Here is a 576716-nt window from a genome sequence, read left to right on the forward strand (position 1 = left end):
GATACCCCGATGTCTTCCACTCTTCACAGCTTTTCACATGCAAAATGACTTCCTTTATGGATCACCCTTGATGTAAAGTGGCTTTAATTATTCAAGAACTAAAATAAAGATGAAAAAGTAATTGCATTTTAATTGCTGTAATAATGTCAGGAAGCTGCACTGTGACTTAAATACTGAGAGATGAGGAGTAAGACTATGTTTGCTAAGATGCCGTTTCTTCAAGTACAACTTGTGTGCATTTTGTCCCAGTCTCGCCTCATTCCCCCACCCCATAACCAGTCCCACTAGTGAATGCCAGGTTTATCCTTAAACTCCCAAGACGGTTTGTTCTGTTAGACAGTTATACCTACAAATAGGAGCTTTTTACCATAAGCAATTTTAAGCCTGAAGGATTTTCTTGTTACTTACTGATACCAAAGTGCAGCTTATCACCACGAGATGCCTGCCTACCCCAAGCACCTGCAGACTGCGCACAGCAGCCCGCTGTCTCTTGGCATGGTGGGGCTGCAGTGAGGATGTTCCGTGGCAGAGGCTGGCACCCACTGCTGGGCAGACAGCAAGGCACTGGCCAGGGGGAAACATGCTTGGTTTTCCTTGGCATATGCAATCAGCAACAGAGAGCCCCCAGGATTTGGAAATGGGAGGGCAATAAAAAGGAACTGCTTTCTCTTTGCTGCACGTTCTGTATCCACGCCAGTGGGAACAAACTCTCCAGCTGCAGTGCGAAGCAGCATCACCCTGCAGCCCCAGGCTGGAAAGCATCAGGACCTGAACAAGGCTGACACTACCACCACTTTGAGAATTAGTGTGAAACCCACTGATCAATATCCATGCATCCCCTCCAAACATCTGTTATCACACAGACAACTTTTCCTTCTGCACGAGGAAGTTTTCTGCTTTTGTTACCGTCTCTGTCACAACAGGAGCTTTAATCCCTCACACCAGCTCCTGCCTCAAACCGGAGAGCTCGCTCTCTCGCACACGATCCCTCCTGTGACTGCACCATTCGGCAACACAAAGCCAGACAGAACAAGCTCAGAAAAGGAAAAGATGCAGCTGGAATATAGAGTGAGGCTATTGACTTGTTGTGCCAGACGCTGGCTGCAGTTAATTCCAGATGTGAGCTGAACAATAACTAAAATCTTATACTTTATCACCTTTTAACATATCTGGAGGGATGTCCAAACAATTGCTTTCAGTGAGTGATTTCAGGCAGTCATTAGCCTCACACAGGGAGAACACAGATAAATACACAGAAGAGTCTATTGTAAGCACATGAAATTCTTCAAAAGAATTTTTAAGAATCAATCTGTTACATAGTGGGGAAGCAAACTCCCTTTTGTCTCTCACCCTCCTCTGCCTCTCCCACTATTCCTTTTTCTCTTTCAACGCTTGTGGTGCTCAGTAGGAGCTCAGTGCTGACAGTGGCTATGCAGTATTTCTATCAGCAGCCCAAAGAGAAGCCTCAGGGTTATGAAGATGTTACTATTTGGGGGTAGCTTATTTTTGCTGGAAGAATCATTCATTCAAATTGCAAATCATAATAGAAGCAAATTCCCCTATTTATTAATTGCTCATTTAAATCAAAGTGAAAATACTCTGGGTATTGGCTGTGCCTCAATAGGCTCCTGCTGTGGGAGTACTGGACTGCTGGAGCTGCACTAAGCACTTCCCTCCAGGAAGAAGAGCACTGTAAGTCATATCGTGCCCCTCCAAAAGCCCCCATTTGTCCAGGAGACTTCCAGCCTGAGCAGGGCAGCCAACCCCTCTGTGCAACGCCAAAATGCAACACACTGCACAGGGGCTGCTGTGGGATGAGAGAGAGCTTATCGAAAAAAAATGTTGTTAAGCTAAAAGCAATAATGAAGTAAATCTTACAGACATTCTTCAGTCCCATGTAATGGGAATGCCACCATAGTAAAGTCTGAATTACAACTTGCATTCAAAAGTAGGAAGAAATTACTCTACTGCACATTTCAATGAATGAAATTCATTTCATGAATTAGCATATGTTGCTGTGAGACAGTTTCCAGTTTCCAGAGGAAGCTGAACCTTGTGTGCATGGGTTTAAAAGAATCTTTTTTTTTTTTTTTTTTTCCAAAGGAAATACTCTCAAGGGTTCCTCCCTTTTTCCTCCGGACGCCATCAGGGAGTGCTGCCCAGGGGCAGCCCAGATCTCAGCTGGAATACAGGAATGTGGGGCAACCTCGTAACACTTTCTTCTTGAGCAGTTCTCACAAGATCAGTGGGGTTTCAGCTTCACTGTTAATGAGACACATCCAAGTTCTGTCTCTTGAGCACCCTCACAAGAAACCCCTTCCACTGACTGAAAGATGCTTCAAGCACAGGCAAGGTCTTCTCCCTTTACTCACAGATGATTAGACCCTATCTGTGGATGCTCTGAAGGTAAATGTTCCTATGTGTTGCAAGAGCTCCCAGAGAATGTTTCATAACTCCTTTAAATGACAAATCACCTTTAGTTACCGTGACATTGTCAGAGTGACCTGAAAGAAAGGTACAGGCACGGCACAGCAAGGCACAGCAGGCTTTGGTCTCAAGCAAGCCAGCTCTCTCCCAAAGTATCTGCATTCTTTCTGTTCCTCTTTCAAATACAAATAAAATACTTGATTGTTACCATTAAAAATTCAGCACCTATGCTGTTTAAGCCATCAAACCTATTGCAAACAAAGTGCTAACATATTTTAAAGTAATGAACCAAGCACAATATCTAATAACAAGGCCATCTCATTGTTCTTGGCAAGTGCTATAAAGGGATGAAATTATATCTGTGACAAGGGACATCCCTTAATTTGAATATCAGCTCTACTAAACAGAAAACAGCAAATGCTCTACCTACCACCTGATAGCATGAAAAGGAAAATACTCAATACATTCAGTACATGAAAAGGGGGCAGAATAATTCCCTGTCTCTCCAGGAAGCTGCAGAAGTCACACACACTTATGAGGAAATTTAACTGAATCTATGGAGATTTATTCTGTGAGAATTTTCCTTTCTTCATGGTAGTTGTTTGGAGCTTCTTTCCAGTTTCTCATTATGAAAACAATTATTCAGAGGGGAAAACAGCATCATACAGATGCTGCTATGTAAACAGTAACTTTTGGAGGAGTAAGAGAATGTGGCAATTTGGTTTACTGGTGAACAGACAGGAGAATGAGAAGGAGTAGCTCTCGTGGAGAGATGCCACCTCAGGAGCTAACATGGCTCTCAACACCCAACTCCCAAGGTCAGGCTGGACAGGGCTCTGAGTAATGATGAAGCTGTAGGTTTATGTTCATTGCAGGGAAGTTGGACTACATCGTCTTTAAGGGTGCCTTCCAACTAACGATTCTATGATTCTAAAGTGAACACTCGCACAGAAAGCACCATCAAACAGTTAACAGCCTCATGATGCAGAAGGTCCCACAGTCCCTAGCCACCCTGGAGCAATGCGGGGACCAGCAAAGCCCTGTGAGTAGCAGCAGAGTGAGCATGCAAAGAGCTGGGAGGTTAATTAGCTTGTGATTTTAATTAATTTGCCGTTCCTAATAGATGCTACAGATGCAGTCCTGAAGTGTTGCCTATCAGCAGAGTAAATTTATTATGTATTGAATGGGCAGCATATGCATGTCCTGTGCACACACATGCACAAAGCTCCTGGGAACTGTCTCCCTGGTGGGAGGTATCTCAGCCTCCAGGTGTGCCCTATTTCCCCCTGTTCATACAAGTGGGCTCTTGCCCCTGCACTGAACAACTGTTCTCCCAAAGCACAGGCACTGCCCTGGTTTAAAACATGAGAATGTACACAGGTGCCCATACGGGTTTGAAATCAGCCTCTTGGGCAATGTCTGCAGCACTGGTTTGCAGTTGCCACAGGCAAGAAAGTGGGCACTGATATACCCTGCACCCTTGTGAGAGCTGTACCACAGACAGCAGAGTTTAGCCCCAGAAATTAGTGTCTTTCCACCCTGAAATGTCTGCCATGCTTACTAGAGGGTCAGGTACTGCATTGCTTACAGGCAAGCCGGTGATCTGTGGTTTAGCACAGGGCAGCTGCTTCCTTGACATCATTGAGAGAGGTCAGAAATCCAGCACCAGGCAAAGAACTATGTTTTAGTGTCCTCTTTGTGATCTGAGGAGGAGGAGAGGAGAAGGAACAGGTGAGATAATCAGTACTGAATGCTTCCAGCCATAATTAACAGCAAATCTCAGTGGCACACACAGAGAGCTCTGTGGCACCCACGTGGAAGAGCTCGTTTAGGATGGAATGCTGGCCTCGGGGTCTATTGTCAGCTGGGAATATTGATGTGATTAACAATGATTTGATTTGGATATCAATGCAAGGGAGATTGTTTGCTTGCTTTGTCCAATTTAGTTCATGAAATATTGGCTTCACTACAGGAGAAATTCAGCTGAAGCAGGAAGGGGATTTTGAGGAGGGGTGGAATGGGGAGTGTTTGTTATTTTGTCAGACATCCGTCTGGATTCTAGATGGTGAAAACTTGAGCATTCAATCAAACGTTTTATATGTGCCTATAATAATCCAAACAAAGGAACAGCTGACAGCTCATGATCATTTAAAGATAGAGCGATTTCTATTTAGCAATCTTGTGACTGCATTTTCTGTATCTACGTGCAAGGCTTCCTAATCATTATGTGGGTTTTGTTGCAATTTGGCTGCAAATGAAACACAGTAAATTTACAGGAAACCCAACAAAACCAGTCAGTATTTAAGAGGAATATTAAGAAGCCATTCTCCTGGGTCGCACAGCCAAGAGGCTGCAAATGCTATTGCTAGGTATAAATTGTTGAGCTTCTGTCTTAATCCGATCTATATTTGGAGAAATCTTGTGATAATTCATCACAGACAATGTGTATTAGAAAGAAGAGACTTTTTTTTAAACTTTATTCCCAGTACATTGTTTCTTTTGCATTAGCTCCAGGGAGCTTCCATCAGTGGCTTCTGGGAACAGTGCAAGGATCCCTGGGTGAAAGTTTTGTGGAGTGGGCTGGGAAGCAAAGTGGTAACTGATAAATGGTCTCTCCTGATATAAATACGATTTTTCAAATATATGAAAAGCTTGCTGATGAAATCCTGGATTCCATCTTAGGGTACAATTCTGACACACTAACATTGCTGAGTAACCACTTTTTCCAGACAAACCAATGTAAAAATCAACACAAGAAGAAACAGCAAACATCAGATCAGAGCTGAAAGCTCATTGTCTTAGCATTATCCTTGGGAAATTTATCCTCCTAAAAGCATCAGCTTTGTCACTTATGATGTAATTATGTCATCACTCACAGTGGGAAATGGATGATTTGCCCTCCCCTCTTCCATACTCATATTGCCACGTGCAGGGGAAATGCTGAGTCATGTCCTGAAGCAGTGATTGAGCACCTGGTGGGAAGGCAGGGCCAACCCAGAGGAGCTCAGGTGCATGCAATGTACCTGAGTGACCAGAAAGGGTGGAGCCAGGATACACCCTTTTCCAGACCTCGTTTAAGGGTTGGCAGTGGAGGTGAAGATATCCTGCTGGAGATCCTTGTGTATCTGAGGCCTTCTGAAGGTAAGCAGGTTTTTTCCTATCATTTCCCTTTCTACGTCTGCTGCATTTGGGCTTGTCCTCGTTTGCTGCACACAAAGATTTTGTTGCTCCACTATTATTGTTGTACTTTCCATCATATTATAGCATTACACCATAAAATGCTTCATCTCTCTGCTGCAAGAATCTCCATGGCTTGAATCAAAACTGGGTGTTCAACATTCAGTCAATTCTAAGCAAAGAAACCTTATGAAGCATGGCAGCAGACAGCTCTGTCTTTTATGTGGGTCATTTGCACAGCTGTGGGCTGTGAGAGGACCCCAGGAGATAGGTTGTAGCAGGCAGTGTTGCTTAGAAGAAGGCTGGCTAACAACTCCCATCTTCCATCACACCTCTCTTTTAAGCCCAAATGGTGGTGTTGGTGGCTGAGTCCCTATAACTCTGATCAGGCAGACTGCTGAGAATAGGCTTATTCAACAGCGCATAAGGGAGGAGCACTGCTCTTGTACATAAGCCTGTATGGCTTATCGGAGCTGCCTTATTTTGGATATCTGCTGTTTGCTTACACACGTCCCTGGGTAGAGCTCATCTCCTTGCCCATGCAATCCAAGGCCCAACTTCTCTGTAGCAGCTGTTCTTACAGACTCAAACTTCAGCCTTCTTGGAAAGCCCTCCCCTGCCTGACCCAGGCCTTGGTCTACCAAGACCCAAGTATTTCCTTTCAATACAGGCCTCATGCACAGCATCACTAGCACGGCTTTAGCATGCTTGCATCAGCTTGGTATCTTTCAGTGGATGCATCCTACTAGCAGAGGCCTCCCGGAACCACTGGGAGCTCTGCATGGCGCAGGCATCCCTTCAGACCGCTATCTGAAACTCAAAACAGCTCCAGAGTGAAGCAGGTGCCAGGACATCAGCTTACAGAAGATGTTCTGCTGCTTAGAACAGATTAACACATTTTACATACAAAAGCACTGAATGGAAACATTGTGTTAGTCTATATTTGGACACTGGGCAATACCAATATAATCCAAAGGGAAGTAGAACAATCACACAGTGGAAAATGACATCAGCAAAGCCTGAGCCCATACTGCAGCAGTTAGCAAGTTAAAGTGACTGCAGCAGTTTGGGCTGTGATCTCCTTGGACCTTACAGCTTTTCCACTAACCTTTTCTCTGCACTAAATTCTTCACACTAGTCAATTTGAGCAGTGATTCAATTCACTGTGGTCTCCTCCCTGATTCATTGCTGAAGCAATTCTTCAAGAAAGGTTTAGCATTTAAAACAAATGATTCTGCCTTTTGAGATGGGATGCAAACCCTAACTGGTCGCAGCTGCTCAGGCTTCTGTTATCACAGGTGAGATCCATCTGATGCATTTGTATTTGGGCAGTTTGATTCTATCCTTCAGTCTCTTTGTGCAGCTATTCAGCAAGGTTCTTTACCTCCCTGCTGTGTACCTGCGATATTTAGATGGTTTTGTTCACATAAAAAGACTGCTCTGAGCTGGACAGTGGCTACAGCTTTTCAGATCCCCCGAATAATCCCGCAGTTGCAATTATTAACTAAGTGGAGTAGTTCTGCAGTGTGGGCAGCAAAGGACACTGCTCTGGGCGCAGAGAATGAGTGTTTTTGAATGCTTCTATATGCTGAGAAGAGGCAGCTCTACCCACAGGAGGGCAGTGCTGGGAGAGTGGTTTCTATTTCAATAAATGCTCTCCCAGCAGAGCACATGGAGAGCTGCCTCCTTCCCTTGTATTTCACCAGGAAGGCTGGCCAGAGGCAGACGTGCAGTACAAGCTCCCACTGCACTTATCCCTCTGCAGTGCCAAAGCCCTTCAGCCCCTGTGTCACTCTAAGCCAGATAAAGACTTTCTTTTGCCAGAATCAATACAGGCCCCCTGGCCTTGCACCCATGAGGATGCTCTGCATGGGCCTAGTGCTGACCCAGCAACTACCCAGGCTTTAGGTAGGCCCAGCTGCAATTAATTTCAGCACTATTCAGAACTAATACCGTTGCTGCTGGTAGAGCAATAGCTGAGCCGTATCCAGCCTTGCCCACAACACAGGCTCTTGGCTCGACTATTAAGGTGTTTGCCCTGTTCTTACTGGCAATGCATTTCAATAAATCCAGAGAGCTGTGTTTGGCCTCCCAAGCAGCTCTGTGGTCAGCTTAGTGGAAGGGAGCTGCACGCTGCTGCAAAGCGGCTTCTTGGAGACAGGGGAAAGAGATGCACTGAATATTTAGGAGGTTCAGTTGAGCAGCCTCTGTGTAAACAGACAGTCCCTGAAGTAAAGGCAACTGCAGAGCTCTTTGGATTAAACAAGCCTGAGAGCACTAAATGTCTTCTGCAAAGCCCAGGGAAGGACTGGAACAATTCCCAGTGCCAGTCAGTGGAAGTAGCTGTTCTGAAATCACCCTTTGCTATCTCTGCCCCCTTCTTCCAATGCCACCTGTAAATTCTCTGTAAAAACAAAAATTCTTAGAATAAATGCCTTCCTCCTTTACAAATTCCATGTATAGAATTAACTGACAAGCATTCATTTCCCTGATTTTTATTTTTTTTCCCCTAAAAATGCTTAACGGGTACTTTGCATCGCATTTTCCGGAGGTCCACACCTCGCTTTCTCCCCTTCCCCTCTCCCTCCCCTAATGAAAGCAGCCCCTCACAGTCACCGGCCTCCCAGCCCGCTCGGCACAGCCTCGGTGTTGCGTTCCTGCCCTCTAGCGCACGGCCAGCTCAGCTCTTCTCCCTGTTCTGAGGGGAGAGAGGAAAAAGCTTCAATGTGAGCCCTGGGTTTAAGGCTTTTATGCTACCTGTTCCCAGTACACAGGATGGTTATCTCCATGTGTTTCCGAAGCAGCAGAGCCCCGTGGCAGGAGGCAGGTCATCAATAGCTCCTATAAATGATTGTGCTCAAATAAATACATGCATTTTCTGTTTCTTGTCCAGTTTTGAGGAATTCACATCAGAGAGCTGAGCTTTCTCACAGGTTTCCTCAGATCTCACAAGAGGCCTCTATGAAGCTGGGTTTGTTTGACGAGAAGTTTGGCTAAATTTTTTCACCCCTCCCTCCCCCCAAAGGATGTGAGCTGTAAGGGGAAAGAAACAAATCCTGAAGGAAAGCAAAAAGAAAAGTAAAAATAAGGAACCAGAGAACTCGCGTTAAGCCGGAAAGAAGCAATGCAAGTTTTCAGGCTAGCTAAGAAAATTAGAGAGGAATTTCCGAGTTACCCTACCAACATTTGATTTGTGCAAGGCACAGACCCTGTTGATGTGAATCTCCCAATATCAGTCCCTGTCATTGTGCTCCAGCTGTTAAAAGAAGTCTTTGGATTGGTTGGACTTTAAGGCCAACCAAGAAAACAAAGTTATGCCGTGGCTTCTGACTTATCTTCCTGGGTGCCTCTGTGTGAATCAAAATGTTCTCTCTTAAGCCAGAAATATTTGGCTCACGGTATGATTGCATTGCTACAGTGTTCTGAAGTAGAGGGTGTGTTCATGCTATTTTAATCCCAAAGTTGGCATTAATCCTGCAGTACCTCCAGCATATGAATGGAAGTGCAGTGACGCCCTGTATGTCTGTGTGCTGCACGTGGCAATATCCAGAAAAGGCAAAGGAGCTTTAATCCTCCAGGTTGACAGAGTTCCTCCCAGCACAGGACCCGTTAGAAGAGAGGACAGATGTGAGTGTATGACATCCTTGCAGCTCTGTGCTTTGTCCCCTTCCCTGCTGTGCTGGCCCGTAACAGACTGTGCTGGTGCTTTGCAAGGCTCTGCCCTTCCATGTGAGTTCACCTCTATGCCAAGGGCATGCAGAGCTCTGCACATCCTGTCAGCTGTAGCTGTACTGAGGGAGGGAAATGTTACAGCGTAGAGCTGCTAACAGCTGGATCCAGCCCTGAACCGAAGCCCTGTGTTTCCTTTTTGCCTATTAATGCCTCACAGTGCATTGCATGGCTTGGACTAGGTGATCCCTTTAGATCTCACCCAGCCTTATTTTCTTTGATTCTTCTTGTCTTATAGAACCACAGGGTTCTCCTCCCAGTACAGACATACTTTCAGCCCCTTTGGCAGCTTTTCTAGCCTCCGTTAGATCTTCACAACCCTGAGCAAAACATGGTTGCTTTACTACAGGCAGCGGTCTGCAAAGTTTCCTTATTTAAATTAATCTCTTTTGTAGTCATGCAATTCTAGAGCCATGCCTGTCTAATAGGCATAGATTCCTCTTTGTCTTGGTCCTATCTCATCTGATGACAGCAACAGAAGTGCCACGTGGATCACACGTGGGCTGCTCATTGTGTGGGGGGAAGTGAGGAGACTGCTTATCACCTGAAATGCAGAGTGGGAGGGCTGCAGGATGCTGAGCATTTCCCAACCCTTGCATGTTTTCTTTTAGATGTACTGTCAGATGTGATCAGTTCAACTTTTCCTCTATAGATTAGTATAAAGAAACACAAAAATCCTCTCTAGGTACCTTGATAACACCTCCTCAGCTGCTTCATCATTACCTATTGTGAGGCATTGCCAAAAAAAGAGCATTTCATTCTGTGAGTCAGGTGGTATGGACAAAAGGTGTTGATTCTCCATTACACAGACTTGTGCTAGCCCAGGAGCATGCCTGTCTGCACCTCAGGTGTCTTCCAGCAGCTCCGCAGCTGCCCAGGTGAAAAAGAGCAAGAGTGGCAGGGCAGGCAAGCTCCCACAGCCATCACTGGGAGCAAAGTTCCCTGCCACAGTGCTGAGAACTGCTGAGGGGGGAAAAAAAAAAAAAGCCCTCTCTGTTGAAGCTGTAATTACGCAAATCCCTTAGATGAGTTTGTGTCAAAACCATTGGTCAAGAAATAGTATTAATGAGACCTAATCCACACTTCGGAGGCACTAGAACATAACACCACGGCTCAGGGGGCTTAAGGCAGTGGAGTGCACGGCTCAGCAAGGCTTCCTTAATTTTATCCCTGTGATTTTGAAGGCTCGTGTCTGCAGAGAAAAAGAAGAGGGAAGAAAACAAAGAACAAAAAACTCAGCAGCTTTATGAATTTAACCCCATCAGGTGAAGCTGGCACACTAAGATGGCTGGGAGGTTACAAACTACTGTGGCTGAGCCCAGGCAAATGTAAGTGCCTCCTGGAAGTTGTGCCTTTGTGAAGAATTGTCGAACTATTACTGAGGTGCTAAATAGGCTAACTACGAGCACATCTATTTGCTTCTCCCAGAGTAGGCAGACACCTAAAAACTGCATTGACAAAGGGGTAAATAAATTATCTGGATTATTTACTGTGGAAAGGCAAAGACTGGCAATGCTCCAGCCCACTCAGCCCTATCCAAACATGGCTGTGCCCTTCCACCTGCCATTATAGACGGCCATCTGTTAGCAAGGGCAGGAGGCTGGGGAGGAGCAGGCAGTGGGAAAGTGCCCCAAGTTGTGGGCTCTCTAGAGTTAAAGCAACCAGAGGAATCTTAAACAAAAACAAAGAGAAGACCAATTAAAAAATAAAAAAAATAGAGCTAAGCAGCAGCTCTCGCAACAAAAAAAAAGCAGTTCCAAAATTAATGAGATTTTGATAACCTCCTTTAAAAATTGAATATTTCCATTTTAAAATGTACAAAACTAAAATCTTCATAAATATCCTATTAAGAAACTTCTGCCGCTGTTTTAGAGTTTCAATTGAAATACGGTGCATGGAGGTTGCCATAGCAACAAGCACATTTTTAAATAACTGTTTTTCATCAGAACAGCTGCAGCATCATGCAGAAAGGAGGGTGAAGTGGGGAATCTGGAAGGAGTCCGACCAACTTCAAGCTCCTAATCAAGCGGCTCCGAGATCTTCACAAATACAGACTGGGAACTGTTAATACGCTTTCTGCTTTTTTAAGAAAATACTGCCCTTCGTTACTTGGCAGCAGCCCAGCAAACACTGTCAGCGCTGCGTGAAATCTCAGTCAAGAAAAGAGCTTTGTTTTCATGTGAGAAAAGATAAAATTTTCCACTGCTGAAGCCCTGCCATGCTGAAGTCCAGAGCTGTGGCCTCGGGTCTGCTCTAGGGGCTCTCTGTGTGACCTGGCTGATTGGCAGCAATGTGCCCCAAAGTGCCTTGTGAGCCACAGATATCCATATCCACAGCCCTCCCACGCTGAAAGCACAGAAAGGTGGAGATGTGAAAAACAAGGGAAGCTATCAAATGTTAACAGCATGATTTGGAAGTGGGAGTGGTTTAGGTGGTCCTTACTGTGAGGTTTGTCATTTTGCTCTCTTGCCAAGGCTTTCGCTGGCAGGAAGAGGCAGAGCAACTTTCTGAGCAGCAATGAAACCAAAAAATGGACATCTCTGCACTGTGTGTATCTGTTCAGAGGCGGATGGGCTGTGAAGAGACTGATGGCCTCCTTTACACTAACGCTTTTCAACAAGTGATATTAACTATGGCAAAATTCCTAGAAAACTTCAGATAGATTCATTTTGTGTCCTCAGCCAAGTATGCCCCTGTGTCTTGGTCTATGAAATGAGAATAAATAAATAATAAAACTTCTCACAGGAGTACAAGGAGACTCAAGCCCAGTAATAATTGAATTGCTATCTATAGAAAGTAGAAATGCATGGCTGTTTGGTTTTTTTTCTAAACAACAGATTAACGGCCACTATTTGATACGTTCTTGTGAACCTGCATGGATCATCACAGTGGCAACTGTTGTTACACAGGCTGCTTCATTTGTCTGTGAACTGCTTCTAGGAGCTATGGGCTGTACTGCACAGTATGGGGCTGTGCCTGCATGTGTGGGGGGCAGAGCTGGAGGTTCACAGGTCAGAGCAGGTATTTACCTGTAGAGACAAATCTGAGCACAGCTTATGTTTATTACAAATCTGAGCACAGCTTATGTTTATTGCAAATCTGATTCAGAAGTTTCCTTCTTGTCTTGAAATGAAATAGCCGCCTTTCCCAATGATTACCTGTGCTTGTTCCAGTATGTGTAGGAGGCAGCTGACAACAAAATGTTGGGAATATAAAAGAAAGGGAAACAAAGGCGAGGAAAGTTAAAGAAAGCCTGAAAAAAAAAGGAAAAAAAAATTAAAAGAAATGAAAGTAAAAAAATTATCTCTCTTCAGGTTCTTTTAACAAATTACATTATTTGATCAATCCATATATTATCTTTAAATGCTGAGGTAGTGTGAATCCTATTTTTAGCAAAGAAAAGGAAGAAAAAGTGAAACAAATCTGTCCCTCTTACTCAACACCAGACGCTTAATGGCAGCCAGAGGCATCTCCGTGCCCCAGCAGCTTTCAGCTGCCTGTGCCCATTGCTCCTCCCCAGCTCAGCTGCAAGCATACAGAAAATGGAAAGCAAGGATGGCTACCAGAGAGACAGCCTAGCAAATATTTTTTATTGAAGAGTAACTTCAATCTAATGTAAACTGAAAGAGAATCTCCATATCAGTGCGAAAATAAGCTGGTAGAGATACCAGTGAGCAGAGCTTTTTGTACTCGAGAACATGCATGCTGTCAAAGGGAGAGGCCTTCCAGGACGTCTGGAGCTAGCAGCTTTTCTCATGTAGCCTTTCTTTTTTTAAAAAAAAAAAAAGAAAGAAACAGAAGATAAAAAAGGCACAACCTGCTGTATGGTGGGGCTGCCAGGAAAACAGATTGTGAGTCACTGAAAGCTGCTGACCTTAGCCAGCGCGACTCCGTGGCTTTCAAACCCTGCTGTTTCCTTCCCAAGGCAGACGAGAGGCTTGTCAAAGCTGTAGTTTCCATATATACACATGCACAGTCATGCACATATTAAAGCGCTATTTCTCTCAGCTGTGCAGACATCAGGATTACTGAACCTGACATAAACTCATCATTTTCCTGGAAGCAAAAAGGGCTGCTAGCCAAAAATGGATGAGCTGCGCTTGGCAGCAGCTAGCTTGTCTTGGGGTACCAAAGGGTAGCAAGCACAGAGCCTTCTGCAGAGCAGTGTGCAATGTGTAGTCACCCTTTTGAAAGGGCCTGAGATCATTTGTTGAGCAGAAAAAATGGTCTGCAGCCAGCACCCACCCCTCTCCCACCAGCATCCACCAGGCAAGGCACGCACAGTATCAAGAAGGAAGGCAGAGGCTTTCATGGGGTGGGAGGGAACAAAAGGGAGCAGTGGTTGATCAGCAAGTGGGGACAGAACCTCAGCCAAGGGAGAAGAGGCTCAGTGGGACACTGGAGCGCGCTCCTGCCAGCAGGTGAAGGTGCTTGTTGTCATTTATTTGTTGGAAATAAAAAGCAGGAAGCCAAAACTGAAATACAGCAAGCACACAATGGAATTCAGGGTTGTTGTCCCATTCTAAGAGTCAGAACCCAGTTTATTTGTCGTAAAATGTGGGTGGTCATGCTGCTCTGCCACACCTGTGCCGGGAGGACTCAGCCCACTGCTTTACCTGAACAGAATGTGCAGACTGAGATCTGTGAATAAGCACCAGAAAGTGGTGTAAATCAGCTAGAACAAGATAAAGAGAGGGATAATATTTTCTAGCAAATGCTTTACTTGGCCCAAAATTGAGTTTCAAGTCTACAGCAGGAATGAATACAGCTGAATTCACCTGAATGAGTCTGTAAAGAGAAACAAAAATTACAATGACAAATCAACATTTCCCTCTGAAATTAAACACGAGGAGGTCTAAATTAAAGCGATCAGTTTCATAAGCCTGGGTACAGAAGAAGCTAAAAGAATTTGAGTATTATATCAACCAGCGCATCGCATACCCAGGTGCACAATGGGAATCACATCAGAGGTCCTGGGCATTGCCCAGCTCAGACTGGAGAGGGGTCTGTGTGTGTACTGCAGCATGCAGAAGGCACGTTGGTTTGAAGCCACGTGTTTGTGGAATTGTAATTCTGCAGGAGCGCTCTTGAAAGCTTAACCACGTGATTTAAAGAAAATATCCCAGGAGTATCCAGAAAAAGAATGCTTTGTCATGTTGGGCAAGGAAGGATCAAAATAACTACAGGAGCTCACTGCAAAGGAAGAGCACACACAGTGGTCAGGACCGAGGGCTGGAGGGCAGGCTGGATTTAAGAGCTGACTAGAAATTCCATTACTTCCAGCCAGACACCAGCAGTACTATTGTTAGTTCACAACTTACGGTACATTTCTGAGCAAAACCAGCGTTACTAACACCGTGCTTTAAGGACCACCCTCGAAGTGATAGGACTGCAAAACTGCTGTAGCAAAGGCTATCTTGATTTCATCGGTGGCTTTGTGAGGCTGCCATCGCATACACATCCCCTGTGCTGCATCAGTGCCTGCAGGCTGGGCTTTGCCCCAGAGGTGGGGCTGCAGCCCTGCTAGCGGATGCCTGCCTCAGGCATTCTGTGCAGCTGCTGCCTCACTCTCTTCTTTTGCACATTTTGCTAACTCTGACTTCCAGTTTAATTCCCTCTCCTTGACAGGGAGTATAGCAGAAATGAAACTTCAGAATTTCCCTTTCATTTGTATGCGTTTCTCCTTCTTCTTGTTTAATGGATATCTCCCAGCAGGAGCTGGTGGGACTGGTGAGTCCTTCCAAGAACCATCATCTCACAACTGGGGAGCATGATATGCTTTAGACAGCCACAAAGAAAGCCTTCAAACCCTAGAATAAAATTTATATGAAAAGCACATCGGTACAAAGGTACATCTGTATCCACAGGCAACAGTGATTACATCTGATTATTTTTAGTGTAAATACATTTTCAGAATAAAAGGCACACGGCAGCTTTAAACTACTTAGCTGAACACGCTCCTCCTGCACCTGTGGGATTTTAATATTCCTGTGCTTTTAACAGCATTGCACCACAGGGATGAGATCAGTGACTGATCCATTTTACTGAATTTGAAAAATGTAATTTAGGAAGGATTATTATTGCAGGAATGAAGTAGAAATCTTGTTGGTAATTATACCTCTTTACATGTTTGAAGAGCATAAATTTTATTTTCCTGACGCCTGAAAGAAAATAAACTTTAACACAGATCTTCCAAGGAAGAAACACAAACTTTGTCAGCCCACAACTTGAATGAGTCCACCTCCAGGGGGCCAAAAAAGAGGAAACAGTAGCTGTGCAGCAGTGATCCTACAGGAGGCTGCAGCAGACCAACAGGGGGTAGACCTGGCAGGGCTGGGGTGCTGCTGGTCCCATCTGGGATCAGAGCCACATTCAGCGGCACCACACAATTTTTGGGAAGCATAAGTCAGTCAACATCATCTCAGCACTTCATATGTAACTTTGATAAAACTGAGAGTTGAACTAACCAGCAAGCAGCAATGCAGGGACAGACGATCAGCCACGGAGAGGTTTAATCACTGTGCAGCTACTCGACATGAGAGAGCTTGGTCTTTGCAGTGAAACCTGCCTGCCAGAGTCATTCACATCAGTTATTCTTTCTCTTTCCTATTTGCTGCTATCAGAATCCAGAAGAGTCAGCACATGATCAAGTGCTTCTTTGATCTCCCGTGTATGTGAAGACAGAAATATCCAAGCTGAAGAACTGAGCCCCATGGGTCTGACAAAGGATTCAATTACAACCCATGGAATTCAGTTCTCAAAGCTGAGGATACATGACATTCGTTTCAAGGCCGTTCTGATGTGCGGCTCTATCTCATCCTCTGCTCTCTCTCCCCGGTGCTTGGCTTTCCTCCAGGTGCTGTAAAACAGAAGAGGGAAATCTTCACTGCAGCCAAAGCAACTCTATCCAGACCATAGGTCAGATGCAAAATAATGGCTTGAGGACATATATATTGAGAAATAGGCTATTTTATGTTTTCTTTTGGCACAGAGGAGGCCACATTCGCAGACAGAAGGCCCTAACACATAGCAGAATCGCTGGTAATAAAAAATGAAATTTATAGCTAAGGAGCATAAACAGTACAACACTCAGCACTTTCCTGGAAGCCTTTGTTTGAGAATTTCACAGGGATAAGTTATACATTTCCTTCTTTTTCTTCTCTCTCTCTTTTTTTCTTTTTTTCTAATAAAGCAAGAAGGAACAGAGGTAAAATCTTCCAGAGTCATACAGCAATCTAATACTTCTAGATGCTCCAAAGAAGGAATTCCAGCACGGGTACAACCCGCCAGCCATCAGAGTCTGGGTGGCAGAAAGGCAAGCAGGAGCCATCCGTGCCATGGCTGCACTGCTGTTGTGGCACAGCACACAGAGCCTGCTCTGATGTGACAGTCTCATCCCAGGGTGACAGCCTTACCCCAGGACAGCAGCTACAGATAAAATGTTGCTCAAGTGCACTGATGATCAAAGCTGGCATCTCAGCTAGGAAACACTTCACCATCACTGTACAAATGTAAGAGAAGTCACTGGTGTCATCAAACTTCACACCCCAAACTTAGAATTTTTGAGGAGAAACAGATTGGATAAGATGTTGGATGATGCGCTCCTCCTTTCAAAGTCACTAAATGAGACATTGCATCTGCACAGCACTGCACACACACAAGCTGTGGTTTCCCCATTAGGAAAAAAAAAAAAAAAAAAAAAAAAAAAAAAGATTTATTTGGAACAGTTTAAGTATATTACTTTATATTCCAGATGAGAAGTCTCAAAAAGTCTCTTCGGGATCAGTGAAAAGAAATATTTGCTGTGAGATAAAATATTTGGAGGTTGAAGGGGTTCAGATTAAAACTTTCACTTTACCCTAACAAACAAAATTTAGGTAAATGTACTTAATGGCATGGCTGAAAGAGAATGAATTATTTTGTTCTAGTGCTGGTTTTCTTAAATTATAAATAAGCATGTATTTATGAAATGTTGAAACAAAATGTTGAAAGTTTAAGGAGTTTATAGGTTGTCCCCTGAGAGATTAATTTGATTCTGATCTGAAAAAGTATTTCCAAATTTCCAATTAAAATGTCCAATTTATTCTAATCACCCTCTAAAAGGTTGCCCAGTGGTGGCAGGAATCCGACCCTCCCAGCAGAGCCCACTGGCAGCACGTTGGTGACTGCCACACAATGGCCTGAGCTCTGCATGAATGTCAAATCTTGCTTTCCATACAGCCTGTCCTGCAGCAATCAGCATCAGCTTTTCTAAACCATTTCACTAGGAACAGCTCTCAGATTTGTTTCTAAAACCTTCACAACGAGTGAACAACCAACACCTGAGCAGAGTGAAATGAGTGATTTTGCAAACACCCTGTGCCACTTTTTCAGCTGACAGCGGCACCCACAGCCCAGTCGGCAGAGCCCCAGCGCAGTGCTTGGCACAGCACCCAGCAGCTTGGCTGCTGCAGCATCCCATAGCATGCCCCTGGCTCTACTGCTGTTAATTGTTTTCTTAGGCTATTAAGCCTAAGTCATCCAAACAACAGAATTTTAAAATATGCTTCTTGAACAATTTCTCTTGCAAAGCAAATGTCTTACGGTACCCTCAGACCAGTTCAGTCCCCCCAGTTAGGCTGCTGGCTTTGTGAGACATCTACTATAGAGAGAAAAAAACAAATTAGCACGAGTAGTCTCTTGTTAAGACCGTCAAATAATAGGCAAATTTTCCTTTGAAAGAAGATATCACAGCAGTCTTGTTTGAAAGGAGAAGAGGGAATGGTCTTAAGTTGCACCAGGGGAATTTCAGGTTGGATATTAGGAAAAACTTCTCTGAAAGAGTAGTCAGGCACTGGAACGGGCTGCCCAGAGAGGGTGTGTAGTCACCATCCCCGGAGGTGTTCAAGAACCATGGAGACGTGGCACTCAGGGACATGGTTTAGTGGGCAATGTTGGTGGTGGGTGGATGGCTGGACCTGATAATCTTAGAGTTTTTTTCCAACCTCAATGATTCTATGATTCTGTAATTCAATACATTCTGTTTTGGTTTTTCTAATTGGTCACAGGAGCACGGCTTACCAAGGAGATCTTTGCTAATGTAAAGCAAGATATGTCTGTAGCCCAGCCCTGCTATGATAGTGACTCTTCAAGTCTAAAATATGAAAAAAAATCAAACAGTGATCAATGAAAATACGATATGGTAAAATGAAGAAAGATCCAAGTAGAATAAAGCATGGAAGTGCCCCTGGAACAGACTCCTGGCCCCGCGTTCAGAGCACAGAGTCGATAGGTGTGCCCTGGAGCAGACGGCACTGCGCGGGCACCCAGAGCAGGGGGACACCTGATTTGGTTGCTCGTTTGTATTCTTCTGACCAGTCAGACACACTAAGGACAAGGGAAAACATCACAACCCCCTCCTCAATGGTCAGTAAATGGACCTGAAGTAGCTGCAAGCAAGCTAACCTGTCCCAGTGTTCCACCTGAAGGACATCCCAGCCAGATTCTCCACCAGCACAGCCACTATCTATCTTAAATTCCTAAACTGCTGGTATGGATGAGTGCATCTTCATAATCCCAGTCATTTTCAAGGTAAGTTGACTTCAGAGGTTTTTTTAACTATGTAGGAGAAAAGGTCAAGCTCTCTCTCTGTTTCCTGCTGCATTTAGTGTCGTCACAGCGCATTAGTTCTCTTTCACCTTAGAAACACACAATGCCAATGTCAGACACGTTCTGCTTTGACCCAGTATCAACTTCACGCGTGGCATCCTCTGTCCTGTCAGTGTCATTCCTAGAGTGTCCCCCAGCCTCTGAGAACTCATTAAATCCATGCACTTGCAAACAAGAAGAAAGCCCATAGAATTATACTGTTCCACCACTGCAAGAGCAGTAAGGAGGTGAGCCTCTCAGCAGACCATAAATCCACTTATTGAAGAAACATTATTTTTTCCCTATTTCATCAGGGTCACTTAGTACCTCACAGCTTGGAGGTCTTATTACATTAGAAATAACTATCCCTATAGGACAGGCACTTAATAGGCAATCATCGTATAAAGTTTTACTGCTGTACCAAAAGGCGAATCTTTTTAGAGTGATTAAGTAATGTTAAGTGCCTGAAGACTATTCTTCCGTAAGTTTCCTTTTGAATTAAATATGTTTTAACAGGAAATGAACATAATGATCCTAAAGCTATCAAGTTAATGGATTGTGTAAAACTTCGGCATTTTCCTTACCATCCCCTATTTTTATTCTCCACGTTGCCGTTAGTACCTTTGTTGCTAATACATCTACATTTGTCTGCATACACACCAAAGAGTGAGATTTTAATGCTTCTTAACCAGTCAATGATGTACTGCAGCTCCGTGTGAATCCAGATACGTTTTAAATGAGCTCATCGTGAGTGATAATTAATTAACACTGATGGGGAACTTGAAATAAGAATATGAATATGGTCACATTTCATTAGGAGCATCATGCATCTTTTTCACCCTTATTAGTTAAATACATTTTCCCCCCATATCTACTGGGAAAACAGATATATCCCACAGCTATGCTGCCATCTGGCTGGATGAAGCAAGAGGGCAGAGTGGAAGAAAGAGGCAGTGAGGCAGCAGGACAGGCAGCACAGCAGCTGGGCCTTTGCTATGCTGAGCAGCTCTGCTCCCATCACATGCACCAATACAGAGCTGCTCTGCGTTAAAATGTAAGGATCAGCAAGGAGGTCCTGACACAGTGCTTGGCCACAAGGCAAACACTGCCTGTATCTTAGCGCACTTTCAATTTTGTTAATCCATTTTGATAAAGCAAATATCCGTATTTGCAGGCAAATATCTCTGTGCTTACACGCAGAGAAGCTACAACTCTTCCCTAGTTTTGTGAAAACCGTATTCAGTACTGAAGAATACAAGAGCAAACCTCCAGTGCAATCACATAGAAAAAGCTTTGCACTTGAGCTGCACTCTGCTCTACCATTTCCATCAGACAGACACCTGGGTGCTAAGCACCCGCTGCTCCAGCATCGCTCCCTGTGCTCCCAATGTCAAACAAGGAACTGCCCGCAGGGATTCCTCCTCCTGAATCCTTCAAATGCATCAAGCCACCAATGCCTTCAGCCCAGGAAGAACACGTAGACTTTTGTAATCCCCTCCACCAAACAAAAAAAACTTTAAAAAAAATTCTATTTTTTATACTTGTATTTGAAACAAACGATCTCACATCTCGTGATGAATTGGTATTAGCCCCCTCCCCTTTCCCCCCCCCCCCACGTTTTGTTCTTGGCAGAAGCAGCTGCATTTGTTCCCAAACTGCTTTCTGAAACTCACAGTTACTTTCTGGATGCATTTTTAATTTCAGGCGGTAGCTGTGTTTCTGCTGCCAATACCCATGTCACGAATAACAAACATGCAATTTCCTCCCCTGTAGAATTATTCCACTCTGCTTATCTGGAGGTTCAGTTCTGTTGTCACCATTTTAATCACATTTTCCAACAACACATTACTTTGTGCAACAGACCGTTTTCCTTTGCAAAAGATAAAAATCACTGCATATTCCATTTCATTTCTTGACCTAAAACTGACAGTTTTTGCACTGCACCTAATTTAATTTAAAGAAAAAGCACAATTTAAAGAAAAATGCATCGATCGATATCCGAAACATATTACACCTCGACTGCCATGTATGTATGTAGGTGTTTAAAACAATTATATGGAAAATCATAGCATGAAAAACTTGTTTCAGAGCTTTAAAACTTTCTTGCCATCGGTAATAATTATAAAAGCCTCTCAAAGCAAGTACTTTTAGTAATCTCTATCGTGCATAGAGTATGGTTATACTACAGCACAGTTTCAGTGCTGCATCCATGCACTCCAAATTTCTCTCTATGCACTGTCAGATGACAGAAGGGAGCACTGCGCAGGGAATGTAAACAGTATAAAGCATGCACTTTGCACATGGACACAACTGCAGTAACAGCTGCATTGACACTGCCCAGATGTTGCAAGGAGCAGCGGGGACAGCCAGAAAACCCATTCTCAGCATGCTAATGAGGGTAAATGAGAGCCGAGAAGTTAAAAGCCCTTGCAAAGCTGTGAAACTCCAACGCTATTCCTTATCATTTCATTGATACATTTTTAATCCTAACGGCAAAACGTTTCGTGTCAGTGAGTGTCAGGAAAAGGCCTACCTTTTCATATATGGAGCTGGTCCCAAATCCAGCAGCGCTTCCTCCCTCAGCTCAGATATCCAACCAGGCATGTGCTGCAGATGCTGGGTGCAAGGCACTTGCTGCATCCCAACATGTGGCATTGTGAACTGCTCACCCGAACCAATTCCTAATGCACATAGTGGGACCAAGCACCAGAAAGGACCGGTCTGGCCATCTATGTCATGTCAGACACAGTCTAAACATCCAGTAACACAGGGAGAGGACAGTAAAGCAAACAGGAGAGACTAGTCGGCTATTCCTTGCTCCCTTCCAATTTCTACATTTTTAAGAATTCAAAAGAACTGGCACTGTTCTATCTGTGGCAATAACACAGATACTTACAAGTCTTTGTCCCTGTGCAACTGCTGTGCTCTATATCACTAACCCAAAGTGATTAGGCTCTGCGTAAGTAGTTGAAAAACAGGCAAATGTTAATTAATAGTTTTAATTAATTAAAATGTTTTTGTAATTATTTCATTATTTAAAAAAGGAATGCCGTGATCTCTCAGCAAGGATTTTATTCTTATTTATATTAGGCTATTATTATTCAATTATTTATTAGTTAGAAATCCATTAGAAGCCAGAGTTTTTTTTTCTTCAGTCAGGTTCAATATCTGGATACTTGAAATATAAAAGATGTAGTTGATATATAGAAAGGGTGCTGGGATTAAAAGCCTTTTAAACATCCCTTCAAACTCCAGTGATCCTACAATTCCGTAAGAGATGGCTGTGTTTATATTGTAACTATCCTGTATCTACTGAAAATAAGCTGTGAAGAGCAAGCACACTTTCAGTTCACATATAGCCCATTTCAACATTAATTCACTGAAATCGACTACTATTAAAATTAGAATAATGAAACAGCTCAAGTACTGTGCAAACTGGCCATAGCTATGCAGAGGCACGCAACAGTGAATGCAACAGCCCGAGAGCTCTGGCTCGTGACCAGGTGCAGGTGTGACACCGCTGGGAGCTGGATGGGTGTTACACAGCCCATGGGTTGCAGCCCACTGCTGGCTGTCGGACGCCAGAACCTGCTCAGTGCACGAGCCCATTTAGAAGATCCAAACCACACGTCTGCTCCGTTTGGCAGAGACGCGCCAGTGCTGGCAGACGGAGCCGGGAGCCGCTCTCTGGATGCTGCCAGTGAGCGCCTGCAGGTGCAGACGGCTCCTTGTTGTGCATGGGAAACGGTCCAGCCGTGGCTTTTCCAAAAAGGCCCCGTTAGAGAGGGCTGAGAAGCGCTGATGCAGACAGCCCGCGGGGAGCCAGCCTGCTCTCCACCGGGATAAGCTCATCACCGTGTTAAATCTGGCTTCCCTTGAGCTCACAAGGGCTGATTTTTAAAGAAAATAGTTCTAGGTGCCATTCAGATTCAACATGATCATCTCTCAAACATTTAATCAAGTGTGTTGACTGCTACAAATGATTACAATGAGAAGTAAAGATGTTCTTTGATTTCTACACAGACTTTTAACGTGGCATTGCTCGAGTCATTGCCAGTGAGGACTTGGCTATCCAGTATGCACTAAAGAATCCAAGCTTTGAAACAGTTTTCAGCAGCTCTGTGTTTTCCGGATTTCTCCTTACTGAATCCCCCCATAAAGGCCACAGGCAGTCACTGACACACTTGAAACCTCTGTCCTGCCAAACATCCCACGGCTCCAGGAGCTCCAGGCTCTGCTTCCCAAGGAAGGGAAGAACTCAGGAGTTATTATTGTTCTTTTCTGAACAATAAATAAATAAGCAAATAATTTGAGCTGCACTAGAGGGTACTTCTTGGCCTAAAACAGAATACTTTTTTTCTTCTTTGTTGTTACTATCGCTGCATAAAAATGACATATAAGAACAACATGAAAATGAAAGTAGCACTTTCAAAGAAAGAATTAGTATTTAATTCTAAAAATGTTAAAATATTTCTACTTTTTATGATGGTTTATCCAATACTACTTGCTCCACTTCGTTCAGCCCTGTCAACAATTTCGGCTCATTCAAAATGGTATTTTTTAGCAAACAAACTATTCTGAAATAAAAAAAGAGCATAAGAGTAACTGTCTAATCAGGTGAAGAAAGAGAAGGATGGCAGCTGCCTTATCCTGCAGGCTTCAGATGCCATCTCTGCATCTACAAAAGCCTGGAAATTTCACCAAGAAAACCTGTGGTGCTTCCTCTGTCCCTCTTGTTTCATACCATAAAACAAAGTTTTAGATGCCCAGCTAAGCTCAGAGCATGCAAAGGAAGAAATAAACCTGCAAAAGAGTAAAGGATTAACGTGAAAGAAAGCAAGGTGTAGCCGGCTAAACCCTCCAGCTGCAGCCAAACACTGAACTTTCAAGATCAGTGGCGTTTCATGGAGAAAAAAAAATACTTACATCAACTAGCTCATGCCATTTTCCCATTTAAACAGTTGTTAAAATACACATTTAAAATCAAAATGAACATACATAAATCATAATGCAAGGAAAATATGGATGCACATAACAATAACATCACCCCTTCTTTCTGTACTGCCATTGGATTCAGATTAAAGTCGAAACAGCACCTCAATGACCATAGCAAAATTCCTACCCAGTGAAGAGAAGCATTAGGAAATGTGCAGCTTCCCTGACAAAACGGTATTTAAAAGTCATTCTAAATTTCTCATAACTTCAGCATAAATATAACTCAAAATGACTTAAAGGACTTGATCTTGATTCCGCTGCTGTTTACAAAATGTAAATCCATCGGAGCTGTCAGAATTACACTCATTTAAAGCTGGAGGAATTGAGGAAGAATTTGGCATTTTGATTCAATCTTTAATGTGCAGTTCACCCCTCACATACACAAGGCGCACTGACTCTCAGGCAGAAGATAAATATGTAATAAATCAGCTTACTTTTTTTTCAGCTCTTACTCACAGTGGAATCCCCAAAATTCATTTTATTTTATCTTTTTCCCACTCTTCAGCTTTTTCTCTTTCATTTTCCTTCCTCCTCTTCAATCACCAAAGGTTTGCTTTTCTCATTTTCTATTTTACATCACTCCGCTTTGTTCTCTACAATGGAAAGACAGACAAGCAGAAAGAAAGGCGGACAGACAGACAGACAGCACAGAGAGATCCAGCCAGTCCGAGGCAATAACTCCGGACACCCACATTCTGGAGGAACCGTTGCTCTCTCAAAAACTTTTTATCTTTATAAAGGGAAGGGAATCAAGACTCATTTGCATAAGGGTTCATTCCATCTCTTCAGCTCACATGTTTATAGCTCTGGAAAGTCCCTTTCTGATTCCCTGCTTGATAAGAAGCCAGGAAGGTAAGCAGTAGCAGGGAGAGGTGAGAACTGTTTTGCTGACCTTGCAAGCAGGGCTTAAGTGCAGTATTCCATTCTCCATGCTCAGAGGACCCAGCTGAGAGATATGGGTGCTTTTTATCCTTTGGACTTCAAGACTCGGACTGTGCTTGTAAAGCTAAAGATTCAAGTTGGAGAAACCCCCACTCTTGCACAGGAGGAAGCTCTGGTCAGGCGCTCAATACTTCAGCTTCCTGTCTGTACACTCCGCGGTCTAATCTGGGGAAATCCTGAAAACATTATCAGATGCCTGATAAGCTCCTTAGCTTTCAAGTACATAGTGATTCAGTTTCGGTCAAAACCTCATTTGAATACAGTTTTAAAATCTAAATAAAAAGTGACTCCCTAACAGAGAAGAGATTAGACTTGTAGTCTAACATCACTGGTATCCAAAATAACGCGAGTGGTATTTAAAACTGGCATAAACAAACCTACTCTTCCATACCTGCATCAAGATGCTCAGTGTGTGTAATTCAAACTTATTAAAACGGGCTGGAATTACACGTCTGGTTAACTAAATGCCTTCATTTATCCACAAACAGCGCAGCAGAAGCAGCAGCACAGATTGCTTACCCCATCCCAATGCCGCTCACCATTGACTCGAGACAGATTGCTTCTGAGAGAGGGATTACTTGAAACTCCAGTGCCCACTCATCCTACAAGCTTCACTGGCAAAACTGGCAAGTGTGGCAGTGTTTGCTTTGTTCAATATAGACAATCATTTACCAAGCATTAGATGGATATTTCCAAACTCTTTCCCAGCTTCTCATCGCAGGATAGCAGTACAAATCCTGTAGAGACATGCTCTGCTCTCTGATCTGTGGATTTAGCCCTGGAAGATTAAACTTCCACCACCATAGTCTGAACACCCAACACTTTCCATTTCAGACTGACATTGAATCAGGGCTCACCAAAGGGAATCACTCATGCTCCGCTGCCACCTTCATCCCAGCCTGGCCAGGGAGCTTGGGAACTTCTTGAAGACATATTCTGGGAAGTAATCCTTCACAGACAATTTTTGAAGAGCTTGGAGAAACCCAGTCTGTCTACAGGTCTAGAGGGAACTGGGAACACTATCCCGGGTATTGTAGATCTGCAGGCAATCCAGGCTTACTTTTCTTCCCCCTCTCTGACCATAAAGTATATCAAATGCTTTTCATGAGAGCTCTGATGTTTGCACTCACCCTTAGGGTTACCACAAAAACTATGCTCATGTGTGGACCAGTTACTTTAGAGAAGAGAAAAATTGAGAGAGTATTTGTTGTTAATAACCACATTCCTCTGAGTCTGTACAAAGGCTCAGATCGTCCGTACTCAAAACAAAGGTTTGTATCATCTTTTGTTTCATCCCAAGGTCTAGTTTACAGATTCCTAACTTGGCAAATGCAGAAAATACAATTCACAGGAGCAGAGACTTCAGGCACCAAACTACTCACTATTTTAATAGCCCTATTGAAATAAGTAACAACAAGTAAGTAAGTATTACTGGAAGGCAGATCCATTGAATCCGAGTGCAGATCCAAATGTGAAATATCCTAAAGTTTCAAGAGCATCTGGAACTGAGATTTAATCTTTCAGCAGCAAGAAATACCCAGTGTAGTCAAAGAAAATACCGTGTCTGAGCTCTCAGGCACTGCCTTGAGCTTTCTGGTGTTGATGCTTGTCAAGTTTGGGTATGAGAAGCAAAGGCCCTGATAGGACTTTCCAATAGTGATGCTTGAATGAACTTGCACGAGTCTTTGCACAAAAGGGAACAGTTATATTTCAGGATGAAATTCAGCAGCATTTGCAGTGCTCACTGGTGCAACTTTCAACATATATCCCCACCTCAGTCCCATGTTTAAACACATTGTAAGCAGCACTGAACTAAATTCATCTGTTTCCTGCAAACCAATACACTCTCACTGGTTTGGGTAATTTCTGGTAGGGATTATCCCCATTTCTTGGGTGACAAGAGGTAAGTTTCACTATGCGCTCATCAGCTGAATAACCTAAAACAGAAAGTAGCTCAATAGCAGCAGAGAGACCCACAGGGAGATAATGGCACCTCCTCAGTCCATTTTCCAAGCAAGAAGGAAAACATGACCAGTAAAATCTAAACACTTACATAGGCTTTCAGAAAGGAAAGGTGGCAGGACAGGCTCTTCAGTTCGCTTTGAGGAGCTAAAGCAAGGCTAAAGGAAAAAAGCTATATGGTGACAGAAAAGATATATACACTGTGCATCATTCTCAACAGCTGATATCAGTTGGGATGGTTACTATCATCTTCACATCTCATCTGGAAAGTTTTGACTAGCAGAATTTGTTTTTTGACAGGAAGTCTAGACCTCACCCTAATTCAGTGGCTGGAATTTCTTGAGGCAACATTATGTTAAACCAAACAAGATAACAATACAGCCCTGAGTGCAATGTTCTCAGAAACACAATATGTAGACAAGCAGTACTTTGCAAAGGCACTAAATCACAGCCCAGGTTCTGCTGTCAGCACCACCTGGCAGTTTCATCTTTTTTGCTTTATTTATTGCTTTTCTCTGTATTCTTTATAAATACAAAGGGCTAATTTTCCTCTTTCACTGGGGAGGAATGTGTTCTCAGAAGGGAGGGTCTCTCATCAGTAAAGCTATTTAAACAAAAGCTTTACAGCAGTATGAAACATGGAGGCATGGGAGATAAATCAGATCCATAAGTAAGTATCTTTCACAAAAACTGTCTTCAGAAAGCACAGTAGACATACAGGCATTTCTTGCATAATTTTATAAATCTTCTATTCCTGTTTATAGCATTTCTCTGTAACAAATAGTGAGATGAAACCATAAATTATAAATTCCAAGAGAAGCTGAAGCTTGTTCCCACTCAAAACTATGTCAAAATCCACAGTACTTGCAAAGAAGTTGGAATTCCTCCCTCAGCGTGTTGAAAGCAAGCTTTTGCTTATTTTATCTTCAGAGATGAGTTCCATGGGTCTTTTTTTCTGTCGTGTAAAGCCTTAAACATACATGTAAATATATGTTCTTTTTTACTTTTTTATTTCTGGGTGTCAAATTTCTTCAAGTCAAATTCACATATAAGTCTTGTGCACTCTCCTACTGACTTCTGTCTCATGGCTTTAATATGCAGTGCAGCCATTTGATTCGAAAGAAGCTGATAAAGAAATCTGGGGAAATTATTCATAAAACGTGAAATTTTGCATGTTTAGAAAGACATATCACAAACCAGATAAGCTTTATTTTGCACTGTGATGGATATATAAGCTAAAAGATAGTGCTTCCAACTCTTGTGCGAGCAGCAAAGGGCCATGGCAACATACCTGGAAGCGCAGAGGGGAACAGTAGGAGCAGCCCTTCTGATGGCCTGTGCAGCCTGCAGAAGTTACAGGGCTCTGCTGGCAGACAGGGCTCACAAAGAAGGGGGAATGTGCCAAAACAGGAGAGCTGAAGCTGCCCTCCGTGACATTCTTTTCTATACTGGGAAGCGTTCCCAGTAGGAAATGCCTGCAGAGATTCACACAGAAACACCATTAACCTCCCCCACAGAGCCTGTCTGTGTACGTGAGTGCACATACATGCCCATATTTCTTGTCCTAAAGGAAAAGCTTTGCTCTGTAGCTGCACAGAAGGCTCCAGTATCACCAGAGCAGCCCTGCAGTTTTGTTCAGGGTCCTCCATGACAGCCAATGTATCCACCCTAGATTCTTGAACCCTGCCAGAGTAATCCCTCTCTGGTTTATTATTCTCTTAGCCATTTTGCTATGAATTGCTTTTCTATCTAAGAAGGCAAGGTCCTGAGTGGTTGATTACCACACAGTGAGAGCCCCATGATCTCAGTGAGGCCTTGGCCTGCTACCCTGCTGCAACGCCTGGTGAGCATAGGTCCTGCATACACCTCAGCTCCTGACAGGAGGCTCCCACTGATAGCAACACCGTGTTTCAGCGTGAAAAAAAAAAAAAAAAAAAAAAAAAAAAATGCTGTCCTACCAGCCAGCTGGGCCAAAAAGAAATGATGCAAAGCAGTATGGGGCAGCAAAATACAGTTTCTGTAACCAGCTTCATACATGACTTCACTAGATGTTTTGCAGTCAGGAGTCAAAAACAGGAAGGTTTCAAATGAGTTATGAAGGCAGGAAGTGAGTCAGCCCCGAGTGGGGGGACAACAAACAGCAACCCCTTCCACTGCTTCAGACACAGCCATCCCGAGCCAGGCGAACCAGCCTGGGAGCAGGGACCAGAGGGGTAGGAACCAACAGTTGTCCTTCTCCTTGCACAAGCAGGCTGACCACCAGCCACGCTCAGGCCCACCACCAGCAGGCCCACCCCCTTGCCAGGGGCACCATGCTCCTGTGTGCTCCACCGAGGAGAGGTGGCTCAGAAAACTGCTGTGTAGTTGCCCTGCTGGGACTATAGTTTGAGCAGTTCTCAAGCTATTTGAAATTTGAGCACAGGCTTCTCACACATTCAGATGAGTACTGTGCTCTTGGAAATAGAAACGTCGACACCTCCTCCTCGGCTGCCATCCCACACTGCCTGAATCTTAGAGAAACTGCTCTGAAAACATTGTCATATCAGCCTCCATAGAACAAGGAGGCCCAAGAACATCTCAGCAGGCTGAGGCATAAGCCAAAGTCTATCTGCTTGCCTAGAAACAAATGTTTATCATGGAACTCATCTGGAATAATCAGAAGAGCCGTAAGCTATTTGCATGACCACAGCTGAGCAGCGTTATGGCAGGAGATCTGAGGAACTGCATTTTGGGGATAGGTGCAGAAGAGGCCCAAGTCCTTTTGTAGGTGTACCTGCAGGCACACAAGCTGCATTTAAAAATAGAACCTGGATTCTGAAGTCACACACACATCTTTGAAAATTATGTTTGAGGTATTCGACAGTTTGCCTTTCACACAGAAGAGTTGCATTCCTGGTCACAGCATCGGGAAAGAACATCCAGCATGAAAGGCTGGGCAGTCACACAAGCACCCACAACTGAGGTTAGTAACAAATTCCCACCAGCTTTTGCAGACTCCCAAACAGGACAAAATAGGTGAAGTATTGGCTGTGAGTGCATGAGGTTCCTACTATGTTAGTCTGTGTTTCAAGGCACAGTGTTGAAGCTGTCAGGAGGACGTGTCATTTTTGTACTCTGTGTATCAATCAGAAAGATAGGATGCTAATTTCAGCTAAAAAATGAAAATAAAAAAGTAAGACTGTAGAAGAACTGACAGAACTGGCTCAGTTCCAGTGCTAGCAAAGGCCCTTGCCTCTCTGCTTCTTCCTCCCAAAAATAATCTACAAAGCAGCAAGCTGCTGTATCAAAAGGCTTAAAGTGACAGCATGTTCGTATACAGCAGAGTGAGGAGTCAGGAGACAGACAAGTAAAATATGACCATCCTCAAGGTGAGTAGACTTCAGTACCAAGCATTGCCAGATCCTTGCTAGTTTCAAAAGACACTTAGAGTAAGACTCTGGAGGGTGAGCATGGAAGAACACTTCCAAAGAAGGTTTACAAAACTGAAATTGCAGAGAACTCCTTATCTGGAAGGAGAAAAAAAGTAGTTGGGGTAAGACTGGGTAGAAGGTAAAAAAGTAAAGTCCAGCACCTGGTTGCAACTTGCAGGCTTTGAACATTTTCCAGTGGAATAATTATTCATAGAAAAGTGCTGTTCTCTTCAAATCAAATATTTCCCACAGGAATGTTTTCTTTTTCTTTTTCTTTTTTTTTTTCCTCATAAGGTCCAAATGCTTCTGGAACCAGGGAACATTGGATCAACAAAAAATGATGTTTCATTTCTAACTTTTTCAGGGTTAGATTTTGTATGTCAGGTTTGGAATTGGAATCTTTATTTCATAAAAAAGAAACACTTAATATGACAATTTAAAATACCTAAAAGGAACTTAAGTTCCTTCACAAAATCCAGGAGATGAAATAAATATAACAGGCACTTGCAAGCAAAGCATCACGCAGCTGCTGAAAGCAAAATATATGTGGCTGCCTACACACAGAACAGTTGTGCTGGCTGTTTTGTCAAGGCTTGTTTATTTTTAAAAAATAAGGGGATGGAAAGGAGCAGACAGTACCTTAACAGCTGTAGGAACAAAACTGTGTGAGCAAAGCTTTCAAGCAGGAAAGGTGTGAACAGCAAAGAAACCATCACTCACTGTTTGATGCTCAATATGTTTAGGCCAATAGAACTTCCTGAAAGTAAAAAGAAACCATCAGAAAGAATCACAATTTGTTTCTCCTGACGGAAGTTTCCAAGCAGCAGGCATAGAGAAGCTCACTTCTGGCTAGTCAAATGTTTACAAGGAGGTGCTATCATGTTGAATAAAATGGAAAACCCTTTGAACTAGTAAATACTGGCAGCACCTTCTATTTTATTATGTATTTGATTAAGGAAGAAGATGATAGCTTATCTTAACATTATATTAACTTAGTGATTCCTGAAGCTGAAATGTTTTTGCTCACCAGGCTTACAGAAAACAGAAGCCAAACAATAACTGATCAAGCTGTATCTTTTCTCTCCTTGTTGCAGCACTGAGTCATAGGGAGTTTGCAGAATCTGAACTAGAACAAAGCCAAGAAACATATTCCTGGTGAGAAAAAAGTTCAGCTGAAAGCCAACATCCCCTGATGGGGACATCCTGGCACAGAAGCTGTTTGTGCCTGCTGAGATTTGCCACAAGCTATAGTCCATCCCTCTGAAGACATCTGATTCACCAGCACGTGGAGCAGCAGCTTTTTTGCTATCCTGCAGAAATATTCGGTGCTGCTCTTGAGATCCATCAGGGACCTGGTCACCACACAGAATTCCTGCACCTGCCCAAGGTCCCTCAAAGGGGACGCTGGCCATGTTATTTACCCTGCAGTACTCAGGGGAGCAGCAAGGATCTGCGGGGCCCCATAGTTGGGATTCCCCTGCAACAACACCGGGGACATCCCTCACTGCAGGGGCAGGCACAAGGTAGTTTTGTTTCCCCGTGGACAGCTGGGAGTTTACCAGAGAAGGAAGAACAGGATGACTTTCAGTTCAGCTCCCTGGGAGCTCAGCAGCTTAGTCTCCCTGAGGCACAGCTCATCTCTCCATCCTCTGAGGTGCACACTCAGACCACAGAGCTGGAAAGAACCACTACAGGGAATGTGAACATTTCCAGGCGTTTTTACTTAAGCCCACCGACAGCCCTTATCCAGCTGGCTGTTTAAAGAAGGTTAATAGCAACATCATGCTTGGATATGAGAAAAAAAACTGAGCAGCAGCAACAGAGAGGAGTCACAGTGGTACACAGCGCTCAGTTGTTGCACAACAGCCATGCTGGTATTGTTCACAAGGAAAGATGGGAGGCTTTTTTTGAAGAAAGGGTCAACCTCTGCCCTCTGGGAAGACAAAGGTCTGTAATTTGGGATCAGAGGCTTCTCCTCATCAGGATCCATGTCACATGCACAGGCAGTTGCAATTACAGAAAGAAATCACAATGGAAGCATCGCTGAGATCTATCCCTGTGTAAAGCACGCTGAGCAGCAGAGAGTGCAGAAGCCAAAGGCTCTGCCCCCTCTGCCTTTCTCAGCACCGATCCCTGCTGTGCAGGAAGCCTGAGGGCTGGAGCCCATCTACACAGCTCCGTAGTAGCAGGAATTGATGAAAAATTTGCTCGAGTCCCTCGTCTTCTGACAGTTGGTAACAGGCGCTCCCTCTTGTGGCCCAGCTCGCCAAAGAAGGTAAAAGCCGCCTGCCAGAAGCGTTAGGAAGTTCTTGGCTGTGTCCCCATCCCCACCACCTGCCCCAAACATCGACTCAGTCCAAGGACGCTGCTTCTTGCTGCTGACTCCTTTAGCTCCCTTTACCACCCTCCTCCTACCAAGCTGTCAGCCACATTCCTACCCTCTTGTATTTTCACAGCACCAACTCTGATGCCCTCAGATGTTGTCATTGAGGTCTCTGGATCCTTCTGCAGCCATACTGTGTGCTCACTCATAACATATTCACAGTGATAACGTCCTCTGTCACTGGTAGAATGTGTTATCCTCAAATAAAATGTAACACATAATCAGCTCTTTGTCCTCATCCTTCAAAGCTTCCGCCCCAGAACATCCACTTCCCCAACAGGACATGGGGCTTCCTGCACCAGCCCCTGCACAGCCCCTGGCTGTCAACATGGCAATACCCAATTCTGCCTCCCACAGCATGAAGCTCAGATGTGCCTGATGGCTTTCCCACCATGCCTGCAGTACCAAAACGGAGAACTGACTGATTTTTAACATGCAGCAGTTAAAGGGGGAAGGCAGGAAGGCAGCAGGAAAATGGCATCTTCCATAGGTACTGTTTGGTTGCACCTCGATCAGAGACATGGCAGACACCAGCACTGCTCTCCTCTGGCACTCACAGCCACTCAGGGGTGAAAAGGCCAGACAGTACAGGCTCCAGAGTAAGAAAGAGGAGCCAAAGGAATGCTGCATATAACACGTGAGGCTCAACAGGTCTAAAGCCAGGCAGAAGGATTCTTGATGTGCCTGCACAAGCTGCAGTCAGCCCCTTCTGACAGCAGCACAGCTGTAGCCCCAGGCACTTTCGATACTCTTGACTGCTTTCAGCTCAGAGTTTTTTGCTCATGGAAATTTAATCTGAATTGGGAAAGAGCAGAAGACTTAGGATGCAGTCTCTAGAAAGCACCAGAGCAAATCCCAAGGGCTGTAGAGCGCCCACGTGAAGGCAGCACAGGCCTGAGGCTGCAGCGCTGAGTATGCACCACAAATGTCATTTTTAATCACGCTGGTAATTTACTTCTGGGTTACTGGGCAGAAAAAAAAAGAGGTCAAATCTTTCTTCAGAATCTGCCCCACCCATACTCTTACATCTTCTGCAGGACTTTGTCTCAAATCTCTCACCACACAGCTCAGAACGATCCTTTTATTAAGAGGACTCAGGGCTAACTGTGAAACTGAGACCGGGTGCATATCTCTGAAGTCAAACCAAATGCTCAAGTGGAACAGGTTCTTTCTTAAGTTACCAAATTGCTCAAAACCAGCTGTTTGTCTGGGATTTTCTACACAAACTGAGTTCCCGAAGAAAACATTCAACTCCTAAGTACCAAGGCTGTGAACTGAAGAAAGTGCTGTTTGAACTGGGCACTGCTGCCACGACATATCTCAACCTTATTAAGTAATAAAGCTTAATCTGCTCAGGTCAGAAATTGGTGCATTTGGAGACATTCTGCAGGCTGTTGTAAGATCTGCTGAAGCTTGTGGAAGTTGAGCTTGCAGTACTGTGAGGGAAGTGGCATCACCAAGCGCCTGTGTCTCTTGTCACACAGTGAGTACCACTTTGGGGGCATCAGAGAGACGTTATTGTACTTCTATACATCATTTTGCTAGCACTAATAAAACGACAGTGAAAATAAAAGTTACAAAATTCATGGCCTTACTAGCCCTAGAGAGACCAATTGCCTGCAGGCTTCTAATTTCTGTTCCTTTTAAACAACGGAAGATAAAAACGCCCTCAGCTGATATACTGTTCCCTGTAGCCACAGGGTAACGGCACACTGAATTCCTTACAGCTGACTCTTGCCCTCCATTTCACATTAATGGTGGAATGAAACCCATTACAGATGCCTGCACTGTGCACAATGCACCAAAGGCAAACATCATCGCAGCACAGCTGTCAGGCTGCAGGAGCTGTAATGCATGCTGTTACCACTGTGCCTCCTGCTGCCAGCACCTTACAAATAGGGTGAGTTATCTGATGTGCACTGCAGTAATTTTACTCAGCCTGCTAAGACATTATTTTTAAGTGAATCTCTGAGTTCTCTTTGCAGAAATTCAGGTAAAGATTTAAAGTGGTTGTTACTATCAGGTTGCTGAGAAAGACAGCATCTGACAGACTGATAGCAGCCAATAAGGGACCTGTTCTATATACCTCATTACAATCCAGATTTCCCAGTCACATCACGGTTACGTTGGCCTTTTAAGGATCACTCAGACTGAGAACAAGATACCAAACACTTGTATCATAGCCATGGATTTAAAATCCCTGGCAGGAAGTGTAAACCTGATTGAGTGCACTGAAAGAAGGCAAACAGTTTTAAGTAGGGCTTCTGTTAGTGCTATTCTGTTAGTAATGCTCTGACACCTCTTTGAACTCAAGTTGTATCTATTTCTGACACTGTCCCATCAGAGAAGCAACATTTTACAATATATGCAACTTTTTATATATATATTAACAGCAAAACTGCTCAGGAAATTGTTTTTTGGTTACCAAAGATAGTGTTTGCCCCTAATTGAAACAACAGGTAGCAGTGCAAAATTCCCAAAGGGCGGGCTGCCTGCATCTAAGAAGACAGCATTTTGTGGGCTTACATAGCCTCAGAGCCGCAAAAGGTGCCTAAAAGTTTATGTTTTCCTGATAGAAGAGACTGCGCCTTTGTGACTGTGATCTCACTGAGTCACTGCAAACAGGAAGCTCAATCCACAATGACTGAGCCTCGTCTCACCTTGGTTCTCATGCAAGTTGCAAGAATCACAAGAACATGCATTTCCCTTTAACCCCAAGCAACTGAGTTCAGAAGTACCTGAAAGGGGGAATTAAAAGCTAACTCAAACCAACTGATCTTTCTGACAAATGTTTACAGAGCAGAGCTTTGAGGCAGATTTGACCTGCATTCATCAGAGAATCCAATGAGAATAAAAAAAGCCCCAGGGGAGGCTCGAGGGCAAAGTTTACCAGCAGCAGGAAGACTGTCTCAATCATCTGATAATCATTTATGAACATGACATAAGTTATCCATACCGATATGAAATCTTACAGCTAGCAAGCATGCACTGAATGTTTTGACATCATGAGCACCCACACTGTGGGTGAGGCACAAAAATGTAATTACTGGAGGAGTGAAGAATAGATGTATGCACTTGATTACTGAATATTTCAGAAGAACCAATAATGAAGGATTGTTATAAAAACCTCCCTAGCACAAAATACTAATATCTCTCCAGATCAAACAGATGGACATGCAAATAGATGCAGCCTATATTTATGCATTTATCTTCATTTAGCGTCACAGCCTTGCATTATGTCATACTATGTTGCCCAGTGTTTTGTATTATATCAAATGACTTCTGTTTTGTTTTATGTTAACTTGCATGGCTGCACGGGAGGCCACATGGTGGCACTGTGCGATCAGTTTCAGTGCCTTACTTACAGGCATTTTCAGCTTCAATTGGGTTTGGAGTCTTGTTCCGGCTGAAGCGAACTGGTAGAGACAAAGTTAGAGAACTATGCATTTCTTACTTCCTTCTAGTTTTGCCTTAACTCCTGTGACTGTTAGATTATACCCAAACTTAAATTTCAGCTGAAAAGGCAATGCTAATTTTGATATTTCTTGAGTCTGAAGTAAGGGTCATCAAAAACCTGAGATATATGATTAAAGAAAATTCAGTTCAGAGTTTTTGTTGGTCTGATATTCTCCTGATTATTTTTTTTAAGTTTCAAGCCGAGGGCAAGAAGCTAGTCATAAAGACAAAGAGCAGCTACTGTATAATTCATTGGTATTTAACACTGCCTAAAACCCTGACAAGTTTGAGAGCAAAGCAGAATGAATGCCTGTTTTTATTTCAGGTGGCTGATAGTTCAGAAACAGCAAACTTGATTAAAGGCCAGGATTTGCAATAGGACAATTCCCAAAAGGCTTGTCTACCTTTGGGCTCATCTGCTTCTGATGAGTAAAAAGCATTACGGACTTGAAACATTCCGAGGCCTGTTATCCTTTCTGGTCTTGAAGAGGATTTTCTCTACCTTTGACAGCTGTGCGGGGCACAGCACGAAGAGAAAACAGTTTCACATTCATATCACACCTTCAAGCAGTCAGGCTGCAGCCATAGCACGCTTCCAAAACCGTCCCTGATCTGCACCAAATTAGCCTGATTTCTTTTAGTTAACATGCAGTTAACATATTTGTTACTTCAAGTACCAGTATAAGCATGAGCTGGAAAGCTGTTTTTGTGGCTGCTTAGTCGTGGCATTCTGGAGCACACAGACTACCACACTGCAAAACCCAGGCTGCTACACTCCACAAGACTGTAAGCTTTCTAACAGTTCTGAGAAAAGCTTCTACACGCTGCTTTTTCCCAAGTTCATTTTAAAGATTCGATAAAACCTAAGTCGTCTTAGGCCTGCTTTGAAAAGCACTGTGAAAGCTGCTCTCTAAACAGTCTTCAATTACGTTTATCCAGTAGTTTTGTTGGTTTTTTTTTAATAGGATCTATGGATCAAAACACTTCTTCCATCTTCATGGACTCAAAATCACACTCTACAAGTCTCCATAGACAGGAGATGGGAATAAGGGGTTAGGAGTTGAGATGTAGAAGTCTGGAAAACCACTAGTCTGGACTCATTAAACTGCTTCTGTAACACCTGCTTTCCTTCAGCCTTGAAATGTCATGTAGACTACACACCTACCAATTTGGAAAATAAAGCTGTTGACAAGCTCCGTCCCTCATCTGTCAGTCACAATGATGTTAAATTTGACACAGCAGTTCCTGTTCAGTGTACAAGAGCTCAGCTGCCTCAAAGAACAACAAAAAACTATCACAGTGTTGTAATTCCTGATCAGAATGAGCTTAAGGCAGCTCAGGCTACTGCAACCCAGGCAGATCAAAGTATTGCCCAGGAACTATAAAAGCAAGTTAACATCAATTGCTAATGTTGTGTACAAAACTAGAAGTATAGCAAACATTACTGGCTATGATTCCTGACTTTTGCTAGGACTTTCTGTAGCAGAAATGCTAAGTCATGGCCTGAAGCAGTGATTAACCACCTGGTGGGAATGCAGGGCCAAACCAGGGGGAGCTCAGGTGTATGCAATGCAACCGAATGACTGGAAGGGGTGGGACCAGGATCCCCCCACTCCCAGACCTCATTTAAGGGTTGGCAGTGGAGATAAGGGTGTCCTGTTGGAGATCTCTGCTTATCTAAGTTCTTCTGATGGTGAGTGCCTTTTTTTCCTTTGTTTCAGCATTCGTGGCTGCTGTACTTGGGCTTTTTCTCACTTCTTGCAGCTTGGGACTCTGCTACCTCACTATCATTGCTGTGTTTTCCATCATGTTATAGCATTATGCTTTTTGAACTGGTTTCTTACTGCTTGGAAAAATACTTAAGAATTAGAAATGTGGTGTGTATGTCAAGCAAGGACATGAATCTGCTATTAGTTCACTCTCTTTTTTTTCACAAGAGTGAATTCACACAGCCACTGCAAGTAAATATTTCTTTTTTTTTCTGTAAAAAAAAAAAAAAAAAACAGGTGTTTATAGTTGTAGATATGTAGGTAGTAGATACGTAACTACTACATGTGTACATGCATCATAAAACTTGGAGGAAGATGGAATAGTGTATTAGAATCGTAGAGTCACTATGAAAAAATCTTGATATCCAACCGTTCACCTATCACCAATAATTCCCACTAAACCACATCTCTCATTACAGTATCTATATCTTTCTTGTATGTGTTGTATCTAGGGACAGTGACTCCACCACCTCCTCAGGCAGACCCTTTCAGCACCTGACTACTCTCTTGGAGAAGTATTCATTAATTTTCCACCTGAACATCCCTTGAAGCAACCTGAGGCTGGTTCCTCTCATCCTATTGCTAGCTATGTGGGACCAGAGGTTGACCTCCATCTCACCACAGCCTCCTTTCAGGCAGCTGTAGAGTGGTTAGGTCATCCCTCTTTTCCAGACTGAACAATCCCAGCTCCCTCAGCTGCTCCTCTTACAACTTGTGCTCCAGACCCCTCGCAGCTTCGTTGCCCTTCTCTGAATGTGTTCCAGGGCATGTCTTTCTTGTAGTGAGGGGCCCCATATTCCAGCCTTCATTAAACACCCCAAAAAAAAGTTTTATCCACTGTAGTATAGCAGGCAACTATGAATCATGCCATCTCTAAACCTGACTTGTCTTACATGATTACAGAAAGGAACTGGAACAACGGTGGTGAGAAGAAGAAATTGGATCTGTACTTGTGACTTGAAGATTCATATACTAACATCTGGATATAGTATGGAACACTGAATTATAGATGAGCTTTTAAGCAAGACTAAGCTTAGTTTTAATAGCCTGTCAGATAGTAAAATGCCTACATCGTGGGCATGTAGCATATTAACTCTACTGAAAAAAAAAAAGTAAGTTAAGTTTTGTTTCACAAGTTAAACTAACCTTTATTATAAACAGAAAACTCAATAGAAACTTCAAAGTATACTTTTAAAAGTCATAGTTCATAGGTGGCATATCAATGATGTCATCCAGCGTAGAAATAAAGTCAGTAGGTGGTTGTAGCAAGTCTGAAAGTTAGAAATAGAGCAGATTAGTTACTCGTAAAATCCAGAAGTTTACACTCAAGCTAGCTGCTGGTGGATTAGCAAAAGCCTCTTCAATGACTACGTCAAGTACTGTTAGTTTGTATAAGCCAATTCCTCCTAATAAATGAGTTAACAATACATTATAGAAAGTTACATGGCAGAGCAGCTTTGAGACCACTACCTATGCCAGTAGAGCTGACCAGTTAAATTCAGCTCAGTCATATACCAAGAGCTCTGTGAGACAAGTGTCCTGCTCTTGTACTTACCAGGAGCAATAGCTCTTTGCTACTGTAGCCAACTTGCTTCCCTAACGAGCACTGTATGCACTGAAACTCAGGCTAGTTTTTCACTTACCAGACTCCCATGGCATCTTTTCAAGCTTTATAGGTGAAGAACTTATGTTCACAGATCTGTCACAAGTACTTGTGTGTATCATGAGAGGAACACCATACAGCTTGATATTGCTTAATCTGTGCTCTTCAGGAACTTCAAAACTCTCGAAGTCTGTTTAGGAAAGACATGCTGTAGTTCAGTAACAGCACACAATAGCACGAGAAGCTGCAAGTTGTCTTTGATTAAGTGAAATGGGAGTAGTTCCAGGACAATTCAGTACAATAGTTCCTTCTTATGGAGCACTTATTTACAGTTATGTAGTAGTGTCCATGAAGTTTTGTACGCTAATGCTTATCTGAAGTGTATGTAACAGTCACTATAAAGCAAGAGCTTTAAGAAATTTCTCTAATCCCTATGCTATGTCAACTATATCAAGCAGTATGTATGTTTAAAACATTCAAACAAGAACAAGGTGATGCTTCAAAAATATTGAATGCCCTTATCTTTAAGAAAGGACTCTGGAGAAATGTAATACCAGCTCATTCACCACAACAGCTCAGTGAAAGGCTTACAGCATCAACACTTAATCAAAATCTAATTAGGTTTTAGTAATTACCCCAAGAGGTCTTACCTAGAGGATCAAAAGGAAACATGTTTTCTATTTCTGGGTAAGCTTCATCACCCACTGCATCCCAGCTTTCTAATCCAACAGTCTTTTCAGCAACCTTAAAATAAAGAAGTCACGTTATTTGTGCTATCATGTTTTCTCAGTGTAGTACCCTTTCTGTGCCTGTAAATCTGTATAGCATAGAAAAGACATGAGCACTTGCCATATAGGCTCTCCAGCTATGTCTGAATTCTAATACCTTTGATACAAATGAGCTGCAAAAGGGAAAATGCTTCGGCTGAGCTTGTATGATGATATACAGTGGCAACAAATCTCTGCAGTATGATATTTAGGCTCAAAACAATAAACACCCACTAAATAGAATATGAACAAGACAATAACCCAGCCAATATTTTGTCTAGAGCCACTTCTTCGCCCTTGTGTGTTCCCTAAGCTGTTGTCGGTACGTCATGCATTCCTCTGATTCCCATCCTTTACAGAAGGGCTGTACTCACTTTCTTTGCACTGCAAGGCTGATTTTTATCTCTCATCTGTTCCTTCTTGCTTGTAACTCCTACAGTTCTGTTCACATTTCCAAGAGCTTTTCTGACAGAGTGAGATGTGGCTGGAGTTCTGTTTGTTTTCTTTGGAAGTGGAGTATTGACTTGCGTTCTTTCTGATAAGACTTTTGCTGCAGACAGGAAGGGAAGGCAAACTTTACACCGTGTTAACACTAAAGCTTGCTTCTAATGAAGTGCGTGTGCTAGATAGCTAATTCTTGTTCTCCACTTATAACTCAAAAGTATAAACCCTGTCTGTGACAAAAGACAGGTGATTTCCACACTTGTAATAGTTGATAAACTTAGTTTTATTATTTATCTACTTAACCTGTTCTGTTATTTCTGTTCAAAACAGCGATTAACAAAATCCAGGACATGCACTTTTTTACCCCATTCCACACTGCCTCCATAGAGCATATACCCACATGATACTGAAGGGCGCCTCAACTGGTTCTTAGTAGCACCGACTTCACCATTCTCCTTATCCACAAAGATCAGCGTTGACATCTCTGGGCTGATGAGACCACCCTGGAAAGGCACACAGAAAATCGAAGCAGTTCTTGCTAACAGAAACAGCAAGCGTTAGAAGTATGCTAGGAATGGTGCCAGTGTGGACGGGGCAGCCTGGTGCACTATTAGATCTGGAGCCTGGCAGCCCTGCGTGCAGCAGTGGGGGGGGTTGGAGCTTGATGATCCTTGAGGTCCATTCGAACCCAAGGCGTTCTGTGACTCTGATGACAGTTGCCGCGTGCTGCTCTTAGAAGAGAATGCAGCAAGCCGTATATCGTGCCACAGCAGTTTAGCTACAGACTATCGGCCCTGGATACATCGATGCACGGAGCTCACGTTTTGAGAAAGATTCAAGCTCTCACTGCAATCCTGCGCGGCAAGGCTTAACTAAGCTTTCGGTTTGCTGCTTCACTTCTCTCCAGCGCTCAGTGCTGCTCACCGCACGAAGCCTAGGCTGGCGATCCGACTCGTAAAGCGAGCAGCCAGCGGTCACAGCGAGCCTCTTCCCCCAGGGCAGGAGGATCGGTCGGCAGCCAAGAAAGAACTCCCTGCGGGAAGCCGCACACTTACCTGCGGTGAGAGCCGGACGGGAACAGGAGAGCGCGGAGCGGGCGGGAGCGGCTCAGAGCGCGGACGGAGAGAAGTGCAGACGGCGGCCTGCAGCCCCTCCGCTCCTCCCATTGGCTGTTTCGACTAACGCTCAGGTATCCGATTGGCTCAGCGGCGCCAGGGCAACGGCGGGACTACCGAGTTCCGGCGCCTCGTTGCCGTGGTGACTGCGTGACGGTTCCTCGGGGGACGCGGCGCCTTTAAGGGGCGGGGCTCCGGGCCGCGGTGCATTGTGGGGCGGTGGCGTGGCCTGGCTGGTAAACAGGCGGCGGAGGTGCGGGGTGGGTGCTGGGCCGGGGGCGGCTGGGCGGTTATGAGGGGTGCCTGAGGAGAGCCTCGCCGGATTTGAACGCGTGTGGTTCTCTAGTGTTACAGGGGGAAGTAAAATGGCGTCCGGGACAGCGGTAAACGCAGCTCCTTCGGGAGGGCCTGGAGACGTGAGCATGGAGGAGCCGAAAAAGATGACGAGGGAGGACTGGAGGAAAAAGAAGGAATTGGAGGAGCAGAGGAAACTGGGGAACGCGCCTGCGGAGGTGGATGAGGAAGGAAAGTGAGTTCCGTAAAGCAGATTCGTCCGAAGTTAACAGTTCTGTTGGTAAAATAGGTTCACCTGGTTACAGAGTTTAACGTAAGAGCTGTTTGTTAACTGAATTGTGTGGTGTTTTTTTCCTGTGCCGCGTGTTAATTTCATAATGCCTTTCGCAGAGATATCAATCCTCACATCCCTCAGTACATATCTTCAGTCCCGTGGTACATCGATCCTTCCAAAAGACCAACGCTGAAGCATCAGAGGCCTCAGCCGGAGAAGCAGAAGCAGTACAACTCCTCGGGAGACTGGTACAAACGGGGAGTGAAAGAGGTATGGGGCTGCCTTTGTCCTGAAACAGAGCTGTGGTTTATTCCTGTACAGTAAGAGGCATTGATACCCTGCAAGTTCTGGTTATGTGTTTTGGAGGGTGACAGGAACTGGAAATTTGTACTCAGCAAGTATTACCCAGTGTTTGGTGATCACCAAAATGGCCTTTTGAGTTTGGAGCATGCGTGCTTTGGTTGTGTTAGAAAATAAATAAATCCGTTGGTGGAAATATCCATATGAATCTTAGCACTGGTTTGTTTAATGCTGTCGTTTTTTGCTGTTTAGCACTCTATAGCTACCAGATACCGGAAAGGAGCTTGTGAGAACTGTGGTGCACTGACACACAAAAAGAAGGACTGCATGGAGGTAAGCTTGACGCTGCTGATCTTTTAATGGTTCAAAAGTGAATGTGACTGCAGTGCGAAATGTCTTGCTATAGGTGAAATAACAGTTACTTTGGAAAAGATTACAAGTGTTATAATGCTGTTTGAAATTATCCAAATCAGTCAGCTGTTTTGTAGGGAAAATAAAGAGCAAAACAAAGAAAAAAATAATCACCATTTAATTCTGCTTGTGAGAAACGCTGCAGTAAAAGTTGGAAGTGTTTGACATTTAGTTCCTTATGTTAGTGTACTTCAGTTGCAGTGTTGGTGTGGCCATCTTTCTGTTTCTTGTCAGCTAGAAGCAGTCCTCAGAAATTATTTTACTTGCATTGCTTACTGTCTAAAACTGAGTTAAAAAATGTGATTTTCTTTTTTGAGCCAATTGCAGTTATTTTGAAATACAAACTGAACTACTTGCATTTATTTACAAGTCAGAGGCTTATCATGCGAAGCTTAACTGGCTTTACAGGTGCTCTACTGATACTATTTTTAAAGAGTGGTGTCTCAGTGTATGTTTCAATTGGATCGATGGATCCAACTTTTTTGTATGTTTTTACTTACAGAGACCCAGGAAAGTGGGAGCAAAATACACAGGCATGAATATTGCACCAGATGAACACGTGCAGCCTCAGCTGATGTTTGATTACGATGGAAAGCGAGATCGCTGGAATGGTTATAACCCAGAAGAGCACATGAAGATTGTAGAGGAATATGCCAAGGTTGACTTGGTATGTAGGTGTTACAGTTCACTGGGGAAAGATGCAGTGTTTGGGTTCACTGAGAAGAGTGTGTGTTTTGCACACTGCTAATATCAGACCTTGTGCTGTATCAGTAATGGAAAAACTGGGTGCGTGCTGTGTTAGCAGACTTCACTAGAAATAGGGAAATACAGATCTGAGTGTGGGTCTGCCATACTGTGTCTCTCCTAATTGCTTGCATTTACTAGACAAACCCTCTAATGTACTGACCAAGGTGCAGATAAATATGTAGGCAAAAATGGAATTTCTAAGCAGTGCTTACTGTCTAGAGTCCTTGTTACTATTGTGGAACAGTGGCTGTTCATATGTGCCTCTGGTTCTGTGATGTCATGCACATAAAAACGTGTGCTGCTTTAAAATATCACTTTAGTTGCTAAAATGTCACGATTCTTGTATGAATTGTAAATGCATGCACTATCTCTTAATGAACTACCTTAACCACTGAAATTCCTGACTACATTATGAGGACACTATGGTAAAATACAAAACACATTTATTCTCAAACACTGTTGAACTAAAATAAGCTGTAGTTCTTAAATTAGTTTACACAAAGCAGTGGTACAGGTGCATGAGCTATAGTAAAACTGCTTATTTAACAGTATACCGTAAAACAGTGAAATGGTGAGTTAGGTGTAGTTTCCTTTCCTTGGGGCTCTGAAAACTGGTGAGTCTTCAGCAGCCTGAAGTTTATCTCATCTAAGCTTATATTTTTACAAGCACCCAGAGAACTGGAAGCCTATTTTCTTATAATAATAGCTTTAAATGGCAGTGATCACAATAAATGCTTATGACATCACTGCATGCTCACTATTAAAAGGAGATATTAAAACAAATGCATTTGCATGATACGCAGGCGAAGCGTACGCTGAAAGCCCAGAAGCTTCAGGAAGAGTTAGCATCAGGAAAGCTGGAACAAGTGGTAAGTGCATTAAACTTTTAATTTTTGTTTAGGCTGAGTTAAAAACCAAGCAGGTTATTTCTGCTCTCTGATGCGTCTGTTCTCTATACACTTTTCTGTTGCTTTTTATACTCTGCAAAATATTGAAGTTCTTTGTAGCACCAGGTTGTTGTGTGTCGTGTACAAGAATTCAGAGTACCTTCTTCCAAATATCTGACTTTGTATTTCACTTTTGGACAAAAGTTCCTTCTGATTATTAGCCCTGTAAAATTAATGATGTGATATTCTAGATCAGAAAGCTCAGCTGCCATATAGTAATTCTGCTCATACTCTGAGATGCATGTTGGGTTGTTTTTTTTTTTAATTTAAAGATTGTTTTGTCTAATACTGAAGTAGTGATTGTTATGTGGATTGTCGTCTTATGGTCGGTATAAATAGGAATAGGAAGATACCTTCTTTATCCTGGAGCCAGGCTTGTTTCTTCTTCAGTCATTGCTATGGCTGTTTGCAGTGTCTCTGATTATGTGAAGGCTGAGAATAGATATTTCCCTCTGGACTGTAACTCTGCAAAGTCTGCATCTTCCACTTCTGCAGGTTCCTCTTAGATTATAGGTAATGCTTTTGATAATATTTGATATAAAGTTCTGATTTTAATGGCATGTTTTTTTCCTAAGCTCAATTTCTGAGTTTTAACTCCAGGTTTCTAACATGGAGAAAACATAGGGATTGTTTCTCGTCAAAAGAGTTGTTGAATTGGTATTTTAAGACAGAAGGCAATAAGCAATAGATGATGTACAATCAGAATCTATTTTCCAGAGATTGTCACCCTGCACTTTGTCACCAGGTGGCAGAATGAACCAAATCTCTGACCCAGCACAAAATACAGAGTTCTGACCTTCCAGATAAAAGCTGCTATTGTATTTTTCTTTTTTTATATGCGCGTATTTACTGCAGAATAACATTTAAAGTGAAAGGCTAAGCAGGCGAATAAAAAAATTAGGTTCTGTTTCTCCAGATTGAATCAGAAGACGGAATTCAATCTCAGTGTTCTTGTCACTGCTATTAATGTGCATACCTAGCTTTTTAATATATATATATATATATATTTTTTTTTTTTTTTTAAAGCTTTCGGAATTTAATCTTGGATTTATCTGCATGATGTGAAATATTCCAATCTGTTCTACTCTAAAGGTGTAACAGACTTTAGGTATTAGTGACAGCACTGAACCTTTGTAAGAATGGCAAATCCTAGAAATTTGGCTGGTAATTCAGTGACAAGGTCTATAACTTGTGTTACGAGCTCTTCCCTAGGATACTCAACACGTAGTGATCTCTGCACATTTTGTGCCACAAGTACTTTGTATTTTTGTATCCAGCATCAAAGTCCTGCTTTGGTCTTGATCTGCCTGCTGCCTTTCCTCTCTGCACTATCTTATCTTCTCTGCTGATGTGCTCTTTGTTTGCTGCAGAACTCCCCAAGACACCAGTGGGGAGAAGAGGAACCAAATTCACAGACAGTAAGATGAATACCCACTGCATCACATCATGGGCAGAAAAAAGGACCTGTAGTTAGTGAAACAGCAAAACAAGGGTGGCATAAGGGTTTCAGAGTTGGGTTCAATCACTGGCTGCCTGTTTTTCTGTCATGAAGGGTTTTTTGTTATTAATTGTTGTTTTGTGTTGTGCTTTTTTTTTTTTTTTAATTCCTGTGTGTTGTCAAACCTTAAAGGTGTAAGTAACTGCTTCTTAAGGCATGGTATGATTTGCCCAAGCTTTTTTAATTTATCACAGTTATAGTTTTTAATTGGAGAAAGTGGAAATCCTTGATGAGTGTTTCTAGAATGATGAATGTAACTGCATGATCCATAAGCACACCTAAGCCCATTTGTAATGAAACCACTAAAATCAGATTCCTGTCTCTAGAGTGAATGACTGCTTCTAAATAAGTTATCCATCTCTGTTCTTAGGAGAGAGATCATAACAGTGAAGATGAAGATGAAGATAAATATGCAGATGACATTGATATGCCTGGGCAGAACTTTGACTCTAAAAGACGAATCACAGTTCGGAATTTACGTATTCGGGAAGATATTGCAAAAGTGAGTCAAGAATACTTCACTTTTTCTTTTTTCTTTTTTCTTCATATTGGTGAATTTTAAAAGTTGAACGCTCAGTTATCACTGGGTTGAATGTGAGTCCCTGTGTTTGGAAGTTGAGGTCAGTTCTCAGCTCACTTCCAGCTTATTCTGTGACTTTTTCAAGGGCTCTGTTCTTTTAAAATTTCTTAAGTTGAGGCATCAGCAGTAATTTCAGTTCTTTGAAAATGAAAAATGTTAACAAAGTAACTTATCTTCTTTTCTTCCCCTAGTACCTGAGGAATTTAGATCCAAACTCTGCTTATTATGATCCCAAAACGAGAGCAATGAGGGAGAATCCATATGCCAATACAGGCAAGAATCCAGATGAGTAAGTTGAAATGGTCATGCTGGTGCATCCAACAAACTCTGTTCAAAATGAGATGGCTTTAATAGTTTTGTATTTTATTTTGAATCTGTAGGTCATGTTATTAATTAATCCCTAGTCAGTTGCAGGAGGAGGAGTCTTTCAATAATGCTTTGTAGTAAACGTGCAGAAGTTATTCTATTTATTAGCTTCGTGGTTTAGTATATAAAAGTAGTATTTTATTGATACTGGTCTTTAATCCTCAGGAGTACATCAACTATCATTTATCTGACATAGAACAAGTGGTATTTATGAGCAGTGATGATGATGCTTATGCAAAGTATTTCAGTGACTGAATCTAAAACTTCCTCCCTTGTTTGCTGGGAGGCATTCAGCACTGGAGACCTCTAACATGGAGTGTCTGTGTTCCCGAAGTGCCAGAATCAGGAACGAGAGCTCCCCGTGTATTCATAGAGCCTGCACAGAAAAAGTCTGAATGTTTTATTGTTGGCTAGGTAGGTCACTTGATTGAATACTGTAGGAGGGCACGTAATGGTGTCTCACCTAAAACCTGAGTCAAGCACTTGAGCTGTGACCCTGCCTTGACCTGTGTGGTGTTGTGGGCATAGAAAGCAGACAGACTGCAAATAGAAACATTTATTCAGGGTACAGTAATTGAATTAGCTTGCTGCCTGAAACAGAATGGCAGTGGCTAAATGACAGCAAATAGTGCACTTTGCACCTCTCCTTGCCCCCAGATAGAGTGAAGCTAGTCAGTTTTATTTCAGATGCGGGTGCTTCCTCTTCTCCCTGGTCATAATTGGACCTTTATTGAATCTGTGTTCCTGCTACAGTACTGCAGACTAGAAACTTTTCAGGGTGCCTGTGGGGAGGTGAAAACTGAATTTGTTAACATAATTTGATTTCTCAAATTCCAGCTACAGTTTGTGAACCTCTACGAAGAGGTGAGCAAAAGGTAACCAAGGGCAGTAAAGCTCTTACCAGGTTTTAAATTGCTGAAATACACTGAAGCTGAGCAGGGAAGACTGATAAATCCAAAAGCTGAGGATCATTGCTTGAGTATCACCTGCCATTCGTGCAGGCAGATCCAAGCATGATGCACGGTGTCTTAGGTGAAGCTCCAAGGAAGTGTTGCAAGATGTACCCATATAAATGCAGGCAGTGAATATTCTGAAATGCTGCCCAGTGCTTCCATGACCACTGGGAGCCTAGGCTTCAATTTCATGTATTGAGCTGCGTGCTCCCTTCCCTCCCTCCGCTTGTAACTCATGGCACAGGGAAGTTTATTTTCCTGTTAGTGTTGCATGACTGCTTTTAGAAGACAATCACGTTAGTTGCATGCTAAAAATATATATTTTTATTTTATTTTTTTTTGCAGGGTTGGTTATGCAGGTGACAACTTTGTTCGTTACACTGGAGATACCATTTCAATGGCACAGACTCAGCGTGAGTGGTTTCTGTTTTTCTGTGACTTACTGGGCTTTGTGTTGGGTTTTATTTCTTGGTTGTTTGTTTTTAAGGATTTAAGTTAATGCTGCTCTTCTGCAGAAGAAGAGTCTTTTAGATTGAGAATTAAAGATGGAAATTGGAATGAGTACCTTAGTTTGGGAATAAACATTGAGTGATGCCTCTTGTGTATACAGTGTTTGCTTGGGAGGCTTATGACAAAGGCTCTGAAGTTCATCTTCAAGCAGACCCTACAAAACTAGAGCTGCTCTATAAATCCTTCAAAGTGAAAAAAGAAGACTTCAAGGCACAGCAGAAAGAAAGCATTCTAGAGAAGGTAATACACATTTGGTTTTATTTAGTTAGAATTCTGTCGAGTTTGAATTCTGATTCTTAGGAAACATTATGTGAAAACATAGCAGCTATTCTAATGACACTTATGATATGTAAATTAAAATATTTATATACACTAATCTATTGGAATCATTATTTAGTACAGGAACCTTTGAAGATCTATAAATATTTCTTTAGATTACTGTGAAAGCTTCCCTTACCTGTCAAAATTTCTCTAGTGAAAAATCTGACACCAGTGTGTACAATGAATTCTAGATATTTTGTTTTAAAAATAATACAAGTGGTTAAAAAAAAAAAAACATTCCATGTGCTTTAAAAATCTTTGTAAAAATAGCCCAGCGGCTGCGCCAGAAAGCTTCCTTTAATTTTTTTCTTCTCTTGAAAAACCGTTTTCAGAATCTAGTTTTAGGTGAAGTCTTCTTAATGACTATGTATCTTGCTATTGGTTTTCTTGCCGACTGACAAAGAACTCAATAATCCACGTAGGTTTCTGACCTTGCCAACATGAAAGTGTGAAGTGGAGGGGAAAATGTGCTCGGTTGTACTAAGGTGTACTTTCCAGCCTTTGATTTGATCTGGAAAGTTTTCCTGCTTTGAAACACCACTAACATAAGGATACCTGCTGGTCCTCCAGGAATAAAAGAAAAGTCGGCGGCCATAGGAGATGCATTTCTCATAGCCTTTAGTGTTGTGTTTCTGGATTTACATGCTATGGATAGAGAAGGCACCGAAGGTGGCATTCTTGAAATGTATGGTTAACTACATAGATAGGCTTTCTTAAACTCTCACACGTGATTTCTTCTTGCATTATAGTATGGAGGACAAGAACATCTAGATGCACCACCAGCTGAGCTGCTGTTAGCTCAAACAGAAGATTATGTAGAGTATTCTAGACATGGAACAGTGATCAAAGGACAAGAGAAAGCTATTGCTTGCTCTAAATATGAGGAAGATGTGAAGATCAACAACCATACAGTAAGTACCTACTTTAAGGAAAAAAAGTCTTCCCTTTGGAAGGGAATGACATGTGGTAGATGCAGCAGAATAAAATCAAAACAGCGTGTAAATTCATCCTTCTACAAAGAAGGAATTTCAACCTCACTATCACAGCATGAATTTAAGGAATTATGATGACCATCTTAAGCTGAAAAGGAAGTTCCTCTGTTTCCCTTTGATGTTGGCCACATCCTGTTTTGTTGTTTGTTTATTTTTAAAGAATTCCTCTAAGACTAATGTAAAATTCCTAATTTCTCTTAACTTCTCTCCTCTGGGCTGTTTGAAAAGGTTACTCATCAGGAAATAATGGCAGGAATAAATGGTATCCTGCCTCATAGGGAGTGTCGTTATGACTGCTCTGTCATCTTTTCCTGCAGTGCATTTGGGGTTCATACTGGAAAGAAGGCAAGTGGGGTTACAAATGCTGCCACTCATTTGTCAAGTTCTCATACTGTACAGGAGAAGCTGGGAAAGAAATTGCTGTAAGTATTTTTTTTTTCTATTTGAGAAGAGTTGGCAGGCATTCTTCTCTGTAAGGCCTTAGATGATTTTGCTTTTTAAGTTGTCCTTCTGCTTTCAAACATACTTTGTAAATGGATATCCTTTCTCTTGCCTGCTGTACAGAGTGCTGAAGCAAACTTACTAGAGGAGCAACCCAGAGAGGAGGAGCATGTGACAAAGCCCAAAACACTGATGGAGGTGGGTTGTTTCCCTTTTTAAGGGAGATATTTTTCTTTATCACTTGAAGCAACCCAAACGTATGCGTGACTACAAAATTATTTAAGTCGTTTTAGTAAGTCTGGAAGTTACCAAACATAATTATGTCATTGACATCCCTATTAAAAACTAAGCTCTCAGTAGCATTAATAGACAGTTTGGATTTAATGGTTTGAATATTACAACTGTTCACTGAATCTTAACTGCTGCTATTTTTCCACCTTGTAGATCCACCAAGAAAAACAGAAGGAGAAGAAAAAGAAGAAACACAAGAAGAGCTCAAATTCAGACAGTGAGGGTGAAGAGAAAAAGAAGCAAGAAAAACTTAAAAAGGTACATTCAAAAGCACTCCCAATTTTTTTTTGTGGCAAAAAGAGCTTCAAATGCATTTTACATCAGGTTTATGAATTCTGTAATAGGTCTGCGATAGAATTCTGTGGACAGTTCTTTTATGTTAATTTTGAGCTGAAGCAAATTTAAAATGCTGTTAGATGTTCTAAAGTACACTGCTGTTATTTCCTGTTTCTCTAGCTTTGGAAGATTCTGTTTAGAAGATACAGAATACTTCCTTCCTGGTCACCTATTACTATTGCAGATATCTAAAAGACGTCACAGAACACAGCAGTTTAAGTATTAAAGATGCAGAGATAAAAAGCATTGTCAAAGCTCAACGTAGCATTTTTTTTTAATCCCATAGTTAGGCACCAACTCACAGCTAATAAAATAAATCCATTCACAAGCTATCCTGTCCACTGCTGAATGGACCCTGTGCAAACACAGCACCATGTCCTTGGGTGTCTGAAGCATATGAACACTAAACCATAGTTAATTGAAAAAACTCTACTTTTTTTTTTGCTTTTCTAGTAGTATAGTAGTAATTTGAGGAACTGAAGAATTTGTATTTCCAAAGGTATATTTTCATATAAAAAATTACAGCCTAACAGAAAAATGACAAATCAACCCCCTAAGATGGCATGTTTTTGTCCTTCCAGGATAAGGATTACTTTTTAAGTAGAACCCAGGAGTTTCATATTTGATCTTGGCAATTGGAAAGGAGTATCTTGTTTGCAAAATCCCAACTTACCGTTGTCTTGTGGTTAAGACTAAAAAATGTGCATTAAACAGCACGCAAGGTATTCTGTAAGTGGCTAGGCATGTGTGCATTGCTTATCTCAGCATTCTGCCTGCTCTATCTTTGTTACGCTAGGATTTAATGTAAAATTTGGGGTTTTTTTTCTTTATTATTTTTCTTTTTAATTTCATTGCATTTTTCTTCCATTTCAGGCATTAAATGCAGAAGAGGCTCGTCTCCTGCAAGTTCAAGAAATTATGCAGTTAGATGAGAGGAAGAGACCATACAACAGTGTATATGAGACCAGGGAGCCAACAGAAGAGGAAATGGAAGCCTATAGAATGAAACGTCAGAGACCTGATGATCCCATGGCCTCTTTTCTTGGACAGTAGTTGTACTGAAGATCATTCCAATACCCAAGACTCTTTTCTTTTTTTCTATGCTTGTTTATGAGTCTGTAGACAGTTCCCTCCTATGCAGCTAAGAAATGGCAGAGATCTGTGTACCACAGAGGCTGGTGAGAAATTCTTTCAGTAGACTTGAGCAATCTAGTTCTTAAAACAATAATGTTATGTTTGTATGTATATATACAGTCATAAATATATATGTACATAAGTGTATAAATGCATTTTAAAAAAACATACACTCTAAATTCTTGATTGGAAGAGAAAAGATCAGATATTGGCTGTAATTCCAGAAGTTCCAGGCTCATTTGGCTATACATGAAGACTTAACTAATTCATTAAAATTAATTACAATGAAGAGATGATCAACAGGTGTCACTGTTAATGTATAGCGGTAATTGTTGCATATAAATTTGTACAGCTATTGAAGCCCAACTTTTACTTGTAAAAAGGCTTGTCTGTCAAAAGGGCTTGCCTGTTGCATGGCTTTAAAGAGAGAAATAGTTTTTGATCAGTTTTCACTGAGTATTTTGGAATGTGAAAATCATTTTGTACATTTTGATTAAATTAATGTAAAGGTCTTAAACTATCTAGGTGTTGTAATTAAAAGTTCAGGAGAAGCTGACCATAGAGCTGTAAAATTCTCATTGTTTCTGCAGGTGTTGGTGCACCTTTCAGCTGCAGAGCTCTAAGTTGTTTGGTTTTTGTTTCATAACAGTACACATCTTATCCTTATGACCTCCTGAGTCCAGTTACATTGGTTAAATATCAGTACCTTTTGCTGGCATGCAGCATCTGCATGTTGTTTGGAAATACTTGTCCTTAAGCTGTGAATTCTCCACTGTACTTTTAAAAGCTGAAGAAATGGGTGAAAAGCTTCACACCATAGCTTTGTACTTGGGAGGGTTGAGAATTAGTGCAGAGATTGTTTTTGTTTTCACAGAAAAAGTGGATATTTAGAAAGTCAGAGGGGAAGAGGGGTTGGGGTGTCATTTCCCTTCTGCTTTGCCAGTGACTCGCTCTCTACATTTTCACATCAGCTCATCCTCATCTTTCTAGTTTGTGAATAATTTCAAAGGGAAAACACTGCTTTTCTACAAGTAGTTATATACAGTAAGTGCAAATTTGAGTGTTTTGCATATGATTTCTCAGCCACCTTCTGAGGTCTGAGCATTTGAATTTAACTGTCCAGTAAAATGGAAATGGTGCATTAGGCAGTTAAGTAGTTCTGTTTTGCTTTTTTTTAAAAAAAAAAAAGCTTATCTATGCTGTTGTCATTGATCAGTGTTTCGGATCACTTTATTGTGGTCCAGAGATCTCCTGTTATGACCTGAATGCAAAGTGGCTTTGAATGATTTTTTTTTTTCTGATGTAGTTGTTTTGAACTGTAATACTTCTGTACTGGCCAGTACAACCTCCAGGTGCCAACTGCTGCTGTCATAGTGCTAAGCTCAGTGAGGGAGAAGGGGATGTTAAATCGGTCTGTGCAGTTGGTTCCTTGAGCTATTTGGATACTTCTTGAAGGTAGAGTTTTGATTCTTTATAAAGGAGGCAGTTCAGAAATAGCACTGAACAGAGCAATTAAAAATGATAAACATAATTCAGCAGCTGAGCACAGTAATGTGTATTTTTATGTGAGAAAAAGGCCGAGAGTTCAAGGCACCTGTATTTAAATCTCATGTAACATGCTCAGTGCTCTAGGAAGACAGGTTTCTTACAAAAACATACCAAATTCCACTGTAAGTACACTTATGTGATTGGATTTTCTGTCCAATGCCTGAAGCCATGAGTAGCTCCCTGGCAGGTCCTGTCTTGCTCTGCTTAGAGATGAGCCTGGGTGACTTGTGTTTCTCAAAGCAGCCTGCTGTAGAGTGAAAAAGCATTTAGACTTATGCAAAGTACACTTCTTTGGACTTGTGAATGACACAGAGGATCTCTCTTCTAGGTCAGCCTAGAAGTTAAAGGGAAAAAGTTGAAAAAGTATTGCTCTGTTTCTGTGACAGAGGTTAAATGTTACAGAACATCACTCATCTGATGGTGAGGATTAATTTTCCTCCATCTGTTTCCCCTTGCATTTGGCATGCAGTGTGACTGCATGTCCAAAGATCATCTCCCCTTGAACAAGCAGGGTTGGGTTTGTTGTTTTTCTTTCGTTGTTTCTAAAATGAGTTGGGAACAAGTTTATGGGCAGGTTTGGATGAAAACAATCATACAATGGAAAGCAGCAGGGATGGCTGCAAAATTGTCCCTTGTACACAAAGACAAGGGAGATGAGAATAAACGTAGTAGCCTGTTAACAGAACTTGTCACGTTCTGAAATCATAATACAAACCAGACCCACCCAGCACACTCAGAGCAGCTTTCTCTGCATCTCGCCCTTGGCAGAGCTCAGTGCTCATTTTCCCATCTCCCTTCCCAGCAATTGCTTCAATTACCTCTTTTTTTCCTCCCTGTTTGAATCCTGGTTCTCAAGGCACGCTCAATCTGCAAACTGTGAGCAAGATGTTGATTTGAAGGTGTTTACATTTAGAAGCATGCAGGTAAAACATTCTCCTTTAGTCTTTAGTGATAAGCTTATCATTCTGTGTTATGTTCCTTCGAGGCACATCAGAAGATGGTTCTTTTACTGTCTTCCACATTTCTTTGTAATTGGATCTTTATGGCTTTCCTGAGTGGATTAGTGAAAGAGAGGTGCTGTTCTACATATGTGCAATTGTTCAGGGATCAGAGCATAGCAGGAATCTTAGCAATAGTCAGGAATGAAATGAAATTGGTCCTTTAGGGGATTAAAAAAAAACAATAAAAACTGCAGAGACAGGATTTTCTCTGCCCGCTAACGCAGTGGCTATGCCCAGTGCAGCCCAATAGCTGTTTTCCATCCCATTTTTGGATATATTTAGGCCAAAATACTACGTGCAAGCAACTTCCTGTTGTTCTGCTAGTTCTCCTGGTGGCATTAGCTTTGCTGGATGCAACACAGAAAAAGGCAAAAATATTTTAAGTTTAGCCAGTTATCTTACATGGAACAAATTTGTTCACTTCTGGGATAACTCAGAGACCCACTCAGAGATAGCAGGCAGGGGTGGGCTTTGCTTCCACTAAATACTACCACATCTCAGACCTCAGTGGAACAAAAAGAAAATCCTTTGTCCAGGGAAACATTGTTCCACGGGCAGAAGGGCAAACCCAAAGCTTCCTAGCAGCAGCCTTAAAAAGATATTCTCATCATTCCATTGCGTTTTAGGAAAGCCCTCACCCTGCCTCCTGTTTGCACTGCGCTCGGGTCCAAGCACAGCCCACGGCCCTGCCCTGTTCGCTCCCACTACACCTCAGCTGTGGGACCTTCCGGCAGCACCTCCCCTCTCAGCTTTAACCCAGCGCCGCTGGATGCTGAAGCACCTGCTGCAATGCTCCTTCAGCACAGGGTGAGGAGACACTGCCTTCGTGTCCTGGTTCTGCACACTGTGCATGGGCAGCACCCTGAGAGCCACTCTGAGATTCACTGGGAGGAGAAAAGCTGCCTTCAGCCAGCTCCTGCTGTGGCGTGGCTGCTCCTTCTTGCTTTAAGAGGTCTCACACTGGGCACATATAGAAGGAAAAGCAGTGAGGGCAGCTCCTAGTAGCTGAGAGCCAGTGCAGCCCTACAGTGTGCTCTGTGTTTTAGGAGCAGCAGAAAGTCAATTTCTAGCAAATTAATTGTTGTCTGAGAACTGAAAGTCCGGCTCTAATGTTAAATTCTCCACTTGGAAAGCAACAGAGAGAGGTAGGGTTTGTTCTGTAGCTATTATTAGCTGTGCAGAATGTCACGGCTCACATGCAGTCTGTCTAGGGGATGCAGCTTTGCCTTGCAGGACAGAGGCACTGCGTTGAGGCACACTTTCCTGGCCTGGGCAGCGCTGCCCTCATCCCCAGGTGCTGCCATCGCTGTCAGTGATGCTCAGATCTCAGCTAAGAGATTTTGCTATCCCAAGGTCTGGCTCCCCTGGGCCTTCAGAATGTACACAATTACTCAGAGCTTGCAAGGTTTCTGGATCAACCCTTGTTTTTCTACTTTGTTTCTTGTCTATGTCTGTATCTGGCCTTCAGTTTGAGGAGATCATTTTGCATTTTTTCCCCACTCTCTACTAAATAACCAGTCTGCTCTCCCTCTTCTCTGTGCTACTTTCAGATGCTCAGCTCTGTGTAACCTGCTTATGCACAAATCAATGCCATTGCATTTCCATCGTTCAGTGCTCTGACTACAGGCTTGGGCTCCTACAGAACTCCATACTGATTTCCCATGCCTTTTTTCAAGCATTCCTGAGAAATACAAGGCATTTTCAGAAGAGTTCTTGTCTAAATGTGTTACTGGATAGCTCAGCAGAAGCCAGTTGTGGTAAGTCAAAGAGGCTGCTGCTTTTGAGTTAGAAGATGCGTAAAACAAAACAAAGTACAAAAAAAGAAGCCAAATAAACAAAACCACAGCACCACTTGTCTTCTGCACACACTGGCAGTGTTTCGCTGCTGTTTGGGCTGGTTCCCACTTCCCTCCTCCCAAAATAGATCTATTTATTTTTATCTTAATGGGTTAGGACAGCAGCTTCTAAGCAGAGCTGATGGTCTCAAGCGTATCCTTTAAGTTTAAAGAGCGATTTGTCTCATTTTATGGGGGCTTTTGGAGAGGGACAATCACTCTCTGAAGAGTGCTGAGGCTTCCAAGCTCCTTTCAGGCAGGGCAATAAAAGTGACTCGAATCACCACTCCACGCTAAGCCAGCAGACCTGCTGCAGAGAAAATGCTTTTTTCCTCCCATTAGTATCTTCCAAACATAAAAATGAAAAAAAAAAATCAAAGGCCCTGCACTCATCTTTGAAGAGAGACACACCTGCTCAGCCATCACCCCGCTTCGCCCTGAGGGCCGCCTGTTAGGCCACCTCCAACTGCAGCTGCTTCTGTCCTGTCTGACTCCTTGTGTCTGGTTATCAAGGCACTGCCACAAGGTCGGCATCTGTAACACTGCATTCAGTATCCAAGATCCAGCAAGGGAAAACCCTCTGTTGCTGAGATACACCTCTTGTAACAGTCTCCTGCAGTGCATTAAAAGAAAAAGAATGGAGAGCTGCACGCCAGGGCTGCTCTGCTTCACTGCAGAGGGGCGGCTCGTTGGTTTAACAGCACGTGCTGCCAGCACGCTCTCCAGCTCTCCAGCCCTGCTGTCGGAGGGCCACATCCTGCTCACACTTAGGTGGGAAAAGCCAATGCAGGGCGCAGGGGAGGGGAGCCCGTGGATAGCAAGATAAACACAGTATTTGAATGCTGTCACAGCTCTGCTGTATTGATTGGTGCCCAGGTAGCAGCAAGACATCCCCACCCCTCCAGGAGCGGCCTCACCGACTGCAGGTCACAAAACCAATTGCAGATGCGCTCCATTTATAGGTTGTGTCTCTAACGCAAATAAATGCAGCTGAATCTGCTCTCACCATGTTCTGAGAGCAAATGCTGCAGAAAACTCAAACAAACAAACAAACAAAAACTCTGAAAACAGAAACCAACCGCACCAGATCTCTGATGCAGACAAATTGTGGCATGAAGAGAAATGACACCTGCGGAGCACTCCTGCTCTACTGGCCATCGGCACTGAACAGAACACCAGGTGCCCACTGGCTGGCAGCAGCTGTGTTGGCCTCAGGGCTGGCTGCCAGCCCATGTGCTGAGCAGGGCAGGGCCGTGTGCCCATGGCCACCAGGGCACGGAGCAGCCCCAGGGCCAGCACTGCCATCCCACAACAGCTGACTGCATCCCACAGCAGCCTCATCACCTCCCATTGCTGGGGCTTTGCAATTACTTTGAAAGCTTAAAGCAAAACCTCAGCCTTTCCAAAGACAGAAACTTTCCCACTCCATCATCTCAGTGTCAATCTCCACGCCTTGTCTCGCACACTCTCCTGCAGCACCTCTGTGCGGTACCTGCTGTCTCCTTTCAACATACATTTTTGCAAAGCTGCTGCTTCACAGAGATGTCATTCACTCCAAGCCCCGAATGATCTATCCTTACTGCTTCGCCTAAATTATTCCATACACAAGAAGCTTGTTTCCACCCTCAGCATGAGATTTGCTTCCCTTGCTAGTGCTCTAAGATTGAGCATCAATCCCTGTTGCCCACGGCCCTACAAACCCTGCCCATAGGGGCAGTGGCTATGGCAGAGCAGAACCCACCCAGGCCCAGCTCCGCAGCAGCCTGCAGAGGAGAGGAAGGGGAAAGGCTCCTCAGGCACCGAGAGCTCTCCAGCCATGTGTGTGCAAAACTTCTGCCCATGCCACGTGACAGAGGAAGAGGCTCGGATCCATTACACAATAATAAAAATATGCCTTTGGCGAAGCTGAGCCAAAACCTAGAGCTGCAGCGGGAAGCCAGCAATACATGCAAAACGGGGAAAAACATTAATAGAAAAGAAAGACCCACCAAGTCAGCACACAGAGCACGCTTGGAAGGACGCAATCGCAGGAGGACGGGGTTTGTGCTCCATGATGTGACAGCAATCTGCAGCAAAACATCTGTGCAAGCTGAGCGGAATCCCGGCGCCTGTCAAGACCTCACTGAAGAGATTAAGCCTGGGTGAGTACATTCCTTTTCCCTGTTTTTTTGTTTTATTTTGTTTCGTTTTGTTTTTTGTCCCCCTCTTTTTCTTGACTTAGCAAATGTGAGCTAAATTATCAGGCACTCAGTTTTCCAACACCTGCACAGGAAACATAAAGACAACAGCCCAGGTTGGAAGAAACAGTCGGGGAAGGAAACAGCAAAAGAGGCGGTGTGGTCTTGGGTGCAGGAGATCCATCGTTCTCCCTCAACTCCTTTAACACTACTTTGTGCAGCAGACCAAGTTCATATCAGCTACAGCAACTGCACTGGCTTATATCAGAAGTTAAATGCATGCTTTTCAGCTTTCCCTCTCCATGCAGAGGCTCTCACTGTCACCGCATTGCATGAGGCCACTTCCCTGCCAAAAATCCCCATTTGACCACTATGCCTGGTGCCAAACCATCACCACATCCAGCAAGCCCAGGCGACTTTCCCCTCCGGTGTGGTCTCAGCTCAGCTGCCTCACAAGCACCAGGAGGTTCAAGCGCTCCTTTGCTCCTGGAGCTCACTCTCATAGGCAAAAGCTTTTCTTGCAGATGCTCCTTTTTAATGCTTATTCGTATACAGAACTAGAACCCATGGGGATCCGCAGCATCATTTTACACACTACACCAATCCCAGGGGATGCCCTGGACCCTACAGCAGCAGTTCTTACGGATTCAGCTGAAGGATGAAGGGCACATCATCCTCAAATCCCAGCTGATGGTAACTGTCACCACCTGCCTGTGGCTCATCCTGCTGCCTCAGTACCCAGACATTCTCTGCGCATTTTGGAGCCTCTCTCAGAGATCAGAGGCTGCCAATAGATGGCCCAGCAGTGATGAGCCTGCCAGCATCTAACGCTGACCTCAGAGCAGTTCAGCACTGCCTGCATCCGCAATCGCCTCATCTCCCCCCCCAGGCAGTGTTCAGCCATCAGCCCTCACAGCACTGGGCACAGGGTGCAGTCCCACACAGCAGGCATTTGTCAGGGCCAAAAGCCTCCAGAACCCTATTACAAAAAGCATTAATTAAAATGTTTCTGTAAAAGTGAGACCTCAGCTGAAAATGTGCTCCATGGCCTTTGGTGCCAAGTCTGCTGCTTGTACCGAGGAAAGATGCTGGTCTGTTTCCAATTTGCTTTTTGGAACTCGGTGTATGTTCTACACCAACATGCAATTTTCCTTTTAAGGTGGAACAGAAGGAGGGTTTGTTTGTTTTTTTTTTCAAAGGGATTCCTTTAAAATGTTACTTATAGATCTTCTTGTGAATGTGACACTGCTGTGATGTGGGATGCAGTGCTCTTGTGGAGCCCCAAACTAGCCATGCAGAGCACCCAGGTGGCCAAACGTTCCGCATGTGTGCATGTGTCGGTACCCGAACCTCCCAGCCTCAGGGTACTGTGTGTGTTACCCCACCGCGTTAACTAGGGGCATTGCTTGGAGGTAAATAGAAAGTTTCAGAGAAGTTGCTGCCCTCTGCGCCATGCTTTACTCCTGCTCATTCCTTCTCCACACAAAGCAGTCCCATCTATGTTTTTCCCCAGGTTATGCTCCACAACGGAATGCCTCCTTGCCACAGCCACTTAGAGCCAGCTATCTCCAAACACTTCTCCCTTCTCTTCTACCCCATCTGAGGTGGTTACTGGGAAGAGAGGATGGAGCTTTCCTTAGGATCTCCACACTCCAAAGGCATTTTAGCATTTTTTTCCATTTCTATAAAGCGAGAAGACTTTTTCAACTATCCACGTTAATACTGGTTGGTGGTTTCAGTTTCACAAGGCCATTAAACCAATACTTTTCACCAGCAAATAAATTTGGGTATAAGGAAGGCAAGAGAGCCCAGACGAAGGAAATGGCTTAGCAGGCACAACCAGCTCAGAAATCTGTTCTGCATTTCCTACTCCTCTGCATGTTCTTAATTATACAACTCTCAGAACCAGGGGGCTCCCACTCAGCATTTATATATGGCATATTGCTGGCTGGACCTGGAGCATGTAATGTGCATTCCCACCCCCTTCAGGAGCTGATACCAGGGCGGGAGCACTAAGGCAACATGAAATGTATGCAATCCTTCAAATATGTCATTTCCAGTGCAGGAATTGAATATTATGCTGCCAGAGAAATGCTAAAGACTCCCAATATTTGGCTTCACGCCACACAGGATCCTGCCTGACCAAAAGGCCAGTGAAAGACTGGGGATATCACAGCTCATCTGTCTATTGCAAATTTGCCTCAGCACGAAAGCATGAAGAAATATCTGAAAAGCAGTTTCATAATCCCTGCTTTTGTATTTAGCTAACAGGACTGGAGATGTGAAAAGAAAGCCCACGCAAGTGGATGAGCCTTTCAAAATATTTAACCTCCTCCAGTACAGGATAGCTGTAGTGAGGGAAAAGACTGCATTTCATAGAGACTTTGCCACCAAATAAAAGCGTGCACCTCCTAGCCTGGAGCTCAGGAATTGTACCGAAGTGATGCATGCTACTCCTTTGGCTTGATCTCTCTTAATCATGGAGCAACTGAGAAAACAGTGAACCAGACAGAGATGTTTTAGGTTTTGTCTCATTTCTCCAAGAGCTACTCCAGCTACAGAAGGTCAAAGAAAGAAACTGAGGCAGGGAATGACTCCCCACCAGTTTGTTTCCACACTGAGACCACTGGGAAACAGCCCAACACCAAAAGCATCTCCTTCGGTACACGGTCAGTGCCCACAGCTCATGGCTGTGATCTCCCTCACTGGCAGGAGAAGGAGAAAATCCTCAGCCTGGACACCACCACATGCATAGCATCCTTCAGAGTTGGGAGGGGATGGCAAGAGGACCTTCGTCGTCTGCCAGAAACTGATACCATAGGGGAAATCCTCCTTTTAAGTATATCTGTAATGAGATGCAGAACCAATGCAAAGTCTACTTTACTCTCTTCTGACATTCAGGGTCTCAGGCGGCTTGTGCATGAAGATGAGCTCCTGTCAATCAGATAGATTTTGAGCACCTTCCCTAAGCTGCCACCCCAAGCACCATTTTAAGATGCAGTGAGGTTACTCTGTGTGCAGCTCTTTGCAAACAGCTCACGTGCAGACATCCAGAGGGAGGTGTTACTGCATGATAACTGCTCTGCATCGCTAACAGTTTCACGGGAATAGTTTTATTCTAGAAATGATTTCCTATCAGAAATCTGTCCAGGAGGGGAATCAGACAAGCCCAGGACGACCAGCCTCCTCTGTCAGTGAAAGCAGAGGCAAGGCTGCTCCAAAAACAAGCATAACAAACCTTGCTGTATTCTACACCTAAAGCAATGGCTTATGGTCGAGCCAGGAGAAAAGCAGCAAACAGTGCTGTTAATGGCCATCCATCTTTCCAAGGTGAGCAAGAGCCAAGAGCCCCTGCAGCAAAGCAGGTCACAGCAGTGGTGGCTGCAACAGGGCTGATCCTGGCTGCAGGCAGTGCAGCTGAGCATGACGAAGAAGGGGAACCCCAAGCAGGTGTCCTTAGCTAGCAGAGGCTCAATGCATACTGTCAAGCAAACCCACATTAAGAATTTCCTTGACTGACTTGGCCCCAGGCTTCCACAACTCAGCTCAGCCCCACATCACTTGTGCTTGGACCCTGTAATAGACCCAGCAACACAGCAGCAGTGCATGTCTCAGGGCTTTGGTGTGAGCTTTCCCAGTTTTTCCTTCCTCTTTGTTAGTCCAGAGCACCTGCTTTCTGTACCTCTCTGCCATCGTTGCTCAGCTCCTAGGGGGAAAAGCAGGATCAGGAAAGGGCAAAGAGGAGCGAAGAGGTAAGAGAGAACATACATCAAAACAAAAAACTCCCCCATCCTGCCAAAAGAAAAAATCCCAGTTGTGCCCCATTTTCACACAGCCCTGGCAGAGGGCACCGTGCTGCACCCACACACAGGTTGCCGCACACATCAGCCGAGCCCCCATCTCGTTTCTCCAGGCTGTGCCATGATTTCTGCTGTCCTCCTCCTCTGGACTGTGCCCTGCGTGGCCAACCACATCCTCGGAGGCTTTGCCAAAGCAGCGCTGCAGGAGGGCCCCCAGCTGACGTGCAGCCTCCCGGGCCCCCCTGGGCCTCCCGGCCCTCCTGGTGCACCTGGGACTCCGGGAACAGTTGGCAGGATGGGCTTCCCAGGGAAAGATGGCAAGGACGGCAAGGATGGGGACAAAGGCGATCACGGTGATGAAGGTAAGAGGAAAGAGCTTCTTTGCAAAACAAGGGTAAAATGTAAAAGCATGAGTGCAACAGCCCAGTTAACATCAACTTGTCATCCCACATCCAAGCCTCAGAGCAGGCTACATCTCATGAGACACTTCCAGGAATTCAGCCTCCTCCTCTTAACATTCCCCTCTTCTCAGATCCTGCCAGTGAGTTTTGGATTCTCACACTGTGTCCAGGCGCTCCCACGTAGCACTGCCACAGCAGCAGGTAGAGACTTTTATTTTCACAATATCGAATCATTGAAGGTCTAATCAGCCTAAGCAGCAATAGATAGTATTTCAAACATCACCCCAAAGCCCCTGCCAGAACCTCCCAAAACATATTGTTTGCTGGTAGATTTGTAATGCCGCATGTAATTATTTTCATCTTCCCTTTCTTGTTGCACATATTTCCTCCGGATTTTCCGTTTTAATACACACAAGCTATGTGAGAGACAAAACACTGTGATTCCTGCTTTCAAGGGAAACAGAATCAAATGAAAAATTAAGCACTGATCCCTGGAGCACTCTCACTGAGTGTCAGGCACTGCTCTGACCGTGCTCCATCAAAATCAAAGCACACATCCACCCTCCTCTGGTCCTGCAAAGGGGCTCTTTTTTCTATCAGTCCTCACTGTGAGCATCAGAGCCAGCTGGAGGCAGAAGGCAGTGATTTCCCATCACCACACTAGAGTGCACTCCTGGTTCAGCATAATGCCAGTGTGCCAGTACTGCATCTTCTCTCACACTCAGAACAGGGAATCTAGAGAACATTTCCTCTCACAGCCATCTACCCTTGCTATGGCAGTTAACAAGACACAGCATAAATCCCAGTAGTTACATGATTTATGACCTGACGCGTGTCCAGCCCCAGGTGGTATTTCATTGGTTTCTTACCAGTACGATTTTCCCCCCAAATGAAAATATACTGCTGCAATGATACAACCCCTTTCCACTTGTTAAACCTTCACTAAAGAGTTTACAAGGTTATTTGTCTTTCAGGTCCACAGGGCAGAACAGGAAACCCAGGCAAGCCGGGACCGAAGGGGAAAGCAGGAGCCATTGGCAAGGCAGGCCCACGGGGACCAAAGGGCTTAAAGGGTAATCCTGGGAAAAATGGAGCACCAGGAAAGAAGGGACCCAAAGGGAACAAAGGTGAGACTGGGATGCCAGGACCCTGCACCTGCAATGCCAACAAAGCCAAATCTGCCTTCTCTGTAGCTGTCTCTAAGAGCTACCCAAGAGAAAGGCTCCCCATCAAATTTGACAGGATCCTGATGAACGAGGGAGGACATTACAATGCTTCCAGTGGGAAATTCATATGCAGCATCCCAGGTATTTACTACTTTACTTATGATATTACTTTGGCCAACAAACATCTGGCCATTGGCTTGGTCCACAACGGGCAGTACCGGATCAAGACTTTTGATGCCAACACTGGGAACCACGATGTTGCCTCTGGATCAACCATTCTCTCTCTGAAGCAAGAGGACGAGGTGTGGCTGCAGATCTTTTACTCTGAACAAAACGGGCTCTTTTATGATCCCTACTGGACAGACAGCTTATTTACTGGCTTCCTGATCTACCCTGACCAAGATTATCTCAATGAAATATAGAGTGAGAAACAGATAAGAAATGGATGCAGTCCAGCAAAGTGTAGCCTGCACATGGACATGTGTGATATTATCGCATAATTTCACTTTCTTGGCACTAAAAGCCCATATTGGCAATACAGATATTTACTTGATGCCACCAACTAGTCCATGAAGTATATCAGGATCTTTAGGACCTACCTTTAAGTGACCTCATGACTCTGTAAACCTGGAAGCCAGCCGCTATGTTTTCCTACTGTTCAAACATGCCACAGACATGTAACTCAAATACTGGTGCAGAATGTTTTGATTTTATATTATTGTAATGCATAGAGACCAAAAACCATTTCCTGAAAACTGAGCTTATGAGTTTCATAGATGTTGGAGATTGTATCAGTGCCCCTCCTTCTCAATAATAATAATAATAAAACTTACTACACTTTACCAACTGCTTACAAGTCAGGAAATTATCAGCTACCGTTACAAAAGTACCAGCAACCCTCAGCCTCATCAAAGCAGTACTAATAAGCAACGGCATCCGGTTTAAATAGGACACAAAGAAAAGAGCTCATTTAAGGCTAAAGGTAAAACTCCTGCTAAGACACACGCCGTCGAATCGAGCTCTGCTGGTGTTGCTCAGAGTTCAGCCACAACAAAGCAGTGCTGAGTCTTGCATCTGCTTTCAGACGAGAGTCAAAAAGCTGTGATCAGAACCTGACATTGGCAAGCCCAATACCTGCCAGCCTCCGGTCCGTGGTGGAGGGCAATGCTGCAGATAAAACTCAATTTTTAGAGAGACAGTGTGAACCTTCACTCCAGAAACAGGTGCATCAAATCCCACTCATCCATCCCTGCCAGCTTTTGCTGAAAGGAAATACTCATGGTGCTGCTGAGGTGCTCCTCACAGGCTTAATGCTGCAGATAGACTCTGTCTTAATGACGTGCTTTGCTTTTTTGATTTTGTATGTCAAATGTTACAGATGATCCGATCTTAACATAGTGGTTCTAAACTGTATAAAAAAGAAAAACAAGGCAGAAAAGCCCAGGGGTGAGCTTTTTGGTCTTGCTATGAATCATAGAATCATAGAATCATAGAATCACCAAGGTTGGAAAAGACCTAAAAGATCATCCAGTCCAAATGATGAGCTTTGCATTTTTCCCCATCCCAACCAGCAGCCGTACAGGGATATGCTCCCAAATCGAGCATTATTATCACAGCAAAGAGCTCTCCAGCTGTATGGCTGCTCAGCCAGTTGCATTGCACCAATGTGTGCAGCTGCTCACTACCAGAAGTCAGTATGCGGTCAGAGAGAAGGAGTTTTCCTCAATATCTGACACATCTTCTTGGTTCCCACAGTCATATTTCTTGTCTCCTCTATTGCAACACAAAAACTTGTATCAGTTTCCAGTTCTTCTCATTTGCACATTTAGACATTGAGGAGATAGCCCAGAAGAACAAATTAAGAAAGAACAAATTAAGATATATATATATATATATTAACCTTACTTCTACAAGTCATTGTATTTGCATGATTTTGTGAACAACTTTAAATGTGTTATATCTTATGAAAATCTTTTCAAATACCTTTTTTTTTTTTTAATAAAGCTGAACAAAGCTATCACTGCAACATCCTTGATGCTTATTAAGCAGTTTTCCTGAAATTATTTCAAAACTGTTACAGATTCCACAGACGCTGCCAGTTTCAGTGATGGATTTTGTGGGGCCAGATGCCACCAGTGTATTTCCTCCCTTCCAACCCTAAAAGCCAGGGAACACACACTTTTTTACTCTCTGTGCAAGGCCTTCTACTAGGTGGAACAGGATCTGTACATTCCTGAGCAGCTGCTCAGCCTGCTGGCAGAGGTCCTTTCCCAGCAGTTGCAGTGCAAATAATGTACTTTCCTTTGCAATGCCCTCATTTAGTATGTCCTGGCCTGCATTTTGCAGGCAGCAACAGTTCAAGCATTGCCTTTCTCTCTCAGTGCCCAGCCCTGCATTTCCACCAACAGCCCCAGGGGATGGCGGGACTGCTGCCAAAAGGGAGAGACCTTGTTGCCCTCAATTTCTCCCATCAACCATCCCCAGCATGATTTTCGTTTTGGTTTTCCAACAGGTTACTGCTGAACCCACTTGATACAAGGCAGGTGCCAGAGCTGGGAGGGGATGGCAGAGCACCACAGGGAATAAGACTGAGGTGGGGAAGCAGCGGTCAGCAATTAACGCAGCTGCACTGCCAACCAGCTTCTAGGGCTGGACTCCTCGTTGTACCGTTATCTCAGCAGCCCTAGCAGGGAGCATTTCCCCACCATCAGTCCTCTCAGGGGCCCACTAGCTGTTTTCCCCTGATGTGAAGCCATGGGAGTTATTAGCTCTCTGGCAAAGCATCGTTTTTGATCAAGTGAAAAGGAAAACATGCAAATGCATCCAAGTTCAGAAGATCAAAATGCAAGTTATAAAGAAACCCCCTGCTAATCAATCACTAGCACAGAGCTTGCTTTCTGTCCGGGGCTATGAGGTCCTCCCTGCTGACCTGGAGCTCTGGCTCCAACACACCCACATCCACCCCTGGGAGCTGCTCCAGGTCACAGTGCTGCTTCTGTGCAGCACAGCTCAGCCCCAGCTCGGTGGATCTGCTGCCATGAAGGACTCAGAAGAGAAAGCTCAAACCAATAAGACACAGCAGGCAGAAGGGAGAGGTCTGTTTCCTTCCAATTATTTAACCTCCGATTGGGCTGCAGTCATTCAAAAGATATCGTACATCAATTATGTCTGAAAGAGGCACAGTAGTTTGAAGTACACAGATTGCTCTGAAAAAGATTTATCTCTTCTTAGCGTTTTTTAAGATTAACCAAGGCAGCCTGCATGCTGACCAAGATGTCTCTGCTCAGCACAAACCTGCACAAGCATCTCTCCAGCAGCTGTGGGCTGCCCTCCTTCTGCCTCCCCCAGGAGAGGAGGGAGGGAAGGGCAGCAGTGCCGGGGTTATCTCAGGGCTGACCATGGGAATATTGAGTTTGGGGTGTTTTTTCCTCTCTTCAAGAAACTGGCTCAGGCTTCAGAGCATTTTAGAAGTTATACATTCTGGCTTGCTCTCGCATCTTCAGGCTGCAGTTCAGTTTGCAGTTCCATTTTTCTCCAGCCAAGCAACTATTCATTTGGTTTCCATGTGTACTTATTTTTGTTGTTGTTGTTTTTAATTAAAAATGAGATTTGCATAAGATTTTTTTCCAGGAATATGGAGTTTCTGGAATAACACCAAGTAAAGAATTCTGACTTTCACAGCCAAGCTGTCACAAGAGAGAACTGCTCCCACGCAGGCTGCTCGCCCCAGCCCAGGCAGCTCCCAGCACCTCCATTGCTGTGGGAGCAGAGCTGGGAATGTCTTGGCCAGGCAAACGTGTGGGCAGATGCTATCAGGAAGGAGGGAGGAATGTCCTGGCTGAGGCAGGATGCTACGTGAGGGCAGTGGATGCAAACAAGGCCTGTTACATTGCAGCAACCTTCTCCACTGTGAACACCAGAGCTGCCCGCAGCTGCTTTGCGCACCAAGTTTTGTCACAAGCAGGTCCCTCTAGGCACTCAGCATGCCAGGTGAAGACAGGCAGTGCAACACCTGCCCTCAGTGATCAGTTAGCAATGATAGCTCAGCTGTTTCATCTCGTGGTTCATTAGAAGCCAGCACAGACTCAGCTGTGAAAACACAGACACAGGTCCTCTCCATGGGGTCAAAGGGTTTCATTACCATGTGAACTACTCTCCACCACCACAGGGCTTTCTTCCTCCCACCTTCATCCCCAAACCATGCAGTTCACTCTAGCTGAGCAGAGCCTTCCAGTCTCCATCACATCTTCCCTTAGGGAGGCCAAGGAAGGCCCAGGAGAACCTGCCTCCTGTAGCTGCGTACCATTTACCTCGCTGTGCACTGCTGTGTTGCCAGGGGATGTTTCTGCCCCTGAAGCAACCCAGGCCCAGCAGCAGAAGCTGCAGCATGTCCTCTGGATGACACAGACCTGTGACTGCAGCCCCACAAATCCCCAGCCCCTCACCCCTCAGCTCCTGGTGCAGCACCCCTGCCCAGCACAGGGACACAGAAGCTGCCTTGCCCTCACATGTAGCACCAGGGATTTTACCACAGGGAAAATAATAACAGGGCTGTCACCCAAGAGCCACTCTAGTACTGCTACAACCCCATAATTACCTCAGCTTGAGGCATTTTCAGTGAGCATGTGCTGGAGAGGCCGTGTCTCCAGGTGCTTGACAGGCAGGTCAAGAAGAGGAAGGCTGCTACAAGGGAAGGGCACCTTTACAGGGTTTCTGATTTCCACATAAGCTAGTGGCTAGAAGAAGGAACAAGGAAGTTCCCATGCTTCAGCTATAGCATGTTCAAAGGGATATCTGGGGGGCCTGGCTGTGCATTAGTTCTTGGGCACAGAACTGAGGTACACCAGGCTGCTGGGAAGCAGAAAGCCCACAGACCTCCCAGCAGTCTTACCGCAGCCAGTGCTGTGCCCCCAGAGTCACAAATCTCTTTTTCTGAGTTTTTTGTGGTGAGGGGACAGGACAGCCTCTCTGCAAGTCCCACCACAGCAGTGAATGCTGCTGAAGGAAGAAGTCCTGCTTACATCTTGCTGCTCTTCTTGTTTGCTTTGTGCTTGCTTCAGATCCCTCTGTGAGCCTACAGAATGTACAACTTATAGAAAGTTAGCCTGACAGAAAGACTAGGTTTAATGAGATGGGTCACATAGTGAAAAATGCATGCTGAGCGACAGAGCTACAAAGGAGCAGCATGAAGAAGAGAGGTAGGAAAACACAGATAGATACAGAGAACCAGAAAGAGGGAAAATCAGTTCTTTCAGTAGAAGAAAATCACCACATTCATTTAAGTGAAAGCACTCAAACTGGCTGAAATTATTGCTCAAACTGTTGCTGATAAAATCTGGCTTTGGGATTTTGGTGGAATGTGGAGCACCTGAGTGGCATCAACCTGGGCTGCCCGCCTGGGGAAGGAGGAGCCCTGTAGGGGCTACCTGGGCAGGCACCAGTGATCCTTACTTGCACTCACCCCTTGCTGAGCACCAAAGCAGCTCCCCTCTGCCTCTAGCAGCAGGTGGGGGTGGGCGGCAGGAGTTGCAGAGCACAGCCACGGGCTCTGTGTTGTGCATGGGACTTGATTAAGAAGCCCGTTCTTTTCCACCAAGAGCACTCCAGCTCCTTGCTGACTGATGCAGGTGCAGCCTCTGCAATGCAGCATTTCCACTGTCTTCTTTTCCAGCTGAAGTCCGCTGTGCCAGCAGGTGAAATACAGGTTGCCTGAGCCCTGTCTGTTAGACTAAAGGCTTGTACCTTAGCTATTGTTGGGTAACCTTATTCATTCTGAATGCATTGTATTACTATAGCATCCAGAATGGTGGGGTAGTGGGAAAGCTGCTGATTTGCTCAATTTAAACTGATTCTTAAAGAAAACCCCCATAATGCTGATGACATCACTGACTTGAAACTAGGTTTACATCACTTAAGTCTCAGTGGCTGTACCTGTGCTTTACCCAGCCATGCCTTATTCACAATGATAGATTTGCATAAAGTTTCTCTAAATGAATGTAAACTCTCAGTAAGTCTATTTACTTTGGGAATTCTCCTGCGATTTTTTTTTTTTGTTGTTGTTGTTGTTCTTTTTCAGACTATTTGCTAAACTGCTCACAAGTTTAATACACACAGTTCTGATGTGGCTGTAGCCCATGTTTTAACCTCCGCTGTAGCCATTACACGAGAACGTGTTCCTGTCCTGAAAGGTCCCATTCAGATGGAAAAGTTATACTGTAACTGGGCTCAATTTTTTAGAACAATATTATTTAACAGTATTAAAGTTGATAATAGTGTTGAGATAGCATAGAGGTAAAAAAAAAAAACAAAAACCAAAAAGCTAATAGCAAATGAGTACAGCACTGTATGAATCACATGGGTTATTTGTAAGGAAACGCTCAGACTGCTGTTCAACACGTTTTTAAGTGGAATATATTCAGTTTTAAATGAAAAGAGGAAAAAAAAAAAGTGGTTTCGTTGTTTAAATTAGGGCACTCAAGTACTTTGTTTAAGGGATAGTGGTGTAATCAGATGTACTTGAAAGAAAATAGGGGAAAATTGTTTCTGACGGACACTTGGTGGCAGCTTTTATCTGCGGGTTTAATGGCCGCTGCTACTTAACTTCATTGCTTGGCTTTTACAGCAGGGCCAAGGCAGAAAGCTGACCATAAACAACTGGGGATGTTTTCACCGGAATAACCGCTCAGCAGCTTTTCTTTGCTGATCATGAAAGCATTTTCCCAAGAACGCTAAAATCAACAAAGACAGTAACTTTGATGGAAGCATGCAGGTTTTCTGTGTTTCTTTCTTTTCGGAAACCAAGGAAGAAAACATTTTATGAGCGTTGTTTTGTTTGTTTTGCCAGGTCCTGTGCAGGATGACTGACAGACAAAACCCCCAAAAACGAATGCTGAAACTGGGGTCTAATTCCCAAGAAGGGAAAGCTGCTGCTAGGCCTGGGGAGCTCATTTGTGGCAATTTCATCCTGAACAGACGAGGCGAGGTTTTGGTAGAGGACAGGCTGAATGGTGATCTTTTTGCTTGTTAGAATTGCTGAAACAGAGCTGGGAAACGCTTGGTGGGGGATTTCATCCTGAAAAGCCCATCGGACATAAATATCTCACTCAGAGGCCTGGGAACGAAGCTGTGCGGCGCCTGGCAGTTTCCTGGGCTCTTTGAGCGTCAAGCTGGGATGTGGAAATGGACCCCGCGGCAAAGCGGTGACATCTGGGCTGAAACTGTAGCCAGGTCACCGCCGCCTACACGTCCCCGTAACTGAAGGTGAAGCATCTCGCGTGAGGAAGCGCAGAACGAGGACAAAGCCCGCGCCTCCCGCTCACACTTGAGGACTCTCGCTGAGCGCCCGCCGCCGCCGGCACGAGGATCGGCTCTGCCCGCACGGAGCCGGGCAGCCACGTGCCGTCGGTGCCGCGCCTGCAGGGCGGGGGATCCGCTCCCCCCGCGGGGCCCCAGGAGCGCGCAGGTGCCGCCGCCGGCGGCGCGGAGGGGTCGGCGGCGTCCCGTCGGGGCGGGCAGCTGTTAATTACAGCCCATTAACCCCAGAGCCGCGTCCTCCCGCTGTCTTCTTTCCCCTCCTCTCCCCTCTCGGCCGCGGGGCTTCCGCCAGCCCGAGCCGTCCCTGCCGCCGGGCCGAACGCCGGCTGCGGAGGGGGGCGGCCGCAGCGGTCAGCCGGGGGGGGACTCGGTGCCAGCGGGAGGTGCGGGGGCCGGCGGAAGCGGCTTGTCCGCTGTTCTCCGTCCCGGTGGTGACCCGTCCGCCTCCCAGAGCTTTGTCTGGATGGGAAGAAAAAGGATGGAGGAGCAGTGGTGGAGAGGGGAGCTGGCGGCAGACATCCATCAGACCCTGAGGACGAAGGTTTGCTCCCGCTTTGTTCCTTTCCCTCAGTTTTGCTCTCCGTTGTGCCCCTCCCCAGGAGAAAGGCTGTGCTGCCGTGACCGCGCTGTGCCTTCAGCGGGGCTGCCGGGCGCTGCTCCGATCGAAACTTGGTCAAAGTCAGCCCCGAGCGAACGGCAGCCTGGAGAACCTGCGGCTCCTCGGTAGCTGTGACTCTGTAACTTAGCCGGGGTGGGGACTTGTTCTATTAGACGCTGGGAGGATGCGGGTGTTGTCCTGTGAAAGAAAAGTCGGCGTGTTGCAGGATTTGGAGAAACGACTTTGCTTCTCTGCGCACAGATAAGCGCTAAGATTTGGGACGTCGTGCTCGGGCGGGCTGTAGGGGAGCGGGCATGTGCACAAATGGGCATGCGGTGCTGTTTCTAGAAGTTCAGTGTCATTTACACGTTGATTGGAAAGCCAAATGTACGTCTTGCAATAAGCAAAGCAGTGAGGCACTGCTTTTAAGACTTAGTGTACTTTTACTGAAGGCAGGTAAAACTAAAGCTGCTGTTTCTTCAGGTAGATTTCCAGCTCGAAGTAAACCCTGAACACAGGTGGTTGGGCAGCACGAGAGCCAGTCCACAGCACGTAGTGACTGCCTGTATATAACACAGCTTGATGTTAGCAAAGGTACGGCTAATGAAGTTACCTTTGGACGTTCCTTACGGCCGTTGAGCAATAAATGGTGTCAGGTGATGCAGTGTTCCCAGGTCCAGGTTCTGAGTGGGCCAGCTCCCTTTTATGGGGCGGGAGGAATGGCTGGCATCCAGTGTTGGGGTGCGAAGGGGCCGGGGGTAACTTTCTGGTGTGTTTGTTTGTTAATTCAGTGTATCTGCTGCCTTTTAATCAACCATTTCATTCTTCAGACTTCTTTCCAGATGCATCTTACTACTCTAGGTTCCTAAAACCTCTCCTTTGTTTATGGATGTAGGCCGGCTGACATGATGTAAAGAACCCTCGAAGAGGGAGAAGGGTCTTTGGGCTGCACTTCCTCTGCTCTGAGGAAGGTTTAGGGCACTCTGTGTACTAATTCTGCCTACCTTACAAGGATGACTTCTTTCCTTCTCAAAGGAAGTACTAAGTGAGACTCCAAAGTGCCACTGTAGCGAGAAAAAATAATTGCAGGTGATAAGACTAATATTTGGTTCACTCTCTGTGTTCTTCTTCAAGTAATATCCTGCAAAAACTACTCTGAAGTGTATTGCTGAGTTGTTTTTTAGTGTTATTTTTCAATGTCAGAAGCACCAGGACTTCAAGGAGAATGTCACAAATCTCCTCAAAAGGACCACACAACAAAGTTTGGGAAGATGAGCATTGACAGCTTTGTGAGCATGGACTGAGGATGCCTGTGGCAAACGTGTAGAGAAAATAAGCTTCAGTAGCTGTGTCTCCACTTGAGCTGTTGTGTGTCAGTGCATTGTTAGTGCATTGCCTTATTCTTCGCATCCCAGTATCAATTAATGCAATAATAATAGCTTCAGCCTCAGTGACTTCCCTGCTTTAAGGTGCCTTCTGAAGAGTCTTAATGTGGACCATTCCGTGCCTTGGGTCAGAAGAAACAGGTCTTAGTTGGAGCATGCGAGTATGAGAGGAAAGTTACTTAATAATTGTCAAGGAGGTTGAAATATAGACTGCAGGCTGTCCTGCTTCTTTTAAGTACATATTTAAGTCTGTTTAAGGTGAGGAATGAAAGGTAATGCAGCTCTCCCTAGAACACTAGAAGCGATTGAGATGCAAATTGAAACAACCAAGTTTTTATGTTAACTGCAAGAAGTGTAATTCCCACCCCCTTGGATGGAAGTTGTTGTTAATCTCTTTGGAAGTTGGCTGCTTAGTGACAGATGTTGTGCACTGTTCTGATGGATGTGTTCTGCATGAGAGCAGATGCTGAATGTGTGGGCTGTACCTGGCTTCTCATTCTGACAGCTGAAAAATGCTGCTCCCTAAAGGCTCTGTCTCGATGTGGAAGAAATCAATAGCCCCTGAATTGTCCAACTAGTGAAATATCAGTGCTTTGATAACGTAGGGCCATTGCAGAAACAGATGATAATGGAAAGGTACCGATTGGTCCAGGCTGCTGCCCCACACTGAAAGTCTGAGCCTTCTGAATGGAAATGAAACTTCTGTAGCACCTTTACAAAGCTTTCTTCTTTAGTAGCTTGGAATACTCAGTAAGTGTGGAAAGCAGAGTAACAAGTCAGTGTGTAGTGGTTTGTTTTTGGTGTTTGAGAAAACCCTGTACTTCAGAAGGCAGTGTGAATGTCCCAGAAAATGGAGGGATGTCTGGCTGCTGTTCCTCTTCTGTTGCTGTACCATGTTGGGCTGTTTCCTCACAGGATATGTTCATTTCCTGCAATTAAGGAGAACAACTGGATCCGTCCACATTTCCCTTTTTATTCATCTCTTGCGTGGCTTCTCAGAGCAGGGCCAAATTTTGCAGGACCTTTTTTCTGTATTTAAAAGGTGAATATTGTAACTTGATCTCTTTAAAGGTGGTCAAAATGTCTGTAAGTAACTCCTGACTGACAGGTGAGGAGTGCTAATCTTCCTGCTGGAAGCAAACAGTCCTTTAAGTGGTAAATATGTCTGAGTGAGTTCCTCTAGGCGCATGACATCAGGTCGTGATGTAACAGGCACTGTTTTGTCTTCCAGCCTGTGAATCCTCTCATGTCCTTGTTATTAGAAAAACTTGTGATCCCTTCAACACTAAACGAGCATTGATGGAAGTGTGATATGCTCAGATCTGCCTGAAGGTGGGATTGGCACGGACCCGATGGGCTGTGCTGCAGAAGGGGGAAGGCAATAGGGCACTGTGCAAGTGCTGCTTCTGGTGTGGGGTTTGTTTTCTTTTTTTAATGAACGCTAGATAAGAACTTCAGAGAACCCAGATACCTGCATTTCAAAAAGGTTTGGACTCTCACTTCAATTAATCAAGAGGATAAAGCATTAACCTTTCATTCTGGTGAGCTTTTCCACTTTGAATCAGCTGTAAGAGAAGAAGGTGTTAGAAGGCATTGAGGTTTACTAATATCAGGCTTTTCCCAAAACTGGCAGTCCAGCAACAAAAGCATAATCTGTTCACTTCAAAAGCTAGATTATTTTTTTTAAACCAGTGACAATAGCATTACTGGCCTCTAGCTGTAACTTGCTTATGTTGTAGATGGCAGCATATGCGTGGAGCTGAAAGGAACAGGTGTTCTGGTAAAGTACATGGTTATTCATGACCTTTTTCTTTCTTTCCTTCCTTCCTTCAAGTTGGAATTTTGATTCTCACACTTCTTTCTCTGATCCTTCACAGATTAGTTGCTGAATTCTGAATGCTTTGAATTGTGTAAAAAGGACTTAATGAAATGTTTGATAATACATCACAGTGAAACACAGGAAGTGATAAATTTTTCAAGCACAACAGCAGTCTGGTTTCCCCTCAAATTTCAAAAATTTTAGACTACTGTAAGGATGCTGAAGGGCAGAATAAGATCAAAATGATTTTAAGCACAGTTGAAATATGGTTCTGCTCTGATGCTTTTTTTTTTTTTATGGCATCTTAGTAGTGTGACTGAATCTTAATTTAAGTGTCTACATACCACAGATCACATACAACTGAATCCTCTACTGACCTTAATCACTGTAAATTGGAACAGGTATAAAGGTTGGCCTGTGTTACAAGACAGCACGGCTCGTGCTTGCCCAGACAAAGTAAGTTTGGCTGTTTTGGAGGCATTTACCATGCATTTTTGCTGTGAGAGGAAATGCATCCTGCTGGCTATACCTGAAGAACACTGCACTGTCACTTATCTTTGCCTTTCTCTGAGCCTGCATGGCCGCAGGGCGTCAGGGGATGCTGCATGGTTCATCTATGGGAAAACAGAGCCAGGCTGACGACGTGGTATAAGAGCAGACTCAGTTAACATCCTTATGAATGTCAGAATCTGAGGAATGTTTGTCATAGAGGCTCATTTTTCCTTTGTCAAGGAGCCTGTGAGTTGATGAATTTCACTTTTGTTCTGAGAACTGATCATTATTAGTAGGAGTTATTACTGTAATGTCACATCACTTGCTAACTTATAAGTTCTCTGCCGTTTGTCAGTTTATTACTGGCTTTATATCTGGGGAGGTGGAGTTGTGCTGAAAGGAAATGGGATGCAACTTCTTGCTGTGTTGAACACCCAAGCAGTGTGGTGTAGTGCTGTGACCACACTGAGTGTGGCATGGAGCAACTGCTGTAGGGGAGCTGAAGGACATCATCGTGCTCCATTTCCTTCCTCTCCTCTTCAGTTGTGGTTGGCTGGTCCAGCTCAAGAAGCCTAAACTTCCTGAGGTTCACTTACTCTGCTTGTTGTTCAGCATCTCCTCTGGGGTGGCTCAGAAGGGTTTGCTCAGCCTGACTGTGAAGCCAGCTGACCCATGGGTGAAGTCTGGTTCTCTGAGTCAATGAGCAGTGCAGGAATCAGTCAGGTTACCTCCTGGGAACTGCCTGAGCCTGGCTGCGCTTCAGCTCTGACTGCTGAAGAATTGTCATCTTTAGCACCACTTGAACGTGTTTACACCGATTCCCTTCTTTTAGAAGGTCAGGTCTTGAAGCTGATGGGAGCCAGCTTATAATTGCCTTTGCCCTTAAAGCTGCTTCTCTTTCAGCCCATGCACAACCTCAATCTTGCAAGCCTTAGTTATCTAAAACGTGATAAGTGGCAATCATCCCAAATGCTGTGTTCTGCCTGCCTGGAGGCTTTTAGCTGAGAGAACTGACCAAAAACTCTGTTAAGGAGCTCAGTCGGCCAGCCCTGAGCTACATGAGAGCCCATGCTGCCATGTTCAGTGTTTCAGTGCATTGGCTGCCAGCAGCCACAGCCAGGTGGTGGAGGGAGATAGGAGCGAGCAGGTTAAGGTAAGCAGCAGCAGCAGCATCTGGAAGGACCAGCAGACAGCAGAGCTCCTAGCTGCTTCTCTATTGCTTTACTGGAGATGGAGGAAAATTTTAAGCATTGGAAATTATTCTATTCTTGCTTCCTGAAAGATTTTTTTTTTCTTTTGAGACTTTTAGCTGCTGATTGTGCACCAGTATCCCTAAAGTAACAAAGGCACTTTTAGTATTCAAAGAAGTAATTTTTTTCTTGGAGAACTGGTGCTAAATAACCCTTTGAGGGGAGGTTGATGGAAAGGAATGCATATCAATAGCCGTGTTTATAGGGCTTCGCATTTTGTGTAGGAATTACATACTTGCCAACTTCCATGCAGGAAGTTTCATATTAAATACGTATGCTGAGATTTGATATATCTAGAGAGCATAATTTTGCTGGGAGATCTAGCTGTTTCAACAGCCAGAGACATTTCAAAAGGTAAAACTTGATGTTCCTATTGGTCATCAGTAAGGAAAAAAAAAGAAAACGTTTCAGAGACTGAATTTCCACCTGATCTTATCATAGCTTGGACTTTGTATGGACATTTAACACAAATGCAGTTCTTTTAACTGTGAAATAATTTCTTCCAGAATGCTTAGGTTGTGAGTATACTATGAATTCTTGCTCTCAACCTGTGTCCTGTTGATGGATTGAATTCCTGGTATGTAAGGTGGTTGTGGGGTGGGCATTATGGGATGTTTTGGGGCATAAAACAACACGGGGGTTGTGTTCCATTGCCTCCCTTCTTTATAAGAAGGGGTATTTTTTATAATCCCCCGGTGAAGTCTGCCCCAGGTTTCAAAGGGCTTCTTGCTTGACTGCAGCATGTGTCTGTTCAGCTCAGGAAAAAAAAAAAAAAAAAGGCTGGTAAGCAATCATCTGTAACAGCGCCCAGCTTGCTGTCTTTGTGAGCTGCTTCTTGGTAATGAACCTCTCTGGTTTCCAGTCATGTGCACCCCTCTGAGCCTGACTGTGCAGCTATTTTCTCCTGACAAGTTGAACCTCCTGACAGAATGCTTCTTCCAGGGAGATGGGAGAGTGTGGGCAGGCACTGCTCCAGCTGTGCAGGGAGGTGCCCTCCTGCAAGCAGCACACCAGCGTGGATGCTTCCTCTGATCTCATCTGTTCAACTCTGTTTGTTTTGTAGAATTACTGCTCTATGCACTACTTTGTGTTCTGCTATAAGACACGTTTACCTTGCAGTGCTACGCAGTTTCTAATTCGTTTTCAAATGCATGCAATACAAAAATGATCTAAAAGTGGAATCTGAATTACTGATATGCACCATGTTGTGATATATATATTTAGTTATATAGTTATATATTTATATATATTTAGTTTGCTTGCTTCTATCTATGCTTACCCACGTGTATTCAGCCCATTTCAATTTAAGTCTGGCTGCTTAACACTGAGGTGGCATTAGCTTGTGGGTGCTCCCCAGGATCTTCACTCCCTCCCTCACAAATCTGTATGAAATGCTTTCGGGTAAAGGGATAGCATAGGTGGACCAAAAACTTCAATAATTCTGCCTTTAGAACTAAAATTTCTGTATCACATATGAAACACTTTGCAAGTTCAGTGGCTAGTTTTTATATTGCTGAAATGAAAAATGCTTAAATTTGCCGTAATTGCAAGTCTCTCATTGTTTTTCTTTTTAATGTCTACTTATTGCAGCTGTGCACAATGGCTTTTTTTTTTTTTTAATATTAGAAATTCTTCATGCTACAGACCTGTGGGGTCCTTGTTGGTTGGATGGTTTTTGGTATAGGATGTAGTAAGTTGGAAGAGGCACTATCAGAGAAATTTATCTTGCTGTTCTAGCTTATGAAACAGTACTTAATAGCCCAATTTAGGTGAAGAAAATAATCAAGTCCTTAAGGGACAGCTCTCATGGCCAAGAAGTTTGGTGTTCTGTAGAAAGTAATAACAAGCTGTTCCTGGGTGAAACTACGTGTTTAACCCTTGTAGGGAAAGTGCATTATGACAGAAGTGCTAGAAGTTAATTGACTGCCAAACATGCAGTAATTCAGCCCTGATTTCCCTCACAGCGCTGGTTTTGCTACATGCTTTCCATAGCAGGTGGGTGGCGTTAGGGATTCCTGATGGTTCAATGGGACGTTTCAGTGCTTCTTTCCTCCTTACCCCCCTCTCTCCCCTCCCTGTAGGAACGTAACCTGCCCCTGTACAAGGCCCATTCACCACAGATTGGGATGCGCCGTTACTTCATTGATCTCTTGACCGTCCTCAGCAACCGTTGCAATCTCTGCCCTACAGCCCGGCATCTCGCTATCTACTTACTGGACCTCTTCATGGATCGCTATGATATCACTGTCAAGCAACTGTATGTCACTTCATTTGCCTGTCTTCTCCTAGCAAGTAAGTTGGCTCCTATTTACTGTGGCTTTTCTTCCCTTCTCTGAGCAGATGGTTGTTCTCTTTGCGTATCGTAACACAGAAAACTGCACAGGATAACCACTCCCAATTGCTTTCTTTAAATGTTTAGAAGTAGTTTTGAGGGACATGGTTTAGTTGGAAATATTGGTGGTAGGTGGATGGTTAGCCTGGATGACCTTAGAGATCTTTTCCAGCTTCAGTGATTCTGTGATGTACTTAGGGTAAAGCCCAATGAAGCCCACAGAAGGAACTAAAGTAGTCTTAAATTCTGCTTGACTGTACAGCTTGTTCTGCACATTCATATGATGGTGTTAGTGTGCAGAGGAAGTTTAGGAATCTGAAGTTGGATTGGTGAAAAGGGACAATGAAGATAAGGGAGTAATGGAAAGGAGATGGTAAGACTGGAGGGGTTTACTTCTAAAGAAGAATTAGCAGTAGAGAGTAATACAGCCTCTCCTGGAGAGCTGTCCTTGGATCTGTGCCTCTGTTATGATCACTGGGCATAATCAGTTCCTTGCAAATCAGAGTTCTCTTGTACAAGGACCAAAGGAAAATTGTGTCTGGAGGCACTTAGTAGGTATGTTGGTGGTACTGGAGTGCATATTGCTTGTTCTGGGCTCCTAGTCATTAGTTTGTAACTGAAAATTTGGTGTTGGCATCCATTTGGCAAATGATCTTGAATGACTGTGGTTAGTACTTTCTTGAAATCTCGGCAGGCAGTGATGTGCAAGTGGAAGAAAGTGAGGCTGGTGCCTCAAGGAATTGCAGACTTGCAAACTGTTTCTAGGTTACTAGGAAATTATCCTGCCATATGGGAGCCAGGCAGAGCAGCGTGCTATTGTTGTAGGCAACAAAAGTTATGCAAACTGCAGCATCAGTGGCTGGAATCTTCTAGGCAGTCATACTGGTTAAGGTTTTAGAAAAAAAAAAAAAAAGAAAAGAAAAGAAAAAGAAAAAAGAAAAAGAGAGGGGAGAGAGCCAGAAAGGATTTGTTGAGGAAAGAATGTGATATTATGTGTTTGTTGCTCAGGATACAAGTTTGCTAACATTTTTCCTTATGGGGAATGCCCTGAAGAGCTTGATCTGCAGAGATAACTGTAACAACAAACTGTACTTTACCATAATATGCATATAGTGTATTTAAGCATTGGTGGTGTTGACTCTAGAAAAAGATAATGAATTATATGGATAGGTGCTTGCTTGTGTTGCAGAAAAGTCAGAGTTAAAATCAGAGGGAAGAAGAATTGAAATAGTTTCTGCAGTTTATTGCAGACTAAGTGATACTTAGTCTGGAAGAGCTGTTGAAGTTCTGCTTACTTGAACCTTTGATGAGCTCCTTCAGACTAGAAAATTGGCAGAAAACAATCCCAGCTGAGGTGTTTTCTTTCTGTTTCCTATACTTTTTTTTTTTTTAACACGCCATTTTTGTATGTGTAACCTTGTAACTGCAAGATACCTCACAGCAATGCTGATTTATTCTCCAGGTACATGGTTGAAAGTAGTCACAAAGAAAGGAGAACAGGATTTTGTTTAAACCTGATACTTTTGAGCATTCTCCTCTCCCATTAATCCCTGCCATAAAATTGGTGCTTCAGCAGTTCTTTTTAGTGACGTTTTTTGAATTTACAGGAAAAATTTATAGATATAACTTACATGTGCAGGTAGGATAGCAGTGGTACCCTCAAACTTCTTATGAGTTGTCAGATTTGGTATAATGGTAAGATCTTGGGTAGAGCCTTCCTGTATGAGACTGGGAGGGCTGCACAACCGGCTTATGTAGCGTCTAGGATTTAAAATGAAACACAGTTTAAGGCTGTCCTTAAGTAAGGGGCCAAAGTCAAATGCAACTTTAGATCATCTCTCAGAAACCGTGTAGAAAAATGAAGTTGACAAAACATCTTATGATGATATTGGAGGGAAAGAGGAAAATGTTTCATAATTATGATTTTTTTTTTAAGGGCAATTTGATTGAGGGATCAAGTCCAAGTCTAGTGAGCTAATGATTATGAGAATCTTTCTAAACCTGACGCTAGCTCAGTGCAGCATTCATATATCCTGCTATGGAGTCATCCTTTATAAGAAAGGAGAAGAGTCTATAATTGTAAAGCTAATTCTCCTACCAACGTGTAGAAACAAACGCTAAAAATTTAAGCAAAGCAGCTTTGCACAAAGTTAATACCTAAACACTTTGTGTAGATAAGGTTTTAAATCTGGAGACTCTCTAGAGTGTAGTAAGCTCTGTTGTTCATTGTTCAGGCCATACTAATGTTCAATAAGGACTTTCACCAGTTCAAGCTACGTGTACAAAGCAGAAAGTCAAATTGGGGAAAGCCATTTTATGCCAAATGGGAATTCCTGGATTTAGTTTATTTTCAAAATGATAAGAAGTAGAATAAATGATATACTATAGTCACCTGATATTTCTCATTATAGCAAAGAATATAACTAGTTGTTTTGTGGGTTTTTTTTTTTTTTGCCTTTCACTGCAAGTGCAATAATTAGGACTTCCTGCAAATAATTAGGAAGTTGCCCACTTGTTCAGCAAAGGATTGCAGCAGAAATACTCTTCAGTCTGTAGCAAGACACTTGTACTTATTAAAATATGTATTAATAACTTTTGAGAGCAAACAGTCATCTTCATAAAAGGAATGTTCAGTTCTTTGAAATACCGGTGTTTACCTCGCTCAAGATGAGTACTGAACGTTTATCAAATGATAATTCTGCATAATAAACACCGTTTGAGAAATTCTGCTTTTTTTTTCTGATTGTTTCCTTAGAGAAAAGCAGGAGGTTAATGGCAGTGTGCAGACCACAAACAAGATGAGGTGTAGTGAGAGGTGACATTTCCGATGTAAGTGTGGGGGTGGTGGGTTTTCTTTCTTTTGTTGGGGGACATTGAGGACAGTTGTGTAAGTTCAGAGAAATTGTTGTCAACTTTTATTTAGCTTTCAGGTTTGCTTCTCTGATCTGAAGAATCTCAAACTTAATTTTTTTTTCCCCCTACCAACTTTGTCATCCGTCTTCAAGCGTACAACAGCAGCGTTCTCATGTCACAGATTACAGCTGTCTTTTAGTTAGCTGATTTCTATTGCTGTGTTCTAGAAAAGCATTTTAACTGGCTCATCAGTTTCCCCATCTAGGAAACTGGATGGTGACAGTGCTTCCTACTACAGTAATAATTGCAAAAAGAGATGAGAGAGTGGGAAGATGATGCTCTTCCAAACAGATTGTGTTAGCAGCCAAATCATGTTCAGCCTGGACTTGCTGCAGTTGAGAGGAACGTGGCCGTGTGTCCCTGAAACCATCTAAGTGTTCTCTAGTTGGAATATGTATGTTTCTTCTGCAGGGTATGCACAGTGTGATAACTGCAGATGATCTCTGGAAATTCCTGCTGGGTATATTAGCCCCCCAGAACAGCTATGAAATCTTTGAACTTTACTGTCAAATCAACAGTTATTTCCTCTGTATCAATTCTGAAAATGAATGGTAATTGTTCACGGTAATCTAAAGGTGAACGGAAACCCATCTGGGGAGGAAAGGAAATGTTACTGGAAAAACTGATGTCACATTTTAATTAAAAACACACAAAAAAAGTTCTGTTACTTGTATACAGTAACTATATTGCATATTTCACATATGGCTCAGGTAAGCCCAAAGGTTGGACACTCATGATCTAATGAGCAGGAGCAAAGTAGATGAAGCCAGGCTGTTCTTGGTGGTGCCTAACAACAGAACAAGGGGCAATGAGCACAAACTGAAGCATGAGAAGTTCCATATGAGGAAAAATGTCTTTACTTTGAGGGTGACAGCAGTGGAACACGCTGCCCAAAGAGGCTGTGGAGTCTTCTCTGGAGGTATTCAAAACCCAGCTGGACACTTTCCTGTGTGACCACTGTGGAGAGCCTGCTTTAACAGGGTTTGGACCAGATGATCTGATCTCCAGAGATCCCTCCAAACTCTGTGATTCCGTGAAGTCAAAAAAAGCTTTGCCCTTTTTTGACACAGTACCTTTCTAACACTACCATGCTGATGATTTGCTCCCCAAACTATGGTCTGATTTTTTAAAATTTCCAAGGATGAGTGAGAAAGATGGAAGGAACTGCAACTTACAGAAGTCATAATGGCAGCTCCTTAGATTCCTAGCTGTGCAGGGCTTTTTCTCCTTCTGCTGGTATATTCCTTAAGCTTCTGTATCAGACTGACATCACCTTTTGGGGTGGAAAAAAAAAGAGGGGGTCATCTTCTCTTCTCGAATCCTGTTTTTTTTTTGTTTTTTTTTTTTAAAACAGTTCTAAATTCAAGTTTACTGAGGAGATTTATGAATATATGTAAACAGACTCCTGAATTTTTAGGGCTTTTTCACTGGTAGAACAGGAAATGTATGTCTACTTCTTATGGTGGATGTATTTTGTTTTTGATTTTTATTATGCTCTTTTATGGTGGAGTGGCTGCTCTATAATGCTTTTAGTACATTTCATATCCATGATATCTGAACTGGTTCAAAGATAACAAATCAAGATGGAAACGTTTTGTGGAATAGAATTGCTATCCTAAATGGATAGCAAGATATTTTAATGCAATTTTCAGGCACAGTACTTTTTTAAATTATTTTTAGATTGACAAGAATGTTCTGAATATTATGCTAACATCTCAGTTCATCTCTCTCTCAAAAAAAGAGGCAATGGGAGAGGCAAAAAAAAAAAAAAAAGAGGCTCCCTTGGAGACAATGGGAGGATCACTGAAGAAGAGTCTCTTGTGGGTTATGAGCATTCAAGAAGAAAAAGGAATAATAACTACAGTATACTTTAAAATAGCTGTACACCTAACCAAATGAGTTTGAATTTTTCAGCAAGGGTGTTATTTAAGCAGCACCGGGAAAAGTTGTTATTACTGGTGATTGATTCTTGCTGCTTTTTGAGCGAGGCATGTTAGGTAGCTATGTCATTTTGGTTTGGTAACTGCAAATTTAAAAAGATCTCCTTAAATTTGCTGCAAAGGAACGCTTTGTTACTAATAGGCAAAGTCCTGGGAGTATGAGATCTGCCTTTTGTTTTCTGTATTTTTTTTTTGTCTCTTTTGAGAACAATAAAAACTGAGATCACTTTTACTGTACAAAATGACAGTACTTTCTATCTACTTATGGAAAAACTGACTGCTTCTAGACACTACTGCTGTTTCAATAGCCTAGTAAATGCAGATTAGAAAAAGGTGTGGCTTTGCTCAGCTATTTGGTCTCTAAAAATGCATGCTCTCAGCTAATCCTATGGGAATTATTTATGTTAATCACTTGGCTATGGTGTACTACTAGCTTTTCAGTGACCCAAGCTAATGAGGCCTTCCAAGACAGGATGGAACAAAGAGAAATTATGAAGCAGCAAGGGCAAAGGTGGTGGTGCCTGAGGGTTTTTAACGTCTTCTTTTTTGTAGCATATGCATTTAGCTTCCATACCCAAAGGATAGTATTGATACCCAAAGGAGATTTTTTTCCCTCAATATTAGATCTTTGCTTTTTTTTTTTTTTTTTTCCCCTGTACTGCCTTTTTTCTTCATGCTTTACTGAATGCCTTTCACTAGTCTGCTTCCAGTTAGTTAGGAAAAACTGGTCTCTAAAATGACTAGAAGAGAGATGACATGACTGAATAGTGGTGGGTGGGTTGTTTTTTTTTTTGTTGTTGTTGTTGGTTTTTTTTTTTTTAATTTCAACTTCATTCAATGTGTAGCTTGAGAAGAAGAGTCACTTTTCTGTCCTCTGTTCTGCTAGTAACATGGATGTAAAACCCAAGTTACCTTGGTATGAAGGCTTCTTGAAATCTGTTGTGAAACACAAAAGCATAAACTAACATATTTCTGTAATCTAATACTGAAATTCACTCACTGCATACTTCAGGTTTTACTCATTTCTTGTAGCATTGCAGAGTCTGGATACTACCTCCAGTTCTATAGCAATCTCTTAAATTGATCATTAGTGTATTTATGAAAAGACAGAAATGGCTTCTCCTGCTGTGGATCAGGATTTATCTGGAGGTTGAGAGAAGACAAACTAATCCCATTAGCAGGAAAATGTTTGTAATATTCTTGTTTAACTCGCTGAGAATAAGCAGGAAAAGAGAGATAAGCCACCACTTAGTATATTTTCAAATACTATTAGTCCTGGCTTATTGTGAATCCTTAAATCCTTATCTCTGGCTAGCAAAGTATTGAGGTCATTAAGATTTTGTGAGAGAATGGTGAGAAATGTGGGTCCAGGTAGATACTGGGCCTTGTGAAGGGCATGGGTTTCATCCCTGGATGAAGCAGTAGCACACAGGATAGCTGCTCAGGCTGAAATGATAGTATCTCTACTTTGCTGGCAATGGCTGGCCTTGTTGACACATAAAATCACTAATTCTGCGGAATTTTGTAGTTTTGTGCCACTTTAGCTGAAGTGGCATTTAGCAGGAGGGTGTCAATTGTGTCATAAAGATAACGTAAAGGAAAGGCAGGGTCAATCTAATGTCTTGCTTCTGGCCGTCTCAGGATAAACCTGATGCCCATACTTTGAGCTTTGATTGTTTAAAGTATGCCAAGCATCCAGTTTGCAATTGGTAAACCAGTACCAGCAGTCTCACTCACTGCTTTACTAGCAACACCTGAAAGTCAACTGTGGTTAAGGTTCCTGCTGATCAAGAATGATGGTGTGAAGCATTCAGGAGCATCAATCAAGGTTAGACCACGTTTTAACCTCTAGCAATTGAAACATGCTGACTTCTGTCCTGGTATCCCAGTCATGTTTGTTAGTTTAATATGTTTGTTTTGTATTTAAATTTATGTTAACTTTTTTATTTCTTTAAAGGTATTTCTTCATTGTCTAACACATCTAGTGGAAAAACCTTTTAAGCAAAGATCTGTATCGTATTTAGTCTTGTTGACTCTCCAAGGGGATAATATACTCCAAAAAATTTGTGGTGGAATGCACAGTTCATATCATAACTTGGGAACTTCTATACCTGACCTGTCTGTGATTGCAAGTCACATATATAAGTCAGTAGTGGTCAACTTCAGCTATGAGTACAGTATATTTTCAGATCTCTACAGCTGTTTTTTTTATCATTTGCATTTAAAATTGAGGATTGTTCATTTATTTAAACTCAACTTTAATGAAAAGGCTTAACAGAGTATATTGTGATTAATGTTCATTCAAAAAAATTCAAAAAAATACAAGAAGGCTTGTAATCTAGTAGACAACTTCCTCTTTAAATACAGACTTGTTAGTTTTTATTATTTTACTTTTGAAACCTTGTGTATAAACCCTACATTCAGTACAAAACTGTCTTGAAAAGACATCAGTTTCTCCCTGTTCTACTTCCTTATAGAAATGCATAAGCCTCCTTGAGTGCAATGCCAGGCATTCTGCTATGAATAAAAATGCTAATGAATTGTAGCATCTGTTTCTGTTAAGTTCTTAGCAAACATTCAGTGACAATGTTAATGTAAAGTGGGTACAACAGACCTAATCTAAGATGAATGCGAAGAAGTGGTGCCTCTTTCTGGAGAACAACAAAAAAAAATGCTTAACGAGCAAAATATAGATGAACATTTAAACTTTCAGTAAATGATTTGGCTTTCCCAGTTTCAAAAATATACTTTTTTTCTGTGAATCAATGTTTTTAACACCAGAAGCATCACGAATATTAAACTTCTATTTGTTGTACTCTTCCAGCTCTCCAGTCCAGGTCTTCTAAAGAATTAATCTTTATTTTGGTTTTGGCATCAAAACTACGTTAGATATAATAATATATGATATGGGAATATGTTTACCAGTCTTTTTTTTTTTTTTTTTTTTTTTTTTTTCCCCCTACTTGTGTCCCTGTACTCTCTTATCCCTCTTTCATCCATTGTAGAAAGTGCCTGTAGACTTTCTGGTTCTTTGGCTTTTTGACATTCCATCATTATGATGTACCTTAGCTGAAAACCCATCTTTTTTGGCAGGTAAATTTGAAGAGAAAGAAGATAAAGTTCCGAAGTTGGAGCACTTAAATAACCTGGCATACATGTGCAATGTGAATGTGGTACTGAGCAAGAAAGACTTGCTTCAAATGGAAATGCTGCTTCTGGAAAACTTCAACTGGAACCTGTGTATACCAACAGCAGCACACTACATTGACTACTACCTCTATGCATCTCTTGGTGAGAATGACCTTCACAACGGCTGGCCAATCACTTCACTAACCAAAGTCAAAGCTTTTATGGAAAAATATGCATATTATTTCCTTGATTTTTCAGTGCAAGGTAAGAGACTTAGTTTATGCTAGAATGATCTTCCATTTGGCAAAGGGCAAAAATCTGAAAGAGAAAAGAGTTTTAAAAGTTGTCATTATATGGACTGCACAAAATTATCTATGTAGACCAGTGTGCCACTTGGCAGTTACTTCAGATGGCAATTGTCTGTTCTTTCCTTGCAGATTAGTCTCATCTCTTTTCAGAAATGGGAAATCCATTTTTTCATCTTAGAACTCTTAATTGGCAAGTCCATTGGAAATGGTTATCTCACACAGAGTATGAACTACTGTCAGTTGTAGAAATCACTGCATGCAGTTTAATGTATGACTTTTTTCAGTCATGTTTTTGAGGATTCTGTGCTGACGTGATGATGCGACACACTTAGACCGAGCTTATATTGATTTGGTTTGCAGCACCACTTCCAATTTTTTGGAAAGCACCATTTGCCTGTGAGGGAGGCAGTAATCCGCAACATCCTTAAAATTTCAACACTAATGTGAATGTATGTGACTTTCAGTAATAGACATCAGTTCACTCGACACAAGTCTAAAAACTTTGGCATAGTTAGTCTATTTCATATATTTCATAGCTTTTTTTGTTTTGATTTTTTTTTTTTTTTTTTTTTTAATCAAAAGCCTTCAGGCACCAAAGCACAAAGTTTTTCAGTAAAGCTTCATTCAGTTTTGACAGAATTCTCATTGGCATGAGTTGCTACTTTGAGATGTGTGGAATAAAGCTGAGTATTTAACTTGGTCTTATGTTGCCATGTACTACTTATTAGGCTCACTGCAGTGACTAGTAAGAGTATAACCCATGCTATTTTTATTCCTTCGTAGATCACTGTTTCCTTCATTTTCGTCCATCTCTGATTGCTGCAGCTTCTGTGTGTGCCTCACGCATCTGTATGCAGGTTTCTCCTGCCTGGACAACACAGCTTGAATTGCTCACTTGTTACTCCTGGGAGCACCTTGCCCAATGCATTGAAATGATGCTCATGTAAGATCAAAATGCAAGTAACCTCTTGGCATTCTTAGCAAGTTGTTAATGCTCATTTAAAACAAAACGAACAAAAAATATGCAGGAAAAAGGAACTGTTATAGCTTAATTATAGCTATTGCTTTTAGCTATTATTAAGATTACACTGGTAATCTCTATCTTTAGTATGGGGAGAGGAATAAAATGGAAAAATTGAATCATTTCACTAAATACTGTTTTTTAACAGTATGTGCATTGTAGGATGGCACACAATTTATTGTTCTTTTCATCTTGTATTGGTTGTCTGTGTCATTGGATGGAAGCTTTTATAGCTGGTTGCTGAAAGTTTTTTTCCTTTCTTTTTTATTCTCCTCGTACCCATAAAGATCTTGCTGCAGGGGGACACTGGTGTATCTCCAACGCTGGGAATACAGTAGGGAGATGTTTCAGGACTATTCTTTGCTTCTGCAGTAAAGGACATGACTGCTTGTGTCAGTACTGGTCTGATTCATGTGAGCGCATACAAGTCTCAACAGAAAACATGAGATTCATAGAATGATGGTGGACCATGGAGGCAACTTTTGAATTTTTCCTTGAAGCAGGACAAATTGAAATTAAATCCAGACTGCTTGGAGCACTGTCTAGTCAGTTATTGCTATCTAAGGACAGAGATTTCCCAGTTTCACTGAACAACTTCTTTCACTGGCTGATCACCCTAATGATTATCAAATGTGTGAATATGTTTCTTCTTGGTATCTTACAGGATTTTTCCTGGTTTCTCTTAGCTGTGCACTTAAATACTTTGCGAGTATCCACACAGACCATTTTAAGAAAATCATGCTGTGGACTATAAGGTCTCATAACTTTCCATAGCAAGTCCAATTGTAAATGGACTTGGGATGCAAAAGTTATTCATAAACCTTCTTAGGATATGAGGATCTCACCAGAATAATTAGAAATGAACTGTGAACGTGTGAACTATCATATATATCTATGGACAAAAATCCTGATGGGTGGTGCATATATTTTGGAATATATGCAAACTCTGCAAATTTTCCCTGTTGATAAATCTAACTTATTTGTTTCAGATATTATGAGAATGACATCAAAGAAGCCAGTAATATAAAAAAGGAAGTAACAATCCAACATCAGCAACAGGAAGTAATGGAAAACCTGAGACAGGAAGCCACTACTCAAGTTCTATTTCAGCAATCCAGTTATCATCCTTTAGCCCAACATTCAGCTAGTCTTTCCCAGTTCCAGTCACCAGTACAGGATTTGTGCTCTGCTTATCGTGACTCCTTACAGGCACACAGACCCAGCACTCTGCTTGCTGGGAGTGCTGACAGCTCGCTGCACTCCTATGCTGCTCTTCAGGCCAGCCTGCAGCCGTCTGCCCAGACTCTGCACGTCCAAATGCCTATTGCTGTGCAAGTGGCCTTAGGAACAGAGCCCAGTCACTGCATTTCCATGGCTTATGGTAGTAGTTACTTCAGCGGTTGCCATTCGTATCCAGCTGGGTGTTTTGATGGATAAATATCTGTGTGAGAATAAGGTGACATGAGTGAAAAACTGAAGCAAAGACCCTGTGAGTGATACAGAATGTGTATCTGAATGAGAACCATGAAGGAACAGAATCCTTACATCTTACTCATCCACAGGACATGGATCTGGATCCATTGATCACTGGAAGCTGGGTGCCTTTGGATTGTACCTTTCTGTCTTAATAAGAGAAATAGAAATGCAGTAACATACCTCACGTAAAGTAACTTTGAAAGACACGTGCATAGCAACCCTGTGGAGATGACTACTTTCTAGTCCTCAATTAGTGACTCACCGATCTGAGTTGGCTGAAAGCTTGTGTGTTATTTCAGGCTAGAGTGTTCCTTGAATTTCTGGTGAAGTAGCAATGTTCTTAGAGGATGTTATTGAAAATAGAGTGCTCTGTCTCTCCCAGGGACGTGTCTTTTGAACCGTGGTGGCTTATATTACTGGAATCTTCTACACAAAGTATCCTAAAATGGCGTTCGCTTAAATGTGGATGCTCTTTGTTTCTGCAGAAATAGATGCATAGAACACTTCAATTTTCTTTGACCTGGAGTGACAGTGCAGGAGTAAGACTGCATAATAAAAGGAACAAAGGCTGGAAGACTATCAAATAATCTTTGACTTAAAATTATCTTGGAAACAAGATGTGATGCTACTGAACTGAACACAGAACACCGCTCTGCCTTTGCTTATTTGAAAAAAAACAAAGAACAGAAACATTAAAAAGCAAAAATGATCTTAGAACTTAAACATGCTGCTTTTTGAGACTGGAGATTATACTTAGTAAAACTGTTTACAAGCTTTATCAGGGATTTAATGTTACTTGAAGAAATTTTCTTTGAAAAACTCTCAAAAACTTCAGTCCCTTCAGTTATTTCATAGTTTGGGCTCAAACGGTTTGTGGCAGTAGTTCAATTTTAGGACAGAGGAACTGCTGGTAATGTGGGCAGAGATAGGGAACTGGTTAACTTTATTGGGAAATTGGTTTAGTTGCAGCACTAGGCAATCCTGACTTAGTTTTCTTGAATATCACCTTGATTCTCTTGGAAAATATAGCTGGTGAATTGCAGATCATATTACTTTATAATGAGATGCACCTACTGTCAGATACCCAAATGTTTCCTTTTCGATTGAGATCAGAGAAGATTGTATAGGCTTCTCTTTGTTTGTTTAACTGCAACGTAGATATTCACAAGAAACAGACTTCTGAAATGTGAAACTTTTAGTTTTGATACGCAACCACAGTTGTGTGTTTGTTTGAAGGCAATACTGTTGGACCATCCTTTTTCCTTAAGGGTCTCAGGACTGCAGTACAGGTAATGTGCAATATGCTTTTTCTGACTTGGGCAGCTTTTCCAAGTCATGTGTCAATGTTGTTTTAAATTATATTTTCAGAGAATTGTTTTTAAGGGTGTTTTAAGGTGGAGGGGGAAAATTAGTCTGCATGCTGATGTGTGCTTGCATAACCATCTTCTGAGAATGCAATGGTTGATGTTAAGCTAATGATTTCCTGCATTCAGCAGGCTAGGGGCATTTTTTTTCATTTAAAAAAGGCAAACTGTAAATGAAGAGGCAGTACTCTTCAAAAATTGATCTAGAAGCGTAGAGAGCTTAGTTCATCTTTAATTCTGTTTGTTTTGTATTTATATTAAACTTTATTTTTAGAAGACTTTAGTGTATTTTATAATTAGTCATTCAACAGAACTACTGAACAACGCAATTGTGGCAGTACTGTTATATGGTTTTTCTTTGTTTTTATCACCTTTCTTGTTCAGGTCATGCACACTGTTACACTTTGGGCTGCCATTGTGCTTAATGTGAAAATACTTGCAATATTTCCAGTGAAAACTTCCAATAAATAAATGTACAGATGAAGTACTCTGTTAATTTTTTTACTGTTTTCTCCTAAGCTTTCAGGAGCTAGCAAGGAATATACGTCTGTACCTTAAAAAACACTTGATCTGAGTACTCATAACATCTTACAGAGCAGTGGTAGGACAAATGTGATGGAATGGCCTTGTCAAATAATAAGTTGTGAAGGATTAGGCAGGCAGATGAGGAAGTTGGTCCCTGTGCAGAAAGTGAGGCTTTACTCCAAGTTTCAAGTGTTGGCATATATAAGGGAACACAAAGCAGGCCATGGGGATTGCTGAAGAAACAGGAAAAAAATGTGCAGGGACATGAAGTAGGACATAAGAAGTGATTATTCCAGTTCTTATGGCCCAGTGCCATGAAACACTGAGTAGGAGAACGCAGATGTACGTTTGTCTTTTCTTCTGGTAACTGTATTTTAAACAAGAATTGTCCATTGGCTTCTCTAGCATTGTGCCTTTGTAGCATTGGTGAAGTTGAGGCAGATTTTGTTCAGCAGCAGTCTCAGAAAAATACAAAAAAGATATCTGAGAACTTAGAGTTGGCCTGATAGTGCTTTAGCTGTCTGACCTCTCCAGACTGCTTTATATGTAGGTGAGAGTTCCATTCACTCACGTTCTAGATACATAGATTTTTAAGTGACTCTTTTCCCAAGAGAAAACTTGGGAAGAGAGAACATAGAAGAGTTCAGACAACCAAAAAAATGCTTCTCTATTGAGGTTCTTGCCACAATTACTTTTGAAGGGAGCTGCAGAGATGCACACAAAGTTTCTTTTGAAAGGAATGAATACAAAACTTCTCACCCTGTGTCTGTGTTGTTAGATGCTGTCATTTCTTGCATAAACATAGATCAGAATTTTTGCAGTCTGATCAACATGCCATTGCCTGGAAAGCTTTGTGAATAAACTTCACTGCAAAAGCAAACAGAGAAACGTGGCTGTGAATAGAAAGCACTATGCTGCAATTGCCAAAACGAACACTAGCAGTCTGTGTCTGACTCTATGGCTTGTTCTATGGAGTAGCTATCATGGGCACATCTTTTAAGATCTGTAAGATGTCCCGTTGTTATTTGAAGAGAAATGAGGAATGAGCCTGAAGAAATATCTATCACTTCCTGAGATGATGTTCTGCAACTGGATCTGAATTATGCTTCAGCTTCCTCATGCAAGATAGTGACGCTGTTACTGTCCTAAAGGAACACAGAAGTTGCATCAAGCTAAACTTGCAACTACATAGTGGTAGTCTTGTGTTCTTAAACTTGAAGTTTTGCAAACACCCTTGGCTTGCTCTCCTGATTGCTGCATATGCCTGATTTCCTTGAGCACAGACATCCAGTTAACAAAAAAAAAAAAAAAAAAAAAAAAAAAAAACACTTCTCGTATTCAGAGAAAAATAGCACTGTGCCTCTTGTACTTCATTTCTTAGTAATAGTCTTCATATACTGCATATGCTTGGAACCATTAACTGCAGAAATATTTCTGATTTATGGTTCTCATTATATTATTCAAAATTTTTCATGACTGCCAATTCATTATTACTTATCAGCTAAAATGTAATGTTAATTTGGTATAGAGATGACATTTCATTTTTTTTTCTTATGATTGAAAATCCTTGGATTCATTAAGTTATCAAAATAACTGTTTTATCCCCTCCATCCTAACTCCAACCTTCATAGGAACCCATTTACTCTGATAAAAATGATGCTGATTTACTGGTGAATATAAGAATCTGGCATTGAACTCCAGCTTTCCATTATCTCTGTTGTAGGCAGTTCTGCTTAACAAAACTGTTTGTCCACTTGTTCAAGTCTGAAGTATTGCAATTTTAATGCTCATATTTCTATGAAAGTTTCTCATAATGATATTTCCAGTCATTTTGCATGACTGTGAGAGGGGTTGCTTGCCTTTCCTGCACAAATGTTACGAAGCTCAAAATGAGAGCTTTATTATCCAATTCCGATGGCTCTATTTCCCTTTAAAAGCAAAATTAGCATCAATGGAAGATAAGAGTTGAAATCACTTATTCACTGTCTATCAAGGGACTATCCAGCAGGGTCGACAGCACTCAGGGCAAGTGGCAAAATGCCTGTGTGCTCCAGAGGACCTGCCTTTATGGGCCAACTCCACAGCTCTGTTTTTTGCTTTTATTTGTTTGATTTATGCTTAGTATTGTTCTCTACCCCATCCATATTGCAGGGAGGTGGATGGGTGTGAAATCTAAATGGAGTGTTCATGTTGAGGGAAGAAGAAATGAGTGATACCTCTTCCATTTGACTGAAGAGGCTGAATTGGAAAGAAATGATTCGTTAATGTAGTAGATCTGTTTGCTGCATGTACCAAAAGACTCCTTTAAGATTGATAGGTTTTGGAGTTGACAGATGTTTTTCTAATTAGGGGTTCAGTATAATGTGTTGCCTTCAATGCAAAACAGGTAATTAATTGAGCAACACCTGGTCATAAGCTGTGTGTAGCCTATTTTGAGTAAACTAATGCAGATTGGAAACATTAGTAGTCTCAATTAAGATGAAAAATATAAAAGCAGTTCAGAACATTTTTTACTGCAAGATACCTGAAATGATTGGGATTTTCAGTCATGAACAAGAGAGAAATTAGAAAATGAACTTTTGTGTACACAAGCCACATGCCCTGTCTTGTTATTAATTAACAAAGGGTGAGAGCAAGCAGCTAGATGGATCCAGAAGGAATGTCAGCTGGAAAAAATGACTTTAGAGTGGAAGTCTGAAAAGAGAAATCTTCGTGGACCAGATGCTGGCCAGAAATTACTTGGAACAGTGCATTCAAAAGCTGTTTTATCAAATTCCTTCTGTGTTTAAGAGAACAGATTTTCATGTGTTCTTTGTAAGCTGGATTGTGGTGAAGAAGTAAGACTCCAAATTTTCCTGCAAGTATCCCTGAAGAATTTGGATCAACGAGAGATATTGATGAGAACAAAGTAACCATGAGAGCAGTGTGAAAGTGGATCTAATTTTTAAAGCTTCTCAATTTCTGCTTTCGAATCAGTGATAAAGCAATAGACGTTCCTCAGAGCTTACACTTTGATGTCTAGACAGAAGCTGGATGGAGCTTCCATTAAGTATGTGGTGGACAACATTTGAATGTGCCAAGTATTTATTATTGTATCCTGAAATAGTGATGTTGCTTCGGTATAAATAAATGCCAGATTGTGTTTCTTTAGGAAGTCAATAAGCATCAGTGGTGTGAGTAACCTTACACTGGAAAACAGTTCTTCACATTTGTAAAGCAAAGAGAAAGGGAAAGCAAACTAGATCAGAATTATTTTTATTTGTATTGCTGCTTATTTTTGAGTGTACCAGAAGACTTTTTTTTTTTTTTTAAGCAATCTTTTTGCTGGTTCTCTTGTAGACTACTCCAGAAGAAGTGGAGATCTGGAATAAAGAACAGACCAAAACTTGTGTGAACAGGGTTCTTAAAGCTTCAGTGTCACAAATGGAAATACCTATTAGCTTACACACAGAACCTGCCATTTACTGAAGCAGATTTACCCTTTAGTAACATACACAAACAATAAGCTAAATAGTTTAGTCTGCTCTGAATTGCTGCAATGGAAGACTGGGCTATCACCAACTCCAAGTTGGTGTCAGGTTTTTAGACAAATGATTGTTCTCTGAAAGCAATAAATAAGTGACAACATCACTTTCAGGGATGGTGAGTACCTTTTCCTGACTGACAGAGTAATTTACTTGTAAATTACTATTACTCAAAGTTAAAATATTCAGACATATGTAGCTGACATAAACACAAGCCACAAATCAGGAAGACTTTTGAGAATCAAATCAAGATCTACCACTGCCACGTGCCTTCACTGATAAAATAGGACACTATTCCTAATATAAGGTCTTCCAACATTTTCGTTCTAGGAGTAAGACTGAAAAATGGACTAGGGTCCTAAAGAAATGCTATGAGGAGTTATAACATATTGACATTTTAAAAAATAAAGTTAATGACATTTTGTACAAACAAACACAGTTCAAGTAGCAGGTGAAAAATTTTACATATTATTTCCTATTCTTTAAGCATATGCACTGTAAACATAGTCAATAAAAAACATAGCAGCTCAGGAATGCCTCAAGCTGAACACTCCAGTCTCTTACAGTTATGAAATTGTGTGTCTGTGTATATGATACAAGACACAAAATATATAACTAAAAGTTTATTCTGTGAATTTTGGATTAGAATTTTAAGAGATTATCTAGAAAGAAGGAGAAAGTTAATAAACAGCTTTGCTTTGCTTATTTGAATGTATTTTTCTGAACTCAAAACTTAATAATTATAAGACTTGCAGTCCTAAACAAAATAATCTGGATACTTGAGAACTCACCTCTACAAGCTTTCCTCCAGAAATCTCTGCAGTATGACGATAGTTGGGAAAATCAGCTACTATTTTCCCACCTTCCATTTTAACAGTTGCCTGTAATAGACAGAGATGTAAAGGTCTCCGAGCTTACTGGCATTTCTATTATCAGTTATACTATATACTTCATGTTTGAAGCTTTTCCTTTAAAAGAAGAAAAACTCGTCTGTTACATACACAGATTCATCAGTAAGACTAAAATCTTTGCGCTTTAGTTCCTAAACGTAAATATTCACAATTTAAATAGAAAAATGTTCAACTAACAATACCTCTAAGTTTCGTACTTACAAATAACTCACGGACACTATTCATCCATAGCTTTAAAAATGATCTTACTACAGACTGTATTCTCAGTCATCAACACTTTGTGTGGTTCTTTTGTTTTGACAGCTGTATGGTAACTATTAAGTCACAGACTGAACCACTGATTGAGTACCTGGGGAAAGAACCCGGTCAGCCCTGGGAGCACAGGTGAAAGCAATTCAACTGTGTGACCAGAAGGGCTGCAGCCTGGCTGCACCTCTCTTAGACCTCATTTAAGGGCTGACTGCCACTGGGGAAGGATGTTCGGTTGGAGATCCCTCCCCTGTGGAGTCTTTCCTGCAAGCTGAGATCTTCAGAGACAGGTGAGCACTTTTTCTTTGTAATGCCATTCCATTTGCTCTAGTCCCTTTGCTTCTAGACTCCTGTATCATCCTTCCACCGTGTTGACCTTTCTGATTGTAACAACAGCAAAATAAAAAGTATAATTGTAGGAGTTATTTTTAAAATACCATTGTCAGATAGTAAACAGCTGGCTGCAAACAGCAGAAGAGTGACCATGAGCTAGGGATATCAATCTTCACTCTAGATCCTAAGCTTCATAACTTCAACTGCACTAGAGTTCACCTAGATCATTAAGTATAGATGAACTGACTGTACAGTTTGCAGTCACACCTTTTTACTATGATCTGTGCTAGCTGCTTTGTGTTCTATGAATTCCTGAGAAGAGGAAATGGAGAGAGAGGTTCCAGTCTCTTCTCCCGGGTAACCAATTATAGAACAACAAGGAACAGTACGTGGCTGCATCAGCCAGAGGTTCAGACAAAATGTCAGGAAAAATTTCTTCAGTGTGAGCAGTCAAACACTGACACAGGTTTCCCAGAGAGGTGGTTGATGTCTCATGGCTCTCTATTCAGGAGGCATTTGGACAGTGCCCTCAACAACATGTGTTAACTTTTGGTTAGCTCTGGTCAGGCCATTGGAGTAGATAATCTTTGAAAGTCTCTTCTAAGTGGACTATCATTTTCACAGCTATTTCTGCATGGAAGAATTATGCCAGGACACTAATGTAAGATTGCAAGTTCCACAGCAGTTCAGCTGACTGCCAAAACCAGCTCTGTAAAACTAGCAAGTGCTCTGTACTTCCAGTATCAAGGATGATACACAGAGATTTATCTACTTTCACTTTACATCTTCCTTACATAGTTTAAGGCAGCTTCAAAAACTGAACACTACAGTCAGGCTAAGGACTACAGCACTGCTCTCAGGGTGTGCTCCTGTTGTATGGCGCTGGACAACAAGGACAGCTGGCAGCCAGCTCATTACAGTTCTAATGGACACTGAGATTGCTTGAGCCATGACAAGAGTAGGTGCTCTTCACTTTTTCATCATTCTTTACTAGTTAATATTTTTGAAGCTCTAGCCCTCATCAAAATGTCCTATATCTAGATATTTTGCTAGGACAACAAGAAACAGGGGAAAAATATATATGATGTCCAAGCTATGATAGATGAAATAACAGGTTAAGGGAGATGTACCCGAGACATATTTGATTTTCACTCTATATTAAACAACAACAACCAAGACTGCACAGAACTCAAGGGCTAAATTAATATACCTTGAACTTTCTACCACCCATTGTCTCCATGTCTGCTTCCTTGTCTATAGTGAACGAATTAGTTGTGGTGCGTCCTCCTGGGAAGTGCTGAGTCCAGGTGAAATCGTTTCCATTCTGCACCACCTCAGTGACTATTTTGCAATTCCTTCCCAGTTCGATCTTGTCAGCGGGGAGACCTTAATAAATAGAAAAGTACAGTTTATCAAATCAAATGTCTTATCGGCTGTGTTTGAAGTAAAGCATGCTACTGGGATGTTTGTTCTCAGACATTGATGTCTGAGTATCTGATTTGTGTTTTTGTTTCTTTATTTAAATTAGTGATATAAAGAAAAATACAAGGCAATCAATGCATTTGCTAAAATTATAGGTTTTGGTCTTGATTTCTTTTCCCTTAGGAATGATATATAATAAATGTGCAGATAGAAGGAATATATAAATGCATCTCTCTACTTAAGCTACACATTCAGATACATGGAATTTCATGCAAATGAATTTCTGCCTCTGCCATACAGCAGTGCATACCAACTTACTATTTGCATTTGCTTTTTAAACAAAGGAATACAAGCACTGAACTTATGCACACAGATCATAGTGTTCCTAAGAGATTTTCCAGGAGTGATCTCAAACACAGGCTTACACGATTTTTCTGAAATGCTTCACAGAAACCTGTTCCAGTATAAGACTGACAAGTGGTTTTCATACTTAAAATATACACTTCCACTAATGAATACCAAGGACAGAAAAAAAAAAAATTTAATTGTCATTACACTGCAAATATCTTTGCTCTTCATTCCACTGCCACTGAAAAGGAATAACTACTTCTGTACAACAGGACTATTTTCTGCAGATAACAGTGCTTCTTGTTCTTAATGAGAACTGATTCTCCTTGCTGAAGTGTGGAGCACTCCAACCAGTTCTATCTCCTGTTGATCTCAACACATTTCAGTAAATTGCTTTATTTAAACAAGTATTTCTAGCTAATTTAAAATCTTTAAGGCTCACCCCAAGACATACTTACCAATCTTCTTCACAAAGTCATCGTAGTTCTCATCACTTTCGAATTCATATTTGCCTGCGAATGCCATGTTGCCCTGGGGATGTGGCTGGTAGAGCAGAATAGCTGCTGGAACAAAGAAGAATGGGTAAGTGCAGATGGCCTGAGGACCTGTTTTTATAAGCCAGACCAAGCTGTTCAGCCCACCTGTAGTCACACCCCTTGGAAATGTACTTTTGTAAGTGAGTCATTAACATGGATGCCATTGACCTATATGAAAATGAAGGTCGTAATTCAATAAAAGATCTTCAACTAATCTGGAGATCAGCAGAAATCAAGGGCAAAAGATGGGTTTCAGGTTTTGTGCATATTTAAAGAAAGGGATGCATATTTACTTTAAATATCTGATTGATTTTGCAGAGACGGTGAAATAATGGTAAAATAAGTTATGATAAACAGAGAGAAAATGTCTTCAAAGCAGTGTTCTTAGCTCACAACCCTGCTGTATTTGGAAGCATATCTTGTATTAGTTAACACATGAACATAGGAAACAAGCTGCACAGATTCCTAAGTAATTCTGCTGAGACATGCACAATTCCTCCAAATTACTCCAGTTCCACATCCTTCCTTATCCCCTCATGGAGAGAAAAAAAAAAAAAAAAAAAAAAAAAGAATTGTGAAATATACTACATGACTTGGATATAAAGTACACTGGATGTGTTGATAGATGGCACCGTGTTCCTGTATCTTTTTTAACATCAGAAAATAAATAGTGCTTCATATTGCTTAGTGAATGTTTGCACGAAGCACAAATGTTTTAGAAACATATACTTACTTGGGAAATGCAGAATTAGAAATCTGATTTGTGTAAGATGTTCAAAGTCAGAGAGTTTATTGGGTAATTTAGAATGCATACAGGAGCAGGGTAGGAAATCCCAGCTGCTGTGCATTGGCATTGCTCCACAGGCCAATGACACAGACCAACAATTCAAACAAAAACCTTCCAAGGATTTATGTGCTAACAGTGTGATAGCTCTGGAATATGCAGGGTACCTGAGGTTTGAATAGAAAAACATCTCCTGTCTTTGGAAAATCTTTGCAGTTCTGAAACTTTTCCTTACAGAGGCAAAGTGAGAGGATACCAGAATGATACATTGGCCAGTGGGTTAAAAGGCTGAATCAGGTGTGAAGGGCACTTCTAATGGAAAAGAATCTTATGACTGCAAAAAGCTCCCAGGAATTGATTTGTAAGAGATTACACCTGTGGACTAGAAGAGATCTTGCCTTGTGTTTATTACTTGGAAATTTACGTTTCTGTTTTTCTCCCCACCTACTTCCTCTTCTGAGGTCTGAGAGAGTAACTTCAAAATCTTGCATCTTCTTAAAAAGAAGATATAAAACTTCAGTACAGAGGTGTGTGTTTTGAAGTTGACAACAATCCTTTCAAAACTATTTGTTTTGGCATGCGCTCTTGGTGGGAAAGCAGTTTTCTAGAACAGATGCAGAAAGTGAACAAAAGGGAAACGTAAAAAAAAAAATCATGGTCAATTTGTAAAATAAAAACGGAACAAATGTCCTCAGAATTATTGCCTTCCCACCCCTAACCCCTCACTCCCCCCATGTTCACTCAGCTTTAAATCGTACCACGCTGTGCAGCGGCTGACTGTATTGTGCTGGAGTTCGTGACACCACAAAAGCCATACCATCTGCTGTCTGCTTGCAATTAAAAGGATGTCTCCCCACTTGAAATAGAAGGGAGCCATATACCTTTCCTCGGTGAATGTTCTCCCTGTTCTGCGATCAGAATTCAAAACACAGGCGTGTGGGAGGGAAGTACTTAACTGTTTTGGGGTGTGTGTGTGTGTCAGTTACAGATTCTAAAGATTCAGGAAAGAAACAGAAACTTGCTTTGCAGTTAGTGTTACCTTCGTGTTGATTTTTCAAGTGTCTGCCAAAGGATTCTGTCTGTTCTGAAACTACATTTAACACGTTTTCTTTTAATTACAACTCCTTCATCTCAATCTCAAGCTTGTGCAGGAGCAGATAATTGAGAAAGAAATTTCCTTTAACAGCTAGGCCCAGATTCTTAGGCCTTGAGTAGATGAAGTAGCATAGCATCGGCACAGAAAACAATGAAATGGTAGCACACAAAATCCTCTGTTCTTACTGCCATGGTAAAGCTTAATAGGCACCAGTTAAGCTACAACAGTGTAAACTCTGTGCCATTAATAGAGGCGAAACAAATAAAAACAAACAAGTGAAATCACTATTCGCTCCAAAATATCATTTATGGGAAGGTATCATCAACTCCACTACATACTTGAGCAGGTTGAAACACAAAGAAAAAAGAAGTGACCTGTCAGAGCGTATAATGTATGCAATGGATGACACAGCAAGAAACTCTAAGTCTGTGCATAAACCCCATGTCTAAGAAATGGCATTTAAATTTAAACATTCTTATAATAAACAAGTCGCTAGAAGCAGACAAGGAGAGCTCTGAACAGCCAATTACTTTCACACAGTCACCCAGGGAGTTCTACAGTTGTTCCATTGATGGGCTGTGAACAAGTGTTTCTTGCTGCCTTGCACAGCTGGCTGTGTAAGTGTCTGCTTCATGATGCACTCTGCTCGTGGCTCTACATGCTCTGTATACTAAAAGGTGACCAGTGTCCAGCACCCACTGTGCTTTTTGGGACTGGGGACTACTGATAGACAATGCCCTCAGGTTAGCTCAGAAATGAAGGCCCCTGTCTTGCACCAGGCTCTCCATGTTTCGGAGAGACATGCATAACTCTATGAAGAAGGTAAATGAACCCAAGCCATAAACCCGTCTGTTTACATTAAACTTATTAGGGGCCAATGCCATTGGTGCTGTAATGCCACACGGACCTTGAAGGATAGATCAAACTGGATAAAGAAAATGGTACAGCTCTGTCAAACAGGAAAAAGATAACCAGATTATAGGAACAGTACTTGAGCTTTTACATTCTCCCTCTTTATAAAGATTAAATTACACTGATAACTATCTTGTGATGTGATATAAAAATGCTGACAGCTACACAACTCTGAAACAGTAGAGCTTGCCTGCATTAGGAATGGGGGAGGAACAGAGCCAGCATGTAGTACAGTGAATTACAGGTGAACAGCTGCTTGACTGGGTGGGTCACTCTAAGTTTATTCACCTCCAAACAGTTGTACACTACACCACACATGCAAGCTGTAGCATATGTTACAAATCTCCACATCTAAATAAAAATAAAACTATGTGGTGTTAGTAACTGTGCTTACTCTGTCCAGGTGTTTGGAATCAGAACAGCTTAGAACAAGTTTTGAGCAGATTTCTGTACCTGTCTCTGCAGAGGAACTTTTAATGTGCAGCGTAAATTTTCATCCATTTTCTGTTCACTCATTCTGAAATAAATTCTCTCTTTAATTGATGTCTTTTTGTTGTATAAACCAACAAAATTCAAGAGAGTATTGGAAAATTCAGAATATCACTACGTAGACTTTCAGATAGTGAATCTGGATAATATTTATTCCAAGAATAAAGGGATGGAGACCCTCTGACTTTAAAAAGGTTATGGTCACTTCCACAACTGCTAAGGTTAGTTAATCAAATTCCTCTCTCTTTGGTGTCAGTTAAAAACTGTATTCATTTAATGACCTTACATTATATTTACAATATTCATGGTTTTCTTTCCTCTTCAGAGCTGAACTTTTAGTGTTACTCCTGCATACCTCTACAGCAGTGCTTCATCCTTGGTGGGTTGGGCACTGAGCAAAATGGTGCAGAATGACCCAGTTAAAAAAAGAATAAATGAAAAGAAAATCATCTATGTCTTTTTCATAACACGTGAACACTTCATTATGCACTCAGTCCATTGCATCTACTTCTGTGTAGGTACCTGCACGCTGATGCAAACATCCTTGTGTATGTTATGCTTCTACTTAACAAAATTGATTTGAAATGCAACTGAATTAACAGCTGTATCTGAGATCGATGGAAAAAGAAAGGGCGTTTTCCTGTTCACATTCAAAGGTGAAAAGGGAAGGCACGATGCAGGAGTTATAATGGAGAAAGACAAAAGAATAAAAAGCTTCAGGTGTAAAAGCTGAAAACAGCTTTTAAAACCTTATTAACTTCATTCTACCTGGCACTACCATTTTCAATGGAGGGATAAAGAGCTGTTCTTTATGGAGGTCAAAAAAATTATTCTATAGAAGATCGTGCCATCTGGTGGCCAGCTCGCAAGGCCTATCTGCCATGGGAGGAGCGTGTCCTGCAGAGAGCCCTGCCCCATCCGTGTAAGGCCCTGACTTCAGTAACAGCACACCAGGGTTTGTAACCAGCCTGGTGCCACAGTTGAACATCCAAGATCAAACCCCAGTCTCCTCATTCTCTGACTGCTTAAAACAAACAAACAAAAAATTCTGCCTGAACCAGAAAATCACCTCAAAAAAGTTATATTAAATGTATCATTTTTATACAATCAATGATCTTCGTGTTTCATTTTCAGACATATTTCTACAATGATTTCCTAAACACTGGATTATGGCATCACTGGAATGCCATATGTTGCTAGCCTTTGCTTAAACACAAATACATTTCAAATACATTTTACTGCTATCTTGGCAACCAACAATATGCAGGACTGCCTCATATATATTTAATAGAACTGTTACAGGCCAGAGGATAAATGCTGTCTCCCCTGAATTCAGTCAGAATTGTCTAAAGTGAAGCTATAACTTCAGCAAGAACAATTTAATGAATCTAACTTTATGTGCAAATGTTATTTGTGACAGCTTGGCATCTATGAAATCTGAGTAGATAGAACTGTCACAGAAACATAAACAAGGGTGTGTGTGCTTAAACAGAGCAGACAGAAGGCAAGGAAGTGGTGTACACAGGCTTTTTACATTGAATTTGTCTGACAAAGTAAAAAACCAAACCAAAACAAAAAGCCACAAGACATGCATTCACAATCAAGCTCATCTATCTTAGAAACTTTTCTGAATCACTGATCTAACATCAGCACACAGCAAACCTCAGGTTTGAACGGCCAGGACTTTGGGAAAGAACCAAACTATTAATTACAGTGAGAAGTTACACAGAAAGGCAGTATGTTAGTTGAGTAGGATGTTAGTTTATTAGGATCATGCGAGTTGAAAATGTGGCTGCTGTAGATGTTTAGCATGAGTAAGTTTTCAAGAGAAGAAAAACTCTCATGAAAGCTGATGCCCAAAGGAAAAGCTCATCTAAAGCGAGCAGTTAATTCCCTCTGCCTCCCAAGTCAGTTACCTCTGATATGCAAAACAGCTGAGTTTTCAAATGTTAGTGGGAACAGGAGGGACAACTCAGGAACAAAATCAAAGGCCAAGGATATCTTTACTTTCAGAATTTACTTGCCACACAGTCATAAATATAACGCCTTTACATTCTTTTTGTCATGTTGGAGTTACTCTGCCCTTGAATGTTTCCCAACATGCTTTAAAGTTTATTAACCTTTCAGAAGTGTTGTATAAAGGCAACTGATGTACGCTCAAAGACAAAGCGGAGATAAGGAAAGTAATTCCATTAGTGAATGAACAAGGTTGAGTGACTGCCTTTGAAGTGCTTTTAAAACTGGAATGCAGTTGAACAAGGAGTACAGACTCAGAATAAAAGCAGGAGCTCTCCAATGAAAAGAAACTTACCCCTAATGATTCTTTCAGAATGAAACTTGATCAGGAAAACTTGTAAATTCTTAATACAGCTGTATTCAACAGCAATTCAACAACCCTCCACTGCAAATGGCTAATGATTATTATTAATTCCTTTGGTATTCAGAGTAATCATTCATAATGAACTCAGAATGAACACATTTGGTGTTAATGTGATGTGTAATTCCATGAGACTTGTATTATAATTTTGTCTTATTAAGTATCCATTCAGCTGGTACTGGGTGTAGAAAAGTAATTACCAACAAGATGTGGTTGAAGTATAGAAGAGCTTGTACAAAGTCCAACCATTTAACAGCAATTCCCTGGCCAGCTGTACAAGACTTCTACAGGTGACTTAGTGGAGACTCTGCCCTTGCTCTAGATGTGACATTCTAAAGGTCTGAATCTGCCTAAAGAGAACAAGAAAAGATCTTACCAAAAGCTGAAAGATAGGAATATTTGCAGGGGATGAAGGCTCAGACCCTTAAGAAATCAAGTACTTTGGGGAGTCCCTGAAAGGAAGCCTGCATTTTTTTTTTTCTTTCAGTCAAAGAAAGAAATATATGTATCAGGAAAACCTTTAGTCTGCTTTGATTTCCAGAAATGTCCCTTCCAGAGAGAAAATGATAGATTAACTGGCTCAAGCTGGCAGAACTTCCATAAAAAGTGATTGGTTCTGCTGACCCTGGCTGGCATTGCTGAGCATCTTCTCAATGGGACTGAGGTCTGGTTTGGGCAACTAGAAAGACAGAAAACTAAACCTATGGGAAAAAAAGGGGGAGAAAAAAAAAAAAAAAAAAAGAGTAGTTTTCAGGTGGTTTCACTAGTTTTCAGCTGATTTCATTCTCTGTCCCAATGTATGGTCATATCCTGCCAGTACAACAGGAGGTACAAGAGAGGAGAGAAAGCCTAATGACACTGTCATCACCAACATTTGGCCCTTTCAATGGCCCAGAGGTGACTGCAAACCACACAGTGACTGAGAGCATCCTGAGGACATGACAGCAGTGCTTAAATTGTGGCTGTTCTTGAGCTACCTCTTGCTTCGTGCTGACACAACATTTTATGCAGTAACATAGCAACCAGAGGAAGGGCTTAGTTTGAATTAAAAATACAAAGATAAATACGAAGGTTCGTTAGAGTTGGATCAGTGCTCTGATGGCCACACAGATAGCTGTATTGGCATAGTGGAAGTACTGGCATGGAGGAGGGCACATGCAGCTAAGGGAATATCTGCACAAGGTGATTTTGCCCCTGAGAAATGCTCACTGCAATCATGATCTGAGTTATGCTTTATCATCCATATTAAAAGAAAAAAAGAAGTCAAAACTGATGATTATAAGCAAGGCTCTACAGGACAAAATCTGAATTGTGTTCATGCTATTTGAGCAACTGAGATGTGCCCAGTTCAGCTCAATTGAACAATTTTTTTTCTGTGAGCTTAAGGCCCAGGTTCTCTGCACTTAGTATTTCACCCTGGCTGTTCAGAATCCAGCACCTAGCTAAATTCAATCAGAAGCATCTGAACAAAGAACTGGGAGGGATATCTGTAATTATGTCAGCCTCTTAGAATTTACAGCATTCTAAGAAGTGTTTGCCTTTGCTATTTAAGCAGGCAGTTTACTCTCTGGTATGTAACATTTTTCTTTTAATTTCTAGTTTAAATCAATTCATATTTGTTCTAAACATGTTTGTATTTGTGCCAGCATTACCCTTTCTCTTAAGTACCACTTCCTTTTCTAAGTTTACCTCCAAAGTGCTTTAGAGAGCCTTTTTCTGTTAAACTACAGCAATCAGGTTGAGCCACACCAAACCCTGTTTGACACTTCTGAAGGTACAGACTCCTTACTCTTATCATCTCAGTATTCCTCTCCACTTCCCCTGATTTCAGATAACCTTTTTGGAAGCGAGGTGATTAGGACCCAGAACATTTTCCAGCTCAACAAGTTTCACTAGCACCCTACCCACCCTATAATAAAAGGTCATTATGGTACATACTAAAATATTTTAGTTTTAGAGAATGACTGATACTGGCAACACCTTCTGAATTTAATTGTTCCTTCCTTTCTTCAGGACTCTTCCCTTTAATTAGTTCTCTTAGGCTGATTTTATCAATTGCCCCCAAAACAGTGGGTAATGGGAGCTGAGAGCAGAACTAGGAAACTATCTTGGACCACCGTGGAAGACGCAAAGGTCTTTGTTATGCCACTTCTGACACAGGCAATCTGAAAGCGCACAGTGAAAAAATAATTTTGGCTATCAGTTTGGCTCACACAAACCTGTTAGGATCCCTCCGAATTACCATCTTTGGACTAAAAGTCACTATGAAACATTTTGAATGCCAGGAATTTTAGCCCAATAAAAAGAATTTTTAATAAGTTGATACACAGAAGATGAAAATTGAGGTCAGGCTGGGAGGGTCTCTAAGCTACCTGATTGAGCTGTAGTGTCATTGCAGGAAAGGTGACTTTTAAGGATCCCTTCCAACTTAAAGGATTCTACAACTCTATGAATTCAGCCTTATCTACAGCTTTCTGGTGAAAGCCAACTGACTTAAAGATGCTACCTCTATATATTTGTTCCGCATATACATACAAACCAGAAGTCCCTAACAGAATGCAACTATGGTTTAAAAAATTCCTGTCTGACCTCTCTAAAGACAGGAATCATTACTATTACCCCTTCTGATTTTTCTGACCAAAAAATAATAGCCATGTCCCCTTTATTACATAGTTCACATGATGCATTATAAAGATTTTATTACTTGATAGTATCTATGTGATATTACTCAGTGACTCATCAGGACAATACAGCTTCAAGTGGGAGCTTATTTTCAAGGTCTCATTTGGAGACCTGTCGCATGACTGCGGTCTTCTAAGCAATCCTCATTCACCACCAAAAGGGGAAAAAGGGCTGAAACTCAATATGAAATGAATGTGCCCTGAGCTTGCAGTTAACGTTAGCAGTACCTGCTGGCAGGGAGGGCCAGGGCCACTGAATGCATGTTTCTGCAGTAGGCTGTCACTGACACATACCACCACCACATCTAAATTCTCCCTTAGCCACAATGTGTTCTGAAGGCAGCAATCACACCCTAGAATTCTTCTATTTTCATTCTTATCGTTTACCTACAAAACTCACGCAATCACATTAGAAATGTATACAAATGAGCCTCAGAAGGCAATGGGATAAACATGGGATGAAAGCAGGACTTGGATGTTTCACAGACATTCCCTGCTTCTGCAGTACAGACAAGTTCAGCAGAGACTGCTGGCAGCACACCTCTCATGAGAGCTGGGCAAATTTCTGATATCAGTCTTAGAACTCCTGCATATTCATATGCACTGAACAGATTTGCTTCTTTTCCTTCTGTTCTGTAGTTCTCTACAGCTGCACACCAGCAAGCAGCATGTGCCACCTCAGAGATACAGCAGCCAGTGACTTCTTCCACATAACGTTGGTTTGGGTTTTCTTGGAGAAATGCAGCTCGGAGCTTGGCTTCAGGTTTACTGAAGTCAGTAATAACCAATATATAAAATCACGATTTGACCTGTTATTTCTGTAGGAATTCTGCTAAAAGCTTCTCTGTTTCTTCACAAATGTTATAATAAATCAGTTTAAGTGCTACCTGCCGTACAGAGGATGGATTTTTTAAGCCTATAAATTAGTAAAATGAGCATAGAGAGCTCAGAGTTCTTAAAAAGTGAAAATAAAAATGTAATAAATAAATTATTTGGCCTTTCTCAATTTCACTCACATTATTGGCTTATTAACCATAGGCTAGTACTATGCAACCTATGGTTAATAAGAAAGGAAGTATTGCTTGTTGTTAGAAGACCATCATCTGATTAATACAAGAATACTACCAGTCAGTCTTGCAATATGAAATATTTCTTTGTGTTAAATAAGAATCTAACAGGAACTGGAGATACATTCAGCGTTTCACAGAACTCCATTAGCTCCACTTCATGTCACATTTACTTAATACAGAAGATTAATTTGCCTCAGTAAGGCAGTGTTTTAACAGAGACCACATTTTAAAGCACAAGCACATCTGACTTTTATATTTGTATCCGTTTCAGATTTCTATTGTTTAGAGAAAGAGGTATTAATTTTAAGTGGTGTTTCAAGGAAGAACAAAGACATTAGGAGCTTCTGCCTTTTCCTTCTCTTTCTCCTATTGTAAAGGATCACCATGTTGAAAGAGGACAGCAATCCGGAGAGACATGAAAGGGTCTGACAAACACAAGCACTCGACACAGTCTAAATTGCTCCCGTACCCACGGCCAATGTAGTGTTACAGAGCACTTAGCTAAAGCTGCACCCTTAGGAAATCCTTGTCACAAAGTGAAGATGCTCAGTTACATTACATGCAAGCTTGTACAAATCATACACAGAAAAACCTACATAAAACTGGATTTCTTTTTTTTTTTTTTTTTTAATTCCAAACAGCATTTATTTTGCTTTGCTTTAAAACAAAAGCATTTTTAAAATGGGTGAAATGTTTGATTTCAAATCCACCAATGATTTATATACAAGTGCCACTTTAATAATTGTAGCTACATAGCAGTCCTACTCCCTTCCCTTCATCTTTTCCTCATAGCTCAGGACACCCAGAGCTTTTTCTTTTATACATTGCAGAGTTTATTCTGTGATATCTGTCATGGAAAATGCAGGCTATCAATGGGGTGTTGAGCAAGAGGCTAAATTGAAGCTCCGGTGAGACAATGCCACATTTAAAAATGTGCATTCATTTTATAGATCTCAAAAGAAAAAATTCTAGGTATTCCAATAAAATGGAAAGAAGTATCTTTCTTCTTTGAAATGCACTGTTTCTTTGGAACATATCAACACATTTTTATATTTCTGCCATGGAAAATACACAAAAACAACAGCAACAAAAAAAACAAACCTCTTCACTCTCCCCCCCCCAATCTCCTTATGATACTTAGTTTCACATCTTCCTTATTTTCATGTGTCTTTACTTCTGTAACTTCAACATCTCTGTATCTGGATCATCAATAGTTACTGAAGCAAAGGCAAAGCAGCTGAGCTAAAGAAAGGCCAAATTCCCCACTCGGCCTGTCAGGGGAACTTCCATGCTGCAAGGGTTACCCAGAGTTCAGCATGCATGGAATAAACACAGCATACTTTATTATGCATCCTGCTTTCCAGCCTGCTGATCCCCAGCCCTTCATTTTTAAAGCAATAGTGTTGCATTTTAAATACAGATTATGTTGTTTGCCCCAGGTCATAAGAGATGGGATAAATAGGCAGAAATTCTGATCCTTGCTGTCTGTCACAACACTAGATATCCCTCCATCTTTTGGGTATAACCTTTTCTCCAGCACATTGCCCTTTATCTCCACTGATTTTTCTGGAATGTGTTAACCTCCACCTATTGCATTTGCACAGCCTGCTGCTTTCACTGTGCACATAAGCCCCAGGAGCAGCTCCATTCTGCTGCTCCAAAGGATTCTTTCAGCTGAAGTTTCTGAATCTCTGTTAAAGTCAACGTTAAAATTACATATAAAGGCAGATCTGCTTTGCAGTTGATATTCCTTGTATTTTAAAATCATGTTTACTTCATCCTTCCCATTTCCTTCACTTCTCAAGCTTCTCCTCAATTCCCAGCTCCTGCAGCTCACCTTAAGAGTTAGATGGAACAGACAATTATCTGGTGATGGCAATAAGTTATTTGCTGCCCCTAGAGACCTGGCAAAAAAAAGGGATTTTGGCCTAAAATAAAGAATCTCAAAGCCAGACAAGGGAAACCAATATTCAAGTGTATTTTTCTTACACTAGCACAGCATTTATGATGTGCTGCACTAAATGTATTTATGCAGGTTAATGGTGCAAGAACAGTATAGAGAAGGACACATTTCTTTTCTGGAAGTACAACAAAAGCCATCTTTGCCTATAAGTACTTTTTTGGGCTTCAGCTTTGCTTTGATCTGTCTGATACACTGTAATATCTTGCTGAATATTTTACCAAAAGTTTGAAATTATTTATATTTGTTTAGATACACATTTAGCACAAGAAATAAATGTGCTTTTGCAGCAGGGAAAACACATACATGGCATGCCATTACTTCACCTTCTCCAAAAATGCCACTCTTTGCATTTGCTTTTTCTATTAGCTGCTTATATTAGATCTAGGCTGCAGTGTCCCTCTTCCAGTGGGTTTATCTTGGCTCTATTTACTGTGGAATTGGGCAGCAATAGTATGCTGGAATTAGTTAAACAATGCTGATGTAAAACTAGGAAAATGAGACCATGTTGCTAACAACTGTGATTTTTATCTTAAATCCTGGAATAAGTACTATTTTTCTAATATTTCCTTTTGGGATCAAAAGGAAAATCTGGAATATACTTGAAAATCCAAACTTCATCTCATAATGCCATACAACAGTTTATATCCATTTTCCTCCATGAGAGATCAGTAGGGAATACAAAAAAAATTGCTTATTTTTTAAAACTTCATTTTTAACCTAAATCTGCATTTCTGAATGGCACAGTTTGGTACCGCATGCAGATCAGTTACTGTTCATAGGATGCTTAAAAATCTAGACACAGTGATTAGAGAAAGTCATCTCTGCAAACACCTTGGTTCCTCAGACAGAAACCGCATTGATAACACTTGCATTAAGCTTACAAACCAGTTGGATCCCCCAAGAATGCACAATTCTAGCCCCCAGGGTAATCCCTGGGACTCCTCAGTGAGCATGCTGAAGTGGCTCTAAAACTAACATTTCTGAACCTCTCCTTCACAGAAGGCATGGCCCTTCAGAGCAGCCTCCGGCGATCAGATAGAGAAGTCTGAATCACACTGCCATCTAGTGAGAAGCCCTAATTCTGCTTCTTAGCTGAATTCAAATAGGCTTCAGATGGACTTCTGTGCAAAAATAAATCTGTAGCTTACGAGGTTTGTTACAACTTGTGTCAGGCTACAGCATGGAAATCTTTGTTGACTTGGCTAATGCAGAGTGTGTTAAAGACATTCTGATACTTATTTGAGTTGCAAGGTCTGTCCTTGAGGAATTAAATATAAATCTCAAGCCTTTAAACATGAATTTAAATCCATCTGTGATTATTAATGAATAATTCTTTACAGTTTTAATACACTTTTTCTTCAAGCTGTCAGTTACCTTCACAAATAATCCCCAAGGTCATAGAGTAGGGCATGTGGATTCACTATTACTTAGCACACTGAGAATCAGCTCTCGCTATCTCCCACAATAGTTGAGTCTATCTTGTAAGCTGCTGTAACTAAGGAATAGTTTCCAAGGGTATGCTAGATGTAAGCCACTATCCTGTTGTATTCTGGAGCCGGTAAAACAGGCAGGCTGAAACAACTGTTTGAAGAGAGAATATAATTCATCCTGCTCTATTAATCTCCCTAGAGTTTACTGCGATGTTTTTACATACCAGCATGAAGTATTTCATGACTTTCATTTTGGCAGGTGGGTTAGAGGAAAAAAAAGTGAATTCCATAATAGATGAATTAGAGTTGCTCCAAGCAGAAGTGCAACAGGAATGGGGGAAAGAAGATGGGGAAAGAAGACTACCACATGGTAAATGTCAAAGCTAATCCAAAATGGGAGTCTATCTCCCTCTGAACAGTAGTGGAATCAGCAATGAAACACTTGTAAGTATAGCTTTAGTTCCTGTTATGCTGCACCAGCAAAGAGAAAAATTAAACTTTACTAATCAAACATAAATGGACCGTGATACAGAATCTAAGCACCTAAATGGATTTTAAAGCCAAGGGAAAATGATTGATTTCCACTGCTGATTTCGAAAACAAAAATCTATCTGTCTAATACAGCTTTTCTACAAGCAATTTGTACTCTCAGGCCCAGCTTGTACCTTTGTGTACTCTTCTCTCCCACACTGTTTGTGTTACTGTTTGTAACCCAAGTGTCAGTAAAAGCTCTCTGGCCCCTTCTGCACCTTAACTTCGCAGCTGCATCACTGCCTCCAGTTTCTCCTTCTAAAAGAAATGCTTATTTCATTATTGTTACATGCTGTTATTCTGTTGCTTGCACAGAGGTTGGCCGCAGGACTAGATGGCAGATCTGCTTTCCCTTCCGTCTTCAGGCTTCTCTAGGCTCAAAAGTAGATTGCTTAGAGAAAACACATTGACTATGTAGATCCCTGCATAAAGGAGTAATTCTTGCAGAGAAGCACAGAATCACCAGAGCCAGCTGTTGGTCACTGAGTGATATTCACAAACCAGGGAGCAGCAGGAGAGGTTTTTGTTCAGATCCTGTAATTAGGGACTGAGGAAAACCAGAAATGTAAGGCTGTCACGAGGAGCTGCCGTGCAAAGTAGGAGAAGCTGACTTGTATCTACCTCTTTATTCCTCAAGAAGGATGATCAAGCTAGATTTGATTTACATGGGGTCAACAAAGCACAGCAATTCAGGAAGAGAAATGGCTTGAATCAGCTTCACAGTGTCTTGCTGCAGTGAACTGGAAAAGCTCACAAGCAAGGGACAGGCTGAGAACACAACCAGTGCAGGTGGTCCTCTACTCAGCCTCTGGTGAGTGGAAACATGACTAACTGATAAAAGCATTGATTACCGAAATTCTTTCAATACTAATTTTCAGTCATCTGTTTGAGAAAGAGTCCTTCTCCTACAATAATGGGATTTTTTTTTTTTTTTGAAAGCTTTTTGTCTGCTCAGTGCTTTCTCTTAAGTTATTGTGACCTACATACAGATATGATCCAAATAAAGCCCTCTTTCTTTAATTTTTTATGTGACATTGCTTGGCTGAGCCAGCTCTGGAGTTGCTGTGACCTCTGTTTTATTTTCCTCACACTAAATCAGACACAATTCTATACATGTATATTTGTTTCCTCCACTATAAAATGAATGTTCAAATGTCTCTCAAAAAAGCCTGGAGAATTCACACGCAGGACGTGGCACTGCCAGACACATCCTTGCTGTATTGCTATCCTCAAGCATTAAAAGAGAAAACCCAGAGTTACACATCTGCCTGCAAGAACTGATGCACACAAGGAAGTTCCTGATACCTAATGCATTACCAGTGAGCAACAGTAATTGATCCACCATTCCCTTACTGCCTGCCAACACGCAGAACAGCGTGCTAGCTTAAATCATTTCCACCAAGATAGTTTGATGAGGTTTGAATGGCACAAAAAATTACTCTAGGGATAAGGAATTCAACCTTTGCTATTTAAATCAAGATTGGTAGGATCATTACTACCTGACGACTGTTCATTAAGCCTAGATGAGATAAATTTCATAGTCAGTTCAATTCCCAGTGCTTGGAGACTCACTGAAAGCCCATTTCATGGCACAAAGGTCTATTCCATCTGGAATAACTCAGGCTATGAACTGGTCTCTGGCTGGAAGTACAGACATGCTGCTTTTCCAGAACACGCAATTCACGCCACAGCTGGCATTCTGACAAACAAAATTCACCAAGAACTGAACTGTCCAGTAGGATCCCCTGTCTTGTGATTTGTCCCTGCAGGTCAGGGCTGAACCTCCCCCCTGCAGCAAGGGGCTCTGTCAGGGCTCAGACTATAGCTGCTGTCTGAACATGAAGCAGAGCAGATCCCACTGCTGTCTGGCACCTTTCACTAGCCCTACATTACTCAGCAGTTAGAGAGAAACAACAGGCATTTCAGCATAGTAGGGGAGCAGCAGCTGGCTAGAGGATGAAGGAATAGAAAGAAGCAATTATACCATTATGAGTATCAAACAAGCCCACATCACTCTTACTTGTGCTTGGGGGTGCAACACCAGCTCATATCCACCTTTGCTGCTGACTGTTTTTTTGACACAAATTGCTCCCTAAACAGTCATATTCAGTGATTATTTGTCTCCTTCCCTCTTTCTCTGATTACAGCCAGACTGGGATATCCCTGATCCGCATAGAAATGAATATTTTAAAAGTCAGCGCTGTCCTCAAAGGGGCTTGTGCACCATTAGGTCTCCAGATTTACTGCATTAGCAAAGAACACTGCAGCAATGAAGCAGCAGCAATAAGCTACAAACGAGGAGAAAAGTACTAGCAGAAAAGGGTTTTGTCTTCATACTGACCTAAATGAAAATTAAAACGATCACCAAGGTCCTGTTTTTATAAAAGGAATTTTCATCAAATTTTGTAACCGTGCTTACAGAGCCAACTCCAGTGTAGCAACACTTCTTAACTCAGCACTTGCACTGTATTTTGCCTGTGATCATGAACAGCAGCAAATTACTACTATCAAAAACAAAGCAAATTAAAAAATAACATGTGATGGGTTGCTATATAATATTAAGTCTCACGTTCTAAGTCTCTGCAAAAGTTGCTTTCCCACAGCCAACAGCAGCTTGTGCAAAATAGAAACTATTCTCTGTGGTATATGACAGTAGCACAGATTTTCCCAGAACTATTGAGAAAGCACAGTTATTAATTGCAATATGTGCACCCAGGCTGATACAGTTGGCAACAGTGTTAACGAACACACCACATGGGTTGCCACTATAAGATGTGCCAGGACATCATCATCTGACTTCAGAGCGTGGAGCCCTCTGCCTACTTCCACGGTGTTATTTACTTCTCCAGTTCCCTCCCTAAAAGAGTGTCCAAGTCACAGGCCAAACCTATTCCTTTCTAGGTGTTTTGCTTTATGTTAATCCAAAAGCAATCGTACAACATAAATATCTGTCAATTTCTCCTCCCCATTCGTGGCTCTCATACCTCTCTTGTGGATATTCCATCAGCTCTACTGATGAAAAAGATCTGAAATTCACTTTCTATTCAGTTTTGATTCACTGGGTGGACCTTCTCTCCCATTGAATCATAGACATTTTGATGGCTGTTTTATGCCTATGACTGGCTTTACTTGCTTAACTCTCTGAATTGACTCATATTTTCCATCAATTGAGATCAGTTTGAGAGCTTATTCTGGCTTGACCAGATCTGACTCACGTTGGGTGACTTCAAAAGTTAGAATCCAAGTAAGATTAATGTAGAAAAACTACAGTCAAATCATAACTGTGATCTCCCTACTGAAATGACAAAGAATTCCTGGCTTCCAATGCAAACAGAAAGCAGTATTTATTTGGTCTATCATTGGTCTAAGCCTGCATCAATCAGCCAGTTTGGTTTTATTCTGAGGGAAAAACATAAAGGCTATCATGATGCTCTTTTATACTCAACTTTTGCCATGGAGAAAAAAAACACCTTAAAATTGAAGAAAAAAAAAAAAATCACTTGTACCACAGAGATAAAAATTTCAGAAATTCATACATATTTACTTTCAAGTTTTAATCCATGATAGAAAGAAATAGAGAGAAAGAGCAGCAAATTTCCTTAATTACATGATATTAAGACAGCAATCACCAATTATCACGAATTATAAAATAGAATCACAGAATGGTATGGGTTGGAAGGGACCCTAAAGACCACCTGGTTCCAATCCCTCCTCCTGCCATGGGCTGGTTGCCACTCACCAGATGAGGTTACTCACAGCCCCATGCAGCCTGGCCTTAGGCATCTCCAAGGATGGGGTATCCACAGCTTCTCTAGGCATTCCGCCCTCGTCCAATCACTATGTCCTGTCACTTATAATAATAAAACCACAACACAGTATCAGACTGTGTAAAAAAGTCAGTCCCCTTCCTGTTCATAAGCTCCTTTTAAGGAGCTTTGTAGAAGGCACGATGAGGTCTCCCTGACTCTCTAAGCTAAACAAGCTCAGGTCCCTCAAACTTTCTCCATAGGAGAGGTGCTCCAGCCCTTCGAGCATTTCTGTGGCCCTCCTTTGGACCCACTCCAACAGCTCCACATCTTTCATGCTCTGGGGCCCTGAGGCCTGGATGCAATACCACAGATGCAGTGTAGCAAGGGCAGAGTAGAAGGGGACGATCCCTTCCCTCACCTTGCTGCCACCCCTCTGTTGATGCAGCCCAAGATACGGTTGGCCTTGGCTGCAAGTGCACACTGCTGGCTCACGTCAAGCTTTTAGTCCACCAGGAGCCCCAGGTCCTTCTGTGCAGGGCTGTTCTCAATGAATTCTTCTCTCAGTCTGTGTGCGTTTGTGACTGCCCTGACTCTAAAGCAACACCTTACACTTGGTCTTGTTGAACCTCATTAGGTTCTTGTTGGACTCACTTCTCAAGCTTGTCCAGGTCCTTCTGGATGGCATCCCTTCCTTTCCTCATATCAGCTGCACAACTCAGCTCACTGTCATCAGCAAACTTGCTGAGATTCCACTCTGTCACTGATATTATTTTAACAGAGTGGCCTACACAAGAACTTAAAACACTCGTATACAATAGTTGCAAAGCCTATTCTACACCTGTGAGTGTACTGCAGAGCAGGTGAAAAACACAGGGCAAAATTCCGAGGGCTTCTCTGGGTACTTGTTCAGTTCTTTGCCTGTCAAACTCCTCTTGAAATTACCACACATTTTACCTGAACAGAGATATCAAAGAGTGCGATACTCAAAAGCAGCCAAGCTGATAAATACCTGTTACCGGAAATAATCTTAGAAGTACAAAAATGCTACATTAAAATGTAGTGTAGTTTCACAGTTTCTAGACTAAGAGAGTGAAAATAAGTCCTTTTTTCCCTCTGATTAGTCCCGCTGTGTCTGACATTTTGTTCATTGTTCTAGGACACAGACATATACCTATATTGTGTTGTGTGATTCACCATACTCTTTCTGCTACAGAAATGTATCACTCGATGACGGTACACATTATGAAATGAAAGTTGCATTTCATAACATTTTTGTCATTCAGATGAATGCCAAAGTAGAACAAACAGCAGACATACGCCAGACTGAAGAACAAGGACAGTGATAGAACACTCAGTAAACATAACATCTAACTGACACAGTATTCAGCTGGGGGGGATGGGGAGAAGAAATACCAAAATTGCAGTGGTGCTCCAAGATTAATTATCTAAAGCATAGACCTCGGAAACACTAAGAATGAACCTTATATGAGATGCAGATTGCTACTGTTCTCTGTCTTTTCCCTAATAATCAATAGAATGGGTCAGTAGCATTTATCTGCTAACAATTTTTCTCTCTTCTTATTCTATTAGTTAGGCTGAATGTAAATAGAGAAATCCTATAATCTGGTAAAACAAACAAACAAACAAGAGCAACAAAAGAACCCATCAACAGTTATGATATGCTCTTCATTTTCAGAAGGAAGCATCTCTTCTGCTGTTTAATTTTTACATCTTTCGAAGTAGTATAAACCAACCTGGGGAAAAGGCATTTTTAAACCTATTACAAACAGGGAGGAAAAACAACCACACTTCTAACCAACCATCCCAGTGTAAAGAAAGAAGTTTAGGCCTGCAAAGATATCTTTTCCTTGTAGGCTATGTGTTATTGAGCATGGTGGTTTCAACTATAATAGGAAGGAACTCCGTCTGTAAAAATAAACTGTGCTACATAGCTACATCAGCATATCCTAGGTACAGCAGGTTTGGCTCCATTTTATGATAAGCTGCCACATGGGGAATTAGATTAGTGTAACTTGAGAGAAATGTAGCATCGTCACGTCAATACACTTCCTCACAAGGCTGGTGAAATAGTTGCTGAAGGCTTAAATTTTTCTGTATTATAAGCTGGAAGAGTATGAGGGGAGAGTTTCAGTAAGATAACTTTTATAATACAAATTTTCTTGTTTCCAGAGATGCTAATACTGCACAGCTAATTTGAAACCAGGCAATACTGCTATTGCCCCAGTGAAATAAGGTACTGTGTTTAAACAGTCTGCACTATTTTCATGCATCCTACTACCATTTAAGAATCTGTAGTACCTAATGAGCACCACTATTCAAGCTTCCTTCCTTAAGGCAGGTATATAACTTCACAACTTGTTTTTCACTATTTAAATTGGCCAGTGAAAGGAAAACGAAGGGGAAAAAGGAAAAAAAAAAAAAAAAAAAAAAAAAAAAAGCCACAATTGTGGTGAAATTGACCACTTGCCTAGAAAACAATGTTACAAGCTTCAATTACAACATGGCAACCCGTGGCCTACTGATATTTTGAAGAAAAGCAGTGCAATATATATTGTCCAAAGTGCTGCGCATAGACTCAGTAGGCTCTACTTTGCTGCTGACCCGGCAGAAAATGACAGGACATCGGTACATGATAAAAACACAAGTGTTCCCAATCTCCACAACAGAAAAAAAAAGGGGCTTAGCAAGAATTGCAGAAATCTGAACCATCTCATGGCAGCTTTCTGACACATGGCACATTCACACAGTCCCGAAGTCGGCCTGCCAGGCCCACAGCCCATGCACGGCTCTGGAGAACAGCACAACGGGGCAACAGCGCTTGTGAGGTAACACAGCCTGCCCACTTTGGTCCTTGAAATGACCACTTCTATAAAGCAACACTTCACACTTCACTGAAATGCTCTGAAATCCTGCTCGATGTCCCAGAATAGTCTGCCAAAACTCTTCACGATTCCTGCTGCCAAAACAGCCCTCTCTGAACATAAACAAAAAACCAGTTTTGCTCATTATACCTTGGCAAAAATTCCATTGATTTCAATTGTCACGCAGAGCACAGACAATAATCATGACAAACTACAGACACAAAAGCTGAAATGTAGGACCTAGCCACTCATATCTTATCAGCTTCAGTTAAAAGGAACAAACAACACATTTTGCAAATGACCAAGATCTGTTCTAGCTATATTATTTATGTACCTTTAGAGGTGCCAATGGACAGAGGTGTTGTTATGGAATACCAATAACCAAAAATCATAAAACCGTGACAGCCTTTTTTGTATTTGTGATTTCATAAACCAGTTTGTGACAAGACCAATCAAAAATGGAAATTAATTCTATATTCCCAAAACTTTGGGAAAGGCAACATTCATTATATTGCAGTTTTTTCCCGCTGACCACCACATGTCCTTATTAGCAAAAGGATAATTAAGTCTGTTCCATTAACAATCCCTGACACAGCTTTGTGGACTGGCTGCCAAGCACTTGTCCCAGCCTAACAAACCGCAGTGGTTTATTGATTACAGCATCACAATCACAACCTAGTTTATTTTTGGGATGATGGAATGTTTTTTCTATAGTTATAAGGCTTCAACTAAAAGAGTTTCTGAATAAAGGCAACACAACTTCCAAACCACTGACAACCAAGCATATCCTTAAGAGAAAACAGAGCACAATTTTAGCTTGGAAAATCTGCTCTTGATTAACAAACCACTTGCAAACACGTTTTCTCAAAGTTACATGTTATCATCAGATAACTTGGTAAAGGTAATTAAGGTGAACTGATGTTACCAAAGGAACTGGATTGCCATTGGCCATGCTGAGGACTGCTGATGAGCTCTGACAAGAAGACAAGCTGAGCCTGAACTATCTATAAACTGATCCCACCTGGAACTAGATGAGATATTAGACAAGAACAGAAGCAAATTAGATGTGCAATACCAGTGGTAGACATTTCTTTGTTCTTGAAGTACTCTCAGCACAGAAGGTTTTTTAAGTTAAGATTCACAAGAGAACACAAATTCACTTGCTGACAAGAATAAAAATATGTAAGAGAACACAATATAATACACTGAAAAGAGCAAAATTGTTTAAGATCTAGAAAGAAATAGCATGTCCAGTAGTACAGATATCTTAGGAATCAGGACATAAGTTTCACATTCCCATTTGACTGTGTTAATGACTGAACTCAGCAGTTTTTAGTCCAGACTGCATCTTTTTTACATGCTCTTATTTCAGGAGGCACTCAAAGTTACTGCATGCCAAGCATATTTTGCTAATTTACAGGGTAATATTTGTGATTTGAAAGCAGTACAGCATTTCCCTCCTTACAAACTTAATGTTCACAGAGCTTTAGCAAAGAAAAGTCTCTACAAATTTAGGGAAGGTCCCAAGCCTTGTTGTTGTCACAGACACAAAACTGCTGATGGAATTAAGGCATCTGACAACATAACACTTCAGCACAGCTATATTTTTATTAGGGGAAGGAAGGTATTTCCCACCTGAAAATCTAGGTACCACACAATTCTTGATTCGGATGAAAAGCTGTTCAGCACATGATTTTCCAGATTCAAGATTTCCGATTCTTTGAGATGAACTTCATAGTTAAAGATTAAGTGGGATGGAAGAACTCAGCTTCAGTGCTAAGCACTACGTGCATCCCCTTAGACAACTAACGAGATGGGGAGGGAGAGAAGGAACGCAACTTTAGAAGCTTAACATTTGTATGATCACTAAAATCATACATAAAGGTCAAACAAATTCAAAACATAAGGTCAACAAATTCTCCTCCCTTGGTACAACCCCACTCACTAAGAAGGTTGACCAGTAGCAATCTCTCTAGATTAGTTCCTCATATACTGCTCCTCAGTATCTGGTATTTTAAAATTAATAATAACCTTGACATTTCTATTAAACACTAGAAACAATTTAATATTTTTATTAAAAATAGTAGATTGAGATATGCTGTCTGAGGTAGATTTTCAGCATCAGAGAAGTAGAAAACATTTGCCTATGATGGCATTTCTTGGGAAACCACATATGTCAGATGAGGCCTGTGGCAGTACGAGGATGGATAAAAAAGTAAAAAAAAAAAAAAAAAAAAAAAAAAAAAAAAAAAAAAAGAAAAATAATCCTGTAGTAAAATGTCACCAAAAAATCTGGGGAAAAAAAATCTTCCATCCGAAACTGCTCTGATTTTAGTCAAAAAACAGAACTTCTGATAGAAGGATGAAATCTGAGCATCAGCCACAAACACCAGCACACACAAATGGGCCATGACCCCTCTAACTGTTGTCACTTGCATGTATGTGCGTGTGTGTGCACCTAAAGACACCAGGAGGGACAAATTCATCTCTGATGTAATCAAATTAAGAAGTCAGTGGAATTACATCAAAATGAATATTGCCCTGAATATTGCTGTATTGATGTGATTATATGGTTTGGGAAGACTCCAGCTCAGAGTGGCTTTTTCATCACATGGGAACCACAGACATCAATCTTAGTTGTTTTTTGTTGTTTTTTTTTCTCCTTCTTTCAAAAACAGTATTTAATTGAATGGCATTGCTAAGTAACATTTTACAGCTTTCATTGCTTCTTTGGCCTATTTAGGTGGAGAGGAAAGGCTTGAAAGACTTGGTTACAATGCCCTTTGCTCACATTTATTCTTGCCTTCTAAAACTACAAAATCTCTATCACATGAGGCAGTAAGAATGAAGGTAGTAGGGAATAATTTGTAATTTATGGATTAACTGGATTCATCTGAAAGACTAATCATCTTGTTACTGTGTCTTCATCAAGGATAATATTACAGCACATTTTATCCTCAAGTTGTTTTTAAATGTCCATTGCAATTAAACCCTCATGACACTTCTATGAATGAAAAGTTATTGTCCATATCTCACAGTCAGCAAAACTGAAGCTACAGTGAGTCATAAAAAGGACCATGTCAGAGATGTGCAGACAACTCATGTTCGCTTCACTAGGGAAGCAGAATGGTTCCAAATGATTGCTGAACAATTCTTCTTCCATTACTGTCCTGTCTTCTTAGACTATGCCAGCACAAAATCCTAACTAATAGACAAAGTAGGATTTTACCATTCTTGTTATTCCCATCCAACTCAAGGTTTATCTCCAAGGACTACAGCTAAGGACAAGCCACACCTCAATAGTAGTAGGTGCTATTGCACTTGAGGTCAGAGCTTGCCTACAGATGTAGGCCACAGCCTCAGAAATGTTACTGCATTTCCACAGCCAAAGAAAAAATAATCACTTTGACATATTGTTATTGAAGCGAAATAGACTTACAGAATTCAGGAAGTTAGGTAAGAAATTCAAAATGAACTGCCATGCTAGCTCACCCATACTTCAGTTTAAGCCTCCCCATTTATCACTGGAGCTAGGGTGACATGTCCAAACAATGGCAAGGAATGAAGACTGTGCATACCAGCCAGTAATGCATTACATGCCTGCATGTCAGCAGCATACATGTTTCAACTCATAAGCTATGTCAAATCAACTAATTCTTGAACAATATGGCCATTAATGTGAAACAGTATTTTCACACAGAGTCAGGGATCAGGAGAAGAACATCAAAGGTATAATCTGGGTTTACTATTCAAGGAAGATAAAATGCAATGCTTATATACAATACAAATGCTCTTTCTGGTACTGCAGGAAAAGCTGCAAAATCTGTCAGTTTGTGCAGTTATTTGTATTACGGTAGCAGGTAAAGGCTGCAACCAGGGTTTGGTGTCAAAAGTACTTGCACTTAGAGCAATCTAGTCCATTCCCATCAAAACAATTTCAAAATGGTTATGATTCAAGAGCAGCATCTTAACAGAATGCAATCAATCAGCTGAAACACTCTTGAAACTTGGTCTCAGTTCTGTTGTGAAGTGAGTAACATATGATTGGTTTACAGAGAAGCAAAAACTCTCCTTGTAAAGACTTGTAGAAGAGTTCTCCCTCATAGGAGAGAGGCAATATTTTGAAGTACTGGGATACACAGAGTAGTTGGAGTGGATTTATACCATCTGTTAGAGCAACTTGGGTTGCACCACGCTGCATGCCAAACCAGCCCTACTGAGTTACATGCCTGTATCATTTACGGGCTTGTTTCCAAATCCCAGTTGACTTAGGTAGCATATGGGCTTAGTAAAAGAAAGAAATGAACACCAAAATGGGCAAGTAAAACTCTCAATCTACGTTTTAAATGACTTCAAAGTTGTTTTAAACTTTGTCTAAAAGTTGTTTGTTTTTCCCCTCAGTACAGTCAGACAAAAGAAAACTTCAAAACTCACTGTTACATCTACTGGACAAAGAAACAGAGGGATAAGAATACCCTTGAAAACATTTTCTCCCTAGTTCCACAAGTAACCTGCCCCCCAACAAGTATGCAAATCTAGGTGACAGGTTGCCTAACTTCTCTCCCCCTACCCCTCCCCCAAGAAAAAGCCACAACATAAACAAAATCATAATCCAACTTGTATGTAATAGTTGTGGCTGTCCAATCCAAATGTAACAGCTTTTGTGTCCATCTTTGTCCCTTTACTATTTCGTTACACACAAATTTGAATATAGATGTACTCCAAGCCAGATTTCAAAAGAACAGTGAATCTCCTAGACCTTCCCCTGCAGCAGGAATTCTTCAGCAACAATGAAAATAATTATTTAACATCTAACCCACATTCTGTAAACAACTGATATTAAACCAAAACACTCAAAGGATCCCGAACAACAGATCTGATGCCAGATATCTTAAAATGAGTAACACAATGAAGTGCAGAATCCTCTCTTGGATAATAAGATTAAGTATTTGTAATTGAGAGAGTAATGCTTCAGCCAAATACCAACTGCTATTGGATTATTACTTTTTCAGTTACCCTGACCTTCAATAATTTTCTTCTGCCAAAGAGGTGACCAACAGTCAGTAGTAAATATGTTTTTTCCAGAGATGCTGAACAAATGCTTCCAGCTCCCATTTTCTGGTACGAAGAACCAAAGTTTGCTGTGCTCATCCCATAAGGAAATGAAGTTGTATGTGATTCTATTGACACAACAACGCCTACAAACTGCTGATGGGCTGAAAGGAACGTGAAAGATTTGGTCTACTTACAGATTTCCAGGAAATATTTGTACAATATATTTCCTTGCTGCAATCTTCACATAAGGCTGAAGATCTTTCTTAGTTGCAACATTCTTTAATTTTTATTAAACATTTTTCAGCCACATATTTGTCTAGTCCTTATTGCAGTGTTTATTTGCCACAAACATTCCAAGGGGCTTTCTCACAAATAGCATTCTTAAGTAATTAAAGGAGATTGAGGAAAAATGAAACAAAAATTAATGGAGCAAGACATTTTCATGGAAAAAATAATTGTACTTCTATCTTAACTAGAAAAAAGGAAAAAAGTGGGAACAAGTCAAGAAAAACAGAATTTGCATGAATGAGAACAGAAGAGTCTGGCAATGTCAGATGGAAGATTGCATCTTTAGTCCCTTAATATGCATTTGTTCAGATAGCCTTTAAATAACTAGTTGTATTTTTCTGTACTGTCATTCATTTTTTTGAATTTTTAGCCATACAGACTGTTCTATTTCTGAAGAAATATTCTGAAACTCACTTGCAAACATAATATTTACAAGATATACTGCATTACTTGAAATATAATTTGTGATCTTTTATTCACGCTGCAATTATATTTTGCCAGCTGGAGAGCAAAGAGCAGCAGAGTGCTTGGTTTGTGACAAATTAGCCACATATCTTTTGTTTCTATTTATTCACTTAACGCTTTTCGGACAGAAATCTAGAAACGTTCTCTTCCATAAGTGTCCAAAAGAGATGAGACAGAGTGCTAAGCTAGAGTTTAGAATGCAGATATTTACACTGCCTTTCTTACAAGTAGCCCCTTTCATAGTAAATATCTAAATGGCCGCACATAATACACAGAATTTATTAAATTAAGTGCTCTTAAATGGAACTCATAAGCTAAGGAAGAAGGAAACAGAATCATTAATTATTGTGCTTGAGGTATAAATCATTATCAAATTTGGCAGAACATTGCCATTTATATAAACGAATCTCTAGGTGATTCAGAAGTATCCTAGTGATTCCAAAAACATCACTCGCATGGCTTGATGCAGTACCCATCACATGATAAAAGAGGACACAAAGGCAGGTGGATGAAACCGAAAGGGACCTTCTAAAGCTTCCCCTCAGATGCAAAAGTGGCTAAGATCCAACCTTGCTGCAGTGCAGAATCCAACCACAGCTTCATACTTAAGGCTACTGCATTCAATTCAGCTGCAAAGAAAAAGTACACAGAAGAAAATACCAGTCACCAAGACTAATATCCTAGGAAAAGTACTGGGAGAGCTTGAGTTGTCTGCTTTACATCGCCTCTCAAACACAGTACCTCCAAGGGCTGATTTTGCCATGGAAACCATACAGGGAAAAAAAAAAAAAGGAAAGCTACTTACTGGTGCTGCAGCAACTTGAAGAGATTCTGCCCCAGCAGGAAGGGTACCTGCAAACAGCTGCTACAGTTCAAAACTGCACTATGAGAACTACAAGTTGCACGACAAGGCCTCGCTTTGGAAAGCCTCATTCCATCCGAATGCAGCATCCATAAAAAGAACCATTCACTAAAAGCTTCGATGAGCAAACTCTTGTGCTGCATGAGCCACTGCTCATGTAGGATGTTGATTTAGCACTGATTCAGGGGAAAACTGAGTCACTCAGTAGATCATTTGAGTGTTCTCTAGGGACCTCCACCAGAAATTCAGGTAAGGTCCAGATATGCTTACCACATCAGGACCATATTTAAACAAGTAACTGACACAAACAGTGCTAAAAAACCTCACAGAAAAGAAATGAAAAACTATAAGATAAGAAATTATATGTTTTCAAAGTTTTTTCTCCACTTAAACTTGAAGAGGTAAAGATTCAGAGAATCCAGGATAATTATCTGATTCCTGGTAGAAAGAAGCTAAAAATCTAAAAACAACCAGACGGAAGATCCTTAAAATGATCACAAATCATTAAATAAACACGAGAGCCAAACCTTAACAAGCTTTCTGCTATATTGAGCAACCCTTCAGACATGAAAGCTATGTCTGTGTTCAAGAGAAATAAGCCATACCCGCAGTTAAAGGACTCTGAAGAGTCACAGGAGAGTTTCACAACTAAATGTCAACACGGTGTTCTTAGCAAGGCACAGTTGCTCTTCCATTCCCAATAAAACCTAGGGAGCTTGATTGGAAATATTTCCGACACATTGAAAACACCTATGGCTTTCCTATAAATGCATCACCTTGGAACTGAAATCTTAGTTTTCACTTGCAAAAATCCATAAATGTGAAGAGACACATGATGATGGTGCAAAAGCAGAAGCTAGACTTGGTAAAAATTAGCATATCCCAGGATTCATAACACACACACACATACACAAAATTTTGCAATGTAACAGTTGAGTGTCAAAATTAGAACAGAATTCCAAATCCAACACAAAATATAAAGTGGTTTACATTCCCACAGGATAGACAGCTCAGACTACTTGAGCAAATGTTTTCTTTTATGTTAAGATTTTTTCAATACCACTTTGTATTTATGCTAAAACTCTGTGAGATCCTGGCTAAAATACCACTTAAAACATGAGTGAGAATATATTCCATTCTGTTTGCTAAACAAGAACTTTGAGCAGGAAGAGAGAAAGAATTTAATATCTAAAGGAAACAAGATCTCAGTTTACTTGGACCTTCAATTCAGGCAACAGTCCCCAAGCACACTGCTCTGGGCACTAATAGAATCAAGCAGAGTTTGCAAACCATGGAAAACACAATCAACATTGTTTTAAAATGGGAAAATGAATCTTTCACAAAAAATAATTAAGAAAAATGTGATAAGAATAGTTCTATAATACTTAAGCCTGTTTGAAAAACTTGTATGAAAATGTTAGTTTATGGACAAAGAGTTGGAAATTGCATTGTTGGAGGTGGGAGGCTCAGTAGTCCCTCCAGCAATAGGTACATGGCCTACTGATATTGTGGTCAACACTCCGATTTTCATTGCTAAAGGGACTCCCATCATGTCCCTGTGGCAGATCAGGACACCTCCTTTGGTGCCTGATATTATTATGCAGCCGCAAACATCCGGCCAGAAAGTGTGGTGCACGTGGCCAGGACGTGCCCCTGTACAAGTGGAAGTGCTGACCCAGGATAGAAATATGGCCTGTATCTTGCTCTGGAGGGCAGACCTTCCCCTCTTGGTACCTCTGAAACATCTGTATTTCTCCCCGTGAGTCTTCAAGCCTTCAGGATCACTGGAAGGAATGAAACGTCATCAAAAGCATTCCAGTGTTACTGTCAGATCATGTGTAACACCCGGTGATGGTCTACATGGGACTGATGGAACATAGGACGGACCTACACCTCACGACTGCATGCCTCCAGTAACATCATCGAGCACTGGCCCATAAAAGAATATCAACATTCACCGATCGTCACTCATCTTGAATTTTACCAACATGTGTCCCGGTGAAATTGTATAAGCGTCGTGGTATGTTGGATCTCTGTATTAGGAAAAGCTCACCCTTTTAGTCAACCTAATCATTGGTTCATGCCGTGAAGGGGTGGAGTGTACAGGGCTGCTGAATCACGGCTGAACCTCTGATTGATCACCTGAGGCGAGCAATGAGTCAGCCAGGGGAGCACAGGTGAAGGCAGATCACCTGTGCTGCAGGAAGGGGTGGAGCCTGGCTGCATCTCTCCTAGAGCCATTTAAGAGCTGACTGCCAGTGGGGAAGGATCTCTTCTGGAGATCTACTACACCAGAGTTTATTTTGTGAGCCCAGGATAGGGTGAGTGTCTTTCTTTTCCTACTCCGATATAATAATTACATCAGCCAAGCTCCTGGATATGCTATACCATCTGTCTATTCACTGATTGTATGCTATACCATCCGTATATTCATTGATTGTACGTGCATTAAGTACTGGTTTAGTCACAAAATTAATAGAAGAGTCTAAGGCTTTTAAGCTTTCAAAAATATTTGGCCTTAGAGCTCAAACTGAGAGAAAACATAGCTAAATGCTTCAGCAGATTAGTCACTAATTTCCCAAAAAAAGCCTAGTTAACACTTGTAGACTTCCTCAGGTTTTGAGAGAACACAATTTCCATGTTTAAATCGAGCAGTGAACATACCTGTAGAGTCAGAAGGGCAGATGTTCCACTGAGATCATTTCAAACCAGCTTAGTGTACCCTTCAGAATCACTCTCCTGAGAGTGCTTCATCTCCCCACTAACTACAGAGCTCATAAACCAGCCATTTAACTTAGGCACCTAAATTAGGTCATGTAAATTTGTCACCCTCTGACCGAAACACACTTGAAAAACAAACTTTCTTTATCAATTAGTCCATGTTAACCATTTAAGTGTATTCCAGATCAAATCTACCCCATGCAGCAGAAAAGATGCACTTCTCTGCCTGATGAAGAAGCAGTCAGATGGGCTTTCAGCCAACCGAAAGACTTGCAGCTCCAGCAAGAAAGAACTGGAGTTGTTTCACACCCAAGTCAGGCACGAGGCTGCTGGTGTGCTGACAAAAGGGTATCCCTGCCCAGCAGCTTCTTGTAGCTACACCGATACATCTCACGTCCAGAGCACTGCACAGGCTGACTAAGCCTGACAGTGCATTCCAAACCATTTGTCAATTCTGCTTTGATTTTTTTTTTTTTTTTTGGTTACATTTAAGACTAATCTTGCTTTACTGAGTCTCCAAGTCTCAGTAAAACCTATCACACTAACAGGGCACTAAAAACTGATTCATAAATGAATTGATTCATTCCCTACTACAGCTCTTAATACTGACAGGCATCTGTGGGAAAAGGGCTGGTACTTGATGTACTAAGAATAAACTATAATCAGTAAGTTAATCATTCAAATATAACAACCATGGTTTGTGAGACACTGTATACCAGCTTTTAGTTCATATAAATTTTTTTTTTAGTTTATACTAAAATAATGATTTTTTTTGTTAAAGACAGTTATAATGCATGCACCCTCGTAAGACAGGACATAAGGTATTTGATCCTAAAATATGATACATGAAATAAGAAAATGAAATGAGATTCAATTTTGCACCTTGAATTTGCTTTATTTTATTTCAGTGTGAGGAGATACTGTGTGGATATCTCAAGTACCTACAGAGGCACACGTTTCAGAAGATGCCTGACATCAGTGAGATTACACGACAGTGCAGGAAGTAGCTTCAGACCCACATTTCCTAAAAATTACAAAATAAGCATGAGGCACATCAGCAGTGAGCTAATGCCAATGCCTTGCCCCAAGGGCTCACTTATATTTGTAATTTTTTAAGCAACTCGATCTATGGTAATTGATTTAAATCAATTTTACACGACATTGGGCAGGGCCCCAGTCATTGACTTCTTCCTTTTTCCTGAAAAATTTAGCTGCTAGTTAACTTTTCATATTTTCATAGACTTTCAGGGCATACCTGCTTACAGTGAGACTTTATAAATCCTTTATGATCATTCACAAAACCAGCAATAGGAGCTCAGCACTCATATGGACATAAAACTCAGTTATCAGACAATCTTTAAAATGACTTTTTTTTTCTCCGCAATCAAAAATGGTATTCCAGAAAGTGACTGTTATAAGAGCACTACTTTCCTAACTCGCTATAGAAGCAGCAAGTCTGCAGCACACAGTCAAGACCCAACCCTTACTACATGCTTATCCTCTTCTGAATTACTTACGCACATCAGCTTTTGCTGGTCACACTTATTTTCTTTTTGAATACAAAAGCCTTGAAAATGTCACAATAGTGGAGCATGATTGGCAAACATTGTGTTACTAAATCCGTTTTAAAATCATTCAGTATAAAACCATGGTCCTTAAACCATGACCTACAGAGGGTTTTTATGAGACTCAGATTCTGCTCAGGGTCACAAGAAATTGTTGTCACTATGACAGCCACAGGAGTCTGTCGCCACTATGATCCCAATCAGCAAGTGGAAAAATGTTGCATTTTCCAAAATGTGTTATTTCTTAGTGTTGCTCTTGACAGCAAAGACAGGAGATGCTGGTTGATAATATACAATCCCTTTGATGTGTGGAGTCACAGAACCTGAGTAAGTTTGTTAGAGCTTCAAATTGTAAACTTCTAACCTAAAATTCTTACGTAATAGTCCAGAAAACAGGAAAAATACCTGATATTCTATCAAGACCTCTTATAGATCCACATAATCACTTAAGGCTTCCATATGTCTACATATGGATCAACTGCAGCATCAACAGCCACAGCGAACGCATGTGTATCTAGCCTGCTTGGATACCAGTAACAACAAATTCTGGCTGCTAGGCAATTACAGGGTGCAGCCCATTCTTGAGGCTGCTGTCACCGTTTCACCTGTAATGGTAGCTAAATGGTAGCTGAGTATTTCTGTCTGCTGCAAAAAAAAACAATTTTGGCTTCACTGGCACCCTGATGTGCCTGTGGTGTATAATGTTCCATTACAACCTTGTAGATGTGCCTGCATTGTCTGTTGGACCTTTCATGGCAGTGTACTTTTATTGAACCCAGTGCACACAGAAGAAGATCGTTACCACTGCACATCATCTTAAACTATACATAACACAACTGAAGCACATACACACTGTGACTATCCATACATCTTGAGATTTCCTATTAATATTTAGTTCAGAGCAATAAGACATTTTGGTCTGGACAGAAAAAAGTCAGCATCAATATCTGGCAGTAGATGCATTTCAATAGACAAGGCTGCCAGACCTGATCCTTATCGTGTCCTGGCTTAGAAACACAAGTCTTCCACCGGTGTATACGGATGCAGTCATAGAACCACATCTGCTTTTTACCACAACCTCATCACATCCATTTACTCACTCAATTCAAGCTTAGTGCAACTTCTGCCACTCAGTCTGCCTAAATGCTGTTAATATACCTTCATATAGCTTTGCATTTTTCCTGCCTTCACATTCATTTTATGCACTCCAATTTTATGAATTCCTTCCTCCTTTGAATTCATGGCTTTTCTACTTTTGTCCTTTCTGCCAGTCGCTGAACAGAGACTCATTTTAATCTAAAGAAATTGTGCAATTTGTTTCATTAACTTCATTCATTTTCATTTGGCAGTTTGTAAAGGTTCCGGGACAGAAACAAGGCCCCAGCTACGCTAATCTCTATGCAAACCAGCCACAGAAAGACAAACCCTATCCTCAGGAGACTACAGGCTACATTTAAAATAAACAGAAATTAAATGGTGATCAACAAAGATCGGGTTGGAGAAAAGTTATACTGCAAGCATTTTTCTGTTCAATGAACACGTTTCATCCTGCACTTACATGCCTACTGCTAACAGCATCCCCATTCAGGGGTTACTTGTGGTATCCTATTTCTGTTCACCATTAGACTAGAACAACATACAAATGTTCTATTTACTTGTTTTTACAAGCACATGCAGCTCCTTTGAACGTGTAAATAACATTGACAAAGAGCTGGTTATACATCATTTTTAAGACCCCTCTCCCCCCACGTTTGAAGTGGTTGGGTTGGACGGGTTAGAGGTTACCTCCTCAGTTTGTTATTACAACGAAACTTGGAGAGGTGTTAACAAATCACACACCGAGGTTCGTTTCCCCTGCTTCGCGTAAGGACTACAGCGGACTCCAACGGACTAAAAGACGACTTTTAGCATTTTAATGCTAATTGCCTGCCATAAGCAACACTTGATGAAAAGCAGGGTTGGTTTCAGTTAGCATTAATCTCCCCGAAGTTTTGGAAGCGGAAATCTTCCATTTTCTGCCCATCCTTTGCAGAAGTCTGAATTTAACATAACAAAAAGCCTGCCGGGCTAAGCTATTAGATCTCAATGTCCCATTAGCTCAAGGAGTAGTCCCTTTGTATAAATTGGTAATTTCTTGTAAGCTCCGAATTTAACGCCATTCTTCTATGCCAGGGCACAGCAGCACTAGGAAAATGAACTGCAGCTAACTGAACCATCCGTATAGCACAATTAAAATCACAACCGTATGAAGTAACTACACAAGCCGCGCTGTTTTATAGTAGGAACCGCGGCAGCTCTGTCTTCTCCTGCCTTTTGAAACACAGTAGCACTACCTCTCTTAAACACGGAAACTAAAATCAATAAAAAGAAGGTCTGAGAATATGTATCCCTTCATCCTGCCAACCCTGAGGGCTAACCTGATGCCTTTTCCTCGCAACAAGTGTACACTACAAGTGTGAGACATTACAAGGAAACCAGCTTTAGAACAGATGAGCGTGGCTCTAACAAGCAGAACAGCTCTGTGCAGGCAGAGTACGGTTTGGCCTACTGTTGAAATACAGCTGGAGTACCTCCAAGCACAGCCAAGTTCTTTGCGTAGGAGAGTAATGTGAAAACAGTTCTGGTGTTACATGTGAGCTATCTTCACTAATATGTTTTTTTAATCTGCACTAGGACTCAGCTGAATAAGGTAAAAAGTTTCTGATGTATCATACGCCGACACAATTGCAGAGGACAAAGGAAACGAGAGGAAAAAACAGCACAGCCCTTACACTTGTCTGAACATGTTTATTTTTATTTTTATTTTTGTCACACCAGGCTCTTTCAAGATAAGAATCCCTTCTGCATCATTTGCAACTTCTGCAAATCTTTCAGTGCCACTACTGCACTCTGCTAGGTGGAACATAAAGAAAAAACTGAAATCCTTGCTCAGGAATAGCTTTGAAATTAAGGTAATTCAGTAGTGACAAATCATCTTGTTGTTCTCCAGAATTCTGAGAAATAACACGTTCAGCCTTGAAGGCTCTTGGACAGTTACCATCTCTCAAAGTATTACAGCCTTAGGATACAGGTCAGATATCTTACAATGTTGGCCAAACAAAATTGTTTCAAAATGACCTAGGCAGTAATATCAATAGTAGGTAGTTTTGTGAAAGCTTACCACATCTGATTTCTTAAAAACCACAGATTGTATGTCAAATCCATCTGCTGTTTCTCTGTGATACTGACTGACAAAGCTGTGAGCAAGCCTGGGAAAAAAATAATTAAGAAAAAATTAAAATCAGTATCTACTCTTTGCTCCCCCAGTAAATACATTCTATCCTACAAAATCACACTACCAAACCAGCAATATAACAGATACGATGGGAAAACATAAAAAATTAAGTGATTTTGCCTATATTTTTATAGTATTTAACTATATTAAGTAATATTAACTATATTTGTAATGTACGCCTCAAGAAATACACCTAGCTTTTTTCCTGATGCTCCTATATGTTTTTTTATACACGTTACACCACTATGTGAAGCAAAGCACTACCAGATATAAACGGGGCAGAGTTCATGCATGTTTCATGTGTCAAACCACTGCGTTCAGGCCAGCAGAGTGCTTTAATACTTATTCTCTACTAAAATCCTACAGCCAGCAGATTGCAGGACCACATGTGAGTAGCAATGAACTAGCTGTCATACATCTCTGCTTTGCTGTTAAAGAATACACCCAGTCTATTACTTAAAAAAAAAAAAAAAAAAAAGGCTCGCATTGCTATAATCTGCATATAGCCCTATTTTCCACCAACAAAAAAAAGGTGAGCACACTACTGGGCCTTCCATTTGATTAATGATTTTTCCTCATACTTCTTACACAAGTTTCATTGGTTTTGCACCCACTATTTAAGCAAAAACAAGGGGCATAGCTCAATTCTTACCCCTTCAAAACCTGCCTGTAAGAAGTCACTAACTTGAACCAAAGGGGACGTTTTGCTTTTAAAGAAAACTTTAGGGTTTGGGCTTGTTATTTACAGCAATTTTTGTGTGTCACTGAGCAACGTATCCCTGACACGAGCATGTGGAAGGAGAAGCACCCACGCTCTGATGGCACCCCATCTCCTCAGTTGCTCCCACCTCCTCTTCCTCCTCCTAACGGCACTCTCCTTTCTGCTCCTCAAAGGGAAGCGGCTTCCAAAGACACGTGTAACAACATAAACCGTCTCTCTTTTATTTTTTTATGTTTTAATTTACTTTTTTTTTTTTTTTTTAATTTTAATTCTTTCTATTTCTTTGCTTAAGGAGTGCATGATTTCCTACCTGGGAGAAGCAAATTCCCGTACGACACCTAATACTGATCCCACGGGGAGAAAACCACTGACTCAGAATGTCCCAAGAAAACATTAACTCTTTCATTTTTTTCCTCTCTTTTCCACCTGCTCTTCACCTTTACCCAATACACCCAATTAACGCAAATTTCATCTTTGATCTACTTTACAGAACACAACGAGCTCACTATCACCCTCACGTTTTTCCCCATTACCGCCGGTTTCTCCCCTCAGTCCCTCCCCTGAGGACGGTCCCTCGTGCCCCGCCATCTTCCCCTGCGCCCCCTCCCGGCCGCCCGCAGCGCGCATGCCGACCGCCGCGCGCCCCGCTGACGGACGTCAGCTCCCACCAATGACCGCCCTCCTCTGGGAGCGGCTCCTCCCTCCGCCAATGAAACGGTGGAGCTGCCGCAGAGGCCCGGCCCCTCTCGTCCATAAGGACCTGTGAAGAGCTAAGCCACGCCCCTTCTTCCTCTTCCCGACTCTCCATTGAATGAAGTCCTCGCTGACCAACGGGAAGTTCCCACTGGGCTCGACTGACAGCTTCGCTCTCCATTAGAAGTAGAAAGCTCCGTCGCGCCCACCAATAGGCTGCCGGACGCGAGCCTAGGGGCGGGCTCTCCCTCCCAGGCGGGCGGGGAAGGCCGTGGTTATCGATCCCGCTGCTGGAGGGAGGCGGCGGAGAAGCAGCAGAGAAAATGGCGGCCATGGCTGCGGAGGCGGCAGCGACTGCAGCGGTGCCGGGCGATGGGGGGGCGGGCGAAGCCGAGCCCGAGATGGAGCCCATCCCAGGCAGCGAGGCCGGCGCGGACCCTCCTCCTGCAGTCACTGAGGCCGTGGAGTCGGCGGCGCCCGACGGGGAGGAGGCCGACGGGGGAAAGGGAGCTCCCGGCGAGGCCGAGGAGCCGCCGCCCGTGCAGCTCGCCCGGAGCCCGGCCGGGACGCGGGAGCCGGAAGGCGAAAGGACGGAGACGCCGCCGCCCTCCGGCCCGGAGGCGGGTTCGCCGCAGGCCGAGCTCCGGGGAGCGACCGGCCCGGAGCCCGAGGAGCGGCCGCAGCCCTGCCCGCCGCCCGCCGCGCGTCCCCAGCTTCCCGAGGAGCGGCCGCAGCCCTGCCCTACGGCTGCCGAGGGCTCCGCGAAGCGGGAGCCCGGGGAGGAGCCGTCCCGGCCGGAGGAGGAGGAGCCGGATGCTGCCGCCGCGGAGCCCGAGCGCCCGCCGCCCGCCGTCCCGAGCGGGGGGGAGGCGGAGGCGGCGCTGCTGCCCGGCTCCGAGGTGCGGGTCACCCTGGATCACATCATCGAGGACGCCCTGGTGGTCTCGTTCCGGCTGGGGGAGAAGCTGTTCTCCGGGGTCCTCATGGACCTCTCGAAAAGGTGAGCTCTCACGGGGGAGCCGTCCCGAGCCCCCGCCCGTCCTCGGAGCGGCTGAGGACGGCGGTCTCCGCTCCTTCCTTCCCATCCCGGGATCCGGGCCCGCCCGGGGGCGGTCGGCATCCCCGGGGGCGGAGGTGGCGCTGGCGGTGCCCGGCGCTGTGCCGCTGCGCCCGGCGGAAGCGCTCCCGAAGCGGGAGGGGAGGGCCGAGCACATGGGCGCTGCTTTCGGCTCGGGTGGGATTCCCGGCGCCCCCGGCAGCGCGGCGCATGGGATGGAGCTGCGAACCGCAGGTGTGGGCACGTGTGCCGGCTTGGTGTCTCGCATTGCCCGGGTAACCTCGCATTTCTATAGGTGCCGTAATGGTTTTCAGGCTACGCCGTTGCGGCCCTGAAGTACGACTGTTAGTGCTAATTGCTCCTTGCGTGCAGCGAATGAGGTGAAGTTTAATGGTTCTGAAGTACCGCAATAATTTTATTTTAGAGGCTGTTATCACACACCGACGTAAAGCCTTAATCACACTGGGTTTGGCTTTTTTCGTTGCCTTCCTTAGCAGTGTCCACTTGGGAGGCTCAAGTCATCACTGAGAGCATATAGGTATAAAGAGTTGAAGTGCCATTCACAGGTGAAAATATGCCGTTTCTTTACTAAACGCTATGCATTTATAGATATGTGGGAAATGAAATGTAGCCAGGGTTATTATTTAAAAGAATCACCATGTGTAAAATGTATCTTTTTTCAAGATGTAGACTACACGTGATTTTGTCTTTTATCACTGTGGTTTACATTGCTACCATCTGTTTAATAAATTCCTGTTATATCAAATTAGCCATGTCTTGTGAAAGAAGGTGGCCAGCACCTGCATCCTAGGCCCCGCAGCTTGGTTGGCTTGTGAAAAAGAACGTGTTTTCTGGAGCTTAACCCCTGGATAATGCAGACGGAGTAAGCTTTACGTTTTTAAATTGTTGAAATGCAGTTACCAATCTTTGAAAACCAGGTACTAAAATACGATCTGCAAAATTTGCAGAAAATCTTGAGTGTGATAGTGCCTTAAAGAATGTCAGGAGCTGTTAGCAGATATTACTTAGCACTAAAACTTCTTTTGTAGGTTTGACTTCTGTAGCAGCAAAATCCTGTTATTAATCTAATTAGGAAGGTGACAAAGCACATGCTTCTGTGCTTGTAGGGATCTGTGTTGAGAAGAAAAATGAAACGTCAACTTCTCCCTTTCTTGTAAAAGATATCTTTTTATGCACGTACTGCCTGCAAACATCCCCTTGTTTGCCTGAGGTTTTCTCGTGCCCTGTGGATCCTTCTGTCAAGCAGCAGAGCTGCTGCAGCCCCATGCAGCAATAGGCATCTCTGGCAGGCAAACCCTGGCTCTTCTTCCTTGTGGCTTCGGTGGAAGCGTGCATTTCAGTTTTCCCTGTTTTAAACACAGGACCTGGGGGAAACCTTCAACATAAGAACCAAAGACCTCTGGAAAAAGCACTGTGAAGGCCTGTGCCATTTCTCCCAGCTACTCTTGTGCAGTTCATTTATTCCTTCTTTTCCATCTGTATATTCTTGGGCTTCCTGCAGGGGAACTTGTTACACTGGGATCCAGAAGGTAAAATTAGACCTTTAAATCAAAACCACCTCAGATTCAGAGTAAGTTTACATGGAAGCAATGGGATTTCTGGTATAGAAGAGAGTGGGCATGGAAAACTGTCTTCTCTTGCTTATCCAAGTGAACCAGAATAATTTTATAAACCTTCCTGATGCGAATTTTGTTTGCTGTAGGTTGGTATCTTAAGGCCCCTCTAGAAGAGTTCTCTGTTTTTAAAAAACAAGTTTGAATTTTTTATTGAAATCACTTTTTGAAATTAAGGAATGAGTGGATGTGTTCTCTGCGTGTGCTGGTACTGTTTTTCTCATATAATCAGAAGAAAATAATTCCTGTTCCTTCTTGGATCTTAATTTCTGCTTTCCTCTGAAGGGCAATGAAGCTGATTCTTCTATGCAGTAATGAGAAGAGTGAGTTTTAATGAACACTTAAAAAGCAAACACAGAAACCTGTCTGCTGGACTCTTGTCTTGTCAAGGCATGCTCTAAATTAGTTTAACTTGAAGGTCAAAGAAAAGAAAAAATATCCCCATTAATTCTGTCTTCATTATTAAGATGTTTTGACTTTGCATTTATGTTTGTGGACTTCAGTATGAAGTTAATGATGTTAGAGATCTGATTTCCTTCTGTTCCTCCTGCCTACTGTCAGTAGGATGTCCGTTCAGGTATTCGTAAAACGAGAGTACAAGAGCCTCAGTGGTCAGTGGACATTATTCCCCCATTTCTTTGAGGTAAGGAAGTAAGTATTTCTGCCATTACTGATGGCAGTGGGGTACACTGCCTGTCAGCAGCTGCACTGGAGGTTCTGAAAATAGGGAGCCACATCTACTGAGTTCTGAATCAGCATCTTACGCAGTAAATCTTCTTTGAGTAGGACCTCTCACCCTTTTTTTACATTACAGGCTTATTGCACAAATTAAAAAATGTGATCCTTCTGTTAAAAGATAATGGCAGTAGTGGTAATAAAAATTAAGTGCCTTATTGTATTCCTGGACGAGGTTCTGATGTGGGCTCTGTGGTGTGACCCGACGGAGCTGATGGAAGAAGCAGGAAGTGCAGCCAACCATTGGGCAGGTGAAGGCAGTCATGTCCTTGTGCCCAAGTGGATGGGGGAAGGCTGTAGCCAATTTTCCATACCAACTACTCGTTAGGTATAGGGTTTTTGAGCTTGCCTGTATGCATGGTTTGGCTAACACTGTTTGCTTAGGGTATATGAGATGTTAATGCCACCTGCTGGCTTAGAATTACTGTAAGTCTTGCTCTGCACCTGGAGGAAATATACAGTAAAGAAATAACTACGGAAAGTAGCATTTGTAAAACTTTAAAATGCAGAGTTAAAAAGTCCTGGTTCTGGTTTGTTCCTCTGGAGAGACTTTCAATCCTGCACTGTTTTGTTCTTTTTTGTGCCTTCTTCAACTTTAAGTAGTGGAGAGGAGGTAGGGAGGAATTACCTTTGTATTCTTTTTTTTTGCCAACAGTCAGGACTTAAACTTCATATGGTGTTATCGTTTGACTAAAAATTTTGTTTCTAGTCCTATGGATGTGAGGAACAGTTGCCTTCCTTCTGCCTTTCTCTCTAAGCTATTTTGTGTGTGATTGTGGCAGCTCTTGGAGGAGGTGATGGGAGAAGAGCAGAGTTGTGTGTGATCTCAAAGCCTTGGGTAGCTGAAAGGTGATGCCTTTACTGCCAGTGGATAGCTGTTGAAACTGGCATCTTAGTTGGGGTTTGACTGTAGAAAATGAGGAAAGACTTCCTGCAGAAAGACATGAATGAACTATATGATAAAAACAAACTTCAGATAAGGTCAGATTGTGATAATCCTAACAATATTTTCACATATAGTGTTCTTTCCTGGAGTCTCTTGAATCCTATGCTTTTTCTAATATGGTAAGGTTAGCAAAATAGTGAGGTTAAATGAACTGTTGCATCCATTCCTGGATTTCTTTTAATCTGCAGAACATCCATTATATTTTTTAATTTAGCACTCCTTGAAACTTGTCTATGTATGCTGAGTTTTTGTTAAACTTTGCAGGGTGCACCTGGGGTATTGTGACTGTATGCACCAAGGCAAGGGGAGGGCAAAAAAGAAGTACTCTGAGTTGCAAAAGACTGAAGATCTGCTGGTGTGAGGAAGAAGCAGCAAGAATCTTGCATGAAAAATTGTGGCTCATTTCTCCTTGCTTTAGGTTCTCTTTTACTAACTGATAAATTCATTTAATAAATGGAGACATTTGATGTTCCTTGTCCAGGGGAAGTTTAAGTTCAGTGGAAGTGGTGGTGTTCTACAGTATGCGTTCTCAGCAGTGAAGAAATAACTGTTACTTGGGGTTGCATGGTTGTTGAGTTTTTCCTTTTTCCCAATTTGCGAAGTGTTCATAAATTCATTGCCTGTTCTCCTGTTGTTTCTCAGATGGGTGAAGTAGCTTGGTGGAATGCTAGCATTTAAGAAAAAGCCATAATGCTGCTTTGCTATCTGTTTTTTTTCCCCTAGAACACTGGAAACATAGGTCTGATGTGAGTGAGTGTGGTTAAGACAGTAAATCACACGCAGTTTGTGACTGACAAGTGACATGGAAAGGTATAGTGTCAAATTTAGTAAGCCTCACTTAGAGCACAAGGTTGGATCAGAGGATCTTGTGACACAGCTTCCAAGCTAAATTTTGCTGTGATTCTGATTAGTTTCAGCTTCTGTATGTGAAAATAGTTTCTCCTGTATTTCTGTTTACACCCAAAGCTTTTATTTGTTGTCACTTATCAAATGCCTTTTTGAAAGGCTTTCTTATTCCAAATTTCCACTTGTTAAAATGGCTGGCAAAATTGGAGCGGCTTTAAAGCTTTTCTAGTATAGGTATAAAACACGTTATAAGTACTGCTTACACTGAGCAGACATACTAGTCAAACTGCTGCTGGTTTTGAGCCAGTACAAGGAACGTGATTTCCATCCACCCCCTTCAGAAACCAGTAGTAATCCCTAATCTTGCTGCTGTATGGGGTATCTGTGTGGATTGTGCCTCAAACTTCCCTTTCCTAAAGTAGCTGTAGTCTGCTACTGTTCTTTGCTGGACTTTGAATGGATGATGGCTAAACTGTGCTTTCTTCTTATGGCATGCTTGTCTGTCTTCCAGCAGCATGGGTTACTGTTTTCTGAGGGTAGGTTAATTTGACTTAGCTTGAAGTGTTGGAAGACAAAGGACTGAAGTGAAGTTTTCAGTATACATGAAATGATTTTTTTCCTTTATGATTCTATGGGCTGATTAATCTTACACATCTTACCACTGAGTTGACTTAAAGCTCATCCATTAGTAAATGATGTCCTCTTCAAGTTTCTTGGGATTTGACTGTTATTTGGGTGATCTGGAATGTATATTCAAGACATCTTATATAAAGTTTTGTAGCTTTGTAGCACATCCAAATGTATCAGCTAAGTATCTGCTTTAAAATGTGATCCATGTGTTTAATAATGCCAACAGATGTACAATGAAAAGATGACTTTAAATGGATCTTCAGCCTTAAAAGCATGACAGTAAAATTGCAGTAGTTAGTAGGAAGCCTAAGCTTAAAATATTTGCATTTCATCTCTAAAATAAGTTTACTTTTGTATCCTTGTCAGAACTCTGGAAGTTACAGAAAAGCGAAGGAAACTTTGAGAATTCACATGTAAAGTCTTTCCAGTGAGAAGGTGAAGGATACATTCCCTCTCCTTTGGTGGGGAAAGGAATGATTAGGAACCATCTAAATTCCTTTCAGGCTTATCCACTTCAAATTGTTCTGTCTCTACAGTGGCTAATTCTTCCATGTCAGCATCCTGACTACATGGACTTCTCTGATGTAGTTTCATGGAAGTTGACTTTGAGGATGCAGCTTTTCTTGATGATGTGATTTCCTAAGAGTTGCTCACACTATGCTTCTTTGTCATATTTGTAGAGCTCTAATTGCAATAGGCATTTCTTGGTGTCTTTATTGTTACGTTGCTTGGGAGGTAAGTAAACTTCAGAATTGATAACTTGGCTTATGTGTATGCTTTTTCAGTTAGGTGCCTAGCACTAAAAGCAGTGTGTGCCACAACAAGCTTTATCGTGCCAACTAAATCCCTTATTAAAAATAGGTTACTGCATAATCTGTGTTTTGGATACAGACTGTTTTCCTGGGTTCTGAAATACTTTGTATTGAAATAGCTATGATCTAATTGTGTATTACATCAACTATTGTGATTTAAGCCCCCAGCTTGTATGTGCACGTGAAACAAATATACTTAGCCCTGTGTTACCTGAGCATGTTGTTACACTCAGTATTCAGAATCATTGAGCCTTTAACCATGAGATGAAAATTGCTTTGATTCTTTCTTCTCTTGGCTGCTACGAAATACCTACTGGTAATATAAGTTGAACGAGAGCAATTGAAAGGTAATTGATGATTGCTGTAGTCTGACTTAATGGTGAAGATGAGAATTTTGATCAGAATCATTTATGACAGAATTGATTTAACCCAACACTAGAAGCTACTGTGTTGTGTTGACATAAATCCAGTGTTTGTAGACAAACATGAAATACTTCTGAACCTTTTTTGCACATTCTTTCCTTTGGCTCTTCTTGGCAGAAAAAATATACTTTTACTATTTGTTTTTTTTAATTGAGAAAGATAAAATTTAAACATTGGAGACTAAAGATGAGAGCTTCATGAGACTTTACATAGTGATGCAGACACTTTGCCCCAGGATGCATGGTTTAGATGTTTATGTACTTGCAGTTGTGCATTTAGTTGGTATTTGTTCCTTATCTCCTGCTTTAAATCTCCTGATTTAAAAATACTTTTTAACTCTGCCCTGTTTTGCATACAAATTGAACAGTAATATGTCTTCATAATAATAATTCTGCTATAGGATTTAGATGTGAAAAGTGTCTTCTTAGTTTGCTTGAAGTACTTAGGTTTACATATCTGTAATGCAAATCTCTATAACTTTTAGGTTTGATGTAAAAAGTAGCTTCTGCAGGATCACAGAAGATGCCATAGCTTCCCATTCATTAAGTTCCAGTTGATAAGACGTGGAAATAAAACCATAAGTGTTCTTATCACATCTGTCTCTATATAACCTCCCAAGTTAATTGAAAGTTGTTTGTGTTGTAAAGATAACTGGACTGTCGGAAGGCATCTCATCTAGCCTGTTTCTCAATTACTGATGATTATTTGCTTTCGATATGGATGTATATAGGAATTATATCTGGCACGGGGTATGAGATGTATGAATGATTAGATCCTACTGATTGCTGTGCTTACTTGTAAACCTTCTTAAAAATATCGTTCTTACACTGAGTGTTATCCATCTTTGTTACAGAGAACTTTACAGAGTAAGAAAGGACCAGGGCAGTTTTTTGGAAGAGGAAACTTGGCAACATGGAAAACTGATTCTAATTCTGAATACGTGTGAAGCAGAGGTGCCTTAATTTCTGTTTAAATACCCATTTCTTACTCTTTTTCTCTTAACAATTCAATTTCAGATCCTCATCAAGGAATCCTTCTATTACATCATGTAATATTCTGAGGTAGAACTGTACAAATAGTGCAGCAGTGGGCTTTACCGGGCGCAGCTGGAACTTAGACACACATTGACTTTTATTCTCTTTATTTTTGATGAGGAAGACACTGTCCTCTGCCTTCCCGAGAATAGTATTTTATGGAATTTGGGAAGAAAGTATTGTAATAAGGACAGGTGCTACTTCAGGATCAGGATCAGGATCAATGCATTCAAAAAAAGATGTACTTGTCTAAAATAGAGACAGGGCAATCTCTTGCAGTATTTAAACACTGAATACTTTAGTTCATAACTATTAAACCATTTAGATGCTCAGCCATGTGTAGTTTTCAGTAGGTTTGTTCTGGTCACATTGATTCTGCTGCTTCTGTTAAGAAGATACGCCACTGTCAGCTTTCTCTTTGTGCTTCTTACCTTGTTCTTCTTTCCATCTTTGTACTCTGTTCTGTACCACTTACTGTTTGTTTCCTCACTCTTTCTGCTTGCTTTCTCTTTTAAATTTGCATATACTTCTTCCAAGTTGGACAGCTGGAGAACTTCACCAAGGAGGAGTTAACAATCATATAAAAACAGAATGTGGGCATAACCTGCTCTAGAATGGGGCAAAAAAAAAAAAAAAAAAGACATTCAGCTCTTGGAAGTAATAATCAATCTCTGGGCGTGCCCAATTTATTGGTACTTCATGTGAACTGCATCTTTGCTTCTCTTGTCTTTATGTATTGATGTGCAATTTACACAAATCACATTCCTATTTGCTCTTGCATAGCTGGCACCAGACACCAGTGAAAAGTCTGTAATCTTACGACTCATTAATTTTTAGGTAGATATGGTCAGCAAATTCCAGCTCATTCATTAAAACATTATCTTCTGTGAGACAGACTGTAGCCTCAGGAATTCAGTATGAATGGTTTTGTGCCTTAATGAAGTAGGTTTGCATCTTATATATTAAAATATCCACATGGGCGGTCCTATTTCTCAGCTTTTTGGACTAAATATTGTGGAGCTTCATGAAGAAGATGTTCTAAGATGCAGTCACGGTCTTAAATGGCTTTAATGGTGTCGGTGGTGTTCCTGGTGTTCATTGTGGATTGAAATCTGTATAGCAGAGTTCTTGTCCCATCTAGGGGTTCTTGTTCTCAACTCCTACACTACATTCACTGCTTTCTTTCCCAACTCTTGTAAATCTTCATCAAGTGGTGAGCAGTGGGATCCAGATCTTTTTGCTGTACGAGAAACCAAAGCTCTTAGTTCAAGTAGCACAGAAAATGTTGCTAGTTTGATTGCTGTCAGCTGACAGCTGGTGTTTGTTTTTTTTTTTTTTTGTAAGTCCTACTCAGATCTGAACAATTATTTGTCATCCTTAGTGAAAGGAACAGTGTTTGTGGAAAAATAATTTCTTGACTCTTGGAGGACTTCTGAGACTTTAGGGAACTTAAAACCTAGTAATGAGTATCTTCTGAATTAATGCTGGACTTCAGGCTAGAGAGATGCACAGATCCACAGTTCAATGCTTGTAATTCCGTGTAGCCCTCAGTAGTGCAGCAAGCTGCATTTAGTTTTGATTTTTATCTCAGGGAGGACATCTGGAGTCCAAATGGAGTGGGTCCAACCCTGAGAAATGAACTTTTGTGGGGTAGTGAGGTGTCCTGTGGCCTAGGATGCTTGTCATTCTGTGTGTAACCAGAATAGTTCTCCAGCAGCTAGTAGACCAGGCTTTGCCTGGGTTCCAGGTTTCAAAGGTAGGAATGTTACCTTCCCCTAGATACTGTAACAACAGCACTGGGTGCTTCCTAGCTGTAAGTTGTCAAGTGCACAACTTCCATCTATTTTTGATGATAAAATTGGTTGAGTTGTCACTTGACTGGGTATAATGAAGTGCAAATGGGATGGATAATTTAGTTTTGGATGGATTGCTTGCTTCAGTTACAACTTGAAAGTACGAAAAGAGGCTTAACAGGTAAGTAGGACAAATAAGTGAAGGCTTTTGCTTGTGACGATGTAAAGAATATTCTAACATGTTATGACATTTTTTTTAATACAAACTTTGAAAAAATAAGAAGTCAGCCTGTAAATATTTGTCTAAACTGCATGTTTATTGCAGGAAAGTGAATGGAAGATAGACCACCACTCTGCATTTACCTTCAGTTTAGCGGCAACCATAGATGACAAATTTCAGTTCCATCAGTTCAGATGTTGCAGTTTAACACCTGCACAGCAGAGTGAACTGGTGTTAACCTGAGGACAGGTCTTGGTTAATTACTTCATTCTCAGGTCATGTGAGATAAATACAAACGGTGTTTGGTGATTTGGAATGGGTGATTTAATGTTTGAATTGCAACTTTGTCTGCAGTGTTCTTACTGCAGTAAGCTATTCAAATATAGCCTAATGTAAGCCAAACACATCTGTGTGTGTTGGAGCTGGAGTTGGGCAGAGAGTTTGAATGCCTCATGAGGGCTTTGTAAGGTTGGTACTGCAGATTGTAGATTCTAACGTGGGACATGAGAATGGTTAAACAGGCTTTTATAATCCTTCCCTTTGTGTTCAGTAGATCGAAAGGTATATTGATGAAATATGAATGTATTTAACTTTTCTCCCAGGAGAAGATAAGCATTATGCCCTGTAAACTGATGACATTTCCCTTAGCATAACATATTGCGGAAGATATCGGTTACCTGTTGAGCGACATTCTACTTCTCTAAGTATAGGGAAGTTAAACTAACCTATAAGACTTCGTGGAGTTTCATGTGCGTCAAAGAGGGTGTTAGAGATCTTAGAACACCTAGAGCTGCCTGCAGAAAGGTAGACAATGTTTTAAAATAGTTTGTTAGAACAGAAGGGAACTATTTGTGCTGTACCGAAATTATAGGGATATTTTTGCCAGAAGGAACCCAAACTCCAAGTTCCAGGCTGTAATACATCAGATGGTTAAGCAGTAACCTTCTGTGGATGTCGATGTGAAGAATGACAGTGCTGTTAAATGCCAGTATTTACATGTTGTATATTTGGCTGAAATTAAACATAACTTCAGGCTTTTGTGCTATGCCACAAACTGAAGAATTCTGTAAAACTTAATCAAAATGCCTTCCTTGCTCATATAAATGGAATTGGTGTGGAAATCTATATTGAGCAGATTTGGAATTCATGGGGTAACTTGTTGACTATGAGCTTCGTGTTTGTGTTTTCTAAAAGTGTAAATGCTGTCCCTGGCAATATTTTTGGATATATTTTTGAGGGTTGTTGTTGACACAATAGAAACCCATGTAAGTGAAGTTATGTATTTTGTGTTGGATGCTGACTTGGTTTTGATGTTTTGCTATTTCAAAACTTAGCCTAAGACTTGGTATAATGTTTCAATTTTGTCCAGAAGTCATGTTCTTTGAATGGTAGTTACGTTGACGGCTTTTAAAATGCTTTTTAATAAATACAGCAAAAGATCCCTCAAACCTTTAATGTTTGTTTTTTTGTTCTCTTGAAGGTTTGGACCCCACGGAATCCCTGTGACCATATTTCCTAAAAGGGAATACAAGGATAAACCTGAAGCCATGCAGCTCCAAAGTAAACCATTCCAAGATGAGGCACAGGTGAAGTGTGAATCTAATGCTGCAGTCCCCGATGACTCTTCTCTCACGCAGCCATCAGAACCAAGCTTAGCTAAAAGCCTATGGACTTCTAAACCACCTCCTCTCTTCCATGAGGGAGCGCCATATCCTCCTCCTTTGTTTATCAGGGACACATATAACCAGTCAATACCTCAGCCTCCGCCCCGGAAAATTAAGCGGCCCAAGCGTAAAATGTACAGGGAGGAGCCCACTTCTATTATGAATGCTATCAAACTACGACCCCGACAGGTCTTGTGTGACAAGTGCAAAAACAGTGTTGTTGCAGAAAAAAAGGAAATAAAAAAAGGTGGCAATGCAAGTGACTCTTCAAAATATGAGGATAATAAAAAACGAAGAAACGAGAGTGTGACTACTGTGAATAAAAAACTTAAGACTGACCATAAGGTGGATGGAAAAAGCCAAAATGAAAGCCAGAAAAGGAATGCTGTGGTCAAGGTTTCAAATATTGCCCACAGCAGAAGCAGAGTAGTTAAAGTTACTGCACAAGCAAATACTTCAAAAGCGCAGTTAAATACAAAAAAAGTTCTCCAGAGCAAAAACATGGATCATGCAAAAGCTCGGGAAGTCTTGAAAATGGCCAAAGAAAAGGCACAAAAGAAGCAGAGTGCAACCTCCTCTTCCAAAAATGCACATTCAAAGGTCCACTTCACACGGCGTCTTCAGAACACCAGCTCAGGTTCCCTCCCACCCCGATTGCGTTTAAAGCCACAAAGATATCGGAATGAAGAAAATGACTCTTCTCTCAAGACAGGACTTGAGAAAATACGGAGTGGCAAGATGGCAACTAAGCCCCAGTCTCGCTGCTCCTCCACCCGCTCAGCAGGTGAGGCCCCTTCAGAAAATCAGAGCCCCTCAAAAGGCCCTGAAGAGGCCAGCAGTGAGGTTCAGGACACAAGTGAAGTGCATGTAACTGTTGATCAGGATGAACACCAGACATTGGGCAAGAGAGGCAGCAAAAGCAATATAACGGTTTACATGACCCTTAATCAAAAGAAATCTGACTCTTCCAGTGCATCAGTATGTAGTAGTGATAGCACAGATGATTTGAAATCTACCAACTCTGAGTGTAGCTCTACTGAAAGCTTTGATTTTCCTCCAGGCAGCATGCATGCACCTTCCTCCTCCTCCTCCTCTTCGAAGGAAGAGAAAAAGCTCAGTAATTCCTTGAAAATGAAAGTCTTTTCCAAAAAAGTCTCTAAATGTGTTACACCAGATGGCAGGACCATATGTGTAGGGGACATTGTTTGGGCCAAAATTTATGGCTTCCCTTGGTGGCCAGCCCGTATCCTGACCATAACTGTGAGCCGGAAAGATAACGGTCTTTTAGTTCGCCAGGAGGCTTGTATATCATGGTTTGGCTCCCCAACAACGTCTATTCTTGCTCTTTCACAACTATCCCCCTTTTTAGAGAACTTCCAGTCGCGCTTTAATAAGAAGAGAAAGGGTCTTTACCGCAAGGCCGTCACAGAGGCAGCCAAGGCTGCTAAGCAGCTGACTCCCGAAGTTCGGGCCCTGCTGACACAGTTTGAAACGTGAACATGGAGAGTAAGGTAGGCAAGAAATCTGGAGGCTCCACGAAATTCATAGCCTAGTTAGAGGACTACCATGAAGGACTTGCCGAGGCAGAAGTTGCAGTCGGTTGGATGCTCTTTTTATACTAAAGTTGTTCCATTTGTAGCGGTTTCATGGAAGTTAAACAAATTGAACATGCAATCAAAATTAGCCTAAAGTGAGAATTTCAGTATTTTTCAAGTGAGAATTTTTTTTAAAGAAAAAACTCCTCAAACACCCAATGCATAGGAGCCATAGCCTCAGCTGAAAGGCAGCTTATTTGCAGGGAATTTTTTAGTAGTTTCTACCCAGTATGTACCTAGTTGCTGTGTGGCAAAGGGTTGACACAAGGGGTGAAAGTAGTAGCTGTGATATTTTATTTTTCTTTTCTTAGGTGGCCCATCAGGGAAGTGTAGAAACGTAAGCCTTGTCTAAATGGTCTTTAAACATGATTTCAAATACTTTCTGATGTATTTAGTCTGGCCAGTGCAAATTGGTTCAATGCGCGCATGAACATCTTAGAGGCGTGCCCCGATCCACGAAGGCCAGTTTAAATGGCATTAGAAGATGTGCTGAAGTTTTTAAGGAAGAAAAATTCACAAAATTAAAGACCAGATTAAATGGGGTTTTATCTTAGTGACCACTTCTTAAACACTCAGCCTTTCTATGCACATGGGGGCACAAATATTAACACTTCAGGGTCTGAGAAGCTGAGAGTGATGCCTGTAGCTCTAAGACAAAGCTGAGAAATTGCTCAGTGTTTGGGATCAAGGGCTGTTAATGCTGCATAGGTGTGAATCATAACTTCTGGTCTTTCTTCCTGAAGAAGTCTTTCAGGCCATTTGCCTGGAGTTTTAGATTAAGAGAGGCTTTGTTTTGAATGTGTAAATAATTGATTGATGAAATTTGGTCAGATTTTCTCCTGACTGGTTGTTCCTAAATTCTTAGGATACGTCCTAGTTAATTACACTTTGTGAATTGTCAGATGTGTAATTGTTGCATTTTGGATGTATCTAACTTCATTTTTTTTTTTTAAATATTTCCGTTTAAGGTATCTGTTTGCAGGTCAGAAAATGAGAATTATGTAATTGTGTAATGCTCTGAAATGTAAAAACAAACTGTAAATAAAATTGACTAAATCTGAATTATTTGTGTGTGTTTCTCAAAAAGCTTTGAAAAAAAATCTAGGATGTTAGAGCACTTGATATCTATGTTGGATTTAGAGGACACCCTTTTAAAAAGTAAATTGTCCTTTTTTGCTCATTCTTAAAAATAAGTGCTGGTAAAGTACTGTTGGTACACTTCAGTCTTAATTTGGAGATGAAGCAATTATCGCTCCCCTTTGTTTCAAAACTAGCTCTGCAGAGGGCTGTTTGGGAAGTTTATCAGGTTTTTTTCCCCTTAATTAGATTTTGTTCCATATATTTGAATAACAACTGGATAATGTCACTTGTACAGTGGGGAAATGTTTTCGGTTTTCTCCATCTATCAGAAACTAAGCAGACCCGCTCCGCTGTTACTTCAGCTTTTCTTGCATGTCTGTTGCTCGATGCTGGGCACTTTCATGCAATTCACTGTACAGATTGTATATTTTTTCCTCTAGTTTTGGTCCTCAGCTGACTATTTGTATTGTCCTCTCTTTTCCAACCCACTGCTGTTTGAGCCTTGCAATGTGTTGTGAAGAATCTGTCAGCGTTCATCCCAGAGCAGTTTTCATCCTGTATTTTTTTTTCTTCCATAATTGCCCACGTAGGCAACCATGACAGATGTAAAGATCTCAGTTTAGGCTGCAATTAGATTTTGAGCAGACATGAAAATGGGGGTAAGGATTTAATCATCAAACCCTTAAAATCTTGTAAACTTAAGATGAAATTTTGTATATTCATGATACTGTCTGGTCTTTCCAAAGCATTCGGTTTCTTTAACCTTTTAAAATTATTCTGTTGTGCCCACAGAACTATTTGAAGTCCAAAGTGTTGAGTACACGGCTGTTAGCATTTCCTCCCAAGTATCTGCTGAGCTCAGTTAGATGCTAGTTAAGCTTCCAGTTGTGTCAGCTCTTCCTTGAGCTTCTAATAGCTACCAGAAAAACCCAAATCAAACCAAACAACTGGTCAATGCTTTTTGAATGTGATAAACACACAATAAATTTCATAGTATGGAAAAAAAAAAAAATAAATAAATCCTGTTTCACTTCTATGTATTCTTTCCTGCAAACAGAAACAGTTTCTCTATTGAAGTAAATAAGCCTTACTTTGTTACTAAAGCAGAATGCTTTTTGAAGCCTAGAACCCATCCAAGGTGGCTTAGATGTCTGCGTTGGTTTCTCGAGGTTTAGAATCTTGAGCAAACTGTGTAAGTTGTTCTGGATGGAGTAGCAGTAGCACTGATATGTACGTTGTTATTTTTTTATTTAAAGTGCTTGGAAGCTTTGTATTCTTTTAATTTCTATACAGATTTCTATAAAGGTAGCACAGTGCTAGAGTGTACGTAGCTGGAACTTACATGTTTGCTGCTAAGGTTGAAGAGCAACAGGGATGAGGGGTTTCTTTTGTTTGCTTTGTGTTCAAAAGAACGTTATGAAAGGCCTTTAATGACTCTGAGTTGTGGTTTGTAGCTGATTAGTCTTTTATGAAGTCTTTCCTAAGTTTCATAGTTTGTAATAAACATGAAGTTCATCATCACTGCTGACTTAACAGCAGTGTATTTCTTTCATCACAGCACCCTGTTACGTTCCATTGAAAATGTCCTATTCGTGGGCCTGTGATTCTTCTTTTTGCTCTGAAGTGGCTGTAATTCTAGTTTGAATCCCTAGTGGGGGAAAATGCTGGGCTTAATGTGCAGCCTGCTTGTGACATAAAGTAGCTGGATGGTCGCAGCGTGGGTGCTGTGTGTGGATTAGTTTGAAGACTTGCACAGCGCTGAGCTTCGCCTTAGCTGCAAAATACTGCCTTCTTATGTGCACACCTGAGCCCAGCAGTGCCCACAGTGTGAACGTGTGCAGTTCAGGACATGCCTCCCCTCTCTGAATTACCTGCACAGTGTAAATGATTTATCAGGCAACTCATCAGAGCGTGTTTGTGAAGTGCCAGGAAAGTGCATCTGTGTAACTCAGCTGCGCAGCTGTTGTAAGCAGTCTGTTGTGGAGAGGAGGAACAGCAGCGCAAAGACTGTTAGCTTTCTATCAGCTTGATACAATAAGCAGAGGATGCCTTTCTGAATTAAGGAAATTCCCCAGTGTGGTTGTGTGTGTATAATGCTTCCGTTTGGGAAAAAATAAGGCAGGTAGTGATGGGTCTGTAATACAGGAATGTTTTTCCTTTGAGCATCTTTAGCGTTAGTTACAGCTACTTCATCTTGAGCCATTTTATACCGAAACATATAAAGATTTTCTTTAAGTTTTGGAAAGCCTGAGTGTTTAATGAGTAAAGGTGGAACCAAATGTGAAATACTTGTGTTTCTCTGGAGTTCTACAGGAAATTGAACAAATATTTGGTATTTTTCTAATCAGAGTTGTAATTTTATGTCAACATTTAAATAAGGTAATCATCTCTTGTTGTACGTATTTTCTTTTAGACAGCGTTATCTTTGGTTATTTGAATATTTCATTATCTGAATCCTGCAGAACTGGCAGCTTCCACCCAATGGGGTGTTGGGGATGCATTGAATTTAGGTCAGCTGTGCAAGGCTGAGAAGGTTTTATTTCCTATCACTGTGTAGGAAAAGGGTTTTTTGGAAATGAGGGTGAAGCTTCTAAGCGTTACCAGGTTTAAGAAATATCACTAATGCAAATAGGGTTGGTTTTTTTTCACTGCTAGGTTTGTTTCACACCAGCTAACAAAGTTAACTGGTTAATGTTCCCAAGGCCTGCCACTGATCTCAGTTTGTCATCTGTGAGCCTTTGCTGCAGTTGTCAGGGTTCAGTGTGAGTGTGAATTATGAAAACAAGCAGTGGCTCATCCTCAGCACTGTTATCATCTGCCCTCGTGTCTGTTCTGTGGGGTATAATATAAAACAAGTAGAGCAGTCCTCTTGGCTGGAGTCTCAGAAGGAAAAAAGCAAAAAAGCTGCCTAAAAGGGGAATGAAGACGGCAGCATTTTGTGCCTTAAGCTGTTTGGTAAAAGTGTGGGTATATTATTTAAAAACAAACTTGAAAGTGATCTTACAGCGCAGAGTTTATAGTGGTTAAAGGCTGAGATGCTTTATTTTTCTGTTCTTATTTTCAGTTTACTTTTTAAGGGTATAAATAGAAAGGTCATAGGGAACCTGAAGGAGAAGAGAGGAACTTGGTGTGTGGACTTAGATATGATAACATAAGTAGAACTGGGAGAATAATACTGAGAATAATACAGTACTTTACAAGTGCAGTAGGGAGAATAGTTCTGTGGCTTGGTACTGGATTTTGTCAGTTTAGGCTATGTTTACATGAAGTCTGTTTTTTCTTTATTTTTTGAAATACAGGCTATGGTGAGGTACCTGATGGTGATGTAGTCAGGCTGTACTTGGCAGCAACACGGTGCAGTTATCCCTGCAGATAAAATAAGCTATCAATAACCAAAGAGGTCTCTTCATGTAAGTAACTTCCCTAAGGTTTCTGACGTGGCTGAGTTGCTCAGGGATCACCCACATTCATCAGTAGGCCAGGCAGAGGCCTGCATTCTTGGCTGCTTTGGAGCAGCTGTCAGGATGAGCTGGAAGATCCAAGCCTGTGAGATGTGGCTGCAGATGTACAGCTCAAATTCTTACTGATCTGTTGTGGGGAAAAAGCTCTGCTTGAATACGTGGCTGTGGTAATCATAATGACAAATTCTTACGTTTAAAATACCTCAATTTCTGTTCTTGGTAATGTTGTATTTCCTTAGTGTGGCCTTATGCTGTGTGTTTATAGAACGTGGCCATTTAACTGGATAAAAAAAGATCCCCGTGTAAGATGCTTTTTCTATTCCCTGCTCATCTTACTGGCATTTCTTTCACCATTTCCAGTTTGAGCTCATCTTTCTTCAAAGTCAATGGTAAGAACTGTTTCTGGTAATTTACATGGGGTCTTGCAAAACTCATGGAGCAGCAGTGCAATGGTTCTTCCCCAGATCAGATATTTCAGTTGTTAGAGCCTGGGAGTAGCCTGTGGTTATTCTATGAGTTACTCAAACACCTCAGTCTTTCTTCCGTAGTTTCCGAGATTTGCACTAATTCATATTGAACTTTAATTTATACGTGTATATTTTGAATTACTGTGACACAACTGCCCCTGTGTGAACACAAGGAAAGATAGCAGCTCCCTGGCGTGGCTGTGGAGACACTGGCTTGCTGACTGTGACCGTGCTTTTTCCTGCAGTTTTGTTCTCAGCATCAGATCCAGCAGTTGGGGCCAAAGTCTCTGGGTGGCCCTGCAGCACAGGCTGGCTCACTGCCAGATGCTGACTGCACTCAGATCCATGGCTAAGAAAGAAAAAGCATCCCTGTGCTCTTGGTATGGAGTAGGATAAGCAGCAGCATGGAAAGGGAGTGTGATTGATGAGATGTTCTACACATTAGAAGACCTGAGCCACCCTGCGCATCCAATAGGGAGACAAAAGGGAGTAAGGGATTGTCTAGCATGCCTGCATAACCCCCCTGCATGGTCTGCAAATGCACAGTGCTAAAAACTTATCTACCTGCTGTGGTCCAAAGGGATAATGATAACAACGTCAGCTGCAGGTGTAAGTTGGAGCAAGGAACAAATCAAGATCCCCTGTTTTTATATTCAGGCTTTGCTCTTCCGATGTATGAAGACAAATGGTTTTGTGGAATTAATTTGGGCTACAACTGAGAAGTTATTTTCAAAACCAGGACTGGGCACATTTTGAACAGCTGTAGTGCAGTTTCTATGTCAACGATTTTGGCAGAGGTAGAAGAACAGCCTGTTGGGACTGGAAGTCTGCAAATACCTGACAGGTGAACTGACAAAGGTGAAATATTCCTGTTAAAATGCAAGCAAGATAAGAAATTATAGTTAAAATTACCAGACAGAAAGTTAAGCTTAGGTTCTAGAATTTATTTAGAATACAGCAACCAAATCCTTGATGTTGTTTTGAGAGCTGCATAGCTTCTGTAATTGGAAGCTTTTGGGAACAAGTGAGGTTAACCTCTGTCAGGACTGGGTTAGTTAAATTCATCCTGCGTTTGGCTATGGGGCAGAATTGCTGAGCTATCCTGGCCCTGTCGCAGCTCCCATTTCTGTAATTCTGTAATTAACAGCTCTGATTTAGGAAAAAGAATCTTTGCAGAAATGTGCAGATAAGGAAGTGCTGTGCCTCGTGTGTCAGGCAGGAATCACTCTGTGCAAGGAAAGCACAGCGCCCAGACTGCTCTGCATCTCCTGCCAAGGGGCCTCTCCTATGCAAAATCATGCTTGGATGACATCATTTATATAATATGTCAACTTCAAACAAGTTTTTCTTTTAAAACACGTAGGTCAATTTTCATGTTTACTTACTAATGGTTTTGCTATCAGATCCGCAGTACGAACAAGAGCTATTCTTACATATGCTAGCCATGTGCTATGCAGTTGAGATTTGGAAGGCAAGCTGTGTTCCCACCAGCTTGTTCCCATCAGCAAGAGGCTGTAATGGGAATGTAGCAGAACTCTGCTGACAGACTCTGCCCAACTGTCATTGCCCATTTGTGTTTTAACAGGTGCACAAAGGGGAAGAAGGTGCTTGCTTTGTCAGTAAAGCAAGCAGGTTCAGTTCCAAGCAAATATTTACTTAAATGCCAGTTTTACATCCTTTTTTTTTTTTTTAATTTAGCAACACGTAGTATTTTTGTTTGGCTTTAGGATGTTTAATTGCACTGCTGCAGGGGTTCCAAATTGTAAAGCATATGGTTCAAGCGCAACGTAAAAATACCTCCCTCCTTTGTCTTTGCCCCCTGGAAAAAAAAAAAAAAAAAAAAAAGTCTAGCTAGATTTCTGCTATGAGAAAAAAGAAAGCTGTTTTCTTTCTGTATACGTTGCTGTTAAAACCATAGCTGAAGGTTTTGAGCATTGAATATTCTTGGATGCAATATTACGTTAGCAATATATGGTTATTTTAGGGGGGAAAATGTGAGTCTTTCCGAGCACTGAGGGCCCTAGGGAGTTATCTGTTGTGATAAGTTTATTTTAAAAAGCTGGCTCAGACAGGTTCTTAGAAATTCTTGATGCTGTGTTAAATATATTTCAGAGAATTAGGCACGTAAAGTGAAGAATGCATCTCTGCTTGGTAGTTAAGGGAGTGAAGGCCCCACTGCTGGGTACTGTCATACGCTGTAGAAGAATGTGACAGTTCTGCTTTCCTTTTGGCAATCCATGACATGGAAGAGAAACCTGTTGTAATAACTGCTCAAAGTCTAACGTTGCAGCAGTTAAGTCACTTCTCCTGTTAGCTGGTTTTATCTAGAGCCAAGGTGCTAGCAGGCAGATGAAGCTGGTTGTGTTACTGCAACCATCTTAAATGTTGGGCTCTGTGCTTTAAGCAGCAGCTATCTTTTCCTTTGGACTACTTGATGGGAGGTGCTGCTGGTTTTACTCCCCTCATCCCTCCTGGCTGCCCCCTCTCCTTGCCGCCAGCCTGTTGTCTTTGTGCTTTTCCTTTGAAGACAAGGACCTCAGCACCAGGGTTTTGCTGCTGCTGATCTGAAGGTCACAGTGATGGAGTGAAGGGACTGGCTGAGGAGCAGCTGATGAAGGCACTCCTTGGTGCACCCACAGGGCTGGCAGCAGTGCTGTGCTCTGAGCATCGCTGCCTTTTGGCCCCTGGGCTGCGTTGTGCTCAGCACTGAGGAGAATCCCGAGGGTTACACGTAGCTGAGCAGCCAACTCACTTTGTACAGTCCTGCCTTAAGCCTTGTCTGTACGAAACACTGCTCCTGATCCAGATACAGCAACGTAATTTTAACTGGGCTGCCCCTTTGATCAGCCGCCCCTCGATCAGGTTATGTACCTTACAGCAATCCGAGCCGTGGTTCTTCTTTGCTGGCCTTTGAGATGCACACACAGCTCTGACACCAGCGTAATGGCAACCAGGGAAGGGTTCCGTCACAAAATATTCTGTATTCGTGAATTTCCCCAGACATGCAGATAAGCGTATGCTTGGTATGCATGAGAATAGCAGGTTCTGCAGTACTACAGTTTATTGATTTCAAGAGAGTCTTTCATTCTTGTTTATCAGCTCTTTCCCTTGGATTTTTGCCCCTGAATCGTAACAGCCTCGAGAGCAACTGGTCCATCTGCACTTTCACCTTGGGTTGTCTCAGGTTTCTTCCATGCTATAATCACTTCAACAGTGATTATAATGCTACTGCCAAAAAGGCTTTGAATTTCAGTTTATAGGCTGTGAAGGGCCATATGGGGATAGCTGTTAGAACAAAAAATGTGAAGCAGCACACAAAGAAACTCCAATACGCTCTACAACTGAGAGTCATCTGCTTTTAAGTGACTTTAATTGCTACAGTGAAGACATTCTGGGTAGTCTGGCCATTACTAATGAGGTCTACACAACTGTGCACAGTTTCATATGAATACATAAAGCCAAAGGAAACGCAATGGTTTTTACCTGGGGAGGAAAAATGGTTCTTCATCTGCTTCACGTGCTAAACAAGAGAGGAGTAGCTGCTGTTTTCTACGTTTTAGGAAGTAAGGAATATCTAAGACACAGAAGCATATAGGCTTCTGTGAATTGGCTTTGGCCACTGGCTGTGATGGCACAGTGTCTGCCTATGTGAAAAAAAAAATCTATTTTCTTACAGACTTCATTACAAATCAGACGAAGAATGCTATCAATTCTGAATAGTCAGTGCCCCAACTTTGCTTTTTTTACTCTAAAATATAGAACATTTGTAATTTTTGTAACCATGACCAATCCATGTCTTCAGTTCTCACTTTAGACTGTGGCACAATTCATAGCAGAGCTCTGGCTTTGAGCACCAAGGTCTTCGGTGGGCAGTCGGGTCCTTACATAGATAAATACCTGTTGATGCTGTTTTGTTGTCTGCCAGTTCTTTTGCTAATTGATGTGTTACTTCCCTGGATAGCAGCTAAGTGCATCTTTGCCTGGATCTGCTAAATTTTGTAATTAGTCCTCATTTTATCTGCGTCAGCTTTCCCAAAATTTCATACCTATTTTAATTCTATTTCATTCATGAGCAACTGAACAGTTGAGAAACTGCATAGTTATCTCCTTTATCTTCCCTGCCTTCTCTGGAGTTAGGCCCAGTTTCATGAATTGCTCTCTTTTGCTCTCATTTTTTTTATTCTTTTCGATATTATTCAGGAGAGTTGTCAGTGCAGAAGGAGCCTTAGGAGTTTCCCACCTGCAGTATGAGTTATTCACCAAGCCACTGTCAGTACAGGAAAATGCGTACATGCATCTAAAGTAGCTGCAGCATTCTGAAGCTCAACAGAACAGTGATGGGAGCCAACAAGGCTGGCCAGGACCTGCTGGAGCCCTTCTGTGAGCAAAGGGGTTGGACCAGAAGACCTCTAAGAGGTTTCTTTCCACTCAAATATTATTATTTTGAAACCTGCTTTCTCTACGTTCCAGAAGCACCCAATCAGAGCAGATTGCTAATCTGTGCTGCCCTCGGTGGTTGGTCATTACATTGCATGCAGCAGTCATTACTTGGCCCGTTTCTGCCTTACCATCATTTCATTTGAGTTCTGAAGAGCAAATGGGAAAACATAAGCAATAGTGGGAAGAAACATGCTGAGCAGCTTTAGCCTTCAGTGCTCCCATGCATTCTTTAGGTCTCACCTTCAGCACGCTGCTATAGCATCAGCTTCAGTTCAGCTGTAAATGACACATCACTGTACAGACGTTGTCTTTTAATCTCATTCCGTCATGAACGACCCCTAAACGTATTTAAAAATGGAAGTTCTCTCTTGATGCTGAAATGGGGTGAGATGGAACAGGTTGGTACGGAGCTTCTCTTAGAGCTCCCATCAGTGGAGGAGTTTGTTCACTTGTGTTATGGTAATGTAAACACACACATACATATATTGGTCTTCTGCACACAACGCACCAAACTGAGCAGGTGAAGCGGGAACTTTTCTGGCCACCTCAGATGTTGTTTGCCTACTTTGCAATATATACTGGAAGGCATTTAACCACGTTTAACCGTTCTCCCTTTGTCTCCCCTTTCCAGCTCAGAGGCACTAGGCAGCTGCTGTTCTTATGGAACCTCACTACACTGCCACGAAGAGCACCAGCTCATCAGGACTGAAAGAAATCTGAGACTGAATGGTCCTATTTTTCCTCTGAAATCTTCACCAAGCAGTAAACATTTTTTGAATGGGAAAGGGGGTAAATATGTTGAAGCGACCCCTCGCACCCTGCTGGGGCACCTGTACCTAATGTACATTTTCTTTAAAGTTTAAAAAGATGTTAGGAAATATTTTATAAAACTTTTTTGCAATAAATGACGCATGAAATTATTACAGACTCTATGACACTTACATGCAAGGAACCACTTGAATTATTGGTATGAAGAATCACTGCAAATAACTGTTTTTTTTTGTAATGTGACAGTCAGTTTGTATGTTTCGATAGGTGCCAGTGATGGAGCCAATTGCCTGGGAAGTTGACTGTAACTTTTGAACTTTTATTTTAATTCTTAACTTTTAGCGTTGCAATTTTCCATTCTATGAGGCTTAGTTAGTATTTAGTGCAGGTGTTAGCAGAGCTGTGACCTGTGATCAAAAGCATGTCTGAAACCAGTTGTATTGTACAATATGAACAGTCCTGCTACGTGAGACCAACATTTCCCATAGAGGTGATGGAAGGGGCAGTGACCACAAATCCGTGTATCTCTGTATTATGGGAAAGCTCCTTCTGTGTGAATATGGTTGCATTTTATTTATGCTGTTGTAACACTTAGGGAACCGAGGATTGTGGAAGGGTTACGATACAGAGAGCAGCGTTTTGCTTATGATACTTTAACAAGATGGGAGTTGTGAATGTAGAGAGATTAAATGGAATGGCATTTCTATTTCAAATCATGGGTTAATTTTTCCTTTTAACGTCAATATTTTTCAGATACGTAAATAGTAGAGCAAAGGTTTTATTAGTGTTTCTGATGGTTGTTGACTTCTTTGAATAGCTGTAAATCAAAAAAAGAAACCCAGTGGGTTTGATCCATTTTATTCCCTTTCCCCAAAAGGTGTCTGGTGATTACGACTTACGACGGTGGAGCTTGTGAATGCTGGACATGCTGCTGAAATATCGAGTTATTAAATATTAATTTATTTGTCACTGATTATTTGATGTTGTGTGCACATTTTCTCAGCAGTATCATTTCTTACGTTCTTAGAAGGGGATCTATTATATAACCTGGGAAAAAATATTTGTGCTGAAGAAATGAAAATGTGCACATAATCTACTCAAAGTCAAATTTCTGTTTATATAGAAGTGAAAAGACTTGTATTAAACTCTTTTCCTCTTTACTAATATCCTGATTTGATTGGAGAGCACAGTGTCTTTGTCCAGATCATTTAAAAAGAAAGAAACCTTTCTGAGAGGCGTCTTGTCAGCACGAAGGCAGTTTCACAGCCTTCATGTATGGAGCCCGAATTAAGTAACATTGAATCTGAACTCACTCCACCTCCATTGTTTGGCTTTGGTGCTGGCAATGGGTTTCAGTTAGTTAAGCAGTCGGGGAGGAGGGCAGTGAGGGGCTGGAGCAGCTCCAGCAAAGGCAAATCAGCAATGCACACACTGAGGCTGGTCGTGCTGAGTGCTTGCTCAGTTCCTTTTATGAAGAGGTAATTTATTTATAAGGCCGGAAATGAAATACGTACTGCCTACTTCTTAACAAATAGCTGCATCATGCTATATAGTAGGTTCAAGTTGTACCATTTTTCATAATAGACTGCAATCCTTCTTTTTAAATTTCGGATTAATGTTTGGCTGCACTCTTCCTTTTCACCAGTCAGGTGCTGTTGGTGGCCGAAATGTGATTAGAATTTAGAAAAATTAAGGCATCTGATGCGATGAAAGGGAAAGTGATGTGCTTCGGTGTACGTGCTGGCCTTTCACCTCTGGACACCAAACCCCCATTGTATTGGTAATCAGTGACAGTCTTGGCCTAATAAATCACACTTTTATCCACACCCACCCACCCTCACCCAAAACCAAACAACCAAACGAAAAAGAAGCCACCAAACAACATGGCACAAAACAGTTTCTGCTCAGGAAAAAGGCCCAGGACTGTAATAGCAGGGTTATTGCACATTGGGTTGAAAACTGATTGATGTTGTAAGTAGAAGCCGGTAGTGCCTGCCTGTGTGACATCTGACTCTTAACCAGTGCTCTTATTTCCTCACCGTGAGCACTTGTGCACAGCAGCTGAAATATATATATATATATTTAAAAAAACACTTAAGAGTGATGCAGGTCTATGCATTGGATAATATGGGTATATAAGCAAACAGCATAAAAATAGACAAGGTAGCTAACTGTACTTGTGTTTGTTTTCACAGAAAGTATTGCAGCCATTTTGTTTGAAACCAGATTTTCATTTTGAAATGAAATTGTCAGGGATATTCTAATGATAGAGAATTACAGTAATGTATTGCTTTTCACTTTTTTTTGCTTTAGTTGCTTAATATTTAAGCTTTGCTCCGTGCTACCTTCTTGTCTGTATATTGAATGGTCACTATGCCTCTTTCATTTTGTAGACTTGAATGAGGAAAACGATTCATCCTTTAAGGTTTGCTGAGAAGTAAATGATAAAGAATGTTGTGTAACATTTATTCAAATAAAGCCTTGATTTTTTTCAGTGCTCTTTTAAAGGGAAATAACGTTGAATAACGTTTTCGTATTGTAGCTTCCTTGTTTTATTAGTCTTTGGTCCAAAAGACTCCTATTTATTTATTTATTTCCGAATTAAAGATTAAACTGAATTTATTTGTCCGCTGCTGGAAGTGAGTCATCAGGACAAGTCTCTCCCCAGGCTTATATTTCACAATGGTGAAAGATGTCAAGGTGTGCTCAGCCAGCTTTCCACAGGAGATGGGGAAAAGCTTTTCTTTTTCTTGCCGGTAATTAAGAGGATGAGATTAGCCGTGCTTTATAGAGCTAGATTCACAGTGAACCCCGATGGCCCCGTTTCATGGTTGCGATGGAGGCACCCAGCCCTGCTGAAGGAGGCCCCAGTGAGAGGCTGCAGCCCTCCAGCCGTGCTTCTAGGTGGGCGAGGATCACGGGGTGAGCCACAGAGCTCCCGGCAAGCACCGCCAGAGAGGCACAAAGCAGCAGCAGCACAGGATGCGCTGGGCACCCGCACCCCACCTGCTCACCTTTCTGTGGCACTACTGACGGCTTCAGACAAGTTGTCTGCAGCAGGTAAGTGCATCCTGTTTGGGTGCTGAGTGGCACCGTCCCACTGTGTGCCCTGAAGGAGGAGCAGGTCGTGTGGTGCCAGGTGTTCTGTTATTGACCCATCGCCAGTTGTTAAGGCTTTCTCCAAAACTGAGTAGTTAACTTCTGGAGTGAAGTGGCCGTGCACGTGAATGCCATCTGCAGTGCTACGCCCTGGTGTGGGGCCTCCGTGAGGCTTTGGGCTCAGCCTGTGCCTCCTGTAACCCCCAGTCTCCACCTCTGGCCGTCGCTCGGAGCACAGCTCCAGCATATGTTTTTCTTCGCTTTCACAGAGTTGTTTCTTATTCTGCCCAGATTATAAGGAACTCCCATCCCCTTTCTCTCATTATTCTTTCATTCTTGCAGCAGTTCCTCTTGAATTGGTTATCCTCATTAGGGGTTCGGTGGAGAGGGGAAATCCTGCTGAAATGTAATTGCTCACTGATGGCTTTTCCTTTGTGGCATTGTGCTGGGAGCTTTCCCTGTGGGAGTGCTGGATTTGCTGCGTGGCTGTGAAACCCACAGGAGAGGTTGGCCATTCAGGTTTCAGAGGTCTGCAATTACTCCACTGATTAATCTTCACTCCAGTTTAGTGATGAAAGTATAAAAGTAAGCCAACCTTCAGCAATGAAGCCAATCCTGCACAATGCCACTCTGTAATAATGTTTACTGCATCTCCAAAGCATCAAAAGGGGAATACTTAATGAGGGCAGAAGCGCTCGTGGTGCTGACGTGCCAGCTGACATGTGAGGGATTGGAATGGAGAGACGATTTCTTACAGGGTGAGACCAGCGGGCAGACTTCTGAAGGAAATCAGGGATATTGCTAACAGAGAGGTGCTGTGGTCAGTTCAGATGCTGTCACGTACTTGTTATTTTTGAAGGTGATGTGGTGAAGAGAAGATGGTTACCTGCCCACGGCCACCTTCGTAATTAAGGAAATGGCACGCATCTCACTTTACCTTTGTGCTCCCACTGATGAGCTGGGCTCATTTCCCTGTCAGACAGCATCCTCTGGGGATACTGAGAGCATAAGGGGCTGCTGAGATTTGCATGGCAATGTCCTTTTCCTGCTTTTGCGCTTTCAGGAAGGTTGGGAACACAAGAAGGTTGCATACGAGGCTGGTGTCATTGTGCCTCACGTGGAGATCCGACCCACCCTGTAAGGAAGCTCATCTCCTGCTCTCCCAGTGGCACAGCAGTACTTGCACTGCCAGGTGCTGTTTGTAAAAGCAGTGGAATGACACAGCAGCAGTGTGTGCAGCCCCCTGAGAGCCACGGGAATGGTGGCCTGCCCTTGGCATCAAGGGGCACCCGCTGTCCTCATTTCTGCTCTTGTTCACTTGCTCCCACTCAAGTCATTGGATGTGGATTTGTCATTCTTCCTCTTTGTTACAGGAAAGCTCTGGCAGGCTCAGTACATATGGATGGCCTTAGAAAAAGGGTTGGGTTATTTCCTGGTTGATACGGCAGGTTGTTGTTTGCATTCTGCAGCCTGGCTTTATGGTTCTGTTCGTGATTTTCCCTGGAGTGTTTCAGTAGTGTTTGTTTTTATTCACCTGCTGGGTTTGGAGCCCAAGCCATGTGTGCTCAGGGCCAGGCAGGCTGTGACCCATGTGTCAGCTTTGGGCTGTTTGGGACTTTGGGTAAATATTCAAAGCTAACGAGGAGCAGTTCTAACTCTGAAATCCAGATTTTCAGCTAGGAGCTCTGAATCTTCAGAGCTCAGAGGCACAGATTTCCAAATGTAGTCCTCTTGGCCATTAAATATTAAAGGCAGGCTGTGCCTGCTCCCGGGCTCATTCAAATATTAAAGTTCTCTGAGCCACTGGAGAAAGCGGCTGGGGCTGGGGCTCCAGAATGCAGAAGGAAAAGCATCAGCCTGTGCTTAAGATGAGGACTCTGAACTACTAATACAATACAGCTGGAGATGGTTAACCTTCTCCTGAGTCACTCTGTTGTCTGTTTGTCTTTTCAAAGAGAACACTGCAAATAAGCTGGGAGAACAAGGGCTGCTGTACGTGCATCACGTACGTTTTCCTTAATACGGTAAAATTACAGCAGAGCCATTGGTTGTGTCTTGGCTTAGTAAACTTGCTGCTGATTGCACAAGTGCCTCTGCTGTGTCTGAGCTCATGCAGGGCACACGCAGGTCCGTGGGGCCACAGAGAGCTGCCATGTAACAGGCAGGGGCAGCAGTACATTTGCTTGTAGCCTCCTCTTTCCAGAGCTACCAGATTCTGCGTTTCCTTTTTTCTCAGTGCCCCAAGATGGCAGGCTGGGGCAGACGAGCTAATGGAAACGTGTCAGTTCTCCCTGAGATAAAGACAGATGCAATTGCTGGATGCAATTATTCCAGCAGAGCCCAGCCGCCCTGCTGCCTCTCCAGGGGCCTGTTTTATGGCTGGCACATGCCAGCAATGCTCCGGGAATACATTTAGGCCATTCCAGCCACCTCCTGCAGCACAGGGCCCCTGGTCCCTGCAGCAGTGCTGGGGATATGGTCAGTGTGGGCAGCGATGCAGAGGACAGTGGGGTGAACAGGCTGGGCTAGGAAAGGAGAGCTGTTGGTGTTGTGTCTGTGCCAGGAGGCTGATCTGAGAATGGTTTTCTTGTGAGCCAGCTGCTGAGCAGCAGGCAGGTATGGGGAATCCTGGCTCCAGGCTGGAGACATAGCTGCAAACGGTGATGCCTCCAGCCGGGAGGATTGCCATTGAACATGCAGAATCAGAAAAATGTGGTTACTGTTTTTTGGCTGTTTTAGGACATTTCATCTATAAAGGACTTTGCTCTGTCAGGGTAGGCTGTGATGACTCTGGCTTAATGCCACAGCAGCCGAGAGCCTGGCAATTTACTGTGCCTCAGCAGACTGTTTCTTTGACAAGCGGCTAACCAGAGCCTCTGCTGATGAAAGATCCCCCCAGCAATTGCTTCCTTTCATGCAGGATGCAGGTTTAGAAAAAAAACTAAGCAGCCGAACAAGAAAATGCTGGGATTCTTCCAAACAGGGAAAGCTTGCGAATGAGCAATGTATTAATGCACATTAAATGTGCCTGTACACATCTGTACCTACAGTTAAAGAGGTGGTACTTGGATATAATTGGTTCTTGGCTGCAGCAGCCGGCAACAGCTCCTGGCTGCTGCAGTAATCCCTTAGGAACAGCACAGCTCATTAAAGCACAGGAGCTGGTGACCAGAGGCTTCTCCTTTTTGTACAGCTGTGTCTGCTCTCATCAGGGGTAGGTGGGTCTGAAAGAAAGTGATGAAATGCACTGATGAGGGAGGGAAGGGTTCAACTTCAAAGCTTGGTGCTTTACCAAATCCCAAATATTCCGGTGTGAGGAGCTGGGAGCGGTTTCATATTCCTGCTTACTGGCTGGGCAGGAGGGGATCAGCAGCGCTGCAGTTACAGTAAGTCATGGGCACGGATTATGTTAGTCCTAAGGTCTCTTTTCTGTGCTGGAGAGTGTTGTCTCCTGCTTAAGATTGGTGTTTTGAAAGGCAGATCTTATGATACAAATTGAGACAGCGCCGACTGTGAACTCTGTGCAGGTCTGACACAGGAGCTGGAGCTGATGTGAGTGCTGGCAGAAGAAGAGAGGATGAAGACAACTCTCCTGGGTATCCTACTCCCATCGCACATGAAGGCATAGAGGTAACAGATGTGATATAATCTGAAATTTACTCAAATGCAGATTATTTACAGGAGAACACTCCAACGTTCCTTGATCTTATTTCTAATCTTCCTGCACAATAAGAAAGTTGGCACATTCTCACAAATGATAAAGATAGAAGCTTTAGCACATGGTGATGTGCTGGAATGACTTAAATGATCAGACTGGCAATTATTTGCTATTACCTATTCAGGAAGATACAGCAGCAATTTTAGATACCATAGAGTGAAGAGGCTACTGAGCACAGTCACTGGCTGTGCTGGTAAAGCCCCAGGAATGCTACTTATGGCATCACCAGCAAATGAACGAGCTACTTGTGGCCTTGTAATGAAAAGCTAATGTGCTGAAGATGTGCTGAGCACTCTGAATTTTCTATATTTATTTCTAGAAGGGCTTTCTGGTACGAGGTCCTGGCTATGCTGCTTTGGATGGTTGTAGTATCTAGAGCAGTTTGTTCAACCTTATGGCTCGCCTGAGCCACACTGTTGTTCACAGGGCTGTGTTTAGCCGTTGTACCAAAATGCATGAAATTATTTGCCATAACTTCAGCTTGCCATAGTTAAGTTTCATTTTGAATGCTGTCATGGTTCGAAATATAGCACAGAAAAGTTAAATTTCACTCTGAGGACACACGTTTAACTCAATTAAATGAGTAGTGAAATCCACCACAAATGCTAAATCCATGAGTCATTTTTCATCTACAAGTTCTGGCACAAATTTTCCTTTTGATCCCATAAATGACTTGATTTCACTTCACAACTTGTAAAAAAAATGTTAGCATTTCACTCTTAGTCACCTTCCTTCAGAAAAGTAAACGATGTCCCCATAATCAGCATCCATTCACTTAAGGAACACCTGGAATTGGTGATGATTGAAACCCTCAGACTTGATGAAATTCACAGCTTTGATGAAGATTTGCACGACATTATCCATTTTTAAAGCTTTCATACATACATTTTCTTGATGTATGATGCTGTGAGATTTCATCAAACATGAGTTGCTGGCAGCAATTGCATCTTCTTCTATTAATTTTGTAAGTCCCTCTTTTTAACCAGCCATTGCTGGGGCCCCATCAATTGCTGTAACAGATCTGCTGACAAAGGCTAAAGAAAATTGCTTTAATGCAATTTTAACTGCTTCATAAAAATCAAGAGATTTAGTTGTGTTTTTTCAATGGCATCAAAGAAGCCATTTCTCCAGTGATACTTGCTGTCAATACCTCTAATAAAAATGGCCAGTTGAGCCACAGCTGTAGCATCAGTAATTTTGTCCAACACCAAAGCATGAACTTGAAATCAGCAGCTTTACCCTCTACATTTCTTTCATTACATTTCCCCATTTCTTCAGTTTGCCTGAAATTGTTTGGTGAGACAAACTGAAAACTCTGTTTTGTTTCTCTACAACAAATACTCATCCGTCCATTTTTCACTGAATGCTCTTCGACCCTCTTCCTTCATCCACAGTTTTTCTTTTTTTGGGGTTCTGTTTCTTTTGAGATGACATTGGGTTGAAATACTGTCTGCAATCACTACTCACACCAAGCAGCACAGGAACAGGCCATGTGTAAGCAGGGACTCAATAAAGAATTGATAGAAAAGAGGCAATTAAAATCCATCCAAAATAGATCTTGTCACTCAACAATTCTCAGCTAATCTAATCATGAAGATACATCACCTAGCACTGCGCTCTACAATATATGTAATATTTATAGGGAAATATCTACAATATAAAATAAACGTTGCACACGTGAATTAAGGTCTGTCTCTCTGGCAGACCTCAGTTTGCCACCGTCCTTGCAATGGGGATGTTTCCTGTGAGATCCTGCTCAAATCTCAGCTAGTTCTCATACTATTCAACACTTCCATCAGTCAGTGAAAAACAAACCTGAAGTCACTCCTGAAAACTCTGGTAAGCAGCAGCATGGTGGGAAATCATAGCAAACAATGCATTTTTTGTCAAGTTAGACCAAAGAAAACATGACTGAACTCTGCATTTAGCTGCAATAAAGCAGCAAGAACAACTCACCCACAGCTGCAGGAAAGTGGGGGTCTGAGGAACCCTGAGCTATTCCTTCCAGAAAAGGCTTAAGGGGTCTAAAACTTGGCACAGCTGTTGCCCAAAGGGCTAACAGTGTTTGAGCATATAAGCAAGAAAGAAGTAAGCAAGGATGTAATGCTTTCTATAGAGTAGAAAAGAGACAAAACTCAGCATCAGTTCTGATGTCCCTTCTTAAATGACAAGGATAAAGGAAAGAGACAAAAGATAAAGGAAAAACAAAGTCTGAGACACAAATATTACAGAAATCCTGGAGAAAATTATTTGTAGGGAAAGTCTTAAAGAAACCCTGTCTGTTCAGCTTACAGAGAAAACCAGCTGGCCCCTTCATTACTATGCAAACATGTTCAGGGAGAAAGTGCCAGGTACTAACAGCTTTTTATTTTTGCAGAGAAATGAGATGAAACAAAGGCTGGGAGCTGAGGAGAGACAACGCCAAGTGGAAAAGAGGCATGTCTGCTGAAAACACAAGGGTGAGTAACTATTGGAACAAATCTCTAAGAGATGTTGTTGGTTTAGAGCATTTATTTTTAAAAGATTGCTGCATTAAGCATTTTTTCCTATTAGAGGTTGTAAACCCAATGCATGTGACTCAAAACACCCTGGCAATAAGGGATTTGTGGCCATTTACAACAGGAGGAAGTACCAATTACCTTTCTCTTGGCAGCTGTGATGACTAATTTAGACATTTAAAAAAATTCCTTTTAAAATAAAAAGCCAAAAAAAAAAAAAAAAAAAAAAAAAAAGCAGCTGGTTCAGGATGTGGACAATGCAAAAGAGCTTTCATCAGGCAATTAATTGGTGTTTTACCTGGAAAAAACTTGCAGTAATGTCAAATTAACACAGTCCAGAGGTTTCTATTCTAGCCAGACAGCGGCACTTTGAGTAGGAATGACCTACAGATGAGTCTTCTCTAATGGTGTGCACAACTTGCAGTGACATTAAGCTGTCTCTTTCACACAATGCAATTAAATTACAAACAAGGATGAAAAGCAAATCAGCTGCAATTCTTCAGCTCCATTTATTCTACCCTTCATTTTAGAACTACAGGTACGCAGCAGGCATCCAGCAGGGAAGTTGCACAGCAGGTAGAAATATCACAAGTTTTGTTGTGCTTTTATTTTCCAGAACGAGCTACCCAGCCTCTGCCCAAGAAGGTCTTTAAAGATAAGAAGCAGGAACAGAATGGCAGAAAGAGCATTTGTCACCAAATTCATTTGTAAGACAAAACAGCAAATTGTTACATCACTGCCTGAAACTCCAGGCGACAGCCACAAACCAGTAAGCAATAAACACAGAAGGCTGAGTGAAGATAACAATTAATTGGCAATAATCAAGATACAAAGAAAAAAGTAAGTATGCACAGTAGCTTCAAAGTGGTTCAATTTATGCATGGTGTAGGGTGATGTACTGCAGTTGAGTGAAGGCTGGGATTCTGATCTAAGCTGCCTCACATTCAGTGATAAAGGGCTGTTGCTGAACAAGACAAACCCCTGGATGCACTCCTTTGCTCAGGCCAGGAGTTACCTGGTGCAGCTCAAGTCAGTGGACTGCCTTGCTCCAGCTGCAGCCGTACTGCTCTGCTTCCAGGGCCAGACACTTCTTCAGCGTCAGGCAGCACGGAGCCTGCAACAGCAACAGCGGACATCTCTGCTGTCGTGTGCTGACCTAGAAGCTTTAGCAAGGCACGATTCAGGCATTCCTGAGTGGCTTCTCAGTTTGGGCCCAAACCAAGCTTCTGAGTTCCAGCTCAACAGGGCCTCTGCCCAGGGCTGCTCCTTAGTAGTCCAGGCTTCAGGTAAAATTAGTGAGATTTATACCAGTCTCAGTACTCTGCTTCACCTAATAAGCCTTCTGTGAGTCTAAAGAGCTCTCTTCTGAAAGCAGAGTGCTGCACTTCTGAAAGCAGAGTTGCTAGCTCTGAGCCAGTTAATTAGCCTATGCAGCCTCTTGGGTGTGAGCAGAGTTCTCTCCCAGTACATTCCCTTTATCCTCATTGCACTGCACAGGTAAGTTCAGCCCTCTGCCACTGGGAATGGAGGGGGTGAGTGAATGACTGCATGGTGCTGAGCTCTCAGCTGGGTTAATCCACAATACCAGGAGCAGCATCTTTCTTTAAAACCTCCCATCCATACACCTACCAGTCTACCCAATTTTAGTACAGGAAATAAAATCTTGCACTTAGGAATTGTAGTCCAGCGAACAAGACATAGTTACTGTTTCAGCACATGGAAATCCTAAAGGCTGAGTGCTTTTGCTTAGTGAAGAGACATTTTAATTACACAGAAGATGTTAAAGGCAGCACAGTCCTTACTGTGAATTTGGTTTCTCTCTTGGCAATGACATTTTAATTCCCATAAATGTAACACGACCTCACTGCAGACATGAAATAATTTATAGACAGTTAACTACAAAGTCAAAACTAAAAATGGACCAGGACAGAGTTGAACAACAATCAAAAAACATATGAACAACAAACCCCAAACCATACACCTTTAAGTCTGCGCTGGTAAAATGGAAGAAAAAGGAAAGCACCAAGAAAGCTTAGCTAGAGAGTATTCCCTTCAGGCACATCACTGTAAAGACTGGAGCTCAAAACATGCAACAAGTACATTTTCAGTCTTTAAGTACACACAAAAAGATTTCTTGAAATAAATTTAAGATGACAACTAATAGCCAACAGAGAGCTACCAGTAATTATTTAATTAAATCATGTTTTGAAATCTGTGTGGAGACAACTGAAGAAGTCTGCCTCCAATGTAAACATTTCCACATTGATTAAAAAAAACCAACAGTATGCAGTAATTACAAAAGATATTCATTCTCCAAAATCCAAATGAGCTACTTGAAAAATACTTTTTTTTTTTTTAATAACTCTCTATGAATTAATGCTTCAGCATTCTCAAAGCCTGTTACATCACAAGGAACTTTTGCAATCAATTTCAATGTCAATTGTTGGCCATTATGAGGATCTGTAACATGAATAAGTCTCAGAGAAGCAGATTTCCCTAACTTTATATGACCTTTTCAAGGTGTATACGTAATATCACACAGCTTCTGTAGCATCTTCAAAAGAAAATAAATAAAAAATAAAAATAAATAAAAAGTAAACAAAGGGTAGCCTGAGGATAATGTACTGATGTTGCTATAAGCAAGAAGAAAAACCACCTCAAGTGCATCAAATTACTGTCTTGTAAGTATGTTATTTGTGGGTAGACGTAAGAATTTTAAACCACACTGCCACCATGGAAAGGATTCACACAAGGCAAGAACTTCACATTCAATCCAACAGAAATACTAAGCCTTTATTACCAAGAAAAAATATTCCACAGAGGAGGTCAATTTGCTTCCATGCATGCTGTCAGTCACACCCACCTCCTGAATGTGGAGAAGTGCTTCTGCTAGATTCATTAATTCCCCAAGACACCATTTGGCTTTGTTCTTGGCCACAGGTGCATGGGCATTTTGATTCAACTGAACTGCTCGCTAGAATTTTCTCACCAGCATTGAATGGGCCAAAATAATGTACCTGACTGGTGGACAAGCCAAATACTGCAAGTGAAGAATCACACACAGGACATAGTTACCACTAAAAGAAGTCAAATGACTTTCTTTACATTCACGTTGTAAATAATTTATAAGCAGGGAAATGAAGTTGCTTGAGTCTATCTTCACTTGGACAGAGTGAAGAATGTTTGCTGAATCCTTGTATTGGTACGTGCAAGCACATGGTCACGAAGCCTGAAAGCCAGCAGAACTAGGCTGAATTCATGTTATCTATTGTTGTTTGGATTTTGAACAAAATTGATGGAATATGAGCCAGTTGATGAATCCTGTTTTATCTGGAAATTTTCTGTTGACAGGCCAAAGGGGCGGAGAACCAAATTCCCAAGATCTTTCAGTTTGCCTACAATGAAAAAGAAATACGTGAGTAGTAAGCAGAGGGAAAACTCCCACTGAATGATGCCCAGCTACACACTCCAGCTCCACTAATTTATCTACTAATTCAAGGGAAAAGCTGCGGAAATCTCTCCAGTTAGTTGAATATTTAGGCTCCCGTATGAACTAAAAAAATTCCAGTTGTGATGTAGCCAGTGTCAGCTCTGGAGCTGAAAGTAGATCGGTTCAGATTCTGACAGGTCTATCAGGCAGAACTGATGCAGTGGCTGCAGACACCATCTGGTTCTGGCTAACTAGTAGTTCTTTACTTCCTCAGTCGCAAGTGCTCCTTACACAGGACTTCAGCAGCTCACACACAAGAATCAGTCTCTCCTTTACTTGGATGTAACTTTGATACCCTCCAACACTCTGTTTTTTAACATAATTTTTTCAGTTCCTGCCACTTTGGTGCAGTTACAGTTCCATAAACATCCAACGATATTAGAACTGCCCAGTTTCCTGGACTGCCAACAGAAACAGAGAAAGCTAAGGTTCCAACTCTGCTCGCTCATAATTATTACAGCTCTCTTTCTAGATTATGTATATTGATAGAATGAACATTGAAAGAAATCCATCCATGCAAGTGTCTGCACCTTCTAATAGAGCAGTTCCATTTGAAGCATACAACTTTGTAACCGTTCTTAGCATGACAGATGACATCCTGCCATCAGGAACTCATGTTCAAAACTACAGTTCTCTGTAGCTAACTCATCCCTGCTAGGAATTCTAAGCAACCGTTATTTAACGAGCATTATTAAAGATACATAAGGTACAACAGTTAAAATCCAAAGGCTGCTATTAATATACACAGCACACAAGCTTTCTGACTCTAATAAACAATAGTTCCTATCACCTATAAAAGGAGAAGGACAACAAAAGGACATTCTTCAAAGAAATCATATCTAAATAGAGTTTGTAGAAGAAGTAAAATGCATAAAATTAAACAAGAGGCAAAATTTACACCTTCAGTGCTGGCTAAACACAAGCTAGCTGATCTCTTGGCACCACAAGGCAGAAGAACAGTTGCTTTTCCAAGAAAAATATCACGTTCCTCCTGGCTGTTCCTAATTTGTGTGTGTGCTTTCTTAAAGCCATCTGAGACAGAAGACATGCACGTGTTATTCTAGATGTCGTCTTTACCTTTACTTCTACTTCTAAACTAAGTATTAGGATACAACTGCAAAGTCATAAGAGCAGTTACCATTTAGTTTCTATGCTTCTGCTAGGTTCTTTTGCTTAAGGTGGCACCCAGGACAAGTCGTCCCCAGAAGTGCTATCATTACTATTGCTATTAGCTAAGTTTCCTCACTGCAATGCAGCCAACAATCCGGACTGAGTTAGAGCTTTGCTGCTAAGCCATACTGAAGCAGTAACTTCACAGCAATGATGAAATACAGAAAAGTAAGGAGCGAAGTTCTATGCAAGCCCTTTGCAAAAAGACATGAACAGTATTTATGTTACACAGAGCACAAACAGATCAAGTCATTTGCTTTGCACCGTGCTGCAACCCTGTGACTCAAAACAGAAACTGTATCAACGTCTGAACTTATTCAACAGATATGAGAGACAAGGGGCAGACTATCTGGCAACTGTTCAAGCCAGGTTAAACACTGTCCCAGTAATCCAAAATAGACGACGTTTCCAATCACATTTACAAAACTGAATTAGGGCAGGGAAGCTTCTCAAAGACATTCATAGAGAATACAAGAAAAAAATGATAGTCAAAAAATGCAAATGTTTTAGTCTGAGGAGCAGCTCAATCCTGTATAAGGAAACTAACAGTTAATGTTACTACAGTACTTCTAAATATTAGCCAGTGTAATTAAAGATCTTGCATCAAAATGCATGTTCACAACTGAGTATCTTTCAGATATCTGTGCAATTATCTTAAAGCAAGATTGGTCTCTGAGAGGCAAAATAGAAATTCCGCACGAAAAAAAAGACAACCTTTGTCTCCAAAAGCAGCTAGTTAGTAGGATGGGTTTTTGCTTTTTGTTTTATTCATATTATTTTCCTGTTCGGATTAACAGATGAGGTGGCTGAGTGATCTGGCCAAGGTTAGTGGGCAGCTCACTTAGGGTTAGCTTCCTTCTGCAGATTTATTTTTTTAAGCTACACTATTTAGTGTAAATTAACTACTAAGTCAAGTTCATAATTCCACGCTTCATTCTAAAAGCACTCTGATATAAAACTACAAAGATGTTCACAGTGTCTCTACGATGGGGATGAATAGTTGCTATTGTGCTTTTAGACAAACAATCAGTCATTGCTTAGCTTCACTTTTTTGGGTGAGAAGTGTCTTTGTCTAGTGGTGGAAGAATCCTGGCATAGTCTGGCATTCCTACAGCCAGTTGTAAACAGTTTACAAGTTACTCGAGCACTGCAGCTGGCTCAGGAGCAGGAAGACAAGTTTGCCTGTTTCAAAAACACTGAAAGGCCTTTTCTAGTGGCAGTTAGTATGATGGCTCTCTTCCGGTCACAGTAGAGCATAAACACAGAATAACTGCCTTGGCATTCTTGCTTGTAGCTAGGCCAGTTCTCTGGGAGAAGCTAAAGGCTCTAAGATGTATTTAATACTTTATTCTTCATCTCACCCAAGCTGTGACCGTACATTAAACAATGCAGTTATAGGTCACCATTCTGTTCTGCCACAGAAATCCACGTACAGCACTGCTTCTTGGTGCAGCCACATTAATTAAAATGTTAATCATAGAATCACTCACGTTGGAAAAGACCTTAAAGATCATCGAGTCCAACCACGACCTAACCATACTAACCTACCAACTCTCTGCTAAATCACATCCCTGAGCACCACATCCAATAAATAATATTAATAAAGCAGAAGAAAGCCTTGCCTCTTCCAGGAACTCAAGCCCAAAGCACTGTTCCCACTGTTTGGAGTGCACTGTTTCTTCCTCCCCCGCTCTCCTTTCATCCCTAAATTAAGATCAGTAGTTAAGCCCAACCTTTCCCTTCCCCCAAAGAAAAACTCTTAAAAGAAAGACTGTGCTGGAAGGAGGCAAAAAGCATGTGGAGCTGTGACTCAGCTGCAAGGAGTTCTCGGCAGTCAAGCACTCGCCAGAGCAGGGTCACATTCTCCCGAAACAGCACGTGGGTACTTTCCACCTGGAACTCCATCATGCTGAAGTTATTGAGCAGAACGATATTGAGAGATTAACAGGAAAAATAAATGGGAAAAATCAATGTAAGTCTCAGAAATCTGTGATTCATTATTCACCTAAAAAAAAAGTAATGTTCTGTTACAAAAGACAGATGCACAAAGACTTCTCATGATTCATTTTTCATGTAACAATCACAACTGGCTGCTGTTGAGTATTTCTGGCAATTCTTCTAATATAGTTGCTAGAGATTGTGTGTTGCTTGGAAGTTGAAAAGCCAGATACTGTTTATGCTAAGAATTTTTTTGGATTAAAAAATTTCTAAAGAGGTCTTATCTTTGTGTAACTTTCTGTATATCAACAGCATTTCTGAAGCAATTAGAAGAGATAGGACAAACCATCTTCCTACCCCTAAATGGTAAGCAAAGACTGGACAAAAAGTAACTGTATATCAGTTCTGGTTCAAACTACTTCAAGTGACCTCAAGTTCTCTGTACTCGCAGTACTGAGCTTCAGCTGCTTAGTTTCAAATATCCTTCAGTGTCAAAGAAGAAAATCATTCTTTAGGCATTAAGCCTCATAAGTATTTTCACTGATCTTAGGTAGCTGGAAAAAGCTCTTATTGATGGAAAGGCCCAGGCGAGATGCTCTAATTGGTCTTTGTGTTAATCACATTAATAAGTAAGTACATTTTACTGTTTTCCAGAATACACTCATTTTATAACTTAAGCTGAAAATCCCAAGTGTTTTTGATCAGATTTGATGAATTGTTTGTATAAGATGAGTTACACAGATTGGCATATGTTCCACCCCAATGTTTATATCCGATACGCTTAGCTTTCCTATGGCTATGTAAAAAATTGTGTTGTGATCACAGTCAGCAAGCTGCTAAACCTCACTGAAACAATTCCAAACTCCCACTCACTTCACACCCTCTCCCCGAGGGCCATGGTCCTTCATCACAATAATGAGGATCTAAACAAGACTAGCTTGTTGCACAATAGCTAAAGAGCTTTTGTTTTAAAATCAGAAGAAAAATAATCCAAATGGCTAGACATAGGCATGAGGGAGGTAGAGGATGCCCATGTTATGAAACATAAAGGAAAAGAACAATAGGATCACAGAATGGGTTTGGGTTAGAATGGACCTTTAGAGACCATCTAGTCCAACCCTCGTGCCATGGGCATGGGCAACCTGATCTCGTGGAGGATGTCCAAAACCCTGCCCAAGCTGACTTGAACCCTTGAACACTTCAGTGCCACAAGCATTTAAAAGCTACTGTGAAAGTGTGCTATAAGTTAAGCTTTCATTTATATGAAACTCAAATGGAGGTTAGGTGGCACTGGGCCAATTTTAGCATTGTGTGACAACATTAACCTGCTAATACTGAATGGAAAATATGAACATAATTTAAAGGCAAATGCCAGCTTTAAACGCGTTAAAACCTTTCAGAATACATAGCAGAAATGGGGCTGGTTTGGCAATAAACCACCATTTTTCTAATGACATCAACTTTGCTAATCACATGCAACTAGCATTTGTATGTAAGAATTCATAGCAAGGTAGTCTGGAAAAGAAGATCCAGCCAAGAATGTGTACTCTGATTTATTCACATACCATCACTTAAGAAGTGGTTTCAGTTTCTGTCAAACTATGTGGTAATGAGCTGTGGCACTGGAAAACAGGAAACAACACACTGGGGGAAGGAGGAAGATGCATTCTTTGTAAAGTTTATTTGTACACAGTTCTGGTTTTCATGGCAGCATTACTCAGCTGTGCTGGGTACACCAGTGCTTAGTGTGTTTCAACTAAACCATAAAAGCCCAGAAAAAACACGTTTCTGGGCTGATATACTGACTAAAATAAGAATTCAAGGTAATATCCAAATTTCAAAAGGAACCAAGGCACAAGTGTGATGTTATTCTAAAAGACATTGTTAGTTATTACATAAATTCAGTGTAAGCGCACCTGCACCAGGCCTGACCTGGAACTATTTGGATGTGTCTGACTTGCTCTCCTGGGACCAAGAATTCTGGGGCACAACCCAGACAGCACAGCTGGCTCTCCTGTGGGAGAGATGGGGAACAAACCTTCCTATGCCTGGCACTGGTTGCAGATTACTGTTAAGCGACTGTTAATTCTGGCGCAGTACTCAGTGGGTAAATAGCACTAAAAAAGTTCTTGAAAAACATGAGTTGAAGCAGCTTAAAACAAACACTTTGTACAATAAAAAGAATCCAAATAAATGTTTTAAACACCACGCTTATTCAAGTTTGTCTTACATTCCTTCTGGAACTCCCAATTCTTCCCTGCTCCACCCTTCAGCTGGCAGGGTTTCTCTTCCCAGGCCTGCACCATTAGATGCATGACACTGCTGCTTCTGTTATGGACAAGATATTGGGCATAACACTTAAATAAAATGAGTAATTATTGCCCGTATTTGAAACTTAACTTCAAATTTCTATGAAGAGACTGTATGATAGAAAAATTCCTTACTTTCTGTTACACTGGTGGTAACAAGTAATGCTATGAATAAATGCCCAAATGACACCAGGCAATTTTAACAACATATAAGATAATTTACATGAATCCTGTCGCACTGAGGTTATGGATGAAAACAGGGTTACATGCTGACTCTTAGACTGGCTGTTTACAAAAGTAAATGTCAGTGCATCCCCTTGCACATATATAATATCACTGAGAAGGGATTCCCTTCTTTAGCATCCCAATATACATCACCTGATCTAGCTCTCAGAAGACTAGGCCGGTTCTTAAATCTTACTTGCCACTGGATTACATCTAGTCTGAAATCTAGACGAAAGTTAACAACATAGAATTAAGCTGCTAACGACAGTTTATAAAGCTGGATTTATTGTTTCGATACTTTTGTGATTAGTGAGGCTCTTTAGACATTGTTATCAATAGTAAAAAGGGAGAATTCAAAAGAGCTCAGGAACTGTTTTCATTTTAGTTTGTGTTGAAAACTATCACGTCCTACAAAGAGGCATGATCCTTCTGGAGATTTTCTGCATTTGTCAGTTATTTATAGCTTGTTCTAAGCACAATGCTGGAAACAATCTGATGATGTAGAGCAGCTCTAGAAAGCCTTACAGCAATTGTTTAAATTCAGTAGATCGAGACACATACAAAACAAGAGCACATCAGACTCCCTGCACAGTGAGAAGCAAAACTTGAAGAACAATGTCAACTACAGTAGAAGCTCTTCAAAGAGTCTCTTCTTCCCAAATATTTTAGGAATTAGTGTTATTGTATGCAAAATAGACTGAGTTTGTTTAACCTGATTCTCCACAGAATAACAAAACACCATCCTATACTCTCAAAACCTATCCATCTTAGAAAAACCATTTCATCTACTACTTGTCACACTCAGAATGAGTAAATAGCTAACTGCTGACAGCTAGTCACGTACAGTCAACTTTCTCTTTTTATCTTATACTGACATTTCTCCTTGCTCTTTTGTGTGCAATTTCTAGACAACACAGATGAAAAGATTATGTGAAAACAAATAAAAACCCACCAACACCTCGTTTTAAAACCAGAATATCAGGATATCTGTTATCTGAACCTGTAAGAACTACAAAATCCTTCTGATTAGGAGGCAGCAAACAACATTGGTAATAGCCTTTGTGGGTCACCCCACAACTATTAGTTTATCCATAACACTGTGAGTTGTGCAAGGAAGTGTTTTACACAAATTATTATTACACAGGAAAACCTAACTTCCTTGGGCAGTCTTATTTAAGTAATTATCCTTTTGAAAGATGTCAATCCTGTTAAGTTATTATCCAAACAAAGCCATACAATACAATCATGGGGGCGCATACATTCAAACAGTTATACCAATTACATTCTCTTTAAAAAATAATAATGGTCAACAGTATCTTTTGGTATATACTGACATTTATAAATTACAAGAAAAGTTAAGAAATCAAATTTCTTTCCTAGCAAGGCCAGAGGCCTGCTTGTAACACTAGGTAGGCTTTAATCCAGCCTCACACACACAGCAATGAAATACCATATAAACCAGGATAAACATGAAGACTTGGAGGTCTATAGGTAAATACTACAAAAGGAACCAAATTTATTTCTTCAGTCGCAAGATCAAACATGCTCAGTTATAACAGCTGGTTGAATTCTTTTATGTATGGTTTAGTGAAAACTGTTTTAACCCATTCATGGGAACGTCTCCCTTGAAAGTTTGCTTGCACAGAGTATGGACAGAGCCCATTTCAAACCATTTCCCTCTGCTTTTATATGTATTGTTATAAAATATCTTGAGTATTACAGCCTATAAATTTAACTAATAACTTTTTCTGTAGGGGAAAATTATTTGGCTAAAACTTTTCATAGGCAAAACTAAGCAATGGAGAACTAGGAAGAAATCATGAGCTTTGTTTAACACGATTATATCCTTTATTTTTCTAGCAGACCACAATGATTATTAAGCAAGTTATATAAGCATACTACTTACCTAACATTTCTTTCTTTAATTTTTCATTCCGCTCTTCAATTTGTCTAGGTAATCGCTGCAGAAAAGAAGACAGAATTGGAATCAGATCCATGCTTTCAGTAATACTGTAGGTTAAGCATATCTAACTTTCATATACATACCCAAGATACATGGTTTATGGCTTTAAAAAAATGCTCATGTCAAACCAACTCTTTTATCCTACTATGGAAACCTGTAATTCATTCTATGACATCAATTCATAGAAATACAGCAAGTTGTAACTTGTAAGTGCAGGTTTCACACAGGCACACATTTTTACATCTGAACAAGGAATCTGATCTGCTTGTCTAGTATTTTAACTGAAGAGTTCAGGGAATTTAAGAGACCTAGAATTAAAGTACATTTTTGCCCTATCTCCTCTACCACAGACATTAAATATGGTTAAGAGAGACTAGAGAAATTAAGGAAGCACTGCATTTGACTTCTGAACATGAGTACAGTGGGGAAAAACATCTGTAAAGTCAGTTTGAATTGGCAGACAGCTTCAGGGAAATGCATGCTGAAAACATGAAGACCTTTTAGACAAAAATATTTTATCAGAAGATCACTGAATTAGCTGTATATGAACTTCAGGATATAGTTTAATGAGCAACACCTCATTATGCACTGTTGTCATATCTCTAATGAGGACCCCAATCCGACGATTCATCATGGAGAGAACTTCCAACAAGAACTTCATCCTGAGCAAGGTGTCAGTCCAAGGAACAGTCTGTTCGTGTTTTTCTCCTCCTCAGAAATGGCACTAGTGTTAAATCTGTGCACCATCACAGGTAAAAACCTTATCACATCTCTAACAAGCATTACATAACTGCATAGTCTACGTATTCCTAGTGATCCGAGATTCCCATTTACACTTAAAACAGCTGTGGCTCATCTTCCATCTCAAACAGCAGTGCTGTTTTGCTAACTGACTGTAATGACCATTTTAAACTACAGTTTCCTATTCACTACATTTACTATTGCATCAGTCAAAAACAGCTTAGATCACTTTGAAAGTAATGCCTCCTATTTATTTCCATGGAAACCACAACAGATCCAATCCAGCACAATAACACTATTTGAGAGAGCAAATTCTCAGCTACAAAACATTATTTTTCAACACAGTCACCACCAGTAATGAACAAGAACCTGCATGCTATGCTCATAAAAAGTCTGTGCCAGAAGAGGTGACCCACTGTTGAAATGCACCACCCGTCACCTCACTGTGCTTACATTCACTGTTTGGTCTCTATCAGCATTCACCAAGTGTCAGTGAATGTCACTCAGTTTAGCATTTTCTCCGCATGGAGAAATCCATTTCACCTTCATACACACTTCCATGTCAGATGCCATTGTGTCAGAATGCCCCTCTGCTGCCACCTGTCACATGGCAACAAAATGGAATGGAATATTGGTGACAAGGTTCAACCTTTGCTTCTATACCACCAACATCCACCTCTGACATCACAGGGCAACTAATAAAATAGGAAACATCACTTTTGAGCAGCCTTTGTATATTAAAAAAATATATATAAAGCAACTGTCATTCACACTATATCTTTTTCATATTTTCAGAAGTTACTATTTCAAACTTATTTACTACACTTATTACTATACAACTCTGGCAGCTCAGGATCCAATTATATAGTCATGGCAAATAAGACAGATCTGCTGAAATGGAGCTATCAGTAAGTTAATTACAGTTGTAAACTATGGTAACAGGTGTGGAATTCACTCCTTATGTACTTCCCTTGTGATAATTGGCTTTGAACATAGTTAAGGAATTCAATTTCCTAATTTGGTTCCTTCCTGCATTTTATAGCTCCAGTCATCATGGATGGGTTTGTCACTCCGATAACACTGTTACAGTGAAATAAGATATTCAAAAAAAAATCTGCCTGACTATTCCTCCTGTTCAAAACAGTATTGACTGGTGAACACAGGCACTTTCAACACTGATGGGGAAGAGAGGTGTTATACCCCATAAAAACTGAAAAATCAATATGAAAGAGTACAATGCATGTACACAGAGGTGGCTAAGCCTGAAATGAGCTTAGGCCCAATATCACCACCAGTGAATCAGACCCAATTAGTGCAGTCAGACACCATCCGACTCCTGCTGACCCAGAGGGGCTTATTAACTTGGGTCTGGACCCAAGCTGCCTACATGAAAATGTGTGGATATCCCCAGGCTGTAAATTCAGTTTGCACTGTGGCTGTGACATTCTCTCTTTCTTTTTTCTATCTTAATAAATAGTTTTATTTCAACCCACGAGTTCTACTTTGTTGGTTTTTTTTTTCTGTTCTCTCCCCCATCCCACTGGGAATTTTGGGAGTGGGTGAATGACTTTGTGGCGTTCAACTACCTGCCAGGTTAAACCACAGCACATCTGCTGTATCTTGGATGAGTTTGGCTTATGCAGAATCTGTCTCTCATGTGGACATTAGCCTTTAGCATGAAATGAAGACCTAAATACTTGATCAGAAATACATGTTCTGTGCTTTGTCTACCTGAATAGTACTATTCCAAAGACTCAGCATTTCTCACTCTAGAAAAGTACATCTAAGGTTACTTATCTATAGAATAGTATCCATAAGCATGGCTATTCATCTTGTTCTGTGATACTTATCTCAAAGTACAGCTTCTTTTGGTAAATAAGTTCATCTGGTCTGCCACTCCCTCAGAAACTGCGCTGAAGCTAAAATTCACTCAACGTTGCTATACACCTTCTAAAAACAAAACCTAATGATTGATACCACATAATTAAACACTCTGCGAAAGCATCAATAGGGATTATTTGACCACAAAACACTGTAATTTCAAACTGTTTCATTTGGCATAAATGATGCCAAAGGCAACCAAAGTCTGCAACAGTGGGCTTTAAACCATGAGTATTTCTAACATATAAGCTGTACTGAAATTTTAAAGCAGCTAACAAATCAGGAACCTAAGCAAAGAATTACTGTGCATTTAACTTCTTTTAAACCACCATTTAACAAGATTATTATATTCCCTAAAGCAGTATGTGAAATATTTCTTATACGTAGGAAGGAGAAAGATTGGCTCTAACAGTGAATAAAGCTAATTTGCAGATTCTCTTGATGCATCATTTTCACTACCAGCGGAGGCACAGAAGTGCTGAACTGGTTCTGCAAAGAGCAGGGCACTTTACATCACAATAAAGCAGAACCTCTTAGTCCCTACATATTACAAATCTGCTAATTACATACAGCATTATATCTGGAATTACATTTTTTATTACAAAATTTAGTGATCTATTGCAATTATTTTAAAAAGCATAAAATTAGCCATGTCAGTATTTCATTAACAAATTTCCAAGGGGGGGGGGCGGGCTTTAAAGTCTCAATTTCAAAATACTGCTTTTATCTGTAACTTGACCAAGAACAGGACCAACTGGAAAGCAAAATGCTGTAAATCCCACCGCAGTACAAACGGAGGGCATTTCATACAAAGTATCCTGCACCATATTTGACCTAAGTCTGCCTGCTACAATGAGGTCAAGGAGCAGAATGTACACCTAACAGTCAAACTGTGCTTTCCAGGTACAAAAATTATGAGTAAATGACCAATCATTCTAAAACACTCCTGAAAGATGACCAGGAAGAACAGCAGCACTGTTCCTGATTCTCTCCTGGAACAAATCTCCACCAGATACGGAAAGAAAATTGTGGTTTTGAAAGAGGCAGAAAGGACAGCATCTAAACTTTTAGGGGGTTCAGATCAGCTAAAACGTACGTTTCAAGCTCCTTGTATTTTGTACCAACGACTGACAGTGTTCTCACATCTTCATCTATGGAGTCCTTACTGGTGCTTCGTAACAATCTGTCAGATCTGCACAGTTGTTCTTTGTGCTAAAACACGCTAGCACTGTTTTACCAAGTAACCAACTAGATTACATTAGGCCTCTTTCTTGGATCGAGGCTAATGCTAAAAGACTACAAGCTAGAGAAACTAAATCCCATCGTTTCCTTTAGAAACGTCAGCAGATTCCTTGGCTGAATTCCTGGATCAAATAAGCCATAGTCTCAGCTAGGAGACTATAAACACGGCCAACACAAATACTCTTTTCTCGACTATGATGGATGCATCACGTTCACTGCCCCTGCAGTAACGATGTTTGACAAGCCTGCCATTTATTAAGCCATTGCCAAGAGCTAGGTGATAAAACGCTCTCCTGCTCTCAGATGCACGCAACAAGCATCAGGGGGTTGTTTCACACTACAGTCAACTGACCTTGTCACTGGGTGCTGCCAGAAGTGACCGGCCCAGTTCCTGAACCACATCTTTCCTTCTCACCAGTAACTGCAGTAGGACTCCTCTGAGTGCAAAAAGCAAGACAGTATAAAACTACTCCTTCAGGGCTTTTTGGTTGCTGGCTTTTTTTTTTTTTTGCTCACTTATAGATGTTTTTCCTTCTGGCCAAGTTAGTTGTCTGCCAGAGTCACATGTATATATACATATATATATCACCAGCCATCTCCACAGGGTCAGTCATGGACTCGTACCAGTGTAAGCATGAGGAAAGCAACTGGACAGCTTTCAAAGCAGCAGGCAGTTCAACACTTCAGCTGCTTTGTGAAACCTTACCCTTACCACTAATGGGAGTTACACAGTTAAGCAGAGTACTTTTCTGCCATCAGTGCAATTGATCTAGTCCCAAAGGAAGTAATTTCAGGCAAGGCTTCTTGTCTAATATGCTATTAAAGCACTTCCTAATGTGTCATTACAACAGCATGGTATGGGGGAGGGGAATTTAAAAAAATCACTACTAATACCTTATTTTCACAAATAGAGAATTAAAATAATTAAACTCAAACCTTGAAAACATATTTCTGCACCAATGTATATTAAGTGGCTTTTACAGAAAATTTCTAGGAGTAAACTTTTTTCCTTTATGGGGCAGAGTAGGTTGCAGTTTCAATGATACGAAGCTGAACACAGAACACTGATACCTTTTGAAAATTTAACAAGCTATTAAAAGAAGTCAAGTATGTCATATAGATTCAAGTGCCCAACTAAGCATTATATTTAAAAACTGCATCCATTTATCCTAAAATGGAATTAAGTTGCTGTTTTCCCTATGGAAGGTAGTCAGCTCTTTCCAGGCACTCTGGTGCTCACAAGCCATTCACACACCATGACATGAAGCTCCCGCTCTGGCATAGCTGCTGGTCACTTTCTATTTGATAGCAGCTACCCTTCATTTGCATGCATTCTTTCAAAGCCACAGACTGTCTCTCTATCTACCACATTTTTCCTTTCAACAGCCCCTTCATAACCTCTTTCAGAAATAGGAATGGCAAGAGGAGCTTTCTGCACAAAAATAGCCCTTCCTGCTACACCAACCCTTGTGAAAAGACCTTTTGAAATTGTCTGACTGACAGGTAGTTTCCATGCTAAGCATTAACATATTAAACATCACTAGAAAAAACACTTTCTGCTTGTATTTGAGTTACTTAAGACCTCAAATGAACTGGCTGTAGCAATCACTTTATATCCTCACTGAGTAGAGGTTATTTACATGATAGATTGGGCTTCCTGAAGTGTTAGGAGTTTACCTTTGTTCAGCAGAGCTGCCACATCCTGAAGTCCAAGCACACCTTAAAGAACTTAATTTTTTTTTTTATTATTCGAGTGATATGACAAAATTTCTTCAAGGAACCTTTAATCCTTAAGTATTTATAATGCTCAGTGAAAGCAGACATGGGAACACAGTGCTAAGCTGAAGAGCTCACATTATTTGGAAACAATGAAAGTAATTTAATTAGAAAAGAGTGCCATTTGCAACTACAAGATGCCTTTTTTTATGTGAAAGGCGAAGTTTTAAAAATTTAATAGCAGACTTAATCATTATCAGTAAAATATCTTAAAATAGCCAATACACAGCAAGGCATAGCCAAAAAACCCCCAACAAACACCAAAGCCAGAATGCAGCAAAATCAAGAAGCAAAAGTATCAGCATTTAAGTAGACCTGCAGATAATTCAAACAGCTACTGACCTCTATCTGCTGTTCACTTAAATAATCAAGTAATCAAAAAAGTATATATTTCCATGCCAAGAAAGCATTTAACTGCCAACTCATCAATTACCAGAATAATTATACTGAAAGAAAAACAGATTCCCACTAATTTATTAACTAGCAAAAACTCTATTATTGAATATTTGTATTCTGACTTCTATTCTTAAGGTTTTGGTTTTGTTGTGTTTTGTTTGTTTGTTTGTTTGTTTTTACAATAAGAGCAGAGAAGCACTGCACAGGCTGCCCAGAAGTGGTGAGTGCCCCACTCCTGCAGACACTCAAGGTCAGGCTGGAGGGGCTCTGAGCGTCCCTGTTCATTGCAGAAGAGTTAGACCAGATGGCCTTTAGTGGTTCTTTCCAGTTCAAACGATTCTATGATTTCCAAATTGCAGATCCATATTGAAATGTTGGCTACTAAAATGTTGCAGTGATTCACTACAATAGTCAGTGCTGTCCTGTTTGTGGCCTTTCCTAGCACATGTATAAATACAGTTATTCAAAGTTTGTTATGTGTATTGTAATGTTACTTAGAAGAGTATTTTTGAAACGTTACTGCATTCAGTTACAAGATATCCCTCAGGGAGAATCAAACTAGAAGAAAAGTGAGAACTGTAATATATTCAGTGACAAACTGTGCAAGGAAGAACTTCTTCACTGTCAGAGTGATGGAGCAGTGGAACAAGCTGCCCAGAGAGGTTGTGGAGTCTCCTTCTCTAGAGATATTCAAGACCCACCTGGATGCATTCCAGCGTGACCTGCTGTAGGGAACTTGCTTTAGCAGGATTGGATTCAGTGATCACTAGATCCCTTCCAACTCCTACAACTGTGTGATTTTTGTGTGTGCATTGTGTAGGGCGTGGGGTATGCTATCCAACAGGCACAAATACAGTTTGCAGCTCAAAACACACATCTACCTTCACTCATTTTACAAACATTAAAAAAAAATAACTATGCTTTATGGACCTGAGTTCTGTTATGGAAGTTGTAGCATTTCATGTCATCTACCCTATGTAAAACTGGATGAGAAGAACAGTACATTTTAGACTCAAAGGTATTGCTAGCACACGTGAAGCAGCTTGCATTGAGAGCACTGAATATTTAGACTAGGAAAGGAAAGACTTCATTTTGAAGTTGAGCCAAAGTACACTAAAAAGGCTTACCATACAAGCTTCTCTGGCTTGATGAACTGATGGGTCTTTTTCTAGGATTGCTTTATAATCTTCCAGAGCTTCATCTAGTTTTTCTGTTTTTTCATGTAGTTCTGCTCTTCTCAGCAAAGCTCTAATATAGTTAGGATCTAATTCCACTGCTAGAAAACAAAAATAAAGCACAGCATTTTATTTGAAACATTTCTACAGCTCCAACAATGAATTCTTAAGTGTGTATTACTTTTTTAATATTAATAGTTATTTTTATGCTGCAGCTTAGAATGAAGCAGTCACAGTTTAAGAGCTAAATCATAATTTAGAAAAGCACTCTTCACCCTTGTCTGTAAACAGTCTAATGGAAATGACCATTTTTCATCTAACGTCTATGATCATCACTACACAGAAACGATTTCTAATGAACAGAGATGATGTGATGCCTCAAAAACTTGAGGAGTCCCTAAGGTATTTTTCAGGTTTGAATACATAATAAATAAATATTATTGGATTATATTTAAGGTTAAATATACCAAAAGATACACACAGCAGGGAAATCAAGCATTTCCTTGTTTGTCTCAGTATAAGTTGAGACAAACTCCAGAACAACTATTAGTATTCTTCTGAACATCTTTAATATCAAACAGTCAAAATTGGGTTGTGAATCCACAAAAGGTTATACAAGATCTACACATTTGCACAGAGGCCTATGGACTGAATTTAAGCTTTTCTTCTTGTTTATTTGGTACACATTAACAGGTCAACTGGTACAGTTAGGACTAACTCCTAAACGTACAATTCACAGGCTCCTGTTAATTTCTCAAGAATTTATTTACCCATTTTTCATCATAGGAAAAGCAAGTACAAAATCCCGCCTAATTTTTTTAATTGCTAACTCATTAAAATTGTTTCCAGGATAACTAAAACTCAGACTAGGCAAGTATTCCAGAGCTTATTTCTTCTGGAAGGACAAAGACAATACTACAGTCAACAAGTTGCAGGCTAGAGCGAATTGCTCTGCTGCTGTAGGTGTTGCATTGCAGCCTGTAAGCCAAGTCCCTGCGGAGCATCAAGCGATGGTTGGTTTAAGTCTCACTGCAGCAAAACATACCAGTTCTTTATAAGCCACCACAAAATTATCAGAAATGTTTTTGAAAATGCACCGCTGTCAAAACGCAAAACCCCAGCGTAAGAGAGGTCACCTACAATTTGTTACCTTCAAGGTTACTTTTAAAACATACAAACTTCTATTTACTGTACAAGCAGTACTGGCACTCAGCCACTGGATTAGTTTTCTGATTGGTAATTTGGACGTTTTTCCCCAGCTATCATGGGGAGTTTAACAAATATTCGAGCATGGGTGAGTGGGTGGAAGCAATAAAGCAACAGAGAGCTGAAATGATTTCACTAGAAGTTGCAGAGATAAAACTATGCAGGACAAAAATGGGAAAGCATAAGCCCTTGTGACAAAGCAAAAGCCATGCATAAAAGGGAACTGATAATGCTTTTAATTCTGTGAGGCCCCACAGTTCTTTGGAGCCTGAGATTAAACCAAGATTTGAGCAGGTGGAAGTGGGTTTATAAAAGTAAGTATAACAGCTTCCACAATAAAAATGCTTTCTTATTGAAAAAAAAAAAAAAAAGTACAAACAACAGTCTTGTTGGCACAAAAGAATATAAAGTAAATTATTATAGATACTAAGTTTCATTCACATTTCACAAAATAAGTAATTCTAGATTGAGATGTTTTCCACTACAGTTTTTCTATAAATTATTTAAAGACTGTTATGCCTAAAGTGATAACACTTGCTTGTAAAGCATGAATTGGTGTCATTTACTCATCAAAAATCCAGCATAAGAGCAAAACACAGGAAAGACAAAGTCATACCTTTGCTGCAGTCATTTAGGGCTGCTTCTGTCTTGTCCTAGAGCACAGAACAGTTTTGTTATAGTTAAACTGTATTTCTTGGGAAACAGATTACTTACAATTGCAAGCAAAAAGGGTTGTCTGGCATTCCAAGGAACTGGGATGTTCATGTAATCAAGGCTTTTCATACCATTGCTTCTGATTTAAAGCTCTTTACCAGTGATTAGCTTCCTCTCTGCAAAGGCTGCCAGCCTTCAAATTGCACGGCCGCCCCACTAATCAGTCTGCACAGAGCAGCCAGCAGCAAGCTACAGTCAAAAGGCTGAGTCACATCTGCAGGCCTTAGCTTAACTGAGCTACAGCTTTTGTACGTATGTCAATTAAGTAAGGGGTTGGAACTGACTGTTCCCAGGACTCCCAGATAAATTCTTGTCTGTACAAGCTAAGACATTTGGAAAGCAGATTTTCCTTTAGTACTCATATAACTTCCTCTACCAGGGAAAATGCTCGTGTCTTCCAGAAGTGGTAGGGACAAGATTTTAGTGTGCCCAGACAACCACAGTTAGAAGAGGAGAATCAAGCAATCTGCTTATAATGGAGAAAAAGAAAAAAAGGAAGAAGACTGAGACAAGGAACCTACTTTCATCTAAGCTAAAAGGGCTTCAAGAAAACAAAAAGGCTGTTCATTGCTATTTTCAGAGTAAACTATTGGTGTGGGAGGTTCCACTGATCTGGACAGGTGAGGTTTTTAGTCTGTGCATAGTTCTTTTATCATCTTGTGATCATTTGGAAATTATTAGATTAGTTTTCTAGTTAACATCTGGATTATGACAACGTTTTTCAGTTTACTGCTTTTGTATTTGAAAGGTTCCAGCACCTGCTACTACTCAATTCCATTTTTAACTTGTCTGGTCAAACAATTTTGTATCCCAAAAGCAAGTTAGATAATTCTGTCTGAGCAATGATTTATTTATACTTAAATATGGCTGCAAGTACGTTTCCAAACAGAGCTCCATCTGCCTCAATATTAGAAGAGAACTGCAAGAAAGTTAACTTTGCAAGAGGACAAAAAGATTATAGGAGTTACTATTCTACTTTTCCAGAACCATTTAATCTTAAAACAAAAGTAGGGAGTAATTTCTCTTGAATTTTCACTTCCATCCACTTATTCAGAAAGAAGAGGTAATTTAGCACCATGTTTATAACCTGAAGGGACATACTTCTTTAAGTACAATAATAAGCATTATAGAAAAGCCATACAAATATCTCAGACAACTAAATTTAGACTCTGAACACTCCTGTGAGCCAGAAAAGTGTTACCAAATACTTGCTGATAGGTCCTTCTAGCTCCCTTTGCTGTCAAATAGTAGCAAGTCCACAGACTGCATTAACTCAAACTGGCATAATGGTTCTCCTCCCATTCTTCCAGTTGTATGGCAGTCCAACAGCTTGTTTATAAAGATGAAATCTTCACTTACATGAAGAACCTCTAACTGTTATTCTTTAAAATCAATTATCAGCTTACAAAGTAAATTGTTTAGTTTCTCTTCAGACAGAGTGGGTCCTAGGGCTTCTATTCTGCCTACAGTGAATACGGATTCTGGGAACAAGTGGGCACCTGTCCCTGGGTAAGGAATAAAAAAGATATGAAGAAAGCTGCAGCCATTCTCTTCAGACACTGCGCTGCTGTGTAGATCTATGCTATAATACAGCAACTATGAAGGAAGCACACACACACTGAATTAGTAGTTAGAAGTCCTGCTTATGCCTTAAAGCATCTGAACAAATTATTTTACAAGACTACCCCGGTTTTTAGAAAAAACACTAGCCACACTTCTGAACAATCTAACACATGGTCTGTATATGCTAAACTTGCTTAAAGACATCTGTTCCACATGAACTTTGAATTTGTTTAAAGGAGAATAAAAACCAATCAGTGTTTAAAATATAATGTCAAGAGAAACTCTGAACAGTTCCAACTGCAGCTTTCAGTTTTGAATTAACCCTCAGTAAAACCAAACATACTAGCATTCCTGCTGGGAGCTTGAGAGAACACACAAGCAGCAAAGCCTGCAAATGCAGCAATTCCTTTCCCTTGTTACAGATCCTTAATGACTTCATAATTTCATGTGGCATACAATCAATACTTATCATTTCATAAAATAAAAAGGATATTCACCTGTTTCATTTTTGCAGCAGCTCTGTTTGAAAACAAAACAGCCCTATCTTTTTGGAAGCAGGCTGGACAAATTTGCAGAGCCTTTGTGTAAGAGTCTTCTGCCTCTCCGTACTCTGTAGATGCAATAGGAAAAAAAAATAACAAGAAAGCAACAGATCATTTATTTCAAATGCCAGTATGGTCAATGAATCACATGACTATGATTTCTTTGGAAACATTTCTCAATATATGATACAATATTAAACCAGTGGTCAGAAGCAGTAGCTGCTCTATGACAAAGTACACGACTGACTACCATCCACATAAATGACAATCAATTAATTTAAAATCAGCAGCCTCATAGGAGCAGAAAAATAGACTTGTGCTTAGTATAACGAGTACAGCATGCTGTGCATGCAGGTCTCACCCCTGAAGCTGTCTTGTCCTATTTGTTGAGAGAGTACCATCAGCCTCAGAGGTTGAATCTTTCCAGAATTGTATTCTTACCCTGAAAGGCATGTATCCTTACCTGCTGGACATGGTATTCTGCTAGTAACTGCTCTCAGCTGCTTGGGAGGTAACTGCCCCAACCCCCTCAATGACTGCCTTACAGGTCCGTCACCATAAACCACTGACACCCAATGGTCATCCATCATCAAATCTGGTCTAAAGCAAAGACCAGTGATTAAGCATAATATTTTCTTTCTTTCCAGTAACGGTAGAAAGAAGTAATGGAAAGGTCTTATATTGACTGTGAGCAATGGCCTACTAGCTGATAAATGCATTCTCCTCAAAGCAGAGCAATCATTTCTCTCCACGTTAACCAGCATCAACCAGGTGCTTAAAAGTTTATATCTGATCAGTAAGCAATTTGACAGCCATCAGCAGCACAAGCACACTGAACAGATCCAACAAAGAATTTGTCAAGAGACAGCTACAGATAAGATCTCAAAAGAAAGCTGAGCTAATATTCCAGGCTTGCTACTTTTATGGTTCCACCAGCCCCCTTCTGCCTGCTCTGGCTCTTGCCTGAATTGGTAAACTGTTACTGAACAGTCTTGCTCTCTCAACACACAATAAGAGACCTCCAACAGGAAGACCACTATCTGATCATACGAGTAGACCCTTGGAAATGGAGGTTACCTGTTTGTGTCACTGCTGACTGAGAGAACCATTAATCTCCATTTTCTGGTTTCTTTGTGAAACCTCTAACCTTCAGAATGAAAGGTGGGTGTCAAAAATCATTTTCCCCTTCATACATTTTACCAAATATTGCTGGTGGCATTATTTACTGCTCACCTCAACTCTGCTGCTACAGATTAACTATATTCACAACACATCCAGTTTCAGTGTAAATCAGAAATTTACACACATTCAGATCTTTTTTAATGTAGAGATCTCTATGTGCATGCATGGTTGTGTACATCTATATAAAAGTGTGTATCTCTGTGCATACACATAAAAACATAAGTGTGTATATGCATATATAGACAGATGCACATCAGTATACACAATGTGTGTATAAATAAGTATATAAATGCCTACACAATTACAGCACATACATGAAGGACTGAGCCAGTGGATAAAAAGACACATACAAACGTACGAAGTTATGAGAGAATTACTGAGCCACTGAGCCTTCATCAATTCTAAGCAATTGCATTAGCAATACTCAAGATTGGTGGAAGCCTTTTTTGATTCTCAGAAAAAGCCTTGGCACTCGGAAGGCAGTCAGTTTTGTATCGTGTTCTTGGATTTAAACACAACTTTCATGAGAATCCTGCTTTAGCAATCCAAGTCTTTGTGACTTGAACTTAACTCTTAAAGAAGTCTGCTATCTCTTTCTGTTCTTTAGGGCTGGGTGAAGAAATGATAAAGATGATAAAGCTGAAAAATGATAAATGCAAGATTTTCCTATGAGTTTTCTGCAGTATCACTATGATGGCTAAGTATTAATTTAACATTCCCCAATTGCCATACAATATTCAAAGATTATCAACGCACCTCCTCTCTTGAACTGTTCGTTTCCTTTCTCCTTCAGTGCTGTGCTTTCCTTTCTTCTTTTCTACAAAAGAACAGACATCTCAAAGTATTTAACTGAAATGAACAAGTAAGTCAGCTGTACTTCCAAGTAAACTATGAATGAAAATCAAAATAAAATACAATCTGAGGAATTTTAGCTAGTACCAACATCCCTTGCTTGCATTCACTGTGAGATGATAGACTTCAAAATCCATAAAACACTGCAGTACACCAACAAGGCAGTCAGAAAGCCCCAGTTCGTGAACAACATTATGCACCAAGACCATTCATAATGAATTATATGGTTTAAACTAGTATGTTAGCCTCTTAGCTCTTTGCTTGCTTCTTAATTCCTTACCAATTCAACTGGTGTAGCTCGACAATATAGAATGCATTTTAGATGTAAAGTCTCAAAAGTTTTGTTTGAAATAATTTCATCTCAGAAATCCATAGTTACTTTCAGAAACATGCAAAGCATTTTCAGCTCACTGAATTAGAAACAGGTCTGTGCATAATACCTCTCTGAAAGATTTCTTATGCAGAGTGAATAAACCATCAGACCCTGAGACAGGAAGATTGTTCTGTTATACAGTGAAAATTGCACACGCTGAGCAGAGTTGTGTTCTCATCCATGAATATCTTAACAGTACTCTTGGCACAAGCAGAGTTGACATGAATGCTCTTAGCCTCCCTCTGACACTGAAAACACAGGATGTCATCAAGCCATCTCTGAAATGTATTTACAAAGGCAGGCTTCCACACGCAGGCATACCTCACAGAAGTAAAAGACAAAATGCTTGTAAGAAAGACAACACTAACAAGTGGCAATGCTCATACTCATGAATCATTTCTACTGTAAAAAAAGAACAAAGACAATTTGACCCCCGATTTGCCCCTAACATGCAGGCACAAGGGACTCAAATCAAGGCGTTCAGAAATTACAGATCACTGAGCAATTAAAAAGCCAACACTAGAAAAGGAACAGTTTCCCACAGATTGTGTAAATCAAGGATTAATGCAATTATCAATATCGCACAGAACATCTCCTTGGAAACAGCTAAATATAGTACTCTGTGGAGCACTGCACCATCTCACAGCTATGCCAAGTAACTGACATACAATACAAAATCAGAGGTTCTCTCCTCTCACCCTTATTGCTTTTGGATGATAATTCACCCAACCACTGTTACCATGTCAGTAATAACAGATCACAGTGCTCTGAGGGAAATGCCACTCAGTGGTCGCACACCAAACCACCCAGCAAAGTCTCACCTGACCCTATGGGTACACAATTACATCAGTAGCATTTTTCCTATTGCCTATTAAAAACATGGTCTCATACTGATTGATCTTCACATCGGAAAAAAAAAAAAAAAAAAGCAGATCAGATTCATATCACTATTTAGAAATCAGCTTTCCTTCAGGGTTCTCTGCCAAACCTATACAAGTCCTTCTGCAGTGTCACTAGCACCAAGGTAAATGAGCCAGTGAGTGCCTTTTAAATATGAGCGTAGGAACAAATTTGAGAGATTAAGGCACAAACAGCATTAAAAGCATGCATTCTTTGTGTACACGTGGGATTCTACAATTCAGCCCAAGGAACACATAGCTACATTTGAAAGCTGCACCCTGACTTTGGAAGCACTCGTCACTGCTGCCCACACATTTGTAGCTCCACAATAATACATTTTAAAATCAGCTTATAGATGTCATTTGCACAATAGTGAACCAAGAAGTATCATCAAATCACCAAGGCTGGAAGAGACCTCCAAGAACAAGTAGCCATATTTCAGCATAGAGCTGGTTTAGGTTTAGAAAAGATGATCTTACTGGAAAAGATAAAAGATCTACATGAATAAACCTTATCCAAGATAAGAAATGCTTGAAACACAAGCCCTGCTGACTTCATTGCTCGTGACCTATTTAGAACTGGCCTTTAAGTGCTATTAACTGATTCAATGTTGCATAAGATAGACTTGTGTGCAACGTAACAAAAGATTCTCCCCCCATAAAATGGTTGTGGTGCTCCTGATGCAGAAACCCTAAAAAAGAAGGAATATCAGATGAAAATCTTTACTTGCATTATCATTTTATTAAAAGTATTTCAAAAGAGTATATGCTTATCCCAGGCAAGTATTAAAAGCTAATATAAAAATTTATTTGAAGCGAGAAAACTTCAAGAGAATAAGGTTTATAATCTTTAAAAAAAAGGAAAAAATTTATATCACTAAATTTTTGAACTATGGGCTTCCTTCTTACTTAGCAAAGAGGAAAGCGAGCTGGTTTCAACAGCAAAGAGGTGTCTGTACAACCCACGCTTGCTGGGGAAACGTGGTCAGACAAAAGTTCTGAGCAATTGAGGAGTGTAAGGGCTGTCACACTGGGATGCCATTGTTCACACAGCTCTCCTCCTCTGAAAGCCTGTTCTTTGACATGTCCTCTTGGTCACTTCACAATCTTGAAGGAATGAGGAAGACTATTATTCACCCCGCTGTTCCAGACATATGAGTGTCAGTGAGAGTGTTGCAGTGACTTCAGACTATTTGACCAGAAAAGGTGTTGTGTAAGCATGTTTCAAAAGCATTGGTAAGAATACCTTGTATGGCTCTGTAGCTTACTCAGCTCCTTGGAAAGCAGCTACAAAAGCAATGCAATTCTGGTTCAAAAACAGGATTTCTGTTACAGCTTCACCAATGTCTTCATATCCCCATATTCACAGGTTTCAGGCTGTAACTTAACTGCACTTTTCAGGAAGGCAAGACTCAGGTGTACCTCGTGCATCGTTCTGTATTTGCACTCAAAGTTTGACCCGTTGGTGATGCGTGGTAGCAGATTATCATCCCCTAAAAGTAAATTCCTCTGGCTTTCTCACAAAATGCTAATGCATACATGTCAGTACATCCCATCCTAAATGCACTAACCTCTGAGGACATTCTCTATTTGTGAAATAAACTCAATTTGTTCCTGCACATACATGCATTTCTGCAATAGAAAGTCCTAATACCAAAGCAGCAGAAAGACGACTCTTCTGGATTAACATCAACTTAGTCTGAAAGGCCTGCTGCAGCATGCACTGCTCCAACTGATGCTGTTAGAATCTTCTGTACAAACTTAGGGTTAAAAAAGCACTATTAGAAGACAAAACCTCTTCACTCAGCAAGCTGCATTTCCAGCTTCGATGGACTGGTCATCAGTTTATGGCGATCACATCAGACCAGAGATCAAAAATTGCAAGTGACTTGTCCTTGGGACAAATTTTGCACTATGTCATTTCAGTGTCCCCACCCACTCAGTTTTCAGAGCAAGACTGAGGTTGCTACAGGGCAGGCTACCCCTCCTCAGCGAAGGAAATAGGTCAGCCTAAACTCCTGGAATGCTTTGCCTAAGGAGGAAATATTCTGACCCACCACGCACCCTAATTGGGGCTGCTCACATAAGAGCGTAGGGTAAAGTCACAACTTCCCAACTTACATTCTGTTATGATCGCCTGCTAATCAAAATAGATGAAATTTTGCCATTTGCTTTCTTGCAAGATTTCTTAATAAGATGATCATTAATTTCAAGCAGCAAGCATTAGTTTTTTATATATACAGGAGGAAAAAAAAAAAAAAAACAACTGGGGGAAATAACTACAATTAACTACTAGTATTTTTTTTAAAGGATCTGATTAGAAAAGTTTCCAGATTTGGATACTGAATTAGAATTGTCCACATTGTGAAGAAATTAAGATAACACTTGCCTGGCAAGTAAGAGGTGCTGAGAATGAAGGCCTGATGTGAAGTAACAAGACAAGACAGCTTGGCCTTCTGACAATGAAGTACAACAATTCAAAAGAAAAACCATCAGATACAGTCCTTGGACCTCAGCTACTGTGCCAAGAAGCTTGCAGTTAAAAATAAAATCATTAAAGTTTTATTCTAGCACTAGAGAAGGCAGCAACCTACACATTTTTTGCTGTTTATTTTGGAAGGAACCAATATAATAGAAGTGTTGGAAGCAGAATCCCTAAATATAGCTGGTGAGAGCTGGAGGCTGAATACCTTCCTTTTGTAATGCTTCCAACCACGTTTCCTTTGGCTGTTCCTATGCATTTTATTTGATCAATTGATTTAACTTTGCAAGGGAACTGTTCTTGGCTCCAGTTTTGTAAGAGCAGCAAATGTACTTCCTTTGCTGCAAGGCTATTTATACAGTGTGACAGAGCACATCTGCATCTCATGTACCCTTCTGTAAGGTCACCCAGTAACAGTCATTTAAAATCACCAGGATTCAGAGGGTGCACAAAAGCAAGCAATTTGAACAGATAAGGAACACATTTCTGAGTTTCAAATATCAATTCTGTTTGTAAGCCATCTGTGATTAGTCATCTGCTTCCCCCTGCAGTTTTGTGAAGCTGTTGCTGTATCACACATTCAAGGATCTGAACTTTGCTTTATGGCTGTATGGTGCTCACTGTAACTTCATGCTAAAGATGGATTTAGTCTTTCTGCTGCCAGCCACTACCTTTTCCTGAAATTGTAAGCACCACTTCCAGAAACAATAGGTCACATCCATCCCAAGCAGTCAGTTTGAGTTAGCATGCCAGACTGAAAGCAGTGACTACCCCTGAGTGACAATACGTGCCACCCAGTCACTTCTGCTCAAAGAGGCAAAAGCCTCGGGCGGAAAAGTGGAGCTGACCACTTAATCCATCAGTACACAAGTCAAAACATTTAGTCACATACAAGCCTCTCACTTCTGTAAACCAAGGTCTAAGTTTGACAGTATCTGCATCTTCCAGAAAAATGCAAATCTAACATAAGCATAAAAACAGCAACACTGCAAGAAAAAATGAAGGTATAATTTTTCACTCTACAAAATTGCCATCCAGCAATTAAGTTTATAAATGCAGCTGGGACTATAAATCACACATGGAGACTCGAACTCCAGACATCATACAGGTTCTTTTCACCAGCACTCAGAATTAATTACTGCAGCAGATACCGATACACTTTTCAGATGTGCTTCGATTAACTCAGAAAATAAAACGGATATTTTGTTCTATTTTTAACCATCAGATAGGGGAGTTTTAGTCTAGCAAACCATGTTCTATTCTGATTTGACCAAAATAACTGCATATCTAGTGTTGCTGCTGTACTGTATGCAGGATTCGGGTTACTAAAGTAGGTCATCTTAAAACAGGAATCACCTTTTACTGTATTTCCACAAGATTGTATTTTGAACCCTTCAAAACCCCAATGTCTTGCAAGTTTTACTGCTATGCAAAATAATTGTGAACATCTATGAGAAGCATTAACACACAAATTATTGAAAAGTGTATTTTTTAACAAGCCCTACTGTACAGTCAGTTACATTGTCTTATGTACTGATAATCTCATTTTGGTCCAGCTAGGATTCTCTCCTGCTAAAAAGTTTTGAGGCTATCTCCAAGTGACCAACACCAGAGGTCTGCTCCAAATTACATCTCACTTCTTCACATCCCATCTTCCATTCTGTGTTTTTGATTTTATTTTGTCACTACTGCAACAAACAGACAAACAAAAAAAAAACAAAAACACAACACCACAAGAGCAGTGAACTTTTACAGTGTATGGGAACTGTTGAGTGACGATCTGAACCACTGATTGAGCACCTGGGGAAAGGACCTGTCAGCCCTGGGAGCACAGGTGAAGGCAATTCAGCTGTGTTACCAGAAGGGCTGCAGCCTGGCTGCACCTCTCTGAGACCTCATTTAAGGGCTGACCCCCACTGGGAAGGATTTCTTTCTGGAGATCTCTCCTTGGTGAAGCTTTCCCCTGCAGACCTAGAATCTTCTGATACAGGTAAGCAATCTTCTTCCCTTTCTTTATAGCTCCTTTCTACTGTGCTGGTCCTTTTATCACCACAACTGTTGTAATGCCTTTCCCACTGTATTGATGTGCCCAATTGCTATGCACAAAGTTACTATCCTGTATTGGACAAACATCTTTCAGAACTTCCAGATGTTTAAAAAAGGCTTTGCTGCTTTGTTCAGAACTGAAAATAGACAGAGCTCAAAAGCTATTTCTCTATGATCAGTTTCAATTAATTTTTAAAGAGGTGCTAACAAGACACTAATGAAGAAACTCTTCTATTAGAGCATGTTCTTATCTGCTGACATTTCTTAGTGTTAACACAGAAGATGAGCATGTTTACAGCCAACTGAAGCTCCAGCACACATGTGACAGCTAAAAGATAAGAACTGTTTTTTGAGAAATGCTACATATTCATTTCAGGGTCTCAGAGCAGCTAGAAGGGAGTGTTCTACATCCACAGTAAGAGCTCACTAGGGCAGGTGCTTAAGTCTTTCCCAGACAAGACCCAAAGAACAAGCAACATCTGTCACGAGAGATTCAGAATCTTGCTGCTGGATAAACTCATAATTAATGGGAGTCCCTCCAGAAGAGGACCAGGTCAGACTGAAACAATTACCACGTAGCAGCTGTTGGGTGTCTTCTGATTAATTCTGCTGACTAGACCAATGTCAAAGCCATCACTGTCAACAGCAACTAACCAGAAAATCTGTTTGTAATGCATCAAAAGCAATTTACTGCTCAGTGCCTCTGCTGAGACAGCAATCAGCACACTTGAAAAAAAAATTTTATAAAACTGAATTTTATTTCAAGCTGCATAATTTTCAAAAGGCTGACTTGCAAATCCGAGCATATAAACTGGCTCTGTTCTAAGCTACGTTTCTGCATTTGTTTTTTAAGAATATTTCTTGCAAGTTTGTGTCTTAATACTCTCCTCCCTTCCTCTTATTCTATTTCACAGAGCAAAGAAGCCCTCTTATGGTATTCGTTGTGCTTCTGTTGAAACAATTCCTATTGCTTAAGATTAGAAACCTCACTATAAAGGCCTCCCAAATTTTACTCAGAGCTTCTATTGCAAAAGCTTACACATAGAACACGCATAAATATACAGACCAAGGACTAAAACCTGTCCCTACATCTTCAGAATAAATTAGAGACTTCCCACAGCACATGAGAACAATGCTCAAAATTTGATTTATTAAAACTGCAAGTGACAAATGTGTTTAGTTTTAAAAAAATAAAAATAAAAAGGGATAGCTCCATAGTTTGATTTGAGCAGGGCTAATGCTCAGCTCTCTTTATTACAAATATGAGTACTTAATTTATGCTTGGTGTTGCAACCATAATTAACACAAAGTTTTTCTTATATGGGCAAGCAGTCTAATTGAAGAAAATACATCTTTCCCCATAAGTAAATGCCATCGTGAGGCTTTCATTTGATGTCTGCTGCCCGTAATCTAAAAGTACAGCATTATTTCTTTATCTGAACCAGACCCTGTAACTGGTTCACTGCACATTCACAGAGAGAAGCAGCTCAATGAAGGAGGCAGCAGGGGCTTGAGAATAACTGATCAAGGACTGCCGAAGTAGCAAACAGCACCACTGCTGAGTGCACTGTCACAACCTAATGATATTGTCAAATAAACAGCTTCAGAATATTTCTGCCTTGTTGTCTCCTGCTTCAAAAAAAAAAGAAAAGCTCTTCTCAAAAACATCCTTTTGAGTAACTTGAGGTTAAAAATTGAAAAAGAAAAAACAAAACCTGAATAAATGGATGCAGTCTGTAACTGCAGCATTTTCTTAGCACCTGCATCATTTAACTGATTATAACCAAAATATGCAAAGATAACATTTCAAAAATACAAATAATATAAAAAATCTACAACAGTTCCAAATACCAGAAGGAAAGGAGCTGAGACCAAAGGCTTTCCTATACAGAGAATATATGGTCATGCAAAGTAAGAGTGTGCTAATGGATTATTTTGGTAGTTATAACATCTGCTGCAAGCTTCCAATTCATCTCTTGTTTCAGCGTTTCTCAAGCTGTGCTTGTAACAGATACCAACAATGTTTTGTTACAGAAAAAAGTTGTATTTCAAAGACTGCTTACACATTCCACTCAAAAAGCCCTCTGTGGAACATAAAAGTTCACACTATAAATAATATGTGGTGATACTAAGCAGTGGGCTCCACCCACTTCATTAGGTATATCCATAAACAATGTTGAAGGATATGATCCCTCTATACCACTGGAAAAAAAAAAAAGGCAAAAAACAAGGGAAAATGAGACCTGCAACTGCCCATTCCTTCTGTAAGGAAATGTTCCCAGCTTTGAACAGTTATTTTGTACTTCCACATCAACTTTCAATGAAGAATGTAACAAAGCAAAATGGAAGTATTCAATTCTATTATTTTTCAATGGGCCAAAGTTATTGTGGAAAATAAAATGATTACCTAACAATTCAATAGAAACAAGAGAAGCACAAAAGCTAAAAGACACTCATTTCCATGTCTGTTCCTTTTTCTATGCTTTAATCTATGCCATTTTTCCTCTGAAGTTCAGTATCTTTTCTATGAATGTCTTTAGCTGCCTTTGCCCTACAGGCTGCTGCAGAAGCCTCATCATGACTCACCATCACACTGTTCCTTGCTGTACAAGCAATAAATACTGACAGTGGTTTAAATTAGAAGAGACATTGTGATCATGTTTTTTTTCTGTGCAGCAAACAGATGAAGGTTTTGCCCTCTGTCCAGCACTTGAGAGACTGAGTCTCGAAGGTGTCAAGTTTTGGTGTTCTTCTTCCCAGTTCTGCATTGAAAAAGAGACACTGACTTTCTGGATGGTGCGTACAATCCAGGAGAGGCCCACCACAGCTGGCCAGGATGCTGGAACCACGACCTAAGCAGACAGCCTACAAGAAGTGAGTTTGTTCAGACTTTGGAAAAAGGTGTCTCAGAGAGACCAGAATTCTAAAGGAAATGGAGACAGACTCTTCCTGGATGCACAGAGAGAAAATTCCAGTGATCGCAAGCTGAAACAAAGGAAACTCTAAATAGACACAAGGAGAAAAAATTTCCACCCTGAAGGTTTTTTAACACTTGAACCTACAGGCCTACAGTGCCTGTGCAATCTCCAGACTGGGAGATGTTCAGCACAGTTCTGGGCAGCCTGGTCTAGCTGAATCAACTTTGAGCAGGGAGTTCAATTAGATGGCCTCCAGCAGTCTTCTTAAGGCAAAGGAGACCTTAGACAACTTTCTGAGATTTTTTTAAAAACATTTCTCATTATTAGATCTCAAAGTGTTAGACCTGACAAGCAACACTTACAGATGTCAAAACTGAGAGAGACCAAGAGAAAGATGAATTAATTTTCACTAGGTCAACCAGGAGGCATTATTTTTGTTGAAACAGGAATGAGTTTAAGGAGATTATGTTCTATGATCCCCTCCCCCACTAGCCCCATAGTTTTTCCACTTCAAGGATCTTCCACATTGACATTACCGACTGCATTACTGATGAAAAACTCCTTTTACCTTCAGTGATGTATTTGGGTCATAAATCCCACCTATCAACAAGGGAACAATCTGAACGACAACTTGCTTAAACTTCTCTGTGCTGGTTTGTAACAAAGAATTTAGTTGTTTAGTTGCCTGTGGCACCTTAGCACTGCATTTTTGCTCTCCAGTTTACCTTAGCTGACAATAAGACCATAAGACAGTCAAGTCACAGTCGAGTCCTTCCCTCTTTCTAACTTTTTGGCAGCAACATACAGTCATCTTTTATTTACTTACGTAGGTCTACCCAACAGTTAAGAAAGAGCGGTACAATGTTTCCAGGTCAGGTGAACAAGAAAGGATTAGACTTCCTCTACAAGAAGTAGTTAAGTCCCTACAAATTCACAGAAACATTCATAATTTCATTCTTCTTTTCCTCATTTTCATAGTTTATAGCTACAGTTGGTATTCCTTCTGCTGCTTCCGATGATTTAGGAATTTCTGAAATAGAAACTATAAAGCTATACAGTATACTACACTCCCCTATGAAGTAATGTTTTAAGACAACTCCTATCTTTTCTTGTGTATGGGGCTGCTGAATCATGGCCTGAACCTCTGATTGATCACCTGAGGCGAGCAGTGAATCAGCCATGGGAGCACAGGTGAAGGCAATTCACCTGTGCTGCAGGAAGGGGTGGAGCCTGACTGCACCTCTCCTAGACCCATTTAAGAGCTGACTGCCAGTGGGGAAGGATCTCTTCTGGAGATCCACTCCACCAGAGTTTCCCACGTGAGCCCAGGTTACAGGTGAGTCTACCTATCATTTCTGTTTCCTGCTTTGGTGTAATAACATCATAGCCAAGCTCTCTGGTATACCTTAACATTTGTATATTTGTTAATTGTACACTGCTATACCATAACATCAGTATATTCATTAATTGTACACCTTGTTACCTGCCATTCCTTGTTCAACTTTCTCCTTACCTCATCATAATCAATTATTCAGTGATATTTATGACCTGATCTGTGCAGCTAGCCTTCCAATACTCTTATTCTTAATATGAGATCTAATTCATAGAGTAACTTGGGTTGGAAGGGGCCTTTAAGTCTATCCAGTTCCAACTCACTGCCATGAGCTGGTTGCCTCCCACCAGATCAGGCTGCCCAGAGCCCCCTTCCCACCTGGCCTTGAAGAGCTCCAGGGATGGGACATCTATAACTTCTCTGGGCAGCCTGAGCCTCACCACTCTCTAAGTAAAGAATTTCTTCCTAACATATAACCTATATCAAGTGTGTATGTGTGTGTATATATACATACATACACACACATACACGCTTGATTCATTATTTTTACTTCTCCATCATTGGGGAATTGAAATTGCTATAAAAAAAAAAAAGGAAAAAGTCATAAATGAGTAGATAGCCTTTTGCTACATGCTATGAAAATCTAATTATCAGCATAAAATGACATTACTCAAGTCTGAGTCAAGCCCTGAAAGTAACTTAACAAGTTATCAATAGAGTAAAGAAAATGTGATGACACAATATCTTAGAACTTTGAAAATGAACAGCTGTCAAGTGACACCACTGACTGAAAATCAAAACAACTGGTTAACACAGACTTACTATGGAGTAAATACAATCTCTAAAGTTCCTGAACTCTCTCTCAGACTTATTTCATTATTCCCCATAACTGTATCCAGTTTGTCACTGTAATGGTCACCTAAACATTCTGTCCAATGTAACTGCATTGAAGGTAAACAGAACCTAATTACTTTGTGCATTTTGTTTTGAAAGCTTCAATAATTCGAGTAAACTTCAATTTGAATCCACAAACACTACAAATGAACTAAATTATCAGATGACAAAACTATCTTGAAACCTCCTCTAATTTTTCTTGAAAGGAGAAAAGAACAAATGCACAAAAACTAAACAACATAATAGAGATTTAGCCATGATAACCTTACACAAGCCAGCAAAACGTTTGTCACCAAAAAAGAATCATGAACAGTAACTCGAAACACAGAAATATTTTAAAGGACCATTTTCATGTTGGTTGCAGACCATCCAGAGAAGTAATGGTAAAAATATAACTTCTATTTAACCTGGGCTATCTGGATTACCTGTTTTTCTTCCTCTGGCATATCTTTTTCCAGTTCTAGCAAGTATTCCTCATCTAGCTCTGTCTGCTTCCTTGTGCTATTCTCATCACTCTGTGAATTTCCCTCATCATCCAGTACAGGCTCTTTCACCTCAAAGGAGTCACGACAGTCATGGAAACACTCATCTGCTGTGGTGGGATCTTTGGCTGAAGATGGTATATCGCCACTTTCCATGTTTGGAGGATTCTGGGCATCTTTGGGGCCAGATGCCCATGAGCTGCTGCTTTCTGCTGACTTCTGATCAGAAAGCTTTAAGTGATCGAGCAATTCTTCTGGCGGATGTCCATTTTTCACCTCCTCCATGTCAGACTTCTTGGTTTGATTTATAGAAACAAGAGAGACATAACCTTCCATTAGCTTAATACAAACACCTTGACAGCAAATACTTCAAGTGCTTACAGGTACATCTAAAAATAAGTGATACCATCCTAAGGAAGCCATAATTCCTCCAGAAACCAATACCCTCCGGGGTAAGGCAGATCTAACGCACGCTGTTTCAATACACTGCAAACTATCCGGGGCTATCGCTGATCCCACACCCGAGGCACACTCCCGGGTGCTCAATGCCAGCCGCGGCACAGCAGCAGGCCCCAGGCACGCACTCTGCCCAGCCGTGGGCCTCGAGGCCCCCGCACCCAGCCCCAGGCCCGTTTCCCACACCTCAGCCCAACCCCGTCTGCTGAGAGGCGGCTGTGCCGAGGGCTCCCCATGACCCGGGCGGCACCGCACCCCCCAACCGGCCCCCCTTACGCCGGCCCGAATCCCACACCTTCCCTCCCGGCCGCCGCCGTCGCTCACCTCTCACCCTTCACCTCGCGGACCGCTTCCTGTCTGCGCCAGCCAATAGGAGGGGCCGCGCGCGGGCTGCCGGGATTTGTAGTCTCGCGGGACGCAGCGGGAGAGAGCGGCTCTGCGCCGCGGGGCGGGGATGGTGCGCGGCGTCTCCTCGGTCTGAGGCGGGTGCTGGCGGCTGCTGCGCGCCTGCGCCTTCAAGCAGTGTGTATGTGGGGGGGGGGGAAATAAATGGAAGCATTTTTGCGTCGTTCCGTACTTCTAAATGATGTTACCAGGCTTTGAGTCGAGCCTGAAGAGCTGATAGGATGTTCAGCGTTTCAAAGTTGAGGTAGAAATTGAAGACCTGGTTGCTGGATTCGTTTTTGGTCCTCATCAGCTCAATCTGGGTGTGCAGGTGTCAAATAGCCTCGTTTAAGAAAAAAGTTTCTGAACCTTCATACTGTCAAGTATCTTTTTGTTTGAAAAAAAGATAAGGAGATGAGAATTGCAATCCAAAATGAAGCCATGCAGTTTTGAAGGGGTGGAATGCCAATTAAAACTCCTCTGTCTGTGCAAAGAGCACAGGGGTTTAGGAAAGGTACATCCTGAGAAAGAATGGTAATGGTGAGAGCAGTGCTGGGTGCCAGGGGTCAGCAGTGCTTCCAGGTGGTGTCAGCCTGCATGTTACCTCGTGTCCTAAAGAGAGCTGATTTGTCAGCAGAAACACTAGAGGAACCAGCCCTGCTTAGAATTCCACAGCTTGCTGATCAGTGGCAATATATGACCTTGCTTCCATGTGAGACAGGGCTTTCGAGCTCCCACACATCTGAGCTGTGGCAGCTAGGGCTAGGAATGCTGTTTTCCAGGAGCTGCAGTTCTTGGCCAGCCCTGCTGCACACCATCCAAAACCTGTCTGTCACTTCTGCAACATGTGTCATGAGTTTACTGATCCCAAGTGACTGGTAATTTTTCTTCATTGTCACATTTTTTAAACAGGATTCCTCTGCATCTGCTCTGATCTGAAGACACTTGGGGGCTGCCTGAGTGATAGAAATAGAGACTATCCAGCAATTTTGTTACTCCCAAACACGATGTGGGGGAAGAGCTACAGCCCCCCAAAGCCTCAGTTCCTAATGATTATTCTCTCATGAATCTCTGGATCTGGCAAGAACCGCAAGGTCCTAAGGTCCTAGTCCACAAAAGATGGACTGCTGTTTATGGGTGCTGATGCATCCTGAAATTAGCCCTGAGCATGCTGCAGCTCCATGAAAGTCTCAAATATCCCTCCTGTGGAATTGCCCCTCAATGCCACTATGAAGCAGAAGCCCAAAGACTTTGTTAATATTCCGTGAATGAACCCACCAGAAGAACTCTCTGCTTTCCATCAGGCTACTCGTCCTCCAGACAGCAAATGAAGAGGCAGATTAATTCCTTATTAGATATACCAATATAGTCAGTGTATGTAACTTCTGTCCTAAATCAGCACTTAAAAACCTTACTATCTGTCTGTCTGTCCCAATTCCTCTTCTTTACACTTTAACATTCTTAACAGAAGTGTTGTTTTCATTGGGTTCGTAGTTTGCTTAATGTTTAGAAAATAAAGAAACAAATTCTCTTACTGTATCTTCAAATGTACACATTTTAGTAAGAAACACCCTGGAGATCATAGGGCAGTTATCTGCTTTGATCACTAAATCTCACTTGTTCAAACACAGAACATGTTACTGCTTTAATCAGCCTTTTAGGATCTCTAATTCATTGCTTTAGGCAGAAGTGTATGAATAGCTGAAGCTTATGTATATACAAAAAATGAAATCTTGTTACCATTTATTTAATCTTCTTGAGGTTAGGGGATTTTTACAAAGCAGTGATGTTTGTTTAAGTGGACACCTGTTGAAAAAAACGAGAACACATAATCCCAAATAGTAGACATGTTTGGTTAAGAGTTCGGCTATGAAGCTTTAGCTTGTGTTGAGATTTACTCACTGTTTTGAATGAGCTTACCTCCTGAGGGTAGTAAGGATGTGTCAAAGTCCAAGGTCACTGCATAGCACAAGTAGAACATTTTAATGCTACGATGCTTTCCGCGAGCCAGACGTAAATTGAAGAGGTAATGTCAGACAAAGAGTCTATAACTCAAAACTTTCCTCTACCAAAACCTTTTTCTCCTTCCTATTTTTTTTCTCTGTTTCTTCCCAAACCCACAGCTTGGTGAAGATGATGTTAGCTGGTGCAATCAGCTGATACAAGCATGATGGAGTGTGAGAAAAGAAAATCTGCAGGAAGAATGTTGGGTTGACTCTAACTTTGTCAGTAGTACTGAAAGAAAATAGGAAGGAGCAATATGAAAGACTTAAGTTCTTTTGTTTCTGACACTAAAGTTTTCTACTAGACTGTTGTAGGGTCTAGTACGTTTTTTACTACTTTCAAGAGAATCTTTTACAACTGTGAATGCAGTTCTACAGTAGGGAAGTCGAGAGGGCAACTGGGAAGCGTAGAGCATTTTATTCAGATAATTAAAGCCATTTTTTAAAATTCATAATCATTACTCTCTAGTTGCAGCAATGTGTAATTGCCATTTGGGAAAATAGCTCTGCTCTTTCAATAAATCTATGGAAATTCATAGCCCAATATCCTTGAGTTAATCCAAACCTCTAGTGAGACCAAAGACAGTGAGACTTTGTGTTATTTTCAAGGATAAAATTTAGTAAATCTACTAGCAGACATAAAATAGTTTTAAATGCTACAGCCCAGCTGATTTTCTGCTACAAACTCCTGAGAGCAATACCTGGCACTAAATCTCACACTGGGACATTGTAGTTCCAGTTTTTTTGCCAGATTTTCAAGACAGTTTCTGCACATAATTAGGCAACTAATCTGCGTGCATAAATTACAGTGATCTTTGGGACAATTGAGTGATGCTTTAGTACTGAATTTCATTTGTTTGTTCATTTGTTTGATCTATATGAAAAAGCAAGAAATGTGACCGTAAGGAACAGCATTTTGAAAAATTATCCTTAAAATATCATCCTGTTGATAATTAATAAAAGCAACTTTTTGTTTGTTAAATATTGCAGTCATTCCCTCCTGCAGACTTCTGATATCCGTATGTTATTATCCCTTTGTGGATAAGAAACGACTAATTTTCCATTTCAGAAAATTACATTGGTTTTCTAAATATTTCCATGAACTGTGACTTGTTCAAGTTCCGAGCTCCCATATCTGATGAACAATTCATGTTTATGTAGTTTAAGAATATGTTAATTTTTCCCGTTTAAGTTTTAGATGATCCTAAAATTGCCTTTTCTCTTATAGCATTCTAGTTTCACCTGACGTTAAAAGTGTTAATGGGGTTCAAATTAAAGCTTTCAGGATGCTTTAAATGTTGTCGATATTATAGAATCATAGAAGGGCTTGAATCAGAAGGGACCTTAATGATCATCTAGCTCTAACCCCCTGCCACGGGCTGGTTTTCCAACAGCAGATCAGGCTGTCCAGGGCCCCCACAGCTCAGGGCAGCAGTGCCAGTGCCTCACCGCTCTCTGAGTAAAGAATTTCCTCTAACATCTGACTGAAATCTCCCCTTTTAGTTTAAAACCGTTCTTCTTCATCCTGTCATTATTGGACAGTGATGGGACCAAAACCCTGGGTTCAAACAGCCAGGCACTTTGAAGATGAGCATAGTGAAGTCTTCAGACACTCTCAAATACTAATATTTACTACAGAAGATTCATAAGGTAGAGCCAATATGAGCCACAGGCTGAGCGTTGTGTGTTCTTGTCTTTCACAGTATACCTAAGCTTTACAGGAGGAGCACTGCAGGAATAGAGCACAGTGGGGTTTGGAATTCTGTCTTTAAAAGGATCTTTCCACTGCAGCCTGCTTCAGGGCAGCTCTTTGGTCCATCTGAGTGCAGCTCCTGTCAGTTAAGCATTCCTGTAGGATCCCTGGTCTTGTCTCAGTCATGAAAGCAGGAAGCTTTGCTGATGGGTGAAAATGGTTAATTTACAGCCAATTTACGAAGTATATCTGCTGGTGGTAATTCGTGGTATGTCCTAAAAGCATGCATTACTTGAGAAAAGATCAGACTTGTGCTTCTTAAGACAGGAATAATGTAAATGAACACGTATGCAAGAATATGTAAGGATTTCAAACCTCATGGCTGCCGTGCTGGTGTGAGACCAGAGGAACTGCTGTGCCCACAGCTGGGATGCAGCTAAGGTGTGTGGTGTGCACTAAAGCTGAGTGTGCAGCATGTGCTGCTGAAATTTAGCATTTGGGAAAATATTTTCTCTTTCTTTTTTGAATGTTATTGCAGTACACACAAGTTTTGCACAGGAATTGAATCATTTAGAAATGAAGGCTGAATGAAGGAGTTTCTAGTAAAAGAATTCATGTTATCTCCAGAAGTAGCCCAATTTTTTTTTTAATAGTTTTTAGTCCTAAAACAGAAAACTGCATTTTCGGTTTTAAAAAGAATAAAACTTCAAGGCATTAATTTATATGGAAACCAAATACCAACTTAAATTATAGGAGGGGATTTTCAAAGACACTTGCAGAATTTCGTTAGCTGACTTCTTTATCTGTTAGCTTACCAATCTTAACTCCTGATTCACTGTTATCTTTTGATTGAAGTTCACTGAATTTCTAAGGTGTAAAATCCAGGAAACTTCTTATTTATATTACTGTATTTATGAATCTCAACTGGAACAGAAATCCAGCAGGTGGCAGTGTTGGATTTCCAATGTCCAGGTCCCTCTTCCTTTCTTTGTAAATCTCGTGTTATTCTCATGGAAATCAAGGCTGAAGATCCCACTTAATAAAATAGTGCAGGGCTGAGCACTAAGCTAACTAAAAGAATAGGGATGAGCTGTTCCATAATTACCTAGGCCCCAGAGCATATGCAAAATTTATGTTTGGGGACAGCCTTTTGATCTTCACAGTGAAGAAAGTAAACCTTAACAAATCAAACACAGAAAAAATAATTACAATTTTCCGGAGGTCATACAGAGTTCGAGTTCTCTGCTGGAATGAAACATTTGCCCACAGGTCTCAGTGGAATCAACTTATTGTGCTTCCCAAAGAATATATTAAAGAAAATTTTGAAATGGGCAATTAAAGTCTTTTTAATCAACTGTAACCTAAAGTTCTACTATATCTACTTCTTAGTGTGACTTATTCAAGTAACTGTGAAGGTCTCTTACTCATTTTGACTGTCTGTTCTCTTTTTAGTCCTTGTCTTGGCTGAAGTCTTATAAAGAATATGGGAATTCTGTAATTAGTTGGTAGGGATTATGTGCTTCACTAATCAAGCTAATGTATTTTGACATAAGAAATTTCCAGTAACAACACCAGATTTCCTGTTCCTATAACCTTCCAGTTATCCAAAAGACCCTGAGCTAGTACTTTGTCAAACCTATTACTCTGATCAGTTTGGCTCAAGTTCATAAGGAATAACACAAAGTCCTAACCTCTTAATTAAGATTATTCTTTGTATTTGTTTGAATGTTTTGTAGAAGCAGAATGCTTATTGTTCAAACTGTGTGAATGAATTTGTCTCACTTGAGCTCAAAACTACTTCAGTTCACATCTTCATTGTATCTAAACTGGGATTTGCCATAGTGACAACACTGATTCATCTGGTGGAACTGCATGTCCTGCAATAACAATAATAGACAGTAAAAAATGGAGGGGTTCAGACCATAAACAAACCCTAGAGAACACTTAATTTGGAAATTCCCAAACTGCAGCCTGTGACTCTCACAGATGGTCAGCAGATTTAACTGGCCAAGTACTACTGCTGAAAGAAAAGTGAGTGGAAGTGAGGAAGAGCAGAACTACTCCATTTGATTAGCTACCTCAAAGGCTTATTATGTACATTACGAACAGATTCAGCAGAGCACATTTTCCTATTGATTATCCATGTAAGCAGTTGCAAAAAATCAGTAATATAATTGGGAGAAAAGATAACAGAATGGCATATAGCTGTGGTAATCACTGCATTCTCTCTTTGAAGATATATTTAGCAATACTGAAATTCTGAATTAGTGCTTTCTAAGCTAGGTTGAATTTCAGACTTCTACACTGGAAGGAAAGTTGCACTGAGCCCAGCAGATAACCTGTTTATCCTGATACTTCAGATCAGACTAATTTACTTTAGATTGCCTGTTACAAAGGCTATTAACAGTTGTAAATGTATCTGTATTTTTATTTAAATATGGTAGTAAAATATTTGCCTCAGGTAAAACGTGCTGCAGTAAGTTTTATAGTTTTTAGGTAAATCAATTTCATCTTGCAGATGATGACTTTCATCTGGGACATGCTGCTTTTTTCATTGATTTCAGACTTACATCTTCAATAATGCTAATGAAAAGGTGAAATTTCTGTGACTTTGTAATTTCTGTGAAGTTCACTGGTTACAGGAATAAGTGAACAGTGCAACTTTAAAGTTAAGCCAGTAGTTAATTAAAATCAGCAATAAGCATGTCATTGTGAATGATTAAGAAGTAGAAAAAAATGTTTCAGATAGGTATCTTATTAGAAGTGTGTACTCAAATTGGAATATTCCTAAAATTATGGATACTTGAGGGAAAAAACAAACAAACAAACAAAAAACAACATAGATTGTAACTGAGTATAAATTGAACCTAACTTCATTCTTCTGCCTCCAAGATGACAGAACAGAGGAAAACAAGAGCATCAGTTCTCATCATAATTGCATAAACATACTAATAATAGTCTTGCTTTTCTCAATGGAAAAGCGTTGCTTGTTTTAGTTACAAACCAGTCAGATAAACACGGTGGCCATTAGGATGAGTAAAGGCTAATCTACGGATTTGTGACCTTTCTCTCTTAACACTTTTCCCTTTCACTTAGTGTTTTTAGCACCCTCATTTGTCTTCCATGTTGCCAATATGCTGTATTCCACTGCCATGTTTTATCAGGCAAATGGGAGCTCGTGGCTTGGCTGCTTCTGGGCTATATGTGCTGACTAGCTGGTTGGCATGCAGGAGCCAGCAGGCTTTGAAAATAATGAAGGGACAGACTTCAAAAAGGTCTTCACCTGAGAGGAGGCCCCAGTATGGGTCCCTTCCCTCTAATTGGCCGCCAATTTTCATAACACGGAATTGATTATCTTTCTTAATTTATCTTCTTTTCAGTGTTGCAGAAATCAATGAAGAGGTTCAAAGGCTAATAAGAAGAGAATGGGAAAGGAATCTGACAGATGGACAGACGTGTAAGCCTCAGTTCTTTAAAATACCACAGTAAAGATTAATGCAAGTTAATGAGCTGTACGTTGTTCACAAACTTAGATATATATCCACATCTTTTATCTATAACCAAAGGTGAAAACAGTTTTGCGTAATATACTGGAATAAGGACTGTTACTTATTGACAATTTTGCATGCGCAGGCTAAATGTGCATGCATTTTTATACCGAGGTTTCATTCTTTGTTTCCCAGAAATTGTTGCACACTGTCCAATATATATGAACTCTATTGGTGACTTCGGTGCCTTTGAAATGTTTTGCTTATTTTCAGCTGGCTGACACAAATATTTCTAAACAAGCAGGAGAACAGAGTAAAAGATTTCTGTGCACTTTAACCACAGAAAGCATAGTTAATGATGCTTTGATTACTGTGCATTCAAAGAGAAATTTCTCTCCCATTTCACAGACAAACCAATAATTACTCATCCCAAGAGAATAATGAGTTGTTTGCATATAGATGTATACAAACAAAATAGTAACGGGTAGAGAGAGCTTAAGAAGATCAATAATTTCTGTCTGTAATGTTAGCTGAGCAGATGGCTCCGATGGGCCTATAATGTAAAAAGGTCCTCCCCTTTTCTCTGGATCCTTTGGTGATTTTCCTTCATAATTAACATATTTGCCAAATGCTATGTATAGATCTTCTAGAACTTTCAGAACAAGTATAAGGAGAAGGTATTTGGTTAAAAACAAATATGTCTGCACAAGCAAGGATATCTAGAATGATAACAAAAGATTACAAAAAACTGTACTCTTGTTGTCTGTGAATCCTACACAATGATGATTTAGAGATTTGACAGTGGGGTCTAATACACACTGCCTGGGTGAAGCTAAGTTGAAAGATGTCTGCAGATGTATACTAGAACATGCTGAAAGGGCACAGGGCATCCTGAAACCCTTCCTTGTCCAAAGACTTTGCTGATTGTATGCTTCAGGAAGGTATCTGCAAGCATGTCAGATCTGCTGTCTAGATAAATCTGCTGAGCGTAAGCACTTTTATCTGTTCTTTGGATAGATTTTGGATCAGTGCTTTCTAATCTAGTTTGAAAAAAAGAAAAAGGAAGAGAAAAATCCATAATGCCAGTTAGCATAACGTTCTGTAAGAGACTCTGGTGGTTATATTTTCTCATCACTTTGGGAAGTGCCATAAATCTAGAGAAAAAGATATGGTGGAAAATGGTATAGAAGCCATGCTTCTGTAGTACCTAGAACTGAGACTTCAAGATGCATTGTGCCAGGAATAATGTGCCATAATGTTGTGCAGAGACATCTGAAAGGAAGGAGTATTGTTCTTTGCCCTGAGCAGTGTCTCTGCAGATTATATTATGGGTTTATGAATGGTAGATCCTGTCTGACAAACCTGATTTCATTCTATGACAAAGTGACCCGCTTAGTGGATGAGGGTAAGGGTGTCAGTGTGGTCTATCTGGACTTCAGTAAGGCCTTTGACACTGTCCCCCACAGCATCCTCGTGGAGAAGCTGGATGCCCACGGTTTGGATGGGCGTACACTTTGCTGGGTGAAACACTGGCTGGATGGTCAGGCCAAGGAGTTGTGGTCAATGGAGTTAAATCCAGTTGGCTGCTGGTCATTGTTGGTGTCCCCCAGGGTTTGGTACGGGGGCCGCTTCTATTTAACATCTTTATTAATGATCTTGATGAGGGGATTGAGTGCACTCTCAGTAAGTTTGCAGACGACACCGAGTTGGGAGACAGTGTTATCTGCCTGAGGGGAGAAAGGCACTGCAGAGGGACCTGGATAGACTGGATCGATGGGCCAAGGATAACGGCATGAATTTCAATAGGGCCAAGTGTTGGGTCCTGCATTTTGGTCACAACAAACCCAGGCAATCCTACAGGCTTGGAAAGAGTGGATGGAAAGCTGCCTGATGGAAAGGGACCTTGGTGTACTGATGGGCAGTCAGCTGAATATGAGCCAGCAGTGTGCCCAGGTGGCCAAGGAGGCCAATGGCATCCTGGCTTGGATCAGGAATGGTATGGTGAGCAGGACCAGGGAAGTAATCCTGCCCCTGCACTTGGCATTGGTGAGGCCTCACCTCGAGTTCTGTGCTCACTTTTGGGCACCTCAGTACAGAAAGGACATTGAGGTGCTGGAGCAGGTCCAAAAAAGGGCAACAAGGCTTGTGAAGGGCTTGGAGAATGTGCCCTATGAGGAGAGACTGAAGGAACTGGGGATGGTCAGTCTGGGTAAAGGAGGCTGAGGGGAGACCTTATTGCTCTCTTTCAGTATCTGAAAGGTGCTTACAGTGAGAGTGGGGCTGGTCTCTTCTCACTGGTGACAGGTGACAGGACAAGGGAAAATGGCTTCAAGTTGTGCCAGGGTAAGTTTAGGTTGGATATCAGGAAACACTTCTTTACAGAAAGGGTTGTTAAGCGCTGGGATAGGCTCCCCAGGGAGGTGGTTGAGTCACCATCTCTGGATGTGTTTAAAATTCGTTTGGATGTGGTGCTTACAAACATGATTTAGTGGAGGGTTGTTAGTTAGGGTAGTATGGTTAGGTCATGGTTGGACTCAATGATCTTTGAGGTCTTTTCCAACCTGAGTGATTCTGTGATTCTGTGATTCTATGATTATACAGCCAGGAGATGAAACATCAAAGCAGTTGTTAAGGTTGGAATTTTCCTAGCTTAGTGCTCTGACCACTATGTTACTCCTTCAGGTGTTTTTCCTGGTTTTGTGAATCATGACTTACCTTTTGCACTAGAACACGCTTCTCTAGAAAGGCATCTAGTACTCCTTCCAGATCCAAAACAATCTCAGTGAATGGAAACATTGTTTGGCTTCATTAAAGTTGCTAAAACCGGTATGATGCATCTTCGTGTCAGCTGCAGCTGAAATATTTCCTCTTCAGCAAAGAAATTGACATTTCATTGTATCATCCTCATAGTGCCATGTTCTGCCCAGTGAAATATGTTAGCTGTAACATTGAAACTTGGTTTGGAAAAAAGTTAAGAGTAGCTGTTGTAGAGTTTATTGAAAGAGAATCCATTTTATTCTCATGGGAATGAATGGGCTAGTTCATAGTCACTAATAGGAATGAGCAGTTGTTGGTATGCTGGTAGTTTCATACCATAGCTCTTGTGTTGTGCAGTTTTATGCTAATTTGTATCAGGTGAAAGTCAAGCACAGTGACTGAGAGCAGGGAGAACATTTGTTCAATATACAATTGCTATTTTTACATTTTCAGAGTAGAGCCGCACTTCATAATATTAATGTCCCCTCTTCTCTTCCTGTTGCATTTGAGAAGATAATAGAAAACTGCATTTCCAAAGACTAAGGAATGTAAAATGCTCTGGAGTTTCAGTCTCATTCAGTGAGATTGATTTTACCATAACTCTTCTCAAAAATAAGAAGCACTTTCATGATAGCTGAGCGCATTGAAGCCTAATGGGTTTAATTTATGTGCAGCTGGGCTGTAACAATACTCTGTGAGCCATTACAGCTGTGCCTCTCAACTGAATTGCTTGTACAAACCTCTAGTTAGTGATTAAGCTCCACACAGTAGCTTAACCTGGAGAAATTCACAGTGTTTTATGAACAACTCCTGTGCTAAATGGTTGTAACTTCTCTTTGGGGGCAAATCTATTTAGCCACAAAATGGGTTCATGAGCAGGTCGGTTATTAGGTAGAAAAAAAAATGCATGATGGACTGTATTTTCATCTGATAGACTGCCACGGTGTTCCAATTGCTATTTCACTAAATTATGGATGTTCTACTTGTAAAATGAATTTTAGCTGTACTAAAAATTTGGCTGATATGGGCTTGTCCCATAGTGTTTGATGACAGTGCCCTGACCAAAATAATTTTTCCTTTGAAGGAAAACACTACAACAGGTGTGTAGTGGAAATGCTAAGTCACAACCTGAAGCAGTGATTGAGCACCTGGTGGGAAGGCAGGGCCAACTCAGGGGAGCTCAGGTGCATGCAATGCAGCTGAATGACTGGAAGGGGTGGAGCCAGGATCCACCATTTCCCAGATCTCATTTAAGGGTTGGCAGTGGAACCAAGGGTACGTCTTGCTGGAAATCTCTGTTTGTCTGAGGCCTTCTGAAGGTAAGCAGCTCTTTTTCCTTTATTTCTTTATCTGTGGCTGCTGTGTTTGGGCTTGTTCTCATCTTCTGTAGCTGAAGACTTTGGTATCCTGCTATTATCATCTTATATAGCATGGTGAAAGATTGAAAAATAGATGAAGGTGATTTCTGTGATTTCTTTCATCAAGAGTCTCATTTGTTTTGATAGTCATAGAGGATTCCTGTATTAAAAATAAAGATGCTCAAGCTAGATTTGTTCTTGAGAAGTCAGGTGACCTTGCAAGGGTATCATATTTTAGGCTGGTTTGTCTCTGTTTCTCAACTGTAATCCTTGTGGTCCTTCCTTCAGATATGCGTATTCTTTTCTTCTTTGTTTTAACAGTCAATGTCTGTATCTTTGCTGAAACTGTGTCTGGAGATGAATTAAGCTCTGCATGTGATCATGACTCTTCTGAAGAAAGAAAATATCCCATAAGTGAAACATATTTTAAAGCAACATAAGGAATCCATCATGCATTTATTACCGTTATGCCATGTGGGCTCTCTAATTTTAAAACTTAATTGGGAAGTTATGAAGAATGAGGTATAACTTGTTAAAATGATATCTGAAGTACATACCAGGTGCTGCCCAAACTAATTCTTACTTCTTTCTGTTATCCCAGTGTGCTGTGCCAGAGTGTGCAGTTTATAGCTTCTTCTGTCTGATGCTGGGGAGATATCAGATGATCCTCTAGGATGTAGCCTAACGAACGTGCTAAGAAAAAATGAGTCTGATGGTTCTGTCCCTTTTAAAAAGGACAGAATATGTCTGTTTTGATTGCCTTTTGTTATTTTCAACTTCTTGTTTTCCAACTTCAACATTCATTCAGCATAAATAAGCCTTTACCCCTTCTGATTTTCCCTAGTATCAGAGATATCCAAAGCAGCACTTCTTTTTGTTTCCTGTTCTCCTGTCAAGGCAACATAACACAGTCATGTCTCAAGAAGGTTGTGGTACTTTACACGCTTGCCAGACTTAGGCTTGAGGGAAATGAAGCACTGCAGGGTAGAGAACCCATGAATTTTGAGTCACATATGTTTTGCATGCAGTTCAAATGTGCCTCTCCTGCTAACATGATGTATGATATGAAGATCAGCAGTGCTCTGGCTCTAGCAGGGATGGATGAGTCCATACTGCTGTAGCAGCAGGGCCTAGTAGCCTTCATAGTGCAGAATTTTTGGGGTAAAAGTATTGGTGACTGTCTGTGCAACACCTTCATACCTCCTCTCTTTAAGGCTTTATAGACCACTTGTCTTGGGACTTCTGGCACTCTGAGGATTTTGGCCTCAGTAAGGCACTGGCTGTTCCAAAAGGGTGGACTAACATGATGTTATTGGAAATCTTTTCTTCCTAATCTGTTACAATGTTTAGAGAAAGCTGTTTTTTTTTAGTTCTAAAATAACTGAGATTTTTCTTTTAAAAAAGCAGTAAGGGAACTTACCTTGTAGATTCTGTAGCATCATATATAAAAAGCGTATAGAGTTATAAATACTGGTAGGTGACACCAGTATGGGATAAAAGCCTATCTGATGTTGTAGATAATTAGAGAATTTTGTTGAGGCCCTTAAATAATGATCAGAGATCTCAATCTTGCTAGGATTAGAATCTAATAAAAAGAATTGTTAGTCTCTGAGAGCTGCGTAGTTAAAGGCTTTAGTGTAATGAAGTGCTATTTTTTTCTGAAACCCACAAATATCACATAGAAATTGTAAAATGCGGATAACGTTGCTTCAATTTACCATGTGTAAATCACACGTGACTCAAAATCTGGCTGACTTGTGCTGTCAGGTGGTTAAAGAAACTCATTTCTGGCTGAACTGGGAGATATTTCCTCTAACCACAAGCTGCATCCATTGCTATTGTCTTAATTTGAGAATACACACTTAAGGAAACAAAAGGAAAAGGCTCTCCATTGGGACCTAACGTTTTAAATTGTCCCTAAGTGTTTTTAGTACATCTCTTCACTGTTTGTTCTCTATTTCAAGCTATAGAAAAGCATCACTAAAATTCTTAAGAAGAGCTGGAGGAAGGAATAAATACCTGTTTTCACACTTTATACCACTTCAAATAAAAGAAAAATCAGTCACTAGTTTCATGATTCATCCTTAGTTGCAAGAGATGAGATTTCCAAACGTGAGCTAAAATGTCCTTGAAGATATTCTCCAGAGCTATGTTACATACTTTATTACTGAGCTTAAAACTATTGATGACAGTGAAATTCTATTACCACTGCATTGTTTTAATACTTTCTCTTTTTTATCTAACTGGAAAAGTAAAAAACAACTCTATAAGAGCAGTACTTTTTTCAAAGTGTGCTGAAACAACCAAGCGCTCAGCATTTGTCTTTAAGCTGAGTTTTGGTGTTCCAGTGGTCAGTGCTCTTTTCTGCTCTGTTCACAGCACTGTTTATGAGGGATTTGGAGGAATTTGAGTGTTGCTTTTATAAATCGGATCTTCTGGTAGTCTGTATTTTTCAGGGCATTTACTGATGTGCTGAAATGTAGACTGTGAGCTCTCATCTTTGTTGGTATTTTCAAACTTTTAAAATAGAACATGGTGAAATATAGTGGAATTCACAACTGTCGATAACAAGGGAATCATGGCAAGTAAACAACTGCAGAGAGTGTCAAGAACATCCTAGGAGTTACAACTTTTAAACTTAACTGCCGTGTTTTATTTTAAAATTGAGATTGTGATGAGGGAACTTGGTTGGATTCCAGCTCCATAGCAATAGGTGCAAGTGCTTAAATTGTTGTGAAATTACTTTAATCTTTGACATTGTTTCCATTTCTAAAGTGCTAATGTACAGTGAAGTACAGCAACAATCAGAATTTTGCAGGCAAAATCAGCAGCAGCTAGTGCTCTGGAGAGGTACAAACAACACTGTACAACTGCATTGCTCGCTTCCACTCTCGGGTATCCAAACATGCAGCTAGCACACGTGTACACACAAACTTTCATACACATTTCCCTTGCCCTCCCCCATATTTATATATTCTTTCTATATACATGTGTGTTTGGCTGTTCTACAGCACTACCACAATAGCTGAATAATTGGCTGTGTACTTCCCTGGGTTTATCCAGCCACTTCTCTGCATTCCGTTTTTGTTTCAGTAGCATCTTTAGCAATTTATTAGGAATATGGCTAGCCTCTAGATTTTGCCATTCTTGTGATGGTAATCTGTCTGTCCTTCACTGGCTTCCTTCTAGTGCCATACTGAGAACTGTGCAGTGGTTCACTTCTTCACTAGGATAAATATCAGAGGTTGGTGTACGAAGAGAGCAGAATCTGTGCAGACTGATTAGAATCCATTCATTCCAGCATGATGTTTGCACTACAGTCAGTTTTACCATTCATTGTGTCACAGATGTCCTCATGGTCCCCATTGCTGGAGGCTTGGCTGCTAGCAGCAATGTGTCCATTGCGCTCTGTTAAGAGATTGAAGGTAAAGAATTGGCATGGGTCCTTTTGACTGCTGCCTTCTTGTAAGGGGCTCAGGAAAGAGCTGGGGTTTTTCCATTCCTGGAATGTACACATTTCCATATGCGGGTGAGTGATTTTGCTCAGGTAGCCAGGGCTAGGAGATGCTGAAGATAATGTCCTCTGACTGCCACTTAGGAAACTCCCACTGTCTTCCAGAGAGTCCTTCCGAGGGTGTTCAAAGGAGCACCGATTCCAGTTCCTGTAGCTGTAGGCCCACCACCCCAACTGCTTTCGACGGTGGCACTGACATTTTAGAATCTGTATGAAAGCTCTCTTGAACTCTTTGCTTGAGCAAGGGTAGATGATTGGATTCAAGCAGCTGTTAAAGTAGCCAAGCCAAAAAATCACCTTGAAGATTATTTCAGGGGGCTTCAGAGCTGAAAACAGGGATCCTGTTCAGAAGAAACAAGCAGATATTATCTGAGATAATTGATTTACCTGTCTAAGAAAAGGTAAATATCCTGTCAGATCAGTGTTAAAATCTGGTTGCTGAAAACCCTTAACACATGCTACTTTCCGTGTTGGTCTTCTGATAATAACATAAGGTGTTATTTGTATTATTTTTAAAGCTAATGAGGAATTGCTTTATCCACCACACAAAAGATATGGAAGCACATATTTAGTGTAGAATTGATATGAAGTTGCTATATGTATGTCTGAACAAACTTGCTGTATACCAGTGAAAGATCAAACACCCATTATCAAAACTACTGCGCACACGGAACGAGATCATGCCTCCTTCAAAGAGTTATTAAATGTCACCTGGAGAAAAGGATCTAAATATTTCCAGGCTTCTCAGAAGGAGTGTACTCAGACATGCTTTATCACCTACAATATATTCTTCTATATTGCCTATAAACATTACCCAGTATAGCTAGATGATTAGTAGGCTACAAAACTCTTCTGTTCTACAAACCAGAAGTCAGTTTTGATAGGTGACATATCCCAGCCAGTCATAACAAATGGTGTAAACCAAAGGAAGATTCTTTTATGAGTGCTTCCTGTTTTGTTAACAACTAAATAGTGTTACTTCAGAGGATGCCCAAATGAAAAACTTGTAGTGGGAAATAAATTTTGTGTATTTGTATCATTAAAAAGATGGAATTATCAATTAAATTTAGTAAATTAATCTCTATAAAAGAATGCTTTTTCTTTTTAAAGCAAAACAGACATTCAACAGTTTTCCAGCTAGGAAAACACCTTTGAGTCTGGCTAAAGTAATCAAAGAACAGAGATTCACAGGGGATCCTGCTTTCAAAAACTAGAATTAGATTTTTAGTTTTTTCTGTGGTAGATGTCACTCAAACTGGAGTGTCACATCCCTGAGAAAAGGACCTTTTACGCTGAAATGATTTAGATTCCTTGGGCTGTGAAAGCAACTCAGTCAGTTGTGGCTGTCAGGATGCCTTAGTGGGAGGGCTGTGATTCTAGGCATGTTTCCCATCTCATAGCAATGTAGAGGCCATGGCTTGGGCCTCTAAACTATGCAAAAGCATTTCTCAGTGACTTGGTTAAATAGCTCTTATGTGTCACAGCAGATACTGTTTACATAGAAGACAATTCTGGCCTAGCTGACTGTATGGATTTGGGTCTCCTCAGCTCACAAGGAAGCCAGAAGAAGTTAAGTACATGTTGTTTATCAGGTGGCCAGTGTCTGTCACTGTCCTCCTCTGTCGTGTCCACTGGTACCTGATCTGGCTCAGAAGAGAAAATCAGTTATTAAAATGGCATCAGCTCTCTTTATCCCCCTCACCTGGCTAACACAAACCAGGAGAGATCCTACGAATTCAGAATAATAGTACTTTATTTTTCCCTTTTTTGAGTGCTTGTATGCTGCTGGTTAAAATTAGCTCTGTTTTCTGGAGCTCCCTTTAAAAAATGAATTACTGTTGTTTTTTAAAGCCCAGTAAACCTAAGGAAGTGTCTGAAGAGCTTTCATTTTTTCTATGTGTAAATCTTGATTGGACAGTGGTGAGTTTTTCCAGATCAGTTTGTCTTATACTGTAATAACTAAAAATCTGTAGAAAATTCCTCCACCAGATTTTAATAATTTTAGACATAGTAAATGCTGTGGTTTAGCTTTCGAAGATATAAAATATTATTAAGAAAATTTGCTGACAAATTCTGTGAAATTCCCTAAGGACAAATAAAGTAAGCTAAGCTGTAGAGATAGAAACTCTGAACCAATGCAGATAAATGGGTTGTGATTGTTTAATCTTACACGTGGACCAAATACAACCACGTACTCTAAAGACTAAGAGACCAAGTGGGGAGGGGAAAAAGTAAAAAGCTGAGTGCTGAAAAATGGCTAATCTTTGTAAACTGCTGAGAGGAATGTGTGTTCCTTAAAGAAAAAAAGGTAAGGCGCTTACAACTATCTCTTACAATAACCTGTTTTTCAAATGTCATTTGGAAAAAAAAAAAAGGCAGCAGATGATTTTCAGCAGCTGCAGCAAGCATTTCCAAAGGTCTTTTGTATTAAAGGGCAGCAACACAAAAGAGTGGAGAATTCCTCCATGATAACCCTGACTGACAGAGGCACCCTGTATTCAGTCGTGATTCTAGAAAAATCACTGAGCCCTGACTGATCATCTAGAAGAGATCGTGACCTGAGCTGAGTCATTAGCAGATAAAATTTGGGAATACATCAGTTTGGAAAGCTGTGTGGTGGTGTTATTTTTAAATAAGTATCAGCATTTAGCTACAATAGTAGGAAAGTTCTGGAGTTAAGAAACTTGAGAACAAACTTCATGAAGTTAACAATCATGAAACACTTCTTAATTCTTCACCTTTTCCTAGTTCTGCAAACAGCACAATGGAAATCGGTTCATTTAAGTTACAAAGAAACCATTAAATTAAGTTTTGACAAGAAGGTGAGGAAGAAATGTGCTCTTCTGAACAAGGAGTGTTTGATAAAACAAACTAATATTGACTTATAGACTATTCTGTTAATTTATTTCAATCTGGTGTGTTGAAATTGGATAGAATTCCTAACTCTTCTATACTTCCTCGTGTATGTGTACATATACGTACAGGTATGCACTGCTCTGAAGTCAGATGAATTTCATGTATGAATTTTGTCTGTGGTACAATGCACTACTACTTCCTAGTGTTTGGTGGGGCTTTTTTCCCCAAAATCAGGTAGACAGTGATTTCAAGAAGGCCCCAGCAAGCAGAGAGGTTACTGCAATCCATGTGAGTGTAAGTTCCTAGATGGGAGCATGTTCTACTTGCTGTTGGATAGCACTTCTCATCTGTCAGTCATCCTGACTATAGCATCCTCTTGATTTTTACCAATGAACAATCTTAGCTGGAGGAAAGTAAAAGCAGTCAGCTGATGGATGTGGGCTCAGTAGTTTTCTCTATGGAAAAATTGTTTGTTTTACCAGGAGTGGAACTGTGAGGTCTGGCATGACTCTTAACCTGTAGAACACACAGTGATTCAAAAAGTGTTTTTGATAGGTTCTACTGCCTTTCTATTTTCCCAAAGAAAAATCAGAATTCAAGAATATTTCCTGAGATTAACAGGAATTAATTGATCCATATGATAAGATGCATTATTGACGCTGTGTGGGTTATATTCAATGGTTACATGAACTCAGCGAAATCCCACCCATGAAGTGATCCATGGTTAATGAAGAGGACCACCAGTGGAACCTAAAAGTCATTTAAAGACAACAGTTCTGTAGTATATCATAGTGAATAAAAAGAGCTGAAAGGAGGCCCAACAGTTAGTCTTCAATATTAAAATCTGCAAAGAGGAAGTAAATGAAATTGGAAGTTTACCATGTCCACTGTAGACAATATAGGAAACACAGTGACTTGAAATGCAGCAAGATAAACTGGGAGGTGCTTTCAGACTACCAACACAGGAAGATTCTGGAACATCCCACTTAAGAAAGGTATAGAATTTCAATCCTGAAGTCTCTTTAAAAATGGAGTAGACATACATCTACTGATGTGTGTATAGCTGATCCAGCCTTTGGGTTGGAGCATGCCCTATGTGACCTTTTCAGATCCCTTCTAGTCCTACTTTCTCTGATTGACTCTGCAGACTATAACTTAGCTCATATGGAAAACCTCATGGCTTAAATTTTTTGCAAGCCAGCAGAGTTTTGTGTTTGCAGTACTGCAATCTCACTGACACTGTAATCTTATATACTGTCAGTAAATATATCCGCTATTTAGGTTGAGGATTAACTGTCAGAAAAATAGGATGTCTGACTGATACTTCTTTGGGCACTTATTCTCCTCAGATTTTTAGAAAGTTTGAGTTTTTTATATTCAGTTCCTTCTTGCTGGGTGGAATCCCAGCCTGAGTTTCCTTTCCTACAAAGAGGAAAAAGGATGCACTAAGTCCACCTGAAGGTGGTATAGTTGGAAGTAGCTGTACATGCCGTGTCCTTTAAGCAGTTCAATTTGGTTACTATCATAAAAAGCTCCACTGCCTTTCATAATATAAAGGGAGGAAAGTAATTTTGATTAACTTGTGTATTTTTAAGATTACTCTTCCCTACATTGTTCATGTAATTAACAACATGTTTTATTTAACTGCACACATGCTTTTACCTTGTAATTAACCTGCCAGAAGCAAACAACTGTGGACTATTTTGGTACCTTGATAAAATGGGAAAGTTAAACCTACTAAGCACAATCTGTAAACATCAAATTCATATTTCCTCCTCTAATCTCCAACTATTTTCCCATCACAGTCTGATAAACAGATTAAGTATTTCCCTGTACTGTCTTAGATTGCTTTTCAAAATGGTTGGAAAATATTGCGCATGATTATCTCCTCCGTGATGTATTCGTGATGGGAGTAGCCAGAGTGACTCTTCTCTAAATTACCTCCCTCCTGATGCTTCATGTTTAACAGCTTCACTCAAAAGGAATGTAAGTTTTCTATCCTCTTATTTTTCTGTGCTAAACACTGTGATTTATTAAACATAGCACCACAATTTTACCTCTGATTGCACCGTTTACACTAATAAAGTTTTTGCAAAGCCTGTGCCAGGCAGAAATGTAGAACAGAAAATATTTAAACTCAATTAATCTGACCAGATTTTATTGTATTTTGGTCATTAATTTAACCAGCTGTGCTCAGCAAGCATGACAGAGCTATTCTGTTTGGGAATATACTGAGCGAAAGCAAATATCACGGAAAGAAATTAAGTAGTATTTTATTTAATAAAAGCTAATTTCATTTAGGGTCTGACTGGGTCTTTATAATTAATGCTTTACTATGCTGAAAGTAAGTAAAGCACCCTCAATGAGATTAGGGAACATCATGAGAAACAATTTGGTGTATTAGTTGTCTTCACACATTCTGCAGAATAAATGGCCAGAATATTGCTGTGCTATTGAAATTCAGAGTCCACTGGAGTCAGTGGGAGTACGTGAAAGTCTTTGTAAGGGTTCATAAAGGGTTTAGTGGAGCTTGGAACAGTCTCTAAATTAACAGACTGAAGAGCAGGAAAACCTTCTAGACTGGTTTACTCACAATAGCCTTAATAAAGAAACACCTTTTACTTAAGCAAGATTTGAGGTAGCCCTGTACAGAGGTGAAACACGTACACACGTGTAAATACACATACACACTACTTTCTTATATTCTTTCCTTCTGTTATTTTTCTTCCATCTAAGTATCTGCTCTGTTGCTACCTCTCTCCACTGATCTCTATACGCGCACAGAAAGGAGTGTGGGAAAGTTAGGACCTTCTATTTAAGGATCCTTAATGTAATATTTGGCAAGGTTATGTTGAAAGTGTAGTACACAGGACATGTTTTAGTTTCCACTTTCATGTTACGGGAGAAAAGCTAAACCAGCCAACGCAACCAACCAACCATTCTTCCCCTCAAACTACACCCAGGAGAAGGGAGAAAATCTGCTACTCCAGTTGCCAGGTGATCAAGTACTATAGTAATTATCTGGAGTTTAAGACTTAAAAACGATGATGTAAGGTAATGTTCATGAGTTAAAGAAAACTTTTGAAATTGCCTTTGATCTTCCTGTGCCATTGCACCCTGTGCGCAATTTTCAGCCACCTACTGGAAGTAAGCAACTGTGGGTAATGACCAACAGTTGTTTGTGGCACCAGACAGTCATTTGTGAATATCTGTTGGTTCTATTGTGCAGTTGCATTTCCTTTGTTCATCCCTCATGCAAGGAATATATACGTATATTTATACTCGGGGCCAAAAGCCAAGAAGTTGTTAGAATTACAGAATTGTTGCAGTGGGGAGGGATTTCATGCGGTCTCTTTTCCAGTCTTGGTCTCAGAGGAGGCTCAACACTACGTTATCTCCCCTGAAGCTTTCCCTTCTGCAGGCTGAAAAAGCCCCATTCCTTCAGGTTCCCCTCACCTAGCCTACTCAACCCTGTGATATCCTTGGTCACCTCCACTGGACTTCAGTTTACCATTGCCTTCCCTCGAAGACAGCTTCCTACATGGCTGCACTATTCTAGGCATGGTTTAATGAGTGTTTAATAAAAGGATATTATCACTTCCCTCCAACCACTGGCTGTGTCCCTGTGATACAACTCAATATGCTGCCACCTTGCATCCGATAGGGTTGTCTGAATATTTTTATATCCTGCATTAACGTCTGTGTGAGTCATCTTTGTGGGGGAGAATATTCTGTGTCTATTTTCAAGAATGCCACACGTTTATTATTTGTAGCTACAGGGAGCAAACTATTTAATTATTAATATTAGACCAAAATTAACCACATTCTCTTTAACTATCTGCCTTCTCTTTAATACCTCGCGTTGTTTTTTTCTGCTGTGGCATGTTCACTTCCCTGATATTTCCTTTCTTCTTCATTTTTAAATACTTAATTTTCCTCTCATGTCTCATTTAATTTTAAACTCCAGCTGCTCCTCTCTTTTCTAATTGCTTTTTGTTGTGATAATTGACTTTCTATTAATTAAGCATTCATTGTTAATTTATCTTTATCAATTAAGTCTACGAATTACTCAGAATTATCAATTATGTTCAGAATAAAGTATTTGATACTTAGATTAGATGATGGTTAGATGTTTGAAGAGTACTGTGAGTTTTTTTTAGAGTTAAGGAAAGAAAGTCTCTCTGAATAAGTTTTGGGTTATCAGGTGCTGTGTTTTCCATCAGTTAACAAACTCATCTTTCAAGAACTTCTCAATCTGCTTCCACTTAGGGTGGAGGCCAACCTGGGGTGAGTGCATGATCTTGTTTATTGGAATAAATGCTGCATTTGTTGTTATTGAAACAGAATGATCTGGAGTTCTTTAAGTCCTGCATGTCTATTAATATTCTGTAACAGCAGATGAACTACAGTAAAATACGTTGTGGGGCAATAAGTGCAGCAGGAAGAGAGCATCACTGAACAAATTTTTATCATTATTTTAATCTTAAAGAAAAGCCATAAAGTTTGGAACTTTTTATAGAATTGGTTAAGGGGACCTTGGAAGACAAACGTATCCTTCCTTATTGAGAGGAGAGAACAGTGTGGAGTTGCGTGGCTGGAGGTAAATCTGAGTTTTTCAGTGTTTTCTGGACTGCAGAAAATTTCGTGTCTTAAAAATCACAGCAGTGGTGTAAAACATTGCAAAATGCAAATGATAACACGAATTCTGAAACTTGAGAAGCAGGAATTGGCTAGGATATCATACCCTGTCCTCAAGATGACTTGCAAAAATGATTATCACTTCACAGTACATTTGTTTTATGTTGAAAATCAGCCTTCCTATGAAAACCGCCTTTTCCTGATGCAGTAGATGGCTGCAGGGGCCTGGCTGGGAACCACCACTGCTGCCCTGCAGTTCCTGCTGTGATTCCTGCTGCGCCAGAGCTGCTGCTAGCTGTTAGTGGCTGAATTACTGCCACTTCTCAATGAACAGGGAAAGCTGAAGTGCTGCATGTGGATAGCTAGTAAAATTCTCCCCATAAAAACAATAAGCTGTGTTGGACCACAGTTGTTATGAGCTTACAGAATGTCGGAAGGATTTTAGTCTTGTATTTTAGCTTTTTGTGGTCCTTTTTACTACTTGCTTAGCCAAGTCAACATGACAAGGTTTTAAAGCTAATTGGGTTTCTCAAGCTTCTGATTTCTTTCCTTCCAGCATTCAGTTTGTTTACGTTCCCTTGGACTTATTTAATATAGAAAAAAGAACCCCTGTTTACAAACAGCAGAGTACAAAACAGAGATGGTTATAAAATTAAGAGCTGATCAAGCTGGGAGAGCCTGCAGGCCTTCTAGGAGAAAGGATTAGGATAACAGTAGGGGGGAAAATAGATCTTGAGAAATAGGAATAGCATCCAAAAACAACAGAATAAAATTTATAAAAGAAAATGAAAGAGAAGAGTTAAATTACTACCACAAGCCAGTGATGATGATAAGCATTTGTGCTCATTAAGGACACTGGTATCTCTTCGAATTGCCTCAGGATGCATATTAATCAAGTTCCTTAAGTCTTGCCCATCTAAGGCCTGATCCTAAGCAAACAAATTCTTAAGCAGGTAAATTCAAGTAGCAAACATACATGACTGCCAAATCTAATTTTAAAAAGTATCTTCCTCTAAGGAAATATGAACAAGAGAAAGGCCTCAGGAAGACTTTTTCCTTGCTATTCTATAGACTGGGAGAGGCTACAGTTTCTATTTTCTTATCCTGATTAAAATCCTCCATTTCTCACCATCCGCACTATCCATCTCTGATAAAGGCTGTCTCAAACTTCAGGTGAACAAACCGTTCCTACCAGACTTGCATTCACAGTGGCTCAAATCTGACATACTATTAAAGGCTCCAAAAATAGAGTTTTATCTAGAGTGACCAAAATAAAACCAGATCTTTACTTCCCTTGAAGCTTTGTTGATGGAAATTGTAGAACAGGTAGGAATGAGGTCTTACTAAAACCTAGAGTTGTTGCATCTTCTCATTTTACAAGCAGCTGCAAAGGGAAGTAACTGTATTTCATTTTTAAAAGAGCAGTGCTAATGTATTTAACCACACAGCTACTAACACTGGCACTCCTGGCATGCCAAGATTGTCACCAGGTATGCAGATTTTATAAAATCGTGCCTAGAGATCCTGCTCTGGTCTGAAGTCCGCAGCTGCTCTTTCTACAGCCTCTTACAAAAGATGCTCTTGTTGCTTAAATCATGGAGAGCTGAAAACTATTTTTAAAAACATAGGGTGCAACAGACTATTTGCAAGTTGGTATTTGTTGAAGGTATAGAAGAGTTAAGTAGGAACTTTCTCCGATCTAGAAAGAAAAAGATTAAGGAAATCTGTAGTTTAAAAAAGAATAAATAAATAAACTGGCGGAGTGAAGGTTCTTCATGCCTTATCTATAGCTGTCCTTTTGGCAAAAATTCTGAGTGTCTTAAATAACAGAATATAGATATTTAAGATATGGAAAATATACAAGATTTGGGGGAAAAAAGCCTTCAAGCATACATAGAATTTTGACAGAAATTCTGTTTGTGCTTGTCTATAGATCTATCCCTTCTCAATTCAGACTACTTGTGATGGCTTACACTGTGGAGAGAATTAACTTTGAAAAACTTAATCAAACTTTTTCTTTAAACTGTGTTGTTCATGCATAAACACTCTAAAACCAAGGCCTAGTTTAGGAAGAAACTCTTTTGGTACTCTAAAATTGATGGTAAGGACAGAAATAATATATTCTTGTTGTTAAAAATTTGTTCCAAACAGATACAGACTTTTTCAGCTGCTAACTAGAAAGAATATGAGCCAAGCTTATGTTTGTTTTGCAATGATCTAGCTGATTAGAGAAGTCTAGAAAAGCCACCGTATGTCTGCTGACATTTCATATGTTATACTTAAAGTATGCCCAGTAATTGCACGTAGTTAGTATCTTTTTCTCCCCTTCTCACTTTTCAATTATAACTGAGGCAATCTGTCTTGGGCATTACTGGTTAACGAGGATTCTAGCAGGGAAATGAATAATACAGCTACAAAGTTTCTGTATAAACTTCCGTGTTATTTCCTCCTTTGTTATTTAGACACTGATCATTACTGCTTTTCAGTTTCTAGATTTCACTTGAAAGCCCATGAAAATAGCTTTAAATCTTGCGATGGGCTGTAGAGCAGAACTGTAGTGAGGATATGAAAGAAACATAAGGAACATGCATTTTTATTCCTGACTGTATTTCACAGATAGGTGCGCTAAAGGATATAAAGCTGATGTCCTTAGAACTGTAAGCAGAAGTATAACGTTACTCAGTGCTTTCATAATGACTACCAGCCTGAACAATGGCTCGTGTTTGCAGATTCCTAAGGCGTGAGGTTCTTGTGTCTCCTGCTTTGCTGTGTGCTGAAAACTATGTTCCCTCTGGAACTATCAATTCTCTCCTGTTTTGGTTTCAATAATTTTGAGATTTCCTATTGCTGCCCACTGACTCAGTCCTGACTTCTTTTTCTCCTTGGAACTTTCTGATTCAATGAAGGACTTTTATTGGATGTAGTTTGTGCGCCTGGAAACCAGAGAATCTTTGCTGCTGCTTCCATAATGAATCACTGTTGTAATCACAGCATTTTTTTTTTTTTCAAGGGACAAATGTGGTTTTTATGGCAATAGTATCAGGATGTGGTCCATGCTCCTACATCGTGAATGATGATGTAACCTTGTATTTGAGAAGCCTTTCTTTTACACTTGAGATAGGAGGATGCTACCATCCCTGAAGCTCAATGGGCTCCATGTGTGGATTTCGTTGTTTGGAGTTTTTCTGCATACGCCTTGCATGTTTACTTTCCTCAGGCTGTACTCTAAAATTTCTTTGTTCCTCTGACCTGCAAATCAAATCTGCAAAAGAAGTGCCCAATCCTTTGGAATTTGTGTAATTTTGGCTGCATTGATAAAACATTTTTTTTCTAAAATGTAGAGACCTGTAAGTACTTGGCAGTTCTAGGTTAATTGTTGAATTTGATGAGGTCTTTTCCAACCTAAAGGATTCTATGATTAAGTAACTGCTAATTGGGATCCTTTGGATGCAATTTACTTTTTCACAGAAGATTCAAATCGGGGCTTAAGGGAGGATATTCTAGTAGTAAAATGAATCTAAATTAGTTCTCCATGTGTGGCAAAACATGCTGTTGCTGTACTGGCCAAGAAATGCTCATATCATATATTTAGTCATAGAGGAGTTGGCTGAAAAGTAGGAGGAACAGTTTTCTGCTGACACCATTATAATTGAACGCTGTTCCAAAGTTAGAGCTGCAAAGAGGGCAGAGGGTCTGATTGCAATATGTACCATTTCTCCTTGTTCTTTATGGCCATAACCTAAAATCTATAGAGTAAGACTACTTAGAAAGCAGAAGGCAAGGCAAGACCAAAATGAGATGGAAGACAAACCAGGCTTGAAGCCTTGCAGAAAGCAGAACCCAGTAGTGGTGGCAGTGGTGGACCTAATGACTTGGAGTGTTTCCCATGGGAAACTTAGTGACCTAATCTGGTATTCTAGTGCAGAGATACAGAGGTTGGCCTGACGTAACATAAATCTATGTACTGTACATGAATAACATTTTATTTTAAGAATCATTTTGTATTGGCTGACCAGTTAGTTAGCATGCAGAAGACTTTTATGTTCTTTTTTTTACTATAGGGAGGTTTAAAGAACTTAATGTACAAGGGTAGTCAAAACAGCTGTGGGGGTCTTATACCACTGCCAGTTAAGTTACAAGAAGTTTGTTTCTGAGTTTAGTGGATAGTATCACAGGTTTTGTAGGAGCAGGGGGGTTAGGCTCTGAACTTAGGAGTGAATAATGCTCTGCTGATCACTACTGGAGTCAAGCAATAGGCTGGGGAAGTTGGTATGCTTTGGTGAAAGTAGTGGAGATGGAACGTGTGTTGTGTGAGGCCTACAGCTGGCAGAAGACTGTCAAGCCTAGTCTGATGCCTCATTTAACAGGGATGAGACTAAAGTTTTATCTGGTAGTCGATGGACAAGATGATCTGTCATTTTGGATGCATTTTTAAAATGAAATTATTGGCATAAAATTGGATCTTTGTTTGAAGGTGGATGTTTTAATACATATAGCTGCAGGACTCTGGTCTTTAGATTAATCAATTTTAGTTAACATTGTTCAACGAAGCACTTTTAGTGTAGCTCTGATCAAGAAAGGATTTATATGAGGGAAAAGAAAGGTTTATCTTAAAAACACAAGATATTTACTCTTCATGGGTGAGTCACTGAATTTATAGTATAAGAAGTTGTCTCAAAGACGCGCGTCTTCATTTTGTTTTTTTTTGCTGTACCAGAAATAATTCTGAGTGGCAAGGTGAAAGTTTACAAAGCTGTGAAAGGTATATAAATAAGGACCATGGGGCTATTCTGTTGCTCTGTTGCTATCTGGAAGAAATATCTGGAATAAAAACCAATTTTCTCACATTATTCTCTATGAGAAGTTTTGCTGCAACATCAAGTGCTTCTTTGTGCTAATAGTTTTACAGCACTCAACACCTCGTGGTGTCTGTGCTTTAATTTCTCTCTGGGGCTGTATACAGACGGCTTTCTTTGCAAAGCCTTGTGATTCTTGCTTGAAAATCACCCTTTGTTGTGGAATATTTATTCAAGCAATATCCATGCTTTCAACACCACATCAGTTCCCAGCACTTATCTGCCATCTGATGCAATAATCCTTTGTCTAGGATATAAAAATGAGTAGCTGTATATATTAATGTGCCACAACCAAACAATTATAATTTTGGCTGGGCAACTAGTAGAACATCTGAGAATATTTTTGATGTGAGGACAACTCCTACATATAAACAGATTCACTAACCCCAAGTTTTGGAGTGTTGCAGAAACAAGGATTACTGACTTATCAAATGTGTTGCAGCTGAATCATCAGAAGTCCAGAGCTACTCTGCTAACATTATTGTGCAGTCATTGCATTACTGAAACAAGGCACAAATTTTAAAGATGCAGATGTGAATGTATGATTTAGATTGAAGTTTGTAGATATAAGGCATGAAAAATACAGGCTGAGGAAGAAGCCTTCCACTACAGTGAAGGCAAATATCTAGTCTGGAATCAGAAGTAGAAGAGACGTTGCAGTTTGCAGTTCTGCAATGATGGGTGAGTAGACTGTGATTGTGATTGGAGCAGTCCAGGGCACCTGTTGAGAGTTTTGTAAATCATTGATACAGCTTGGATTCTACATTTGCCTATCACTGAAATGATTCTGTATCACTGTGTGCTTTTCATAAGGGTTCTTAACTTTTCCTTTATGTTCATAACTTCAAGACAAAAATGAAAAGATCTCTTATGAAAAATGCAGCACATAGCAAAGCTCCTTAGGAAGTTCTCCATTGCTGTATGGAGTATTCCCATTAGGAACGTCTGAATTATGCAGTTTGGGAAAAGGTCTCTTCCCCACTTGCTTTTGTGAATTGTGCTTAGTCATCCCTAACAGCATTAATATACAGACACAAAGTACATTCATGCACTGGTACACAGCAGCAGGTTACCTTTCAGCCTGCCAGGCACTGCTACCAATACAGCTTGCTGGAGTGGCTGTCATCCTCACTGATGGCTTAGGCATAAGTGAGATGAGAGATAAATGAAAGATAAAATAATACTGTGACAAGCTATGAATTCTCCACTCATTTGTCATAATCAATCACTCATTAAACCTCCTGGTAAAGACCAGGACTTTTGCAGTGACCTCCCAAAGGCAAAACTGACTCTCTTCCAGAAAACTTAATTGTTTGTCATATTGGTTGTACCCTGTTACCAGAATGGTTTTAATGGACTAGTTTGCATCTGTGTTTGCAAGTAGCACCAGTAGCAGTACTAGTACTGGCTTCTGCTAGCTAAGGATGTGTTCCGTTGCATTTTACTTCCAAAGTTCTCCAATAATTCAGAATTAAAGAGGAGACACTAACTTAACCTATCAGGAGATCGTGACTTTCTAGATACATATCCAGTGCTGCTGCTGGTAACATGGGGAAAATAAATTTCTATCCACTTAGCTATGTACTTTAGCAATAGTTGGAAACTTGTTCTATGTTGTAAACTTTCTTTAAGAGACAGCACTGGACATAAACTTTAGTAGCCAAAGAGAACTTTGCTCTCGGTTTTTCTTCTGTTTGGAATTTGTAACAAGCTCAGCATTAGCTTTATGTAGATCATGAATTATGAAGGCCTTTCGGCTCTAGACCCACTAAGCTAGAGGCAACAGTTACTCTTCAATAGCTCCAGCAGGTGTGCTGTGGTTGAGATTCAGTGAAGATGCAATGTCATTTAGACTAGAAATTATAACTTCAAAACACTTCACCAGGACCATGCTGTTAAACACAGTTTAATTTTTTACAAGTCTCTAGAAGAATTCACTTACCACTCAATTAGAAATGTTTTGGTAGGGTCAGGAAGTAAACGTGAATACGGAATGTTAATAAGGGCTTTTTCTCCCTTTTTTTTTCCTCCACCTCTTTCTGCATTTAGTCTGACAGTTTGTCTGTGTCTCAGAAGTGAATTTTGAACAGATATTTTTCTAAGCATAGTAATTCAATATTAACAGGTCTTGAAATTTCCCTCTTCAGAGCTGATGCTGATATTAAAGACAATGTAATCAGATTTCATAAGGATTTGAAATGCAGTGCATTGTTATGGCACCATTGAATACTTTAATAATATTTTGAAGTTTAAGGTTGCTGTCACAAATGCACATGACAATCTGCTGGAATGCCTGAACTGAGACCTGCTGGAACCAAAGGGAACAGTTTGGCAGAGAGAAGTGGGTTTCAAGGATTTATTTTTTGGGATTGGATCAATGAAATTTGAACTGAGAACCAGAACTCTTTCAGCTTCCTAGAGCTCAAAGGGTTTTGCACCTCATCATTTGGTTGGGCCCATTTTCACTTAAGGCACTTGGTAATGTCTGAAGACTGTTTTATGGTCTGAACCTGTAGCAGTAACTGGAACAAGGAAAGTTTCAATGCTGAAACTAATTTTGTTTCTGTCTACAAAGTTTTTGTTAAAGCTTCCTGTACAAGCTTATTCAGTCTAAACAAAATGAGAGGATTTTATATGTGAAGTAACAGCATTATTCCTTGATTTGACATCACTGAGGAGGGCTCAGATGGACAGACTTAATGCAGGCTGCACACTTTGCAAGGCTGCAGCATGAGACCTTGAAGAAGCCAACATTAGAAGTAAATTACTTTCACTTCCCACCCTTTTATCTGTTCCCTGCAGTTCTCAAAATGGTTATGTGCTTTCCATTCATCTGATTATTTTCTGTAGGATTTTTATAGTAAACAACTATGCTCATGCTCTCCCTCCCCACAGTCCCTTGATAACCAACTTACCTAGAGGCAGAACAATGAAGAAAGGTAGCCAGCACAAGATAAACATGCCAACCACAATTCCCAGGGTCTTGGCTGCCTTCTTTTCTCTAGAGAATTTTAAAAGTTTGAGAGCTAAGGAGTTTCTGGGATTGTGACCCTTGGATTTGTTGCTGCTTAAGGTGTCCTCATGAATGTTCCTGTAATGGATCCGTAACGTCAGCTCCTTGGAGTTGGACATTTCTTTCATAACTCCAGCTTCCAGATTTTTTGTAGTCCTTTTGGCCACTATGTAGACCCGACAGTACATGACGAGGATGACGATTAAAGGAATGTAAAATGACCCCAAGGAAGAAAACAAAGCGTAGAATGGTTCTTCGGTGATACGGCACACTTTATCATCCTTGGGTGCTGGTTCTTTCCAGCCCAAAAGAGGTCCAATAGAAATTACCATGGAAAGGACCCAGACACCTAGGAGAGCTAGAATTGCTCTTCTTCTTGTTACCAAAGTTGGATACTGGAGAGAATAACGTACTCCTATGTATCTATCTATGGAGATTGCACATAGACTTAAAATAGAAGCAGTACAGCAGAGCACATCAACTGCTGCCCAGATATCACAGAATATCCTCCCCAAAACCCAGTAGCCAAGAATTTCCAGTGTAGCAGAGAATGGAAGGACAGTAAAACTCAGCAACAAATCTGCTATTGCAAGGTTAATTATGAAATAGTTTGTAGGGATTCTTAAATGTCTATTGCAAGCGACAGAGAGAATTACCAAAATATTACCTATAATAGCAAAGAGTATAAAGGCACCTAGGATGAGCCCCACAGTTATTGCCCTACTGATATCCAAGGTAGGCAAATCCAGGTTGCTTGTTGTCTCATTGGAGCTGTTTGCAGAAAGATTGCTGCTATTTAATGCAGACACTTTCAAATATCCAAGTATTGATGAATTGGATTTCTCAGCAAGGTAGGTACTCATCTTAAAAATAATTCTCCATAGCAGGTTATGATTGGATCCTGTGCACAACACGCAGATGGTTGAGTTCAGTTGAAAGTTCTCTCTCCACCCAAGAAGTTGCTGCAAAGCCCCCGCCAGGTTTGGACTGAGAACTCATCCCTCCAGCAAGCTGTTAGCTTTCGGCACGTAAAACTTGCACAGCGTGAAGTCCTCCAAAGCCTGTCAGAAATAACAGCCCCTTCAAACTCGCCTAATTTCTCCCATCAACTCATTTAAACAGAAATTAGCAGGCAGAGGTCTTGGCCGGATGTCGAAAGTAGCTGTTTTGATCGTGACGGTCCCTGAAATAAAAGACAGGTTTACTGTTTTCCCTCGTGCATTTGTGGTTCAGTTGGAAGGATGCCCCCGTTAGCCGCTCTGACGTGCGTCTCCGAGAGGGGTTTGTCAGCGGTTCGGGGCTCTGCGGGAGCCGCTGCCTGCGCTCACGGGCTGCGCTGCTGACATCACGGGGCGGCCCCGGCGCAGCGCTAGAGGGCAATGCGGTTCAAGTTAGAGCTTCCACATCGGCGGCTGAACGCTAATAGAATGGAATGTATCAGTCTTAATTAAAGCGTTTGCAACGTAGAAATTTGGATTGAAAACCTTTAAAAAACAAACAAAAAAACCCGACTAGTTTCGTTATTTGAGGAAAATGCAGTCAGGAGGATATGGTGAACAAATCAATTTCGGCACAAAATGATGTAGCACCTTTTGTCTTTCACTCACTAAAAAAAGGTCTTCGAGTTTATTTTGTGATCAAAGCAAATCTCATAATATTTTAAAGAACTAATCATCTCCCACTTTCTAAGGAGAAATAGGTTCTGAAAATCTCTGTTCTATTCCTAGATTCAGTATTAAATGATGGCATAGAAATCGTGGAATAGTTTGTTTCTCATGGTAAATTTTGCACTAATATAGACAAAGTAGCAGATTATCAAACCTTTAATAAGATATTTATGTTTATTCTATGTTCCTGTATACGAGGCACAGCTGTGGTTTCATCTCTTTTCTGGTTAGATAACTTTGGTAAAAACTAACGCGTTGAATCCCAGCCCTGAACAGATCTGAACATCCTTAACCGCAGCCAAAATGAAAGCAGTGAAAAGTATTTAGTCATTTTTCTGCTAAAGTGTTGTCTTTGAAAGGGCTGTGAGATCACTGAGACAGGGCCTGTTGTTTAGCTGTTACAGCTCTGGGAGTAGCTGCAATAACCTGTTAGGAAAAAAGTCAGTAACAAGTGATTTGTATTTTACCTCTGCTAATAGCGTTACAATGCTGGAAAATGTGTGTAGCTTTTGGTCACTAGATAGGGAGAAATATAGGTCTTTATAGCCTGGTACTGTTAACAGCAAGAAGAGAAAGATTAGCTGAACATATAACTGCCAAAATACTGTTCTTAACTTTCTGCCATCAGATTATATTTTACAGCTGTTGTCTGAAGTGCTCTGGGTTACTGTATATTGATTTTCCTATTACAAAATGTACTGTGTTTAAAATACAGGGTTCATTCTTAATAAGGCAGCTATGGTGAAAGTTGCAGCTGAGTGCTGGCTATAAAGGATAAATCATGTAAACAAAAACCTGGCTGAATTTTATTTGAAGAATATATGGCAGATGTTTGCATAGCCCTTCTCAACAGCAGTGGCTATAGCAAAGCACTGTCACTTGGGAACTTTTCTTTGAAATATTTACACAAATGACATGATGATAACATGCCATGGAGTCACTGAAGAGAAGAGGAACAAACACTCAGTTTATGAGCTAACCTCAGCTTTTCTGTCTCTGCAAGACAGATTTCATTGCTAATGAAAGCAGTTAGCAGCCTTGCTTTTAGACATGCATCGTTTGCACTTATCCGTTCTCACTGGACTCCACTTGAACTCTGTTTCGTTTGTGATTTCTGATTTCATTTCTCTGCCTTGTTTAAAGTGTAAATTCCTCAGGCTAAGGGGCTTGCTCCCATTGCGAAGGTGTAATCGCAGCTGGCTGAGTACTGCTGTCAGTGCTTTCAGTGCAGAGGGCTGCAGGAGCAGCTGCTCGGGTAGCGGTGTCCCATTGGGATCAGACAGCCTGCAGTCTGGCTGCATGTTCCTGCTTTTGGTACTTGAGTGAACTTGATTAGAGCTGATTAGATCTACACAGGTGATAATCCTAGCTAGGTGTTAGACACAGGCCAAATGTGTAAGCAGTAAGAAGGAATCTTCATCTCTCCAGGTACAACAATCTTTTTGGCACTGCAAAATGAGTGGGGGTTGCAGAAGAAAAGATCACTGAGGGTGTAAGCTGGTTTGGTGCAGTTTTTAAGCTGGTGACGTGCCATGCCTAGCCTATAAAGTATAATGGAGCAGCTTGTACTCCTCTTGGGCTTTGGCTGTACCACATGAGAGTTTTGTAGGCCTGAGGAACCAGATCCTTTAGTAGCATTTCAACAGTCACTTCCAGGGCCTGGCTGGTTCCAGCTTGCTGGCAGGGACCAGAGCACTGTGTCAACAGCACTGTCAGGAAAGGGCAGAAGGGAAGGGAGTAGGGATTCTGACTGACTACATTTCTTTGCTCTCTATTTGCTCACAGGAGTACTGGGGCCAGTCTTACTGATGCTGCTTTCCTTGTCCTTTAAGGTGAAACAATACATAGAAAAGCCCTTTTCTAGGGGAAAGAAAGTAGAAGATAAAGCTATTGCACCTCTCTTATGACCCCATTGAGAAGTTTGATGTGTTTTTGTGTCTCTGTTTACCAATCTGTGAAATAACATACTGGCTGAATAGTCATGAGGCTCAGCTGATTAATGCTTGCAAATTGCTTTGAGGTCTTCAGTTGCAGGTGCTATAATACAACACGGTGTATCAAAAACCAGAAATGAATGTTAACTATTTGCATGCCTTTAGGTAAATAACAGAATAGATACTGTGAAGAATAAACTCTTCCTGCCGAGGTCAATGTGGCACTACAAGTCAGTGTGTACCCAAACACATGATCAGAAAACTGTGGATCATATTCATTGCAGAATTGTTTTTATTCAGATAATTTATAATTTTCAATGAAGAAGTAAATTTAATAGCCTGGAGATCCTGTTCAGTATTATTTTAATAATGATGCACAGCAAGACAAGATGCCTTCGGCTGTTCGATATTCTTCTGCTGGAAGGCTGCTGTAGCAGTTAAGGACTGGATACAGAATGTATATTTGAGGAAACAAGTTTTAAATTTGAAGTATGTTTCTAAAATATACTTTATATCAGACAAATGGTGCTATTGCCATTGTTCAGTTTTGTAATGAGCTACATTCATTTTATTTTTCTTTTATAAAGTGATGTTAAAAGGATGTATTGGCGGCTTGATCTGAGTTCAGAAACACAGCAAAGGCACTTCTAGAGCACTTTTGCAGCACGGTGAATAATACAGCTTGCTCTTAACTGGACATGGGAGTCAACAGAGAATTTAAATGAGTGTACCTACTAAGTGTTTCATACAACTTATCTTAATTGTTTGATTTATTTGGAAACCTGTGACTGAAGAAAAGCAAGGCTATAGTGCCAGAAATTCATTCTGGATTGAGTAGTAGTGTGAATATGCTATCATTTGATGTAAATGATCTTGCAGTATTAGCACAAACCAGGAAACCTTCCTTCCATGGCAGAGGTATGAAAAACAAGAAGCAGTGAGGAGGGCGGTGCACGCAGCTGTTGGAGCATCACATTTCCTTGTCACCACCTCTGATCTTAAACTTTTCCTGAAAAGTGGAGTGAGGAAGTGGGAGAAAGTTGGTTATTAATTTATTTATAGTTTTGTGTGTGCACGTAGACTTGTGTGATGCATCAGATGTATCTTTTCTGTTTTGGCACTAGATTATTTGCTACATAATACATCTTTGCAGATGGCATCAGTCGTTAAAAATATAGAGATAAAAAAGATGAACCTCTTGGCTGTTTTTGCTAGAAATTTCCATGTTCCTTACATAGATACACTTACTTGATTACTTGCTTTATTAGTTACAAGTTTTGCAAAAGCTTCTAGTCTTTCTGAACAAATACTCTTTCTGAAGTCTTTTTCTTTTCTGTCACGATCCCTGGAGTATATTTAAAATTCTGTGATCCATGGTATTTATTTATTTGATTTCTAATACAGTTGATTAGCAAGTCTTTGTCCTTTATAAACCTTTTTGGCTCAGCCAGAGGAGTGAAAATTCCCACTGACACAGAAAATTTGTAGGGGTCATACTTCATTGCATTTCATAGTTAAACAGAAGCAAGTTTCATCTGAATGTGCGCACACCTCACACCTCAGGACAGGATAAATTTCTGTGATAAGGAGAGTAAAAACTGCATTTAAAGTGCTGACTTTACAGTTGTCCTGTAATGATATTTTAAATATTCTGGTTCTTTGTATTTTCTGAGTTGGAAAAATGTGTCATAGGATTTTTCTTTTTTAAAATAAAGGTAATTAGCTTAATCTCATCCGAAGAAGGTTGCCAACGTTTGCGATTTTGAATGATTTTTTTCTGCTGTGATTCAGTGTATATCATTTCTATGAAACAAACAAAACAACAACAAAAGAGCATTTTCTAAGTAAAATGTTAATTGAAATATTCTGTTCTTTTTTTGTTGTTAATGACTCTTAAGTCCTTTTTTAGTTTTTGGTTTTGTGGACCCATTTCTGATATTGAAGCATATTTTTCTCTCACACTCCTTTAGCTGTGCATTTCTACTGGAGCTGTACTGAAGACCACCAAAATTATTGATAACTGATATGGGCCCCATCTTAGAAAAGACTTGATGAGAGTGATGTCAATTGAACCTTTGTGAGCAGAGGGTAAAGGGCTACAGGGTTACAGCCAAACACTGCACTAAGCAGACCCACAGAGAGCAGAGATAGAGGGAGGACCTGTTAATCTCACCGAGCTCCAGGATCCCTTTCTGTTTCTCTGTTTGTCACAATGTAGTATCGCCATAGCACTCAGTCAGCACGATGACTGCAAACTGTTCCATCTTCCCCAAAACAACAAACAATTGTAATGAGATGCTACAACTGAGTCTCTTTGGCCTTTTCTTTAGTGACTGATCTGAACTATACCCTCCTTCAGCCCCACGATTTGATCATATGGTCCATCACCACTTACTCCTTTAACGCCTGCCTTCTGCTTCCTAGAGTTGGGGAGAAAGAAGAGGGCAGAGCGCTGGTGCTCAGAAGATGGCATCTGTCATCTTCCTGGAGCTCCAGTAGCAGCTCTGACCTGTACAATCTCCAGCTACAAAAGCAGAACACAACACTACTCATCCAGTAGCACCACTGAGCAGCTGTAAACAGGCTCCCTCTGACTGCTTGAACCAGGTCATGGGTTGCTGACCTTCAAAAATTCCTCACTGTTTCTCTCTGCTCCATGGTAGTATCTGCATCTTCCCGGGGGGGACTAAAACAGCTGCAGGAGTAACTACAGACAAATATCACCAGAATATGAAGGGAAAAAATGAGAACTTGTGAAGTCCAGATTTTTCTTCGAGGTCTGCCTGGAAGCTGGCATAAAGAATAGAATTTCCTTATTATTTGTGACCCTCTTATCAAATCATGAAGACAACTTTTCTGCTCTTTGTTGCAGTGAGACTAGCAGTGAAACAAAACAGGGTTCTGTCTTGTAACATCTTCTATTGTAAAACAAAACAAGTTTCTATGGGAACAATCACTCATGGTTTTTCTATAAATTGCAGGTCTTTTCTTAAGCGTTTTCAGCTATTGGCATTGAACAACAGCACATTTCTGGGAGCATCAAAATAAATTCTTGTGGAGAAAGAAAATTTCGTTTTATGGATCCTCCTTTGACCTTTTGTATGCTGGCTGTGATCCCATAAACTATGGGCAAATTGCAGAGCTATTGGAAGATAGTATTAACTGGCAAGTCGTGCTAAGACAAGTCAGACAAACCACAATGTAGTGAAAAGAACCAACCAAACAAAAAAAAACAAACCTTACTAAATTACTCATATAAAGCGTAAGATATTTTTACTATAAGAAGAAAAAGCCACAAAGTGTATTTGATGATGTGCAGGTCTATGGTGTTATACTCATTTTTAAAAAATGCAAGAAAGTGAAAAACTGTCATAGATTATTAATGTAAAGGTGCTTGCAAAAATATCCTGTGTTTAGTGAGCTGATGTGATGGAACAGCCCCTGCCCCATATGCTTTGCTACTGTAGTTGTACAGTGTGTAGTCTTGATCGGATTCTTCTGTTCTTCTCTTATCTAGAAATTATGCTGTTACACTGCAGCATGTCTAACCAGAATAACAGGAATGGAAGCCATAAATGTAGAAAGGGAAAGAGATACTTTTCAAAGGATTTTCTTCTTCCCCTTAATTGACACCTTCCATATGTTCGTGTGCTTTGCAGGAAAATGAATATATAGTTACATGTATAGATGATAGCCATTGTTAACTATATCTTGAAATTAGAAAGAAAATGTGTGTTAGGTTTGGAAAGCCATCTCTAATTCTATGAGACTTTATTTTTTTAGAGCTTATTCCTCAACCTGAGACAACATAAGAATATTCAGCTGGCAGTGGTGAGAGTTATCTTCATTGTCAGAAGCCATTTTCACAGGAATGAAACTTTATGTAAAGTGAACAGCACTGTTTAAGGCCACGGACTTGTCATGGAGAATCCTGGTTAATTGGCAGTGTAGGTTACACAGTGCTCCCTGTAATGAATTTCTACTAATGTCTGATGCTTTGGCTGATCAGAAGTCCTATTTCATTTCCTTTTTTATCTTTTTTTTTTATCTTTTGTTCTTCCTTAATGGTCACATTTTCCCTCGGTCCTAGCTGTGACCTTTAAAACTACGTTTAGGTTCTTCTATAAACATATTGATTTGTTAGCAAAGAATTGATCTAAGCTCTAGCAGTCTAAAAATTATATACCACAGTTTGACATGGCTCAGATGTCTAGAAGATGCCCAGATAGTAAGTCAGTGCCAGCTCATGACAGGCATCGCGTGGCATGCAGGTGACCAGATGGCTTGGGCCATTTGAAGGACTCACACTTGAAATGAAACTTGGCAGCTAGTACAAAATGATTGATTCTGTCTTTGGTGGGTGTTAGGAAACAGACCAGTAGCAAAAGTGTGATGATTGGTCGTGGGGGGCTTGTGCATCTCTACTTAATGATAACCTGCAAAGAGACCATCCAGGACAAATAGAAATCCCTAAAAACGTTGTGCTGGACATATGTAAGGAAACAGGATTTCTTCCTGACCCAACTAGAGATGAGTCCTAAGCCTTTGTGAAATCTAACATGTGCAATCTTTGAGAATTCTAATCCAATTAGAGGGTGCTTATGGGAACCAGATGAGTTTCCCTGTTTTGCATGGGCTGTTAGTGTGTTGAGCCCAACAGTGCTGCAGCCCTGGTAGCTGCACAAGATCATTGTTTCTCCCAGAAAAGCATTTCAGCCTGAAGACTGACCTGTGGGAGAAGGCAGATGCCAGGCTCTCCTGAAGGAATCCTTTCCTATCCATCTGTCTCATAACTTGAATCTTTTAGAGTAGAACTACTGTGGAAAACTTTTGGGCTCTAGCACTATATTGCAGTCTGTCCTATAACATAAAAATTAATAAAGACCGCATTATTCTTTTTTTAATTAAAAAAGACACATTGCTGAAAATATTCCTTTACAATAAATAAACCAGTTTGCATCTAAAACATTTAATGTGGCATTAAAAGGACAGAAATTAAATGCTGAAAGAGGAAAATGTTTTTAACACAACACATAATTCATGTTACTCACTGTCATAAAATAACATTGTGCCAAGAGCTGAGCAAGATTAGAAGCAGATTAGACATTCATGTGGCTAATGAAACAATCACTGATTAACTAGCTAGGATGACAGCTGAGTCATAAATCTCTATGCCTCAGGAGATAAACTTGAAGGTAAATTCAGGCTGGGTAGAACCATCTCATACTGGCAGGTTTATGACATAAGTAATTAGTCTCATTTCTGTGACATCCTCAGAAACATTTATTAATTCTAAAACTGAGGTGATGAGTGTAGAGTAACATCTGTAACAGAGCAGAAATTTGACTGGGGAAGAGATTTTTCAAAGATGTTTAGCTGCTTTAGTGCAGTTGCTCTGAGAGGGAATTTGTGCTGGCTTGGTGATTTTGACCTTCACAGTTTAGCACTAAAACACCTTATTGACTGATCAGTGCTTCTGAAAAACTCCTTTTGGAATTGTGCACCAGAGCCAGGACTGCTGCTGAGCCTGCTGTTAGCCATTCCTTTGTCTTTAAATATTCAGGTAGCTTATTCTGCGTCTAGCAGGTCGTAGCAATTTGGGTCCCAAGGTACTTGAATGTCAACTTGGAACATTTTTATGCAAGGTCTATATTTCCTTTAAAAAAAATAGCATAAGCTTATTTCTCATCTCTCTCCATTTCATTAAGTTCTGATCATGGTGTGCACACAGTGGTACTTCATGACATCTTTATTGCATTCAGAGTTTGCAATTGCAGCATAAATATCTTGTTGCTGGTAAGTGGATGGGGACTCACTGCTGTTAAACTCTGAAATTCATCTTGCTGTGGTGATGCACCAACCCACTCTGATGTTTTTTCCGCGATCAAAATGCCTGGGGAGGGCAGTGGATGTGTTTTATGTGTGCAGTGATATGGATCTTAATACACAGACTCTAGAACTTTATTCAAATAACTTGATGTGAATTTTTAGTCTAATTTTTGTTTTTCATATGTTTGTACTTAGATATAATTCAGGATATCTTTATTGGAATCAATACATTTATTTATTCTCTAAGAAGCTTTTTTTGCATCTAATTCGGTTAAAATATGGATATCTCTGATAAAAAGAAGTAATTCTAGGTTTTCTGTGCTATTGGTTTCCTGTTGCAGCTAAAAATCTTAGAGAAACTAGGAACTTGTATTTCTTCTCCGTGTCTCAACAGTCACCCCGTCTTTCCTTTGCTGTACTCATTGCTGAGGAAACAATACTAAGAAATGGCAGAATTGTTTCGATAAGGATTACTGACAGATAAAAAGTATTTTGGTCCAATTTTGAAAACATAAACTCAATAAAGAAGATCTCTTTGTTGTAAAAGGAGGGAATGAAAGAAAGAGAAAGAAGTTTGCTATGTTGGCAAACACAGCAAAAATAGTTGATACAGTGACTTCTATCAGACCTACAAATGTGCTGCTCCTAGTAGTCTATTAGTCTGAGCAAGAAATCTGGTGTAAAATCTGGAACTTTTTAGGAAAAACCTTAGTCTCTTTTGTCTCTTTTCTTAGAAAGATAATTAGAGAATTCTATTTAATTAGTGAATCAAGATATTCCTTCCTCCTCAGTACTTTGTTAAGGCTCAGCATGAAAGCCAGGTACAGAACTCAAGTATTACATATTCTCTTGCTTCACAAAATTATTTTGAACGCATATAAACGTCTCATAATGCTTACAAATATGCAGTAGTGATTTCACACAACTCAGAGTAAATGAAGTGCGTGCTGCACCTCTTGGAGATGAGTGGAAGGGTAGATATAAATTAATTCTTCAGTGCATCAGTGACACTTGAACACTCAAGAGCTAGAGTACATGTTTGTATGTGGGAAAGTGAGAACTTCAAAGTAAGGAATTAGGTAGAATTTAGCTCGTAATTTTGGTTAAAATAAACAATAGATTCTTCTTTGAATTTATGTTAAATCTGGGTGAATCTGCTACATTTCCCACATCTTGTTCTTGTGAGGAGCCATAAAAATCTTCAATTACTCTTTATTTCTTCAGAGAAAAATTAGGTGAAAGGAAACATCTTTCTCTTGTCTTTGTCCTGTCAAGATTTGAAATGGTTACGTTTACTATTAAAGCTGATATGAAAGACCTATTTAATTCTAATTAAGCGTGCATTAGTGAGCTGCAGTTTTTATTGTCTCATGGTTGACTGTAGGCGGACAATGAGAACAGCTTTGTTTTGTAGAACTAAAACAATCCCTGTTGCTTTCGTATTCCTGCAGTTTAACAGAGGGATCTGTCATATCTGGCTGTTCCTTATCCACACAGTTCTTGTGGCAATGCGAATCAGGAGAGGGCAGATAGTTTTTCAATCACTGCACAACTGGCTCAAGCCATGGAAATCACCTGATTCCTCTGTATTGTGAAGAAGAGGAAAAGAAATACAAAACTCATTTTCAAGCCTAACATTTTTTTCTTTTTTAAATACTTTCACAATGCCTAAGAAGTCTAAATGTATTTAACAGATTGCATGGGGATGTAGAACTGATGAAGTGTTCTGGTTTGTTATACATAATTTGGAGTCAAAAGCATTCAGCATTACTTGAAGTTTATATTCTATAATCCTTTTAAGCACCAGTAAACAGAAGCAGGCAGGAATAAGAAATACCCTCTAGTGGGAGAAAAAACAATAAGATGAAAAAATCTGATCGTGGTATAGTTCAATAGCACTCTGCCTTAGATTCATCACAGAGCTATTTATTAAGTGTGAACACAACTATTGATTTGTCATTGTCTTACACAAACAATAAGAGCTGTAGCACCAGGCGTACAATATAAGGTCCTTTTCCAGAAAAGGACTACAACCACATGAATATCTCCTCTTGGAGCCGTTCACCAAAGACAAAGTAATATGATGCTGCAGAATGCGGCCGCTTCAAGCTATTGCTCAAATGAGATAATCATCTGGATTTTGTCGAAATTTGAATTTTTCACACACTCATTGCAAGTGATATTCCTGAAGACATCAGAAATCACTGCGAGTCAGAAAGAAAAAGTCAGCTGAGGGCAACAGTTTTGATGAGGAATAGTTTCACTTTCAAAGAGTTTTCACTTGATTATCCTACAAGTTGTTCTCTACTGGCACTGGGCAATGCGTGATCGACAGCCGCTCGTAACTACTTGTCCAGAAGAACACCTCATGATATTGCCAGTGTTTGATATGAAGAACTAAATGATGGAGGAGGTAAAGATCAGAGAAATATGTGAGAGTGAAACTGCATAAATATGCCGGATGTATCAGAAGTATGTGGAGGGACATGTAAGGAAAATATTTTGGCAAAGCTGAATGTACAAGTGGCTACTGTGCATTGAAATGTATGAAAGAGGACTAGGCATACAAAAACATCCTCAGAAATTAATTCTTTGGGATATTGCCAGTGAAGTCTGGCCCCAGAGTTGTTCAGTTATACAAAATGCATTTCAAATAAATAGGAAATTATCCTTCAGAAATAATCTGTTGATGAACTCTTATGCAGGGCGCGCACTGGATAATTTGTGTCCCCACCAGGCACTGCTGCTGCAGAATTTGTCCTTTTCCAAGTCTATTACTCAGATTAATATTTGTAGTAATTAAGAATGACAGTTCTTGACGCCAGAAACAAACGTATCCGTTAGAAAAAACAATTCAGTAAGGCGTCGACTAGCTTACAAGTTGGAGATGCCAAATGAAGTCATTAGACTTATCAGTCAGTATGGCACCAGTCTTCTGATTAGCAACTTTCCTTTTTTGGACAGGAATCATCCTACAACTCCGTGGCTTAAGGAGACTTAGTTGTAACAAGATGCTACTCCAGCAGTCTCTGGTTAAAATATAACTCACCTTTGTTTAAGGACATCTAAGGAAAGAGCATTCTGACCTACTTCTGACAGGAAGCTAGTCACAGCTTCTTCTCTTTTGACCCTTTGGAATGAGCATGAACATTTGCACGTGATGAAGATAATGGAAGAAAATATGTTTGAGAATGAGTCACTGAAATTTCTGTTCAGAAAGCAAGATCCAAAATCCCAGGAGATCTTTATTTATAGCCCGACCAAACTTAATAGTTTCAGGAGGACAAATGAAACTCTAGGAGAAACTAAAGTAATGAATAATGATAACTCAAATATTCTATTTCCATTACAAATTAAATGAGCACGTTATGGCAGTGAAACTACAAAAGAGCTAAAACAATCTTAATTCTGCGGGGCCCTGCAAGAGGTTTTAGAGTATACACTGGATAAAAGGATGCATTTCACTTGTTGCACTGCAGCAGAATAGAAACAGCTACGAATCTGGAGAATATTTAGAATAATACTGCAGTCTGCATTTCATCCTCGTGCCTGTCTTGTTTTCAGTTCTACCACCTCAGAGTGTGATATTACTATCAATGTATTGAAATATATTCGGGGACCAAGGGCCCTTAGAAGGCTAAAATCAGGCTGCTTCAATGTAACATTCCTATCACTCTCATCTTGACTGTAATCATAAAGTAATTGCAGTGCGAGTATAGATCCTGGGCTTCTCCAGAGCTAGCACAGGAGAAAAATGTTCCTGATAAATGTGTTACTTAATGGAACCAAAGACTTGCCTGTTTATATGTGAATGATTTGCCTGTGTGTATATGCAACAGGAAAGCACTATCAAGTTAACAGAAGTGTAACATACTTGAAGAATGTCATGCATTTTATAACACAGTTCCACGGCCTTTGGGCGGTGGCCTCGTCTGGCCACACCAACACTCTGAACCAACACCCCACTCTGGTGCAGAGAAGCAGCCTTGCTGCTAGGCAGGATGCTGGCTGGAGAGTGAGGAGATGGTAACTGTGGTCTGTACCCTCCTAATGGCGTGCTGCCTAAATTTAGACAAGTCATGCTCTCTTCCAGTGGCTCAGTTTCTCGACATTTTACATGGAAATGATGGAGCCTATTATTTAAGTAAAATGCTTTCAGATATTGGGTTGAAAAGTAATAAACATCTAGCTAACATTACTTGCTGGGGATGGAATATAATTCTGTGAACAACCAGGCTTTCCCCCCTTCCCACATACACATACATAGACTCGGACCCACCTTAGTACAAGTGTGATTTTCTTTTGTTTATACTTACAATCATGATTTCTATGCCTTCGCTTCTGCTAGAGTGAATCTTTCACAGAGCCTGTGCAGCCTTTTACGCATACTAACAGGGTGAGTGCCTGTTCGTCTGTTGTGTGACTCTGAGGCTATTACAGAGAAAAATAACATCAATGCTTAAAAATAAATGAGCAACCGAGAACTTTCGTGGTGTACCTGTCGCTGTGACGTCCTTCAGTCTTGGAAAAATGGAGCAGTTGGAGATGCACTGGGTCTGGTTGTAGGTGGATGCATCGGGTGCTGCGTGTGCTCTCGCTGGCTGTAACAGGAGTATTTTTGGAATGCATGAAGGGGTGATTCTCTTGCCTCGCTTTGCACGTCACTGTGATCTCAGCACTGCTGAATATACGATGTGTCTCCAACTGCAAATCTTGCTCACAGCAGCTGCACGATGAATGCAGACTGCTACCAAAAGAAGTGAAGGTAGCTCACAAGCAGGAGATAATAGCTATTTTTTCTCTGCTTGTTACTGGGCTGTAACATAACAGGTTTCCATCACCTAAAACTTAATTTGTCTCTTACACGCAAACATTTTACAGAGATGTTCATCAGAATTTTCTAATGAATGAGATTTCCGCAGAAATTCTTTGAAATCTCTCCAAATTGCTTTCAATACTTTGTAATCCAAACTTCCTATAGGAACATGCAGATTCTCCTAAACTTTTACTTACTGTTAAGTGGCAGGATGGAAGTTCTGATTAGTATCAGAATGATAAAGGTCCATCATGAGACAACAGTGTGACAAAGTTATTTGTCTGAACTATGGGTAAGCCAGCATTGAAATTTATCTTCTACTTATCTCAAGTGGGACATCCAACAGCTCACCCATATGGCTCTCACATCTCACTTTTTTCCCATTCTTGTCAAGAGATTGAAGATTTTCTTTTTTTCTATCAGTTTTGTCCTTTTTACCTATTCCTGGCTGACACCGTTATTTGAATGCTTTCTGTTTTGCAGCTGTACATGCACTTGCCAGCATGCTTACAGATGCAGTGGCTAGGTGTTGGAGAAGGAAGTAAATAAGGGGTGGCTCAGCATTTGACATTCATCTACGTGTGTGTGAAAACTGTGTTGTTTTTTTTCCTCTTTTAGCCTGGAGAAATCATAGAGTTTAGTCAATAGTACATACACATATGTATATCCCCTGTATCCCAGGGATATGTGGTGGTCTGTACTGGAAGGGATCTGGTGGATGCAGCTGAGCAGTGATCATGGCAAGGGTCACTGGTAGTGCTCAGATGGGTTTCCTTAAGGTTGCTAGCTCTGTTCTGATGTTCCTGTTGCCTCTTGAGTAGTCACTGCCTGTCTTCAGCAGGCTCTCCTCGCTATGGTGGAGTAGGCTGTAGCCAAAGTTTGACAGTTTATCTCTACTGAGCTTATGCTGTGTTGGTTTTGTTGGTTTTTTTTTTTTTTTTCCTTCTTGATTTGCAGATAAGGAAACCAAGGTAGAGCAGCCAAGTTAGTGAGCAATGCAGCCTGCTGAGATGTTTCTGAACAGGGGAGGGTAGCAAACTGCTTTCTCAGAGTAGGGCTGTAAGCTGGTGGTGCTGTGCAGAGGCAATAAAGTGCTTCCCTGGTTCCCCATGCTGCTGGGGCAAGTCTTCCCTTGCAGCTGGCATGAGACCCTCTACTCTGTGCCATGAAACTTGTCATTTCTTGGTTATACTGCTTCCACCAGGCATAACCAGTGAGCATAGGTTTAAGAATTCTCTTGCACCAGAGCGCTCCTTCCTCCCTGGGGCAGGTGGAGGAAACTCCAAGTCCTTATGCACTGTTTGTCTAAAAAGTTCCTTGTTATACATGAGAGGCCAGCAGCAGAAACACTGTAATTTGCAGGTCCGTGTCGGAGCTGACACTAAAAAAATAACGATATTCCAGCAAAATTCTCCTTTTTGGCATTTATTGTAACTGAACTGGTTAAACTGCTGAGTGCTGGAGTTGTCAGTCTACTTACAAGTTGTTGCTCTTCCCTGCTTGGTAAGTGAGTGAAAGTTCAGCTGAAAGGCTGCAGCTGTTTGCTTTACTGCTGTCCATGTGGGTATCAGATCTGCAGCTGTGGCAGTGGTGATTTACAGCACTTCAACCTCATCTTCTGAAAATGACAAGATATGGATTCAATTCCTGGCATTCTAACAAACAGCAGTACAATATCATGCTGTTAATTTTGCTTTAAGATGTAGAACTGAATTTAGAGTATTTTATGCCAAAGGTGGCCTATTCCTTAATCCTGGAGTTACAGAATCTCATCAGAAAACATATTCTTTGTCTTAGAACTTTTCTAACTGCTTATTCTAACTTCTATTTTCCAAATATTGTGTTGGCTCTGTAGATTAATTGGAATTTAATGGAATTAATGGTTGAAGCTATTGAACAAAAATAATGGATGGGGTCAGAAATATTTCAGTTTTTCTGTGATGCACTCATTACACTCATCTGAGTGTTTTTTGTCTTTTGATACATTCCTGCATCTTCCACGAATCAATCAACCTTCATTTCAGAAGACTCAAAGCTGTCTTATGCATCTTTGATCTTTTGTGTGTTAGCTGAAAGGACTTTCATAGGAGAAATGGATCTTGCTAGTTTATGTGTCTCTCTTAAAAAGAAAATAGCTTTCTACAATAAATGTGTTTTGCCTATTTATTGAAGATTATGTTTTCACTCCTGTATATATGAAGTCAGTTAGGCACATTACCTTCAAATCCAAAATTGGCCTGCATTTGTTCCTTACTGTGCTATACTTACAAATGTTCTATTTTGACATACTGAAAATACATTACTATTACTGTTACGTGTAAACTGCATTTTAAGGAGAAAAATGTGGTTACTGTTGGCTGCTTTTCTTATTGTGTTATGCAGAAAAAAAAAAAAAAACAAGCTTATATAATAGAATGATGGCTAGCCTTACAAAATTAATAATCCTAAATGGCATGGTCTTTTATCAGTTGGTAGCCAATAACAACGCTGTTTGCTTAGGGCTATTGTTCATGTCATACCAAAGTCTGCTTCTTTTCTTCATTCTTGATTGCCACCTATAGGAGTGCTGTTGGCTTGCTGCATTAGTGTTAAATATAGCAGGTACACGTCCTATCAAGAAAAGCCTTAAAAAAATATTTTAGAAAATGAAAGAACACAGTGATACAATTTTTGTTACATGCAGACCTTGCATTCTGACTGGCCATTTTTCTACAGCTTCATAAATGGGAAATATCTGTAATCAGAGGGTGGCTTTGTTTGCTGGGTTGTTCATCTCTCTGTGCCAATCTGTAAGCAGATGCAGTGTTTCATTTGTATATGATAATTTCAGTATGGCTTCTGAATGCTGCATAGATGGAATCCAGGAAAAAGAGAATCTGTACGAATAAAATATCATTGCTCCTCAGTGCGCCTGTTTTTATAGATGTCAAGGAAATGGAATTACTCTATGTGAAAATAGATCTGTTAATAAGTGTATAGAATTGCTAGTAACCTTCCAGTGTAACATTAACATTACAACATGTATATGATATCTGTCTCAGAGTACTTTCCAAAAGTCAGTTAAAGTTTGCAGTGTAGCATTTAATGAATATTGAAAGTTCACTCTCTGTCACTCTATTCCATCATCCCTGCTAAATTTTCTACTCAGTTTATCCTTTCATCCTCTAAGAGACATGCATACATATTTCCTGACTCCCTAGACTTGGATGAATATGTGCAAAGCATTATTAATGTTCTTAGATAAGGAGCAACGTTAGCATTTTGTGTCATAATATTTATTTTTATTGAGCATTATGCCAGCTGTCCCATGTTTTATAGAAGTTTAAGCAAGGATAACTTGCTCTGTCATCTGTAGGCATGCTGTCAACCTACTAGATTTGACAGAAACAGAGTTTATACTAGACTGGATATCTCCAAATGGTCTGTTTCGTTTGCATTCATCCAAAGGACACAATGCAGAGTGCTTTTTGTTTTAACAGTTTGTGAGCCTTCCCACATTTCAGAGGGTTTTGCTAAGCGTGCTCCTTCAATCTAGTTGAGCATTTCAGCCAGTTGACCCACGGGGCTGCTAAGAAAGGCCAGCCAAAAAAAAGAAAAATTTACAAGATCTGTGCCAGTGCTGCTGGGAGAGGTGTCCTGCAAAGGCATTTGGTTTTCTGATACACAGACTTGTGTTATATAAATGTAGCACTTCTGGTACAGAACATCTAGGCAGAGAAGAGCCTGCCATCTGCATAAGTCAGTGCCTTGAAGGACGTGATCTTCTGAAAGTGTCTCTCACCTCTCTCATCTGGAATAGCCCCTATTCCTATTACCTGCCCACTTACACCTAGGCCAGGTCAGGGTGTGTGAAACTCTGCAGCTGCTGACGAAAAATCTGAGTCCTGGGCTTCTCAGGCAGAGTCTGTGGGAAACAGACATTGGGACAGACAGCAAAATCAGATGCAGTTTGAATGAAATCAACAGGGAGGCTCAGCATATGGAACAAGGAGAAGTAGAAATGCTGCTACGAGAACTTGAAGCTATGAGGCAATGACAGCTTCCTGAGCTCATGTGGAAAGGCTGGCAGAAACAGAGCTTACTTAAGAAGTGGTGCCAGAAAAAAATGACCGTGCCATTTCAACACTCTGTTCGTGTTATATAACTTATAAAATGTCTCTTGCTTCCTTTCCTAAAACTTCAAGCTCTTTTAAATGAAATTATTTCAAGTTTATAACCCCCCTGAGGTTGAACATTTCCAGACATTGTTTCATTCGTGTGTTTTACCCGCTCTGTGCTGTAATGACTACTGTTTTCTATTATTTCAGTCAAATCATAGCTACAACAAGCTGGTCTAACACAGCAGTGATTTACATTGGATGAGGAGATGGCTGGTGCAACTCACAGCTTGTGTGCTGCTATTTCTACAGATTTTCATTTCTGATTCACATATCTCCTCCACTCCTTAATCAGAATAATGAGTATGATTAGTTGACTTTTCACCAGACTTATGGCAGATAGTTTGACAGAAGTACAGATGTTCTGGTTTATATCTAGTGGGAATTTAATGAACATTTTACTAAAATAAACGTAGTTAATGTTTTGTGGTTGCATGGAGCAGTAACTGTGTACAAATCTGTGGTCAGGATAGCTTACAGTTCATTGCAAATTTCCTCTCCCCAGAATAGGATCTTCTTTCCCAGCACTGTGACATAATGCCAGAAGGACAGAAATGCAGTTAGAGATTGTTTTACAGCTAAGAGTACAGTGCAGAATTTTAGGCAATTGTGAGGAATAACATTTGGTATCCACTGTTGATCAGTTCAGAATGATAAATGAAATTTCAGTGTGCCGAAATCCTCAGCTGATGCCAAGATAGTACCTGTGAAAAATGAAGAAGATTCCAAGATTTTGGGACTCTTAGAAAATGACACAAGTGTCTTTATTACTGGAAGATAGGGTATTTGTGACGCAGGACTGCAGTCTGGGAGAAAGGGTATATTTTTTACTTTCTGTACCTAGAAGTGCCCTAAGTATACTCAGATCCTGTCTAGTGTCTGAGCCAGGGTGAGTCTATGACCCAAGTAATAGCCATGCTGCTGGCTGCCCTTTCTCTTGGGGACTCAAGGTTATGCACTGTGAGAAGCCTGTTGAGGGGAGTGATTCCTGGAAGTACCTTGGTATCCTACGAGTTTTCAGTATCACCTGGGATAACAGGTGATGGAGATGATGGTTGGGGCTAATATAATACAGACTGCTGGCAGCAGAGAGAGTTGTGGCATTCAGAGAGCCCTCCTATGTATGTAGGCCAGGTTAGCTGCTGGAAGTTTGCTGTTTGCAGAGATAACCTATCAAGGAATCCAAGTAGTCTCCTGTCTGACTAATTTGTCATTACTCTGCTAGAACCTTTTGTTTAGCATCTTTCTTTCTTCTTTGTGTTTGCCATGAATCTCAAAAGTTATGCCTCGAACAGTAAGCATTTCTTTGAAATCCTAAGGCCCTGCAGTGCCAAGGTTTATATAAGAATCTGAGTGGAAATATAATTCTTAACTCTATTCGTGCTTGTAGCTAGGAGTTATTGGATGTTTCTTCTTTATCTAGTAGAGCTGTCTCCCTTCAGGCTGTCTTTATTTGAATGAAAGAAATCCTTAGAGATTAAAATACTATAAAAATGCACTATAAAATTCAGGGGCTATGTGGGAGAAAGGATACAACCAGAAATGGATTAACAGTACAAGAAAATATCTCCAGGCAACACATGTCAGTCATTTCCTTTGGGATCTGCTCGACCTTTGCTGAATAGGAAGAGAAGCTGCCTTTGGCCTGTAAACCCACAGATATCTCATGACCGTTGTGAAAGTTCATTCCTAAATGCTATTTCTTGGACCCAGTGGCATCAAGGGACCTACAAAAGAGTTGCTGATTTTCTGTTTTTACTGATTGCTGCCTCCAAACCATCACCTCTTGGCAGAGAGAGGGCTCACTGCTTATGCTAGGGCACATCATATTATTTTCTCGTCATTGTCTGTTAGCAGAGCTGAAAAAGAAGATCATTTAATTGCAGGGGAATAGCTCGTCTTAGTATTTTCTCTACCCAAACCTGAATAAGATATCAGAGGGTTAGATGCCAGAAACAATTCAGGAAGACACCTGAAGAGTCAAATGGGTTTTTTAACCTACCATACCCTTAGGTGTTTCCCTACTAGTATTATCTTCTGCTACAGTTGACTTAAGATAGAAGTTTGCATTCATACTTTCAACAGCTGAAAATAGCTAGAGTATCTTTACTTTGTTCTAATAATCAGTGCAAACTTCTCTTGGAACACGTCTCTAAAATGAGATATAGTCACTGAATGGTTTCAACTTGCATTTCTGGAAATATATTTATTTTTGTATTCCCTGACCTGTGGGAAAATATTTTTTTTGAATATCAGGATGAGGTCATGGGTCTGGATGGGGGAAAACAAGACAGAATTAGTTTGGTTTTCAAACTTATGAAGATACGTTATTTGGTATTCTGAGTCAGCTATATAATGACTGTGCTAGATTTTCAAAATAAGCTATTTACAGAAACACACAATCTAGTAGAAAAGATTTATTGGCAGAGTACCACATGAACATGTACTTCCTTTTGTCTTCTTTGTAGAAACTAATTTGTCTTTCTTCTTCAAAGAATGAGACCATTTAAGCCAACAGTAATAATATTGATTAATAAGCTCACAGTACACCATTTTTACATCAACTTTAAAGTATCACATCTCAGCTGAGTCTTGGTAAAAGCTGGGATACTTCTACAGCTGTAGATACCACTGAGTTTTCCTGAAGATCATTTCCATAATCTAATTGAGTTACACATCATTTTTTGAAGAGGAGAAATAAAAATAATCAATAATGTAGCTAATATATTCTCTCTTCTCTCAGGAAAGAAGGGATGCTAATGAAATATTTGTAATAGTCCTTGAAATCATTTGATTGCTGTAGCTAAACTGTTTTCAGTATCAGACTATAGGAAATCCATCTTTAATAATGATGAAATGGTAATGTCATCTAACACTGAAAGACATGCTTTGCTGAGTTAAACCAAAAACAGTGGAGATGCAGCATATGCTATTCACAGCAGAAGATTTTCTGAAGTATGCTGTCAGAAAAATCATTTGTTCTTCACAGCCCCACGCTTAGCAGAGTACACAACAAAGCAGTCAGATTTCATTTTTAGTAAAGCAGTATGAAGGTGATCTATTTTTCTTCTAAAATGATGACAGCTCCCAAAGGACTTGGATTAGCATCCAGAATCTGAGAAACCTTCTCACCATGTTTTTTTTTCTTTAGTTGATATTCCACAGAAAGATTAACAAATAGCTCCTTAAAGTTTGAATGCTTTTTTGCTGGCTGAAGGGTAATACCAATAATTGTGAGGAGGGGACATACTTTCAGATGTCATTTCAAGCTTATGTCAGACTCGTTTTCTGGGGAAGAACTGTGAACATAGCTGTATAAAGTGTGTAGGTATAGAGACCTTGCCTGGATAACCAGTAGCGATTTCTGGTTTCAAGAGGAGCAATTTCTTTCTGCTTTCTACATAAAATGCCACGTGTAATCTGTCTGGCATAATGGCAGGCTTTTCTTCATATCCTTTCTGATATTAAAGCATTGCTAGGAAGTGTCAGTTTTGGGAATATATTCTAACGTAGCAGAAGTAAGAATGTTTAAAAGACAGAGCTACTAAAGAAATCCCAACAAAACAGCACTGGGCCTCTCTTCAGAGGCCATAAACCGTACTTAAGCAAGTTATTTCTGGTTACAGTTAACCTGGGCATTTTTTCCAGTCTTTCAGGAGCCCTTAATCTGCTGGTTAAGTATAACAGCAGGAATAATGGGTGTGTGTCACAAAATCCTTCCCAGTGCACCTATACAATAATGTTGCAGTATGAGTTGGACCCTTCCTTGTGAGCACTCATGCACAGATTGGTTGTGATGATTCCTCCAAGGCACTGGAGCTCTCCTTTGCTTCCACCTTGCTGCAGGTGAAGGGATGCTGGAGCACAGGACAGTACTGCTTTATCTGGGAGCAAGCCCTAGGTGACAAGGACCTGCACGTATACTTCTGTGAGAGGCTGATAGGAAGGTAGGAGTGAAAAACCTAAAGCTCAAGTGAGGTGATAAGTTGAAGATAGAGAACGGAGAAGAATGTGAACACAGAATAGATAAACCTGTTCTGCAGACTTTGCTGTCGCTGGAAACTGCTGCTGGATTTCCTCACAGCAGAACTGCCTGCCTGCCTTCATGTTTATGTGGAAAGGCTTTCAGTCCACTGCTGCATCTCGAGCTGGTGTGTGTTACAGGACAATTAATGTACTGAACCAGAAGGAGATAGGCAAAGATAGCCTATTGCTGTGAGTGTTTACTGGGGCTGTGGGGGAATAAAACCAGATCCTTGCTCCAGTAAAATCTGACAAATTGAAGATAAGGAAGAATATCAGTCATTACCACTTGCATTTGAAAAGCAGAGTAGTTCACTGAGGAATAGCTTTCCTTTCAGTATTAATTCTGCCACTGAGTTGCTAATTCTGCAGCCAATGGTAAAGTCAAGGAGTTCTGTGAGACCTATTTGTGCAATAAAAGGAAGATTTTAGGCTGGGTGTTCAAACACTGGAACAGGTTTCCCAGAGAGGTGGTTGATGTCACATGCCTGTCCGTGTTCAGGAGGCTTTTGGACAATGCCATCAGTACTGTACGTTAACTTTTTTAGTCCTGAAGCGGTCAGGTGATTGGACTTTATGATCTTTGTAGGTCCCTTCCAACTGAACTATTCCATTCTGTGTTTCACAGACTAAAACCAGCAGGATAAATATCTTAGAAACACTTTGTTGGGTACAGAATTTTGTCCAAATATTGCTGTTAAAGAGAAAGTCTTACCCTAAAAATTACCTTAGCTTTTGAATGGTTATAAGTAAGAAAACTTGCCAATGTTCTTGTTTCGGGAGAAACTATATGTATTGTTCCATTTCAGAGCACTTTTATATTCCAGCAACTGTGATTTAATTATTATCTCCTTTTCTAATTCATTTTAATAACTTTAATTATAATTTCCTTCCATGGTCAATGCTTTGGACACTTCAAATAATTATAAGGAATTGCTATGTGATTTTGTATTAATGACTATTCACTGATTATAGGGATCTCAATATCTTCTATTATTAAAATGTTCCAACCAGAATGAAATTCAAAGATAGCTTAAAAACAGAGTGCAAGACCATCATTTTGTAGATGATCAAATAAATGAAATGATCATACTGTTTTTCAACTTCATACTGAAGATGGACAGATCAGCACTCTATTTTTCTCAGTGAAATGGAAAACATGAAAATAGTAAAACAGATATTAATTAGAAATGGGCTGAGGGACAAGAATGAGACTTGAATTTATACATATCAAATTAAAGGGAAATTGATATTTTTTATTCACCCAAATTTAAATGAAGGAGTGGAGGATAAAAGAGGAAGTGAATTCAAGTTTGAGAGTGGAAGTGGAGGTTGACAATAGGAACTTTGGTCAGCCCTCCTTTGTTTCTGAATGGAAGTAATAATTCATCTTTCTCCAATTGCACAACTGTTCAGCAGCACTATACTGTACAAATCTGCATAGCATAATACAGATATAGGTACTGAAGTGTACGCTCAAGATAATTCTTAAGGCACCTCAATTGCTGCTTTTCCTTTTGATGCTAAGAAGTTGTCTAAAACTGCATTTCAGAAGAACTTTGAAGTGGCAAACTATGTCTTCATTAACTACTCTGGAAGTTTTTGGGGGTTTGCTTTTTGTTAAATGCATGAGGAGTCAAGAATGATATATTGTTTAGATTTGCTTATGTAAATCACCATCCTCAGTTACATCTCTTGGGTATTGCATATCGTGTGGGTGAAGTTTTGTTTGTTTAAAATCCATAAATAAGTAAAATGAATGTAAATTCATTGTCAAACTGGAAAAAGAAGAGTCTACAACACTGGGAAAAATGGTGAAAAATGTGAGATTCTCAGAGATTTCTTCTCAGCCTTTGGTCTGGGGAGTGTTGAAAATAGTGCTCTTTGTATTTATAGAATGCAGGGTTTGCTATGCAAAGCTGAAGTTTTCATTTTGGAAACCCTTCTTCATCCCCTTCTCTCCCAAAGCTCCCAAACCTCTTATTGTTGATGGTTCCGTGAAAGAACAACTGTTCTAATTTGCCTCGGTTGTGAATACAAAAATATCCCTTCTAAGTTACAAGCATGACTTTACCTGGTTAATGCATTATATAAGATTAAATGCCTGCGCTGTGGGAAAATGTTTGTAAGTCTGAGGTTATTTTCTTGTCAAAATATTGAAGATTTTCAGATAACAGTAAATCTGAGTTGTGTTTGTGTTAGAATTTCATCAGTGGTTGTTTTTCAAATGGTCAGAAGCTCAGCTAACTTTGTAACAGATTGTATAGATAACTTGTTGGCATTGTGATCATCTTACGACCAAGTTTATGGCTCCCGCATGTCATTCAGTAACTACTTTTTCCAAGTTGTAGTGGAATACCAACAAAAAGACACATGTCAGAAGCAAAGTTTGGCATGCACCGTGAAAGGGTGTGAGAACAAAGTTATGTTTTCATGAGAACAAGTGTTCTGTTATGAAATAAAGATAAATAATGAGAACAAACATTGCATTAAAAAAATGAGGGTTTAATGAGCTGGAATTGTGCTCAGTTCCAAGGAAAGCATTTTTTTCTTTCAGTTTTTTTTTTTTCTATTTATTGCTTGTGACTACTTGAGAGCATTACTCAAATTTTTATCTAACTGTTTGAGAACATTTACCAAATTTACATTTATTAGATCAAATATTCTCCTTCACTTAATGTAGATTTCAGTTTTGCGTGGAAATGTATAGCTAATTTCCAGCCAGAATGATTATTCTTCTTTATAAGGTATTATGATTGTAATTACAGACATCCATTTATAAAGTCATGATCCACATTCTTTCTGATGAGCAAAGAGGTTAACATTCTATTAATGGAAACTCAATTATATCAACTTTTCCCATTCTGGTCTCGAGTGTATATCAGTTTGCCCAGAAGAACTTTCAGGGAGGAGACCACCATTCCTGGCTGGACTCTCCTTTCTGGAGGAGAGGTTATGTTCTGAGGAATGCTCATTTGCCTTGGAAACAGGGGATGCTGAGAAGACAGAGATTCTGAATGCATTCTTTGCTTCTGTCTTTAGTCCTAAGACTAGCCCTCAGGAATCCCAGGCCCTGGAGGTAAGAGAGAAAGTCTGGGTAAAGGAAGACTTTCCATTTGTTGAGGTGGATCTGGTCAGAGAGCATGTATCCAGAATTGATTTGCACACAAATTCATGGGCCTCTATGGGGTGCACTCACATGCGCTGAGAGAAATGTCAGAGGAGATAGCTGAGCTGCACTCTATCATCTTTGAAAGGTCCTGTCAAATGGGAGAAGTGCCTGAAAACTGGAGGATAGCCAACATGACTCCAGTCTTCAAAAAGGGCAAGATGGAGGATCCAGGAAACTACAAACCAGTCAGCCTCACCTCTGCCCCTGGAAAGGTGATGGAACAAATTGTTCTGGATTCCATCTCCAAGCAATTGGCAGAGAAGAATGTTATCAGAGATAGTCAACATGGATTCACCAAAGGGAAATCATGCTTGACCATCTGAATAGCCTTCTATGATGTCATAATTGGCTGGGTAGATAAGGGAAAGAGTAGTGGATGTAGTGTACCTTGACTTCAGCAAGACATTTGACACCATTTCCTACAACATTCTTGTTATGAAACCTGTTGAGATTTAACAAAAGCAAGTGTAGAGTATTGCACCTGAGGAGGAATAACCACGTGTACCAGAACACGCTGGGGGATGACCTACTGGAGAGTCGCTCTGCAGAGAGAGACCTGGGGTGGACAACAGGTTGGCCATGAGAAAGCAGTGTGCCCTGGTGGCCGAGAAGGTCAGTGGCATCCTGGGTTACATTAAAAGAGCGTGGCCAGCAGGCCAAGACAGATGTTATCCTCCCCACTCTATTCTGCCCTGGTGAGGCCATATTTAGAATACTGTGTTCAGTTCTGGGCTCCCCCATTCAAAAAAAGGCAGGGATTTCCTAGAGGGAGTCCAGTGGAGGGCCAGAATGGTGATCAAGGGTCTGTAGCATCTCCTGCATGAGGGAAGACTGAATAACCTGGGTCTGTTCAGTGTGGGAAAAGAAGGCTGAGAGGGGATCTGATAAATGTTTATAAATATCTAAAGGGAGGTGGGAGGCAGATGGGTGGGGCCAGGCTCTTCTTGGTGGTGTGCAGCAACAGGACAAGGAGTAGTGGCCTAAAACTTGAATATAGGAAGTTCTGTACCAGTATGCAGAAGAACTTCTTTACAGTAATGGTGGCAGAGCACTGGAACAGGTTGTCCAGAGAGGTTGTGGAGTCTCTTTCTATGGAGATATTAAAGACCTGGCTGGATGCCTAACTGTGTGACCTATTGTAGGTACCTGCTTTAGCAGGGTTGGACTCAGAGATCTCTTGAGATTCCTTTCAGCTCCTGCAGTTCTGTGATTCCGTGATTCTGCAATTTTGTAGAGCTTCTAGGTCCATGCTAACCTAAGAGACTGCCTTACTGAAATGAACTGCTGAACCTTCTTGCAATTTGTTTTTTTTATTATCGGTAAGCATTTAAAACAAAAATAGGGAAAACCAGAATCCAGTCCTGACCTCTGAAATGAGAAGGACATCAGCTTCAAAGATCAACTCAAGATTCTTCTTTGCCTAGAGAGATATTTGAGATGTAGCATAAAAGGTGGTCTCTTGTTCCTTGTTTTACTTTTTCAGAGGAGAGCATTTACAGCCACTCTCAAACTGCAGCCTGTTCTCTTTCTTTGAAAAACATCTCGTGTTCCATAGTTGTAGTTTTAGTGAGCAGGTGGATAATTGAATCACTGAGTTCAGCCTCACGCTGGCTGCAGAAATTCATCCGGTTTCAGATCACCAGTCCTAAACAACCACAAACCATATTGTGCTTTAGAGAAAGCATCTGCGTGACTGGTTTATTTATGCGAGCAGTTTATGGAGCTATTCATGTTTATCATCGTCTCCTACACACAACCTGGCTCATAGTGCTATAGAGAGGCATAAATTGGCATAAATTAATTTGGCATAAATAAATTTGGCATCCTGGACCACTGAAAAGCCACCATTTTGAGCATGGAGCTTTATTTTATCTCAGCTTCTGGGAGTGTGGCTGTTACATGAAAAAACTGTCCGTAAGGTGTTTCAGCTTTGGTCCATCAACTGGAACAGCAGAATTGAGCTACAAGGCCAGCTGTACAAGCAGATCTCTGCTTTCCCCTGCTCAGGCACCAATACTCAGAAGCCACAGGCAGGCTGGCAAACACCATGCTATTAGCACCCAGCTCTCACTGCAGGAGGATGTTAGTTGTTCACAAGTTGACACAACAGAAAGCATGTGACTGCTAAAGAAGAAAATCTGCTTCAGCCAAACTAAAGTCTTTGCACTAATAAACACTGTCTGTCTCTGTAGCACAAGGAGAGAGTGCATCATATAAGTGCATGCTGCAAGTCACTGAAACTCTCTGCCTTGGAGCAAGCTGATAATTTTCTTTTTCTGATAAATATAAATATTTCTCCCAAAGTAAGACTTTCCTCATTATTCTTGAATTTACAGTATCTTAGCAGAGGGACAGAATGTACTGCAGTAACTAACAAGCAAACAGTTTCATAAATAACCCTCTTGACACGTGTAAGATGCTAACATGTTTTGAGGTTTATGCACAACTTGGGGCAGAAGGGAGTTTTTTGCTTGTTTTGGTTTTGAGGCAACTGTATCTTTTATTTTACTTCTTGCCAGTGGGTAGAAATGTTCCTTTGCTCTTCCCTCTTCCCAAGCAGGGATACCACAATGGCTGATACTTGGCTATAGATGAGAGTTGTACATTATTGAGTTTCAGCTACACATATATAATTTGATTGATATTGTAATGTGATTAGGAATCAGAAAATATACCACAAATTGTAATTATAATTTTTAATTATTCAGTATTTTTGTGCTATAAATCTCTCTATAAAATACACAAATTGAAATCTAAACTGCATGAAGCAGAATAAGAAACTTCTTCAGCAGAAGAAAGTGAGTCAGTCCCTGCTCTAAGTGTTCATGATCCAAGAGGCATGGAGAGAATTTTTACTGGTAGGCGACCTGGTGTGAGCTGTCATTGAAATGCCCTTTAGCAAAGATGAACAGAACAAGGTGTAAGGGACTGGAGACGTCAACAGAAATATTTCTGCCCATTGGTAAGAGGTAAAAGACCCCACTGCCTTAAAACTGAAACAAGCAAATTATCTTGGAAAACAAAGGTCATTCCAAGGGCTTTATTTTTTAAAAAGTAGGCAAGTGGGAAGAGATGAAAGGACGGGATGACAATGTGATGGGCAAAAATAGACTAGAAGGACCTTAAGATCTCTCAAATATGGTGCTCACGTATGGTGCAAAAGGTAGATAACAAACAGTCTTTGAGTCGTTGGCTTTACAGAAGTCTTTATGCCTAGCGAGCCTGCTGCTTGCAGGCAGGTGGAAACGAATTTCCCCAGTTCCCTTGGGCTGCCAAACGTGCAGCCCCTCCCCATGGAGTGCACTGCATGTGGGGTGCAGCGGGCAGTGAGATGGCTGCCTGGCATATGGGAGAGAAGCCTGGGAGTATTATGGGGGAGTATTATGCAGCTTAAGCTTCAGTGTGATGCTGGTGATGAACCTGATTGAAAAGTACTGGGTTTTTTTTTGTTTTGTTTTTTTTTGTTTTTTTTTGGTTTTTTTTTGTGACTAAACTCATTTCCTTCAGAAAATTCTGCTTTATGGCAGTTTTTTTCTAATGACAATACAATTCACATTTTTTATACAGAACAGACAATTTTGGATGAGAATATTTTGTTTTGTGAATATCCAAGAATATCTCTTCCCTTGAGAAAAAATTTTTAACTTGTTTGTGCTAAATCTTGAACTGTCTTTCAAGAGTTACCTCTCTCCTTTTTCATTTAACAGTCAGGAAAGAAATAGAGCTTATTCTAATCATTAGTCATTATAGAGAAGTGCCTATCAATGAACTCTATCTTTTCCTTCCAGCCTGTGACTATTTATTCCATTGAAGAAATGTATAATGAATGCAATTCAAAGAAACAGTAGCGATATGTCTGACAATGCCAGGAAGAATCTCACCTATCTCATGGCCTTTAAAGAAAGGTCCTGAACATTAATTGCAAATCTGATGCCTACAAGGTACATAAACTATAGCAAGTAAATTGAGGGCGCTGGCTTTAAATGGTGTCTCTGCACCCATGATTTGTACATAAGGATACTTGGTCTCCCCAGCCAGATCTTCCTTTCCCCACAGCCACTCCACAGCTGGCTGAGGATGTTGTTCTGTCAGTGTTATTGCACACTTTTTACTTCACCAGCCCTCAGAACTGTCTCCAGTGACACTTTTTAACTCTTTTTTCCTTTGTGTGGGTTTTTTGTTTGCTAGTGGAGTTTATTTGTTGGATTTGGTGTTTGTTTTTGTTTTTTTTTGGGGGGGGCACGTGTTGTTCTCACTCATCTTGTTTAATCTGTTGTTTACTATACGTTTTTGGCTTTTAAGACGCTGTTGTTTTTTCTCAGCTATTTTTAGGATGTCTGTTGTAGTCTGATAAAAAGACGTAATTCATGTCTCTGTGTTAGAAGCTTTCTCAGGTCCTTTAAATGACAAAATAGTGCATATCAACAATTTTTGGATGACCATGTCATCATCCCAGGAGAACTGGAAAAGAACAAAATGTCTTAGTGAAATGAATTTTCTGGAATTTAATCGCCAGCTGCATAGTGTAGGTCTGCAAGGGTGCATATTCTTTTAAGCTACAGAAGTTAATTGCACTAATAAGAGCAACTCTGCTTCCAACTACAGGAATCAGAGCAGTTGACAGTGGCTGCTTGGCCTGATGTACTGATGTTTTTACCAGAGGTAATTTTAATCAAAAGGAAAAGCCTAAATCAGGAATGGGAAATGAAATTACAACTTCAAAAATATAAGACCACAGACAGGAATTAGGGAGACAAATCAATTAAAATTTTATTTTGCCTGTGTACATATTACCTATTGTCTAAAAGTAGCCACTATTTTCGTTGTTGTTGTTATTGGTTTTTTCTTGAGGGAACATTATATTCATGAGACATGCAGTATTGCTCCTGTGACTGGGAAGAGTCTCCACATGTCCATCCTGCTGCTGATCATCCTTTCTTAAGCATCCATTGCTGAGATGCCAAGTGCAAGGGGCCTTTGGTCTCACTCACCACGGCATTTCTTCTGCAGAAGTCAGCTGTGCCCCTAGTGTAGACCTCTTTTGTAGGCCTGGACAATATCTAAGCACAGAGTGAGTAAGAAGACCTAGGAAGAACAGGTGAGGAAAGATGGGCGTAGAAACTGCATATGGAAGTTACAGAATGCTGTCAGACTGCCCTGAGGTAGGGCTGGACAGCATGAGGGGCTGGGACAGCACCTTCAGTACTCACCCACTCCTTTGAGAACTGTCCAGTATTGTTAACTTCCAATAAGCAAATTCTAAGAAAAAAAGAAACCAAATAAGCAATATTCTTGAATTGCACTAAATAAGCATGAATAACAAAGTGTGCATGAAATCTTACTATTCCTTCAGAAAAATTCTTAAGTTTCAGTGTTTATATTTAAAGTTATGAAGTCACCAATTATAGGCAGTTCCAAGAACACGTAACATATTTTCCAATTCTAATACCTTTTTTGGTATTGCCTTTCTAAAACCTTGACAACTAGAAAAACAACAATGTCATTTGAACTGAGTGACAACTGGACATAGGGAAGATGGGAGGAAGAGTAGAGTAGAGGACACTTAGAAATGAGTGGAATGTTTTACTGGCACTGACATACAGCAGAAAGACAACATACTTCTGCAAATGAGAAAAGAATTGAAGAACCTGTCTTGAGTATGTCTATTAGTATGTCCCACCTCTTGTAATGCAGAAAAAAGCTCTGTTTAACAGCAACATAAATTGACTTCTTGAAGTCAATTACTTCAAAACTGCTGAGTGCTGTGATGCCACACTGTGCAAAAGACCCTTCCTATCATTTTACTTTTTGGCAAATATATCTTGTCTTAGAATTAACTAGTGCCTTGTAAATAGAGTTAATATAGAAAGAGTCACATTTTGCTTTTGATTCAGTATTAGTGTTACAATTTCAAAAAAAGCAGAGGACAGATAATAGTGTGCTTTTTTAACATTTAGATGAGTGCACATTTTGCTTTTTATAAATTCAGGGGAACCAGAGAATAAATTGCTGACAGTGAAGGTCAAGAGCTGAAGCCCTACTATTCATTTACATACATAGTACAGATAATAATAGTATAGTATAGTATACTATAATAGCATAATATAATAGCATATCATATAATGTAGTATAATATAATAATACGTAAGTGCCTTGAAATAATAAAATAAAGAATCTTCCTCTTGGGAAGCTGACTATTCACATATACACACGTAATCTTAATTCTCTGTCTATGCCTTCATTCTGAAGTGATCCTAAATCTTACCTCTATTGTTATGAGTGCATCTATATGAGCATGTTGTAGTGTCCAAGAGATATTAGTGCGCAGATCTGAGACAGTTTGTCCTGCTTTCTCATCTTCTTGCCAAGACCTCCATTGGGACTGTGCTGGCTGGAACCTTCGTGAAAGACCTTGAAGGAGGGGAATGTCCAGTGAACATGTAGTAGGATACAAAAGGATTAAGCATTATTGCTCTTGTGAATGAGAAGGAACCTTTTTAGCAGTTTTCAGTTGCAGCCCATTATTCGACTCAATATCTGTGGAAGTGCAGTGATTTCAATTACGGTATGAAGTACTGTTATCTCAGATGCAATGGATAGGATTTATATTTCTAATATTTAAAATATCTCTTTTGTTTGTTTGTTTTGGTGTGTGTAAGAACTTAACATTGCTATAAAAATAATCCTATGTTTTGAAGTAATGAGCAAAGAGTCAAACTGAAGTCAGAATGAGCTCTCAATGTGTCTGGCATAACTCACATGGAATCCGTGGGCTTGTCTTGGATCCCTTGCAGTGACACTTGGAGATGAGGCCCTGGGGTGAGAGTCACTCCCTCCACACCTGGAGCAGTTGAGATTCCTTTATGGTGTGTCCCCCTCATTTCTTGTGGAGGGTACCCAGACAATGAACTAATTGTATAGTTTGAGAAAAGCAACATTAGTTTGATAAATCTGAGTTCCAAAGAAAAAGCCGTAAGTACATTTTTGACCATGTGTGTTTTCTGTTGTCAGTCAGTCATGTTGGAGGAGCCACCCTTACATTTCTAAACTGTAATTGCTCTTATAGGAAGGCCTGTATTACAGACACATTTATTTATATATTAAGGAGAAATAGTAAATACTCAATGATTAGTAAAGAGAGTCTAATTAAGGCAGTAGATAAAAAAGTCTGTTATTGTAATGTGCAAATTCATGAACAAGTCCTGGGCATGCCCAGGATGCACAGCAAGGTGATATATGTCTTAGATGCTGTGTGGAACTTGCTAGCAACAAATGCATTTAGCCAAGTGTCTTCAAGTGTGCTCCTATGTGTTGCATTAGGCTGCTTGGATGTGGTAACTTGAATGCTGTGGTTAGCCTCCTTGGACTTCTGTGATATCACAAGCATATAATTAGCACTGAAGCAAGCTGGAGCAGCAATTTTTCATGTCATTCAGATGCATCCTAATAGCTTCGCAGTTTCCATTAGGGTGTATGGCTCAGAGTCCCTGAATGGAAGGGCTCAGTGTACTGACAAGTGCTTGATGTACTTCCATCTCTGGCTATGTTTAAGCACAAAGTTCAGTGATAGAGGAATGGTGGTCATGTGCCAGGGAATTGATGTGATCAAATGCAACAGAACAAGTTCAGTTTTGGAAACTGCTAGATTCCCAGTCTGTGCAGTGTTCACAAACCAGAGAGATGGTAATGTGAATTGCATTTTCTCTCCTTATTAATGCAGTATAACATGCGAAATATAAAACGAGCAATAATACATCAGTACTTAAGGTTGAAGGAATCAGAAAAGACTTAGCCATGCCGGATCTTTAGACTTTTTTCAACCTGAGTTTGTTTTTACAATATAGTGGCTCAACCTAAAAATATGCAAAGATTGATCTTGTTATCTGAGATCCTACAATACTGATAGAATATCTAGTGACATAATACATGAAGGTTCTTTTCACATTGGAAATACCTTTTGTAGCTGAGTGACTGTGTGGATCCCAAGATAAAGGGAAACTTGTGCTACTTACTGAGCGTTTACATTAGCCAACTCATGCACTGCAAAAGTGAGTTCAGTCTTAAAAAAAAAAAATCATGTAATGAATTTAAAAGCAGAGAAGAAAAAGGAAAACTGTGGATTTTTGTTTGTTGTTTGTTTGTTTTCCTTACCTTTTTTGGAGACATAGGTTGTAAGGCTCCTCGTGTTTTTAAACTTTTCACCACAGACATGTAGCCTAGAAACTTTATTTTCACACAATTACACAGTAGGGGCCTTGAGGATGTAGTGTGCAACCTGCAAGAAAATAACCAGATTTGGCACCATAATCAAGGCAGAAACATACATCATTATTCCAAGGGAGCAGAGAACTGGTTGTGTCAATAACATCTAAAACCCAGCTCTATTATTTTTAGTTGCCTTTTAAACAAGACGGGACGGAGCAGAAAGGAGGTGGGATAAGGAGACAGGACAGCTGTGAAGCCAGCTTTCTAAGAGACGGCCTGCTGCCAAGCTGGGGGACTGCCCAGCATTCATTGAGTAGGGCTGTGGGGTGCTGGGCAGGGTGGGAGTACAAACAGAAGGATGCTAAAAAACATCCATGAATTATTCAGGCACTTTGAAGAAATGAAATCAAAGTTCATCTTCAAAATATGTCTGGTAATAAATGACATTTTCATAGGTTTACAAGTGATATCAAATGTAACTGTTATTTCCTATATATGGTTTCTACAATGCAACTGAAATGCATGTCCTTAATAACGTGAATTCTGCTTTGCTGCCCAGTGGGTTTTGATTCTGTCGTCACTTACACTTCCTTATTTCTAACTTTTTAAATACATCTCCTATATCTGTTGAATCTGCCCGTTTCCCCCAGGGAGCATCTTAGTGGTTCAAAGCCTCTTCTCTGCAGCCAGCTCGTGTTCCCGTGGGTTCTCGTGGCAATCCTTTATGCTCTGTCTGATGCTGAGCAAACACAGGGTAGGATTCTGTCCAGAAGAGGTTCTATTTGGATTCCTGGAGCAAACATGACTTTCTTAATCTTAAGTTTTCTAAAGAGAAAAGCAGGATCCAATTCCCCATGCAGTTCTGCAACAGCCCTCACATTGTGCTTACCTTAAGGCCCTTCTATTGGAAAGGCATAGAAAATGCACTCCTGTATCCTGATGTAAAAGCTGAATATCTACAGCTTAGATAAAGGAAATAAAGTAAACTTTATACCTAGTTTTGCTGCGGGATTGCTCCTGGAGAAAAGGAATGAGAAAAGAAACAGATGTTGACAATTGATGCTGTCTTTAATTGATTTTCTCCCAGGAGATTTCCAATTAAATCTCAATTCATGCAAACTTCTACTATCTGCAGTATCCAATGGCAAGGAATTCCAGCTCAAAGTATGAGGAAGTACAATTATTTTGAATTTTTCTCTGCTAATTTTTCTAGACACTTTCCCATTCCTGTTTTGGAGGATCCAGTATGTGATCACTCCATGCTCCATCCATGCCACTCATGGTGACCAACTCCTTGTAGCAAAGTCCTCGAGCTTTTCCAAGCTGAGGGCTCCTGATCTTTGTAAGATTTCTTTCTGCAGAAGCAGATGCACGACTTTCATCATCAACTGTCTTGCCAAAGGGGCAGGAGGGAGATTGCATAAGATTTAGTCCATAACAAAATTCTGGCCAAGGGAACAGTTTTTGAGTTCCTGTGCAAAAATTTTTACGCTTGATCCGTCAACCTGTACTCGTAAAAACTTCGTTATAAAGCTGTGCTAGCTCAGAGTCATTGTTCTTATTTTGTTTTCCTTCTTGAGAAATAACAGTTGAAAGTGACAAAAACTATCAGAAATAAAAGTCTGCTAAAATGTGCAACACTCAAAATGGTTTAAAAGTCAATTTTGATGAAATATTTGCAGAAAAAATCAATCCAAATGTAATGATTTCATAAGATTAAACACCCTGAGGATTTCATATGTGAGTGTCAACTGAGCCTTAGCTATGCTATGCTCTGGTGCTGTTAACAACAATTATTGAGGAGAAAAATACTGCTGTAGCTTGTTAATTTTAATAACACATTAATGTTTTAAATATATTATCAATACATTAATGCATATAATATTAATATATAATATTGATATTTATATAGTGATTATATTATTATAATATTAGTGTATTATATAAAATATACAATATTATTAATAAATAGTTATTAATGAATTAATATTATTTACCTCGAGTACTGTGTCCAGTTTTGAACCCCTCACAGCAAGAAAGACATTGAGGCCCTGGAGCGCGTTCAAAGAAGGGCAACAAAGCTGGAGAGGGGTCTGGAGCACAGGGCAGAAGGAGCTGGGATTGTTCAGTGTGGAGAAGAGGAGGCTCAGGGGAGACCTTATTGCTCCCTGCAACTACCTGAAGGGAGGTTGTAGTGAGCTGGGGGTCAGCCTCTATCACCTGTAACTGGTGGTAGAACTAGAGGGAATGGCTTCAAACTGCGCCAGGAGAGGTTTAGGCTGGACGTTAGGAAATACTACCTCTCTGAAGGAGTGGTCAGGCAGTGGAATGCCAGGGCTGCCCAGGGAGGTGGTGTAGTCACCAGCCCTGGAGGTGTTCAAGGAACATTTGGGTTTTGTGTTGAGGGACGTGGTTTAGTGAGTACTGTTGGTGATAGGTGGATGGTTGGACTGGATGATCTTGTAGGTCTTTTGCAACTTTGGTAATCCTAAGATTCTATGATTCTAATTCTTCTATGAAACTTGAGCACAATTTAAAAATACATCCAGATTTGCAAAGTGAAGCTGCATTTTGTAAGGATAGATTTTTTTTTTTAATTTTTATTATATTTATTGCCAGTAGTCATTTCACTGTAGAGGTGTCTTTGGAAATTTCAGATATCTTTTTTCCAATAATAAATTATTAATAATATTTGGCTGAAAAATGCTAACAGCCTTGAAACTAGTGCACTGACATAAGTAAACTGCATTAAAAGAAGATGCAAAAGAAAACCAGATAAATGAAATATCACCACAGCTAATTATTAAATTTATAGATTTCACAGCAAATTAATAGTCCTTCTAATTCCTATTTTTTTAAATAACGATGAGTGCTTTTTCCACTCTGAGTCTAGTGCACTGTTATTTACGTTTGTAGTGTTCATAAACAATTTTTAAATAGTTATTCGTTTGCTGTACTTCCATTCTGCCTTGGCAAAATCCCAACACCTTATCTAGTGCTAGAACACTTACTGATATGGGTTCTTTCCTCCTAACACTAGATCATTTGCAATTAAAATAAATCAGAGAGTTAAGGCAAGAAAGAGTTAAGTGTTTTAGGATCATACGAGTTTCTCTTATTTTTATTTGCTGTTTTCAGAGAAATCAGTGCTGGAGCCGTAAGGCCAGGAACTTGCAGGGCTGTGTGCTGCAGAACAGCTGGGGCCATATGCTGCCCTGTGCCTTGGGTAAGCCTTTCTTTGCTGATCCAGCGGTTCACAAATGACTTGTGAACATGCAGTACCAAATACTACTCTCAGTTCATTAATCGGTTTCTTTCAACACTTCTTCTGTCAGTTTTGTACTCTAGAAAACAGTCTCTCTGGCATGTCATGTTTTTCAGTGCTTTACCAACATGCTTCAAGCCTAAGTCAGTGATTTATGCAACCATCCTCTATTTAAAGTTGAGTAAGTGACCAAAATATAAAGCAGGAAGCATCTCAGTTGACATGGAAACTTGCTCAGGCTAGAAACAAGTATTTTCCACCGTATCTTTCAAAAATCATAAATATCTAATGTCATGAGCAGTAAATACTCAAATGCTGCTCTTGAGAAAGCATCCGGCATTTTTCTTTCTAATGAAGAGTTTTCTGAACGTTTGGAGCTCAGTCCTCCCTTGATGGCTGGGAAGGGATTTTCTGCAGTCAGAATCAACTTATCTTTAAGAAGCCCGAGCACTGCTTTGGCTGTAGTCATGGAAATACATAAAAATTGCAAATTGCAGTTTCAGTATGTTTTCTAAGGAAAACCAGAACTAGCAATTTTTATTGGATTTATGACAAGCTAAACATCGTTTATGAACTTTAATTAAAAAGCAAGAACAGAAAACTAGTATTGCAAAGATAGGCAGTATTTATGCATCTGTTTTCACTGTAAATTTTATAAGGAGACAGGAATATGGACAATCATCTGACATTTAGGAGCTGCTTGTGCTAAACATGCTTTGGGATGCAGATGAAAACCTTGCTATTTACTGGCTCTTTACAAAGGTACTACTAAATGTAGTTTTCCCAATTACATGCTCAAAGCGCCGCCAGTAATCTTTCCCACATCATCAAAGTGGTGACTTCCAACATGTCTTTTACCATATTTCTAGGCCATTTTTCGGTGTGATTTCCTCATGTTGGATGAAGTATAGGAGATTCCATGACCTCAAATGGGGATGTGTGATGCACTGAGCTGCACTTTCTGTTCAGTGGAAGTGTGAAGGGGCAAAAGAGTGAACTCCTGCTCCTTCTGTTTTAGAAGTGGTCTCCTCTACCTTGCCTGGAGTCACAAACCTGTTTCTGTTAGACCTCAAGGGGACACAAGACAAGAGTAATTTTGTGAAGTACTAGCTCACTTGAGCTCAGGTGCTGAATCTAAAAGAAACATTCTTTATTTAAATATTAGATGCTGGCAAAAATCAAATCTCAGTTTAATTCTACGCATTTCCACTTCTTTAATTTCCTAACCCATATACAGTAATATTGACCAAACCCCCTCTTTAAATGTGCTGACTTGCTTTGCATGATTGCCTGTGTGCAGGGTCCGCACTGGCCTAGTTTCACTGTCCTCCTGTGCCTTTTAGATTCAAACAAGCAGTTTTCCTATCAGGAGAACAGAACACAGGAAAATGATCTACAGAAGCAGAGCAAAGGTAGAAGAATAAATTGACTTTAACTAAAGCCTGTGCTTCCTGGCAAAGAATAACAATGAGAATGTTCCAGAGTACTGCCCTAAAACAATCAATGAGAGAGAGAACACATTTTGAAGGCAAAAAGTTGCTGTGTGAGCATGAACTGAATTACACATCAACTTAATCTGGTTGTACCCTGAACTGTTGACAAAATTGCAGAGGGAAATACTTAACTATGATCACTTTCCATGAAAATGCCTTGTAAATTAAACATTATGAAATATTTAGTGCGGTCCTTATCAATTTGCACACATCCCAAAGAAACTTCTGTTACCTCATTATGGCCATTTGTCATAAAAAGTATTTCAGAGAGAAGCTTCACCTCTTCTACCTCCTGCACTCCCCCAGGGTGGAAGAGATCTTTTTTGTGTCACTGACTGGCTTTGTTTTTTGTAAGGTGTCACACAGAATGCATTGTCAGGCATGGGATGGGAGAAATAAGTGTGTGCGGTTGCTGAAAGGTAGAGATTCCAAGTGTCTTTCTGACATATTTTATATAGATAGCTTCGTAGGTTACTTATTCAAGAGTTATATTCAATATAAATTTGAACATCAGGGAATATTAACTCTTCTTAATTTAAACAGAAGTTCACTGAGTATGAATTAGGAGAGCCTGTGAAGAGGTACTGCTATATTTTTGAGATAATAAAATAAAGTAACAACTGCGTGTGAGGAATTTCAGGATATCTGATGATGCTTGTATCATTATCTCTGGGATTTCAGCATTCAGTTAAATACTCATGAAAGGAAACATAGTTTTCCATATGCTCCTTTACTATGTGCTCCCATCTGGATCAGCACTGAATTGAAAACAAGATCGTCGTGTTATGGTTTTTGACAGAGAAAGCAAATGTGCACATACTGTTCTGGTTATCTAATGGAACAAGTTTGGAGTTGATGGGTTGTTTTATTCCCCACAGCCCATACAGCTGTCTCAGAACTTTAGTGCTATCAGATACCACACCCAAAGTTTTGACTTATTAATAAAGTTGATATGAATAATGATAGCATCACACTAAAACCAAATTAATACAAGTTTGAGAAAGCACCTAATCCTCATGCTTCATGATATAAATTATGTCTTGGGAAGAACAGAGTTGTTAATTTTAAGATTTCTTGCACCTTTCTCTACAGTAACATGAGAATTTTATCAGCTCACATATTATTAAAAATATTTTTAAAACCAAACATTCTTCCTCACCACGTATTGGATCACTCTGCCAGATGGTAGGTGTTATGTTGTAAAAGCTAATAGGAGGCTTATAGTCTATGATTCACCCTCTGCAGAGTGCAGAAAATTTAGATAGAATTTTGCCAGTGATTTCAGAATCATTTGTGTAACCATTGGCTCAAATAAAATGTTTCTCCCCTTTCCTCAATTGCATAATAAACAAAAGATCAAGAAGTGAAGAAATGTAGATAATGTTATTGCTGAGAGCAACGAGACCCTGAAACGGCTTCTGAGAGACATGGTGTTTTCTTCATCTCAAAAGGCAATTAATTACACAGTGATGTCTGCCTATAGTACAGTCTTAGTCTTAAATGCAGCACCAGTTCTGTTGAGGTCTGTCCAAGAGTTGCTGGATAGATTTTAATGACCTTGGCTGGACTGGAATTTGAGTGTATGATCTGAACAGTTTTTCCTATTTTTAACATTTCTGAAGCAATATGTACCCATAGGAGGTTTACACATTAACAAAATTGCACTGGAGATGTTTCTCAACTACTGACATGTAACCCTTGAATGGAGGAATAAAAGGTGATTGACACTGGAACGTGGAGGAACTATAAATTGTTTCATTCTAAAGCAGAAAAATCTCATCCTCCTCCATCCTCCCACCGCCTCTCTCAAGGTTAAATATTTTCTGTAACCCTCTAAAATCAAGCACAAAAATAAACGTTGCCACTTTATCACTTTTATTGGTTGTTCATGAGCTTATTATTTCTTTTATAGCAAAGATTAGGGGACAGAGTAACCAGAAAACTTTACTTTGGAAAAATCCAGCCAATGGAAGAAATGCACAAATATTGCCTTAGAGGAAAGCCCCTAAGAAAATAACTAGGACAGAAGTCAGAATCTTTGCATTCTTCCTGGCATATTTGTTCACAGTCTTAATTTAATTAAACGTAATGGTATTCGTGAATGATTTGCGCTTTTATCTCTGCTATCTCAATCAGATAAGCTTTCCCCTTATCTACAGGCCCATTTGAAAGCAATTCTAAATAATTTTCCAACATAAATGTACTTAATTTATACATTATGTACTCCACATCTCTGTTGTCTAATGAAGTAAAAAATATAACTGGAGTTGAAATAATCTTGCCTCTTGTTGTATTTCTTTTCCTACTCTTCTAAGGAAGGTTTTTATTTGGCTTGTCTTCATAAATCTTCTCATTTGCTCTTCAGATTAACCTTGCTGGTTTTCAGCTCAGGGGGTCATAAAATAACTAGTCTGTTGTACCTATAGCTGGAAGTACCTGCCAGTTTAGAGGTACTGCAGAGAATTGTCCCTTTGTTTAACAACAGCATTCTGTATAATATGAAATAATTTGTATGCTCAAACTGAATAAGCTTTATTTGGAATTTCTTCTGTTAAGCAGTTTGCTAATTTGCATATCAGTATTACATTAATTAAAAGAAGATTTCTGCCCATTGAGTTAACTTGGGTCATCTGATAGATATCTACTTTTCTCAGGTCTCCTAGCAGAAGACATATCTGGAACATGCAACATGGTTTGGAAAGACTGGATAAACCTCAAGACATTGATTGCCAAGGTAAGGCACTGCTGTCAGTTCAGCTTCCTACAGCTGCTTGCCAGGATGTCCCAGAACCTGAGCTTCTCCTTGTCTGTAGTTACAACTACAGCACTGTTCCACTCCTACAAAAGCATGGCATTTTCTCTGTTATTGAGCTGTGCACACACATGCAACTCCAGATAATTGGAGTTTACATTAGAACTGTTTGCCTTGTGAGAGAGGGGAATCTTCATCCTTGGAAACATTCACACCCTGAGCAGGCTTGGCCCTGAACCTTTTCTCACCTTGAAGCCAGATCTAATGTTGAGGCTAGTCCTGCTTTGAACTGGGATGATCTGGTAGTACTGGGGATGGCAAGGTTGAACCAGAAATGTACAGAATAGTGATTCTCTAATGATGGCACTCCTGTATTTGTTCTGAGCACAATATTCACAATTGCTTGTATTTACCAAATATCAGATGAACTGTTTCTGAACTGTATCTGAATACCAAAGAGTTCTTCCACTCTTTCCAACTTTGCACTTTCTGTGTTAATGGTTATAAGTAGATATTACTTGTTTATGGATTCAGACTTCTAGGAAATGTGCAACAACAAGCAGTGCACTGCTCTCTCCTGCCCTTGTCCACAGATGCCTTTGTTCATATTAGAAATGTTTCCTTTTCCCTTTAGCAAAGAAATTTTTCATCCATCACTATACGGCTACTGGAAGAATTTCCCCCTCCTACTTTTGGAGTGATTTTGAGCATTTACATATGACTTATAAAATGTTTTGGATAAGAGTAAAATATGTCCTGCTATTCTTCAGATGCTTCAAATGCTCCCACAGAAATTATGTATTACTTTGCATACAGAGAAAGGCCAGAAATAATTTTCATGTTGGAATTAGAAGTGTGCATGTGTGCATGCCCATTTAATTCAAAATATGATATTAAACAAAACAGAAGCACTTTAAAGTTGATTGTGGTGATATGTGACAATTAAGGAAGGAAATTTTTTATCTTTCATTGCTTCTGACAAGTGATTTAATGACAAAATTATTTGCATAACTTCTTCTTAGATATTGCATTTTTCTTAATCTATGTTGTTTAAACTGCCATACTCTACAATAACTTTGTTTCTTCACTTAATGTAATTATTAAAAATTACCAATTCATCTGATTGCTTATGATGGCTTTTAAGCATAGACAAATACATTGTCTACAGCTGCAAATATTTCCTAGCTATGTTCAGGGACATTTTCTGGTTAAGTATTTAAAAATTGTTTTAAAGGACTAAGAAATGGACAGGGACATAGCTCATAAAACTAAAGTGTCATTTGGAGTATGGCACTGTACTTTGCTGATTGTTGACTTCTCTGCGTCAACAAGAGTTGCTATGAATAATGATTTGGCTGGAGTCCTATCCACAATAGGATGAACATTATAAATAGATACAGAGGTTTTTAAAGTATCACTGTCTTTTTTTCTGCTTTATTTATTTATTTTTTTTTTCTGTTGAAGTAAAAGTAATATTCTGAACTGAGGCTCACATCTCAAACTTTTCTATTCTATAATTTTGTGATGGACAGTGCTCTAGATTCCATTGGGTAAAGAGCATCACCACTCAAAGATGTGTTATCAGAAATATTAATTTCATCTTCCAACCAGTGAGATGGAATAAAATGTAATTAAACTAGGTCCTTTCTTGTACAACAGTGTGGAAACTCCCATCTTCTTGGTCTTCATAGTTTAAGTCTCCATTTGCAGTCCCTTGGAGTGCAACCACTGCAGCAACCAGAGGGAGCTCTGCAGCCCACTGGGGAAATCTCTGTTCTTCAGAAATGTGCTACCTCTGCTGTATGGAGATCTATGCTCAGCACAGAGAAATTACAGCTTCGGCTTTTCTTCTGCCATCTATCACAAGTTCTTGGGTGGTCCGGTTCAGTAAGTGCATCCATCTACCAAATAACCATTCTGGTAGAAACCAACTGCAATGCTTGAAAAAAATGTTCTCTTCCATACAGATTGTTTCGAAATCAGCAGCTTTAGTGTTTCCTCTGTTGCTTTTTTTCTGCTGGAAGAGTGTGTTGCAATAATAAAAGCTACAACAGAGGACTTATACTATACTCATCTCTTGTACCTTAGATGAGTTTTAGGAAGATCCAGGGTCTTTGATTGTGTTCACGGGCATGGCTTTACTGGGGAGAGATTAAGGAAATGCCATCACTCTATGAGAACTTCCTAGAGCAGATCAAGCACCCTCATCACTGTGCAGAGAACAGGGGATACAAAATTCAGTGCTGTCTGCCTCTATCCCATGGTTGCCCACAGTAAATGCGCTGGCTGATCCCTGCTGGCTGAAGCTATATGAGGCAAAGTTGAGGCTGAGATGCAATATCTCCCTTTCCTCCAGCCTGATTTGTCAGCCTTATTCTAAATTTAACCTACACATTTATGAAATGCAAAGGGAAGAATCTGAAATACTGGTTAGTTAAATTAAGCAATGGAATATCTTGTGTTTATTTTTTATTTGAAAAACTGGATTTTCTTTTCCATATACTGAAGTTCTGCTTTTGGAACCCTGCTGGTAATGTGCGTGTTTTTTGAAAACTCTGTGAACAAGTAAATGTTATCCATGCATAGATTGACCTTTGGCTTAGCTTCTGACCCTTTGATGGTTATTTCTGGCAAGAAAGTTCCGTAGAATAATAAGCAGTGGGACTGACAAGTAGTCTGTGGGCTGAGGGGGTAGAGGAGAGCCATGCTCTGGGCTGATAAGGCTCTCTCAGAAGGCTTTCCCCAAGGGAGGCCTTTCTCATCTCCAGGCTGCACTTTGCTGTCTGTCACCTCCTGTGAGCTGAACCCAAGAGGCAGCTCTGAAGCACCTTTGAACCTCCGCCTGTCAAAGGCAGCAGGCTCTCCGTTTTTCTTGTAGTTTCTTCCAAGAGTGACACCTGCCAGATTCAGAAGGCAATGACGTGCTGCTTTTCAACATCCCAGAACTCTGTCTGGTGCGTCTGAGCCAAAGCATATATTTACTTAGAATCACAGATGCCTCCTATCTTTATTTAACAGCTATTTCAGCCTATAGTGAAGTCTACAGTCCCAGAAGACCTGCAAAGAAGTTTTGTGAGATTTTTGTTAGGAATAGCACAGTATGGAGAAGTATCTAATGAACTCAGCTGATCTTTGGCCTTTGTAATTTTCTGTCTCTTCTAGAATAATATCAGTACATAAACACTGTAGCTTGGACTCCTTGCCTGTTGCAAACGCCCTCTTTAAGAAGAATTTATCATGATCTTCCTGTACTAAAGGGATGTTGGAAGCAGATGTTTATGGTAGAATTCATCTCCTCTAGTTGGAGGTACCTTAGGTCTGAGTTCCTTGTCCAGGTTAGCCCTACTGAGAAGTTAGCAGCTTTATGGAATGATTCCTCTCCTCCTAAAGTAGAAGTCTAAGATATTGGATGAATTGCCCTTTAGGAATGCCAGTTTCTTCTTGCTGTTACTAACAGTAGTCTAGACAGCTAGCCCAGATGTTGATATTTGTTAGCTTTATGTACAGATCAGATGAAGGGGCTTTCACTGCAGAGATATACCAACTGTTACTGGTAGAACCAGGCACCTGAGAATTCAACCTCTTTAAGCTCGGAAGTCAGTCCTGTAGAACTTTTTCCCCAAAATCCTTGAAATATAGGAATTTTCTCAATTTTCAAAAAAGCAGCTCTTCCATTAAGGCTACTATTTAATACTATATCTAAAACTGTCAACCCACAATTCAGTAAATTTCTTTGAAAACTGTATTTGTGAAGGTACTTTTTAGTATAATGATAGTGCATTTTCTTTATCATATTATTTTAATTAGAAGTTTTATTCAGTCCAACTTCTGATGTTAACACCATAACTTTTCTGACAAAATAATGGCTGCTCTGCAGGTATTTTTTATTTCCTTACTGTGTTATTAGTGAGTAAAGATGTCTAGTTTCACTCTTTCAGTACAAGAAACATTTTGTACATTGGCTAAGAGGGCCTGTCAGCTGTACAGAAATAGCCATGCAGTTGCTTAGAATGTGATTAAAGGAAATTAATTCTGAATAAATTTCAGGTTTAAACCCTGAGATCTCAAGTCCTTGCCATCTTACCTGGTGCAGCATCTGCATATATCACCCTTTAAAGATGTATCTTTGGGCTTCTGCACTATTTCCATCATTCTTTGTCTTGGGACTTATATATTTTTATTTTTATTTTATTAGAAAAAATATGATGTCCAGAGCTTGTTGTAAGAATGAAGGTGATAAATATTCCTCCTTGCCTCATAATACTGATGTCCCTGCTTCTGATGGATTTATAGGAGAGGTGAGGGAAAGGGAAAGTATAATAATGCTATCCAAGTAAGTTCTTAGTATAGTTTTATGATTCTGCATTAGCAACTACATAACGAGACTTGTGAAATAGTCTGTCACAATTCCAGTGTGTAACTCCTGAAAGCCACGTTTCTGCTGCTTTGAAAGTTAAAAAATCGAGGTTAAGTCGTAATACTCATTAACCAGTATCCAAACCTGCAAACAGTTCTGCGGATTTCGAAAGAGTAATGTCTTTTGTGGAATGCTATTGAAATGATCACGAAAAGTTTTATACAGCCAAGTGCTCAAAATGATTTCACTGGAAAAAAAAGAAGAAAAGAAAAAGGTGGTGAACTTTTCTGGCTAATTTCTATTTGTTGTCCATACAAGACTACAAACATTTCCTGTTAATAGCAATTCTAGTGGCAGATTCTGAAAGCAAAATGATGAAATTCAGTCTCTGCTGAAAGGAAATCCCCATCCCTTTTGCAAGTTTCATTGCCTATGTGAAGGACAGATATTTCGGGATTCGTGGAGTGGGACAGTACAGATTCAAATGCACTTCACTTTGACACTGAGTATGAGAGCTTTCCACGGAGAGCATTTGTTTGTGTCCTTCCCATCCCACACATTCTACATCCATCATCACCAATCCTGACCCATAGCACACCACAGAGTACATCGTTTTTCTCTATCAGCCTCAGTTTCAAATGTATTTCCTGTGAGCAAGTCTGGAAGATCTGCCAGGACGCTCTCTGCAAACTCTTGTCAGTATTTACTGCCTGTAGTGGTCTGAAGGCAGCTCAGCACGCTTGGGAATGGTGAGCAACCATTCCTCTGGCCAGAAACACTCATGTGTCTCGAGGGTAATGCTTGAGGGGATGTGGTTTTATCATATGCCTCGCAGCTGTTGATTTACTCCTGTAACTTGGGACTTATAATAATCCTCTTTATTAACCTCATATCAATAGTGAGAGTGGTGTGAAAGAGAAGGAAACAGGAAAAATCCTGGGCCCTTCTTGAGTGATATTTCTGCTCTTACCTGCTTTTCATCCATTGGTTTCCAAGCAATTCAAATAATAGGCCAGTATTACAACTTCCATCTCCACGTCTTCCACTGGCCAAAGAGAGGTGTGTGTAGAGGCAAACAAAATGGAGTCTCTTGAGTCCCAGGCAGCTACCAGATCTGGTACAGCTGACAGCACTGTAAAAAGATCTTATTAATGAACATCTCATCTGTTTTTTCAGTGTTTGGTAGTACATGCAGATTCTTTTTTGCCTATGTGAAGGACATAGATGCTTATTTTAGACACAGATGTCACTTTAAATTAGAGTAAGAGTAAATAAGAGCAAAGCAGTAGAGTTCCCATATATATAAAACAAAAAAACAAAAACAAAAACAAATAAACAAAAAAAAAAACAACAAACCAGGGCATTGTTTTATCTTTTAAAATGTTTCCTTCTCCTCTCCTTCAACTATCCTGAACTTAAAATATCCAGCTATAATTAAATATCCTCCTTTTAAATTATGGAACTTTATCCACAGAACTGCAGAGGGCAAGAGGCAAAGACAGGATGGGAGAGTGCAGTTTTCACCAAGCTGTGCAGTGGGAACCACAATACTGCCTTCCCTCCAGTCTCTCTAGACAATTTCCCACCAGGATACTGAGCTATTTGGACACACCCTGCTGCGAAACTAGGCTATATGCTAAAATCAGTTTACTTATAATTTATATTTATACTGTATTATACTTAAAAACACTTAAAGGCAATTAAATCTTCATTATTTTTGACCCTCCTTAATACTCCATATTCATTCTATCTTGGTCTTCCTTAAATTCCCTGCTCTTTTTTTTAGTTTTTAAACTATAAGAGGGTGCGTTTATGTTAGATGTTAGGTGGAAATTCTTTACTCAGGGGGTGGTGAGGCACGTGGTGCCCAGAGAAGCTGTGGATGCTCTATCCCTGGAAGTGTTCAAGGCTAGGTTTGATGGGGCCCTGGGCAGCCTAGTCCTAGTGACTGGCAACCCTGCCTGCGGCAGGGATGTTGGAACTATATGATCTTGAAGGGCCATACCAACCCAAGCTATTCTATGATTCTGTGATTCCCTGTGCAAGAAGAACAAGTGGATGGGGGTAAGTAAATGGTTACAGCAACCCAGCAAAACTTTCTCCTGCTCTCCACCAGATCCCAGCCTTCCTGTCAGGCTTTCTGAATGGCAAGAAACTAGGCAATACTAACAAGTATATGGTGGTAGGATTCAGCAATCCCTCTGATTTGCCAGAAGAAACAGCAACTGCCTTCACCCCTCCTTGCTCCCTTTACAAGGGCAAAAAAAAAGAGGTCTGCATGAGGTCCTGCAGCAGTAGAACTGCTGGACTTCCAGGTCTGTGCTTTACAGCTGCCACACAGCATAACAGCAATCAGGCTTCAGATTTTTTTGGCTGTGGCTGTGTTTTTGTGCAGTATGGAAAAACAGCCTGTCAGATATCTGCAAATATACAAATACAATTGCATACATACATTTCCATATGTGCAAGCAAGCAAATAAACTAGAAGGGTGAAAGCTTTGAAGAATTCTAGCTCTAGCTTCTGAGGCACACCCAAGAGTCCTGTTATTACTTGGTTGTACAGCCTTTGTTTGAGAAAGTGTCCTAATTTCAGAGCACACAAGAATGATGCTATCATTAATAAAATATATAAGTGCATGTTTTCTTGCAACTCTCAGCCAGCATAGTATAGTGGTCTTAAAAGGAAACAAAAAGTAATCTGAGACTCAAAACTTGCTGCTATTTTCTATTATTCTGGATCTTCTCTCCTTGTCCTTGCTATTTGTATGTAAAAAAACCTTGTAATTTAAGAATAGTAACATCCATTAACAGTTTAATTGGATTGCAAAGAAATGGTGTAATTGAAAAGGGTATAGTCCAGTGATAAGCAAATTGATAAGTTGCATTTCAAATCAATTATAACTAGCAAAATATTGGGTAATAGGTTTATTTTTCAGGATGACAAAGTCTCTAAATACTAAATGTCTACAAATCTCTCTGATAGAAGAGGACAATAAAGTGATAGATAACTATAATGGCGTAGAAACCAATGTTACTGCAATGAAATCAAAAGTTACTGCTCATTTACAAAGTGTAGCTCAGAACACTTTGCCCTGAAGTGCTTTCCTCCTTGACCATCTGTGTACCACCTGCTTTGAAGCCATTTGATGGAACAGGAAGTGGACTGAAGTGACAGTTCATGATACATATAGTGTGACAACCAGATAGAATTGAAGCAGCTTGCGTTTCTCTCTCTGTAGTGAGAGATAAATCTCCTTCCAAGGTGATATCTGTGAGGAGCATACAAAGTAGTGAATGGTCTGTGAAACTAAATCCTGACAGTACAACCTGGAGAAAAAGAAAGGCTTGAGGTCAAGTTCTTTTAACCAAAAGAATTCTGCAGATTCCAAGCTGGATGGCTTTCCTCTGGAGAAGATACTTGGCGTGTCTGGTGCAGATCATATTCCAGGTTCATGTCTTTATTATTTACCTGTGGTGGTGCTTATTTCCTAGCCATCCAGATTTTATAATCTAAAATATTGAGGAATGATTAAAAGAGAGAATGATTGCTGCTAGACATTTCAGTTTACAAAGCACAGTACTCTGCCAAATCACACAGAGCTAACTGAAGACATACTTCACACACCTTTGTAAGCTGAAGGCTACTGAATGTAGCAGTCTAATGAGAGGAACCAGAAGCAAATGAGGCTGAGCCTCTGAAGAACAGTCCTCCATCCATAGTGGAAAACGGAATAGCTGATACAGAAGGCAAAGTGCTCTCTCAGCTGGTATTCCTCAGTGACAAGATCCCCCCCGGTGCTAGAAGTCCTAGACTTTTTGGTAATACCTACAGCACTGCCTAAAAAAGCACTGAAAGAAAGATTTACATTTCCCAGCTCTGTTGGGGCTGACTACAGAAGAATGGTTGCTGAGATAATTCTTCCGCCAACTTGAAAATTTTAGGAGATAACTTAGTGGATATAAAACCTTCTGAAACATTAGCAAATTTCTTATCTTCTTGTCTTGTCTTTCCAGAATTACAAGGAAATTAATTACAAGAACACGTCTAAAGACACAGTATTTTACCTTTAAAGGATATTATTTTGGGTACTTTTGGCCACATACATGAATATATTGCACCATGTACATTGTACTTCTACATGAAAGCACAGTCTAACAACCAGAATACTTAAATTGTTTTCCAGGGAAGATATGTGATTTTAGAACAATGAAGAAGAATGACAAAAAGAGATTAAAAAGAAAAAAAAGGCAGAAGCATAGACTATAAAAAGTGTTTGGTCAGTAGCTATGATGAAGCCAGGGATAGGCTGGCTCCTCTAGTTGTGTTTTAATCAGGAGATCTTTACTTGGACATTAGGGCTGGGAAGCAGCAAAGCCTGAGGCGCAGACTTGGCAAAAGTGCCCAACATTGCCCTACTATTGCTTTGATCCCCTTCCAACTGGGCAAATCTGGACAGAAACAGAGGGAACATTGCAGCTCTGCACTTTCCACTATATACTGATTATCTTGATCTCTCTCCTCAAGCTTGCATCAATTGCCTTCTCTTGGCTGAAAACCCATTCATCATTTTATAACTGTGAATCGATGAATCTCAGTATAAACCTTATAAGCTTTAAATGGTCCAGAATTAGTATGCGTAGTGGAAAGAGTCCAATCAATCAATCAACAAAAATTAATCTGTCTTGTAAAGAATGGCCTTCAGATCAATTCCCTTTGTGAGCTGAGCCACAGTATTGACTGAGCTGTGGGAACAGATGATGAACCTAAAAATTCTGCAAATTGAACGATTTAAATTAGTACCACAAATATTAAATCAATCCCAGGTGATGTGTTCTAGTGTTTATCCTAAAATTAAATCTGGACAGCTGTTGAACAGTGTTATTTTTCATAGATTTGTAGCTCTCTCGGCCAGATTTCTGTCCTGTTCCAGTGCTTTTGTTGTTTTATATTTGCTGAATTGGAACTGAATTCTAATCAGTCTGATTAGGGATAGTTGGCCTCAGGGATTTTTCATGTGTGACAGAGAAAGAGAGAGAAGGGCTGATTGGAGTTGTGACTCACTGCATAAGGAACGACCAAAGTTAGTACCTCTTTCAGGAATATAAGCAGAGCAGAATTCAAGGATTGTGAAGTCTTCTTTAGCATGAGCTCACAGATCAGTGCAAAACATTTAATTGACTCAGGGTGTATGTGTACCGTTAGTGCCCTTAGTACATGTCTAGCTCTTGAGCGATACACAAGGGTTTGGTTTTTGTTGTGATTGGTATAAATCCTTAAATCTATTCTAAATTGGAAAAGAAAGAAGGAAGGAAAGGAAGGAGCATTATTTTGTCATCTAGGCATGATAATAGTGATGTCTTCCAGCTTTGGTTATTTTCCTGTTGGAAAAGAGCAGCTTTCAATATCTGGAAGCAATAATCAGAAAAAAAAAAAAGAAAAAAAAGAAAAAAAGAAAAAATAGCATTGCATCACTCTCCTTTCACAGCTGTAAGACTCTCACCAAATGCATCTGCTTCCCCACCTAACGTCAGATTTGTATTCAAGTTTCCTTTGAAATAACTAAGCTGATGAGAAATATTTTCTGGGCTGAGAAACAGAGTTGTACTCTAACAGAAGTTTGATTGGGGCTGGTGGTAGGTGATGTCGAATGCTCAGATTATTCTTAACAAAATTACTGTTTCACAATAGTGTTTGCGACTTTCCTACTCTTTTCTTCTCCAGCAATAGCTGTTTCTTTTACACCTGAAGCTGTACAACAACAAAATAGTCAGAACAGGTGGAAAGCAATGGCTGGAGAGCTGTAAGTGAGGAGGGGAGCTGGCTCAGGGAGGCATCGTGCAGGGGAGTTTGTTTGGGCAGCACCCAAGACCACAGCAAGGGCTTCAGTTAATGATGGGCACTGTGATTTCTTTTGCAGATGATTCATAGCACACAATAAAAAAGGAGGGCATAAAAACCAGTCTGATTAAATACAAGGGCACTGAAGGAAATATTGGCCAGGGAGAACCTCAGTCTCCCCTTTCATACACATACTCTAAGACACAATAGTTTGGACTGGGTGGGCTCATGTGCCCTTGTTCCTCATAGTTAACTGGTATCTCACAAAAATACATGGGAAGGTGAGTGAAAAAATCCCTGGACAATACAATAAACATTTCCCCCATTCTTTTCTTAAATTCATGCTCTTTCTCTCCAGTAGCTGAAAGTTGACTTTCTCCTTGAAAGAGCTAGCTTAATTTAGCAGATAACAGTGCATTTTTTCAGAAGTTTTTTAAATATCCTGGAGACATAGTATTGTTTCATCTCTCCTGTTTGCTTTCTTAAGAAGATACAAAACAGTTCAGTTAAGTGCAGCAAACAAAAAATGGAAGCTGTTATGTATGTCCTCATATATCCATATATACACATATATATGTGTATCTACCTGTGGTTGCACTGGGGGTCACCACAGCCTCGGTAGCCATATATACTGTGGTCATTTTCTGGTAAGGCACTAGCTCTGGTTGCTGAAGTGATTTGGGATGAATTCTTCACTGAATCTCGATGTTGCTGTTGCAATGGTAAATTTTGATCGCGTGGAAGCTTTTAAGATCAGTAAAAATTCCAGACTCTTCGTGGCAATGTGTCCTGTTTACTGTTGCACCATTGTGGCCATTGCTGTAATTCAGGTACAATTCAAGTGTCATTGAAAAACACATCTAATTTAATGACTTTTCTTCTCAGAGCATTAATGGAAAGGCTCATATGATACAAATACATTTGCAAGCAAGGACAATTAACTTAGCAGTAGCAGCTGGGTGAGGAAATCTGTGGCCTGAGAGCAGAGAGAGGTGTTATGTATATTACAATGCCCAATAAATCATTTAAAGCATGAACCAATTATCTGATAATTTCCAGCGTCTGCTCTTCAATTAACAGGCTGAATGTGCACCTTTAAAGAAAAAGAGTGATGTATTAGATTTTTTTTCAACCTAGAGATAATATATATGGATTTTGTTATTAGTTTTTAGATTAGACTCCACTGCTGAGAGTCCAGCTGCTTTCACCCTGGTTTACAGTGAGCATGGGGTTACCTGTTCTCTGCAGCTGATGGCATTTTGTAGCACATCCAATATAGCATTAAAATTTGAAAGTTTTAATGATGAGATGAAAGGGTCCATGGGAGCAGGCTGGGATAAAATGCCCTCTGTGGGGCTGTGGTGCAGGTGGAGAAAGGAAAGAGTATGGCAACGAAATGTGTCTTTGTAAGGGAAGCTTAGTCACTTGATTCAAGTGTCAACGCAACAAAAGTAATCTGACTCTCCTCCTTTTATTGGTCATTTTAATCTCTTCTTCTCGCTTCCAGTGAGTTTCTTATCTGTATGAATTCTCGCAGCAAGCAAAACCAAACTTATTAGTATTCAAGTTATGAATTAGGAGAGCACAAGCACCCTCATGCATTCTTCTTATTATATGTTGAGTATGTTTATGGATTAATTACACAGGGAAAATTAAAAAAAAAGATTAACATTCCTAAAATTAGAGCTGGTATTCAGGCAACATGCCATAGGGGCTTAACTGCCCAAAGCGGCATCCTGATCCAAAGCACTGCAGAGCTGCTGAGGGGTCTCTGGGAGTGCAGGTCTCACCTCCTGATGCTAGCACAGATGCTCAGCTCTGGGGCACACATTAAGGGAAGCCTCTGAACCTGAGCTGGGGTCACAGTGAATGTTGAAGGCTGTTCTTCATGAAGCTGTGAACCCAATCGTGGAGTCACCATCCCTGGTGGTGTTTCAGAGGTGTGTGGGTGTGATGATGAAGTACTTGGTTAGGTGGAGGGCTTGGCAGCGGTAGGTTGATGATTGGACTTGATGATCTCAAGGGTGTTTTCCAACATAAATACTCCTATGATTCTATTATTCTATAAGGGGACTTATGGAAAAGAAATATTAAAGATAGTTGTTAATCTCTATGGTGATTTGCAGACAAATTGCTTTGCAATTACTGAGAGCAACTGTATGGTATAAAAGCTTTGTGCCTTGCAAGCAAAGCAAGATTTCTTCTGGAGAATTTCTAGATAACATACTGCACAGTAAAAGATAAATTCATACACTGAGTCCAATTGATTCCTGAAGTGGTGCAATGAAAAAGATAGATGAACTGCAGTGGAACTACCAAGTCAGGAGTTCTTGTCCAGAGCTCCAAGGTCAAATATACAAAAACTGAAAAATAACCCAGCAGTGGAGTATATGTTCTTGACAGAAATTTGCAACATTAGCATGAGAATTGTTTTGCATTTATTTTAAGAAGTGCATTATTAGGTATATTATTTATCTTAACGCTCTTATGCATACAGCATGCAAATGCTTCATCAGCTTCTTTATGCTTAATAAAAATAATATACAGCATCTTCTAACTAGTTTTAAACTATTTACTGCACTTGGTTTCTCTTAATTTTCATTTAGTGATGTAAACAGTAAAAATAGAAAAATTACAAAAAATAGAAGTCATATATTAATTATATATTCAGCTTTATAGATTTTTTTTTTTATGCCTGGAGCACTGCATAAATTAATATACAAAACCCAGAATGTGAATTACAAAAGGTGCACTCTGATATCAATACTAAATTTAGGATTTAATCAAGTTGGGTGTGCAACAGTTCAACCTGATGGCATTCAGTGTTAGCTGTGCTTTAATAGTCCACATTATAACTCATCTAATTTTAGAATTTTGATTTGTTTATTGAATAAAATAATATTATCTACTCTGAATAATCAGTAAATAATTAACTGTGTATTAACTAGAGAGATGGTTTAAATTTCATATCTTTGAAATAATCCTGGATTTACAAGAACTAATGATGACTAATCTCACTTAGTACTAAAGAGAACAAGTGCTTATTAGAAATTTAGCCCTGTTTTTGCTGTTTTTACATGCATAAACCTTCCAAGATTTAACACTTGATGAGACTCTGCAAGAAAGCCAAGTATAAACCATGGATATAGTTAATTGAGGAAAATCTGCAACTATATTAATCCTCAGAAAATTAAAATTAATAGAAGAATTTCTGTTAATAAACTGCATTTCAGAGCATTGCCCGAAGCAATTGCAGCAAAACATCATTGTTATTCAGTAGCACTGTGTGGGTGGAGAGCAATGAGCTGAAAGGGCCTGCAGATCATTGCTTGTGCGTTTCACTCATAAACACAACAAATGGCTTTATTGCAGAGCGATGTAGTTACACACGATATGCTGTGATGAACATTTTTCTTCAGTGTTACATTTCCATGCAAGTTTTTGTGTGCCCCGGTGCTGTCACTGTGTTGCCAGGACAGCAGTGAGATGGAGATCTTTGTCTCAGAGGTTGTTTCCTGCTGCAGTGAGAAGTGCTGAATGCTGAGAACAAAATCCATCAGAAAGTCCCCTCTAAGGCCCCAACTTCCCATCAGTCCCTCCTCTGTCTGACATATATCGCCTTTGCTACTTCAATAGAAGAGAAAAAGCGTGAGGGTTTAGCAACTTGATGAAATTTAAAAGAGCAAATTGTAAGGTGTGGGTATAACCGTGACAGGAAACCTTCTCTGCAGGAGGCAAGGGTAAGATTAATGTTATGTTGACTCAACAGAAAGAGAGGGGATAGCTGAGTAGTTTGGGTTGTAAGGATCTCCTGAAGTTGCTGTAGGTCTTCTGAAAAAGATTGGCTCTGCTGTTCCTCGGGCCAAGCGTCCATTGACAACCTGACAAGACAAGCTCAGCAATTTGGCCAGGCTTTGTACGCAGCGCAAAGGAAAGACCTGCAGGTTGTTCATGTTTGAAATGGCTGCAGTGGGATTTTAGTGTTCTGAGTAATTGCATCTGTGGTCATAGCACATGGATGACAGAGCAATAAAAGTCATGGAAAGGAATAATAACCTCCATGGCTTTGCCACTGCAATTCAGATGGATGACAAAATACAACACCATGCTTGAATTTTTCTAAAGAAAAAAAAAATCTTTTTTTGGAATCTTCTTCATCCACCTATCTACTAAAGAATTTACTTCTCCAGTTCTTACTAGTAAGCAGCAAAGATTTTGTATATAACAGTAAGAAATAAAGTTTGTAATAATTTTCAGAAAACAATCTTCAGCTGCTTTCCAGCCTACATTGTGAAATATTTCTCTCTCTGCTTTCTTTTTTTCTCTGTTTTGTGTTGGAGCAGTAAGGAGTTCTTATGCACTGAGATTCTCCATAGAGAGTTCAGATGTTAGGATGATAAACAGAAATAAAATAGTCCTTTAAAATCCTAGACTTGTTTGTTGTCCGTGTGCAATAGGAAATCTAATGTATTTACTGCTGATGTGAATACGGATAAGCCAGTGGCAAGTAGGAAGGATGATTATCACAGTGAGAATTCATCTACTAAAAAAGACTAAACACATACAGCAAAAGCCAGAGGATACAGAAATAGCAGCACTGGCTAATATGGAACAACTACAGGATCAACTATTTAGTTTTAAGCACTATTCTGTCTTTGGAAAGGTTTTGATGTGGCTCAAAAATGGCTCAAATAATTTCCTCATATTTACATTCAGGGCTGCTTTTGCAGGTACTATAGAAGCTTTTCTACTCCTGCTGTCACTGCAAGGCTTGTGTGCCTTGTGGAATAAACTCAATTTTTTATCTTTCTTGAGTATCTGAAAAAGAGTTGCTCATGAGAATCAAGCACACCCATGTGTGTACAACCCAAGTGAAGAGCTGAGCAAAGGAAATGAATAAAGGGAATGGATTAAACTGAGAGGTAAAGGGGATTAAGCAGCAGTATGCTCCAGTGAATTGACTTCAAAGAGCAAGAAGAACTGAAATCCTGGGCAGGTGATATCCTGATCCTGTGGGAGATGATAGCCAAAATCCAGCTGATGTCTTTTGGTCTCTAATTTGCTCTCTGTATTCTATTACTTTACTTTGTAGTTGCAGGTAACCCTCACTGAAGTAATTCAGAAACTGAGTTACCACACATACATGCACATCTGTGTGGTCTCAGGCTCTGAACATGGCACCAGGTCAGCTGAATCTGTACTTTGAGCAGCGTGCAATGATCTCATGCAGCAGTCCTTACCTGCAGCCCTTTTTTATGTACTGACATGGGGAAGCTTGCACACCATTCAGTCCCAAACGTCCTTCACATCACCCTGCTTCATCATACCCAGCAAGGTACCAAAGCTGTGACTGCTCTGTAGGTGTGTCCATAACATGAAGAGGGTAACAAACCTCTGTACAACCTCAAAGCGACTGGTAACTTGAAAAGCCAGAAGACTATGGATTCTAGAAGCCCTTCATTAGGACAGGTTACATTCATGCCTATCTTAGAGCCACTGATTGGAATCACTGTGGTCTAACACTCATGTGACTTACAAAAGAATGAGATAGAATCTCTAAAATAGTTTGATCTTGTTTCATTGGCAATATCAACAGAAATAATAAAAGAAGGAAAAAAGCTTGCTTGATATTTTTATATTTCCAGTATTTGCTCTTTTGATTAATGATTAATAATACAGACATTTCAGCTGAGTATTTCTGAAAAGCTTCCTGACAATAGGAGACCTCAGAAGTTATCCACCAGACTAAGTGATACAGCTTTGTAATTTATAGTATCTTTATCTCATTTTGGATAAAATGGTAGTAAATTTAGTGTAGAAAAAAGTCTTGCAAGGCTGAGAGTCTAGATTAATTGATGTAAAGGAGAGAAGGTCATTGATTTGAAAGTTCTTTCCAGTTCTAATTTCTATGCACTGAGGAGGGTGACAGATAACACTTCATGAAAACTGCATTTTTATTGACTTTTGTGATTAAATGATTCTGTTGTTCAAAGTAATTCTTATATTCAGTGGATATGCTTAGCTGTATAGTAGCAAACCATCTATAAGCAGTAGAAAAAGTACAACTATTCTGACTCCTGCACTGAATAAAAATCAGAGGGTAAATTCTTCAAGCCATGAGTGCTTGTCTTGCAAAATAAATCATAAGAATGAGCCAATGTGTAATTAATTATTCTGCCTTTGGCAGAACTTAATGCATTTAAGCGATCTGTTTGATTCAATAAGTTTAATCAATTCATTTCATTGTTGATCAGGAGAGGAATGCAATAATTTAGAAAACTGACTTGCTTTAATGTGTGGGTTTCGCTTTGTTTTTGATACAGCCTGATTAGTAAATGAGGAATTCTCCTAATGTTTAGCTTATGTCTGCCCTGATAGATGGCTGTCCATTGCTAAGGCTCAACCTGCCATGTGTTTCACCTATCCAAATGGCTTTTCTGTGTGAGGGCTTGGGCCCTGAACACCTGCATCCACCTAATACTTCTTAGAAATTGTGAGTGATGCTGATTTTTTAGAGTTTATGCCATTGAAAGTAGGATTTTATGAATTGCTCTCTGGTGCCTTGTGGAACAGTCTGTCTCTCCTCTTACGACTTTGTCAGCCCAAAATACTGACAGGAGTTCTCAGCAGCATCTTCAGGAGACTGTGAGGTAGCCAAGAATAGATGGAGACAGGCAGGTCTGTTAGAGGCAGCCAGGCCGAGGGGCAGCACTTACTCAGATCTGCAATTGACAGAGCAGATGACAAACGTGCTACTCTAGAGAAAGAAAAAAGCTCCAACATCATCTCACTCCAGCCTTCTCCAGTCACAGCCTGAGTTATATTGACCCCAGTGTGTCTTCACAAGGTAGCTGACCTGTGTGGACCTGTGCCAGGAGCTTGGTTCAGTCTTTTTCCACCAGAGACTAAAATTCCCACATACAAATAGTATTCTTGTTCATGATCATGTCCCAGGTGTGGAGAGATCAAGAAACCTATTGATAAGGCATCACATTCTGAATAGAAATTATCAACTCAGCTCACCCAGGATGAAGCTGAGCCTCTTTTCAGAGTGAAAAAAGTGCTGGGCTTTGTGAGGGAGAACTTTGTAGCTTTATTGCTACTGAAATTGCAATCTGTCAGGGACAATTCTGCCAAAAGAGCTGCTTGTAACCTGGTTCCTGTGGCAGAGGTCAGCACAGACAGTACAGGATTTTGATGACCTTCCACTTCAGTAAATATTGCTAAACCAAAAGGTAACTCATACCTGATTAATTACCATGTTCCAAAAAAACATATTTATTATGCTCTAACTTATTAATACAACATTTATGTGGAAAATAAAAGGCTATTAGGAAGCAAAACATGTAAAATCTTAATCTCCTGAGAGCCAAGTTGCCAAGGCAATAAGCAAAGCAGACATTTACTACTTGGCTTAGACTTTTTTTTCCACTCTTAGCAAACAAACAAGCTGCTGTGGTTAGCAAGGTAGGAATGAGGGAAGCAACTGGCCGTACAAGCCCCTGATACCCCTAAAGGAGTGCTGCTCATTCCATTCCAGAAGTTTTCTGTCTGCTTTTTCACTGAAACATATCTGAAACTGACCCTTAAATTCTTGCTTAGACATGCCAGTATAGATTTTCCATCTTCACTTTAGTTTTTAGCAGTTTTTTAGGGTTTTTTACAATATACATAAGTTGAAATTTGCTGTGGTAGGAGGCTAAATACAAATTGTTTTAAAAAACAAATAAGATCAGACTTAGTCTTTGGTCCAATAGATGGAGTCAAATATTTTGACTTTTAGCCAGCTCAGTATTTTCAAAAGATTTTGCCAGATTCATCAATATGTTTCTAGAATTATCGCTCCTACTACCAAAGTCTGAGACAAAAGTTTCTCATCTGTGAGATAAATCATTAGTGCCAAAGATGATTAGGAACCTGGGAATTTAGATTTTGAGTGTCCTACCTTGTTAAAGCTGATCAGAGCTGGGTCATGACTAGGATGGACATGATTGCTGCAATCATTTTAAAATACACTGGTAAGAATATTTCTTCATGCACAAAGATGGTCTCAGATTGATTTCTGCTGTTGTTAATAGCGAAAGAGTTACTGAGTTTTTTCTCTGGTTGGAACAGACATTTTCTTTTTAACTACAAATTCTGAGTCATCAAGGGTCTGCCTCCAATTAGACAATGTTAGATTGAAGCAGTTCTATATAATTTCACATAGAGTGTTTTATTCCTGGTAGTTCTTCTACCTTCTAATTAGATGCAGTAGGTGGGTCTGATTCTACATTAGGATATCTCTGTATGCCGACTGAAGGCAAAAGCCAGTTGTGCAGTGTGAGCAAGAGAGGGAACTGGAGCACTGCAGTCAGCTGTCACCATTCACACCACTCTCCAGTGCTCATGTTCTGCAGAGGTTAAAGCCAAGTTTGTATGGCAGCATCAGTTCCGTGGCAATTCCACTGCTTGTTTTCTGTGCTGAAATACAGAAAATAGTTGGGTTCAGATACAGTTTAACTGTGAAAATGTACACAGTTTGACACTGCATCTTGGCAGGTTGGTCTTTTGGGCAAATTGGTATGATATAGCTCATGCACGGTATTTTTGCTGGAAGGCATACTAATGTTTATTAGAAGGGCAGAGGGAAAAACAAATTGATTGATGAGGTCTTCAGCCAGTGTTGGCAGTTTTTAAAGTTCCTAACATTTGTCTTCAGAAGATATGACCACAGAGAGGTTAAGTAAGCTCTATGGTTTATATATTACATACCATTACAGTACTAAAGATAGAATTCAGGAAATTCTGATTTCCAGTCCTGTGATAAGACAATGAGAATACATGAAGTGAAAAGCAAAGACATACAAGATATTAGCCAAATTTTAATTGAGCCTGTTCCCGTGTTCCAAAACTTCACAGTTTTGGTAATATTTAACAGCACTTTTTACTTCCACAGAATGGAATTAAAATGTCCCATTTCATCCCCTTCCATCAAAGGAGGACTCATGTTTTTGTAATTATGAGAAGTGACTACTTATCAGAGTATGCTGTGAGCATCTCAGCCAATTGGAGCTGGAGCTCAGTGCGGGCTTTTCTAAGTCACTGGCTGTGCTCTGCTTCATTGGCAGGTACAGCTGGGTGCATAAATGAAATCTTACCAGCTGACAATAGAAACATATACTTCTGTGTCTCCAAATGTTTGTGTTTCTGTCAAGCATCGTGGCATTCAGGATCACTGGAAGCAGGGTCAATAATTTGGTAGAGCTGGTAAAAATTTATTCTGCTCTGTGATCTATCGACTCAGTAGAAATTTATGTTTAGAATCCTACCAGCTCCGTGGGCTTGCACTGAGAGGTCTATGGAGTCTGTGTGTAACTGTTGATACTTATCCTACATATCCCACATCCTACTGGTGAAACGGTGTCTTTTTCCAATCCAATAAACAAAGTTTGCAGTGAACCATCGTATATTGCATTGAGTAAGATTACATCCAATAACATGTTCTGGTCAAGGATTGAATCAGATCTTGAAAAAGCAAGATGTCAAGTGTATCCTTTCCAACTAAGTTGTACTAAAAAACAAGGAAAATATTTTTTTGATGAACAGCACAAAGAAACATCAACTTCGTGTTTTGGAAATTGTACAAACAATTATACACTCAATACCGTACAGAGCCTCAAAAAGAGGGCGAGGCTGCCAGCTTACTGAAGGGAAATAACATCACTTTCATAAAGCAAATGTGGGTTGATAGAGTGGTCTGTGATGGCACAGTCATGGTCCTTTTGTGCCCAAAGCTCTTCCTGAAACAGGAATTTCTCCACATTAATCCCTAAAGTGAGCAGGAGAGCTGTATGCAGTAGAAGCACAGCAGTAAGTCATGCTTTCTGAAAGGGCCTTGTCCTGTACTGAGAAAATACCTTGGAATTCTCCAGCAAGGTAAAACCAGAAGCTTAAAAAGTTCTCTAAGGAAAACTCATAGAGTTCCACAGAACCTTTTGAGAAAGAGATAGTACATGAGAATACATGAGATGTGCTGGATATGTCATCTGCTCCCCCAGGAGTTGCTCTTCCATCACCATCAGCATATTGGAGCAACCTCGGTTCTACAAAGTCAAATCTGAAACCAAGCAGAATCAGAGTTGTCTCAGGACCTAGAGGAATATCCCATACAGTTTATTGATTCTAGGGGATTGCATAGATTGAAATGAGCTACTTGGAAGAGCATTGCTGCTCTCAGTGTTGTCTTGCTAAGATGTTTCAGGGGGAATAAATAGAGATGAGCACATTTGTCACTGTCTGGTAGTGTCAAGAGCAAGGTGCAGCATTTCCTTTACCAAGATAATCCAGTAACTAATGTAATTGTTCTGCTTCTCAAATTTGGCTCTTTTGAAGAAAGTGCAACAGTGACAATTGATACAAAAGGCTTTGATCACTGTTTTGGTACAGAGAAGACATGAATCATGGAATCAGATAATGGTTTGGGTTGGACGGGACCCTAAATATCATTTATTTCCAACCCCTCTACCGTGTCTCATGCTTTTATGTAGCAAGTACTGTGAATGAGCAGTAGGAATAAGATTAAACAGAGGATTTAGTAAGGAGGTTTTATGGATAATCCTCTTTGAAGCAAGAGAAGAGTGACAGTGAAGAGCCAGCTATGAGTGCTGCCTAGTAGAAAGGACACAAAACTCGAGTGAAAGAGCTGGTATCAAAACACTGTCAGGGGGACCCTAACCTAGCTAGAGTGGTACGAAACAGAAGTTCTGAAAACACTGCAGTTATTCTTAATTTAACTAGTATTGTGACCAAGATGAGATTACACTTAGAACTGGCAGCAATGAGTCAGTTATGGGATGAGCACAGATTCGGACTTCCTGCTCGTGTGAGCAGTACAGGGTCAGGTGAGATTGATGCCAGCTGAGAATCTCACCCAAGGCATGCATACAAACCAGCTCCCCACAGAGTCAGTCTTTGCAGCGCCTGCCATAAGAGCAGCAGTGGCTCAAAAGAGCAGGCTGTGGATCTAGGTCCAGATTCCATTGTGGTTGGTGGTAGAACTGTGATTGACTTCGAGGCAGATGTGGTTGAACGCTGAGCTTAATGAGCCTGTAGTGAGGAAGATTCTTGATAGGTTATTCTCAGCTTTTCCTGTTACAGAAATTATAATTTCACTGAACACGCAGAGTAAAACAAGTCAGATATAGAAAGTCATTACAAATAAGAGAACTGACATTAAATTTAAAGTTATTAAACATTTCAAACATTTTCTTAAAAGCCATATTCTCTGAGAACACATGAACCTGCTTTAGTAATCCCTGTTCTCAACAAGTCAACAAATTCACACTGCTTCGGTTTCTGACTGTGTTCATATCAGACTGACAGGAAAAGTGCCACAAAGGGCAACTAAACTCTTTCTAAATCAAACTGTACTTTCATTTGTATAAGTGGAAGCAATAGGAGACAGTGGACAGTGCTTGATGAATTCAAAAGATCTTTAACATTTAGTTATTTTGTGTGTATGTGTGTGTGTGTGTGTGATGTGGCAGCTCACCTTTAGGGCTGCACATTGATAGATGCATTTAACTCAAAGCATAATCATTTTTTTTAACCTGCAGGCAAGTTTATAAGCATGTTTCAAGGCAAAATATGAAATAACCCCACCTGGAATTGCTACAAATTATCAGGAAAAATCAACACAGTCAGAATTTCCAAGAAGATCCATGCAAAAAAATTAAAAAGTCTGAAAAAAAATCCTTATCATTCCTAATAAAAAAATTAAATGAAAGCCCAAGCCTTGTTTGTTAACGTTTCAGATGATGACTTGGTAACATGCCGCAAACAGCAATTTCAAGGAAGGGCTCTCAGTCACGAACAAGAACAACTTTGATATTTCTCTTCTGTAGAAATACTAAGGTTTTCCATAACCTTTTATCTAGAAGCTGAAGCATGGTAAATTCCAGCTGGAAGTAACAATTCTGTCTGTAATGTGAGGAAAACATTTATTGACGGCTACAGCAGATTTTGTATTCTAAGCCATTATAAAATCAACATGAATGTTTTTCTAAAGAAATATTGTGTTCAAAGAAACAAAAATTCTCATATTTCCGATATGAATTGTTACTAAGGATCAAAAGGTCTGCTTTCAGTTCTGTAATGTATAAATATCAATGAATTGCGATGGCAAATTTCTTGGGAAAAAAAACATGGAGAATATTAATAAAAATCTTCACGTAGTTTTCAGTGCAAGGGCTGAGCTTAGCCTGGATCAAAATATGCAAAATATACTATTTTTAGTACAATGTGGAATCTTGCAGGCACCTTTCTGAATGGCTGCACTACGTGAGAAGCAAAAACAAGCGAAAATTTAGCATCTGGTATATTGTGTCTCTCCATCCACTACCTGCTTATTGTTTCAACATAATTAATTTTCTTTGTGTGCTGGATTTTTTTTCCCTCCACAGAAAGCAGGAAAATGACATTTTCTCAGCTGTATGCAGACTCCTTCAATTTGATTTTTCAGCCCATCTGTAATTCCACCATATCTCAAAGTTCTGCAGGCTGCCAAGTTCAGTTTAAGAAGATCCAAATTTCACACATACTTCACTTGATAAAAACTGACAAAAGCAATTGGACAAATAAGAATACCTCGATAAAGTTTAAGGAGGTGAAGCCAACAACTGAGAATTTCCAGGCATTAATCTAAAAAGCAGTGGAAAGTTTCACACTGTAAAATCTGACATTTCCCTTCCATTTTGGAAAGACAGATCCAGTAATGGTGTCCTTATTGTGCTAAGGGTGAACCACATACTGTCCACAATAAGCAACAGAGACATTAACAATAAGCTACCTTTATCTACATTACAGGATTGGAGCACTCAGGATTCATAGAATTGAAAAAGCTCTTTGCTGTACAACATTAGGTTTCAAAGAGAAAAGAAGGAGCAGACACTGCAACCAGAAATGTCTTTAAATGTGCCTAATTAGGAATTTCCCAAGCAACTTCTGCAGTTATAAACGGCATAAAGTTCAGATTGGGAACCCAATTCCTGTTCTCATTGCCTTGTATTACCTTTTACTCCTGTGAAAAGGAATGTGATGATGATCTTCTGAATCTGCTTTTGCATTTGTCAGTATTAAGAAACAGGAATTGACCAAATATATAACTGCCCTCAGAATTCAGTTCCTATGGAAGGATCTTCCAGGAATGTTATTCTGGAGGAAACCATTCCAAGCTCAGACAATGAGGAGCATAGTCACTGCTGTAGAGCACATTACTATTAAACAAGAAACATGAGTGAAGAAAAGATGTATTACTCTGGCAATGTGGCAAGATAATTGCCAGTTTACTGACCAATAAAATCAAAGGGTTATGTAAATATCCTCCTAAGTAATAATGCATTTCAATAGCAGTTTCTATTTCAGGTTTACCAGCACTTCTCTACCGTTAGTGAATGAGTGTCACCTGGCTCTACTTAATCCTTCCAGTGCAAAAAGAATCCTTTCCTGGAGACTGTCCTTGTAGTACACTGTCTGTGTATGTCCTCCATGTGACAAAAAGGGAAACTAGAACAGTGTCAACTCCTGGTATTGTTTTAATCATGGATGGACAATTCTCTTTTCAAAGAAATAAAGTCAGTTAGCTTAATTTGGAAGCTTAACTCTAATTGTTAATACAAGCAACATGGTTTCAAGCTCTAGAATATGACTTGTAGTGGTAATTTTTTACCCTTATTTAATGAAAAAAAGGCAAAAATTAGCTAAGCCCAACTTCTATTTATTTATTTATTTACCATAAAAAACTATATCCTGAAAGAATCCAGCTCATCTGACAGAGGTCTGTTCCCTGGCATTTAATCACAGTCCATCTCTCTTCTTATTCTTGTCTGAGCTTTAAAACAGCTCAGAAGAGTAAGAAGAGAAGAGAACAAATTTCTTTGGGAAAAGGAATTAGAAACCATAAAAGTGTATGTTTTCCCAGTAAGCATAACAAGAACATAAGAACAGTCAGACAGCTACAGAACAGTCAACGGAATTAAACCGTAACTGAATTTAAAATGGAAATATAAAAATAAATGCTTGTTGCACAATTTGCGATTAACTCTGGGAACTCACTGTCACAAATATTTATTGGACCTTACCGCAAAGTACAGTTCTATAAATAAATAAAAACATGCTGTATAAATAAGAGAAATGTGCTATATATAATAATGTAAATTGTAGAATTAGTCCCAGAAGAACATAAAGTCATTGGAAGTAAGGAAATGTCCTCCTGTCCAAGTTGCTTAAAAAGACTTTAAAAGAGCCTTTTTTGTGCCCCCTTTGGGACCTACCTAAGATCCTCTCCCATGAAGAAGAGGATCTCCTTCATGTTGAAGGCTGATGGCCCTATTCCACGTATAGCCAGTACTGCTAGTCAGCATCATGAGCATGCAGTTCCTCTGGGTTTCCTCTCACTGATGCAGAAATTATCTGTGCAAAGGAACCAGGCTGCAATAATGTATGAATGCTGTATATTGATATTTTTGTTCAGGTGAAAGTACTGCTTGAGGAAGTGGATGGAAAGAGAACAAAACCGCAAGGGGAAAGACTTAAAATGCCTCACTATGTAAAGATGAATGTAAGGCTGTTGACAGATGATATCTGGTGATTTAGGCCTTTATTTGTCCCAGCTTTCTTATCATTCTTTCTCTTTCCTTGGCAATGTCCCCAACTCCATCAGTGGCAGGGCTGGCAGAAGAAGAAAAATCCTCAAGGCTAATTGGTAACAGAGAGTAAAGCCATGTTCTCTGGCTCTGCAAGATGAGAGATGATGCTTCGCAACAACACGTGTTGCTTTCTGCTGACCGCTGCAGTGACAAAAATCTCCAGTAAAAGTACAAAAGGACAAAAATGTCCTTTGGTTTACTGAACCGCTTTCACTGGAGATTACTGGAGTGCTCTGAAATGGGCCATATGTAGTGTAGCTGGGTTGTCAGGCTAACCTTATTATGTTGGTTTAAAATACATATTTTATCTTCAGGTATTGCTCATGTTTCTGCAGAAAAATGAATATATTATAAAGTGTTTCCCCAGTAATTGCTTGTCACAGGGAAAAAACAAAGTTGAACCTGATTGATCAGCATGGAAATACATACTAGTGCACAACAAATGTGAACAAGATAAGCACAAGAGAAATAGAGGCAAAATGTTGAGGACTGATGGGGGAGAGTAGAAGCTCTGAGTCCTGGCTCAAAGACAGAACACTCAGAAAGATGAGGAAGAGGGCTGAGGTGCTGCCAGGACTATTTCTGTAATGACAGTTTCAAGTCCAAAGGCTTCTAATTTTAATCGGTTTGCAAATTCTTGTTTTTTGGGTTTTTGTTTTTTTGTTTGTTTGTTTGTTTGTTTGGTCTATTTCTTTCCTCGTTGTGATTGAGTTAATCAAAAAGAAATTTAGAGGAGAAAACTTCTCTTTTGTACCTTTGTACTTACACTAGATGGATGACACCCTTGGACTGCTGTCATTTTTATTGTGCTCTGTTGCCTGGAGAAGGCTCAGAGAGTTGTCCAAACTCTGAAACAAAAGGCTTGGGAAGAAAGACAGCTGTATGAAAATTCATTCTTGACAAACTTATGATCAAGGGACAAATCTTATAATGCTATGTGCACAAGCCAAAGACAACAGTTTTTGAATGAATCAGAGCATGAAGCTGACAACAAAATTTCTGATTACTTCAAACCTGATTTCACAGACAGATGTATCAGAATTGCCAAAAAATTACAGGATTACTGGAAATTATACCTCTCATGCACAGCACACCATTACCTTGACTCCCTTTCCTTATGAGAGGTCTTACAACTACGATGTCTCAACAGACCATCTGGCCACTTGGGTCTCATTGACTGTAGATTGTAATCAATATTTTCTTGTTGAAATCTCATTTTTCTGATGAAAGATGAGAAACTAAAAGAAGGGAGAAAACCACAACTGTCCATGCTGTGTTTGCCTCATGCATTATCTACACTTACCTTATTGCTTATGAAGACAGATATTTTTTTCAGTCAGTGACGATCCCTGAGGTTTTGTAGTGATTTGTGTTGTCTTTGAAGCGGCTGAAAATTTCACTTTGCATTCTGTTGTAACTCAGCTCACACTCTGGGACACATTTCTGAGCTGATAGAAGTAGTCTTCAGAGAAATCCCAAGTTTCTTCTGAAACTGAAAATTTCTCTTAGTATTTAACAAAGAAATTGGGTCAGGAGTCTGTGAATCTGCGTGTCTACAAAGCACCACAGTATCCATAGATTTGGATATTATGGGCTGAATTGTCCATTGTCCCCCAAAACTAAGAACAACATGAAACATCCTTAATCTTTGCCTACTTTGGAAGGACATCTTAGTCATATGGACAGGGGTTTTCTTTGCTTCTTGAATAGTAACAGTAATAGTAGAGTTTCTGAAGGTGACTGAGTATGGATTCCTTCTGTTCTGTCATTTTACCCCTACTTCTATATTCCTTGCTGCATGCTCTGAAATGCAAGACCGTAGAAGACAGATGAAGTCTCTTGAGGTAAAGTTTCAGATAGACAAGATTTCAGATGGGGATTCCCCGCTACACCTAATGTAGAGATACAACTGTACATCCTTCTCTGTGAAAAGGTCCTTTGCTTTCTAGTTGTGACCTGATACGTGGAGTACAACTTCAGAGTCAGGCTGCTAAGTCGTGTGCTCCACCACCAGTTTTGAACACATCCTCATCTTTCCTGGCTTGTCCTGGCTTTGATCAAGAACATCTGGGCAAGAGAAAAAAGAAATTACACTGCAAATTATTGTGCCTTAACAGCCTGCTGAGACTCTTCCTTATTATTCAAAGTATGTCCTAGCTGTCCTAGCAATGTATCAAGTGTAATGGGAATGGCTCTTTATAGAGCATGGGAGAATGAATGCATGGAAGGAAAATGCTGGAAAACATATGCTACCTTCCTCTTTCTACAGTTTGTTAGGTAGCTATTTTCCTGGATGGAGAAAAAGAAAAACCCAGATAAGGTAAAACTTGAACAATGAGAAAAAGCATACAAATTGTTAGATGTGAAGCACCAAGTCAGAGTGAGGGAATAAAACTATAGCATTTTCTAGGAGATACGTAGATCAGAGATTGTGCTCGTAAAACATGACCCGAGATGTGACTAGCTAATGCAAACTCCTTGCTCCTACAACTGTAAGCTTTCTGTGGCACTTTACAAGCAGTGATAATTGCGTGTGGCCTTTCACAAGGGTGGATACAAAACCAGAGCCAGGTCACACATTAGCACTGCACTCAGCCAGCTTATTTATCAAATATTTGGCTGGACAGTAAATGCTTCTTCATTACACACACAGATTAATAGTGAGAAGTGATGTGAAGGCTGTGTCCAAGTCCTCTCCACAAGCCACCACTTATCATGGCCATCTTTCATCATGAAAGACTAACACAAACATGCTTTTCTTTGCCAGAGGTCATGTAAGCTATATTTTTAATTGAAAATATTGGGTAGACCTATTGAATCAACAGCTCTGAGAGGAGACAAAGTGTTGTCTTCCCAGAGGTTAGACACTGCTTATTCTACTCTGGCAGTTCAGAAAGTGCTTGAAGATTTCTAGATGAAAGGGACGGGGAAAGAGAGTAGTTGATTTTCAAATCATTAGGTACCTTAGAAGTTGAAAAGCCTAAACAAACTGTACCGGGATGGTCGAAAGTAGTAACATTTGATATCACAGGATTTCCAAACTGTGCAAAATCTGCATGGAATCAACTCAGAAATTTTTAGCGTCTTCATAGCTGACCCTTTGCCTTAGCATGGTTTCATTCTGCTGCATTCCAGTGGCTAAACATAAAGTGAATTCAAATCTCATCCACCCTGATCTCTCACTTTATTTTGTATCAGCTTCATTGGGAAGGATGTGGTAAGGAAAGAGATTGCATATTTTGATAGTCTTTAATTATAATTTAAGTACTTTTTTAGCATTCACAAGACTATCTACGTGTGGGAAAGAATATTTGCCCCTTTAAATGGATGATGTTGAACTAATGACATCAAGTTGTATGTGCTGGCTTGACATGCTTGTACTTTTTCTGGATATCATCGCTGCTTTCATCTTTCAGATATCACCCATGCAGAGGCCTTGCCTTCACTGCAGAAGTGAAGAAGAAACACACTGCCAAAATATGTGATAAAACCACAGTACACAATTTTTCATACATCAACACTGTTGTTAATTAAGACAACTTGCAAATCTGGATGGGAACTGGGTTTTTTTGGCTGTACTCCGTGTAAAGGAAAAAAAACACAGAGGGTATTTCTGTTTTCTTGAAAGAACAGAGCTTCTAAACTGAGAGCAGTAGTGGTAGAGAAGAAGTGCCCATCAGGTTGAAGTTTCAGTTACTGCAAGTTTCTTTCTCTTATTCCTCTTGAAGTAGTAATGTTGCTCAAATTCTCTGATTCCGAGGAATGCTGCTATCTTCTCAGACCCAAACTGATTAGCATGTGTCATTAAATCCAAGTACATGCTGTCTGAATACTGGCCATGCTCACTTCCAAGAGTCTGACTTTGAGTCTTGATCAAATTATGAGTCAGTGAACTTCCAAACTGTAGGAAATCTATTTCCTAGCTAAGAACAACAGCAAGGCACCTTGCATTCAGCTGATCTTACTTGCAACAAATGCAATGCTACCAATTTCCAGGGTGATATTTTTTCTGGACATACACGATGGAGTACAAGATGGTATTTCTTCTTTTGCTCTTTAGTGCTGAGAGCAGCAACCTACAGTGATTGCTGTCCCCTTTTCTCCTTGGCTGATGAATATATGATTGCACAATTAGTACAGCATGTAGGAAACAGACAAGGAACAAACAAGGCAGAGAAAGCAATTTATTTTGGAAGCAAAATAAAATGAAGTTACGCCCACAACTGTTGTGAAGAAATTCTGGAAGGGATTTTAAGAGATGTTAGTAGAACAACATTACATTTTGTGCAGTGTGAAAAGTGTAGACTTCAATAGGATTACTAGTGAAACCTGCCATAGAAAAAAATTGAAACAGAACAGAATGGCTTCAGAAAAGGTAACAGAAAAGTTTAGAGGTTTAAAATCAAAGCAACAATTTCTTCTTTCTTCTTTCTCACTGCAGACCTAACAGGCCATGTGTTGTTGAACACTACAGAAAAACAATTACTGTATGTTCAGGGAAGAAAGGCACACGCACAATTCTTCAGGAGCAAGCAAAGAGAAAGGTAACACTTCAGGGGAACTGAAGTATCTCAGAGAAGATCAAAGGTTGGACTGGGAGCAGAAGACCTCACTGAGGTGCTCTGGGATGCACTGTGCTGTGCTCCCTTACAATTCATACTGGCCTCATGGCTTCATATTTGTGTTACTCAATTATTTCACTGCTGTTCTTTTGTTTGTCTTGCGTACTCCTCTTTCGTCTCATGAAATCCTGATGGGTTATGAGGATAAGTTGTTTGCTTATGGAAGGTAATTACTGCAAGAACTTCAGCACTCTTTGCAACATTTTGCAAGTGCAAACTTGTGAGTTTTCAGTATGATGTTGTGGTATGACCCCTGCATGGATATGAAGGCAATTAAGAAATGTAACTGACTTACTCAAAGGTAGTCTGCTCATCTCCTGAGCACCTCTAAGGATTTCTGACTTGTGCCCAGGATGTCTTGGTGTTGTAGGAAAAAAAGATGCATGCCAAATCCCCAAAAATACAAAACAAGGCTTACAAATAGGATTGATTTCTTCAGCACAAACACACTATTCTTTAATTTTTTTGACATTATTTTGTGTTTTCAACAAAGGAAGTTGTGAGTGAAAATTTTCAGTCCCCCTATCTGCAATTAAAATTCACATAATTCCTGAATTTTCTCCTCTTACTTTTTATTGGTGACTTGTTTTTTATTTGGTACAGCAATGAATATAAAGCAAAGAGGCAGTCTAAATTTAAGAAACAAGGGAGTTTGTAAAAGATTTGAATAGGAAAAATGATGGAGTGTCAAGGCAAAAGAGCAAGACAGCTCCCTTCATGGATCCCATGCCTGGTTCAAACCCTGCTGAAGTTTCTATAAGGATTTCACAGCTCTGAGCCCTGTCTCATTTCCACATAATAGAGCAAAGTCTGTGATGTTGACTTTTAATTTGCTTTTCCTAAAATAGTTCTTTCTGCTTCAAACTTTGGAAAACCCATTTACTGCAACGTTTCTCTTTTGTGTTAAGTTAAGCAAATTTGAAAATAAATATGATTTTTTTTTTCAGTCAGTTTTCTTTTATAAAATATTCTCTATTGGAGTGGAACAGATTGTGCTAAAACACCTGATTATAGCAAAATCTCTCCATGAGGCCATTTGGCATTGTTTCTTCCTTTTCTGCAAATGATATAATAGGAACAAAAAGCTTGAAGAAATTTACATAAGTGTATTTTATTCTTTCCTTGTACAGCATGTTAATATGTTCAGCGCTGTTGTCAAGAAGATTTATTATATCTATTCAAGCATAGAAGTAGCACGGATAGTAGCACAAATTGTTTTCAAGAGCAAGGAGGTTCCTGAACTGTCATAATATGTATGTGTGTGCATTTACCTCTCCAGGCTGCTCATTCATTAGGGTTTAGTGACAAAAGTCTTCTCCTGCCCCCAGTACATTCATGTTTGACTGTTAAATCTTCATGCGTGACATCTCACTTTGGCTCTAATTCTGCACTTGATGTTAGTGGAGAACATCTGCATCCTAGGCTGCCTGAGCTACCTGTGGATGACATTAAGCAGCATTATACTGGAGCTTTCTCTTGGGCTGACTGGTTTTGTCTCTGCTGATCTCACTGACCTTGGGCTTAGGATTCAGTGTTAGGGCAGAGCCCTGGTTTTTAAGAGGCTTCTACATGCAGAGGTAGCAAAGAGTTTCAGCATAAAGTGGAGGTGATGAGAGAAACACTTCCCAGGACCAGCAGCCATCCCATACCCAGCAAGGGAAGCAGATAGTTATGGGGATGGCATTACAGAGCACATGCAGCAGGAAAGAAGGGGGAGTTCAGTAATGAATTAGACATCCTGTTTTCCATCCTGCAAAACAAGCTGCAAAAAGACATGTATCTGATCAGTCTTTCCATATCCTCCATTAGCTTGCTCAAAACCAGATGACCTTTATAAAAACAGGCAGTGGCATTGCTTGTGATCTTCTTCTCTGATTCCTAGGCTGGCCACTGTGGGGACACCTGCAGATGTCTGCTTTCAATGTGATTTTGACCTGGACCCTGGCTTGAGGTAAAGAAGCACTGCTGTCCGAGGCTTCTGCTGAGTGTTACCATCGTGTTGGCAGCATGACTGCAACCTGCTTTTATGGAGGGGGAAAATGCTATTGTGGCTAAGATTTTGTTTTCTTTATACTATCCTTTATGTTTTTAAAGCACTCTTTCTCAACTAAATTTTAGGACATTTAATTTAATCTGAGAACTCCTATGAAAAATTAAATTGTTTCGTTTTCTTTTATTCTGTTTCCATGAAAGAAAATAGTCATTTTTAATGGAAGAGATTTTTATATAGATAGAAATAGTATTTAATATGGACTTGTTTTAGAGAAAGTAAATGAAAAATTCTTGTAGCACTCTTAGGCAATTGCTTTATTTTAATATACTACGCAGTCCCAGACCATGCAAAGGTTTTACATACAAGTGTCTTTTTCTTTTCTATGTGGTCTTCTAGGAAACTAAAAAGAGTATTAGAAAACCAGAGAACTGTAAGCTAAATCTACATAATTGACTGAAGAAAATGCCTAATTCCTTCTGCAGAGAGGATTTATAACCTTGTAACTTTATAATTTATACCACTACAATATTTATAACTGATTGGAATATAAAGTGGATGTTATTCACTTGAAGTTACTTAGAGAGAAGGTCTAATGTTTAATTTTTGGATACTTCCAGCACCTCTCTAAGGCAGGGAATGCTATTGTGTTATCTTTACAAATGGGAATGGAGAAATTAAAAGTGGCTTTCTGGTCAGACAAGGAGCATCTTACTGAAAGAAATGATGTCTCTAATTAGAGATTAAGGCTCACATTGTAGCTGTTAGCCTTCTCTTAATGGATTGTTTCAGTGTCTTGAGCCACTCTTGTGTATAACAAATTATCTGGCTATTATATTAATTATTTAGTAATTAAGGAACTTGATAATCCAATCAGTTGACCTCATTCCTAAAGGACAGACACTGCAGTGAATGAACTTTCAAAAGTTCTCTGTGATATTTTCATATCTACATGTATGAACTGCAATTTCACGTTTTTGCTGAATAGGGGAATAGAGGAATTGAATAGCATGATGGGAGGGACAGAGAGATGAGGGACTGTGATGATTTTATAATGTTATGTGATTTAACAATCTCTTACTACTAAGAAAAGACAGAGGAGAAATGGGTGATGCTGTAAGCAGGCAACAGTAAAAATCTTATGGGCAGAAGTGCTTACTTTATTGAGGAAAGCAGGATTAGAAAATGAGCTCTGTTAAGTAAATATTTTAAATGTAAAAAGAAATAGCCATTTTCCTTGGGTCCTTCTCAAACTATGTCAGAATTTCTCGTCTTTCCATTGCTTTCTGAACCTCAAGATCAACATCCTGGATGTTTCAACTGGAAGCCTAGCAGAGCAGTGTCTGGGAACTAAGCAGACACTCTGCTGCAGTTAAGCTGCTCTGTGGACAGCTTGTGATGTCATCATCAGCCTGCAGTCATAAAAAACATCTGCCTAGACACTGGGCCAAAGAAAAAAAAAGAGGAGGAAGAAAAAGCAGGTAATTAAGGCCAGATGATGATAACTGGCCACCTTAATGGAGATCTGCAGTCCTAAAAGAGGTCATTTTGTAGACAGCTTCACTATCATGCCTTAAGCTGTCACTAATCCCGGAAGAATCCTAAATGTTTGGCACTGGATTGTTTGTATTTATTGAGCTTTAAAGGTCTGTTTCCATTGTCATCCAACAAGAGCTTATTGGAAGTGTGGGGCTGAATACAATCATCTGCAGCTAAGTCTGTGGTTTGTGAGTATGATTCTCCTGCAGATGGTTTCATTCATGCAAATAGCTTCAAGTGATTTCAAGTGATTTAATAACTTCCTAACTGTCCTGTGCAGACTTCCTACTTCTGTGCTGTGACCTAAGGCGTTGCAGCCCTACAAAGATGTTAACATCGAGCAGCACTGGCAGAGCTGATGGCAGCTGACCCACGGTACAAAGCTCAGCCCCATCCGAACAAAACACATCTCGTGTAGCTACCTTATAATTGTGGAGCAGGGCATGGAGGGGGAGAGAGGAATACTTCTCAGTTAGAAGATTATGGCCCCACACATGCAACTTTATAAAATAGATTAAAGTTGCCATAAATATAGAATGAAAGAGAGAGTTCTGCTGGATAAAATAAAAGCATTTGTGAGAGTAACCAGCACAGTCTCAGTACAGAGAGAAAGCAGGTAGATGGAAGAATAGGGACAGAGACAGAGCCAAGCAGCGTGGCTCCCCATACTGCCTTAGCATCTCTTCAGTTCTGCTTTGTAGTGACCTCTAGGAACATGATCACATCAGTCTCTGATGAGAGTATTAATGAGGAGAATAGATGGAAGGTCTGTTTGCTGCTCCCATAGCTTCCTGGCTGGAAAAGGCAGGGGTTTACTTGTGAATGAACACTGTACAAATGTTTTTCTGTTAGCAGCCATTGCAAATTGATGTAGTATGAAGAAAGGCAATAGACGTGATCAGTCAAAGGACAAAGACTGTTTATGTGACTGAGAACTAACTTGATAATTCTTTGAACAAATTATTTCTTAGTCCGGAACTGCCCAAAGCTCTGAATGGATTGCATTCACAAAGGTCATGGAGCTATTTCCTTCCTAGGATTTTTGGCTATGGTTGGGAGCAAGGCAAAATAGCCAGTTATAAATATGCTGTTTGACCCAGAGTTCATGACAGCTGCCATGTCATTCTTAGACTTTCATTTCCTACTCAAGAACAATCAAGGGCTCTGCTCTTGCTGGAGCATCATGAAAGAGCCAAGGCATCTCTCAGAATCTGCGTAGCTAGAATTATGGTCATGAATAGCTAGAATTATTGTTGTGTGGTTCACACTTGCATACTGTGCTCCAAAAATACTGCCTCCTATTTATTTCCTTGGAAATTACTGCAGAAACAAGGAGCACAGTGACACTGTTTGAGAGAACAAATTCTCAGCTACTAAATGTTATTTTTCAACATAGTCACCACCATTAGCTATGCATTTTTGCCAGCAATGAACAAGGGTCTGCATACTCTGCTCGTAAAAATCTGCATGGGCATCTGGAACGTGGCATGACTTTCATGTTGCTGTTGCCACTACAGAAATGCACAACCCACTGCCTCACTGTGCTCACATCCATATGGATAACCTGGTGACAGAAGATTATATCAGGAAGGCTTTTTATTTCATGAATTCCTGGCCATAATCACATGGAGTTTAGGAGGCAAAGCACCCAGTGAGACGTAGGCATGCCCTAAAAAGCCTCTCTTCTGGAATGCTTCTGCATTTACTGGGTGTCACTGTCTTCTTCAGAAACCTGTTTCAACCTCAGCAGTGGATAAACTCAGTATTTCCTGGTGCAGCAACATTTTAAAATTCATAGTAAATAACCACTGAGATCTCTAATTCTGAGCTACTTGTGCAACTTTAAGGTAGCTTTCCTGTTTAACAGCCCAGCTGGAGGGTTATGGACACAGCTCACTATCAGTATAATTTTTCATTCAGTACGGGATCTGAGGATAAAACAACTGATGGCCTGATAGCCTTCTCCCTCACTTCCAGCTATGTGGAGGTTGTCACAGAGCAAGCCTTGGTCCAGTGCCAATAAGGTCATAAATTTTCTTTGTGATTTTGATCAATCCTGAGTTAGTTTTAATGCTAATATGATGAAAATAAACCCTTTTTTATATGATTCTCAATATTTCTTCTTCCAGATCCAGCTGCAACCTAGAAATCTGTTTGCTTTGAGAAAATTCTGCATGAAAGCCAAGATATGGTAGATTTGAGGTTTAGGCAAATAATTTGTAACTTTTTTCACATTATGCAAAGCAGCTTGACATAATGCATGTGCATGGGGATGTTTCATTGAGGTTATCCATGGCCCTTTCTGGCAAAAAAGAGATGTTGGACTAAAGATCTTGCTTCCCGAGATTTAAGAGATCATCTGCTGTAGCTGTTAGTGTTTACCATGAACTTTGGCATTATTTCCAAGTCAGGCATTTGCCATCATTGAATCATTTTGCTGCTATCAGAAGCCAACTTTCCCAGTTTTCAAACCTACACTTCATTCCAGGCAATGAAGGGTCTGTGCTTTTATTGCTTTTGTAATCTCAGCAGTTAAAGTTTTGCAGTAACCCAAATGGGAGGCTGTGTACTAGTGACCTGTTCTCCCGTCATTGCACTGCACGATGCTCTTTGATTAAAGCCAGAGCCACAGATTTGTTCTCCTTTATTTTTGTTAAAGATATTGTGGAGATTCCTCTTTGACAGTGAAAGAGCAGATCCAACATTTTAACAGTAGCTTCCTTTGCTTAATATTGTCTTTCCGAGAGATAAAAAACAGAATGTAGTTGTCTGTGCGGAGTTTTCAGACCTATCTCTAAGCCAGATGAAATGAGAATAGAATGGGCAGTAATGCTTCCCTCCAATGCTTTGAAAACCCTGCCATTACCAAGGCTTGTTGGAGGAAAAGGCCTTTCAGCAGAAAGGAATCAGAGATAGAAATTGTTTGTTTTTTTTTTTCCATTGTATCTTGTCTGCAGGATTTCCTCGCATAAGGTAGTTTTCTATCTTGCATTGCTTCTCCCCACATTTTCCTCTAAGCTATTGGCCTGAAATTGTGCAGAGCCAGAAAAGAAAGGGGAATAATGCAGCTATGCTGACATGGGAAACCCCTCACGATGTGTTTCATGAAGGCCTGCCACTTGGTAATCCAAATGTCTCAGTGATCTTTGGGTGGTCAAATGGACCAGTGAAATTGGCAGGAAAGGAAAACACTACTCAGATCTACTGCTTGCAGGTGCCTGGGCTATGATTGTTTACATGAGAGTACACAAATAAGCCATAAATCTTTTGATTTCCTCTGCATGTCTGATGTATAGGTTTTGCATTTCAGTGAGATGGAAGAATACCAATGATAACAAAGATAAACTTGAAAAATATAAAAATATCATTGCCATTCAGATAACCCCTTGGAATTTGCTGATCCCTCATTACTAAGGTGCAATCTTAGCCCATTAAATACTGCAAATGAGACATAAACCCTCACAAAATACTCATCACAATTTGGAAGTAATATTTCTGCAGTATATTTGATGCCGCCTACCTGGTTTTTATTATGTGTTTACTTTAGCGGTGTAGGACGTCTGCAGTTTGCTACAGGTGATGGTAATAATGAAATACTCATTGTTACTTCAATATAACCTAATTTGTCTGGCTGCACTGACACACGAGTACTTTGCATCAGTTTGAGATGACAGTAATTCTGATTCAATGTGCAGAAATAACTTAAGTCAAAGCTGAGAACCTGCACTCAAGAAACTCAACCAAATTAAAACAACTCCCTGTATCACTGTAACTTGCCCTGTGCCAAGTCTGTCACTCTCTTCTATCAGTTGGGCCTGTTTGTGCTGGTGTGCCTCGAGGGAAAGGGCTGTCTCACAGAATCACAGAAGATTCTGGATTGGAAGGGACCCACAAGGATCATTGAGTCCAACCCCTGGCTCCACAAAGGATCACCCAAACTCAAGTACTCCCTGATCTCCTGCAGCTAAGGATCTGCCCGCTACCCTGAGCGGCCCATTCCATGCTCACCGCCCTCTGGGGCAGATCCTTTCCCTCACCCCTACCCATGTCTCCCCTGACAGAGCTCCATGCCGTTCCCTTGGGCCCTTGCTGTCAACAGAGCAGAGCTCAGCGCTGCCCTCCACTCCCTGTGAGGAGCTGCAGCCGCCATGAGCTTTCCCTCAGCCTGCTCTGCTCTGGGCTGAGCAAACCCAGGGACCTCAGACCCTTGCCAATCTCTGTAGCCCTCTTTTGGACTCTTTAATAGCTTAATGTCCTTCTTATGTTGTGGCATCCAAACCTGCACCCAGTTCTGGAGATGAGGCTACGCAACACAGAGCAGAATGGGACAACCACTTCCCTTACCCAGCAGCGCTGGCCTTGATGCACCCCAGGGTACTGTTGGCTCTCCTGGCTGCCAGGGTGCACTGCCGGCTCAGACTCAGTTTGCCACCAACCAGAATGCCCAGATGCCTTTTTGTGGGGCTGCTCTTCAGCCTAGACTCGTCCCCCAGTCTGTACAAACAGCCAGGGCTGCCCCATCCCAGGTGCAGAGCCCAGCACTTGCTCTTCATGCAGATGGTTACCACCCTTGAATTTTTCCAGATCTTGGTGCAATGCCTCTCTATTCTCAAGGAAGTCAACACTCCTCCCAGCTTAGCATCATCCACAAATTTACTTTCATTGATGAAAACATTAAAGAGGACTGGCCCTAAAATGGAGCCCCACAGAATCCCACTGGTGGCAAGTAGGGCAACTCTCAAGCAATAGACTTTTTTCATTTTAGCATAGATTTTTTTCATTTGCAATGCTTTTTCCATTTTAGGATTATATTTCATTCTTAATTATTATCCATGGGTCACGGATAGGATCATGTCTGCAGTTCTCTTAAGGAATATCCTTCCTAAAATCCTGATGATTTTCATTTAAACACTAATCTATATCATTCTCTTGTCTGGCTGCCTGTCTAGATTAAGGTTTTCAAGCTTTTCTTTGAACTGGTTTAAAGCTTTTCATTATTTTTTCTGTCCCAAAATTTCAGAATGTCTTCTTCTTTCATCCTGCAAACATTTATGTTGTAAATACAAAGCTGGACTTAGTCCAGAAGCTTAAATATCCTCAAAGTTTGGAAGTGATGAGATGATTTTGCTCCAAACTTTTAAGTTCCATGTTTTTATTTGTGTTTTTTTCCTATTTTAGATGTATTCAGATGAAACTTCTCTGACTCATACAGGCTGGTGTCTCCATCCGAATTATCACTGGCTAGGGATAATATATGTCGTTGTCAGCCACATGATGAAATGTTTTTCCATCTTTTTGTAACTTGTTTTTCATGCATAGCATTTCCTTTTTGCTGGAGTCATGGGGAAGCTGTTATAATTTTGTGTAGAATCAGTTTAGTCTACTGGTTGTTTCCAAGTCAACTTTTTCTCTGAATCATACATCTTTCAATTCACAGACTTGTTTGTTTTAAGATGGACTATTTGTATGCTAAAATCACAGCCTTCGGGGGCATCTGACACTGGAGCAGAATGAAAGCAGGAGAATATACAATGCCACCGAGTTGTTGATTGTTATTTGCTTCATATAAAGGAAAACAAAAAAGCCTGGTAAAGACAAAATAGGAAATGAATTTTGGCTTTCCACACTGAACAAACACATTGGCCTTTATTCCATGCTATCAGTGCCAGTTAATTCAATAATTATTTGGGAAAAGGGCTGTTCTTTTGTAAATATAGTGGATATGTTGGCTGTGACTTATGATTGAACTCTTGGGTGGGACAGTGATACAGTCATAGCAAACATCTAGTTATGTATATTACAGTTACTACTTCTATAAGCAGATTACTGAGCTGTACCTAGCTTGACTCTTGGCAAAAGTCAGTGTGTAAACTAACTTGAATGCTGACAGATAATTTCCTACCAATGCATAGGTAGAGTTCATATGAGGATATCAAAGCACAGCTGGAAAAATCATACATTATCATTCTGATAAAGCAGCTCCAATTCTCAATATTCTCTACTGAGTCTAAAGAAAGTCTGTTCCAGATGTGTTTGCATCTTTTCTTAATGACATGGATACCTCTGGCACAGCTGGGCACCCAAAGAGACCAAGTAAAATGGAGCTTTTCAACTACACTATAGGTTTTAGGATCACAAAGACAGTAAGTTTTATGTTTCTCCTTCAGAAACCACATAAGCTACTAGAAAGCTTAGTTATCTCACGTTTCTCTTTCAGGACATCAACCTAACACTGAGGTTTCACTTGTGCACTGATTTTCTCTTTTTCCTCCTCTTTTTCTAATCACAAGGGTTTTAATTACAGTGGCCTATGCCTGCCTTGTTAAGCTCCTTCCAGAAGAGCAGTGTTATTTATGGTTGGAGCTGATGCGGAGGAAGTGGGGAGGTGCTGAGGTCTGGGCCAGGGCTGCTTCCTGCAGTGGACACTTGCTGCAAAAAGACATCAAGCAGCTCCTTCTGCTCATCCTTTGAGTGCTGGGGGTTGGAGGAGCTGTGCAAAGAGCAGCAGGGCCCTGTATCAAGCAATTCTCTGAGTCTGGAGGTGACCTAGTCATTTACATTTCCTCACTTATTCGCCCATCCTCTCAGCCCTGCATGTGTTCTTTTATTGCTTTTGGAAACACAGTCATTGTTTTTCCTAGCTATATTTGTGTCAAATATTTATTAGAGTTGTCTAGCCCTTAGCAAAGAGTGCTATAAAGAGAAAAAAAGAAAGAAAGCTGAGTGCATTTTGTAGTTTTCCTGGGGAGCAGGTAAGAAAGAGCCAGCTGTGTGCAATGGCAGAGATCCAGCCGCAGCGTAAGGTGTTTGGCCCTCCCTGAGTAACTACAGCTGGAGGTCACTAATAGCTCTGACACGTACAATGTGTGGAAAATGATGTGCAGCTTTTCATTTTGGAATCACCTGGGAGAAACAAATCTCCGTTCAGCGTTCACTTCTCAGTGCAGACTTATACCCCATCAGGGTGTCAGTCTACCAGCACAGATGCCGGCTGCACCTTGTTGCTGCAAACAGCCCTTTCATCTGGAATCAATTCAGTTCCTTCTCCTCAGAGGTTCAAGTGATTTTTGTTTGAAAGCAGCTTCCTTGACAGTAATAGTCATAAATGCAGCCATTAGGAGCTCTAGGCAAAAAATACTTGAGAATTTGATATATATCTTCTTTCTGAAAGCTTTTCCCACACAAACACACAGGCTGAAGTATCTCTTGGCTTTGCATTAGGAAACAAGACATGAAACTGTACCTCCTCACTTTCCTGATATACAACTGCTTCATTTCATCAACTATGTAAAATGCATGCCACTACATAAAACTGCTGCATGGATCCCTTGGGAAATACATGTTTTTGTTCAATACTGAATTCATTATTTTCTCATTTCCATTACTGTAAAATATTTGCAATTAATGTTTTCCGCAACCTATTTGAAATTCTACTGAGCTTTACTGAAAATACTTGAAACCTCTTTTATTGATCATCTCTGTACAAACAGGATTTGCATATTCTTTAAGCTGTTGATGAGTGTTGAAGTTGACACTATTCTACAGGTGATTTGGGCTTTTGAAATAATGTATTTTCAGTTTCCAAAAACCAAGCCACACTCCAAATAATGAAATTAATCTGAGTGGCAAGCAAAATCTTATATTTCTATCCTAACACCCATAGACTGGAGAGAGGAAGGTGATCTAATAGTAGGGATACTCACTTGGAATAAGGTATTGCACAGCATAGTGGAAACATAGGAAATTATGCAATATAACAACTACTGAGACACACCTTTGACCCCAATCTTTACCACCCAAGTCACATCTGGGTTGTGTTGGAAATCAGTTGAGAGAAGGAGCCGTGGAGGAGTTCACCTCCAGCATGACCAGATCTTTGCTGAGGAAGGAGACTTGTTTCTGTGCAGTGAAACTGGCAGCACCAGAGCAGCATCCCTCCTGACATCCCTCTCGCTCATCTGAGAGCTCTTTGAACAAATTAATCTACCACTACTAGCAATAACAAGGACATATCTAATAAATTCCCAAATTACAGTAGGAGAATTCTATTGCCTTTGAGCTTAATAAGTAGGATTTTCTTTAATGCATTGTTTTTTTTTCCTTTTCTAAATTAACTGAATATGAAAGGTCAGTGTACTATTCAAGGATTGCAATTGCTACAAATGGCTTTGTAAGGTTCATGATTAGATTTAAAAAGATCAAAGGCACGTATGAGTAAAAGAAGGAATTACTTCCCAGTAAAGTCAGCCTTCCCTTTTGAAGATGCACTCCACATTAATGGACCCAGTGAATCTCTTTACACAGACTGATTTCTGCAGCTTTGAAAGTCTATTACCATCCCATAGAACCTTTCACACACTGGATTTACTAAATGCAAGTTTTGAATTCCTTTCAGTGATGCAAAGGAAATATTTTAAACTGGAACAGCAGGAAAATCATTAATTCAATTTTAAACATTCCTATTTAAAAGTAGGTTAACGTTGTTCCACTGAACCTAATCCCTTCCCTTTCTTCTTTAACTGAACCACAGATTTTCCTCGCTTGGCACCAAAGCTGTGAACTTTGCTTAGCTTTATTTCCAAGGACTTTAAGGCAAAGACAGTGGCTTACTATCAATCAAGGTAATTCTGTGTTATCCTTGCACCTGTAGATCAAGTTTGTCTCAGAATGCAGTTTGCTGGAAATAAGAGATGTGGCTCATTGTTGCTTGCAATCAGCAACAAAAGAGGGAGTTTCTGAACTCTACAACAGCCAGGCAATGCACAGTGCTTCTGGGAAGTCCCCTCTCTAGTGCAGTAACTCTAGCAGAAACCCTTTCCCCTTGTCCTATAACCACAGATCCTGCTAAAGAGTCTGTCCCCTTCTTTCTTGCAGACTCCCTTTAGATACTGAAAGTCTGCTATCAGGTCGCCTTGGAGCTTTCTCTTCTCCAGGCTGAACAGCCCCAGCTCTCTCAGCCTGCCCTAGCAGGAGAGGTGTTCCATCCCTTGGATCACTTCTGTGACCTTTCTCTGGATGCACTCCAACAGATCTACGTCTCTCCTGTACTGAGGACTCCACATCTGAATGCAGTGCCTCACCACTGCAGAGTAGAAGAGCAGGACCACCTCCCTCAACCTCACCACACTGCCTTTGATGCAACTCAGGATACAGTCTTTGTACCCATGTAACACCTTCTTCAAATCTTTTAATGACTGGTAGTCTTGAACCTAAAGGCTGTCTCTGCAGGAATCAAGCTTTCATTCTGTACTAAAACAAGACATACAGTTTCAACCAAGCTGCATTTAAATTTAAGTGATGGAAGGTGTGCAGAGAAAGATGCTGCTCTGAATTACCAGCAGTAAACTGCAGACAATGCCAGTCCCCAGGGACAGATGGGACCCTGCTTGCCATTGGATCTTCACTGAAAATGTTGAAGTAATGAGCAGAGAAATTCTTAATATTGTTATGCTCAAGTATGTAATTATCATCCACTTTCTCACTCGACAACTCATAGGAGATACATGGTGGTCTTTCATTGTTATTTACTTTTTCAGAAAGGTTGAACAGTCCTTTGGGTAAGAAGTCGTGGTGTTACTCCAGCACGCTCCAAGCAAGTGATGCCTTTTGGTTTCTGAGCTTGTGCTTGTGTATTCTTCTCAAAATGATGTCTTTGTAATTAATTGCCTTTTCCTAGCCTTTGAAAGCTTGAAAGTGTACAACATTTTCCCAGCTGAAATTGGAATTAAGTGTAGGAAAAATCCTACAACATCCAAATGAAAATAAAACTACTATTTTACATTGCAACTTTTGAAAACTTCTATCTTCCAGTGCAACACTTCTTGATTTTTAGTGACGTTATGGTAATTGCTAGCTTAAGTAAAGGAGGATTTTTTGCAAGCAGAATTTTTGCAGGAAAAAATGTTTAATGTTTAAAATATTTAAATGTTTTTATTTTTTCTGAGCTTTAAAAAAATCCTGTTTGTTTTTGTTTTTGTTTTTCTGTGCAGTGTTTTGGTTTACATAATGTTGTATAGAAAAGTGGAAATAATTTAACAAGTTCCAATGAGTTACAATTAAACAAGTTCCCCAGCTTTAACTTGAGCTACCTACTGGGTAGTGAGGGTCCATCAAACACCCCTCATCTTTTCCCAGGCCACCTGTGCTTGCTTTTGAATAATTTCTTTTATCCTATTCGTGTCTAAAATATTTTTCTTTCCTCTCTTCATAGCTAATATCACATTGTGAGATATGCTACCATGATAATCAACATAATACACACATCACAGAACACGCTGACAGTTTCTTCTTGAGTTCCAGACATGGGTTACTCTACACAGGAATAAATGGACACATGGGAAGATCGGGGTTACTGAGGTTTCTTGACTGCTGGAAGCTAAGCTATGTGAAAAGGAAAGAGTGTTCCCATTTCAGAGGAGCGGAAAACATAAGAGCAAGAGGATGCATAAAATGTGCTGAAAGAAAGATGGGGCTTTTCCTTGTGCTCTGTCTAAGATACGCGTGGGCTGTGGGAGGAAGTGCTTGTAGTAGCATGCATGGGAAAGCCCACAGTCTGCTGGCCTTATGAATGGCAGTGACTGCCTTTTAACATGTGTGTGCAATAATCACAGATTCTTTTTTCTGCCTCTCAGGAGAAAATAAAAGAGATTTACAGTTTTGTTCTAAAATGTAAACACTGAGGTCAATACTGCTGGGAAAGTAATTTGGACAGGCATACTTGTGCCCTGTATCGAGGTTAGAAATGCAAGTGAAGATATCAACCCATGTCCCAGGCCCATGGCAGCATCAGTACATGGGGTGTCCCATGGGTCTCAGGATCTCCCAATGCAGCCTGGCCAGCAAGACCAAAGAGGGGCCAACAGGCTCAGCAGAGGCCCAGCAGTGGCACTTGTGGGTGTCACAGTCCGCATCAAAAGAGACCAAAAACTTGCTTTGGGGATTTCAGTGTAAGGCAAAACAAGCCTTAGGAGGCCGCTGGTTATTTGGAGGTTGCTAGTGTTACATGCTGAGAAATAAGGAACTTTAAAAGAAGAATTTTAACTTGGGAAAGCTAGCTTCTGTGTACTGGTTACTTTATATTCTCCCTTCCTGAATTACTCATTTAATATCTGGCCACATGCTGCTAAGGGCTTCAGGGAGAGATTAGAGAGTGTAATTGCTCTCACTTCCCTAAAGCCCACACAACGCGTTTTCAGGATTGATTACTCCCTCATCCTTTAAGTTTTTGTGCCCATCAGCTTGGATGCAAAGAATGACAGCATTTTAATTTCCCACCCAAAACAGCTGGTCAAACTGACTGTGTACCAGACTGATTAGAAATCATGGCATTCACTGACTAGGGCTAGTAGAAAAGGTCATACTCTTTTTAATGAGGAAGAAAATTCCAAGTATGAATGCTTTACATGAATTTTCAGACAAAACAGAATCTGTTTTGTATACAAATGGCTTTATTGAGCTTAGGGTCAGTAACCCTGATTTTAAAATGGCTTCTAGGTACTTAATTCTCAAGCATGCGAGCTGGTATCCTGGTCCCATTGGAATCAGTGAAAATGAAAGCACTGTTGGAGGCTGGGTCTTGTCTACCATCTTTAACAATCTTCCTACCTCTGAGTTTTCAGAGAAGCCACAGTTAGCTCTTAATTACAAAATCTGGTGCTAATCTGTTACTGACAGGAATGGTATTAAAAGCAAAGGCACATAACAGACAGTGGTGTGAGAGCAGTGTCTGGTGACGCTGGCAGTGTGGCAGGGTGAAGCAGCTGAAAATGGAGAAAGAGGATGATGGGATTACATCCGTTGAACCTCTATGGGAAGTGGATGCCACTAATTGCTGGCTTTACAATCATTTTGTGGGACAACTCTTTACAGTCTTTATACAAGGCTGGGAAAGTTGGTACCATTTGATGAATAGTGTCCCTGTGTTCAAACCTATTTTTGTTCCAGTGAAGGTGCTCGTGAAATCTTAGGGAACATAAATGGAGTGCCCAGTCTGGATGGCCAGTCCCTGAAAGCCTGTCCTGGACTGTGGGTTCTGGGCTCCTTGGAAACTCTCCCCTAGACATACTGAGATCTGAAGTGTTTAATAGCACAGAAAAAAAACCAGCATTCCTGTCAGGAACCTGCAGCTATTAAATAATCATTATTATATGTTTCAGTTTCAGTGAAATTCATGAAACTTTGCTAAGGAACCTTCTGAGTATTTTACTCCTGAGTAGCTCACTGACAAGATGCTGGCTTGCCTCCCAAGTGAAAGCAAAGCCTCCAAAGTTCCAGAGACCAATTTTCCTTCTGCACTGCACCACTGACTTCCTAAAATACACTGAAAAAAAAACAGTTCATTCTCCCTAAATCCAGAGAAGATGAGAAAAGACAACTGTTCTGATGCAATAGTACTAACTCCATTTTGCTTGAAGCCCCATTTTCAGAACTGCGCATGTAGGAAACATCTGTGTAATTTTCTGTATCCGATATTTGAAGGAAATGTGTAAGTTTGCTGGAACTGCCTTCACCACTTCAAATCCCACTGCCTCATTCCAGAAAGAGTCAGCAGATGCAGCACAGAAAGACGAGTGATGGCCTGGGGCAGCTTTACCAGGCATATAGCAGGAGGTGGGGAGATGAGGAATGAGGCAGTGGCTTCTTGCCCCTGTGCACAATCAGCTACCACAATATGCGTCACAGGAGAGGAGAGAAGGGATTTTACATAGTTTTACTGTCACCAATCACCTGAGTAACTGAAATGGTTCTGGAAAGCTCAGAGAATGAGAGATGAATGCCAACCAGTCTTCATTTCCCTTTTCTTGCCCAGCTAACTGCTGACTGGAGCATGACGATTCTCATGTTCTTGATGAGTGTGTCTGAAATTTTAGATCTGCCTTTAGAAAAAAAATAAAATTGTTCTAGGGCTGGTTTATAATGCTGGATGTCCTCAGAACCCTCATTATCTAAAAGGCAAGACTCTGAAGAGATCAACAACGTGCTGCTGCAGGCTTTCTGCTACTGCATGGCAGCCTCCATGCTGCTGTTTTTGCAACCATCTTCTCCTGATTACACAAACTTTTGTGGAAACATCAAGTGATCGCAGGCTTTGTTTATGAAGCACTCCTCTAGACTGGGAAGACTTAAACCCTTAATTGAAGCCAAAAGAATAGATGTTACTTTTCCTTCTTCAAAGCAAGAGTCTATGGAGAAAAAAAAAGAGCCCTAAAACCTAAATGGTTCAACATAGGATAGCTTCATTGCCTTTGCTTTCATCTAGGTAAAATGTCAAAAATGTTGAAGTCAAGTTTTAAGAAGTGTAAATATACTGTAAATTCTCAGTGGAGGAATTGCCCGTTTTCTGGTTTTGTTTTTAAACACAAATACAAATAGCAAAGATTGCTCACGCCTGATAGCATCAGAGAATTACTGTGGTGGGAAGGGACCACACAAGGTCTCTTGCCTACCCTCCCGCAACATTGGGATCGTTCAGAATTTCGTTCAGACAGCACCAAAACAGTCTCCAAGGGCAAAGACTCTATGACAACTATGGGCAATATGATCCATTCCTTAATTATTCTTGTAATCATTCTTTCTTTACAATCCCATGTTTCAATTTATAGCCATATCCAAATGACAAAAGTACTTTCCTGATGAGTTATGTCTTGTGTGCTGGCTGGACTTTTGGCTCCATGGAGCTCATTCAGGAATAATTTTCTGGTTGGATATAAGAAAATGTTTGCTGCCTCCAAAAAAAGTGTTTCAGCTGCATTTTTAGCTAAGATAGTCCATGTTACTTTGTGAATAAACAAGCACAGTGGGAACGAAAGGATAAAAAATGCAATCATAAATCACATTCTGCCATGGCATCATAAGCATAGTTCCATCAATGTCAAAATGTGGCCCTGTATTTTTTCCTTCCTTAAAAGAAGATTAAAATGATTGGAATTATGTGGCTCATCACATGTGATTTCTAGTTCTTTAAATGTTCTCTTTTTCTAGACACAGCCATTTTTAAGAAAAATACAAGCCTCTGACCTTCATAATTTTTTACTGAGTGACAGCATAGGAGAATTTTTACTGGAATAATTAGTATGAAAACATATTTTGTCACCTAATAAGTAAAAAATGTTTTGAGTTTGTAAAGCAGCTTCTATCTAAGATGAGAAAAGCATTTCAAGCAGTCAGTCTGTTTAGAAAGTATGTCAATAAGTAATTTATACCTCATTTTATTGGCAGGAGCACAGAGAAAGATTAATGCTTTTATCCTTCTAAAAGACATTCCTGCATTGGTCCTTGTGTGGGATTTACCAGCAAAAAAGACTGTTCTGATATGCAGCCCAGCTTCCTTTCTTACATGAAGTTTGTCTGTTTGGATGTACTCTAGATAGGTTTAGAAAAACAAAACCTGCTTGAATGTTCTGTATGGTGACAATTTTGAAACACATGTCCAGATGGTTTGGTTGTACAGTGGGTGTTCAGAGCTACTGCATGAAGTACTGAGCAGTTATGGGAAAACAGCACTGGTATCATTCTTATTTTGTCCAACTTAGCAAATGCTCTGTTTGGAAGGAACTGGGATTGTTTGGAGCCAACTACCTCAGCTCTGAATGGCAACAGGAGTCAAATTTCCTTATTAATACACAGATATTATCAGTTGTGACCAGTGCTCTCTCTCTTTTTTTTACTAATCTGGAAATGTGCATGATTTTTCTCCTTCAGCAATGATTTGTGTTGTTTTTTTGGCCAAACCACGGCTGGTGCTGTTTAGGTGACTAGTTTCCTGAATAGGTCATCTTGCAGGAAAGCAAAATTGCTTCATGAGAGGGAAAATATGTATGTAGTCAGTACATATGACTAAAAAGAGATTATTTTTATGCAATGTTAGTGATAACTTTGCAGCTCTGCTCAAAGGATATTGTGTAATGCATAACTTAGAATGTGTCTGCTCATGTAACTTGGCCCATAACTCTAAAGTTCAGCTCACCAACCACAGGATAATTGCTACTTGAACTGAACCAAATAGCAAGCAAGTAGCTTTTCCAATGGAGTATGAAGCAAGCAGAATCTTAATTGGTGCAAATTGGTGTGGTTCCCTCAACTGGAAATGAGTTACAGTGATTTACAGTAGCCAAGGCTGCAGCCTGTATTGTTGGCTTTCCTTCTTTCCACGATGCATGCTAATTAGCAAATCAAAGTGCAGTGAATTAGCAAATGTGTTAACCAGGCCTTTCTGTGCCTTTTCTTGCTCCTGCTGTGAAATTGTACTGACTCCTATTCCATGAGAACAGACTGTTTTTGTCATAGACCACAGCTGTGGCTCTGAGAAGAGCAAGAAGATGAGATTAAAAATTTACAGCACAGGAGCAGCAGAAGAAGCAAGCAGAGAAACCACACTATTAACAACTGCTATAAAAATATTTTTTATTGTTGAAAACCTTATCAATGATTTCTTGATTCAGGGTTTGGTCCTTTTCTCGTTTGAGCCCTGGCTGCTCAAATCTTTTCCAAAACACTTTGGAGATCAGTGTTTCTCTCTGCCCAAGCAGAAAAAACACTTCTGACATCTTGGCTGCTTCTTGCTGTCTCACCTTTCGAACACAGAGCTTGCTTCCCAGCATCCATACAGAGATGTACAGAGATGCCATCGCTTTCTCTGTGTTGTCATCTCTTCTCCCTAGAGAAAAGAGTTGACTAATAGAACTTTTATTACAGTGAGCAGAAGACAACAGTGGGATTAGAGTCAGGATACCTTAAGACGTGTTGTTGCGAATGGTCATTTATAGCCCTGTTTTGTACGTCACAGCAGAGTCAGGAAGTGACTTTCAAACAGGGCTAACAGTCAATGCATTGCAAATACAGATGGTTCCTGAACTAAAGAGGAATAACTTAGCACTCACAACTCCAGAACTTGCAGATTGCCTGTACTCTCTTTTCTAGTTGTTTGATATTACCCATTGCAGAGGCAAGACGCTGAGCTGATGGACTGATATAGCTGCTCTGTTGCTGCTGCAAGATTATTACTTATTCCCTGAGAAAATTACAACTGGCCCATGAATAACCATGATCATCATTACTGTGTGTGTCTGATAGCTTGTGTTTACTGTGCTGCATCACAGTGTGCCCTGCTCCACAGGCTGTGTCTCAGTGATGCATGCTGAGGGCATATAGCACGATAGACTTGGAAGAGCACTGCAGGAGAGCTGAATGGCATCACAACCCTTTCCTTATAGTTAATGATAGTTTTTCTCTTTAATGTTTTTGGTTTTTTTAATTGTCTTTGAGATACCCTTGGCTCAGGCTTCGTGGTGTGTCACTATACATAGGCTATTCTGTAACCTCTAAATTCAGACGCCCAGATTTTTCAGTGCTCTATCTGTTGTCTTTATATTCATACTAACTCCTGTTGGTTTCTCCAAACCTGGCAAATATCTTCTTGCATTTGCTATGTCTTTCTATTGGATATAAGTTTTTTGGTTTTTTTTCCAACCTCCTCTCCCTTTGAAGCACTTTCTTTCTTTGCTAAAACAATGTGACTCATTAGCTGAAGTATTCCCTGGAGATGCCCTTTGACAGAATTGCTGCATGTAAACAGGCAAAGCTAATGGAAAGGGCAGTGCCACTGAATAAATCAACTTACAGCATGAAGAGGAGGCAAAGCAGGATTCCTCTGGTGTATTCTCAAGTTGCACTGTTTCTAAAGATCCAGTGTTCCCTGCTTTGTACTACAAACAGTTCGGAACTATTTCTAATTTCCCATCTAGTGCATGAGCCATTTCAAGGATGTTCAAACGTAACCTTATGTGTAGCCAGACCTTTGTGAAATTGACAGCTATTTTTAAATGAGAAACAGTAGCAGTTTTCTTTGTAGAAATTACAAATGCTGTCAATCAATTTGAAAAAAAAAAAAAAGGCAACAAGAAAAAGAGAGAGAGAGATGAGACAGAGATTAGTTTGAGTTATAAATGTGTGAAAATATGTTTCACCTGTTGTCAAAGAGTTGCCCTGTGGTTTTATGTGTTGGTTTTTTTGTTTCTTTTTTTCATCTTGGGTTTCTTTATAAATACTTGTCTGGGGATGACCAAGCTTTACTGGCCATTTCCTGGCATTATTTCACTAGCAGTTTTAGTTAGGCCCACAGCCGAAAGTGCCAGAACTCTTGTCAGGTCAGCTCTCAGGAGGATGCATTTTTTCTGGGCACTCAGCTAATTACCTCAGCTGTAACATCACCTGCTGATATTGTTTTGGACACCCAAAACATAGTTCTACATGGATGGTGTGTTATGCATTTGTCAAAGTTGTCTCTAACATGATGTTGTATTATGTGGGAGTGTAAGTCCTGCTATAGGTTAGCCAAAATACCAGATCTTCTAAGTCCCAGTGTTGTTTTTACTGAACATAAATCTGTAAAGGTACAACTGGTGTTCACTTAACATTTTGGTAACTCGTTTTTCTATCGTCAGATATACTGAGTATAGACTCCTGGTGCAAGGACAGATATTTTTCAGAATCACAGAACTGTGGGGGCTGGAAGAGACCTCTGGATATCATCTAGTCCAATCCCCCTGCTAACGCAGGCTCCCTACAGTAGGTTACACAGGAAAGTGTCCAGGCAGATTTTGAATGTCTCCAGAGAAGGAGACTCCACAGTCCCTCTGGACAGTTTGTTCCAGTGCTCTGTCACACTCCAAGTTTTTCCTCATGTTTATACAGAACTTCCTGTGTTCCAGTTTGTGCCATTGCCCTTTGTTCTGTTGCTGGGCATGACTGAAAAGAGCCTGGCCCCTTCCTCTTGACTCCCACCCTTTAGACAGTTGTAAGCAGTGATAAGATCCACCCTCAGTCTTCACAGAATCACAGAATTGTAGGGGCTGAAAGGGACCTCTAGAGATCATCTAGTCCAACCCTCTGCCAAAGCAGGCTTCCTAGACCAGATTGCACAGGAGGGTGTCCAGGGGGGTCTCCAAAGAAGGAGAATCCACAACCTTGCTGGGCAGCCTGTTCCAGTGCTCTGACACCCTTACTGTGAAGTTCTTATGCACATTTGTGCGGAACTTCCTGTGCGTCAGTTTGTGCCCCTTTTCCTTTGTCCTATCATCTCTCCACTGGAATAACAGTCTCAGGTCTCTCAGCCTTTCTTCGTAACGGAGAAACTCCAGGCCCCTCATCTCCTTGTGGACTCTGTCCAGCAGTTCCCAGTCTTTCTTTAACTGAGGAGCCCAGACCTGGATGCAGTACTTAAGATGTGGCCTAAATATAGGCCACCTAAATATAGGTTAAGCAATACAGCTTTTCCTTGCAAGTTTGGCATTATATACTTCTCATTTTAGACAGAAAAAAAAAAAAAGAAAAAAAAAAAAGCCACAACACTTCTGGCTGCAATGTAGTTCTTCCTATCCATATTTAAGAACTACACATAATTGCAGCTGAACCTGTATGCATTTACTCATTGATTTTGCTTTCATATTTTAACCACTGTTTTTAGCTGTAGTGAAATACTGACAAATTGCATGAACAGGAATCTGTCATAGAGGCCAAGTGACTTCTTGATTATGTAAGAGAAGATGTTTTTCTCTTGACCCTTCACTGATAGAGTTGTTTTACAATAGGCTTCTGGCAGCAGACAACCTGTTGTGAGAAAAGAGTAGATAGACTCTCGCATCATGGCTATTCTGTATTAAGGAGGCATGATTAAGAGCATATGCAGGAATAAGAAAGTGGTCTTACAAGTTGACAACAAGAAAAGATGGAGGGAAAACCAGCTTTACCACAAGCAGATGTGATTTTGATGTGGTAGAGTCACATGCGTTGTGTGGACTGCCATCTCCAGTGCAGTCCTGAAGTGGTTTTTATTTCAAAGTCCCACTAGCAATTGTGACCCATTAGGGACAGTCCAATTGGTGAGGTGGGGGAATACCATCCTGTTTTAATCACACACTGAGTCAAATATACTTTCAACATTTGTTTGTCAGACTCTGATTTTGAATAATTGCATATTCTATTCTTTTATACAAAATAATGGATTTCTCCTGAAAGGAGAAATTATATTTGAAGACTTATTTCAAGAAATGGAAGTCTTTGTAAAATGAGAAGGAAGAGCAGCTGACCACTGAAGTTTCAGCAGGACGGGTGAACATTTGTGGATTCCAGTGACTGCCGTTGAGTCAATTAGTTCAACCAAAAGGCTACATAGCTCTCATGAGATATGCCTTGATCTAGCAAAACATTTAAGCAAAGGCTTAATTCAAAGTTTGGGCTTGATTTTCGAGCACACTGAATTTTGGTGCTCCAGCTTACATGGTCAAGTGTGATTTAAATTGTTCAGAATGGGGATTTTCCATTTCACTGGTGATTTTAGCTTATCAGCCTTTTTGTTTGTTTCTGAATTGAAAGACAGACAATGATCGAAGAAAAAAAGAGGAAGATAAATGGGCTTAATTTCCTGAGCATCTTCATTTTTCATTAATTCTCTTGGAACTATGAAACCTCAGTATTCAGGAGATTTTAAGAAAAGATGCAAAATGCTAGCATCTTTCAGTTTTTAAAGCATTTTTCATCTTCTCCACGCTCTGTAAATTAGTGAATATTTGATAAAACATGCAAAAACAGAACAAGAAAATTTGAACAAAGGTGAAAACATCACTTTCACTCTAGGAAGTTCCATTCCATAAAAACAAAATCGGATTTGACAAGATATTTCACAGTGGAAAAAAATGCAGATACTTTCTACACCTTTTACTTTGAAACTCAGATTTGCATAAATTCCAGTCAGAGTGGAAATTTAATATCCATAATTAAGCAGACAGAAAGACTACAGCATCCATAGAAAGCAGTTCACTGATGAATATGTAGCAGAAAAACTTTAATTTTTCTTACTTTGCTAGATGCCATTGAGAAACAAGCACTGCAATATTTGGATCAACAGAAAACCAGAGGGTTTTGTTCTATGCTATGTGGCTTGCATGTAAAGGTGCAAAAAAAAACAGTTTTTAAAATCCTTTTCTATTTCAATAATAATAGTTTATCTGAAAGTATGAGACAATCGTGCCAGATCCTGGTGAAGATGCTAGGTTAGCTGCTGGACAGGGAATACAGAGTTTGCCACACTGCACCAGATTGCTTGGCCAGCACTTTTAATCACGTCTGACAGCCTTTGCCATCACCGCACCCATGTAGGATGGAGTAATAATGTGTGAGATTATTCCCCAAGCAATCTAATGTCAGCTGAGGGTATCAGCAGAAAGCAGTGACCATAGAGCTCCAACTTGCGTTTCAGAATGGACAACTTGGATGTAAATATAATAATATAACAATATAATAACATAGTATTGACACTGGCTTCTAATCTCTGTTTTACCAGATTTGATCTATTCTTCCAGAGTATTGACAGTAAGAGCATTCCAGCATCAGAAACAGAATTTGAAATCCTTCTGTTTTAAGTGCAGATATATTTATTCAAATGCCTATTTGTTTAATTGCTGTTTGTAATTCCAGTTTGGAAAAATAAAAAAAAAACAAAAGAAAATTTGGGATATGAAGAATGACATTCTCTGTGTTGGACTGAAGAGGAGCTAGTTCTTGTGCGGAAAGCAAGGCTTGAGCAAGACCAGCAGCCCAAGGCACAGCAGTTCTTTCTCTTCCTTAGGGAAGCTGTGCTACACCAAGGTGTGTGACCCACACCTCTGTGAGGTGATTTCTGGAGCTGTGCAGGAGCATGCTATGTTGAGGAGGTACCCAGCAACATTTCTGGCAAGAACAAACATTGCAGGACTTACCAAAGTATTCCAGTATTTGTAGTGAAATCGGCCTTTTTGGTGATAAAAATGTTAGTATTTTTCTTTATTTATTATTTTGTGAAAATATATGGTATGGTGATTCTTCCTCATTTTCAGAGTGATTTCAAGTATGACTTACAGCCCATTTGGGAATCATTTAGTAAAGAAAAACTGCTAACTAGCTCTACAGAGTAGATAGATGGTCCGTATTAATAGTCAGCTGTGGTCTTTGATCTATTTGGTGCAATCCCAGCCATTCCATTCTGATGGCAGCAGGAACTGTAATAACACTGAGAGAGCCATGTGACTCAGGCCAGGGCCAGGGTCTGTTTATTTATAGCACTTTAATGACTAACATAAATTGTTCTAACATCATTTGTACACAATTTTATTTAGCAGAAAAGAATGTTCTGATTCTGACTAAGCTTTTAAAATACAGCAGCTTGGGCTGCTGGTCTTGCCCAAGCCTTTCTTTCCACACCAGAACTAGCTCCTCTTCAGTCTCATTTCTTGACAGAAAATCACTTCTTTGGTTTTGCCAAATTGTGGTCCTCATTTGTGGAGGTGATGACATGAGAAAGCTATGTGAAACTGGGATTTCACCAACCAGAAAGTTCCCCAGATATTTAGTAACCTGTGGTTGATTAGCAAGAGAGTCAACAGATACCTTGAAAAATCATTTCCTATAGAGAAACACACACTGCATGTGTTTGGTCCAAAAGAAAAAGTAAAATTTATCTTTAGACCAAATCAGCATTTCCTCCACAAGCTTTTGCAGCAGCATGTTTGCTAATAGCAGAAGAGAGGTTCTGGGAAAGAGGAAAAGTTACTAATGGACTTAACCAAGGTGACTGTAAACACTTGTTGGAACTGTTGGAAGAAAACTATCATTCAGAATCAGGGCTGCATAGTTATATGTGTTTGTCCAGAAGACATCTAGCTGTATATCCTGTCCTGCTGCAGAGGATAGCAAAGCATGCCAGCTATGTAAATAATTCCAGTAAGAGTTGTTGCTTGGCTAAGATGCTCAATGGACACTATTTCCTGTCATTATCCTCCTGGGATCTACTACTCATCAGTTCACACTGGCAGTGTCAACTGCTGCTATTTCCTTTCCACCTTCAGCACCTTATCAGAGATTCAGTTTTCATATCTGCCTTCCCCTGTTGCTTTTGTCCAGCTGCCCCAAGAAAATGAGCAATGCCCCAGGTCCCAGAAGCTCGCACTTTGGAAAATCTCGTATCCTCTGCTTTGACACAACTTGTTCCCGTTGCAGGGTGACTGCTCTGGAGATTTGAAATTGGTCAGGAGTTCATGCTAAGGAGATAAAATAGGGTCCATGAGGGTGCATAGAAATACCTAACAGATTACACTGTCAAGAACTCTGGTAGAATTGTTTCACTGGTATCAACTATGGAGGAAGACTATTCAAGTTAAAGTCTCAAAGATAGGTAAAATCCTGCTTATTGCTCAACGCCTTTATTTTTGTCATTTGCCAAGCGAGTCACATACTCCTCTCCTTTACTATGCCAAAGGCCCCAAAAGTTTCAGTTTCGCGATCCTCCTCAGGCACGTGCGTAAAACTTCCTGAGTCTGCACTTACTACACCATGACTGTACAAAGGCTTTAAGGAGGCAGATCTGCATAAGTATCTGCGCAGTGGCAGATCAGTTCCAGATCTTCATTTGCTGTGCTTTCCAAGTGGCACCACCAGCCTGCACTGCAACAGTTTCACATGACTTCATAAAGGACTGAGAAGGAAGGACTGAGCCAGAAATCCTTATATGACCCTACAATGAGGGTCTGGGTTAATGAAGAGATGGAAAATGTAGATCACATTTTACTCTACTGCCCAAAATACACACTATTTTCTCAAGTAACTGAGAATAGTACAAAGACTTTTCAATAAAAGGGGAATAAAATGGATAAAAAATGAGGGAACCGTGAGAGAGAATACTACAGCATGCAGCAACTGCTCCTAAGAAGACATTGGCCATTACACATAGCAATACCCCAAAACTTGGTTTAGGACTCTGCCAAAGCACCCTAACTGTATTCAAGAAGGAAGCCAGTTTCTGTCATTTTAAATTCACTGTAATTTTGCTCGCTAAAATTCAAGCTGCTTTTGTTCTTTTCAAAGAGGAATGTGAGTCTTTGTGCGTGTGTATACCAGTGAGAAAAATAAAAAATGACAATACTTTTGCTCTTTTGGAGACTGACACAAGCTAAGGGAGATAAAAAGAGGCAAGTGAAATGAGCCCAGGCAGGAAAAAGAGGAATTGCTTATCACCACCTCCAATTCCTGCAATTCTGCCTGAAGGTAAAATGCAGCTTTTTAGGAAAAAAAGGTGAGGAACAGCACCAAATCAACTGAAATAAGCAGCAACAGCTTTATGCAATTTCCTTGTGGGGGATTCAACAGCTCCAAATAGTTCTTAGATCTGTGATATCACTATTCATCTTTGATTCTCTCACTCTCCACTGTCGTTTTTGCTGAACTACAGCGTGTGAAAAGTATTTCTCATCCTTGGCACATGCAAGAGACATTTTAGCAATTCTGCCCTGTGGGGATAGCAATTGCTAGACTTTACTAATCCCATTGATATTATTGCAATAGTGCAGATAACAGAAACTATTTCTTTCCTACAGAGCCTCCCTTTCCTACGGAATCAGCTATCAGTTCTGAACTAGTTCTCTTTATTGTCAAGAAAGACAGCGTCCAACTCATGGAAAGGTATTTAACCAGATAAGAACTTCCTCTGGAGTTTGTAATACTTCCTAGAGAAACAGATCTTTACTTCTTTCCATCAGAGGAACTAATCACTGATTATTATCTGAATTAACTGAGACAGGGGAAATTTAGGTTAGATATTAGGAAGTTTTTCACGCAGAGGGTGGTGAGGCACTGGAAAAGGTTGCCCAAGGATGTTGTGGATGCCCCATACCTGGAGGCATTCAAGGCCAGTCTGGATGTGGCTCTGGGCAGCCTGGTCTGCTGGTTGGTGACCCTGCACATAGCAGGGGGGTTGAAACTAGATGATCATTGTGGTCTTTTTCAATCCAGGCCATTCTGTGATTCTGTGATTCTATGATTCTATTATTATTTGCAACTGAGAGAACCCATGCTTTCTGATTCCATCTTCATAGCTTTGTGTCAGCAGACTAACGAGGAAATATTATAAAACTCAGATTTTCTTATGCCACTTCTGAAAAGATTTGCTGAGCAATGCCAAGACATAAAGTGTCTATAATGATAGAACCACTTCTGCATTACTGAAGCTGAAGGTTTTAATAGTACCTCAGGGAAAATGTTTTTTCTTCCTGCTGAAATTCAGACAGGTGGAGAAGCATAGGATCCCCCGACATACCCAGTGGCAGAAATAAAGGTAAGTCAAACTATAACACACTGCTCCACTCCTTGGACTTTTAAAAATACAGTAATAAGACAAAACAGATGGCTTTGTGATTTTGATAGGAAGTATGAGTAAGTAAACAAGGCATTCATTCCAATTAGTAGAGTCACAGTTTGTGAGATCACTCAGGATTTGATCAAAAAATAAAAAACTGCCACCATTTGGATACTCTCTTGCCCTCCTTCTGCCAGGTATCCTTCAGGTCCCTCTGCTCTTGGACATCACTTCTCTTAGAAAGCGCACTTCTGGCTGTAACCCCCATCATGTCCCAAGTCCCTCTCTCCTAACATGGGCTCTGCAGGCAGCACAGCCTGATGTGCCTCTAGTGGAACTGGAGCTCTTTCACATATTGAGAAACAAGGGTAAATTAGCTAGCTTTCTCTCCAGATTATATTTAGCCAATGTTCCTACCCTATGGAGCCTGTTGATATACAGCTTGGATAATGGGTCTGAAGGATCTTGAACTCAATGCAGAAGCTTTTCCTTTCTTCTGATCTCAGTGGAGGAATTATGCTTAGGATTTATACCCTACTCCTTTTCAAGTAATAGTGGCAATTTCTTCCAGAGGTCCACATGGCCTCTCTCACTCCCACCTTTTAAGAAGCAGGTATAAAGACTTTAAGCACTTCTTCAGCAAAAAAAGGTTTTGAGTATCAAGTAAATGTACCATACCAAGAATAAAAATGGTACCTAGCACCCATGCACTCACAACATGCTTATCTTTCCTTTTGAAAGGATTGTTTGATTATCTTGATAGAACTCCCAGCCTTCTAATAGATCTTTTTTGATGATTTGGGAGGGGGGAAAAAAGGCAAATGAGATCATGTGTTCAAAACAAAATATACAGGCTTCTCCCCAGTTTACTTGTTTCTTCTGGTGGAAGATTTTAGAACATTTTAGAAATTTACTATGTATGATTCAAATTCAGTCTGGTTTGTGAAGCTGTGAGATGGGGAGCAGTCTGTGCAGCTTAAATTTGCCATTTGCAGCAATTTCAGCTGAAACAAGCTTTGCTGTTGGTCAGGAAGTTAATTGTTGGGACATGAAACTGAGGTACGATGCCTTATTGTAGCTCTCCTCTGAGATTACCAGGAAACCATGAAGCAGAAGAGAGTCTTAATAGTAATCCCGCATCCCCCTTTTTTCCAGACCTTCAATTTCTTGCTGAAGATTTATATTTTTAATTCTTTTAATGAAGGTTGTCCCAGAGGCCAAGAAATCCCTAATTGACACTGGCAAGCAGGATTATACATTAAAGAGCTTCTAGCTATATGCTGGCACAGAGGCTTTGGGGTCAGGAGATCTGGGGGATCTCACTCATTGCAGACCTCCCACAGCACTGTGGGGCCTGCTCTTATAGAAAGGCAACAAGCTCAGAACTGCCCTTTTAAAGTAAACAAGTCATCAGTTTCAGTCCCCAATTTCATCTTCCAGTTGAACTTGTTTGAGGAAAGAAATCATATTTTTAGGCTTATTAAGTTGAATTTTCTGCTAGCAGCACTGTATGACTGAATTGCACACGTATGGAAATGAGTTCTTATCTGTCCCAACACACTCCTGATGGAGTTAGCTCCGAAGGACCTAACGAAGGCAGTGCTCATGTCTGGACAATTTTTTCATAGCTGCTTGGTTCTGTTTGTTAAATGCCTGTGGTATGTCTAGGGAAGATAGGTACAAATTTCCCGGACTGGTACCAGTCCCAGCCAAGAGATAGCAGCCCTAGTCCAGGTCCATGGGAGGATGATTTCCTTGATATATTGCTGCATAAAGGCCCTCCGTGCCTTTGTTCCCATCTCACTGCTGTTCTAAGGGGAAAGGAGGCTGTGCAGGGAAAGACTATTATTTCATATAAGTTACGGGCACTTTTTTTCCAAATGGTGCTTGAAACCTCTTCTCACAACCCTTTGCACCTGTTAGTGGAAGAGCTCCTTGCAGAGCACCTCATATCCATCACCTTCCCTCTTCCTGCTTCAGTACTCACCTAACCAACATTCCTTCCCCCAGGGCTGTATACCTCAGAGAGCAAATGAAGCATTTCACATAAATGATCAGACTCCGATGTAAGAGCCTCTCATGTAAGAGCTAATGAAGGAGTTCCTACTTTTCAGGAGCCACTATTAACAACCTTCCTTGCATGGCATTAGCCTCTGGCTCTGCTGGATACAGACATTTGGGGCTGCTGAAGCCCCAAAGAAGAGCCATTTTCATGGAGTGAAAATCTTCACATCTTCAGTGCCATCAGCATTTCTCTCATTTTTCTTCTGAAGTGATTGTGACCTTAGAAATAAACAACTGAAGCAATTTCTGAGCATTTAATGTGTTCAGAATCTGCTGAAGGCTATGGTTTTGTTTGAATTAACAGTCAGTTGCTAGGAAATCTGATTAGTAGAGGTTTTTTAAGAGCGGGAATACAGCACAGAGCATCTGCAGGCAGTAGGATAATTTTATAAAGTGTGAGTATGTGGAAGGAAGTCACAGCTTTACTTCATTTTACCAGCTAAGGACTAAACTACACAGCATGTGACAAGGCAGAAGTCTGGGAGAGTGAAATTACACTGGTGGAACACTGAAACTCACTGACTGGAAAGTAGACATTTGGAAAAATACTGACCTTAATCATCTGCCCATAGGGACATTCAAAGCTTTAAAGTAACCTCTCCCTTACTATCTCAGTAGTAGTGTAGAGTGGTAGCTTTGCAACCTACTGTAGGGAACCTTCTTTAGCACGATGGTTGGACATGGTGATCCCCAGAGGTCCCAAGCCCTACAATTCTGTGATTCTGTACGTGCTTATGCAGAAAGATGAATGTAATCCAGAAAGAAGCACTCTAAAGTCTCACATTATCCATTCACTCCTGGCAAACTTTTGTAAAACCTTTTGCGAAAAAGGGCAGTGTGAAAGTTTCCTAGCACATGCTGAGTCCTTGATCTTTTCAATATCTTTAAAACTTTCCAATTATTCTGAGCAAGTGGCAAGTGTTTATGTCAGTTTAAATGTCTAAAAATATCAGCTTCCTTCCCCTTCTGATTGTGTTAGTGAAGACGTAAGCTAAGCCACAGCAGCTGGCTTCAGGGCAGGCAGAGATCAGATCTGACAGAGTCTGAACTTTTTCTATGGCTCAGAATGGTGTTTAGCATCACTCGCTGCACCGAGGCCAGAGTTTCAACTCCTTGAAAGGAGGCTGTGTTGAGGTAGGTGTTGGCCTCTTTTCATGGGTGACTAGCAGTAGGACAAGATGGAACGGCCTCAAGTTGCACCACGGGACGTTCAGGTTGGATATTAGGATTCATCCTTATGGAGACTAAAGGAGAGATAAAATCATGGGTTTCCTGTTCTGGACTCCCTCTTCTTTGCTATGGAAAAAGACAAAGCTGTGGTAGTCAGCACAGAGGCAGAGTAGGCAACTAGGCCTCAAATTCACTACCCGACATGGGATGGAAATACAGTTCTCTAATCCCGTGCTGTACTTACATGGGAAGGATGGAAGATGAGCCAGCTCAGCAAGAGCATGTCTAGGGTTTTAATCAATTCAGCTTTGAAGATGAATTTTTTTTCCTTTTTTCATTGCATACACTGAGTAAACAGGGTTTTTGTTTGTTTGTTTTGGGGATGCAAATTCAGAGCAGTCTTCCCAAGGAGATCCTCTGAGTGCACATATTGCCAGCTAGGACATCCTGACACCATGCTCTCTTCAGTGACTACTGCCAACACTCTCTGGGGACAGGCTTGTTCTTTTTAGCAGCCCTCCATGAGATAAGCTAAATCTGGTCAACAGTACAACTCAATCCTGAGCAGAAATATAATCCTAAAAAGGAGAAGAGCTAGAATCATTATGTCATTCAGTAGGGACTTTGCTACATTTATTTTATATGGAAGGTACCTTACAACCACAACTCGTGGAACCTTAGCTGACTTCCCACTGCGTTACACGCACCATTCTGTTGGCTTGTCCCTTGCTGAGATCAGGCAGTCCTGGGAGAGCCATGGGGGATAAAAGCTAGTACAGAGCTTACCCTGAACCCAATGTGTTCCTCAGCCCCATGGCCACTGCAGCACCTGGGGACACCAGCTTGGCTCTAGGAGCTACTGGGAGACCTGGAGTGCACAACTACTTGCAATTTCAAGGATCATTTTTCTGATGAGGCTTCAAAAAAAATAGCAGTGTAGGAAGCAGGCAGTTCAGAAGTGAATAGTAATTACAATAAACCACAGATCTCAAATCTTCCTAATCCAAGAGCAAAACAGTGGGAATTAAATCTGAAAAAGGCTAGGTCATGCAGAAATGACACACAGATTGGGATCAAGAAAAAATGACATACTCGGAAAACTTTTTTCAAGATGGTGAAAAATGCCATACATCTAATTCAGCACAATGACTGGTTTACAGCAAGACAAATTCAAAGCAAAAACAAGGTGATTTGCTGCAAGCAACTCCCAGCCAAATCGTTCAGTTGCACTGATGATATTGCTGTTTACTTAGCAATATATTGTTTTCTAAATGATATAAAAGTTTAAATCGAAGTTGTAGATCAAACAAAGGATGTGTTGGCCTGATCCATGTGCTGTTTCAATTGTATCTTTGCTAATCATAGTTAGAGGTGTTACCTAAGTAAGCTGGTGTTATCTCTTCTGAGATAACATGGGAGCTACTGTGCTTTTCAGCCAAGAAAGAAACGCTGACGGATTGTAGGAATCAGGCAGAAATCTAGGCTGACTGCTCATAATTTAATCAGTAGGACTGGTGATACGGATACCTGGCAGGAGAATGTACCTAATTCTGCAGATAGATTTGCAATGCCCATGTAATGAACACATCTGATTCCTCGTAGTCTGTAGGTAGTAATACCACTTTATCAACTGCCATGAAAAAGAGGACACAAACCACTAGAAGTGAGACTGATGATCCATCTGCTAGGAAGAAGCATTCCAGATATGACAAAAGGACACTGCAGGCTTGTGGATGATTTCTAAACCATTATGCCTCATCCAGTGGAGGAGCTGGAGTTGCTCCTGTCCCAGGAAGAACAGAGGATTTATGTGGCAGAAGTGAGAGAGAGGTGGGAGATAAATGAGAAGGGGAGAGATGGTTTGGGGAAAATGTGACTTTATGGGAGAAATTAGGCAGTAAAACCACACTTCTCAGCAGTGGTTCTCAGCAGTGGATGAGACAAACTGTAAACTGCATTTTCTTGCAAATCCTTCACTGCCAAAAGCCACTTGCTATGAGGCTGAATCATTGCTGTTGCTGACACAGACAGGAAGGGCTCCCCATATGCTCACTTTATCTCATTAGCTCCAGCACACGAATGTGACAGGGCCAGGAGGGAGTAGAGGAAAAACACAATGAACTTCAAAGGTCCTGGCATTATGGCATGTAGAGACTATAGCAGCAAGCATGAAACAGAGGATCCTCTGTGGCTGACATACGGGAGTCCAAATTAGACCCAAACCTGTTCTCTGATAACGGGAACTGAAGGAATAGCTAATGGCTTCCCTCTTCCCTTCAAGAGCTGTATTAAGCATATACAGAAGATATCATCCTGAATTAATATAAAAATAACAATTTTTCTGGCTCTTAAATTTTATTTTCCTTTTTTTTTTTCAATCTACTAACACAAGGTTGTCATGCTATCAATTGTGGAAGTGCAAAAGATGGAGAAACAGTCATCGGTGATCTATGCTGAAATTGGTGTCATGAGGCATCCTTAGAAGGAGAACTGTGATGGAAGACAGATTCTGGAGAAGGTCTATGTGACCTGGATCACAGTATCTGTGATGGATGCATAGATTTTACGTGAAACTAGTGGAGTCCATGTTATTAGATCAGTCATGAGGGTGTCAGAAGCAAGGAGGTACCACAGCTATTGTTGTTTGATGAGCATTAAATCAGCCATTTTATGTTTATGCTTTGCAATGCAGTCTTTAATTACCTGATTGCATACTTTTTTGTTGGAGGATCTGTCTCACCACAGGTGAACTCTGTGGGACAAATCAGCTGCATAGCAAAGCACTGTTGTGTGCAAGACTGCCTTGTTGCTGGAGGCACAGAAAGGCACAGACTGAGTGACTCAGTGATCTGCCTGCAGGAACAAAAGGGCTAGCTGCTGAGCAACTCATCTGACATCAAAATTCCCCAAGGCTGCTGCTAATTGTATCACTAATTTTGTGGGTAGCTGTGATATCATAGTGTATAGCATTGGATGTGTTTTGCAGCAGTACTGGCAAAGTACAACTACAGTGAATGCTGATTAATGTTATGCCATGAACAAATGAATTACTGTTGATATTGTGGTCAGCACAGGACAAAATTGCTCTAAAGGCATCCTAAAAATATGCACACGCTTTTTTTTTTTTTTTTTGTCTGAGCAATAGGAAATGTGCCAAATTCATTTAGAAGTCTGTTATGCAAATAAACACGAGTGACATGAAGCTCTGGGATTAGCATTGTTAGTAAAGGTTAAAAAAAAGTTCTTTAATGCTACACATTATATTTATTGAATCATACTGCAAGGAAGAAAAAATGCCCCTTAGAGTTTGGTTTGCTTTTGTACATGTACCCATGTAAATAGCTGGGAAAAAGACATCCTATTCCTTCTTTTATTATTATAAGGCCATATAGAACAGGTTTTATACTTCATTGCACTTTCAGAGAGCTGAACCACTGGGACAATTTGGGCCTAAACTCATCCACTTGTTTCCTCACAGGCATGAGGAGATGGGGATTTTAAGGCAATTGAGTGAATTGGCCAGCTAGATCAAGCTGAGCCATTTCTGCCAAGCTTATGAGCAGAAGGAAGTGGGTGTCTGCAACGCGTCTGACATAGAAGGGAGGTGCAGAGCGTATATCACAGTCCTTCAGGAGAGGTGTTACTAGTAATTTATTTTTTCCTCACAAAGGACTCTGCACTTGTATAAGCATAAGGGGAAATCCACCTGCTGGCATCATGACTTGGGGTTGTCCCACACCTTCAAGCCTGACAGCGCTGGCCCTGTTAAGTGCTGGGCTTTCTTTGGTCCTCGTGCTTCTGCAGCCTTGTCTGTCCTGTCTCCATTCCACAACATGACCTCCACCTTGCTGAGTCTGATAAGAAACAGGAGTTATTTAAGTTTCAAATAAGTGCTTTGATATGTCAGCTAGCTCTGCTGCGACTGAAGATCCTACTAGGTTTTTCTTCCATTTCTAGGCATTCACAGGATCTGCAGTTCTGACTCTCCAGAAGATATTTTGTCTTTGATTTCATTTTTATTATGGTTTCTAATAAACAAACAAATCAAACAATAGTACAGGGGTCCACTGCAGTTGTGAAATAAATGGAGAAATCATTCCTTTGATTTACAGGTAGTAGCAAAATTAAGACAAGACAAGAGAGACTTGGAAAAGCTAGTTCCAAGTAGAGAAGAAAGGAAACACTACAGAGAAAGAAGTAGCATAGCTGGACTGATGTATCTTTTAATTTTGTTTTATTTAGCAAAGAAAGCAGTCATATTAAGCTAATCTTGCCATAGTGGAAATGCTAAGTCACGGCCTGAAGCAGTGATTGAGCACCTGGTGGGAAGGCAGGGCCAATCCAGGCGAGCTCAGGTGCATGCAATGCATCTGAATGACCACCCCTTCCCCGACCACATTTAAAGGTTGGCAGTGGAGGTGAGGGCTTCTGGCTGGAGATCCCTGTGTATCTGAGGTCATTTGAAGGTAAGCAGGTTCTTTCTTTTGTTTCTGCATCTACAGCTGTTGCGTTTGAACAAGTCCTCATTTGCTGCAGCCTAGGACTTTGCTACTCTGCTGTTGTTGCTATGCTTTCCATTGTGTTACACTTACCAAATCCTGATGAACTTAAAATATTTGCAGTGGTCGTCATAGTCCTAAAAAGCAACGCTCCTTACAGGAATCTCGTAAGTTAACTTTCTTGGCAGAATTAAAAAAAAAAAAAATACAGTACATCAGTAGAGGCAGATGATCACACCAGAGAAGGGGGGAAGAACATGTTCATTGACTCTGGCTCACAACTAAGGAATTAATCAAAAGGATTAAGTATTATTGTTGCTTGAGTCTCAGTTTAACGAGGTACTTAAGTATATGTTTAATATTACAAACTGACTTGATAATTTAGAAGATGACCTCTGCAGTGGTGTTCTGAGTTCCTTGTTTTGTTGTTTTTGTTTTTGTTTTTTAATTAATCTCAGCAATATTAAATTGTTAACATTTAAGGACAAATGTATGTCTAAAAATATATATAATTAAACTTAGCTTTGGGGGTCTGCAGCAGCAGACAAATGTTTACTTATGGTCTCTACTGAAGAAATTAGGCCCTGAAGAGTTACTTGCTTGCACTGAATGCAAGATCTGCTCTGTATTTATTACAATCCTGAAGTTGTCCCTGACATGCAGCAACAAGAAGTTCTCCAACTGGATAACTGAGAGCAAGCAACTCTTATGTCAGCTCTCTTATCTTTGAGGATGTTTTCCCTGCAGTGACTGATATTTAATAGATAGCCAGAGTAGAAAAAGAAAAGGAGACTTGTAATTTTTTTTCAGTATGTATTTGTTCTACACTTCTCAATGTTTCCATTATAAAATGCATCTGATTTTTGAGGGAGATTTTGGTGTGATCCATACAATCTAATTTGTGTCTATGTTACACAAACTATCTCCTCTTATCTGTAGGGAGAGGTAAGATACGAGCTGTTCAACCTAACCCAAAATCTAAGAAACATCTAAGAAATATTCCAGTGAATTTAGATAAGGTATTAAAAGTTTTACTACTTCAGCGTTTGGTGGCTCTCTGGAACAGAAAAGACCAGTTTCATAATTCACAGACTGCTTAAGTACAATAAGTTTTTTTTCCTTTATCTTAGAAAACTGTTGGGAGTGAGGATCATGTAACCTGATTATCAATTTTGAGGCTTTTGGTTTAGAAATGCCTTGCTTTTCAAAAAGCATGGTGGATGAAAAGGCTGAAATGACTTAATAAATGCTTGAAGCAGTCAGCTTTGTGAAGGACTACAGCCTTTTGGCCTCATGAATACAGTATTTCAGGTATTTACAGCTTTCACCCTATCTCTGGTTGGCTTAGAAAGATTTTAAGATTTTTGTTTTGCTCCCAAACTCAGAGTACAATGTTCCTTGTCTGTCTAATACTAAAAGTGTTCACAATTCCTGCAAGAGGATGTAACAAACATACTCTGCTATTTTTTATGGAGGAAAAACTGCTTAAACAGTCATGAAACTTCTGCTTCTTTTGTGAACACATTCACAAATTCCAAGAGCTATTCAAATGCAAGGATAAATATAAACATTTCTGCACCAAGCAGTCCTTATTGACAGTGTGCTGTTTGTCATTCTTGCTTTGAAAGCTTTAGTTGCCAGTTCTGTGAGCAGCATTTATCCCTTGTAATTCCATGAAGATGAACAGCCAAGACTGAAAACTCAGCTACAAAAATTTGCCCTCCAGTGCAATTCAGTAAAAACAAACACATTCTCTTTCAATTGAAATGATCCCCAAAAGGATGAAATAAAAAGATGAATTGCAGAATACGATCATTAATATAATACCACAGACCATATTAAAAATAACATTTCTTATAAAATCTAATTAATACTTAATCAGGGACCTGGAAAGTCTTTACCTTATTGCCTCTGCTGACTATATTTCTCGTAGTCTGAATAATAACAAAATATTTTCCTTTTCAGTTGTATTTTCAGTGGCAATTAGAGTGGTATAGTGGGAGTCTGACGACTAAGTGTGTTCGAAAATCCCAATAGGTATTGATCTTCCAAATCCTCATTTCTTTTTTTAATTAGTTTTATTGAAGTGTTTGTGTGTGGTGAAACAATTGCAAAGTGTGTGACCTGTGACTACTGCAGGAAACACACTTCTTAAATTTAAAAGCTCTGAGCACAACTCTAATAACTTTTTTAATAGGATAATGTCATCTCTTGGTCTTACACATCTACATTTGGGAGTGACTTGCCTTAACCAAACCTCTTTATGCAAGTATAGCAGATCATAAACATGTTTTGATCATTCATTTCCTACAGTAGTATCATCTGGCACTGCAAGGGTGTCTTATACATATGGTTGTGAGCCCATAATTCTCCCAAAAGAAATGCCTTATTTGTGTGTGTTACCTCTCAGGAAATCCTTCGGGATTCCTACCTTGGAAGGAGCCATCTAATCAATGGAGTAACATGTCAGGAGCTGTTAGACAAAATCATGCTGGCTGTACACAGCAGTCTTGCTGCAAAGTCTTGGATGCTTTTCACATACTGGACTCACTGAGGCTCAAACTGTAGGATTTTTCTTGGATCTCAGAGGATGGCAGCATAAGGTCTTGTGTACAACTTCAGGCTTGGAGGCCATTAGTAGGATCTGATGGGTGCCTCCCAATCTCCTATAACAAAAAAAGCATGTGCCAAACTTCAGAGTACAGATAGTGATAAAACAAGAGAAGGTTAAAAGCAGACATAAGACTTGGTGGAGCAGACACTCTCACTGTCCTGCCTCTGTAGAATGCAGACTGATCTGTTAGGGTCCTGCAGACAGATGGTAGGAAATACTTTCTTCTTCTCATCATCACCACAAAACTATCACCCTATTGCCCACAGACTTCTTCTGGGCTTCAGGAGCATTTCATGGACTCCCAGGGATCTGTTGATGACAGACTGGGATTTAATAGGGCGATGGTCTGCTGAGTGAGCAAGCCTACTTGTACATGATATGTGTTGCTTTCTTTCTGAAAAATAGCAAAGGTAACTTATCTGTAATTGTAATCACAGCATTTCTTTTGATATTATCTTAAAAGTATTGCTGCAATACAACTCTTTTCTTGCCTATGCCTTGGATCTTAATCCAATACAGGTCAGTCTAGTGTTGTTTATAGATGTTCCTGATTAGTTCTTAACTTTCATTACTGATCCTATTGACGTGAGCCATATCTGTAAATTAATTTGCATTGAATAAATGAAAACAAGGAAAAGTTGGGGAAATTAAATCCCACCAAAAATCAAACAGCTTGCGAAGTGTGGTGTCTAGAACATCTTGTGTTGGCCTTGTGCATTAAAAACTTGAGAATGCAGCAGCTATTACACGTCATTCAGCAATTTCCTGTATGATTCAGTAAAAAAGTATTTATGCTCAATAAACTGGCAGAAACCTGAGGTTTTTAAATAATTTGAGAGTGGAGAGGACGATGCACTTGAAATCATATATTCTGTAAGTAAGCTCTAAAGTGTGGTCCATAGCCCTGAACTAGCCTTTAATGTCTGGGAAGTATTTAGAGGTTCTTCAGTCCAGACTGCAAAGGTCACTGAAGAGTTCTCAAGGCTTTTGGCTGAATTTTAGACTTGGCTCAGAAGGTCTGTTCTAACTCTACTTTCTACCCTAGAAAAACTCATTTCTCATTCACAAAGCCAAATTTTCATTTGGTTGAACTTTACTTTCATTTTGCAGAAATGAGGGTATGCTATTTCTAGCATCTTCAGGGGAATTTGGGCTCATCTGCCTGAGGCACACCATTAAAACTAAGCAATTGTCTTCAGGACTTCAATATTCACTGAAGTATACGAAGTGGTTACTCAGTCAGTGTAGCTTTTGAGGTGGAGATAATTCAAATACACTTAAATGCCAGATCATACTCATTCTCTTAAGTACACACCACCTTGTACAAGTGTGATTTTTTTTTTTTTTTCCTTGCTCTTGGCTGTGGCTCCAAGTATTGCCTTAGTATATGCAGCAATATCTCCTTATTGTGACCGAGGAACCCTAGAAAATTTGTGTTCCCTTTGCTGAGTTCACAAAATTCTTCCTAACCTTAGAATTCAGGCTACGTGTCCACTCTGTTCAAATGAGGTTTCTCTCCTTATTGTGGCATAGTTCAGCTAAGGAAGGCATCAGCAGCAATCTGAAGGAAAAATACTTGGAAACGTTCTTGGAATTTGTTCTATAGTTAGTGTTGGAGGCTATGGGAGAATGAAGTGCACGACTATGGTGGAAGATGTGATTCTATTTGGTCTGAATAAACTTTAACAAAATCTGAGCTTCTTACAGGGAAAAAAGGCCACAGCTCAAATTGGAGGGCATTGGATTTCCTTTTCCTTGTGCTCTATTACCCTCTAGTGGTTGAGTCTTTGTGCATCATCTAAAGTGAGGACGAAGTTGATTGAGATTTTCATACAATGTTCTTTAACTGATCATCCCTGACCTCTAAAATCTTAATGTGTTTTAACTTAATTTTAACTTAAATAAAGGAGTAGTAGAAAAATGGGGGGGGGGGGGGGATCCCAATCAGCTAATCTTTGGGGGGAAAAATGTGAGAAGCAGTAACTTCATCAGACTTGAAAGAACGATCCTCAAAGCCAAAGGATGGAGAGTCACAGTAGGAAGATAAGAATATACCCTAAATATCGATGAAGATCTAATGTTATATTCTCTAACATCTTTCTGTTCTAAGTGAGCAATGGGAGACACAAAATGGCAATAATATTAAACTTAGGAATGGACAAGTATATTAAACTTTCTTTTTTATTTCTGGTTGTCATGGAGACACAATCATTCAATGTTCCTAGGGAATAAAATTGTTTTAAATACCAGCTATTTCTGATTTCATATTCTTTTAAGGGTTTTGAAAGGATTTATGTAATTGTTCAGTTTGTTCATTCTCAGTCATTCTAAAATTATCAGCCAGAACAATGTGTCTATTAATATTAATGGATGAACACTCTCTCATCAGTTTAATTTCAGTTAAACCAAGAATACAAATCTCAGAACAATCGGGTAATTGTCACACTTTCTTTATTTAGAAGGAAATTCAAGTGCATACTTCAGAGCAGTTGTTTTATATTTTCCTTTGGTTACATTAGTAGTTTTCAGTGAGTACTCACACTGTACTGTTTGCACAGCCATGATTAATCAGTTATGTGATATAAGCTCTGTTCTGGCAGTATGACTTATGTAAATAAGCAGTGTGATTCTAATTATGAATATAACAACACAACATTCAATTTGGAATTATCATTAGGGTATATTCCATTATTTATTAGAACTAACAGAAATAATTCAATCAAATTTTGAACCTGTCCAACAGCTACACATTCCATGCTGTATGTTTAATGGCACAACTTTCCTCTAGCAATCCTTTCCATGAGAACTATATCGAAGTAAACTCAGCAGCATTCTTGATAAAGATTTTTTCAAAGAAAATGTAGAATACTATTGGAAATTCATTCAGGCTATGTTGAAGCTTGGAACACCAAGCACTTGAATATTAGTGAATCGCAAAACCATTCCCAAAATATGATCAGATGAACACCTGTTTGAAACCAGAACAAAAATATACAGAACTTTCTCACTCCATCTGTAGGAGTGCAGAGACCAAGACATTGGTTTGGGTTTCTTTTGCTTCTCTCAAAATGAGATGGCTGCCAGAAGAGCATCCTCTCTGTCAACGGAACCTCAGTACAGCAAAGCTCAGGCTCTGTTAGTAACACATGTTTTACAGTCCTAGAGAGATAGGTACTCTGAGCAGTCCTAAGTAGCAGTGTTGCACTTCTAGATAAGTTGAATCTGACAGCAACACTGCTAGTGTTAGCATGTGCTAACCACAGTGACATTCAGGGTCATGTAACTCAGGAGGAGCTTTTCTTGTTCATCCCCTGGTTGGTAGAGATCAGTCAGTGAGAGGTTCCTTGTGTCCTTCCTGCCACCTGAAGGGCAGAGCTTTCCTAAGGCATTTCTAGGCTTCTATAGTGCACCAATCCTATGTCCTATGTGACAGTCTATTGCTGAAAATTACACTGTCTTGGAACCAGAAGGGAAACTTCCAGTAATGTCTGTATACAGCAGCAGCTCTACTTGCATTTTCAAAGTTCTTATCATTATTACTACTTAAGTCCTTTGTGAGCAGGACACAATGCTAATAGTAGGATGAGTGCTAATGTAAGTTAAACAAGACTGTTCTTAATATTAGGTTGAAAAGACCAGAATATGAAAAAAGCAAGGGAGGCATCATGCCAGCCTCACTCTATTTCTTACACTTATAGGGAGCGTTCCAAGGTCAAATGGGACTCAAAAAAAACTCCTAGATTCAATTTACAGTACTGGGAAGGTTGGGGTGAGCCTGACAGTGCCATGATTGGTCTGGGATGAAAGAGACTGTCTCTCATAGCACCTACAGGAGGAAACATCCTATGGTATACATACAGACAAGGATTAATCTTCCAAAACTGAAATGAACAGTAGACATCAAGCCATTGAAAAAAGATCACCAGCTCAAAATTCTTGAGAGCTGCTGTATGGCAGAGGTTCACATCTTCCAAGATGTTTCTGCCATGGCTTGTGTTAATCTCTGTGCAACTCCCTACAATTTCTTACATTTTGGCTTTTTTCATTTTGTTGCCAACATGGACAAGCCTAAAGAGGTCTCAGGTTTTCTTTGACCCTTTGCAGGCAAGTGTCACACAGCCACAAAGCACTCCCTGTGTTTGTATCCTCCTCTCCTTTCTGAAGCGGGTGCCAGATCAAGTGAAGCAGAGCATTCTAATAAATGTTGGAGCTTCTCAAAAATCTCCTTATCTCGCTTCTCAGCATTTCTGGTATGTCATAAGGAATTAATTTCTTTTCCTAGGTTAATAAAGATGAAGTCACATCCTCTTCAGGATCTTAAGGTGAGGCTTTCTCTGGTGTTCAGCTCAAATATTGATGGCTTGTATGAGAAGAAATTGTCTCAATTTCTTGCTGCAAAGAACGATCACAACATAAGAATATAGGAATACCTAAAATCTTTTCATGATAAAGCAGATATTGAAACTGCTGATAATGTCACCATAAGCTTCAGACTTTTCCACCCACAGTAAGTCCAGTCACTGCTAGTACAGAAGAGCCCTTCGCTCTGTTTTTTACTATCCCTTTTGATTCCAGCCTTAGAGGCAGTGAGGGAATTACCACTAGAACTCTACAGCCTTCTAATGAAGCCTTTAATGGGGCTTCAGTGATGACTTATTTCCCAGAAACTGAATTATTGAGTAAAATCATTCTGTTTTAATCTCACCGTATCTTGCCTTACTGTGCTTTGTCTTGTAAGGAAACTGCTCTGTTTGCCCCCTTCCAAGATTCAGAGGTAAAAGGACACAGGTGCTAGCTCACAGCTAGTTTCTAGATGAAACACCATCCTATCACACTTTTTTTTTTGTCAGGTATAAATTACTGGGGTGAGCAGCTCTACAAAGCAACAGGAAATTGGAAGATAGAACCAAACCAACACATTTCTATCTTTTTTTTTTTTTCTTTTAATATGCTCAGGTGGGTTTTTATTCTGATGCTCTCTGTTAAAATAAGTATGAACCTAAAGAATTAAATCATATATAGCCTGCTGCTTTCTAGCAAGAGACTTCTGCCTGGTTCTCAGTGTGTGTGTATGGTGTAGAAAGCTTGAAAAATACAGACTTAGACTGAAGTATCTCTGAATTGGTCTTAAAAACCTGTACTTTCTCCTGGTTAGAAATTCTCACAAGTCTCTTAGCTATGAAGTTCAAGTTATGTTTACTATCCTAAGAAAGTTACCTTTCTTTTAGTGTATTCCTTCTTAGTGTTTGAAATTAATTCAATATTAGGAAATAAGTGAAGCAAGAAGCTAATTATTTAAAGCAAATTTAACGAATGTATAAACTTCATTTATGACCAACTGAATGTTTCTGATTAAGATGGTGGTAAAAGCTCTTACATCATTGCAAACAAGTTTCTTGTTCTCCTCAAAAAAAAAAAACAATTACAGTGTAGTGATATTACACTGAAATTTTCCAACGTAATAGGCGTTTTCTGCAGCCTGCTTTATTTTGTTCCTGCCTTTGGGGAACACTTCTTCACATGGTAACTTCCTTCAGGTCAATATGCTGCTCCAGCATCCCATGCGTGAGGTGATGTGCAGCTGGAGCACAGTCATGCTGAGTGAAGGAGACCCGGATCAGCTCTACTCTTCAATGTGAATGCTGTATCATCAATAACTTAGATATCCACCCCTCAAAATTAGGAAAAGCTTTGACTGATGAAGGAAAAAGCAGAAATTAAGCTCAAAAAGCAACACCTCCTTATAGGAAGAATATCAGAAAGAATAAAACTGCAGCTTTTCCTTCAGCATCAAAATGGAATAGTTTGTTTTCATTCAATTCTTCATCTGCCTTATCAAGTAGAATCCTCTTTATTTCTAGGTATTTTCTCTAAGCTTCACTTTAATAGCCTTAGCATAAATTTTTTGCTTTGTCTTCAAACTTGAAAGTTCACATTTGTTTTTAGGCTTGGTTTTCTTTTCTAATAGAAATTCAGGTTTCTGGATGCCTCTCTGCTGGGACTATTGTGGTACAGCAGTGGTGATGCTGAACCTGGAAGCCCAACCTAAAGTCAGCAGCCAACAAGAAAGACTGGATTACTCCAGTGAGCAGATGTAACTTATGTGAACAAATGACAGCTTTGTTACTGTTTTTCAAAGGCTTCTGCCTCATAGCCTGAGTCAAAGGTCTTGACAGTCATCCAGATTGCCTCAATGTTTTGGTAATAATCTGACCTTGCTCTATGGGTATTTACTAGCTAGATTGCCAGTAGTAGCTCGAAATTTTGATTCCACCCACGCTTGACTTATATTTGGTACTTACATTTCTTCTAAAAGGGCAAAGAAAACTAAAATATTAAGGTTGTTGACAAGACAATTCATCTTAAAGTTTGTGTTAGCCCTGTCTGACGTCTTTTTCCCCACTCACACTCAAGTCTATTGCAACGGCAGAGGAGAGGAGGAAAAAAAACCAAACAATTGAAGTGTTACTTCACAAAATCTCTTCTTCCGTTGTCAGATCAGTGAGCAACTGAGCAATTTTCCTTGAGTAATTCTGTGAGCATGATACAGTAATATCAGAAAATGGAGATCGCAGTGAAATGCTTCCTGGAGTAGTCTTGGGCACTTCAGTTAGAAGGCATTCTTCATAATGGGTTCTATATTGATTTGTTCTTTATGTCCAATAAGATGACAGCAAAAAAAAAATGTGCATCTATCAGTGGGCATATAACTTAAGCCCTCCTGTTGGAATTGATCTTGGTTATTTTCCTAAAGACAGTTCCCCATTTGTTTTGACTACCACACATTTGTTAGAACCTACAGTGGAAAAGGGAACTTTGGATCTCTCAAGAAAATGAGCTCTATTGCTGAAATGAATGTTTCTTAACCACATGGCCTCAAAATGTGCTAACAAAATCTGGGCTGGCTGGTAGCTCTGCTGTTTCTGTGTATAAAGGAGTTAAAATTGATTCAGCACGCTTATATTGGGTTAACTATATCTATACTAGGCAGGCTGTGGTTGTGCCAGCCCTGCAGCTTCTTCTGCTAATAACAGAGATCCATTCTCACACCATCTTGATTAAATCTTATTGCCATGGGCAGTTATTCACAATGCATAATGCTGCTTCTGCAGGCCTTCCTGTTGTCTAAGTACAACATAGAGATTGCTGGCTGCTAAGTTAAATAAAAAAGAAAGAGAAATGGAATAGAAAACTTGGGCTTTCTGACCCACTGGTATTGTTAGCAACATTAAACCAACTTTATAATGTTGCCACAAAATAGTGGAACTTTATTCTTCACATTGGAGAGCCGGAGACAGGTGTAATTAGAGAAAGGTGGGCACTGCAGTAGTCGTTACTGTTCTTTTTGGCATGGAGACATTTACTTAATGTGGATTATTTTTTCCTGGTGCTTAGTAGCCTTATAAACAACAGTGTCTGAAGAGAATCAGAAAGTCAGACTTGGTCCTATGCCTGCCTGATGCATGGATCAAAATTCAGTGCTTGTGGAAGCTCCTGAAATTCTCCTGTGCCAGCAGCTGCATCTGAGGGACTAATGAAATATAACTGTGATACAAATGCTGAGCCAAGTCCTTAACGACATTTCAGTAAGTTAGAAACTGCATTTCAAACCTTCTAAACGCACTGGAAATAAGGAAGATCTTGAGTTATCCATAATCTGAATATGATGCTGATTTCTGCTTATGACAATCTTTGACTAAATATTCAGAACTTAGAAAAATACAGAAGAGCGATGTACTGCCTAGAGAGATCCTCTAGTACTTTGTGAAATCCTTATGGTACAGGTGTGTTAGTGGAGTCCGTGTCTTCCCTGGTTTGGTTCAATCCTTGGAAAATGCACTGGTTTGCTTCCTGGTTTAGGCTGTAATTCCAGACTAGGGATGTGCAAGTGGGATTTAAACATAGTGGAAAACAAAAGAAGACTTAAGGGAACAGACTTCCACTGGCAGTGCTTCCTTTCTCCCCTTTATGCACTTCAAGGCAAGATAGTCATGCCTGTAATGTGAAGTATACAGTTTTAACAGAACATCCTATTGAAGAGCTGTGATAGTTGTTTTTTTGTTGTTTTTTTTTTAAAGCTGTTTTGGGCCATTACACCAATTAAGGAGGTTCACAATGCTGGTGTCTGAACCCTGTGGGGCCCTCAAAGAAAGCAAAGTTGAGACTGAAAACTGTAGTTCAGTATACACTGTGCTTTGGAGAATCACCTCCAAGGTGGAAGTGCTTGTCATAAAATCTGACATCTGTGGGCTAGGAAGCTGAGAGCTTATTTTACTATCTGAATTTGAAAGAAGCTTCCAGAGAAATGAAAAAGGCTTTTTCAGTGAAAAGGATGCCTTTCTTATAATCTTAAAAGAAAACGTGGAATTTTTGTTCACCTCAAGGTTATGCCATTCCTCAATTCTAAATATGGGTTTGTGTGCACATTTGAGTTTTCCCTCAAACCACACCGCTGTTGTCAAAACTGCCTAATCTTCAAAGACTACAGAGAAAACATTGCAGAACTGAGAATCTGACTTGGGAATACTATGTCAGTGGTGTTCTGACAGTGTTCTAACAAGGGGATCCACAAAACAGTTCTCTTTTAGCAGCAGCGAAACCTCTAGGGAAACTTGTGGGTATATGTCTGCTGAGACGAACGAGACTGAGATTCAAGGCTGTGGAATATGATACAGCTGTGGTGTGTTTGTGATATGCTCCTACTGTTGCTTAGGTGATTTTTTTTTTTTTTTAAGGTACGCTGGTTAAGTCTAACTTCTTGACTTGTTCTCTTCAAAGCATTGCTTATTAAGTTAAGAACATATTTTGCTCACATGCTATTAGGATAATTATGATATTTTGCTAATTAATAGGATGAGAGTTAGAGAGGACTTCTATGTGGGATTCAAGAGATGGTTTTAGTAGTTTTTTGCTACTTTCTGGCAGCAGGAGGCATGGACTCTTTTTTTTTTTTTTTTTTTTTTTTTTTTCAGATGTTTGATCTCAGAAATTCTCTGGAAATACAGGAGTCTTGGAAAACTCATTAAAATGTCCTTGGTCTTTCCTGCTTTGTTACCAGGAAACACTGGTTTTATACCCTTTTTTGATATTAAAGGTGCTCAGAATAACATTTCATGGCTTGGGAAGAAACTATTGTGGGGATCCTCTGGACTGAGTCTCTGTGTGGTGGTGGTGACAAGGAATGGATCTTGGTGTTCGAGGCATCTGTTTTGTTTTTTTTCTTTCAATCTAAGATGGACATACAAACTCTTTGACCATTACTTAAAGGCTTTACCTTTCTTTTCAAAGTTTTTCATCAGCTTGCACTTAAGGGTGCTAGATTCACACATGTGGAAAATGAAAGAGGAAGAAAGTTGTCCCAGCGAGTTTCCCCATTCCATACCCCTATTAGTCTTGGATGTCTCTTGAGGTCATGGAACTGAAGCTATTGAGGACTTGTTTCACCCACCCACAACACAGAAAGTCCAGTACATAAGGATTACATTGCTTTCTTAAAACTATATAGCAGTTAAAGAATTGTTCTTACTGAAGCAAGAGTTTTGATGTTCATGAAGGCAGACAACGTGGAGTAAATGGTACCAGACACTGAAGAAGCTATGGCATTTTGCATCACTGTGTTCCAAACACATCCACAGTAATTCTGATACTGGCTTTATCCCTGCAAATGCTGTTTATGGAGAAAGAGCATTAGGCTGAAGAGAACGCACGGGATTCCTAAGATGTGGTATGGAGGGGGGTGACACCTCTAACAGAATGGCTGTGAGGAATTCAGGTGGCTGCAAGCTGCTGGTGAGCCAGGCTCCACTACAGCCTCCTGTGACTTCTGGGTGAATTTAAGAGGCTCTCCAGGTCACCTGTCAGCTTACTGTTGCAAAGTGGAGCGATCTTGCTGTTTCTCCACATCTGCATCTTTTTCCCAATGGTGTGTTCTTTGTGCTGGACTGTGGTGCTTGTTGGCCTCTGCTCAAAATCAAGGCTGAAGAGGAGCAATATTTCCAGCACAAAGGACCTATAAGAGCATCTGGAGCAAAGCACTGTCTCTTGTGTTCTGTCCCTGTGCCCTGGGAAGCCTTGTTATGTTTTCTGATCAGGGCTCTGGGTGTTTTTTTTGTTTTGTTTTTTTAGGAATCTCTTCACTAGTTTTAAGATGAATTATGACTGTTGGTCTCATAAATGAGCCCATCTGTGATATGGGTCTTTAAGAGGGATTTATTCAGCAGAACGTAGACTGAAACTACTCAGACTTCCTAAAGTTACGATTGAAATTACCGGCTTTCGGTTGCTGGAAATTAAGGTTAGAATTAATTCATAGCTAAAAGAATCACTGTCAACTTGTGCAAATTCTTCATGACTTTTTCCCACTTTAAGTCATTTTTCTTAACAGTGACCACAACAGATCTTGTACTTAAATACACATTCTACTACATGCTTTGTGTTACTTCACTCAGGTGAAGTATATCAATTTCTCAACATCAAATGCCACAGTAATAAAACAATGAAAGGAAAGATCACATCAGGTAACACTTGCACTGAAAAACTGCAGTGCTCTTGATGGATTGATCTTTATCAGTCTGTTTGCCTTGTGGATATCTGGATGGCATGCTCTGTTTTTAAATGTGGATTACAGCACTACATTTCAAAAGTTGTTCATACTGTCACTTGCTTTTGTGTTCCTTAACACATCTCAAAATCATATCAACTTGTATTTTTTCTACTAAAAATATCTGCCACGTGTTTCTTGTATAATTTTCTTTACCTTTTCCATTTTTCCTTTCCTTTTTCTCTTCCCTTCTACTCCTCATCTTCCAAAAGTGCGTCTCCAACAGTGAAATAAAATCAAATTGTGTTTTTACAGTGTGATGGTTGTTTAGTTCCAGGAAAGTAACATTTATTCACAATAGATTCTTTCTTACACTTAATTAGCCTAACAGGCAACACTGGAAAAGGCTGTGTGATGTAGAGACCAGCACAACTTTTAGTGTAGGTTACTGTATGTCCTTTGCTGGGTTATCTACAGCATTGGTTCTCTAATTCTAAAGCTAGCTAAGTTTTCAGCTGAAACAATTCATTTCCCATAATTAGATCTTATTGTAAAACCAGAGGCAAGATTTGGTTTTGATATCATCTTATGTAACTGCATAATTGCATCGGTCATATGGGCTTTGTTGGCACATCAGAAGTGAGACTTTTAGTCATATTGGAAAATACATTAGTTGCTCAACTTGAATTTGTCACACATCTGAAACCAGATTCTGGTGCTCTGGTATCAGAGTGGCCTCAAATTTGAGTGAGATCTGGATTTAGTGAAAACATCCACAAAGGCAATTCAGACTGCAATTTGCCTTCAGGTTTTTGAAAATCATTGAGTTGTGTGAATTTGAAATCTGCTTTAAATGCTATAGATGACGTCTTGATTAAGGAAGACACAGAACCGAAACTTAGGACTAAACATGGAGAAAGATGAGAATTGAATATAAAATGCAAAAGTGAGTGATGTTAAGTTTAGCCAGGATACTCGATTTGAGTGAAACATTTCACAGAACTTTATTTATAGAATCATGCAATAGTTTGATTAGGGTGGGATGTCAGAAGTTCTAGAACAGGAGGATGCCTAGCGCATAGCATATAGGCTTAGCATATTGTTGGCTCATGTCCAGCTTACAATTCCACTGTCGGGGTCATTGATGAAGATATTAAGGAGCATTTGTCCTGGTACTGACCTCTGAGGAGCACCACTTGTCACTGATCTCCATCTGGACGTTGAGCCACTGACCACCACTCTCTGGGTATGATCTCACAACCAAAGAGTTGTTTGATTGACTACATCAGCCACTTCCCTCAGGACTTTGGGATGCAACTCATTAAGTCTCATGGATGTTCAGGTTCCTCAGGTGGTCACAAATCTGATCTTCGCTTACAGTGGGAGGAACGTTTCTATTATAATGTTCAAAGCAGAAGAGCATTTGAGGGAAGGGAGAAGGAAGAGAGTTAAAGGGTAAGAAACTCGATGTAGTGAGGAATTACAGAAATCTAGCAGTAATTCTGGAGGATGAAACAGCTTGCCTGTTATGAGACGGATGTACGGGAGAGTAAGAGGAGTTAAGTAGTAAGAAGGACAGCCGAGACACTGCAAGAAGGATCTGACACTAGAGAGGAAAGAATATGAGAACAGGCTGGAGTGTGTGTGACAGTTGGGAGTTCAACTTGTGGGGCGGGAGAGCAGAAGGCTGAAGGAGAATGACATCAACCGTGGTCTGCAGTTTTTGGAGCAGGTTCTTCACAGACACAAACAAGGATATGGGGCTTCCGGTGGTCACTGCGACTCCGCTGTCAGCAGACAGGGACAAAACCCATTACTCAGTATGTCCCACATCCCATCCTACTTGAACTGATACTGGCCCTCTCTAGCTCTCAGTGTCTTACCTTGTCTGTGGGCATCCAAAGGCTTCTGAAGACGAATACTGTGAAAATGATATCACGCACTGGGACTTCTGTATTTCCAGTTTGGTTTTGGTTTTTACAAGTACTGAAAAGTACTGACAGAATAGCCACAAAAATTACTGAAATTGCAGGTCTATTACTAAGAAGTGAATAAAAGCCTAGAAGAATAACTTCCATTAGGAGGGTAGTGGTGTAGGTATGGGAGGCGAAGAAAATCAAACTCCTCTGTAGCTGGTATGGATGCTGCACAAGAAGTTTGTATCAGAGCACTTGTGGTCTTCTGTGAAATCAGAAATTCAGTTGAAAAAAATATTCATAAAGAGTATGTTATTAAATTATATTATATAAACTTTTGCCAGCAGCTCATCACTGATTATCATTTTTGAGATATGCCTATTTTTGTTTTCTTCTTATTGGATAGTATCTGGGGTGTGAAATTAAAATTCCCTTTGAGCAGTCACAAGGTCTTACATATCCTCAGCTGCTTCTGAAGCAACACGTGTAAATATCAGGAGTTCAGTCCTGACCCAGTGAAATGAACAGTTAAATAGCCTTTTATTTAAATGGAGCAGAATTATAATGACAGTTCTTAAGTACCCAGAAATCAGCCAAATCCTGATTGCAAAGAAGTCAGTGTGAAGTCCCTATTCATAGTTACGTGGCAATGTATTGACATGAAAAGTCTGACAAGAATTGATTGATGTCCAGTATGACGTGTAAGCATATGAAATTGGCATTTGAAAAGTTTTTGTCAGAAAATGAAGTAAATCTTTCCCATTTTTTGAACGGATAACATCAATTTTTCAATGTGAGAGATTCTTCTACTTAGAATATTGTAATTAAAATTTTAAAGAGCAATTGATGAACTGGTCAGCAGGTCAAGATATACACAACAGTTGTAGAGTTTGCACATGTCCTGTCCCTTTATATTGTCAGGAGTTGCTGGGGTTCTAGTGTTGTTTTGAAATAATATATAAGGTGTGTTTTTTCTAATGCAGTGTTTAGCATTTCTGATGAGTTTTGAGTTTGGCAGGCACATTTCTTCTGTCAGGGGACTTTTGAAAGATATCAGTCATTGAATTTGTAGATTTGATTCACAGTCTGCTCTTCATATTTCACTGCACCACATTACTTACCTGTCCCCATCAAATGTACTTTATTTACTGTATCTAAAGGTCTTGAAAATTCTTTCTTTCTCCTCATCATCCAGATGATAACTACTTGGAGATATCCTTCAGTCTATTAGCTGGCCTATTGTGACAGTAAGAATTTTCATACCGATGAAAAATGACCTTCTACTGACCATCAGTTCTGACTATGGAGACGATTTTTAAGTGGAAACACCATTTACTTAATTAAGTAAGCCTGGCACATTTTTCATGTATTTTCCTTATCAAACAATATTTCTCTGTCTGTGAGAGACATGTGGAGGAGTAATTCAGGGTGAGAATTTCCAAGTTCCTTGAGTTCTTTCTTTAGTGAGGAGGTTGCAGATACTGGAGGAGGAGATGTAGAGATTCATCTGCGCACACACTTATATGTGGACCCACTGCTTTAATAAGCATGCTCTTGATGTTCATATGACTCGTATGACAGCTCACTTTCCTGTGACAATAAGGAACCAGTTTCAGACTTTCTGGTTTTGTGGTCAAGTTAGGTCTTACAGAGAGTTCTGGGGGAAGTACTACAGCAAATACAGATTTTCTTCTTTGAAAGGTTTACTATTTTATTACATAATAAAGAGAGCTCCTCTTCTGACTCATCACGTTGTTTTATTTCCCCTAATATGTAAATGAAACCACAGAGTTGTTTTGACTGGAGCTGGTTGTTACATCCCTAGATAACCCGTCAGCAACTGGAAGCTTTGCTGAACTAAAGCTGAGGATATGCAAATTAAGGACTGTGCGTACTCCACCTCTGGCTGCTCACAGGAGGAAATAGCAGCCTCTTTAACATAACAAATGTTGTATTTCAAAATGGCCATCATTAAAATTGGAGCTGGGGAAATTGGGAATGTGTGAGAAAGAAGTCATTATTATGAAATAACATTCAGTCCCCTACAATGACTTCAAATGGTGAGCCAGCAGCATGTCCTGGCAGCCCAAAGGGCCAGCACTACTCCCAGAGTGCCTCAGGGCCAGGACTCCCAGCTAGGCAAGGGAAGGGCTTGTCTCTCTTTGCTCTGCTCCAGTGCAACCTCTCTCTGTGTGCAATTCTGGGTGCCATATAAAACTATTAGGGACTGTCTACAGGAGGGTTACAAAGAGTCTGCAGGGCAAGACAGGCTGAAGTCCCTGGGTTTGCTCAAAGCAGAGCAGGATCTACACTGTGCTCCTGGAGGAATATGCAATGAATACACAAAGTGGCCTCAATGGACAGAGATGAGGCAGTGAAGGAGGAGGCTATGGACCCCACAAATTAGTTGAAGCACTTGAAGGGTGTCATGGGAGTAGTGGGGCTATCCTGCACTCTGTGATGAAGAATGACGTGGGACACTCACATCCAGCCAGCATTACTACGTGCTTATGCAGATCTTCCATAGACTTCTTTCTTTGCTGTAAATGGTGGCTTCTGCCAGCTGACATGACATGAGAGGAACAGTGTTTGACTTGTACCAGAAGTAGCTACATGGAGGGAAGGCAGTAGCTCCAGCTGGGCTGGTCTTCATCGTGATTAAGGTTGATAGGAACTTGAATGTTGGTGCCAGGCCTGGGTACAACGTAGTCTCTGATCCAGAGCTTGTAGCAAAGGTCAAAAGCAGCCGTATGTTACTGGCAATGCCTTGCTCCATCCCTCTGTTCCTGTAACATCTCTGCTGCAGGAACCCTCCCACATGGTCATGGGATAGGTGTGAGCTTCCAAATGAAAGGCAGAAACAGAGAAAGAGAGCTTCCAGAAATCGTTCTCTTTTATACTCCTTAATGAAAAGCACTTGCTTCTGTAAAGAGAACCTCTTATCACAATTCCATAAGTTTAAGTGAAAGGGATATGTTTTTTTCTTTTTTAACTTTGACCAGGATTCCCTTTCCAGATCAGTTCTTTTAAGAGAAGTGGCTTTCTATTTTTCTTTCTATATGCTAAAGTTGTCTGTGAAGAAAGTTGAAGAACTTATTTTCATTCCGCTGGACTTCAGTGTTAGTAATGCTTTTTTATACAAAACAAAAAATGGTTCTACAGAGCCTCTAGGACAAACCTCATGCCTAAATATTTGTGATAGTGATAACAGGCATAACTTATACACAGCTGCACACAGTGTTCTCTTCTGATACCTTATCCATATCACATGCTTTTATATGTACTGCTAATGGAAACCAACCTGTGTTCTTCCTACTATATCTATTTCTGCCTTGCTTGCTAGCACTTCTGATTCAAGTCTTAGCAAAAGCCAGAGCACCACCAAACATGTCAAATGGGACCTTTTTCAACAAAGGTTTCTCTAGGTTATCTATTACTGCAGAGACACAGTGCAATATGAAATGCAACTTCACTGTCTTGACAAAAATAGAAGTTATTAAGCAGAATCTAAGTTTTTTCCCTGCCTTTTCTGTTCCATAGATTTGTTATACTAGCTGTGTGTAAATAAAGTTGGAGAGCAGGAGAATGCTCAGTCACAGAAAGACATTTGTATGGAGGATAGTACAATATTACTTGAGCTCTTTTCACAGAATCATAGAATCACAGAATAGCAGGGGTTGGAAGGGACCTCCAGAGATCGTTGAGTCCACCCCCCTGCCAAAGCAGGTTCCCTACACCAGGTAACCCTCCCATTTCTATTTTTTCCTTTTCATGAACAGTTAATTATAGGGAAAGGGCAATGCAAATTTATTTCCCTTTAATGAAACAGTAATTATAGTAGTGTCACAATGGAAATTCATGACTGCTTGGGATTTTGACTCTGACTCTGTTCTCAAACCCATGGCTGTGCCCTGTCACCTGCCATCTAGTAGTTGCAAAAAAAAATTGCCATCAGTTATTTATAACTCTGCAGCAGATCAGAAAGTTCCTCTTCACTTAATTCTGCCACAAAGCATGCTGGTTTGTCTTCTATGGAAAGCTGTGCAGTGACTGAAGGAGTATGGTTGTCTCACACCACGTCCTGTGTCTGTGGTGGCTCTGCCAGCTGGCTTATGAAGTGCCAGGCTCACAGTGCTGATTGCAGCCCGCAGTGGCCTTGCCCTTTCAGCCAGCATGAAGCTCCCTGCAGATCCTCCACCAAGGTGTTCTTCCATGAGAATGCTCATAGTAAAGTCTCACATCCACTAAACTGAGCTGGTTGAAGCCAAAAAGTAAGAAGTTAGGAGTTCTCATATGAAGGATAATATTCTGTAGATGTTCTGATCTATCTGCACCATTAAGTTGTATATCCTGGACTGCATTCTGTGAGAAAAGTGGTTTTCTGCTGGAATCTGTAATTGTGAATGACATACTTTGGGCAAACAACAATTCCTTGGCAAAGAGGTTTGTTATTATGATTGTCAGGCTCTCTGAACTGGTTTTAACTCTCAGGTGTTTGTTTATAGGTGGGGTAGATTTACACAGAACATCTAAAACTGATATTATTATTACTTCTACAAACAAGCGGAATATTAATGATTAACTTCTGAGGTAGTCAGATGTGTGTTTATGGAAGAGATTCTGCAATGCAGGGCTTTCTCCTGCTGTTTCTTACTTGACTTAGAAATTCCATAACCAAGTGCAAGATAGTACAGCTTTGCTTCACCATATTAGGGGTTTTACAGTGTGGAATATCATAAGTGCAAGTAAACTGTTTGCTTGGTCATCTGAAGTCAGAGAATATCAGGTGTGCTGTTTCTGTATGGTGTTTCTTTACGCTAGCTATTGCTGTGGGAAGGAAGTAACATCATTTGTGGCTGGAACCCACATCTGACTGACTGCTGACTTTCTAATGTTGGGGAAAGGTTTAGTGGAGGTAGGGAGTAACTTCATGGTGTGCTCCTTACGTCAATATGTATCGTATGACTTAGCTTAGCTTTGCACGGAGGAATTGAATTTGTGTTTTGAGTACTTTGAGGATTGTACTAGGAAATTTGGCTACAGAAGGAAGCAAAAAAAAAATCCAATTAAAGCTGTAAGGTGAAAAATGGAGTGATGAACTCATGGTTTAAATGGATTTTAAGCCAAGTGGAATGTGAGGAGCAGTGAATCTGTATGCTTTGCACTGTTGGGGTGGAGAATGACTCTAATATGTTCTGTTTATTCCGTCTCCAACCTACAGAGTGAGGACTGCCCCTCCGGAAAAACAAGATTAAGCTGCAGGGCAGAGCAGAGTTAGGGAGTGTTATAGAAGTGTCAACAGTCACCACGTGATAGCTGCTGTTTAGTTAACAAGATAGCAGGTCCTTTTCCGAGTAGCTAGAAAGTCCAGGTTCCATCAGCATCATGTTTTGTGCCTCATAACAAGAGCAGAATCCAGTGGACACCATCCTCTTCTGGGATCTGTGAGAGACAGGCACAGCCAGTGTTTTGTAGGTTACATAGTAAATGGCCTGCCTATAAAACACAGGATCAGACAAGCTCTTGCATGTACAAATAGTCAGTTTTAACAGGAATTGAGTATTGATATCCCACTCGCAGTTACAAAGAGCCCTGTGTGTAGGATCACTACAAAAAAGGCACTGGATTACATTCTTGATCCAAAAAATCCTTAGTAAAAGTCCATGAATATCTTAAATATAACACATTTCCTTTTTGTTTTTTTCCTATCTATGTCTTCTCAAATAGGTTTTTAAATTTAATGAGGTCTCATTCCTGCTCAGGTCCAGGAATTTACTGACATTGATCATCTGTTTCATCTGTGACAGACACTTTTTCTATGGATCTGCTGTGATGCATTTACTCAGGATGATGTCAGACCCAAGGGAAGAGAGCAGTGTTCCCAAAATGAGTAACTCCAGACACATCCTCATACTCCATAGCATGATGTGAGGCAGAAATAAATGTTGCCACTCCGTGAAAGCAGTTTCATCATTCTTTTGGGAAAGTAATCAGTGGAAGTTCCCTCACAAAAGGCTTTCTCCTCACCTTGACACCTGAATTTTTTGCTGAACAGCAGTTATTGACCAACCACTCATCTGCTCTGAATAAGGAACAGTATGTAAGTTCACACCCAAAATCTCATAGGCATTCCATAATGGCATGAAAATCTGTGTCTCTGGTTTGCTTTGCTTAAAAAGAAATATAAACAGTCATCTCTGCCGTCTTGCTTCCTCTGTGACCCAGTCCAATTCTGTTGCCAGCAGGCAGTAAGAACTGTAGGGCAGTGATCAGGCTCTTCGCTCCCCACATTTCTACACGTATGCGGCTCAGGCAGTAGAAACCTGCTCTTGAATGAAGCAACTGATTATCATGTCTTCACCCTTCTCCTCTCTTACTTGGCATCTAAGCATTTGGGGCCATACCAGCTGGCTCAGTGCTTGCCTTCTTAGCTCATGTTGTGTTGCCTGAAAGTGCAAAAGGAGTAGCAATAACAACTCTGGAATATGTTCTGTTGAACAGAGATTTCTCAAATCATCCCACCATCAGTTCTAAGATGCATATAAATAGGTTCTTAAAAGAGAAAGTTCACCACATTTCTGTTAGTCCTGTTGCTGTTAAGGCCTTGAGACAAGGCACTGCAGTGCACTTCGATGTGTCTTGTGCCACACATAGACACAAAGACACAGAGCACTGCAGTGGAACTACCCTCTTGTTTTTTCCCTCACCAGTTTGAGTTCGGGTAGATGTTCAGATCTTTCAGCATTGAAATCTGAAATCTGAAAAAATGGGCTGGATTTCTCAGTTGTTTTAGAATCAATACTTAGAAGGTATTGATAGTTTTTTGCTGTGTTATTTGTTGTCACATTTCTATCATATCTATGGTTTTAGTATTGAAAACTCAGGACAGGGAACGCACAGAAATACAACTTCAGATCTTTGTTATGAAACTGCTCATCTCATAGCTGGCATACAGGTGCTCACACCTGCCCTTGTTTTTTGAACACACATTCTTCCACAGAGTGGAAATGTGTGGTGGCAAGAAATGGAACTGCTGTGTTTAAGTATGAAACAGTCTAATTCCCAATTAGTTGTAACGATCTCTGTGTCAGCACAGCAAAGTATGTTTAAAAAGAAAAGACTCTTCCTTACGTCTCTTTCCTATGTGCTTAATTACTTTTGGCTACAAGATTAATTTAGTCAACTGAATCATACCATAAAGGTTGTAATGAGGACTGTTCAGTAGTTTCAAAATTGAACAAAGAAAGCTGATACCATTGAGAAAAATAAAAATAGATGCAGATTTCCTGTTGTGCGGCTACAAGGAATAACACTGTAATAAGGACACTTTTTCAGGGATGATAATTTAAAAAAAAAATACAAAATTATAGAACAGCAGCACTATGGGATGTGTGTTTCTGCACTAAAAAAATGACACTTTGAAAATTACTTTGAGGTTCTACAATTTTTATTCTTAAAGAATGACAGATGTTGAAATGTTTGTAGTCTCCCTGTCAGAGTTCAGTTCTGCACTGAGCACCTTTTTAATGGACAAAGTTAAAGGAAGGGAAATCTGTGGCATGCTTCCATCTTAAACTCACGTGTTGCTGGCCTCCGTGCTGGTTTGTTGCATGACAGACTGCACAAAACTAGCTGCACAAAGAGAAGAGAATATACTAGCTTTTAGCCCTTGAAGTTCCATGATACATGACTTGAGTGGGTTCCTATTTCTTCAGATTTTCCAACGGCGTTTCAAATCTCTGCTGAGAATTTCAGACGACTGTGGTGGACTTTCTCCTTTAAGAACACATTTATATGCATCTTAGAACTGATGGTGGGATGGTTTGAGGACCTCTGTTCAACAGACCATATTAAAAAGGCCTAATGTACATTCATCCCAAGGATGTACATCTCCGTAGGTCAGAGCATAGAAGTAGATGTTCCAGTCCTGTGAGAAGGACTGTGGCAGTGCACTTCAGGTCCGATCACAAACCATTTCAAACCAGTGGAAGTTTCTCCCATCCACAAGACCAGCTGCTTACTGGGTGTTCCCAAAGCCTGCACACGTTTGGATGCCTTCTGCAGGAACCTTGCTCAGAAGTTTCCCTGACCAATCATAGATTCAACATCTAGGAGACCTTTGGGTGAGCACTGGACTAAAAGCTTCTCCCACAAAAGTGCAAGCTAAACATGCATTATATTAGAAAGATTAAACTTGATCTGTTTTTCTCTTTAAACCTGGAACATTCAATTTTCTACTGCACAAACTCTGTATAAATTTACATTTACAATTCAAATTTCTCTTCTATCAGGAAGGGAAAATAATATATATTTTTTCTAAAGGCTTTTCTTCTAGCTTTTAAGTGGATGCTGTAAAGTTCCAGGATCCACTGACAGATTACTTTATCTTTTGCAACTTATTAGCATAGAAACTATGTAAGTTTTTGAATTACATGGTTTTAATTACTTCTGGGCTAGTACCAAATATCCTTATTATTTCTCTAATTACACTATTAATAATTTCATAGTTTTAAAGGTACTTAATCATTTCTTAACCTGACAATTAATCCTAAAGGCCTTATTTAGAAGATAAATGAAACTGAATTTTCATCTCCACTTTTTTTTAACTAAAATCACAGCTTCTCTGTGTTATGGTAGCAAAGACTATCTGAAGAATGTAACTTGGCTCTACCCTAAAACAGCACCAGCAGAAGCAGAAAACCTTGTTTAAAAAATAGCTTCCTGGAGCTGAGCTATCTGGGGCCTGAGGAAGGCTAGAGGGGTTGAAGCCCCTCCAAGGCTACAAACCATTACCTGCTATGTAATAACAGCAAGGAGGATTCACTAGTCTACAGTCCCTCTCTTTTCCCCATTCTTTTTCCCATCCCACTGTAGGTTCTAGAAATCATCACATGCCAAGGCTTCTGAATTTTTAGCAACTTGGGTTGGAAATACTGTAGTCCCACTTATTACAACATGACTTCAGCAAAACTAGCATTCACAGAAGTTACATGAGCTCATTTCATATCACAAAACAACCTCTGAAGTCATTTCAGAAATTTCCTTTAACTTTCAGAAGTTAAAGGATGCTTCAGTGGTTCATTTGTGAAACATCTTTGCTTTCCAAATAGGCCTTGTATGACCTCATCCATTAAGACATAGGAGGTGCTGAAGCTTGTATTATATGACTTAAAATCTTTTCACAACCTCCAGGAACCTGGAATTTTCTGACAGATGATTAATGATGTAACAGGATGCTTAGATTGTGACCGTGTACTGAGTCTTACTGCCAATTCCTGGAAACCCTTACAAGATAGGGCCACGTGCTCAGTCTGAGCCTCTCGGCTTTAGCATAAAAGAAATATATCCATATTAATAATTACACAGCAAAATAGCAAATTGTCATAACTCTCCTTTTCTTAAAGGTATATCTCTAAGTTACTTATGTCCACCTTTCCCTTCAAAACAGCAGTAAAAGTTTATGAGGTAAGTATTTCTCATAATGACTACATTTTGTACTGACACATATCTCTTGAAGAATTTATGCATATGTTATATGTAATATAATACATGTACATAATCTATCGCATGCGTGCAGGGACCTGCACTTTGCCAGCAGTTGTAGGGCAGTTATTAGCACAAGTGCCAAGGCTGAACTATAGTCCCTCTTTAAGAAGAGCTTAAAAACCTCCTCGTGAAATACCATGCAAACAGCCACAGTCAATAGAAGTAGTACCAAGAAAAACTCATCTCCTTTGCTTTGCTCTCATTCCATGATAGCAGCATGGTATCCAAGCAATATGCATGCATACAGCACACACTGTTTTCCCCAGAGGAGGAAGCGTGTGCAGCTTAGGAGGGAAAGAAGGAGGGTTTGTTTGTTCTTTATAGACACATTGCAGGCAGGAGCGGAAGGCAGTGAAGTTTGCTGACTTCCTGGAACATTTCATTCAGAACTCTTGGGCCTTCTCTGTAGAAAGACCTGTTTTCCTTCTTCCCTTTCTTAAAAAGATGTGTAACTTTACATCTAGGCTTCTTAGTACTAAGAAGAATGAATAACTTTTAACCACTATCATCCTCTTGGCACTCCAGGTATTGTTTTAACTTTTCTGGTGCGACAGGGAAAGGACCCTGTGAGTCAGGGCCCACATAGTACTGGAAATGCTGTCAGTTTTTGCAAAATACTCCAAAAGCATAGATGGCTCAAGGTGTCTTTCATGGCCTTGGACTATTTTTCTTTTCCCCCCAAAACAGAAGGGAACGAACAGGACTATTTCCCTCTGCCCTTCCCTCTGCCAGGGCTGCAGACCACTCAGCTTGGCCTATGCTTGCTGATGATAAAGCAGCAGTCCCTCAGCTCGTGGTTCACATGGAGCCTGTTCCTCATAAGGCCCTTTGATAGCGCGTGTGGTCATGGGGCCATAAACTCATACTAAACTAAAGCAGAATAACTTCTGGTGCTGCCTACAGCTCATTATTTTTTTCATGTTGTCCCCTCTGCGACATTAAAGATTGATTTGCAAAATCACAGTGTCAAAATGAATTGTTAGGGCTGCAGAAGCATAAGACAAATCGTAAGCTATCCTTCAAATAATGTGCTGTCAAGTGGAAGGTGAGTAGTTAAAAATAGAATATTCCCAATAATTCCACAAAAAGAAATAAAACGGAATGAACCCTGAAATATAAAATATCTGGAGGGCATTGATATAACCAATTTCTTTCTGTCTCTGAGGCATGCTTAACCTTTGCAGTTCTTCTCTACTGTCTCTATTTTACTTCAAGTCACTCACTGAATGCTTTATCTTAAGTATGTGTTAAAAACATGACATCTCTTGCTGTACAAAACCACTCTTAGCACAAGGTAGGTTCCCACCTATCAGCAAATACCTGTTGTAATGATGTCTAATGAAATAGGTGTATTTCACATGAGCAAATCAAGTAATGTCTGAAAAAAAAGTTAATGATTTTAAATCCGCATATATCAATATAATTCCAAAACCTTAGTGGTACTGTTTGTCATCTCTTCCGTGTCATGATCTTGCTATATTATCCACTTTATCTTTCTTCTGCATTGGTCTTTCTTCAGCTGTGTCCAAGGAATAACTTGGAAGGAATAACCTACCTTTTTCCATCTCTGTCATGTCTTAAATGAGCTGAAGTCCTTACTAGCATGCTAAAAGTGACAAATAGTTTGGCAGGTTCTCTGGCCATGTACTCAGCTAATGCATTTCTTGCCCAAGGATTTTAGCCTTGTCAGTTACTAACTTATTGTGAATGTCTGAAGAAATAATGTTATATGCAACTGTAGAATGGCAAAAACTCACAAGTGTCCTGCCTCTTTTGCACAGAAATTGCCTGAGAAACAAAAAAGGATGCTTGAATTTAAGTCAGTTAGCTACTATGGGGTTTTTCCCTTTACTTTCTGTTCGATATGTTATTTCCCCCACAGGGAATGGATTTCAAATAGTTACAACATCACACTCAAGAAATGAGTGACGTTCACTTAAAGCGAGCAGCTTGCATCTAGATCCAGTGCTGAGTGCAGCATGTCAGGTTTATCAAATGTAAATAACAGACTCATGGCGGAAGCAGCAGACTGATGTAATAGGAAGCATTGCATTACTCCACTGAAAAACAATGAACCGTCTTTGTTTGCAGACTCTGAGAGAGGGACTTTTATCTTTAGAATATGACTGCTATCTCTGTAGTTCTGCAATGAATCTCACGGAGATGTGAGGTTCCTCTGTACCTCTGTTCCATATGTCATGAATGACTATGAAGATTTGATAAGGTGTATGATTGGCATAGGTGCCCAAATCCCATTGACTCCCTGGAGTCATTTCCTATAGAAATTAGAATTTGATTTTAAACCACTTCTCAAATGTCATGTTTTGTTCTGCTTTTTTATTCTCATTCATGATGGCTTTGTCTCCTTCAATTCATTCTGTTTTTAATTTTAGCACGTACTTTTTGAGGCAGCAATTGTCTCTAAGTACAAGTTGTATGTGTAGTCTGGAGACACGTATTATATGTTCAGTGTTGACTGGACAGATGTGAATTTAGTGGGAAAGAAGGCAGTAGAACTAAGAGATGAAAGCCCCTCTTCACTACTTCCCTTCTTTAGCACCAGCTAGTGAGGTGCATGTATTTTATATCTATATTCAGCACTATATTGAATAATAATTAGCTCTAATCAGAGCTTGAGTAGCTATGTTAGCGTGATAATGACCAATTAATTAGATCAAGATCTCATAATAATATTGTGCAATTTCTACACCGGAGCTGGCGGATGACCTACCAGTTTGGAGCATGAATGAGGCAAGCATCTTATTATCTAAGGAAAAATACCCACCACCTGGTTAATTTTTAGAGAGTCCTGAGTTGAGCCAGGGGTTGGATGCAGTGATTCTTGTGGGTCTCTTTCAATTCTGAATATCCTGTGATTCTGTGATCTCAGATGTTTGATCTAGATGTATCATAATGCAAATGAACCACTGTTGTATAAAGCTTAGATTCTAATTTATTTTTTCAATAGAGATGGAATATATTTTCCTCCTCTATTATTTCATGTTTCTATGAAGTTTTGATCTTGGTCCAGTGACCAGTTACGTGTAGTAGCATTGATTGTTAACATTAGACAGTATTTCCTGATGAAGTCACATAATTTACTGTTTAATGAATGGTATGTAAAGAACTGAATTCCCTTCTCACTGCTACTATGTTAATAATTAATAATGAAACTTGAGTTAATGAAACAAACTGACATCCATGCAAAACTAGCCAGCTGCTGAAGGAAATTCCATGAGAGAAAATATACTGATGATACAATTTATATCAGTCTTCCTTTTATTAATGTTACATGTATTTCCTCCTGGATTGTGATGAAGTGCACCATTCCACAAAGCAAAAATCATTTGTCCTTCAAAAGAAAAGAAAACTCAGACCTCAGAAAGGCCATTTATTCCAAAAAGAGTATTTCCATCACGTTATAGAAAATCAAACATAGACTTTCCACTCTTTGATAGAGTTTCTCTCTTTCAGTGTCATAGAGAAGTAGGATAAAATGGTGAGAGATGCTGCTGTCCTCCAAATTCCCCCATAAGAATATATGAGCTCATCATGGAAAACCAGGCTGTCATCAAAAAACATTTTCACAATCCCTGTGTTTTAATATTTAAAAAGTCCACTCTGATGGACTGTAACAAAACATCCTGTCAATGGAAGTTCCACAGATGTGTTTGTGCTCCACAGATGCCATCTAGGATTCTTGACATAAAGTTTGGATACCACATTACTCCATTTGTCCTGTAGCAATAACTGAGCAAAGGCAGTCATGTGGGCTGGAGTCATATGTGTGGGCAGCACTTATACTCTGAAAATATGTATTTCTTTACATTCATCACTAACTATCCATGCTTCAGAATATAGCAGGCATTTAAATACTGTCACCAGGCTGTAGTGACACAGCAGTCAAAAAAGAAAAGCCATAGTTGATATAAGCAAACGGGCAAATTGATATGGGTTGAGAAGGAACTAGGCAACATGTATGTAAAGTTATTTGTGCACATATTTATCTGCTCAGTGGCTGACTCTCAAGTTATCCCAGTCAGTGCTGGCCCGCATCAAACTTGAGTGCTATTATAGAAGGAAGTTTTGGAGATGGTATTAAATGGGAAGAAATTGTTGCCTAACCTTGACAGAGCCTGGAATCTTTCTCATTTATGATAGCTGCCCTAAGCACATCATGGAAGCTGCAGTTAGAACAGGATGAGGCTATGGGGGAAACAGACTTCACTTTTCACCTCTCAGGCCTGGCTCCTGGATGCTAATGCACAAAGCACACTCCATGTTCATCCTGTAGTCTTGGTCTCCTGAGTGTCTGCTGTGGGAGAGGCTTCAGAGCATAGTGAGGCTTCCTCTGCCCTTGTTACAGGGTTTCCTCTGGAAGGAGCAGCAGATGAATGGGAATGTGGTGCACAGCCCACTTGTATTCTGACAGGTACCTCAAGAACAGTCATTGTACAATTTTGTCTCCTATAACAGTTTGAATACCTTTCACTTGTTTTTGCCCCAACTACTTCTGTCACATCTTTCTCAGCTTGCTTCCTCAGACTGCCATTTTCTCCTTCTGAATAGCTGAAACAACAATGTCTGCATGGATCCCCTTTGGCAAAATGGCATCATTAACAACAGCTGTTAAGAGTGAGAATATAAATAGCATATGGGAATGGAGAACCCAAAGCTGGATGAAAATACAGTTGTCCTAGATGGCCGTTTAAGAGAAGAAGACAAGAATCAGCTAGATTAATAACCAGGTAATTACAAAGAGACTTAGAAAGGAAGAAATCAGCTCAAAAAGAAATGTGAAATAATTAAGAATCTGAGATATTGGCAACAGAGTTCATGGAATAAAAGCAGAAGATCAGCCATGACCTGGCTCAGTGCTGCTCCAAAAAACTGCACTGGGATGATGACCTCTGCCAAGGCCTGACAGAGTATCCTCTTCTGAGAAGCCGTGAGCAGCCTACCTGCCAGCTAGTGGAGTGTTGGTATAAGAGATAAGGGACAAACATTTTGGGAATGCTTATGTGACAACACGAGTTGCTTTCCCAGCAACGTGTGCCTTAGCAGGTTGTAGCAAGCAACACAAGTACTAAGGGCTAGAGAACCCAGGAGATAAGGATGCAAACATGTGCTCCCAAAGATGTTACATGTTTGTAACCCACTCTTCCTTCCAGTGTGTGTATGTGTGTGTGATCATGTGTACATGGAGGGGAGTGAGGGGTAGGGGCTAGAGCTTTTTGAGACAAGTTTTGGAAGGGTGGAAGAGTGTAGGATTAAACAACGTCCTTGAAGTGTCTAGTACTCTGAAATATGTTGTACTATCAATATGATCTTGAATAATGGTTCATTGGTTGCTGGCCAATTCTGCTCCAAGAATAAATCAATAAACAGCTTTGATCCACATTCAGGACAATCTATGTGAATGGGGCAAGCCTGGCTGAGAAAGTGGCACTCGTATCCCATGAGGAAAGAAAAGTTGAGGTTGAGATTTGGGTAACAGGTTAGAGGCATTGGGCTCAGCAGGGAAGTTGTAAGGCCCATCAGAGTGTACCACTGCAATGTGCAGTTATGTGTTTTGTCAGATGAGAGGGAGTTCAAGTTCCTCTGTCAAAGGTATATGTGATCTCTTGGAGTTTCTTTGAAGAGTGTAGCTAAGGAGAGGAAAGGATTCCACTAGCATCATTGTGTGAAGCTTCTGGCAAAGTAAATACAAAGTCCTGAAACTACCCTCTCCAAATCAGGGCTTGCCACCGTCCATGCTATTGTGCTTTCTAGCTGTGTGACAATGAGCAGGAACTAAAGCATTCAAGTTGAATTTCAATCCATTGCTGTGTTTTTATAAGCAATGTATTTCTTCTTGTCTATAACTTGTTAGTCTCACCATTTAGGTTTGGCACCAGTCTGGAAGAACAGTTCGGTTTTGGTTGGTCTGACAAATAAAGTGAACTGTTTTGTTGTTGTTGTTTTGTTTCACAAATAAATAATAGAAATGTTTTCCTCATTTTCAAAGTAGCTGTTACATGTGGGGCTTTTCTTATGCTTTAGTGCTTATCTTAAAGGAATATCAATTTACAAAGGAAAAAAAAGATTTTATTTAAAATTGCCACCTTAAAAATCATGTCAATGGCAAATTTGAGGCTTTTCTCTCTGAGCTATAACTATTCATTTATATTTTGGTTGACCTAAGTCTCTGTTTTAGAGTAAATACAATTCTGAAGCAGCAATTAAAAGTCGGTGTTCCCTACCTCTGTTGCTGACCGAAGTGGTAGCTGGAATTTTAATTCATGTGATGATCTCTGTAGTGTTTGCCAGGTAGTAAAAGATGTAGTTTATCTAACCTTCTCTTTCACTCTTCATAATATTTTTCCCATCAAACAGTTTTGGAAGTTTATTTAGTGTGTATTTACTCTTCCCCAGATGATGAGATGAGACAGAAAATCAAGTAGGAAAGGAAATGCCTCTGGCATGCCATAAAGGTCACTGTAACAATCTCATAATCTCATTTCCTCTTTAAAGTTTACCTGGGAGTCCCAAACTTTTTTTTCATGCCTTAGCTCTGCCACTATGTAAAAAAGGAACTCAAGCCCCATGTTGCAATTCTGTGGTATTGCGGTGAAACGGAGCATCCCTTTCAGAGTTTACAAGTGTTTATAAGGCGGCCGGCGCTCTGCTTCCTTCAGATCACAGAACCAACCTGTCTGGCAACTTCGGCACCCAGCAGCGCAGGAAAAGGTACGAATTCCTTTCTTCTCTACCAGCAGGGCTGCACAAGTCTGGTGGCTGCTGACTGCACGGGAAGCTACCGACAGCTCTACAGATCAGTTCTCTGAGTGTCCTTAAATACTTTCTCATGCTGTTTTTCTCATAGCAGTATTTTAAGTTTATGTGCCTGAAGTAAAAGGCACATTGTGTGTATGTGCATAGCTAACAGAATTGTCACCTAACTAACAGAATAGCTAGAGTTATGATGATCTTTTATAGGTTACCATGTTCACGTTACTGGGCTGTGTGCTTAGATAAATATATATTTATGATTAAACTGCTGGTTTCTTTAAAAAAAAAATGCATCACCCTTGAGCTGGGCATGCCCTGAGCTGGGACCTGCAGAGGTGCTGTCTGACACGAAGCACCCTGTGATGCTCAGTGAAGGAATCTATGCTGATTTGTGGCAGCTTACGCCCTGGATCTCACGGAGCACATGGAGCTGGCACACCATTCTCACCTATGAAGTACTCAGGCATCTGCACTGATTAATGATGTCCAGAAACAGTCTGTTTATGATTAATTTTTCAAGACATTTGTGAGTTGGGAAGAGGTGGATAAATTTTCCATGGAAGTTTTTAACTTTTTTTTATTGGAAACCCAAATTGTGAAGCTTCTTCCTAAAATCTAACAAAACTTTTTTATTTGAAAGCTCTAAATTTTGACAGTGTAATTGAAAAGAAAGTTCTTTGTATTCCCTTCTCCTCTCTCCAAGTTTTTAATCAATACTTCAGGTATCAGCTTAATGAAGCACAGTGATGAATGCCATGTGGCTGTGAGAGAAATGAGTATCTTTGAGAAAGAGACAAAACGTAGTTTTCGTTCACAAATCTCAGATTATCCTGTCTACAGGAAATCGGGAGCTAAGAGTGTTTGCCTTCAAACAAAGTCAGATTGCTATATTTTGAATTCAGGACAAAGTATTTTACGTGAGATTCAGAGAATAAATATTGTATTATGTATATGCATTAAGCATATCTACTACATATTGAATGTGCATCTATACAGGGGGTACGTGAAGAGTCAGGAGCAGCCGCTGCCCCCCTTCCCCTCCTCTTTATCTAGTGAGGATGTATCAAGTTGTAGCCCAATATGTAGTGTGAATTTCATGTATGTAATTTTATGTAGTGTGAGTTTTTATATAGGACTACTGACACATATTTAAAAGCTTTGTAGGGCTGAAATTTATGTTCACTGATCCTTTGATTCAGTGCCTTATTCTGTAAGAAACCTCACTAGCATCAGTAGAGTTTCTCTTGCTCAAGGGATATTTGACTCAGGGATCTGGGAATGCTTCTGAGCCCTTGACCAGACAAAGGTCAGATATTAGACCTAGTGCCAGGTCCAGTTCTTCATCTCGTTCACCTAACCAGATAAAGGTTAAGACCTATGCACACAGTTGCCTCCAAGTGCCATGATTTCTTCTCTCATACTGGTTTGCGATATGAATAACTAGAAGATCAACATCTTGCCTCGAACTGCAGTGCATGCCTGCTATGCAATTTTGATGTAGTATAAGAATTATTAGAATGGGAGGATGTTTCTTAGTTCACTGGAATCTTATCCAGCAGTGAGCTCGATTTCAGCACACACACAGCAATCCTAAATGAAGTAATATATTTTTTACCTACAGATGTCTCACCTGCTATTTGCCTTACTTTCATTACTTTCCTTTGCTGCCCTTCTGGAAGCACAGTGGAAACTTAGAGAGAATGGTAAGAAATCTGTTTGTCAAAGTCTTGAGAATGTACTTCTTTATCTTTGTGTTTGAACTCTAAGAAATTGACTTTGTCTGTCCTTCAAAAATCCATCAGTAGTTTGCTAAGCCTCCAAGCTTCCTGGAGTTGCATGTTTCAAGCATTTGACATGGATTTCTCGGTGTTTCTTCTCTGTGGTAAAGTCTTGAAGCTGTCATTTTGCAATGTCCTGGTGTAAAAGTTTTATGGCTCGCTGGATCTCTGGTTCCTGTGGTGCTTGCTGTAGTGTTGGCACCATGAGAGACAAATTTTTGCCCCTTTTTGTTATAGAAAGTCTCTGTCAGCACTAAACATGACTGGGGAGCCTCTGACATGGTAGTATACCTGAGCAGTAGCAATTAAATTTGAGAACTGTAGTTACACAGAAGTGTAAGGTGAAGTCAGCCAGCCTGACTATTACTTCACTTCCTACATGAAACCATAGCAAACAGACAAGATAATGTTCTTTTAAAGGAATATTTCCAAAACATTTTGTTAGGTGGTGTGTCTGGTAATTTGGAAAGACCAGTAGGGCATTGCAGAGCTACAAGATGGCATTTAGAAGACTGCATGCCCCTGTTGTAGTCCACTTATGTCTGCTGTAACTCCGAGGTTTTCTGTCTCTCAATAATTGCTCCCTTTAGACCAGAGTGATAGGAGTACAGATTGATCCCTCTAGAAAATGGAAAACATTAGCTACAGACAAATGCAAACCACTTACCTAGAGCTGCCCTCCTTCCCACTCAGAGACTCACTCAGAGACCTTTGACACTGAGGAGGTCCTGTCACAGAGCAAACATTATAGTACTGAGGGCTGGTACATGGCATTCTGTGGGCGAAAGCCAAGGGCCATGATTATCCAGACTCAGTGTGTCCTGGCATCCTCTTCTATCATCTTTAAAACAAAGGTTCCTGCCTACTTTCCATTGTTAAGAACCACTGTAAGATTTTCTGGGAACTGAGGAAAAAAAGCATTTTATCCAATTAAAATGTCATCCCTACTGGTCAGTGGGTTCTAGATGCATCGTAAGTTTAATATGAAGACTTAATATGAAGTCCTTGTAGTGAAGATGTTCAGATGACTGAAGTAAGAGATTTGGTAACAGTCTTCCTAGAAAGCAGAGCTGGAAAAGTATCTCAGTTCAGCCTTCATACTGTTCATTCTGGTTGGTGCTAACACGTCTTTCTCTGCAATATCTGAAGCGTATGTCATAGAATCTGAGTGGAACGATGAGACACCAGCTAAAAAAGTGAAGCTCACCTGTAACACATCTGATGAAACACTGCCAGTTTACTGGAAAAAGGGAACAGAACTGAAAGGAACTGGAAAGACTCTGATCGTTGAAGTGAAGGAGTTCCCAGATGCTGGCAACTACACCTGTCTGTCAGCTAAGACACACGAGATTATCAGCTACAGTTTCTTCCTCATAACTAAAGTAGACTCCTATGGGCAAATGATACGGTCAATTCTGAAAAGCTATAAAGGTACAGTCACAGCATGATGTGATGTGTTGTGGTCGGTTTTGTGCGTTGCACTTTTGTGAAGACTAGAGGGAGCTCTGCAGAAGTGTTTGAGAAATGTACACCTGGACATCAGCCATCTCCAAACACTCCAACAGTGAAAGAGAGATGATGACACTTTGTGTGCGTGTGGTGCGACTGATGAGCAGAACAGGAATCTGTTGTGGGATTAATTTAGGGCCCTTTAGACTTGTAGGATGGAGTGATGATAGGAACAATAAGACTGGTATAGAAAACAAGGGGTACTATCAGTACTACACCACTGCTTTTCTGGTAGCGAAACTATTGACATGTTTTGCCTCCATCTCGCAGATGCAGCACTCAGAAGAGTGCTCTGCCTTTAAGTAATGTGTCCTTGCAAAGCCAGGGCTGTAATATTTGTCAGAACCAGGGATTGATCAAGATTTTAAGTACTGCCATTTGAGCTTCTCCATTCATGATTAATTCACTGGGACAAATACGTGATATTTTGCATTTTTGCAATGCAACTCACTCAGCTGGCAGTCCCTCACTGTGGAACATAGGAACACAGGAACTTCCAAGGCTGGCAGGTTTTCCAGCTGAATAGGTACGCTCTTTATCTACAAAAAGGACCAATAGATTTGTCTAAATAAGTCCCTTACTGACAGGTCTCTGCAGCATGTTGGGTATGTTCTAGTCCTGCCAACTGCTGTGTAGATATGGTTAACGTGGTGTTGTATAGGCCAGCCTTTAGCCTCCAACTGTTCTTACATGGCTTTTTCAGTAGAGGTATCTGCCCAGTGGGCAGCAGGAAATTATGTTTGCCTGCATACCCACCTGCAAAAGGAGATCAGAATTTACTGAACTACTGTTTTCTCCCTGTTTTGATCACTTCGTCAAAAAAGTAAAGAAATCGCATTTTCTTTCTTTGTCCATCTAGAGCCAAGCAAGACGTTCTTAAAATGTGAGGCAAAGAACTACTCTGGAATTTTCACATGTTCATGGATGACAGAAAATGAGAGTCCAAGCGTGAAGTTCACAATCAGGAGCCTGAAAGGGTAAAAGCTTGTACTTTCCTTAAACACTTCATAGTACAGCCAGAAGAGCCCTTGGTGTTTGTGTAGGAGATGCTGCACTGTCAGCTCTTGAGGGCACATGGGAGGGGAGGAATCCTGCTTTCAGAATCTGAACATCCGCAAAATATTTTGAGCATTCACTGGAATTGTTTTTAATAAGAGCATGGAAGTCAGTCTGAAATTAATACAGATTTGAAAATGAAACAACCCCCACCAGACTGTTACAGCTGCTACACTTAAGCAATAGCAAAAGCAGCAGTTCGTGCAGGGAAGAGAGAGGAAGTTGAGCCAAAAGCAGAAACAATCATAGCACTGAGTCTCATCAGATCCAGTGGAATTGAAGGAGTGGGAGGCTGCACCCACGACAAAAGCCACACGTCCATGGCCAAGTCTCTGTTGAGGAACACTGCAGAAACCTGCAAGGGAAATGTGGGAGGGGAACCTTGAGGGAATTTCCTACCTCCCACCACTCTTGAGGGTTTCTCCAAAACATGGAGTGCCTGGGCAAAGGTCATTTGAGTTTGTTAGAGAGGAAAAAATCTGCAAAATGTTTTATTTTGTTGAATGTAAATGTAGATGAAGACTCTTGACATCTATTATAGGTAGCATCTTTTTGTTGGTTCCCAACTGAATGGTTTACCATGCCTTACTTGTTCCAGCGAGGTTTTGGAAAGGATTGAGGAACAAAGTTAGATACCACAACTTATCATGGAGCAGTGATGTTTAGAAATGAAGTTATCTCATTTTGTACTTAAACACAAATTTCTTCTGCTAAGCAGAAGTTGGGATGGACTTTTGATATTTTATTAATATATTATATAGTTACTAAATATATAAGAACACACTGAATTGTTTGTGCTGTTCCTTAAGTGCAGACATGGCGTGATACACACGAGACCAAACATCATCTTACCAATTACGTGGTATAATTATGGCAACAAAATTCTGAGAAAAAAACAGTATTTATTTTTTTTCTGTTGTATTTTCAGCTCTAAAGGAGATGTAACCTGCAGCAGCCCTGTGGCTCACACTGAAAAATCTGTGACTGAATACACTGCCCAGTGCCAGAAGGAAAACTACTGTCCATTTGCCGAAGAGCACCAGCCAACTGAGATGTTCCTGGAGGTCATTGATGAGGTGGAATATGAGAACTACACTAGCAGCTTCTTCATCAGAGATATCAGTGAGTAGACCAGAAATCATCATTAGTTCTTAGCCTTATTCTCACTGCAGGCAGTGGAACTAACAATGGTAACTGACCAAACCAAGCTTGGGAATCCCTGCTCTGTTCTACTGTAAATCTGTATCCTGCCCCCAGTTACAGGAATAGGGGGAAACGAATCATAGCAGCAGTCTGGAAGAAGATGAGGAAGTGAAGAAGCAACATATCCATAGCTTGTGACCTCCAAGCCTCTCTCTCCCACATCTGCCAGAAGTTTCTGTAACCTTCTCAATTACATAGATGTGTTTTGGAAGGGGCATGTGGGGGAAGTCAGAGAATAGCCAATAACCCAGCAGGCTGTTCTTTGAGAACTGCAGATTTACTCAGATAATGGTTAAGGCCAGGTATGCCTCACTCCTGATCCATTCTTACAGATGGACGAAAGCATGTTTTGCTAAATGCCCAGCAGTCAGCAGGAGGTGAAGATAACCATCTGTCTCTAACAGAGCCTCCTACAGCTCTCCAGGCAAAAAAAAAAACCAGAAGGATCTTACCCAGAGAGTCTGTGGGAATGTTGTTAATTTTCCATGAGAAGCAACAGTGCAGTTCTTATGCATCGTGCCAACTCCTGTCATAATTTAATAGAGGTTCCAACAGCCAGTTCATATAAAACTGTCAGCAGTAGTACACCAACGTGATCTTATGCTGCTAATGCGTATTAATGCCTTCTATATTTTCTATTGCAGTAAAGCCAGACCCACCTCAATGTCAGTATGCAAGCACAAATGGAACAGTGACCTGGACATATCCCAGGACCTGGAGCACACCAAAGTCCTACTTCCCATTGACTTTCAGGGTCAAAGTTGAAAGCACAAAGAAATACAGAAGCAAGGTAGAAATGCAACATTTGATGTGCGATTTTCCTGTTTTAACAGACAGTATAAATAAGAGCTTAGAGCACATGAATCATGGACTAGAATTAGAATAAAATAAAAATGCTGCTGAGCCCCAAATGTAGAAAGGCTCTGTTTTGGAAGACAATGACCTCCTTCTCGGTTCTGTGAGCAGTAAGATTCAACTTAGGGTGGATGAAACCTGATGTAAGTTGGGAGATAAAATCAAGTCCAGTATTGCATAGCCAATGCTAGCGTGAGAAAAGTATCGACTAACTCATTAGAAGACTATGTGGGTCCTAATATGGGAAAATCCCAATTTCCAAATCCGTAGGTCTAGGATCTGCTGCGGTGAGTTCCTTGTATGTCATTTGTACCTGGCTAGCTCAGACTTCATATGCGAATTGTCAAATAAGGCATCAGTGACTCATTTAGTAGCATTTCTGTGGATACTAGTGAAGACTGAAGTCTTTGCCTCTCATATTCCCGTTATTAGCTAATTGTCAACAAATTGTTAATCCTAATATTGCTAATCCATTTTAGCTTGAAATAATGAGATTGTTTTGCTTCCGCTGTTAATGCTTATGGGTACACTAAAGGGCACACAACAGCAGTAGAGTGATTTGTCTTGGTCGTCAAAGAAATCAAGAGCAGAAGTAGAAAGAAATACATAGAGCAACTGACCATAGTGCAGGTCCTTCGCTGCTCTTCCTTCGTCCAGAAGTCAGAAAATTCACAAATGTGATCATTACGGTCTGAAATGCAGTTAAACCAAGGACACAAAAGGATATTTACATGTGAAAAAAATAAGCAAGCCTGTACCAGCAGATGGGGCCATTGACCTAGTAGTGATTCCTTGATATTAGCAGGGCTGTGTTATGCAATCCCATAGAAAAACTGGCAGGTCTACAGAGTCCTTCCTGTATTAGCCAAAAGTCTTCAGAGAAAACCAGCAACTTCTGCCTTTTAGGGTTCCCTGTTTGAGGAAAAGGAGGGAAAAAGAGAGAGAGAGAAGAAAAAAAGATAAACAAATGAGCCCTCTGTTTGAATGACAGTTTGAGCTTGGGGTTCGGATTGCTTTACATCATTAACTTCAGTGGGAGTCATAGTTTGTTTCCCCTGCGACTAAGGTTCGTACAACTGTTTGTGACTTTGACATGTGTGAGAGAAGACTGGTGCCTTTGGAACAACAGACTACCAGTGTTTTCTGCAGTTACATATGCTTGGTGCTGTCTGGCACTTTACTGTATGTTTGCTTGACCCTTACTGATGGAGCTGTGCCCTATTCACAGGTTTATGATGCTGATGAGCAGTCTATTCAGATTCCAAAGACTGGGCCAAAAGACAAGATCTCTGTGCAGGCCAGGGATCGCTATTACAACTCCTCCTGGAGTGAGTGGTCTACACTTTGCAGGTAAGACTCCAAGAGCCTTCTGCTGCTGGAGCAGAGGGCCAAAGCTGGACAAGTGCCCAGCCCTCATTAGTTGAAGCCAAATTCCCAATCCCTGGCTAACGGGAAGTTCTGAGCCTGGCATTGTCTGCCTCTGAGTCTTTTAGAGAGATCAGTGGTACTTCATGAGATCGCTAAGATCAGCACAGCTTCATTGAGAAACTGACTAAAAATGTAGGTCTGAGGAAAATGAAGATAATTCTTATGTAATTGCCTTTCATTTATTTTACAGATAAGCACCAAGAGATTGGTGTAATGCTCCTCAAGAAAGCAAAGGATGGATTAAGACAAGTAAATATGCTTATTAGAAGAAAAATCTGCATGTGAGATTATTAAGAAGCCACACCTCAATCTTTTTTTCCATAGTAGAATAGTATGATCCTGATTCTGACAGATCTTTTAAATTCCCCAGATCTGAGTAACACCACTAGCACACATCATGTTATATTAACATGTATGGTATTTTGATACATTCCTGTCAGCTATTATCGTTGGTTCCATGTACTTTTGTATTGCATTTATTTATTGACCTATTTATTATTTACTTGATATGAATTGCAGTGTCAGTTGATGGCAGCTGCTAGTCAGGATGTTTCATGTGTTAACTTATACAGAATGTAACTTATTGAAAGAACTATTTATTAATTATTTTATTGTTAAATTATATAATTACATTCATATTTATTTATTTATTTATTTATTACTATTTATTTCTTTGAAATATATCAGCACAGAAGGCCTTGGCTGCACGAGGCAGCTCTGTATCAGATATCCGGGCTATCTTCATCTTCCAGTCTGACAGTTAATATTTTAGAAGGAACTGCAGACTCAGAATCCTGGAAATGTTAACTGCTGCACATTTTCAGCTGTTTGTGGTCAACACTGCACATCATAGGTAGCTGAAATTATTTAATAGTTCAACTGCTGTGTATCTGATATTTCAGAGAGCAATTGAGAACTGGTTTTATATGTGAATGTTAAGTATGTCATTAAAGTTAGAATTTTAGAATATCGATTTTCATAGATCATTTTGGAGATACTTCTGTAGCACTGCCAGAAGTGCTATTGTGTCTTCACAGAACCTTAGGAAAAGAATAAAATCCTAATTCTGAACTGCTTACAGTGTAAGTGCCCATGTCTGGAAAAAAAAGCACAAGCATGTGTTGAAGCCCCCATTTTTTTTTTAATTTTTTTTTTTTTTTTGTCAAACCACCTACATTGTGGCTTTCAGGAGGACAAAATGCTTCAAAATATCTTTGAGGGCTTGGGCTTTATCCTTGGTACAAGATCATTGGAATTAAAAGAGTCCTCAGTTGTGGCTTTTTCTTCCAGTTTTAGAAATGGGTGGTGATTTAAGTATTTAAACATTGAAACATAGGAAGTATCTGATATTTCAGAAAACCACTGCTAATCTAGCTACAAGTGTTTGTTGCTATTCTATTATTTAAGTATTGCTATTTATTTATTATATTATTATTTATTGCTACTGCATCTGATTCTTATTTCTGCTGTAAATGCAACTTACTTCATGACATGCTTGTTTTATAAAGGAGTTAATAAACGCATCTGAAAAAACACTGATTTACCTGTGATCTTTAAAGATGAACAGTTAATATCACATTAATATTACTTTTCAAATGGAAAACTTTGTTCTACTTCTGAGGCAACATCTGTAGAGAAGTGTTATGTCTTTTCCTATGTGAACTGCGTAACGGTACCGAATCAATGGCCTGTAGAAGTGTACAGGACAACACCAAAAGGTGGTGTGTTAGCAGTCACTTCTGCAGGCTGACAAGTGACTGCATCTTTTGCAGATTGAGGGTAAATTGAAATTCCCTGTCCTTTGTGGTCAGAAGGTTTTTAACTGCAATCCAGCTGACATATATATCTTGATGTCCTTGAGATCTCTCTCTAATACTGTTGCTACAGTGCTCAGAATTAGTGGGGCCTTCCTGTTCTTCAGATACCTGAAGCATTCTTGGTACCAATCACTGAAGCCTCTTATTAACTTTGATTCACTCTGGTTTTCATTCAGACAAAAGAAAATACACCTTTCTGTGCCGTGATCTCGTCAGGTGAAAGAAGCTTCCCCTCAGGAAGCATTCCTGGCATAGATCACAAGGTGATCTGGAGCCCGTAGTGAGGCAAAGAATTGTCTAAGATTCTTCAGAAAACCAACAAAGCACAGCTTGGAACTTGCTTTTGCAGAAAGCAAATTACGTGTAAGCCGGCTGCTCTCCGAAAATAAGTTGGCTTCAGTTCTTGGCTATCCATTCCCCGGAACCTGCTGCACATCTCTGAATGCCTGCTCTAGGACTTCTCAGGCAGTCTCCCATCTCAGAGGAGCTCAATGATTTGTATTAAACGGCATTAATATCACTACACATTTCCACTAGCATGGCTCTGTACACTGGAGATCATTTCCTAACACATTCCATCTGCCCAAGGAAATATCAATTGATGTCAGTTCACCTTCATACTTCCTTTTCTTGATCCCTCTCCTCATTGAGATGCAAATAATCTCAAAAACCTTCATTGGATTGTACAATGCACAAAACCACCCCCCAAAACTTCTTACTGTTGCAGAACTAAAATCCTGATGGAAATAATTCATTCCTGAGGATCTCATGGTCCAACAGGATCACACGATCAGTCCTCTGTGAGACCCCTGCTTTCTTGGTGACCCACCTTTCTCTGGGGATGGGCAGCTCCTCCTGCTTTCTACTTGTGCTCATCATTCAACACGAGACTTTAGATTTTACCTACCACACCTCAATAAATTTGCTCTGAACAGAGACTGAGTAATTCCCTGCAAGGATTTTTGTGGGTGCTCCTCATCCTGAAGAATGTTTTACAAATAGTTGGTGTACTTAATGAGGCACTAATAGATTGCAGTAGGATCTTGCAATCCTCTATGTGCTTCAGTGATTAGAGGTGGCTAAGCAGGCACTTGCTGACATCAGAAGGAAAAACGACTTATATTTAATTAGGGGTTCTATGAGAGAATGCATGTTAAGATTTCAGGTCCAAATGCTTCATATACACCCCTCCTTCTGTGCTAATCTTCACCTTTTCTCTCTTTGTGAGTTGTATCTTCTCTTTTATGAAAACCATAGTATTTTTAATGAAAGCAAAATCAATCTGTGTCCTCTCTCTCAACACTGCTGGAAGAAACTTTCACTCAAGTATTTCAGATTAAATTTCTGTCACACCAAAGTCAGTTGAAGTGCAAAACATCTGGAAATTGCATCTTAAAATGCAAAACGAAAGGCAATAGTAATGTATAGTAAAGGCAGAAGGCATAAAGAAAAACAATAATGATCAGCTCTTTGCAAACTGTTGGTTTGTTAGATTTTATTTTTATTTTTATTTTTATTTTTATTTTTATTTTTATTTTTATTTTTTGCTTTCTAAAATAATATATGAAATGTTCATTTGGGATCTGTCCCAGCTTGATAACTGCAATTTTGCAGAAGGAATCACTTCGTATTTGTTAAGGTGTGGAAAATGGGAAACTCACTTTCCTTCAGGCAAATACCCAACTGTTTTGGCACACTTTGATGCTGTTACATCACTTGATTCTCATGCCTTCAATTGAGCAAGAATTTAATATCTTAATTGATTGCACATGGGTGGACAACCCCAACCACCTCCACACAAAAAAAACTGGAGGAGTTTGTGAACGAGGTTATGTATAAACATGCAGTGGAATCACTAAGCCAGAATCCTTGCTCTTGACAATTTCAGTATCTAGCCCAGCTTGTACATTCTTCCCAGATACATGTGGCTGCATGAGTACCTTTTTAGCTATTCCATGCATCATTGTTTTCAGCGCTGTTGATGTCAACCAGAGTAAGGCACTCCATCATATGAATGAGCACAAGCTACTGTACATCAATACCTTCTGGAATGCAGCCAGATAACATCCTCCCATGCAAAATAAAGCAGGCACTTAACTAATGACCTGCTGCAGCAGCATAGTTGGCATCACCTTTTGGCTCCATTTGAAGCTCTGAAAACAAAAGCAATATTTGAATGACTGTGACACATTATCACTCTCAGAAAAGCATGCACTAGGTGTTTTGTCTTCATCAGATGTAACAGGTCCATTAAAGCAAGTAAACATTTACTCAGTAAGCAATTACTTTTTGTTCTTCAAAATAACAACTTGGAAAGGTGAGAGGTTGGAAGAAGACATGATACAGCCATAAAAGTAAAAAACTACTAGAGGCCCCTAGTAATATGCATATATTTAAAGCAGTAATTCCTAGTCAGAGTTTCTTAATCATCCATCTCTAGGAAGCAGAAATAACCAAATAGATCTGAAGATGTGTTTTTCAGCCAATAAAATTGCATTTTTCAAGTATCTAAAATCAATCCAACTTGCTACTCTATTTCGTGTCTGCTTTGTCAAGCTAAGAAATGCTACCTCCTTAGGACAAACATAAGCAGCTGACTGCTAGCGACAGCTCAAATTCACCTTCAAGAATCACAGAGCCAGCTTAGGTTGGAATGGAGCACTGGAGATCACCTGGTTCTACACATCTCTGCCCTACCACCAAACCATGGCCAGCTTAGAACAGATCAGGTTTCCATAATCTCTTTGGGCAATCTATTCCAATGTTTGACTACTCTCATTATGAAATTTGTTTTCATCACATCTAATTGGAATTTCTCCTGCCGCAATTTGCAGTATTCTCTCTCTTCCTTTCATTGTGTGCCTCCAAGAAGAGTTGGTCTTCTTTGTACCCCAACCCTGCAGAACAGCTGAAGACAACAATAGGATTTACCTTCTCACCTTTTCTGGAATTGACCCAGTATTCCAGTGTCTTGTGTGTGCTGGAGAACCCAGACCTGTACACAGTCCTCCACATGCAGCCTTATAAGTGCTTAACAGGGGAAAATAATTTGTTTTGATGTGATAATGGCATCATTAGCAATCCAACCCAGTATGTGGGATCAGATGGTGTTGCTGTAGGGGCAAACCATTGACTCATGTTCAGCTTGTCTATCACAAGAAGAAAGACGCCATATTCTCCCCTCCATCTGCTGAGCATTCTTGGAGGCAGCATGCTGACCTAGATGAACCTGTGGCCTGCCTGGGGATGACAGGTCTCAGGTTGTCAGACCAGCTCTGCGTAAAGGCTACGAAGGCAAACAAGTGCCTGCAAGTTTGGACAGAAAAGTGCCTCAAATGAGGCGTTTTCAGCTGACTGGTACATATTTTCTCCAATTTGCTGATATGAATTCTTCCCATTTTTGAAGTTATGCATATGGATACTATGGTATCTTGGTAACTTTTTAAATCAGACTCGTAATAAATGCTGCCTGACATTAATTTTACAGAATTTTGAGATTTTGAGTCAGTGTATTACCTCGCTGCAGAAAGTGAAACAAAATACTGCATTCTATTTTTGGCATTTTCCTCCTAAATCTGCCAGATAGATTTGATGTTTCAAAATGCACACAACTCCAGAACTCTGACTGACTCCCTGCCATGCCCATCTGAATGCTTCCAGCATTCAGCCTCTCACACTCTACAGTACATCACAGCTTCTCATCAGAACTGTCTCTCTCCCATCCCGTCAGTGGTCTGGGAAAGCCCAACAGAGCTTCAGGTCTGCTGCTCAGAAAGTGAATGCCAACTCGATATGAAAACCCTAATCAAAATATCTAAATGTTGACAGAAAGGAAAGAAAGGATTTCATACCATGGATTTGCTACTGTAGGGTATAGAATAACCATCAGAAATCCTGACAGCAAGATAACTTTCAAATACCAAGAAAATATTATTCAAAATCTGTCTCCCTCATCAGCTATCTCTCATCTCCAAATGCCCTGAACTCCTTTCCTCACTAGACCTCAGAAAATCTTCCTACATCAACTCAGAAGGCTGCAAACAGACATTTATACCCTTTTTCTAGAGCGATGTGATGGATACTAGAGTTGCATGAGTCAGTATGCTCTATAGCACAAAATGAGGCGAGGCGGCGTAACCGAAGCGGGATGTTTCCTCATACCGGTGTCAAGGAAGCTGCATGTTCTGTCAAGCTGCAGCTTTGTAGTTTCAAGTTGCCCTTAAAGTCTTGTTTGCTAACAAACTCTTTGGACCAGGAGCATCTTCTGGTTTGTTCTGGGTCTTTCTCTTGTTGCCTAGAGCAGTCAGCATTAATCAACAAACATTTCCTGAGTACTTCTCATGAATTTCTTCATGTCCCAGGCCAGGCTTTTGGGCTTCCCAGAACCATAATTCCACTGACAGCCTCAAGTAGCTGAATCCAAGTAATATAAACCAGAGCTTGTCTTTCATGCACTGAACTCCATAGGAACACACCTGGATTTCCAAATTAAGAACAAAGAAAAACTTATAATGAAATGACATATGTAAAGGCATTAAAAAATCTACAGGCCTCTAGCTCAGTCCAGATCCTCAGCTGTCCTTTTCTTCTCCTATCTTAAAGTGAAAACGGAATCTGATGGCATCTTTTTTCCATTTTTTCCTCATGAGAAATTAACAATTTATTCATTACCTACTTTCTTTAAAGACAAGATCATCAGTATCCCTTTTACTCTGCAGAAAAGCATGAGTTAGTGGGATCCAAGGAGAAGGTGACCTCTGCAACCTCTTCTGAAAGGATATTTTGCTCCTCTGTCTTGCTGAAGCTAGCGTATATAACAGTGCAAAGGCCCCAGGATATCTAGCAATGGAAGGAAAGTCATCACTGAAATATTGCGAATTGGAGCAATTGCGCAAGGATTGTTCATACTGTTCATTCCTCATATATAAGAATTTGCACAGCTACATCCCAAGTCATTAAAGAGAAGGCTATTCTAGACAGATGGGTTTAAACAGAAATATGGGTTCAAAAGTCCACATAAGCACAGGCCTTATGAGGAGCGGCTGAATTAGCTGGGGTTGTTCAGTCTGGAGAAAAGAAGACTCAGGACAACTTATTGCTCTCTACAACTATTCTATGATTCTGTAACTACCTGAAGGGAGGCTGTAGTGAGCTGGGGGTCAGCCTCTTCTCTCGTGTAACTGCTGATAGGACTAGAGGGAATGGCTTCAAGCTGCACCAGCAGAGATTCAGGCTGGATGTTAGGAAATACTACCTTTCTGAAACAGTGGTCAGGCACTGGAATGGGCTGCCCAGGGAGGTGGTGAAGTCACCAACACTGGAGGTGTTCAAGGAATGCTTGGACATTGTGTTGAGGGACATGGTTTAGTGAGAACTATTGGTGATAGGTGGATGGTTGGACAGGATGATCTTGTAGATCTTTTCCAACCTTTCCTTCATGAAAATAAATATTCAACTCTGAGATCTCCATTTTTTGCTACCCCTCCTCTGTATTACAAAAGTTGATTAAGTCACCAACACACTGGTATGATGATTTGTTTAAAGAATGCTGCACATGACTGCCATTGAGCTGGAACGGTCAACAAAGGAAAGGATGAGCAGGGAGAGGGACCTTCTGCACATCCCACTGCAGCAAACCAGGGAGCAATTCAGCTGGACGTGGAGATTCTGTGAACTCATCACTTCTCTTTGCAAGGCTAGGTACTACAGTATCTTTGCTCCTTGTTTTACTGATCCCCAGACTAGTGGAACTCTGAAGGCAGATGTGGGGATCCTACCTGTGCTGTGTGTGAAGGTGAGTGCATATCCACACAAAACATACACTTCTCCAATCAACAGAAGACTTGTTTGGAAGGACTCAGAACATGGCCGTACTAACCAGCATCAGATTTACCCACAGCTAGCAACAAGGGCCTCCAAAATTTCAAGAGAATAGGAAATAAACATTTCAGCTACTCTCGTATCAGTCTTTTGGAACACACACAGTAGAAATTACTTCTTTTTTTTTTTTGCCGTGGGAACTACATTCAGCTGTAAGGGTGAATATGGCAATAGCAGATCAGCAGTAAGTAACCACCTTACTGAGTCACTCTTCAAACTTGCTAATGGAGATGGAACAGTTAATTAGGCAAGGGGATTAGCCAAAATACAATACATGTCCTTTATCAACACAATCCGTGATGTGACTCTCATCTTTGCCCTGTACTTATGACCTTCATGCTGTACAGAAGACATTCTTACTGCCACTACCCATGGGCAACACCTTCTTCTAATTACCTTCTGTTAGGAGGATTTCATCATCGGGGTTTCTGCTCTTGGTGTGTGTGTGTATATATATGCACTCACAGATGCACAAGCAGATACCTGATTGTACTGGAATACTTAGAGCACAGACTGACTGTGAAACAGGTCGAGAACCCATGTCTGCCATGAAGATAACAGGTGTTTTTGTGCTTCTCGCCCTGGCGGTTCTTTGCTTAGCAAGTGAGTAACATTTTTAATTGGTTAACATGCTATAGTTATAATGCTTTATTACCGAAAATTCTTGATCTGCTAGGATAGATAGCGGTGGTTGCTGGGCTTGTGTGGCAGAAGGCAAGTGAAATTTTATGCTCATGCACCATTTACAAGCAACATTTCAGCAGTTTTGCAGTTGCCAACTTGTGTAAATGAAACCTATTCCTTGACAGCTGTGTGAATCAGAGCTGCGTTCTGCACTGTAACTAAAAGGTGATCTGTAAAGCCTCCGAACTCAAACAGGTTTTTTACCTACTCATTTTCTTCTTCAATCTGAGTGGGTTGCTTGGAGCTAATGAGATCCTTCTTCTGCCAAACTGAGCAAGCAGGAGATAGGTGATTATGCACCAGCCATAGAATATGCTGTGAGCAGCCTCTTTGTGGGGTTAGTTTACTGGAGATTGCTTTGAGGCACAAGTTACTCTATCATAAAATACAGAGCTGAGAGGAATTTCTTGAACCTTCACTTGATAGTTCAGTTCAAGAACACAAACTTGCAATATATTAAAAAAAAAAAAAAAAGGAGAGAGAGAGAATAATAAGTAAATAAGCACACTTAGAATAACTGAAAGGAATGCAAATCTTATTTGCTATTAGAATAGATGCCCAATGGCATTATTAATGTTAATGTTTTTTTAATGAGAAATATGCTTTCAGACTGCTTCATTCACTGCAGCAGCAGCAGCAAACATTGCTCCCATAAGAACTCCAGCAAATCCCTTCCTTAGACATTCTAGTTTATCTTACCTACTTCAAAACTTTATGGATCGATACTTTATGAACCAGATCTTTTTTGATGTACTGTGTAACTTATGCCAGTTTTCTTTACCTTGGATGACTGTTTAATCAGAAGACGTAGGCAGTTTGATGGAAGCGAAGTTCAGTGGAAAGCTGCCTACCTTTAAAGATCCAGATCAGCTGCATGCATTTAATTACAAAAACAAGGGTTAGTGCCTGTATTGCTCTTTATAGCATATTGCATACTGCTCCTTCTGTACAAAAAGCCTTTGTCTTACTTTTATCCTTTTGAAGCCATAGAATGACAGTCACAGGACAGGAGAAGAACAAAATACATTCCTAAAGAAAGTTATGAATGTGTCACCACAGTGGAGACATGCCAATGTTATTTGGCTACTTTCTGGGAGGTGTAATTAACATTGAACAGGTGTTTTGAAGGAGCTTTTTGAAGCCCCACCTGAAATCAGGGCTGTATTATATTGGGTGCGATGTGTATATGGAATAGGAAACACTCCTTCCAAAGGTAAGGGAAAACACATTTTTAAACTGGTACTATGATCCAAATTTCATTATCATCATAATCTAGATTATGTTTCAATAGTTATTATCCTCATTATAAACAGAAAAAATAAATAATATATGGAATGCGTGCCTTGCTTACCATCACTTGAGTTTTTTGGAAGACCTAGGAATTAAAACCCAGTCGTGCCCAACTAGTTCATCCACAGAACATGAGCCATTTGACATAATAATAACTCCTGATTCTTTAGTCTTTCTCTGATGAAAAGGGGAACAATAGACTCCAATCCCCAAATAGCAAAGGCTGTGCAAGCTGCTGACACTGATTCCTAAGGTAAACAAGGCAACGATATCTACTTGTTGGATAAGTCCTGACACAGGCAACTTATTCAACACTGAAGAACTCTGTAAGTATTTACTTTCAAGAAAGCAGGAGAGGTGGAGTTGCTGGAAGGGCTGGTGCTAATGAGGGCAGGTGCAAAATGAATATTCAACAACAGTGTTCTTTTATTTCATCTTTTGTGATTCTGTTTATATTGCAGATGCTGCCCAAAAGGAGGAGGTGAGTCACTTTCTTCTTTATTTCTGGATAAAAATATATAGTTTGTAGTGATAGCACACCAGGATCAATGAGGTCGGAAAAAAAACACATTAACCAATTGCTGCCAAAGTCAAAAAGAAATCCCCAAGGCTGAGATATGTGGCTTCCATTCAGTCGCTCTGACAGTTTCCAGATGTAGCTGTGTATCACTCGCTCTGGGCAAGAAATATCAAGGCAAAATTGTAAGCCAGAAAAATAAGGATTTTTTATATTTATCTGGTGACAATGTTGTAAGGCTTACTTGGTAACTTTCAGATCCTAAATTGCATATCTAAAATTTTAATTAACCGCTGTCTGCACTGGATTATCCATCCTGGAGTCACCCTCTGAGATAAATGTGGCACTAAGCAGTAAAACTCCTTCCTCAAGTGAGGAAAGAGTTCACTGGGGACTGCAGTGAACAGCAGTGATGTGTGGAAATTCACACACTCTTACCAGCACAGCACACACAGCCTCTGACGCTGGAACCCAGGCTAAGGCACACGTCTTTTCCAGGAGGAGCCTGTTCCACTTTTCCATTTTACCAACTGTTATGTAGATAGAAGGAAAACCCATTTTGTTTCTAGCTTGTTTTGTTATCTGACCTTCACCACCCACAGGCTAGCAATTAAGCAGCCTTATATTGAAAATTGTGAGCTATGGATTCCCTCCCATGCCATTGCCTTTGCTGGGTTATGTGGTAGAAGGCTGATGTCCAGTAGGTCTCTGATCTCCTCCTTTGACTGGGGCCAGTATTTGACGTGCATTGGAGGAGAGAGAAGTGACCAACCAAAGGAAAAGACTGGATAAACCAGTATCTCATGGGCTTCTCTTAAGGGGCAATGGGTTTGAGCCCAGACTATCTCGGGAAGTAATTGGTTAATGACCCTTTTGCCAGGGGAGCCCTCTCAATTTGCTGATCATCACTGCAGCCACAGCACAGGCTGCTGAAGGAGCTGACACACAAGGCTCATTGCTCCTCACTCACATGCAGCCCCTGGACAACAACTGTCACAAAAATAGTCATACAACCTGCAATAAGCTCCAGGTCTTGGTTGGAGTAATATTCCTTCACTAAGAGATGGGATGAAGGGTAAAAAAAAGGGGCCACAAAAAGACATCAGCAAAGCCAGGTTCTATTTTAAATGCTTACGTGTGTAATAGATATTTTTGATAGATATTCAGTAAGAACAAGCTCCAGTCATAGCCTCCCTGCAAAGACTAATGTTTCAAATTCTCACAAGACTGGCAGTGAGCAGAGCTGAGCCAATATTAGCTGCAGCAGCACATAAAATGAAAGGTGATTTCCTAGGCGAGCAAACTCCAAGCTTTCAAGGATAACAAATAATACATTGAATAGAATATGTGAACTATACAAGAAACTCCTCAGCTGACAAATAGCAGGAATGACATTCATTTCACAAAAGAAGACTGAGCTCCAGAAAGAGGACAGGAGCTCTTTCAGGGATTTCTTTTATTAGTTCGTACTCCCACTTCTCTATGTATACTTCTATAACAAATACAGTCCCACTGTCAGATGAGAGAGAGCCTTTCAGCAGTTTCTTTTCATTTACACAGGACTTTGTCTAATTCTGCTGGATCTCATCACCATTGTGAAAAGTTGTGTTTGTGGAATAGAGACAGAAAACCTTCACATCTTTGAAAAATAATCTTACTTTAATTTACTGACAACTGCAAGCATGGAGAAAATACATATTAAGACTCAACATTTGTAAATGGAAAATGAGCTATATTATTTCCCTTTTTTTATTCAGGTAGACAGCAGAGTTCCCAAAGGTGCTCAATACCTGCCATCATACATTTCTTTTTTGTGGCTTGGGCTCAGCTAGTGCAGATGGTGGAGCTCCACTGACTGCTGCTCTACAGCAGCTGATAGCCTTGCCCAGAGATCTTGTCTATCATTGTTTCTGTACGTGAATGATGAATGTGAGAAAGGCTTAGTCCAACAAAAATGTTATTGTATTTGCAGGTAGACTGCAGTGAATACAGGAGGTTAGAGAGAGGAAGACCTATTTATTGCGAAAAGCTCTACGAACCTTTTTGTGGCTCTGATGGGAAAACATACAACAACAAATGTTCTTTCTGCAAGGCAGTCCTGTAAGTAAGATACTGAGTAATGACTTCTGAATTAGCTCAAATCTGAGATGAGCTATCTGGTATTTCCACTTCATTTTGTCCAGGGTCTCTACTCCTCTGTTTCTTTGCTTAACCTTTACAGAGTAACTGCTTCTCCCCCCCAATAAGCCCAATTAATCCAAAGAGGTGTCTTTGGTATTTGTGGGAGCAGCTTCCTGCTCCAGCAGAAACTGGAAGTGGAATAGACAAGAGTCCAATGAACAGCACTGGGCTAACAAGGCACCAAATTGGGTGATATCAGAATTCAAATGTGGAATTTCTAATATTGGAAATATTTTTATATTGGAAATATCAGAAATGTCAGAGCTTTCTTACTTCTTATGTATTCAATACAGCATTTTTAAAGGAAAAAGCTTTACAGATCAGTGTCTTCTTGCCTGATGCAAATGTTCACAGTGTCTTTTCTGTTAGCAAATTGTTGGCTGAGAACTTCAAAGAGATTTTAGTCCACAATGGAAAGTTTACTGTCTTTCCTTTCCTTTGCAGGAAGAGCAGAGGAGCCTTACATATGAAGCAAGCAGGTGTGTGCTGAAATAATTCTGCATGACAGAGAAGAATGCCAAGAACAGCTTTACACTGCCTTATCATGATCTCCTAATTTAATTTCATTCATCCTGTACTAATAAAAGTGAACAAATCTCCATGTACACCTTTCAGCTGTGCTCTGATGTCTCCTGCTCCTCCCTGCTCCGGAGTGCAGGGACTGACACATCTGTTATCCCTGCAAATCTTCCTCAGGATACCCATAAGCATTCCTCTTTCTGTAGCAGATTGGTTTTCACGTGAGCACTGCGTTATGTATTTGCCTCCATAGTGAAAGTTCAAATCCCTACATTGCCACCTGCAGGCATTGCTCAGTGTTCCTTGCTGGAGCTCGCTTCCACTTGCTCTTTTCACATACTTCCTTTTGAAAGCTTCAGCTTCTTTATGAAGCGCTCGGACTCCTCCAGTTTTGTAGCTAAATTTTTAATTCTCGTTTTTCTTTTGACTTTGTACAATTGTGATTCACATACATTGTGTAACTTCTTAGGTTGCATGTTTATTAAAACAAATGCAGGCTCTTTTCTTTTTGTCTGTGGTGACCTCTCTAGAGAATAAATTCGTTATATCAGTTATTCACAAATGAGACTTGGAGTTACAGAAAATAGTTACAGAGCAGGAGCCAGAGGCAGTGTGCTGGCAGAGCAAAGAGCTCAAGGCAGTTGTTGTAATATTAGCAAGACACACTAGATGGCCCCATGTTATTGAAATTTACCCTGCAATCAGGCCCACTTTTTCCTTCAAATGAGACAAATCCACAAATTCGCAGGACTGTATAAGCCTTGTGGCAGTGTCTCTGTTAAATCCAGTAATGTGATCTATGAATGAGTCTTTTAATTTCTGATAAATTGGCTGCTCTCAGACCTGAAGAAAATTATGTTCGACTATTATGTCCGTATTATCTTCGTTATTAAGCTGCTCTATGTCTTTGACACTTAAATAGTCAGCCAAGGGAGAACGTTTTCCTCAATTAAAAGCTTATTAATGAATGAATTTACTGGGATTACATCTGAAGAAAACTTTGGAACTGGAATGTAAGACTCATACTTTAAAGGAGCATAAAATCAGAAAGGAAACTTCTGTCCTTGCCTTTGAAGATGAGATACCAGAAAGCTGAGCCACCCCACTGCTGGCTGAAAGGCGCTTTAGTACCAGGCAGACAGCATTCCGACACAGAAGGACTGAGAGGATTTGTTGGTCCATTATGTATCTGCCACTTGTCCTGGCAGAGCTGAGAACATCATCCTCATGCTTTGTACAGGAAAAGAGGATACTTGAAATTATGTGATACTGAAAATGACCAAAGAGATGGTCTTTCACATGTCAGTACTTTACCATAGAATTAAACCATGCCAGAACCCAGCTGTGAGAACTGAGATTCCATCATCTTTATTTTGAAATATCTATCTTGGCCCTGGCATGATTGTCTTGGATCACAATTCTTCCCAACACTTCTCAGGCACATACTGGAAGGCTAGAGATCACTGTCAGACAGGAAACTACATGAAGGCACCTTGTTCTGGAAGGCAAAAGAGATTTCATAGCACAGATATGCTATGAAATTAGCTGATATGCAGACTTGCTGTCCTCCACAGGAGAGAGGCTCCATTTAATTTGCTGCTACATGCATATGCAATTCCAGTCTTTAGTTTGTTTTATAATATGAACTGGTTGAACCATTTTAAAACTAATTATATTCAGTACATCGGATACAAATCTTCTGGTATTTGATGTTGATTTTGCTGACTATAGCTAAGTAACTGGCAGGGGTCAAAATGGATTTGAAATTCAGTACTTCTTTTTTTTCCTGATTTTGGCTCTCAACTGCAGAGATGAAAACATCACACAGAACAGTATGTGGTATGTAGGGGGTCTTAATCCCAAGGAGTCCCAAAGATCTATTCTCTTTCTTATACATCTGCTCCCTTTCAGATACTCAACAGCTCTTTAGGAGGAGACTCTTAGTACTCATAGAATTCAGAATACAAAACATTAACGGTGTCTTTTTGGGAAAAGAAATTTAAAAGCTCAACAACAGTAAGAGCTGTACGCACTTGATGACCTTGGCCATGAACAACCAAAAGAAAGATAAAGCTGGAAAAACAAGCAAAAAAAAGAAAAGAAATAAAAAGGAAAAAATGAGGAGTAATGAAATGTTGAAGCACGTAACTCTAGAAAAATGTATATTCCAAAGTATATTCCAACCAAGAAAACAGCATGAAATGAAAATACTCCGCATTTTATGTCAAATACTTCTAAAAAATGAGTAAATTTAACAAAGTTCTTCCTCTTTCTGATTCTCCATTTCCCTAAAGCATTACCTATCCTGGTAACACTAACTACTGAACACACAGAAATCCTGGTCAGCATTATTATATGCTATTCCCATTCACTGCTGTGTCCCCTGAAATCACAGAACAAGAGTGGTGTTTATTCCCCTCTGTGGGAGGCTTCAGACTCATTTCTAAGGGACAGTGGTACTCGTAGTACATTAAGAACCTTCTCATCCCTCTGTATAATTCAAACGTCATTAAGACTGATGTTGGGCTAACTGTGACCTTGGCTTTAACTCTCATCTTTCAGAAGGGAGAAAATCGACATGTTATTTTCTAAGTGACGCATAAGCAGAAGATACTCATTTTGATGTCCTATTGAGGTTATCAGTTTAGATCAACAGTCTGAGCCAAGTGCCAGGATAAAACTGGAAACTTAAACATTCGGACTAATGAAGATGGATGAAGGGTTTCCGAGCAGACCACAGTCCCCTTCTCTTTGAAAGTGCAGTCAAGATTAATTAGCAACTTCATGTGTCAAGGGATGAACTGCTGCTGTGAATGCTGGATCACACAAGTGGCTTATGTGAGGAACAGTAAGCTCTCAGCATTAGGAGTGTGGTCACTCTCTTCATGGCACCTCCCAGTGTGTTTCTGCTTGGCGTATTCTTCTCAACAAACTCAGACTTCTTGTGTGGTGTGTAGGGAGAAAAGTGGTTGAGAGCATCATCTTCAGGAGCAAGAGCTAGGTACAAATGGCATCTATTTATTTTCTCTACAAAATAGAAGAGGCTGGAAATCCTTGTAATTCTAATAGGAACAGAGGAATATGGACCTTTTAGTGATTTTCATGACTGCCTTCCCACAGTCTTTGGACATCACTGCAATGGTGGCATATATTATGAAAACACTGGAGTAAATGGGCTTTAGTGTTTTATTATTATTATTATTATTATTATTTGGCCCTCCGGCCAAAGATAGGAACATCACCTAATATTGAATTATTTTTTAAGTTGCCTTGTCTTGAAATTGCAGTTAAGATAACTGACTAGAAAAATACCTCCATTGGGCCATGAGAGTATTCATGTTCTTTTAATGCTTCCGTTCATTCTCCTTTAGCCAGACTGCTCACATGAGTACATTAATTAGATATGCTGCTGGTGAAGAGCTGAATTGTACACCTGTTCTAAGGAGGAGTTGTTGTTAGGGCCACAGGTGCCCATTTCTGGCATGAGAACAGTGAGACTTAAGGTCTGAATGCATTGACTAGTGAAAGATGCCAGTCAGACAGCCCTGCCTGTTGTTTTTTGGAGTAAGATATGTATGAAGCATGTGCGTGTAGGCAGATAGTGAAACTAAAGATAAATCAATGGCAACAAAAAAATCTGCCAACGTGTTATTTCTCATCAGCTGGAGTTAAAATATGTAAGATGAGAAAGGTAAGTAACCTAATTCTCTTTGTATTGAATGAGAAGGAAAAATGGAGGATGTTAGTAGAAAACTGTTCTGCCTATTCTAGCACAGGGACTAAAACCAGCACTGCTGTGCATTTTGATTGTCGGAAACCAGGCCCCAGCAATGAGGCAGCAGGAATGCAGATGAGTGAAGCAAAAGTTTCTCAGAGCTCAAGGGCTTCTGGCTTTCGACAGTCAGCCTCGAAGTTTCTCAGGACAGATCATCTTGCTATGACTGTGTCTTGGCTGAGAAAGATCACAGTGAGTAAACAGAGTCAAACTCCAATTTTTTATCACAATGACAAAAAACCCAGCAGACAATTTGAGGGATGTCTTCTGTCTTTAGCTTGGCCTGCTACAGCCAAAGTGAATATTCACATCACCTGCTTTAGTATATTCAAGTTTTTAAGCAACTTTGTGTGTGAACCAAGTTTCCTATACAGCCAATGCACATTCACAGGGGTGACAGAACCTTGTTAGGTTTGAAGGCCTAAAATGCACAGTATGTACATCCACCACAGACCTCTGGAACTCTAATTCTTTTCTGATCAATTCTGACAAGAAACAGTAGCAGAGAGCATCTGAGAGCAACACTCTCCAACGTGGCATGTTTGTGCCCTTTATCTCCTTCTGCTAGCAACACGTGGTGGCCCATAGCTGCAGATAACACTGAGAACCATATCAGCTTTTGCCACATACCAGACCAAAGAATTTGCATACTGCTGTAAATGACATCTGAAAATAAATGCTGAAGCAGCCAGACAATCTGGACAGTCAAGCTTGTGCAATGGAGCAATGACATAGAAATATGGGGAAGAAAAAATGTACATAGCTTGAGTGAGCTGATGAAACATGCTCAGATCCTGTTTGCTTGAAATAAAACATGGGCAGCCAGATATTGGCATAGAATGCAAAAATAGAGCACATGTCCTTGCACTAAAAGAGCATATAAGTTTTCAAAACCCTGCTGAAAAGGAACTCATGTATCATTGATGTATCTTTATACATACGGGGAGGAGAAGGTAGAAGCTTCACAGTAAGATCTTTTTATGCTTTGTTTTTTCCTTCTGTTACAAGAGGTAATGAAATATGGGCCTGAAAATCAGATGGTTTGGATTCCTGGAAAAGAGAATGATAGTGCTATAATAAAACTACTTCGCTTGTCCATAAAGCCCAAACTGTATTTTCTAATACTGTTTTACTGTCATTGTTGTAGCAAGTAAGTCATGGATGTCCAAACTTTTCGCTTGCCCGGGCTGCATTGAGTGAAAAGGAATTGTCTCGGGCTGTGCATTTGTAGGTCACTCCAAAAGTAATGCCTCCTATATGTTTCCATGGAAATGATAACTTTTCCTGTACTTCATCCTCCAAAAGAGTTGCTCACAAACGTAGATATTGATATCACTTGAGCTGGCACCACAGTGCATCCCATGCCCGGTTCCAGCCCAGCCGGGGTTCGTAGCACACTGCTGCCCTGTGGGTGCTGCAGGGCCGGGCCATTCGGTGGGGCACAGCCACCTCATGATGGTGTGGGGCAGGGCATGGCTGCACTGCCAGCGGGGCTGGGTCACACGTGGCCTGTGGGCTGCAGGTAGGACATATCTGAGTACAGAGGATGAGGAGCACTGTTGATCTACATGCTCAATGTAAGAAATGGGCGCTGCCCCGGATATCTCAGAGATTGACCTGGAAGGCAAACTGTGGAGGGGGAATGTAGTCTCCTCAATCATAGATACCAGAGGTGTGCAGCTGAGCCAGAACCAAAATCCAGGCCTCCTGACTCCTACACTATCAATTACCTTCTTAAAGGCATCAGTGGCAACATGAAAAATTGCCAGCTGTATTCCATAGTTGTTATTGCATAAAGCATTCTTTAGATCATACCAGAATTCCACGTCTCTGAACAGAAGATAATACCAGATGACTGAATGGTGAAGTATAATGGAACATAATTCAACAGGCTTCATTATGGTAGTATCAGTGTCTGGTCAGCCTGGAGAGCTGGATTCTCACCCTGCCCTAAAAATAGTGTGATACTGCTCAGGCTGTTTACAACAAATTGCTCAAAGGTTATCTCATGCTTGTTGAGCGTTTCCAATTACAACAATTATTCAGGGTTTCTCAATCTTTTAATAATAATACATATTCAGGGCAGGGGGAAGCAGGCCTTTAGTGTCCCAAGCATAGACAATATACACAGAAGACATTTTAAGCTGTTTTATCTTAAGATCACAACATCTCACTTTGTAAGACTAACTTGTGCTTGCAAAGAGAACTGGTAAACAAAATGCCACCACCAAAATATAGTGAAGTTTGGTTATTTCAAGAGAACACACCGGCTATGTTATATGTCAGTGCATAGCTTCTCATTTTAGTGCAGGACCTCATATCCATTTGAAATATTTTCTGCTATTAATGTATTTGATTTTCACCACATACATTTTTGTTTATACATGTTATGGATCTGAATTCTTGTCCTACGCTGTTAAAAGAGGAAAAGAAACTGACGACTGAGGAAGTACAGATTTATTTTCTCACTGGAAAACAATGCTTATAGGATTCTATATATTCACTTACAAGAGACAGGATACTCTGAATTTAACAAGTATTCTTCATGCAGAAAAATATGTATCTGTTATGAAAAGCAAAACAAGCCAAAATAAAAAGTCATCATAATTGTGAGACACAATTATGTAAGAAATGTGAGACACACAGACCTGCCTGATAGGCCTTGCTGAGGTTTCTTATGCCGACCATTTCTGTAGCAAGGAGTTCATTATGGTCAGTCCTTTTCTGTTGAATTCTGACTTCCATGTTTCATCTGTCACTATGACAGCTCTAATGGTTGTCTTACCTTTTTTCTCCAAGGCAAAAGAGGCAAAATGAATGTAAAAATATATATATATTTAAGTGAATTTAAATGAAATGAATTCCGATATTATTCAGAGAATATTATTCAAAATTATCACCCCTGTCTGTGCTAATGTACTTGAACACTTTTGACTGTTTTTGGACTAAATTCCATATACATAAATATAATATGTATAAGTACACACATATACATATATGGCAGGTTTTCCCCCTTTTCTCAGTTGCAAATATTTCAAACTTCCTTGCAAGAATCATTCAAGAAGAAAAATTTGCTGTTTTGCAGATAATAAATAAATAGACCATAAACAAAAAATTAAAATTTGGTAGTATTTGAATTCTGGCATTCATTTCCTTGAGGAATGGGGAAACTGAGGCAGTAATAACCTCCCACTGGAATCACTCAATAGAAAGGTTTAATCAAATTCAAATCCACACTGTGCATCTCTCCATCTTTAAACAGTTCATAAGCACTCAGTAAGCTTCTGAACTTTCATCTTACAGAATGAGAATGCTTTGATAGTTTGGGCAATTTATAATAATGCAAAACTTTTTTATATATGAGTTACAGGAGCTAACATAACAAATGTTAGTACCATCCCCATAAGGTGATGTTTGGAAGAACATCCAATTCTATGCGACACGTGTTGTATTAAACTATTGAGACACAAACAAACACATGTAGGTAAACATGTAAAATCTGAAAACAACTTTCCCTCATTGCTTGGAATATAAAATTCCAGCACAAGATGGTCACAGGCATCACTAGTTATGAAGCTGTCCCCCTGTTAGGCCTATATACTTTCTTCCAGAACAAAAAGCGAGATGACATCAGCTGCAAGCATAACAGCTCTAGTATCTCATGTCCAAAGGTAAATGTCTCTCTTGGCTAAGCTGCAACTATGCTCCTTCAGACCTCCCAGAAGCAGCCCCTAAAGGCAGAGGTGCCATGTGGGCACAGGGAAGGCTGCTTTCCCATTCACACCACTGAGGTGCCATCTTCTGGGAGAAGCACAGCACATCCAGTGCTCGCCTAACACCTCCTAACCTCAGTCCTCTTTAAGCAGAGCTGAGAAGAAGATGATTTTGTGTGACATAGAGCACAAGAAAAGGATGGATTTGTTTCACTGTATTGATGGATTTGTATTCACTGTAGGATTCTCCAGGCTGTGGCTAGTTTCCACTCCTGCAGTGGACAAGCCCAGCACTGCAAGGACTGAAGATACATTTACTTTCATAGATTTAACTGCAACTTTACAGGAGGATGCTGTTAGGGAAGGACTTGCTTCCTCCCCAGCAGGGGAATGACAAAGCAGAGGAGTTCCATCCCTGTTCCTAAAAAAAGCTGAGTTATAGCTTCCTCTGGCCAACTCTCTCCTGGCTCTTACAAACAAGCAGGACCAACGTTTAATTCTTGTTTAGAAGCCCCTGAGCTCCCTGCCCCAATCCATCCCTACCTAATTTGCAGCAGGGGAATGGGAATTTATGCCCGTCACTCAAGTCCAAAAATACATTTAACTATAGCTCCCTTTTAAGTCCAACACTTACTGTAACTTTCCTGTCTGAGCAGGAGAAAAAATCAGAAGCTCAAAGGAGGACAAGGTTTCTTTTGCATCCTTTGTAAATATTTGATATCACAAAACACCATCTGTACCAGTTCCTTTAGTCCACACTTGCATGAGGGAAGAGTCAGACACAGAGATGCTATACTATTTGATTTTTTGTTATATACTGTATTAAGACTTCATGCTATTTCTGGAAGATGTTTTTGTTTTGCAATTCTGCCCTGCAGCACAACCTCTTAAGTCTGTTGTTGCAACAGACTGCAACCTTTTAAAGGAGAGCAGAGGTGCACTTGTTGGCTGTCAGCAGATCCCACCTTCCAGTGCCACAACACATTCTACAAAGGACTCCCTGTAATCCTTCACAAACCAACTCAAACCAAATATGCCTTTCCACCAGTTTATGTGAATTTCTAACCAAAGCTTCTATATTTTCAAGCAACCAAAGCAGATAAATTATTATTCTGAGCTCACTGGGGAGCTAGACAGTCAAAGGCAGCAGCAGAGGACAGTTCTGCGTGACTTATTATTGGGGAGGACAAGACAATTGCATTCTGTGCAGCCACAACACCTTGGCAGCATATGATCTCCCAGGTCTACCAATTTATTAAAATGTAATTACAGTTCTGAAGGGTCCAAATAAGAGTAGACAGATACTTTCTCCTGTGGATGAACCTCAGTGCTTCAAATGGAGATTTACAGCATGAAATGCGGGGGTAGAAATTAAATCTGGGTGAGAGTATTACTGACAAATAAGAGGTAGTCTATGTCAGAATCCTATCGATTCACTTTCTGCAGTTATCAGCTGTGGAGAGAGAAGCAAAACACTGTCTGTTGACTCAGTGATGCAGGTGAAACTCATTAGACATTTTTATAAAAGACGAAGAAAAGTTTCTGGAAAGGAAGTAGGATATCTTAGAGTTTGGGATGGTGAAGAAAATTTCTAGAAACTGTGTTAGCAGAGAAAAGACCAGATATGGGAAAAGCGTTACATAAGTTGTTAATTAGGAGCTGTAGATACAGAGAGTACATTGCTTTTAAAGATTTTCTCAGTTTGTAGTTTCTGATTGTGACTATGGGGATATTTGATAGTTGTTCCCTAGAATCTTTTAGTCTTTGTTAGCTACTTTGTGTGTGGTTAGTTCTTAATTCTGACATAAATTGAGATGAAAAGTATCTTAGAAAATTAATATGGAATGGAAAATATCCCAGAAAACTCAAGGTTAGAAATATCTTTTGGGAGACCAGTAAGTACTGAGAGTCTTATTAAATAACAAGATAACAAAACTTTCCTAAAACGGGGACTTGTGATATGCATGTCTGAACAGTATCCCTCAGCTCTAAATGAGAGGTCTCAACACTCTGGATAAAAGTAAGCAAAGTGAATGCTCTAAAATTAGTTTAAGTAACAGTATCCTCTTAACTATGTAAACTTCTCAGTAACGTAGCACGCTATCTCATTCTAAATTAGATCAAAACCAGAAAATTACTTTTTTAATTGATGTTAGCCTACTACTTCTGTTTCCTAAATGTTTTACTTTTGGTTCTTGTTTAAGTATAATTAAGTATCTCAAATTTCAGAACTTCTGAAATGTAACAGTAGATAGAAACAGAGCCAATGAACTAATTCCAAAGATCAACATACTACTGATCTGTGTGAGAAGTTGTCGGGTTTCTTCCAAGAAAAAAATGGTGTTTTGGTTTTTACAATCTTACAGCCACCTAACCTTTCGCACACTTCAGTTGTTTTTACTATCATCTGAACCCTCTTATAAACAAACTGCTCTATCCAAATTCCTTAATTCAACTGAGTGCATCTGGTGTTCTTCTGCTACTGGCATTCTCAGTGCTACTAAAAACTATCAGATTTTCATCCTTCTGCTGAACGGACTACTGTTTTCTTTTTTACTTTGGTTTTCTGTTGGAAGGCTCACTTACTTTCCTTATATTTGGAGGACAAAATGTTTGGATGCTGTTGCTGACAAATCCAAAACTCACACTTCTTGCCAAGAAGAGGGTCTGTTCCAATGTTAATTGTATTATGCTCAATCCATCCCTTCCCTTTCCCAACTTAGCTTAAATATGGAGACTATTCTTCATACATTTCTGCCACTAATCATTCTTCTACTGTAAGTTGTTGTTTTATTTTTTTTTTTTCTCCTATTAAAAAAACTTATAGGAGTGCAATATGCTATGGTAGCCAGGCTATTGGTAAGACAGTTTAGACAGTAGATGCTCCTGCAGCCTTCTTTTTTAGTAGCTGTAACTGTGTTCAAGTTAGCAGAAGAATGAGGAGATACAATAACTGTATAGGAAAAACTAAACAGAAGCATTTCCTGAAGCCACTTTGCAGTTGAGATGAATGAGTAATGTCACAGTAAATATGAATGCCAATTCATGCAGTTAACAGTGATGTTGTAGACTGCACTTGGGATGTTTTTGTCCCAGGTTACTGTGTTTTAGACCACAGTTTGTTTTCCCATCAGTGAGAATGTTTACCTACAAATGTTCACTTTAAACTATGTGATTTTTATAGCCTGTCTCTAATACATGAAAAATAAGACTGTAGCTTTGCAATAAAAAGGCCCTACTGTGGTTCAGCTGTTTTTGTGTAAGGAAGAATGGGTTGGCACTCAAGCAAATAAAAACTCACTAATGTTACCACATGTTCATAAATGACTGTGGCAATTAAGTACACATACAGATTATCCTCTTTATTTTTTAATAAGAGGTTCTAATGTGCAAGATGGTTTCATTGTATGGGCTTATCATGGCTAAATTCTTCAATTTCCCAGATAAACTGAAGAGTAGCACAAAAGCTACTGAAAACAAGGCCAAAAAGTACTCAGTGTAATCTGTAAATGTAAATGATGAGCTAAATGCAGACCAGCAGACTTCCACTAACACTTTCCAAGGACAACTAGCAGTACTCCTGGGGCTGTGCTACAGCCTCTGCAGGTAGCGCAGTCATAATTGCTTCTCAGTTCATGCAGAACTGTGGGCTGAGGTGTAATTTTGATAATTCACCTTCTTTTCCTCTCAACAGGCACTGGTGCTGTGTGGGCTGTTTTAATCTCCACCACCTCAGATGCACTACTACACGTTTTTGCTTGCTATTGTCTAGCCAGCTCTCTGCATGGGAACAGTTTTCCTCTGTTCCATCTCTTTGGAAATCCACAGTTTAGGTCCCCGCACCTCAGTGAGGAAGGAGGAGCAGGCCGCCGCCCCACCTCAGCCACCACCAATATGGCGCCCGCCGTGCGACGCACGATAGGCCGTGTCCGCGAGGACGCATCCAAGATGGCGGCGGCATAGCTCCACCTCCTCGCTGCCACGCCAAGATGGCGGTGGGGCGGGACGAGGTTCGCCACTCTCCGCCCAGACCGGAAGCGGGACCGGAAGCGCGGCGGCGCTGGCGGAAGGGACCGCGCAGGAAGCGCCTGCCGGGGTTAAGGCATCCCCGCGGGCACAATAACAGGGCAGCGCTGAGGGGCAGGTAAGGGGCGGCGGGCCGGGCGGAGGGATGGCGGGTTCGTCAGCTGCAGCCGTCCGCCCGGTGTGCGGCCCCTCGCTAGGCCGGGCCTGGCGCGACGTTTCTGTCCCCTTTTGCTGTTGTGTGGGGACCCTCGCGGCGTGACAGGCCCCGAGGAAAGCGGGGGGACCCTGGGTGGGCGCGGGGTGCCCACTGGGGCTGGCTGCGGGAGAGCAGCGAGGGAATCTGCCTTCGTAACCGCGTATCTCAGCACAAAATCAGCTGTACGCCGCGGAGCGAGCGCTGCTCGTAGCTTAACTCTCCTCCGTGGTGTCTCCGCAGCGTTCACTGCTGCGGGGCCGGCAGCTCCGGCTCGTTCCGCTCCCCTGGCGGTGGGCCTCGTCGTTCCGGCTGAGGGCGGCTGTGATGAGGAGCTGCTCGGGCTTACGGTGACCCTCAGCAGCTGAGCAGGGAAGAACCAAGCTCGTTTGCTTGTTTCGTGATCTTTTTTAATTATTTTTGAAAACTGAGTCGAGTTGGCAGCATAGAACGATACGTGCACCTTTAACTTGTCAGCGTAGGGCCTGGAGTAGCATGCGTTCTGCAGAACACTGCTGCATAAGGGATTCAGGCTCTTTTTCCTTATTGGTAGGAGCCAAGAGCAGCTACAGCCCAATATCAGAGAAAGTTGTGTTTGCTGTCTTTAAATCTGGATTTTTCTAGGCTTCTTCCTTTCATGCTGGTCTGCTAATATCTTCCTCTTCCCTCAAATCACAGTCTACCATCTTTTACTCTGTTGTACTTGAAATACTTCTCTACTTTAGTCCTAAATCTGCTTGTTAATCAAGATTTTTTGACGTATCTGGCTCTGTGCAAGTTGAATGATCAGGTGATATTCACTTATAGTACTTCTTTTCATAAGAACCCAGTGTCAAAAGTAGTTTGAAGTCAATTGCAGGCTTTCTGAAGTGGAAAAACACTACAGTGCAATATTGCAAATGCTCTGAACTTTCCCAGCGTGCACTAAAAAGAAATGCAGTGTGTGTACAGGCAGCACCCTTAGAGTTTTCAGCTTTGGCTGAAGAAGCCCCAGCCAATCCAAAGAGATACATATGTCTTACATACAGTTCAGTAGCAGAAGATGCCAGTTATGCTACTTTAATATCAGTATTGAAAATGAAATTAACTATGACACTGTGCAGTTGTTAATGAAAAGTGTGTAAAAAGATATATGTTTGTGAAAGCACATGTTTTTCAGCAGTTACATCACAGCGAAGCTGTCATTATTTCAAATTTTATGCCAGCATGTAAATTTTTCATGTTCCAGAACACAGAATTTTCCTTTTAATTACCAGGAGATGCTTTGTTTATCTGCTAAGGAGCCATTTGCACATAATAAAAAGCAAGTACTGTGCTGTATTAAATCATGGTGAGCACTATAACAGAAACACGTCTGATAAATCTTCTAAAATCCATCTTTTTAAATTTGTTTTCTCTCATCCACTGAATTTTGCTATTCGACCTGTTAAACAGGTTTACTGAGTTAATGCTGTTTTGCCCTACTCAGCAGAAAGCATTCCTCAGGTAAACAGTAGTACTAAAGACATTTCTCTTGCTGCTTGTCTGTATAAGATGTTAACTCAGTTATTCTGTTGTTAATACGAAGTTCACATTTATTTCAGCTATGTGTTATTTCTTAGAATAAATGCTTTTAAATAAAACTTTATTTATTCCAGTCTTTCTGTGCCAGTGTGTGCTGTTGGGCAGTATAAGCAGAAACACTGGAATTCAGTAAAGGGAGTAGGGAGGGGATGTCCTGCACACTGCTGCTGAAGCGAGATCTTTGAGCTTTTCAGCAACTTTGATCTTTAACTAAGCTACCTGAGTAGTTTCTTTAGCATTGTAACCTTTCAGAGGAGGCAGCCACTTCCTTCTTTTTTTCAGGAATTATCTGGAGCCTGGCTTTTTTAAAAAGGAAAATTGTTTTTCTGCTGGACAGAGGCCTTGTGCTGTTTCACTGGGAGATCTCTAGTTGGTGTTTGATAATCTCTTGTTGTGATTTGTCTTGATTGACAAGTATGTGAAGATACTGAAGACATTTTATTCACACAGAAGAGATAATCTAAAATCTGTGGTGATTTTCTTCTTTATCAATTTCCTCAAAAGTTGGAAGGGCCCCCACAATGTTTGTTGAGTACAACACCTGGCTCCATGCTGGATCCCACAGAAATCAAGCTTTATTTCTGAGTATTGCCCAAATGCTTCTTGAACTCCATCAGCTCAATGCCATGACCACAGCCCTGGGGAACCTGTCCTGTGCTCTCTGGGGCAGAACCTTTTCCTAATACTTTTGTGACCATTCTCTGGCACTCCATTCAGTTCCATCAGGTCCTGTGGCTGTCACCAATGAGGCGCCTGCACCTCTACTTCCTGTGAGGAGCAATAGATTTGGGAAGTCATGTGTGAGACCTCACATAGCAGGCAAACTACAACTTACTGAAAGAATTTCTCTATTTTTCAGTTAATTCAACTGCACTGTAGTTTGTTTTTCCTTTTATTTATTTATTTATTTATTTATTTATTTTAGAAAGTAAGCTTAAGATGGTGTATCTTCTATTCAGTCCTTCTCTCTCAGTTGCACAGAATTTGCGTAACGTGAACGTTTTCTTTCTTCAGAAATCATAGCAAATATGGGTCCCAGGCGGAAAAATGTGAAACCATGCTCAGTGAACAGAGAAGGTTCTGAGTCTACCAAAGCTGATGAGCCAAAAGATTACATGAACCAGCTCTCCCATGAAGTGCTTTGCCACATCTTTAGGTGAGCAGCTTATCGGAAGTCAGTTTATTGTTTATTATTATATTGTTTTGTTTTGTTTTCTAATCTTACCTCCATTAATACTTGTGTCACAAACTGCCCAGAAAGTATTGAGGTACTGTGTGTGAAGAGTTGGATAAAAACTGACTTTAAAAGGGTGAGGGATCAGTCTTTCAGGTGCAGAATTCATTTAGATGCTTTGAAAGTTGACTTGTGAACGTGATGAATAGGAAAATAAGTGAGAAACAACAACAAAAAGAGTGATTTAATTTTGTTCACAAGCATGTGATGACAAGTGCTTAACGATTTATTTCAGTGCAGAAATATGTATCTCAGGTGTTACGTAGCTGATAGGCTTTGTTTGAAATTGTATCTGCTTCGCAGTGCATACAAAGGGGAACTTGGATGAGTGTATTACCTCACCTTCATAACAGCCATCCTCCAAGGTGTTCACCCTGCCAATTATATTGGAAAGATAGCATTTTTTGTGACAAGTTCTCTGAAAACAATAGCTCCCACAAGATATTTGCAATTCGAATGTGATAGTATGTACCAGAAACTGAAAATAGCTTTGATTAAACAGTGAAAAAATTATGGTGGCAAATAGTTTGGTTGACAGTATTAGTTAGAGAACTAAAACACGTCCCTGCTTTAGTATTCAATTTGTACCTTAAATATCCTGTATTTAGTATCAAAAATTGGTCTGTCTTTCTCTCTAGCCAAATTTCACACTCTAACAGAGTGCTGTCTGAAAATTCTGTTTGAATTAATTTTGTTAGATGTTAGAAATGTATGAATTCATGTAGCCATCCTTGAGATGTTCTTTATTTTGGAAAAAGCTGAAGGAATTCACATTTGATAAATCAGAGGGGTGTTTTTTCCTCTCCCAAAGGTACCTTCCCTTGCAGGATATCATGTGCATGGAATGCCTGTCCCGGAAGCTGAAGGAAGCAGTCACTCTTTATCTGCGAGTAGTGAAGGTTGTGGATTTATGTGCAGGCCGTTGGTGGGAATACATGCCCACTGGTGAGTAATTCACTCACTCAAGATCTGGCATTAAAGTGGTGTTGAACAAAGCTGGCTGTGCATGCTGTCCTGTTATTTATACTGACATGTACAGGGTGAATTTTCAAAAGCAGTAAAAGGAGTTAGGTGTTAGGCTTTGGATTCTTTTTGTCTGATTGTGAGGTTTGGGTGGCTTCCTCAAGTTTGTGTGTGTATGTATGTATATTGGATGCTACTGTAGCTGAAATGGGGATTCTTTGTAGCAGTCTGTAAATACAATCTGTGTTTGTCTGGTTATTGTAAGGGAATTAAACCAAGGGTTAATCCAAGAAGAGTCTGTTTGCATGCAGGCAGGAAAAAATACAATGGAATGAGAGAGCAACTCATCTGCCGCCACTTTACAATGTAAGAATAAATAAATTTTGATGTCACACGTCAAGCTATCTTCAGATCCATAGATAAGTTTGGCAACTTAGGTCACCTCTGTGGGTATTAGAATTTTGGTTGAAGTTTGTTGGGGGTGAGAGCTAAAATAAGTGAATTCTAAAACTTAGAGAATCCGCAGTTAGATGTATTAGGACTGATATCAGATACGTGATTGCACCTAACCTAAGACAGTTGTATATAGAGATAATTTACTGGTTTAAAATCCCTCTTATATGTTGTCTTATGTTAGAATAAAATAATCCTTTGCTTTAAAAAAAATTGTCTCATTTTTTGGGGAGTTATGAGCTGTGCTCAATAGTGACAGATACAGACAACTGATCTGGTTGGGTGTTGTTTAGCCATATAGTTGATAAATGGGATTCCAGAAAAGATAGAGGCACAAAGCCTGTCTGCAGATGTCCATCATCTGAAATGGGCGAAAGTACAGTTAGCCCTGTAGCTATGCAAATACACTGAAGGAGAGTTAGCAAGCCTGCAGAATTCAAGGCAGAAGCATGTAGACCATAATTTCTATGATCTGGAAGCAGATGATAAGCTGTTGCTTCACTGAGTACATCTTTTGACGTTAGAATTTACACTGCCATATAAAAGCGACAACACGTTTGGCTTTCCCTTTACAGCTGGGTGTCTGCTGTTACACAAATACCAAATCTGTTGTTGTCATCTTAGGTTTCACTGATTCCAGTTTCCTAACGCTGCTGAGGAAGATGCCAGACATTGAACAACTTTATGGTCTTCATCCCAGGTATCTTGAAAGACGCAGAGTTCGTGGCCATGAAGCTTTCAGCATTCCTGGAGTTCTAGAGGCTTTGCAGGCCTGTCCAAATCTGTTGGTGAGTGGTTAGATTCAAGAGAGAGATTCTTTCAACAGCTGAGATAATTCTTGTTATCCAAACAGAAAAGTGTGGGTTACAGGATTTTGCATCCATATTTACTGACCTTATACTGAAATCTGGCTGTACAACACAGCATTTAATTGTGACCATATATGTAAGTGAACAGTGCCTACAAGTACTTTGTTTAGTTGCACCAGTGGGAAACACAGGTGATGCTAAGTCCAGCTATGAATTTAAACTGTTTCCTCTTGCTTTTAAAAAGATAAGTCTCACTGCAAATGTCCAGTAAAATGACACACTGCATGATATTTGGTGTGTTACTGAGAAATTTACATGGCTAGTAGGATATCATTGCTTAAATTTATTGCTTGCTGTTACTGCTCATGCTTATTGTTGCTTAAGCATTTACTTTACTTCTCTTTTTTTTCCAGGGCGTTGAGACCTCCCACTTAGAGCTGGTGGAAGCTATCTGGACATACATGCCACAGGTTCATATTTTAGGGAAGTTTCGTAATCGTAATGGTGCTTTTCCAATCCCTCCTGAGAACAAGCTGAAAATTCCTATAGGAGCTAAAATTCAGACTTTGCACTTAGTAGGTGAGTGTTTAATGGTGATGTGTATTGCCTTAATCACAGGTGAATTTAAAGTCTTTCTAATTCTGAGAGATTGTCATTATTTTAAAGAGAGGAAACTTGATTTTGTGGAATTTTTTGAGATATCTGTTTTAATATAATAGCAGGGAAGTAAAGTCTTAAACTGTATTCACTAACTGAGGTGAAGGACTTGTGCTGAAAACGTGTACAGCTTTTATCACATCTCATGTGACAAAGAAAATGCTTCATTTTTAAAGTCAGAGTATTAATCTGAAGAAATTTATCCTGGAGTTTATACTTTAAAATGCATTTTTAAAAGTGGCTCCTGAATTGAACTTTCATTTTGTTTATGTATTATTAGGAGTGAATGTCCCTGAGATTCCTTGTATCCCAATGCTGAGGCACCTTTATTTGAAGTGGGTGAGACTCACTAAACCACAGCCTTTTAAAGATTTCCTTTGTATCAGCTTACGCACTTTTGTAATGAGAAATTGTGCAGGTAAGAGGGATTCATCTATGGTTTTAGCACATTGCAAATCTAATGATTTTGTTAAAGCTGCATAGCTATCAACTGCAAATGGAAATCTGAGAGGAGTTGTTTTATTTAAGGTGTTGTATAGGAATATATTTCTCTCTTATTTGATGCTGTGTAATTCTATTGACATCTTTGAATTATTTAACATGATATGTTTAATTTTGTTACGTGAACAACCTTTTACCAATATTCATCTGTTCTGTGTAGGACCCACAAATTCTCTGAAGTATGTTCCCCTAGTGACAGGCCTGGCTTCTGCCCGAAATCTGGAGCATCTAGAACTGGTTCGTGTTCCATTTCTTGGAGGACTTATTCAGCATGTAGTAGAAGATAGCTGGAGATCAGGTATGAAACTTCTCTTGTACTTCAAATAAATAGATTTTAAAAAAAATTATAGATGTATTTGGTTAATTCTCTTGTCACATCAACACTGGTAGAAGTGTAGAAGGCTTAAGGTTGTGTGATGAAATGAAATAATGTTTTTTTTGTCAGGTGGTTTTAGGAATTTGCACACTATAGTTCTGGGAGCTTGCAAGAATGCACTTGAAGTGGATCTTGGCTACCTCATCATAACTGCTGCACGAAGGTATGGCCCTTCAGATGTTTCTTCTTCCTCTTTTTTCAAAATAAGAAATTAGTAATAACTAATTTCAAAAACGTGAAGAAGCAGAACAGCATTCAGAAGTTTAAGGAATGAGTACTTGTATTCCTTGGCTAAATAACTGGAGTTCTTTCTGCATCTGAATCATACTGTGTCTGGAAAGTGCTGTGCTGTTTAGTCTTGCTACTCTGATGTTGCCATGTGATTGCAAAATACTGTCATAAAGATACAAATGTTCTCTTAATCCTACCATTGGTGAGATATATTCTTTGTGCTACTGGAGTGCATCTTCTTGAGTAGTTTCTGTGACAGCTATTTGGGAATGCCTCATAATATGAATAATTCTTGATTGCATTCAGGTTGCATGAAGTGCGGATCCAGCCTTCCTTGACCAAAGATGGTGTTTTTTCTGCTTTGAAGATGGCTGAACTGGAATTTCCACAGTTTGAAACTCTTCATCTAGGATATGTTGATGAGTTTTTACTACAGTGTATGACATTTTTAATATACATAAATTATTTGATAAATACAAGGATTAAAAGAGTTGATGTCAATGTTCAGTCAATGTCTAAGAGTGATTATAAAGAATTCTAGTTTACTCTTAATGAGGCTGCTGATCTCATACAACAAAATGCGTGTTTGTTTTTTTCACTTCTTGAAATGCTCATTGAAGTTAGGAAAGTCTCAGCTTTATTCAACTGAGGTGATTGTTTGATCCACTTTGCAATTTGGACTGAAATAGGGAATTAGAAAATCATGCTATGAAAGGCAGTTTTCTAAAGTTTACCACTATTTCTACTGTCTTTCCCATAGGTAAAATGACAAATGGGGACTTGGTGAAGTATGGCTTGGCTGATGTGGTTGAAAATCCAGGAATTATTACAGATATTGGTATGAAAGCTGTAAATGAGGTTTTTTCTTGCATCAAGTATCTGGTCATTTACAACTGTCCACATCTACATAACCCAAATAATTGGATCACAGGTATTGCACACTTTCTGAAATTCTAGAAATATTGTGTGAATAGCTCACATTTTTATGAGCAATTCATGCTAAATCTTAACTTTTAAGAAATAAGATCCTCTTAGTAAGAAGCAAAATAATTAGGTACCAGATGGAAAAAAAAAATAAGTCTTGAAATGTAAATGTGTGAACGATTCATTGACTACATGCATACTTTCTGTATTCAAATGTGAAAGTGTTTGCACTGCTAGGCAAGAAAGTACCATATTTTAATATATAAAATGGCAATATGATCTACTTTTTATATGCGTATCTTAAGAATGCATATTTTTATTTTAACCTTCTTGAATGCACATCCTTGCAGGTCTTGTGGTGGGAAGATTGTTAAATCCTGTGGCCCTCTGGATTTTATGAATATTTCAGCTGCTAAAAGTACTAGGGAGAGAGTGAGAAACAGATTAGGTTTCTTTTCAATATCAGTACTGATGTGCTATGAATTAGAAATGAAGATACAAATTTATTTTGTGCAATCACTGAATAATAACCATAAGATAATAAAATGACTTGTGACATTACTCACAGGAACAGTACACAGGATAATACAATGTAACTAAAATGAACATCCACAGAATTAATGTTTTGCTCTTCTTTACAATTCGAAGGTTGGTACAACATGAAAACCCCATAAAGAGTGATTTTAAAACAGATTTTTTTTATCCTCATACTACTGCTTATTCTGTTTTGTCGTAAGTACAATAGGTGATGCATGGTTTGGAACCAGAATGTTGCTGGTAACAGTCAAAAGGGGATACCAAACTCTAACCAAACTGCCTACTCTAAAATCTGGAAAGACTACAGTGAAAAATAAATGAGATAGGAGTTCTTAAGGAAATAGATCTCTTCTCTTCTGCAGATCATTCAAGATGGACCCGATTGGTTGACCTCACATTGGTGCGATGCCACGCGATAAAGCTAGATTCGTTTAGTCAGTTCATTGAGTTACTGCCAAGCTTAGAATTTATTTCTCTGGACCAGATGTTCCGTGAGCCTCCTAAGGTGTGTATTTTGGGGAATTAATTTGCTTTTTATTTTTGCCTGCTCATTTGAAATACAGTGAACTCTAGCAGTTATGCGTACTTCTAAAAGTTTTAGTAATTAAATTGAATAGCTTGGTGAGCAAATTATTAGGTTTGCAGTTGCTGTTATTATAGCTTGTTAGAGAGAGTGGTGCTGCTTTTGCAGAGAAAACTGTGACATTTCTAATACTGTCAATTTTCATGTGACCAGAAAACGTGATCCTTGATCATTAGTTCTATCTTGAGGCTGCTGTGTTCCAAGAAGACTATATAGGCTGCTCATTTATTGATGTAAAATCATCTAATAGCATATGACATATTTCAGTAAGTTAAGATTACATTGTTTGTAGAGTTTCCTTTCATTAGGATCCTTTGAGAGCAAGGAAAGCTTTCTGGATTGCCAAACTTAAGATAGACCTTTGCAGTGTATAACATAAGGAAATACTAGGAGTAATTTGCTAGCTCTCCTTATGGATATTGGTCTCTGTATACTGACAGAATGCTTTTTTTCTTAGCAGTAGGGTACATTACAGAGGTAATCTGTCAATGTTTTCGAAGCTTTAGAGTTGTTCTTTGCTTTTAGGGCTGTGCTCGTGTGGGCTTAAGTGCAGGCACAGGAATCGGTGTCTCATCTGCCCTAGTCAGCAATCAGAACTCTAACAATGACAATGACAACAACAATAATCACCAAAATAACAACAATCCCAACATCCACCACAACAACCATCAACATCCAAATGACCAAAATGAGGAGAATGAGCTGCGGCAGGATGGGCAAGCTGAAGGGCAGCAGATTGCAGCTGAGGGTAATCTCTGATCTTTGTGAACCCTACTGGGCAGTCAGTATGCTTGTATTTCTACTTACCTAAAGTCATAGAGAACATACAGTATATGTTGAAAACTCTTACAGTTCCTGGTGTGTAACTTTAATTTTTTTAACCTTTTCTTAGTGCTGACTGCACATCGCTGATATCTCTGATAAAAGCCATCTCTCTGTTGTATCTAGTAGCTGATGCAAAGACATTAAAAATCAATGACTTGAGGCAGTACTGATGTCAGCAGTGTAAAACTTCAGCGTGATACTCATTCATGGAGGTGTGAGGTGTTTTCTAGGCTTCTCTGGTCAGGGCTTGGGAGTGTGTCATGGTGTCAGTATATTTTTAAGCTTTACCAGTGAAGACAGATGTCATTTCAAGGAGTGGAGATGTAAATTCTGATTATACTACTCATTGCAATGGTAGAAGACTTTTGAAGAGTGGAAAATTTGGGAGAAATAAACCCCAAAAACTAAAAAAGAAAATAAAATGAAATGAAAAAGACTAAAAAGTCTAGGACTTTAGCTAGAAAACATAGAACAAGTTGCTGTGGGCACTTTTAAGTAGAACAGGTCTTTACAGGACTTCAGTGTGCAACCTTGAGACTCTGTGAAGGAACTGACTTACTAGGTGTTGATTGAATTTCTCTCCATGGGTTTTGTTACTTTTATTTCCTTCTTTTAACTGTACCTCAATCTTCTCAGCACTAAATGAGATGGAGGAGGTGGCACCAGAAGAAGGGATGGCTGCTGGACAGGGCCACAGCGATGTCCCTGCTCACAGCCAGGCTGTCGTTCCTATGGAGGTTGATGAAGAGCAAGCAGGTAACTATGCTTTTGGTAAGAAACTGCCTTTTGGTATCACCTTCTTAAGGTGTTAAATATTTCAGTGTAAATTTGGTTATTAATTTTTTTTTTCCAGGTGAAATATCTGGTGCATTTGAAATTATGTTGCTAGTACAGCTTATCTCTGTGAAGAAATTTAGTCTATTTTAAAGTCTGTGTTACAATTTCCAATTTTCTTCTGCCTCTGTTATTAGGTAACTTAATAATATACATGTATACTCAGGGTTGATAATTCATGCTGCTTTTAATGATGGAGACACAGAATGAATGGTGAAGTTGAACGAATGAAGCTAAATTGAACTAAATTCATGTCTTTTAATTTTTTTTCAAGGAGTTCTAAAAGTTCTTCAGACTTTTAATCCACTCTTCTCTTATTTTTACTTGAACTGTTGTGGTTCTTCTGTTTTCAGGACCGAGTGGCATTCAACCTGTTGTAAAAGCAGCACCTATTACTGTACACGATTCAGACAGCGAGGATGAGGAAGAAAACATGGGAACAAGAGCCTGCATCACTAACAACATTGCACAGAATTACTCAGATGGAGAAGAGAAAACCAGAGATCCAGTGGAAATTAAAGAACCTTCAGGTGTGGAACAGCTGGGTGAGGGCTGGACAATGTTCTGCAAAATTTGTTCTTCAGTCTTTCAGTCTTGTTTACAGTTTTGTAAAAGGCATGCATGTTTGTTTGCCTCCTACTCTTTTCTTTCTTATTATAAGTAAAGAATGGAGAGGCAAGGACATCTCTCTATGAGCTCTGATCATGTAGTTGCTGTACAGATACAAATCAGAAGTATGGTGCTGGACTGCTCTGCAGGCAGAAATCTGTCACTCTTTATTTGCAAGTGTGTGTAATAATTTATCATGTCTGTGAAGCCAAATTTGCAGTCTTTTGTATTTATGATTACCTGCCAAAGCATTGCTGCTGGTTTAAAAAAAAAAAAAAAAAAAAAAAAAGTAATAGTTGTGGCCATCTTTTGGTTCATACAGGACCTGTGGAATTGTCCTGGAGGGAGGGGATGCTTCCAGGTCAACTTTAGTTTGATAGGAACTTTAGAATTCTCAGGGTTACGTTCAGTATTCTGTGTTCACCACTTCTCAACAGTGCTCACAGTGATTACTGTGTGTGTGTGTGTGTGTGTTCTTAGTATATGTATTATTGAGAATCAGAGGCTCTTTGTGGTAGTATGGCAACTATAGAGAGATGCAGAAAAGGGCATTCCCTCTCTTGCAGAATTTAAAGCTATAGTGTGCGCAGCTGTGGCAGTAATTCTGAGTCCTGTGTCCAATACTGTGTGACATGCTGTCTTTCCAGCAGCACAGATGACTTACTATTTCCTGTAGTTTTTGTTCTAAGTGAAGTGGTTTCATATGTATGCAAGAAAGGAGGAAGTCCAAGTCAAATTATAAGTAGTTGACAGTTGAAGTGCATGTGGTATTAAGACTTGGTGAGTTCTAGCTAAGCAATTAGCATGAAAGTCCTGTATTGTGAAAGACTGAGAAATGTACTGGTCTGATACTGATTTCATTTCTGCAAGACCTAGGAAGAATCAAAGCTGCAATGAAACAGGTATCTTCTTGTAGCCATCATACTCCCTACACCTAATCTCTCTTGTCATTTTAGCACATTTCCATGAGGCTGTATAGGGCTGTAGTTACAATGTAGATGTCGGTTCCCTTTGGGGAGTTGAAATAACCTGTAGTAGAAAACAACAAGCATTTAGAGACAATTGGATTGAACTTCTGTAGAGCCAGTAATATTCTGGGGGGCCTAGTTTAGTGTAATTAGCTGAGAGAAATAAGTTAGTAGACTTTTAGGTTATCCTTGTGATTTTGTACACTATTCACTGTGTTTCTTTGTTCATCTGTAAACTGAAATATCTAGTGCCTACCTACACCCTGTTTTGTGCCTAGGAGGGAACCTAAGGATAGCTGGTGAAAACACAAACTTTTGTCATATCTACATTATTATTTAAATCCTCAGATTTATTCCTTATATTTAAGAAAAGAGAAACCTATAATTAAAAAACCTATAATTTTTTTCATATTTTTGTGGTTATGCCTTTTTAACTAACTGGTTAGCTGATTTGTCAAAATATTGACCTTTCTGGCAAATACATATCATATTTACTGACACAAGTATACACACCAGCACACCACTACAAAAAGAGCTGAAAGACTTTATAGAAACTGAACAACCGCTCAAATTACTGTTAATTCACGTAACATCTGAAGGAGTTGTGAATAGCATAATGGTCGTGACAGGATTTGTTATTGTCCTCTAGGCTATATTCTGTTTTAAGAAGCCTAAAAAAGTAGCTAGCACTCTATTTATTTGAACTGTGTATTTGGTTGTCTCATTGTTTTCTGATATTTAACTTACAGTGAGTGGTAAAGGCAAGACACCCTTGCGGAAGAGATGCAGTGCCAGCCAAGTGGGCCAGGCAAAGCAGTTCCATATGGAGGAAAGCAGCTGTGAGAAAGGTTGTCAAGTAACAAGTGAGCAGATTAAAGCAGACATGAAAGCAGCAAGTGACATGCCTGAAAGGAACAAAGGCAAAGATTCTTACCCGAGTTGTGGTAATGCAACAGGATCAACAGGATCATCCAGCTCCTGCAGTGCTATTTCTCCTAGCCCTGACTGTGCACAGACAGCTGGTAGCCACTGTGCTGCCACCAGCCTAACAGCTGCAGATGAATCCAGGCAATGTGTCTGCTCACCTTGTAAAAGTGAAGGTTCCAGTGAGAGAGAGACTGAGGAGACCTCTGTTTGTTCCAGGTGTTCCTGCTACAAGCCACAGGACACGCAGCGGAGGACTAGTGGGTGTTGTGATGGGGAATGCCCATCCACCAGTGGTGCCTGCAGGAATGGACGGAGCAGCACTGGGTCAGATTTTGCACTTAGGACTCTGCCAAACTGTGGGTCTCCTCGAGAGGCAAGTGATGAGAGGACTAGTGGGAGTGCCTGTGGGCCTGCTAGTGGGGAGGAGAGCTTGGGCTCACAGAAGAGAGGCTGTGAGATGCAGTATAAAGAAGAATATCCTCGCCGGCCGCTGACGAGAGCTAGAAGCAAGCTGTCACATGTCCCTCTGGTGTCAGAGTCAGGTATGGCTTATATACAGTGCTCATTTCTGAGTAAACTACTGTTGTGCCATGAGAAAGTGTTGAACAACAGCAACACCCACAGGTAATACTGAAGTTAAGCATGAAACATACTGAATAATAACTTTAAGTGGTTTTCAGAGGTTCAGAACAACTGGCTTCACTGCCTTAGCTAGATAAAATAACAAGTACCTCTTTAAAGAATGCCATTGATGTTTTTCTCCATGCAAGTATTTCTGTATGTTATCCATACCTACAAAACAGCGTTTCATTTACCAAATGCAACTTCTTTTGATAGCATCTCTCTTCCTGTGAAGGTTGTCATTTATTGAAACTTAAGACTGCCTCCCCTATTAAAATTCTCCCTTTAAAAGGAAGACGACAGCAGATATGCTCAGATCTCAGAAAGAAGGCGAGAGTTAATAATTGATACTTTATCAAACAATAACAGAAGCCAACATTAGGATAGAGATTTAATACATACAAACTTGTGCACTTGCATGTTGGACTTCATTTCCAAGTGTATAAGGCATGACAATCAAAAGTGTTGAAAACTGTTTTTTATTAAATTAGTTCACTTTTCACATAGTATAAAGCATATGAATGAAACAACAACAAAAAAAGTCCTGAGGGGCTGACATGAAGTTGGAAACATTGGGAAAGAAGAATAAATGCAAGAGGTGAACTTGCTATTTCTTCTGAATTTACTTGCTTGCCAAAATAATAATCCTAGTTTGGCATAGCAGAGTTTGTAATTACCTCATATACCCAACATTCTTTGCTGAGAATACCTGGCAATAAAAATGGAACTGAGAAATGTAGCATGCTGGTTCCAGGGCTGTATGTGATGCAGGTAGAAAGGATTGATAGCAGATTCATATCTCTGGTAACATGGAATAATTCAAACACAGAAAGTCCTTATGTCTTTCCAGTTTAACTTAGTGTTCCTAAGTGTTAACAAAACCTAAATCATGTGGGAAATTGTTCCATGGCTGAACGCATCTCGGAAGAAGTGATCTTATTTTTACATTTAATATTTTTTCTACTTTGCTCCATTATGACTAAATACTAATCCACATTACTTAATTAAAAGAAAGTATTTCCTCTCTATCTTTATAAGTCAGTCGGATCTTAATATTATTTTGCTATAGAATTCAAATATTTGAATTGTTTTTCTATAAATAACCTGGAAATGTGCAGTAAAAGTCACTGCTTTCCACTATTCTGGTATAAATGAAACTGATGTTCAGATTCTGTAACAAACCTATATTTGATAGTAGAAAGTTTTCTTTTTTCTTTTTTTTCTTTTTTTTTTAATTACTTAAACAATGGAATGAGTTGAACATCAAAGCCAGTGAAATTTGGAAAGCATTCCGACTAGTAATGACCACTGACTGAAATATGGTGTGTAGTACTGATTTTTACCTCAGTAAAAATGCAAGCCACAACTTTTCCTGTAATAAATCTTTTCATTTTGACATGTGTTAGTTCTCATTTGTGGTGAAGCAAGCTTTTCATGAGCTTAAAAAAGTTGTGTTGAACCTTCTGTAAGGCCATGGGCTGATTCTTGAGCAATTCAACACAGAATTGGAGAGCTTTTCCTGTGTTGTAGATAGTGAAATGCTTCCTGTCTGTAAATACTGTGGGAACTGTTAAAAAGTAACAAACAGCAGCAGCAAATCAAGCAACCCTCAACTAAAACATGGGAATGATGGTTCATTTTTCATGATCATTCGTTCATAAGCTACTTAACATCAGATCTTTCAGTCTCTGGCTCCCCTAAAGGATTAGGCAGAATTCTGCAACTCATGAGCCCACTGAGTATCACTTGTAATTAATAGTTCTCATGTGTTGGAAGTTGATGATGTTACATATGTTAATAAAGATCTCTTTCTGTTAATAGTGATATAGAATAGTTAGTATTTTCTAGTATTCTGCACATTTATCTTGATTGTAAATCTTTGTAAACATGCCATCTGTTTTACAAAGAAAAAAGTTAAAGAGTGATTCACTTTAGTAAAATAATTGATACTTTTGATCTGTTAATCGTAGAAAATTAATTATAGGGCATTTTTTTTTCTTCATGTTGGAAATAAAGGTGGTGATCTATTCTTTTCAAAGCTTTGTATTTTAAATGAAGAAGGAATTTGATACAATTGATGCATTTTAATAGAGTAAGAGGCAGTTTGGGGACCTCAGATTATTTTGTACCTGGGCATTGTTTGCAACGTCAGGAAAAGCTCAGAGTTATAAAGAACTGACTTTCAGGTAGTTTGAGGTTATTTCTACTATTTAAAACAGTAAAGGTATTTTGTTACTTGGATTTGCTAAGAGCTTGCTGGATTTAAGATTGTTTGCTGCAGAGAACCAAGTGTAACTTAACAAACTGCCATCTGTTCTTTTCTTGGCTCGTTGTCCCTGATTTTGGACAGTAGGTCAAGCATTCCTGTGTTTTCATCTGTAAACAGCACTCCTACCTACTCTGGTCCCCAGATTATTCTACACAAATGATTCAGAGCAACAAATTTGAAAATCTGTTTTCTAGAATCATAGAATGACCTGGGTTGAAAAGGACCACAATGCTTATCTAGTTTCAACCCCCCTGCTATGTGCAGGGTCATCAGCCACCACATCCAGCCTGGCCTTGAATGCCTGCAGGGATGGGGCATCCACAACCTCCTTGGGCAACCTGTTCCAGTGCCTCACCACCCTCCCTGTGAAAACCTTCCTCCTAATATCTAACCTAACCTCCCCTGTCTTAGTTTAAAACCATTCCCCCTTGTCTTATCACTATCGACCCATGTAAACAGTCGTTCCCCCTCCTGCTTATATGCTCCCTTCAAGTACTGGAAATGTTTTGGTGCAAAGAAAAGATACGTAGTTTTTTTAGGACAGACAGGTATTTTGATCTAGCTGTATAAAAAATAAGTATGTGTTCTTAATGGATATTTTCACCTAGGAAATGCCTCTGTTCTCTTGAAATGTGAACAGAGGAGAACTTGTTCTGGTACTCTGCTTTCAGAAGTGACCAAACCAAGGCCAAGGCAAACCACGAAGCGGAAAAGGACTGCTGACAAGTCCACAAGCACAAGTGACCCAGTTATTGAGGATGATCATGTTCAAGTAAGATATTTTTGCTTACTCACTACAAGCTTATCAGCTGGGGGTGCTCATGGACAACAATACAGTAGCATAGACTTGTCTTTCTTCTAAGACTGGATGTTGTTCTATGTGGTCCTGTCTGTATATAGGAAAATTCTGTTTTAGGTGCAGTGATACTTGGGCTGGCTTGAGAAGAGCAAAGTAAATGCTAAAGCTAAAATTGAAGCTACTCAGATGCTCACACAGCTACAGTGCTGCATAAAGTCCTGCCTTCCCATACTGTCTGTGATGTGCAAGGAGAAATTTTCTTCTCTGACATTTTATTTTTGAAATGACAGCATAGGCTACTGCTGATAAAAGAAACATGGTGTATATAATTAACTCTAGAAATAGCAGCTCAATTGTAATGTTGCAAGCTGAGGGTTTTCTTACTATGCAAATAACTGATAGATGATAGATTTTTCTGATTAAAATCTTTTTTTTTTCTTTTTTTTTTGATCCTGTGAAGTTATTCTTTTGCATTTTGTGATGTTGCTAGTCAGCAGGAAGTCTTTTTTTTCTGCCATTATGTGTCTAGTCATCTCAAATGCCTGTGAACCCAAGTTGTAACATTTTGATTAGTATCCCCTCAGTATCTTTGTGTATCTGGCAGTAGCAGCTTATTAGATTTGATTTGATTTTACCCTGTTATGGATTTGTTTGTTTGTTTTCACCAGGTACTGACTTTGAAATCCAAAAATCTTGTTGGAATCACTTTGACCAATTGTGGAATAACGGATTTGGTACTGAAAGACTGCCCCAAAATGATGTTCATACATGGTGTGTAGCTAATGTTATGCCTGTCTCCTCCATCTAGGATCATTAGAAGTTTCTGAAGGAAGGAAAGTTAATCCATTGCTTTTCTATTTATTAGCTGCTTTGCTACAAGTCAAACTGATATTTAGAATTATTGCATCTCAATTTGAATGTCCTTTTCCTTACAAACTGTAACAGGTTTAATAAAGATTAGTATCGGAAAATCAACAGTTGAAATTATGACAGTTACAAAGATGGAGATATTTATTGAAGAGAGAGATAACACAACAATTGGAAGCTGATGAAATGATTTTTAAAGCACCTTGTTGTTTCTCTCATTTCTTCCTGCTTCCACATATTAGTTAGCTGACATGATGATGTCTTCCTCCTTGTCATGATAAAAATCTATTTTAAATTATGGCACTTAAGATGCATTAGATTCACATTCCAAGTTGTATGACTAGTTCTGTAGTGAAGCGTTGTGTCATTTGTTGTTTTCTCTAACATAGGCACCAGCAACATGTTTTCTTCTGAGATGAAGTATCTTTGTTTAACAGAGAAGGAGGAAATTATTTCTTCATTTATTCCAGAATTCTTCTTAAAACATCAATTAACTTTTGACTAGATTTTGGTGACATGAGCATGATTACTAGAAAGGAAATAGCTTTCTTTTACCCTGCAACACTCTGTATTGGATCTGATTGATAAGTCATTGGATTTCAATTGTGGAGATACACAGAAAGTTTCAGGGGGCTTTTTAAAAAGAAACAAAGGAGGAGGGAAGAGTACTAGATTGAATTTGACATGGGCTTTTATTAAAGTTCGAGCAGAACATGGAAGAAATTAACAGATGCTGTATTTCTTCAATATACTTAAGTTGCCGGATATCCAAATTACTTCAGTAATTGTTACTTACATTATTTGCCTTCTTTTGAAACAGTCTGCTTTGAAGATATCTGAAAGGAGAAAGCCTTTTCAGTAGTTTATTTCTTGTTTTCTTTTGATTCTTTTGATAATTTTATTTGCTTGTTTATAGCTACAAGGTGCCGGGTATTGAAACACTTAAAAGTAGAAAATGCACCCGTTGTGAATCGGTTTGACTATGCCCAGTGCAAGAAGTTAAATATGGATCAGGTCTTAGATCAGATTCTCAGGATGCCACCTGAAAGAAACCGTATCATTTATCTTCGTCCAATGCAGCAGGTATACAACCAGTTTCTCTTTTTTAATCACAAACAGAGCTGAAGTTCTTTGCCTGTATTTTTTCACTTCTCTTGGCTTCATTTGTTTTTCAATTAGTAAAAGAAATGTGGATGTTACAATAACTTGTTTATTAAAACTGTGTCCCATCAAGGCTTTTATTGCAGATTCTGGAACTTGGATGATACTGAATTTTAAGACTTAATGTTAATATCTCCAATAGTCATTGCATTACAAGATATTAAAAAAATCATGATGCATTGAATTAATTCCCAACTGAATAACTAAAGGTAACTTTAAGAACCTAGATGCTACTAACACAGCTTGTAGTTACACATAAGCAGAAGCATGACATAGGTGTAGGTATCTGAAATCTTTTACTGATGTCCTGTTAGCAATTAATGTTTTGAATGCTGCTGTAAAGCTAAAAGCTGCATCCTCTTTTAGTGCTGAACAATGTTAGAATAAAGTTTTGGTACTGGCAGCCATCTTTTTCTCCCTCAGATTACTCCTAGGAGAACTAAGCACTGGCATTAGTGATTTGTTGAGGTCATTTTGACAAGCAAATAAGAGAGCTTGATCTAAAATCCAGACTAATTTTTGACTTGCACTCAAGCTAGAATGTTCTGTGTTATATAGTGGTGCTCCTGCTTTTGTGCAATGTAATGTAAGTTTCTGGGTCAGATTTCCTGACCAACAAGGGAAGGCTGATTTGGTATGAAAGCTTTCTTTGAGTCTTAGATCTTAAAGGAGAGTAGTAATACTATTGAAAACAACTGGACCAAAGACAGTTCTGAGCAAGTTCAGACTGTTACATAGTTTTGTAAAGGATACATACACACTGGAGTTGGAAAACCTCATCAGAAATACCATATCCCACCAACTTCCTTCAGAATTCGTCATTGGCAAAGCTGTGCTAGGAAAGTTTTACTCATATATTACATGATGTATGATGTTGAAATTTCATTTAATTGTCCCCCAGAATTTGGGAGATTTTATAGATGTCTGCTCTTGACTCTAAAATCACCTTCCTTTGTATCTCTTTGTTACAAGTCTTTATTTGCCTTCTTTCACAGGTCGACACACTGACTCTTGAGCAAAAGATATTTAGTGGCCCCTATCCCTACCACATTTGTATAATTCATGAGTTCAGTAACCCTCCTAATGTCCGCAACAAGGTGCGCATTCGGAGCTGGATGGACACGATAGCGAATATTAACCAGTGAGTACTTGTCCTTCAGGAGCTTTATGGAAAATATACTCAGTCCTTATTCAAAGCTACAGTTAGCTGTAGGCTTGTGGTACTCAGTTGCAACATTAAAAAACAAAAAGCAAACAAAACCACCCTAGTTTGTTGGCTGGTGAAGTTTGAATTCTACATGGTGTATTGATATAATATCAGTGTTAAGATAGATCCAACAGAAAACTTAGATTAAATAAAACTGGTCATATGAAAAATGCTGTAGAATTCTCCAGTTCTGTTCCACACAGTAGTAATGCAATTTAACACTGAAGGAGTCAGGGTGGTTGAGAAATATTTTCAAATGGGAAGCCAAATTTTGTCTTTCAAAAAAGAGAGAAGACTGATTTCCTTCAAAAAATTATATTTCTGGAGAAGATGATGTACAGTCAATTTCACTTTATTACTGAGGAGCAGAAATTCCCAGCAGCAGGCAACTGTATACAGTGACTTCTATCCACATACTTTAAATCTGTGTTTCTGTTGTCCAGGTTTGTCACTAAAATGGTTAAAAGAACAAATGTATTTTTGAATGTTTGTTTAGATGCAACTGTGTTGGGTTGTTTTTTGCAGATAGAGGCTATGTGTAAAAGTTACCTTAACTCATTGATCTAAACAAGTCATATTCTCCGTAGTTACTCAGTAGTGGAGGGACTTCATACTGGCTTTATGTGAAGGTCTTAGAGGAGCATTTCTATGGATTCAGGCTCATTAAAGTAAAGGTTATGCAGTAAGATTTCCCATTTGGTTCTTCTTCCTCCTCCCTTCACATTTCCTAGCAATACTGGCTGTAATCTTTTCATCCATCTCTCTAGAGAGCTTATTAAATATGAGTTCTTCCCTGAAGCAACACGAACTGAAGAAGACCTGAAGAAATACACTAAGTACCCTTGGGGACGAGATATTTACACTCTAGAAGGTGTGTGTCTGTAGAGACCTGAAAGTTGATGCTCTTTCTCTTGCTAAGATAAGTAACTTTGATTGCATCACGTTGTAAGAGACATGAATAATCATTCTTGTGAGGGAAGTGGAGGACCTTTAGCACAGAGTGGAGAAGTTTATGTTGAGAAGATGTTTCTGCATTGAGAGTGCTGATGCTACAGGCGTGCTGCTGTCTCCCTTGTATCTTCATCCTGTCTGTCTTCTAGGCATTGTGGATGGTGCCCCTTACTCCATGATTACTGACTTCCCATGGTTGAGATCACTGAGGACAGCAGAGCCAAACAGCTATGCCAGATACGACTTTGAGGATGATGAGAGAAGTGAGCAGTCTTTTGTTGAAAACTTCAAAGAATTTTCATTTGTTGCTTGGTCCAAATCTGACAGAGTGTTTCTTTTTTTGTTGTTGATGTTGTTTTCTAATTCTTATACTACTTTTTTAGACTATAAATAACCACTTGTAAAAGTGTTGAGAGCTGGAGAAGAAGGGGGACTGACAGTATAGTAGCGCGAGAGTGGATTGAACAGCTTGGAGACTCCTCGTTATGACAAATCAGAAAAGCACTCTAATGTTTAGCCTGAAAACGTGACAAGTGTGTCATACCCAGAAGAATTAACTTAACCAATGTTCAGTGGGCAGAATCAATAATGCAGGCAGTCTCAGCAGAATAAGTTCTGTACAGCGGTGTTTCAGAGTTTGAACAAGTAGCAAAACAAAGAAGGGTAATATTTTAGCTGGAGTGAATGCACTTAAATGTACACAAAACTAATGTTGTGATGTGTAGATCTAGCAATTCAAGTTCTCAGGAGTTTCCTGGTGTTAGTAGTCAGAGCTCAGCTTCAGTCATGCTTCTGTCTTGGTGTTTTGAAGTGAAAAGGTAGGCTAAAGAAAGTCCAACAGAGAGAGGAGTGAGGTTCACAAAGCATTGGGAGAAATGGGGAAAGAACTTGATTGAAAACTCTGGAACAGAGAATATGTGGGATAGAGTTTAGGATACGGTAAGCCTCTTTCTGCTCAGGAGCTTGTCTTGTAAAACATTACAGGGGACACTTCCTAGGGCTTCAAATAAGAAGCTTGTTTGGTAGCAGGGATAAATATGTTCTTTTACTACCTAACTAGGAAAATCTTGGAATTTCCTTCTTTAGAAGTATTCTTAACTGCCATGGTTTCAGATGTAAGTATCTAGCTCTGTTTCAAAGAGGATGAACCTCAAGAGGATGAGTCATGGCTATACGTTTCTGTAATATTTTTTTTAAACTGGTTCATAAACTCTATGATTGCAGTTCAGTATGCAGTCTGAAATGTCAAAAAATGATATGTATTCGTTTAAAAGGTGTAGTTAGCATAAATAGGGTGTTAAAGCCATAAACAAGACAGTTGCTTCGTTCTTAATTACTCTTGTTTATACAACATTTAAGTGATTGATGAAACAGGGAACCAGAAAGCATGTCAGATAAGTATCAGGAGGAAGGCTTTGTTGTGCTTTCAGGTTCCCTTCACCCACAGGCACAGAGACTTAGTGTCTATTAAATGAGGATTAGAGCTATTGAAAAGTTTAAATGAGGGGAGGGGAAGGCAAAATAAATCTATGAATTCCACAGCAGGAAGGATTGCAGTTTTTATTCTTACACTTTCCACAGCTACTATTTATGCACCCCGGAGGAAAGGACAGCTGTCTGCAGACATCTGTATGGAAACAATAGGAGAGGAGATCTCTGAACTGCGCCAGATGAAGAAGGGGGTATTCCAGCGTGTGGTGGCTATCTTCATCCATTACTGTGACGTCAACGGCGAGCCAGTTGAGGATGATTACATCTGAGTGGATCCCCTGTCATCTCTTCCTCGGTTCTGGTTGGCTCTGCCCGCCATAGAAGCAGGTGGATTCGTTCTGAATGCAAAGCGGTCTTTTGAAACACATACTTTGCAGTTGCTCTTACTCTGCTTGGAAAGAGCATGTAGTAAATGTATAATGAAAAGTAAAAATTGTATACTAAGGTTTGTACATAGGTGAAACAAAAGAAAAAACTTCCTAATACTGAGACTTTATTTCATATGTTTATACAATTTAATTTAAATTCCATTTTAATGAAGGCCAATGATTAGGAACAGGGAAGAATATTTGAATTTTTCAGCCCATATAATTCACTGCAGTTTTTTTTTCTTATAAACAAAATCCCATTTGCTGTGTTCAAAAGAGTCATCACAGTCTCTTTTAATCTGTGCCTTTTTCTTGAGCATTTAAGAGTCCAGTCTGAGTAAACCTGTTGAGCACAAATTTTGTGTCTTGTGTGCATTTTTCAAAGGAAGAGAATTATGGTTGCAAAGGCCAAAAGCTGAAGAAAGTAGCAAAACTGGTGATCTGTGGTAGTTTCTAGAGTTCATAAAAAAACAGTTTGGAAAAAAGATATTTAGCGCTGTGCAAGATAAATTCTATACATTTTGTACTTGTAGATTTCATTTTATTAGTGTACTGACTCTTGTGATACGCAAAATAAGCTAGTCATGTGTTGGCTTCATTCTCTCACGTAAATCTGCATATTAACTGGCTAAGATGAGAGTTTTCTTTAAGGCAGGCAGGAAAAGGGATACGTAACTATTGTGAGGGCTGCAACTATAAAAAACACAGAAGTCATCTGACTCAGTGAGCTTTTGAGTTGATTCATTTTCGCTCATGAATGCAGGTTTTCCATATAGTCAGTAAATATTGCTGTGCTTTGCCCCTGAATAGTTGTTTTCATTGTAGTTAGAAAATACCTCTCCTTCCCACAGTATTCAGAGATGTTTTGTGTGTATGTCCAGAATTTGCTACAAGTCCTGTATATGGGTTGCTCATTGTACACCCCACTGAAGTCCTTGTGATAGAGATGGGATGTTTTTGGGCATATATCAGCAATATCAAGCTGGAACTAACATATATAGAATCTCAGTTCTTCCCTGCACTGACAAATACTGCTTTTCTGTTGTTTCTTTTTAGTAATATAGTGTAGCAAAACTCTATACTTAATTTCAAATTAAAATTCATTACCTTTCTGTCCATGAGTAACTCCACCCACACAGCAATACCATACAAAAATGCATAAGTTAGTATTAAACTGTCTGGCCTGTATCCTACTACTGAAGTTCTTATGGAAGTGGGAGACTTGTTAAAATCCAGCACAGTGTGACACATATCTATGTGCACACATAGCTACAACTGCACAAATGCACCCTTAGATGCTCCATGTGGTCAGCTACGGCCTGTTGTATTGCTTATGCTTTTTTCCAAGTTAAAAACTTGCCATCCTATCAAAATACAACTGGTAAAAGCTGTAAAGCAGATGAGTTTGTGCTATTATAAGACTGTATTCATCGCTGTCGGTGATTTCACTTCTTTGAATATTGGTGTGAATGTGACTAACAAGGATTTACAGCCCTGTAGGATTGAAGAGGCAAAGCCATTCAATAGAGCAAAATCAGTACTCTTTTTCTCTGGATCTGTCCCTCAGCAGAAGTTCTTGAGGTACTAAAAGTACATTAGGTAAGAGGAAGAGAATGGTGCGTAATGGAAACAACAAGAGAGAGGTATCTAACTGTCAATGCTGTTAATAGAGTCACTTTAATACAGGATCACACTTAATGGTTTCATTGTGATAAGTATATTTAACCATAGATAACAACGTAAAATCTGATTGTGACCCTTCCCAGAAGTGTTTCAATTAATCTGAGTCAGTCATGCATGTTTTAATCCATTTTAATCCGGCATGTACAGGAAAATGTGCTGCATTTCTGGAGTATTGCACCAGCTCTGGTAACTTGAGCTTTTTGAGGAAGTATTTATACAAATAGTGTACTTATTTATATTCAGTATTCCTTTGTGTAAGCAGTTGAAACTTGCAGTACCTCTTAAACATGACACCCGTTTTGCACAGAGTGGTAACGTAGTGACTGAATTCATTGTGTCCATATGAAAGCTGTGGGTGATGGAGGTGGTTGAGGTTGTATCTGGGGTGCTGGCAGGGAACCTGCTTTCTTCCTTGAGTTCAGATGCTGAAATTGAGGAAAGGAGCAAAGCAGATGAAATGAATTATGTTCCTGTTTAACTTATATTAGCAAAAACACATCTGGAGGTCCTCGCCACCAACTCAAACTGTTATTGCTGGTTCGTGGATGGGTACAGTTAGCATCAGTGGGAGCTGCTGTGTGAGCAGTAACTGCTGTGCGGGTTGTAGGCTGCCATGCACACACAGCACTGTCCCAGCGCCGGGTGTGAGGGCTGCAGGTTTCCTGGTTTGTTTTCTGTTGTTGTGGTCTGGGTGTTTGATTTCTTCCTTATGGATCCTTGTGTCACCATGCTGGGGTACGTGTTAACAGGACGGGTCATGCTGCCATCAGCCCAATGCACTGCTGGGGTGTGTGGGAGTCGCAAGAGTTTTCTTTGCAGGTTGCTTTTGAGTCTGTCAGCTAAAGATGGCTTATTGGAGCTGCAATGGAGCCAGAGTGTGGTAGTGAGCGGGAGTTTGATGGGCGTACTATTTGTTTGTGTGCTAAAATCTCTGAGATTCTTAAACTACACGAAACCCTTTTCCACGAGCAACCAGTGTTAGCATTTGAGCTCGCTGAGGGGTCATTTACCCGCCCAATCTAACCGGAGCCGTCGGGGAGCCGCGCCGCACAGCGACCGAACGGAGCCCGGCGCGGCTCCCGGCCGCCAGGAGGCGCTGTGCGCCGAGGCGCTGCCTGCGCGGTGCTGCGCTGCCGGCCCAGCTGGCGTCCAGCTGTGAGCGCTGCGCTCGGTGCGCGAGGCCGTATCGCCCGCAAGGCTTCAGATGCTTCCGTTTTCTGAACTCCTGGCATGCGTTCGTCGGCTGCTCAGGGGAAGCTGTGGCTTAAGATGACGTTGTTCACGGTCAAGAGCAGCTCGCTTGTTATTACTTTAAGTGAAACTTCGTTTTTTTTCTTTCTTTCAAGGAATGCGTTTCCTTTCCCTGGCTCTGAGAGGTCCGTCCTTGGCACAGGTTTGCAATCTCTTCTTGAGCCGTGCAGATCAGGGCAGCTGGCACTGATCCATATGTGCCTATCAGAGCAGGGTGAGCCCCGTGCCATCGATTGCTTCCTTCCCCTTTTTTTTTTTTTTTTTTTGTGCTCAAGCAGCAGCAGGTCACAAAGGTACAAGGGAGTTTATTTAGACATTCACAAACATGATTTATTGTATTGTGCTAAATACCCTGCGTGCCATGGACTGTTTTTACATTCTGTTTTAAAAGAGATTGGTGGATCCAGAAGATCTGCCAATTGCATTTTCTGCAGTCCCGCATACATCTCCAGATATCTGTGTGCATCTGGAACATTGCCACCAGACTTACAGAAGCAGACATAGATGTGCAAGACTTGAGAAATGCTGCTGTGCAGTTTCCTGGTTGTAAGCAGGTTTGTTTGTTTGCACCTGAGCTTCCCCATCTAATCAATACCTACCTTTGGTCATCAAAATTATCTCCTGGAATTTTTTTCTCTTCATTGACCGTAAGAGGAGATCTCTGTGACAACTTCAGCTGCACTACAGGCACATGAATCTAACAGTGTATCTCACCCAGGAAGTCTCCTGTTGGCAAAGTCAGAGCTAGCCAGGAGAGACAATCCTTCCTGTTTAATTGTTTCCCTGAAACCACATGCACTGCAGAACACATGGAGGAAGAAGGGGACAGAAATTATGCAATCACATCAGGGTTTCCTTTATCATTTTCATTGGGGCAATTTGTTATTCAATTTCCATGTCAAACCCTGAAGGGCACAAAAAGGTTTGCACTGTTCTGGCTGATTGCTAAACTTCTCTCAGGATGCAGCCCAGGTGCCTGTCTGTGTGCAACAGGCTTCCGTCTGCACACCAAAGCCCCGCTGTTGGTCTGTGGCAGCAGATTGGGTGATCCTGCTCTGCTCTTCTTTCTCCCACAGAAAGCCATCCAGCTGGGACTTTTAGCTTTACTGTGCTAATATACGGTGCCTTTGGAGTGAGCAATAAAATCCATTTACAGCACACTTAACAGTGATATTTGCATCTAGATATCAAAGCAAGCTGTTTGTTTCAGTCCAAGGGCAGCTTTGCAAATATTAAATCTGGTAGGTAATGAAAGTGATAAAGGAAACCCTGATGTGATTGCATAATTTCTATCCCCTTCTTCCTCCATGCGTTTTGCAGTGCATGTGGTTTCAGGGAAACAATTAAACAGGAAGGATTGTCTCTCCTGGCTAGCTCTGACTTTGCCAACAGGAGACTTCCTGGGTGAGATACACTGTTAGATTCATGTGCCTGTAGTGCAGCTGAAGTTGTCACAGAGATCTCCTCTTACAGTCAATGAAGAGAAAAAAATTCCAGGAAATAATTTTGATGACCAAAGGCAGGTATTGATTAACTCTCTGCTAATTGCAATGCAAGACCAAGGTGTCTTGTGCCACTGCTTACAAGTCTGTAAGCTCTTTTGTGCTTCTTTTTCCCACAGCAAGTAGGGGTACATAAAATATACAGATAAAACAGACTTGGGATATGAGCCCTGTGGAGAAAGAAATGGTGGAGCACTGTGTCTCCAAGATGGGCAGTATGCTGGTTCTTGCTTGTTTCACTCATTTTAGGATAAAGAAACAATATCAGTGTTGGGTTATGGAAAGTATTCTGAAGGTATGTTTTTATTTGAGGAAAAAAATGATGGAGGTGAGAGTTGTCTCTAGTTGCTAGATGGTGTTAGAAACCATTGCATGCTCATGCCCTTGTCCATGATTTCTGCAGAGTTGCTACATCTGGTAATTCAAGATTAATCCCTTGTCTAATGAAAACAGCACATTTGTATGTACACATGTGCACTGTGTGTGATAACAGCACAAACTAAAACCAAAAAAAAAACAAAACTCAAACTAGGGTGAGATAAGCTTTCTCCATTGCAGACTGTTGTTACAGAGCAAACCCACTAGCTTTGTGTTTGCAGGAAAGAATTTCTGCTTCCTGTGGTATGATGTGTTCAAAGGTGAATCTAGCATTTAGTATGAGAGCGTGAGGTATGTATGAGTGCACAGATGTGCATTGTTTGTGACAAGAGGTAAGGAGACATTTCAGTGTTAGGATCTATCCAGCCTGAACCAAGGATGCTGACTTTGAGTTAGGCAGTCCACCTATATCACACGCTTCTAAGGAAAGATGAGACAGGAAGATGAAACTAGTTAGAAAAGCAACACAAGAAGTACCTAAGGGTTTTTGCAGGTATCCTCTCATAACCTTGCTTCATCTCAGAAGAAAAACTTTGGCTGAGAGCTTTCAATAAATACAGCTTGTTCTGAAGTGCTTCATTTAAAGACCCAGAGCAAACCACAGCTTTCAGGGATAGGCCATTCTGAAGAAGAGCTGCTTATAAGAAAAGGATGAATTTCTGCTAAGGAAGGTGCTTGAAGAACACTTTTCATAACACTCATTTGCAAGAAAATATCCAGCATTGTGACAAAATGGACCATTAAAATACCCATGCTTCCATGGGACAAATGAATCAAAAGGAAAGGCGCAGAAGAGGTCACTGTACTCCTTCAGCAAATATCTCTCTTCATGGTCTAGAGTTTATATCTTAAACTTTACAAATAGTGCTGTGAAGGACATACAAAGAGCTGTACATTGCAGCTCTGGCACAAAAGGAGGAGTGGCAGGGTCAATCTGCTGCTCATAGCTTTGCTGTGGGGACAAGCTGCCAGATGTGTGGCTGAACACAAGAGTCCGATGGCAAGAGTGAGAGGGCATAGTGACTTTTTGCCATAAAACTCAACAATATTAGTTTGATCTCCATATCTTTCTTTCAAGCTCTTCTTTCTCTAGGGTACTTCTATGCAAAGATTTTTTCTACGCAAAAATCATGGATTTAGCTTCTGGTTTCACTGCACTCCTCTTTCTGACTCAGTAGTAGCAAGGATGGGAGCACATAAGTAGAGGTTATCAGCTTAAGCATTCATGGTCTAGCAAAGGGAGAACAATCTGTCCTTGAAATGGGAAATGGGTTGTGCTCACGATTGTCTACAGGGAGCCAACCCTGGCAAAGCAGAACTCAGTGTAGGCTCCTGGGGTGGGTGACACAACTCCAGGCTGTTCTAGGTTTCTGCAGGAGGAGCACAGATGTCCACAGCTTGAATTTCTGCGTGAAGGTGATTGCTGATACTGATCTTGGGCTGCTCGTTGAAAGCCGTGGGAGTGGTAGCAAGTGAGTAAGGGTTGGATGTAGTAGTGGAGAGCAATTATGGGAACTGGCATGGAATAAACATACCTGTGTTAATCTGTTTGGATCTTCATGCCTGTTTGTGTTAATCTATGTCATCCATAAAGTAATCTCTGACTTAATAGCTGTTTTTCCAGTTAATAACAGTGCTGTTATTGAAATAATGCTTTTGACTCTGCTTTGTTTTCTGTTTTTTACAGATAGAGAGATGCCCCTGAGAGGGACTGGGCTTAGAAATCAGCGATATGCAGATGGCTGATGATAGGGCTTTCAGAAACTCATCGTGGCAGGAGCTCTGGTGGGTGGGATTCAACAGCCAAGGAGTATGATAAGAGATTAATTACTGAGACTGTGCAATAGAGATTTAGTTCTGATATCTGAATCATTGCCCAGCTGAAACGCACCCCATGGCAGCTGTAGGTCCTCATTTGGGGCCTCCCAGATCTTGATTTTGAAGAAATCTTCAAGCAAGTCATCAAGTATGCTTCTTAGTCAGCAAGCAAATCATTTTTTCTCTTGTCCCAGAGGACTGAGAAGCCTCCTTCACAGCATCACTAAAAGAGTACAGACCTTGGCACTGCAGAGCTTGTGTAAGGAGCTTCATCTTGCATTGCAGCCCATTCTGGTGTGATCCAGTAGAGAGGGGTTTTTTTTTCTTTGTATTTTTTTTCTTTCTAATTGATTTCAAGGACTTTAGAAGATGACAATTAAAAAAAAAAAAAAAAAAAAGCTGTAAGTTGTCAAAACAAATAATGTGTGCCAAAATAATTTTAAGATTTTCTGCCAAATCTTCTAAATTCATTAAGTAATAAGCATATATTTGACAGGAAGTCCAACAGTGTGGGCAATTTCAGTTCAGCTTAACAGGAAGTGAAGGAATGTAGGTCCATTAACATTTTAATTGGGTAAATCCTACTGAAATTATATCTCTTTTATTCTGTGAGAAATCTCCGACAATAAGATTGCACCTGGTAAGATGCTGAGTAAATGTGTGATGATTTTGGATTCTGCAAGATTTAAACTCTCCAAAAACTGAAGGAGCTAAAATCTTTCATATAAAGGGTGGTCAGCCACAGCACCAACTCCCCAAGGCACTGCTTACAGCCCCAAGCTGATGGAGTTCAAGAAGTGCTTGTGTCAGACACAAGACCGTCAGGTATGTGGTGTGACTTTTAGGTGGTGCTGCACGGAGCCAGGAGTTGGACTTGGTGATCCTTGTGGGTCCCTTCCAACTCAGGTTGTTCCGTGCTAAAATTAGTAGAAAGAACATCAGACGTATTGACTTTTGGCATGTTAATACTCAGAGATGGCTGAGGAAAGCTTAATGCAAAGGAAAAGATGGGATCCTAAACAACTGAAGGATTTACAGTTGGCAGTTAAGAAATGGAAATGATCTCTTTGGCTTTAGCATCTACAAAGATGGGTGAAGAAAACTCAGGATGACTCAGTCTGCTGGCTGTGGGCTGCCTGATCAAGGAACCATCATTTTATTGGCACTGCTCTGTATTTCTCATCCACGCTAGAAGTAAAATAGATGAAATTTGGACCCAGTTGGTTTGTTCTGTTCCTCTCTATTAACTCAGACCAACACTGGTGCATACCTTAAGTACTTTTTTGATTCTTCATCTTTGCTGAGCAGAGACATTTTTGAGTGTATTGGATTCTGAAAGCCACATTCTCCAGTCATATTGTCCTTAGGTTGAAGATCGTTTGTTAGTTAATATCTAAATTGAGAGGCATTTTGAGATGCTGCACGAAAGTGTTTAAGTACAGCTGCTACACTAGTGATGATTACTCACAGGGCTCTTGATCTCATGTAGAGGGCAGTAGGAGAGGACAGTAAAATAAAAGCTAGTTTGAAGTGTGCTGAAGTCAAAGGCAAGTTGAGTAGCATTCAGCACTCTCAGTGCTGACTCATATTTAAGTTTTCAGGGGTTACCATGTGCATATCTGACATACATTCTCCCTGAAATGTCATTTGCTATAACAGGAACTTAGAGAGAATCAAAGTTTGGAGAAAAAAAAGAGAGACTTGCTGGAGACAGGGATTCATACTGCTCAAGTTTAAATTGACCCTAATGATGGTTTTCATTGCTTGTGTGAGTTTGGTTTGATCACACTCATTCTGCAAGCTAGACCAGCATCACAGTGATCCTTGAGCCCAGTGGGATGGGGGAGAACTCATGGATTGAGATAAAAACTGGGACAGAAATAGAAGAAGGAGAAAAGAATAACAGTTATATTATTGTGTGAGTATATATACACGTACACACACACACATACATACATATATATATATATATATATATATATATATAGCCTTCACTGGCATGACAGTACAAGAAGCTGAGAAACTGAAATGTCTGCAAAGCCCTGCTTGGCAGTAACTAGAACATCAGTGTGTTATCTATGTTGTTTTTCTCCTAAAGCCAAACATAGCATGATACCAGACACTGCAAAGGAAAAATCAGCTCCCTCCCAGCTGAAACCAGGACAGCACGTTAGGCCAAGGTGTGGGCTCCTATGGCTGCAAGCAAGTTGTCTTTAGTATTATTGGTTATAATTATTGTACTAATAACCAGTAATAAAATAAGATTATCAATATGACAGTATCTCTGCAAACAAACAGTGGCTGCAGGTACCCTGCTGGCTGCTTGGACTTGCAATGTGTGACAGAGGAGAGCACTGGGAGAGTTCTAGTGTGCTGGATTTGTTTTATCCACATAAGTCCTCCGCTAGTGCACACTGCATACACCATCTCCTTGAAGCATGTATTTGTATATTCACGTCTGCAGGGATTTCAACATTCAAACAAGCAGAATATGAAAAACACAGCTTGGAGCCAGGCACTGTGTGGATGAGAAGTGAGTAAGGGCTTCCCACTCCTCAGTACAGATACCCCTCTGCTCCAGCACCGAGAGTGTGTTCCACAGGAGCCTTGTCTCAGCTGTGCACAAAGGCAAAGTGCTGTAGTGCTGTGCGAGTGGAAATCATTGCCTTCATTTTTAAGTTGCTCTGGTAAATGTTTTCCTTTCTTTCTGTGCTTATGCAGGCATCAGGTCACATACTAGATCTCTAACTACGTGAAAATGGTTTTGAGGATTTAGAAAATGTTTTTCAGGTTGTTCTGACAAGATTGTCTCTCCTTTTTTTTCCAGTTGTTCCCCTCTCCAATTCTAAAACCTAAAAATAAATTCAGTGTTGCAAGAACTGTGAAGGATAAATTTGGAAGGGACATCTTCCCATAAGGATTCATCTCTCTGCACAGCGTTTATGAGCATGACCTGCTGGTACGCTTGGGCTGCAGCCATAACTCCGTACATCTCACTATGCAATGTAGCTGCTGGCTGCCTTTAGCACTGACATTTATGGTGTGTCACCCAGTATTGTTTCACATCCCTCCAGACAGTCTTGATCATCACCTAATTAAAGTGTATGGCCTCTTCTGCACTCTTCCATGGAGCTGCTGAACACTGCCTCCCGTTGGTGATGTTTATTGTGCCTCAGAATTTCACTTTGCAGCAGCCTTTGCTTCTATCCGAGCAAACTGAGCAGTGGCAGCATGGAATGCTGCTGAGCTGGAGTGATGACTTAAATCACGTTGTGCATCCTTGCACTGTAGGGCCCTCTTAAAATCAGATGGTCCACGGCTTTATAGTGTTGGACCAGGTTTACAGTCTGCCTCAGAAGGTGATCAACCTCTTCTCTGCTTCCCTCTTCCAGTGCAATAACTGTTTTGGGTTTGCTGGTCTGGGTAAATGGGCTACTAACAAACACCATGCAAAATCCTAGAAATGCTTCCTCTGAAGCCTGGAAAAATAGAGAAATATGGCAATACAGCTGTGTTGATAGTACAGTCTCCTGAAGACTATTTAGCAAAGGCCCAGCCAACTGATTTCTTATTAGCTAGCTGTTCTGCTAGCACTTTGTCTCTGGCAAGGAAAAGTGTCATCGGTTGTAGTCCAAGAAAACAGCTACAGTAGGCACTGTGCTTAACGCTTCTGAGGCTTCCTGAGGCATTTGAAAGAATATACAATGTTCCTAGACTATAAATGTGGTAGTGGGACAATTTGTTGGTGAGTGCTACTATCTTTATGTACAAAATATGTGGATATTAGAGTGAATTGTGAGATAGGGAAGTGAAGGATAAGTGAGAAAGAAAGAAAGAAAGTCCCTTTTCAGTCAAATTCACTGGGAGACTCAAAGAAACAGAGCAGGAGGTGCTGGAGGATTATTATGGTGTATTAGGGGATATAAATATTAGGAGCTTGTATTATAACCAATGGTTCATCAGTATTTTTGAAGCAATGTGGCCAGATTCTCCCTTCCCATTCTAGCAGTTTCAGTATATTGCAAGGAAAGTTGAAGGCATTATCTGGTAACGTCTTAAGCTTTGAGTGGAAAAAATACAAGAGAGGAGCGTGAGCTAGACTTTCTTGCAATGTACATAGATCTTTATTTTTCGAAACAGCCAATACATTACAAGTTACTCAGCACAGGCAGAGACACTGAAACCACTAACCAAAATGGTCAATGGGAAAATGAACTCAGAGGCTACAAGAGCAGAGGAAGGAAATCAAAAACAGGTTCTTTCCCTGAGACAGCTCCTTTTCCAGAGAAATACTGATGTTACTGATGATGAACAATGCCATTTACTGTGTTTGCAGAAGCACTGCTGAGATTATTGACTTATTAAGCAGAAGCTGCCAAGTGATTCTTGACAGCTTTGCTGAATCCAGCCAGCCATTAGGCAGAGGTGACACTAAATAGTGTTAAGAATTGAATCCTTTTTTTTTTTTTTCGGTTGACCATTTTGGTTAGTGAGCTACTGAGCCCATTGACAAAGCTTTCTGAACACTGCTCGTGAGAAAAACTCAGTGCTGAGAAGTTCATTTTAAATTAAGAATATATTACTAAAGTACATTAAAGTATAGGAGAAAACAATGCTTCAGGGACAACCAGAAACAAAGAACACCCATGCAGCTGGTTCCGTATCACTCAACATATTTTGATGCCTTTTAATGAGGACAGATGAACTCTTCTCTAGCATTTATTTAAGAAATTGATATTTGGAGCTAATCCTAGGCAACCTGTTCTGCAGTCTTGAGTACCCAAGTCCAGACAGAACCTGTGTGAGCAGTTCCACAGAGGTATAAATCATAGGCCTGAAGCTCTCTTGGATGCATTTCTTCCAAAACTTTCAATGAGATCCTACTTTTTCACCCACCAGTGTTGACTTGGAGTTAACAGTAGAGGTGAACTGACACTGAGTTCTTTTGGAAATCCCTTTAAAAACAGGTCACTGAAGGACTGTCCCTAATGATGAACTGGAATTGGCACAAACCATCACTTACCATCTCTTTTCAAGCAGCTCGTGTTCTTCCCATCAGCACCTGTGACCAAAGCACCAGTAGTTGGTCTCTTCCTAAGTGCCGGGGATTTCCTACACTAGGATGTGTCTGGCTTCCTCTAATTAGAGCTGTTTCTGCCCACAGTTCTTTTGGATCCTAAAGGAAGATGAAGTGAAGCTATCACTGACTGTTTGGTGTGGAAGAAGCATTTCAGAGAACACAGACACCAAGGTGAAGAAGTCCGATATTCTCAGCATGCACAGTTTTCTTTTCCTACTGAGCAACAATTTTGTTCAAGGCAGGATTTGTTTGTTTACAGTAAATGTCTGTCACATAGCAACAGAAATATTACTAAATAATATATATAATGTTAAGCTCCTGGGTCTCGAAGCTTTGAATGAACAAAACTCACACATTCCTGATAAAAAATAATAATAAATAATGTCACTATAACTTTTTACATTAAAAATGTCTGTACATGACTACACAATATAACAAAGTACAATTTTATCTTCTAGGTTCAGGGTAACATCTCTGGGTTAGATCTTCAGCTAAGTAGGCATGTAGTCCTGATCCTACATATTTCCCACTGCAGGAAAATCATTTTTCCCAAGTTGTGATGTTCACAGTTTGCCTACCATTTATGTGCACATGTGAAAGCAGCTCACAGGGAACACAGCAACACATACATGCAGGAAGCAGCTTAGAACCGAGGTTTTGGCAAACAGCTGTGTGTACAGTGTTATCTTAATGTTTTGAAACTTCTTGCCCCAAGTGGAAGAGAACAGAAGGAAACACAAAAAATAAAGATGGAAAAGTAGGAGTCTGTCTTCCTACCGGAGATAGAAAAGATTCTTAGATGGTATATTTTTCAGGATGGCACTTAGTGACGTATTACAGACTGACAGTCCCTTGACCAACGTTTCTGCTTGCTGGCAGTGCCCAAAGTTTGCTCAGATGAGGGCAGTGCTGGCCGCATGCTGGGTGAGGCCTTAGAGCAGCAGCGTGTGGCTGGGCTCAGCAGTGGACTGCAACAGTGGTCCAGGACCTGCTGTTAGCTGGAGAATGTCTCTGTAGCCTCTCCAGCTTGCCAGGTACTATACACACCTCCTGAATCCTGCTCCAAGGAACCTGGCCAGGAAGCATGATAAAAGCATTTACAACAAAAGCTCTGCAAGGCAGGGTAAATCAGCAGCTTGTGCTGATCTTTCCCCATAACAATAGTCAAAAGGCAAACACTTCCCCTGTTTGGCTAAAGAAAACAGTGCTGTTTCTCTCCTGGCAGCATTCAGTCACCGGTGGGATAAAGCAATTGATCTCACATGATGCCAGGGCTTCAGAACTCTTTAGGATCAGGATAGCACAGGACAGAGTGATGGCTCGTACAGAGTTGGCATCTGGAAAGGAGTAACAGGAGTCCCTGTTCTAGGCAGATTGCATCTGTGGTGTTCCTTCACAGAAACCTGCTCACACCGAGGGCAGGCTCTAATGCAGTCATATGGCCACACCATACAGCACTCAGGGACCTTCCTTGGCTCCATGGATCCACACAGCGTGTGGCTGGGCCTTCATACAGGGTCAGTGCAGGCAGCCCCCGACAATGCAGATGAATGGGTGTTCATTCATCTGCTGTCTGGGAATCCTTTGGGTGTCCTAAAAGGAACCTCCTCCTCCAGCTGGGCTGTTTATCTTCTGGAACTGTGGCTAGAAACAGGACTCTTGGGATTCTGGGTCATTGTGGATGGGAAGCTTCTGATGTTCCTGATGATGCCCATTATGTAAAACAGCGTACCTGAGAGTGGGGAAACAAAGCTTCGTTAGTGCTAGATAAAAAGCACAAGCCCATGTACAATGAGCTCCTGAGAACGCAGAATCATATCTTCTAAATATTCGTATCAATTGACTTGGAATCATTTAACTGATTTAACTGAATTAACATTTAATTCCACTGAGTATACTCAGGACTTAAGCTCCTAAAGCATAGTGCTTACAGTGCTGCTGAGATGTCTGAAGTAGATGAGGTGAGAATCCTCCAAATGATGTATCCACCTGTTCCAGTAGATCAGCTATTGGGCTCAAGATAAAAGCCATGATATAGAATCCACTGCCTGTCCACATTTGTCCTAGTGAATATTGCTGGGGGAATTTTCCCTCTGACAACATACTAGATGCTGTTTTTCAACACTGTTAGGCTTGACTGACTTAATACAGGTTATTGTACATGCAGACCTATCCATTGAAACATCTTCCCACAGGACTCCATCACTTTGAATAACAACCATACAAGTTTCCCAGACCACGTTTGTTCTACCAACAAGATAGAGGCTTGATGTAAGAAACAAGAAGACAGTTTGCATCTGACACCGAACAGACACTCTGATTAGATGACCATGACGCATACAAGCCTTAATGCAAGTTTGATCTCCCATACCAAGTGAGCCACAGCACATGGAGTGGAGTGGTCCAGCAAACCCCAGAGACAGCAAAATCCCTGCTATGAACAGTGACGGGACAAGAGCCAGGAGAGCCCTCACTCTGAGAACAGGGCAGGTATATCGGCTTGCTCAGAAGCACAACAGACAGGCACTGAAAGCTGACTTCACAGAGGACAGCCAAAGAACCAAACCTGTGATTTTTTCTTCTGCAGGAATCAGAAAACAGTTGGGCAATTTATCAGGTGATGCCGTTTGTTACAAAGCTGATTAAGCTACAGAGGAGTCATTGAGGTGTCCCAGCATTTCTGTTGGCTCACAGGGTTTGCCTGAAGCTGCTGGCATTAGATCAGCACTTCCAGCTGTTTACCCTGTGGGGAAAGAGGAGCGGTAGGAGAGCAGGAAAGAGCATTTACAGGTGGGGTATGAAGGCTGTGCTGTGCATGATTTGGTAGCAGCATGTGATTCTGTACCAAAAACTTACCCACATCTCCAGGAAACTGCTAAAGGAGTCCTCTGCTGTCAGGATTTTGTGTGAGCAGTTTGTTTACACGTATGGTAGTTTCTCCCATCACATAAAAGTTAAAGCTGCCTGCCATATGGCACAGTTAGTGTCAGATAAAGGGCAGCTTTGTAACAGCCTTGCCTTGCTTTGTGCCACCACATCTCAACTGATCTGCGTTCTGAAAACACCATTATTTCTTCAGGCATCAGAATTGATGGGAAGCAAGTTTCAAAGAGAAAGCACAGCAGCAGCTGAGAATCACTTCTGTCTCACCTATATGAACACAGCCCATGTCTTAGCCTGCCCAGAAGCCGTGCACTGCAGGGTCTGTCTCCCCAACCAGAAAGCAATGCCTGGACCCTGTGCGTGTGGGCTAAATGCTGCCAGATTTGTCAGCTAGATCTGAGTAATGGATATGAAGATATAATCTGTGAGCAAGGAAAAAGAGAGATTTAAATGCATTAAATAAGTTATCTGCAGCAAATTAGTTGCTCAGCTTTTCTGCCTATAATGAGTTCCTAGATAAGATTTATATACACTGGTGTGCAAAGCAACCAGACTTGATTAAAGGCAGCATCCCACACTGCCCCTGCACCTGGTTGCTCCCAGAGCAAGGAGCAGCATCACTATCATGTCCCACTGTGCCACCTGCCAGCTTTGCTCGGATCTGAACACTGCCACCCAGCCACAGACCCCAGGGATCGAAAGGCACTGCTAGCCATACAAGGACTCCACAGCAGGCGTTTCTCATACTTGCCAAATGGTACTTTAATTGTGATGATGACCAATTTGGAGATAATTGCTTCTGTGTCTCTTGATGTTTCTGACAGTCCAATGGACTCTTTAATTAACTGCTTGGATCAGCTCTCAGCTCAGCAGTGGGGAGTTATGTGGTTTTACCCCCCGTAGGCCCACGACCAGAACGCAAAGCTCCAGCGTTGTTCTGGGAGCACAGCAAGAGCTGGGAAGGACGCACCGCCAGAACGCAGCGCACTCTGTGCTCTCTGCAGATCCAGCCCTCGCACCAACTTGCACAATTCCTTATGGAAGTGCAGCCAAAGGTGCTGTTTTTTAGCTTCCCCAGCTGTAATGAAGGAGTTGCCATCCCCACAGAGCCCTCCGGGCTACTGCAGAGCACAGAACTCTGGTAGGTAGCAGAACCAAAAGGGTAGTGCTGCTCATTAATAGTGAACTGATGACAAGGGACAAACACAGCCCTCCCCAGCTAGAGCTGACTCACTGAGGAGCTAAGGGTCTACTGCACCTCCTGCCCTTTGCCTGCCCGTGAACACTGGGCTTCATTTTGCCTCATCAGCCTCTGCCTCTTTAACCTTGGCCAGGAGAAATAATTTTGCTTCAAAAGCCATAATAATAGCACAGAAAAAATGGCAAAAATGAACGGCCCCAACTGCCCAAGCATGGCAAAGCGCTCAGCTGGCCTAAGGCAGATTAATGGGGGAAGCAGCTCTGTCACAGAGCACTGTAGGTGCACAGCTGTCCCCACTCTCTGCTTAGTGATCCTCTCCCAGTGCATCTGCTAACATGATTAATTGCTTCCATTTCTAAGCTGGCAGAAGGTGGTTCCTGCTGTTTGATGGGGACTCAGGTGAGCTGTTTGCATTGCTGGGATGGCTGGGGCGCAATTGCCACAGATTCTGGGGATGGTTAGAGAAAGCTGATGAGCACCAAGTTTCCCTGTATTTGTAAATCTTTTTGGTAACCTGTATATTGTAAATGCAGAATAAGTCTTTAAGCTCCTCCGTAAGGCAGGAAGCAGAGCTTCAGCTGTCAATTTCTTATCAACTGGAAAGAACTCACTGGCTTTTTGTTGAGAAGTGAAATAGATCTGTGCGTTTTGTGGCACTGAAAGGTCTTCTGAATTTGTGCTGGTTTCTCTGAGTTTGTCTTTTAAACAAATGCAATAAGCAATAATTCGTAAAAGTGACTGAGGAAAATTTTCACGCAAAGGCATTGCAGGCTGTTGTTCTTTGGGAAATGTCCTTCATTAGTGTTTTTAACACGTGTGTGCGTGTCAGTTGCTTGCATTCCAAATGGAACACTTCCATTTAAAGCAGGCATTAAATTTCAACAAAACAGAAATCACAAACAATCCTTATCCAGCCACATCTTCCTGCCAGCAGTGCTGTGGTCCAAATTAAAGCATGAATCTGTTGTGCTGAGTGCTGCCTAGCTTCTTCTGAAGACAACCCATTCCCTGTAAAAAATGTACAGTGGAGTTCATTTACAGCTAGGAGGCCGAACAGATCGGGGTGGTCGTTTAAGGGAGGTTGAGGTATCAGAGAAATGTGTGATTACAGAGACACGGATAGTTCAGAAATAATAAGTTGCAAGCTAAAATCAGAGTGCTGTAGGAAATGCTTTTCCCACTCCCCAGAAATTCTCCCAGACACATGCTGTTCCAGCCAAGCAGCCCTATGTGTTGGTTCCCACCAGAACCAGGGTTTCAAATGGAACTGCTTCTCTGAAGCCTTCACAGTCAGATCTCAGGAAAATGTTTTCTGAACAAGGAGAAAACATTAATGTTTCTGGTTGCTCTTAGTGAGCACAGCCACCTTTCCCACTGCTCTCCCATTCCTTGATCCCTCTCCTCTCTATCTTAGCCTCCACTAATTCATTGCCTGCAAAATTCTGATGACCACGTGCCGTGGCTGTGGGGGTACCAGTGCTGCCAATTGCTCTGACGCAGAAGGGCAAAGCTTTCAGCTGTAGGAGAGCTGTAAATGTTTCTGAGCAGACTTCCACTGAAGCAAATCGCCTGGTTGCAGTGGAGTGCCTGGAGGTAACCCAGGTAGGATGTGTTCACCAGGAGGAGTGAGGGCCAGGAATTAGAACTTGGGTAGGACCAGACCTGGGAAAATAGATGCTCCTCCAAGAAACCTTGACGTTGTGTCCTGCATTCATCCATATTCAGACCAGATCCTGAAATCTCAACGTGGGGGGAAAAAAAAAGGAGGGGCAGGAAATCTCAGAAATGAAATACTGCAAAGTAGGATAAAGAGCAAAGAAATGTCTGAGGATGCACTGAGTGCCTTGGAAGGCAGTGTGGTTAGGAAAAAAGGATTTCCAAAGAAGAAAGAAGCACTCCCAGCTCCATAAGGAAACCTCTAGTTAGTTGCAGGTGCACTCAGTGAGTGCTCATTAGGACCAGAGGGAGACAAAACATCACTAGGCAGGTATGGAAGATGGAAAACTGTCATAAGCTATGAAGACTTAGGTCTTGACTCAAGTCACTTTTAATTGTGGAAACTACTATTATTGAGCCTTATGTATTTGGATCAGTCTGGGCATAGGTGGAAGTGAGCATTAGCCCCACTGTAGTGGAATAGAGCCTCCAAAGAATTGAATCTTTTCTTAGACCTGAAAAATGTGGTTTCCAAATTCTCCTTTTTTTTCTTTGTCACAGCTGAAAATCCCTTTGATGCTTTGCCATTGACAGCACACAGCACCATTGCTCTAGCTTTATGCTCAATATGGTGCCCGTCTCTCAAAGCTCCATTTCTTTCAGGTGAACTTATAAAGTGTAAGTAACTCTTTTCAACATGAAATTGGGATCACAGTTAACAATCACTTGGCAGACTGGAGCAGGTTATTTTAATGAACACATCATTCTGAAATAAGCCTTCCACCATCTGTTCAGCTCTGTAATTATAAACGCAAACAATATAATTCATAAATGCACTAAAAACGTACGGGTAAAAGAGAACAGCTTAAGATGAGTGTTTATTAGTTCTTCCAGAAAGTGATGCATCTGCCTACTTGATTCCTGTTTCAGGAACAGGTAGATAACAGTCTTTTAACTCTGCACATTATGGCAGCCACTAACCCACAGTAAACAACTGATGGCAGAGGATGGCAATGCAGTTCAGTGCAGCTCATGGCTGGCATCATGATTTGCCATGCCTACACCAAAAATACCTAAGGAAGATGGTGCAGACCGTCCTGTGTCTCAGTGGATGAGGAGTAAACCTTGAACTCGTGTTTCAGAACAGCAGCACTGAATGTGTCTGTGGCATTGGAGTGCCATCCAGGGCTGCAGGAGCTGAGGATAAACAAAGGTGACTGTGCTATTTGCTCCCTGAAAAGATGCTTTCAGCAATTTGGAAAACTGGGAGATCCTGGGGAATAATCAGAAAGTTGGGAAGAGTGAGCATAAAATCCAACAGTCTCTGGGATTTGCTTTTTTAATCTGTGACATTTTTCATTTTGAAAAAGGCAAAAAATAGTCTTATTTTTTTCTTAAACCTGAAATACACTAGATGTCAGCATGAAATATGAACAAAATGCATTGTTTCACTTCCATTTTCTCTTGGAAAAAAAGAATATGTGATCCAAATGAAATGTATTTTCATGAAGCATCCAATTTCAGTACAGCAGCATATTTAATTTTTAAAAGGTCAGTGGAGAGTTGTCCTCTCGCAATGACCAGGTTCGTAGGCCTCATGAAATAAAACTTGCCATCTCTGGGCTGAGTGACTCATGCTTCCAGCCTCTAAATTGAACTTCCACATTTGACCATCAGTAGAAAATACACAGCGAGATAAGAACAACTCCCACACCCCCTCAACACGATTCCCGTGGTGAGAGGGAGCAGTAAATTACAGCTCATTCTGTCTTCTCATTGCTATGTATCAACACTGCAGAACAACATAAATTGATTCCATATTCAGTGCTGCAAAGCCAGCAATATATCTAACGCTTCCAGGATGAATAGCTCCTGTTGTTTCTCTGTGGGATTTTCATTTCTTCTTGCTCCTAAGATGAGCGTGATACTTGCAGGATTTCCTAACGGCTTACAGTACATCATTTCCTAAGCCTGTTCTGTGTCATCCTGATGCTGTGACTGATGTCCTGCAGCCCTGAGGACAGCCCGTCACCAAAGGGGGGTGAGCAAACGCAGTGGCTGTCTGTGTGCCCCTTTACAGCCAGGACCAGGAGAGGAAAATGAAGCCCACGCTCTGCAGTGAGCCTGGTAACATGAGGTTAACCTGCACCATGTTTCCCCTGCTCCGACCCTGGGCAGGGGCTGGTGAAGCCCAGCTGTCTCAAGCAGTATCCATCTATCCCCAAAGAGAATGTAGCCCTGAATTCTTAGGATGCCCAAGCCAAATCCAAAGGCATGGCTGACCTGTGCTAATCTTACTCATTACCTGATTTTTAAAAAACGAGGAGGAACAACTATTGGTTGTCTGCTGCTCCTTATGGTGATGCGGTCCTTTAGGAAAATACAGGTAAAATCCACGGGGATACCACCAAAAGAGTGCAGCTGAATAGTGAAAATCCAGATCTCAGGAAAACATTAGGATTGTTAAATTATTTAGATGGAGCTGACAGCACTGTTTATTTAAAGTCCTTTGTAGTCAAACATAAATACAAATTTATCTCTATCTCTTGACATGCATTTATTTTTTTCCATCTTGAGTAGTTGTGCTGAATATCTTAATTATCATTAAATCAAATAGTGCTGTTCAGACCTCGCGAGCTGGAATTAAGCGCTCATCATTCTCTACTAAACTTCAGTTAGAGGTTTTAAGAACAGCTGTCTGCAGCCCACATCATCCAGCCTTCAAGCACATTTTGTAAGGTTTCTGCATGCCTCCTCAGGTTTAAAATTAGCAGACAGTTCTCTAATTAAGCAAAGCCTTTGAGTGAGAGAAATATACAGCTGGAAAAAAAAAAAAGCTTTCTATCTGACAAGCCACAGAAAACAAAGGAAGCGTCAATCAATGCATTTGTTCCTCACCTTTCTCTTTCCTCTATTCCATCATTCCTGACGGATGCTTTCCTCGGCTGAGCCACCCCCTCTCACTCCTACGGAGCAGCCCGGGCTCCCACCTGCTCCCACCACCCACATTCCCATGATGTGTTCCCAGAGCACCTCAGTCCAACGGGTCCTGGTATTCCCACATAGCGTGTGTTGGCCATACAACCATGGGCACACAGACAGCACTTCATCTTGACGTTCAGAGAACCATACAATCGCATACGATGGCTTGGGGTGGAAGGGACTTAAGGATCACCCCTTCCCAGCCCTCTGCTGCAGGCAGGGTTGCCAATAGAAATGTTTCAAAATATTTTCTAGCAAAATACCCTCCCATTCATTTACTTTTGTGTTTACGGTAGAAGCATTTATTTTTTTTTGAGGAGGATGTTTAACTTCTTTTTGAAGTGTAGGCAAATAGTAAACCGAAATATGATTTTGAAATAAAATGTCAAAACACTTCAGGATCTTGTTTCCTTTTTCTCCTGCTGAAAACATTCACTAAATTTGACCCAACCAGTTTGTTTCCTTGGAACAGAAACTGTTCGTTACATCTTCCCTCCTTATTCTTTTTATTGCCAAGCTCTGTTAATGAATTTGGTCAATGAAAATTTATAGGAACTCATTTAAGTGACTTCAACTTCAACAGCTAATCCCAGCACACTGCCCCTCTGCTCCGCTGTTCCATGAATGGAGGAAAAGCATTTGGGCTCTCTGGTAGATTGCTGAACACAACCCTTCACTTGGCACAGGAAATAGATTGGAAAGAGATTGATTAATGAAGGCAACTAATTGGGAGCCTGGCCTGAGTCAGCCAAGGCATTCCACATAGATCAGCAAAGAAGCAAAGAATCAAATTCAATAAAAAATAAGGCTGAAGGAGCACATTTTTGTATGTCATTATCTCCAGCTATCCTCCACAGCCTTTTGCATGATGTCGTAAAGTCCCATTTTTGTACAGAATGATAATACCTTCTTTGGAAGATCATTACGGTATTGATAGGTATCAGAAGTTAAAACCAGGGGGATGACAACAGGTATGTTAATGTTAACCCAACAGCTTCTTATAAGAATGGAGATCTACCACATACTTCAGAGACCTGTTTGAAGCGATTGCTCACAGGAAGTTACTCAGGACAGCCCCAGGCTCAGAGGTGGCTTCCAAAGATTCCTGTGGCAAGCTAAGCAACTTCTCTGAGCCTCCTTTCACCATGGAAAGAGGCAAGAATACTTCCCCTGTATGCTGGTTCTTTAGATTTCACCTTTCCTCTGGTTCTTTTCACCTGGGTTTGTCGTTCCTTTTTTTTTTCAAGATGGGATGAGAGGGAATGGCCTCCTGTTGTGCCAGGGGAGGTTCAGGTTTGTTATTAGGAAAGATTTCTTCTCAGGAAGGATGGTGATGCACTGGCACAGCTGCCCAGGGAGGTGCAGTCACTGTCCCTGGGGTGTTCCAGAAATGTGGAGATGTGGTACTTGGGGACATGGTTATTGGCAATATTGGTGGTTGGTGGGCAGTTGGACCCATTGATATTAGAAGTCTTTTCCAACCTCAGTGATTCTATGAAACCAAGAAATAAAGAAGCTGAGAAGGAAGTTTCTGTTCCCCATGCAGACGCTGAACTTGTTGCTGTGCCCCTGTGCTCCTGCCTAATTGCTTTTTCCCTTTCATGCACAAGCAGATGCCTGTGCCTTCCAGAGCTGTCAAACACGGCAGCTTTCAAACCACAAAGCTCACTTTCAAAATAATTAGCCTCATTATACCGTTAGCAGCTCTGATCCTGCCAGAACTGTGCTCCCCACCACTTCCCACCTGCACCTCACGCTCCCCTCACTAGGAAGATCTGCAGACTGTGTTTCACCTCCCCTAGGTGTGAGGGGAAGAACCTCCCGCTCATGTTTCTGTCTTTCAGATACATGACCTGAATGATGTTTATCAATTTCCCTATTTTCCATCGCAGGACATTCAGCTCAACTTTAACAGAATGCCCTGGAGAAAACAAGCAAGAAAATGAGAGAGGCCACCCAATGCCATGCTGCAGAAGGTGGGCAATTTCCTCCTCACATTAACTGTGTATTTTCCTTTCATTAATGTTAAGTTTGGCACTACATTACATATTGTAATCACCTGTCAATTTTGGCCTACACTTCATTTTTGCACCATCACTAATGCAACATTCATGAGAGGCACAAATGTGATAATTAGAATAGTTGGAAGTGCTCACTTATGTTAAAAATATATACGTAACATCACATTAAGAGCAGCTTATAGCTGCCTACAGATAGGAGAGCTCACAACAGTTTTCTGGTTTTTAAGTAAGGTGTTTCAATTACAGAAGTACAAGAAAGGATCTATTAAGAAAAAATTCAAATAGATTATAACGATTTTTTAAATGGAGATCTCATAACTGTGAAAATTGGATTTTTCATCAGCTGAAGAGAAACAAGCCATTTGTCTAAACTGAAAGTGAGGCAGAAGAAACTGGAGCTGTTTCCTTGTGCAATGGAAGCATCACCATTTTCAAGAGTACTGCAGACCAGCGGCCATGAGCCCCAGCACTGGCCTGCAGCTGGATTTTTTCCAGCTTTAAGCAATTGAGGCCTTTCTTATGGCTGATGGAGAGAGATGGACACCTTTTAGCAAGAGTCATCAGGCTCCTAGCACGTGCCGTGGTATCAGAACTGCAGCTATCGGGGAAATTGGTTTTTTTTTTGCAGAATTGTTTAAGTGGGAAGGGATCACTAAAGACCATCTGGTCCAACTGCCCTGCAGTGAACAGGGACGCCCACAGCTCCATCAGTGCTGAGTGCATCCAGCCTGACCTTGCAGTTCTCCAAGGACACCCATCATCTCTCTGGGCAACCTGTGCCAGAGCCTCACCACCCTTACTGTAAAAAGATTCTGCCTTATATCCAGTATATATACTATAGTCTATAGTATATAGTATAGTCTAAACCTCTCCTCTTTTAATTTGAAACTATTTCCCCTTGTACTGTCACAACAGATGCTGCTAAGACTCTGCTCTCTTACAACCCGTCTAAAGGGCAGCTCTCAGTTCTCCCCAGAGCCTTCTAACCTCCATGCTGCACAGCCCCAGCTATCCCATACCCAATGGAAATGAGAAACATCCAACAGAAAGGGACAACAGAAGTTTGTTGAAATCCTCTCCTAAAAAAAGTCCGTAATCATTTCACGTGTCTGCTTTGTGCACGCAGAACTCTGTGTGTGCCAGAACGAGACTTTTCCTAAACAATTATATGTTTTATAACAAAACTCTAGCATATGCACGCAGCTAATGTCAGTCAGGAGTGGAAGTTCCTGAAGAACAAACCATCGCACAGCACCTGGGGCTCACGCGTGCTCCCTCCCACTCCTCCACCCAGCTCGGCTCCCAGGGCCCCCGCTGCCTTCCCTGTGCTCCGTGGGGCTGCTTCCCACGTGCACCCACGTTCTGTCTGTGCTGTGCATCCCAGTGATCTCTGGCTATCCCAGAAGGGGTGCTTGCAATCCAGCCCTTGCTCAAGGCACCCGATGGTAAGACCTGAAAGGATTTTTTTTCAGTATTTCTGTTTCTACGATATGCATTAACCAGCACATTCCTGACTTTAGGCTGCTTCTCTGTTACGGATCTCTGGATGTGAATTTGTAAAATTTTACACATCATATCATAAAAAATATTAACATTGCAAATTTTTAGGCTGAGCTCATAACTAGTTTGTTTTTTAAGCGTGTTATTAGGATGAAATGCCATCTCACAGATGGTGACATTGGGAGTGGGTGCTTAATTTGAGTAAAATCTCCATATTTTCCTCCATACAGCCTATATCTGATGAAAGCACACCTCAGCTTTCCCTCAGTGTGTGTATGGGAACTGCTGAGTCACAGACTGAACCACTGATTGAGCACCTGGGGAAAGGACCTGTCAGCCCTGGGAGCACAGGTGAAAGCAATTCAGCTGTGTGACCAGAATGGCTGCAGCCTGGCTGCACCTCTCTTAGACCTCATTTAAGGGCTGACCCCCACTGGGAAGGGTTTTTGGTTGGAGTCCCCCTTTTGTGGAGTTTTCTCTGTGAGCCTGGATCTTCAGAGATGGGTGAGCGCTTTTCCTTTCCCTTTGTAACACCTTTCCATTCTTGCTAGTCCCTTTGTTATTACACCTCATGTATTGTCCTTCCACCACGTTGATCTTTCTGGTTGTTACAGTGCAGTAAGGACAGCGCAGAGCCCTGTGCTCCCCATCCCTCTTCTGCCCCTCTTGCACTCCCCCCACATGCAGGCTTTAATTCCTTGCACTGCATCCATAGAAAGGCGCTACTCCTTGTTAGCTTGGCTAAAAGCAATACCCAAACAAGGCAGCAGCACGCTCTGCTCAGTGGCTGTTCTGCCACTCCTATTGTTCCTCAGGAAGCGTGATGCTGTGTTTGCTCATCCACCTCCCTTGCCAAGAGCTATCTCACAGCTAGGTTAGATTGTCTTCAGGAGCATGCTGAGCACAGGAGGCACCTTTGATAGCTTCTTCATTTCAGTATGATTCAGAGGTTGCTAAGCCTCCACTTTCTTTTAGCTGCATCCCCAAACATCCTGTGATAATAGTCTGTTATCTGGCTTCATCCTTTGTAATCTCAACAGGATTGTTCCTGGACATCTGCTAGTGAGGATGTTGTACAACTGTCACCTCCAAGCTCACAGCCCTTCTGAACTTCTGTGCGCAAGAAGGGCCTAAGGGAAAGGTTTCATCCTAGCATCATAGGGAGCAGAAAGGCATATTTTCTGGACATGTGCAAAAGGAAAAATGCTGTGCTCAGTATGAACATTTGAATGCACCATATTCAAGAGCCCATCTCCAGGTGTCCTCCAAGCCAGGAGGAAAGAACATCACTGCAAACAATTTCAGACGTTTTGGAGAGGATTAGGGGAATCCAGGAATCTGGGAAGTACATTCAGAGTTACAGAGATTTATTTTCTGGTGGATTTCATAAACAAAAGAACTCTGGGCAATCCCTTTTGAAATCCTTTTTTACACAAATTCCTTGTGGACTGTAATATAAAATTCAGAGCTGTATTGATCAATATATTGATCATGGTCATGGGGGGATGTAACCAGCACAAAGTACCTGGTGACCAGCTGGGAGAGACACACACAGGAATCACTGGGAAAGTCATAATCCTTCCCCTGCTGACATGATTGAGTTTGCAGCTTTATTGCAGAAATACAAGAAGGAGAAATTAGTCTTCAGGTGAAACTAGTCATTTATTCTGTTTGGCATAAAGTGAAATGCTGGCAGAAAATAACCCAGAAATACATTATGAATATTCAGTCTCTGGACCACTAGGTCAAGAGTCCCTCAGGAGCATGTTGTTTGCTGGGTCTGTAGCACACACATTTTCATTGGCATGAGATTCACTTGTCATAATTATATTTGCAAATGACAGAACCACCACAACAGAATGTGGTACCTAAACGTGAATGCTGTCTGTCAAGACAGATAATAAATACATTTGTCAGTTGTGTTGTGGCAATATTCATTACATACTTTAAATATCGGACAGATTAGAATGAACTGATTTACTTCAGGTAGGACAGAGAAGTCTAAAGTCAAAGCCTGGTTACTTCTTAATGCTGATACAAGCACTCTCTGTAGCAGAAGTAGTCTAGAAAGAAGCATGTAAAAGCCCAAACACAGCAGCCAGGAAAGAACAGTGGGCAACCCACCAAGGTCAGATGCAAAGCATCCCTTTGGTCTACCTACAATTACCCTTCTATCTACATGAGAATTGCTCATAGTCTACTTAAGAGATTTCTTTGGAGTTTCTCCAGCACAAGAAATTCCAGTTTCTTATTTAAACAAAGAATACTTACAGTGTAAAGCCAAACCAGACATTATATCAGCAAAACCCCATGTGTGCTTTTCCTCAGTTTGTGCAGTTTTAGGTCCTTCAGCACGAACCGAAGACCTTATATTGGACAGGTCTGTGTTAGGGGGTGGGTTCTGCCCGTGTTCTGGCCATGTTTCACTGAAGGTAATGCTGAGCTGCCCGAGCTCTGCCCTCTGTAGCCTGTTGGTCTGCTGCTGCCCAAGGGCTCACCAAGCCATCACCCCCTGCCCATCCATGGCCTTATAGAGCACCTTCCAATTTACAGTGCAAAAGTAAACAAACAAGTTCCAACTTCTGAAGGTTGTGATATCCTCTTCCTTGTTTGCTTCTGGGCCTCTGTATTTTCCGCTTCAGAGGATGTAATGTGTTCTATAAATCCCTGCCTTAGCCTTTGCCTTAGAAAAATAAACGTTGCTCAGATTTATGTTTGTTCCCATTCTTGAGGAAAAATGAAGCAATGATATACGTAGCAAATGGAACAGAAAATTGCATCTTAGCCAGCAGGCTTCCAGTGTAACTGACTTTGGTTCAACTGCAGCAAGTGCCTGTTCATCCTCTTAAGAAATCAGCCCAGTTTTGTACATATGGTTCTCTGCGTCACCCTGAGGCTAATCCAAGGTTTAATTTGCCCAATTATCTAGCAAAATATCACTCACCTGCATTACATACTGGTACAATACACAGGATTTTCCCTTTTTATGTAAACTCATCTCAGTTTCTATAAAAATGTGAACGTGACGTAGCCTGTATAATAGAAATAATAAGAGATGCGCTGTATTTTGCAGACATTTTTCTTTATAATTTTATTAGCACTCATCCTAAATCTTTAGCTTGCATTTCTGCTGCTTCTTAGAATGGTCTGACACCACTAATTGTTTTTAAAAGTGAATTATTTATTCTAGAGCAAAGACTGATTTCACTGGAGCTGGATTTTACACACTAAGCCCTTTGCTTGTGCTTCTCATCGCACGTTGTTCATAAGTGAGAGAACCCAATTATTTACTTCTGGGTCTCTAAATTGCGGTGCTGTCTTCTATCCAGAACCGAGCTGTCTTAAAACCAATGGCTGAGACCAGAGTTATCTGGGGAGGACAGAGTCAATCCCTCAGCCATTCACAGCAGGGAAACTTAAGATTTTTGTTGGCTCCAGATGGACTGCTGGCATCTGGTATACATCCAGAAAAGCAGTTTAGTTACCAACACTGAAGTTATTTCAGCTGTCTATATTGATGCAGAGTTGTTTTCTCGCTGAGCTTTACAGCTTTGGAGTGAGTGAAAAAAATCTCACAGTGATTAACAGCAGTCTGAAGGCTACAAAACTTGGTAATATATGGCTGCTCAATTTCTGTGGGAATTCCCAAATTTATCAGGATTTCTGTGTGTTCACAGCCACAAAACCACAACACTGGCACAGAGGGACATGAGCCACCTGACTCAGGAGGATGTATGGATGAAGGAAGCAGCTGTTCTCAAAAAATGAGACTGCCGTGCCTGGGAAACAAAATACGGAGAGAGTCCATCTATTCAGGTAATCTATTGTATAGGCATTAGGACTGCAGAATGAAAATATGAGAAAAAAATATAGGGATGCCCAAGAAATAGCTGCAGATTTTAGCTGGGGCATGGGCATGCACTGAGCACATGGGCTGCATCATGGCTGAGGCACAGATGATATCATAGGCCAAATGGCGTTTCAGGACAAGGATCCCATGGTTCTTTAAATAAAAAAAAAAAATCTCTCACTTGATTTTTCTTTTCTTAATCTAGCCTATATTAACCGAGCTTCTTTCTTTTGGTTTACGGGAGAGCCAACATAGGATTTATCTCTTGAGGTGAGAACTGATGACACTGATCACTTGAACTATTTGTACTCACCAGGCCAAAGAAGACCAATACCAGCCAACCATTTCCTATAGTTGGTGTGCCTGGAGTGTAGTGATGCTGTTACACAGATAAACTGTGTTGCCATCAGATGAAAAGATCCGAGAAATTAATAACAGGCTAATTTAGTGGCTGTCTCAGAGAAGGCTACTAGAGGAAAACCTGTATGAATTTTGGCTGTGCTTTATCTGCCCTTCAAGCCTCCTGCTGCTAAGGTCTTACCTCCTAGCAGGAAAATAGTGAGGTATGTGTTCAGCCAAACAGTTGGGTGCACTGCAAGGGCTGAATGCAACCTTACTAAATGAGTCACTGCCATGGGAAGTTTTCAGCAAAGGGTGGATGTGGCACTGAGGGACATGGCTTAGTGGTATGGTGGTGATGGATTGACTGTTGGACCTGGTAATCTTACTGTTTTTTTCCAAACTTAATGAATCTATGATAGACAAACTTGGTCAGTGAGATTGCTATAGCAGAGCTCCTGCTGAGGCACATTCCCCATGTGTGCCTCCATGAATTCAGCAGCCACAGCTGCTTTGCCTTGCCAGCTTGGAAATGCTCAGTTTCATCTTCTCCAGCTGTAAATCATGTTGCTTAATTAATCCTCATTAAGTGTTGTGGGCATCTCTCAAGCTCAGTTAACTCTTTATTTAATTACAGTAGCGTAACGTATAATGTTCTCTGTTTGAAGGGATGCTTTATGCAATGGTTTAATCCAGAAACTGAAAGAATTAATTAGTTCCTAGAATATGTCTCTAAATGGATGGCTAATTAAGCTGTGAGTTTATCACAAGTGCCTGGACTCGTCAGCCATCATAATCTATTGCTGATACTGCACAGAATCAGAAACGCACTGCATGGCTCTGTAGGTTCTTCTGAAGCAGAAATCAAGTAAATATTTAATGAAGATATCTGGCTTCCATCAGCTGAAGTCCTGGCCAACACCCAGACAAACTCACGAGCTGCTCTTGTTCCAGAAGTGTCTCCCTGAGAGCTGCCCTGCTGCGTCCCAGCTCTGGGGTCAGGGTCTGACTCCCACAGCATGGTTTCCATCTGTGCAGCTTTCTGCCATGATCATCTTCCTGTGCTGCACTGGCTGCTCCCTCAGCAACACAACTGGAAGTGCACAGTGGGAACTGCAACGGGGTGATGAGTATTGTCTTCCTGCCCCAGATAGACACAGTCAAACACTCATTGCAGCACACGCTGAAGAAAAGCACACAGAGCCTGACTGATCTTCTACCCAAATTTCCATGAATGTTCAGCACTGCTTCTTGAACTGAGCAGGGTGGTTTAGATGCATCAGCAGCCCTTCCACACGCAGGACACATGAGTTTTGCTGCTAGGAGACAGAGCAGTACATGATGATCTTCGGAGACTCAAAAACAAGCTTCAAGAGGGAATTACTCCCAGGCAGTGCGCAGCTTTCATTCATACTTCAGGAATCAGCTTCATCCAAATGGGGAGAAAATCCAGCTGGCCCCAAGCCCTCCCAAGCATAGATGCTGTTTTTCCGGTACATATGGCAGTACCATTCAAAGAGCTATGACAATGAGCCTGTTTATAGCTCTGAAAATGGCGCTGCCATCTGCACCACGGCCGTGGCTCTGCTCCCTGGAGGCTCAGCACAGGGCGGTCCCAGCCCTGCTCTTCCACCTGCTCCATTGTCCCACTCCTGCCTCAGAAGGTGGATTAAATGAGAGTGGAGGTGCGGTTTGGGTTGAGAAATACCTGCCACCTTGATAGTTATTATCGCCCTTTTCGGCTGGAAGCCAGTTTTTGGCTGGATATTTCCACTTGCTCATTGAGAGCAGTCTTTAAAATTGAAAGATTTGTGCTTTGGAAAATGATACTGATTCTCATTTGTGCTGCTGAGACACCTTCCAAGACAACTGCTGTGTGACTACAACCGTAACTGCCATCAGATATTATCGTCATCACCCTAAGGCCTCGTGAAAGTAGGGAGCAAGACAAAAAGAAGCCTTTCCTGCTCCTTGGCACTGATGCCCTGCCTGTGGTATGTGAGGAAGGCCCCACCTGGCCATGATACAGCCCCAGGGAGCTCATGGGTTGGAGCAGCCTCCTGGGCGCTGTCTCCATCCTCCAGGGCAGCCAGGTGGGATGTGACAGCTCCAGCCCCGCTCTGGGACACATCCCACATCACCCCTCTGCCCCAGACAGCTTCTGGCCCTCAATTTCCACACTCTCACCCTTCCAGAGCTCAGTCTTCCTTTTTGACTACAAGATTTTTTAGGCCTTGGATCTGCTTTATTTAGTATTTCAGGAAACATATGCTGTTAAAGCTTCACGCAGAACTGTTTAAGGGACCAAAGGGTGAAACTGTGCATTTTTGTTGCTCTGTCTCTGTAGGCAACCATGAATGCTCAGCAATGGCTTAGTGAATTTGTTGGAAAATTTCTCCCTTTGACCATCTCCCTTTGATGACCCCAGAAAGTGGAGCTTCCTGCTCTAATGAGCTGGTAAAAGTTGTTGTGTTTGGGTTCTTTTGTGTGTTTGCTGTTGTTTGTTTTGGTTTTAGTTAGTTTGGTTTGAGTTGGATTGGGTTTGTTTGGGTTGGGTTGGTTTTGTTTGTTTAACAGCAGCATACATGTACCAAAATCTTTTAGAGCAGGTTCAAGGTGCCAGGATGCTCCAGCTCCCTGCTGGATTCACAAAGTGACTCCCTTGGACAAGGGGCTATGAATCTCTGGAGCACAACCAGCCTTGAAGACAGGCTGGGAGATTTTCAGTAGAAAATCCCATTTTGCAGAAGATGAATTGTTTTGTTGTTTTTGTTTGTTTGTCATGTTCCACATCAAACTTCTCTGTTTCCTCTCCCCAAGAATGTCATATTTTCAGAACGCTTCATTTCAACCTTTTCAAAGCAAGTTAAGTTTGAAATCTTATTTTAAAGTGAATAAGTGATAAACTAGATTTCAAATCAAAATTGAATGTTTCAAAATGTTAGAAATGGAAAAGAAAACAATTTGCCATTTTGCGTGTCTGCCCCCCAGCTAGGATCAGACAGATTGCCTACTTCTGCAAATTAACTGTAGGATAACCTTTAGCCTCAATGCTATCTGTTCTTGAGTGCATGTGAACTTTCTGCCTAATGAACCTCTAATTATCTTTCCCAGGCAAAGTCCTTTACAAAAGAAATGGAGCAGCCCATGATGAACAGGGAGGCATCACCAAACCACAGCACCAATAATGAATGCCATAACAGCAGTCAGTCAGGTTTCTCAGTTCATCACAATTCCATGTTTTGGAATGGTAAATTTGCTTCCGAATGAATCATTTGGTTCAGAAACTGCTCTGGCAGCATGCATGCTTTTCTTTGCAGGCCCTAACCAAAGTGGTGCGGACTTTCAAAGGCTGTGATAAATAAGGATAGGCTTTATCAATGTGAAATTGTGAAATAGGGCTCTGTGCACCTCACACCAAGGACAGCAGCAGTCTTGTGAAGGAGCCTGCCAAGCCATGGGTCAAGGCCGTGGGTGCAGAGCCAGGCAGGGATGTACAGAAGGCAATGGATTCTGCTGATTTACACATATGTGAGCTGGCTTATGACAACAGAGTTCTGCTTGCTTTGTTCTTGCTCCTTCTTGCTTCCCAAAACGGAGTTACTTTCTCTGTTGTCCTATTCTCCAGTGAGGTATTTTTGACTTTGACCAGCAAAGCATGAAAGCCCACCAGACCAGGCTGGGGAGGTTTCATAACTGTTTTGCACAGATATCACTGACTGTATAATGGAAAATCAAGACTTTCCTCTGTGACTGGCAAAGGGAAGGGAACGTGATGGTTAGAAGGAGCAAGTTTTGCAGAGATGGTTCTGCACTCTGCTCTGTTTTGGCACAGATCGCAGTAAAGTTGTTCCTCACTGGTACTAATATGGCAAAAAAAAAAAAGAGCAATTGTATTTCCTTTTTTCTTTTTTTCCTTTGAAAGCTGTCATTTCTCTTACTGCTTCTGCAACTTCAAACTGACACTCTGTCCTACTGCCACACTGCAGCTATGGAAGCAACACAGGAAGTGTTGGCCAGTCGCAGGTCTTGGCAGCCCCTCAGCAAGCTTGGGCTGTCCCAGGCAGAGTTAATTATTTCACTGTAAGGCAGAGGGAGCAGCAGGTAGATTACCTTTCTCTTTTGCTTACTCTTTTGAGCTGAGCTTTTTGGAAAAACTGCAGCCAAGATGGAGCACAACTATCTGATGGACTTGAGAAATGTCTGCTCAGCCGTCTTGGTATAAGCATTCAAATCCCCTTAAGTCCCTGAATGCAAGTATGATAGAGTCATTTGAGTTGCAAGTGACCTTTAAAGGCCATCTAGTCCAAGTCACCTACAATGAACAGGGACACCTACAGCTCCATCAGGTGCTCACAGCACTGTCCAGTCCAACCTTGAGTGTCTCCAAGGATGAGGTATCCACAACCTCTCTGGGCAACCTATGCCAGCGTCTCACCACATTTTCTTTACATCCAATCCAAATATCTTGTACTTGGGCATGAATCCAGGGCATAGTCTTACAGGCTCTGGAATACTCTGAATTCTCCTTCTAACCCTTCAAGTTTCAGTAAGGGATAAGAGGATGATGGAAGTTATTAATGTTCGTCTTCTTTTCCATTACTGTGCTCAGCTATCCCTTCCTGTTCAGCATGGGAGCTTCTCTCTGGATCTGAAGAATATTTCATGGCAGTCTCACTTTAAATTAGCACCTCACATGATTTCTACTAATTGCTTTCCAAAGACATTTTCCCTTGTTCCTGAGGGATTTCTTTTTTCTTTTGACCTTTGAGGGGATGATGCCAGTTCCCCACCAGAGGCTTGGAATTCTGCAGCACAGAAATTCAGAAGCAAGTTGGGTACCAATGCAGGGAGCAGATTGCAGTCTGATCCTGTGTGTACTGCAGCCTACTCAGGAGACCTGGGTGTGGGAAACAGCAGATGGTGGAACCTGAAACTGCTTCCTCCACTTCGAACTCTGCACTCTTAAAGCAACTGTTGGAATCTGCTGTCTTTCTCCAATATGTGAGTGTCCTAATAGGGAATAAATAAAATCTTTGAAGGGGCAAAGGAGGGAAATTCATTGTCTGCCACAAATGTCTTGAGATAACTGTGGGTTTTTTGGTACTGGGAGGTGAAGTCTCCCCAGTGTCTGTGGCTTCGCCAGCTCAATGCAGAGAAAACAAGCTGACAGCAATCAGTAACACAGAGGCGTTGTGGCTGTGTGACATTGAGGGGCCACACAGTGTGTGACTCCTGATGGAGGAGGCTGGTCACATACCAGCTTTTGTGACTTGCCATCCCAGTTTCAAGATAAGGAGGTCCTCATGACCTCCAGGGTTTTCTTGGTCCTGAAATGAGTTCTTCTCCTTTTCCTACCTCTGTTTCCAGCAGAAAGCCAATTTCACAGTACCTCCTGATTAATTTTCAGCTAATTGGAGCTATGTTTTGAAGTACTTGGCCCCAGGGCCATTCCTCTGTGAAGGGAATCCAAATGGAAGCACACACCTCATCTGATGAAAGAGGATACTTACCAGCAGCCAGAAGGTATGACTGACTTAAAGGCACTGGTGTCATTAGTCTTTCATAGCTGTTTGAGAAACTCTCATAGCTATATCTAAGCTCTTGGAATTGTTAAATATCCCATGTTTTATGTATGGTTGGGGCTTGCTCTAGCAAAGGGTCATAAAGAGCTGTTCTGTTCTCAGTGTGCTATGTGATATATGGTGCTGTGCAATGCCAACATGAAATTAATACCAGCTCATTACTGCCCTCTGTCTTGACATGTTTTATGTGGTACTTATGGTGGGATCCTCCTGCGACACAGTGAGAACCAGCATCTAAACGCAGCACTGCTGCTCCACAGCACTCTGCAGCTGGAACCCTCAGTGTCCTGGAGAAACATCCCCATGTGCCCGGAGTATCTGCTTCTACACCACAAATCTTAGAGAGCATGGTCATGGCTAGATGGGAACTGATCTACTGCAGAACAGCAGGAGGAGCTTGGAGACAGAGGAACAGACACTTAGTGCAGAGAGGAGAGAAGAGGTAGTAAAGGGAGAAAGGGGGAAAAAAAAAAAAAACAGTTAATAGGGAAATGCTCTCTACCTAGCCTGGCATTAAAACACCAAGAAATTACCTTTAATAGTGTCAGAGCTAAAGCTATGTTCCCAGATCTTCTAATGAAAGGGAAACCTGTCTTTATGGTAGCAGTTTCTGACTTATAACTGTATGAAACATCAGGTGAGTTCATTTTCTTCCATATTCCTCACTGGGAATCCTTCAGCATTTTCAGCTCCTTGAGAATACCCTCTTTGATCTACTTTTAGCTGTGCTCAGCTGAGCACACATTCTGACAGCTCACTAGCAGTGCTCTAGGGAGAGGTTTGGTTGCAATGTAATGTCTTCTGCTGATTTCAGGAAGAGCACCGGCACATTTCATTTGATGGTCTTCTTTTGTGGAAGCCACCCATACCTCATTATAAGAAGCCTAGAGGGTAGTATTTGGGTCCTTTAATTTCCAGCCACAATAACTCACATGTTCACCATAGGAAGTTAGATCTATGGAGGAATGTGGATTTGCCGTGGATTCCTGGCTGGTGATCCTCGAGCCAGCTGACAGCTTTAGTATGCTGGAAATGTTGGTCTGTGTTCTAAGTACAGACGGGGGAGTAATTGTCGAGCTCCTTGATTTTTGTCACACTGCAGTGCAGGAATATGGTAGTTACTATTTAATTTTTAGTGAAGTTATAACTACACCTGGCCATTAGCCAACACCCAGTACTAACTTTGAAAATATACTGCTGTTGGCTGTGAACAAGGTACTACTGGTTTCTCACTGGTTCTCTGAAGTAGCAGAGAATTATCAGTGCCTCTTCAAGCACTTAGTTACTGTAATTCCCATTCCTAGTCTTCCATTTTTCCCCTGACTTTCTGACGAAAGCTTGATAAAGCACAAAGGGAGAACACTTTCCACATATCAACAACAGCAGTTCTGATGCAGAAAGTTGAGAGTTTCTTAGACCTTCTCATAAATAGAAATTGTATTCAATTTGATTGATTTTTTTGTAGCTTTCCCCACTGGACATATGCTCAGAGATTTACAGGTAGACCTTGGTCACTGATGTAGACTTGGAAGCCACTGTTCTTTTGACTTGGCCTGACCTAGGTATGAAAGCATCTATCATCTGCCTACAACACAAGGTCTTGCTAAAAATTCCAACCAAGTTTTTTTATTACTGTTTAGATGGAGTATTTGGGATTTCTTGATGGCTTTTTGGGGGTAGGAGGTAGAAGGAGGAAGAAGGAAGGAGATCTAATCTTTTTTCATAAGATATAAATAGAAAGAAAAACCACAAAGCAGCTGATAATTTTCTCTAGTGCCTATAGTTAATGTTAGAAATGCATGCCTTATTTTCAGTACAAATATTCTAGTTTCAACTTGCAGTCACAGGATCCACTTTTCACTGCACATTACACAGAAGAATGTTATTTGTAAGCTATGATTAAAGACCAGCTTCTAGTAAGATCATTCTTTAATTTCTCACTTAAGCTCACTTAAGCTTAAGGTAAGCTTTCAAATATTTCATTACGTTGTGTGCTTTGCTTTCCTTGAATTTTCTGATTTGTTTTTTCACATTCCTGTTCTGGGCACATCAGAACTCAATACAGCATATACAGAGGTCACTTCATTATTTCTCCTTGATATTCTTCTAGTTTCTTCATCCGTGGACATGAGTTGAACCTTCTGTCCTCCTGACCCAGGGGTGTGTTTTGCTGCCAGACCACGTCCAGCTGCCCATCCGTGGCTGCACACAGCCTTATCTGCTACAGAGCCGTCCCTCCCCTGGTAGATCATCCTCTGACACAATTCATCAGGAGCAGGGTAGGGTACCCTGATCCTCCAGCACCCATCCTAAAAGGAGTTCAGGGAAATTGAGGGGAGCAAGTACTGGAAATTCAGCAGCAGTTGAATGAATGAACCTGCACACCCCTTCCTGGCTGTGGAGGGGACAAATAATGCCACAAGTTCATGGCATTATAGAGACAAACACAAGAACCTGAGCAGAAAAGAAGGGGAAGGTATTTTTTTGTTTTTGTTTTCATATACTTATTTAAAAATGTAAGCATCAGCTATAGCCTTTGCTTCTCTGGGAAGTGCAGATCTAGGCCTCATTCTGTAACAGTTATCAAAACCAAAACCTGTTCAATAAAGCTGTACGTTCAGGAACAGGAGCGTGTGGTAGAAACTCTATTTGCCAAGCAGAAAAGGATAGAGCAAGTCAGGAAATACATGTTATTTTGTAGATTCAAGGAAGGTTTCATAGGCTGTAGAAGGCTTGGAGCCATGCACTTGACAGCTCTCTTGAATGACAAGGAAAAGAATTAGAAAAGGATTAACTGTGAGAAGGAAAAGACTTGCACGAGCAGTCTGCCTGGCTTATTTTTTGCATTTACTTCTTTTCTTTTAACACCTTTAATAACAGCCTTTTCCTTTGAGCCCAACAATATGCTTAAACTTCTGCATCTGTTCATCAAGTATTTTGAGAGCATCATACCACCTTCTTACATTCAGTTATATGATGTTGAGATCAGGATTTTATTCTCCTCCTGCTGACTTAAAATAGAGGTTGGAGATTCATGATCCTTGAGGTCCCTTCCAACCCTTTCCATTCTGTGATTCTGGAGGGAAGGCTTCGCAGTACAGCTGCGTGATGCACTCGATCACAGAGGTGGGGCATCCACACAGCCCTGCTTTGGACATTTTGGTACTTGGCTTCCCCTGCGGAGGAACTTGTCTTTCTCTGCTGATTTCCCATAGCAAAAGGAGCCCAACTTAAATGCCCACTCCTTTCTTGTATCCCATGTTCTTTGCTCCTTCATGGATTGTCCCAGCTGAGTGGGTCTATGAGGGATGTTGAGGGTGCATCTCCTGCTGGACAGAACTGAACAAATGTTCCCATCTTCTGTTCTGACAGCACTGTGTTTTCAGTGATGTGAAGCTGAGCTCTTTGAAGATCTCTTTGGTAACACTTCTTGATGTGCCATTCATAGCTGCTTTGTTGCCTACAAAGTAGTCGTTTAGTGCTCTTCTTGTCTCAATGTTGCATCAAAGTGTTATAAAGTGCTTTCATTGCTAATAAATAGCAACTGTGGTGCAATAAAATCAAAAAAAAAGCACCACAGGGCATGAATCTCACTGAATAAATTATATCTGCCTTTAATACTTTAACATAAACAGTTTCTGTTTCTGCACACTACCAGTCAGCTTAGAGACCAATCAATGGTAAGATTATTCACACATATTACTAGTGTAAGTCACTACCAGTTTCTTGATTTTTCATTAAATCTCTGGTACAAATAATCACATCTGGCTGTGCTCCATTTCTGGTAGCAATGTGATATCCTTCCATTCCTTCCAAAGTGATAAACACATACGGTGTTTGCTTTGCTTCCTTCTTCAAAAAGAGTATATTCCTGTTATCTGTGCACTTGAGCAGCCGTTGTGTATCTTTCCAGAGGTGGAAAAAATGCTGCTAAGTCCCAAACCCTTGGGATAGTTCAAGGCCAAGGGGATTTTTGTCCTTTGCTGACATTTTGAGAGAGGTGAGGTTTACAGAATACCATAATACTTCGATGAGGATGTCCCATCACATGGTGTGACATCACATCTAGGCAAAGCACAAAAATGCCTCCTGCCAGGCCCAGCAGCAGCCCCCAGCACCACCTGGGGAAGGGATGAGCTTTGCACGTACCAAAGCTGCACCGCGCACACCTGGAGCTGTACAGCTACTGCTGCTCACCCACTATCTCTGGTCTATAAGAATTCAAGTTTGCAGAAGACGACAGTAATTATTGGAGGAGTTCCTTCCAGCTGCTCCAGGATTACAGTCTGTCTTGCCTCCTTCTGACATCTCACAGTGCAATTAATTACCCTGGTCATGGGATGTGCTAATAATGTTCTGTGTGTTTCAGTGATTTCTTCAGAAGTTCACAGCGTTTGATTTTGAAAGAAGAGTAAAGGTTAAACCCAAATATGAATTGAACAAATGGGATAGTTAGCTTTCTTTGTACTAGCTACTTATGTAGACTTGCAGTAGTAGATGCCAAGAATTTAAACTACAAGAATGACATACATTTTTGATAAATGAGTTAACTGAGGAGAAAAAAAAGAAAGAAAAAAAAAAGAGACTTAAATGGAGGAAAGAACTTAAAAAGCACCTAGCAATGAAATCACTAATATTCTTGGAACTGTGATGTGTTTCAGCCAAGGGATGGATGCCCTTCGGATTACACTTCCCGCAAAATGCAAAGGCTTGTAGTGAAATTTGACATCAGATTCTAGGATTTCAGAAGGCTTGACATTCATGGAAGAAAATTTATCCAGGTTTATCCCTGCAGTGTATGAACAAAGCCTCAGATATTGAAGAGCTCATACATTGCAAAGGAGAGGACTACAGCTCACCAGTAAGAGAAAGGCAATGTGTAGTTTAATGAGCTTTTTAGGCAAGAAAAATGTCAGTTAATCAGGATTAAATGGACTAAATGAAGACATAGGTTCAAAGGGAGAATCACTCTTCAAAGAAAGCTCTTTAGAAAAATTCCCCATTAATAGTATACTGAACAATGGAGGCATCATAAGCCAGGCATAAATCACATTAATAAAGATGCTGTCATAAAGCACAGCAAAACAGGAAGAACAAAGATGAGTTATAAAACCACATTCTAAATGTAGCTACCTGAATTTTAAAAATCTTATGGATGATAATGGATGATAGTGATGCCAAGGTAGCCTGCATTCGCCAAAGAGCAAAGTAATTCAGAAGGAAGGACTGGAAATCATCAGCTAATGCAGCATTAGACTTACTGAGCTGTGTGTAATATTGGTGTTTGCAAGACTCTGTACACTCCCAAAAGCATACAGAAAAAAAAATTACTGTGTTTTTATTGATGACTAAAACAAAACAAAGGCACGTCTGCATCAATTTACATGTCAGGTCATCTATTCAAGATGCAAATGCACACTGAACAGCAGATGTTAGCAGCTAGAATAATCTCTGCCATGCCTAATAAATAAAAACAAAAGACTTGAAATGGCCAATGTACTGTTCTGAAACTGCAGTTAAGGATGGAAAGATGCTCACAGCTGGCTAAGAGCTGAAATCACAGGTGGGTGAGCACGGCAGACAGGCTCACAGCAGGTGGAACTGCTGCCTGTACCTGGTAAGCACTGGGACCAGACAGGCTGGGTCTGGTGACTGCCCTGCAATCAGAAATGTAGGCAGCAGCTAATGCTCATAAATGATGCAAAATGGCAACAAGCAGTCAAATCGCAGCAGGTGTGGTGAGAGTCACTGGGATACCAGATTGGTGGCTAAAATGTCTGTGAGCAGTAGGGCTTGTCCCTGTCCCAGGTGTACGAAGTGGCACAAGTGGCATTAGCTGCAGCGGGCAAATCTAGATGGGTTGGCAATCTGGGAGACCTACGCTTTGCTGGAGACTTTGTGCTATAAGTACATCCTTTTGCTAAGGCTGCCTTCTGCCAAAATTTACAAACCAAAGATAATGGTCAGAAAAATTGGAAAAGCTCACCAAGGTTCACAGCCAAAAGTGAAAACAAATCTCAAAACCAAGATGTTAAACAGCAGTGCCATTCAGAGAAAGCAAAGTATGTTTTACAAGTGATAAGGAGATGTGCTTATAACACTCTCCGTGTCCATAAGATCTCTGCCCTCTGGTTACTGTTCACTGTGCCAATGTTTATCCTTTGCTGGGAGGGGATAGGGGAGCCTGAGGGATGGATCCTGAAATATTCCCCATGTGCATCCTTATGGCATTCAGGTAAATGAACAGCCTTTTCAAAAAGCTCGGAAAGCTTTCTGTATACTGATCAGAAAGGAAGAGGGTTATTTAAAATTGAAGAAAAAAAAAATAAATAAGTTAACCTAATATTAAAATGCTCTTAAGCAATTAGCCCTGCATTTTAGAGATAACTGCTGCTACAATGAATAATAGAATCTAATAATAATTACTTGGATTTATATAGCATTTCTAACCCTATGGCATGCAGAGCTCTCTGTCTAAGAACATCTTGGCTGACAAAATGTGAAGAGGTGGGAAACAGTTGGTCCACAGCATTCAGCAGAGTTGTGCAGAGGTCTCAGCTGGGAGATACACAGAAGGGAAGTAGGTGGACAGTGAATTGCTATCCAAAGGAGGATTTGTTCAGGTACCAAAATTAGTTGTACACCCTCCTTGAGCTCCTCTTGTGGTCGATGGGCCCAGTGCAACAGGCAGCAGGCTGCTCACTGCAACATGCAGAGCCCTGCACACAGCTCTGTCCATCTCATCGCACCCTCCCAGCACCCACTGCTCTCTCGGAAAAGTTATGTTCCCAACACAGGATGCAGTGCTGTTGGGGTCAGCAAAATGTCATTGCATGAGTGAGAATTCATTTCTCAGCAGCATCGTTCTGCTTTAGGTGTATAAACCTGAATAGATCCCTAGCATCGTGCTGCTGATTCAGGAAGCAGGGCTGGGATTAAATTAGGCAGTCCTATAATTGTACTTCCTGTCTGCAAGGACTGAGCTGAAATCAGATTAGAGCTTCTCCAAACAGATCTTGCTCGGTTTCTTCAATGAGACCTCCAAACCAATTTAAACAACCATTCACATAGCCTCATGCAGAAAGGAACTGCTTGCTTTACTCCCAGGAGACCAGTAAGGATGGAAGATGTGGAAATCCAGCCCATCTTTATAAAGTGTGTCCACCAGGCAGACAGTCCCACATCCCTCCTGCCATGCACTCCCATGCTGATTCCTTGTGTTGTCTTGCAGTAGAGAGGAAAGGAAACTTGGAAGAAAGCTGTGGAGGCCAGAGCAGAGAGACATGGCTGGGATGAGGCCCTGGGGACAGCCCCCACATCACATCCCCTGGGAAATGGCATTCCTGCTCCAGGCCAACAGCCAGAACTGGGGATGCACTGTCTGTTACACAAGCTGGCTTTGCAAAGCAGAGAGAAATAAGAAACAGTCATGCATGAGAAAGGCCAGAGAGGTTTAATTGGAAAAGACAACACGTAATGTAAGTTACTTAAAGTTTCCATTTGAATAAGAGAGACAGTGAAGTGAAACCCAGCAGTAATTGCACAGAGAGGAGACGTTGACCTGCAGCATTTCTGGCCATCCCCATGGCTTCTTTCCCCTGCTGGCTTTTCATGCTGCTTTTCACCCTTCCCTCCAGCACCGTCCTCCGACAGCACTGCAGGGGCTGCTCACAGCTGGGTTGCTGCAAACTTCCAAATTAAACCAAATTACTTTCCATTTTCATAGGTGATAAACAGAATAAGCAATGCTTTACGGAGCAGTGGGGCTGAGCCATGGAAGTTCTGCTGGTAATGGGCAGAAAGAACGAGCAGGTCAGGAGCAGCCCAGCTCCCCAAGCAGCCCAGGGAGCAGCTATTTTCATGGCTTCCTGCAGAAAGGGCTCTCCCAGGGACCCCCATGTTCTGTGTGGGTCACACCATCACTGCATGCTGCTGAGCCAGGAGTCAGCCGCTCCTCAGAAGGGCACAGATCAGGGCAACAAATTACAGAAGTAAATCTCACACCAAAAAGTAAGCAGTAATGGGGATTCTACCCCACCAGGATACAAGAATAGGCTTCGTTACCCAAAGCACAAGCCATGCAATTAAAAATTGACAAAAATTAGTTGATCATTCAGTCACTTCCAAGCTCAAGGTGTCCTTCAACCCCTCAGTCTCCCTACCAGCAACAAACCAACGCAGAACAGAACTTTTGATCCTGAGTCTTGTATTAGGCCAAATAACAAAAGGGGTTTTATCATAGTTCTAATCTTTTTCCAATATACAGACATATTGAAAGAGATTACCTTACTGAAATTGAAGGAAACTGTCGTATTTTAAAACCTTAATCCCCTTTCTCTTCTGTAGGAAACAAGACAAATTTCTTGATTTCATTCTGTACAATTACAAGAAGCTTTACTGTTATCAAAAGTTCTCCTTTTTCTCTGCCGAGATATTTTTGGAGCTGTGCACCAGGCTTCAGCCCACTATATGTGTACTTATGGGCAAGACAGGCAAGTTTTGACTGAAGGAAGGCCTTACCAACACAGTCATCAGTGGATGACCAGCAGGAGCTGGTCTGTACTGGTATGGACAGTGGGGTGGGCTGGTGGGGACTGGCAGGAGCTGGTGGGGCTGCTAAGTGGTCAGAGAGGACCAAAGGCTGGGTGATGGGCTCGCACACCGCCCACAGAAAGCAAAGGGAGCCAATGCAGGGAGTTGAGGTTGTACCACACCTTCTCCTTCACTTTCATCCTTTTCCATCTTTTTCAATTGTCAAGAAAGATCCAAGCTCTATTCTGCTTTTAAATTTAGCAAAGATCTCTAGGAAAGAAAAAGCAGGGAAGAGGTGGGAGGAAGAACCTTTCCCCACACTTGAAAGATGACAGCTGAGGGAGAAGAAATTAGTGTCTCGACATCCTACCCTGGGGATAGCCCAACTTCAATAAAAGCCTATCACATTTACAAATAAAAAGAAAGGGTTCAGCAATAACTTTAGAAAACACCCACAGTAAAAAAATAAGCCGGTCCCCACACAAGCTGGAGGTGCACTGCATGCTGCAGTGCTGCAATACTGCAATGCTGGTGGCTGCTGTGCTGCAGAAACTGCCCAAACAGCCCAAACACTGGGCTGAGCCTGGCAGGGATGCTGCCCTGACACCGCTGCACTCCCACTGTTGTTCCCAGCTGCAATATCCTGCTGCACACCAGGTGTCTGCCTTCAAATAGTGGTGCAAATCACACTCCTCATTTTCCAGGCCATGCTGGAGGTCTCCTCCTCTTGCAGCTCTTGGCCTTTGTGCTCCTTCTCCTCATGTCCGGATTCCAGGCTGTGCTGCAGAAGCACCAGGTGCATATCAGCTGCTTGGAACAGCTTGGTGTGCCATGGGCCACAAGATGCCCTGTGCACACCCAGATGTGTAAAGGCCAGGAGAAACAGAAATCAATGCAGCTTACTTCAAAAGAGGAGGAGAGGAAAGGAAGGAGAAGACGACATTTTTGGCTTGTAGGCCTTTTGATGCTGCACTGACCAAAACACAACAACTCCTCCACGTTTTCAACTCTCTTATTGTTACAGTGTGAACTTTTGCTGCTGTTGAACAGCCAAATTCCCAGATCCCCGTGTTCTCTGCATAACAGCTTGCATAATCTCACCCTGCATTTCCTGGTCAGCCCGTATCTCCTGTTTGAGCTATCACATTCCTCCAGGTATTTTTAGCTCTCCTTGTCCTGCTTGTGAGCCTTCACACTGCCAGTCAGTGTTTGTGAGTGCTGTGACTGTAGGGAAGATTGCTGCCAAGTTGTAAAATCGTGCCAAGGAAGTTGAACATAAGTTTGATTGCAAATATTGGCAAAGCTTCATGAAAAACTACAAGAAAGCTCCTCGAAATTACAGAACTCTTTTATCTGTTATTGAGTCTAATGATCTCATATATTTTTATAGAATACCTTTTTGGAATTGCATCTAATAAAATTCAAGTGAAAACCAGATTATCTCCTGACAAATATTAATGCTATCAACAAAGAATAAGACCTAGTGAATGCTGTACTCTTAATTCCCCTGGTCTGAGTCTTCCCTGGTAGAAAATTGTCCACTTCCCATACTACCTTTAACTACTTTGCCCAGCCTGGATTTAAATGGCAGAAGGAGACGATACATCAGTATGTTTTACACACACTATCAGATAGCCACCCTGAAAAATAAATGGGGAAATAAGAGTAAAGACACAAATAAAGAAACATATTTGGAGGCCATGGAGGCTATTGGGGACCACCAAGAGCCTTTGGACTGCTTCTGGTCTCCACAAAGATCAGAATTAAGGGCAAAGCGGGGCTTTGTGGGATCCCAGCTGCTGACACAATCATATCATACAACAATACGACTTTTGCATATTCATCAAGCTTCAACTTGCTAAAAGTCAGCCATTTTCCCCCACTAGTCTTAGGGAGAGCTTGTTTCAAAACACCAGTGCCATGATGGCCAGAAGCTTTTTTCTGATTCCATGCTTGAATTTATTCCTGGCCACTTACTATCTTTTTTTTCTTTTTTTTTTGTGCCAGCATTACTCCTTAGCTCAAATGCTGCTTCTCCCTTTCCAGTCTTTGGTGGCATTGCCCAGTGGGATCAGCTCAGGGCATGTGTTAAAATGAACTGAATGTTCTTGATGTTTTGGTCTTCGTCACCTCTATGGATTTCATTAAAAATGCCATGACAGTACATCACATCTTGGATGGAGTACCTCTCCTTGCCACAGCTCAGTACTGAGCAGAAAGACCCTGGGCAACCCTATGATACTTTCCTTCAGTACTTGGACTATCTGGGTTATACTTCTGGCCACGCCTGATGCTGTACTCACAGACATACGGTCCTGATGAAAAGGTCTGCCTAACATCACCCATAGATGTCAGCACAACTCACCCAGGCACCTGCAGCTGACCAAAAATGTCACTATTGCATTTTAAAGAGAAGTCCACCAACAGATTTCTATTAGATGAAAAAGTTCATTCATTTCTCCTGTGCCTCCTGTTGAGAACTGGAGCATCCCTAAGGACAGAACTCCTTATAGAGGTTCCTATCTGGTCCTACAGCCACTGCAGAGTGGAGCACTGTAGTCTGCCTGCATACAAACATAATGTTTGCATCAATTTGCTAAGGTGAAGCAAAATAAATCCCTGTCAACAAGGACAAAACTCAAAATCCCAGTCTGGATACATGCAAAGACATTAGCTGCACCCAGTCAGTATTTCATCAAAAATTAAAAATTCCTGTCTAAAATAGGAATTACATGGAAGCAAAAGATGGGGGATGGAGATGTCAGGGGGATGTCTCAATCCTTTGGTCAGAAAATTTCTAAAAAGAATTTAGTGGGAATGTTCTTTGTTTACTTTGCAAACATGAATTTCTTGTCTATTGGCTCCCAATAGTAAGTGACAGCTGGAGAAATTACAGCTGGCGTCCTAAGACTCCAGAGCCTGTACTTGCTCACCAGCACAGCAACGTCTGCTGGTGTCAGTGTGCCTCCAAAATGATCTATGGCAATCCAGCATGGAACTGCAAACAATGAAGCAATAAAGGAAACGGCAGTACAAATCCCAACGATCCATCTTGTGGCTAATGACCTTCTAGTGAAGATGATGCACTGTGTCAGAGCTCTGACCCATATTGCTGGACCATTAAAATTCCCAGGCAGTTCCTGCCAGGCAGAATTTCTGGCCATAATGGTCCGATTATGGTTTCACCAAGGGCAGGCATGCCTGACCAACTAGTGGCCTTCTGTGATGGAGTGACAGCATCAATGGACAAAGCAAAGGCAACTGATGTCATGTACCCGGACTTGTTCATGGCCTTTGACATGATCCTGCATCACATCCTTATCTCCAAATTGAAGAGAGATGGATCTGAAAGCTGGACTATTCAGTGGATGAAGAATTGGTTAGATGATCATAGCCAGAAGGTTGTTGTCAATGACTCTGTGTCCAGGTGGAGGCCGGTCATGAGTGGTGCTCCCCAGGGTTCCATTCTGGATTGGTGCTCTTCAGCATCTTTATCAGTGACACTGACAATGGGATTTGGTGCACCCTCAGCAAGATTGCTGCTGGCACCAAGCTGAGTGGTGCTAATGACACAACAGAAGGAAGGGATGCCATCCAGAGGGACCTGGACACACTCAAGAAGTGGAAATGTGAGAATCTAATGAAATTTAATAAGGTCAAGTGCCAAGTGTTGCACATGAGTACAGAGTGGGAAAGGAACTCCTTGAGAGCAGCCCTGCAGACAAGGACTTGGGGGTCCTGATGGGTAAAAGCTGGAAGGCCAAAAGTACCCTGGGTTGCATTAACAGAGGGGAGGCAGCAGGGAGAGAGAGGGGATTGTCCCCCTGTGCTCTGCCCTTGTGAGTCTCCATCTGGAGTACTGGGTCCATACCTGGGGCCCTCAGTACAAGACATGGAGCTGTTGGACTGGGTCCAGAGAAGAGCCACAAAGATGGTCAGATGGCTGGAGCCCTTTGAAGAAAGGTTGAGAGAGTTGGGCTTCTTTAGCTTGGAGAAGAGAAGGCTCCCCAGAGACCTCGTTGTGATCTTCCAGTACTTGAAGGAATCTTATAGCAGAGGGGGGACCAAGTTTTTACACAGTCTGATAGTGACAGGACAAGGGAAAATGGCTTTGAACAAGAAGAGGGGAGATTTAGGTTATATGTTAGAAAGAAATGTTTTAGTCAGAGAGCAGTGAGGTGCTGGAACCGTCTGCCCACAGAAGCTGTGGATGCCCCATCTTTGAAGGCATTAAAGGCCAGGTGGGATGGGATCCTGGGCAGCCCAGGCAGGTGGCTGGCAACCCTGCCCATGGCAGGGGGGTTGGAATGAGATAATCTTTGAGATCTCCTCCAACCTAAGCCATTCTGTGATTCTATTATTCTATGATGATTTTCTGTAAATAACTGTATACCTTTGGGCAGTAATACCCTGCCATTGAAATTCTTCCCCAAATGATCCTTGAGTGATAAGAAAAAAATCACAGAACATCTACAGAAAAATCTGTTCAATATCTGTAAAGGGAAAAAAATCTTTCAGAAGGACATTCATGGTGTAGTTAGTGCTAAAATAAAAATTCAGTTTTAAGCCAAAGCCTTGCATCCTTTGTGTTCAAAAACTGCCACAAAAGATTCATTTCCACTTCACTTTGAAATTTGGTCAAAATAAGCTGAGAAGACATGTTTGTAATTCATGTTTTTTTTATCCAAATACTTTTTTCAGGATTTTGTTCCCTTGCTGGTTCTGTTTGTGTATGGGAACTGTTGAGTCACAGCCTGAACAACCAGTTGAGCACCTGGGGAAAGGACTCGGTCAGCCCTGGGAGCACAGGTGAAGGCAATTCAGCTGCGTGACCAGAAGGGCTGCAGCCTGGCTGCACCTCTCTTAGACCTCATTTAAGGGCTGACTGCCACTGAGGAAGGATTTCTTTCTGGAGATCTCTCTTTGGTGAAGTTTTCCCCTGCAAACCTAGAATCTTCTGATACAGGTAAGCAATCTTCTTCCCTTCCTTTATAGCACCTTTCTACTGTGCTGGTCCTTTTATCACCACAGCTTTGCTGTAATGCCTTTCCCATTGTACTGATCTGTCCAATTGCTAGTGTGGACTGTGATCCCATGTGCCTACACACTGCTTGCCTATTTCTCTTTAAGAGCGAAAAAACAAAACCGAAGTTACAACGTTCAGATGCCCTAGAAGAACCAATAATAGTGAGTTTTACCCACTCACCTAATTAGATGGAGCTCAGTGCCCTGCCAACACAAGGAGTTGGCTTTGAAGCTGCATGCACCACTGCTGGGAGACCCTGTGTTTCAGTCCAGTCCTTTACCTCTCACCTCTGGGCCAGACTTTGCAAGTTTGTCCAAGCAAAGTTGTGCTTGTATTGAAATAAATTATCTTTTTTTCTTTCAAAGCAGTAGTGAGGCCCTTCCTTGGCCATGGCCATCTGCTGCAGCCAGGAGACGGATCCCAGGTTCCTGTTGCACCCTCCTGCTTCCAGCAGCGCAAACAGAGCCAGGATGCAGCACCTCCCGAAGCAGCCTGTGAACACCTCCTCTCCAGAAACTGCTTCCTACTGGCTTATGCAATGAGTTGTTTCCATGAGCATGGGTACACGTGCAAGGGAGAAGGAGAGCAAAAAGAAATATTTAGCGTGGTGTAGCAGTGGCTGAGCTGGGCCCAGGCTCCCGCTGCTGTTCCTGTATGCTTTCTGTGGGCTTCATCAGGGCAGGCAGTGAGCTCATCCCATCCATGCTCCTTGTCACCGCTGTCCCTCCTTCCTCCAGCAGCCACCGCTGTTCCGTGGAGAAAGGTGGTAGTGAAGGTGTTCATTCCCGGCTGAAGCTCAACACACCTTTTTGACATCAAGGGATGGCCCTGAGCTGGGGAAGAGGTGGGTGAGCAGTGAGGAGGGGCTGCACTTCCAGGCTGTGGTCTGCAGGCTGTCCAGGTGCCAGAGCCCAGAGTGCAGCGTCTTGGGCTGTGCAGGAGCAGCCGCAGCACAGGGCTGTCCCACCCTGACTGCTTTGCTCTGTCTCGGGAATTCCATGGTCTCTGTGGCTGCCTTAATGCCTAAGGAAGGATAAGAGATAAGAGGAACAGGAGGAGGCAGGACAGTGCTTTACCTGTAAGCACAGCAGTGGAGACTCTATACTGGCAGCCCAGCAGGCATGAGGGCTCCAGGACCTATACGACTACTCAGGGCAGCCTCTTTAATTTATTAATTGTCTCATTGCTTCTGGAAGTAATGCTACGCAGTCAGCCCATCCACCCATCTGAACACCCAAGCCTCTGTACCAGAGTCTCCTCTGCTCCTGGCCAGGAAAGGGAGAGGAGGGAGGAAGAGCTCCTGCCAACACCTTACAGACTGGAAGCAGCAGCACAGTGCTACAATCCCTGCACACACCTGCCCTGCATCAGACCCAGTGGGGCAGGAGCAAAGTGGGCACAGCACACCTGAGCCGTGCTTCCCTGCAGCCAAGGAGGACTTATTTTTATTCCAGTGCAGCCGCAAGCCAGGGAGCTGCTACAGTTCTGCAAAATGAGGAGCCAAGCATTGCAGCGCCTGTTCAGATTTACCAACTCCATCACTCACATTCCCCACAGGGGCCAATAAGGCTCCACAGTCACGCTCTAGCACTGAGTGCTGGCTGCACAGTGATTTACTGTGCTCTTCTCCCTGTGCCTTGTGCACCTTCAGAGTGCTGCCATGAGTTTGGGTTGATTGGGTTATCTATTTAATTCTGTATTTATGAGGACAATGAAACTCCAGTCCCCAAAGCTGCACGCTGCTTTTCTTCCTCCCTTATCTTGTTTCTCCTTCTAAAAGGAAAATCAGGATTTGCTTTAGTTTGGAGAAATGACATTGGCATCAGCCCTGTCTGAGAAGGCCTCTTTGTGCTGGAAAATGAGTAAATAAACCACTCACTATAGCTCTTCCAGAAGAGATCAACACTGCTCTGTGCTGAACATTGCACGTCTGGACGGAAATGGGGAATACACCAAAGGGACGTGCTTGACCCAGACGTTCCAGAGTTTGTCTGCTCTGATCATTGCTCAAATCTACTTTACCTTCTCTGCTGTGACAAAATTTCAGAACTTGAGTTATCCAAGAATTCAAGCACTGCTGAGCTGGGTTCCAATCCCCTTGTGCAGTACAAGAGTTTAATGATCCCCAAAGGTATGAGCTTGTTGTTTTGCTTTAATCATATGTCTGTGCACGACAAAAGATATGCAAGCAATATGTTTAAAAAAGGAAGCAGCATTTTTCAAATAATTATGGCATTTTGTTTTCACTCTGGTGGTGCACAGGACTCCTGAACACATGCTGGAGTTGTCCAGAAAGCTGTATGTACTGCTGTGAATTATTCTGCTTATTTTTGCATTATGTTAGCTGAGAACTCATTGTAAATTCTCCTATTTGCTTGTTAGCCAGAAAGATCCCCAAATCCTTTCCATGCACAATATTTCACACCATAGCCTCTTAGAACTGTGAATTGCAAATTCATTTGTATATTTATACTCATAGATAAATAGAAATTCATATTTATATATTACTCAATTTGTGCTGCAACCAAAGAAACAAACCTCTGCGTATGACTTGTGAGTTGCAATCTCAGCCTTTGAAAAGTGAATAGGGTATGAATTTCAGATAGCATCCACACCTGCAGATTTCAATTTACTATTTGCACGTGTCCTGCCTAAATTGCAATTGATAGTACACATCAGAAGTGAAATAGATGGATACAAAGGGCCAAAAATACATGTTCTGGCAGTTCCTATGCTTGCAGAAAGCAAATTTTAAAAACAGGAAAGCAAAATTCTTCTTTCACAGCTGAATGAATATTTAATTCTACCACTCTTGCCCATTGTACAGACAGATCCAGCTCTAATTAATCTTGTCTCCTGCATCTTCATGACATCTTCCAACTACACTTTGCACCACATCTTACCCGGCCCAAAGAATGGATATCTCCATCACTTGGAGAGTTCAATAGCAAAATCGGTGATGGGAAATCCTTTCCCCGTCTTCTGCTTCAGGGTTTAGAGAGAAAAGAGGGTGGCTGCTGGGGTTTCAGACAGTTGTGTCTCCCTCCCATTGTGGTAAGGCAGCTGAGCTGCATGCAGCCTGCCCATCCCACCGGACATGCAACAGGCCCAGGTGTGCTGTGCAAAGCCTCTCCCTGTCTTCTTGTCCAGAGCACCACAGTCTTCACAGATCAATTGAAAAATAAATTTAAGAAAGGATGAGGACTGCCTCCCAACTGGCCTGTCAGTCTGTGTGTGCTGAGGGGGTCTGCCTCTTCTCACCACTGCTGTTTATTGCTTTCTGCTCCTCCGTTATTTTTTTTTTCCCCATTCTTAATACAACCATGAGAAATCCCGAAATGAGAACATTGGAATATTTTGGCTCTGAAGTTATCAGAGAAAAAAAAAAGAAGAAATGGCTTCCTCTCTGGAAGGCGCTCACAGGTCAGACACATCCAAGAGCAAGCGCCTGAATTTTACCTTTACTGAGGACAAGAGTACTGGAGCAAGCGTCACTTGGAGAAGCACCAGTGAGTCGTAGGCAAAGGAAGAACAGTTTGCACAGAAAGAGCTGAAGGATAGTCCACATATTATCAAGATTGGATGTGGGGAGGGGTTAGAAGTCCAAGTCCTGTTCCACCACTCCTGAATCCCTTTGAGACTGAGAGATTCATTCAGCTTAATGCAGAACTGCAGACCTTTAGGAGTGGAAGTCTACCCTGCATGCAGCACAAGGACTCTCCATGCTCTTCCTGCCGGGGTACAAGACACAGCTGCAGCATCCCTCTTGCACAACTTCCCCCCATGTGTAGAAGCTCTTAGTTAGGAGAAAACAACTCTGAGGTTGGAAGAGTGTGAACCAAGCCCAGCCCCCAAGCTTCTTCACAGCTGGGTCAGTATGAGGCCAGCCCATAGGTTTAAGGAAGGTTTCAGTATTTCAGCTGCTGGGCACAGGATTTCCAAGCTATAAAGCAGATGTGCATTACGTCTTGAGAGAACCTGCCTTCCATCTGAGCTGAGTCCAAACTGTTCTGCATTTAATAGAGAAGCACCAAAGTATTCAAAATTCCACAAGTGAGATTAAGTCCAGAAACTACAATTAGTCACCTTTCCTTTAATCCCTCGCCTCCATCACCAGCAGTGCATAATCCGCACAGGAGAGGAAGTCATGCTTTTCTCATCTGCTACAAAGCCAAAAAAATAGAAAATAATTGTGTCTGAAGTGCTGATGTGCAGAGCACAGAAAGGCAAGAGGGAATGCAGCTTGTGCCTGCAGTGAGCTAAAGAGAGGAGACCCACTCTTATCTATATAATAACTCATACAAGCTAGAAGCGAACAGGATGCCCTATGCAGAATTAGTTCTTATGGAGCATTTTATAGTGTTTATCACATCTAGATTGACAGGATTGCAGCAAGGCAGGGCAGCTGATCACACAGTCCTCAGACTCGTTATTTATTTCCATGGAGGACTTGTTTGCAGGAGCCACATGTTATAAGCATGAGGGGGGATCTGGAAATGGGAGTACTTTCACAAAAAGTACCTTGCTGCAGCACTTACTAGCCCAAACAGACACCACTCGCTCTTTCTCTGTGCTTAGGCCAGTGGGTTGGCCAGGTAAACACTAGAATCATAGAACCTCAGAATTTCCTGAATTGGAAGGACCCACAAGAATCATCAAATCCAGCTCCTGACTGCACATAGGACCACCTAAAACTCAAACCATATTTCTGAGCATCATCTAAACACTCCTTGAACTCTGGCAGGTTTGAGGTCATGGCCAGTGCCCTGGGGAGGCTGTCACAGCATGGAGCCCTCCACCAGTGATGGCCAAAGCAAACCCTTTTCTCTTCCCTGCACGCAGCCACATTCCCTGTGCTTGTTTCTGCAGCTCCCAGCCTCCTTCTGCAGCTGAGCAGCGTCCGCCTCATCCCATGGCTCTGACACAAGCCCAGCATTGCGCTGTGCCCTGCATCCATCACAGGCAGAGGGCTCTGGGACCTCAGCCCTTGAACAGCTTTTACTCAGCAGAAGATATATGGTTTGTAATGTCCTTCATGATGTAAAAAGCATGAGAGGCCTGTCTCAGGGTTGTGGCAAGCCCTGCCCTGTCTCCCATTCATTACACAGCCCAGGACTCTTTCCAAAACTTACAGAAGGGAGCTGGGTGCAAATCAGACACAAACCAACAGATCAGGCACAGCTGGAAGTACGATTTTTTCTCCAGACGGGTTCAGCTCTGAACACAAACACTGTTACCAAGCCCTTATCTGCAAGTATGGAGCCATGAATCCATCTACCACCAGAACCAAATAACTCACAGGCACAGAAACACCTGCATATTTTCTTTTAGAGAATAGAGCTCATTCTGATATTATGGAGATAACTGCTCCTCCCTGTTTCCTCAGTGCTCTGCCTCCACTGCTCAGTGAGGAGAAGGCAGCAGAGGATGTGGCCCAGCACAGAGCCCGCTGCCATCCCAACCACACGCAGTCCTCTTGCAAAAAGCACTGTGGTGTGAAACAAAGGATGGATGTGTGAGGTGTGGGGGGTTCACATTCCCTGGGATTCCACAGTGCCATCCTTTGCCTTTCATCACTTCAGGAGCAGCAGCACCAGCGGGCGGGTCTACAAAGGCAGAATCTGAGGAGAAGTGGCAATGAGAGCACCTCGGTCCCTCTGCTAGAGCAAAGGGAGGGCAGCCTCCTGCAAGGTGCTCCCTCTGCAGTCAAACTGTTCTCAGAAAAAGCAATAGGACTTCCAGCATGCATGCACAACCACTGCCTCCTCCCAACTGTTTCCTGAACACGCCTCTGGAGAAACTGTGCACTCCAATACGTATCTGGGTACATTCAAACCACTGGTCGTTGGAGCACCCTAAGGATTTCTGCGCACTTCTCCTGTTCCCTCCTTTTTGAACAGTTAACCCATCAGCTATTTCAAATGCAATGCAAAAATAATCCTTTAAGAAAACTCAAGAGAAGTTCTCTTTCCACTGACTCAAGGTATTTTGCAGCAGCTGAGGAACAAACACTCACCTTAGCACATGAGTTGATCCATTTATTGTGGTGGTGGAACAGGGGACTGTCTGCCCCAGGATGGAAGGCCTTCGGTATCGCTCATCACCACAGCAGAGGATGATGAGGAAGGCACGTCTGAAAGACTTGTTCAGGAAGGCATAGAGGAAGGGGTTCAACCCTGAATTGATGTAGCCCAGCCACAGGAAAGCTGTCCACAACTTCCCCGGCACCGTATAGTTTATGAAAGGGTCTACTATGTTTGTGACAAAGAAGGGGGCCCAGCACAGGCAGAAGCACCCCATGATGATGCACAGGGTCTTGGCAGCTTTGGTCTCGGTCTTCATGCGATGTGTGCTGTGCTGGTCAGGCTGGTGCCGGCTGTCAGCAGGGGTCCCTGCGCGCTGCAGCACCCGGATCTGCCGGGCGTGCTCCCGGGCAGTGACGTAGATGCGATAGTAGGCCAGCACCATCAGCAGGAAGGGAAAGTAGAAGGCCACCACAGAGCAGGTAATGGCGTATGGCTTGTTGACCATGAATATGCAGTACGTGGAGTTGGAAGCCTTGTTGAACTGCCTTTGCTGAATCTGGGGCCGGGGGTAGAAGGAGAAAGAAGGGAAGAAATTCAGTGCTGCTGCTCTGATACCAGCAGTCTGTTTGCTAGGAAGCTCCACCGTCACTTTGCTATTCTCTCTCCTCCTTTCCCTCTTCTATATGCAGTACTTCACTTACCTGCTGCTGCCCCTCCTGCCTGTGCTCACATCGTGGGCTTTGCTGGCCCCAAGGCCTGTAGGATCTTCCCATGATGCAGCTCCAGCATCCCAGAGCACACCTCAACCTGGCTATTGAAAATCAGCCTGACAGTCCAGTTCAGACGTTGCAAAGAGGAATAACTTCACTTGATGCTGTGCTTTTTTTGCAGCGCTCACTGACCTGCACATCAGAATATGCTCTTACACCAAGAATGCTAAAGCTTCATCTGCCCAAATGCACTAGAGAAGGACCAGATAGGTGGCATGGGTCTGGGCTGCTGTGGCCTCAGAAGACAAGGGGCTGCATCAGGTACAGGGCAAAGGGCAGCAGCCTTGCAAATCCCCATAAAGACACCTTCCAGGAATTCAGCAGGCCCTCTGAATCAGTAACAAGGGGTTTCTCCTTTAGCCTCCCTTGCCTTCTTTTCCTTCAATATTGCTTTTTAAAAGAATATACAGCAGGGAATATATTTAGTACCAAGATGGTATGTCTCCTAAGTTACTCACCAAATCAATGATGCCAATGCTATTCCAGCCTTGCATGATAGGGAGGAAAGAAATAAATGTCGGGATTACCCAGCAGCCTCCAAGCATTACAGCAATACGCAGTGGAGTCATCTTGTTCCTGTACACCAGTGGCTGGCAACAGATAGCATAATACCTGCAAGGAGAAAGCAAGAGAACAACCATTTTAGAAGACCTTCAGGTCTTCTAAAAATAAAACTGTAAAGCCTTTTCCTTTAGCTTGTTTCTTCTGCCTTTTGAAACAGTGGTAAAAAATGATTCTATAGTCTATTTCTATTGACTTCCTCTCAGACAAGGAGCTCAGAGTATTTTAACAGCATGAGTAAATAAGGTTTCAGAGTCCCTTGCAGGGAAAAGCCAATATTTTCTATTTTCCAGCTAGGGAAAATGAGGCACAGATTAATGCTGTGGTTTGTCTGAAGTCGCTGAGCAAGGGAGTGACCTCCCATGTTGCCCTCCTCTCCTCCTGTGCTTAGTCACAAAGCTGTCTGCACCCTCCTTACCACAATGAATGAGTTCACTTTCCTTCTATTTAGCCATAACGGAGTAAATGTTGGGGTTTTTCTAATGGCAACGGACATGTATTTTGGCAAAGCTGCAAAGGTTGTTACTGCAAATTAATGAAGTGTTTCATAGTTGTGAAAATGTCAGTAAAATTAAGTGTGCTTTTCCCTAACTGAGTTCTTTTTCTTCCTCCCTATTCCCTGCCTTAACCTTCAGCCACAAGGACAGCACAGCTCTGCCCAGGACTTCCAGGCTTTTCCCATTCGAGGAGAGGTGCCCTGCGTTCGCCTTTCTTCTCCCAGGCATTCTAACACATTCACAGCACAATAGATTCATGTTCTTAAAATAACAACCAGCTTTGAACAGAAAATATCTTCTGAGATAAAAAATCAACTTGCCTGCTTGTTTCCTGTGCTATCCACCTGTTATCAGATTTCTACATCAAGAAGGTGTATCAAGCCTAAAAACAGAAATCCATCTCCGAAGTTAAATATGCCCACAAGCGCAGCAGATCAGCAACCATATCATCCTATTGCAAATTCCTGGAGGTCCTGACCTGACAGCCTGTCTTAGGTTCCCAATGAAATATTTTCAAACTCCAGAGTTTTAGATTTCAGCACACATTGCAGGCCAGCACTGACATCCCCACTGCTGAGATAGGAAGCTGGAGGCCGGTGGCTTACCCATGTTCACACTGGAAACCAGAGCAGAGCCAAGAAATGGTCCTGACTTTCAATTCCCTGCTCCTTGCTCTAGCAGTCTTGTAGTTTCTTTGATTTGAACATGACAGTGAGGAAGATCACAACAGAAATCTCACAGGGTAGACTGTGAAGACTGTTGATCCACAAAGGGACTGTACCCAAAAACCAAGTTTAGATATGTCCCTGAACTATCTCTTGCTCCAGATAATTGATAGGAAGTAATGTAAACACATCAGACATTTTCTTCTTGACCATACAGACATAACGAGGATATTTATAAAAGAACATCTTTTGCAAAATGTTTTATAATTCAGCTCATAAAGCAGCATTAAAATCTCTTTACAACCAACACGAGTCTCACTCTAAATGTGTAACTGAGAACATTTTCAACTTCCTTTTAAAAGTCTCCAGGGATCCTGCAGTTCAGATCTCTACATCTAGAGATGCCTCTACAGCTGTTTGGAAACTATTGGCTTGGCTCCAGAACACTGCTGTTCTGCTGCAGAAAACAGGAATTGCTGTCAGGTGAGAAAGCAGTGCTGAGCCCAGCCCCGCTCTGCCAACACGGGTTCCAGCAGAAATGCCCCTCTGCTTCCCCTATAGATGCCTCTTGCTGAGCTCCTGGCATTTTCACCTGGCACAACCAGTAGGTTGGAGACATCACAAGCACCCATGAATTCTCAGCTCTTCTAAACAGCACCACATACAATTCAGCTCTGTGCCTGATGGGTGTATTTTCCCAGTGAATTAGTAGTTATTGTCTAGTAGATGTACCTTCCAGATTTTGGAAGCACAGACATTCTGCAATGTGGTGCCCATCTGTGTACCCAGAGATATCAGTACTGCACTGAAGAAGTGGCCATAATTTCTACAACTATTTATAAAAGGAATTAACGATCTCTGTCAAAGAGATTTTTTTTTTAAAGTCAGGCTTCACACCAAGACCTAATGTGTATGTAGCCTATATAAGTCTGCTTTATGAGGTCAGTAGAATCATAAAACAGAGACATTAAATTAGCACACATACACTAAAACTGAACCACAAACCTGAAGAGTAGCCTTTGAGAATTTCTAAGTGCCAGCGGCCCATTAAGATGAGACAGATAAAAGCACGCATGTGCACATCTTGCGTGTACGTATAAAAGTAACATCCTTGAGGCACATGATTTGTCAAGAACTGAGTGGGAACTGAAAAGTTTGTACTAAACAGGCAGAAAAATCTAAAAATTGCCAAATTTTCATCAGAAATTAAAAACAGTCATGTGGAGTCAGCTAAATTGCCTTATTTTGATAAAATTAGAAGATATATTCCACACAGAAGGTTGAAATAAAATCAAAGTGTCAAAAGAAAACATTTTTAACATCTCTCTAAAGCAAGATTCAAAATGTCACGGGGGAAAAATGTTGAAGCAAGCATTCAACTATTTCAATTTGATCATTTATACATCGTCTTCTGGTTTCATATGTGCATGAAAATCAGTCTGTTTCTCTGAAAAATTTTGCTATCAATGAAATCGTGTATTTGACAGTAAATGTTCTCTTAGGGCATTGTCTGAAATGTTCCCTCCATGTAGCAATGCAAACATCCATAATATTCAGTGGATCCAATTCTTCTCTTCACTGACATGGTCTTAACATCCCTCTGGCAGCACATGGAGAAGCCAAATAATTTACAGTAACGGGATTTAATTAGTTTGCCTTCAGTGGGTCCAGATTTGAACAGGTGAGATTGCCCAGCCTCAAAGATATGCCAAACTCAACTGGAGAGGGCCCTGAGGAACCTGACAGAAATGAAGACAGATTTGAGTTGGAAGAGGAAGGATGGATCAGAGATTTCCACAGCTCCCTTCAGCCCAAACTTTTCCAAGTCTATCAGACAACGAGGGTCAGCACGGTCAAGTTGTAATCTCTTACTGATTTCCATGGGAAGAATAAATATCTCTTTCTTCCTGGGATAATTACCCTCCTTACACTGCTTGTGTAACCTCGCCTTCTATTACTAGAGATTATTGAGTTTGGATTTCCCATGTTCTTCAGTTTCCTTCCCCAAGGAAATAAACAGACCTTTGAATTCAAACAGGTATTTTCAGTAACGTCTTTGACTGCTTATTCAGACAGATGGTGCTTCTCTTGGCACTATGTGCAACTGCTCCTCCGACTCTAGACCCAAGGGAGATCTACCTGGTATATCTGTTTATTTACTATCTGAGAGACACCTACTGCAAAGTGCTGCCCAGTGCTGGACATCAAAGGATTCCTGTCACATTCCTGATAGCAAGTTACTGCAGTCCCAAGAGGCCGCGTTTATTTGTGGAAAGGGCAGAAGGAGAAATTCAACAAATAAATAGAGAGAAAAGCCAGGACACAAGCTGCCATTCCAGCTGTTGAATCAGCAAATAGAAAACCATGACACACTGCTAATTAACTACAGGAGGAAAACAATTCTTCCAAGCAGCTCAAGTCATTACATTTCTGTACTCCTATCTCTGCTGCAACTGACAGCGTTACGCTGACTTGTACATGCTGTTAAAGGCCATTAGAGTAAAAATTATGCCTGTAAAAATGACATCTTAAGCTCTCATACTTCTTCCCTCCCAGTGATTCAGCAGCAATTTTCCTCCACTTACATGTCAAAAGATCATATGCATATTTTTTTTCTAGGTGCTGCTGCCATGACTCCTGCTGTATTCGGAGAGTTGAGCTGGGTTCTTCCTGCCCCTCCCCTGTTAACAGCAGCGAGGTCCCTCAATCAGAGCGTGGGTGATAATTTTGCTGATGCGAGTGAGGCAGAGGAGCACACAGCTGGCTGCCCACTGCTCAGCAGGACTCCATTCAGTGGCCCGGAGAGTCAGATAACATCAAGCTGTGTATGTTAACAGAAATCACTGAAGTCACACCAATTTTTGCAGTAGCTGATGATTTGATGCAAACGATGGTTTCGGTATTTAAGCAGCTATTTATTCACTGAGAGAAAAGTAATTATATCTCCAGGATTATCAATAGTTTTAGTCAAAAGTTGAAATTAAGGCATATTCTACATTTCTGCTTCTTTCAAGCTAGAGCTGTTCTCCTGTGCTCATAAAGAATATTTATCAGGTACTGCTGTGACAGTGTGATGGATGAATATAAAATGCAATATACACACATGATTAATACAACGTCCGAGTTGAGTTAAATATTAATTCTTACTATTATCAGCCAAGATCCATGTTTTTGCAGTTCCCTGGAAACGTTAAGTTCCCGTTACCTACAGCAAAGGAGATGATGTGAACATCCTCTCTTCTGCCTCTATTATGACATTCTCAGCTGAAGGGGAAATGCAAGGATCCCTTCCTGGTCTTGCAGAGCTTCCAAACAGCTCCATAAAGCAAAGGTTATTACAATGCTTTTCCTTTCCCACATAAGACATTTACCACATGTGAATGATTCAAGAGCTAACATTTTACAGATGGCTCAAAGAGAACAAAACAGTTCATGTAGCCGTAGTTATGGCCTTTATGGCCATCAGGGATATGTTTGGCTACCAAGGATTTGTGTTCTACCCAGTCCCTGGCTCTGAGAAACATGTATGCAATTGTCCTTTGTCTTCCAATCACAAGGAATTTGGGGACATTCATTAGTGCCAAATGGATCAATCCCCCAGAGTGAACCTCATTTGCTATAAACAGCCCCATGAGCTCCAAAGAAATGAGGGGTTGGAAGTTGATGATCCCTGAGGTCCCTTCCATCCCATTCTATGATTCTATGAATGCAGGTACACCTCTGTTATGTTCATGAAAGCTATAAATGCCTCTCAAGATTCACTGCACCAGGAGTCAAATATAACGATGTCCAACTGCTATAAGAGCAGAATATTTTAACCTTTCCCAACAGAACTTGCATTTTCCCTGCTGGTGAGTTCATCTTCATGGTCGGTGCTACATGCAAAACCAAAAAGCAAATATAAATGCATAACACACGGTACACCAGTGACACATTTGTACCTAACAGCCTTCAACACTTTGTGCAGAGCAGGCACAATATCACATTCCTCAGCAGCAGGATCGTGGACAGCTTGTCTAATGTTAAGTTTGTGTATATGTGAAGACAGGATGTGATGGATAAGAAGGAAGCTGTGAATCTAAAGAGAAAATAGACAGAAAATGAACCACAACTATATTCTTGCCTTGTATGACTGAACACTGAATCTGCTGTGTAGGTCCAAGGCTTTCGTAGAAATGTAAGCACTGTAAATTATGAGTGTTTGTTGTCACCTCTTTGCCTGAACAAAAAATCTTACATATAAACAAACATATGCACACTCTGACTGTCCTGTCCAGGGGAAAAAAAAAAAAGAGGAAAATAAAGGTTCTTCAATATCATGTCAACTTCGAAGTGATAACACCTGCAGTTATCAAAAGTTTATAGATTCTAGGCTCTTGGAGACAGGAAAGGAAAGTGAAAGGGCTGAGAAACAGCATGGCATTTCACTACATTCCTGACTTCCACCAGACAGCAGCAGAATTTAGCTGTGGCCCATGGTAGGGATGGCTATCTGCAGCAGTGATATCTGTATACTCACTAAGCAGCGACAAGAGGAGACTCTGGTTGTAACCGGACCCACCGTCAAGACCGAAACCAGAGGTTCAAGAATCCAGGTAACCAGCTGGGCCAGCAGAGCTACCATTCTCTGTGGTGTAAGAGAAGTGGGCACTGATGCTGGCCAGCCTGGATGCCCAAGCTCCTCCTCAAGCCTGGGACTGTGTATGAGCTGCCCTGGGCATGTCTCCAGAGAGCAGCCAGGCATCCTCAGCTCCTGCCTTAAGATGAGTTTGAACCACTCTGCTGCCTTCCGAGCATCACAGAACCTAATTATTTTACTGCATTAGATAATTCCTTCCTTGGAAAAAATTGAAGTATCTTCTCAGTTTTCAATCCAATCTTATTTAAGTTATGAGTATGCAGATACTACCCTGAAAGAAGCTCCTTAGACATCACAGACAGACAAATACACACCCACCTTTACAGAACAGACGGGGCCATATGGGTACCCACATAGAAATCCATTTGGTGTCACGCGTATGTATTCCATGATATGCATACCATATGATTTATCATCACTGGGGCCAAAATGAGCAGAGGAAAACTTTCTGAATACTGTAACTGTTTAATACTCTTAAAAAGCACCAAAAAGCATAAAAGGGGGGTGGCAAAACCAAGAATCCGAGCAGAGAGGCTGCCCAGCGAGCTGCTCCCAGCCACGCTCAGATACAGAAGCTGCTGAATGGAGCAGGGGAAAACCTGTGTGACAGAGAATGGCATGTTCTTCTTCTCCAGCAGTCAAGCCGGACTGGGTCAGGCTTCAGCTGAACCCTGGCAAAGTCGAGAGGTCCAGAGAGAGAGAGCCTGAAGTTGTTCATCACTGTGCACAATTGAAACAGTGCTACTGGCTTTGCCAATATTTCTGTAAAACCACATTCTAGCTTCCACATAACCAGATTTCTACATTATTCTGGGAGAGAATGGCTCTTTCCTCTTTTCCTTGTTCCCTCTGAGCAAATAAGCCATGATCTCTGACTGTGCCAAACTAAACGAAGTTATGCATTGCTGGTCCAGAAGAAAAATGTCCTAAAATGATTATATCTAACAAAATTAAATTCTTATTAGAAAAACAACAGCCTGCTGGTGTTGAGATAATTACTCTGAGAAAAAATGCTGAAGAGAACAGTTAATTGGAATTGGATAAATTTAGCTAGTAATACAAACAAACGTATGTTGCCAAACGGAGACGGAAGGCTCCTCCACAATCCCTGCACGGGTTGGTGTGTGTGCAGGGCTACTGTAGGCAATGGTGGCAAAATAAATGTCCATATTTCTACTGGTTTGGTAGAGATTAATAAAGCCTTCTCGCGGGCTGTGCCGTGACCATCTGCCCCATTATTTTTTGTAATGCTTTCCAACCTGAATTCTGCAGACCTGTGTTAGCTTTCTCTCAGGGCCGTCGTGCAGCCATGTGCCATATCCCAGCCCTCCTGCACAGCCACCACACATCCTCTGCCCTCGAGGATGGGACCATACAACCAACTGCAGGATACCAAGCACTTCTCCATCTGAGAAGGACAGGGGGAACTCACGGCCCGGTTCAACACTGCTGCTGGCATTGTATCACACAGCCAGCCTGTTGAATGCCCAATAATTATTTACTGTTAGCTATTTAGAATGCAGCGAGGCTGCCTGCTGACACCCTGCCCCTGCACCTGCCAGCTGATGTCCCCAGCACACAGCTGGCTGCAGCTGCCTCCTCCTTGTCCTTCAGAGGTCCAAAGCCCTGCAGCCTGGCCAGCTGCAGCCCCTGCCCCTGTTCTACAGAAGTTTAAGGCTCTAAAACGTCAAAACGTCACTTTCCTCAAGGGATTGTGCTAATTTGATGTCTGAACAGTACATTAATGTTAATTAATGTTTGTAAATGGCGCAACAAGCATCTGTCAGTCTGGTGCTCCAACACTCTTTGGATACATCTGCTTTGCTTTAGCCTTTATTTAGCAGTGATTATGTGGTATGTTTGGATTCAGTAAGATTAGCCCCATGTACACAAACACACAGCTAGGTCTGTTCTGTTCTGTACACAGCAAATATACCAATGTTTCTAACACACCAGGCGAGCAGCAGCCAGCAGAGACACAGCCCTGGAGGAAAGCTTCCATGGCTGGGACACACCAGGAGAGCTGGAGCAAGCAGCAGCAGCCTACAGGATGCTTGGGGTGTGTGGGTAAGCAGAGGAGCCACATGTGCATATAAGGCCAAGAATACAGACATTTAGGACTGTTTCTCTCTGTTGTTTTAGTGAGTGCTTTTTGGTTTTCTTTTTCCATGAGGCTTTGAGAAATAATTATACTGCAAATCGTATTGCAAGTACTGGAGAAGAAAATTGCCTTTCCTGGCAGGTGAACTCTATTTGGAAAGATTCTATCATAGCTTGTTTGTCTATATATATGCAGTGCAATTTTTTTTTTTTTTTTTTTTTATTGCAGAGACACAAAGAATGGATAGGTATGCATAAAGCATGCAACAGATAGATAAAGAATTTGGGATTAATTCTATCATTTATACTAGAATACGGAAAAAATAATAAAGAAGTATCACCCAGTGACATCAGAATTTGGATTCAGTGAGCCCTGATGTACCTCTGATACCTTGGAGACTCACATTTTCAGATGAGCCAGAGTGTCCCTAAGTCTCTGCAGTGCTTTTCTCCCTGTATCTCAGTGGTAACATGGCTCCTCCTGCTCATGCAGTGGTTTTTCCAGATTTCTGCCAAAGTCTGAGTGAACTGAGGGGCAACAGTGAGCACACGTGAAGTAAAACTCTGCAGAAGAAGCACTGCTCCAAAGGCAGCTGCCAGGAGTGGTGGTGATGGAGAATGGCTGAGGTTGGGCTGAGCCCCCCTTCCACTGCACCCATCTATCTGCTCTGGTCTTCCCATGGCCAGCTGCTGCCCGTTCCCTGCTCCCAGTGCTCCTCCTGAGTGTCAGTTCTCACCGGAGAAAAACACCTCCAGAACCACACCAAAATGCCCCAGAAATGCAAGTTTCTACCAACAGCTGATAAAGGCTGAGGATGTGCAGATGAGAGGAAAAGATACGTTGCTTGAGAGCAAAGCAGCACCTCTATGGTAAACACATGTGAAAGAGGAAGAGTGCTTGTGTGCCCTGAAATAATTCCCTGACATCTGGCAATTTCAGGTCTGTCAGGTATTACTGCTGTGCTGCTGAGTCGCAGTCAGTGCAGCTCTGCTTCCTCAGCCTGGGCTTGCAGCAGCCTTCAGCACTCCCATGGCCCACCCCTGAATGCACCTCTTAGTCTAATATGGCCAGTAGTGGGAGTGACAAATATTAGGGAGTTTCTCCCACACCTTTTTTGTGATGGCAGCTCTGGATTTGGCAGAGAGAGCTCACAGCTCTAGGGGCCAGAGAATAAAAGAGCACCGAATGAAAAAACGTGGTCTGTCCAGGTGTTCACTCTGTTCTGCATGTTTTATTTAATATAGAATAATCTAACCTGTCTCATTTCATTTTTTTAATAATATATTTCCAGTTCCAGCTCCTTCTACTGAGTTTTGCAAACTCAGGCATTTGCAAAACCTGCCTCTGACCTGTTTACAAAATAGTCTTCCTGTGTATGATTGCAATGCCTCTTCTGCATCCCCACATGGATAACACTGCAGCAGCAGGCAGCACCCAGCATGGCTGTGCCAGCAGCACTGGGCACAGGGGACAGCAGGAGCTCACGGTGTGTCAGGAGCTGCAAAAGGGAAGATGGGCAGGAGGGGATATTGCGATATTTTGGCAGCAATATTTTCCCTCCACAACCTCCTGCCATCTCTTAAGAGCCTGGGGAACCAAACCCCAACGTTTTACATAACAAGTCCACATCCAGAGCGCAGCGCCTAACAGCTGCTTCACCACTAATTGGCTCAGAGCGGCAATTTGTCAACGTTTTTAAGATAATGAGCTTCTCATTTGCGTTCCAGCTATCTCTGTTCCCAGATAAGGAAACATGCTGTCACTGCTACACATCAGCTGCTATCGGGATGCACTACGGGGTGGTGCTACCCGTGTGTCCACACCAATCAGTGCAGAAGTTAATCAAGTACCTTTTGGAGCCTGGCTAGGTACAGACCCTTTGGATGAAAGTTGTTATTTAAATATCAGTGGTCACGATGATAAGAATGATTATGGTTATTTTATTCCTAATAGTAATACTAAGTAATAGTATTTTTAAAGGTGTTGAAATCTCTACACAGAACACAACTGAAGGCTTTAAACATTGCTCGTTAGTACAGCTGGTCAAAATGTTTTGTTCTAAGTATTTATCCTGTGAAATATGCTTGCAAGTCTGGAAGGTGTTTTTTTCAAGTTGAGAAGGTTTTAGGATTTTGGCTTCACTTTAATTTTGCAAGGAAAGTTTAAATAAAAAGAAAGTTTTTCAAACTTCTCTCCTACAAAGCCTATGCACTTTTCTTGCAACTTCTGCTTACCTCCTCGTTAGTCTTTCCTAGCAGAGACCTGCATACGGATGCCTTAGCAAAAAACCTATAACATCTGAAGGCAGGAGGGAGGTTGCTTTTTAAGTCTTTCTTCATATAAACTAGTAATATATGTCAAAACGTGTCATTCAGTAATATGGGTGTACATCTGGCTAACAGCAGGAAGAGCAGCTCTGATTGCACTTCAGAGACATGTCAGGTTTGCTTTGACAAGAGATGGAAAGGCAGGCTACTAAATGCCTCAGCTTCTGTGCTCAAGGAGCTCAGCGTAACCCCTGCCTTGCCCTGCCCTGCCCTCCTGCAGCTCCAGCAGTGAGCAGCACCCAGCACTGCTGCTGTAGCAGAAATGCAAAGTCACAGCCTATAGCAGTGATTGAGCACCTGATGGGAAGGCAGGGCCAACCCAGGGGAGCTCAGGTGCATGCAATGCAGCCAAATGATCAGAAGGGGTGGAGCCAGGATCCACCCCTTCCCAGACCTCATTTAAGGGCTGGCAGTAGAGCTGAGGGTATCTTGCTGGAGAGCCCTGCCTACCTGAGGTCTTCACAGGGTAAGCAGTTTTTTTTGTTTGTTTTTGTTTTTTCCCTACTTTGTTTTTGTATCCACAGCTGCTGCACTTGAGCTTATCCTTCCTTGCTGCAGCCTGGGACTCTGCTATCACTGCTGTGTTTTCTATCTCATTGTAGCATCACAGCCACACACAGCAATTTCCTCCCTAAAATAGCTACCTGCACAAAATGCACCTCCTTCTGCAGATCTTTTCCAAGGCTGCATTTTTAAGGTTAATTAAAATCTTTACTTAAAAGGAGAAAGCATGCCATGTCTGATCAATAATGCAAACTGTGCCAAGAACCAGGTGAGAACCCACCTTGCTCTACCAATATAAACCTCATTTCCTTCAAAGTCTCCCTTTGCTGATAAGGATTCAGACCACTCTTTCCAAATGGAGATACCAAGAGAGACTCACTGCTGCCCGGCACCCAACAGGTTCAGGCTGTTACGGATAAGCAACAACACTAAAGAAAGCCAAAGCGAAAGTTACTTGCTCAGCTGTTCTGCTCATACCTGTCCAGTGATATGCAGCACAGGTGCAGGATTGATGCTGTGGTGAGCAAGACATCAAGGGATGTTCGGACAAGGCAGAACATCTCCCCATAGATCCAGTTGTCCTGGACCAACTCAATGGCTCCAAATGGCATCACCAGTACTGACACCAGCAGGTCCGCAAAGGCAAGAGAAACGATGAAATAATTGGTCTTGATTTTCCTGCAAGACAGGTAACAAAATGAATAACTTCAACACAACATCCTCCAGTGTGAACAAAAATCTTGGCTTGTGATTAGGTCTGATTAGCTCCATCATGTAAATAGCTCCTCTTCAATGAATGTCCCACTTCATATTGTCTTCCCCAGCTCATTCTTGATTTTTACAGCTTAACAGCTCCTGCTTCTCCTGCATGAACGTGTCTTGCTGCTCACATGCAGGAGGTAAATAAATGCCCACAGGCCTCTGCATCTGGCTCAGCCTTGTGGGATGCATTGGATAGTCTGGGGATGAGGAGGGAGATTTTATTTTAACTTATATATTGTGAAAATTCTTCCAGAAAGCACTCTGCAGAACCTAACTGAAGCTATCATTTTAACTTGAAGTGTACTTTTAGAATCATAACAATAAAATAGCATTAAATCCATTAAGAATCCCACGCAGAACATGAATAGAGGCTGCTGAACATCTCACTGCAGTCCTGGGGCTGCTCTGACAAAGCCCTAGGGCAGCAGCCAGCCCTGGGACAGGAGCTTTGCAGGTGAGCCCCAGGCTGCTGGGAACACTTGCTGGCTGCAGCAGGGCTTGAGCTGCACATTCTTTGGAGGGAGTTGTTAGAAAGGTAATGGGAGACAGAATCGAGCACTGTGTTCAGCTCTGTTTGTAACTGATTTATCTGGTTCTGACACTGAGTGCAACACAAGTAGGGGATGGAAACAGCGGTCCCACCACCACAATGCAGATCTGAGCTCAGGGAAGAGACAGTGTGACATTGGCACAGCTGGTGGTGGCATTTCATCATCTGTGATCTGGACTCACAGCTGCATGTGTGGGTCTCCCATTTGGGATGTGGCAGCACCAGGGGCTGTGTGGGCTCACCTGAGCTGCCTGTCCCGGCACACAGCCACCATCACCAACAGGTTCCCCAGGATGGCCATCAGGATAACCGCAGAGATGAAGGTGAGCAGCACGATCTTCTCTGCTACGCCGAAGCCCTCACTTGAACTTTGGGGAAAGGGGGGGAGAGGAGCAGAAACAAGAAGAGAAAAGAAGAAGCATCAGAGCCTGGAGACTGCAGAGCAGAAGGCTACAGGTGACTGCCTGCAGAACAAGAGGCAGCCTGGCTTTTTTTTTTTCTTTTTTTCTTTTTTACTTAGGAACTGCTCCAGCATTGGGGAAAAGAAAACACATTTATTAAAAGGAAGCGCACAATCTTCCTACGCTGAAAACAATTTCTTTCTTTTAATGAAAAGAAAAGAAAGTTGGGCCAGGGTAAGTTTAGGTTGGATATTAGGAAACACTTCTTTACAGAAAGAGTTGTTAAGCACTGGAATAGGCTCCTCAGGGAGGTGGTTGAGTTGCCATCTGGATGTGTTTAAAAACCATTTGGATGTGGTGCTCAGGAACATGATTTAGCCAAGGGTTGTTAGTTAGGGTAGTATGGTTAGGTCATAGTTGGACTTGATGATCTTTAACGTCTTTTCCAATCTGAGCAATTCCATGATTCTAAAGAATAATGTGCCAACACAACATTGGGAATATTCCAAGTCTGCATTTCTACAACTGTCTTGTTGAACATTTTACTACTTTTCTCTGTTTAGGAGCCTGCAAAACAGGAGGGCAGCGAACAGCGTGCAGTGAATAGCATTCAGTCCCTCACAAAATCAATTATTACAAAGTTGTTGAGCCATTTTTCCTTTTAGGCTATTTCTACTAATGTATCCAGAACCAAAGGCACCTCAACCCTGCACTTGTGTCCTTCCACAGTACATCACAGCAGTGAGAAGGGGTACCTGCTCACAGCATCACGTGGGGCTAGAAGTAAGCCGGCATTAAGAGCAGGACTCAACACTGATTCAGCAGGGAGATTTCTTCATTGAGTATGGAGCTGGCATTTGGTACCTGGGATTAATGCAGTGAGATTGCTCAGGTAATTGAAAAACTGAACGGTTACTCTGTTTTAGTTTGATTTCCTCTGGGGTCATGTTTTATTTACTAAATACGACCCAGACTTTTACACTTGATCTCACTGAGTTCTCTTGATTGTTGGCAAAGCTAAAAAGGATTAGAAGCTCTGCTGCAATCTCATCTCCAGTGCCCGTACCTTCTTAATAGGCTTCTTATGGCCAACTTCAGGTCACCTGCACTGTGAAGCATCCTGTTAATCACAGCCTCTGTCCCAGCACTACTCTGAGTCTGACTCCTTTGCTTGCTGCTGGTTGCACTGTCAGGTCAGACACAGCCTGCTGAGGCTGCAGACTCACAGTCTATGTGAACACCTAGGAATGCCTGGAGTTTTCAGTTTTACAAGGAAATACCTCACTGCGTGTAGATCCATCCAGATGGGTGAGTGTGTGCATGAGCAAATAAGGAAGAAGAAAGGAGGCACAGTGTTGGGCTGATCCATGCAGCACTGATCTGGCTATAATAAGTAAGAGTCCAAGGCAGTTGCGCATTCTAGCTTTGCAAATGTATGTCCTTATGATAAGCAAAGCTTTCTCACCCGTGAGAGCACACACAGCTTTTAATTTGCACTAATCTCATGAATTAAAACCAGGAGTTTAACAAATGTCACATAGCATTGGCAGATGAGTGTACCCCTCCTCCTTGCAGAGTTTTGGGGCAAAATATTCCTGAGCACTGCCAGCCCCATGTGAATCTGGACATGGATTTTTTGGGGTACCCGTGAATACCCAGAGAGGTATGGGTGCTCATGCAGAGGGTTCCCAGTAAGGTAGCAGGATTTGTCCTGTTTTAGGTGAATGGTCCCAGCCCAAGTGGCCAAGGCAATGACTGCTCCTTCTGCCCTAATGGTTTTCCGAGGTAATGTCAGACAATTCTGTCCTGCTTAATGGAGGAAGGTTGCAGGGTTATGCTGACAGTCAGGTGTAGTCATAGATTTACATTCAGTAAGGCACTTTTGTGCAAGTTAATTATAGGTGCTAAGATGAGAGAAAGGCAAAGTCAAGAGTGTGTTTTATTCAGCATCTGAAAGAGTTTGCTCTTAATTAGAAAGAGTTGTCTACTGGACTTGATACAACTTCAAAGAGGGCAATTAAGGCTCTAAGAAGCTTTCTGAGCAGCTGGTAGCTCTGGGCAAATGCTGTGGCATTCAGAAATGTTGATAAGGCTCTGTCAGAACTAAGTGTGGGATTCCCAGCTTTTTTTGTGTTCTGGCTGCCCTGGGTCACTAGTTCTTGGACAACTCTTGAAATGAGTGGGTTTTGTCACTGCAGCTCTTGTAATTGCTGCCTGCAATTTGCTTACATTGATCCAGCCACACCTTCTCCCATCTGATGGAAGAAAAACCCATCTGCCCAAAGGCTCTGCCTCATCCATCATCCTGTCTTTGACAGTGGCCTGTAGGAAATGAAATGTCTACATGCATATAGCAGCACTTCCCTCTCTCTGTAAGTGTCTGTGTCACAGTGGCTTTGTGTCAAATGGCTGTTGGTGAATTCCTCTGGTCTGACTGTAGAATTCTCAGGGTCTGGGGAATACAGTCTCTGGACAGCTTTTCTTTATCTAGCAGTAGTGTGCTAAATGCAAAATCAGGCACATGGAATCAGTTTCTGTGCTTTTCAATCACCCCAAGTTGCATACATAGGCTCCCTCAAAAATAAAGGTAATAGGCATCCAGTTCCTTAGCCCAAGCTGCTCTGCAGAACTGGTCACTAGCAACATGAATGCTTCTACAAAAGGACGTCATTCCTTCACACAGCTAGAAATCACTTTCCTGCTCCTCTCCATGTCAATCTGATCTGAAATATTTCCTCTCCCTCTAAGTGAAGTGTTTGAGATTTTGGAAGGCTGGGAGCTGCTGGCAGACAGATCTACACTGCAGTGAAGTGCTTGGGAGAATGAGCATCTTGTAGCTGGTGCTGTAGCTCACATGCATGGTGCCTGTTGAGATGCACAAGGTAATTCCTTGCTGGAGCACATGCTAGTAGCGTAGACAGAGGTTGGACAGCTGGGGAAGGACAGACATTCGCTAGCATCAGTATAGTGAGCAAAGCTGATTCCAGAACCTTCATTAATATGTTCATCAGCAGGAACAGACACCAGAAAAATTAAAGGGATAAGAAAAAGAAACAACTTCAAAGGCAGGTCTCAGCCACAGGCCAGCAAGCTGGGTATGGGGCAGATGAAAATGCTCAGGCACAATAGGGATGCTGGGATCAAAGGCACCTCCAGGAGCTGTAATTGTACCTGCCTAAATTGAGCCCTCACAATAGGCAAACTCCATGGCTACATCTGTGAAATAAAATGTTACACTGCACGGAATGGCTCCTCACAAAAGATGTTCCTTCACCTGGAGTGTGGCAGTGCACATATGCTGGCACGGCAGTAGAGAGAATGATGATGTTTGTACAGAGCCAGGCAGAGGGCTTGATTTATATTCTGTCTTATCTAGCTTTGCTCACCCTTCTGCTTTTTCTCTTCTGCAATTCTCATCTCTGTGTTATTTGAGCACCTTGTCTCTCCCTGCACCCTGCAGTGTCTGCAGATGGGAGAGTCACTGTGAGCCCTGCTTGTGGGTTCAGTTGGATGAGCTTTGCACCCACTCCAAAACTTTCCCTTCGCACTCTGCTGGAGAAGAAACTTTCTCTGGTATCCAATCTACCTCTTGGATTAGGTCAGAAACAGACACTGGCAAACATGTCCATGGAGATTTGCTGTGACAACAGTTTCAGAAGCACTTGGGAGGTCTCTACAAAAAGCATTTCTCCCATGGCCCATGGTATTGCTCCCCTGGGGAGTGTTGAATAGCGTACACAGTGCTTGGGGTGAAGGAAGGGCATTTCTCTGGAAGATGTTATTGCTCGTCTGCTTTTTGATCCATCATCAAGAAGGAAGATTTGTTAATTATTCAGTCTCCGTAATTTGAATCTGTTAATAATGGAAGAAGTGGATATTGCTGTAAATTAAAATCAATGGTTTACTTAACTACTTTGATCAAATCTGAGCGCAAGCACGCTTCTGTTTAATAAAGCAGAGATTGATGGGTTTGCTATTACAGGGAAATGAGATTCAGACAAAATGATTGTTGGTTAGTAGGAATATAGAAATTGCTTAAGAAAAGGAATATAGAATCACTTAGCAATACTAACACGGAATGAATGCTTAAAACCCACATGGATATATTTAAAAACCTCTTCTGAGTAGTTGTTAATATTTCAAAAAATTGTGTAATTATTTTTTTTGAAGCTCAAATTCTACTTTCCTGCCAACACCCCACCTTTTCTAACTGACCTCAAGTGCTTCTGCATGTTTTATGTAGCAATTAAACAACAGATCAGTTGGCAAGGCTGTGTACATCACCCCTCTGGTTTCTGTTACAGGTCACAGCTCAACTTCCCCACAGTTGTGGAGGGATAAAATGACCAATGAACGGCAGAGAGCACCTTGGGCACTGCAGACACCGTATGATGAAGGAGACAGAAAAAAGAGCGGGGGGGGGAAGACAAACAAGACTGCTCTTCTGGGGCAGAGGAGATGACGCACAGAGGCTGAGTGGCCAGAGAGCCATTTCCTGACCACAAGAGAATGACTCTGCCCATGGAGGTGACATGGAGCATCTCCTGGAGGCAGCAGGGCGCCTCCTGAGCACCTCGTAGCAAAGTGCTTGTGTAATTGACTCAGAGCCCAGAGCTGTGAGGGTTGGAAGGGACCTCAAGGATCATGAATCTCCAACCCTCCTGCCACATGCAGGGCCACCAAACTCCCCATTTAATACTAGACCAGGCTGCCCAGGGCCCCATCCAATCTGGCCTTGAAAACCTCCAGGGACGGGGCATCCACAACCTCTCTGGCAGCCTGTTCCAGTACCTCATCACTCTCTCTGGAAAGAATTTCCCCTTGGTTCCCGTAGACCAGAGCTTGCTCCTCGATTTAGCAGTGGCCTCAAGGAAAGTGGGGAATACTGGAGGAGCCCATCTGCTAACTGCAGCCAAGCAAAGGCTTCTCACTCTGTAACTCCAGGTGATAGGAGATTTCATGCAGGCCTTTCACTACAAGCAAGCAGTTTTTTGCCTCTCCTCCTCCCTACTCCCCTGATTATTCCTTGGCATAAAAGCAGAGGCTGATTGTTAAACACTTAAAAATCAAGATATGTTATTATATGAGTAAACCTAACAATACATGTCTCAGCAGAGAAACATGACAATAGGGAAGACATTATTTGATCTATGGCTTTCCAGCTGTTACCATATTCTTTTCTACTGCCACCTAAAAATATTAATCAGAAATCAGCGTTAATGCAGTAGCATATAATTTCTCTTAATGCATTGTAAATCTCTGCCTTCACTTCAGACTGTGCATATGGCAAGACCACACCTAGCAAAATCAATTATGTATTTCACTTCTGTTTTAGAAACAGATTGAAATTAATTAAAGTAATGAAAAGCCACAAACAAACAGCAATCCAGGTATCAAAATAACTTTTATTTTTTTAACCAAGAACATTGCAGCACTGGGGTAAGCAGGAAAACATAATAAGGGCCTTTCCTTTCATGCTAAACCTCAGAAAAGTTGTGCAAACAAACTTGCTTTCACTGTAGTGTGGGAATTAAGCTCTACCCTATTGCAAACAGCAGCAAGCCAAGAAGGACCATGAGCTGCAAAACAAGGGTTTCAAGTCACCTCCTCTTGGGCAAAGCTCCTGTGCACATCACTGGTACCGCACCTCCGCTCCACACAGCATCTCCTGCAAGAGCACTTCAGAGGATTCAGTGCTTCAAACAGTTGATAACACTGATTAAAATCAATTGTCAAGATGAAGGGAGGAAGACAGGCTATTTCAATGTTTTAAACACTGCTACATGTGGGCTGTGCAGTCAATCAGGTGCATGCCAGGAGTGCTGTGCTTGGGAGCAGGTGTGCACTAGGGCTGCTGGGTGCTGCAGGATGGCCCCATGCATTGCAGGCACAGGGGTCCCGAGTAACAACCCCAGAGAAAGGAGCTTCCTGATGGTCCATGCAATCACTTCAATTTGCCTCGGCCTGCCTTCCCTGGCTGACCAGTCTGGGACTGAAAACTGACTCTGAGCAATGCAATCCTTTATCATCATCTGCATACAGAGGAAGGTCTGAGATCTCGGCGGCATGAGAAACTTATGACGTTGTATGGGAACACGTGCTGAGCTAGGAACCCCAGTGCAGCAACAGCCAGGGTGCAGCCTGCACCTTGATGGCCTCAGCCCTGACAGGGCAGCCCAGCTGGCAGCACACAGCCACAGCCATTGCTATTTCACATAAAACGAAGGACAAAAATCCTAGCTCGGCTCCTTCTCAATCAGCAGATCAAGCGTTACATAATTTACACCCACATATGAGAGGATATTGCCACGAGGCTGATGCATGTAGGTATAATCCCTAAAAGCCATTAGGCTGTCACCTAAAATATAAGCTAAAATTAACTTACGAAATTAGCACTAGATTAAGATCATGCTGTTTGCGTGGCGGAAGGACAGCTGCTGCCATCGTTGTTTGTGGTCTACCGACAAATACCATGAGCCATCTCCTGTGCAAAGCACTGCACAGACACGAGCAATCAGTGGACCTCAGCACTGTGTTCTCCTTACATTCCGTTCCAACTTTTCCCATTTAACTCCCAGTGTCCCCTTCAAACACTGAATATTCCCTTTTTATTTCCACATACACATAATAATGCTGTTTGAATATGTGGGGTCTGCTTATCATAATGAGGTTAGCAAACGCTCTGCAACTAGGAAAAAGCAAGTCTCTGGTTTAGGCATGAGCAGGAACTTAAGCACACTATGAAGCGCAGTAGAGATGTTGCAACAATCATTTTCCTTTGGAAATGCTGAATAAAACCAAAGATCAAACACACCTTTAATCAGAAATTTCTTGATCAGTTTGCAATTAGAATTGTTGCTCAGAAGTAAGACCGACGCACCTTCCAAACGAGGTGTGTCAGCTGAACAGGGAACAGAAGGTGATGAAAGAAGCACAAAAATAAACGTGGCTTTTGTTGTACAGTCTATGTTAATGATGTGGGCATCCTCTGTTTTACAGAGAAGTCACTCCTGCCTATCCCATGTCAGACAGCAGTCTTAAACAGAGCAAGCTGTGTTCAAAAGGCAAATACAACAGTGCTAAGCTCAGGAGACCTGATCAAGTGAAGTGCCTTGTTTTCCCAGTACTTTCAAACCAGAATGTCTGTAATTCAGTTATCATGTAAAATAATTTTACTTTACAGAGACATAAGCAACACCACCATTATTTCTATTACATACATAAATACCTCGATCTTTAGTCTCAGCTGTTTAGAAGCAGGGAGTAACTGAATGTATTTGATGCAGATCTATGATAACCTCCTCTAGCACGGGAGTGGGCTGGGTAATCCAATTTAGGCTCACATTAACTACACCGAGTGTCCACATTTCACATGCTCACAGAAATCTGTGCGACATTTCTTGCAGTGACCGGCTGCAATAGCAGGGCGTGCTGAGACTGAGTGAGCACAGCTCGCAAGGATGAGCTGCTGCTCCTGGGCTAAAAGCATTTGTTTGCTCGGCTTTTTATTGCTTCTGCCATTAAATTGAAAAAGGGAGTCCTGCTCCATCCACACACATGTGTTTCCCAAAGATAACTCTCGAAACACCATAACAGCAGTTCTTAGTATTTATCAGCATTTCGAGTTTGCATTTTCAGACCGGGAAAAACCTTTGCTCCCATCTTTGCCGAGAGTGTGCAAATTGCAAGACTTTCAGATTAAAAAGCATGAAAATTCTCCCTCTACTCTTGTAAGCAATATCTGCACTCAGGGAAATACTATTCAATGAGAGGCATTCAGTTAAGCCAGTGGGAGAGTCCTGGTATCAGGCTGTACATGAAAATATCCAGGCGGTGTACTTCTCTCCCCGCTTGTTTACACTTTGAACAATAAAAGTGAAATACAGCTATTGGCTGTCTAGCTTCTAATATTTCCTGGACAGCTTCCCAGTTTCAAGAATCTAGAGAAACAAGAGAGTTTCTTGCTGTCACCCCTGCTAATGTAAGACTTGGCACAGATGAGATAATACGTACATTGATTTCTGGAATATATTTCATTTGAGAATGTCCTCAACACCTCTCATGGCTCTCAGCCACGTGGAAATCAGCTTGCTCGTTCACTGAATAGCAGGAAGTACTTTTCTTTGAAGACAGCACGTGACAGTGTCCCAATGAGCTTTGTAAAGGCCCAGCATGGTGCAGTTCATTTGTTCAGCTTTTATGGTGCGTGCCCCTTAAAATATCTACCTGAACTATTGTCTTCTTCCAGGCCCTTCACCAGAACTACAGTTTCTGAATTACTCAACCAGTCAGTAGCATCCCAAGACAAAGCAGATCAGCCAGTCTTGACAAAAGTCATCTTTAAGACGTCATGCATTCCATTAAGACATCATTGCTCTGCTGTCACTGTGAGCTGCACTACAAACATTGCAGTTCAGTAATGCTGATTCCAGAAGAGGCAGCCTGAAACCTTCCACCCCCAGAGCATGCATCCACCTACTCACTTTGTATGAATCTCACTTCTGCTTTTAGGCTCCAGATAGCCAAGCAAAGGATGTGGAAAGCCCTTGAACTGAGAACAAAGCACTTTGATCTCGTTTCATTTAAATCTCCTTCTATGTCCCCAGATAAGTACACTTTCTGAATATTCTCCACAAATCTTCATCAGCTTTCTCACTTCAAATAAACATTTGAAGATGTCCACCTGGGCAAGCGGCACAAAACAGAGGAAAAGCAATCCGATTCCAAAAATCTGCTTCAGGTTGCTAACTGCACACTTACAAAACTTAACATGTAGAGGCCAAAGAAAGAAATGAGCAAAGGTTTGGAGGACTGAAATTTGATAAAGTAGAGTGGAAACATAGGAACCACGTGGAAACATAGGAACCACCTCAGTGTTTAAAGTCCTGTGGAAGTCGAAGACTCTGTATGTTGGTTATATTGTATATGACCAAATATGTAAAGTTTTGAGGTAAATGGAGGAGAAAGAGATTGGCTGCACTCAGCTCCTTAGATACATCTAGATAAAGATACCACAACATAGTTCTCAAGTACTATTGGACCAGCCAGCCAAGAGACATAAAACTCAAAAAAGATAACAAGCATCTAGCAAGCATTCATTTTTGCAGGTAATTTTGCCATGTTAGAACAGAGAAACTGGATCCCAACCTAGGCCTGTAGATCCCGACCAGCACTGAGGAGCCAAACTGCTCTGCCAGCGGCTGCTAGGGAAGATGCTCTCATCTCTTAAACTCTCTGCTGAGGGGGCTGCAAAGTGGTTGGCAACTTAATAGTCATGAAACTCTTAATATAGTGATGTTTCTGGAGAGCACTTTCACTGAGGGTCAGTACAGAAGGTTATGTTATGTTTTGGAATTAGTTTTTTTGGTCCTGTGAACTTTCGTACTCATTTCAGTAGCTGAGCGACACTAATAGCCACATCAGTTTATAGCTCTCAGCTCCAATGGAAACTTGTGTTCCACAACATGTCACTGTGAGCAGTTCTAAACAGATCCTCACACTGCTGAAAGGAGATGGCAGCAACAAGGGCTCTGAGCGCGTGTGCCTTACAGGGAAAAGTACAAACAATACAAGAACACTGTACTGGACTAGACCCACTGTGTTGGGCTCAGGAACAGTAGCTGAAATGCAAGGAACAAAAAAAAATCATGTTTCATTGTAGCTGCCAGCCCTTCCTGAGAATCACATCCCCATTATGGCCCATAACAATGGAAATTGCAAATAATGGCAGTAATGGGACCAAATCTATCCCAGCTGTTTGGGAATGGAGAAAAAGTATTTTCCTCCACTCTAGCACGATGCAAAATACCACAGGAAGTACTTACTTCCCAAGGAAGTAAGGCAATCAGTTTATTTTCCAAGGATCTCTACCAGCAAAGAGGACATGTATATCCTGATACACAAGTCCCAAAGAAGTTTCTGTGATGGAGACTGGAAAAGAAAGAGTCCTTGCATCCCTCACACCATTTCCTTTTCACAGGGAAACTCAAAATCTGACTCCTATGTCATCCTCTGCTTGCATAAGTCCTCCAAATACCCAAGACTCTGTCTGAAGCTATGCAGATAATATCAAACAGTTCGTGGTCAGTTTTCCCACCGCTCAGAGCTATCATCAGTACTGAAGACTTCTTGATCAAGTCAACATGAACCATGTAATTCCTGCCTATTTTCTCCTTGCATTTATTTATCGTCCTATTCCACTCCCTGTTGAGTAGAAAGAGAGCCTGTTTCCAGAGAAGTCCTTGAAGTTCATGAGAAGAGTTAGCCCTGGACAGGTCTCCAGGCTATCTACTGACAGTGAGTGATGAGCTGGCCCATCACCATGGCCCCATGATCTCACTGTGGAAATAAAGCTTTGGAAATAAGTAGCCTTTGTGTTCTCAGGTCCTGGCCTTTAAAACAAATTTGAACAGAAACAAAATGTCAATAGATATAAATCTGAAGATAAGGAGATAGAAAAAACATCAGCTGAGCTCTAAAAGCCAATTGGGAGATCAGGCTAAGGAACTGGGGATGTGGTGAGTAATGTGTTTATACTCATTGGACTCCTGGAACTGGCTTTTAAAAGAGCTCAGAGTTACCAGGACACACTAAAGACTGGAATCTGCTTTTACATCCATCCAGTGCAATTCCAGGGCAGTGACCCAGTATTCCAATGGGGAAGGTGGGCTGTGAAACTCATAGAGCCAAAGAACAAACAGATACTTGGTGTATTAACACTTTGGGGCAATGGAAAAGCAAGAAAGGTGTCTGTGTCTGCACAAACAAGGATGAACTGTAATCACCTGCTAAGTGAGAAGTGACAGAAAAGCAGATAGGACTGAAAATCAGCTAAGACTTGCTTTAGTTGTTCTCATATTGACACAAGCTCATGTGCCCAAGGAAGAGAAAGGCCCGGCTTGGTTCAATCCCATTCCTGCACTCTGATCCACGAACAGATGGATAGCCAGATATTTCAAGGCACCCTACCCTCCCCATCCCTCACCAGCAGCAATCAGAGCTCTTTCCTTTCTCCCTTACTCCTCTCTGAGGTTACAACAATGCCAAAGTGCCGTTAAAAGATCAGCTGCTGGTTTATTTGCCATTGGTATTCCAGCATGGAGCTGGAAACCTGGCTCCTGTCCTCAGCATGACTGGAGAGTGATGAGATCACATTCTTAAGGGCTTTTCTGCAAAGGAATCTTGTTTATTTTTAAATTGCAAGATTTACCATTCCTCAGATGTGAGAAATAGAGAAGCATCTGACACACAAGAGCAAATTCTTCCTGTTGTCCAAGCACCACATCCCAGGAAGGTCTTGACTTTCATAAAGCCATGCTAAGCTTTAACTGGCTGAGAAGGGAGCAAAACTGGATCAACTGCAGTCATCTGCAACAGGCAGACCAAGCACCTCCCATTGCTGGGCTCAGAAGTGGAGCAGTTTGGCCTTCAGTTATTTGGTATTCTCTCACACAGCCCAGTACTCCCTGAAAGCTTCAGCTCCACAGTCATGTCCATCAAGTGCTAAAGCTTGTGTTCAGACAGCAGTCTCATTTAATCAGGATCTGACATTGGGAAGGCAAAGGAGATATGATGGTAAGTCCTTGGTTAACAGACAGGGCAAGACTGTTCAGATCATGATGGAGGTTCAAACCTGTGACAGTTTGCCAGGCACGGAACTGGTGATTCATCACCACAGCACAGTAAGAACAAAATAAATAGTGTAAAGAGTGCCCTTAGTAAGAACTGGAGTACTGGTCTTATCTGCACAAGAGATGCACTCTGCTCCAAGGTGATAGTCTATCAACAGTCACTGATACCACCCCATAGCAGGCCCTAATTTCATGTCTGGGAACAAAGCACTAAATATGTTTTGATATAGTATACCCTTCCTATCTGAGACACTATAAACACCCTTTCCGAAGACATGACTGGCTCCTGCAGCAGGGATCTGGAGTAACAGCTCACTGTAGCTCACAGCACCCGATCCCCAAGGTGGCAGAGATATCTGCCCCGGACCTCGGGACTGTCTTCTGCCGCTTTTCCTGAACTCACTCAGGGAATTTTAACTAAGTGGAGAGCAAAAGCCATTCGATTTCTGCCTCTCATACAGCTCAGGTTTGGCAGCAGCCCTGCCTTAAGAGCCCTGCCCCAGGTTCCTTGGGAACATGACCTAGAGAACATCTGGTTCCAGAAGACCCAGCAGCTGCATACAGATGGAGTTTTGCCAGCCTCATGCAGAGGAACATCCCAGCTATGCATTACATCCTTACCCCATGAGGAGCTCAGCATACACAGCCCCTCTGCACCCTCTGACAAACTGCATGGAGCAGATCCATCTCCTTGCTCCACAGCTGCCATACAGGAGCATGCTATTGATTTGCAGAAGCTAGAGCTGGGTTTAAAAATTCCATTAATTAAGTGTTGGCGGAGGTGTTTGGAAAGACATTCTGATAAATACAGTGCTATAAAGTGTTTCCCTAGAAACTGAGGAAAGAAGTTCAACAATAAGGAAAGTACCCAGGCTGGTAACAGCTATTGCTCCTGCTGGGTGGCTGCATGGGGGGGTTCAGCACAGAGGACTTGCTCAGGGGCTTCTTTGGCTACTGAAGATTTCTGGTGCTCTGCTGATTACCAGTCCCCTTTGGGGGATGCAAACAGGGAAAGGGGCTCTCTGCAAAAAGTCTGCCTCCATGGAACTGCATGGACACATGCAGTGGTATTGCAGGGATGAGAGCTGGTCTTCCCCTAGAGAGGCAACTAAGAAGAAAAGAGTGCTTGAAGTTAATTCTGGCCTATTAAGTGACAGTTTAGCCTGGTGTTTCTCACCTAAACAGAAACATGATCAGAGGCCTTGAAATAAACACTGATTTAATGGCTTGAAGTGCAGAAGCTGGAAAGGTTTTGAAAAGACCTTGTGTATATATGAGAATAAACACAAGCAGTCTACTTGGGGCATCCTAAGTTCCTTGCTTTCCACGAATCCCAGGGCACTTAGCACACAGGCTCTCTTCCAAAAGCTTTCTGCTCTCTAGAATCACAAATGAAATGTTCTTTTTGTCCCAGCCTCTTGGCACAGCCCACTCCCAAAGACATCTACCTCTGCTTGCAGCCCCAGCTTCCTCTGCCCCTTTCCACAGAGAACTCCCTGCCAGTACCAGCTTTAGGCAGCAAACCCACATCACAGCTGGTCACCAGCAGCCCTGCTCCCATAGCTGGGGCAGGAAGGAGCGGGCTGGGTCAGAAGAGAAGGCTCCAGAATGGAGACTCAGAACAGAATCATAGAATATCTCAAGTCGGAAGGTCAGCTGTCTTCAGAAATACCTGGTGCTCACTGTCCCTCTGGATGAGGGCTTTGGGAATAGCAGCTGGGTTAAATAATGGAGTATTTTCTTTGTTTCCAAACACAACTGGTTCAACCAATTTGATTCTTTCTTCCTTCACCTTGCTTCTCATTTCTCAAAGTCAAGACAAGATTAATGAATCCCACAGTTCTGCTGGAGGGCTCTGCTTTTTTCAAAATACTTCAAGCCACAAAAAATATCCACGAAAATACCTTCAGCAAGCAGAGAACTAAAGCTGGAAAAGCCAAGTTCAGAAGCAATTAACATCAATCTAAAATTCAGTTGTTTGAAGGGCTAAGCTTAAAAATAAAAAGCAATTACTGTTGTGACAAACTCAAATAATATATTGTTTCTCCAAAGTTAATTTAGCAAAAGGAATCTGCCTTCACCAACAGCAACAATAAAAAGGATTATATAAAAAGCTATTTGCTTTCACTGAACTTTCTAGTAATGTTATCCCAAATAACTTATTTCTCAAGAGCCTATCAGCCTTTGCCTGGCACTTGGGGAAGCAAAAACTCTTCCATACAGCATGAGCAACACAGACCAGCTCTGACCATCCTCACAAGCATCCATTCAAACAGCAGAGACTTCCCCGTCCTTGACCACGAGTGTGGGAAGAGCCCATCATCTGCTTCTCTCCTCCCAGTTAGGGACCTGGAAAGCAATGGGAGCTCTGGTGCTGAGGGAAAGAGTCAGAGCACAGCATCCTGGGTTACAGTTCTGGCAGAAATATTTCAAAAGCAACGTGAAAGATCACCACGTAGTGAACATGTAGCATGTAATAGCAGAGTGCTTGGCCAATGGAAACACCAGCCAACATGTGAAAATTAGTTTGCAGATTTTGAGAAGTGCTCAGACTGCCCCTAGTCAATAACTGCAGCTTTCCTATGTGCTGCACTTCTGCAAACCGCACTGGCGCCTGCCTGTGCCAAAAGCTCTTTTAAAAACTTTAAGCCAACAGTTTTCAGGAAGTTAGCACAGTATTTTCAACCAAGTCTTTGCACTGAGACTGGCCAAGACGACACAGAGTGGTCTGTCACAGCTTTCAGATGGCAGAAGAGGATTTTGCCACTGTGGATAATGGTGGAGGCATCTGCAGGGGCTCCTGCCCCTTGGCAGCAAACAGCCTACAGTGAGCATTAAGTGCTGCTGGGCAGTAGGAAGGACCATCTCACATTTGCTTATGAATGTGGCCAACAAATGCTTTTATACAATTGCTTCAAAAGAGGAGAATAAAGAGAATATTTTTCCTCTGCTCTACAGCTCATTCTGGGGCTCAAGTTTTCATTCCAAACCACTTGACAGTATCTCATTAACCTACTGCATATAATAAATGCTACCAATAACAATCACGAAGTCACAAGAAATTGAAAAATCCTATAAAATATAAATAGAAATACTTGCAGGCTCATTTATTTTTCAGCTCTAGTATTAAAGAAAATGAGGCCTGCCACCCCTCTGTGATAAATACAAGTCCCATCGCAGACTGTCAAAAATTTCCAGGAACATATCTCTAGCTTCACACTTTGTAAAATACATAAGCATTTTCTTCCATGTAAAGGAAACATCTGTAAAGCTGAATCTGCCTGCAGTGTCCAGATAGGTGGAGAGATGCAAAGCTGTTCTCCACTGGAAAGCTTGGCATCCCCTGGGTCACTGCACCAAACACACGAGGGCAGGAGATGAGCCTGCTGCTTCCACAGGGCTCTGCTCCAACAGAGCCAACCTGTCCGTCTCGCTGCTGTCCTCAGGTTGTCAAAGAGCCTCCACAGGCTTTGCTTCCCTTTGCCAGAGGATTTTCCATGGGAGCACCCCCAAGACCCATGGGGACCTGAGAGCTCCCACCATGGCTTCACGCAGTCATGGCAAACATATGGAACCCCTGGCTTCAACAGAAAACATTCAGCAAAAAAAAGCTGAAATCAGGGTGGATAAAGGAAGAACAGCAGCTACTTGCTGGTAGCTGACAAGCGAAGTGCTCAAAGCCAAAAATGTACAATATGGAAAAGGATGGAAGCGAGATTAAATTATACACCTAGAAGGAAGTCTGTATGTGTCACAAATAATGAGAAATGAAGGACTGCATCAGCATGGCTCAAACACAGCCACAGCCAAAATTGAACCTGAAGTATAATGAAAGTGAGATTTGACCACAGTATTTGATCAGAACATCCAGGCAATGTTGAATCAATATTTATGCTGAAGAGCTTTCAAACTGCTACAGTTTTTCATTCATCAGACCCCTGAGAACACCTTATGCTGCCTTTTAGCATCTAAACATGCTGTCAGATCTGCCAGGGTCAGGCCGTCCAGCTGGTGGCACCTGCTGATTCCCAGCAGAACGCAGCCCCTTCAGGAACTGCCTCTGAAAACCCTTCTCCTGGAGCTGTTCAGAGGGCATTTTTGGCAGAGCTGACAGGGCAGACAGGTATCCCTGCAGCAGGCAAACCCTCATCCTCCCTAGCACTTCTCATGGTATGCTATGCTGTATGCTTTTAACTATTGCAACTGGAAAAAAAGAGGAAAGACTCTTAGAAAGTCTAAATCGAACTGGATTCAGCTTTGTTTTTTTCATTGTTTAATGAGCACATTCCACTTAAGCTGCAGTTTTCCAGACAGTGGCAGCACTCCACCCACCAAAGGACTAATCCACCCATAAAGAGGCAGAAATGCTGTAAAAGAGTATTGGAAATATCAAAGATACAAGTACAAGACCCTCACAGCATCTGTCTCCATCAATGGCAAATAGAACATTACCAAAAAGCATGAGCAAGGTAAGGTACTCTCTGAGCTCCCAGTTTATAAGCTGAGAGATTTTCCCTCCGTGAATGTGGAAATGTATCTGGGGGGATTTTTTTTCATCATTGTCAGAAATAGATTCTTTTTTCCTAACATCTTCAAAGGAAAAAAAAAAATGTAGGGACAGTTGTCTGGTGTCAGCACCTTAATTCCCTTTACAGAGCAGCTGCAGTAGCCTACGCATTTAACTACATTTCTGATATTAAAAAGTCAAGACACATTTCATTAAGTAAAACACATTACCTTTCAGCATTGATTAGCAGGTTACAAATGTGCCCTGCTAAGTGTGCATTAAAGCAGCAACCTGGGTTACTGGTGACTTTCCTGATGCTTGAGTAGATGAATGAGAGCTAGAAATGTTCCCTCTGACAGCACAATGCTTTGAGGAGATCCATTAAGAAGAGAAATTATCTTTAAAGATGTATCATCTCTGTGAACACAACTGAAGAGAGTGGGATGCAGCTGGCACAGGTAAGCCCAAGAGCTAGAAAGCTGTGAGGACAGTGTGGTATGGCAGGGTCCCTTTGAGGGCAACATTATGTTTCCCCTTCTTCTGTACTATTTCTTCCTGATCTCCCTTCAGTAACTCATTAGGGAAAGGTTTTCTGGAAGATCAGATTACATACATTTCTATCAGTGCAATTTCCTCCAAGGCATTTCTCATGTCACCTGAGTCCCCAGACAGGGGAAGGGTGAAAAATTGCTTCTGGAATTTTAAACTTGAAACATCAAAGAAGATATTTCCTAGAGCTAATTCTAAGGAAACACTGGAAATGCACAACTCTCATCACTACTGGAATATTGCTTCCTCTTGTGTCTGTGCCAGAGCCCAGGTTTGGTCAAATGTTTCACACCCTTGTGTGAAGTGGGTTTGGTGGGGCTTAAGTTCAGCTCCCCACACAGTTCAGCATCACTGTGTGCTTAGCCAGTCAAAAGGCCAAGAAGCAAAGGGACAAACCCTAGCCCTGCAGAAAAAAACCACAGATCACATCTGAGAATGGCAGAGCCAATGCCAGCCCCAGGTCCTAGGGACAACCATGGCCAGGATCCAGGCTTCTTGAACAGTTGCTTCTGGCATCACCTTTTCAGGATCAAAGTGATCGGTACCAAAATGTGTCAGTATAAATACAGAGAGATCGAGTTGACAGTTTTTATAAAAAAAAAATAAAAATCAAAACTCGTCTCAGACTCTCAATAGGCAGATTGACTTATGCCTGGTCCTTGATGGGATCTCATCTGTCCTATTGCAAGGAAGTCCAAGATTCATCCAAGCCACACCTTACATCTACACAAATAAAAGAGCAAAACCAGGCACTGCTGCACAAGCGAATACCATAACCTACAGGCAAACAGCGAGAACACCCCACAGCTTTGCAGGCTCATAGCAGCTCACTGGTTGGATGAGACGTGGTACAGGAGCCATACAGTGCATCCTACCTCACATTAACATCAAGCTCTTCCATCACAGGCAATAGGCATAGGTAGCTGGGTGTTCAATGTCCATAGAAGAGACCTTGCCCTGCAGTGGAGAGAGTTAGAAAGGATAGTTATAAATTAAAGAACCTCTCATGGGTTCACATTTATCCCAGTGACGACACTCATTCACTGCATTTTACCCCTCTGCTCTGGTCTCTATTGACAGCAGAGGTTACGTAGAGGTGTCAAAATGAAATCATATCATTGCAAAGAGCTGCCATAACACAATTCTCTGCTATCTGCCCAGGCATACCTAGATATAAGTGACCTCTCCCTATGCTTATATATGCCTTTCCATTCAAAATGGGACATGACAACATACAGCTGCACAGGACCTAAGTCTTCCAAACATACAAGCACTCAAAGCAACAGGAAGTTGTTTAAATACAACCAGTTAAGGAAAGCTTGCAAAATCTGGCTGAAAAAGACAAGCTAGAATGCTTGGTAAATTAGTTTGTTTTTACATGAAATTAAAACATTGACTTACATCTAAATTAAAACAAGTTTCCTGTGACACTGTATTGTATAGCCTCATAAATACTTAATAGTAGTACTGTAATTACAAAGGACTAAATGATTTGCAGCTCGAGTTAAAATAAATGTACTTACTCCCAGTAATGACACTAAGTGATATAAATATTAATGGGGCTTTTAATTCTATCAAAAATCCATCATGAGAAATGAATACACCATCCTAATAATGAGAGTGTGTGTTTGCTGCTGTTAACTCAGTGGAAAAACAATGGGATATGTTTCTGAGCATTTCTGGTTTTTAACTGCCCCTTGTGTTATTTCTCTGGAGAACCAAGGATAATGCTACCACCATGGCACTATTAATAATAACTCAAATGAAAATAATGTCATTGTGGTTACTTGGATTCAGAGATTGCAATAATACTGAGTCAGGCTTCCTGGATGCGATGCCAGGTTTGTCGTGCAAATGAACACCCACTACCCAGGCCTGGTTCAGCACTTACCAGAATTAGCACTTCAGAAGGTATAGACTATACATAGTTTTGCCAACAAAACTTACACAAGAGAGCGTTTTATCTGAGGAAGGACTTTAATATGTAGACTACCACTGCATTTTGCAAGTATAAGGATGACAAGTCTAACATTTTTCATCAAGTCACCTATGCATCCCTAAGAAATCACCTCCAATTTTAATTTGGAGGCGAAAATATATCATCTCCTCTGCTCCAGCTCTGGAGTTCGTCCATGGAATGAAATGCCTGGCAGGCTGCTGGGACAGCTGCCTGTCAAAGATGCAGGAAGAATATCCTAGAAATGTTCTTTGGGGATATAAAAATACAATCAGTGTTCTCTGAGCTCAAAGTAATGGACAAAAATAAACCCAATTATTTCATCTCCAAAGAGACCTGAGTAACCTCCAAGTTAAAATCGTTCATTTGGCATATGAGTTAATTGAAATTAATTTGTAGGAAATGCATAAGAAGGGGTCTAATACAGTGTTTCGTTTCAAATCAAGGCAGGAGCCCTTTCTTTCCTGTTCTGTCAATTCAGAAAGGGTAGCCATACAGCAAACAGGACACACAATAAATTGGTGAGCACTGCTTCCTTCTGCCTCACTGCAGCCTTCAAAAGCATGACCTCGTCCCAGTGTGCCATGCAGGAGGCCGAGGACCAAAGGGGCTCACTGAGCCCACCATGGGGACTCAGGGCAGAAACAGCCCTCAGACTTAAGATATTCACTTGGTCTTACGCTGAGTTAGCACAGGTGTGCCACAAGGAAAATCTGAGTAGCTGACAGTGACTCAAGGAAAACTGTTCCTTTGCTGTGCAGAAGAAAAGGGGCATGAGCACTCACTGCCACAGTGGGAGGGCACGGAGCTGTGCTGCGTGCTGCAGTTTACACCTGTTACAGTTCTGAGCTGCAAGGGAAAGATGTACGTGTGGGCGTGAGCAAGAGCAGAGGGTGGGCATGAAACAAAAAAATGCCACCCATCTGCACTACCCCAGCCCACATCTTCCCTTCAGCATCAGTATTTTAGAGGACTTCTTTCCTTTTGCTTCTCCCCACAACAGCACAGAGGTGGGATTTGCAATAACTGGAGTCCCAAAGAAAAATGACACAATATCATATAATGCAAAATCTCTCAAAGAATTACTCTGTAAACATATTTGGCTCACATTAAGGGCCTGGTGCTGTTCTTTGCTATTAAAGTGATTACTCATACTCAATTAGGAAACTGTCCTTTGCCTCAGAAAGACAACAGTCCTCTTAACTCAGCCTGCATGCCACCCAGCCCATGACACATGTAGCCCCTCCTGCAGACAATAGCACACGAACAGTGTATTATTAGAACAAGGTGGAATATTTAGTTGATTGTATTATCATAGATTGATAAAATGACCTGCCTTGAAAAAGACATCAAAGGTCATCTACTTTCAACCCCCATGATGTGGGAAGGATCGCCAACCACTAGACCAGGCTGCCCAGAGCCACATCCAGCCTAGCCTTGAATGCCTCCAGAGACAGAATGGGATTACCCTTAAAACAGGTAATCAGAAAAAAAATACATATCTATATTAATGATATTTTAGAGTTTAAAAAACAAATAAGAAATTCTTAGCTAAAAAACCTTTGCAAAAAAACTGTTTCCCCAAAGAAACTTCACTGAGATCAGTACTTTTGACAATATTTTCCACATCAGCAAAGTCCAACATTTTAAATGGAAAAAGTTTAAAGCACAGCATCTTCAGCAAGCTTGACATGACAGCTCCATAGTCTCCTCTGTGTGACAAGAACTCTTCATCTTATTTTATTCTCCTCTAATCAGTGCTACCAAAAAAGAGCAGATATATCATATGCGGATGACTAGTCCTAGTCATCACTGACTGCACTTGAGACTGGCTCAGACATGAGAAAAGCAATCCAGTTACAAGTCTCAGCAAAGCTGCACTGATGGCATTCAGTGAAACCAGAAGCCATCCATCTGTCAAGAATGTGTGGCTCATACCTTCACCCAGCACATCACTAAGGCAGCTCAGCAATAGTGCTCTTCCTCTCCACTCCCTTACCTCCACAGTCATGGGATGCAAGAAAGGAACAAGAACATGGGTGAACCAATGCACCTTCCTAACCAAGTTGTAGAGACTGCTGGGGATCCTTTACTCAGTAGCTTTAAGACACTAACCAGGAATTCACTTCTCCAAGACCACGAGTGAGCTGGCCAGCACAACTAATGTCCTCTCTTACCTGACCACAGACTCGCCTGCTCTGCCCAGTGGCCTTGGTGGGTTTTGCTGCCAGGAGCCTTGTTCTGCCTGGTAGAAATGGAAGTGTCCCACCAGGTGACAGTCACAGCCAAGCCAGTCTTGTGAGGAATTTTTCTTGCAAGGCACCGATTAACTGAGACACTGACACATTCTTTATCCAATTTATTCCCATCCTACTCAAGCCACATCTAGTTCCACTTTCTGTCACTGCTGAGCTGATGACAACAGAAAAGTTGAGTCACTCTCCTGAAAAACTTACACCTCCATTTCTCGCATTGCTGGATTGTGCTGCTTCATCATTTGTGACACCTCAAATGAAACACTGCTGAGGGTGGACTGAGCAGTCTGAAAAGCCCATCTCATTTCACCTACAGATGCATACTGTTACACTGCTCTTCTGCACTACAGTGGGGGGAGGAGGATATTAAAAAGATGCTGTTTCTGACTCTAAGAAATGGACTTATCCCTACAGTTATCCAACTTCATGTCTCTCTGTATAAACTCAAGGTAAAAATTGTCCTTTCTCCTCACATCCTTTGCCAGTCTTGTCTATTTGGAGCAGTGACAATGATTTGATGCAGCCTTTGACTTCGCTGTAGAAGTCCTGGAGACACACGTTGTTAGTGGGTAACAGCGGGGGAAGATGAAAAGAACCTGTCATGGATGTTTGGAAAGCCTGTTTTTGGAAAGCCTGTTCAGCCTTCCTCTGGAAATGGTTATCCTCCACATCTCAGAGAGTAAATTCTTCTAAGTACAGGGAGTCATTCAGCTTTCTTCTAGCATTTGTGATTCCTAGTTGAAGCCAGAGAATCACTGACATAAATAAAGACTGCTAACATCTGAGTCTGCGGTTTCAGGAGGCTCCTTACTTTCTGTAGTGCACATCCACTAAATTAAAACTGGAATTGAATAAAAAAGTTGTTCCCTGATTCCCAGCATATTTCATATTTGGGGTCATTTTTTTCTGTAGCTCCACCTTTGGCATTATCAGAGAAAGAGTAGGTGTTAACAGAGGCCAGATGGACAAAACCTCCCCAGGCTACAATATACCAGTAATGTGGAGTGAAAGCCACCCAATCCAAAACTAAACTCTTGCTCAACACTAAATTCTTGCTCATCACTGTTTTGGACAACAGCCCCAAACTCTCCAAGTACTGCAAGAGTACATCTTCTTCCAGTCCACAACAACACCTGAGGAGCAGGAGATGCCACAGGGATCCAACTACTTCAGTCCAATAAAGTACCCCTCTTTCCTCTGTCCATTTCTGATAAAGGTGCTGCCCCCCTCCCATGGCACCTCCTGCCTTCATTACCATTGCTGTGTCCTTTTCTCCTTATAAGGACAAAGCTGCTAAGTAGTCCTTCAGTTATCAGGGACAGATTGCTGAATTGAACAGATTGCTTTAAATGAACATCACTCCAGCAGGTTAAGCACTTTGCTTAAATGGGTAAAAGTAAAAAGATGAAATTGACGTGTCACTTGAAAAAAGGAAATGGAGTCCAGCTTTGAATAGACAAAGACAAGAAGTGTTCTTTCACTGAAGGGTTATTTTACAAAATGAGTTTTTGAACTCCGTGGTTTTACAAACCCAACCCATAGGTGCTAAGTTTAGCAGGTTTACATCCCCGAGTGACGCAGGATTTGCAGATGGTGCGTGGCTCACAGCGGAAGCAAGCGCCTTGTCCCACGTGTCTGCAGACACACAGGTGTTTCTCCATTGCCATCCTGGCACGCACGCCCTGGCAGCCAGCATCGCTCAGCCTTGTCACCCCTATGCCAAGCTATTGCTCTGAACTTTCACAAAAACCAAGTTGAAATACTAACACCAAACTCAAGGCTGTTGCCCTGCAAAGGACACAGCTGCAGTTCTGCCCATGGGCTCTCCGAAAGCAAGCCCTAGTTGCAAGGTCCTGCACCAACAGCACATACAGCAAATCCAAGCCCCTCTCCAAACAGCCATGAGCAGCTCTGCCAGCTGAGCCCAGGGCGGTTAGCTCATGTCATACCTTCTGCAGAGCCTTGCAAATCGAGGTCTTTTCTCAGTCATATGGTATTAACAGTCAGGCTACAAAAAATGGTTGCCTTTTGCTTGTGAATGACATACCCATTCAATGTGTGCCAGTAACAGCAAAAATACCGAGTGATTTTTCTCCTAGATGCATGATTTTATCTTCTTGAGGAACACTGAAGCAAATTTTATTTTAGAGCTCTTGATAGCAGTAAGACAAAATGCAAACAAACCCAAGTATTTACTTCTGTATTTACAGCAGTAAAGTTTCTACGGGCTGCTCAAGGGTGACATTGTTCTGTTCCAGAGACATCTGTATGAGATCCTTCTGTGTACCAAGCTATGTTTGTATAAGAGCTCTGAGGAGAGAAAACAGCTATAAAACTTGAGGAGTTATTTGCTGTGACATTAGTACTATGAAATTTCGCACCTCACTGCTCTCACCTTCAGCAATTACTACCAGTTGGTAATCAGAATGCTCCAAGTCTTTCATTGCAGTATCAAGCCCCCAGCACAGGAAGCCAACAGAAAGATCCAGCAGGAGGCTGTTGGTCTCCAAAAGACCAAGATACAGCAGGAGATCAGTCAATAAATGAAAGCAGGAAGGGAGCCGAGTTCAGAGAGTGCATCCATAGTGGGGATGGAAGCAGACAGGCATGATTTACCTGACACTTGGACAATTGGTTTTGTGCTTGCAAAGACAAAGCAGTGTTATTGTTCCTTCATCACCACAAAGAGCTAAAACCACAATACCATACTGCCCTCCACTTACCTCTTCAGAAGAACCTTAAGTGTGTTTGACAGGGATTTGTACAGGACTAACATGCTTCATTCCTGGAGACATGTCATAAAACATTCCAACAGTTCAGTGCCATTTCTTCCCTGCCTAGAACACACTTTCCAGCTCCTCTGTTGTCAGCACACCAGAAAATAACCAGGGTATGGAAATTGGTGCCCCAGAATAGCACTGGCTGTACTTTCTACAATTGCCATCAACTACATTTTCTTTGTTGTCCATTGAGAAGGAAACACACAGCAGAGAAATATGCAATATAAATGCCAGGAAAGCAGAAAACCTTCATCTGATACACAGGTGTGATGGCAGCAAAGGCAAACCACAGCTCATGAGAGGGCTGATGAGCTACAGGGTGCCCAGCAGCATCATTAACACGGCACACAGTGATCCTCACCGAGCTTTATCTGAGACCCCCATTTTTACCAGTTCTCTAATAAATAATTAGCCATTACAGCACTCTCTGCAGTTCGTTTGCAGTGGGAGAAATGTGCTCCCGTGGCAGAGGTTAGCTCACAGCCCAGCAGGGACACTGTGGGCTGTGACGCGTGCAGTGACTCAGACCCAATCCTCTTAAACAAGGACAGGTTCCAGCTCCTGCTTTAAAAAAACTGCCCTGCTCCAAAGCAAACAGAGAAATGCCCATGAGGAAGGGTATTCATCCCAGGCATGGATGTGCTGCTCCAGCCAAGCGAGCAGGCAGTGAGAGGAACCTCACAGCCAGCATTTTGCTATCTGGGGCTACCCCTTGCTTGTACGAAAGCCTTTTCCACCCATTTCTCTGCCCCCCGTGGATTCTCATACTGTCTGCAGAAGCTGGGGGCTGTGAGGGAACAGAGGGGCAAAGCGGGGGGGTGAACCAGGACAAAGATGGGCTGCAGAGCACAGGCCGCAACAGGCCGCAGGCACTGTGCAGGGACATGTTCCGCTCCCCATCTGGAGGCCGCACATGACTGACTTTATGGTGTTGGAATAAGATTCCTCTCTGCGTTTTTATCGTTGCCATGAGATGGCTTTGTGGCCCATGAAACGCAAGGAGGAAGAAAGCCCCTGCTTTGAAGCCCTGCACCATGACACCTGCCTCTGTTTATCTGCAGGATCAGGACTTGAGAAGAAATCAGAATGTTTCCTGGCATAGGTGTACTTGTTTGTTTTAATTACTTCTTGGAACTATGACTAACAAAATCAGGAGAGGTGCACGGAATTAGTGCTGTGATTTCAGCTGTGTGAAGGGGTTAGAAGCTTTGTGTCTCACCCGTTCAAATTCATAGAATCAGTTGAGTTGGAAGGACCCTTAAAGGCCATCTGGTCCAACGCCATGCAATGAACAGAAACACCCACAGCTCCATCAGTGCTCAGAGCCCCTCCAGCCTGACCTCAGTGTCTGCAGGGTTGGTGCACCACCACCTCTCTGGGAAATCTTTTCAAGTGCTTCACCACTCTTATCATTAAAAAAAAAAAAAACCTTAAACTACGACTGCTACTGGAAGACCTGAGCCAGAAGCTTTCTGCTGCCCCTGTGCTGGAGTGGGAAAGCCACAGATTTGTGGGACATTCTAAGAGATGAAGGAGCGACAACCCCCTCAGAACTGCAGATTTGTGTAACCAACCAAACTGACTCATGCCTCTACAGCCATTTCTTCACACTGCTGAAAGATGACAGGTTGTGCAGAGAGAAGACTGGCTGAGAATATTCATCTTAAACTCATCTGCCTCCGCCTCTCTTAAAAAGTCAGTTAGTTGAGCAGCAAGCTGAACTGATCACCGTCCCCATGAGAACACGTGATTCTCCAGATCTGTACAAAATATATAAAGCACATGGCTATTACCTTCACTGGTTAGGAAGCTGATACCATCAGGGAAAGTCAAAAGGTTAATTAAATAATTACTTCTTGAAAAGACTGAGATGCTGCAAGAAGGAACACACTGTAATACTTTTTCAGCACATAGGCTCTGATCTTACCTAGGGTAGAGCTTGTTCTAAGCACTTCATAGCAGCAACAGAACTATCTCGAGATGACTGCACTTGCTTACATACAGGAGCAATACAGCAGAGACCCTTTCTGGGGGCAGTCGGAGGGAAGCCGCCACAGTACACAGCTTTTCCTGAGGGAAAGCAATTGAAATGTTTTGGTCCCTAATCTGGCTGCTCCAGCTGCCCAGGGTTTGGGGATGCAAGGATCTATCCATCATCCCACAGCAGGCATTTTAAGTCAACTCCAGCCCCGTGAGGCTATTCAGGACAGCCTTGGGACAGAAGCTGTGCTGAAAGGAGGTTTGGGCAGGCTGGGGATGCAGTGCGCTAAGGAGCAGGCCAGCTGGTTGGCAACTGCTGGGGAAGAATGTGCTCATTTCCATGTCCTAACACAAGCTGTGGGGCACAGGTCTGGAAAGGGTATTCAGGGAAGGGATGGGGATCTCTAGGGCAGAAGAATGGAGCAAGCTTATATAAGTGTCCCTCGGTGGGTGAGGCACCTATCCAGGGCAGGATCCAGCCACTGAGATCAAGCTCTGCTTAGGAAGCACGCCTGTCAAGAAGTGCAATTCCATAACCAGCTGTGCAGAGCTGGGCACCTCCCAGGATGCTGCTGCTGTTTTCAGCTTCTCTTCAATTGAATTACCAAGTTACTGAATCATTCCCAGGTCACTAAAAGTGAAGAAACCAAAATAAACTTGACACAGTGAGACCTTGAGGGCTGACCCTGAAGGCTGCTCTTCTTTGGATAAAACCGTGAGTTTCATGGCACTCCTGATGGAGGGAAAAGAGTAAATGAGCACACAGAGCAAGCTGCTTCCAGCAGGTTATTTCCAAAATAAGAATGACAGGACACGCTTTAGGTGGGCTATGAGTTCTCATCAGCCAGACTTTCCAGGTAAAATAAGCTGTCCAGACACTAATTGAGTCTGGCACCAGACACCCAGCAGCTATGAGACGTTACATGGCTCATTTTCTACAGTTTCATAAAGAACTGTTATTTCAACCAGCACACATACTTTGACCGAGTGCATTTTTAAAATTCTGCTCATATCAGACTGCAACTCCCTGAAAAACGGCATGAGGCTGGTTTCTGTCAAACTCTCTACTATGTAACCCATGCCATCACTTTCCTTGTGCTGGGGAGCAGGGCACTGGCTTACTTCATGTTGCCAGTGAAGTGCAGTTTCATAGAATCACAGAATCATTGCCCAGGGCCCATCCCTCCTGGCCCTGTGCACCTCCAGGGATGGAGCACTACAGCTCCAGGCAGCACTGTCAGCACCTCACTGCCCTTTGAGTAAAGAATTTCTTTCTAACATCTAACCTAAATCTCCTTTTTTTTTTTTTTAGTTTAAAGCCATTCTCCTTCTCCTATCACTATATGCCCATGTAAAAAGCCAGTCTCCCTCCTGCTCTGAAGGGAAGACATAGATCTAGTAGGCACTGGATGCCAGAGGCTTCACTCCTTATTTCTGGTAGTTCCGGAATGTGCATCCCACTGGGGATGAGATTTGCTGAAGCAGCAGGCACTACCCTGGACCAGGCATCAGCACCTCAGTTACTCCCTCACTCTGCTGCATGACACAGAAGAAAGCCTGAGCACAATCTGTTTGGCCAAGGCTTCTACATGGGACAAAGTGGTGCTGTGCTAGGTGGAAACATTCACTGAAGTGAGACACGGAGACTGTGGCAGGCAGCTCTTAATGTCAAAGCAGGAGGAAGGATGCTAAAAGAAGAGCTCAAGATACACCAGGTCCCATCCCTGCAGCACAGAGAAGCTTCCATACCCACAACTCCATACAGAGGCAGGAGTCTGACATCACAGCTGCTTAGCATTTGCAAAAAACACTGCAATGAGAAGCAAGGGGAAGCTGGTAGCTATGGGTATGCAGTCAGGAATTAGAGCAAATAGTAGAAGTACCACACAAATCTGCAGGTGCAGAACAGCTTGATTTTGAGCGTATTAGGAAGAAAAGAAATATTACAAGTTAGGCTGATCAGCCAGAAAATGGTAGAGTTGTTGATCATGATTCAGGAAAAGCAGATATGGCCAATAAATACTTCTGTGCTATTTTTAGGAGCCATATTATGTGGTGATGAACTTTTCCATCCCCACAGATCTCAAACAAAATGTTGAACAGCAATTACTAATGGTAGCCACTTCAAAATTAGCATGTCCAGATATTGTAACATTGCCTTTACAAAGATTTTTCAGAGGCCTGGGTGAGGAACTTTACAACTATTGGTAAACTTTGATCATCAGAGTTAACAAAAAAACCAATATTTTGAAATAACGAAATGGACGATCTAGGCAATTATAAACCTGCCAATCCAAGACTGATCCCCAGCACAGTGATAAAATGCCTCATAAAGAGTGCAATGCATCAAGAATTAAAGATGGGAAACAGAATTTGGCAATACAGTGTGGATTTGAGGAGAATAAGCCTTGCTATCTTTCTGTTTTCAGGGCTAATCAACAGCATTATTGCAGTAAGAAGTTGCTGTATACTCTGATCTCAAAAAACATTTGATTTGGTACTACTTTCATATAGAAGCAAGTGCAATATCAACTCAGTACAAGGCTCCTGAGCCAAGTTAAACTCAGTATAGTGAGGAGCCTCAAATGTGAATGCAAACTGGGAAATATTGTCCAACAGTTCTGGTTCTAATGTGGTCCTCTGGGAATCTGTTACTGGTTTCCTGATACTCATTTTATTTTTTCATCTGTGTCATGGAAAAAAAATATTGAAATTATCATTTAGAGTTCATTTGGATATATTTTGCAAGAAAACAATATGCATTTGTGTATAGCCTAGGTGAGGCAGCCAAAATAAGGAAGTACGAGCAGGACAAGAGCAATCTGGCTTTGGGAATAAATAACTCTGAAAAGGACACGAGGTCCCTGCTCATTGCCGCTCATTTCAAGTTCCTAATGCCATTTGTTATGGCTAATATAATTCTCAGGAACATCTTGAAATGGGAAGGCAGGTAACCAGGCTGCAATAGGCTGCTCCATACTGATGTTGGCATTTAAGAAAGATGCTGGATAGCTGGAAATGCATACCAGAAAAGCCACGAGGCTTATGAAAGAACTGGAAGATGCATTTTTACAATGCAATTTTTTTGGAGAATAATCCAGTTAGTTTGTTCCAGGACAGGCTGAAAAAGGACTTAGCATATCCTGTACGTACACACTCAAGAAGCAGGATGATACTATTCAGTGGCTGAATACTTTCTGGGGCTGAAAGTTGAATCCAGGCAAATTTAGACAAGTAAGAAGCACATATTTGACTTGCACTGACCACAGTCCAGCAGTGCAGTATGACTGAAAACACTCCTATCAGAAGGCAAATCACTGCAGATAATGGCAAGGTGAGAGCTGTGAGCTGATTAGAGGACAAGAGAGCACAAAGTGGGAGCTGCTCTGGAGAACCTGGCTAATGGAGGGCAAAGTGCAGACTGGAGAGATGAAATTGCAACGTGGGGGTGTTGCAGGAGCACCCAAGGATTGAGAAACGCATTCACTCTGATGTGTGTGGCAATTATTTGGTAGCTATTTGCCATCTCTAGTCACAGATTTCAGCCCTTCATTCTTGAAATACAGAAGATCATTCCGTGGAAGCAAGATTCAGCAGAAACCTGTGAACACTCATAACTGATTGAGATATTTTCTTTCCTTTCACATACAAAGCACCAAAGTCTCACTGCCTGTCTAAGCAAGAGAAACTTCTGATGCTCAGACAATAGGATTCTGGAAATCTGATGCTTAAAATAGAAAGAAGGGGAAGAAAAAAAAAAGACACAAACTATAAACCTCAGCTTGAGGAACAGAACTTACCTTCTCTCCATTCGTAATAGGAGAGAAAAGCATTACTCCTTTGTACCCCCCCCCCCCCCCCCGAGACTCCAAGCTTTTTCAGATGAGATGTAATCACTCTAGAGAGCTGTTGGGAGCTTTTGTTCAAGATTTCATGGATTTCATGCAACTCAGAGAGAAGCAAGTGCCACTTGGGAGCGTCGTGTCACACTAATTGCTGGGATAAAGGGATGCAAAGAGAAAGGTCTCTGTTCCCCAACACTGCCTGCCATGTCCCTGCTTACCCAAACGCTTGCTGACTTACTGGTGGCATTCAAGATGAGGTAGCCAACCACACCAGACACTCTAATTATAGCATGACCTGTTACTAATTACTGTTTGACTAACCCACTGCTGTTGTATTATCGTGCTAAATGAATGATATCCTCTGGCAACATTTACAGAACTAATTTCCCATTCAGCCTGAGGAGCCAGAGAATGAACAGAGGAAAGAGCTGAAGGTCCCACACACCCTGGAGGACTGCTGAGCAGGCTGGGAATTTTCTGACCACGGCATTTTCAAGGCATTCCACCAGTATTGTCAAACCCCAGATGTTTCATTGCATCATCATGCACAGTTTGGTAAGACTGCTGATCAAATCAGGCTGACAGGTCCGCTCCTTATTCTCAAGTGCAAAGCATCTCAGACTTTCCAGCAGCCATAGCCACCTCTAGAATGACACAGTCCTAGGTGTGCAATACTCACCCCCTCTGGCACACAGAAACGTTGCAGAGAATCACAAGCAACCATGCTGTACTTTTTCTTAAAATAATGGTGAGCTTTCAGCTTTGTTTCCCCTTTATAACAACCTGTTAAAACTACAGCAAGGTAAATACTACAAAAATACACATTCACATATTTAAACAAACATTCTCCTGTTTTTGGGTTTGCTTTCTGTCAATATCCTAGCAAAGGAAATGACTTTCAAGAAAGCTCATGGGAACAGCAGGGTTTGAACCAAACATTGTGCATTATTCATTACTAACAAGTTCTGAGTGTGCAAAGTCAAGGAATGGCTTTCAGTCATATGCACTCTGAAGTTACTGATAGTGAGGTCTTCCTAATTCTTGAGTGCAGCTGGACTTGAGTGTGCTAAATGGGTGTGGAGGTCACCCTGTGCTCGCTGCAGGAGGCACGGATGGGATGCTCGGTGGCACCAGGAGTGCCAGAAGTTTGTTATTTTGAAATCTGCTGGTTTTAAGCATGAAAAAGGGTCGGTCACAACCAGATAAACCAGCTTAAGGAAAGAGCTGAGATTTCTTAGATTCTGTATCTCAAACACCTACGCCATGCCTTTGTGGGTTAATCCGGGGGGCTGAAGTCTGATGTGGACACGGAGGTTATACATCTGCTTCATCTACAAGCTATCATTCGTCATTTTTATACCAATATTCCCTTACTTCTGCCACAGTGTTGGAGCCTTGCTCCTCGGTGATCTCAATATTTGTTATGCCCAATCCTTGTTGAATCCAATATCCATCAGCTGGGGTTTGAGTGTGACCAGCTCTGAGCAGAGAATCTGAACTATGCCATAGGAACTGGAAAGCAAAGTTAGTGAGTGTCACTGAAGAAGATGCAGAGGGGAATTCGCACCCTGCTCAGCACATCCTTGGATGCTCCAGACTGAACTGTTTTCACCACATTGTTTCCAGGTGCATACAAGGCAGCACAACAAGTACACAGCTGTGGGGGATAACACAGCACTGCTGCACACTGTGGAGCTGCTTATAAGTGCACAGAAAGAAGCTTTAAAAGTTGCTATTGTGATTTTATCCTCCCCTTATGGAGTACAGTGATACACAATGGAGAAGGATGAGCTGCAGCCTACAGATGCAGTTTAATATTTTGAGACCGCTTTTAAAATTTTCTATGTGGGTGTTTGCAAAAGGATCTATTTTATATCTCTTTTTTTTCCCCCCAGTGCTAATGAAACAACCAACTTTTACTCATACTTACACCATCCATTACAAAGTAAATTAAAAAAAAAATCTACTTGTCCTAATAAGAAGTTGTGATAGACAAAATTAGTCAAAAATAAATGTTCTTGTCGGGAAACAAGTTCCAGATGTGTCTGCCAGCTGCAGTATCTAAAGGTCCAAAATACAGCCTGGATACATGGAAAGAAATGTCACTGTTGTTGAATCAAAGGCAGATAGTTGCTTGAGAGGTATTTCTATTCAGTTTCCCATGGCTGGAGCAGAAAGTCAGGAAAGGCTTGGTTCATGTGATGCTAATGGGACAGTCCCAAGTCCACACAAGGAGCTGGGTGTGAGCGGAGCTGGGACAACAAAGGAAGAGCCACAGGGAAAGGACAACAGCAGGGAGTGTGTGCATGTCCCCTGCTCACTGCTGGCAGAGCCTCTCTCATTTAGTGGCACAAGCCACGACAGCACTGAGCATGAGGTGAGCTCAGGGCAGGAGTCAGCAGCACAGCAGCTGGAGCTCCCTGCAGAGGAGTGCTGGGCTGGGGGCAGCTGTGGGCACTGAGCTGTACCTGCTGCCTGGGGTGCTCAGCCTGCGAGATCTCATGCCAGGATGAGCTTCTCTGTGCTCAGCACAAGAGCTCTGTATTTTGTCATTTGAAGGAGAGTTCCCTTCCCTGAGCTATGCCTGTTATCCTGGAGATAACTCATTTCTGAGGTCTTGTGGGCTTGTTTGCAGACAGGCGTCTGGGGAGCACCACCTGCCCTCTGGAAATGATGCTTTGTTGGCACAATTCGGTTGACCTTCAGTCAGCTTAAATACAGAAAGCCTAAACAAACATTATTATAAAGAGAATTTTAAACACCTATTTCCTTGTGTTGTATAACATACGAGGTGGGGAAGTTATGGATCCACCTGCAAGGACAAGCACTGCTTATAGTATAAAAGCATCGGCACGTGCTGCTTGGGTGCATGCGAAGATACCCTGTGTGCAGGGTGAGCTGCCCTGGCTGTCCCTCCACTCTCTCCAGGGTGTACACCTGGGCATAACCTGTGCAGCATCCACCCCAGCTGCACCTCCAGCTCCCCAGGTCTGCCCCATAACCTCTCCATTGCTCACGCAGCAACATACAGGAAAGTGAGCATTAGCTCAACTCTGTTAGCTCTGACCATGCTTCAAGCCCACAAGTTTACATGAATCCAGATTTGAAGCTTATGGAAGCACACACCGAGACTGCCCTCACATCTCTGTTGGAGCAAATAGAGTGAGGCAGCCTGGGACCACACACATCTCGTGCCCGGCTGCTCTGGAGCCAACCTGTGCCAGCCACCTCCGCTCAGTGGCTGAAACCTTCTTTTCATGCGTCTAGATAAATGGCCTGAGAGGAAACCGCAGTGTTTAAAAGAAGTAAAGCAGAACAGTGAGAATGGCTTCAAACAGCTATAAATAAAAGCAGGGCCCTCCCAGAGTGCCAGAAGCAGAGCAGGTACAGCTCTCTCCATCCCTCCTCCTCCTCCGCTCCCCTCTCCAGCACAACACAAAGCACAATGGCCGTCACAAAGATGATATTAAACTTCAGGACTGTCATTCTTAGTTTAGGTCCGATCTCCACACAGCTCACACCCTGTGGTCACGAGGCAGTCACCGCTTACCCTGCACCAGGCTGCACCAAACAAAGCCTTTGCAAACTCAGCACCATCCGATCAAACTGCTACAGACAAACTAAACAGCAGCTCCTGATGGCTATAACTGTTGGAACGTTTATTCACTCTATGAGCAAATGAATGCTTTGGAACAGTTATGGATAGTAACACCAATGGATAGTAACAATTGTCTCATTTTAAGAAGCTTTTACGGAACTTGGTAAACTTCTGAAGTTATTAAACATAACTTCTATCTTCTGGACAGTCACAATTCCTTTGGACTGGGATTGCTGCACACACTGTGCTTTCATTAAGACTGAGCTCCTGTTTGTCCAAAAGCAAACCCTCACTCTAAGAAATGGACTTGTATTTGCCCAAAAGCAGGAGAACATCTTTAAATCTCTTCTGACTCTTCTTGTGTTCCTTGGGAAACCTTATGGGAAGCGGTCTCTATTTAAATGTACCAAGAGGAGAGCTCTGTGCACACATTCCTGCACATCCAAAGTCTGGTGGACAAGGGGGTTGGAGAGAGAAACAAGGAAATGCATAAGAACTTGGGACAACACGTGTACGGTGGCTGCAATGTACCCCGTGCTTTTCTTAAAGCCCATTGGACCTCGAGCAGCTCCCTCAAGGATGTGGGAGTTGGCTGGCTGTTTCCCAGAGCCTAAGTTCAAAACATGGCGTCACTGTGGGCCGTGCTGCTCACTGTGATGTCAGCAAGAAGAGCCCCATTCCCTTTCCAGCCACGCCAGGAACACTCAGGGGTGAAAGCCATCATTTTCCCAGATTGACCCAGGGAAAGCCTGACTTACACTGCGCTGGAATCTTCTCACATTACCTCTGTCCCTGAGTACTGCTCGAGCTGTTCACTCTCTGCAAACCTTCACAATCCCTCCATAGATATATTTGTAGTAACATACTTCCCCACATATATTTTACCCTATAATTTCATGATTCATGCAGCATTGCACTTTTTCAGTGGGTCCTAACCTGTCTTTTCAGGAAATTATTCCTTAGGGATGTCATAACCATGGAGCTGATTCTTTCCCTACATCAATTCATCCTATTTCCTTCATTAGAATTGAATGTGATTGCTACCAGGACAAGAGATCCAGCTAATGGAGCTGTGGCAATAAAATCCCCGCAAATCTCTTAGAACTGAATTGTAGCTCACAGATCTCCAAGTGCTGCTATCAATGACTTGTTTTTATCATAATTGTGGTTATTAATATTTCATATTCATCACCAAAAAAAGTTTAAGTGAATAAAAAGTTCTACAAATTCTCTTCCCCATCAATATTCATCGCTTCTCATTCACCAGCTGCTTGGGGTGGGCTGTGTCTGTTCTCCGTGCTCAGCTGCATGGGAGGGGTAAAACCAAAAGAATGCATGAATCCTAACAAGCCATTAGCATGAAGGAGCTCGGATGATAAACAGTTTAGCAGTAACTGGGTTGGTTGCCTCATACTTAAAATAATAATAATGAAAAAAATCCAGAAAAGACATCAATAGTAAGCAATACATGTATGTAGGTAGAACAGACAATGCATAAATAATGTTCTTTGCCAAATGATTTTTTCAGCTGCATAATGAGCTCCTAGCAGTGCACGAGAATTTTGGAATGCACTCATGAATAAACGGCAAACTGAATTAGATGCTCCAGCCCATTGTATTAGCAAAATTGTTTCTCATTGACTTGCAGGACAAGGCAAAGATGTGAATGTTGTTCTGGGCTACAGTGGGGCCATCTCTATGGCACAGTGATGAGCTTTGTGCCAGTCCTGCCTCCCAGCCATCCCCTGACTCCTTGTGCCACACAGCAGCTGCCTCCAGGCGCCATCAAGCTCAGACAGCTGTGCCAGCTGCAGCAGGATTTAAAACAACTACGAGAAAAGACAAGAAATAGTAAGAAAAGGCTGAAGAATGTAGGGTCTACAATAGAGGCTGGGAAGGGGCAGGGAACGTCGTGCTGCAGCTGCTTTTAGATGTTAATTGTATTTATAACCAATTGGATCTTCTGTACTAAGGCTTCCTGCACAGGTGACTTCCTGAGATCCTTCCTAACAGCCCTGATGCAAGAAAGAGGTTTTGTTGGATTTGTTGAAACTTACTAGAACAGTTCATCAAGATGCCATCACTTGCAGTGCCCCTTCATGCTCCTGCATGCAACTAAGAGCCCTGTGTGCTCTGAGCTGATGAGTACCACGACCTGTATGTGTTCCTCAATGGGAATTTGGGCCTTGCTATTCTTGAACTCAGCACTCTCAACTGCATTAACATCACTGAACTTGTTTCCCAAAACTGCTTTCATTTTTGCACCCTCTCAGCTGTACACACAGCTCTCAGTCACATGCAAAAACCACTGAGGATGTAAATAAGCAGTAAGTAATTACTCCCCCACTCTTCACACGGAGGACATCGAGCCCACAGAGCACTCTCACACAGACAAGTCACCCACCAGTTTCAGGCTTTACTGCTTCAGAGAAAGGCTTCCAAAAGCCCAAACGGTCCGGCTGCCACCATACTGGAGCATTTCTCTTTTCCAAACATGCAGTTCTCCCTGCTGCTCAAATTGCAGACTGTTGGTTTGGTGTAGGTGGGGAAGAACAGCCTTCCCAGGAGGCCCCACTTGGACTTGTTACTCAGGTCAGAAACACCCCGGCCTACAGAACCTGTGAGAGTGACCAGCGATAGGAGCTGAAGCACCAGTATGCTGTACTCCAGGCAGTGCAGCACACTTTCAGAGCTTTTATTTATTTATTTCTATACAGCTCTGATTTCAACAAAGAGAGGCTATTTCAAGCTGATGCTCTGCTCTGTTCAGCAGAGATGCCCTGAAGCATGGGATCACATTTCCCCTGGGAACCCTTAGAAGCCCTTAGCATCAGCCTGTAGCCCTGTGCAGGGCCAGCCCAGCTCCTGCCCTGCTCTGTTCCTGTTTCTGATCCTGGTCCTTCCCTGTTCTTGCTCTGCTCCTGCCCCAGCTCCCATCATGACAGAAGGTGGAGGAGGGCAAGGAGGGCAGGATGAGGGACAGGCAGGGGAGTGCCCTCTGAGCCTCCCAGTTGTACAGAGCTGGCTTAAAGCTTTTCAGCAGCACAGATTCCTCCCCATCACTTCCTTGCTTTCTGAAGACAGGGCAAGTGGGTCCCTCAGGCATAACCCCTCAACTGCAAGGATCAGAGGATGTCTGTTAGGTCACAGAGCATTAGGAGGAAATGTCAGTGTCACCTCTGTGACGGTCTTATTTTTTTTTTTTTTATAAGGCCAGGTCTTGATGCCTGTGCTTACAGCATAGCATTTAATTCCTGAGGCAGTAACAGTCAAGGAGCAGCTCAAGGAGAGAAATACAGGTTGATAAAGCAGAGCCCAGCTTTCCTGGCCCTTTTATCAGTCTGTGTCTCACTTCCATCCCTCCCCCTGCCTCAGCCAGTCCCACTGCTGTTTCATCTTATCCCATTGCTAAAAAGCATCCTTATTTAAAGCTATGGATTAGGTATTTAATTTTCCCTTTGTGCAGTGCTAAGTTGCATCATGTCCTTCTATGAATGACCCAGAGGCGAATTTTCAGCACGTTTGGCACAAGCTGCTGTCTTAACATAGAAAGGGATGCTATCAGTTCCAAACGCTGGTTGAGAATAGCTCGGCTCTTGCCACACCAGTTACCTCTGAAATATGTTCACTCGAGGAACCAACGGGCAGCAGTCAGATGTTTTCCTGCCTGCTTTTCATCACTGCTCATCAGATAGCAGCATACAGTTGGGGAAAGCACAGGGAGAGAGTCTGAAACGTGAGAACTAATCCACCCTCAGAAGAGGAACTGATTCTGCAATTTTTTTTTCCTGCTTATCTTACAGTAAATAAAGAATTAAAGAAGATTGCTGAACATCTATCCATTCAGGCAGCAGCTGAATCTCCTGCTAATTGCTTTGGGATGCTGAGAGAGGAGGGAAAGTGTTGGGACATGACAATAAGCAGTAAATGCTGTGATTGGCAACTACCCACAACCTTGCATCTGCACATAGGCCACTAACAATAGAAACAGGGGAAACGTTCTTATAAAGACCTCTATGTAGCAAGAGAAGGTGAACTTAAGAAAAATAGCCTTCTTAACAGGGAGAGAGAAAAGGGGAAAGTCGTTCATTGACAACTGGCTGAGCAAACAGAGCCCAGCCTCTGGGTAGGTCTGTGCTCACAGGGAGGAGCATCCTAATGGAGAACAGTGCCCATGGCTTCCAGCAGCACCAGCTGAGCAGATGCGGTGGAGCCTCTGTTCACCATCATCAAGTCAGCAGAACCAGTAACCAAACAGTTTTTCCCTGCGAGTTTTCTTTGTGATCTTGGCTGTTTTTCACAAACAATAACAATGAAATAAAAGCAGATTACACTGAAATCAGACTTTTCCCACAGGAAGTTCCCACTTTTCATCTAGAAAAGCTTTTATGAAAATAAGTCAGATCTGTCATTTCATTATTCCAGCTCCACATTTCTCTCTAGGCAGGTGGGAGAAAAGATTCTTAGGCCATGGAGAGACAAACTAGGCAGGGCGAGGGGCTGAGGCAGACCCTGAGGAGCTCTTTGATCAGAACCAGCTGTATTTTAGCCTCCTGGAGATGGCATTCGGCAACAGAGATTCCACATTCTCCTTATGTCCTCTCCCGGGGGAAGATACACAGAAGTGTTCCTACATCCTACCCTAAATCTGGCTGCCTCCCCGCGGTGAGTTGCCTTCCTGCCCCCAGCAGACACACAGACCATTATTGCTCTCCTTTCAGCAGAGCTGCCCACACCATGCAGCACCACGATCCCATCCCTGCTCTGCTGCTCCCCGCACACCCCAAGCACTGCCAGCTGCTGCCAGTGGGACTCAGCACTGCCTGCCGAGGCCAGAGAGACACGTTTACAAGAGGAGAGGCTCCAGATAGTCTGGCAGCATCCCTCCTGCTAACAGCAGTGCAGATAAGTGGCACTGCCTTCCTTAACTCAAGTGGGAATGAAATCCCAACTCACTCGCTGCTTAATAAAGTGCAGAGAGGCAGAGGAATTTAAACTCCAGCTAGGTTTTCCCTAAGTGAAGCTCTTGCAGAGAGCAGCCCAGAGGACAGCCGGAGGGATGAAGCCATTCCCACAGGACACCATGGGGGATGTGGATGCTCGTGCTGCCCCCCACCAGCGCTATTTTTGCCTGGGTTTGGAGCACTCATGAGGGATGATAAGCAGTGCATGCTCTGTTTGTCATTTTTCTCTGCACATGCCATTGGGGTGCTGCTGTTTCTAGCCAGGCTTTTGGAATTCTTCATCACCTAAAAATGTTCTCCTGCGCCAAGATCAGAGCTTTAAGTCTCTCTTGGGTTCCCTAGTTTTGGATCCCTGGTCTGAGGGCTCTCATTGCTCGTATTTTTACGTTGCTGTTTTAAAATCAAAAATAGCAGTAATAATAAATGTCTGTGGACCTAAAGAGTAGTGAAGGATGAGATGGTTGCTATAGAAGAGGGATGCGGCTGCAGAAGAGAGAGAAAACTCAGAACCAAACATCCCAGAATCACTCCATCTCCGTCTGGTGGTGATGCCAAGGGGGGAAGGTGAGAGATCTCCTGGGGTGGCAATAAATGCAGATGATCCACAGAGAAGCAATCAGTCTGCTGCCAACCGTTATCTCCTGTGCCAAGGATAAGTAATGGTGCTGCTCCCAGAGCATGGCCCTTCCCACTGCACGGTGCTGGGCAGCCAGATATCACCGTGTGCCAGCAGCTGCTTTTCCCTCATCCTTCCTTCCAAATTCTCTGTGATGTCTCTTACAGAACTCATGGGAAGTGTAATCTGCTGAGTAGGGGATTTTTTTCCATGCAATCTGTATTTACCAGCCAGCTTTTGTACACCGAACAATGACAGCATCGTGAGTTTAATGACAGTTTATTGGCATCCCATTGTCATGGCATTGTAATGCATGAGATCACTTCAGGCTCCCTTCTGTGATCATTCCAGAATAAAGACTTTTAAAAGTTACTGTTGAAGAGGCTATCAACGCTTCCAGGCAAAAACAACCCGAATCTCAATGTCAGCACTTCTAATGCATCTGTTTATGTCAAGAACAAACACCTTAGGAAACCACAAGGCCACGGCCCCCAGAACATCTCATACAAGGTATCCCAAGGGATTGCTGCAGGTGTTACAGGGAAGCTCTACTCAGGGCTCTTTGACGCTGATGGGGGCAAGGCAGAGCTCAGCACCTGTGACCATGCTTTCCTCCATGACCCAAAGCCTTGTTTTGCACAGAGGTACCCAAGCTGCCCTGCCTCCATGGCAGACTGTCACCTGCACACTGTGGTGTCAAACGAGGAGACCATTTTGCTTCCTTCTGGTCAGAGTTTCCCAGCAGGTCAAGGAAAAGAGAGAGATCAAGGGCAGGAGAGAGGAAATTCCCTTTTTCTGGTTTCCTCCTTCCCTGGTTATTTCTCACATAGTGCAAGAATTGTTTGCTTTATATCCTATTAAATGTAAACAGGGGTGCAGATAGAGCTGCTGTTTTCTTTCAAGAGCTGTTACTGCATGGATCTATCAATGAATGAGCCAAGAGGAGTGCTCACAAAATCACGCGCTCAAAAAAGGTGTCTTTGTAACTAGATTTGAGTCAGCTCCTGTGAATTTCCCCTGACCTACAAAGCTCCTAAGTGAGAGGATGAAGGCAAAGAGGAGGAAGGGAGGTGAACTCCTCCTACCAGCAGCAGCTAGGCTGAGGGCAGAGGGGAAGCTCAGACTCACAGCTCTGCACATCACAAGCACATCCAGCCCAGAAGAGTCCCATGCACCCCGCAAGTGTCCCACAGTGTGCTGACTCTATCGTCCCTCTTCAGAATAAAGTTTTTTTCTGTAAATCTCTTAAAACTAAGAAGCGTGCTGAAGACCCAGATACTCAGTCACCTGCTACCTGCATCATCCCTCAAAAACACTGGCTTCAGAGCAAATCCTGCAATCCATTCAAAAAAGACAGGTGTTTCTTTAACTGTTTCTCAAGACCTTTTGGTTTCTGATGCTCAGTGTACGCACACTCTTACCAAATTTGGTTTAAAAAACAGCTCAGATTCAGCTTAGATCAGTTTCTTTTCAGTGCATTAGAGCAACACGAGCCACTCTGAGATCAATTCTTAGAAAACCCAAATTTAAAAAAGCAAACCAAAACAAAAGATGAGATCTTGCTTCCTTTGAGCCACCAGTTTTCAGTCACAGTTTCAACACTTCCCAGTGTAACCCTCAGTAAACTCAGGCTCTGTGTCTCGCTGGAACAGTAGAAAACCAGCCTGGGGCTTCTCATCTGACAGATGCTTTTGAAATTCATATTTATTGACAAAAAGATGGAGCAGCTAAAATAAGCCCTTTGCTATTCTGTGTAAAATAAGAATAAGGCAGGCTATATAAATGAACTTGCTTGAGTGAAGTTGCTTGAATATCTCCAGGGATGGAAGATCCACCAGCCCAGAGCTCAGGCAGGCTGTCCTGCAGCTGTTCCCTCTGCCTTTTACCCACAGGTCTTCCCACCACCACAGCTGTCAGGAGCTGCAGTAAAAGATGGCTCTGAGGTCAAAGAACCATAGAACCGTAGTATTGTTGAAATTAAAAGGGACCCTTAAATGCCATCTGTTCCGTCTCCTCTACAATGAACAGGAGCAGCCACAGCTCCATCGGTGCTCAGAGCCCCTCCAGCCTGTCCTTGGTCGTCCATCTCCAAGGATGGTGCACCCACCACCCCTTTGGGCAACCTGTGCCTCACTACCCTTATTGTAAAGATCTTCTTCCTTATATCCAATCTAAATCTCCCTCTTTTAGTTTGAAACCATTTCCCCATGTCCTATCACAGATGTATTGACCTTGGGTGGGCTTCAACGAGCAGCAGTTCTCCAGCACTTTGTTTGGCAATGGCACACGTGTGCCTGCTGACATGCAGAGCACCAACTCCTCCTGGCTCCCCAGCTGAGAGAACCCAAAGATTTGCCTGCTCTCCATGCCCCCAGACCCTGCCACTTTCTGGGCACACCAAGGAAGGCATCACTTAGCCTAATGAGAAGAGCTTAGCATGGTTCATCAGTGGGGCCCTATTCATCTCTCTCCAATCCAGTAAATGGGACCTCGTGTTGCAAGGCACCCACTGATCCTAATAGCCGTGGTCATTGAGCAAGACCTCTTCCCTCCTCGCCTGCATCCCTCTGGCCCTGCACCAAGCCTGATGTCTCATCACACAGCAAGGAACAGCCTGGAGCTGGCCCCAAACAGGGGTCAAACCACTGCCTGAAAGCATTTCCTTTCATTCCATCCTCCCAGACACTTTTATATGGGCTATTTGGAAACCCTCACAGTCAAGTGTGGATTTTAACAGTTGGGTTGCTTTTTTGTTTTTTTGTTGTTTTTTTTTTTTTTGCTTCTATTATTATTAAAGAAAACAACTGGGTGGGTTTTTTTTGTTTCATTTTGGTTTTTTGTTACTATTCCCTATAGGAAATTTTGGAATTAATCATGAAGACATTTCCTTAGCTACAGTTTTTCTTTTGTTTGTGTTTTTCGTTTGTAGATGGGTGAACAGACAAGATGATCAGAGAAGTCCTTTTCTGGCTTAAAAAAAATGCATGGATGAAATTGGTGGTAATATTACTGTCAAGTGGGCAAGGTTTTCAACCTTGGAGCCTGCTTTTCCATGGATTAGCACCTCCAGAGAGCAGCTGCTCCTTGGGTGATGAGCTATCAGTGGCACACACCAGTGACACAGGGTCAGCTGTGACCCAGGCACTGCCAGACTACACCTGGTTCTGCTGCTAAGCACTAACGAGGGCTTGGAGAAGTCCTTCTTTCTTCCCAGCACTCCTTCTAAAAGAAAGTAATGGTGCTGTTGTCTTTAGGGCACAGAGTTAAAAAAAAAAAAAAAAAAAAAAAAAAAGCTATATATAAGAACCATGGAATCATGTCATCATAACTACTTGTGCTACTCAGCTCAGCTATCTGGCCAACACCTTTTCTTTGCTGAAAGTCTTATGACAACAAGAGGGGGGGGAGGGAAGGGGAAGGGTGATTTGGAGAGTAACCCACATACTTGAGCTGCTGGGCTGGATGAGACCGAGCTGCACCTCACCTCTTACTGCACAGCATCCAGCCCATCTCCATGGGAACTATAATAAGGGCAGAACTCATCTTCGCCATCTCAAACCAAAGCAAACCCAAATAGTGAGCCGCTCTGCAAGATACAGGGAGCAGCAGCCACTGCAACACCGCCATCAGCACATCTGTCTCTGGGGAGGAGAGCACCTCCTGCTGGGCCCCCAGCTGACTCCTTAATTGCACAAAATTGTCCAAGTTGAATCTGTGCTCTTGCACAGCAATTTGCTCTCTGCTGTACATTGCTGCCCCTCTTGCTGCAACCCACATGTCTGCAGCTGCCTGAACACATTGGGGTTGGGGGGGAGGGGGAGGGCTGAATTAGATTATTTGCTCTAATAACAATAAGTCTAATGGAATTATACAACATGATCAGAGTAAAGTCAGCTGCTCTAAAGCCGAGGTTTCGGTTTCACATTGGCTGGGAGAACCAGCGTATGGTGCATCCCCATCCAACCCCTGACAATCCCTGTTCTGCAGGAATGCAGCAGCCCACAACACACAGAGAATGGGGACCCCAGGAAAGTCGTTCATGCATGGTGAGAAGTGATCCCGTGCAGAGAATGACTGTCATTTGGTGCTCACCTCCATCCTTTCCAGTTAATGGGCTCAGAAATGTCAGAAGATTAATTAATTAAAACTCTCAGGAGCTCAGCGATGGCTGTGCCCCAACACACAGGGCTCTGTCAGTGCAGCACGCTGGTGGCCGGGATGTTTCACTGCAAAACTCTGTGTCTACAAGGGTGCACTACAGTGCAGGGTTTCAAGGGGTTTCCGTCAGCTCCGCATTGGAATTATTGAGAGCAGCTCCACTTACACCAGCCAGACACCTGCATCTGTGAGCCAACCCAGGCGTGGGGCCCATCACCCTGCCCCATCCTCTGCTCATAGCACTCAGTGACAGTTCTGGCTTCAAGCATAAACCCAACACCAAGATTTCTGTGTAGTGTGGCATGGCACTTCAAAGTACAAGGCAGCATGGTGCCTCTGTGCCCTCGTGGGCACACAGCCCTGCACCAGGCAGACAAGAGCTCAGCCCTGCAGCACGCTGGTCCTGCTGCTTTCAAGTCAGTGTTTACAAAGTCCTGGGGAAATTAAACTATTTAAGTCCATCCCCAGCAAGGGACTGTTTAAAGAAATAGGATAAACATACCTTAGTGTGTAAATACTTATTACTGAAGCAAACACACAGGTTCACGCACGTTTGTTTTGCAGCACAGTTGATGGCAGTGCTGAGGTCAAGCTAGGGGAGCAAAAAGGAAACAGCGAGGCCATTCCTGGGCCAGGTGCTGCTGGTCTCTGAGACCGACCACAGCCCTGCTGCCCATCATCCCACCTTGAGCGCAGACTGAGCCGGCTCCTGGAAAACTGCATCTTGCTATGCAAAAGTATTCAACTGCTAGAACCCAGGGCAGAGAGAATCATGATTTTTTGAGAGGGATTTCAAGCATTTTGTTTTTAAAGACAAACGAAGTCATCATGACATCACGTTTCAAAGCACTGTCCAGGCCAACTGCCACAGCTGCCTGGAGCTTGCAGTCCATAAACCAGGACCACTCACCCTCCAAGCTGCCCACAAGCCACAGAAGCCTACAGCTGTGCCATATTTTAATTACTCACCCTTCTATGAAGTTTCCATAGCGGAAGTTGGTTTTGGAGCTAGGAGGAATGTGTCAGGGGTTTGAGGAAATGATACCAGTTTTCTTTCACACATACAGCTCCAGATTCTCTCCGTCTACCTGAATGCACTGAGAAATGGATAGGGCTCCTGCTCACCCCCTCGGCTTTGGAGTGAGGCTGAGCCAGGTTCAGCAACAACTCAATGCTTGGCCTCAGCAGCGTGGGCTCAGAGCAGATACAGACCTTGGGCAGCCTGGCTGTGATGGGGAAGGCTTCGCACTACAGACCCTGGGATGTGACAGTCAGAGCACAGAGCTGCCTGAATTCCCATAGCTCAGCTCCTGGAAAACACTTCCCTTCTGCATCGCTCCAGAGATGTTTCCTATTCTTACAAAGCTCAACAAGCCTCTCTACTCGGGAACTTTCTCAGCACCATCAGGTTCGCGTTCTGCCCCAGCTGGAACACCGTGGTTCCTTCCTGTAGATCGCTGCTGGCAGTCCCCGCAGTTTGCACAGTATCACCCACCGCACAGATGCAGCTGCTCAGAGCGAGCAGGCACACACTGCGACGGCAGATATCGCTAAGACACCTCGGGAGGAATCCCCCCCTTTACCTGGCTGCCTATCTGCACGCACACATACACACACACACCGATCCTCCCCTCCAGCTCCCTCCGCACCATCTCCGTGCCAAAGCGCTCCCAGCCGCCCGCACCACCCCGCACACAGCCGCCCGATGCGCGATTACTACGATTTCCATTCACAACCGAACGGACACACGTGCTTTTGCACAGATGCGCTCCTACAGAAACACGGTGTAAATAAAACGGAGGACGGCAACAGCGCACCGACGGAACGAAGCCGGGCTGCCACCCCCCGCCACTCGGTGCCCGCTCGCGGTTCCGCGCTGCTTACTGCTTACCGTCCCCGAGCCGGAGCCCGGCGCACGCCGCAGCTCCGCGGGCGGTTCGCGTCCTCATCGCGGCGGTGCGGAGCGGCACGGAGGGCTGCGCACCTCCTGCCCGGGAGCGCCGAACTGAGCTGCCCCCGCCCCGCAGCTCCGCGGACAACGCCCGCCCCCGCCCCGCCCAGCCCAGCCCCGCAGCGGAAAGTTGCGGCCGTCCCGTGCTTAGGAGCCGCCAACCCCCCGGCCCAGGCGTTCTCAGCCCCCCCGGCACCTCCCGGCCGCTCTCCCGACGCGCATCCTCCGAGGCGGTTGGTGGCTGAGCGCTTCGGTCGGGCAAATCCTCCCCCGAGCTCGGCTAAGAAGCTTCGTTTCGCCGCATCGTAGCTTTTCGAGCCGACTTCTAGGGTTTGTTTGTGGGAGAAAAACGCAGAAGGGAAGCGGAGCGCGGTGACGCGGGAGCGCGTTTCTCACTGGGGTTCCGGCCCGGCTCTTCTGAGCTTAGGAGAGATTTGGCGGTGAGAATCCGTCCCCTTGGGGTCCGGGCAGAGATGGGCGCCGCGCGGCTCCGCATCGGGATCCAAACAGTCCCGCTGCAAAAACGGACGGAGCGCAAAAGCGGGATCCGAGCGGCCCCGTCTCCAGGTATGCCCACCTCCCGCACCTGGACCTGAATTGGGCCGTTTTAGGGAGAACGCGGATCTCAAAGTACGCGCTGCAGCCTGTGCGGTGTGTGGTGCCTTCCAGCTCCTCCTGCTCCGCTCGGCACCGCGGTCCCCTCTTCCCTCTGTTTGTGCGCGGACTCCACGCCCTAAGAACCCCGCACACAGCCCTGCTCATACGGACGGCTCACAAACTGAAACCCGATGTATGGGGCTGGGAGCCAAAGTACAGGAAAGTTCACAGACGTACTGTCATCGACTCACAGAATGGCTTAGGACAGAAGGGATCTTAAAGACCATTGAGCTCCAATCCCTGCTGTGGGCTGGCTGCCCCCATCAGCTCAGGCTGTGCAGGACCCCATCCTACCTGGCCTTGGGCACCTCCAGGGATGGGGCACCCACAGCTCTGGGCAGCAGTGCCAGTGCCTCACCACCCTTTGAGTGGGCTTGAACCTGAAGAAATACCCTGTGACGGGTTGGGGTCCTCTCTGCTGCCAGCTGTGGCAGAGAAGGGCCGTGCGGGGTGGGCTGCAAAGCCGGCTGTCCCTGGGTGTATCTGAACCTGAGAACGGGCCGTGCTGAGCCCCAGCACTCTCATCGCTTCCGTCATATTTCCTCACACCTCCTTTTAATGCAAATTGCTCTCCAGGATTATCAAAGGGTTTATTCAGTACGAATGCGATGCGTACAAAAATTTAATTAAATTTTTAAAAAGAAAAATTGGAAAGGATTGTAGAGGACGATAAGGCTGCTGCTCACCCTTCTCTCCTTCCCTCCTCCTTTTTTCCTTCTGTAACAATAATAAAGCTGAAGATCCAGTGGAGAAAAAAAGTGGCCGTGTGATTCATCGGCCCTGAATCACAGCGTGGTGCAGCGGCGCTCACTGCCTTCCTCTGCAGCAGCTCCAGCTCTGCTCCACATCACTGCCACGCTGCCAGGCACAGCGGTGAGACGGGGAGAATAAAACCCACTTGGCAGGGCTGCTTTGGGAGTGCATGGCATGCTGGCTTTGAATGCTGCATAGCCCCCTGTGCTTCATTGTGCAGGATGGACTTTGTTGAAAAGAGAGCCTGAGTAAATTAGGGTTACACCTGCTGTCAGAGCACGCAGTTCTGCCCTGGGGCTGAGGAGGGGCTTCTTCCTCTCTTTCCCATTTCAAACATGGGCTCTGGTGCGGGTCGCCTCGGTGTGGGCAGTGTGCTGGTCCCAGCAGCCAGCAGTTCCAGCCCTGAGCTGAAAAGTCCTGGCAGAGCAGCGGGACACTGGGTTGGGTCTGTCCCAACACTTCTTGGGAAGGAGAGCACCGTGAGGAAGTGAGGCACTGGGAGCACTCTCCTTCCTTACAGATGTGTCTCGCTGCCGTCACCACCTCCTTTCTCTACATTACTCATTACCAGACCAAGGAGCTGTCTGTGTGCTGCTCCATCTCCATGCAGCCACACTCCTGGGCTCAGTCACAGTGCTCAGCCTGAAATGAGACAGGAAACAGCTGAACCATAAGGGATCACAAGTAAGGGGCACACAGAGGTGGGAGCCAACCTGGAGCCTGTAAGGACACAAAGCCCAGCATTGCACAGTGAGATTGTGAGCACTTTGATTTATCCACTGTGCCTTATCCATAAGTCTGCATAGACATAAATCTAAAATCCAGTGTAAGACAGGTCTGACTTCTAGCTTTACAGATGTGTAAGATCAATGACCTGGTCCCAGTTGTGCAAGGCAGAATAATAAACAGGTCTGATAACAGGGGACAAGTTTGTCTGTCTTTCTTTACAAGAGATCATTCTTTGGAGACCATCTCCCCATTTACAGCTCATGAACTGGAAGCTACTGAACAATCTATCAGGAGTGTGAGGACAGCTGACAAATCAGGCACTCTGGGTCAGAGCAGATGTGGGCACCTGGTGATATTTAAGATCTCTTCCAACCCAAACCATCCCATGGTTCTGTGGTTCCATGATTCCATGAGCAGAAGAGGCAGAGCCCGCCCCATCTCACTCATCCCCACAAACCCCACAGGACAACAGCAGCTCGGAGCCCACCCTGGTTGCTGCTGGATCTGCACAGGGGCTGCATGCATCGCGACTCCACATGAATAGTGATAACTACACGTGACTGAATAAAAGCCAAGTGAATCACTCATCACAGATTATTGATAGTATTAATTCTACCTCTTCTGCACTCAGGATGCCCATGAGCTTTCCTGAATTTATTTTTCCTCCTTTGTTACATAGTTTTGGAGATGAAGTAGCATAAACACAAGTCATTTTGCTCTCAGGGCAGGATGGGATATGGGGTTCCACGCAAGCCAGTGCACACATGGAAGCATTGAAGGAGGTATTGGGATCTGCTCAACCTGCCATAGCCAGGTGTTCGGTGCTACACTTCATAAGTGAAACACTTTGTGCAAACCAAGTGGTTCAGCACAGCACATACAAGCCAGCCAGAAGTGCTGCTTCCTCTCAGGGCACTTCTTGCACATCCCGACCTCTGCCTGCTCATATCAACGTCCATGAAGTGTGGAACCAAAGCAATGCAGCCACTGCTAACCCAAAACCCATTCAAACCAATTTGATCCACGCTGGATCTGCATGGCTGCTCTTCTCCAAACCTATTTGCATGTTACATCACTCAGAGGGATGAAGGTGCTGCTGTGCTCTGTGCCACTTGCCCTGGCCGGCCACGAGCCCCCACATGGTTCAGTCGTGCAGCCCAGGATTGCTCTGCTGCAGATGGCTGCACCGTGTGAGGGATGAAGGCTGCTGTTTCCATGGCAGCAGTTAGACAACTCCACTTGTTAGCAATTCTACTATTAAAATGCAAACAAAATTACATCAGGAGAGTGACTTTTTCCTTCCCACTCTTTGGCCTTTGGGAGTCCTCACCTTAGGAATCCACAGGCTATCACTGCGGTTATTCCCACTCAGTTTTCCCAGTCTAGCTCACAGCACTGCATGAGGGGTGGAGCGGTGCTGGGGGGCTGCACGGCCTTTGGAACCCCTCAGGTCAGCTCTGGCCCAAGGCTGGTACCCACACTCAGCAGTGAGAGGTTCTAAGTGCCACCCCACTGGCACTGGGCTGCCTGCAGCACCTGGGAAGGGAACCCCAAACCCTTCATGGGATGGAAACCCATTAGCTAAGTCCTCTCCTTGCTTAGTGGAACAATGATCTTCTTGACCATTCATTCCCCATTAAAACCCTTAACATTAAGAAGAAAAACATCAGGATGGTTCTTTATCTAGAGCTGTCCAAAAAGAGGAGAGCAGACGGACCCTGCAAGCGTTGTGCCAGCCTGGGCAGCGATGATTACATCCAATGCCTACCCAAGCGCAGCAGAGCACTCGGGAAAATTCACCCTGCATCCTCCGCAGCACAGCAGACGTGTGAAGCACACCACGACGCAGGTGCACCGGGGTGAGAGTGCTCGGCAAGACGAAACCAGGTCGGACCAGCATGAGCTGCTGGGCGTCCTCTCTGAAGCGAGTCACTTGCTTGAATAAAGAATTCTAGGGGGAAAAGCGGGAAAAACAAAGCGTAGAATGCAGTGAGTGCCGGTGCTCCATCCACAGCACCGCATCAGCACGGAGCTCAGGCGCTGCGGCTGCCGGGCAGCGCGCGGAGGGACGGAGCGGGGCAGGCGGAGCGGGAGGCGCTGCTCGGGATGCTCCCACTGGGCCGGTGGCGCCTCCTAGCGGCACGGCGGCGCTCTGCCGGCGCTCAACGGAGCGCTACCGGTCCCGTTTACTGCTCCGTAGCCTCAGCCGGGCGTGATGAGCCGACAGACCCATCGGTGGCTGTCTCCCAACGATCAGCTGCTAATTTGTCCAGGCAAACGGTTGTAGGGAGCTCAAGTAAACACCCGGCGTGGGGTGAATAGTCGTAGAATCATGGAATCGTTTGAGTTGGACGGGATCGCTAACGGCCATCTGATCCAGCCCCCTGCAACGCGCAGCGACACCCAGAGCTCCATCAGCGCTCGGAGCCCCGTCCCTGCAGACACACAGATGGGACGGGGCAACCAGCCCTTCTCTGGCGGTAATGCAGAATTTGTGATCACACTTGCGTGCAGCTGCCTGTGGGACCGCAGGTGGCCGCCCTGAGCTGGAGCCCGGGGCAAGGAGCGCTCCCTGCAGAGCCTAATTTAGGTCTAACCTGAAGGAAACCTGTCCCCTGCAGCCCTGGATGGCCAGAGCTCACTGCTCTGCCTCGCCTCATGGCCTTGCTGTGTTCCTACCTGGGCTTCTCAGAAGGCTTTGCTCTGACACAATCATGCCAGCTTCTGAATTCTTCTGCTGAAAGGGCTGCACAGCACCCTCTGTTTAAACCCTGCTTTAAAAGATTTGAAACTGTGGAGGAGCCACATCAGAAACCCCTTCTCAGCCATTGGATAGAGCTCATTTCCTTCTTCTGCCATCTGAGCCACTGACAGAGCCCACAGCTGGTTTAGGGGAGCACCAACTTCTGCCCAGGCACTCCTCCAGCACCAGCTGCCTCCACTGAAGTTTTAATTTTTATTTGTTCTTTTTTTATTTTTAGGAGACTCAACGCCACCACTTGCAGCTCACTGATTTTCCTTCCTAACCAAGGTTTGCCTGCCTGGGAAGTTCTACATGGGTAAATGTTACACGGTGGGACACGCCTGTGCTGGGAGCACGCTGCTTTATCATATAAGTAACTCCCAGGGTTAGAGAAGAGAGTTTCCAGGAACAGGCAATAGGGGCAAGAGCAGCAATCCCATATGCTTTCCAGAAGGTGAAGCAAACATCATTCAGCAACAACAACCTTTATTCCCTAAACTTCCCCAGAGGGAGCATTTCAAAGCATCAAAAGGATTCAAACTTGTCCGGCTGCTGCTGCGGCATAATTAACAGCTGCACAGTCAGCTCCAACCACAGCTGACAAAGCCTGAGCATCAATCCTCTATTTATCACACTCTTGGAGTATTTATAGATCTCAGCCAGGCAGGGGGCAGAGAGAGAAGGAGCAGAACAGGTGAGCTGCTTGCTGGGGGAGATAACATTTGCTTTTATCATGTGGCATTTCCGCAGTGCCTGGCAGTGCTGCAGGAAGGACAGGAGGTGTCTGAGCAGTGCTGTCCCACCCGTGGGTGCCCCCGCTGCGTGGCCCCAAAGGTGAAGGGCCCAGATATACTGCCTGATTTCCTGCACCACTGATTATGAGCTACCCTTGGACTGTACAGTTTGTGTCCTATCTCCTCGGTATCGTTTACAACTCACGGCCTCTTCGTAGGAACTGATAAGAAAGTGGTAATTATCCCTGCAATAGTGTTGCTTTGGCACTTTCACAGCTCCTCTGTGCCCGCACACTGCAGTTTCCCATTGCAGCAGGCGCTCCCATCGAACCTCACCTGTGCTATCTTGCAGCAGCCGGTGCCCAGAAGTTATCGGCACCCATTTTACTTCCTCCTGTGGCTTTATTCAACCCGCTTAGATCATAAACGCATATAAAGCCTAAATAAAACAATTTAATTTCCCTCATAAGTGGGCTTTCAAGGAAAATGACGGTTCTGCTGCTCCAAAGAGGAAGAATAGTTGAAGTTAAAAGTCTCTCTGCAGATTCTCTGACTCTTCTGCTCACAGAGCTGCCCACTGCCCACTCTCCGTGGCTGATGCAACCTCCCTGGGAGTTGCTTCATGCCCTGGCAGCCTGCAAGGACCCTGCAGAGCTGCCCCAGCTCTGAGAGCTGCACCCCGCTCACACCCCACGCTGAGCAGTCAGTCCTGCAAGGTCTGGGTTCGTCTGCCACTTCCAGCCCGTCTCCAGCAGGCTGCTGGGCATACCCTAATTCTAAGCTATCTGAAGGAATCTTTTGACCACAAGAAAATATTTTCCTGAGCAGAGTCAGCAGGTTTCCTTTTCCATGCACTTTATTTACAAGTCTCCATCACTGGGCCTCCAAGTAGCTGTCAGATGTGGCATTTGTTTCCCAGACATGGTCAGGGGAATAGCGTTGTATTAAACGTGCAGCATGTACGGTGGATTTGCAGATGGAGCAAGGGCTGTCAGCTGAACAAATTCCCTGCGGTTTTCTGAAAATCGTTTGCTTTTAAGGGAAGTGTTTTGCTGTTGCTGGCTTTGAGGAGACCCTTCAGTATCTAAAGGAAGGCTGTAGGAAAGGAGGGGACAGAATCTTTAGCGAGGTCTGCTGTGATAGGACAAGGGGAAGTGGTTTCAAACTAAAAGGGGAAATTTAGATTGGATATAAAGAATTTTTTTACAATAAGGGAGAAGAGGCACTGGCACAGATTGCCCAGAGAGGAGATAGATACCCTGTCCCTGTAGACACCCATGGTTAAGCTGAAGGGGCTCTGAGCACTAAAGGAGCTGTGTTCATTGCAGGGAGTTGGACCAGATGGTCTTTAATTGTTCCTTCCAATTCAAAGGATTCTATCCTGTCCTGTCCTATTCTCTGCAGTGTTGTTTTGTGGCCTCTGAGGGACTGTTATGCTCTCTGCCATGGGGTTTTTGGGGCATAACTGTTCCTCTGCAATCTACTCCCCACACTGACTCAGAGTGGACACAGGGGAGGGAAGGACAACCCAAAATAAAGGTGGCACAAAGGAATGTGGGGCCATGTGTGAAGCAGCGGGGGCCATGCTGGGTCTTGGTCCTGGTTTGGCTGGGGAGCACCGGAGCCTTGGGATGTGGATTTCTCTACAGAGCAATTTTTGTGAGAGCACCCCGGAGGGGATTCTTTCATCCTCACTTTCCTGTTTCATTCTGTCTGGGCACTGGAGCTGCACACAGAAGGAAACTCCCCATGATGAGCTCCCATTGCATTTGGGGTGCTCTAAGCACGCTCCGTAGAGCGACATTTCTTTGGCGCTGGGTTTGGAGAACCCCGTTACTGTTTTGGAAGGTGTTTTTGTACCACTGAGAACAACGGGAAGTTTGGATTTTGAATCTGAACTGCTCCAAATTCAGCCGCCTTTTAAGAACCTACACTTCTGCGCTTTCCTTTTCCCTGCACCGCCGCCGGCCGCTCACGGCCGCCAACCCATCCCCGCTCCCCGCCGCAGTGCCGGCGCGGCTCACTCGTGCCCCCCAGCGCCCACGCGAGTCCGGAACCGCGTGGCTGTGTGCCGCCTATCGCTGACACAGACCTTTCCACAGAGGGGAAGCCACCCGGCCTTTTTACCGACGCGGCTGACCTTGAAATGCCTCTCAGATTATTGGTCAACTGCCTAGAAATCCGCGCTTCCCCTGTCCGTTTACTCCGTGCTTGCTGCTAAGAGTTCATTTAAGTCTTCTTCAGTGCTCTGCTTGCAAAAGAAAAAACAACCCTAAAATTGCAGTGAAGCCCACCTCGTCAGAAATCATTCCTCAAGTGCAGCTCTACAGAGACGCTTGGACGCTCAGGTCCTCAGGGTCCAGGGCGGCATCCCTTCTCTCCTTGCTCTCGTGCTGCTCGTGGTACCACTGCTGTGCAAACTGCACCGCGTGGTGCACGCTGTGGAAAGGCGGCTGGCCGCTGTGTGCCCCAGCAGCCCAGCCTCCATCCCGCAGCCGGCGGCGGAGGAGGGGGTTGCAATTGGCCAGGAGCACCTGGACACCGAGCTCCTGGTAGTCACTGTGCGTCTCTTTCAGCACGGAGAGACCCGTGGTATCTATGAACTGCATAGCCCCGCAGTCAATGATTAAGGTGTGCATATCTAGGGGTGGCAGGCAGACTCCTGTGGGCGATTTCTCCACGCGTTTCTTGGAAGGTTTCAGGCAACCAAACACGGTGTTAAAAACGCTCTTCCTGTTGCCCGTGTCTGCTTTTGCCTGGGTCTCCACCCTGTGATGCCTGGCAGCCAGCAGGACAGAATCGACCCCAGTTTTCTGGTAGAGCGCAGTCTTGAAATAGTCTTTGTTGGCATAGTAAAGGGACGACTCAAAGCGGAAGATTTTGATGTTGGCAATACTGCTGAGCTGCTTGTAAGCAGACTGGTCTTCATAGATTTCCATGTTGCTGACCTTGCCCAGGAGCACAGCCCTGGGTCTCTGCGTGCGGAAGATGACGCAGAGCAGAGCAAAGCAGACGCCCACGAGGAGCCCTATCTCTGTGGTGATCAGCGTGGAGGCCAGCATGGTTGTCCACCACACCACCGTGTCCAGCTTGCTGAGCTGCCACATGCGTGGGGTTTCACAAAACGTCCTCAGGCCCCCCCGCAGGTTGACAATGGTGACCACCCCCAGGATGGCAGTTTGCAGAGAGTAGAAGAGCGGAGCGATCCATAGCAACACCAGCAGCAGCACCAGGGAGGTGACCAGGCTAGAGAGCTGCGTTTGGGTCCCTGTGGACTCCTTCAGCAAAGTCTTGGTCAAGGCTGCAGAGCTAGCAAAGCAGTAGAAGAAAGATGGGACCAGGTTGCACATGCCAATGGCGATCATCTCTTGGTTGGCACGGACAGCGTAGCCATGCTTTTTGCCAAAGATTTCCGCCAGGGAGACCGTCATAGCAAAGCCTATAATAGCAATGGGCAGAGCATCGACTGCCAGGCTGGAAAACAGCTTTGTATCTGGTAGGGTGGGTTTCCTGAAGCCGGTGGGGATGGCCCCACAAACTGAAGATTTGTATCGCTCTTCAAAGTTGAAGTAGTAAGATACTACTGTGGCTATGATGACCACCAGCAGCTCTACGGGGAATGGGGCCTTCATTTTGTCCTTGTACCGATCATTGATCATTTTGACAGGTATTATGATGGCCAAAGCAACCAGGCTAGTGACCAGGTCACAGATATTGGTGTTTTGGATGTATCTGAAAAGATCCACCCACGTCAGGATGAAGGACCCCACCCCTTCGTGACGGGGAATATTCAGCCCGAGGAGGTACTTCATCTGGGAGGTGATGATGGTGAGGCTGGAGCCGGCCACAAAGCCACTGAGGAGAGGTTCTGACAGGTAGACAGACACAAAGCCCAGCTGTAAAACCCCCAGCAGGATCTGAAAAGCAAGACAGCCGTATCATTAGCTCATTAGCATCCATGAGAAAGGCTAGAAGAGGTGGCTGGAAATTTATGTCAATTTGTTTCTACTTCAGCATATCTGGCTATTCTGTCCGCTGAGCATTCGGTGTGAGACTCAGATTTTTGTCTTAGGTAGATAATGTGGGGTATTGAAAACTAAAGAATGCTACCCAGACTTGTCTGTGTGAGAGATGCCATACAAGAAAGCCCACAAGATCCCCATTGCTGTGTTTTTTCAAGCAATAAGGGCACAGAGTTAACACTGGAAGTCCAGAGAGCAGACAGATCAAAGCAGTTATTAGCATCTCAGTGGCATGAGAATAGTGTGATGTAGTGATTTCAGTCGTTCAAGTGAAAGGGCCTGAAGTTGTCTACTAACAGCCAGGCCCAAGCCATGGCAACATAGCACGGCCATTAATGGAGCCCCTGCTGATGGCAGAGTCTGTGAGGACTGTTCCTTTTTGCCCTGACTGCTTCTGACCTGCAGAGCAGTCAGCTCAGGTCCAGAACCAAAGTGATGGGAAGGTGACTCGCAATTCCCTTTATTTCCCCTACTGTGTTTGATTCTAAGCACGTTTCAGACACATTCAAGGGCCCATCACATGGGGGAAGCAAAACCTTAAATTCAGCTGTGTTCAGGGTTTTCAAATCACTGCAACTGGCTAAAGGTGTCTGGCGCTAGCTGCACTTAGGAAAGGTATCTCATGATTTTTAAGTCTGAAGTGAGACTGGAGCTTAGAGCTGTTAAGCACTAAGAAGTTCCTAGCAAGGAAACTGCACAACAGTGAGCGTTTGTACCTGGTAAAGACCGACCAGAAAGCTCAAGGAAAGGGCCACAGTGATGGCGTAGCAGCTCCTGTCACAGGTAACCGTTCCATTGCTGGAGGAGGTGGCATTGCCCATCAGCAGAGCGCCAGTGTTGTCATCGTACCCTGCTAGCTGGAGGTGCCGATTCACAGACTGCCCAATCATCAGGCAAAGGACACCGAAGGATCCCACAAAGTTGTGGCGAGAAGTGGCCATAGCGACATAGATGATACTGCAGAAGAAGTTTGTGTAGATTCCATAGATGGGATCCTGGTTGGCTAACAGGGAGTATGAGATGGACTGAGGGATGGCTACTATCCCCACCAGGAGCCCAGATATGACATCCCCAAGCAACTGCGTCTTGATGTTGTAACGGGGAAGCCAGTCTAGCACTGGGAACAGCTGGCAGAAGAAGGTGATGATGGTTTGATGATTGCATTTGCAGATCTCTCTGGCTTTTTTCAGGATAAAATCCTTGGTCCTGAATTCTATGGGCTCATTCTCCTCCAACTTGATGTGCGTAAAGTTGACAGGAGGCTCTCCTGGTGTTAGGGAGCTCTGCACATCTTTGCTCTGTCCTGATGTCTGGCGTGACTTGTCCTCCATTGCACCAGGAAAGCTAAGCAGAAGAGCAGGTATGAAGAGTTGCAGACATGAAGAGTTGCATTCATATGCATAATGTGCTTCGCTTGGCGCCAGGGCTCATGCAGATTGTATAGATTAACAAATAAAAGAAAATAACCTCAGCCAAACCAATCAGAAAAGCACCTTCTTGTGGAGCCATTCATTATCAGTTATGGACCCAAGCAAGCACAAACCTGAGGCCACAGTTTGCATTGCATTCATACTGACACAGATGTCCCCATCAGAGAGAGCTACAGAGGCTATTGTGCTCTTTACTAGTGGGACAGCAGAGGGATAAAGGTCAGATAACCTTGCCCTTCTTGATGATACTTCCATTTAAAACCTAGTTTGAAAATCTTGAAATATACCAAGTGATGTTTTAGGAATGCAACACACGGGTAGGGAAAGTTATTTGCAAAATAATTTTTCCTTTAACATTTTGACATTTGAAATTACATTGCTGGCTTGCATCAAATGAGCTCATCACAGGGACTGGTATCTGCAAAATGAAAGTATGTAGCTTTCTCAGTCTGATTAAGTATATACTTCCCAAAGCTATTCCAAGTTTCTCAGTCAAAATGCAGTTGCAATAAGGCATACCTTTTCAACAGACACACAGACAAAAGTGGTCCTGAGCATAGTCCTGGCTGCAGTTTGGAAACAGAACTGGAATAATGAGAAATCCCATTCTCCTGCCCTGCCCTACAGGTTCACTTCCCGTCCCAATTCTCTTACCTCTGGCTGCAGGAGTCACGGGACATAGAGAGTTCTCTTAGGGTCCCCCAGAAACCATGTGGAGCTGCTCACCTGCTGCCAGACCTGTCTTCTCCCCTCACAGCACACACTGAACAGAGAAAGCACAAGCCAAACAATTGCAAACCTCTTTCCTTTGCCCTTCTTCTGAATCATGCGTTGCTTCTCTTGAGAAAACTGATTTTTTCTGCCAAGACATTGGCCCTTTTATCTCACCTCAGCTGATGAAGACAGTGCAGCCAGCTAAACAGGGCTATATTTTGAAAACAAACATCATTCTGGATGACTATTTTTGATGAAAACTTGTTCTGGTCATTAAGAATGATTGAAGGAGTTTGGAGAAGTGCTTCTGCCAGATAACAGTATTGCTGGTATCTGGGGATGTGTTGGCTAAACAAGGGAAGCAGTGCACAGAAATCTTCCTATGTGTGCTATGGCACTGCCCCTCCCTGGGGCCCAAGTCCCCCTGGGACTCTGCTCAGATCTTCATCTATTCTTGACATGATTTTGATTATAAAAAAAAAAACCTTCAGTGAAACAAACATTTTTTTCTTTTCTGGTAGCTTTTCTTCCATCATGCACCTACCTAACCTTGCAGAAAACTGCATTTCAGTAATTAGAGGTAAATAAATGAAGAACATCAGCACTTTCTGCCTGCAGAAGACATGGTAGGGGAGACAGCTGCTCAGTGTATTTATCTATTTATGCTAATTCTTCTTTCTCTGCCATTCCTCCACCACTCACGTACTTTCAGATATACCTGTTGATAGTCCCCCTCTCCCTCCCTCTTCTTTCAGTTGTTGACTATTCCTTTCCTTAGCCTTCTCATTCCTCTAATGCTTCAAAGATGATCCCTTCATATGCTTTATAATCCTTTCTAGTTATAGCTCATTTTGTATCTTGGCCTGAGTTTGTCTCTATTCACTTATTTTTTCATCTTCTTGCTTAGTGACCCACATCTCCATCTTTTGTATGATTCCTTCATCCTGAAGTGCAGTCACTGAACAACTGGTGATACAGTCATTGAAAACTGGTCAGGTTCATCTTGAAGGCTGGGACAAAACACATCTAAGCACAATCCATCCTTTGACTTTTCATCTTATTCTGGTCAAGGAGTTCTGATCTTGACAGTCTTTTCAGCATTACTACCCACCTCAAAGATGGGACGTAGCATGTTCTCCACTTATGACAGTATCTAGGTGCACTTAACCTCAACACTGCCCTCACTGCACGTCACTTCTCCTTCGTCACGTTCCACTTAGGCACTGCAATGCTTATGTCTTATAATTTCCTTTACCTCTTGCCACAGGTTTGTAAGTCTTGATTTACCCATACTCTTTCAATTCATGCTGAAGGTTGTGCCTTTGAGAAGTTTTTTTCCATTTCTTCAGTCTCTGTTCTTCCCCTACCATCCTTTGTGATTTTTTAGTTGCCTGAAGCCTTCTCCATGTCTTCCCCTTTCTTACATGCAAATTCCCAATTGTTTTTGTATACTAGACGTTAAAATATTCCCTGCTTTCCATGCAATTACATTCCCGAGCTCCTTGTCCCAGCAGGCTTCCCCATGGGGTTCAGTTCTCTGCAGTGACCTCTCTGGAAGGGAGGGCCTTCATGCAAGAGCAGCTTCTGCTCAGTTCTTCTGCCTGTTGGCATTGAGGAGAGGCCTTTTTATACTCTCCATCCTGACAGAAAGAATGTAAGAGCATACTTGGTTACACTGAACGCTGAGTATTCTAAAATTTCTTGTTCTGCATGAGGTAAGGGCAGAAACTGGGAACATTTCACATTTACTCTAGAGAACATGTAACAGATAAGCTTAAAAAATAAATCTACAACAGTTCAGGTGACCTTCAGCTGGCAGAGGACATGAAGTCTTCCAAATGCGAGGTCACTACAGCTAAACATCTGAAATAGTTTGTTTTCAAATGCATATTCACGGGTTGATCTTTATTGCCACCATAAACGCACCTGTGAAACTCCACTGTGGGAAAGGTTGGGTTGGACAGATGGTGACAATTAGCTTGAACAGTGCAAATGGAGGCAAGACTTTGCCTCTCAGTAGTATGGCATCCTCTGTTTTTTAAGAGAAGAAAAAAAAAGCTTCTTTTCAGTTGTAGCATGGTGTTCAAGCAACATAACAACAATCTGTTCAATGCATTGCAAACAGCTAGAACCAGAACAGTGGAAACCCAAGCTCCAGGTGCAGTGGAGCTGCAACAGAGGGCTATTTCATTCTTACAGTGGGTTGGTGGATGGTAAGCAGGACATGAGCCAACAATGTGCCCTCACAGCCCAGAAAGCCAACCATATCCTAGGCTGCATCCAAAAAAAAAAAAAACAAAAAAAAAACATGGCCAGCAAAGCAGGGGAGGTGATCCAGCCCCTCTACTCCTTGCTGATGAGGCCTCATCTGGAGCACCATGTCCAGATGTGGAGTCCTCAGTACAGGAGAGATGTGGACCTGTTTGAGCATGTCCAGAGAGGGGCCACAAAAATGATCCAAGGGATGGAGCACATCCCCTGTGAGAACAGGCTGAGAGATGGAGCTGTTCAGCCTGGAGAAGAGAGACCAGACTTCGGTATGTAAAGGGGGGCTGTAAGAAAGAAGAGGACAGACTCTTTAGCAGGGCCCTGTTGTGATAGAACAAAGTGAAATGGCTTCAAACTAAAATATAGGAGATTTAGACTGGAAATAAGAAGTGTTTTACAGTAAGAGGGGTGAGGCACAGGCACAGCCTGTCCAGAGATGTGGTGGATGCCCTAGCCTCAGAGATGTCCAAGGCCAGGCTGAAGGGGCTCTGAGCAACCTGACTGAGCAGCAGATATCTCTGTTCATTGCAAGGGAGTTGGACGAGATGATCTTTAGTGGTCCTTTATAAGCAATTCTATAATTCCAGACAATGTCTATCCCAAAATAGAAAAATATCACAGAATTGGCTGCGTATGTGTTTGTTACCCAGGCACCTTGCAATGGATAAGTGCATTGAGTTCATTTCTTTGCTGCTGTGTCAATGCATTGTTTGTGTTCAGCAGGACTAGCGACATCTCAGGCAATATAGTTGTTTTCTGTAAAACAGCTAACTGCATATGCAAGGATTTTTATTTGTTTTTAGGTACGTGAATATGTTTATGACTTTTTGACTCCTGGAAGCTTTTCAGGTAGCATCCCAAGTGTTTTGGCTTCATAAATTGACCAGTCTGCCTTAGTACATGGGTGCATCCCACGGCTCTGCAGGTCCTGAGATCACAAGCCACTTTAATAAAACACAGCAAGTGAGCCAAGTAATGATGCCGGGAGTCTAAACAAAGTGCTTTTATTTCCCTTTACAAGACTTTTAAAGACTTTACTGTCTTTTCAGAAGGCTGCTAGTTCACTTCCCCTTGGAAATGAATTTTCAAGATGCAGACATTTGCAAAGCTTCATTACTATTATTATTATTTTTTAAAAGAAAAAACCAAGAAAAAGGAGACAAGCTCAGAACTGGTCCCATTGCTGAGACATGGCAAAATTTTAAACAACGCTCAAGGACAATAATTATCAGAACCTGTCCTGTGGTTCCTTCAAATTCACAGTTTTGAAGAGATAACAGCAGAGAATCTGGAAGCAGTACACTAGGTCATCTCAGAAAATAAAATAGCTTCTCGCAGCCTCCTGTTATTTTTCAGTTTATGATAACGTGCAGGGGTCACAGCAGAGGCAAAAACAAGGGTTCTATTCAAACATACTGGAGTGCCAGAAGTGCCTCACTCTTAGACTGCACGTTAATACAGTTACTCCATTCTTAAGTTTGAGAAAGACAAATGGCCCCACAAATGAATTTAAAAAAAAAAAGCATCTATTTTGGACTACTGCTCCCTCCCACTAATGAGCCACAAAGACAAACAATATTTTAAGTATACCTTGGAAGACGTGAAACAGGAAATCCTTTGGAAAGGGATTCTGTGTAGGGATAGCAAATCTAACCGATGTGGAAGAGCATCTTTGGCTGCAGATACAAACACTGGGCACCAGCTGCCCCACTACTGGGGACTCTATAGGCTGCTCTTATCCTTTGCTTGTAAAACACGGAAAAACCCCAGCACCACACAGTACAAAAGCTTGGGGATTGGGAGAGCATCGCCATTTGTATAAGGAGAATGAAAGCAATTCCTTGTTAACTTCACAACGGTTTGTTGCTGTTTTTCCTGTGTGACAAGTGTCTAGTGGTAACGACTCTTTTCTAAGTTATCCAGCCAATAACTGAAAATTCCATAATGGCTCAGTAAACTGATTAAATTGATTACACATGAGTACTATGAAATAAGCCAGTGAGACATGAGTATTTCATACTGAATTGGCACTCAGCCCAGGCTGCTTGGCATCACTCCAGGCCTGGCCTGCTGCTTCTACCTGCAAGCCCCCAACACTTCTGAGGCCACGCTCATGGGATGCCACTTGCCCTGCTGGCTGGTTCACAGCTAAGGAGCATCCAACAGAGGGCTACAAAGATGGGGACTGTTCTGAAGGGCAGGGTTTACAAGGGGCAGCTGAGGTCCCTGGGTTTGCCCAGCCCAGAGCAGAGCAGGCTGAGGGGCAGCTCATGGCAGCTGCAGCTCCTCACAGGGCAGTGCTGAGCTCTCTCTGGAGCTGTGTCAGGGGAGGCCAGGTGGAGGTGAGGGAAAGGTTCTGCCTCAGAGGGCAGCAGGCAGGGCCCCAAACTGTTCAGAAACAAGGTTTGAATTTTGGGTGGTCCTATATGGAACCAGGAGCTGGACTCGATGTTCCTTGTGGGGCCTTTCCAATTCAGAACATTCTGATTTTTAATAAATCAGTGTGTGGGGCGGTGGGGGCTCGCTTGGAATACATACAGAGACAACTGCAGCTGTCTGCAGGCAAGGTACAGCCTTACAGAGCAGCAAAGGGTGCTGCTGATTGAAGCCCATCACCTTGGCTCTGTGTCAGCAAGCATCAGTTACCCTGCTAGAAGTCCTAACACTTTTCAAGAGAACAGAAAGCTCCTGCTGGCATCACCTGAAGCTGAATGTGCCTATTGTGCCTACCACTCCTGGCACCAACACACACACACAAAAAAAATATCACAGAATGTGCTGAGGTCTCCTAAGGTAAAAGGTGCCCTCAGGTAAAAGCTGGATCAAGAAAATATTTTGTATAACACAAGGGCAAGTATGGCTATATAAAGTTCACAGTAACTGCCCAGAACTGCACTCAGCATTGGTCTGTTTTTGCTCTAACTCTTCCTGACCATGACCTGACCAAGTCACATAACCAGTTAAGTCAAATAACACTGAAACACACTGCAGCATTTTTTTATTATTATTATTATTATTTTTAAAAAAAACAGCTGAATAGGTGATGCCATGCGCTGCAAGTACACACAACTGACATCTCTTGCCCCTTGGGAATTCAAACCTGGCCCACAGGAGGGTGCTGCTCACCCTGACACAGCACACAGCTGTCAGCATTTCTTATTACAGCCACATCTCTTCACAAAAAAACCACAGCCACTTGCACAGAGCACCCAAGATAGAAGGTGAAAGCCAGTAGGCATCCATGTATTGTTCATACCTTTTTTCTGTGTTGGCAGAAAATTTCCATGTGTGCTTATGCGTACACAACACAATGCAGGGGAAGTTCATGCTATTTTAGGAAACTCAGATTTGCACGCAACTGTGTACACCACCTTTACAACAGTGACTGGTGCAGCTGTGAAGAGGAACAGGGAGTAGCTCACTGCTCAGACTGTGGCTCTTCCATTTAAGATTTAAAGCTGCAGCACCTGTTAAAGTATCAAGCATACATCTGAAGCAGAAAAGAACATAAATATCTTTTAATGATGGTAAAGAAATCTCAAAGATTTTACCATATCTGACAGAAAATTCTTCTTTTAACAGTCTTCCACAATGACAATAAGGCACATCAGCATTTTAAAATGGCAGCTGATACAGAACAAGCAGATAGAAAAAAGGTAAAGCCAGCAATACGCAGATGATATAGCCCCTCAGTACGTTTTGTTGGTAGAACATAAGACGATTGACAAAACAACTCCCATCACAGGCTTTGGTCAGTGAGCACAGCACTCCTGAGGAGCTGATGGCAGCACATCTCAGGCTGTGCACAAGGCCATGTCTGTGCTAGCAAACATACATACAGAATAGGCAAAGGCAAGGGGCAGACAGCCTCCCCAGCACCCTGGATTCTAGCACCAAACTGGGGGAAGTATCACACTTCATTTATACTGCACTTACAAATAGTAATAAAAAGGCAATCCATTATACATGCTATGCAACTTTCCAAACTATTTCTGTAAACCAGTCTAATCAGACAAGTTGTTTTTTCATTCCTAAGGTCCTGTTTGTTTAAGCTAACTCCCAAATTTGAAAAAGCTACTCCAGGCAAAATTTGTCATTTAATTCATTGAGCAAAACATTGTCACAAACAGTATCTTAAAATCAATCTGAATTTAGAATAATTCAGAAGTCATCCCAGATTATACCATAGTGCAGAGATGATTGCAAGTAACTGGAGTTCATAAAATGAAATCATCACGTGCTTGCCAGAAAGAGTGATGCTTTACCTCCCCTTAAAGATGTTAGATTTATATCACAATTTCATTTCTAAAGTCAAAAGTTAGACATTAAAATTTGGACCCAAGTCCAGCAGAATGTTTGACTTCCCATCATTCTGTACAGTCCTGAGATGGTCTGGGAGCTGGACTAAGAACTGAATGCTTTCAGACTCAATTCAAATATTTTGGGCAGCACACTTCCTCAATGGAGATTTGACTCTCTATCAAATGCTGTAGTATTCTGTATATTTGCACATTAGAGAAATGGCAATATGCCTTATTTTCTCTCTGAAATACGATAAAAGGTACTAATTATGCTATAAACTATATATATTAAATATTAGTCATTTTACCTAACCAGAGGCATCACTTTTAGCATTACAATCATCTCAAAAGAAAAGACAAGACTCAAAATGATTTCTACTTCAGAAGAAATTCTATTGAGTCAGTAAAGATCAGGTTCTTTTTCCACATGAGCAGCTACTCCAACAAAGGCTTACAAACACCACAACCAAGTGCAAGTAATTCTTGGGACTTAACAAAGCAGTTCAAAATGCAAAGGCACAGAGCATTGCCCCTTTTAGCTATGCCAGCATAGTAGAAGTGCAAATCCCTTCTAATGAGGGCAATTATATCAATATTCCAGACTCACAATGGTATCCTAGTGTGAGACTCAGCAAAGCACAACAAGTTATACAGATAAAAGGCACCCTGGATTGCATTAGCAGATGACTCCTATCTACATCACAGCTTCATTAGCTAAGTTAAATTAATGCTGTTAAAATGAACTTCAATCACTTAAATAATTTAATCATCTCTCTAAAGTATATGAAAAGAAGAAGAAAAAAAAAAGAAAAAAAAACAGAAAGTAACATCCTGAAAAGGATCTATTTGCCTGAAGTGTTTCACACCCGACCAGTAGGGCTTCCTCATGTTCCAGTTTCTGTGATCTAGTCCAGCAGTTTGGATCCTGGGGGTGATGACTTCAGTCTCATTAAAAACTTCTTAGCAGCGACACCTACTAACAGGTATTCAAACATGCTGGGAGCAGGGAGTTTGCACAGCCTTTGGGTGAAAGATTCAAAGAGTGGGACCTGGGGAGATCTGTAGTGTTGCCCCAATAAGGTCTGGGTACAGGAAGTGCAGACCTCACCAGGCAGGCTTGCACAGCAAGCAAGATGCAGATGTAGTATCTGGCACAGAGCTCACACACAGGCACAAGGATGTGGGCTACAGCTGGGACCAATTGACTCAAAGACCCAGAATGTTTTCCCCCCCCATCCACGAGAGAGATTTCCTTGTTCATCACTGCAACCTGATGGGGAAGGAGTACAGATGTCATGGTAGCTTTGTGGTCTTTTCTAGGAGAGTCAAGTACAGAATTAGATTAGAAGTATACAAAAATAAATAATCATAAAGCCAGAAATCCCTTATAATACTGAGAATGGGACACTGACTCATCACTGACTCATGCAGCAGCACTGGACAGGAACAAGGATCCTGTGTTATTATTACACTCATGGAAAAAGGCACACGGCTGTATGTAGTGCTACCACAGGCCTCCTACCAGGTCTGTTATCCTGGGAGGCACTGTCACTGGTACGTGAGCCCTTATGCAGCCCCAGGCCTGGCTGTAGCTCTCCCAGCAGGTATATGGGGCTGCTCCTCACAGCCCCAAACACTGTGGGATTTGGGGGGTGCCTCTGCAGTCTTTGCTTGGGAGCTTTGGTCTCACTAGAAGATTTGACATAAAAACTGAATAGCAGCTCACAGGTAATATCAAAATATGCTAAGATTCTTCTATTTACAGTCAATCACACACAGTGCCTTACAGACAAACACAGAAGCGTGAAAGGTGATGAGATGAATTGTGTGATGAATTGAAAAGCAATGACCAGAGCTGCAACAACGTGCTAGGAAATCCAGATCACTAAATCACACAGGACCAAGGTTGACTATCGTAATGCCATAGTGCTACAACGTGATGGAAAGCACAGCAGTAACAGCAGGGTGACACAATCCCAGGCTACAACAAATGAGAACAAGCTCCTCTGCAACACCCATAGATACAGAAACAAAAGAAGAAAATCTGCTTACCTTGAGAAGACCTCAGGTAGGCAGGGATCTCCAATCAGATACCCTCACCTCCACTACCAACCCTTAAATGAGGTCTGGGAAAGGGTGGGCCCTGGCTCCATCCTTCCCAGTCACTCAGCTGCATTGCATGCACCTGAGCTCTCCTGGGTTGATCCTGCCTTCCCACCAGGTGCTCTATGTCATCATAAATCCAAAAATAAGTACCACGTGCATCACTTTAACACCTTCCTATTTTTGAAATGGATTAAGAATTGGTTCTGTGTCAAAACGTTCACACAAGTGAAACATTTATTAGTGCAACTGGCACATCAGGAGCTGAAAACTACTGCCTACAGCAGCAAGAAACCTAGAGAAAGTCTGACATTTAGCAGACCACTAAAGATACTTCCGCTAGCCTTCAGTATAGCTGAGATTGTGAGTGTTAATTTCCATAATGCCACGTTGTTACCGTTAATGAATGTGCTAATGATCTGCTAATTCCTCATTTAGACGGAGAATTGCTGAATTCAGACATTTGGGAGCTGCCTTACAGGAGACCAACAGATCTATGCAGCCTTCCAGGTTGGCCCTGGGCTGTGAAGGCCTCTGCAACAAATGTCACCATTCTGGGCAGCCCAAAGGCAATCATTCTGGGATTCATTCTTTTGTAGATGACAAATTAAGCCGAAAGGATAAAAGAAACACTAGACAGCAGCGGGTATAGCAGTTTCCCTTCTACAGTCCTTTATGTGTGGTCCATTGTTTATTTAATTCAGCAGAAGGTTAGAGAGCCCCTTCTAGGACAGAAGCAGCCACTCTGCAAAAGCACGACTGGAGACATAAAGCTGCAAAAGGTGTGTGCGCATTTATGTGTGTGTATATATATATAGATATAGATATATATATATGTATACACGTGTCTGAAATTCCTTTAGGAAACAAATTTTTTAGGGCAACAGTTTTCACTCAATGGTCCTTGGTGCCTAAACATGAAGTTAGATTATTTCTCAAGGATCCACAAACATACTGAAGCAAGGCATGCTTCCTGCTCTAGAATTCTAGGGCCTGAATTCACTTACACTTGTCTCCATTAAAAAAAAAAAAAAAAAAAAAAGCTTTAAAAGGAAAATGCCTGAAAACCCACCATTTTAAGAAACCCCAGCCACGATAAGCTCCAATCTTCAGTTAATGCCAAAGGACTCCCTATTACATTAACTCTCTGCCAACGGGCGTTTATTTGTATTCCCTTCCAACCAGGACTGTATGCATTTATGTAGAGGATAAACTGCAGCCTATAAATATTATCTTAAGCAAGAACATCAGAAATTGTTTTTTTGTTGTTGGTTTGGTGTTTTTTTTTTTTGTTGGCTGGATGCTTTTGCAGTTGCATTTTAATACATTTTGCGTGTGTGTGTTTTGCTTCAAATTCAGTTTGGAGGTTACACTGCCAATTGTGGCTGCACAAACAGCACTGCGGCCAAGCATGATGTGCTCTAGCTAAACATAAATCACTTTAGTCTATCTTTTAGCTGTAATCTAAATTAATTCTTTGAAAATCAATTTATGACTGTTTTATTGTGCTTTAATACAAACAAACACTCAGGTGCCACAAATATGCATCCTTTACAGCTGTAGTACTGCTCCTGAGAATTGACGCACTTATTCCTCCCTTCTTGGCACAGGTGGAAATAAATTTGAAATTTAAAAAAAAGCCATTTAATAAATACTTTTTATTTTCTTCTTCTGTTATCACTGCGCATTGTCACAAATCAAAAAATCCTCTCCTGGGCAGCGTGGAAAGGGTAAGAAGTCATGAGCGCAGACAGGAAAGATTCACCCACAGCACCTTCCACTTTGCTGCCATCCCTGCCCAGGAGGAACTCTTCAGGACCATCAGAGCAGCTCATTCCCTGTCAGCTGCCCGTGCCTGAAGGGCAACGCGGTGGAAAATGAATAGCTGGGGCTTGGCGTTTCAAAACGGCATGGGTAATTTTTGTTTAGAGTTGAAAGCAGGATCCTGGCTGCTGGAGCTGCTCCCTCCTGACAGCAGCCCCCACTTTGATAATACAAACTTGATCCCTATAATTACCCAAAGCACAAAAGGGATTCTTAGCACAGAATTAAAGTTTATGCAGAAAAGAAAAAAAAACAGCAGTAGCTATTTGGGATTCATCTCCTTGTATAAACGTGCCTTAAGGCTATGAAAGAAAACTATTTGTGTTTTTTGAACACTGCAGAAGCTTTAGAATCTCTGATATTTGAAGTCTCGCTGTTGTCTTAGTAAGTCCAATTCAAGGATCTCAGTTATGTGATCCTTTTCCATACGCCCTGCCCACTCCCTAAATATTTTTATACACTCCTATCATGTCCTAAAAAATGTAGTAAGTTCACCTAGCATATAAATGTTGCCAGATCCTGGGACTGAACTTCCTTTTGTCTGTTCCTTCTCTTGAGCTCCCAGACCGAAGCACCGTGTGACATTTCAGCTTTCACTGAAATAAGGGAAAAGTTCCTAATTGCTCAGAAAAATAAAATCATCCTAAATGGAAAATGTATTTCTATTTAGAAAATGCTTCATGATTTACATTGCATTTTCTTACTTTTTTGATTCCTGACTCATTTTTGAATGATTAAGGATGAGCTTACCGTCATATACAACACCTTTTCCCTCTTAAAAGCTGTCAAGAAACTGCAGTTCAGACTATAAACTCCCCCTGGCAGTCAGTAAAAAAAAGTTAATCTTTCAATTATGCTTTCATAATTGTATTCTATTGCTGTAAGAACAGAGAACGTCTTCCTACCCAGTGCCTTTATTTCGACATGAACAATAGGGACTCTTCACTGTTCTGCATAACTTAAAAGCAAAGTACAAAGTTTTATTTACACTGACTTGGTGAAGAGCTTTCAGCAGATTTCTTTCTGGCTCTTTTTCTGATTACCTCTCTTCTTGGCCAACATCTCCATTACAAAAGGCCCATGACTGAGCATATATAAAGGGTTTATGGTCAATAAAACCTGCATTCACACCGGAAGTCTGCATGGCACAGGCAGATTTGGCCCAATGCTGGATAATCTGTGGGGCCCTTCTCATTCCGGTGTCTGGGGTTCTGTCAGTTTGGCAAGTAAAACCAGCTTGTATTGCACTGCAACCCATGAATTGGTGATCTTTCATATCTAATGTTCACAATCCTAAAGCGCTCCTAAATACTAACAAAACAAGCAATTGACCATAAGTATGAATCAGACTTCTAAGCAATCATGTCCAAATAAAAATACTTCCAGAGAGATTATCCAAAGAGATTCAAGCAAAAGAGCAATCTTTCCTGGCATGTAAGGGACTGCACAGAAACTAGATAACCATGTCCCCGCTCATCTGGCTGCATTTGGCTGTCAACACACGATGACAAAGCATTGTCCAGAGGCGACAGGTAAGTTATAAGCTATGCATTAAGACTTTTTTGTTGCATGATTTTCCTTATCTATTGGTCCTAATATGACCAAGCAATCACAACGTGATAAAAAACAGAGTAAACAGTACCTGTCAGTCATTCCTTAAAAATATAAGGCTGTGATGATATGAAAAAGCAATTTCTCAACTAGGAACAAGAAATGAGTTGCCTTGTAGCATTCAGCTAGATGGTTTGCCTAGAATGCTTCTAAAGCTTGTCTTGTTCAGAAAGACCTTCGTGCTGATGATCAAAACAGAGGGGAACCAAGAAATGGAAAGCTGATGACAGAAGAGAAATGAGATGAATGTTCATATGAAACTCTTTGGCTCATATACAGATCATGAGAAACTTAAGAGTTGCGTTCACTCAGTACCATACATAAAGCAATGCTCATTTTTTTTCCAGGCTTTGTTCCAACTTGTTGCCTTCCCACAATTAGCTCTTAGAAGCACAGGTCCTGCTGTGCTCCTGTGCACCCAGTGCAAAGTCCACGGCCTGATGCACACTGTGGAAGAGAAGATGGTCCTCCCCCTCTTTGAAGAATTCTCCCCGCATGAGGGAACTCCTCACCGAAGGATTGCACTGTGCCAGTAGCACCTGGACATCTATCTCACTGTAGTCCTTGCAGACCTCTTTGAGCGTGCGTATTCCTGCTGTGTCCAGAAACTGTACTGCACAGCAGTCAATCACTATTGTGTGAAACCCCAACGGCTCGGACACAAGCTCCATGGAAACATTGGTCTGGTTGCCACCAGAACCCGCTTCCTTCTCTCTAAGCATTCTTTTTGCTGCCTTTTTCTTTGCTGCCTTCACCAAGGCTGGGTTGACTCCAGTTTGCTTGTACAGTGCGGATTTGAAGCACTCTTTGTTGATGTAGTAGAGGGGTGCTTCAAAACGCAACACCACAACTCCTGGCTTAGTTTCTAAGTTCTTATAAGCAGACAGGGACTCATACGTTTCAGACTCTGCCACCCAGCCAAGCAATGGTGCCTCTGGTTTCTGAGTTCGAAAAATGACACAAAGCATAGAGAAACAAACACCAATCAAAAGGCCAATCTCAGTACTGATGAGTGCTGAGGACGCCATAGTAACTAGCCAGATCACCGTGTCCACCCTGCTCAAATGCCACATTTTTGGCAGGTCTCTGAACTTTCGCAGGGCACCTCTGAGGTTTACAATGGTTATGACAGCAAGGACACATTTCTGAAGGGAATAAAACAAAGGTGCAATCACAAGGAGGACTATTAGGATTAACAAACTAGTCACAACGCCAGAAACCTGTGTTCTGCAACCTGTTGACTCTTTAATAAGAGTCTTAGCAAGAGCTGCACTTGTTGTGAAGCAATGGAAGAAAGAGGGAATGATGTTGCAGAAGCCAATGGCATACATTTCCTGGTTGGCCTTCACAGTGTAACCATGCTTCTTGGCAAACATCTCTGAGAGGGAAACAGTGATGGCAAAGCCAATGACAGCGATGGGGATAGCATCCAGTGCCACGTTAGGAATCAGGTTCCAGTCAGGAGGGCTGGGTGGCAGAAAGCCAGTTGGGATGTGCCCAGCAACACTTGAGCCATAGGTTTCTTTCAGCTTCCCTAAGTGAGATGCCAGAGTAGCTGCCACAACCACAACTAATTCAACTGGAATTGGAGCCTTGAGCCTGGATTTAAAATGTTCATTAAGCTCCTTAGTTGGGATAAGAACAAGAAAGCACAAAAAGCTGGTGATGACATCACACATGTTAGTCTTGTGTATGTTTCTGAAGATGTTTATCCACGTGGTTATGAGGGAGCCGACGCCACTGCTCCGTGGAATGTCCAGACCCAGGAGGTACTTAGCTTGTGATGTCAGGATGGTAAAGGAGGCACCCGTGACAAATCCGCTGAGCAATGAATCGGAGAGGTACACTGAGACAAAGCCCACTTGAAAGAAACCCATGGCCACCTGCAAGGAATCAACCACATACAAGAGATTAGAATTCAGACTTTGTAGATGCCATCATCGTGGGGATCTGGAAAAAAGTGGGTAAGAAACATGGCCTTGGAGGACAAGGCATGGTCTCAGCATGAAAAAGACTGTCTCCAGTACTCAGCTCCTTCTTGTGCACCACACTTAAATGAAATGCACTTCCAACACAGAGCAGACTTTTTTAGAGGTCACAGAGGCCTCCATGCTCTGAACCCATGCTTATTGTTGGCTCATTGGGTTCAGAAAAAAGGGTCCCAAGAAAAGAAAGCATTTGGAATACTAGTTACTTGTACCATTTCTGTCTCAATTTCTTTCAATCTCTGTGAACTTTGCAAAGATCCAAAATCTATGCTTTTGTATGTCTCATGCAATAAAATATGACAACCTGCAATAAAAATACAGCTTATGGTCTAACAGCTGCCCTTTGCACTGCATAAAGCTTGCTGCATCCAACCTGGAAAGTATATGAGCTTCAGACTCTTGTGATGCAGATTACATAAATAGAGATAAACTTTTGAAGTTTCTTGGCATTCATTTTTATTAATGCTAGCTGAATGGAGAAATCCTTGGTGTTCTCCCCAGGAGATCCACCGTAACCATGTGAAGGGAAATATCCCTTCTTTCCCAACAAGCTTCATGCTAAACGGAGCTAAATGTCTCCTTTTCTTCTCCTCTACACTTTGGTGAGCTATCACTGTGAATGTCACCATAGGAAGAAATGAATGTGAACTCACGAACTTAAATATCACAGTTCTGAAGTACAGTTAAAACTAAATCCATTCTGGTTAATGCATGACAGTCTAAAAACAAAGATATCTGCTTTAATTTCAGCAAGCATTGAATTCTACGATCTAAGCAGAGACAGAAGAGTAAAATACTATTAAATAACATATTTTAGTGTGGTAGTAACTAAAAGCTTCATTTCGAAACTGCTTTATTATCTCCGTAGTACCCTCTTCATACAGAATCATAGAACAGCCTGGGTTGAAAAGGACCACAATGCTCATCTAATTTCAACCCCTCTGCTATGTGCAGGGTCACCAACCACCAGACCAGGCTGCCCAGAGCCACATCCAGCCTGGCCTTGAATGCCCCCAGGGACATCCACAACCTCCTCAGGCAACCTGTTCCAGTGCTTCACCACCCTCTAAGTGAAAAAATTCCTAATATCTAACCTAAACCTTCCATGTCTTAGTTTAAAACCATTTCCCCTTGTCCTGTCACTATCCATCCTTGTAATATACAGTGGCATTGATTTGGCTTTGAATGAGCAAACAACAAAGTTTCACCAAAAAAAAGCTTAGAGATAAATAAAAAGAAACTGGAAATAGCTTTATTGTTCAAGTTTGGTTTCTTTTTTTTGTTTGTTTTGTTTTTTTTTTTTTTAATAAATGCAAGTGACTCAAGCCTGGAATTAATAGATAACATGCCACATTTTGGCCCAGTGAAATTGAGCCCTGATATAAGATATAAGCTAGAAAATACAAGTTTTAGAGCACAGCAAGGAAGGCAGTGTGCAGATCAGTGTGGGAGTAGCAGGCCTGGCAATGTTCCATGCAGGTCCTTGCAGTCACCAGCAAACTAACAAAGCAAGTACAAAATGTTATCCAAACAAAAAGGAGATCACAGAGGAGTTTCTTGCACAACAGTAACTGGCAACATCCAGTCCTGCTTAGATCCGTTTGCCCAAGATTCAGAGAACATGTGCAACCCCAGCAGACTGCCCATATGAACAACCACATACAGAATTAAAACTATTTCCACAGAATACTTGTTTGCCTACTTCCTCTTACCTGATAAACTCCAGCTATGAAGGTCATGGTGGCTCCCACTTTTATTGCATAGCAGGTTTTATCACAGAGCAGCTTCTGCAGTGTCTGGTTCACAGGTGCAGTGGTGGAGTTCACGTGCATTGCTGTATCCATGTGGTCACTAAGAGCAGCTGGCTCCAGCTCATAGCCGGCTCTCAGCACCTCACGATCCACCACTTGTCCCACCATCAGACAAAGTGCACCAAAGATACCAACAGAGATGTGGCGAGAGGTTCCAAATATGCAGTAAATAATGCCTGCAAAGAAGGATGTATAAAGGCCATAAATAGGCTCCTGTCCAGCCAAGAGAGAATAAGCAATTGACTGTGGGACTAGCAAGACCCCCACAATCACACCAGACATTATGTCTCCCAGTAAGCACTCTTTTGGATTGTATTTAGGAAGCCACTGCAAGATGGGAAAGAAACTTAAAACACAGTCTTTAACTTTGGCTGGAGTGCAGCTGCAAGTTTTCTTCACTTGTTTAACCATCAGAGCCTTCAGGTTCCTCTTCTCCTCCTGAGGTTCCAAAAGCATTCTGTGATAGAAGCCACGTTTAGCTTCACCTTCTTCTGGCATTTCAGACACTGATTGAACGTTGTTGAATTCTGCCATGGCTGTCATCTCAAGGGCTCCCTAGCAACAGAAAGAAAGACTGCTTTATTAAACCATAAGTGAATGTGTTAGACCAGAATTCTTAATGGAGCTGGTTCAGAGGATATGAAAAGCAAGGGCTAATAGTCTTGGTTAAGCAGAGAAAGCAAGTCCCAATTAAACATGGAAAGAGTCTCCCCATTACATCCTTGTTAAACAAGGAATCAGCTTTCTAAGAAAGAAGCTGATATCCTGTAGAATAAACCTGCTGTTGCTAAAGTTGTGAAATGGAAAAGAATGCAAGAGCACTGTCTCCCAGAGAAGTTTCCTTGACTAAATTGCTGTTTGCAGACCGCTCCACTGCAGAAAGACAGGCACATTTGTTGTGGTCCAACAGTTACTTCAATCCAGTTGCTGAAAATTAACTACAATTAGTGTATTTCTCACGCTGCACAGCTTGGTCTAAACTTCTTTTACATATACATTCCATAAAACAAGTATTCTTCATGCACCAATTACTCCTGCAAACACTGTAAAGATTTGCTACCTAGTAAGAAATCTTTATTGACTTTATTTCACCCAGAGATACAATGGCAAAATGCTCTTTGTAATTTTTAGAAGTTGGTTTTGAAGTAAACTACATCTAGCTAAAACAGCACAAAAGGAAGGCAAGTTAAGGGGGACAATGTAAAGTAAGCAGCACATTTCTGCCAGAACATGTGCTCTAACACAGGCTATGTACATCCAGTTAAACAAGGCAGGTATCTGTACTGGGGCAGCATGTTCACAACAGCCATGTCTCTAACCAACCAGGCTATCTAAAGTCAACACACTGCCTAATGTGGGTAGGTTGCCAACAGGAAATACCAAAGGCAGGGGCTGGTGTTTTAGCCTCAAAAGATGCTTTCATTCACTATAGCACCTCTCCGGTGGGTAAGCTCCTGCTCCTCCCAGAGAACTCAACACAGCTCACTTCTGGTAGCTGGCTGCTGTACTGCTCTGCTGAAAGGCTGCTGTGCTTTGAGCAGAGACCTTCCCGGCTTCAAACCCACAAATAACCCCACTGCACCAATGCCATCCTGAATGCCACGTGGGGACTGCAGGGCACTATTTGGATCTACATACCAGAAAGAAGACCTAGCCCGGCAGCCAAGAACATGACTCTTTGTGGCCGCAGTTCTGAGTGCAGGCTGAGGAGCAGCTCTGGAAAATTCATGTTCCAATGGGGAAAAAAAAAAAAAAAAAAAAGAGAATAAATAAATAAATAAAAATGAAGCTTAATGCACTGCTGTGTTAGGTGAGTCCTAAGTGGAAAATTCCAGTTTGAACTCAAGTCTTCTTTCTAGTATCCGTGTCCTTCTATGTAGTCTGGCCCTTTTAACTTAAAAAGCTAAGTTCTGGATCCAAAGATTACCCCACCCAGAACTGTGATACATTTATATTTTTAGGGATAACGTTACAAACGTATTTATTTGTCACCATATTTGCTCTCTTTGTTTAAGATAATCCTCTAGTACAATAGGCAGAAAGAGAACAAAGGTTCCGTTTTGCCTATGTGTGTTCTTAATCATTCCAAACCTCTACCTCAGAGCCTCCTAGCCATGCAGAATTACTGTACTACAAACCTATACACACACAATGACAAATGTCCCTTGGCTAACAGCTGTCAGCACAGTATCTTCAATGTATTTTAGAATGATTATAGGCTTAGAAAATCTTATGAGGAATTAGAGTATTTACTTCCTAATGAGGACACCTACGGTGCAAGGTGTGACTGACTCAGGATGATACAGGGATCGTGCACCCAGGAGAATGCAGACTCCCAGCACTCATCCTCACACTCCAGATATCTAATCTCACCCACCCACATGGTACTGCAAAGTCCACTAGGGAATTATTTATAGTACATACAAGAAAAGCAAATGCTGCCCAGTGAGAATACAGTGAATTCGGTGCACAAAAGCACGAGTCTGAAGCACATTCCATATTTGTATTTGCACAAGAGGTTTTATTCATTTCACAAGCACGGAGTAAGAAATTAATAAGCTTTCATCCACTGCTGAGCAAATCAATACTGCAAAATCTGGGGGGGAAATTCACCTCCAATTTTTTGTGTGAAGCTACTTGGGTCAGTTAATTTTCTCAGACTTCAGAAAAGATTTCAGCAATGAGAACCCTTGCGGCTCCTCTCCCCTCACCCAGGGCTCTCGGACAGATCACTGAAGCCTGAGAATGTTTCTTGATGGGTCAGGAAACTCAAACACGAAACGCAGGCAGCTCAGTTTAGCTCTGTGCAGTGTCATAAAACGTCTGTGCAGCGGATGGAACCTGGGTTGTGCTTCCACAGCTCAAAAACGTTCTAAGCAAAAATCTTTTTGCCTGCTGCACTCTGAGCACATAGGGGATCTTTGTGCTCACCTGCATAACAGCTGTCTGTCCGTGGCAAGAAAAGGGCCTTTCACCACACAGCCCCAGCCTCTAACCAGGGCAGGACACAAGGAAGTGACACACCATTTTCAACACCCATTTCACCCTTTTCTCTCTGAAAGCTTGCTTTGCATTACTTTTGTAACCACGTAGCCCAACTACGCGCAGTACAACTAGATTTTTGTTTCCAAAAAGAAAAATTGTTGCTTCAGTGTACTGCTACAGTTAACCTGGAAAAGAAGCTGCAGTGTGTCACCATTTTCATGAAGTTATTCGTATGCCTGTAATTCACTTTTATCAGCTCCTTTTGGCCCGAGTAAGATCTTCAGGGCTGTCTGATTGCCACAAGGAACTGAGAACACAACACAGACTTGTGGAAACTTCCGGTATCTGTCCTGTCATCAAGTGGCTGCCATAAAATCGAGACACTGGAGGTACCACACTCCTGAGATCTGATGACTTTTGCAGATAATTTCTGGGTCCCACCCGGCACTCTCTTACCCCCGCCACATACAGGCAAGGCACCATCTGCCCAATGCTGGAAGCACTGCTGGCAGCACGGGGTGAGCTGCACCTCCACGCAACCATCCCAGAACACAGACACCCAGACAGCAAGAGAATAACGGGCTGCAAAGCTCATTCAAGGGCTGAGATAACACATTACAAGCTAAAACTTAGACCCAAGCAATAAAGAATAGAAACTAAATAAAACAGAAGTGTCAGTTCTATGACGCTGATGTCAGCTTTCCAGACTACTTCTCTCAATGCCACTCGCACATTTAATTACCTCATACTATCACCACCCAGGCTCACCGCACCCACCTGCCGGACACGAGAAGTTTCAGGCACGCACTCAGAAACTGGTGTATGAACACGAGTGAAAGAGGCACCAACACTGTGAAGAGATGTAGAAGAGAAGCAGATGAAGTAGAAATCCAAGTTCTGCAAGAACCGCTTCTATGGAATCGTAGAACCACTAAGGCTGGGAAGACAACTAAGATCAATAGTCCAGCTGCCGACCAACGCTGTAAGCCTTCTCTGGACGCGCTCCAGGGGCGCACCGCCCCTCTTTCAGCACGGGGCCCCGAACGCAGCGCTGCAGGCACAGAGGAAGTGCGGCCCGAGGCCGGCCCAGGGCTGCGCGCTGCGCGAAAGGCGGGCGCCGGACTGCGGGGAGGGGAGCGCGCCGGAGCACAAAGCGCACGCACTTTTTATACTCCTGAAACAGCAGTGTTCGCGGAGACTGTATCGTTTAGAATGCCAGCAGGCGCTGAAGTATCCAGGATAATGAAATCGGTTTATGTAAATCCAGTGCCACCCTCTGGATCCGAACGGCGCTTCCCCTCCGAGCAGCTCACTTCGCCCCCCAGCTCACGTCGCGTGCTCTCCTCTCGGCTTCGCCACTTTCGTTTTTTTCTTTCCTGCCGGCACGAAACACCGCATTCGAAGACCTTCCGCAAAACGGGTCGCGGAACGCCGAGCCTTCTGCAGAGCCGCGCTGGCAGCTCGCACCAAGTTCACACCGCGAGCCCCGCTTCGACCGCCCGCTCCGCCCGGCTCTGCCCGCCGCCCCGCCGCCCACTCACCACTGCGAGCGGTTGGCGGCCCCGGCTCCGGAGGCTGCAGGCGGCCCGGCAGCTCCCGCCTCCCCGCCGCGACCCGGAGCCGCCCCGCCGCGCCTCCCGTGGCCGCCGGAGGAAGCCCGGAGCCGGCCCAGCGCGGAGGGACGGCCGTGCCCCGCCTCGCAGCCCCGGCCCGAGCCCCGAGCTGCCTCCTGATCTTGCTCGTGAGAAACAACAACGGGAAGCGGGGCCCGGCAGCCCTCACCCAGCCTGTGCCTTCGTCAGTGCATGGAGTGAAAAATGTGTCTGCTCTCACTTAATTGGCTTCTTTTTCTTTTTTTTTCCATGCAAAGGCACTAGTAATGCTTCAGTTTTTACTTTCTAATTCATCCCATGTGTGTTCTGAACTGCCAGCGGCCTGACAAAGCCTAGAGCAGAGTTACTCATTGTAATCCTCTCCACAAAAAGAGCAGCCCAAAAAACTAAAGAGACAACTAACCAGAAGAACTCCAGTGAACAATCTGTGTTTTTGTTAATTGAGCTTCTCCAATTTTTAAATTCAAAGATTAATAATCTGTTGGTAATATTAAGCAAAATGACCTGAACTTCCCATGGCTACCATAATTACGGATACCGTAACAATTTGTTACAGAATCACAGAATTGTTTGAGTTGGAAGGGACCCTTAGAGGCCATCTGGTCCAACCCCCTGCAATGAACAGGGACTCCACAGCTCCATCAGTGCTCAGAGCCCCTCCAGCGTGACATCATGTGTCTCTGCAGGGATGGGGCACCTTTGGGTAACCTGCACCAATGTCTCACCACTTCTATTGCAAGGAACTTCTACTTTAGATCCAACCTAAATCTTCCTCTTCTAGTCTGAAATCATTTCCCCCCTGTCACAACAGACCCTGCTAAAAGGTCTGTCTCCTCCTTTCCCTTAGCCCCCTTTAGACATTGACTCTGCTTTGGGGTGCCACTGATACTCATTGCAGTGTTTCAAGTTGTTTGCTTCAGTATCTAGATCTGTCTGGGAAGCAAGTCCAGCTATGAAAAGCATGATCTCTCTGACCATTCCCTGCTGCAAGAGCTCAGTACTCTCTTATCTTCCCCTGAATAGGGGGTCATGGTCATAGTAGCTGAACCTGCTTCCCTTCCCTTCCCTGCCTGTACTGAAGAGCATACATTATCTGAAATCGAACATTGCCTAATATTTGCATTTCATGTGGAACCTTGAGCTGCCAAACAGCACGTCAATATATGAATGGAGAAAGCAGTGCTAAGGATCTTGTATTTAAGATCTGTCATTCTGTGGAAATACAGAGTACTTCAAATACGTCACATTCACCCTTGCCACAAGGCTTCAACTGGAAGTGACGGTAACTGGAAGATACAAGTTACAAGGGAAAAGAAAGAGCAACCTTCCTCCCCCCTTGCTATCAGCTGTCAGAATCAGCAGCAGTTCTAACTTCCCAATCCTTATAGGGATTTGCACTGGAGTTTTACTGGAGTTTAATATATGGTGACAGCAATACTATCGGAGTGAAACCTTGTGAGGCCTGACGTCTATTTTAAAAGCACAAAGAGACAGCCTCTGTGCAGGAACTGTGTAGAAACCTAATGCCACAAAACAAAGAAATGGACTCAGAGCCTTTTCATTGCCTTTCTGGTGGTGCTGGCTGTAGAGCAGCTTGGATCATCAAACACATCGTGTCGTCTTCAGAGCAATGGGGAAAGAGTATCTTCATGGGCACAAATAAAGAAGGCGGGATTAAAGAAAAAAATCCCAAGCACTTTTTTTCAGAATCACCACTATCGTTAGGGTTTTTTTCCCCCCTTTTACTGTACATGAGCTACTGTTAGATTGCTGTTTGGGTTTTTTTGTTTGTTTTTTGCTGCTGTAGATTGATTTTCTAAAAAGCGGGGGAAAACGCAACTAAATATTTAAGGTGAGTAAATCATTTAACTGCCAATTACTTTCCTTTTCCTAAGGTATATTAAGTTTTATGGTTAATGCATTTCTATGTGCAGGGAACCTTTGGCCGTGGAGAAGTCTGACTGGGTTTCTCATGCTAAGGAATCTCTTGCCAAAGAACCTGACCTGAGGCTTGTTGATGCACAAATGCCGACACGTGCCACCACCCCATCCTGCTTAGTCTACAAGTCAAACCTGCTGCCTCTGTTTGCCCAGATTTCACAATCGCTTTTATGATTGTGAATCTTCAGAGAGAAGTTCATTGGCCTACAAAATAAGATTGTTCAATGGCTCCAGTGTGGGACAGCTGGGTGTAGTGAATGCCACTAGAAACGTCTTCTTTCTTGTCTTTCCTTCCCTATACACCTTGTCATTTAACAGACCTCAGGCTCAGATTTGCAGAACATTGCATGGAATTTGCAGATGGAGAAGATGAACACTGCTTCATTTGCTGCACAGAGAGTTGTGTCTCTGTCAGCTTATAGGAGCTTGTGCAAACCTGCCTCCGTGTGCAAGCAGCTTGTCCCAAACCCAGAGGAGAAGGAAGACAGGCATTTCTGGAGAGAGCCCAGCCAGGGTAAGAGAGACAGCTGTCACCCACCCAGCTACACTTTGCTTTAATTCCACCCTCACTGCTCACAGCCATGCTGCTGGTATTATAGCAAACGGCACTGGGCAACGTAAAGGAAAATAAGGACAAAACAAATAATGTTAAGCTGTCCTGAACTTCTTCAATGTGAGCAATCCATGGACTTGAACAACCTTCTGCAGGACGCCTTGACATCTCCAGTGTGGAAATCCAAGTGGTGCTCCTGGGCTGGTGCTAAGCTGCTGGTTGGAGCAGGCCCTGGTGCCAGGCATGTGAAGGCCTAGATGTGGTGCATCCGACTTGCTTAGAAAGCCCATCAAAGTAAGTAGCAGAAAGATGTGTGTTCGAGCTTTTGAAATGCATTTTTTTTTATTATTTATTTGATTATAAATTCAGCCACATGCTTGGCAAGAGCAAAAAGGAGCTGTAAAGTCAGCCACTTCACTCTCAAAAATTTCCATCAAAGATGAGACAAAAGGCCAAATAAAAATGGTGTGGATGGAGGGAAGGGAGCATAATAGATATTGGAAGTTGTAATTAATCAGACTCTTTAAGTAATCAAAATACTTAAGCCATAAAGATATAAAAAAGAAATTAGCTCTGTCCATATCTCTGGACTATATCTCTACAGTTATATTGTTATTAAGAAAGATTGCTCTTTACTAATAGTTGTACAGAAATGCTGAGCTCTCAATGAATGCCAGAGTCCAATACTGTCTCCTAGAATAAAAAACTAAATAAATGTTACATTTTTAGTGTTTCTGTAGGGTACAAGGCTTAGTTACTTACTGGACTCCAGTGTGCTTTCTTACATTCCTTTCATTGTCTTTCACTTCTTTTTGCTTCCTCAAGGCTAATCTGTGGGATATTAAAAATGTGACTAGTGTCAAATTCAGAGAACTTCGTCTCTGCTAATTTTACAAGTCAAATATATTGGGACATAAACTGCACCATCAGCTTTGCGTCTAACTCAGAAAATCTGCATTCCTGAATATTTTCATCCAAAAGCTTTGTGAGCCTATAGCAGTATTGAAAAATATGTTTTCTCCAATCTGAATGAAATGAAATTATTGATTTTGCCATTTAGCAGCAGTTATAAAGTTCTCATCTGGCAATGGCACGCTGCCCAGGGAGGTGCTGGGATCACCATTCCTGGAGATGCTCAAGAACCGCGGAGGTATGGTACTGAGGGACGTGGTTACTGGGCATGGAGGGATGAGCTGATAGTCAGACCTGATGATCTTAGAGGTTTTCTCCTACCATGATGATTCTGTGATTCTATCTTCACATTAATTTAGCCTGTAATAGAGCCAGCTTCTTCTGCTCTGTTTTGGCAAGTGCTACAAATTCACATATGGTAAATATAGTAGTGAAGAATTGCATGAACTTTTCTCTTCAAATCAAGTGCTATGCAAGTTCCATTCAGGTAATTATTGCCTTCCGATTGCTACCTAATACGTATATTGTATATTTCCTGGGACACAGGAAGATATGTTTGTAACACAGGTTCACACCAAGGAAATACTAAACTGATATATTTCACCATGGGATATGGAGGTGACGTTTGCTAAGTGTAGCCAACTGAAGAGATGCAGTGTGATGGGGAAAGGGGAGCTACTCAAAATACATTGCTGAATAACCTCTCGCTCTGTACTGATTTGCAGCAGCGCTGAGCTGCAGTTGCTGGTCATGGCTCCTTTACTTGGAGTGAAAGCAGTAACTACCTGGCAGTCAGAGAGCAGCCTAGGTAATAAAAGCACTGAAGGACTGCCTCATTTCTTCTGCTTCATTTCAGTGGTTGTGAGTAGCTGTCCTTTATGTCCTGCTGGCTTGCAGCAGTAGGGAACATTTGCAAAGTCACCTTGAGCTACTGCTGAGCTCCCAAGATTTGGCCATGCAGTTTCTGTTTTGCTGACAGCAGAAGCATGCAGCAGAGCAAAGGCTGCAGATCCACAGAAGTTTTGCAGTCCACTTAAATCTGGAAAGGAGATGTTGCTGCCTTAATAGTTTTTAATCCCTGCAATTAAGTCCCTCCAGTCCAGATCACTTGGAAAATGCAACAGTGATAACCATCAGGAGCTGTGCTGGGAGCAGTGGTGCTTGTGTAATGTTTGCTGCCCACCTCACTGGGTATGCAGTGCTCCCAGGCATGGCCCAGTTGTGGAAAAAGCCCTGTGCCTCAGTTCTCCACTTCCCAGATTTCAGAAGCAGCAAAGGAAAACAATGCCACGGAAATAATGGAGGGGAAGGCTCTTAACATACAGACATTAGCACTGCTCCTACAACCTACAACAGCAACCTACTGAGAAGACCAGGTGCTGATCACCTTTCCAAAGCTCATTTGTGATGCTGAGTTTCATTATGTACATAAAGTTTTTTTGTTTGGTTGGTTTTGTTTTAATGCTAAGTGTTCTTATTTAAGCGATTCATCTTGCAAATTCACCAGGCAAAGTCCCTTCATTTTACTAGGAGTGATAAGGACACCATATATAATTTTTAAATGCTCAGAATGGAGGCCAGCAGCCACACAGATCAGCAAATGTGAAATTGGAGTGTGAAAGCAGAGACATCAGCCACATGAAACGTAACATGCACTTCCATCTATACTGAGAAAGGGAGCGGAGATCAGCAATTTCATTGCACACCCCAT

General features: G+C 41.5%; 15 protein-coding genes and 1 long non-coding RNA gene across 48 annotated transcripts in view; 9 read left to right on the forward strand and 7 right to left on the reverse strand.

Annotated features, from left to right (window-relative positions):
* Window positions 1-38999: 38999 nt before the first annotated feature.
* PTTG1 (PTTG1 regulator of sister chromatid separation, securin) lies at window positions 39000-41901 on the reverse strand. Its single transcript, XM_010718908.4, has 6 exons — window positions 41747-41901; window positions 41092-41194; window positions 40622-40797; window positions 40131-40224; window positions 39521-39670; window positions 39000-39148 (listed from the first exon to the last, which is right to left on the reverse strand). Exons 1-6 carry the CDS (start codon window positions 41855-41857, stop codon window positions 39069-39071), a joined length of 714 nt encoding a protein of 237 aa, XP_010717210.2. The 5' UTR covers window positions 41858-41901; the 3' UTR covers window positions 39000-39068.
* A 19-nt stretch (window positions 41902-41920) lies between these two features.
* Window positions 41921-52762, forward strand: SLU7 (spliceosome associated SLU7). 6 transcript variants are annotated; one of them, XM_085236750.1, is made up of 16 exons: window positions 41921-42042; window positions 42153-42335; window positions 42491-42644; window positions 42927-43007; window positions 43588-43752; window positions 44636-44701; window positions 46150-46197; window positions 46648-46779; window positions 47049-47146; window positions 48522-48589; window positions 48787-48926; window positions 49757-49918; window positions 50317-50421; window positions 50564-50638; window positions 50885-50989; window positions 51941-52762. In XM_085236750.1, the coding sequence occupies exons 2-16, from the start codon at window positions 42172-42174 to the stop codon at window positions 52118-52120; spliced, it is 1743 nt and encodes a 580-aa protein (XP_085092876.1). In that variant the 5' UTR covers window positions 41921-42042; window positions 42153-42171; the 3' UTR covers window positions 52121-52762. The 6 variants fall into 6 exon arrangements, with proteins under 6 accessions (XP_085092876.1, XP_019475922.1, XP_085092877.1 ...); XM_019620377.3 differs by having other exon boundaries at window positions 41937-42059; XM_003210321.5 differs by having other exon boundaries at window positions 41961-42059; window positions 42161-42335.
* A 5673-nt stretch (window positions 52763-58435) lies between these two features.
* Window positions 58436-66155, forward strand: C1QTNF2 (C1q and TNF related 2). Its single transcript, XM_003210323.5, has 3 exons — window positions 58436-58726; window positions 62676-62924; window positions 63938-66155. The coding sequence occupies exons 2-3, from the start codon at window positions 62684-62686 to the stop codon at window positions 64549-64551; spliced, it is 855 nt and encodes a 284-aa protein (XP_003210371.1). The 5' UTR covers window positions 58436-58726; window positions 62676-62683; the 3' UTR covers window positions 64552-66155.
* A 5248-nt stretch (window positions 66156-71403) lies between these two features.
* CCNJL (cyclin J like) lies at window positions 71404-95338 on the forward strand. Its single transcript, XM_010718912.3, has 5 exons — window positions 71404-71984; window positions 79069-79279; window positions 87266-87565; window positions 88393-88552; window positions 89620-95338. Exons 1-5 carry the CDS (start codon window positions 71907-71909, stop codon window positions 90065-90067), a joined length of 1197 nt encoding a protein of 398 aa, XP_010717214.1. The 5' UTR covers window positions 71404-71906; the 3' UTR covers window positions 90068-95338.
* On the reverse strand, window positions 95235-99398 carry FABP6 (fatty acid binding protein 6). The gene is made up of 4 exons (XM_003210281.5): window positions 99241-99398; window positions 98223-98398; window positions 96311-96400; window positions 95235-95357 (listed from the first exon to the last, which is right to left on the reverse strand). The coding sequence occupies exons 1-4, from the start codon at window positions 99305-99307 to the stop codon at window positions 95304-95306; spliced, it is 387 nt and encodes a 128-aa protein (XP_003210329.1). The 5' UTR covers window positions 99308-99398; the 3' UTR covers window positions 95235-95303.
* Window positions 99399-134906: 35508 nt separating this feature from the next.
* PWWP2A (PWWP domain containing 2A) lies at window positions 134907-161047 on the forward strand. 2 transcript variants are annotated; one of them, XM_085237063.1, is made up of 3 exons: window positions 134907-135926; window positions 146537-148231; window positions 158395-161047. In XM_085237063.1, the coding sequence occupies exons 1-2, from the start codon at window positions 135250-135252 to the stop codon at window positions 148215-148217; spliced, it is 2358 nt and encodes a 785-aa protein (XP_085093189.1). In that variant the 5' UTR covers window positions 134907-135249; the 3' UTR covers window positions 148218-148231; window positions 158395-161047. The 2 variants fall into 2 exon arrangements, 1 of the variants encoding a protein (XP_085093189.1); XR_014886703.1 differs by having other exon boundaries at window positions 134908-135926; window positions 146537-152805.
* Window positions 161048-161932: 885 nt separating this feature from the next.
* Window positions 161933-170202, forward strand: LOC146543326 (uncharacterized). The gene is made up of 3 exons (XR_014886704.1): window positions 161933-165260; window positions 167726-167807; window positions 168463-170202. It is a non-coding gene; the product is annotated as an uncharacterized LOC146543326 (long non-coding RNA).
* A 405-nt stretch (window positions 170203-170607) lies between these two features.
* On the reverse strand, window positions 170608-204557 carry TTC1 (tetratricopeptide repeat domain 1). 3 transcript variants are annotated; one of them, XM_085237066.1, is made up of 8 exons: window positions 204419-204557; window positions 203582-203932; window positions 192116-192176; window positions 190133-190245; window positions 187975-188011; window positions 186105-186253; window positions 178885-178939; window positions 170608-171241 (listed from the first exon to the last, which is right to left on the reverse strand). In XM_085237066.1, the coding sequence occupies exons 2-8, from the start codon at window positions 203921-203923 to the stop codon at window positions 171108-171110; spliced, it is 891 nt and encodes a 296-aa protein (XP_085093192.1). In that variant the 5' UTR covers window positions 203924-203932; window positions 204419-204557; the 3' UTR covers window positions 170608-171107. The 3 variants fall into 3 exon arrangements, with proteins under 3 accessions (XP_085093192.1, XP_085093191.1, XP_085093193.1); XM_085237065.1 differs by having other exon boundaries at window positions 204390-204468; XM_085237067.1 differs by having other exon boundaries at window positions 203582-203929; window positions 204390-204423.
* Window positions 204558-218505: 13948 nt separating this feature from the next.
* ADRA1B (adrenoceptor alpha 1B) lies at window positions 218506-235993 on the reverse strand. Its single transcript, XM_003210292.5, has 2 exons — window positions 234557-235993; window positions 218506-219632 (listed from the first exon to the last, which is right to left on the reverse strand). Exons 1-2 carry the CDS (start codon window positions 235515-235517, stop codon window positions 219070-219072), a joined length of 1524 nt encoding a protein of 507 aa, XP_003210340.3. The 5' UTR covers window positions 235518-235993; the 3' UTR covers window positions 218506-219069.
* Window positions 235804-380036, forward strand: IL12B (interleukin 12B). Its single transcript, XM_085236928.1, has 6 exons — window positions 235804-235903; window positions 375209-375490; window positions 376428-376545; window positions 377553-377746; window positions 378472-378617; window positions 379911-380036. Exons 1-6 carry the CDS (start codon window positions 235804-235806, stop codon window positions 380034-380036), a joined length of 966 nt encoding a protein of 321 aa, XP_085093054.1.
* An 8173-nt stretch (window positions 380037-388209) lies between these two features.
* Window positions 388210-393502, forward strand: LOC104913250 (serine protease inhibitor Kazal-type 6-like). Its single transcript, XM_010718913.3, has 4 exons — window positions 388210-388410; window positions 390243-390262; window positions 392271-392398; window positions 392924-393502. Exons 1-4 carry the CDS (start codon window positions 388263-388265, stop codon window positions 392967-392969), a joined length of 342 nt encoding a protein of 113 aa, XP_010717215.1. The 5' UTR covers window positions 388210-388262; the 3' UTR covers window positions 392970-393502.
* Window positions 393503-404485: 10983 nt separating this feature from the next.
* Window positions 404486-427790, forward strand: FBXO38 (F-box protein 38). 11 transcript variants are annotated; one of them, XM_085236592.1, is made up of 23 exons: window positions 404486-404630; window positions 407283-407424; window positions 408314-408447; window positions 408777-408831; window positions 409619-409706; window positions 410141-410306; window positions 410665-410802; window positions 411046-411183; window positions 411331-411424; window positions 411799-411929; window positions 412253-412423; window positions 413316-413458; window positions 414062-414284; window positions 414998-415132; window positions 415549-415740; window positions 417522-418241; window positions 421198-421361; window positions 422057-422159; window positions 423172-423338; window positions 424412-424557; window positions 425391-425494; window positions 425724-425837; window positions 427156-427790. In XM_085236592.1, the coding sequence occupies exons 2-23, from the start codon at window positions 407297-407299 to the stop codon at window positions 427332-427334; spliced, it is 3633 nt and encodes a 1210-aa protein (XP_085092718.1). In that variant the 5' UTR covers window positions 404486-404630; window positions 407283-407296; the 3' UTR covers window positions 427335-427790. The 11 variants fall into 11 exon arrangements, 10 of the variants coding, with proteins under 10 accessions (XP_085092718.1, XP_085092722.1, XP_085092715.1 ...); XM_085236596.1 differs by lacking the exon at window positions 408777-408831 and having other exon boundaries at window positions 408330-408447; XM_085236589.1 differs by lacking the exon at window positions 408777-408831 and having other exon boundaries at window positions 404487-404630; window positions 409543-409706.
* Window positions 427791-438161: 10371 nt separating this feature from the next.
* On the reverse strand, window positions 438162-539379 carry HTR4 (5-hydroxytryptamine receptor 4). Of its 3 annotated transcripts, none has more exons than XM_010718917.4 (7): window positions 539254-539379; window positions 512085-512166; window positions 494365-494490; window positions 493288-493488; window positions 481975-482128; window positions 480737-481302; window positions 438162-440877 (listed from the first exon to the last, which is right to left on the reverse strand). In XM_010718917.4, exons 2-7 carry the CDS (start codon window positions 512108-512110, stop codon window positions 440790-440792), a joined length of 1161 nt encoding a protein of 386 aa, XP_010717219.1. In that variant the 5' UTR covers window positions 512111-512166; window positions 539254-539379; the 3' UTR covers window positions 438162-440789. The 3 variants fall into 3 exon arrangements, with proteins under 3 accessions (XP_010717219.1, XP_010717220.1, XP_010717222.1); XM_010718918.4 differs by lacking the exon at window positions 438162-440877 and adding an exon at window positions 452779-463471; XM_010718920.4 differs by lacking the exon at window positions 438162-440877 and adding an exon at window positions 463479-475743.
* A 6388-nt stretch (window positions 539380-545767) lies between these two features.
* Window positions 545768-556250, reverse strand: LOC100544098 (sulfate transporter). 2 transcript variants are annotated; one of them, XM_085236957.1, is made up of 3 exons: window positions 551181-556250; window positions 549668-550295; window positions 545768-548846 (listed from the first exon to the last, which is right to left on the reverse strand). In XM_085236957.1, the coding sequence occupies exons 1-3, from the start codon at window positions 551207-551209 to the stop codon at window positions 547254-547256; spliced, it is 2250 nt and encodes a 749-aa protein (XP_085093083.1). In that variant the 5' UTR covers window positions 551210-556250; the 3' UTR covers window positions 545768-547253. The 2 variants fall into 2 exon arrangements, with proteins under 2 accessions (XP_085093083.1, XP_085093085.1); XM_085236959.1 differs by having other exon boundaries at window positions 551036-556250.
* A 139-nt stretch (window positions 556251-556389) lies between these two features.
* Window positions 556390-571748, reverse strand: SLC26A2 (solute carrier family 26 member 2). 7 transcript variants are annotated; one of them, XM_085236963.1, is made up of 5 exons: window positions 571528-571564; window positions 570764-570836; window positions 568640-568717; window positions 566903-567556; window positions 556390-565085 (listed from the first exon to the last, which is right to left on the reverse strand). In XM_085236963.1, exons 4-5 carry the CDS (start codon window positions 567542-567544, stop codon window positions 563580-563582), a joined length of 2148 nt encoding a protein of 715 aa, XP_085093089.1. In that variant the 5' UTR covers window positions 567545-567556; window positions 568640-568717; window positions 570764-570836; window positions 571528-571564; the 3' UTR covers window positions 556390-563579. The 7 variants fall into 7 exon arrangements, with proteins under 7 accessions (XP_085093089.1, XP_085093086.1, XP_085093090.1 ...); XM_085236960.1 differs by lacking the exon at window positions 571528-571564 and adding an exon at window positions 571150-571287; XM_085236964.1 differs by lacking the exon at window positions 568640-568717 and having other exon boundaries at window positions 571528-571748.
* Window positions 570809-576716, forward strand: part of LOC104913252 (uncharacterized) — an 11764-nt gene continuing 5856 nt past the window's right edge. Inside the window, exons 1-4 of one of the 6 annotated variants that reach the window (XM_085236972.1) lie at window positions 570809-573451; window positions 573534-574387; window positions 575154-575243; window positions 576536-576716. The exon at window positions 576536-576716 is cut by the window's right edge and continues 5856 nt beyond it. In XM_085236972.1, coding sequence (XP_085093098.1) covers window positions 570809-571888 — 1080 coding nt within the window. In that variant the 3' untranslated portion in view covers window positions 571889-573451; window positions 573534-574387; window positions 575154-575243; window positions 576536-576716. Of the gene's footprint in view, window positions 573452-573533 lie in introns of all 6 variants that reach the window. The other 5 variants (XM_085236971.1, XM_085236968.1, XM_085236970.1 and 2 more) reach the window with 5 other exon arrangements.

Source organism: Meleagris gallopavo, chromosome 15 (assembly GCF_905368555.1).
Source record: "Meleagris gallopavo chromosome 15, MGAL_WU_HG_1.1, whole genome shotgun sequence".
NCBI classification, from domain to species: domain Eukaryota; kingdom Metazoa; phylum Chordata; class Aves; order Galliformes; family Phasianidae; genus Meleagris; species Meleagris gallopavo.

What these genes read in the sequence shown, in the direction of transcription:
- PTTG1 (XM_010718908.4), bottom strand. Translation starts at nt 41,857, where the DNA reads ATGGGAGGAGCGGAGGGGCTGCAGGCCGCCGTCTGCACTTCTCTCCGT. An exon ending in CCGTCCGGCTCTCACCGCAG is followed by an intron (nt 41,195 to 41,746) that starts GTAAGTGTGCGG and finishes GTGCCTTTCCAG; the next exon opens with GGTGGTCTCATCAGCCCAGA. An exon ending in GAGGCGCCCTTCAGTATCAT is followed by an intron (nt 40,798 to 41,091) that starts GTGGGTATATGC and finishes TCCTGTCTGCAG; the next exon opens with CAAAAGTCTTATCAGAAAGA.
- SLU7 (XM_085236750.1), top strand. Translation starts at nt 42,172, where the DNA reads ATGGCGTCCGGGACAGCGGTAAACGCAGCTCCTTCGGGAGGGCCTGGA. An exon ending in GAGGTGGATGAGGAAGGAAA is followed by an intron (nt 42,336 to 42,490) that starts GTGAGTTCCGTA and finishes TGCCTTTCGCAG; the next exon opens with AGATATCAATCCTCACATCC. An exon ending in AATATGCCAAGGTTGACTTG is followed by an intron (nt 43,753 to 44,635) that starts GTATGTAGGTGT and finishes CATGATACGCAG; the next exon opens with GCGAAGCGTACGCTGAAAGC.
- C1QTNF2 (XM_003210323.5), top strand. Translation starts at nt 62,684, where the DNA reads ATGATTTCTGCTGTCCTCCTCCTCTGGACTGTGCCCTGCGTGGCCAAC. An exon ending in AGGCGATCACGGTGATGAAG is followed by an intron (nt 62,925 to 63,937) that starts GTAAGAGGAAAG and finishes TTTGTCTTTCAG; the next exon opens with GTCCACAGGGCAGAACAGGA.
- CCNJL (XM_010718912.3), top strand. Translation starts at nt 71,907, where the DNA reads ATGGGAAGAAAAAGGATGGAGGAGCAGTGGTGGAGAGGGGAGCTGGCG. An exon ending in ATCAGACCCTGAGGACGAAG is followed by an intron (nt 71,985 to 79,068) that starts GTTTGCTCCCGC and finishes CCCTCCCTGTAG; the next exon opens with GAACGTAACCTGCCCCTGTA. An exon ending in TGCATTGAAATGATGCTCAT is followed by an intron (nt 88,553 to 89,619) that starts GTAAGATCAAAA and finishes TATTTGTTTCAG; the next exon opens with ATATTATGAGAATGACATCA.
- FABP6 (XM_003210281.5), bottom strand. Translation starts at nt 99,307, where the DNA reads ATGGCATTCGCAGGCAAATATGAATTCGAAAGTGATGAGAACTACGAT. An exon ending in TGACTTTGTGAAGAAGATTG is followed by an intron (nt 98,399 to 99,240) that starts GTAAGTATGTCT and finishes CTATTTATTAAG; the next exon opens with GTCTCCCCGCTGACAAGATC. An exon ending in CTGGAGGAAAGCTTGTAGAG is followed by an intron (nt 95,358 to 96,310) that starts GTGAGTTCTCAA and finishes TCTTTATTCCAG; the next exon opens with ATCTCCACTTCTTCTGGAGT.
- PWWP2A (XM_085237063.1), top strand. Translation starts at nt 135,250, where the DNA reads ATGGCGGCCATGGCTGCGGAGGCGGCAGCGACTGCAGCGGTGCCGGGC. An exon ending in CTCATGGACCTCTCGAAAAG is followed by an intron (nt 135,927 to 146,536) that starts GTGAGCTCTCAC and finishes GTTCTCTTGAAG; the next exon opens with GTTTGGACCCCACGGAATCC.
- TTC1 (XM_085237066.1), bottom strand. Translation starts at nt 203,923, where the DNA reads ATGGAGGAGGTGAAAAATGGACATCCGCCAGAAGAATTGCTCGATCAC. An exon ending in CGAACAGTTCAAGAGAGGAG is followed by an intron (nt 190,246 to 192,115) that starts GTGCGTTGATAA and finishes TTGCATCTACAG; the next exon opens with AGTACGGAGAGGCAGAAGAC. An exon ending in CTGCTGCAAAAATGAAACAG is followed by an intron (nt 188,012 to 190,132) that starts GTGAATATCCTT and finishes TCTGTGCTCTAG; the next exon opens with GACAAGACAGAAGCAGCCCT.
- ADRA1B (XM_003210292.5), bottom strand. Translation starts at nt 235,517, where the DNA reads ATGAGTACCTACCTTGCTGAGAAATCCAATTCATCAATACTTGGATAT. An exon ending in CTTCATTGTTCTGCCTCTAG is followed by an intron (nt 219,633 to 234,556) that starts GTAAGTTGGTTA and finishes TCTTCTGAACAG; the next exon opens with GATCCCTGTTTTCAGCTCTG.
- IL12B (XM_085236928.1), top strand. Translation starts at nt 235,804, where the DNA reads ATGTCGAAAGTAGCTGTTTTGATCGTGACGGTCCCTGAAATAAAAGAC. An exon ending in TCAGTTGGAAGGATGCCCCC is followed by an intron (nt 235,904 to 375,208) that starts GTTAGCCGCTCT and finishes CAATATCTGAAG; the next exon opens with CGTATGTCATAGAATCTGAG. An exon ending in CTTCTTCATCAGAGATATCA is followed by an intron (nt 377,747 to 378,471) that starts GTGAGTAGACCA and finishes TTTCTATTGCAG; the next exon opens with TAAAGCCAGACCCACCTCAA.
- LOC104913250 (XM_010718913.3), top strand. Translation starts at nt 388,263, where the DNA reads ATGCACTCACAGATGCACAAGCAGATACCTGATTGTACTGGAATACTT. An exon ending in GGCGGTTCTTTGCTTAGCAA is followed by an intron (nt 388,411 to 390,242) that starts GTGAGTAACATT and finishes TTTATATTGCAG; the next exon opens with ATGCTGCCCAAAAGGAGGAG. An exon ending in TCTTTCTGCAAGGCAGTCCT is followed by an intron (nt 392,399 to 392,923) that starts GTAAGTAAGATA and finishes TTTCCTTTGCAG; the next exon opens with GAAGAGCAGAGGAGCCTTAC.
- FBXO38 (XM_085236589.1), top strand. Translation starts at nt 407,297, where the DNA reads ATGGGTCCCAGGCGGAAAAATGTGAAACCATGCTCAGTGAACAGAGAA. An exon ending in ATCATAACTGCTGCACGAAG is followed by an intron (nt 411,425 to 411,798) that starts GTATGGCCCTTC and finishes GATTGCATTCAG; the next exon opens with GTTGCATGAAGTGCGGATCC. An exon ending in ACGATAGCGAATATTAACCA is followed by an intron (nt 424,558 to 425,390) that starts GTGAGTACTTGT and finishes CCATCTCTCTAG; the next exon opens with AGAGCTTATTAAATATGAGT.
- HTR4 (XM_010718917.4), bottom strand. Translation starts at nt 512,110, where the DNA reads ATGGAAGAGCTTGATGTTAATGTGAG. An exon ending in TGCTGCATATCACTGGACAG is followed by an intron (nt 482,129 to 493,287) that starts GTATGAGCAGAA and finishes TTCTCCTTGCAG; the next exon opens with GTATTATGCTATCTGTTGCC. An exon ending in GGATCAACTCATGTGCTAAG is followed by an intron (nt 440,878 to 480,736) that starts GTGAGTGTTTGT and finishes CCCCACTCTCAG; the next exon opens with GTACGCTGTTTTACATAATG.
- LOC100544098 (XM_085236957.1), bottom strand. Translation starts at nt 551,209, where the DNA reads ATGATTCAGAAGAAGGGCAAAGGAAAGAG. An exon ending in AAGAAGGGCAAAGGAAAGAG is followed by an intron (nt 550,296 to 551,180) that starts GTTTGCAATTGT and finishes TCTTCTGCTTAG; the next exon opens with CTTTCCTGGTGCAATGGAGG. An exon ending in TTCTGGTCGGTCTTTACCAG is followed by an intron (nt 548,847 to 549,667) that starts GTACAAACGCTC and finishes CTTGCTTTTCAG; the next exon opens with ATCCTGCTGGGGGTTTTACA.
- SLC26A2 (XM_085236964.1), bottom strand. Translation starts at nt 567,544, where the DNA reads ATGACAGCCATGGCAGAATTCAACAACGTTCAATCAGTGTCTGAAATG. An exon ending in TCATAGCTGGAGTTTATCAG is followed by an intron (nt 565,086 to 566,902) that starts GTAAGAGGAAGT and finishes GATTCCTTGCAG; the next exon opens with GTGGCCATGGGTTTCTTTCA.